The sequence below is a fragment of the Dasypus novemcinctus genome, chromosome 12 (genome assembly GCF_030445035.2).
Source record: "Dasypus novemcinctus isolate mDasNov1 chromosome 12, mDasNov1.1.hap2, whole genome shotgun sequence".
Taxonomy (NCBI): domain Eukaryota; kingdom Metazoa; phylum Chordata; class Mammalia; order Cingulata; family Dasypodidae; genus Dasypus; species Dasypus novemcinctus.
Genome location: NC_080684.1, coordinates 35600489 through 36032555, shown reverse-complemented (window position 1 = coordinate 36032555; position 432067 = coordinate 35600489). Strand labels below are relative to the sequence as shown.

At 40.5% G+C, this 432067-nt stretch overlaps 2 protein-coding genes across 9 annotated transcripts; both read left to right on the top strand.

Moving 5' to 3' along the window:
• Positions 1-54508: 54508 nt before the first annotated feature.
• Positions 54509-291826, top strand: DIP2B (disco interacting protein 2 homolog B). Of its 3 annotated transcripts, none has more exons than XM_004453664.4 (38): positions 54510-54778; positions 160788-160859; positions 181783-181911; positions 193285-193410; positions 205043-205255; positions 208113-208268; positions 208733-208852; positions 211753-211950; positions 218190-218281; positions 220616-220726; positions 222809-222932; positions 223502-223611; positions 228026-228128; positions 229292-229356; positions 233058-233151; positions 233649-233768; positions 234979-235093; positions 236086-236225; positions 236868-237004; positions 241046-241126; positions 243904-244031; positions 245793-245907; positions 249105-249306; positions 254827-254936; positions 255075-255155; positions 264840-264963; positions 267024-267145; positions 270051-270162; positions 272461-272570; positions 273045-273175; positions 274744-274912; positions 275708-275878; positions 276469-276530; positions 277358-277415; positions 282159-282233; positions 283451-283628; positions 286014-286137; positions 287701-291826. In XM_004453664.4, the coding sequence occupies exons 1-38, from the start codon at positions 54679-54681 to the stop codon at positions 287951-287953; spliced, it is 4731 nt and encodes a 1576-aa protein (XP_004453721.1). In that variant the 5' UTR covers positions 54510-54678; the 3' UTR covers positions 287954-291826. The 3 variants fall into 3 exon arrangements, with proteins under 3 accessions (XP_004453722.1, XP_004453721.1, XP_023443212.1); XM_023587444.2 differs by having other exon boundaries at positions 54534-54778; positions 220616-220708; XM_004453665.5 differs by lacking the exon at positions 205043-205255 and having other exon boundaries at positions 54509-54778.
• Positions 291827-303880: 12054 nt separating this feature from the next.
• On the top strand, positions 303881-399582 carry ATF1 (activating transcription factor 1). 6 transcript variants are annotated; one of them, XM_004453667.4, is made up of 8 exons: positions 303918-304201; positions 311525-311623; positions 348177-348296; positions 350761-350861; positions 375813-375943; positions 390011-390196; positions 390289-390448; positions 395176-399582. In XM_004453667.4, exons 2-8 carry the CDS (start codon positions 311531-311533, stop codon positions 395318-395320), a joined length of 936 nt encoding a protein of 311 aa, XP_004453724.1. In that variant the 5' UTR covers positions 303918-304201; positions 311525-311530; the 3' UTR covers positions 395321-399582. The 6 variants fall into 6 exon arrangements, with proteins under 6 accessions (XP_004453725.1, XP_004453724.1, XP_058164217.1 ...); XM_058308233.2 differs by lacking the exon at positions 395176-399582 and adding an exon at positions 392029-392299 and having other exon boundaries at positions 304077-304201; XM_004453668.4 differs by lacking the exon at positions 348177-348296 and having other exon boundaries at positions 303881-304201.
• Positions 399583-432067: the final 32485 nt, after the last annotated feature.

Sequence of the window (432067 nt, the reverse complement as noted above, 5' to 3'; positions counted from 1 at the left end):
CAGTACCCATGAAGTATAATTCCCCATTCTCAACCCTTGTCCCTGGTACCCTAAATTTAATTTCTGCCTCTATGAATTTGCATATTTAAGTTATTTAATATAAATGAAATCATATAATATTTATCCTTTTGTGTCTGACTTCACTCAACATGATGTCTTCAAGGCTTATCCATATTGTCACTTGATCATTCCTTTTTTAAGGCTGTGTAATATTCCATTGTATGCATATACCACATTTTCTCTATTCCTCTGCTGATGGACCCTTGGCTTACTTCCACCTTTTGGCCATTGTGAATAATGCTGATATGAAAATTAGTTGTGATGGTTTGAAGCTATATATACCCCCAGAAAAGTATGTTCTTAAAGTTAATCCATTCCTGTAGGTGTAGACCCATTGTAAGTAGGCTCTTTGGGTGAGTAGGATCTTAACTTAAGATGTGAACCACCTCATTCAGAGTGAGTCTTATCCTCTTACTGGAGTCCTTTTTTAAAGAATGAAATTCAGACACAGAAAGAAAAAGCAATGGAAGCTAAAAGCTAAAAGCAATGAAACCCAGAAGAGAAGAGAGAGACCAGCAGATGCCAACCTGTGCCTTGCCATGTGACAGAGGAGTCCAGGATCAACAGCGCTTGGTCTTTAGGAAGAAGTTACAGTGTAGAAGTGATGCCTTGATTTGGACATGTTCATGGCTTTAGAATTGTAAGCTTGTAGGCTAATAAATTCCCATTGTAAAAGCCACTATTTCTGGTATATTGCTTTTGGCAGCCCATAACAGATGTTGGTAATAGTAGAGTGGGGTGCTGCTATTGCAAATACCAAAAATGTGGGAATGGCTTTATTTATAAATGGGTAAGGGGTAAATTTTGGAAGAATTGTGAGGTGCTTGATAGAAGAGGTCTAGATTGCTTTGAAGATACTGGTGGCAGAAATATGGACCCTTAAGGTGCTTCTGATGAGGTCTTAGAGAAAGGATGAATGTGTCCTTGCAAACTGGAAGAAGGGAGGTCCTTGTTTTAAAGTGGCAGAGAATTTGGCAAAATTGAGTCCTGCTGTTATATGGAAGGAAGAATTTGAAAGTGATGAGATTGGCTATTTAGCTGAGGAGATTTCCAAAATAAAAGTGGGAAGTGCAGCCTGGCTTCTCCTTACAGCTTAAAGAAAAATGCGAGAGGAAAGCAATAAGCTGAAAATGATCTCCAGGGCACAAAGAAATCAGAAATTGATGGTTTGGAAAATTCTGAGCTTCCAGAAAATGAGTCCCCAGAGAATAGTGCTTTATGTGAGGATTTAACTGAACATGGAACTGAGTCAACCATTTCAGTGCAAGTCAGGACTGGAAACGCAGTTTTTCCAGAAAGGATTCGTGGAAAGTCCTACTGTCTGGCTGCTGGAACCCCTGCGTACTACATGCACGACCAACAAGGTTTTTTGCAACATCTGCATGAATGGAAGCGCTGCCAGCCTAGACGAAAAGGAACAGAAAAGGGACCAATAGAAGGAAAAATGACTTCAAAGGCAGAATCATGGAAGGTGAGGTCTGGACTGAAGACATTTCAGGTCAAGAGAGCAGATCATCCCTGCGTGTGGAAAGGGTGAGTATGCCCCAGGAGTTGGAGAGGGTGGGCCTTGCATACCGTTGTTCAGGAAGAGTGTTACCACCCCAGGTTTCTCAGATGCCTGGGGGGACCTGCAGAGAGGCTGGGCCCCACCCCAGTGTCTGATGAGGATGGTGCCTGGGGTCTGTCCGATACAAGATACTTGAGGAGGGTGGATCCTAGAGCCCAGCTGACACCCCGATGCCTGACGAGGGTGGAGCCCAGAGCACGGCCGTCCCTCCAGTGCCTGAAGGTGCTGAAGCCTGCACCCCAGTGTCTGGGGGGAGCAGGGCCACCGTGCAAGCACATGGAATGGGTGGGCTCCTGTTCCACCTGGCCCCAAGGACAAAGCATCATTCTGTGGATGACTCTCAGACCTTCAACTCTAACGGGGGATATCCCGCAGGGTTTCTGTTTTGCTGTTTTGCTGGCAGTTTCACCCTATGGAAATGGGATGTTGATCCTACAACTGCCCCTCCATTGCATGTTTGAAGCAGATGACTCGTTCTCTGTCTCCCGGGCCCCACAGTCTGAGGGGAATTGTGACCCAGGACAGACCAAACCTATAACTGGTTTTTATGACACTTTGTACTAAACACTGTTTCTGAAGTGATTTAAGGCTTTGGGGATATTGTGATGGAATAAATGTATTTTACATATGGAAAGATCATGGCTTTTTGGGGTCCGCAGGGAGGAGTATGACGGTGTGAAGCTGTATATACCCCCCAGAAAAGTACGTTCTTAAAGTTAATCCATTTCCGTGAGTGTGGACCCATTGCAAGTAGGATATTTTGTTGTTATCTTTAAACAAATCTGTTTTATTGATACATACTAAAAAAGCATCCAATTCATCTAAAATGTACAATCAATGGTTTTTTATATAATCACATAGTTGTGATTATATCACTTCAATCATTATTAGAGCATTTTTATTATTTCAGTAATAATAATAAATGCAAAACAGACAAACAAGAAAAGTCTTCATTCATCTCTCTATGCTTCCCCTGCCATACACAGCTGCTATTTCTGGCTATTCTTGCACATTAAAAAAAAATTTAAAGCAGTTTTATTGAGACATATTCGTATACCATATGATTATCCAACGCGAGTAGGATCTTAACTTAAGATGTGGTCCACGTCATTCAGAATGGGCCTTAATCCTCTTACGGGAGTTCTTCTTTAGTAATGAAATTCAGACAGAGAGAAAGCCACTGAAGTGAGAGGCTGGAGGCAACAGAACCCGGAAGAGAAGGGCGAGGCCACTGGAGGCTGCCGTTCATCTTGCCGTGGGACAAAGGGTCCAGCTCTGGCAGCCGGGCTTCAGGAAGGCCTCATCTTGATGAAGCCCTGATTGGGACACTTGCGTGACCTCAGAATTGAAATTGGAAGGGTAACTCCCATTGTAGACGTCAACCCATTTCTGGTATATTGCTTTCGGCAGTCCAGCAAACTAGTATCTTTTGGATATATACCTAAAAGTGGGATCGCCGGGTCATATGGTAATTCTGTGCTGAGCTTTTTGAGGAAGCACCAAACTTTTTTCAAAAGCAACTGCACTATTTTATGTTCCTCACAACGAGGCGAAGCATTCTTACTTCTCTGTATCCTATGGTTATTTTCCATTTTAAATAATACGCTTTCTGGTGGGTGTAAAGTGGTATCTCATGGTTTTTTGTTTGTTTGTTTTAGTTTGAAATAATTTGGAACTTACAGGACAGTTGTGAAAATAATACAAAACCAATACAAAGAACACCAATCTATCCCCCACCCATATATCCAGATCCACCAATTTTCAACATTTACCACATTTTTTAATCATTCCATATAACTTGCATAACTCTCCATAACTCCCCATCTATCTATTCATCCATATATCTATTTATCTATGCATCCATCTGTCTAACTACCTGGTTATCTATTTGTCGTCCATTTACTGAACATTTGATTGTAGGGTATAAACAACAACTCCTTGAACACTTAATCTTTCCACGTACATTTTAGTGTGTTTATTTCTGATATTTTATTTTATATTTTTAAAGCAGTTTTATTCACAAACCAAATTATGTAATCAATGACTCTCAGTATAATCATAGAACTGTGCCATCATCAGCACAATCAATTGTAGAACATTTTGATTGCTCCAAAAATAAAAACCCATATCCTTTAAACTCCCACATTATTGACACTTAGCATTGATGTGGTTGATACCTTTGCTATAATTCATGGAAGAATAGTAAAATATTACTGTTAACTATAGCCCATAGTTTGCATTAGGTGTATTTTTTTTTCATATACCTCCATATGATAAACACCTTGTAATGGCAACATGTATTTGTTCTAATTCATGAAGAACATTCTTACATTTATACTATTAACTCTTCAACCTCAACAGTTTCACTATGTTCTACAGTCCCATGTTCCATCCTTTGGCTTTCCGTCTAGTGACATACATGACCCTAAACTTCCCCCATTCAACCACAACCACATCCATGATTTGGCACTGTTAATTAGACTCAAAACAACGTGCTACAACCACCTCTATCCATTTCCAAACATTTACATTCAACCTTACTGAAAATTCTTCACAAATTAAGCATCAGGTCCCCTTTCCCTACCCTCATTCTACTATCTGGTAACCTATAGTGTAGATATTAACTCCATGGTTTAATATCATATTAATGAGATCATATTAGTGAGATCATACAATATTTTTCCTTTTGTGTCTGGCTTATTTCACTCAACACAATTTCCTCAAGATTCATCCATGTTGCCACATCCATCAGAACTTTGTTCCTTCTTACAACTGAATAATATTCCAAAATATGTATATACCACATTTTGTTAATCCAATCATCAGTTGATGGACACTTAGGTTGTTTCCATCTTTTGGCAATTGTGAATAATGCAGCTATGAACATTGGTGGTAATTGTCTGTCCCTGCTTCAATTCTACTAAGGGTATATCTAAGAGTGGATTGCTGAATCATATGACAATTCTATACCAATTTTATTGGTACATATTAATAAACCGTTCAATTCATCCAAAGTGGACAATCAATGGTATTTTGTGTATTCACATAGTTGTGCATTTATCAATTCATTCATTATTAGGGCATTTTCATTATTTCAACAATAATAATAATAACAACAGACAAACAGACAACCAAGAAAATTCTTCACCCTTCAGTTTCTCAATGCTTCCTCTGCTGTACATAGCTACTATTTCTGACTGTTCTTACACAAATATTTATTTCTTTATTAAGCAATTTTATTGAGCTATATTCACATACTATATGATCTATCAAAAGTGTATAATCAGCAGCTTTTAGTATAATCACAATGTTGTAAATGCATAACCACAAAAAGTTTTAGAACAATTTCATTATTCCAAAAAGAAAAACTGCACATCCCTTAGCAGTCCTTCCCCAGCCCTACATCACTACTAATCTAATTTCATCCTTATAAACTGATTTGTTTTTACATTTTATATATTAATGGAATCATATTATATAAAGTTATATAATATAATCAACTAAATACAAATATAGTAATTTGTGTTTGGTTTCTTTCACTTCGGACAATGTTGGGTTTTTTTGTCTAATATTAACATCTTGTAGTATTAACATATATTTGTTCAGTTTCAAAGAAAAATCGTCTTATATATGCAATTTTATCCATAGTCATATTTCACATACAGTTTTATTATGCTGCACAGTCCCATGCTACATTTTTTAGCTTTCCTTTTAGTAATATACATGACCCTACACTTTCCCTTTAAATCACTTTCAGACCCATGTAATAGTACTGTTGGTTACAGACAGTATCTTTTCTGTTAGTTTCCATAGATTAACACATGTCTTTTTTACCAATTCTGTACAAGTTAACCCTCAGTTTTCCATTCTCTAACCTCATCCTATTTTCTAGTGACCCATATTCAAGTTATCAATTCCACGAGATCGCACGATTTATTTAGTCCATAGTAGCTCAGTCATGCAGTATTTGTCATTTTGTGTCTGGCTGGCTTCACGCAACATAATGCCCTCCAGTTTCATCCATGTTGTCATATGCTTCACGACTTCATTTCTTCATACAGCTGCAGAATATTCCATTGTGTGAATACTCTGCAGTTTGTTTATACATTCATCAGTTGATGGACACCTTGCTTTTTTCCATCTTTTGGCAATTGTGAATAATGCCACAATGAACATTAGTGTGCAGATGTCTGTTCATGTCACTGCTCTCAGTTCTTCTGGGTATACCACCCAGTAGTGGTATTACTGGGTCATGTGGCAAATCTATATTCAACTTCTTTAGGAACTGCCAAACAGTCTTCCACAGTGGCTGTATCATTCTGCATTCCCCACCAACAGTGAATAAGTGTTCCTATCTCTTCACATTCTCTCCCACACTTGTTCACTGTCTTTTTAATAGTGGCCATTCCAATAGGTACGAAATGATATCAAATTGTAGCTTTGACTTGCATTTCACTAATTGCTAATAATGTTGAATATTGTCAAAATTTTACTACTAATGTTATATTTGGTGCATTTTTCCCCAAAGCCACCCTATTGTTATTTTTTAAAAATATTTTTTATGACAGAAGTTGTAAACTTATAAAACAATCATGCACATTTGCAAAATACCCAAACAACACCCTTCTATCTACACACAATAATATAATATCATCTGATTGTTACCATGTCCATAGTGTATATTTGGCACACATTTTCCATACTGCCTCATTATCAACACAGTACATCCTTGGCATAGATGCAAGAATGTTTACTGCATCTATAGGCCTCTCCAGTTTTATCTTTCCCAAGCTTCTCCACATTACCAACACCCTGCAATAGTGATGTATATTTGCTCTAGTCACAATGGACACTCTTGCATCCGTACCATCAACCACAATTCTAATCCACCTCTTGGTTTACTGTGCTATTCTGTTCCTAGAATATTCTCTAGCATTCTGTTAATTGGCATTTATATATCTAGACTACTGTTTTCAGCCACATCCCCATTTATAAACTAGTTGTCACTATGTGTTACCATCTACTCTATACATTTCCACACTTTTACAGTAAAGTTAATTAAAACTGCTACATACAGGGAAACGGACTTTGGCCCAGTGGTTAGGGCATCCGTCTACCACATGGGAGGTCCGCGGTTCAAGCCCCGGGCCTCCTTGACCCGTGTGGAGCTGGCCCATGTGCAGTGCTGATGCGTGCAAGGAGTGCCCTGCCACACAGGGGTGTCCCCCGCGTAGGGGAGCCCCATGCGCAAGGAGTGCACCCATAAGGAGAGCCGCTGCCCAGCGCGAAGGAAGGAACAGCCTGCCGAGGAATGGCGCCGCCCACACTTCCCGTGCCACTGACGACAACAGAAGCGGACAAAGAAACAAGATGCAGCAAAAAGACACAGAAAACAGACAACCGGGGGAGGGGAGGGGAATTAAATAAATAAAAATAAATCTTTAAAAAAAAAAACAAAAACAAAAAACTGCTACATACAGTAAACGTCAGTAGGCCATCTCGGTCCTCCTCTTATCTCCTTTAAGAATCCACCACCTACCTCCAGGGCTTGAAGATATTTTCCTGCAATTTCTTCTAGAAGCTTTATGACTATTGCTCTTATTTTTAGACCCAATAGTATTTGATACATTTTGTGTTAACTTTTGGATAAGGTGTGAGATAGGGGTTCTCTTTCCTTATTTTGGCTATGAATATCCAGTTCTTTCAGCACCATTTGTTGAATGGACTGTTCTGTCCAAGCTGTGTAGATTGGACAGGCTAGTCAAAAATCACTTGACCATACCTGTGAGGGTCTGTTTCAGAACCATCAATTTGGTTCCATTGGCCTATGTGTCTGCCTTTATGCCAGGACCATACTGTTTTTTACCACTATAGCTAGGTAATAACTTTTAAATTCTAGAGAGGAGAGTTCTCTTTTCCTTTTCAAGGTGTTTCTGGCTATTCAGGACCCCTTATCCTTCCAAACAAATTTGATAATTGTGTTTTCAATTTTTAAAAATACTGGTGGAAATTTTATTGGGATTGCATTGAATCTGTATATCAATTTGAGTAGAATTGACATCTTAATAATATTTAGTCTTTCAATCCATGAGCATGGAATGTTTTTCCAGTTATTTAGGCCTTTTAAAATTTCTTTTAACATTGAGTTGCTGTTTTCTGAATACACGTGCTTTACATTGTTGGTTAAATTTATTCCTATTTGAGTCTTATCTGTCATATTTTATTTACACCACTCTTTTGACCCTTTTAGTTACTTTTATTGATATAATCTTCATTTCTAGACTCTCTTCCAGGCCTCTCTCTCCTGTCTTTTCTTTTCAGGCTCTGGCATACCCTTTAGTATTTCCTGAAAATCTGGTCTTTTGCTTAGACAGTCTCTCAGTTTCTGTTTATCTGTGAATATTCTAAACTTGCCCTCATTTTTGAAAGACAATCTTGCTGGATATAAGATTCTTGGCTAGAAGATTTTCTCTTGTAGTATCTTAAATATATCACAACACTGTCTTCTTTCATTCATGGTTTCTGGTGAGAAATCAGCACTTAATCTTATTGGGTATCCCTTATATGTCATGCATTGCTTTTCTCTTGCTGTTCTCAGAATTCTCTCTTTGTCCCTGGCATTTGACATTCTGATTAGTATTTGTCTCAGAGTTGGTCTATTTGGATTTTTTTGGATGGTAGTATGTTGTACTTCTTGGACATGGATATCTACGTCCTTCAAAAGGGTCAGGAAATTTTCTACCATTATTTCTTCAGATATTCCTTCTGCCCCTTTTCCCTTCTCTTCTCCTTCTGAGACACTCATGACACATATGTTTGCACATCTTTTACTGTTATTTAGTCCCCTGAAACCTTGTTCAATTTTTTCCATTCTTTTCTTTATCTGTTCTTTTTTATGTTCACTTTCAGAGGCCATTTCTTCAAGCTCACCTCTTTTCTTCTGCCTCTTCAAATCTGCTATTATATGATTGCAATATTTTTTTAAAATTTCTCTTCCCTCCCCCCCACCAGTTGTCTGCTTTCTGTGTCCATTCACTGTGTGATCTTCTGTGTCCACTTGTGTTTTTGTCAGCGGCACCTGGAATCTCTGTCTCGTTTTTGTTGTATCATCTTGCTGCATCAGCTCTCTGTGTGCAGCGCCATTCCTGGGCAGGCTGCACTTTTTTCGCACTGGGCAGCTCTCCTTGTGGAGTGCACTCCTTATGCATGGGGCTCCCCTACGCAGGGGACACCTCTGCATGGCACAGCACTCCTTGCATGCATCAGCACTGCACATGGGCCAGCTCATCACATGAGTCAGGAGGCCCTGGGTTTGAACCTTGGACCTCCCATATTGTAGGCAGATGCCCTATCCATTGGGCCAAATCCCCTTCCCATCCAATATTTTTAAAATTTCATTTATTGCAACTTTCATTCCCATAAGAGCTACTATTTTTCTATGCACACTTTCAAATTCTTCTTTGTGCTCATCCAATGTCTTCTTAATATCCTTTATCTCTTTAGCCATCTCATTGAATTTATTAAGGAGATTTGTTTGAACATTTATGATTAGTTGTCTCAACTCCTTTATGTCATGTGGAAGCTTATCTTGTCGTTTAACTGGGCCATATCTTCCTGTTTCTTGGTGTGGACTGTAATTTTTTGTTGGTGTCTTGGCATCTGGCTTACTAGAATATTTATTCTGGGTGCAGTTTTTCTCCTTAGTTTAGGGCTTTCTGCCCTTTCTCCCTTGCTGGTTGTGTAGTAAGAGCCAAGGATGTAGTTGGTGCTATAAATTGTGGAGGCTCAAGCTGCCCTCATTGCTCCAGGGACCAATGAAGCTTCTCCCACCTTTCTCCTTTGCTAGGAGTAGGGACAGAGTCACAGCTATGTGGAATAATCCAAGTCATGCCCAGAGAGACTGATGAGGATGGGCACCAGCCTCTGGGGTGTGGAGCACTCTACTTACAAGTCTTCTCTGCAGATGGGCACCTTCCTCCTTGCATTCCTTCAAAGACGTTGCAGGATGCTCTTCTGGTCTCCTGGAGAGCCCCCGAACAGGAGCTTCAGCTAGCTCCAGAGAGCTCTGGGTGTTTGCTAACTGCTCTGTAGCAGGAGCTGACACCAGGAGCTCCTTACTATGCCTCTATCTTGCTAGTTGTCTCTTTCTTGTTTTTGCTCATCGTTTCATTTTTGTTTCTATCTGGTTGCATCATTGTCTTTTTCTTTTGTGCGTCACTTCGCTGTGCAGAGCTTGTACCTCTCCACACTGTGTGGGCACCTGCTCCTCACCGTACAGGTCTGGGATGCTGTATTAGTCAGTCAAAGGGGTTCTGATGCAAACACCAGAGATCTGCTGGGCGTTATAACGGGTATTTATTTGGGGTAGGAGCTTACAGTTACCAGGCCATAAAGCATAAGTTACTTCCCTCACCAAAGTCTATTTCCACTTGTTGGAGAAAGATGGCTGCTGACGTCTGTGAGGGTTCAGGCTTCCTGGGTTCCTCTGGGCTCAGCTTCTCTGTTTTCTCCACAAGGTCAGCTGTAGACTATTTGGCTCTCTAGGCTTTGCCTCTCTCCACAAGGTTAGCTGTAGACCCTCAGGCGAATGGCTCTGTCTCTTTCCCCGGGACTCCAGCTTAAGACTTCAGCATCAAACTCCAACACCAAAACTCCAACATCAGAAACCCTTGCATCAAAAGCTCCAACTCTGTCCTTTGCCATGCCTTTTATCTGTGAGTCCCCACCCACCAGGGTGCAGACTCAATGCCCTAATGACATGGCCCAATTGAAGCCCTAATCATTACTCAATCATGCCCAGTCATAGACCAGATTACAAACATAATCCAATATCTATTTTTGGAATTCATAACTATATCAAACTACTACAGATGCCTTTTTTTTTTTAACCAAGAGATCCTGGAGATCGAACCCAGGACCACTGTATGGTAAATGGGAGCTCAATTGCTTGAGCCACAGCCACTTTCCTGCTCATTGTTTTAGCTCAATGTCTTATCATTTTATTTGTCTTCTTAGGAGGCACTGGGAATCAAATCTGGGACTTCCCATGTGGGAGGCAGGTACTCAGCTGCTTGAGCCACATCTGCTCCCCCATTTTTGCCCATTTTTAAATCAAGTCATTTGTCTTTTCATTGTTAAGTTGTAGCATCTCTTTATATATCATGGATATTAAACCCTTATCAGATACATGATCTCCAAATATTTTCTCCCATTGAGTCAGCTGCCTTTTCAACCTTTTGACAAAGTCCTGCGAGGTATGAAAGTGTTTAATTTTGAAGAGGTCCCATATATTTATTTTTTCTTTTGTTGCTCATGCTTTGGATGTAAAGTCAAGAAACCATCACCTCCCACAAGGTCCTTTGTTGTTGTTATTGTTTTGTTTTTTGTTTTTTAATTAGATTTTATTTAGATAAATGAAATTTATCCCCAAACAGAATGAGGAATCAAATATTGCCTTGGATTAGAGGAAACTGCTAAGCTTGAAGCTTACATTGAAAGCTAAAATGTCCAGTCTTTGACTACCGATCTTTCCAAAAGATCAAAGGAAAATACTGGAACAAAGTGTCTACGTACAGAAAGAAGCAACTCATGTGTACCATTAGCAAAATAACCTGAGGGGGAACATTTTATATTCCTCAATTACAAGAAATGGCGATAGTTTACAAGTCTTGCATTGCTTTCTATTGTACATGTCTCTGCAGCAATGCCAAAAATAGCAAAATGTAGGCACTTGCTCCAACTTCTGCAGTTTTACATTTGATTATTAGGTACTTCACAAAGTTAACAGCAGCTTTAGAATTATAAAACAATCATAACTTCATGCTGTTCGTGGTCCTGTTGTGAATCGAACAATGTTGTAATGGACACAGAGCTTGTACAGAACTACTCAAGGGCACATTCAGATACTGGTACATAGACCACAGCAAATAAGCAACGAGTACTGGAAAACCAATCGTGACGGCCAGAATAACCCGGCCACGGGGACGGAGACCAGACAGCAGTCGAACAAGGCGGACAGTTGTACCTCAAATAGACGCAAGGTCTTTAAGATATTTCCCTACATTTTCTTCTAGTAGTTTTATGCTCTTGGCTTTTATTTTAGTCTTTAAACCATTTTGAGTTGATTCTTGTATAGGGAGTGAGACAGGGATCCCCTTTCATTCTCTTGATTATGGATATCCAGTGTCCCAACACCATTCGTTGAAGAAACTCTTTTGTCCCACTAACGTGGTTTTGGTAGGCTTGTCAAAAACCAGTTGGCCATAGAGGTAAGGGTTTATTACTGGACTCTCAGTTCTATTCCACTGATTGACATGTCGATCTTTATGCTAATACCATGCTGTTTTGATCACTGTAGCTTTGTAATATGTTTCAAGTTCAGGCAGTGAAATGCCTCTCACATTGTTCTTCTTTTTTAAAATGCTTGTGGCTACTTGGGTGAATTTTCCCTTCCAAATGAACTTGTTTTTGTTTTTTTAAATTTTATTTTATTTAATTACCCTCCCCTCCCCCGGTTGTCTGTCTTCTGTGTCTTTTTGCTGCGTCTTGTTTCTTTGTCCGCTTCTGTTGTCGTCAGCGGCACGGGAAGTGTGGGCGGCGCCATTCCTGGGCAGGCTGCACTTTCTTTCGCGCTGGGCGGCTCTCCTTATGGGTGCATTCCTTGCGTGTGGGGCTCCCCTACGCGGGGGACACCCCTGTGTGGCAGGGCACTCCTTGCGCGCATCAGCACTGCGCATGGGCCAGCTCCACACGGGTCAAGGAGGCCCGGGGCTTGAACCGCGGACCTCCCATGTGGTAGACGGACGCCCTAACCACTGGGCCAAGTCCGTTTCCCCCAAATGAATTTGTTAATTGCCTTTTCTATTTCTGTAAAGTAAACTGTTGGAATCTTTATTGGTATTGCATTGAATCTATAAATCAGCTTGGGTAGAGTTTTAGTGAGCCAAAGGGATGCTGAAGTAAAGTACCAGAAATATATTGGCTTTTATAAAGGGCATTTTTTTGAGGGTAAAGGCTTACGGTTACAAGGCCCTAAAGAGTTCAACTCGGTTAGTTCCTCACAAAAGTCTGTCACCACATGTTGAAGTGCGATGGTAGGTGACATCCCCCTAAGGCTCCATGGGCCCAGCTTCTTCCAATTTTACCTGTAGGCTGGAGGGCTCGTTTCTTTCCAGGCCTGCTCGGTTGCTCAGGGCTCTGGTCTCTTCAGCTACAGTTTGTCAGGCCAACGGCTCATCTCTCTCCCTGGGGCTGCAGGATCAAAGTCTTCCATGTCTATGGAGCTCTCTTTTCTCCCGGATCCGCTTCTGTTTTCTCCATTTATATAGCCCACTAAGGGGGCGGGATCAACCCTGCTCGCCCTAATGACGTGGTCATATCAAAGCCCTGATCTTGATTTAGTCAAGTAAACAGAAAGCCTTTGAATTTAAAGCAGTTGAAGGGCGCCGTGCCCAGAGGAACAGACCAGTTTACAAACATAATCCACATCGCTTCTGGAATCAATAAATGATATCAAACTGCCACAGATACGATTGACATCTTCATGATATTACTCTTCCAAACCATGAATATGGAATGTCTTTCCATTTGTTTAGGTCTTCATTGATTGCTTTTAGTGTTGTTTTGTTGTTTTCTGCGTATCGGTCCTGTACTTCTTTCCTTAAATTGATTCCTGTGTATTTGCGTCTTTTTGTTGCTATTGCAAATGGAATTTTCCCCCTAATTTCCTCCTCAGATTGTTCAAGACTAGTGTACAAAAACATTCCTGATTTTCGTGTGTCGATCTTGTATCCTGCCACTTTGCTGAACTCGTTCATTAGCTCAAGTAGCTCCACTGCAGATATTTCAGAGTTTTCTAAATATAGGATCTACAAATAGTGAGAGTTTTATTTCCTCTTTTCCTATTTGGATGCTTTTAAATTTTTTTCTTGTCTATTTGATCTAGCTAGAACTTCTAGTACGATGTTGAATAACAATGGTGACAGTGGGCATTCTTGTCTTGTTCCTGATTTTAGAGGGAAAGCTTTCAACCTTTCACCATTGGGTATGATATTGGCTGTGGGTTATTCATATGTGCTTTTTATCATATTGAGTAATGTTCCTTCTATTCTTATCTTTTGAAGTGTTTTTATCAGGAGAGGATGCTGGATTTTGTTGAATGTCTTTTCTACATCCATTGAGATGATCATGTGGTTTCTTTCCTTCACTTTGTTAATATGGTATATTGCATTAATTGATTTTCTTATCTTGAACCACCCTTGCATACCAGGAGTAAATCCCACTTGGTGGTTATGTATAACTCTTTTGATATGCTCTTGGATTCTATTTGCAAGTACTTTGTTGAGAATTTTTGAATTTGTTTATTAGAGAGATTTGTCTATAATTTTCTTTTCTTATGGTTTCTTTATCTGGCTTTGGTATTAGGGCGATGCTGGCTGCATAAAATGGGTAATTTTCCCTCCTCTTCAGTTTTTTGGAAGAGTATAAATAGATGTTAATTCTTTTCAAAATGCTTGGTAGAATTCACCGGTGAAGCCATCTGGTCCTGGACTCTTCTTTGTTTGTCCATTTCTATGACTGACTCAATCTCTATAAATGAGATTGGTTTGTTCAGTTCTTGTATTTCTCATAGAATCAATTGTAGGTTGTATGTTTCTAGGAATTTGTCCATTTCATCTAGGTTGTCTAGTTTGTTGGAATACAGTTTTCTCATAATATCCTTTTATTTCTTATTTCTGTGGGGTCAGTCATAGCTTTCCCCCTTTCATTTTTTATTTTACTTATTTGCATCATCTCTCTTTTTTTCTTTGTTAGTCTAGCTATGGCTTTGTCAATCTTTTTTGATGTTCTCAAAGAGCCAGGTTTTGGTTTTGTTGATTTTCACTTTTCTTTTTGTTTTCAATTTCATTTATTTCTGTTCTAATCTTATTATTTCTTCTTTTTTTAAGATTTATTTTTATTTATTTCTCTCCACTCCCCCCCCCGCCCCACCCCAGTTGTCTGTGTCCATTTGCTGTGTCTTCTTTGTCCGCTTCTGTTGTTGTCAGCGGCACGGGAATCTGTGTTTCTTTTTGTTGCATCATCTTGTGTCAGCTCTCCGTGTGTGCAACGGCATTCCTGGGCAGGCTGCACTTTCGTGCTGGGCGGCTCTCCTTATGGGGCGCACTCCTTGTGTGTGGGGCTCCCCCACGCGGGGGACACCCCTGTGTGGCAGGGCACTCCTTGCGCATCAGCACTGCGCATGGGCCAGCTCCACATGGGTCAAGGAGGCCCGGGTGTGGGAGGAGGGGCACCCGGCTTGCCTCAGTGGCAAACAGTGCGGCAAGAGGTGACACCGCCTCTGCCCACTGGGCCTAGACAAGGTGACCACGCCTGACTAGGCCTTTGCTGCTAACGGCTAGCCGGCACCGCCCTCCCCCTTCCTATCTCCCGCCTAGCCCAGCTCTCACTTCCCCTCCCCCCTCCCTTAAACCTAATCTCTTAGTATGCTGTTTGCCCAGCAACAGCTTACAGCCACCTATCAGCTTAGCAACAGTGTCAGCCTATCAAGAGTTAGCACATACTCTACTGGCCAATCACTAGCCCAATGCCAGAACATTGCCTTATATGGAAACAGCATTTGCCCTAGCCAATCAGAACCCGCCACACCACTCCCCAATCCTATAAATCTGCTTCCCCTTCCGCAATAGACCAGACTTGTGCCATCAGCCTGTCTCCGCGAGTCCTTCCAGGGTCGTGCGCCCTCCATGCCTTCGGAGCCCCCGAGGGAAGCCTCAGCGGCCGTACGAGGCCTTCTTCCCCACACCAGGGACCCCTCTCGTCCCACAACGGGACCCCACTCGTCCCTTAACAGGGACCCCGCTCGTCCCACAACGAGACCCCACTCATCCCTTAACAGGGACCCCGCTCGTCCCACAACGGGACCCCACTCGTCCCTTAACAGGGACCCCGCTCGTCCCTTAACAGGGACCCCGCTCGTCCCATAACGGGACCCCACTCATCCCGCAACAGGGACCCCTCTCGTCCCATAACAGGGACCCCGTTTCGTCCCTCACCCGGGGTTTGAACCGTGGACCTCCCATGTGGTAGACAGATGCCCTAACCATGGGCCAAGTCCGCTTTCCCTTATTATTTCTTTCCTTCTACTTGCTTTGGGAATGGTTTGCTGTTCTTTTTCTAGTTTCTCCAATTGTTCAGTTAGATCTTTGATTTTAGCCCTTTCTTCTTTTTTAATATAGACATTTAGGGCTATAAATTTTCCTCTCAGGACTGCTTTCACCTAGTCTATAAGTTTTGATAACTCGTGCTCTTGTTTTCATTTGTCTCAATATATTTACTAATTTCACTTACAATTTTCTTTGACTCCCTGATTATTTAGGAGTGTGTTGTTTAGCCTCCACACATTTATGAATTTACCTCTTTCTCATCTATTATTGATTTCAAGTTTCATTCCATTATGATCTGAGAAGGTGCTTTGTATAATTTTATTTTATTTTATTTTATTTATTTATTTATTTTTATTTAATCCCCCCCCCTCCCCTGGTTGTCCGTTCTCTGTGTCTATTTGCTGCGTCTTGTTTCTTTGTCCGCTTCTGTTGTCGTCAGCGGCATGGGAAGTGTGGGCGGCGCCATTCCTGGGCAGGCTGCTCTTTCTTTTCACGCTGGGCGGCTTTCCTCACGGGCGCACTCCTTGCGCGTGGGGCTCCCGCACGCGGGGGACACCCTTGCGTGGCAAGGCACTCCTTTGCACGCATCAGCACTGCGCATGGCCAGCTCCACACGGGTCAAGGAGGCCCGGGGTTTGAACCGCGGACCTCCCATATGGTAGACAGATGCCCTAACCACTGGGCCAAAGTCCGTTTCCCCAGTATAATTTTAATCTTTTTATATTTATCGAGAGCTGCATTGTGCCTTAATATGTGGTCTAGCCTGGAGAAAAATCCGTAAGCACTTGAAAAGAATGTATAACCCGGTGAGTCTGGGTGAACATTCTGTGTATGTCTGTTAAGTCTGGTTCATTCATCATGTTCTAGTTCTCTGTTTCCTTGTTGATCTTCTGTCTAGTTGTTCCATCTAATGATGTGAGTGGTGTGTTGAAGTCTTCAACAATTATTGTAGAGATGTCTATTTCTCCCTTCAGTTTTGTTTTGTTTTATTCTATTTTTAGGAGGTACCAGGGATCAAACCTGGCCTTGTACATGGGAAGCAGGTGCTCAACCACGTACACCTGCTCCTTCTCCCTTCAGTTTTAGCAGTTTGCCTCATGTATTTTGGGGCAACCTGATTAGGTGTATAGATATTTATGATGGCACTTTCTCCCTGATGAATTGTTCTTTTTATTAATATATAATGTCCTGTATCTCTTATAACTTTTTTCCATTAAAATCTGTTTGTCTGATATTAGTATAGCTACCCCTGCTCTTTTCTGTTACTGTTTGCGTGAAGTATCTTTTTCCAACCTTTCCCTTTCAACTGGTTTGTATTCCTGGGTCTAAGGTGAGTCTCTTTTGGGTAGCATATGGATGGCTCATGTTTTGTTTTGTTTTTTTTAATCCATTCTGTCAATTCACATCTTTTTTTTTTTTTTTTTAGTACCAGGGCTGGGGATTGAATCCCTAACCTTGTATGGGGGAAGCCAGTGCCCAACCACACATTGGCTTCCCTGAGTTGGTTTTTTTGTTTGCTTGTTGTTGTTTTAAGGGACTGAACCCAGGACCTTCTGTGTGGGAGGCAGTCACTCAACCACTCGAGCCACATCTACTCCCAGGCTATATGGTTTTTTTTACAATTAACAATTGTAATTATTGAAAATATAAATAATAATTTAAAAAGAAAAAGAAAATACAGTTGAATAAAAACACACATTTTTCAATTAAAAGTACTATACATAAAAATTTTTTTTAATCGCACAATATTACACAATATATTTGGTCATAGTAACTCAGTCATAGAGTATTTGTCCTTTTTGTCTGGCTTGCTTCACTCAACATAATGTCCTCCAGTTTCATCCATCTTGTCATATGCTTTATAACTTCATCTCCTTACAGCTGCATAATAGTGAATCATGTGAATATACCACAGTTGGTTTATTCATTCATCGGTTGGTGGACATCAAGGTTGTTTCCAACTTTTGATAATCATGAATAATGCTGCTATGAACATAGGTGTGCCGATGTATATTTGTGTCACTGCTCTAAGTTCTTCTGGGTATATATGCAGTAGTGGTACTGTAGGGTCCCATGGCAAGTCTATATTCAACTTCTTTAGGAACTGCTGACCAGTCCTCCACAGTGGCTGTACCATTCTGCATTCCCACCGACAGTGAATAAGTATTCCTATCTCTCCACATTATCTCCAACACTTGTAGTTCTCTGTCTTTTTAATAGTGGCCATTCTCATAAGTGTGAAATGACATCTCATTGTAGTTTTGATTTGCATTTCCCTAATCATTACTGATGTTGAGCATTTTTTCATGCATTTTTTTCACCATTTGTATTTTTTCTTTGGACACATCTATTTAAGTCTTTTGCCCATTTTTTAATTGGGTCATTTGCCTTTTTGTTGTCGAGTTGTAACATCTCTTTATATATCCTAGATATTAAAATCTTATTGGACATATGATTTCCAAATATTTTCTCCCATTGAGTGCCAGCCTATATCTTTATTGGGGAGTTTAATCAGTTCATATTCAATGATATTACTGTAAGTGTATTATTTACTTCCGCCATTTTATTCTTTGGTTTTCACATGTCATATCTTATTTTCATGTCTCTTTTTACTCATTTGGTTATCCTTTCTGCTATTCTTTCTTCTATTCTCTCCTCTAAGCCTCTCTCTCCCATCTTATACTTTCAGGTTATAAGGCTTCCATTAATATTTCCTGCAAAGGTGAATTCTTTTTTATGAACTCTCTTAGTTTCTGTTTGTGAACATTTTAAAATCACATTCATATTTGAAGAACAATTTTGCTGAATAAAAATATTCTCAGATGGCTGTTTTTTAATTTCTGTATCCTGATTTTATCATACCACTGTCTTTTTGCCTCCATGGTTTCTGATGAGAAATTCACAATAAGTCTCACTAGGTGTCCCTTGTATTTGATGATTTGCTTCTACCTTGCTGCTTTCAGAATTTTCTCTTTATCTTTGATGTTTGACATTCTAAGTAGGATGTGTGTCGGAGTAGATCTATTCAGATTTATTCTGATTGAGGTAAGATGCACTTCTTGGACATGAAAGTTCAATTCTTTCATGAGAGTTGGGAAATTTTCAGCCATTATTTCTTCAAATACTCTTTTGCTGCTATTCTCTTTTCTTCTCCTTCTGGAACTTCCATGCCACATAGTTGTTGTGTTTCATGTTATTGTTCTACTCCCTGAGTCCTTGCTCAATTTTTTCCTTCTTTTCTCTCTCTCTTCGTTTCTATCTTCAATTTCAGCCATTTTGTCTTCTGCATCACTTATTCTTTCTTCTATAACTTTGAGTTTGCTTTGTATGCCTCTAATGTAATTTTGATCTCACCTATCATGTCTTTCATTCCCATGAGCTCTGTTACTTATCTATTCAGATTTTCAGATTCTTCCTTGTGCTCACTCAGTTTCTTCTTTCTTCTTTAAAAATTTATTTATTTCTCCCCCCACCTCTTGTCTGCTCTCTGTGTCCATTTGCTGTGCATTCTTCTGTGTCTGCTTGTCTTCTCTTTAGGCAGCACTGGGAACTGGTCCTGGAACATTCCAGAGTGCAAGAGAGGTACACAATCTCTTGCGCCACCTCAGCTCCCTGATCTGCTGCATCTCTTATTGTTGCATCTTATTGGTTGCATCATCTTGCTGCACCAGCTCTCTGCTCGAGCCAACTTGCTATGCAGGCCTGCTTGCCTTCACCAGGTGGCCCCAGGAATCAAATCCTGGACCTCCCATATGTTAGACAGGAATCCAATCACTTGAACCACATCTGCTTCCCTGAGTGTCTTCTTTTTTTTTTTTTAAGGTTTATTTTATTTATTTCTCTCCCCTTCCCCCCCATTGTTGGCCCTCTGTGTCCATTCGCTGTGTGTTCTTCTGTGTCCACTTACATCCTTATCATGCAGCACCAAGAAACTGTGTTGCTTTTTTTTATTGTGTCATCTTGCTGTGTCAGCTCTCCGTTTGTGCAGCACCACTCCTCAGCGGACTGTGCTTTTGTTGCATGGAGAGGCTCTCCTTGTGGGCACACTCCTTGCATGTGGGGCTCCCCTATGCGAGGGACACCCCTGCATGGCAGGGCACTCCTTGCATGTGTCAGCACTGCGCATGGGCCGGCTCACCACATGGGTCAGGAGGCCCTGGGTATCGAACCCTGGGCCCTCCATATGGGATGTGAAAGCTCTATCATTTGAGCCACAACCACTTCCCCTCAGTGTCTTCTTGATGTTCTTTATCTCATTAGCCATATTGTCTTTCAACTCATTAATTTGATTTTGGAAATTTGTATTCATCTCATAGACATAAATCCTGTGTCTTTTCTTGGACTTTGATATATTCTTTTTCTTGGGCCATTTCTTCCATATTCTTAGTATGGCTGGTAATGTTTTTGCTCATGTCTAGGCATCTGATTAGGCTGGTGAGTTTATTCAGATGCTGAATTTCTTTCTCTTTTGTAGGGATTTAGTGGTAGGAGCCTGTGTGTTACTGCTGTTCTTTGATTCTTTATTCAACCTGTTCTGGGTCTTTAGAATTGTCCTTGTTAGCTGCTCAAATCTGGGTCCTGGACCCAGTAATGGGTTGCAGACCCGCTTCCTAGGGCCTTGGGGAAAGAAGCTATAAAGGCCAGAAAAAAACCTCTTATTTACTTTTGGCTTCCTCAGGAGCACTTCCTTTGTCCACCAGCAGGTGGTGGCTTTGGCAGCCCTGGCAGTTCAGTGCCTAGCTGGAGTGTGTTTGCTGCAACAGGGACTGGATCAATGTGATGGAGAATCCTAAGAGCCTCGCAATTCAAACTTTCTCAGTGGCAGTTCTCCGCCCTTCACTGGCAGTCCTCTCCCTTTTCCTGGGTAGGAAATAATTCTACTGCCCTCTGTGTCCTCAACAACAAGTCCTGCTCCATGGAGAGGGAGATTAGAGGGTTGTGTCTCTTTCTCCTTTGCCAGCAACCAAGGCAATCAATGGCCCGGCCCCACTTGGCCTGGAAGGATTCATGGGACACAAGACCAAATTAGTGGGTCAAAAGCTGATCAGTCTGGGCCTATGTTCCTCTCGCTCCCCTTTCCTGGGGAGGTGGATCACTGGGGCCCCCTCTGTCTTTAGCCACAAGCCCTGAGGCCTGAGAATTCGCAAGCGCCTGCAGGGCGGGGGAGGTTGACGGCGGTAGCTGCCGCCATTTTTAACACACAGTTTTGCCATCTTAATTCCTTTCCTGTCCCCTCTGTCTTCTGGGCAGTGTTCAGCCTGCCCCTGGTGTCCTAAACCCTAGAAGATATTTTTCCAGGCCATTTCTTCCTGTCATCTAGCTATTTTTCTGGGAGAGAAGAGAGTCCCATCTTTGTAGTCCGCCGTTTTCCTGAAAGACTATACATAGCCTCTGGAGGAACCGCCAAACTGTCTTCCCCAGTGATGGAACCAGTTTACCCTCCCACCAGCAGTGACTAAGCGTTCCTATTTCTCCATATCATCTCCGACACTTGTGGTTTTAGGCTTGTTTAACAGTAGCCATTCTAGTAGGTATGAAATGATCTGCCATTGTGCTTTTTCCTTGGTTTCCTTAGTAACTACTAAAGTTGAGCACCTTCCATGTGCTTTTTAGCGATTTGTATTTCCTCTTTGGAAAATGTCTCTATTCAAGTCTCTTAACAATTTCTTAATTGAGTTGTTGGTCTTTTCATTGTTGAGTTGTAAGATTTCATCATATTATCTGGGTATTAAGACCTTATTGGATACGTGGTTTCAAAATATTTTTTCCCATTGAGTAGTCTGCCTTTTCATCCTCTTGACAAAGTCTTTTGAAGTACAAAAATAATCAGTTTTGAGGAGGTTCCATTTACTATTATTTTCTTTGTTACTTGTACTTTGCCTGTAAGATCTAAGAAACCACTGCCTGGGAAGTAGACATGGCTCAACTGATAGAGCATCCGCCTACCATATGGAGGATCCAGGGTTCAAACCCAGGGCCTCCTGACCCGTGTGGAGCTGGTCCACGCGCAGTGCTGCCACGCACAAGGAGTTCCATGCCACACAGGGGTGTCCCACACACAAGGAGTGTGCCCTGCAAGGAGAGCCACCCTGCATGAAAAAAAAAAAGTGCAGCCTGCCTAAGAGTGGGGCCACACACATGGAGAGCTGATGCAGCAAGATGACACAACAAAAAGAAACACAGGGAAACGGACTTGGCCCAATGGATACCATCCGCCTACCACATGGGAGGTCTGTGGTTCAAACCCCAGGCCTCCTTGACCCGTGTGGAGCTGGCCCATGCGCAGTGCTGATGCACACAGAGTGCCCTGCCACACAGGGGTGTCCCCCATGTAGGGGAGCCCCATGCACAAGGAATGCACCCCATAAGGAGAGCCACTCAGCGCGAAAGAAAGTGCAGCCTGCCCGAGAATGGCACCGCACACACAGAGAGCTGACACAACAAAATGATGCCACTAAAAGAAACACAGATTCCCGATACTGCTGATAAGGATAGAAGCAGTCACAGAAGAACACAGAGCAAATGGACACAGAGAGCAGACACTGTGGGGGGGGGGGGGGGTAGAGAAATAAATAAAATAAATCTTAAAAAAAAAAAAAGAAAGAAACCACTGCCTATCACAAGATCTTGAATATGCTTCCCTAAATTTCCCTTATAAATTGTATGGTCTTGGTGCTTATATTTAAGTTGGATCCATTTTGAGTTAATTTTTGTATAAAATGTGAGATAGGGGTCCTTTTCCATTCTTTTAGAAATGGATATCCAATTTTCCCAGAACTGTTCGTTGAAGAGACTGTTCTGTCCCAGTTGAGGGAACTTGGCAGCCCTGTCAAAACTCAGTTGACCATAGGGAAGTGGGCTTGGCCCAGTGGTTAGGGCATCCGTCTACCACATGGGAGGTCCACGGTTCAAACCCCGGGCCTCCTTGACGCGTGTGGAGCTGGCCCACATGCAGTGCTGATGCGCGCAAGGAGTGCCCTGCCACACAGGGGTGTCCCCCGCATAGGGGAGCCCCGCACGCAGGGAGTGCACCCTGTAATGAGAGCCGCCCAGCACGAAAGAAAGTTCAGCCTGCCCAGGAATGGCGCTGCACACACGGAGAGCTGACAAAACAAGATGATGCAACAAAAAGAAACACAGATCCCCGGGCAGCTGACAACAACAGAAGTGGACAAAGAAGAACACGTAGCAAATAGACACAGAGAACAGACAACTGGGGCGGGGTGGGGGAAATAAATAAATAAATAAATCTTTAAAAAAATAAAAAAAACAAAACTCAACTGACCATAGATGTAAGGGTCTATTTCTAAACTCTTCAGTTTTATCACGTTGGTCAATATGTCCATCTTTTTTGTCAGTATCATGCTGTTTTGACCACTATCGCTTTGTAATATGCATTGAAAGTCCAGGAAGTGTGAGTCCTCCAACTTTGTTCTTCTTTTTCAAAATGATTTTGGATATTTTAGGCCACTTACCCTTCAAAATAAATTTGATATTGGCTTTTCCATTTCTGAAAAGTAGACTATTGGAATTTTGATTGGGCTTGTGTTGAATCTGTAAATTAATTTGGGTGGAATTGGTATCTTAATGATATTTAGTCTTCCAATCCACGAATGTAGAATGTCATATCATTTATTTAGATCTTCTTAAATTATTTTTAGCAATGCTTTGTAGTTTCTGAATAGAAACTTGCTTAAATTTATTCCTTGATATTTGATTCTTTTAGTTGCTATCATAAATGGAATTTTTTCTTGATTTTTTCCACAGATTGCTCATTACTAGCATATAGAAACACTACTGATTTTTGCTTCTTGATCTTGTATCTTGCCACTTTGCTGAATTTTGTTTATTAGCCCTAGTAGCTTTGTCACAGATTTTTCTGGACTTTCTAAATATAGGATCATGTCATTGGCAGATAGTGAGTTTTACTTTTCCCTTTCTGATTTGGGGACCTTTTATTTATTTTTCTTGCCTAATTGATCTAGCTAGAACTTATAACAAAATGTTGAATAACAATGGTGACAGTGGGTATCCTTGTCTTGTTAAAGGGAAAGTTTTCAGTCTTTCACCAGTGAGTATGATGTTAGCTGTGGGGTTTTCATATATGCCCTTTATCATGTTGATGAAGTTTCCTTCTATTCCTATCTAAGTGTTTTTATCAAGAAAGGATGCCAGATTTTGTCAAATGTCTTCTGCATCTCTCCAGATTTTCTGTAGTTTTCCTTCTCTCATTTGTTAATGTGGTTACTACATTAATTGATTCTCTTGTTTTGAACCATGCTTGCATACCTGGAATAAAACCCACTCAATTATTTTAATATGTTGCTGTATTTGGTGTGTATTAGTCAGCAAAAGGGATGCTACTGCAAAATATCAGAAATGGGCTGGTTTTTATAAAAGGTATTTATTTGGGGTAGGAGCTTACAGATACCGGGCCATGAAGCATAAGTTACTTCCCTCACCAAACGCTATTTTCACATGTTAGAGCAAGATGGCTGCCGACAGCTTCAAGGGTTCAGGCTTCCTGGGTTTCTCCCTTCCAGGGTCTTGCTTCTCTCTGGGCTCAAGGTTCCTTTCTTCCCAAGGCTTGCTTCTTCCTGGGCTCAGGGTTCCTCTCTTCCTGGGGCTGGCTTCTCTTTCCTCTGTGAGCTTCCTTCCTGGGGCTCCAGCTTAAGGCTTCAGCATCGAACTCCAACATCAAGACTCCAACATCAAAAACCCTCCACTCTGTCCTTTGCCATGCCTTTATCTGTAAGTCCCCACCCACCAAGGGGTGGGGACTCAAGCCCTAATGACGTGGCCCAATCAAAGCCTTAATCATAATTTAACCACACCCAGGTGCAGATGAGAGTGCAAACATAATCCAATATCTATTTTTGCAATTCATAACCATATCAAACTGCTACAGTTTGCAAGTAGTTTGGTGAGGATTTTTGCATCAATATTCATTAGAGAAATAGATCTGTGGTTTCCTTTTCTCGCAGTATCTTTATCTGGCTTTGGTGATGAGGGTGATGTCAGCCCCACAGAATGAATTAGGAAATGTTTCCTCCTCTTCATTTTTTTTTTTTTTTTTTTAAGTGTTTAGGCAGGATTGGTATTAATTCTCTTGGAATGAGAGTCCACCTTTGAAGCCATCTAGTCCTGGACTTTTCTTTGCCAAGAGGTTTTTTGATGACTGATTCATTCTCTTTACTTGTTCTTGGTTTGTTGTGATCTTCTATTTCTTCTAGGTTCAGTGCAGTTTGTTCATGTGTTTCTAGGAAATTATCCATTTCATCTAAGTTGCCTAATGTTTTGGCATAGAGTTTTCATGGTATCCTCTTCTGATCTTTTTTGTTTCTGAAGGATCAGTGGTCATGTCCCCCTCTCATTTCTGGTTTTATTTATTTGCACTCTCTCTCTCTTGTTCTTTGTCAGTCTAGCTAAGGGCTTGTTAATTTTATTGGTCTCCTCAAAGAACCAACTTTTAGTTTTGTTGATTCTATTTTTTTGTTGTTGTTGTTCTCAATATTATTTATTTCTGCTCCAATCTGTTATTTCTTTCTTCTGCTTGCTTTGGGACTGGTTTGCTATTCTTTTTCTAGTCCCTCCATGTGTATGGTTTGGTCTTTGATTTTAGTTCTTTCTTCCTCTTTAATGTAGGTATTTAGGGTTATAAATTTTCCTCTCAGCACTGCCTTTGCTGCATCCCATAAGTTTTGATAGGTTGTGTTCTCATTTTCATTTGTCTTGGATATTTACTAATTTCTCTTGCAATTTCTTCTTTTACTTACTGATTGTTTAAGAGTATGTTGATAAACTTCCATATATTTATGAATTGTCCTGTTCTCCATTTCCTGTTGATTTCCAGCTTCATTCCATTATGATCAGAGAAAACTCGTGTATAATTTCAGTTTCTCTAAATTTATTGAGACCTGTTTTGTGACCCAACATGTGGCCTATCCTGGAAAATGATCCATGAAGCACTTAAGAAAAATACATACCCTACTGTTTGGGGGTATAGTGTTCTGTATATTTCTGATATTTCTGATAAATTTCATTTATCATATCTTTCAGGTTCTGTGTTTCCTTATTGATCCTTTGTCTAGATGTTCTATCTATTGATTAGAGTGGTGTATTGAAGTCTTCAGCTATTATTGTAGGGATATTTATTACTCCCTTCAGTTTTGCCAGTTTTTACCTTATGTATTTTGGGGAGCCCTCATTAGGTGCATAAATACTTATGATTATTATTTCTTCTTGTTGGATTGCCCATTTTATTAATATATAGTTCTCTCTTTGTCTCTTACAACATTTTCGCTTTTTAAAGTCTTTTTTTTCCAATATTAGTATAGCTACCCCAGCTCTCTTTTGGTTACAAAGATTGTGTATAATATCTTTTTCCAGCCTTTGCTTTCAACTTATTTGCAACCTTGGTTATGGTCAGTCTCTTGTAGATAGCATATTGATGGATCATGTTTTTATCCATTTTGCCAATATGTGTCTTTTTCTGTATAAATTTTTTATTTTCAAATAATTTCAGACTTACAGGAAAAATAATACAGAAACAATACAAAGAGCTCCAATGCAATCTGTGTCTTTTTTTTTTTTTTCCTTTTTTTTTAGGTACCAGGGGCCAGGGATCAAATCCAGGACCTAGAATGTAGGAAGCTGGTGCTCAACCACTGAGCCACATTGGCTCCCCTGAGTTGGTTTTTTCATTAGTTTTTGTTATTTTTTTAGGAGGCACCAGGAACCGAAATCGGGGCCTCTCATGTGGGAAGCAGGTGCTCAACCACTTGAGCCACATCAGTTCCCAATCTGTCTTTTGATTGGGGAGTTTAATCAATTAACATTCAACATTATTACTGTAAAGGCAGTACTTACGTCAACCATTTTATCCTTTGCCTTTTATATGTTGTATCTTATTTTTTAGTTTTTTTTACCCTTTTAGTTATCTTTACTGATAATCTTCATTTCTCTTCTCCAAGCCTCTCTCATGTCCTTTCCTTTCACCCTTTAGTATTTTTTTGTAGGACAGGTCTCCTGTTAACGAACTCTCTCCGCTTCTGTTTATTTGTGAATATTTTAAACTGCCCCTCATTTTTGAAGGACTGTTTTGCCGGATAAAGTATTTTTGGCTGGCATTTTTTTCTCTTTCAGTATCTTAAAAATATTATACCACTGCCTTCTTGCCTCCATGGTTTCTGATGAGAAATTGGCCCTTATTTTATTCTGTTTGCACTTAGACATGTATATTTATGTCTTTTATAAGAGTTGGGAACTTCTTTGGTCTTCATCTCCTCAAATATTCTTTTTGCCCCTTTTCCCTTCTCTTCTCTTTCTGGAACATTCATGATGTGTATGCTTGTGTGCTTCATGCTGCCATTCAATTCCAAGGTCCTGCTCGATTATTTCCATTCTTCTCTCTGTCTCTTTGTTTTAGTTTGCTAAAAGCTTTGGGGAGCAATATGCCGGAAATGGGTTTGCTTTTATAATATGGATTAACTTACAGTTCTGGTGCTGTGAAAATGTCCAGATCCAGGCATCATCAGGGATTCAGCTGCTGGTGACCCAGGGCTCCTGTCACATGGCAAGGCAAAATGGCAGCCAGGCGCCACTTTCTCCTCCAGGCTCACCTTCCTGAGCTCAGCTGTTGGCAACCAGGCACATGGCTTGTCTCTCCTTTCTCCTCCCAGCCTCATCTCTTCCAGTTTTGGGCTAAAGTAGGTTCCTCTCAGCCAGTGTCTGTTGACTGTACGTTTTTGTTGTTGTTCTCAATTTTATTTATTTCTGCTCCAATCTGGCCCTGGATTTGAACCCTGGATGTCCCATATGGTAGGTGGATGTTCTATCAGTTGAGCCAAATCTGCTTCCCTTAAATTCTCTTTTTTTAAAAAGATTTATTTATTTATTTCTCTCCCCCCCTCCCCCCACCCACCCCGCTGTCTGTTCTCTGTGTCTATTTGCTGCATCTTGTTTCTTTGTCCACTTCTGTTGTTGTCAGCGGCACAGGAATCTGTGTCTCTTTTTGTTGCATCATCTTGTTGTGTCAGCTCTCCATGTGGGTGGTGCCATTCTTAGGCAGGCTGCACTTTCTATCGCGCTGGGCGGCTCTCCTTATGGGGCACCTTCCTTGCGCGTGGGGCTCCCCTATGCTGGGGACACCCCTGTGTGGCACAGCACTCCTTGCGCACATCAGCACTGCACATGGGCCAGCTCCACACGGGTCAAGAAGGCCCAGGGCCTGAACCGCGGACCTCCCATATGGCAGACGGACGCCCTAACCACTGGGCCAAGTCTGTTTCCCTCCCTTAAATTCTTTATTCTCACCCAATGCCTTCTTAAATCCTTTATCACTTGATTTTTTTTTAAAGATTTATTATTTTTATTTATTTCTCTCCCTTCCCCCCCCAACCCTGATTGTCTGTTCTCTGTGTCTATTTGCTATGTCTTCTTCTTTGTCCACTTCTGTTGTTGTCAGCGGCACGGGAATCTGTGTCTCTTTTTGTTGTGTCATCTTGTTGTGTCAGCTCTCCACGTGGGCGGTGCCATTCTTGGGCAGGCTGCACTTTCTTTCGCGCTGGGTGGCTCTCCTTACGGGGCGCACTCCTTTCACGTGGGGCTCCCCTACACAGGGGACACCCCTGTGTGGCACGGCACTCCTTGCGTGCATCAGCACTGCGCATGGGCCAGCTGCACATGGGTCAAGGAGGCCCGGGGTTTGAACTGCAGACCTCCCATGTGGTAGATGGATGCCCTAACCACTGGGCTAAGTCTGCTTCCCCCTTTATCACTTTAGTCATATTTTCCTTCATGTCCTGAATTGATTAAGGATATTTGTTTGAACCCTTTGATTATTTGTTCCAAATTCTGTATCTCCTCTGATTTTATAATATGTTCCTTTGACTGGGCCATATCTTCCTGTTTCTGAGTATGACTTGTAATTTTTTGCTGATATTCGGGCATCTGATTATGTTGATGAGGTTATTCTGAAGGCTGGTTTCTCTCATTAGGATTTTGTTATTAATTGAGTTTTATTAAGGGTCTTCTTTGACACTTAGTTCATCAGTATTTTACAGCCAAAACAGGGCCAGGGACCCATGGAGGGTATGCAGACCAGTTCCAGGGCTCCTGGGGAGAGCATCGGGAAAGATGCCAAAAAGCCCTTTCTTCCGCTCCCTAAGCCTGCCCTTTCCTGGCCTGCCCACCAGGTGGTGCTCTTGGGCAACCTATACTCTACAGCCCTAAGAAGGCAGGGTGATTTTGGCCCTTTGTTGTCTCCACCTCTGATGTGTGTCAAAACAATGGCAGGGAAGCTGACGTGGCTCGACCGATAGAGCCTCCATCTACCATGTGGAGGGTCCAGGGTTCCATACCCAGGCCCTCTGGAGTCCCAGAAGAGTTGTTTTGGACAGTTTCTGCCTGTCTACTAGGTGTTTTTGGAAGAGACGTGAGCCCTGCAGCGCGCTACTCCATCATTCCAGAAGCCCTCTCTGCGTACATTTCCTCAGAACAAAGGTATTCACTTATGTAACCACCTTAATTACAGTTAGCAAGAGCAGAAATTTAACTTTGATATAAAGTTTACAGTATATATTCCAGTTTTTCCATATGTCCCATTAAGGTCCTTTTGGGCATTTTCTCCTCCATTATTCATTCCACTTAAGGATCATGGATTGCATTTTAATTGTCATTATGTCTTTAGTTGCTCTTTTAAAAATTTTTAATTGTGGAAACATATGTGCAAAATAAATTTTCCCATATCAACCCCTCCCAAGCGCACCATTCGGTGGGATTAACCACATTCTAACGTTTGCACTCCCCTCACCAGCATTCGTTAAAGACCTCTCCCATCTCCCAAAGAGAAACCTTATACCCATTATGCAAAAACTCCCCATTTCACCTAACCTCATCCCTGCTAACCTGTACTCTATTTTCTGTCTCTATGGACTTGCATATTCTAGCTATTTTACATAAGTGGAATCAGACAATGTTTTTCCCTTTGCGTCTAACTTATTTCACTCAACACGATGTCTTCAAGGTTCTTCCATGTACTAATAGGTATCAGGACATCATTCTTTTTTTTTTTCAGCTCAACAAAACAAAAATCATTTCTCATTTATGGTACATGGCCTTGTAGTTAGGGTGCTCTGCCTTGCACAGCCTCTCAGAAATCAGGGTAACAAGACGTATGGTCTTGTAGATACACCGTCTAATGATTTTAGCCTTCTGGGTCACCATGGGAGGAAAGAGAAAATCCAGAGACTCAGTACCACTTCAGCACGAAATGATACTCATCACTTCCAGTCACATTTCACTGGCTGGAACTAGTTAGTCTCTTCTTTCCATTTCACACAGCAGGCAGTGGACAGGTATATTTATTCCTTGCTTAGCTTTGTCATTGCTAGGCGTAGGTTCCCACTTTTTAAGGAAAAATACTAAAAAAAAAAATAATAATACTATGGAAATCTGTGAGAGCTATTGTACCCAGAGCTCAGCTTAAGATATAAAACATTGTGAATATAGTTGAATCATTGAGTGCAGTCTCCAATGAAATTTTCGTCTACCTCAAAATTCTTTGGCACTTCTCAGATTGGCTGTATTGGATTTCAGATCTTCTTTTTTTTTTTAATATTTATTTTCTTTATTTCTTCCCCCCTCACCCCATTCCCCACATTGTCTGCTCTCTGCGTTCATTCGCAGTGTTTTCTTCTGTGTCTGCTTGTATTCTCATTAGGTGGCTCCAGGAATCGATCCTGGGAACTTCCAGAGTGGAAGAGAAACAATTACTCTCTTGCGCCACCTCATCTCCATGTTCTGCTACATCTTCTTAATTTCTCTCCTCTGTGTCTCTTGTTGCATCAGCCAGCACTCCTGTGCGAGGCAGCGGTCCCATGCTGGATGGCATTCCCACACAGGGCAGCGTTCCAGCATGGGCCAACACTCTGCATGGGCCAGCTTGCCTCAGCAAGAGGCCCTGGGCATCGAACATGGACCTCCTATATGGTAGATGGGAGCCCAATTGGTTGAGCCACATCTGTTTCCCAGACCTTATTTCTTTTTAAAGTCTGAATAATAGTCCATTGTGTGTATGTGTGTATGTGTGTGTACCACTAATATATATGTATATGCCATCTACTGATGGGCATTTGAGTTACTTTCCCATTTTGGCTATTGAGAATAATACTGCTATGAATATTGCTATACAAATCCATCCTAGTCCCTGCTTTCAATTCTTTTGGGAATATAACTAGAATTTGCCGTATGGTAGTTTTTTTGTTTAATTTTTGAGGAACCACCAAATTGTTTTTCACAGAGGCTGCACCACTTTACATTATCCCAATAATGAATGAGAAGAATCCTTTTTTCCACATCCTTGCCAATGCTTGTTATTTTAATTTTTCTACTAATAGCCATTCAAGTGGATGTGAAATGGTATCTTGTGGTTTTGATTTGCCTTTCCCTAATGGCTAATAATGTTGAGCATATTTTCATGTGCTTGTTGGCCATTTCCGTACCTTCTTTGGAGAAATGTCTTCTGAATCATTTGCCCATTTTCCAATTGGTTTGTTTGTCTTTTTGTTGCTGTATTTTTTTTAAAGATTTATTTTTTATTTATTTCTCCCCCCCCCCACTCCCCCAGTTGTCTGCTTTCTGTGTCCATTTGCTGTGTGATCTTCTGTGTCCACTTGTATTCTTGTCAGAGGCACCCAGAATCTGTGTCTCATTTTTGTTGCATCATCTTGCTGTGTCAGCTCTCCGTGTGTGCGGTACCACTCCTGGGCAGGCTGTACTTTTTTCGCGCTGGTTGGCTCTCCTTACAGGGTACACTCCTTGTGCATGGGGCTCCCCTATGCGGGGGACACCCCTGTGTGTCATGGCACTCCTTGCGTGCATCAGCACTGTGTGTTGGCCGGCTCCACACGGGTCAGGAGGAGGCCCAGAGTTTGAACCTTGGACCTCCCATGTGGTAGGCGGATGCCCTATCCATTGGGTCCCTTTTTGTTGCTTTAAACTGTAGGATTTCTTTATATATTCTGGATATTAAATCCTTATCAGATATAGGGTTTCCAAATATTTTCTCTCACCCTGTAGGCTGTCTTTTCACTTTCTTTTTTTTTTTTTTTTTAATATTTTATTTATTTATTTAATTCCCCCCCTCCCCCGGTTGTCTGTTCTGTGTCTATTTGCTGCTGCATCTTGTTTCTTTGTCCGCTTCTGTTGTCGTCAGCGGCACGGGAAGTGTGGGCGGCGCCATTCCTGGGCAGGCTGCACAACCTTTCGCGCTGGGTGGCTCTCCTTATGGGTGCACTCCTTGCGTGTGGGGCTCCCCTACGCGGGGGACACCCCTGTGTGGCAGGGCACTCCTTGCGCGCATCAGCACTGCGCATGGGCCAGCTCCACACAGGTCAAGGAGGCCCGGGGTTTGAACCGCGGACCTCCCATGTGGTAGACGGACACCCTAACCACTGGGCCAAGTCTGTTTCCCTGTCTTTTCACTTTCTTGTTAATAACTGTTGGTATACAAAAGGTTTAAATTTTGATGAGATCCAATTTATCTATATTTTATTTTTATTTCACATGCTTTAGTTGTAAAAGCCAAGAAAACATTGCCTAGTAAAAGGTCCTGAAGATACTTCTTTATGTTTTCTTCTAAGAGTTTTATGGTTTTAGGTTACATATTTAGGTATCTGATATGTTTTGAGTTAATTTTTGTATGAGGTAGGGGTCTACTTTCATTCTTCTGCATATTCATATCCAGTTTTTCAGGCACCATTTGTTGAAGACACAGTTCTTTCTCCATTGAGTGGTCTTGGCACCCTTTTTAAAAATCAATTGGCCTTCAATGTGGGGGTGTAGCAGTTTGATATGGTTGTGAATTCCAAAAATAGATATTGGATTATGTTTATAATCCAGTCTGTACCTGGGCATGATTAAGTTATGATTAGGGCTTTGATTGGGCAACGTCATTAGAGTGTTGAGTCCCCACCCACCAAGAGGTGGGGACTCACAGATAAAAGGCATGGCAAACAACAGAGTTGAGGGTTTCTGATGTTGGAGTTTAATGCTGAGGTCTTAAGCTAGAGCCCCAGGAAAAGTAAGCTCACAGAGGAAAGAGAAGCAAGCCCGGGGAAGAGAGGACCTGAGGCAGGAGAAGAACACAGAGGAATAGAGATGGCTCCTTAGACACAGCAGAAACCCCAGGGAGAAAAACAGAGCCTTTTGCCTGATAGTCTACAGCTGACCTTGTGGAGAAACCAGAGGAGCTGAACCTAGAAGAACCCAGGAAGCCTGAACCCTCACAGACGTCAGCAGCCATCTTGCTCCAACACATGGAAATAGACTTTGGTGAGGGAAGTAACTTGTGCTCTATGGCCTGGTATCTGTAAGCTCCTGCCCCACATAAATACCCTTTATAAAAGCCAACCAATTTCTGGTATTTTGCTTTAGCACCCCTTTGGCTGGCTAATACAGTGGGCATATCTCTGTACTCTCAGTTCTGTTCCATTGGTCTATATGTTTGTCCTTTTGCCACTACCATACTGTTTTGGGTATTGAAGCTTTTTAATAAGTTTTTTAAAAAAAGATTTATTTAATTCATTTATTTCTTCCCCCTCCCCCCCCCCCCCACCCTCTGTTGCCTGCTCTCTGTGTCCATTCACTGTGTGTTCTTCTGTGTCTGCTTGTATTCTCATTAGGCAGCTCCAGAAACTGATGCTGGGACCTTCTGGAGTGAGAGAGAGGCGATCTTTCTCTTGTGCTACCTCAGCTCCCTGCTCTGCTATGTCTTTTCATTGTCTCTCCTGTGTGTCTCTTGTTGCATCATCTTGCTGTGCCAGCTTCTCTGCATGGGCCGGCACTCCACGTGGGCCAGCTAGCCACATGGGCCAGCTCGCCTTCACCCAGAGGCCCTGGACATCGAACCCTGGGGCCTCCATACGGTATCAGGAGCCCAACTGCTTGAGTCACTTCCAGTTCCCTGTAATAAGGTTTAAAATCAGGAAGTGTGTCTTCAAATTTTGTTCTTCTTTTTCAAGATTGTTTTGGCTTTTGGGGACCTCTTCCCTGTCCATATACATTTGATGATATTTAATGATTGGCTTTTCCATTTCTGTGAAGAAGGCTGGTGGGATTTTTATTGGGATTGCATTGAATCTGTAAATCACTTTGGGTAGAATTGACATCTTAACAGTATTTAGTCTTACAATCATGAACACACAGTATCTTTCCATTTATTTAGGTACTCTTTAATTTCTTTCAGCAATATTTTGTAGATTTCTGTATATAATCCCTTTACATACTTGGTTAAATTTATTTCTCAATATTTGTTTCTTTTAGTTGCTATTGTATATGAAATTTTTCCTTTCCTTTTCAGAGTGCTCATTGCTGTTGTATAGATACAACAGCGATTCTTGCACAGTCATCTTATACCCTGCCACATTGCTGAATTTGTTTATTAGGTCTAGTAGTTTTCTTGAAGATTCTTTGGTATATTTCTACATTTAAGATCATGTCATATGCAAATAGAAAAAGTTTTACTTCTCTTGTTCTTGTTCTTGTGTGTATGTGTATTGTATATTTATATATTCTATGTCCAAATCCACAGGTTTATTATTATTATTTATCACTAGTTTTTATACATTTGCATTGTAGATTTGTAAGAAGTAAAAAGTTTAAGTTCATCCATGTTGTTGCATGTATCAGGACTTCATTCCTTTTTGCAGCTGAATAATATTCCATTATCCATTCATTGGTTGATGGACCTTTAGGTTGCTTTCATCTTCTGGCAATTGTGAATAATGCCACTAAGGACATTGGTGAGAAAATATCTGTTTGAATCCCTGCTTTCAATTTTTTGGGTCTAAACCTAGTAGTGGGATTGCCAGGTCATATAGCAGCTCTACACTTAGCTCTTCTGAGGAATCGCTAAACTGCTTCCACAGTGGTGCAACATTTTACATTGCCATCTGCAATAAACGAGTCTTCTCATTTCTCCACATTGTCTCCAACTCTTACAATTTTCCATTTTCTTGTTAGCAGTCATTCTAATGGGCATGACATTATATCTCATTGCAGCTTTTATTTGCATTGCCCTGGTGGCTAGCAATATTGAGCATCTTTTCCTGTGCTTTCTGGCCATTTGTAGATCTTCCTTGGAGAGATGTCTGTTCGACTCTTTTGGCCATTTTTTTGGTCATTTGTTGTTAACTTGAAGGATTTCTTTATATATATTCTGGATATTAAACTTTTATCAGATATGTGGTTTCCAAATATTTTCTCCCATTGTATAGGTTGTCATTTTACTTTCACGTTTTCTGCCAGGCTTGTCATATTCATTACCAAATATATTCCCTTCATTTGGCAAATAATGCTTAATGACAGGTCCTGAGGTCCTTCAGAGACCTGGACCCCCATCAAGCAGCCAACTCCTCCGCAAATCCTGACTTTTGCCCAAATCTACGGCTGGTCTACATATGATCTGTATTACAATAGTTTAGTAAACATTTTGCAGTTGCATTCAGCAAATTTCGCCTTTCGCTTAACTGTCACACCCTATTTTTGGTAACATATTCAGTATCAGATGCAAATAGCAGAATAATCAACTGAAAAAGGCTTAAACCAATTTTCTTATATAATGAGAAGTTCAGTCGTGAAGTGGTTGTGGCTCAACTGATAGAGCATCCCCCTACCATGTGGAGAGTCCAAGGTTCAATCCCCAGGCCTCCTGACCCGTGTGGTGAGCTGGCCCACGCCCAGTGCTGCTGCGCACAAGGAGTGCCGCGCTGCATAGGGGAGCCCCACGTGCAAGGAATGCGCCCCGCGAGGAGGGCCGCCCAGCGCGAAAGAAAGCACAGCTTGCCCAGGAGTGGCGCCGCACACATGGAGAGCTGATGCAGCAAGATGACACCACAACAGCAACAATAAAAAAGCGACACAGTTTCCCGTTGCTGCATGACAGGAATGCACGCGGACACAGAAGAACACACAGTGAATGGACATAGAGAGCAGACAACGAGGGGAAGGGGAGAGAAATACATAAAATAAATCTTTTTAAAAAAGAAAGAGAGGTTCAGTGTAGGTGGTTCCAGGATTTATTTTAAAAGCAGACCAATTCTGTGAAGTCCTTGGTGATATATCTTTGATTCTCTTAGCTTTTCCTTTATGGCTGCAAGACTGCTGGTGCCCCAAACAGGACAACACCCAAAGGCAGGAAGGAAGTGAAAGGGTCGTTTCTTCTTGTGCATCTCTCACCAGGTTGGAAAATCCTCCTCAGAACTTTCCAAGGCTTCCACAATTTTCCTCGGTTTCCATTGGCTTCAGATGGATTCCGTTCTGTCAAGAAAGGTGGGAAGTGAATATTTGGCATGTTCAGCCTTAATAAGGGTTGATGTGGCCTGCTGGCAGGGAACAAGTGGGGCGAAGAGCTGCTGGGAAGGTGAGCGAGGGTGCCTGCTGAGGCCCCTCTGGTAATCTTTTGCTGGGTAACCAACTATCCCAAACTTCGTGGTATGAAGGTTGATGACTTTATTATGTTTATAGCTTCAGTGGTTCAGGGATTTGAACAGGGCACAACAGGGACGGGCAGCCTCTCCTCCATCTTGTCTTTGGCTTTAGCTGGGAAGACTCGAAAGGCTGGACTCATCGGGAGGCATCTTCACCCCTGTATTTGGTGCTTAGCTGGGACTTTGGCCGAGCTCCTCACGTGGCCTTTCCACCTGGTAGGGTCTTTCCCACCAAGGCTGCTGGGGTCTACAACAGAGTCCTGAGAGGGCACCTCTGGAGAATGAGATCTCAAGAGATCAGGCGGGCGCCGCATGGCCTTTTAGGGCCTACCCGCAGAAGTCATAGAGTCGCTTCAGCCATATTCTGTCAGTCAAAGCAGCCACAAGGCCATGGAGCGTGAAGGAGAGAAGACACGGGCCTCACCTCTTCATAGGAGGAGTGTCGAAGAGCTTGATACTTTTTGAAAAGATTGCAAAAGATGAACAACCTCATGTAAACCAGAGCATGTTCAACTCTTACCACAGATTCTCCTTCCATTTGGCTACTGTGGTTAAAAGGAAATTTCAAAGTCCACCTCTCATTAGCCATGATGTCCATTCATCTTCCCCTTCAAACTGAAATTCGTTCTTAACTTTTTTTTTTAAATTTCACTCGGGCCCATGAATTATATGACCCAGTCCCCCTCCGCAAGTCCTTAGCACATAGCTGTGACCTAGGCATAAGGTAAAGGCTAACAACCCTCCCCAGAGGGGAGAGATGCAGAGATGGTATCATGGTATCATAAACTATAATCTCCCCAAAGCGTAAGAGTCCTTGATAAACGTCCTTCCCATGGGCACAGTGACAACCAAGCCGCAAAGGGACCCAGCAGGAACCCTGTTCTCATACCCTCTGGAATGTCTTTGTTATCACCCCCGTGGAATGTGTTTGTTACTCCTTCTGTCAGCCCCCACTTTCCCTCTCTTTGCCGAGCACTATCTTCATTCATTCTTTGACCAGCAGTCAGCAAAGAGTCTCTCCTGTCTGCAAGTCCCAATAAAGCTTACGTCTGACTAAATGCCAGGTGTGTTCTTTGGTCTCACGGCTGGACCAGCTCGAGCCCTTTAGGAGCTGGGTTGTAACAATTGGTGAGCCACAGCCAGGGGACCCAAGGACCACCGGAAGTTGCGGGCATGAGCTCTGGGAACGGAGAATCCGCGGGGGAAATCCCGGGGTGGCTGCTCTCCAGGACAAGTGGGGGCTGCCGGGAGAATATGGGGTCGCCCACTTGCTTGACAGTTTGGAACTTTGTGAGCATGGGGACACTGATGGGAGTAGAGTCGTGCTGCAAGAACAGTTAACCAAAATCGGGAAAACATTCCGCCAGCAACTCTGTGAAGTCCTTGTCCCCCTGTTGGCGGGCTTGTGGGCTAGTGGAGTTAAGAGAATTAGTTTAACTATTGGAGAAGCAGAAAAACTTAGCAACAATAATGTTTTCTGTTCTGTTTCCCTAATTAATTCTAATTAGATCTGGATAGCTACCTTAACAAAATTGGTGATGTTAATATTTAGTAACTTTGAACCATACAACTGTTAAAAAAAATGCAAACAGCAGCTTTTATAAGCCTGCAGTTAAAAATATATGACAAAACTGAAAGCTCATAATACTTGTTTGAACTGTGGAAGAATTTAAATGGGATGTTGTTTTGACAATGTTTTTAGTTTTATTCCCATTTTATTTTGATCAGAATTTGTATCAAGGTGTTAAAAAGAATTTTCAATTTTGAATCAAAAGCTTACTCCTGAACTTTGAGTCTGTCTACGTGTACTCCTGAAGAATAATCCAGAATATATAAATGTTAAATGTGGGAAGTGGATGTGGCTCAGGTGACTGGGCTCCTGCCTATCACATGAGAGGGTGCTAGTTTGGATGCTGCTTCCTCCTAAAGAGACAGCAAGCTGGTGCGATGAGCAGGTGTGGCAAGCTCACACAAGAGACACAAGAAGAAAAAGCATAATGGGAGACAAAACAAAGCAGGGAGCTGACGTGATGGGCAGGCATGGTGAGATGATGCAACAAGATAATACAACAAGATGTTGCGGGGAGGGAAAAACATAATGAGAGCCAGCAAAGCAGGGAGCAGAGGTGGCTCAAGTAATTAGGCACCTCCTTCCCAAATCAGAGGTCCTGAGTTTGGCCTCTGGTGCCTCCTAAAGAAACAAGAAAGACAAACAGACACAGCAAGTGAAAAACAAGGAGATGGAGAGAAATAAACAAATAAAATAAATCTTTTTTAAAAAGTGTTAAATGTATGTCTGCCTAAACTGCTAAATTAGTGCTTAACTGCATTTATACTGCTCAAGTATTCCTAACTGGTTGCTGGTTACTGATAAAAGTGTTTCCAAGAATGAGGTTACATATTGCAGGCAATGTTGATTCTAGAGGAAATCTTAAATGCAGTAAAACTCAGAGATAGGAAATCATAGAGAACTTGATACAGCCATAAGAAAGGAGTGAGAATATGAGTCATATTAGTTTTATGTTTCTGTTGGTGTGTCTTAACTCTTTGTGTGTGTGCTGTTTGTTCAGTGCATATTTTCATAGCTCCAGATGGTAATATTAAATTAACAAATGAAAATTCTTAAAAGAGCTCTATTCAAATGGCCAAAAATTAAATAAGTGCTTATATTGGTAAATGAGTACTCCTGAAAGCTCAAACTGGAAAAGCCAAATAGGATAAAAAGTCACATAAAGGAGCCCCTCCGTGGGTGGACAGGCTGGAGGCACAGGAGCACATCGTGACTGTCAGCAAGCCTTTCTGATCTTGGAGAAGTGATTTGTCCCTGGGGAATTTTTTAAAAAGATTCATTTATTTATTTATCCCCCCATCCCACCCCTGATGGTTCTCTCGCCTGTCTGCTCATGGTTTGCTCACCTTCTCCAGGAGGCACCGGGAACCGAACCTGCGACCTCCCACATGAGAGCGGAGTGCCCACCTGGTTGAGCCATATCTGCTCCCTGCAGTGTCTGTTCCTCTTCTTTAGGAGGCACTGGGACCTGAACCCTGGACCTCCCGTGTGATAGGCAGGCACCCATCTGCTTGAGCCACATCCACTTCCACATCCCTGGGGCATTAAACAGCACACTGTACAGGTGATTTGTTGGCAGTTTAGTGTGGAGACCTCTGATCACCCTGCTCCCATTTCTGCCTGTTCTGTGTTGGCAGGGGAGAGTGCCCAAATGAGCAATATGTCACCGCAAACCAGCACTCTGGGAGTGAAGGGAATAAGTGTTTATCCACACTCACGCACATGCCAGTGGCTTGCAGCAGCTCCTCAGCTGGCGCGCACTGGCCCTGGCAGAGGAGGGGAAGTTGTGCCTCCAAGCAAGCAGAGCAAAAAGAGTTCTCCCATGGATGGAAACAGTGACGAATATCAATGCAGAGAGAGGGACAACGTGGCTGTGAAAAAGAGCCCGTTGAAAAGCTACCAGAAAGCACAGGATGCGCTGCAGAAAGTACATCAGCTAGAGAAGACAATGAACGGTTGGAAGCATAAATTAAAATGCTGACCAAGGAATTAAGTGAACTTGAAGATTTGTTTCCTGAGCATGCACACAACCTTGGAGACAACGTGCAGCCTATTAGCACTGAAAATGCAGCAAATTCTGCTATTGCAGGACAGTAGACCCCACCCTTTCCAAACTTCACAACTTGTGGCTTGAACATTAGATGTGTGTCCTCTTACCCCACTCATCAGGGGCTGAACGTTGTCTTGTTCTATTATTCAAAGATAAATTCAAGATTGTTTTCTAGGATCAGCACCCAAGAGTTGATTAGCTAAAAAGTTAGCCATGTAATTTGAATATTTAGTTTTAAATGATACGCATTTGGGGGGGATCAAAAAACAAAAATTTGTGAGGTATATTGGTAAAAGGTAAAAAAAATATCTTGGACCTTGATGTTCTTGATAAATCTTGACTTCTCAAGTAATGCTTCTTTTTCGGGTGGTCAAAGGGAATGGGGAACTGGCAGGTCGTGCAGAAGATTCCTGGTTTTTTAATGGGAATGGCTAAATGGATTAAGATAAATTAAATGCCATCCACATTAATATAGTTGTGGCGGCGGACTTGGCCCAGTGGTTAGGGTGTCCGCCTACCACATGGGAGGTCCACAGTTCAAACCCCGGGCCTCCTTGACCCGTGTGGAGCTGGCCCATGCGCAGTGCTGATGCGCGCAAGGAGTGCCCTGCCATGCAAGGGTGTCCCCCGCGTAGGGGAGCCCCACGCACAAGGAGTGCGCCCCGTAAAGAGAGCTGCCCAGCACGAAAGAAAGTGCAGCCTGCCCAGGAATGGTGCCGCACACACGGAGAGCTGACACAGCAAGATGACGCAACAAAAAGAGACCCAGATTCCTGTGCCGCTGACAACAACAAAAGCGGACAAAGAAGACGCAGCAAATGGACACAGAGAACAGACAACTGGGTGGGGGGGAGAGGGGAGAGAAATAAATAAATCTTTAAAAAATATCTATATATAGTTGTGATTTTTTTCTAAACTATGAATAAAAATCCATAGAATGAGAGAAAACAGTCACTTTGTAATTTGCAGTGATTTTTCTATGTAACATAACCCCTATTTTAGCATAATGGGTACTACTTTCCCCAACAAGTACAACTTGAATTTTTTTTTTTAAGATTTCTTTCTTCTTTTCTTTCTCTCCCCTTCCCCTTCCCCCCCCTCCCCCCCAAGTTGTCTGCTCTCTGTGTTCATTCCCTGTGTGTTCTTCTGTGGCCACTTCTATCCTTATCAGCGGCACTGGGAATCTGTGTTTCTTTTTTTTTTTTTTCTTTTTCATTATTTATTTCTTTAATGTTACATTAAAAAAATATGAGGTCCCCATATGCCCCCCTCACCCCACTCCTCCCATAACCACAACCTCCTCCATCATCATGGGACATTCATTGCACTTGGTGAATACTTGGTCTGAGCCCTGCTGCACCACATGGTCAATGGTCCACATTTTATTACACTCTCCCCCAGTCCACCCAGTGGGCCATGGGAGGACATACAATATCCAGTAACTGTCCTTGCAGTACCACCCAGGACAACTCCAAGTCCTGAAAATCTCCCCACATCACATCTCTTCTTCCCACTCCCCACCCTCAGCAGCTACCATGGCCACTTTCTCCACACCAATGCTACATATACTCCCATTACTAATCACATTAGGTCCAGAATAGAATATTGGTAAGTCCACTGTAATCCATACTCTATTCCTCCATTCTGTGGACCCTGCAATGGTTATGTCCACTCCACCTCTATATCGAGAGGGTGCTTAGATTCCACTTGGATGATGGATGCAATTCTCCTGTTTGCAGTTGTAGGCACTCTTGGTTGACCTTCTTCACCTCCCTGTAGGCTGGCTGGGGTAAGTCCATGTGTTTCTTTTTGTTGCATCATCTTGTTGTGTCAGCTCTTAGTTTCCTGAAAAAAATCTCTGTAGTTTAGATAAACTTGGGTACCAAAGTTTTAGTTTCTGCAGATGCTGGTAAAGTAAGCATTATTTATTTATTTATTTATTTATTTCTCTCCCCTTCCCTCACCCCACCCTGGTTGTCTATTTGCTGCGTCTTCTTTGTCCGCTTCCGTTGTTGTCAGCAGCATGGGAATCTGTGTTTCTTTTTGTTGCGTCATCTTATTTGCTACGTCTTCTTTGTCTCCTTCTGTTGTCAGCAGCACAGGAATCTGTGTTTCTTTTTGTTGCGTCATCTTGTTGTGTCAGCTTTCTGTGTGTGCAGCACCATTCCTGGGCAGGCTGCACTTTCTTTCCCGCTGGGCAGCTCTCCTTACGGGACACACTCCTTGTGCGTGGGGCTCCCCCACACGGGGGACACCCCTGAATGGCACGGCACACCTTGTGCGCATCAGCATTGTGCATGGGTCAGCTCCACACAGGCCAAAGAGCTGTGGTAGGTGGACGTCCTAACCACTGGGCCAAGTCCGCTTCCCGGTATTTCATCTTAACCAACTGATTATTTGAAAAATACTTCATTAACTCCATGCCATCTCCCCAAATAAGTGTTTAAAAAAACCCTCAAAAATGTAAGGTTTTAAACTTTAATTAATTTCACAAAGAAAAGAAGGAACAACCGTCTTGCCAAAAAAGGGCCGGGGCCACGTGCAGCCTATATGCTGCAGGAAGTGTGCCTGCTGCGTGCCCAAGGATAAGGCTATCAAGAAGCTCGTCATTCCAAATACAGTACAGGCTGGGAAACGGACTTGGCCCAGTGGTTAGGGCATTTGTCTAACCACCGTGGGAGGTCCGCGGTTCAAACCCCGGGCCTCCTTGACCCGTGTGGAGCTGGCCCATGTGCAGTGCTGATGCGCGCAAGGAGTGCCCTGCCACGCAGGGGTGTCCCCCGCGTAGGGGAGCCCCACGCGCAAGGAGTGCGCCCCGTAAGGAGAGCTGCCCAGCGCGAAAGAAAGTGCAGCCTGCCCAGGAATGGCGCCGCCCACACGGAGAGCTGACACAACAAGATGACACAACAAAAAGAAACAGATTCACGTGTCGCTGACAACAACAGAAGCGGACAAAGAAGAAGACACAGCAAATAGACACAGAGAATAGACAACCGGGGTGGTGGGGGGAGGGGAGGAAAATAAATAAATTAATAACTCTTTTTAAAAAAACAACAACAAAAAATACAGTAGAGGCGGCAGCCATCAGGGACAACCCCGAAGCAGGTGTCTTCGACGCCTCGGTGCTGCCTAAGCTGTGTGTGAAACTCCACTGCTGCATGAGTTGTGTGTTCACAGCAAGGTGGTCAGAAACTGACTGGTGAGGCGGGAAGGACTGGCTCCCCCACCCCGATTTAGAACAGCGGGCGCTGCTCTACGACGTCCGCCGAAACCCATGGAAGGAGCTGAGTCCTTAAAGATGGAAGAAATCCTACTTTCTGGGGGAGAAAAAAACACAATAAAATGGAAAGTTAAACTTAAAAAAAAATTTCACTTAAACACATCTTTTTATAATAGTTATTGTGACTTTTCTTTCTCTAGAGGCTGTTCTTTCATACGTTTTGTACCACTGCTTCTGGTTTTGTTCTTTAGCATGCTTTTAAGTCCCATACATTATTTAAGAAAATACTGATAAAACTCAGGATAGGAACATTTTTGCCAAGACTCAAAAATGCCGATCACTAAAGAATCTCTAGAGTCTAGCTTTAAAAAAAGTCACATAAAATCTAAAGAAAGTTTTTAAAGGAAAGAAACTAAAAAATTTATCTTAATCTTCCATAATCTTTCTATAAAAGTATCCATAATCTTTCTATAGCCTCTCCTACCCCCAGGGTCTTCTCCTAACCTTGACTGAATTCCAGTAAAACTGGTTTAGGGAACTAAGGGGATGGGCTGGGTGTGGAAAGATAGGGAAACGAGCGCTTAGGCTAGAATTCTGTCTACTAGGCCTAGAAATTAAAATACTAGGGACAGAGGGGATATTACAGAATACAGTCATACCTTTGTACTTGACTGCTTTGAAGCTTGTAAAATTTGATACTCAACACATTTTGATGTGAAAATTCTCCTTGGTACTTGAGGCACAAGCCAGAGCTTGTTGGTTTTGCTTGCCTCGTGACTCGTAACCTTTTCCAGGTGAAACAAAGGGCCTTGCCCTGTGCACATCCCGTCGCAGTCTTAGCTTCTGTGGTCATTTTGTATATTTTTGCATTTTTTTTCCTCATCATGGGTTCTAAGAAAATGAGCAGTGATAGTGCTGAGTAGAAAAGAAAATTACTTCGCACCACCATCGAACAAATACAAAAGAAATAATAGGAAAATTTGAGAGCTGTATTTGCAAGACTGATCTTGCTAAAGATCTGCCTAGAACAACAGTCTCCATCATCATTAAGAATAAAGAAGAAATAAAAAAGGCTGATGTTGCAAAAGGAGTTGAAGCAGTAACAAAGCAGCGTTCCCAAACACTCGAGGAAGTTGAAAAACTCTTATTAATTTGGATAAACGAGAAGCAGTTAGTGGAGGACAGTGTAACAGAAGCCATGATATGTGAGAAAACAAAAGTGTTGCATGCCGATCTTTTGAAAAACAAACGGAACTGAGTGATGAGAGTGTTGAAGTTTTTAAGCCAGCCACGGCTGGTTTGATAATTTTAAAAAGAGGCCTGGCACCCATGGTGTCGGGAAGCGGGGCAAGGTGGTGAGTGCTAATAAAGAGGCTGCTGAGGAATGTCAGTGGATTTCAAGACTGCGTAGAGGCTGAGGGTTTTATTTCCCACCAAGTTTTTAACTGTGATGAGATAAGAGGTTTTTTTTGGGAAAAAATGCCCAGTACAACCTATATTATAAAAGAGGAGAGGCATTGCCAGGCCAGAATTTGTGGCCAGGAGCTGTGACTCAGACCTGGAAGGGTTTGAGGCTGGCCCCACGCCTGCAGTACAGAGGGCACGGCTGTGCAGGGTGTTGGCTCTTTGGCCAATCCATGGGCTGGGGGCAATGCTGCTGATGTTAGTGCTGAGGAGTTAGTGGAAGAACATGGTGAAGAGGTCGGCACGGAGGAGCTGTGGAAGCTACAGAAGAGCAGCAACAAGAGGCACATGAAGGTGGTGGACTTGGCCCAGTGGTTAGGGCGTCCGTCTACCACATGGGAGGTCCGCGGTTCAAACCCCGGGCCTCCTTGACCCGTGTGGAGCTGGTCCACGCGCACTGCTGATGCGCGCAAAGAGTGCCGTGCCACGCAGGGTGTCCCCACGTAAGGGAGCCCCACGCGCAAGGAGTGCGCCCCGTAAGGAGAGCCGCCCAGAGCAAAAGAAAGTGCAGCCTGCCCAGGAATTGTGCTGCCCACACGGAGAGCTGATGCAACAAGGTGAGGCAACAAAAAGAAACCCAGATTCCCGTGCCGCGGACAAAGAAGACGCAGCAAATAGACACAGAGAACAGACAACCGGGGTTAGGGGGGTGGGTGGGAAGGGGAGAGAAATAAATAAAAAATAAATCCTAAAAAAAAAAAAAAGAGGTGGCTGAAGACTTCAGGTCAGGAGGCTGTCCCCAGTTCCTTGATAAAAGAAATGTGTGCAAATTGGGCAGAAGAACAAAACTTTGTGGAGAAGTCCCACCTGGATGAAGCTCTGACAAGCAGAAATGTGCATTTATTGAACGACCAAACAATGTCACGCTCTGGAGGAATTCTGAAGAGAAGACAGAGGCAGTCCTCGTCGGATAAGTTGTTAGTGAAGGTGACAAAGAGTGTGTCAGAGCCTGTGGTGCAAGTTGAAAAAAGGCAGAAAAGAGAAAGAACCCTGAAGTGCCAGTGCCCGATGTCCTATTGGGGGGCTCTCCTTCCAAGCCACACCCCGTGTGGCCTCTGCTCCTCACCATCTCCTCCCACCACCCATTAGGCCATGGACTCTTCTCAGCACAGGTAGAGTGAGGTTTTTATTTTATTTAATCTAAGTATTTGTTAATTTTTAGGTTTACTTCTCATGTAAAGTAATGATATACAACCCTTTCTTTTTACATAAGTTGCCTTAAAAATATGCATTGTCTTTGGTTTGGGAATGCATTAAATTTATTTTATTATTATTATTTTTTTTAAAGATTTATTTTTATTTATTTAATTCCCCTCCCCTCCCCCGGTTGTCTGTTTTCTGTGTCTTTTTGCTGCGTCTTGTTTCTTTGTCCGCTTCTGTTGTCAGCGGCACGGGAAGTGTGGGCGGCGCCATTCCTCGGCAGGCTGCTCCCTTCTTCGCGCTGGGCGGCTCTCCCTATGGGTGCACTCCTTGCGCGTGGGGCTCCCCCACGCGGGGGACACCCCTGCGTGGCACGGCACTTCTTGCACGCATCAGCACTGCACACGGGCCAGCTCCACACGGGTCAAGGAGGCCCGGGGCTTGAACCGCGGACCTCCCATGTGGTAGACGGACGCCCTAACCACTGAGCCAAAGTCCGTTTCCCTATTTTATTATTTTATAGGAAAAATTTGTTTGGTATTCATTGTTTTTGATGCTCATTGCACCTCCCAGAACCAATTAAAGTTGAAGACCGAGGTACCACTGGTAAACTTTGTTGTGTATAGTCTGTCCTGTAATTCCCCAATTAAATTTTAACAACTTTTGATTATTAATAATAATCTAATTGTTAAATTTCACTAAGTAAAGAAAAAAAGTATGGGAGCAGATGGGGCTCAAGTGGTTGAGTGCCTGCTTCCCACACGGGAAGCCATGGGTTCTGCCTCCTAAAAACAACAACAACAAAAACAAAAAGCCAAACGAATAAAAACAACAACAACAGCCCAGGGGAGCTGATGTGGCTCAGTGTCTAAGCACCTGTTTCCTGCATACAAGGTCCTGGTTTCAAACCCCAGCCGCCGGTACCTAAAAAAAAAAGAAAAAAGTCCTCCTCGAAAGCCATGGAAAGATTTTTCTAAATTATGATGAAACTAATTAAACAATTATAATATATTCCAGAACCTGACATTCAGTATGCTTTGAAGATTATTCACAAGTTTAAAATTTTATTTAAAACAAGAGGTTTTAGCCTCCTGTGGAGGAAGGAAGCATAAAGGAATATCTCTTGCATAAACTATAATTGTTCCAGTTTTATTTAGCTTGAGTTTAATCTCTCTAGGTCTATATGGACAGTAATAAAATAAAGTAGTATTAAGTCTGTTAAATCTTTAAGATGATAAAAGTTTTAAGTTTGTGTTTAATGAAATTGAAGTCTGTCCTAACTTAGCATCAGAAGTATTAAATCTTTAAGATGATGAAAATTGTAAGTTTTTAACTAATGAAATTATTACAAACCTCTTTTTTTAAAAAACTGTTCTTGCCTAAATTGAAATGAATAATTTTTGTTTTCTTCGCGGAACAGAATGAGGGATGTGAGATTTAAATGGATGTAGAAAGAAGTAAAAGTTTTGTGGAGATGAATTCATAATCAATGCTGACTAAAATTTTATAAATTTTTTTAAAGGAAATGTCCTTTGTCCTGGTTTTCATAAAATCAGGGTGGAAATACGTAAGACAAGGCTTGAGTGCATATAGAAAGCTGTAGAGCGTATTGTAGCAGGTAGTAGTAAGTAAGGGAATGTGTTTTGTAAAGATGAAATTTGTCTTGTGATGAAGTAACTATAGAAGATGTGGTTATGGATGGTTACAGGACGTTTGCAAAAGCATTTCTAACCTGAAAGATTGTAATATAAGTGACTGATTCCAGGAAATCAATATTAACTAGAAATCTAGGAGTTAATATTAATAATAAAAAGAAATCTGTCGTTAATTGTAAAAAGTTTGTAAAAGCATTGTCTAAACTGAAGCATTTACATGGCTAATTCCAGGAAGACACTGTGAAATAGAAACTGAATTGATGTTGATGACAAAGAGTAACTTCATGACCGAGAAACCTGTCAGAGGCCCCTCAATCTGCAAATTAAAGTGGTGGTGGCGGAAAGCTCTGGGTTCCACGCTTTTACGTTCTTGGCTTATGTCATATAAAAGATTTTAAGGACATGACATAGGGTAGGCAAGGGAGAAAGGAGTTTATTAAGAAGCCAGAAAATAAGAAACGTGCGCAGTCTGAGTCGTCAACTGCCTGCGGGCTGCACAATGAGACCTGCATGTGGGGCCCCAGGGTAGCCCTTTTAATCCGTTTCCTCCTCCCCCTGCGTAATGTTGGGGAGGGACCCCAGCTGTTTGCCCTTCTGATTGGTTGCCCCACCTGTCAGTCCTCAGGGGCACAGGGGTGAGGCCTTTCGAGGGTATCCTGGTTTATCCCTTGACCCCTATGTGATCTTGTCCCCATCTCTTTCCAAATGGGCTTCTCATGGCTGGGGTCTCGCAGGGTCCTTCTGGCACCTTCTTAGAGGCAGTCTTTCCCTCCGAGGGTTTCCAGGCAGGGTTTCCTAGCCACGTGTCTCGGGGTCATGTTGTCTGCCAGGTCTCAGTTGTGACTCATTTTCCCTCTCCCTAAACCAACCTGCTTCAGTGGTAGGGGTAAGATAATCTTGATTCCATCGGGAATCTTAGATTTTCATAAATAATGGAGAAAGTAGTTTCTCCTGTACTGCTAAAGTAAAATACCTGTTAATTAACCTCATCATGGTGAAGGTGTAAAAGTAAAAAGTAAAGTACTAAGATAGTTAAGTTCATTTTGATATGTCATACATTGCACTGGAAGTGTTTAGAGAACCTATAAAAATTAGGAGATAGATTTCAATATTGTCAAACTCTCTTGTGCATTCAAACCAGGCCTTCAGTACAATGGGTGCCTGCCATTTGAGTGTTGGCTAGGTTGGTCACTGACTCTTAAAATAATAACAGGATCCACCACATCTCTGGACATGGCTCCTGAAGTGGATTGAAATTATGTTGCAGTTTCAGACTCCTGCCAGCAGCTGGTGGTGGCTGGATATGGCCAGTTTTATGTTGCCTCCAGACTGGCTCTGTTTCCTAGTGCTGAAGGGCGCCATGCACCAGGCTGGTGAAACACTCAAGCCTCTCTCTTTTTTTTTTTTTTTTTAAATTATTTATTTATTTATTTATTTTAATTACATTATGAAAAATATGAGGTCCCATTCAACCCCACCGCCCCCGCCCCCCACTCCCCCCACAGCAACACTCTCTCCCATCATCATGACACATCCATTGCACCTGGTAAGTTCATCTCTGAGCATCACTGCACCCCATAGTCAATGGTCCACATCATAGCCCACACTCTCTCACGTTCCATCCAGTGGGCCCTGGGGGGATCTACAATGTCCCGTAATTGTCCGTGAAGCACTATCCAGGACAACTCCACGTCCCGAAAACGCCTCCACATCTCATCTCTTCCTCCCGTTCCCCACATCCAGCAGCCCCCATGGCTACCGTTCCCACACCCATTCCACATTTTCTCTGTGGACATTGGATTGGTTGTGTCCATTGCACACCTATGTCAAGTGAGGGCTTAGATTCCACATGGGTACTGGATGCACTCCTCCCGTCAAGCCTCTCTCTAGTGCCATTGATGCTGCAGCGTGCTGGCTGTGTGAAGGACATACCAAGTGGTGCAATAATTACCAGAGTAATGTGAGTAGACCCTAAACAGACAAAATTGGCATATGGCCTGCTGCCAGGGAGAGGCCACATGTATGGCATTGCAAACCTGGAGCTTAGATGTATTAACTGCAGCTCCCAGAGGACGGTGTGCATTGATTAGTAGTAAGTGCTGCACCTATATACCTGATGGATAGAATAACATGTCTTTGAGATCATATACAGAAGGATATTGAACATGATAAAAGACTTTGTAAACTTAATTCATTTTCTAAGTAATCAATAAATGTGCCTATAAGATAAAAGAATGGCTCTCTTAAGTACTGTCTTTATTTTGCTTGCTGTATGCTTATCTTGTTGTTGCGTATATTGTCTTTGTGAGTTTATGTCTAGGGCAGTGCCTCTTCTCATACCTCTGCTAGCTGTCCTAGGCATAACCACCGCTGCGTGACCTGGGGATGATAGATTCCTAGACAGCATTTGAAACTTATAAGATCAAGTCCATCAGCCTCTGGAGGCACCTTGCCTTCCTCATTCCCAAGGTTCAAATCAAAGCCTTCCAGAACAAGGTACTAGTCTTGCAGGGATTTCATCCAATTCCAACTGTGGTGCCTGTAGCACTTTGATATTATTTATGAATTCCAAAAAAAAAGATATTTGATTATGTTTGTAAACTAGTCTGTTCCTCTGGGCATGATACTCTTTGATTGTATTCGATCCAGCTGAGATGGCTTTGATTAAATTATGTTAAGATTAGGGCTTTGATTTGACCATGTCAAAAGGGTGATTCAGTTTGAGTCCCTGCCCCCTTTGTGGGCTGTATGAATGGACACTCAATGAAGAAACAGAGAAGAAGATACACAGGAGAAGGTACGCAGAGGAAAAGAGAGAGCTCCATAGACACAGAAGAGGAGACAACTTGATGCTGGGGCCCCAAAAAGAGATGAGCCATTCCTCTGATACTTTACAGCTGACCTTGTGAAGAGAACAGAGCAGCTGAGCCTGCAGAGAAATGAGCCCTGGGAAGAGAGTCGAGTCCTATGCCAGCCTACAGCTGAGATTGGAAGAAGCTGGACCCACAGAGCCTTAAGAGGAAAGGAGAAAGCTGACCTCTTGCAGACATTGCCCGCCATCTTGCATCAAGACATAGCAACAGACTTTGGGTGAGAAAATAGCTCTATAGTACCTTAAGTTGGACTCTTTAGGGCCTTGTGACTGTAAGCTTTTACCCCAAATCAATATTCCTTGTAAAAGCCAACAGATTTCTGGTACTTTTCATCAACACCCCTTTGGCTGACTAATATAGTCCCTGACCCGCCTTCCCTCAAACTCAATAAAATAGCCAGGGAAGTGGATGTGACTTAAGCAGTTGGGAGCCTGCCTACCACATGGGATGCCCCGGGTTTGGTTTGCAGGGCCTCCTAAAGAAGGTGAGCAAGACAGCAAGCTTCCTGAGGGCTGTGGAGACACCCAGGTCCTACAGTCATGGCAGATGGCTCTGGAGTGCAGTGCCTTGCCAGTGGGCCCTACTTTGGAATCTGTGCCCCTGAATAAGATGGAGGTGGACTCAGATGTGACCTCGTTACACATGCCTCTTCTGTCACTTTACTGAACCTGTGGTTGGCACTGGGTTTGGTGAATGCCCAGGAGACTTGAATCTCTGGCCTGCCCATGTGCCAGCTGGGCCCTGAGCCTCAGCACAGTTGCAACACCTACTCTCTGGTTTATTGGGCTTACCCAGGTCAGCTAACGGGAGGTGAGGCTGGTCACCCACCACACCAGGGAACTGAGAGAGTCTACAACTGCAAGCAGGAGAATCCCATCCATCAGCCATGTGGGATCTAAGCCCCCTCTCAATTTAGAGGTGGAGTGAACATGGCCATCCCAGGGTCCTCAGGATGGAGGAATAAAATATGCATTAGAGTGGACTTACTAGTATTCTATTATAGAATTACTGAGACTCTAGCAATGGAAGAAATTGTATCATCAATGTGGAGACAGTGGCCATGGGAGTTGCTGAGGGCAGGGGAGAGGGAAGAAGAGGTGTGCTATGGGGGCATTTTCGGGACTTGGAGTTGTCCTGAATGATATTGCAGGGACAGATGCAGGACATTATATATCTTGCCATAACCCGCTGAATAGACTGGGAGACAGTATAAACTACAATATAAACTATAATCCATACTGTGTTGTAGTGCTCCAAAATGTATTCATCAAGTACAATGAATGTGCCACACCGATGAAAGAGGCTGTTGATGTGGGAGGAGTGGGGGTGGGTAAGGAGTGGGGGTATATGAGAACTTCTTATATTTTTTAATGTAACATTTTGTGTGACCTATGTATCTTTTAAATAAAAACTTAAAAAAAAGACAGCAAGCTGATGCAACAGGGTGGTGCAGTGAGCCGACACAACAAGGAAACACAATGAGAGACACAACAAGCAGGGAACAGAGGTGGTTCAAGTGATTAGGTGCCTCCCTCCCTAATCACTATGTCTGCTTGTCCCTAAAAAGAAGATGAGCAGGTGCAGAGAGCACACAATGAGCAGAAAATGAGCACAAATCACAAGCAGGGGGAGGGGGGAGAAATAAATAAATAAAATAAATCTTAAAAAAAAAAAAAAAAAAATATATATATATATATATATATATATAAAATAAAAAAGCCAGGGAGATTCATACCTGGACAGACAGAGAACTTCTGCGCCTAAGCAGAAGCAGCTACAGAAGAATGAGCATCACCCTTCAGCTCCTCCTTAAGAATAAGGGTAAGGGTGTGAACTCCCTGAGGGGGAGCTGAGACAGGTTAGTATAGGAAAGAAGGAAGGTGGCTGGCCTGATACCCTGGTCCCGAAGCCCAGTTTGAAAGTCCTGCGCATTGGACAGCGTGGAACACCTTGCTGGAATAGCAGCATAACAACCCTTTGGCAAGTTTGGAACAAGACCTTCTCATTTAAGACTGAGATTCAGTTGCCATCTCTCTCTTTTTAAAAAGATTTATTTAGTATTTATTTCTCTCCCCTTCCCCGCCCTCTCCCCACCCCCAGTTGTCTGCGCTGTCTGTCCATTCGCTGTTCTTCTGTGTCGGCTTGTATTCTTGTCAGTGGCACCAGGAATCTGTTTCTTTTTGTTGCGTCATCTTGCTGCGTCGACTCTCCATGTGTGCGGCGCCATTGCTGGGCAGGCTGCGCTTTTTTTGCACCAGGTGGCTCTCCTTACGGGGCGCACTCCTTGCACGTGGTGCTCCCCTACATGGGGAACACTGATGCATGGTACGGCACTCCTTGTGCGCATCAGCACTGCGCATGGGCCAGCTCATCACACGGGTCAGCAGGCCCTGGGTTTGAACCCTGGACCTCCCATGTTGTAGGTGGACGCCTTATCCATTGGGCCAAATTCGCTTCCCTGCCATCTCTCAATGACACTCACAATAATTTTTTTCCCTTGTAAGGGAACAGGTGAATAAGCCCAGGTTTTTATTGGGATATACTGTACATAATCCTTTAGGATGGTTAACAGCCTGTCTGCATGGAATGGCAAGAGGGAATTCGTGATGTGGGGTGGTTACCCCGAGTTGTAAAATTTTACCATCAAGGCAAGATAGAGAGAAAAGTGCACCTGCTGGTGGTTCTACCCATTTGGCCATTTCTGTGCCAGGTGGAGCTGCAATTGTCACTGAAAGACACATAACAGCCTTAGTTGTCTTTTATACTGCTGCTGCGAATGCAATGTTTGTCCTATGGTCAACGTAGGCCGCAATATGGGGTGGATTGTGGGGATCCAGGGCCCCCCTAAGTCATCAACATGTAGCCACCTGTGTGACCTAGGCATAAGTTAAAGGCTAACAACCCTCCTAATGATATCATATATTATAATCTTCCCAAAGCAGTAAGCGTCCTTGATAAGTGTCCTTCCTATGGGCATAGTGACAACATCACCAAAACCCACCTGTGTCATCATGGGACCCTAGCAGGAAATCTGTTCTCATACCCTATGGAATATCCTTGTTCTCACTCCTATACAATATCCTTGTTACTCCTATATCACCCCTCACTTTCCTGTCTCTTTGCAGAGTGCTATCTTCATTCATTCTTTGATCGACAACTGTCAACGATTCTCTCCTCTCCTAAGTCCCAATAAAGCTTATGTCTGACTAAATGCCAAGTGTGTTCCAACTCACACCTGCAGGAGTTCGGTTGTAACATGAAATAACTAGAATATTCAGAGTCAGAGCAACAGAAGGTAGATTACAGGTTATCAAGGTCTGACGAGTTAATGCTTAATGGGTACAGAGTTTCTTTCTGGGGTGATGGAAAAATTTTGGAAATGGATGATGGAGATGGTAGCATGGCATTGTGAATGTAATTATTACCACTGAATTGTATACTTGAAAGTGGTTAAAATGGGAAATTTTATATTGATATGTTACTACAATAAAACAACAAAAGGTTTTGAAGCCTTTTCTCCCAAAGGACCAATTTTGGGTCATCATGGAAAGGAAGGGAAAACACAGGCAACTCCCAGATTGTGAAGGGGAGCTGTGGAATTTTTAAAAATTTAAAACTATAAAATAAAGAATATAAATGACAATTTCAAGCATTCTGCCCCAGTAGTTCCTCATAAAAATACACAAACGTTTGGACTCTCCTTAGACTGAATTAAAATACTAGTTTTGAAATACCTATTGGGCCATGCACTGAGGAGGATAAAAAAAGTAAAGAAAAGACTAAATTCCCCAGTAGACTTCTAGGCAAGAGGAAGCAGATTCCCCCCTCCATCGTCTTAAATGCTAGAGCAGAAACAGAAACAAGGCGCTCCTCGCAACTGGAACCTGGAAGCCCCAGTGAAGGAGGTGACCTGTCATCAATCAGGTCCTTAAAAATGGGTAGGTTTCAATTGGGGTGACATGGAGGAGGGACAAGGCAAAGGCATTGCCTTCAACGTGAAGCGAACCACAGCAACAGCTGGTACAAGTAAGGCCTTGGGTTCCTGAAAACTCCTTGCTGGCCGTGAGCTCGTAAAAGTCAATGTTCGGAGCCCACGCTGTGGTGAAGCAGACGAGCCCGTTTCGCGGAGGAGAATTCGTGGAGGACGAGGGGCTTGGCTGTGGTTCCGAGAGCTGCCCAGCAGAGGGCGCCGCCAGCCCGGCAGCCCTCGGGGGCACTGGGCGGCGGAGGCGGTGCTTCCTCCCGGCCCAGGGGCGGGGCCGCCGCGCCCACGTGACTCTCGCTCATGGCGGCCGCGGCAGCGGCAGCGCTGGCGGCGCTCGGCGGCCGGAGTCGGAGCCTGTGATCCCCGTGTGGGCCCGCGTCGGCCGGCGCCTCCTGCGGCCCCCCTCTCTTGTCTTCCGGAGCGTGGCTGGCGGAGCCGGGATGGCGGAGCGAGGCCTGGAGCCCTCGCCGGCCGCCGTGGCGGCGCTGCCGCTCGAAGTGCGGGCGCAGCTGGCGGAGCTGGAGCTGGAGCTCTCGGAGGGTAGGCGCCGGGCGGGGGCAGCGCGCCGCGGGCCCCGCCGCCGAGGGAGGCGGGTCGGGGCTGCGGGTCCCCGCCGCGCGCCCCGGGGGCTGCGCGGGCGAGCGCAGAGGCGAGCGCAGGAAATCTGGCCCTGGCTCTGGAGGGCTGCGTCCCCGCCTCCCCCACCCGGTGAAGTGGCTTTCCCGTGTCTTGCATTGTTTTCTCTGGCAGGGGGTGAAGCAGGGGCTTGGGGGAGACGGTCCTCCCCGGGCACCGGCTGCCTCTGGGCTCGCTGCCCCTCCAGACCCGAGACAAAGCTGCGCCCCTGCCGCTTCGGCCCGGGCGCCTGGGCGGGGTGGGGGTGGGGGTGAGGGTGGCGGGTAGGGCGGCTGACAGCTTCCTCCTCGCCTCCTCTGCCCCTTCTGCGGAGGGCTCTGTGCCCACCTTTCAACATTCTCTACCCCCCCCCAAAAAAAAAAGAAAAAAAGAGAAAGACACAGGGGAAAACCGCAGCATTTCTTCCTCCTCCTCCTCTTAACAATGCGAGATGCCTCCCCAGTGACAGGAGTGCGGGAGAAGCAGGGTGAGCCTTGGAGGGGCACAGGGAGAGCAGAAGCAGTGACCCGGAGAGGGACACTCGGCGCTGCTTTTAGATCACCTTTGTCATAAGGTATTTTCCGCGGCGCCTGTATTTGGGCTGAATTTTCCGCATCCGATCACCTTTTGGTCTTTGAAGAGGGAAGGAGAGGGGGCTGCATATATACACATCCTGGCCGGCACCCTCTTTCTTTTGACAGTGACATTGGTACAAGGAGAGTAGAAGGGTCGGATTTATTTTGAGAATTAAAAGAATGGAATAAATCAAGCCACTATGATTAGAGAAGTCCGCTGGACAACAATGAGAGAAACACAGTGCTCTGTTGTGGGCATGTGATCGGGCTTGTTATGCAGTTGTGATCAGTTCTCTGTAAAGTTCCTGTTTTTCTCACAGGCTGCCTCAGACAAAAGCAGCATTTTCTCCCAGCTTGGTTTCAGTACTTTGGTGGTGTCCTTAAAATTGCATATTCTTATTCAGTTCCTTGCCAAAGGCCCTTTTCACTCCCATTTCCCAGGTGGATTAAAAATTGCTGATTGGATAGGAAGAAGGTGACTGGTTCCCAGGAGAGTTCAGACTTTTGGTTTACTTTTCAGGGCATATGTTTATTTTCCTCTCAGAATCCTTTACATTTAAAAATCAAATGTTGATGTAAATGTTATAAATCCAGTCAGGCATTGACGGAAATAATTATTTTTTAATAACCCTTTTAGATTTTCCCCATAGATAGGGAGATGCTGATTTCAGCTGCATCTGATTACCAGCATATTATTTTTTCCGTGAATCAGTTGGGAAGTTGTTCTCTGGCCATTCCTCAGAATTATTAGTGGTAGATGAGTTTGCTTAATTTGTGACGTTTTGGGGAAGATAGGAATCCTTCTTGTCTGTCTGCCCAGTTATTCCTTTGGTTGCAGACTTGAAGGGCTGAACCTTAGTTTGTTAAGGTGTAGTTTTTGTCTAATTTTTTTTTTCATTTTAAAATTGAAGGGCTTTTGCATTATCATCGGTTCTGTACCTCAAGATACTTTCTCCTAGACTAGAGCATTGTTACTAAATCTGTGATAACTTCCAGTCTAATCTGACTCTTAAAACAGTTGTTTTAAAACTACTGACTTTTAAAACAGTAACAAACCAGCTAACTTTGATTAGCCAGAAAGAGAGGGGTTTGGCTATATGTTTGCGTCAGAGCAAGATTAAAAATAGGAGTTGATTGCTTTTACAAGGAGAGGGAAATCCTGGAAGCTCCTTGTTCTTGGTATAGCTGCTTCCAGCTGATTATTGTTTACATTTCAGGGTGTTTCTTAGACATACATGATTGTGAGGAACTATTTCCAGGACTCACAACTGATTAGCTCACCTTTTTCTCCTTCAGAGGTGTGAAACTATTACAAACTGTGAATGCTAAGGCTTAAACATTTTAAGTGAAAGTGCATGATTTGCTTTCTACTGCAGAATTGTTTTGGTTGACGCATGATTTAGTTTGAATTTGTTTCTTACAAACGTATAGTAAGCATATCATCTCCTTTAAAAGTGGATAACTCTGAATAAAATACATTTGAAATATCTTGGGCCTGCATTGCCAGCATGTTGGCCATCTGTCTTTCTTGCGTATCACAGGCTAGAGAACACAGGCTGGTTGACTGGAGAAGGAGGCAGGCAGGGTCAATTTGTTAGACAACCCAGCAGCCCCCACCTCCACAGCAGGTGTTACTTGTGATGACTGCAGTATATTTTAAACTGATCTTTTCCCCCCTGCCCCACATTTTTCTACCATTACTGCTCTGACAAAATGATTTTTTTCTTCTTAAAAACAAAACAAAACGTGCTTTTAACGGTATATATGCCTTCCTGGCATTGATGCAGTTTCTTATTTCTCTGTTTTTTTCCTTTTTTTAGGTTCAGGCTGAAGTCTGTTCTAATTATAGTAGTAGTCTGAGCTGTAGACTATTGAGATTTTTCTTTGTTGCTTGCCTTATTTTCAGCTGCAGGCTTTGGTCATAGATCAGCCAACTCTGGGCTGAAATGCAGGCTTGTGTCTCTTTTGGGTTTGCCGCAGAGCGCGGTGCAGAGTCCTATGATGTAGCTGGCGCTTTGGGCAGGTTACCGATGACTTACTTGGTGGGTGAAGCATCTCCTGCTCTGTACCAAAAAATACAGTCTGCAACTATCCTGGGAAACACTGAGAACTTGAATTTATACATTATCACAAGCTTTTCTACAAATGACTTGAATAGATAAAAGGATTTTACAAGGATGCCCATGATTGAATTTTTTTTCATGATCCGCATGTATTTTATTATTTGTTTGATGATAAACTGTTTTTTGAACTATATTCAGAAGTAACTATGTGGTCGCTTTTCTCTCTCTTTAAGTTCTGATTGTTTAATCAGTGTATTCACATAAAGTAGCATTAACGATGAGAATTGTTTGTTTAAATCTGTCCAAAATATGTTTTATTGGTGTAATGATCTTTTTTACTTATACAGTATGTCATTTGAGCATCACCACACCTTCCTTATTGGGTAAACAGCTATTATTACTGCCCTTTCCCCCACTTTTTTTTCTTTCGGTTTAACAGAAGAGAAAACTTGGACTCAGAAAGCTTAAGTGTTTTATCAAAAGTTGCATATCTATTAAGTGCCATTATCTTCAGCTGCCATGTAATTATGTCATCTGTTACCCTCAAGTGATTTAAATATCTTTACTATTATTGCACAAGCTATTAAATTAACTGTAATTTTCATCTAAAGAAACACCATTGAACTGTTGTATGTATGATTCCAAATAGTCGATTCTCCTTTGAAAGTCTCTTTTTCAAATCCATCATTCATGTATTGAGTTCAGGAGAAATTAATTTTGTTCCTACTATTTCCTGGTGATCAGAGAGGAGCAGGATCTCTGCTAGCTTTCAGGGAGCTCCTAGTCTAGTAGGGAAGTCACTTAAAAATGCCAACAGATCAGTGCGATGAGACCACAATAGAGTTATGTACAGAGGTTGCATTCCAAGGAAAGAGAAAGCTATCTGCTTTGTCCTTGTGAAAAAGGAACAGCAAAGTACAATAAATACAAGATTGGAGTGTGTGTCTAGTGGAGTGGGCTGTGATTTAGCCTGTGTAGTGCATGAAAGTAAGAAGGATGTTAATTCCCTGTCTCTGTGGCATGTTGGAGGGAGTGCAAGTCCTTTAGTGTCTGAGAACGGTCTAAAGATGATAACTAAAGAGGTATATAAGATTAAAAAACACAGGAAGGGCTCCTCCTCTTGTTTGAACAGTTCTCTGAGCACGAACAGAACTTAAACACAGTTACAGATTCCCTTTTCTCTTGTTCATTTTATCACGTTTGGCAGTTCTTCAAGCACAACACAGGGTCCACATTGAAGGTGGAGGGATAATAGGGGTACTTCCAGTAGTTGAAGTGAATCTTCTTTAGGACTGGTGAAGAGATGGGGGAGTTAAAGAGGAAAAGGGTGGTGCTAATCTGCAAAAATGCTGCACAGAGATAGTGTTTCACAGCCTCAGAAGTGGGCAAATAAAAGCTAAACTGCTGGAAAACTGGTAAATCACTACTCCTTTACTTATAATGGGAAACTGGGCCACATACCCCCAAATTTATTGCATAGTCATAGGATATGCCTTTATTGGAAAGTTGCATGTAAGCAGTTGTAATACCTAATGGTATGGAAAGGAGGTATGTGGATCCCCCGCCTTGACCCCAGAAAGTCCCCTCATCTGCTTGTTGTTTCTGCTCATCGTCTGCTCTTTGTGTTTAGCTCGTTTGTTTGCTTGTTGTGTTTTGCTCATTTGTCTGCTCTTTATGTCTGCTATCTTCTTTAGGAGGCACTGGAAACCGAACCCAGGACCTCCCATGTGGGAAGCAGGCGCCCAACTGCTTGAGCCACATCCCCTCCCCTGGATTTTTAAATATCCCCAAACAGGCATTGTTTAATTGATCCACCTTCTAAAACTTGTGTGTATGTATTTTTGGTAGGCTATACCCTTCTTCTTATTTTTAAAGGTTTATTTTGTTTATTTCTCTCCCCTTACCCTCCCCCTACCGTTGTCTGTTCTCTGTCCATTCGCTGTATGTTCTTCTGCGTCCTCTTGCATTATCAGGTGGCTCTTGGAAACTGTGTCTCTTTTATGTTGCATCATCTTGCTGCATCAGCTCTCCATATATGCAGCACCACTCCTGGGTGGGCTGTGCTTTTTTTACGCGCGGCAGCTCCCCTTGCAGGGCACACACCTTGCCCGTGGGGCACCCCTTCGTGGGGCACCCCTGCGTGGCATGGCACTCCTTGCACGTGGCAGCACTGCGCATGGGCCAGCTTACCACCCGGGTCAGGAGGCCCTGGGGATTGAACCCTGGACCCTGCATATGGTAGTCAGGCACTCTGTCAGTTGAGCCACGTCCACTTCCCACCCTTCCTATTTTTGAATTCATCTTTAGGAATTGCCGTCAGAACCTGTGGCACACGCTTTTGAAAATCCTCATTATGGCAAATTTTAATTCTTTGAGGTGGATTTTCAGTTCATAGGTTGGTTAAAAACTGGTTAATGGGAAGTGGACTTGGCCCAATGGATAGGGCGTCCGTCTACCACATGGGAGGTCCACGGTTCAAACCCTGGGCCTCCTTGACCCGTGTGGAGCTGGCCCACGCGCAGTGCTGATGTGCACAAGGAGTGCCCTGCCACGCAGGGGTGTCCCTGCATAGGGGAGCCCCACGTGCAAGGAGTGCGCCCCGTAAGGAGAGCCGCCCAGTGAGAAAGAAAGTGCAGCCTGCCCAGGTATGGCACCACACACACACGGAGAGCTGACACAACAAGATGACGCAACAAAAAGAAACACAGATTCCCGGTGCCCCTGATAAGGATAGAAGCGGTCACAGAAGAACACACAGCGAATGGACACAGAGAGCAGACAACTGGGAAGGGGGGGAGAGAAATAAATAAACAAATCTTAAAAAAAAAACTGGTTAATGCTCTTTTTTGAGCCCAAACTAGTCGTGACTGAAAAATTTAGAGTGATTATAAACTGGTTTTAGTTGTGACTATCAAAAAAATGAAGTGATTTATTTTTTGACTGCAGCTCCAGGAAAGGAGTGACACACACATTAATTGAAGGGATGATTTACCATACTTTTAAGGATAGCACTTGTTTGGACAACCTAGGTCTGGTGTGTATTATGAAAACTCTGTCTTGTTTGACAGACCCATAGCATTGAGCTGGATTTTCAAAGAAGAAAAAATTGTTAACCCTTCACTCTTAACCCAGTCTTTGGCTGCCACTTAATTTCCTGGCTTGTGTAAGGCTTAGCACCTCAGGATTGGAAGTTTAGATGATTGGCCAGAAGGGGCTTCCCACTGTCTTTGTGTTGTAATTAATACTGTTCTCCATGGTCTCTCTCGTGTGATTAAGTTAGGAATATTCTTCGAAATGCCCTTTCCCTCTGGACTGTCAATTTCTTGCAATTCTTTGATGGTTCAGCTAAAGTACTACCTTTTTATAAACCTGCGCCTGGCCACCATTATTTCTCTTGCTCTAACCTTACAGCACTTATGGTTTACATCACTTTTTGTCAGTCATCTGTTTTCCAGTGGTTTAAATTTGTTCTTCATTTCACCTCAATGTCAGCTCATACAGAGGTCATTCATATGTTTTTGTTTTTAATTTATTTTACTTATCCCTCCTCCCTCTGCCATTGCTTGTGGTCACTGTCTGCTCTCTGTCTTCTCTTTAGGAGGAACCAGGAACCAGACCCAGGCCCTCCCACGTGGGAGAGAGGCGCTCAGTCACCTGAGCCGCCTCAGCTCTCTGGGTTGTGGTGTGTCTCATTGTCTGTCCTCTTTGTGTCTCTTTCGTTGCGTCATCTTGTTGCAGTAGCTTGCCGCGCAGAGGTCATTCATATCTTAAACTTACAAAAAATAAAATCCCCACTCTTTCTTTCTTATATTGCTTTGGGTTTACATAAGGTTTTTGCTCACTTCAATTTGATCTGAATTGAGAAAAGAAGTCACTGCCTTGGTGGTTTGATTTTGGCATGGGATGGGGTTGTGTAATTATCCGAGAGGCACAGGTTTGGCATCTGTTGACTTGAGTCTAGGTCCTGGCCATTCCATTTGTTAGCTCTGTGATCTTGGACAAACCGCCTAGAGTCCCTGGTTTTAGTTTCTTCAGTCCTTAAAAAAAGAATGATGCCCTCATGAGGAGATTTGAAATATGGTAAAAGGAGAAGAGCTGTTTGCAGTTTTTGGTATGCAGTGAGCATTCATTATTTGTCATCTTAATTGTTACTCATAGCAAATAGATGGTAATGACTTGACTTTTTAATCTCATGTGTTACTTAGTAGAATATGGTTGTATGTGAAGTGGTGACTGGAATCCATTTTATGTATGTTTTGTGAAAGCAGGGCTTTCCTCCACCATCAGTTGATCCTTTGGCACCCTTCCACCTTTCCTTTCAACACGTGCTGGGTCACTGCAAGCAGTTGACTAGAGCAGAGTAGCGGATTTGTTTCATACAGTCATCTGGCAAATGTACATTTCTGAGCCTGTAGATTGAAGCAGATGGCTCCGAAATTCAAGCATGGTTTTTGGCTTCTACAAAGTATGTGAAAAGGCACATGTGGATACTCAGAACCTTCGAATAATTTTTGACTCTTCCTCTTCTTAGTCCCCCATTCGTACTTACTGAGCACATCCTTTCAGTTCCTCCTTCAAATGTTTTCTTGCATCCTCTCTTCTTTTGAGTTGCATTTACCCGCAGCCTGTTCAGTCCTCTATCTTTAGACCTAAGTGGTCTGATTTTAGTTTCCCTTCATCTCTAGACAAATCTGGCTTTCTATCTAAAACTGTTGATAAATCCAAGACACTGTCACTCATTCTCTTTTAAATTCTAAATTTCCTGAAGGTAGATGTGATTTCCTATATTCTTTATCTCTAGGGCCTAAGTTAGTGCCTTTGTACACATCATCTAGTCCATCTCTTTTTATCGATGGATTACATCATAGACATTTAAGGGAGTGATTTAAAAATTTTTAAGTCTTTAAATTTTTTTCTTTTATTTTTTATGTGGGAGAGATTTTCATATCTTTGTGTTTATAACAAATAAGTTGCTTTCCAGTGCATATGCTTTAATATGAATGGGAAAGATCATGAATTCCAGAGAATCACAGTGAACAGAGCCTGGATACCTGGGTTGCCTTCTGCTGACCCAGAAACTCTCTGAAGTGGCATGCAGACTTTTGAGAGTGAGTGCTTCTGTGCACTTTTGGGAAACAGTCTACAGCTTTCATCAGTTTCTTAGAGGACTAAACCATCTCTGTGTTACTACCTTTCATTCTCATCTACTGGTAAAGAAAGCCAAACGCCCTCAGCTTCCCTCCTTAGCACTCAGAGACTTATCTGTATCAGTTCTCACCCTTATCCCCTTTCCTGCTTTTCTCAGAGGAAAGAAATAACCTTCCTCTGATCTAAGGCGAAATTCCTCTGACTGTTTTGTCACTCCCATCCCTTCCAGTCTTTTGGGATTTGGGGATCTTGCCTCATTGATTGATCTATTCATTCAGTCTTTCTGTCTTTGTCTCTTTGTCTCATTTTCAGCCTCTCACTTTAACGTTTGGCTCTTCACCACTTCCCTTCAGTCTATAAGTGTGCTCAAGTTTCTCGCATCTTAAAAATAAGTCTTCCCACAATCTTTTTTTTTTTTAGGTGCTTGGGGCTGGGGATTGAACCCGGGGCCTTGTATGTGGGAAGCCGGCACTCAACCCCTGAGCCACATCGGCTTCCCTGAGTTGGTTTTATTGTTTGTTTTGCTTGTTGTTTGTTTTTGTTTCTTCAGCTTCAGGAGGCACCAGGAACTGAACCGGGACCTCCCATGTGGGGGGCAGGTGCTCAACTACTTGAGCCACATCTGCTTCCAACAATCTTGTGTTGGAATCTGCTTTCTCTTAGGCGCTTTTCATAGGTAAGATTTTAGAGGGTGTAGCCTACATTTCCTTTCTCTTATTTCTTATTTTTGCTTACTCCTCAGGCTATTGCTTCTGCCTCATCAAACCCCTCAAACTCCTGTCTCCAGGGTCACCAGTGATTTCTAATTTTACACTGCAGAGTACCTGCCGGCTGTGGCATCTATCTCTGTAGCATTAGATACTGCGGACCATTATCTTTAGGAAACGCTCTCCTTCCTAAACTTTGGTGGCAATGTTCCCTTCTGGCTCCCTAACTGTTCCTTCGTATCCTCTCTGGGGCTGCTCTTTCTCTCCCTCTCGCCTGAAAGTTTGTTCCCCAGATAGCTGCCACTGCCCTTCATCTGACTTCACATGCACTTGCTGAGTAATCTCATCTCTGCCTGGGACTTCTTCAGCTGTCCTGGCTGCACAGATGGTTCCTAGTCTGTATCTCTGGCCCTGACTCTCCTCTGCTCCAGGCATCTCATTGGTAGCCCCCGCCCCCAGGCAACTGTAACTCAATAAGACCAAAATTGTACTCCCCCCACCTCCCCCCTCCCCGCCCGGCAATCTGCTTCTCCGCAGATATTCCCTACTTTAGAATGTACATGTTAAACCTCAGAATGTCCACTTACCCAAGTCAGAAAGTGGGGGGCATCCTTACCTTCTAATGGGTTACTAAGTCCTGTTGATTCTCCTCTCCATTCCCGTGGCTTCGGTCTTCATTCAGGACCTCATCTCTTGCTTGGGTGGTGATTGCAGTAGTCTCCTCACTTTTCCGCCTGCTCCAGTGTCTTTTCCCTCCTCCCTCCAGTTTCTTCTCTCTGATGTAGTAATCATTCTGAAACACACATCGAACTGTGCCCTTTTCCCTGTTTAACATTTCTCATTGGCTTTCCTCCATCCATAGGATAATTCAAGCACTCTTCTCATAATACCTACAACACCAAAACCTGCCTTTTTTTTTTTTTTTTAGCCTCATTTCCTGTTACTTCCATGTCTTTTCTCATCTCTGGTCATGCCGAGTGACATCCATTTCCCTGAATGCTTGTTGCCTTTCTCTGAAATGTCCACTCTGGCATGGTCTTCCCTTTTTTCTGCCTGTTGACTTCTGTTCTACCTAGTTTCCTGTGAGAAAGCAGCCTTTCCTAAGCTCTCTAAGAAGTTAAGATCTCTGTATTAGTAGCCGTCAGTTAGTGGGTGCTTATTATGTAACAGGCCCTGTGCTTAGCCCTTTGTATACCCTGCCTGGCCCATAGCTGTATTGAATAAAAAAATTCTTAAATGTGCTTCTGATCCTAACAACTCCTCGGTATAGGTGTGCTCTTTCCATTTCAAGGTGAGAATATTGAATGTAGAGACTTGTTAAAGTGCATGGAGTCAGAAAGTCCAGTGTATGGGAAGCGGACTTGGCCCAGTGGTTAGGGCGTCTGCCTACCACATGGGAGGTCCGCGGTTCAAACCCTGGGCCTCCTTGACCCGTGTGGAGCTGGCCCATGTGCAGCGCTGATGCACAGGGCAAGGAGTGCCCTGCCACGCAGGAGTGTCCCCTGCGTAGGGGAGCCCCATGCGCAAGGAATATTCCCCATAAGGAGAGCTGCCCAGCGTGAAAGAAAGTGCAGCCTGCCCAAGAATGGCGCCTCACACACGGAGAGCTGACACAACAAGATGACACAACAAAAAGAAAACACAGATTCCCGGTGCCGCTGATAAGGATAGAAACGGTCACAGAAGAACACGCAGCGTATGGACACAGAGAGCAGACAACTGGGGGGAGGGGGAGGGAAGAGGAGAGAAATAAATAAAATAAATCTAAAAATTAAAAAATTAAAAAAAAAGAAAGTACAGTGTACTGGGATTAAAACCCAACTTTGTTTGGTTCCAAATCATGTGGTGTTTCCACACTGCCATTCTGCCTCCATCACCCTGAATCATAAGTTTCAAGGAATTTTTGCAAAATTTGTTTCCATCTTCACTGATGGGCTCCACTTTCCTTAGGATTCAGCTTCTGTCTTTGGAGTGTTTGGCGTTCAGGCTCCCTGGAGAGAGAGGAATGGCAGTGTTCTGTCCTATTCGCGGAGAAATACATAGGAATCAGTTATTTCTGACCTTACTTTGCTAGAACCACAGGGGACAGCACTGTAAATTATATTTGGTGGATTTTTCTCACACCAGCCCACCACTGGCAAGATGGTGACTTCCTTATTTCTTAAGAGAACAAAAAAATACTTGGTAAAATCCTATTAAGACCAGCACTAAAGTGGAAGATAGCTTTATGTACTTTTTGTGTGTGTGAAGTTGATTTTTCTTCCTTGAATTGAGATGGTGACAATAAGCCCATGAAAAGGGGAACAGGAGGAAAATATTTTGAGTGCCACACAGGACAGCCCTAAATGAAAATCCACAGGGCTTGGCATCTTTGGAAGTTCTCTGAGCTCTGATCTCTAAAGTTATCCCTATATTATAGCTATTTTTAGAGTCATTTGCATATATATTCTCATTTCTCTTAGTAGGCTGCTTGAGGACAGCACCTACCTTGGAAGCAAAATGCTTTTTCAATACTCACTTAAACAATGAGCAGATGTGGACTCTGTCCCCAACCTCCCTATCTTTTCTTACTTCCTTACTAGTGGATATCAAGTTCCCTGCTCTCAAGGAGCTTTCACTTTAGTAACTTTTCAATAAATAGATATTAGAATTTTAAAAACATTAATTTAAGTAGTTGTCTTTTGAATACTTAATTTTCCACTCGAGTGATAAGATAGCATTTAAAAATCCCATTTGTAATAATTCTGGAAAGATTGCAGTTTGACCACATCTCTGCTGTCTTCTCTTTTTAATTCAGTTCAAATAAAACAATTTGAAAGATTAGAGAAAAATTACGAAGAGTTAGAACAGGAGCTCATGAAGGTGAAGTTAAAGGCCTTGGAGGATAGATTCAGGAAACCTAAAAGGAACATAGTTGGAATTTTAGATGAAGAAATAAGTAATAGGATTAAAATTCACTCAGTTGCAAAAGGGACTGCACCTTGAAAAATTTGCAGATTGAGTGAGCTCACTGTGTTCAAGGCAAGGTTGATGAGGAAAGGAACAAATCTATGCACATGTTCTGATAAAATTCCTGAAGTCAGTGATAAATAGCCTATAAACTGCTAGATAGAAAAGTAAAGTTAAAACAACAGCAATAACAAAACAGGTCATTCTCATTTGAAATCCTAAAACTTTGATGATGGTAGGAAAAACATCTGTACACTAAAGAAAAGATGTACATTCTAAGAATTCCATATGCAGCCTAGATATCATTTACTTTTCAGGGAAAAGAAAGCTCTATGCAAATGAGCAAAGATTCATAGATTTTTTTATCACCTATAGACTTTAGTCTGAATGATAATGCTGTAACTAAACAGATACACCAGAGACCTCAAAATAGAAGAAGCGTGAAACAATGGGCAGCTATCACACTCAATAAATGTAATTATATATATGAAGAATATAACAAGTGACAAGGAAAGTATAATGCAAATGCTAAGTGAGGACCCTTGAAAAAGAGAAACATAATACTTGGGATACCTAGAGTAGACTTAGTAAATATCCAAAATGATTTCAGGAAAACATAGACAATGCAAGGCAGGATAGGGTAGGGGGGTGTGGGAAGTAAAAGCATTCTTTGATGTTCTTGAGATGTTGGGGGGAAGTATGGGAATGAACTGCCATGAGGAGAAAAATATTTCATTTCTAATAGTGTCAAAAATGTATACAATACTTAGATAAATATAAGAAAGGCACAGGGGCTATATGAAGAAAATTTAAAAATCTTACTAAGATTATAAGGCAAGATCTGGAAAAATGGGAATTACATACCATGTTCCTGGATGGCAAGACTAAATATATATAAATTTAATGGAAATCCGATGAGAATTCCAGTGGAGTTTCTTTCGGGGATGGGAAATTAGATAAAATCATCTCAGTGGTCACATGGAAGAATTAATGTTCTAGAATAGTAAAGAAAACTTAGAAACAGAATAGTGGGGTGGTACTTGCCTCACCGGGCATTAAAACCTGCACGAGGGAGTGGATGTGGCTCATGCGGTTGGGCTTCCCACTTCAAGCACTTCTTACTTGGATGGTCCTGGGTTCGGTCCCTGGTGCTTCTGAAACAACAACAACGAGCAAACAAACTAAGTACGAAGTAACCAGCTCAGGGGAGCCAGCGTGGCTCGGTGGTTGAGTGCCCACTTCAACATGCAAGGTCCTGGGTTCAATACCTGGCCCCAGTACCTCAACAACAACAGCAGCAACAACAACAAAAAACCAAGAAATCCAAAAAAAACTCTGAAATTACTGTAAGCAAAGGAGTACTGTGTTATTATATATGTAGAAAAATCAATTATGAAAACATGAAAGTTTCATTAGTTTAGACCTGTCATTCCAATAGTCTCAAATTAGAAAACATTTTAAAGTAAGTTGTTTATGACGCCATGGGACATAAGGAATATTGAAATTCTTGATATTCTACTTTCACATCCGCTTCCCTCTTTGTTTTTTAACAAGTCAATTTTATTGATACAAAGTAATAAAGCATACATTTCATCTGAAGTGTACAATCAGTGGTTTTTGGTGTAATCACATAGTTGTGCATTCATCACTTCAATCATTATTAGAGCATTTCATTGTTTCAGTAATAATCATAATAAAATACAAGAAAATTCTTCACTTCTCAGCCTGTTTCCCCTGCTGTACATAGCTGCTTTTTCTAACTATTCCTGCACATTTATTTATTTGTTTAGCAGTTTCATTGAGATATAGTTATATACCATATGATCTCCAAAATACATAACCAGTGGCTTTTAGTATAATTACAATGTTGTACATTCATCGTCACAAAAAATTTTAGAACTATTTCATTACTCCAAAAAGAAAAACTCCATGCCTCTTAGCGTGCCTTCCCTAGCCGTACATAACCACTAATCAAATTTCATGTTTATAAATTGACTTATATCACATTTTATATAAATGGAATCATGTAACATGTTACACAATATGTTTAGTTCATAGTAGCGCAGTCATACGGTATTTGTCCTTTGGTGCCTGGCTTGCCTCACTTAACATAATGATCAGATGCCGATAGTATCTTTGTTTTTAAAATAAGAGTCAAACTCATCCTGTGGCCTACAAGGCCTACACAGTATGGTCCCTTCATCTCTTCCCCTCATCTGTGGTGCTTCAGCTACACCAGCTGGTTCCTTCCTTCCTTCCTCCCTCCCTCCCTCCCTTATTTATTCAGCAGGTATTTATCGATTGACTACCATGTGCCACGTGGGTGCAGGTCATACAACAGTGGATAGAAGTAATAAAAACCTCCTGCCCTTATGGAGCTTACATTCTAGTAGCAGTAGACAGAAAATAATAAGTGATCTGTATTGCATGTCAGATGGTAAAAAATTTCAATGGAGAAAAAGTGTGACAAGGGATAGAAAATACAGGAGTGGGGGTGGTAGATACAGTTTTCAGTAGGCTGGTCAGGGAGGGCCTCAGCAGAAGGTGACATTTCGAACAAAAACCTGAAGGCAGTGAGGCACCTTTTCTCTCCCTTGAACTCCGCATGCTACCTCCTGCCTCCTGGCCTTGTTTCTTGCTTTTCCAATGCCTGAAATGTTCTCCTCCTAGATCTGTGTTTAGCTGACAACGTTGCTTGCTTTCTGTTTCAGCTCAGAAGGTACCTTCCCTGACCGCTCAGTTTAACTTGGACAGTCCTCCCATCATTTTCCATTTCTTCACTCTTTTTTTTTTTTTAGGAGCTACTGGGGCCTGAACCTGGGACCTTGTATATAGGAAGCAGGTGCTCAGCCACTGAGCTCTACCTGTTCCCCCCTTTCTTTTTTATTTTTTATTTTCTAATTAATACTTACCACTGTTTGAAATTATCTTGTTCTCTCTCTCTCACACACATTCGCATATTCATTTATCATCTGATCCTCCCCAAGTAGAATGTGAGTTCTGTGAGAGCAGAACCCTTGTTGTCTTTGTTCCGCTGTAATGCTAATGCCTAGAATCAGCGCTTGGTCAGTGAACAAATGAGTTTTGCAGGGAGAAGATTCCAGTGAGATTCCGTAGATGGCGGCAGCTTTAAAGAACAAAGAGGTATAGGCTCTGCCCTCAGCTCCTCTGCCAGGAAGGAAAAAGAACCTCTGTGGAAGCTGGCCAGGGGTGTGAGGCCTATCATGTTTCTTGGCATTTGGTTAGTTTATCATGTTTGTTGTTTCCCCCTTGTTTCCTTACCTATTTATATGTGCCCTCTGATTTTGCATGTGACTTTTACAATTGGGTGATAGGTGACTACTTTCCATTCATCAGCCTACATGGCCACTTTGCTTTTTCAGTTGATCTTTATAATGCAAATACTTGCAGAAGGCACACCAGGCACCTGGTACGGTGCTTGTTGTCAGAGCTGGAGCCACACCACTGCGTGCCTCTGTTCCCTGAATTTGCCTGCGATGTCCTACTCATTGACTTCCTTTTTCCTCTCCCTTAACCAAATGTATTAACACAGGATCTGATCTGAGGTGTAAGTTGATGCTGTGGGTTTTTCTGTAGACCAGACATTGTCACCAACCTTCCTGGTTTAACTGGTCCTAGTTGGGAAAAACTAAATAGTTTATATTCCTGGTTTTCCAAGATTTTTTTCTTGGCTACTGTAGCAGTTTGATATGGTTATGAATTCCAAAAATAGATATTGGATTATGCTTGTAATCTGATCTGTACCTGGGCATGATTTAAATTATGATTAGGGCTTTGATTGGGCCACGGCATTAGGGTGTTGAGTCCCCACCCCGTGGTGGGTGGGGACTCACAGATAAAGGCATGGCAGAGGACAGAGTGGAGGGTTTTTGATGTTGGAGTCTTGATCTTGGAGTTCGATGCTGAAGCCTTAAGCTGGAGCCCCAGGAAGGAAGCTCACAGAGGAAAGAGAAGCAAGCCCCAGGAAAAGAGGAACCTGAGCCCAGGAAGAAGCAAGTGCTAGGACGAGAGGAACCCTGAACCCAGAGAGAAGCAAGACCTTAGAAGGGAGGAGCACAGGAAGCCTGAACCCTCGAAGCTGTCGGCAGCCATCTTGCCTTTGGTGAAAATAGCCTTTGGTGAGGGAAGTAACTTATGCTTTATGGCCTGGTATCTGTAAGCTCCTACCCCAAATAAATACCCTTTATAAAAACCAGCCAGTTTCTGTATTTTGCATCAGCAGCCGTTTGGCTGACGAATACAAGTAGGGTTAGGGAAGAATGAATGAAGAAGCATTTTAGGAGGTGGAACTGATGAGCTTCGTGTGGAAAAGGAGTCGAGAGCCCATGGAATGTGATGGAATAACCTAGATTGACTCCTAGATTTCTGGTTTGGGAAGCTTGAGAGAAAGATGGTGCCATTTCCTAATACAGGCAATAGAAGAGGAGGGACAGTTTTGCATATGAGAGAAGATAAATTCAGTTTTGCTTACTGAATTTGAGCGGTCTTTGGGGACGGGAGTGTGCAAGTGGAGGTCTGTAGCAGGCAGCTGGGTGTGTGTGCTTGGAGCTCTTTAGAAAGGCTCGGTCTGACTGTACACATTCAGTCTTCCTCAGTGTGTATCCCTTGCTAGTGGAAGCCATGGTCATCATCAAGATTGTCAGAGGAAAGTGTCCTGAATGAGCAGAGGCTAGATACAGAGCTCTGGGAAGTGCCACCGTTTAAAGGGAGGAGCTCAAGAACAGGAACCTGAAAAGAGTGGTCAGAAAGGTACGAGTGGCCAGAGAGGGAGAAGAAAAGCAAGGGAATAGGGAGTTTCTAGAAGTCTGTGTTCTTGCAGAGAGTTGAACTAAGAAGTGGACTGAGAAATGCCATTGATATTCAAGTGGAGTAGGTCATGGATGGTAACCTTTGCCTGCGCTGTCTTAGTGGTATTGGGGAGCGGGTAGGGAGAGTGAACCCTCTCATCGTGGGATGAGGAATGAAAGGCAAAAGAGGGAGTGGAAGTAGAGTCAGGCAGTGTATCTGCTCTGTAAGCCTGACTGTGAAGAGAACAGGAGCTAGAGTAGGATGCTTCTATATTTAATTTGTGGTTTTTTTGGGTCTCTCTCCCCACTAGAAAGTAAGTTGCATGAAGGCAGGAACTTTGCTGTATTCCCCACTTTATCTCCAAACTCTAAAATAGCTCCTGACCCATAGTAGGTGCTCAGTAAATACCTGATGGTTGAGTTAATGAATTACATTAAGAAGGGAAAGACTTCAGCGTTTCCTTTGTCAGGCGGAGAGGTAAGAGTAGGAAGGGCATGATGGAACAAGGTCTCCATGAGCCAAGAAAGTTTGGGGTCCCCAGTGCTGCTAGAGTGATCAGGATAGCAGAACTCCTTTGCTTCTGAAACAGAAGGGAAGGAAGCAAGGATGGGGGCAGAGGCAGATATTTATAGGTGGTGGAGGGGGAAGTTGAGCGTTCTCTGCTGATGGCCTTACAAGGGTTTTTTTGGTTAAAAATAAATGAAGTATGAGTATCGTATCTTGATACAAAGCCCTCGGAAAACGCTTTGTGAGGACACACAGAAAACCACCCCGTTTAGGCAGCTGTGCTTACGTGGAAAGCCATAGACACATAATTGTAGGCACACACAGGCTGCGGTCAGTGACATAAAAGTAGGTGAGGTAAGGTTATGCCGGAGAGGATGAGTAAGAGTAGGTGAGACAAGGGGTCCAGAATCAGACGGGGATGTAGGGAGTGGCAGTGAGCGGAGAGACAGGAGCACACACACCTGTGTGGACTGTTTCATTCTGTCCCAGAAATAATCAGGAGAGCCCGAGGCTGTCATTTAACTCTTAGAGAGGTAGGGAGAAGGAAAGTCAGTATATGAGGCTCAAAGGAAAACTACTATAAAATGAAGAGAAACTTGAGCCTTCTGTAAAGTAGAGTAACTCTTTGTTAGTAGCTCAGCTGGTCCTAACCAGCCTGGTTTTTCCAATGAGTTATTTCTGATTCATTTTGACAGGAAACTGCTTTCCCAACTTTTGACAACCTGTTATCTAGATCTAAAATGATTCGTCTGTTCAGAAGCAAAGGTAGTAGTAAAGGGAAAAAGGATGTGACAGTGTCCCAGTGAGTCATAAAGAGTAAGATATGACATTTCTTTACCTTGTTAGGTTTTATCTAGAATTGAAGAATATTCATGTATCCATTTTTTTAAAAAATTAGCAGTTGTTTAGTAATAAGTTCTCTCTTGTTCAGAATTCTCTATTTCAATTTAATCAAGTTCAAGACTTCATATTTCTCAGAAACTTTCTGAAAGTGAAAAGAGTGATAATGCTAAGTCTTACAGTTTTTTAGACTTTAGTTGAATTTTTTTTTTTTTTTTTTGAGGTACTGGGGGCTGAATCTGGCACCTCGTGTGTGGGAAGCCGGCACTCAACCACTGAGCCACATCGGCTTCTCTGAGTTGTTTTTTTTTTTCCGTTTGTTTTGCTTGTTGATTGTTTTTATTTTTTCAGGAGGATTGGGAACAAACCTGAGCTCTCCAGCCACATCTGCTTCCCTAGTTGAAATTAGATAACCCAGCTGCACTGATTTTTCCCCCCCTGCTATTAACTTTACCAGCCACTATTGCAGATCACCTGGAGACAAGCTGTACAAGGCAGGGTAGAGCTGGACTTGAGTTCTGGCTGCTTCTGTTTTTCCATTTCTTGCATGCTAAAACATGTTCCTTAAAAAGTAAGGAGAGGATTCTTCAGAAAGGGAGCAGATTCTAAGAGTAATAAAAGGGTTTTATTTAGAATAAGTGGAGGATTCTAATCACTTATTTAATTGCCCTATCAGGGAAGACAGTTTTATAATATAAAAGGCATCTGTCACTTTTTTGGAGCTGGGGAGAAATTTTTTTTTCTCCTTACAAAAGGTGAAATATGAGAGGTTGACTAAGATATGTTAATTGGAATTTGGTATCATCACAATTCAGTATTTGGAATTAATTTTTTCTAAGCTATACCCCACTTCTGCTTGGGGTTGGGAGGAAAACTCTGTGTCCTAACCTCATTCCCCCAAATTCCAAGTCTTTTTTTTAAGCCATTACTTGAGTAGTTAGAACTCCTGTTAGGCATTTATTTTGGGAAGAAAAAAATGACTTTATCAGCATTTTGGGTGGAACTCGGAGAGCAAGAGAACTTTTTGGTCAGTTTGGCATTGACACACTGAGGATCCATTTCTCATTTTCACAGAGAACTCTAAGATACAGCCAGATTTTTATTTTCCTTGAATTTATGTTTTGAGTCTCTGTGTTTAAAAACCCATTTTCTGGACACTTTTTACAGATTCCCGTTTCTGTTGGCTTTTATGGGAATTGATTGGGAAAACATTCTGAGATTTAGAGGCACCTCAGAGGCAGTGAGGTAACATGCAAAAGATTACTTTTGCTATTGACAGACTTTGTGACCTCTCCTAGCCTTTGGGAGATAAAGTAATTACATGAGAGAATCTAGTTCTTTTCAGCTCTTAAGTCCTGAGATGATCCGTGATTGGTTTTATTTGTGAAAATGAAGTTCTATTTTAAATTCATTGGGACAGTTATTGTTTAAAGAAAATCTATACATAACAAGAATTCTTTTGCTGAGAAAATTGGCATTCCCTAACCTATATTTAGTCAAGACTTATATACTTTGCCTTTTTTAAAAAAAAGGACGTGTGGGAAGAAGATATGACTCACGTGATTGGGCTCCCATCTATCAGTCCAGGGTTCTGTTGCTCGGGCCTCTTGGTGAAGGCAAGCTGGCCCGCACAGCAAGCTGGCCCAAGTGGAGAGCTGGCCCACACAGAAGTGCTGACCCCAGCAGAGAGCTGGCACAGCAAGATGACGCAACAAAAAGAGACACAGAGGAGAGACAATGAGAGACTCAGGGGAAGCAGACTTGGCCCAGTGGATAGGGTGTCTGCCTACCACATGGGAGGTCCGCGGTTCAAACCCTGGGCCTCCTTGACCTGTGTGGAGCTGGCCCACGCGCAGTGCTGATGCGTGCAAGGAGTGCCCTGCCACGCAGGGGTGTCCTCGCGTAGGGGAGTCCCACGTGCAAGGAGTGCACCCCGTAAGGAGAGTGGCCCAGCGCGAAAGAAAGTGCAGCCTGCCCAGGAATGGCGCTGCATGCACGGAGAGCTGACACAACAAGATGACGCAACAAAAAGAAACACAGATTCCCGTGCTGCTGACAGCAACAGAAGCGGACAAAGAAGAACATGCGGCAAATGGACACAGAGAGCAGACAACGGGGGTTGGGTGGCGGAAGGGGAGAGAAATAAATAAAAAATAAATCTTTGAAAAAAAAGCATTTCCATTTAAAAAAAATAGAGAGACTCAGCAGACTAGGGAGCTGAGTTGACGCAAGAGATTGAGCACCTCTCTCCCAGTCCAGAAGGTCCCAGTATTGGCTGCTGGTCCCACCCAAAGAGATGACAGGCAGACACAGAAGAATGCACAGTGAATGGACATAGACGGCAGACAGTGGGGGGGAGGGGAAGAAATAAATAAATCTTCAAAAAAATAATAAGGACATTAATTATTCAGAGTGTATACTGTTACTGTTCTAATGGGCATTAGGGGACAGAGCCTTAGTTCTGACCCTGTTATACTTGAGAGCTTCTGTTGAATTCTCCTCCTTATGCATCTCCTCTCCCCTTTAACCAACCACCCCCACCTCAGCATATTATGTATTTATCTTTTCTAATTGTTATCAGATTGTTTGTAATTGCTTGCTTATATTTCTTTTTGTCCTTCCCGGAGGCTGAAAACCATGTTTTATTCATCTTTGCTTTTCTTTTTGTAAAATACTGAGAAGAAAGATGGAGGGATGAGGAGGGAATAGGTAGAGGCAGAGTCAAAGATGGCCCAGATTTTGAATTAACTGGGGGAATGACAGTGTTGTACCCAGAAACGCCTGAGGTACTGGTTTGGGGAGAAGATGATGAATATAATTTTGGACGAGACGGAATCTATGGAATTGGAAGGACATTCAGGTAGACGAGACTGTTCAATAGGCAGTTAGAAATGGTGAACTATTTCTTGGAGCTGTTGAGGAATTTGGGCATCACCTTCTTGAGATTCATCAAGGTGAATCAGAGCTTGTGAAAGGGAAAGTAAAAAATACAGCTAATGGGGAATGCTTATATTTAGGAGAGCAGAGAGTTCTCCACGGTACCAGGAGTGACCACGGAAGTAGCAGCGGCCTCTTGGGTCGTACCATGCTGCCACACCAGGCAGTGGAAGAGACGCGGAGGTAAATACTCAAGACTCTTAAAGCCGCCGAAGCTGGGATAATTAGCTGAGTGAATACAGATGATCGGCTTAGTCAATTCCAGCCCTGTTGCTGAGTCAGAGTCTCGATTGAAAAAGTGATGAAGGCATAGAGATGATGAGTGTAGGCTTCCCATTTTGAAGTTGGGAAACAAGGAATGAAAGATCAAGGGCAGGTTTAAGGGTACTTATTTAGTTTAATTTCTTATATCTAGGGAATCCTGAGAATTTCATAGACCTGTGGGAAGGATGGTGGGAAAAGAAAAGAGTGGGGGGAAACGGACTTGACCCAGTGGTTAGGGCGTCCGTCTACCACATGGGAGGTCCGCGGTTCAAACCCCGGGCCTCCTTGACTTGTGTGGAGCTGGCCCGTGTGCAGTGCTGATGCGCACAAGGAGTGCCGTGCCACGCAGGGGTGTCCCCCGCGTGGGGGAGCCCCACGCGCAAGGAGTGCGCCCATAAGGAGAGCTGCCCAGCGCGAAAGAGAGTGCAGCCTGCCCAGGAATGGGGCCGCCCACACTTCCCGTGCGGCTGACGACAACAGAAGCGGACAAAGAAACAAGACGCAGCAAATAGACACAGAACAGACAACCGGGGGAGGGGGGGAATTAAATAAATAAATAAATCTTTTAAAAAAAAAGAAAAGAGTGGGTATGCCGGCTTGGGAGACGTGGACAGATCAGACCCTTGAGGGTAGGGGAGGGGGAGTTTGGGTGCAGGATGACAGGGTGGCAGTCCTGTGGGAAAGCAAGGAAGAGCACTTCTCCCTCTGGGACAGGAAGAAGGGTTTGGATGAAAAAATAGGTTTGAGGAGACGTTAGTGTGGGGGTAAAAGGGAAAAGATTCTCCAGAAAGATGGAAGCATGGGGGTTTGAGAAATGTGAAAAGAAGTAGAACAGCAGCTGTGGGCAAGCTCGAAAGGAGTTAAGACAACAGTGAAAACGTTGCAAGTGCCAGTGAGGCCAGTGTGGTCGGCGCGAGTTGGGGGTGGGCACCGTTGTGGCCTTTTGTGTAGAACTCTGAGGTCAGGTGCCGTTCAGCTCACCACTGTGACTGCTGGTGGCCCAAGGGTGATGACAAGGTGGGGAGTCTGCAGGAAAGCTTGGGAGACTGAGTCGTGGGGTTGGTGGGCTTCCAGACTGCAGTGCGTCAGCCTTGCTGTCGCTGCCCAAACCGCCCCATGTTGATCTCCGCGTGCTGTTGTTTTTGTGTGTATATGTAGTACACAGGAAAAAATGTTGTCTTCCGTAAGGGTTATTGAGGTGGAAATGTGTGAAGAACTTGTGAGAATACTATCCATTTTTTCCTATTGATAAAATTTAAATCTCATGTAAGCATGGTTGAAAAAATAACATGTTCTCTCCCATGTCCAGTCCCAGGCCCCAAAATGTAACCACTTTTTATCACTTTGGTAGTTTTTCTGGGAGTTAATAGTATAGCTTTAAATAACTTTAGATATCCTCTTTTGATTTTCTACTATGAACAATGAAAAGTTGACAGATTTCTAATACTTTTTTCCTCCTGATTTTTTGTAGTTATTTTATTCTTATATTATCAAAGTAAATAATGTTTATATTTTGTTTGGCATAACAAGGATTAGGATATTTACATTTCACAAGTACAGCTTTTGCAATATCATGATTAAGTAAATATTTCTTATTTCAGACCTAGAGGTGCTGTTGGACTCAGGGAGAAGGAAATGTAATGTTTTATCTAGAATACTCAAGATCTAGTGCAGGAAGCAGATGTGACTCAGGTGACTGGGTTCCTGCTTACCACATGGGGGGTCACTGGTTCAGATCCTGGTGCCTCCTAAAGAAGAGAGTGAGCTGGCGAGATGGGCAGGTGCAGCAAGCTGACAAAAGAGACACAAGAAGAAAAAACATAATGAGAGACCCAACAAAGCAGGAGCATGGGTTCCCAGTACCTCCTAATAGGAGACAGTGAGCTGACATGACAGTCAGGCGTGGCGAGCTGATGCAAAAAGATGACACAACAAGAGATGTCAGGAGGAAAAACATAATGAGAGACACAGCAAAGCAGGGTGCAGAGGTGGCTCAAACGATTAGGCATTTCCCTCCCACATCAGAGGTCTTACTCCCAGTTCCTCCTAAAGAAACAAGGAAGATGAATAGACACAGCAAGTGCAAATAAGGGGGTGATCCTTAAAAAAAAAAAAGATCTAGTGGATTCTCTTTTAATTTCTTTTCAGGTTTCTATGCTGCTTTTTTAAAAAAAGATTTATTTATTCCTGTGCCGCGCCCCCCATTGTTTGCGCTCGCTGTCTGCTCTCTGTGTCTGTTCATTGTGTGCTGTGTCTGCTGATCTTCTTGTAGGAGGTACCAGGAACTGAACCCAGGACCTCCTGTGTGGGAGGGAGGCGCCTGCTCCCTGCTTGTTGTGTCATCTTGTTGTGTCTCCTTGTTGTGTCAACTTGTTGTATCAGCTTCCCATGCCAGTTCATCACATTAGCTCACTGTCTTACTCATCTTCTTTAGGAGGCTTGGGGAACCGAACTGGGACCTCCTGTGTGGGAGGCGGGTGCCCGAGTGCTTGAGCCATATCCGCTCCCCACTATGCTGCTTTTAAGTTTTACTTACCTGCTATTGTTTCTCATACTTTACTTAACTTGCTATCCTTTCTCATACTTTATGTTCCTTTTTTTCTTGCACTTAATTTTTTATTTTTTGAGTAGTTAGTATTTTTAATATAGGGTACATGAGTGTTAAACTTTAAGTTCTTGCCCTTCAAAAATGTCTTTATCTCTTGTATGGTTGCTGTTTCTTTGAATGTAATCTATTTTTATATTCTGGAAAATTTTAGGATATGCTTTTTGTCCATTGTGCTCTGAAATTTCACCAGGATGCGTCTAGGTGCACTTTTCTCTTTCATCCTGTTTGGTACTTTGTAGACTCTTTCAATTGGTCATTATTTGCTGTCTTTCTACAAGTCAGGGGGACTTTGTTTAACTATTTCTTTCCTTCTATTGTGTCATGTTTTAAAGCTATTTTGTATTATACTCTCTTTTTCAAAAATAACACTTTATTCTTGACTTCGTGGGCATGATATCCTCTTGAATCTCTCTGAGCATGCCAATCAGAATTTTTAAAATGTTTTCTTCTGATTCCTGAAATATCTCATGTTTCCTTTGGGGCAAGTTCTCCCAATGGTCCCTCTTGGTCTGCTTTTTTCATTCTGTTGGGTTTCCTCAGGTGTCATGTCATTCAGGGTCGGTAGTTCATGGTTAATGTAACTAGGCTGATGAGTACAGATGTAATGATTATGCACAGTTTAAGGAAGAATAGTGGGAGGGGAGGGGGAAAAATGGAAGAATAGTAAATTGAACCCTGGTTTGTCTCTGATCCTGTTTAAGAACTAAAACTTTAAACTACTGCAGAAGCCCTGTGGGCATCTATTACTCTCCCCCAACCACTGAATACAACCATTGTCCTGAATTTTGTTACTCATTTCCTAATTTTTATCATTCATCTCTCCCCCCCCCCAAAATATTGTTTACTTTTGAAAGTTTCTGAACTTTATATGAATGGAATCATGCTGTATATATTCTTCTGTGATTTGTTTTTATTTGCTTAGCATTATGAGATTCATTCTTGCTGATAAAAGTTATTGTAGTTTCTTTTTTTTAGGAGGTACCAGGGATTGAACGCAGGACCTTGTACATGAAAAGCAGGTGCTCAACCACGGAGCTACATCCTCTCACCAATGAGAGTTGCCTTTTCATTTGTTTTTTTTTTTTTTTTTTTTTTTTTTAAAGATTTATTTTTTTAATTTATTTAATTCCCCTCCCCTCCCCCGGTTGTCTGTTTTCTGTGTCTTTTTGCTGAGTCTTGTTTCTTTTGTCCGCTTCTGTTGTCGTCAGCGGCACGGGAAGTGTGGGCGGCGCCATTCCTCGGCAGGCTGCTCCCTCCTTCGCGCCGGGCGGCTCTCCTATGGGTGCACTCCTTGCGCGTGGGGCTCCCCTACGCGGGGGACACCCTTGCGTGGCACGGCACTCCTTGCGCGCATCAGCACTGCGCATGGGCCAGCTCCACACGGGTCAAGGAGGCCCGGGGCTTGAACCGCGGACCTCCCATGTGGTAGACGGACGCCCTAACCACTGGGCCAAAGTCCGTTTTCCAACCTTTTCATTTGTTTGTTCCCAGGAGGTACTGAGGCTTGAAACTAGGATCTTGTACATGGGAAGCAGGCAGTCAACCACTTGAGCTACATCTGCTCCCCATTGTATTTTCTTTTTTTCCATGCTAGAATAGCACACAATTGCGTGAATACACCTCAATTTACTAGTTCATTTACCAGTTAATGGATATTTTTGTTGTTTTTGCTATTGCAAAGAACACTGCTGTGAACATTCTTATACATGTCTTCTATATTTGAAAACTGTATTTGTACCTTTATTCATGGATTTTCAAATAGAATAAAATAGAAAAAATATAAACAATACTTTTCGCTGGATTGAAAATTATGAATGATTAAAAATTCTTTTATAGATTTTGTATTTTTCCATAGTTCCTTAAATTGACTTAATTTTATACTCTGGAATTTTAAAACACTATTTTCCTTTGGATAAGACAGAAAAATGTAAGGGTTACTGAGATAAATGTACTTGTATTAGGGTTCTCCAGGAAAACAGATCCCCCCCCCACCCCCCGCCCCCCCACGGCTGCTGAAATCATTCCTTCTCCTTATTTGATTGAATAAGACTTCTCTCATTGTTGAAGACAGTCTCCTCAGTTGATTGTAGATGGAATCAGCCATAATGCAATCAATTTACTGATGATTTAAGAGACCATGAAATATCCTCACAGTAACAATCAGGCCAGTGCTTGCTTGACCAAACAAGCTGAACACCATAACCTGGCCAAGTTGACATACTTAACTGTCAGAGTGCATTAATAAAATTGGAAAGAATCAGTGCAACTTTCATGTGTTAATGACAATTTTTGCAAGGTTAGTGATTGTGTAGAATCACTGGCAAGGCCATATGTCATCATGTAAGTCTGTTTGTAAGTATTTCCAGTCTTGAATCTTAGTGTTGCTGTCAAGTTTGTGATTTTTTTAAACCTCTATTTTCCTTTTTTATCTGCTATCAGTTATTCAAATTTCGTTTGTCAGTATTATGCAGGATAAAGGAGATCCATCCCAAACCATTGCTACTGAAGGACAAAAAGCATTTTTGGAGACTTGAAAAGATTTAAGAGGTTTATTGTAGGTTAATTGGGCTTTTGGGTTGTAAGTTTTTTTTTTTTTTGTTTGTTTTTTTTTAACTGCTGTTTTCAGCTGCTAAGGTTTTTCAGACTAAGGCATGCTGTGCTTTTTTAAAGATTTATTTTATTTATTTATTTCCTCCCACCCCCTCATTGTTTGCACTTGCTCTGTCTGTTGTCTTGTTTCTTTAGGAGGCATCGGGAACCAGCCAGGGACCTTCTGTGCGGTAGGTGGGAGCCCAATCGCTTGAGACACATTCACTTCCCAAGCTGTGCTTTTGATAACAATTTTTGGTATCCTCAGCCTAAATTACACAGGCTTACCTAGGCTGACAATTTTTCTACACCTCACTGACACAGAGCTAAAGTTGATTGAGCATGTATTAGAGGCATTCAAAGCAACTGGTCACAGGGCTGAGGAAAGTTGTACTCTGTTTCGATGGATTAGTAATAGAGCTGATAAACTTGTCCACAGACATGAAGAGTAATCCATTTTACATACCTCTAAACTTTGTGGGACAGTTTTGCTCGGCCTTCATTTAAAGATTCACTCCTGCTGAATCACATCACTCACAGGCCCCTGGGGCTCTCCTAAGGCAGACGTTATTGACCGTTTCCTGAGGTACAAAACATGGTGATTTATGCGTTAAAACGTATTATGGGAGTTGGTTGGAAATTTCTTGATGATCACCATGGTAATTAAATTTGGATAATGAAACTTGCTTGACCTGGAGAAACTGTAAACCGTTTTCATCAGCTGAGTTTACGAAATCACCTAAACCTCGGGTTTTGGAGGACTCCCCGATGACCTCCTCACTTGTACCATCTCTTTGTAGAAACATGTACCATATAAACCTGAGAAGAATTTGGCTGTGATTCCAGTCTTAGTTCAGGAAAGTCAAGTTTCAGAGTAGGGGTGGATGAAGAAAGTTTAGTGATAATAGCTTAGACTTATGTTTGGCTCAGGAGATTAGAAAGTGAAAATCGGGGTTGATGCAACAATCTACTTAGTGTCCATATTAACTCCTAAAATCTGAGTGCCTCATTTCCTATATCATTTTCTTTTCTTATTTCACCAAACAAAAACTCATGGTCTCTCTGGTCCCTAATGTGGGAAAGCCTTTTAGAACTCATATTTGGGTTCTGGCTGATTTAAAAATACATGTAAGTTTATTGTCAAGCAGTGTTAGTTTTCCCTGTAGCAGAATGAAATACTCTTATCCACTGCTTATGCCCATCCTTACCAGAATTTGTGGAGTATGCGAGGGGAGATAGAGAGCTGCAGTACTGTATTCAACATTTTTGTTATTGTTTTTCTTTTTAAGATTAGTTAGTACCTGAAAGGACCCAATGGAACTTGGTTTGAATGAGAATCAAAACCTCTGAAAGTGCTTGGGGTGTTAGTAATAGTTGTAATTCCAGTTTGAAATTTGCATCATTGCAGCATGAGAATTAACGTCCTTACAGTTGGTGGGGAAACTTTTAAGATCAGTGGTCACAACTTCTGTTTGTAGAACAAAGAAAGGCAGAACAAGAGACATACAAATAGAAAATGTTTAATCCTATACTATGACTTACTGTACCATTTCATTTCCCTTAAACTGTAGGCTGGACTTCTCCAGAATTCTGTAAACTCGGGGGTGGGAGGTATGTGTGTTTGCCAACTGTCAGACCTTTCTAGATTTGAAATTTTCTGGTATCAAATTCTTTCTTTCCAGCCTACAGCATATAGTAGAAAGTAGGTGCTTGCATGCACACGTACATACACACACACACTGTTAGGGCAAGTTAGACAATTTCATAAACGCAGTGGTGTAAATGTGTCTTGAAATTTATAAATATGTTCAGAAACTAAGCTTTATTTCCCAATTTTTGTAGAAATACTTTGGTAATAGTTTTTCCTCTCCTCATTTTCTCTTGTAAATGGAGAAGATTTGATATTCCTCAGTTAGCACTCTTAGAATCGACTCGGTTTTACACAAAACTGTGCTATGTATAGAGTGTTATGTTGGTGCCTGCATCTAATCTGGAAGGAGAAATGCAGGCTGGAGAGTGGATGACTGACTGACTCAGGGAGATGTAAGTGACCTTACACTTGAGCTGCAGCCACACCTAGAAACCTCGACAATAACAGCCTGTGTTTGATATACCTCACTTGTTAAATCCTGTCTGGATTTTACTATGTCATATAATGTCTTGTTCATCAGCAAAGTTGAACAGGTGCTAGAACAATTATGAAGGTTTAATCAGACTTATGGTTACACCATTTCTCACTTTGGCCATACAAAGAAAATGAAACACACAAAACGAATTTGTTGTTGTTTCTTTTGTTGTTGGGTCTAGTTCCCTGGTTTCATCAAGATTCTCCACCAAAATAGACTTTCATGGGTAAATTCATTAAGGTTAAGTTAATCTCATGTTTTATGGCCAGCTATTAATGTTTTAAAAATAGCTTTCATTTTCCTGATTAGAAAAATAATACTGTTTACTGTACAAAAAATCAGAAGCTAAAGAAGAAAAGGAAACATTTCTTAATCCCAAAACCCTCATGTAATCACTAATACTAATTAAGTAAATTTATTTTCTAGTCAGTTTTCTACATAGACATCTTTTTTCTTTTTCTTTTTTTAAATTGGGATAATACAGTAAATTTGGTTATATCAACTTTAAAGAAAAAATATTTTGAACATTTCCTATTTCTTTAAAAAATCATGACTAAAATTCCATTGGTTTGACTATACCATAATTTATTTAAGTGTTCATCTACTATTGGAGATTTAGGTAGCTTTCAATTTTTCTACAGTAAACTTTTTTTAAGCTTTTAGAATTGAAGTATAACTTACATACAAAATAAAACCCAAATAATAAGCATATAGCTTAGTGAATTTTTAAAGCAAACATGCCCATGAAGGTAGCACCAGATCAAGAAAGAGAACATTACCAGTGTTCAGAAGTCATCCTCTTGTCCCTTTCCATTTATTATCTCCCTCAAAGCTAATCATGGGAAAAGGATGTGGCTCAACCAATTGGGCTCCCATCTACCATATAGGAGGTACAGGTTTCGATGCCCAGGGCCTCCTGGTGAAGGCAAGCTGGCCCACGCGGAGTGCTGGCCCACACGTGAATGCGGCCCTGCGCAGGAGTCCTGGCCAATGTGGAGAGCTGGCACAGTAAGATGATGCAACAGAGGAGAGAAAATAAGAGACATAGCAGAACAGGGAGCTGGGGTGGCTCAAGGGAGTAATCACCTTTCTCTCACTCCAGCAGGCCCCAGGTTTGCCTAATGAGCTGCCTAATGAGAATGCAAGCAGACGCAGAAGAACACACAGTGAATGGACACAGAGAGCAGACAGTGGGGGGAATGGGGCCGGGGGCGGGGGAATAAAAATAAAATCTTAAAAAAAACCCAAAACCCTACCACTATTCTGATTTCTGTCACCATTGATTGGTTTTACCTGCTTTTGAATTTCTGATAAATGGTCTCTTATCTATGTTCTCTTTTGTGTCTTGTTTCTTTTGCTCAACATTATATCTGAGAGATTCATCCATGTTGTTGTTTGTAGCGATAGCTACTTTTTCATTCTATACAGCATTTAATTGTGACTACACCATAATTTATATATTCTGCTGTGGGTGAACATTTGGTTTGTTCCCAATTTTTGGCTATGAATGGTTTCTTTTTTTAAAGATCTATTTAATTTATTTACTTTTCCCTACCCCTCTTTTTTGTGTTCACTGTCTGCTGTGTCTGTTGTGTGTTCATCTTCTTTTTAGGAGGTACTGGGAACCGAACCCAGGATCTCCCATATGGGAGGGAGGTATCGAATTGCTTGAGCCATCTCCACTCCCTGCTTGTTGTGTCTCTTCTGTCACCTTGTTGTCTCATTGTGCTGTCATTTCATTGTGTCATCTTATTGTGTCAGCCCATTGCATCAGCTTGCTGTCTTGCTCAGGAACCAAACACAGGACTTCTCATGTGGTAGGCGTGCGCCCAGCTGCTTGAGCCACATTTGCTTCCCTATGAATGATTTTGTACATGTCTTTTTGTCCCTCTTTAATGGGTATATACCCAGAGGTGGAACTCCTTTGTCAGAGATCTTGTGTGAGTTCAGCTTTAATTGATATTACCATACAGATTTCCAAAGTGTTTTTATCAATTTACATTCCCATCAACAATGTATGTTAGTTCTTGGTATTGATAGTTTTCTTTTAGGCATCCTGATGGAATATGTAGTGGTATTTCTGATTGGTTTTAATTTGCATTTTCTTGATATCTAGTGACGTTAAACATTTTTTTGTATGTTTATTGGCCTTTTGGATATCCTCCTTTGCGAAGTGTTTGTTTAAATGTTTGGCCATTTAAAAGTAGGATTGTTTGTTCTTTTCTTACCGATTTACAAGTGTTCTCTACATATTCTGGATAGGAATATTTTGGTTGTATGTGTTTCAGGTATCTTTGCTGTGTGGCTTGCCTTTTTCTTTGGTGACATATCAGGACCGGGGATTGAACCTTGGACCTTGTATGTGGGAAGCTGGCACTCAGCCATTGAGCCACATTGGCTCTTTTGAGTTGATTATCCCGTTTGTTTTTTTTGTTGTTGTTTTTTGTTTGTTTTTAGGAGGCAGTGGGAACTGAACCCAGGGCCTCCTATGTGGGAGGCAAGTGCTCAACTGCTTGAGCCGCATCTACTCCCGTGGCTTGCCTTTTTATTGTCTTTATAGTGTCTCTGGATCATAAGTAAACTGTTACACTTACACTTGCTGTTGTCACTCCCTTAACTACCATTCCCTCCTTAACCTACTTGAAATGACTTCTGCCTCCTCAACTTCCCCGAGTATGCTAAATCTGTATCTAAAATATGTTTTGCCGTTTTGTCTTAAACCTTGTTCTTATCCCTATTTGGGTCCTTACCTCATTGTGTTATAATTATCCTTTACTTGCCTTTCTTCCTTACCTGAATATAAATCCCTTGAGGGTAAGTGTGTGGTCTTAAAATTCCAGTACCTACCACAAATTAGATAATGAGCTAGCTCAGTAAATATTAAAGAACTATAGGTGTTTTTGTAAAAAATTAATATTTCTATCACCTATTGTTTTCAGACAAGCAAGATTTCAGATCTTTCATTCCATTTATCTCCTTGTATAAAATAAGTCATGACTAAAAATCTTTTACATTTGGCATTCCCCCTGTCTTGTTAATATAGATTTTTTTTTTCTAATCCTTATAATAACCCTAATAGATAAACAGAATCCCCATTTTATATTTGAGGAAACTGAGGCACAAGAGGTTAAATAGCTTTCCTAAGGCAGTACTTGTCCACATGCCAAGCTGGTCTCTTTCCAGCCCCTAAAGGGTTGCGGTGCCTGCCTGAGGGGGAGACTGATGGGAAACCTGGGGCCCTGCCTTTGCCTCCTGAGGAGAGTAAGCCGAGCTTAGTTGTTCAAGAAGGTTGTGAGAAACACTATCTGTGAGGGGAGGAGGGAGACAGGAAGTAGAACAGGAAATAAATTGGGAGGGAAAAAGCTGGGAAAGCTGCTTAGTTAGATATCAGACTGGAAGAACTGGAGCAGATAGGAGGCTGGCGAGGCAAAGATAGAGAGGAAATAAACTGGCTTAGGTCAAATCTTAAAAACATGACGTTCCTCCAGCAGCAGTTCCCCTTAAGCACAGTTTGTTTCTTGCTGGGTGAGGGGTGGATCCTCAAAGTGAAACACCAGATTAAACAAAGCATGAGATCCAGGAACTAGGAATGTCTGATTGATAATCTTAGCTCCTTACACAGTGCCACTTAGTACATACTCAGTACATGCTTTTTGAGTCAGTGATGAATTTATTTTTTATCTTTTTGAAATTGCTGACATGGAAGATATGCTGAGAATACTATGATTTTGTACGAATATTGACAAGGTTCAACTAATACTGTTCAGAAAGGAAAATGACAGATCAGCTAGAGATTTGGGGCAGAAGTTGGGGAAAAGTACTGAGAGAGATGTTCAGATATGTTCCTTTCACATTTTGAGTTTGAAAAGAAAAAAGGGACAAGATAGCTGAAGAAGCTGAAATTAGTGCCTTGGTATCTTGGTCACTAATATAAGTAAATTCAGCAAATGTCATTTGAACACCTACTAATGGGTCAAACCTTGGTCCTGATATTGCAGTAGGCTAGAAATAAATTAGGTAGCACCCTCTCTCTGGGAGTTCCCAGTCTATACTAGAAGGAGACACAGAAAAACCCAGCAACAATGCCTGTCATAGTTGCTACAGTGAAAATACACTAAGGAAAGTAAGGGAACACAAAAGAATTTCTCTATAGGTTAGAGTTGGGTTCAGCTGAGGTAGAAAACCCAGATAAACGTGGTTTTACTAGAAGTTTATTTCCCTTTTAGGTAACTCTCGGCAGGTGGCCTGGGACTGTTGTGGTATTCCATGATGTTAGAATATCCGTGTTGCTCTGCTGTGTGTGGGCTCGCTTCATGGTCTGAGATGTCAGCTTCCACATTCAGGCAGCAGAATGGGAAACGGGGTGAAGAAGAGGAGGCATAGAGCTATCTTAAAAAGTTCTCCGTAAGATTGTGCTGTCCCTGGCCAGGGCTAAGTCACAGGATCCCACGCCTAGCCATGCACTGAGCTGAAAGCTGAGTGTGGGGGGTCCCTTACTAGCAGAAGGAGAGGATAGATTTGAGGGTGAACTAGCGGTTCTGCCACAAGTACCCAGTTTTACCTTTCAGAGAGGTGATGCTTAAACAAACCTAAAGATGATCGGGGGCTAGCCAGGTGGAAGGAATAGCATGTTTAGAGCATGGAAATGGAAGGGAGCTTGGAAATTCATGGCACTTCAGGTCTTAGGCTTGGCCTCTGCGGGGGGTAGGTTTAGCAGAGTGGCTCTGGATGAGCCCAAAGAATCATTGAGGACCGTCTCTATAATCAGTGAGAGCCACTGACATATTTTAACTAGAGTGACGTCATTAAATTTCTGTATTAGAAGGGTAGTTCTAGTTACTTGGAACACAGATTTTGGGTATGGAGAGCCCGTTCCAACTTAAGACCATTTAGAGGGCTATTTCAAGTGGTCTGTGGAAGAAAGGATGGGTTAAATTTTTAAGTAGTCATAACAAACTGCTTTTAGTTCTCTGAGCAGGCCAAATTGAACTGAATTCACATACTAGAAAATTCACCATTTAAATTTACAGTTCGGTGGTTTTGTGCAGCTACCAGCACTATCTAATTGCAGAACATTTTTATTACCCTGAGAAGAAGCCCTGTACACACTGGTGGTCACTCGCTAACCCACCTCTCCCCAGCCCTTTGGCGACCACTGATCTGCTTTCTGTCTCTCTGGATTTGCCTATTTTGGACATTTCAAATAAATGGAATCATTAAATAAATATGTGGTTTTTTTGTGTTTGACTTCTTTCCCTTAGCTTGTTTTCAAGGTTCATCCCTGTTGTAACATGAATCAGTACTTCATTACTTCATATGGTCGAAGAATATTCCATTGTAGGCTATATCACATTTTGTTTACCCATTCATTAGTTGATGGGCATTTGGATTGTTTTCATGTTTTGGCAATTGTGAGTAATGCTGCTATGAACATTTGTGTATGAGTTTTTGTGTGAACATATTTTTAGTTCTCTTGGGTATATACCAAGGAGTGGATTTATTTCCTGGGTCTTAAGGTAACTCTGTATTTTCCTTTTTCCAGACCCGCCAAACTGTTTTCCAAAGAGGCTGCACCATTTTATATTCCCACCAGCAGTGTATTTAAGGGTTCCAAATTCTCCACATCCTCACCACATTTCCTATTTGTCTTTTTTATTCTAGCTAACCTGGCGGCTGTGAAGTGTTACCTCACTATGGTTTTGATTTGCATTTCCCTAACCATTAATGATGTTGAGCATCTTTTCTTGTGTCTAACGATCAGCGGTACATCTCCTTTGGAGAAATCTCTATTCATGTTGTTGCCCATTTTAAAATTGGATTATTTGTCTTTTTATTGTTGAGTTGAATGAGTTCTTTATGTATTCTAAAAACTAGACCCTACTCAGATGTATGACTTGTAAATATTTTCTCCCATTTTGTGGATTGTCTTTTTACTTTCTTGATAGTGCCTTTGAAACACGGGGTTTAAAATTTGATAATGTCCAATTTATGGTTTTTTTTTTTTTAGATTGCTTGTACTTTAGGTGTCATATCTAAGCAACCATTGCCAAATCCAAGGTCATGAAGATTTTCATCTATGTTTTCTTCTAAGAGTTGTATAGTTTTAGCTTTTTACATTTAGGGCTCTTATCCATTTTGAGTTAATTTTTATAAATGGTGTGAGGTTGGGGTGATATTCATTCTTTGCAGATGAATATCCAGTTATCCCAGCATCAAGTTCTGAAAAGATTATTCTTTCTCTCTTGTTAAAAATCATTTCAGCATAAATGTATGGGCTTGCTTATTTCTGGACACTCAATTTTATTCCATTGAACAATGTATTTGTCCTTATGTCAGTACCACATAGTCTTGATTACTGCAGGTATGAGTTAAAAGTTTTTGTGGGTTTGCAATTTTGATATCTGTATTAATTTTATTTTTTAATTTATGTATATTTTATTAGAAAAATTGCAGATTACGGAAAAATCATTTTAAAAATATACTTACCCCCTCACATGCACAATCTTCCCTATTAATAACACTTAACATTAGTGTGATAGCTTTGTTACAATTGGTGAAACAATATTATAATATTATTAACTATAGTACACAATTCACTTTAGAGGTCACTGTTTCTGTTATACAGTGCTGTGGTATTTTAAAAAAATTATTCTAGTAATATAAATTTAACCTAAAATTTCCCCTTTTAATCATATATGAATATATAATTTAATGTGGTTAATTTCATTGAGATGTTGTGTTACCACCACCACCATCCATTACCAAAACGTTCGGTCTACCAAAGCAGAAATTCTGTTCCAGTCATGCATTAACCCCTGTTTCCTACCTCCACCCTGCCCCTGGTAAACTCTATTTTAGTTTCTGACTCTATGGATTGGCTTATTCTAATTATTTCATGTCGGTGAGATCATAGAATATTTGTCCTTTTGTGTCTTTCTTGCTTCACGCAACATGATGTCTTGAAGTTTCAGCCATGTTGTAGCGACTGATTTATATTCCATTTTATGTTTATGTATACTACATTTCCTTTATCCAGTCATCTGTCGACAGACAGTGAAATCATACAATATTGTGCTGGTACCACGCTGTTTTCCTTACTGAGGCTTTATTTGCTTCTGTCAATATTTGCTTCATTTATTTTGGGGATCTGCAAGTAGGTGCATGTATGTATATTTATTAAGTCTTCTTGTTGAATTGACCTTCTTTGCCTCTTGTAACAGTTTTTGACTTGAAGTCCATTTTACCTCATGTTAGTATAACTACCTCAGCTCTCTAAATGTACTATTTACATGGTATATTTTTCCCCACCCTTTCACGTTCAACCAATTTGTGTCGTTGAATTTAAGGTGAATTTCTTTAAACCAGATATAGTTGGCTTATGGTTTTTCATCCATTCTGCCAGTGTCTGCATTTTGACTGGAGGTTGTAATCATTCACATATAAAGTAACTACTGAGAATGCAGGGCTTTGTTCTGCCATTTTGATCTTTGGTCTTTGTAAATCTTATACCTTTTTTTGGCCCTCAATTCTTCCGTTAATGTCTTCTTTCATATTTACTTTATTTTTATAATTTTACCATTTTTTAGTCCTTTTTCATTTCTTTTTTTTAAGATATATTTCTCATGTATTTTCTTTGTGGTTACCATGGAGTTAAAATTTAACATCCTAAATCTGTAACTATCATGTTTGGCAACTTTACCACAATAGCATATATACAACACTGTTCCTGTACCCCTCCAATTCCCCCACCTTTTTGTTGTACTTGTTACATATTATACACATTTTATGTCCAAAACCATAGATCTATCATGACTTTCTATGTATTTGCATTTAGAACCTGTAAGTAGTAAAAAGTAGAGTTATATACCAAAAATAAAATAAAATTATACTGGCATTTATGATTACCCAAATAGTTACCTTTACAAGAGGTCTTTTTTTCTTTATGTCACCTTGATCCATTGTCAGTATCCTTTCCTTTCAGTCTGAAGAATTTTCTTTAATATTGCTTATAGTGCTGCTCTAGTCTGAATGAACTCCTTTAGCTTTTGTTTATCTGGGGATGTTTTAATCTGTCCCTTATTTTTGGAACACAGTCTAGCTGTCTATAGAATTTTTGTTTGGCAATTGTTTTCTTTCAGTACTTTAAATATTTTGTCACATGGCCTTCTTGGTTCAGTTGGTCTCCCTTATACGTAACGTGTTGCTTTTTTCTCACAGCTTTTGGGGCTCTCCTCTTGTCCTTGATTGAGCATTCAGCAGTTTACTGTGTGTGGGCCTCATTCTCTTCAAGTTTATCCCATTTAGGATATTTTGTGCTTCTTAAACATGCGTATTCCTGTCTTTTGTTAAGGTGGAGAAGTTTTCTGGAATTATTTCTTTGAATATTCCTTCAGTCCTGTACCCTCTTTTCTCCTTCTGGGACTCCCATAATATGTATATTGGTATGGTTGATGGTGTCCCACAGATCTCTTAGGCTGTGTTCACTTTTTAAAATTATTTTTTCTTTCTGCTTATCAGCCTGAATCATTTCTATTGACTTGTCTTTAAGTTCACTGATTATTTTGCCAGCTCTAATCTGCTGTTGAAACCCTATATGCAATTTTTCATTTCAGTTATTATGGTCTTTATATCTTTGAATATTTCTCTTTGGCTCCTTTTAAAAATTAATGTCTTTATTGATATTCTCATATTGTTCATTATTTTCCTCATGTCCTTTAGTTGTTTGTGTTTTCCATTTTCTCCTTAAGCATACTGAGGATCCTTTTTTTAAGTCTTTTCTGGTATGTCCAAAGTCTTGTCTTCTTTATTGAAGATCCTTTGGTCAGACCATCATTTGCTGTTTCCTTCCCATTTGTCATGTTGTCCTCCCACCCCCAAATGGCTTCCTCCTCTGTTTGCTCGTTGTCTGTTGTTGCCTGTTTGTCTTCTTTAGGAGGCATTGGGAACTGAACCTGGGACCTCCCATGTGGGAGGCAGGTGCTCAATTGTGTGAGCCACATCCTCTCCCATCTTATCTTTTGTTGCACACTGTACCTTTTAATAATTTAATGTGTTAATTCTTGGATTTAATCCCTGAGATATCTGTTCCTTATGTTTGTATCCAGCTAGTGACATGACAGATTTTTTTGAGTGCCAGGAGCTAACAAAAACAAACATGTAAAAAATACTTTCACAGTCTTTGCAAATTGAGTCTGCATGGCTGGTGCTCCCCTTCAGAGTTTAGCCAAGGAAAATGTGAAGTACAGTGTCCTCTCCATCCTTTCTGAGCCTGTGTCTTATCTTGGGGTTCTTGCTTTGTCTGTGTCCTTAGAAGTTCCCCCATTTATAAGAATTCAAACACTCCTTCTCTTTCCTCTGAAATAGACTTTTTCCCCTCCCATGTGCTCTATTTTATGACTTAATATAAGAAATATTTTGTCTAGATTGCTTTGGCTTAATTTTTTTTTATTCTGCTTTACTCTGAGCAAGCCATTTCTATATGCCTGGTGCATTCTGTGAGAGCAAACTGGAGATACATTTCCTGTTCAGTCTTTCAGACTGCCGCCCAGGAGAGTAGCACCAACATAAAGGCACCCCAGAATTCCCGTGGGTTTACTCTGCTCCCTCTAGAACGGGACCAGCACCCACTGGTTTGTAGGCTGGCTTCACACTGTACTGGGTGTGGGGTGAGGAGGGATCCATCAAGGAAACCATGAGCTTTGCCTACCATTTTTCAGAGTGCTGTTTCTTGATTCAGCACTTGCCCAGTCACTGCAACCCTATAACTGTTTTCCAGAGTTCTGACAAAGATGGGTCTTCAAGTTTTTGCTAGCTGTTCAGAGATTCTGTGGGGCAGCAGGAGCCTAGGGAGAGCATCCTGTGCTACCATCTTGGTTGACCGAAAGCCTGTTCTCTGTATCAAGTTTTTTTTTAAAGATTTATTTTTTATGTTTGTCTCCCCTCTCCCCACTGCCCCCCAGTTGTCTGTTCTCTGTGTCCATTCGCTGTGTGTTCTTCTTTGACCACTTCTATCCTTATCAGCGGCACCAGGAATCTGTTTCTTTCTGTTGCGTCATCTTGTTGTGTCAGCTCTCCGTGTGTGCAGTGCTATTCTTGGACAGGCTGCACTTTCTTTTGTGCTGGGTGGCTCTCCTTATGGGGCGCACTCCTTGGGTGTGGCACTCCCCAACGTGGGGGACACCCCTGCGTGGCAGGGCACTCCTTGCACGCATCAGTGCTGCGCATGGGCCAGCTCCACACGGGTCAAGGAGGCGCGGGGTTTGAACCGCGGACCTCCCATGTGGTAGGCGGATGCCCTATCCGTTGGGCCAAGTCCGCTTCCCTGTATCAAGTTTTGAAATGGGGAAGTTTGAGTCCTCTAATTTTGTTCTTCTCTTTCAAGATTGTTTTGGGTTCCAAACTGTTTCTTATTATTTCATTTTTTTGTACTCTTTGTCTAGAAGACTTCTCCCACCCTTGTTTTCCTGGGGAATCAATCAGCATTAGCTTCTCTCTGAAATATTTCATGTTTCCCTCTGCAAAACTGATTACTCTGTCCCTCAAGCCACCACTTCATTCAGCCCAGTTTTCCCATATGCATGGGTCAGCAAAACACTGCCAAAGGGCCAATCCAGCCAACAGTTTTTTTCCCCCCACCTAGGAGCTAAGAGTAGTGTTTACATCTATCTGATTTTTTAAGAAAAAGTGATTACCTGCATTTATCATACCAAGTCATGCAGTTTTTTACACATCTCTCTTACTAGACTGAGCTTTTTAATGATCAGGCCCAAATCTATCTTTCTGTCCCCATTGTCTAGGAAAATATCTGGTATATGGTAGGAATTTAGTGAATTTTTTTTTTTAGTGAATATTTTTTGAATAAATGTCAGTGTGACACAAAGTGGTATTTTTATTACATTTTAATTAATTACTTTTACAATGTTTCTTGCATTTGTTTTATATAGCTAGCTATGTTATGCTTGTGATTCTGAATTATGTAGACCTCTGAATCTCTTTATACCTTAAAATAGACTTACAGAATATACTTATGGGACACCTTTTTGACAGAAAATTCACAGTACAGATAAATTAGGATTTATACGAGGATTGTATAGCATGGTTGAAATGAAAGCAGCATTCCTTCTCTTTTTTAGCTCCTTCTGTGGAAAAGATATAAATAAAATTGAATATAATGGGCTGTTAGGCTTGTCAACTTTTTTCCACCTTGCACTGATTTCGTTATTTTACCTTATCCTAGGCCAACCCCATATACTTGCTTTGTCAAATAGATCAACAATTTGTTGTAATAGATCAACAATTTGTTGTATAAGCACACATGAGCAAATATGCCCAAGTATAGCAAAAGTTAATTCTGGTTTTCCGGAAGTATCTTATTCATTATCACTGGAGAGGCAGTATGATGTAACTACAGGAATGGCATATAGTTTTAGATGCTTATTTCTTCCAGTTGGCTGGAGTTGGGAGATGCGTGTTGTGGAGAATTCTGAGGCCGTGCCTGAGGTCGGTGGTGAGTAGTGCTGTGACTGAATAGTAACGTCTACCCTTGTGACGCTCATGCTATGTATTTACCTTCCATGGGTGGAATGAGACAGTATAGAACCTGACGGATAAAGATTTTCCAACATTTATTGTTGGACAAGTTATTTTGCCCTCTGGGAACCTTACTTTTCCTACCTAACACATACTTGTTAGTATTCAACTGGATAATACATGTAGAGTACTTGCCCAGTGCTTTGCATATAATAGGTACCTACCAAATGTTAGTTCTCAGATAGGGATACTTCCAGACATGAGAATGATTACATCACAGCCCTATTCCTCACTTTTTAGGAATAATACAGGAGAGGCAGGAGAAAAGAAAAGTAAATGAGAGATGTTTTTTGCCTCATAACTGGTTTTATGTGTAGATAAATTAGAAATACACTACTTATAAAATAATTAAAATACATTGCTTTTGTCCACTTATGCACAAATATTCAGAGCGGCATTATTCATAATTGCCAAAAAGTGGAAACAAACCCAGATGTTCATCAAGTGGTGAATAGGTAGACAAAACCTGGTATACCCATATATTGTTCATCAGTAAAAAGAAATGAAATACTGATACATGGCACAACATGGATGAACCTTGAAACACTGTGCTAAATGAAAGAAGCCAGTCACAAAAGGTCATGCATTGTATGATTCCATTTATATGAAATGACCAGAATAGAAAAATCCATAGTAACCTGGAAATGGATTAGTTAGTTGCCAGGAGGGGAGTGACTACTTACAGATATAGAATTTCTTTTTGGGGTCATGAAAACGTTCTGAAGTTGATTGTGGTAATGGTTGTATATCTCTGAATATACTAACAAAATCACTGAATTGTATACTTGACAAGGGTGAATTTTATGGTCTGTGAATTGTATTTCAATAAATCTGTTATTTGAAAAAATTTAGCTCTTTCTGCCATCTTGGAGCCCGTAGAGGCTGCTGGGTACAGGACTTCTAAAGCGGCAGATATGTCTGGAAGGCTGTGGCCCAAAGCCGCTCTTGCTGGCTATAAGCGGGGGCTCTGGAACCAGAGGGAGCACACAACCCTTCTTAAAATTGAAGGCGTTTATGCCTGAGATGAAACCGAATTCTGTTTGGACAAGAGATGTGCATATGTGTACAAAGCAAAAAATAACAGTGACTCCTGGGGCAAAGCTAACAGAACGAGAGGATTCTGAGGGAAGGTAACTCGTGCCCATGGAAATAGTGGCATGGTTTGTGCTAAATTTTCTAAGCACCCTTCCTGCTAATTGGACACCAAATCCATGTGATGCCCAGTACCTCTCAAGGATTAAACTTTTGAAAAGTAAATAAATAAAATTGTGGATTTTTCTCTTGTAAAAAAAAATTATATATACACATGTATACACACCACTTTCTATTTGCTTTAGTTTCTACTTTACTGAAACAGCTTAGTCAAAAATCAGCAATTTACTTTGGCTTATTTCCACTCCCCTTCCTCTGTGACCTTTATGGAACTGTTAACCACAAGCTTCGTTGAAACCCTTTCATCTCTTGGCTTTAGTGAAAATACTGTCTAAGCAATAGGAATTGCATTATTTTTTTGTGGCAGAGGAACTCCTTTTTGTAGAGGTCAAAAGCTTGTTTGTTTAACCTTGACCATTGATTATTGATTCTATTGGTAACTAAAAGTTTGAGTCAAAAGAGATTCCTGGGAAATAATAATTTCCTTTTGTACTTTAATGAAGACTGTACAACCTAGACAAGAGTAATTAGAAAATATTGAATGAAAATATCCATTTGGTACCATTTTTTAGAAGCTGGTTTGGCTATAGTATGTAATAGCAGAGTTTTAAAAAATTTTTTATTTTTATTTTTTATTTATTTTTCTCCCCTCCCCCCACCCCCTACCCCCAGTTGTCTGCTCTCTCTGCCCATTCGCTGTGCGTTCTTCTGTGTTCGCTTGCATTCTTGTCAGCGGCATGGGGAAATTGTGTCTCTTTTTGTTGCATCATCTTGCTGTGTCAGCTCTGCGTGTGTGTGGCACCATTCCTGGGCAGCCTGCGCTTTTTTCGCACCGGGTGGCTCTCCTTACAGGGTGCACTCCTTGCGCGTGGGGCTCCCCTACACAGGGGACACCCCTGCGTGGCAGGGCACTTCTTGCGCACATCAGCACTTTGCATGCACCAGCTCCATATGGGTCAGGAGGCCCTGGGTTTGAACCCTAGACCTCCCATGTGTTAGGTGGACGCTCTATCAGTTGAGCCAAATCCGCTTCCCATCAGAGTTTTTATCAATAGTTGCATGTCTTGGTCTCTCCCACAAAAATAATAGCATGAATGGTAAAAATGTATTTAGAGATATTAATCAAAGCATTATATCTAAGAGCAAAAATGGGAAACAAGGGGAGTGGGTGTAGCTCAGTGGTTGAGAACCTGCTTCCAATGTATGATGTCCCAGATTGAATCTTGGTACCTCCTTAAAAAAAGGGGGGGGTGGGGGAAACAACTTTAATACTTGTAGGTAGAGAAATTGTGAAATTATGATTTATCCTTATTACTCATCCATTTAAAAAATGAGCTAGAGCTATAAATATACTGAACTAAAACATGTCTATGATACATTTTTAAGAGAAAATAGTTGAGTTGTGGAACAGTATGTTTAGCATGATTTTATTTTTGTTTAAAAATGTGTGCATATATATTAAATTTTGTATAAGGATAGGACAAAACACTTTAATCTTAATGGTATTTCCTCTGGCGTTGGTTGTAGAGGGTTAAAGTACTTCCATGTTTTATTAGATATGTTTTCAAAATAAGTGTGATGATAATGGATGACATCTCCATTTTGTGTGTGTACTTTCTTGTGATTTTTTCAAATAAAATAATATTAAGGAAAAACTAAAAATTGATGGAGAGTAGTGAGAGGAAGTTATATATCCAACCAGCTATTTGAAGTTAACTTTTAATTTAACAAAAATGTCCCTTAAAGATGTATTTACATGCATAATCACTTATATATGTATGTATATTTTTATATTCAAACACATATGTAGAGGGACAGAAGTTGTACATTCATTTAAGCTTCAGGATGCATACTATTGATGTGTATTTTTTTTTTAGAGATTTATTTTTTTATTTTCCTCCCTCTCTCCCCCCCCCACCCCAGTTGTCTGCTCTCTGTTTCCATTCGCTGTGTGTTCTTCTGTTCCCTCTTGTATTGTCAGTGGCACCTGGAATCTGTTTCTCTTTTTTGTTGTGTCATCTTGCCGTGTCAGCTCTCCATGTGTGCGGCACCACTCCTGGGCAGGCTGCAGTTTTTTCGTGCAAGGCGGCTCTCCTTACAGGGCGCACTTCCTTGCGCATGGGTCTCCTCTACGTGGGGGACACCCCTGTGTGGCACGACACTCTCTGCGTGCATCAGCACAGCACATGGGCCTGCTCATCACATGGGTCAGGAGGCCCTGGGTTTGAACCTTGGACCTCCCATGTGGTAGGCGGATGCCCTATCTGTTGGGCCAAGTCCGCTTCCTGACGTGTATTTTTTTAAAAATTTATTTTTCTTTTAATTTTTTAAAAGATACTTAGATTACATAAATGTTACAGAGAATATACAGGGAATTCCTGGCATGTATTTTTAAAGTGCAAGACATGAAGAAGTGTTTTTCACAAGTCACAATGTACAATAATAGTTCTTTTTTAGGAACTGTTTTTTAGGAAGTGACAGGATCTGTTCTGAAAATGTAGTTTTCTAGAGTTGCAGTAATGGGTGTTCAGGTGTCCTTAATGCATGTTACAGCTTGTTCATGGCTCCCAGTTAAAGTTTAAGTTTTATGGTAATTAACCAACTGCATGACCTTTGAAACTGAGGAAGCAAGTATTCAAGAGTAGTGACACTTAGTACGTCTGCCCCAGGTTTAGACTGTAAAGTGGAATTCCCCAGGGATGAGAGTGGGGGCTGTTCCTCAGGCTGTGCGGCTGGCTGGTCATGATTTCTGAATCTTAGGTTTAACAGGACATTGGTATCCTGTTCAAATTCATTTTATAATGATCTTGTTTACAATGAAAAATGTGTACCTTATGTCTTTGTGCTCTTAAATTTTGTTTCATGCTGAATAATTTTTAAAGAATTTAATTTTATGGCTTGTTTTTTAAATCTAGAGACTTAAGCTCCTTAGGTATCTAAGGAAAAGTCCCATTTCACATTTAACAATCAAACTACTTAGTCATATCAGATTTGGGAATTTTCTTATACCTCCCTGCAGTATCACTGGCAATTTATAATCTTCCAGGATTCTCCAGTTTGCAAGTTATTTAGGCCTTCTGTTCTCCTCCTTCAGCCCTCCGCCTGCAAAATGGCAGCCATTTTGCTCCCGGATTGTTCTTTGACTAGGAAGGAAAATGAGATGCCTAGAAACTGTGGGTTTTGTTTTTTTTAGGTCTAATGAGTTTTGTGTGTAATGGTTAAATTAAAATTTCAAATATTCCATGAGGTCTCTTGGGGTTTTAATTTATGGTTGCTAACACTGTACTTGTGCCAGCTTGATTTTTGAGGCTTGAAGTGTCCTGCAGATTTGTTGGACAGTTTCTTAACTGCGGTTCTTTTTTTCCCCATTAATCCTTTTCATGAGACTGGGACATTCACGAGTGAGTTGAGAAGTTGAACTACTCAGAATCTAATTATGAATGTTTAATGAGAGAAACCTGGTATAAAAGACTGATTAGCCTCTAAGATATTATTCATAACCATTAGTGTATTATTAATAGCTCTATAAAAGTTTCCCATAGTCCAGGTTTCTAAGGGGAGTGGTTTAGATGACCTAGCAGGCTTTTCCATCTCTAATGATTCATCTTAGCTTATTGAAAAGTTGTCTTAGAAGGAAATGAGAGAGGCCTGGTAGAACCAGATTCCCCACAGTGCTGCCTCAGCGGGAGGGGCGTGGCTTGTCCGTCCGCGCTCTCTGCGGCTGTTCCTGCCGAGGCAGCTACTGGCCCTCTCCAGCTGATAGGAAACATTAGGCTATGGGCAGGTGCTGCCGACCTGAGTCTCAAAGCAGGTGACAGGTTGTTGTTGTTCTAGGGATTCCATTTAGCTACAGATTTAAGCCTTATCAGCAGTGGTTTTAAGAACCAGAGTTTGCCATTTATTTGTTTTGAAGTCTGTATTCAAAAACAGTTTACATAATTTTTATATTAATAATAATAGCTTCTACTTACTGTCTTCATTGAGCCAAGCACTGTGCTAACTTCTTTACATTTAATAGTCCTGCAACAGCTCTGCAAGGTGGGAATTTTTATTTTTATTTACACATGGAAATCTGCATATAGGATGTCTGAAGATATTATTGATTTAATAATTGAACTCTGAGTTTCAGCCTCTAGAAAAGTATCAGCCCCGTTTTATCGAATGGAATATTTCATAACACTCAACCTCTCTGTGGCATCATACTACGTATTTGTCTGTCTTTCCCCCTAGGATGTAAGCTCCAAGACATCATAAGGAGTACTGGAACAATCAGATTGTTTTTGAAAACCTTTAGCCTTCAGTCTTTGCTATATAATTTCCAGTTCTGTATTTAAGTCTTCTTTTCTTTTTTTAGGAGATGGGAGATAAGGGAGTTTATTAAATTCTTGGATCCTTTATCAAGGTTCTTTTTGGTCAGCTTTTGTGTTTCCTTTTTTTTTTTTTTTTAAATAACAGGTTTATTGAGATATAATTCATATACCATAAAATTCATGTTTCAAGTAATTGTACAATCCAATGGGTTTTAGTATATTCACAGAGTTTTACAACCATCACCATTATCAGAGTTTAGAATATTTTCATCACTGCTAGAAGAAATCCTGAACCATTAGCAATCACCCCTCATTTCCTCCTACCCTCAGCTCTTTAAACCGCTAAATTACTTTCTGTCTCCATTGGATTTGTCCTGGATTTTTCATATAAATAAATCATACAAGGGAAGTGGATTTGGCTCAACGGATAGACCATCCGCCTACCACATGGGAGGTCCAGGGTTCAAACCCAGGACCTCCTGACCCGTGTGAGGAGCTGGCCCATGCACAGTGCTGATGCGCACAAGAATTGCCATGCCACACAGGGGTGTCCCTGGCGTAGGGGAGCCCCACGCGCAAGGAGTGTGCCCTGTAAAGAGAGCTGTGGAGCGCAAAAAAAGTGCCCAGGAGTGGCGCTGCACCCACGGAGAGCTGACACAGCAAGATGATGCAACAAAAAGAAACACAGATTCCCCATGCCCCTGACAAGAATACAAGTGGACACAGAAGAACACACAGTGAATAGGCACAGAGAGCAGGCAGCTGGGGTGGGGGTGTGGTGAAGGGGAGAGAAAAAAAAAATCGTACAATGTCTGGTCTTTCGTGACTGGCTTCTTTTACTTATCCTTTTTTTCTTAAAGTATTAATTAGATGTTGCATCAGTCAGGTAGTTGATTCAAAATAATAAAGCAGCAATAATTTAATTATTTTGTTATTGTTGACTATATGATATTTTGAATATGTAGATTTCTCAATTGATACTTACCATAAGTGACTTTTAAGAGCTAAAACTGTTTAGTTTGAGTGAGTCATGGTTGGTGGAAGTTTTCCTAAATTGCACTGCATATTTCTTTAACTTCTTAATCAGAGCATCACTTAAGCCTTAATTCACAACCTGGGGTCATTATATTGAGTGTTTCTAGCCCTGAACTGTATTACTATTATATCTGCCCTTGAGCCTTTGAGGAGTGTAAGACTGTTCACCTCTATACCGATTGCTTTGCATAAATAGTTTCTAATACTTCTGTCTGAAATCACTTAATTTAATCTGAATTTATGTTAAAATTTTTTATTTCTTCAGCATATGTTAAGCATTCATGCTCATGTGCAAAACCAAGGTTAAAAATGAGCCATATACCATAGAGATAACCATTGTTAATATTTTTGTATGTATCCCTGAGGTTCTTTTTCTGTGAACAGATATATCTACAGGTGTGTATATACATGGATATAAGGACTTAATATAATTCTATATCTGTTTCTCCCCTTTTTCAGCCAAGTGGAATCATACTCTTGTAATTGCTCTTTACATTTCAATAAATATATTTCCACAGCATCATCTTTTTTTTTTTTTTAAGTAAATGAACATGTCACAGATTTTTTACAACTCATTCAAAAGAGAATCCAAAGAGCTAACACAGTGTAGGCCATCAGGAATTGTGAAATAAATTTGGTAAAATTTATTTTGTAAAGATGTAAAACAAACTGGTCTCTTTTTTTGTTTTTTGAGGGAGGATCTATTGGATCTTCTCTGGGTAGATTTCATTTGCATTATTTTCTTGTTTTCTATGAAAGAATTGTAAAATAGCTCAGTTCATAACAGTGAAAGGCACAGATACCTGTAGAATCACATAATCTTAAAGGCATGCCTAGGATTCTATTGAAACTGCACCAAATAATCTTTTTTACAGTATCATTTTTAATAGTTGCATGCTGTTTCATAGTTTATTTGTTTTTTTTTTTTAAAGATTTATTTATTTAATTAATTTCCCCCCTCCCCTGGTTGTCTGTTCTTGGTGTCTATTTGCTGCGTCTTGTTTCTTTGTCCGCTTCCGTTGTCGTCAGCGGCACCGGAAGTGTGGGCAGCGCCATTCCTGGGCAGGCTGCTCTTTCTTTTCACGCTGGGCGGCTTTCCTCACGGGCGCACTCCTTGCGCGTGGGGCTCCCCCACGCGGGGGACACCCTTGCGTGGCACGGCACTCCTTGCGCGCATCAGCACTGCGCCTGGCCAGCTCCACACGGGTCAAGGAGGCCCGGGGTTTGAACCGCGGACCTCCCATATGGTAGACGGACGCCCTAACCACTGGGCCAAAGTCCGTTTCCCCATAGTTTATTTGTAACGTAACATCATTTAACCTTTTCACTGTTCCTGGACAGTTAGGCTGTTTCTGGTTTTTCAACCTTATAAACAGTATGCATTGCATAGTCTTGTGCTCTGTGCATCTTTTCTTAATTACTGTTTAGAATCAATTCCTGTGCCCTACCTGCTTGCTTCTGTAGCCTTTTTTTTTTTTAAGATTTATTTATTTATTTATTTTTATTTATTTCCCCTTCCCCGCACCCCCCAGTTGTCTGCTTTCTGTGTTCATTCACTGCGTGTTCTTCTGTGTCTGCCTGCATTCTTGTCAGCAGCACGGGAATCTGTGTTTCTTTTTGTTGCGTCATCTTACTGTGTCAGCTCTCCGTGTGTGCGGAGCCACTCCTGGGCAGGCTGCACTTTTTTCGTGTTGGGCGGCTCTCCTTATGGCCGCGCTCCTTGTGCGTGGGGCTCCCCTACGCGGGGGGCACTCCTTGTGCGCATCAGCACTGTGCATGGGCCAGCTCCACACGGGTCAGGAGGCCCTGGGTTTGAACCCTGGACCTCCCATGTGGTAGGTGGAAGCTCTATCCATTGGGCCAAACCTGCCTTTTAGTAGCATTTGTGGGGCTAGGAACATGCCATGTATTTTCATCTCTCTGCTCTTTTGTATAAGTTACTCCATTTCTTAAGTTATGTCTGAGGTAACCCCCACTCCCTTCCCTCATTCCCCAAGCTTGGTTTTAGGTGCCTTTGAAATGTCACTTCTCAGTTCCTTTTCTCAGCTTTTTAAATAGCATATTCCATACTTTTTTTGTCTGTTACTTGTCTGCTGCTTCTGTTACGCTGGAAGCCCTAGACTGTGAGTTTATTGTGGGCAGCGTTGGCATCTTCCCTCCCTCCAGCACTGAAGCATTGCGGGCGCATGATTCATCTCTTCGTGTTTTTATACAGATGCTATGCTCCATCTCACTTTGGGACTCAAACTCTACATCTGTAGTCTAGAGCTTAACATATATTACTCGGTATTATCATTGCCATGTGTGTCTTCTTTATAGGTGTCGGTTCTTTTAGGGCAGGGTGGCAGTCCCATTCATCTGTGTAACCCCCGGAGAACCTCGGGCAGTGCCTTGTGTGCAGTTATTAGTTTGCTTTGAATTGATTCATATGCCCTAGAGGGCCTGTGTTATTCACCAGGCCTCTCTGCCTTCGCATCTGTTGCTTGCATCTTGTTTGCTTGCTTCTCCCTAAGCTGTTTTTTAAACTGTCATTTTATTTGTCTGCTCATTTGATTTAATCCGTCTCCCACTATATTGAAGTATCATAAGGACAACGATTATGTCTGTTTTGCTGACCATTGTCTTCCAGTTTCTCTCTCTGTGCCTGGCATTTATTATAGGCACTGAAAATTCATTTGTTGAATAAATACACTAAGCAAACCTTAAAGCAACAAGAGACCAGCCTGTGTGTTGTAGGTCACAGTTTGAGAAACATTGCCAGGGTGTTGTAAGGTTGGACTGAAGGAGATACCTAGTGGCATCACAATTTTCATCTAAATAGAAATATTATTCTGAGAGCCCATCTCCTAAAAAGGACTTTTGGTTCATTTCTGTTTTCTTTTATTGTTACATTTTTATTGAAGTTGTATTTGTACTAGAATTTTACATGCACATATTTTAGAGAGTCAAATAATTTCGAAGACATTACCATAAAAAGTAGTCTTTTGTCACCCCCTCCACCCAATTTCCTCCTCTCCTGAGATAGTCTCTTTCAGTTTCTTTAATTGATTCTTTCAGATTTTACCTTCATGCCTTTAAATAACATGCATACATTACTTCTTGATTTTTAGGGATTTTTGCATTATTTATTGACTTCCTACCTCTCACACCCACACATACTTTCCATACTACCTTTCTCTCAAAATAATTATGGCGTGATTTTGGTTGAACGCTATATCAGTATTTGTTGTTTATACTATTATGACTATGTAAATGCTGTTGACAGCTGAATCATGTGGTATACTGTATTTTTTCTTTTTCTTTCCTGCTTAAATTTTGTTTTCTCTGGAATTGTTAAAATTTTTTATTTGCTTATTTTCTCTGTGTTTATCATTGATATGTCTCCAAGCTCTCTCGGTTGCATAAACCCCCCCTCTGTATGGTCGTTTATATCAGGTATTCTGTCAGTTCCACCTCCTGCCAAGTCCATCCTGTTCAGGTTTAGATGGATTGGTCCCTAGGTATGCTGCACAACACTGGACGGGATCACCCTTCTCCAGTTTCCTAGGGATTTCCTTTGCCTTGTGTGTTGAAACCTTTATTTTCTGGACCTCAGGTCTTCCCCTTTTGGGGATTATTCCCTTGCTGTGGCAGAATGCATGTCTCAAAGACCTCTCTACATGTCTTTTATTTCTTCAGTTTGGTGTCCTTGGCCTCATCTGTGCAAGGTGGTGCCCCCAATCTACTTTATCCTGCTAGAATATAAATCTGCAGGTCTCTGGTAGGGTGAGGAAAGAGCATTCTTTTGGCTGCATGAAGGAAGGGAGAGGATCAGAGAGCCTAACTTTCTTAAACTTTGAATGAATCTTCCTGTATTTAGCCTTTACCTCATTTTCAGTGGGAACTGGTCCAGTCTATTCTTGAGCCTTTTGGATTTTCCTAGTGTAAATTGCCTTGTCTTCCACTGCCATTTAGGATTCAAGTTTCTAGGGTCTGCAAGTCAGCTGGCATTCATCCATTTGCTTTCCAGTTCCAGACTTTCATTGCTCTTGTCTCTTGTACCGTTCTTTTTTGCCCTTGTAGGTTGAGGTTTAACTTTTGCTTGTTTGTTTTTCTTCACCATCATTTAGTGAGTTATGGGAAGGAACGTTCATTCTGTTAGGTATAGTCGTTCTGTCATCTCTGAAAGTTCCCGAACTGTTCTTTATCCTTAATCTTTGTTAGTTGAGATGCTCTTTGTTTGTAGGATGCAAGTTGAGAAATGCAGTGCCACCCACTGTGTGACCTCAAGCAAACTGCTTCACCTCTCTGGACCTCAATTTACTTATATAAAATTCTATATAGGGAATTTCTAAGGTTCCTTTCAGTTCTAGGAGTATATGGTTCAATCATTATCCTTGACAGGAGCACAGAACTCTTGAATCACCAACTCTTCTTTCAACCAGCACTGCTGTTTTTAGATTTAATATTTTCTATTCTTTGTGTTACCCCTAAGGGGAAAGATAACTGATTAAAACAATGGAATATCGGGAAACGGACTTTGGCCCAGTGGTTAGGGCATCCGTCTACCACATGGGAGGTTCGCGGTTCAAACCCGGGGCCTCCTCGACCCGTGTGGAGCTGGCCCATGCGCAGTGCTGATGCGCGCAAGGAGTGCCCTGCCACGCAGGGGTGTCCCCTGCGTAGGGGAGCCCCACGCGCAAGGAGTGCGCCCATAAGGAGAGCCGCCCAGCGCGAAGGAGGGAGCAGCCTGCCAGGAATGGCGCCGCCCACACTTCCCGTGCCACTGACGACAACAGAAGCGGACAAAGAAACAAGACGCAGCAAAAAGACACAGAGAACAGACAACCGGGGGAGGGGAGGGGAATTAAATAAAATAAATAAATCTTTAAAAAAAGAAAAACACAATGGAATATCTAAAAAGACTTTGAACTCAGTTGAGTTAATTTGTAAAATAAAACTCTATAAATCTTGAAATTTGTGACAATTTTGGATTGTGTAGAAGTTCACTTTTTATTATCTATAACACTATGTACTTAGTTTCACCCATTCTTTAAGAAATGGTTAGCTAAACAAATCAGTAGTGCCAGTTATATGGCAGATAGGAAAGCTCAATCTTAGGAGAAATGATAAGGACTCTAAAATCTGTTTACTAAGAGTTACAATGTTTATAACCTAAATTTCTCCAAGGCTGTCTGTGTATATAGATGTGGTCACAATAATGGTGATACATTTTTTGCTGGCTTTTAATTGCCTGGCAGTTACCATAAGTGGGAAGAAGCAAGGAAAGATTCTTTTCCGAGTCTTTGGAAGGAGCATGACCCTGCTGACATCTTGATTCAAATGTCTAGACTTCAGAACTCTAAGAGAATAAATTTCTTTTCTTCTGAACTACCTAATTTGTGGCAATTTCTTATGGCAGCTCCAGGAAATGATTAAATATTGCAGTTTTTTATTTATGGAAATAATATTCCTGAGAAATTGCCTATAAAGTACTTTTTGTATAGATAAATTTGTTTTATCGTCTAATTGGAGAAATCAATTGGCTCTGACATAATACTGTTCTATCTCTTTTGTAATTATTGGTCTGTTTCTCTCCCAGAGACCCTTAATCTAATGGTAGGGATCATGTTTTTCATCTCTGTATTGCTAGGGCCATAAATGTTTGTTGATTGAATTAAAGAGGACAGTTAATGTGGTATCATAATTCACATGTTTGGAATCACTTTCCAAAGTGACATGTGAATTGTTTTAGTTTATCTCCCTGACTTGACTGTCAGGAACAAGCTTTTGAGCAAAAACAGTTGTCACAAACTGTCCTTTCAGATTTCTGGGAAGTCTTATAATAATTAATGATTGTAGAATAGAACTAGGAACAGGTATAGCTCAGTCATTGAGCACCTGCTTCCCATGTACAACATCCTGGGTTCAATCACACGGTACCTCCAAATAGATAGATAGATAGGTAGATGGGTAGACAATAGTGATTTTGGGGCATGGTGTGCCTAGTAATGAGGAAGTTACCCTTAGGTCTCCTTTTTTACACAGGGTTGGAGCAAATGTTTAAAAGCATAGAGTAGGGCTTTTTAAAAAGTCTTTTAGTAGTGCTATTTATATATTTGAAAGTTATGGAGTTACTTCTCTTTAAAAACATCCTAAATTTTTTTTTGTCAGACTAATTTTTCATCTAAATACAATTGATTAGTATAACTATGGCTGTTTTGTGTATGTGTGTGTGCCCATGTGAGAGAGAGAGAGAGATGGAGAGATACTAAAATATAGTATTAAAACTAAGCCGAGGGGAAGCGGATTTGGCTCAATGGATAGAGCGTCTACCTACCACATGGGAGGTTCAGGGTTCAAACCCAGAGCCTGCTGGCCCATGCGCACTGCTGATATGCGCAAGGAGTGCCATGCCACGCAGGGGTGTCCCCCGCGTAGGGGAGCCCCATGTGCAAGGAGTGCCACCTCATAAGGAGAGCTGCCCAGCGTGAAGAAAGTGCAGCCTGCCCAGGAATGGCGCTGCACACATGGAGAGCTGACACAGAAAGATGATGCAACCAAAAGAGACAGATTCCTGGTGCCACTGACGAAAATATTAAGTGGACACAGAAGAACACACAGCGAATGGTCACAGACAGCAGACAACTGGCGGGGGGGGGGGGGGCGGGGCAGAGGAGGGAGGGGAAGGGGAGAGAAATAAAATAAAAATAAATAAATCTTTAAAGAACAACAACAAAAAACTAAACCAAGTAAACACTGAACCATGTTTACCTGTGCTAAGGGAATAATTATAACTCTAAAGACCACCAAATCCGTTTTAGCTATCTTGTAAAATCAGTGTTCCACTTGGCCTACCTGAACAAAGAAACCTAAAATTTAATAAAATTAGCTATAGAATGATTGTTGAAAGTTTTAAGATCATAAACCACAGCTTGACATCCTTCTGGACTCTCCAGAACACCAGGACATTAGTTATCATTCATTCATAACTTTGGGAGCTCTGATTGTTTAGTCATAATATATGCTTAAGTTTTGTCATGGAGCCGTTTCTTCCACTTTATTTCCTTTTTGTTTTTTGTTTTTTTTTTTTTTTTTTAACATGTTCGGTCTGCCTTAATTGTTTAATTCTTGAAACTTTGATATGACTTCTGGTGAATGTTTACTTCAGTGCTCAAGTGCAAAGATTGAACTAATCCTACATCTCCTACATCATCATACCATCAACATTGATCTGTGCAAGTACGCTGTTTTTTTAAAAAGATTTTATTTCTCCACCCCTCCCTTATTGTTTGCGCTGCTGTCTGCTCTCCATTCGTTCCTCTTCTTTTTTAGGAGGCACTGGGAACCAAACCCCGGACCTCCCATGTGGGAGGGAGACACCTTATCACTGGAGCCACCTCCGCTTCCTGCTTATTGTGTCTCTCGTTGTGTTTCTTGCTGTGTCACTTCATTGCGTCAGCTCGCCTCACCAGCCCATCACGTCAGCTCGCTGTCTTACTGTGTTGCTCGTCTTCTTTAGGAGGCCACAGGAACCGAATCCAGGTCTCCCATGTGGTAGGTGGGTGCCCATCTGCTTGAGCCACATCTGCTTCCCTTAGTTTTTTAAAATTAATTTCCCTTCTCGCCTCACTTCCCATTTCTCTTCTCAGCCCCCCACAATTAACTGCTCCAATGTGTTTGATATGTATTTTGTATTCTTGTCAAATTTGCTGTTGTTGTGTGTGTTGTTAAATTTACCTCGATTGTGCTGTGCTGTAATCTTTGCTCTACTTATTCTTTTTCCCTTTGATGCTGTTGTTGCTGTGTATATATCTAGTTCTTTGTTTCTGACCACCATTTACTCTTCCATAAGTTATTTATTCCGTCTGTGATGACATCTAGCATCTCTCCAACTCCTCACTACTCAGACAATGGGATGAACATCCTGTACTTGTTCCTTATGGCCCTGTGGGAGAGTTTCTCTGGATGTATACACTGGAGCGGATTGCTGTACTTAACTTAAGTACTGCCAGATTTGGACTGTCAGTTTGCACAGGGTTCCTGTTTCTCCATATCCCTGCCAGCTCTTGGCTTTATCCAGCTTTCTAATTTTTGCCTATCTGATACATGCAAAGTGATATCTTAATGTTTTAATCTGTAGTCTACAGTTACTAATGAGTTGCCTCATCTCTTTAGATAACAAGACCACTTAGAATGCTTCTTCAGCGAATTAACTGTTCATATCCTTTGTCCAATAACTTAAGGTTGCTGTCTTTTTTTTCTGGTTGATTTGCAAAAAGTCTCCTCTTTTCCTGGTTGATTTTTAGAAGTCTCAAGGTAAAATCTTAAGTTATTAACTTGAGACCTTTCATTTTTTTCTGTATTATAACTATTTAATGCCAAACATTCTTTTCTGAGCACGTTTTAGTTACATTGCACCAATTTTGATACTCATTTAAAAATGTTTTTTTATTTTTCCTTGAGACTTCCTCTTTGATCTGTGATTTATTTATAAGTATGTGTAATTTCCAGATATTTGGGAATTTTTCAGATATATTTCTGTTGTTGATTTCTGGTTTAATTCTGTAATGGTCAGAATAGATTTAGTATGATTTCAGTTCTTTTCATTTTTTAAAGGGTAGGCAAGAAAATAAAGAGTTTATTAAGGAACAAGAAAATGAGGGAAGTAGCGTGGGCATCCTGCAGGATGAGTCGTGTCGGTGGGGCCCCAGGTCAGGCCTGTTAAACTCTGTTTGCTGTTTTGATTGGTTGCCCCACCTGTCATTTGTCAGGGGGCAAATGGTGAGGCTATCTGGGACTTTCCGCCTTGTTCCAAATGAGATTCTCATGGCCAGGCTCTTGCAGCGTCTTTCTGGCAGCCTTCTCAGGAGGTTTCCCAGCGGGGTCTGTCGGCCATGTGGCCTGTAAATTTGTTTTAAGGCCCAGAGTATGAATATTCCATGTATACTTGAAAAGAGCTTGTATTCTGCTGTTGTTGGCTGGAGTGTTCAATAATTTTGCTATTGAGCCCATCTTGTGAATTTTTTATTTGACACATTTTTGGTTTCATTTGGTTCTTTTTTAAACTTTTTGTTTTGAAATAAATTATAGATTTATAGGAAGTTGGAAAGAAATGCCCCATGCATCCTTCAGCCTCTCCCAGTGTCAACATCCTGCCTAACTATAGTGCGTTATCAATATCAAGAAATTGACTTTAGTGCAGTTTACCCCATATTCAGATTTCTCCAATTATACAAGCACCTGTGCTTATGCATGGTTCTCTGCAGCTCAGACACGCATGTTACTCCATGTAACAATCCACCGCAATCAAGATACCAAACTGTGCCATCATCCATTTAGGTCTTTTTCATAGTGTCTGTTTTCCTGATGAGAATTTCTATCTTTTGGTTGTAAGCTTACCTTTATTTCATGAAACATGGGTATCATAACTGCTTTAAATTTTTTGATAGTTTTCATATCTGTTTAATTTCAGTTTTGACATCTATTGATTGTCTGCTTCCTTGAGAATTGGTCGTATTTTCTGGGTTCTTTGCATGTTGAGTAATTCTGGATTATTACCCTGGTTATATTGACTATTATGTTAACATCTTCTGGAGAATGTTGAGTTATTTTTGTTGGAGCAAACAGACAGCTCACTTAGGTTTAGTTTTTGTTGTTTTTTTTTTAGGTTTAGTTCTTAAGTTTGATCTCACCTTCTGTGGGTAGTGGTTCCAAAGTCAGTTCAGTATTGAGTCCTGGTGGTGCAGTTGGCAACTACTCTGCCTCTGCGCCGATCAGGGGTTAGCCTGGGACTTGGGCAATGTCTTACACTGTCGCTCAGGTCTGAAAATCTTCCCTGTGTTTTTTGGATCTGTTCCTCACCTGCGAGCTTGAGGGTCACCCTGAGACTTGTGTTGGTTAGTTTTTTTTTTCTTTTTTAAAAGTTTTTAAAAATTTCTTTCAATAATGTTTGGTAGTTTCAAGGTATAAATTTTGTACATTTTTTTTCCCTTTACATTTGGTGTTTATTATTATTTTAATTTTTATTTTAAAAAGAAACTTTAGATTGCTTAAATGTTACACAAAAAATATAGGGGATTCCCATGTGCCCTACTCCCTATCCCTCCCACACTTTCCCATATTAATAACATCCTTCATTAGTATGGTACATTTGTTATAGTTGATGAACACATATTGGAACTTTGCTGTTAACTGTCGTTTATAGTTTACACTCTGTCCCAGGTAAATTTGTAAGTAATGAGAAAATATATAATGGCTTGTATTCATCATTGCATTGTCATGCAGGACAATTCCAATGTCCCAGAAATGCACCCATGTTACACACCTGGTTTTCCGTCTCCCTCCCCTCAGAACCTCTGGTGGCTCCTGCCTCCATATCAATGATAAAAGTTCTTTCATTGCTAGAATAACAGTAAGTGTGTAGTAGAATAATAATAATTCTTCTTTAGTCCATTGTTCATTCCCCAATCCTGAGGATTCTGGGATCGTGATGCCCAGTCTGCCTCTAATTGAGAGGGGGCTTAGATCCCATGGGGCAGATGGATGGGACTATCTTGCTTGCATTTGCAGACTGTTTCTGTTGTCCATCATCGTCTCCTTGTTAATTGTCCTGGGTGAGTCCAATGAACTGGAGAGTAGGTGTTGCAACTCTGCTGATGGTTGGTTAGTATTTGGGGATCCCCTTCTTCGTATATCTCACATTCCTTACACATGGGGCTCTCATACGCGGGGGACACCCTGTGTGGCATGGTACTCCTTGTGTGCATCAGCATTGTGTGTGGGCCAGCTCCACACGGGTCAAGGAGGCCCGGGATTTGAACGTTGGACCTCCTATGTGGTAGGCGGATGCTCTATCACTTGAGCCAAATCCGCTTCCCCACAACTGCTTCTTAATATCAGCCCAAGGTGGGCATGTTCAGTTGATTAGAACAAATTGCCAACTAGCGGCACTTAGATGCAAAAAAGGCAGGGAAATGTAGTCTATATTTGTCAGCTGCTTTCTAGTGACAGTTGTGAAGGGGAACATGTGGCCGGCCATCTCTACCACATCATTTCTTTGTCACCTGGAATACCTTTTTTTTTTTTTTTAAAGATTTATTTGTTTTTCTCTCCTTCCCACTCCACCCCCATTGTTTGTGTTTGCTGTCTGCTCTCTGTGTGCTCTCCGTGTCTTCTTGTCTTCTTTTTAGGAGGCACCAAGAACCAAACCTGGGACCTTGCATGTGGGAGGGAGGAACCTTTCACTTGAGCCACCTCCACTCCCTGCTTGTATTGTCTCTCATTGTGTTTCCTCGTGCATCTTCTCATTGTGTCATCTTGTTGTGCCAGCTTACCACACCAGCCTGTCGCGGAAGCTCACTGTCTTTCTCGTCTTCTTTAGGAGGCATCAGGAACTGAACCTGGGACCTCCCATTGGTGGGTGGGAGCGCAATTGCTTGAGCCACATTTGCTTCCCTTGGAACATCTTTTTTTACTGTGTTTCAAATGAATATGTTTTCACTGAAAGTAGTCATACTCCATTAAAAAAAAGGAAGAAAGGAGTGTTGTTAAATCTATGTTATAATTATAATTTTAGTGAATATGTAATAAAGCTTGAATTTTATATGTTAATGAAGACCGCAAGTGTTTCAAAGGCATTTTTCCTTAGTTACTTGGCAAGGAAAAAAAAGTCTGTTATAAAGGTAGTTTGGTTTTTAGTAGATGTGATGAGTGTTTTTCTTTCTTCCAATTTTTATTGTACTTCATCCAAAGGGCATGTTAATTACTGAGACAGTGAAACTTTACTAATTATTAGGCTTAATAATTATGTATACCTATAAGGAAACTTTACAGCATAAGCCGTCCTCTCTTCACCATCCTCTATAATGTAATCTCCATTGTATATTGGATTTTATTTAGGAATTTTTGATTTTTTTTTTTAGTGGGATATGTTAAATGACATTTGGTACTGAAAACCAAGGCCATGTTTTGTGGTTGGCAATATCCTTTTAAGCCTGTGAGACCTTTGAAGGTAGAGGGGAATGTCGGATCCCTTCTCTTGGCTTGCTGTTTTGCAGTTATTTCCAGTGAGTGAGTGATGGGGCTTAAGGGAAGGATGAGGCTCTTAATCTTTTAGGTGGTGCTTAGAAATTGCTTAGCCTCATGGTTGGCTTCTTTTTTTGACTTCTCAGAACCTTGTACCAAATTGTGGCTTGAGATGCAGCTCTGTTTTACAAAACTATACCTGCTCTACCTTTAAATAAACTATAGCTACCATTTTAAGAGTTACACATAAATATCAGGTAAATACCAATGAGAGATTCAGTGGTTTGAGTGAGTTTTTGTTGTGTTATAATCCTTTATAACTTCTGAAAATCAACCTAGATTTCCCAAATTCTGATTAAAAAGGAAAAAGTTATCTAATTTTCCTTTGAATGTTATTTGAAGTCTTGATATCTTAAAAACAGATAAAAATAATAAAAAATAGCAAATTATAGGATTTGTCTTTTATATTTCACGGTATGTGCCTGGCTCAGTGTCTCATGAGCGAGCACACACCAAACTTGAGATAAGGTTGAGGACATCAAAACTTTTCTCTTCCTGTTTTTTTATTTCCCCTCACAGCACAGGCTGTAAATAGGAAAGGACACGCTGTGCTTAAGGGATTGACATATATTTGAACACCCAGCGTGTTGGAGATTCATTAATTGGATCAGTAAATAATGGAGCCCCTACTAGGTGCGTACATTGTCCTGTATGAGAGTTGCTGACATTATAAGGTATAAAGATATAGGCAGACACATGGATATATGATACATAAACAAATCTTTTTTTGCAATACTTTGGGTTACTTGAAGCCTTTCTTCGAACAAGCAGCCTTAAGTTTATGAAACAAGATCCTCAGAAGTTTTGGCTTCATTCTCGCAACAAAACTTTTATTGACTGCCTACTACTTAGTAGATACTGGAAAAGCAAAATGATTACAATCCAATTTCTCGTCCACAAAAAGCTCATAGTCTTGTGAAGAAGTGATTTGTAATTAAGAGAAAATTAAAGTATGAAATACTGTGAGGTAAGTGATAACAGAGGTATGAAAAGAAAATGCCGTGGCAGTACAGGAGAGGGATTGGGGAGGGACGGGGCTGTCAGAACTACCTCACAGAGAATATGTTATTGTTGGAAGCTTCTATTTGAAGCTAATTGAACTATTTGGTTATAGGTCGATGAGCGTCACATTTTTTATGACCCCTGGATCCTAGACCTTTTAATTGTTTGTGTAACTTTAACATACATCCAGGATTAGTTTATTCAAAAGATGCATTTATCTTTCCAGTTTACCCTTCAGATTAACTATTTCAGAATTACAAAAGTTTGCTCTTTAGAGTTCATTACAACACAGTTTGTTATATACTTTGATCAGATTGTTTTTCCCTTTTAACATTTTTTTCATGTGTTCATCCAGTCTATAAAAACAAAGCAAAAACTTAAAAATAACCCATAAACTTGGATCTGTTGTTTCACTTTATCATCTTCATGTGTCTTCCTTTCCTTTCTTTTCAAAACTAAGATGTCCTTCACATGCTGTATATAAAAATATTACCCACAGGCTAAGATTTTAGGAATCTCAAACTTTGCAGAGATTATGGTTCTTTTTTTTTATCTGTCCCCCTTGTGGCTTTTTGCGTGCTGTCTGCTCCCTGTGTCCATTCACTGTGCGTTCTTCTCTGTCTGTATTTATTTTTATTTCCCCTCCCCCCTTACAGCTTGCTTGCTGTCTGCTCTCTGTGTCCACTCGCTGCATGCTCTTCTGTGGTTTTTTGTTTTTTTGTGTGTGTCACCTTGCTGAATTGGCTCTCTGCAGCGCTTGCTGCCCGGGCGGCTCTCTGCAGCATGCGGTGAGCTTGTCCTCACAAGGAGGCCCCAGGCGGTGAACCCAGGGCCTCTCATATGGTAGATGGGAGCACATCTGATTGATCCACAGCTGCTTCTCTTATGAGTCCTTTTTTAAAAATACATTTTTGCAAAAGGAGATTCTTTTTTTTTTTCCATTTAGATGTTAGGGAGTTAAGATATATTTCCTAGGAAGTGTTTTGCAATAAGCGGAACTGAAAGTGTTAGGGAGAGACTTAAGGGCTGCTAAACTTGTGGCACACTTGGATTGGTGGTGTGCTGAGAATGCTTTTGCAGCAATTCAATTCAGCAAACATTTACTGAATGCTCTGGGCACAAACGCCAGTACTGGGCCCATTAAAGGATAAGAAAATGAACAAAATGGGCTCTGTTTTGAAGGGCCCTTCAATTTTACTGCACCTTCTGTGTCTGAATCTCCCATCTTCCATTCTCCAACTTTGCCATTTCCCAGATAATGAAAATTTGAACTCTATTTCATCAATTCTGTAAACTAAAAAGTCTGTGAAAATCAGTATGCTTAGAGTATTGGTTGCTGGTTCTCCTTTGTGTTGACAGTTTATAATAATGGGAGAAAAAAACATTTTGGTGTTTCAGTGCCTCCTTCCATCTTCCGTAAATTAACATTCACCAAAGTGGCAGCTTTTTATAGAGCATTATGATCCAGCCCCTCTTGTGCTGTGACTCTAATGGACAGTATTAAATCTGATCTGAGCAGCGCTAGGAAACAGTTGAGAGTTTGAGAGTATGTGCGGGGTCAGCATCTTGGCTAGAGTGTGCTGTTAAAACAAAGAACACTCCTGGCACACGAAACCTGACTAGGCATGTACCATTCTACATGTGAGCTCTAATAAATAAAGCCCTGCAGGGTTTTCCACACTCTCATTTGGGCAGAACTAGATGATTTAAGTAACCTTTTAGACAATCCACTAATCTTCCAGATTAGCACATAATCCAGAAGAAGTAAATTTCACAAAATCTCCAAATACAGCCACTTATCCATAGTTCTGGCCATCAACCACGACACTCAGTTCCATTAAATAGATAACCACTTGAACACCTACTATGTAAAGCTTTGCGCTGGGTGCTTCAGGGTATAAAGAGACAATTAAGAGTGAATCCTTGACCATTAGTTTCTAGATGTAAGCTTTAGCCATCTCATTATAAATCCCAGTTCCTCCTGGTCTACCCTCAGCTGTAGATACCTACGACTTGGTGTTGAAACAGACTTGTTCAGTGTGTTTATTACAACATATTCTGTATAACTTCTGGTCGTAGATTTTGGACACAGTAGGGGGAATATGCCTTGAACACTATGGGAAGCAGGCATTCAACCACTGAGCTACACCTGCTCCCAATTGCCTGTTTCATTTTATAAACAAGTGTGAAATACAATACTGTCACCATCAAAATACAGAAACTTGGCAGCGGACTTGGCCCAGTGGTGAGGGTGTCCGTCTGCCACATGGGAATTCCGCGGTTCAAACCCTGGGCCTCCTTGACCCGTGTGGAGCTGGCCCATGTGCAGTGCTGATGCGCGCAAGGAGTGCCATGCCACACAGGGGTGTCCCCGCGTAGGGGAGCCCCACGCGCAAGGAGTGCACCCCATAAGGAGAGCCACCCAGCGCGAAATAAGTGCAGCCTGCCCAGGAATGGTGCTGCACACATGGAGAGCTGACACAGCAAGATGACGCAACAAAAAGAAACACAGATTCCCGTGCCACTGACAACAGAAGCGGACAAAGAAAGAAGACTGCAGCAGAGAGACATAGAGAACAGATAACTGGGGGGGGGCATTAAATAAATAAATAAAAAATACAGAAACTTCCATCTGAAAGGAAGACAGGGAGCTAATGGAACATGTTTAAAAATTTTGAATTATTTTATTAAGATTGGGTTAGATTAATCTAAACTTATCTTGTTGCTTAGTTAAACCTGATAGGAAGGAGAGAGCATAAATAACACCTCTCCCTCAACCACGTTCTGGATAAACTTCGGGCAGGGGGAGAGACACAACAAAAGGAGTAGCAAATGAGGGCCGTTACATCACCTTCATTATTGGTAAAGGATGTAGCGTAGTGTTGGGGCCAAATTGGCTTGTTAACTGAAATTCCAAAAATTAGTTCAGCCTTGCCCTCTAAATCGCTGTAGTTTTGGAGTGGAGAAGGCATATGCGGAATACAAACAGCCCGCCACCGCCCTGCCTCTACCCCACCTCCTGTAGGCACCTCACTCTTGTGAAGAAGGGCATGTTTGTTTTTCCCAAATTTACCAGTTAGATCAGTTGCTTCCCTCCCCGGGGTAAAATAATTTCACTGCAAAGAAATACTGGAGATGCTTTAACTAGTGGCCCTCCATTCACATAGAAGGAGGCATCAGAAGTGGGGAATAAATGTTCTCCTCTAGCACTTGGTTCTTTCTCGTGAAGAATAGGTTAGTTAGTGCCTGGGTAGGAAATGATAGCATAACCAGGCCAAGGAATAAACCTTTGTTTGAGGGAAGAGGTTTTCTGACAGCATCTTGGAAAATCGCAGCAAACTTTGATTTAACTGCATGACCCTTAGGCAGTCTGCTCTGCCTCTCTCAAACATTTATGATTAGGGTTCTCTCCTCTGCAGTAAGTGAAGGTCTGCTTTGGTTTTCTGTTATCCTTTAACATTTAAAAATATATTTGCCTCTCTGTGTCTCTTTTTAAAATTTTCTTCACAGGCTTCTTTCATTTTCCTCTTTTCCTTTCCCCCTCCTCCCCAAAGCCTGGTATTTCCCAGGATTATAGCCAAATTTCTTTTCACTTGACCCTCTTTCCTTGGCTAACGTCATCCACTTACATGCTTTTAACAGCTACTTATCTTGATAATTTCCAAACCTGTATCTCCTACCCAGACCTCTCTTCTAAGCTCCATATTTCTATATCCACTGGTCTTTTCAGCAGTTCCTCCTGGGGCATCTAAAAATAGACCCGTGTGGAGCTGGCCCATGCGCAGTGCTGATGCGTGCAGGGAGTGCCCTGCCATGCAGGGGTGTCCCCCACTTAGGGGAGCCCCACGCGCAAGGAGTGCACCCCGTAAGGAGAGCCGCCCAGCGCGAAAGAAAGCACAGCCTGCCCAGGAATGGCGCCGCCCACACGGAGAGCTGACGCAACAAGATGACGCAACAAAAAGAAACACAGATTCTAGGTGCTGCTGACTAGAATACAAGTGAACACAGAAGAACACATAGCGAATGGACACAGAGAGCAGACAACGGTTGGGGAGGGTGGAGAAGGGGAGAGAAATAAAGAAAAAATAAATCTTAAAAAAAAAAAAGTTAAAAAAAATACATAAATAAACCCAAGCCTTCTACCCACTCAACAACAGCAGAAACAACAGCCACAACAACTCAGAAATCCTCTTATTTTGTGTTCACAAACTCTGTGAGTGGCACCATCCCCTATCCATTAGGGTAGGCCAGAAACCTGGGTGTTACTTCAGGTTTTATTGCTTAGATCAGAGGTCAGCAAATTGGCCCCTGGGTCAAATTTCACTTCAGGTCTGATTTTTTTTTTAAATGGCCTGTGAACTAATAATGGTGTTTACATTTTTAAACGATTGTTTTATATACTTATTTTTTTTTCCCTTGTTTTTGTTATATATTTATATGTATGTATGTAATATGACGGACATATTGTATGTATATAATATATAAATGATAGATACCAAATGTAGTATTAAAAAGCCTAAGTATTTTCTGTCTGGTCCTATACAGAAAAAGTTTTCTCACTCCTGTCCTAAGTCAACAAATCCTATCAGTTTTCCCTCCAAAACATTTCTTTTAGCTGTTTCCTTCTCACCATCCCAACTGCCCCTAGTTCTGGCATCCCCTACCTTTCCCTGGCCTACTGCAGTAGCCTCCTAACTTGCCTCTTCCTCCATACTGTTGTCAGATTTCTTTATAAAACTTATTTGTGGCCGCTCTGGGTTAAAATCCTGCAGTGTAATTTGCCTCTTTCTCCTCTGTTTTCTGCTTGCAACAATCTTTTCAACCTTTAGGGTTCTACTCAGTTGTCACCTTTTCCATTAACCCCACCCATTTCCATTAACCCCACCTGCACATCCCCAGGTTACATTCTGAGAACTAATTTGCTATTCAGTTGTCCCTGCTAGACAGTGCACACCTTGAAGTCAGCTGCGGTGTCTTACTCATTTTTATGTCCCTTTTACCTAGCACAGTGTCTGGCATGTTATGGGACTATAATGAATTATATGAGTGCTTGGAGGAACAGTTTTTATTCCTGAGACATGATAAAATACTAATGGTCTAAAAATACCATTTATTGTATCAATTTGGTAGACAGGATATATAGCCTCTAGATTTTTGATGTACAATCATACTTTCCTCTGTTTTAAAAATTAATTTTTAAAATTTTGAGATGATTGTAGATTCCTATTCAGTTGTAAGAAATAATGCAGCGAGATCCCAGTTGCACTTTACCTATTTCCTCCAGTGGTAACTTCTTGCCAAACACTTGTACAATATGACAACCGTGTTATGGACATTGATACAGCCAGGGTACAGAACAATTCTGTCACCACAAGGACCCCTCCTGTTGCCCTTTTATAGCCACACCTATTTCCCACTTCTCCCTACCCATTCCTTAACCGCTGGCAGCCACTCATCTGTTTGCCATTTCTAGAATCTTGTCATTTCAAGAATGTTAGGTAAATGGGAACAAAGAATGTGCAACCTTAGGGATTGCCTTTATTTCACTCAGTATAATTCTCTGGAGACTCATCCCGGTAGTTGTGTGTACCAATAGCTTATTCCATTTTATTGCTGAATTTTTGTAACTCTTAAAGGATGAAGCAGTCCTTTATTTATGTATCACTGCAGTTTCTTTAAAGTCTGTTTTATATTTTTACTTCTTTTTCTGTAGCTACAACAGTAGTTCTTAGATTTCGTACTTTTAAATTATTGAGGCTCAAAGAGCTTTTTTTAAATGTGGGTTGTAGCTATCAATATTTACCATTTAAGATATTAAAACTGAAATTTTAAAACATTTACTCCATTGTAAATAGTGATAATAAATCATAAGTAATATATATATTTTTTTAAGTAATTTTTTTTTTATCTCCCCCCTTGTGGCTTTTTGCGTGCTGTCTGCTCTCTGTGTCCATTCGCTGCGGGCCCTTCTGTTTTCTTGCTTGTCCCCCTTGTTTTTTTTGTTGCGTCACCTTGCTGAGTCGCCTCTCTGCAGCATGCGGGCGAGCCTGCCCTAACATGAACCCGGGGCCTCCCACATGATAGAGGGGGGCCCAACTGATTGAGCCACAGCGGCTTCCCAAATAATATATTTTAATGAGATGTATTTTCCAAAACGAAAAAAGTATTTCATGAGAAGAAAAGCACTCTTGTACATTTTTGTGAATCTCTTTAATGTCTGGATTCTCATTTCTGCTTCTTCATTTAATCTGTTGCTTTAAATTGTTTTGGTTGCAGTATATGAAGAAAATCTGTCCTCACACATTCTATGTAGTTGGAAACGTAGGGAGTATTTTAATAGTTTTATCAGGTAACTGTAGATATTCTTCTTTGATACTATGCCAGAACTCAGCAAGTGGTAGTTTCTTAAATATTAGTTATAATGTGGAATATGAAACAGTGCCATTTAACTTTCCATACTAAGCTATATTAAAATCCATTCTGTTTTGCATTTTGAATGGCTATGTTAGCTGACCATGATTTTTTTTTTAACATGATGCATTGGTCACTTGGAAAATATTTTTGAATCTCTGAGTTATGTACATCTTTCAAATGTTGGCACATTTCCTTAGTATAAAAAATAATATTTGTTAATATCACCTCCAATTGCATAAGAGAAATTATTAAGTATTGGGAAGCTGTCAAGCTCAAGAAGTAGATATAAGTTTTTCAAAATTCTTATTTTTGCTTGAAAGCTTAAATTTTATCATTCTCAACAACTGCTGCCAGTGACAGGCCCACTTAGTTCATTTTTGAGAAAATGTCTGCCTCATACCCAAGCCTGGATAACCATAGTTTGTCTACCATTTGTTCTTTCAAGTAAAAATAGTGTTTTATCAAAATAGCTCACAATTCAAATAGTTGTAAAAGTGCATTTCCTTGAGCCAACCATTGTACACTGGTATGCAAAAGTGCTTTATGTTTACTTCCCATTTTGTCACACACAATATTAAAAAGATGTGGACTCGGGTCTAGATTTAATAAAAACAGTAACTTTTCTACAAGTGTGTGGCCCAAGTTGCCACTGCCTTGATTCTTGCTAAGGTTCTAGCAGTTATACTCACCATTGCTTTTGTACCAAGTGCACATAATTTGAGTCTAAAGTTTGACAACCATTGTTGTAGGTAAAGATGAGATAAAATTTCAAATAGATCTTTCACACAGTGAAAGAGGCTAATAAAACCTTAGTAATATTATTCAAAAATTTTTGGCTTCGTGGGTCCCAGTAAGGTTCTTGGGGGACCCCGGGAGCCCACAGACCGCATTTTAGGAACCACTGATTTATAGTAAAGTCATTTCTGATTTGGCTTATTTCTTTTTCCCTTCTCTGATTTCCTGTCTTTTCCTTTACTTTTGTTGAAATGGATCCTGTAGGTGTCCTGCTCTGTGTTAAATACCATTACTGGTGGCCTCAGCGCTGACAATGGACAAATACTGGGATAACCCCGGGCAGAAGGAGAAGATGGCTTCAGAGTCTCACCTCAGCCTCAAGGGATAAAAGCAGCAGGGAAGGGCCACACAGCTGCTCACCTTGCTGGCTGGCTTGTGTGCATTCAGAAATTGGCCATTTCCCATGGACCTGACCCTGCAGTGAGACCTTAACTGAGTCAAGTGCTTCCCTCCTGCACTCCTGCAGGCTCCAGGTCCTCAGAGATTTTCAGGCTAAAAAGGGCCCTCTGAGGTCTCTCCCAGCTCTACACTCGTCCCAAAACTTCAGAGTCCTATCAGTCCTTTCATTATTAGGAGTTCAAAGTGTTTTCCTTATGAATACTCTAGATACTTAAACAGTAACTTAAACCCATTTCCTTTAGTTTTGCTTTTAATAACAATAAATAGCTAATGAGCGCTCCTATGCCGGATCTTGAAATTTTGAAAGACAATTTTTTATTCTGTATCTTCACGTCTAGTCTAATGTAGTCTTGGGTTTGCCTTTTTTAAAAAAAAATTTTCATCTGGTTGCTTTACTCCAGTGGTTCTTAACTGGGGTGATTTTGCAATGCCTAGATATATGTTTGTTGTCCCCAAGTTGAGATGGAAAGGGCCTGCTATTGGCATCTAGGGAGTAGAGGTCAGTGATGCTGACGAACGTCTTAAAATGCACAGGCAACCCTTAGAGCAAAGCAGTATCCAGCCCCAAGTGTCAGTCATGCACCTCTTGAAACCCTGCTCTAGTCCTTCCTTGTAATTTGTTAACTTTTTTTTTTAATGTTTTTGCTGAATTGAGGTTTCTGTTTTACTTGATCTAGAATTTGTTTTTATTTTGGAGAAAGTATTTCAATTATGTTCAGAATAAATAAATTTTAGAGGTAGATCGTTCTTTTGAATCAAGACCTACATATATACTTTAGATTGTACTAGTCATTGGCTTTGAAACCTGAGTGAACACGACTACCTGATGACTTTAAAAATACAGATTTCTGGGACTGGTTGGGTCTTACTGAATCAGAATCTCCAGGAGTATAGTCCAGGAATTTCTTATTTAAAAAAAAAACTCCTCTAGAAATTCCTGTAATCAATTAAATTTGGGAATCACTGAAACAAATACTGATCAGCTTTTAAGAGGGTTATTGCAAAGAGAAAATGTTCTTTGTGGCTTTCAGAAATAAATACACGCCCTCATGGACAACCAGTTCTGTCAGCAAAACCGGTCAGGTTTGCCTCAGATTGGTAAGGCTGTACTAGAGCAGTGGTACCCAGTAGGATTTCGGTTCTTTGCCGGTATGACGTGCAGTTCATCGTGTTTGTCGCAAGTTAGCCTTTAAAGGGGTAAGGGTGAAAACGTGGGGGGGGATGGAGGAGATTGCTAGTAGAATCAAAGAAATACTATTTACCTTATTCCTTTCGAGGAGGGGAATTACTCAGGGCTGATTTGTCCCCCTTAGCATCAGTTTGCTGTCTTCATTCACCACCAGGTATAGTGTCCTTAAAAGCTATTTCTGGTGTAAATTAGCCTGGCCGTGGCAGCCCAAGCACTGGAAAGCACAGAGAGCCATCCATTCCATTCCTACTGTCAAGGGTGTTCTTGTCCTGTCTGCACTTTACTTCTCGTTGACTCTACCAGCTAAAAGGAATGTTAATAAGGTGAACTATTGGTTGCAGTGGGTTTATGAACGATTTTGGAGAGTAGAAATTCATAGAAGAAGTAAAGAAAAGCTAGGAAGCTTTTATTTTGCCTTTTTATTTTTTGGCAGCCAAATGTCACCTTTAATACTGGTTGAGGCAGAGCTTAGTGTGAGAGCAAAGTAGGCCTGCAGCTGAACTCCTGGGTTAGGCAGCTGTGCCCACTCATCTCAAGTAGCAGAGGACCTGGGGAGGTATCCTACACAGTAAGACACCAGGCACGGTGGGTGGAGCAGGCCCAATCCCGAAGAAAGAGGAGGAACTCTTTGAAATGAAGTGAATTTTGTTTGGAAGGATAATAGCTGCTTCTCCTGTTTAGGAGCAAACTAGAATTTTATGGAACTTTGTAATACTAAGCTATGTTGAAAGCATGAAATAAAAATTGGTTCCCTTTTAGCCTTCCAATTTACTTTTATTGCTGTATATACTTTTAAAAGTATATTAGAGAGACTGGTATAGTGAATCTTGTGTACCAGTTACCCAACTTCAGTAATGACTAGCACATGGCTTATCTAGTTTCACCTATACCCCCTACCTCCTTCTGCACCCCCTCCCCATTATTTTTAAGCATATCTCGAGCAACAGCATATGATTTCATATATATATATATATAAAATTTAATGATATATATATGTATTCATCCGGGAATAAATCAGATATTTAATCAGTGGTCACATTTCCCCTGATTGTATTAAAACATTTTTCCTTAGTTGGTTTGCTATCCGGTTTTTTTGTTTTTTTTTAAGCTGTTGATAATGAGATGGCTATGAATCAAATTCTGGCCTGTATAGAATCTACAATATTAGTTAAAAAATTTTTTTTTAATTTTATTTTTAAAATATTAGGTTTTGGGAAACCATTTACTTATATTAGATCAGTGATGTCCAAAGGTGATATTATATATCTAATAAATACTTGGTATAAATTTGGATAATAAAATTGACTGAAAGAAATATTTACTATATATATAAAGCATTCCTGGAATTCCATGTAGTCATAACCATAAGCTTCAAATGGGCTTCATCATTGCCTGGAAGCCCTGCTGATAAGTTTATGTTTTCACATTCTGAGAGCACTGCTTCATACCTTTTTCTCAAGCCTCATGCACTTCCTCTGTTCTCTCGGCACAAGGCTTTGTTTCATATTTCATTGGAAAAATAGAAATCTGTCTAGAGGGACCCCCTCGTCTTCCCTCCACCACATCTATGATTTTTTGGTAGCTGTGAACTCTTCTCTCTTGTCCCTCCTGTTGGTTGTAGTGACCCAGATTTTGTTTCATCCAGTACTCCTACCCCCTGCTTCCATACTTAGATTTATGCTGAACATCCCACCTCCTACTTTGAGAACTTGCTTTGCTTACTCTGAGATCCTTTTCTTAATACCTCTATTTTCACATTTTCCCTGTCTTGTCTGCTGGTATAGCTCTATTGATAAACACACATGCACACACACATACATGCACACATGCTTTGGTCTTTAGAAAAAAAATTCTCCCTTGTCAGATCAACCTCTATAATTAGTGACCTTGGGAAGCGGACTTGGCCCAGTGGCTAGGGCGTCCATCTACCACATGGGAGGTCCGCGGTTCAAACCCCGGGCCTCCTTGACCCATGTGCAGCTGGCCCATGCGCAGTGCTGATGTGCTCCAGGAGTGCCCTGCCACGCAGGGGTGTCCCTGTGCAGGGGAACCCCATGCACAAGGAGTGCTCCCCGTAAGGAGAGCTGCCCAGCGCGAAAGAAAGTGCAGCCTGCCCAGGAATGGCACTGCCCACATGGAGAGCTGACACAAGATGACGCAACAGAAAGAGACACAGATTCCCATGCCGCTAACAACAAGAGAAGCGGACAAAGAAGAAGACACAGCAAATAGACACAGAGAACAGACAATCAGGGCGGGGGGGGGGGGGAGAGAAATAAAGAAATAAATCTTAAAAAAAAAATTAGTGGGAAACGGACTTTGGCCCAGTGGTTAGGGTGTCCGTCTACCACATGGGAGGTCCGCGGTTCAAGCCCCGGGCCTCCTTGACCCGTGTGGAGCTGGCCCATGCGCAGTGCTGATGCGCGCAAGGAGTGCTGTGCTACACAGGGGTGTCCCCCGCGTAGGGGAGCCCCGCGCGCAAGGAGTGCACCCATAAGGAGAGCCGCCCAGCGCGAAGGAGGGAGCAGCCTGCCGAGGAATGGCGCCGCCCACACTTCCCGGGCCGCTGACGACAACAGAAGCGGACAAAGAAACAAGACGCAGCAAAAAGACATAGAAAACAGACAACCGGGGGAGGGGAGGGGAATTAAATAAATAAAAATAAAATATGAAAATAAAAATAAAAAAAAAAGTTAGTGACCACTTCTTCCCTTCAGAGCAAAACTTTTGAAAAGAGTTGTCTATTCTTTATTTTACCTTCTCTCTTCCATTTAGTCTTTAGATCACTTGAATCTGGGGTCCATCTTCACTACTTCTTGAAAACATTTTTGGTAGGTATGGAAGAGGGTTCCCAATCTCCAAATCCTCACCAACACTTGTTGTTTTCTGTTTCTCTGAATTATACTCATCCTATTGGGTATGAAAATATACCTCACTGTGGCTTTGACTTGCCTTTCCCTAATGACAGATTATATTGAACATCTTTCTATGTGATTATTGGCCATTTGTATATCTTTGTTGGAGAAATGTCTGTTCAAGTCTTTGCCCCATTTTTTAACCTGGAATATTTGTCTCTTTGTTCTTGAGTTGTAGGATTTCTTTATATATTCTGGATGTTAAACCCTTATCAGATATGTGATTTGCAGCTATTTTGTTCCATTCTTTAGGCTGTCTTTTCATTTTGATAATGTCTTTTCATCTTGATAATTTCCTTTGTATATAAGTTTGGTTTTTTTGTAAGATTTTATTTTAATTTATTTCTCCACACACTCCCCAACCCCCCTGTTGTCTGCTCTCTGTGTCCATTTGCTGTGTGTTCTTCTGTGTCCGCTTGCATTCTTGTCAGGCAGCACTGGAATCTGTGTCTCTTATTGTTGCATCATCTTGCTGTGTCAGCTCTGTGTGTGTGTGGCGCCACTCCTGGGCAGGCTGCACTTTTTTCGCGTGGGGCTCACTCCTTGCACATGGGGCTCCCCTACTCGGGGGACACCCCTGTGTGTCACAGCACTCCTTGGCGCGTGCGGCAGCACTGTGCGTGGGGCCAGCTCATCACACAGGCCAGGAGGCCCTGGCTCCTGAACCCTGGAACTCCCATATAGTAGGTGAACGCTCTATCAGTTGAGCCACATCTACTTCCCTGTACATAAGTTTTTAATTTTCATGAAGTCCAATTTTATTTTATTTTATTTTTTTCCTTGTTCATGCTTTTGGTGTCATTTCTAAGAATCCATCATCAAATCCAAGGCCAAATCCATCACCAAAACCTATGGGTTTTCTTCCAAGAATATTGTGGTTTTAGGTCTTAAATTTAGGTCATTGATCCATTCTGAATTAATTTTGGTATATCATGTCAGGTAGAGGTTCAATTTCATTCTTTTGGAATCCAGTTTTTCCAGCACTGTTTCCCCTTTGAATGGACATGGCACCCTTGTCAAAAACCAGTTGGCTGTACATGTATGGGTTTGTTTCTAAATTCCCTATTCTATATGTCTGTCTTTAAATCTCTCAATTCCATTCCATTGGTCTATGCATGTTCTTGTGTTCTTGTGCCAGTACCACGCTGTTTTGATTGTTGTAGCCTTGTAGTACATTTTGAAATCAGAAAGTATGTGCTCTCTAACATTGTTCTTCTTTTTTAAAGATTGTTTTGGCTCTTCAGAGCCCCTTGCATTTCATGTGAATTTGAGAAGTGACTTTTCCATTTCTCCAAAAAAAGTCTCCTAGAATTTTTATGGGAATTTTTGGGTTTCTTTCTCTTTTGTTGCTTCCTCTTGCTCTATCTGATTTCTAAATGCTGGAATGCCTCCAAGCTCAGACTTGAGCCTCTCTTATCTTTATTTGCACTCTTTTGATGATGTCATCCAGTCCCAGGGCTTTAAAGGTCACCTTTATGCTGATGACTCTCAAGTACCTGTCTTCAGCCCAGATTTCTCTCGGAGTTCTCCTAGAGTATCAGTAACCTACGAGCCAATCTTCACAAGGCAGAAGAGAATTCTGGCTTTTCTCATCCAGTCCCTTTTTCGTTTTAGTAAATGGTACACCCAGTTGCTCAAGTCACAAACCTGGGAATTGTCTTAAATGCCATCCCTCTCCAGTTCTACCACAAAACATATCTCAAATACATTCACTTCTCTCCATCTCCACTTCTACCACTAAATCACCATAATTTCTTGCCTGATTTTCTTAATTGGTCCTCTTGCTTCCATTTTTGTATCCTGTACACTATAGGCAGTTTGTTAGATTCTGTCCAAAATTTAAAAACTAACACTGTATCACCATTTTCATTCATAGAACTCTGTAGGAAAAAACTTCAGTCACAGGAGGTGGAGCCATCTATTAAAAGCATTTAACCGTATCATGTAACTCTTCGCTTAGTTCTTAATGACTGCGTTTCACATAGAATAAATTACCTCTCAGCCTCAGCTCTCCCGCTTTCCCCCTCCCGCATTGTGCTGTCTCTGCACTCACTCCCTTTAACGCCATGTGCTGTCTGCAGGGACTCCTCTTTTCCCAGTCTTGCCTTACTCTTCTTCAGGATGCAGCTTAAGTGTTCCCTCCTTTTTCTGATCACCTTTTTCCAAGTAGCCACTTCCTCACCTCAATTTATTTTCAGTCACTTCTTCCTGTTTTTTTTTTCTTTCAGCAAGTATTTATTCAGTGCCTACTTTGTGCCTGGCATTATTATAGGTACTGGAGATATGACAGTGAACCTGGTAGACACAGGAATCTTACTTGTAATGGGGCAACAGGCAAATCACAAATATATCATATTCTGACTGTGATATGTGCTGTGTAGAAAAATGAAGCAGGCAAGGGGATAGAGGGAAGTGAGGGATGGAAGCTATTCTAGGCAGGTCAGGAGGAGACATTTTGGCATTGAAGTGGGAGAACAAACCATGTTGACGATCTGGGGGAACAGTGTTGTATGCAGAGGGAACAGCACATGAACCCAGAGGAGGAACCAGCTGTGAAGATGAGTAAGCAGGTAGAGCACATGAGAGGAAGAGCAGAGGGAGAAGAGCCAGCTGAGAGGTGGGTCACTTAATGCCTCTATGCTATGTAAGGAGTTTGGTTTTTATTCTGGTGTAGAAGATTTTGAGCAGGGTGCAGACATGATCTGATCTACATTTTAAAAGAGTCTCTGTTGTACAGAGAATAGTTCAGAGACGAGAGAAGACACAAGAGAGACAGCTTAGAAGTTGCAATAATCTAGACCAGAGAGGATGATGTCTTTGGAATTGTCCTGGGTATTTACATACTTTTCCCCCTAGAAATTACCTAGAAATATAAGCTCTGTGAAGGCAGGGATTTTTCCTCTCTTCACAGTAGTTACTGATAGATAGCACAGAGCCTGACCTTCAATAACTTAAGTTTGAAAGAATGAGTGATCCTGACCATCAGTAAATAAGTTTGAGTGAATGAATGATCTCTACTTCCCCCAGGTGATCTTGGCATTCTCTGAACCTGTGCATTCTAGATGTGGCTTGGTTACTTTTTCTCTGAGGGCTTTAGTCTTTTCATATGTTTAACCAGATTATCAGCCCCAGGAGATGATCTGTAAAGGCTCTGCCAGCCTCACTGTGAATGAGCATATACTTTGTTTCTGGTTTCACTGAAAAGGTAAACATTATCAAAGAGTTGAGCATCGATATAAAGGTTTGCATTAAAAAAATTATTCCAACTACCTTCCTGGCTAAAAAGGCTTGGAGGAGGTAAGAATGATGGGTGTGGAGGGACTGGGGCAATTCCAGGGAGGAGTTGATGGTGACTGGAACTAAAGTGATGGCCAAGGAGATAAGGGAAAATGCCAAAGAAGTGATGTTATTTTCCCAGACTTGCACAGAACTAAGGCTAGAACCCAGACTCCTGGTTCCTAATACACGTCTTTGCCCCTTCTCTTAATACTTTTAAATGTCTTAAAGAAGTCAGCTTCTTAGAAAAGTTGTAATGTGTGGATATGTGTGATGCCAGTGAATTTAGTTAAAATAAGATCTGCATTTAGAAATAGACGTTACTATTAGCCTCTAGATCAAAATGTGCCCACATGAAAAATGTGTTTTTGCTTGATTGTATATGTACCTTTGGAAGAGTTCTCAGAAAAGCACTTCATTGGAAAATAGGAGTGGAATCATGCTTTTCACTGTATATATATATCTTTTTGTACCTTTTAAAATTTGAATCATAGGTGAATATTACAAAAATAAGTAATATAAATTAATTAAAACTTTAAGCTGGTCTGCTCTTAGGTTCTTCTCACTTCAAGCTGCGACCATTCTTTGTTTATATGTTTACCTTAGGCAGGCCAAATACAGATCTTTCTTTACTCTATTTAGAAATATATATATGAAGCTTCGAAATAAAATTGGAGCTTGCCACAAATGCAGGATCCCCCTGTCTCTTCTCTTACCCAATTCTCTTATTGACTCAATCCAGTCTTTGGATCACTCTCTTGTTTTGTGCTTCCCTTGCTGTATGGATCTCATAAAAGGTTTACTCGATGACTAATTACTGCAAATATTACCTATTTAACATTCCTTCTGGACACCTGTCCTTACCAGACGTTATGGAAATATCTTTGAGGGGAAGGGAAACTTTTTCATGAGGCAGTTTGTTAGATTCTGTCAAAACAAAACAAAAAACTAACCCTGTTATCACTGTTTACATTCACAGAGCTGTGTAGAAAAAATTTACATCAGATAATGATAGCCTAGGAATTTTTCGGCATTGTCATACTAGTTCAATTCTAGTTTCTCCATTTTCAGGGTTCTTTTTCTCTCCTGTGTTTTTGAGACTATGTGGGAGAAACTCTAAACATATTTTTACCTTTTACAATTCATTTTCTTCTTTTTTTTTTTTTAAAAGATTTATTTTTCATTTATTTCTCTCTTCCCTCGCAGTTGCGGCTCTCCCTGTGGGGTGCACTCCTTGCATGTGGGGCTCCGCTACGCAGGGGACACCCCTGAGTGGCAGGGCACTTCTTGTGCGCATCAGCACTGCGCATGGGCCAGCTCCACACGGGTCAAGGAGGCCCGGGGTTTGAACCGCGGACCTCCCATGTGGTAGACGGACGCCCTAACCACTGGGCCAAGTCCGCTTTCCTACAATTCATTTTCAAAGCCTGAAAATCCACATATATGTTGCATGTCTTCCATACTTATCTCTTCTGCTTATACCACTGGTTCTTTTTAAGTTTTACATTTTCCTGTCTGGTATTACAGATGTTTTGCATGCATTTCTCTTTTTGAGTCTGTCTCAGAGAATAAATGGAAAAGCTATGTCATACTTTAAATTCTGGTTTAAAGTTGTCTCTGAAAGCTGGATATAAGAAATAAATTTGAAAGAAAATTATTTCATAAAATGACTCATTTTTATAAAAAGATAATGTGTCATCTTAGGATTTATTTTGGTAGCTATAGAATATTAATGGGTAAAAGCAAAACTAGATTTAAATGTTCAGTTTCTAAAAAAATCTTGAAATATGAATTAGTGAATTATATTTTAGTATTTCTACTGCATTGTATTTCCAACTCAAGGTTCCTCAGTAAATCTTTTAAATAGATGAGCCATAGTTATTTGCTTAATATCTACCTCACTGAACATTGGGAGGACTTTTTTAAGGGAATGCTATCTGGATGAGATATCTTTCTATTCCCCTGAATGGGTCCCTCTGCTGGGTGAAGAACAAGCACCCATAAGAACATGTTAGCTAAAATTCAGTCTTAACCCAGTTGCTGGGTTCTTTTTTTTCTAATTCATAATTGAGATTTTATTGGCTGTTTTGAAGATCAACACAGATATTATGAACAGTTTGTATAAAATTCTTAATGTATGTATTGAAAACCTAAAAAGCCACGTTGTGGTTTTTCTAAAATTATTCCAGTGACTTTTCAGCTTTAAATTTGAAGGCACATTTTCCTTACAAGGATATCAAGTACAAACATCTTTAAATGCCGATAAGCTGATATATGATTAAGTCCCACTAATTCACAATTTAACGTCATACACACTACATCCTCATATTTCCACATAAACTTATTAGAGCAACTGGACGACCATGACCAAGGTTGTTCCAGAATGCACACTGTTCTGACAACAAGTGGTTTTAAGAAACAATTTTACTAAAAAACTTGGGAATGTAAGTAATTTAAAATGTTCAACACATATTAAATAAATTCTGTGACTCCAAATTACCATTTAGTATACGTTGTATTTTAGGGAATAAAAACTGCAATCCCCTGCCCCATTGACTGTTAAGTTGATATCCGAGACAGTCCAAGCCTCCCATAATTCTGTATCCCACTATTTTATGGTTGTACCAAAATTAAACAACTAGCAAATGCCTTCCCCTCTGGGGAAAAAAAAAAGAAGCATTTACACTTAAAAAATGGGATGAGTGGTATTCCAATTTCCTTCTGAAAACTATTTCTTTTGGAGCAACCAAAAAACTTGCATTATAAAATAGCTGATAAAAATATTCCTCCGATTGTACAAGAAGGAAGAAACAGAGACTGATAAGACATGGTATCCGACATTAATCAGACTTGGCGTCTCTCTCTCCTGTTTCATCAGAGCCTGGGCTCTCCTCATTTTGTTATTCTACTTTGTGCAGGTAAATCTTCTTTACTTTCTTGGTTAGCCACTTGAGCTTGTTTTCCCTTTGCTTCCCTTTCTCTTTGGCTGTGCTTTTTTCTCTGAAGGTTTATCCTTCTGCCTTTTTTGGCTTCATTTCCACTTTCGCAGGAGCTGGTTTAGCTGACGGTTAAACTGACCTCCTCTTGGACTCCTCCTTCCCCAAGCCTGGCTGCTGGCTGCTGGCTGCTGCTGCTCCTCCCACTGCCTGAGCTGCTAGGATCCGCCAGGTGCTGGGTTCTTTTTTCATAGTCTCCTACTGTTCAACTGGATTTTGTTTTTTTTAGAGAAGTTACAGGTTTACAGAAAATTCATGCAAAAAAATACAGAGTTTCATGTATCAGCCTGTTATTAACACCTTGCATTAATGTGGTACATTTGCTATAATTCATGTAACAACATTTTTATAATTATATGATTAACTGTAGTCCATCATTACAGTAGGGTTCACTGTGTTATACAGTCCTGTGGTTGGCTTTTTAAAAATTTTATTTCAGTAACATATACAACCTAAAATTTCCCCTTTTAACCACACTCAAATATATAATTCAGTCCTGTTAATTGTGTTGACAGTTTTGTGCTGCCATCACCACTATCCATTACCATATCTTTTCCATCAACCCAAATAGAAACTGGACATTTTAAGCCTTAACTCCCCATTCTCTACACCCACCACATCCCCTGGTAATCTAACTTTTAAATTCTGGCTGTTGTTAAACTGAATCCCCCTAGGTTCTTGGCTTTTGTTACATAAAAGAATTTAAGGCCCTCCATAGGTTAGGCAAGGGAGTAAGGAGTTTATTAAGAAAATGAGAAAAGTACATGGCCAAGTCATGGCCCGCGAGCCCGCTGCAGCGTGAGACGCACGTGGGGCCACAGCTCAGGACCTTTTAAAGTCTTCCTTCTTCCCCCTTCATCATGTTGGGGGAGGGGCCCCAGCTGTTTGCTGTTCTGATTGGTTGCCCCACCTGTCAGTTCTCAGGCTGCCAATGGTGAGGCCTTTTGAGGGTATCCAGGTCTTTCCCTTGCCCCTGAATGGGATTCTCCTTCCAAGTGGGATTCTCATGGCCAGGGTCTCATGAGAGGTGCCCTGGTGAGGTCTCACAGCCCTGCGGTCTGCCGGCCATGTTGCCTGTTGGCCACCTTGTCTGCTGGGAGTCAGCTGTGACCCAAGTCTTCCCTTACCCTACACTAATCTTCCTCACCTTGAGTTTGCGTTTTCTGATTATTTCATAAAAGTGAGTGGTACAATAGTTGTCCTTTTGTATCTAGCTTATTTCACTCAACACGATGTCTTCAAGGTTCATGCATGTTGTCACATGTGCCAGAACACCATTCCTTTTGACAGCTGAACAATTATTTTTACTTTAATCTTTTTTTGTTCCATTGCGTTTTTCTATTTCTTTTTGGGGAGAGATCCAAATTATGCATCATAAAATTCTTAGACTACATTGTACAAATGAATGATTTTGCATTTTGGCTGCTGTTTGACTTATAAGGAGACCATAACTGCTATTTCTCAAATTTCATATTAATATTTATTTTCTTTAATGCTTCATAAGCATTGTTTTACTGCTTTTAAATAAGATAATGTGTCCAAAAACCCTTAGCCTGTCAATAATAAGCGCTCCTTAAATGTTAGGTTCCTTATTTTCTTTGAACTCCAAAGCAGTTGGACATTGTCATATTCTCTAGGCACCTGTGGCAGACCTGTTCACTGGAGAAACTAAACATGACATATCATCACTGTTAGTACTTGCCCTTAAATTTATCCCCCATACTTTCTAAGCCTACACTCTAGCAACTAAATCTTAATCTGACCTTAATTTGAGTTTTACATGTCTCCTACATACTTTCTCATTGTTTTCTACGCTTGCTGAAACTAAAACATGTACAGTAGAACCTTGTCTGGCTCTAGATTTACAGTCCTAGTTTAGGACTAGAACTGACTTTAGCTTCTAATAAATATATAAAACATGCTGACTTTATGGTAAGCACGAAGCAGCCCACTAAGGACAAGTCCCAACTTTCCAAATTGCTCCACCCTTTTTGCAGATGAGAAAGAGCCCATCAGAGACTACTGAATCACCTAAGGCCACAAATAGAGATGCTGGAGGCATTATCAGGAATTTAATAGTTCCTCTTGGAAACACACCCTTTATTTCATCTTAAATACAGGTGTTGGGGCCCAACCAACCCTTCTCTGTGGCCTCAGTAATTAGAGCACAGAACCAAATGTCATCTGAGTTTGAAACTGAACCTCGACATCTTGTGCTATTTTCTCTTTGATCTGCATTCCCACACCTGGTAAGGATAGTACTTACCTCAAGAGACTTTGTGACAGTTAGTTTAGATTTAATTTTATAGAGGAGAGCTGTGCAAGGAAACACTTCCTTTTTATTGTTTGGCTGACATTTTGTCCAAATTTAGAACACAGTAGAATTTTCTTTAACTATATAAAATAAAGAAAGCCAGTACATGTTCATGTGAAGCTTGAAGCATATATTACCTCATCCTGTGATAAAGATTAAGACTTATATACTTAATCAGTGTAATGCTTTGTGAGTGTGAAGCAGCCGAATGATCAAATTATTAATCTGGAATTCACCATTAATTATCAAACAGGAAAAGCTAATAGAAAATATTAAAATAATGTATTAAAGTATTTAGTCCAGCTCAAATGTCATATACATTTAAAAGGTGTTTATCCTTTTGATATATGATAAAATATGCTTTCCTAGACTCTCTTGATCTTGTACCAATTTAGATATTTTGCCTTGACTGATTCTTAGGTAAGATTATCTGGCTTATTTTAACAAGATAAAATAACGTAACAGTGTCAGCCCAGGTGTGTCTTGATCTTGAAGGACAAGTATTAATGGACTTGTCTTTCAGAATCCATGATTCAACTTTTAGCTTTTAGTTTTAATGTAGTTCTTTTGGTTTGCTTTGACAGTTTCCTTTAGAAAGGGAGGCTCTCTCCTTTGAATAACATGATATGCTTAAAAAATGATTTTCAAACTACCATTAAGTTAAATTGGCCATATAAATTACCACGGAGTTCAGGTTCAAGGTCTAAGAAGAATAAAGCTCTGGTAAGCTGTTGAGAGTAAAACTTTGCTGACTCATAAAATGTGTGTCAGCAAGCTAGTGGTACTCACACTTTTAGGGACAGGAGACTGGGGAGCTAAACTGGTCAGGTTTTGGTAACTCGAAGTTTCAAGTACACAAGGATTACACTTAATTTGGTTATTGAGGAGAATATTTCATGCATGTTGTTCAAGTATGGTTTCTCCTACTTTGTTGAGTATATCCAGCAAAAAAGGCTGTGTGTTGATTCACATTTCCTGAAGAAAAACCTCTAGATGGACTAAAGTGGAAATATATGAGAAAAGAATTGTAAGTGGCCTCTGGCACATGGCACTGCCAGGCCTCCAGGGAATGCATTGGGGTGCTCCTACTTTCCCCCCTCTACTCTCAGCCTTCCCTCATCGACCCCAAGGAGTAAGATTTCTTTGTACCTTTGTGATTTCATAAATTCCAGTTCAGCTCCTTGAACTGTTTCTTTCCTACTGTTTTTTAGGTATGTACAATGTTCAATAAAGCTGAATAATTTAATGCATTTTGCCATCAGGTGCCACCATCTTACACATAGTCTTCTAGCCATCTTTCTGAGTTTGCATTTAAGGTAATTTAATGTATCAAAAAGAGCCTTTGAAAATAAAAAAATAATTAAAAAAGGGCCTTAGGTAGGGATAGAGATGTTATAGAAATATGAAAGTCAGACTAGTAAGTAGAAATGGAGAATTGAAAAGTTGGGAGTCTGAAAGACTCTATTTTGCATGTGTGAGTTGGGCTGTGTCTGTTTTGCATGGTGGTACAAGTTAACAAAAGCAGCCTGTATGGCTTTTGGAAGACGGTAATTAATATGCACAGTCGGTCTGGGGCTTGTTGAACTTTAGAGCTCTCTTGCTTATCTCTTCCTAATGGCTGTATAAGCCCGGGGGCCATCCTGGGCTTCCCTTTGACACGTGTCCAGAACTGAGGCACTCTCAGTCTTGACTTGGTTTGGATGATCCTAAAAAGAGGACTAAAGTAGAAGTAAAATTAGACTAAGGGTTTGGTTAACTAAGGAGTTGGACAACCCAAGGTTTTTAGATTACTATTTTTAAATATGCAAATTAGATTTATCATTGTCTTGGTTTATTACCTTGAAACTTGGTTATCTTTACTTTTTAATGACAGAATAGGTAAAATTTGTATTACATCTTGTTAGATCTTTATAAAAGGTCTGTAAAAATTGCCACCAACTACTTGTAAAATTAATTGGTAGGTTTTTTATTGTTGTTGTTGTTGTTATCAACAACAATAAAAACTACCTACCTACTCTAGGTAGTTGAAAACCCATCCATTTTCCCAGTCTTTTGCAAATCCTTTTTGAAATTTCCTTTTAGGCAAAACTAGCATATGCCCACAGAGATACATTCTTTGCATCAATCGGCTCCACAACACAAGCTCTTCCACACTTTGTGTTTCACTTAATGTATCTTAGAGAACGTTCCATATCAATATATGTAATTTACTTCATTCTTTTTAAGGACTGTGCAGTGCATATTGGAATGAGAAAACCATCATTTATTTGACAGCATAATTTCCTAACTAACTTTAAAAATTAATTTAAGCAAAGGCTTTTGAAAAGCTGGCATCATGTTATAGTGAAATGTTTGGACTCTGTCAGCATTGTGGTGCTGTAATAAATGATTTTAAAAATTCATCCATTGTGCTGATAATTGGAGCTTGCAGACACCAGCTAATTCACCATTCAGATTACTCTGGAGAAGGAAAAGGTAAAAAATGGAAGTGTTACCTTAATATAACAGTATTAGGTGGCACTGTGGTCCTACGCATGGAGTGTTACTAAAAAATAAGCATCGCTTCTCTGAATCAAAGGGTGGTGTTGGCATGCGTGTTGTCTGATAGATCCCGGGGAGTTTGAGAGGCGGTTGTCGTGAGAACTCAGAACAGGAGAGTCAGCCAGTGTGTGTCTCAAACCCCTTTCCTGCGTGGTGCTTGACTGAGTCACAGATGACACAGTGCAGTGTGCATTGAATGCTGGCTCCTGTTTAGCTGAAACAATAGAATGCCGTCATGATATTGTAGAAACTCTGTCTTCTAATTATCTTTTCGATCTTCTTTGAGAGTATAAAGTATATGTTATATTAAGCAACTTCTCACATTTAAGGGAAAAGGTTGAAACTCAACAGTATAGTTCTTTTGGTGGTTTTACTCATTAGTTTAGTTGTTTTCAGTCTTTAGACTTCTTTTTTTTTTTAATCTCATTTGGCAATTATACTTTTCTGCCTCCCACTCACTTGAAGTGAATGCTCTTGCCGAATGTGGCCGTGCTTAATTCTGTCAGGTTGAGCCCAAAACTGCCATGTGGCTGACTGAGGTAAGAGTCAGAAATAGCTCGAGTAATTTCTAAATATGAGTTTGATTTTCTTTCTTTCTTTAATGCTCTCAAGTCATCCACACAAACCTATTTCTGCATTAATGAGCAAAGAACTTTTTCTTTCTTTTTAAGGAAGGACTAACAAGGAACCTTGGTGATTTGTAAACTGGGCAGTCCACTTAATTAAGGTGATGATAATGGCACTTTTTTTTTTAAGATTTATTTTTTTTTAATTTATTTCTCTCCCCTCCGCACCCCCCCCCCCCCCCCGGTTGTCTGCTCTCTGTGTCCATTCGCTGTGTGCTCTTCTGTGACCGCTTCTATCCTTGTCAGAGGCATGGGAGTCTGATTTTCCTTTTGCTGCGTCATCTTGCTGTGTCAGCTCTCCGTGTGGCACCATTCCTGGTCAGGCTGAACTTTCTTTCTCGCTGGGCGGCTCTCCTTATGGGTGCACTCCTTGCGCGTGGGGCTCCTCTACGCGGGGGACACCCCTGCATGGCAGGGCACTCCTTGCGCGCATCAGCACTGCGCATGGGCCAGCTCCACACGGGTCAAGGAGGCCCGGGGTTTGAACCACGGACCTCCCATATGGTAGGCGGACGCCCTATCCATTGGGCCAAGTCCGCTTCCCAGTGGCACTGTCTTGGGAACAGTGGATACAGCCTGCATCACAAGATGTACCCTTCTTGAACATAATTTTGTGAAGTAATTTAATCATGGATTTATACCCTTACAAAGAATTTTAAGACATAGTCATTTCTTTAACCTGTCTCAGGTCACTCAGATGCATACACATACCCTTAGGGACTTTGGAACTCATTATTTTACCTGACTTCCAGGTGCTTCCCACATTGCTCTGAAAGGTATCCTTGCAAAACTCCAGATTCTTTATCTCTCTGGTCATCTATAAATGGATAATTTTACAAGGCAGTCTGTTTTTGTTCTTTTTTTTTTTTTTTAATTTGGTGAGAATATAAGAGTATCTGCTTTCCCTTTTTTATCCTTTCTTTCAAATTAGTTTTATTAATGATGATCCTTTACTGACAACTTTCCAAGTTTTTCCAGATTTATTATTTTCCTTTGGTCCTCACAAAAAATTCGGTGGAGTGGATAAATTGGATATTCATATCCCCATTCTACAGATGAAATAAGGAGAGGCTGGAAAATGACTTGTTTTAGGTGGTAATGGAACCAGATTATCAACCAGCTAGGTGGTAATGGAACCAGATTATCAACCAGAAAATTTTATTCCAAAGCCACTGCTTTTTACATTGTACTATATTGTCTATATTGTATGTTTAAAAGGACTTTTCCTAAACAAAGATAGCTCCTTTCTGCTAGAGGAATTCTTAGTGAACATCATTTTCCCCATCTACATAATATTCCAAAAATAATTTTTAAAATTCTTCCCAGTTATTGAACATTCAGATTATTCAGTTTGTCGCTATAAAGAGAACACTGAATGGATAGATTTTTGTCTTTCTTTTGGTTGGATTCTGAGAAAACGTACTGGGTCAAAACATACAAACATTTAAAAAGCTCTTGAACACTGTGAAATTTCAAATAGTTTCCCCTGAGGGAATGCTCTGGTTTAATTATTTCTTGGTTTTGACCAGATAGCCTTATAAATATAACAACGAAACTTGACAGGGTGTAATTATAGCCTTTGCCCAGGGATATTGGAGTCATTGGTTGTTATTTATTAGCATAACAGTTATCACCAACACCATTTCTATAAAAATTACCTGTTTTCTGTGATGGCAGTAGGAGATTTTGAGATTATGATCTTTTGTATTGTTTTGCTCTTTTCCTGTTCATGTAATTTATGACAGCAGTTCTGTAAGGAAATCCGTATTTACATTCACATTCAACTGCTTCCATTTCCTGCAGCTCAGCTGAGCAGGGGAAGAAAATTGGAATATTGAAAACCCTTTTTTAAATTAGTTAGCTACTTCACATGGCTGGGAGATGGTGTCAGTTTTATAGATCGGAAGGAACTATTTTCATGATGGTTAGTAATTAACATTTGCTCATTTAGAGTAGCAGACAAGTAAAGAATGATATATGTTTGAATATTTAAATACTTCTTTGCCCCACAATTTTATAGATATGACCAGGACAGTTAATTCAGATTTTTTGTTGTCAAAGTGATTTCCTAAACCACCCTTTGGCCCCTTCTACTATCTTATGTGTACAAAATATTTCCTTAGAATTCAGTTTTTAATTATAAATAGTATTAATACTAGAATAAGTTGATTGCTCTTCTCCACAGAAATGTCATTATCGCAGTGCTTATAAACATGTTTGTAAATGACACTTTATAAATGAGGGGGGAATCTCCGTGACCAGTCTTAAGCTAGGCATCCCCCTGTGCTGGGCTTTGTGGGGAAGGCGCCTCTTGGGGGAAGCCGCAGGCTTGCACAGGCCTTGTGGAGGGGACGGGCCCTGGGAACCCGCGCTGGGGTTAACTGCCCCCAGGCTCATTCCTTTCCCGCCATTGGATAGTTAAGGAGACGGAACATTCACCTGCTTGTTGAGATAACTGTTTTAATTGATTAGTTTTTAAATTGGCAGCTTGCTTTTTAAAATGTTTCTGTAAAATCTGGGAGTTTCTATTTATCTTTTTTCCTCCTCAGAAAATTATTTTCCAAAGGGGAGTGAATGGGAGAGGCCTAATATTTACTTTGAGCGTTAAAGCTTAGAGCTCGATCTTATTTCTCAATTCGTTGATTTGCATAGCTGTTCCCTCTTCTTGGAAGGCTCTTTGCAGAAGCTCCTTCCTGAGGTATCTGTAGGGCTAACTTCTCCCTCAGGCCTTTGTTCAAATCTCACATTCTCAAATGAGTTCTGCCTTGACCGCCCTGCCTGCCTCCCCCATCTGAATCCCCCAGACCTTGCTTTCCTTTTTCCTAGCTTCTTATTCTATAGCACTTGCTACCTTATAACATTCCTTATAGTTTATTTATATTTTATGCTTCTCGTTTACTATCTGCCCCTTCCCTCCAACGTAAGCCCTGCAGCGGGATCCATGTTTGTTTCTTTGTCCATTGACACATCCCAAAGGCCTCTATTAGTATCTGACTCCTAGCAGGCCGGTGGACACGGGTTGAATGAATGAAATTAGTTACTTCTATGTATCTGCAACACTCATGTGTGTTTGTGTGGGCAGTACAAAATGTGTGGAACAGGCTGACCAGAGAGAGTCCTTTAATTTAAAGGATGTTTGCTTTTTATATTTTACATAAAATATTTTGATTTTATGTGTTTGGTTTTTACATTTTAGCCAGTTCAGTGGACACCTCTCTTGCTTTTGTAGACTGTATTTGTTGGCCATCATTATATTTCTATGCCATCTAGCTTCATTTTTAACCAACTTTTTATTCTAGCATTTAAATCCTACCCTCTCTTTGGTCTCTAAAGAACCCAAGTCTGTTTGCTTGTGATTTTGGTGTTAGCTACTACCTTCACCCCTGTGTTCTCTGCTCTGTCCAATTCTGATTTTCCATAGTTACTGCTCCTGTTATGTCATTTCGCATTCCAATCCTGTGATTAAAGAGCACAGTTCTCTCACTGATGCTAAATAACGCTCAGGGCTAGGTCACAAAGGAGCTCTTGGGGTTCTCTTCCTGGAAATCACTCTTGCTACCCTTGAGCAAGTTCATATATTTTTCAAACTTCAAGCTTGTTTTAATTTACTGAAGTAGTTACAACCTTTTCCCCTTTTACGAATCTAGTAGTAGACAGAAATAGAGCATGACTTTGCACACTTGCAAATAGTATGGTAGCACCAAAGTTTCCTGTATTTAATTTAATACATACGTATCTCTTGGCAATATAGTTAGCGTCTAAATTAAAATTTAGCATTTAATTTAAAATTTGCATATCAGTATTTCTCTCAATTAAATAGGTTGTGTCAATTTACTGAGAAGAATAGGCAGGTCCAGACTTTTCATAAATTCAGAAAGAATATAGTGTTGCCTTTGAGATGTTCAGGTCTGATCAGAGGGCTCCGCAGTGTTGGAGCAACTGGGAAGAGAGACTGTTAACAGGCGTGAGAAACAATCGTTTCTCTTTCCATCTGACTGCCTGGGATAACAAACCCAGTAAAGTAGTTGGAAATTGGATCTTTTAGCCTGGAGAAAAGAGGGAAATGGTATGGCATGGTGCGTCATTTTAGTAATGAGGAAGATTACTATCTGTCTTTCAGGTTTTTAAGTTAGTCGGTCACTTCAGGTGATCGAAGCGTATTCCCATTTTTCTGCTGGTTTAGGAAGAATGGGACCCAGTGGAAGTCTTTTTTTCAGGAACTGCTCAAGGATAAATCCACAATGATGATAAAGCCATGGACTGCTTCCAGCCTTTGCTTGCTGAATTAGAAGAACACTTTGGGGAAATGTTGTCCTTGGCATTGACCAGAGCACCAAATTCCTTTCCCTGCATTGTTTTGCATCTCATGCAATCTTCTGATGGATTGTGCTCTCCCAGATAGTGATAGGGCATTGAATACCGTGCTAAATACAGAATAAGCTTTTGAAATAATTAAGTACAGATGAATAGGCAACAATAATTTGTAGTACAAAAATATTTATCCATGGATCCTTTGAATAGCAAACTCCTTAATATGCCTAAATGTGATTGATAATATGCACTTTTGGAGAAACAGATGTATTAATATAATAAGAAAATTTGTTGGCAGTTTGCAGACATTCATCAACCTTATTTCATTTTCTTGTGAGCTAACATTCTCAAGTGGCAGTATACATACATTATATACACATGATGCATTCACTATAAGCAAATCATACAAAAATAGATTTTTTAATTGATTTATAACTTGATTGCCTCATTGACAGATGAAGTGGTCTGTATCATACCAGTTCTTTGAAATTTTTGTAACTTACTTTATGATCTAGTATGTGGTTAAATTTTATAAATGTTCTATTTGTTTAAAAAGGATATGTATTGAGAAGCGGATGTAGCTCAAGTGATTGGGCTTCCATCTATGCCTCCTGGTGCAGGCAAGCTGGCCCGTGCTGTGGAAAGCCGATGGCCCAAGCTGTGGAGCTGGTACAGCAAGATGACACAACAAAGGGAGACACAGAGGAGAGACAGTGAGAGACACAGCAGACCAGGGTGCTGAGGTGCTTAGAGTGCCTCTCTCCCAAGTCAGAAGGTCCTGGGATCGATTCCCAGTGCCTCCTAAAGAGAAGACGAGACGAGAAGAAGAGCAGACACAGAAGAATGCGCGGTGAATGGACACAGAGCAGACAGCGAGTGCAGGCAGCAAGGGGAGAGCGGTACAAAAAATAATCCCTACAGAAAATTGAGTGACTGTTTTCTCTTTTCTCCCAAGGATGATACAAAGCTGGTATGATTTTAGATATACAGGAGATAATGCATTCATTATATGTAATGAGTAGAAAGAAAAACATGATGAACTACTTAAAGATTCTTATAAAAGACTTAGAATTTTATATGCACATGTCTACCAATGTAACCTATTTTTCAGAGGACAGGTATCTTTTTTTAAGATTTATTTATTTATTTATTTCCCTCTGCCCCCGTTGTCTGCTCTCTGTGTCCATTTGTTGTGTGTCCTTCTGTGACCGCTTCTATCCTTATCAGTGGCACTGGGAATCTGTGTTTCTTTTTGTTGTGTCAGCTCTTCATGTGTGTGGCGCCATTCCTGGGCAGGCTGCACTTTCTTTCGCCCTGGGCGGCTCTCCTTACAGGATGCACTCCTTGCGCTTGGGGCTCCCCTAAGCAGGGGACACCCCTGCGTGGCACGGCACTCCTTGTGCGCATCAGCACTGCGCATGGGCCAGCTCCACACGGGTCAAGGAGGCCCAGGGTTTGAACCGCGGACCTCCTATGTGGTAGGCGGATGCCCTATCCATTGGGCCAAGTCCACTTCCCAACAAGTATCTTTTTAATAGCTGTGGTTTGATTTACTGTATTTTAAATACAGTGAGGTTTTAACAAACATACAGCTTTATTATTGACATATAATTCACCAATCATAATTCACCCATTTAAAATATACAGTTTAGTATTTTTAGTAGGTTCACATTATTGTGCAATCATTACTACAGTCTAATTTTAGGACATTTTTATAACACCCCAAGAAATCCTGTATCCGTTAGCAGTCACTTCCCGTTAACACACCCCCATCCCCCATCTAGGCAACCACTAGTATACTTTCTGTCATAGATTTATCTATTATGGACATTTCATATAAATGGAATCAAACAATATATAGTGTTTTTTGTCTGGCTTCTTACACTTTGCATAATGTCTTCAAGGTTTATCCTTGTTGCAGCGTGAATTAGCACTTCCATCTTTTTTATGACAATGATATTGCATTGTATGGATATACCACATGCTGTTTATCCATTTATCAGTTGATAGACATTTGGGTTCTTTCCACTTTTTAGCTGTGAGTAATGCTGCTGTGAATATTATTGTATAATTTTTTTGTGTAGATTTATTTCCATTCAATGAGGTGTTTTACCGATCTTCAAAAGAAATACCACCGTTGTAAAAAGGCATACAACTCATATCAGTACCCTTTCTTTTGTAATTCGTTGTGAGATTGAGAATTTTTTTAAAAAATTATTTATCCTCCCCCTTGCTGTCTGCTCTCTGTGTCCATTTGTTTTGTTTTGTTTTTTAATTTTTATTTTGTATTTTTTAATCTCCCTTTCCCCCTCCAATCCCTGTTGTCTGCTCTGTGTCCATTCATTGTGTGTTCTTTTGTGTCTGCTCCTATTCTTGTCAGCAGCATGGGAATCTGTGTCTCTTTTTGTTGCATCATCTTGTTGTGTCAATTCTCCATGTGTGCGGCGCCACTCATGGGCAAGCTGGACTTCCTTTTGCGCTGGGCGGCTCTGCACTCCTTGAGCGTGGGGCTCCCCTAGGCGGGGACACCCCTGCGTGGCAGGGCACTCCTTGCGCACATCAGCACTGTGCGTGGGCCAGCTCCACACGGGTCAGGGAGGCCTGGGGTTTGAACTGTGGACCTCCCATGTGGTAGGTGGACGCCCTATCCGTTGGGCTAAGTCCACTTCCCCCCTCAAGATTCTTAAAGACTTAGAAATTTAAGTCTAAAAGACTTAGAATTTTGTATGCATATCTACAAAAGTTACACACCTGCTTTCTGCCAATATCCCATATTGGCCAGAGCTTAGTTACTTGGCCACACCCAGCTATGATGTGACTGGCAAATGTGGTCTTTATTCCGAGTGGTTGTCTGCCCAGGTAGAAAAGTTCTATTGTGAAAGACAAAAGAACACATGATTGGGAGACCCCTTGGCAGACAATCTGCTTATACTTGGTTTTTATAATGATATTTTCTCATCTTTCACCTTCTTTTAAAATATCATAGTTGTGTTCTTAAAAAAAAAACTTCATTCCTACAAAAAGACTTGCTTTAAGTGGGAAAGGGAATTAGGATATAGTATTTGAAGTTCACAACAACAAAGTTATTTTAATGCAAGAATCTTAATACTGAAGTTAAAAAAATTCTAAATAGATAAAAAACCTAAGCACAATTAAATAAATCTAAAATTAATTTATTTTTAGCCTTTATTCCGGGATAATGGCTTTTCTTTTCTTATTACTACTGCACTGTCATTATGAGGGATGTTTATATTGCTTAATAGTCATATTACCATGTAGTAACTGTCCTCAGTTGTTACTTTCCTGTAATATATATTCACTCATGTGGTGGTATTTTGTCGTTTTAGAGGTTGGGAAGGAATGGTATGCTGGGTTTTTGTTGTTTTGTTATTGGAGGTAGTAGTAGCTGTGTTTTTTCCCTTTTGATTCCTAATTTTGATTGTGGTTAGTACATTGAGTGAAGTACAGGAAATATCTGTTAGACTTGAAGTATTATTCCTCACGCTGTTGTCTTTGCTATTTTAGGATAGGAATTTGTTGTTCTTTTTTTTCCCTCAAGTGAAACTCAGGAAAGAAATGGAGTTTTCTGTAATGATATTGGAGATTTAGGTATCTTTAGGAGGGGAAAATAGAGACACAAATTATACGAAAAGAGAAATCATGCTTCACCAGCCAAGCCTAAACATCAGTGTACGGATGTATACAAAATTACAAGTCATGTATAAGAATCCTTAAGCAGGTCATCATATTTCTTTATTTCTTCTCAGCTCTTTGATTTTAAGCACTTTCTTGCCTGCTTAAGGGTATCAGCTCTTGTACTACTGCAATGCCATGGACTGCTTTCTTTTACAAATTATAAAGTTGCAAGATCATTTATTAACAATTAGCATTTATTCTTTTGATGAGGCTGCATTGAGGGTCGTGAGGAATTTTTATTGAATCTTTGAAATAGTGACCACCAGCTAATTATTTTAAATTTTGTCACGGTAAAACAGGAACCACGGTAGCAGCTGGCTGTCTCTTTTGAATGTCTGAGCCAGGGTGGACAGTGATGGGTTTAGGAACTCCCTTTTCCTTCCCACTGCTGCTTCTAGTGGCTTTACTTTCTTCTCCCACTTCCTCCTCCTGCTTTTCCCCCAGTAATCTGTCCCTTGGTCACTCTTGCCAGACCTGATCCCCCTGAATTCCACCTCCTTGCCCTCAGGCTGTTTGCTGGAATAGCCATCACCTCTTCATTTACAGCTTCTCCTTCTCTTCCCCACCAACCCACCCAGCCGAAAAATGTCCAAAAAAATTTTCCCTTTATACTGTTTTATCCAAAACATACTTCATTTATTTAAGATTTATTTTTTATTTATCCCACCCCCACCCCCCCGTTGTCTGCTCTCTGTGTCCATTCACTGTGTGCTCTTCTGTGACCACTTCTGTCCTTATCAGCAGCACCAGGAATCTGTGTTTCTTTTTATTGCATCATCTTGTGTCAGCTCTCCATGTGTGCAGTGCCATTCTTGGGCAGGCTGCACTTTCTTTTGCGCTGGGTGGCTCTCCTTATGGGGCGCCCTCCTTGTGTGTGGGGCTCCCCTACGCGGGGGACACCCCCGCGTGGCAGGGCACTCCTTGAGCGCATCAGCATTGTGCGTGGGCCAGCTCCACACGGGTCAGGGAGGCCCGGGGTTTGAACTGCAGACCTCCCATGTGGTAGGCGGACGCCCTAACCATTGGGCCAAGTCCGCTTCCCTCCAAAACATACTTTAATCTTTAGTCTTTTCTATTTGTCATCTCTATTTCTGGCTTTTGTTTTTGTGTGGTAGGTTCAAAGTGAGAAAAGAAAAGGTGTAAGGAGTGGGGAAAGCGAATCAGCCCAGAAGAGAACGTATATATCCTCTTGATCTCTCTTTTAACCCCCTCTTTTTGGAATCCTGTTGTTTCTTCCTGAGGTTGATGTGTTCTTCCATCCCATGAAGTATTTTGAGGATATTTTCCTTAGAAACTTAAAAAAGCTGTAGAGGTTAAGTGATGGTACTGCAAATCTTTCATTCAACAAGTATTTATTGATACTGTTGGTGATGATCAATAAATACCTGTTAGCCTAGGTCCCATCATCAGTACTTCCTTCCACCCACCTTTCCTATCAAACCCTAACTCTTAAGTCATTCAGGCCATCAGCCTTCTCCCTGGGACTGCTGGAGAAAACCACAAAGCTGTGGAAATTGGTGCCACTAAATGTTCTGTCCTCCTATCTCCTTCCACTCTCAGCACTGCCTGGCACTCTACATTGCTTTAGTTAAGTCATTCTGCCATTTGAATAGTAAATATCATTGAGGAATTACTGTGTTAGGAACTGAGAACTCTGCGTGTTTTGTTCCTTTTAATCCTCACAGCAACATATAGGTGCTGTTACCTTCATTTTACCTTTGAAGTTAGAGAGGTTAAACTGTAAATTTCAGCTTTACAACCAGGTAACAAATGGGCAGAACTGGGACTACAGTCTAGGTACAGTTTAAGAGCACGTGTGCCTCCCGTTCTTCAGACAACTCCAGATATACCTTTGCTAAAGCCCTCCCCGCTTTCCCTCTCAGCGCAGAGCCTTAGAGAGGCAGTCGTGCTTAAGAAAGCTGCTCTGGAGCCCACCGTCCATCTGGTTTGAAGCTGGCGCAAGTCGCTTAATCTCAGCATGTCCCATTTCCTCATCTGAAAATTGGACTAATAGTAATAATACCACCCCGTAGGACTGTTTTGAGTATTGAGTTAATACATGTGAGTGCTTAGATGAATGAAGCCTGGCATGAAATAAACACTGAATGAATATAGAGGGGAAAACACCAAAAATCCTTTTCTTTGTGTTCTATGCCCAAAGAAATTTAGAGGCCATTAAACCAGATTTCCACCTTCTAGCCTCCCTTCTTAACTCCCTCAACATCTACACACCTACCTCCCTTCTTAGAGGAAGAGGTATCCTTAAAGTGCTGCAATGCTTCCACCCTTTTATACGTCCTCACAAACACAGACAATGATAATATTTGTTCAACGTGCTGGGGTCAAGTTTGCCTACTTGAGAGGTGACTGGCCCAGGGTCTCTGGCTGCCCCAAGCTCTACCAGACTTCCCCAAGTGCGGAGGCTGTTTGAATGTTTCCACACTCATACAGTACCCGCAGATCATAGATCAGGGATACATTCCCAACCGGTGAGGTAGCCCATGCCCACGGCTCTGGATCCTGTTCGCTCCCATCTTCTCAGGGACTTCAGGCTTCATCAGTTACTTTGTTTCTTTGCTATATTTGATCCTGTTACACTCCTACTTACAGATCTTCAATGACTTTGTCTTTCATTTATAATAAAATCCTACATTCCTTCAGATGGTCTCCAGGGCCCTGCATGATTCTACGCTTCAGCTACCTCTCCAGCCTCATCTCACACCACTAGCCACGCTGGCTCTGAGCCGTGCCCGTCACCAGACCCGTCCCACTCAAGGACCTGAGCAGAGACGTGTCTTCTGCTTCAGCATGCCCCTGCAGGCTCCCTGTCCCCGTCCCTAGCTGTCTGCTACTCCTTTTTCACTTTCAAAATATTTACACTTACTCATTTTTTCAGTTCTCAGCTTAAACATGACTTCCTCAGAGCATCCTTTCACAGCTGCCCAGCCTAGGTCAGGTTCAAGGCTTGCACCCCCCGCCTGTAGGCTTGCGTTGAGTGGTGGAGAATGATACTCTCTAGCCATCTTGGTGAAGTCTCTGTCATAAGCTTTCTCAGCCCCCTGGAGAATTCTTTGTAGCTCTTCTCAAACTTGTAATTAAATCATTAATTATGTAGTTGATTTTTGCTCTCTATGCTGGCAGATACTCTAAATTACATGACTATGAGTACATGGGGACCATGTCTATTTGTTTTCTCCTTTATTCCTAAAGTAGTGCTTTGCATGTAGTAAATTCTTAGTATTTGCAGTTCAATCAGTATTTCAATCTCTTCCTAATAGCTTTTCCCATATAAATTTGTCCATCTTTTAAAAAAACTCACCTTCCTGACTCTGTAGCCTTCCGTAGTTACAGCCCCATTGTTTGTTCCCTTTAAAAACAAAATATATGGAAAGAAAAAATCTGGTGCTCTGACTTCACCTCTTATTCATTCTCCAGTACTCTGAATAATGTCTTCTTTCTTCCCTGTTCCTTTAAAACTGTTCTTAACGTGGGCCAATTCCTGCAGGTATTTTCGATACTTTTTTTACATTTCTGATAGTGTGCGTTATCACTATACTTCTCCTTCTTGCTTTTCCTCTCCCTCCTTTCTCCCCATTCTCTCTGGTCTCTCGCTATGACTCAGCATCTTCTCTTTTTTCTCTGCCCATTTTTTAAAGGTTAGTTTCCCCCAGGATTCCTTTTCTGGCCCTCTTTTCTCACACTGCATTCCTTCTGGGTGAAATCATTCACACCCCTGGCTTCAGCTACCACCTCCTACACTAGTGATTCCTGAAATCTATATATTCATCCCAGAGCTTATCTTCCTTGTGGGCTTTTTGTTTTGTTTTGTTTTTTTAATTATAGGGACAGTTGTGGCTCAAGCAGATGAGAACCTGCTTCCCACATGGAAGGTTCTGGGCTCCATCTTTGGTGCCTCCTAAAAAATAAATAATTAAAAGCAAACAAATGGGAAAAAAAAAAATAAAGAAACTCAACTCAGGGGCAAACCCAGGGGAGCTGATGTGGCTCAGTGGTTGAATGCTGGCTTCCCACATACGAGGTCCCAGGTTCAATTCCCAGCCCTGGTTCATATATAAATAAATACTGTAGGTTTATAGAAAAATCATGCAGACAGTACAGAGTTCCCTTGTAACCCCCTGCCCTCACAAACAGTTTCCCTATTATTAACATTTTATGTTAGTGCGGTACCTTTGTTACAACTGATGGAATAATATTATACTAACTACTAATTCTAGCCCTTGGTTTACATTAGGCTTTTGTGTGGTGCAGTTCTTCGGGTCTTTTTTTTTTTTCTTTCCTAATTTTTATTCTGATGACTTATATACAATTTAATTTTCTCATGTTATCCACTTCCATTCATACAATTCAGTGGTGTTAACTACATTTACAATGTTGTGCCACTGTCACCACTGTCCATTACCAAAACTTTTTCATGCCCTTAAACAGAAACTGTACCAATTAATCGTTAACTTCCCTTTCCCCATTCCTACCCACCCGGCCCCTGGTAACCCTCAATCTAGTTTCCGACTTAATGAATTTTCATATTCTAGTTGTTTCTTCTCCATGAGAGCATACAATATTTGTCCTTTTGTGTCTGGCTTACTTGTCTCAACATGGTGTCCTCAGGGTTTATCTATGCTGTAGAATAGAACAGAACTGCGTGCCTTTTTTCTTGACTTGCCACATCTAACAGTGCCAGACACGTGGTGAGCATTCCTGAAATACTGACGGGAAAACAGCCCTCGAGCTCATTGGATCTGCATTCTGCAGATGAGGACATCGAGGCCCAGAGGCCTGGTGGCTTGCCCTTGATCAGAGAGCTAGTTTGTAGCAAAACAGGGAGGAAAGCCTAAGTATCCTGACTGTAAATCTGTGCCAAACACATAAAGATGGTCTGTTTTCTGCCTCATTGGAAAGGCCCTTTCCACTCTGACCTAATTGAGCTGCTTATTTTGTAATCCACAAGCCTGGCAGCCACAGTGTTCTCTCCTCACTGCTGGTTTTCCCCATGCAGCTTTCGTTTCCAGAGCAGTATGAATTGGCTGTCAGTAAAATTTTTCATTTCTTGAAATTTTTCAGTTTGTTTTTGAACTTGCAAGAGGACATGCTTGGCTTTTGACAAATCGTTAATTTTATCTAGACCACTGGTAAAAGAATGTCTGCAAATGTACAGATCCAGTGATTGGTGTGGGTGATAATACTTACTGCCTGGTTTTTAAAAATATTCTGAAGGATGCCAGAATAGAGGCAGAATAGCTATACCTAGCTATTATCGCTAGAAAAAATAAATACTTCTAACCTTTCCTGTTTTCTAATTTTCTGAGAATAATTAAAGATGAAAGTCAGGCAAAAGAAGAAGCCATAGAGAAAATTAACTTTTTCACCTGATCTATTTGGGGGTAGTTTTTTCCTAGGTATTTGCAGTTTTGGCCTAAATTAAAATGACAACAGCCTTAGTTTGAGGTGTGCAATCCTGTTATGTGCATACTAGCACTATTTTATTTACATACATTTTAACCAATCTCTGCTCATTTCTGGTTTAGATAGCAGATTTTTTCTGTGATGTCAATTTTCTTTTCTTTTTTCTTTTTTTAAAGATTTATTTTTTTAATTTATTTAATTCCCCTCTCCTCCCCTGGTTGTCTGTTTTCTGTGTCTTTTTGCTGCGTCTTGTTTCTCTGTCCGCTTCTGTTGTCGTCAGCGGCACGGGAAGTGTGGGCGGCGCCATTCCTGGGCAGGCTGCGCTTTCTTTCACGCTGGGCGGCTTTCCTTACGGGGCGCACTCCTTGTGCGTGGGGCTCCCCTATGCAGGGGACACCCCTGTATAGCTCGGCACTCCTTGCGCGCATCAGCACTGCGCATGGGCCAGCTCCACACGGGTCAAGGAGGCCCGAGGCTTGAACCGTGGACCTCCCATGTGGTAGACGGACGCCCTAACCACTGGGCCAAAGTCCGTTTCCCTGTGATGTCAATTTTCACTCCTTTACATGACTTTTTCCTTGTTAGACTGTCGGCACTTAAGCCACTAACATTGTTGGCTCTTACTGTTATGAATCTAGCACCACAATGTGTCTTTATAGGCCTTAATCCACTCTCCTGCACCTGCCTCTTTTCATAAGAAATCCTACCAACCCGGAATTTTCTAAGCAATTTTTTAAAAGACAAAGCTAGTTATTATTATTATTTTTTAAAGAGGTACTAGAATTGAACTCAGGACCTCATACATGGGAAGTAGGTGCTTAAACCACTGAGCTATGCCTGCTCCCCAAAGGTTTTTTTTTTTTTGTATTTGCAAAGGGTGGGAATGGAGCTGAAGTAGGATCAATGAAAATCAACTAAAACTTGTTAAGTATATACTCTGTGTTAGAGACTTTTACATTAAAGCTCATCATAAGTGCTCAAGGTAGGAATTACGCCAGTTTTACCTGTTATGAAAGTGAGCCCCAGAGTTGTTAAGTAACTATTCAAGTAACAACTCAGTAGTGGACTCAGGATCCAAACCCAGGTCTGCCTCATGCTTGCTAGAACACCATGATTTTTCTACTGACTGAATCATACTGCTCCTTTTAAAGAGCCAGATAATCAGAATAGCAATTTCTTCTTTGCTGAAATAGTTTTTCTGAATTGTCAAATGAACATGCTTTTTACATTACATGGATTAGTTTAACCAATTGCTGATGATGTAGGCAGACTTACATTTCAGTTTCTCAGTTTTAAGTGGTTTACTTTGTTGCTTTTTATTTGTTTGAACTTGCTTGGTGCCTTAGGTGAAATACCATCTGTGAGAAGTCATATATATTTGACCTAGAAAACAGAACTGTTCAGCCAAAACTATTCTGTGATTTGAGTTTTAGAAGAAAACACTCATGCTTAAGTTCTTGACATGGAAAATGTCTGATTATTGTCTAGAGGAGGTGAGATGACATCTACTGGGAATGGAAATCTGAATGTTCAAAGGTTGATTTCCTTGAAAATCTTTGGAAGGATTAGCAAGGTTGAGTTAGAAGAAGAGAAGACTGTAGCTTTTATAGGTTGGCAGTTGAAGACTTCTAGAAACACTAGTTTTTCCCCAAAAGAAGAATTAGATAAAATAAAAATTCTCACTAAAGGAAAAAAAAAAATTCATCTTCTTTCAACAGATTGAAAGATTTTAGCAGATTTATTTCTAGCTAAACTGTGAAAGTTATATCTTTTTAACTCTCTTTTCAATTTAAGATTCAGTCCACCTACATGCAGAAAGGGGTTACAGAAAGCCTTAAAAATAATTCAAGATTTTTGATTCTTTGGCGTCATCTTGACCTTTCAGTTCCAAAACGGCAAGAGATACAGGTAGAGAAAGACAAAGCCAAAACACCCTGTGGTTGGTTTAAGGGATAAGTCCGTTGTTTTGTGGAGCCATGAGCCTTTGTTTTGTGTGTTTGTGAGCCTTTATATATCACCCCTGGAATGAGGGTGTTTGGAGGATTAGTGACTGCTGCATGCAATTCATTGAATAGAATTTTCATTATAAGAAGATCATGATAAAATTTAATAATAAAAATATAAAAAATAAAATAAAAAATAAACATAATACATTTCCTTTGTCTTCTAGCCAGTGTCTCCCGGATATGATCCAAACTGACTGCCTTTTTCATTTTGCTTTATGATCGACTTCATTTACATTCTCAGCTATAGTTTTGGCTCTTTCTCTTATGTGAGTTTATTTACATCCCTTATGTATGAAAAACCATTTCCATAGTCCTAATCCTCATCGCTAGTCGTAGCCAAAACGTATCACCTTCCTGGTCTAAAATTTACATGCAGAGGGTAGAATAGCTTGATCAAATACAGGTATAGATTTGAAGGTGATGATTCTTTCAGACTTTCTCTTCTTGAGCTCTCTTTCCTTTGTAATTACTCTTTAACAAAACTGAAAGGTCATGTTCTCCTTTAAATATTTTTAACAGCAGTTGGACACAACTTCTGCAATTGGCTGTGTTCACCCAAGGTTCTTTTCAGGAGATGGGAAGAATTTTTAATGCCTCTGGAAAGTCATCTGTATTTTGGAGCGAGTCATAAAAATTGAACGATAGGTTAGTTTTATCCTTTTATTACATCTCATTTGGGGGTCACCTGCAAATAAGTAACAATGGATAACTAAAGTAAGAAAAGGCTAGAGACCCAGACTCTGGTCTAGTTATATGTTCTTAAGCAAGGCATTTATCTTTTCAAGACTCATTTTCTTTTCTGTCATCAAGATAATGCCTTTTCTTTCTATTGAAGAGGACTTTCAGGCAAGTCAAATGAATCGATGTCAGAATGTTTTGAAAAGTCAGAGTGATGGTTTTGTTTTGTAGAGTCATTTAATGAGGAGGGAACTGAAATGATGACCCGTGAATTAAACTGCAGCCCTAAAGTTCAAGTGATTCCATGTTGAGGCATAAAACATGGTGTCCTCCCTTTGTCCAGTCCTGCAAGAGGAGCAGTAAGTCCAGGTCAGGGTTTGAATTTGCAGCATTTCTATCCTGCTATTGCTCCAAGCATGCCCCTCTCTTCCACATTTGGGGATTTGATAAACTTTCTTCATGCTCAAATTCTGTCTCTCGACTGTCATCTTTCAAGACCTAAAAGAAGAACAACTTCTGTGGAGTCTTCCCAAAGTTTCTGAAGCAGAATTAATTGCTTCTCTCAGAAATCAGTATAGGTTAGGATTTAAGAGCAGAGGCTCTGGATCCACGTCTGCCTGAGCTCCAATGCTGATTACAGCACTTACAGTGTGTGACTGTGGGCACGTTGCTTAAACTTCTGTGCCTCAGTATCCTCCCTTGTAAAATGGGAATGATGATAATATCACCTCATAGGGCTGTTGTGAGGCTCGAGGAACAGAGACTGAAACATAGTAAGGCCTCCATAAGTGTTAGTTTATTTATTCATTCATGTTTAATATTATAATTATTTTATTCCAATTATTTCTTTTATGCTCCCATAGCACTTGTCACTTTTAATGTATATATTTGTTTAGAGTGGGAACTTCTTGAAGGCAGAAACACTGTTTTATTCATCTTTGCTTAATTCTGTATGTCAGCCATTAGGTACTCAAAAAACTATTTCTTTGGTCTTCCCAAGTCTCCCTCGCTATCGCCACCCTTGAATGGATAGGTATGTCTTTGAGGCAGAGCTGTAGGGGCACATACCTTTTTATTTCCATTGGAGCGGAAGGGGTTTAAGCCTGGAGCTGTAGTGCTTGTTTTCTGTCTGTCAAGATTGTTCCCTTTGGTAAATGTTATACATATGCCTTGGTAACCCTCTAGAACTTCCCAAACCCTGTGTTTATTTAGCACCCACTTACTCAGACTGCTGTGCAAAATCATATTTGAAAATTACTTAGTATTGCCTTACTTCCTGGTGAGATAATAATCCTAAAGCAACTACCAAACCTGGCCATGTCCATACAGGGCCAGTTCATAGCAGTGTAAAACCAATAAACCACTAAGTGAGCACCCATCATTAGGAGTTTATGTTTTATGTATATGTGTGTGTGTGTGTGTGTGTGTGTATATGTGAGTATATATATATGTGTGTGTGTGGGGGGGTATATATATAAATTTTTTCATATTTATATCATATTTACCCACTCCATAAAGTGTTCCCTCTCCTCCCTCAGACAGTGATAATGGTGCTTCCCTCTGTGCTTCACGTTGCATTTGGGGCACATCTTTCTCATGACACTTAATTGTGGACTATTGTAATGTTGTTTGCATCTGTCTTCTTCCCAGAATTGTTGCCTGTGCTTACCCTGCCTGGCCCACAGTAGGCTTGTAGTAAATGTTTGTTGATAATGGTACTTGCTATAGCCTAGACCCCATACTAAATATTTTAACCACAGTAAAAACCCTGCAAGCTAAATATTATTCTTCCCCATTTCACAGACATGGAAACTGAGACTTATCAAGAGTTTAAGTAAAACTTGTCTAGAGTTGTATGGCCAGGAAGTGGTAAGGCTGGGCTGCAAATGTGGTTCTGTCTAGCTCAAACAACCACAGCACAGGACTGCCTCATCCGTGTAAATTACTTGAATGGCTGACTATCTCCCCGTCATCTTTTGGCCTTTAAGATAGGTTGGACATTCTTTGTTTCTCTCTCCTGTCTCCTTCTTGTTCTCTGTCAATCTGCTTGAAGATGATTTGTAGGCTCCCTGTGCCAAGCTGCTTTCACTGATCCCAGGTAGAGAGAGAAGTTGGGGACATATCTCTCTTCCTCTCCATCCTGCATGTGCATCTTTCCTTTGCGTGGTATTGACTAGTCAAGATTTTGGTAGTGCTGGTACAACTAGACAGTTCCAGGCCATGTGGGCCCCAGGCTGCTCAGGGCTTGTCTCCTGGTCGTTTGGGCCAGTATCTTACAAGGCTAGGCCAATTACTGCAGACCCCTGGAAACGGCTACTCTTCTGAATGTACACATGGGTGGAGAAATATATTACTTTAGTGGGTGGGGAAGGCTTATCCGCCCTTTATTTGTTTAATTCCCAGAAAACTTGAACAACAGGTTTAACTTAGACCTATGCCATTTTAATGCAAATTTTATACAGGTATGGTTATGGCACTCCTTTTTGTTTCATATGCCAGATGGCAAAAACCAGTTCTGAGTAAGCTGGCCTGTGGTGTGACTTAGCGTCTGTGAGCTCTGGAGGTTCGGTGCTCTCCCTTGAGACCTAAACCGAGACAGCATTCTCCCCCTACTCTCTTGTACCCTCTCACGTTAAGTCAGCAGAACCATCCAGCACATTTCAGACGTGGTTTTTCAGTGCCGCAATTTCCAAACTTGCCTGATATTTAAGACTCATTGGGAGGTGCTTGCTAAAAATACAGATACCCGAGTCTTAATCCAGACCTAGTGAATCAGAATCTCCATGGGAGGGGCCTGAGTGTATTTTTACAAGTTTCTCAGGTGATTCTTAAAAATTGAGCAAGTTTGGGGAACATGGTTTGGGTGCAGCAAAAACTGCTTAACCATAGGTGGTGAGAATGTTTTAAGGGCACAGACCGTGGGTGGACAATTACAGAAATGTGGAGTAACACATTCTCCCTGCCCTCCTGTCCACCTTGGTCTCTGGCTGAGGGATACATATATATCTGGCATGGAGCCCCTTTGGCTTTCTGTGCTCTATGATTTATATACCGTTCCTCTCTTCAAGCAGTGTGCCTTTATCACCACCTTTGAAGTCTAGCTGTCAAGTGTCAGTAAATTCTGGTTCACTAAATTCTCCCTGGCCCTTTCCACTGCTGCTGACAACCTCTTTTTCTACAGTTGCTAGTTTTTCACTCAAATACATGTCTCTTTGATTTATTGTCCTCACAATGCCTCCAGTGCCTTTTGTGCCAGGCTGTGGGTGGGTTACAGAGACAAGACAGTCCCTGCCTGCAAATGCACAGTCTAGTCGGGAGACAGCGGTGTAAACAAATAATTAAATTATCAGTGCTGTGCTAAGTGTAATCAGAAATGTGTGTGGAGTTGTAGGAACACAGAGGAAGTGACTAACAAATGTGGCAAGTCATCACAGAGGAGGTGACTTTTGAACAGGATCTTGTAATCAGAGAAGAGAAGGCCGCGCTTAAGTTATTGAATGGTCCACAAAGTCCTCACCTTCTCATTGCAATTCAGTTTCTCCTATGTCTCTTCAGTTTCTTTGATTATTTATAGATCTGTCTAATTGGCATGACTGAAGTAGGCTTTCTTAAGTAGATGTCTTTCAAAACCTGAGATGGTTTTCGATTAGTGTCCAGAATGTCTAACAGTTTGTCCCGTGATCATTTACTAACAGTGAATGTTGGAGACTCTAAGCCCTTTGAAAGCTGCAAGAAGAAGTGGTCTTTGTGCCTTTCGGGGAGGGAGTGGGGTTGTGTAGGTGTGTGGACGAGATGGGGCACCTGGTGAGTGGGGAATGGAAAAAGAGAATGCTCCATTATTTCTTCGGTAATACAATACTTAACTTCCTGTTTTCAGTTTCCTTGGCTGTTCTACTGTCTTAGTTGTGCGTATTGGTTGAGCTTACCTAGACTCCTGAGTTTCCTAGTTTGAAAAGGTTTGGTTTTTATTTCAAAAAACACACTGTAGGCTTCTCTGTGTCAATAGCGAAATAGAGATGAAGGGCCATTTGTGATTAAATTTGTATAGTCCTATGAGTAGTCATGATCGAAGTTTTAACATAATAGGTTCTTGAAAAATATATACGTTCATTATAGGAAAATTAGAAAATATAGGCAAGCAAAAAGCAGGAAGAGGGGAGCTTAAAACAGTCCATTATCTTGTAAGCCATATATAACTGCTGTTACTAGTTTGGCATAGGAACACCCAGATTTTTTTCTGTGTGTACACGTGTGTGTAAAATATTGTTATTCCAAAAATCAAGTTATACTCTGTAAACTCTTTTGTATCTTGCTTTTTCTTTTACTGTTATATATCGTGACCATCTTATGTTAGCAGTATACATCTACAGAAGAAGAAATACATTCATTCTTAATGAAAAAATCATTTTTGAGATTATGCATAGTTTTTTCTTAAACCAAACTGTTAAAAGTGCATAAATAAAATAAAAATCATCCATAATCCCATCCTCCAAGGAAAAACATTTACTTGCTATATATCCTTCTAGAGTTTATATGTATGTATATAAACACACGTATATTATACATGTATACATATGCACATACATGAACACAAACATTATTTTTTACAAATATATATCACATTATACCGACTGTTTGACAGCTTGCCTTTTACACTTACATATTATAGACATCTCCCTGTGCCAGTGTATTTGGAATAGCTGCGTATTATTCCATTATATTGGTCAGGGTTTCTCAGACTCAGGACTATTGACATTTTGGGCTGGATAATTCTCTGCTGGGGGGCTGTCCTGTGCATTGCAGGGTGTTGAGCAGCGTCCCTGACCTCTGTTCCCTAGATGCTAGCAGCACCTCCTCCTGCAGTGTGACAACCAGAAATGTCTCCAGACATTGCCAAATGTCCCTTGGAGGGCAAAATGGCCCCAGGTTGGATGCCACTAATATAGATGGCTTATAATGGAATCATTTAGATTGCCTCTGATTTTTTCACTACAAAGAATAGGGCAGAGAATATCCTTATACTGATTTTTGTGCACCTGTGCAAATACTGTCATGGAATAAATTCTTGGACGTGCAAATTGCCGAATCAAAATTTGGATAGAAATGGACACATTACTCCAGAAAGATTGTGTCAGTTTATTTTTTTATCCATAATACCAAATCTTTATCTCTTTCCTGAGTTCTGGATCCCTGTCCAACTTTTTTTTTTTTTTTATTTTAAAGATTTATTTATTTATTTAACTACCCCCCTCCCCTGGTTGTCTGTTCTTGGTGTCTATTTGCTGCGTCTTGTTTCTTTGTCCGCTTCTGTTGTCGTCAGCGGCACGGGAAGTGTGTGCGGCGCCATTCCTGGGCAGGCTGCTCTTTCTTTTCACGCTGGGCGACTCTCCTCACGGGCGCACTCCTTGCGCGTGGGGCTCCCCCACGCGGGGGACACCCTTGCGTGGCACGGCACTCCTTGCGCGCATCAGCGCTGCACATGGCCAGCTCCACACGGGTCAAGGAGGCCCGGGGTTTGAACCGCGGACCTCCCATATGGTAGACGGACGCCCTAACCACTGGGCCAAAGTCCGTTTCCCCCTGTCCAACTTTTGATGAGGTACTAATCTCATCTCTTCTTCACTCGCACCAAATATGCACCTCTCGTTAGGTTTTTCTGGCAAAGATTGCCACAACCACCCACCTGGTTGTTCAAATCAGAATCCTTTTTCTCCACGCCACGTCCAACCAGTCAGCAAATCCTACCCAGTCTTCCTCCCTCCCTGGTCTCTATTCATTTAGTTCTTTTTCAACGTGCTCCCCCTCCCCCCCCCAAGTCTTTAATTCAGGCCACTACCAGCTCTTGCCCAAATCCCTGCAGTAGCACTGGGGAAACAGCTAGTTTCTCTGGCTTCTAGTCTTGGTCCTTATAAGCGTTTTACTCAGGAAAAGTGAACTTGCTGCAGTGCAGATCTGCGAGTGTTACTTCTCCGCTGAAGGCCTTTAGTGAGCCTTGCTAACCTTTCCAGCCCAAATACGATCAGTTGGATGTAAGGCTAACAAGCAACTCACAGACCTTCCCCCTTAATTTCAAATTTCTTTGTTCATCAATATATTATTAAGTGCTTCTTTAATAAGTAAATGTTTAAAAATTTGAACTTTGTAAGTTTTTAAATTAAATTTTGACTTTTTTTCCCTTCTGTTTTATGCATTGGATATTATGTAAGGCTTCAATTTAAGTAAAGAGTTTCTCTAATAATTTTTTTTTTTTTTGGTAAACAGTGCTCTACCATGTTACCTCACCACATAACTTATTCCCCCAGCTTTGAAGTCCTCATTCTCCCTTGAACGTGCTCTTGTTCCTCTGCATTTTCTTTTCTTTTTAATCCTGCTTTCTGCTCATCCATTTGCTACCTTTTCATTTAGAACCTAGCCCATTTCTCACCACTTCCCACTCAGTTTCTCTATCTAGTATTTTTGGCGTGTACTTTTGATTAACCTTGTAGAAAAGACAAAATATGTATGGAAATAATACAAACCAGTGAACCTAGTGGAGAGGATATGGGAATTCTGGCTGCAAGTTCCAGCATAAGCGTTAGGTTACAGAAGGGCCTTTGAAATATCCAGTCCTAGTGCCTGAAACTTCTCTTCTTTACTAGATTTTTAATTTTATGTGGTTTTATTTAGCAGTATAATTGACCTCCAAGTCAGTTGTACTCATGGTCAAGCTGAAACTTTGGAGAGAATATCACTGTCTACCAGCCTTTTAGTGTTTCAGTTTGGGACATCTTAAATGCCAAAAAAATGACTAGGAGTGGCTAGGAAGTTGGGAAATTTTTTGTCATGGTATGCAGTATATTGCTATGCTAGATTAGTTAGTACAGAGACAAGCTCTACAATTTTCCACAAGAAGTCAGCTCCAAGCCAATAGGAAATCACATATAGCAAATTCCTTGGCAAAGATTCGTGCATATATTCCCCCCCCCCCCTGCCCACTTTATGTGTGGTCGTTCTGAATGCTTTGTAATTAATTTTATTTTTACAGTAGATGACCCCAGAGTAAGAGTAATGCATAACCAATTTCTGTTTCTTGCCGTTTTAGGGGACATCACACAGAAGGGATATGAAAAGAAAAGGTCCAAACTCCTTTCTCCTTACATCCCGCAGATACAAGGTAGGCAACGAGAAATGGTTTTAGCTTTTTCAGTACTTTTTTACACCAGAGAGATTCTACCTTACAAGAGATCTATCTTTTGTTTGCGCCTGTGTTTTCCTCTTTTCACGTCGGGGGGAGGGGGGGGGGCGGGCGGGGAGAAAAACGGAAGGAAAAAAAAGGAGGGAATGAATGAATCTGAATTGTGCCTCTGCTGTGGGCAAGGCACTTAAAAAATACCCAAATCATTAAATCATGTATGGTAGATTTGGGGTGATGGTATGTGAAAGGCTGTGCATACACCAAGATGATTTAAGGGCAGAAAATGCGAGGCCATGGAAAAACTGCCTCTTTTTTTTTATGCCTGAGCATGGACTGTGATGGAGAGGAGCACGGGAGCAAAGATTAGGAGGAAGGACAGATTCAGAATTGCAAGGCAACTCATAGATTGCGGTACTTGAGGATTTAGGGTGAGAATCCTACTAAATAAACTTCTAAATTTATTTATTCATAGCCTGACTTATTCCTTCTATAAGAGACTGGCATGCTATTTTATATCAGCAAGTCCTGAGTCACTTTATTGCTTGATTCCAAAGAAGTTGCTGCAGCCTTTGCTTCTAGGCCAGGCTATCTCTAAGTCATCATATTTTCAAAGTTACTCAGATTCCAGGATTTCCTTTGATAGTCTGTTTCTTCTTTGATTACCTTTACTAGAAGGAATTTTTCCTAATCTCTGATTTCCCCCCTGCAAACAAAGTCTGTCTCCACAAGCCTATCCTTTGTGGAGCTTATAGGTTTTATTCCTGGATTATAAATACCACAAGGACTTTGTATACCCCACAGTTCTAATATTAAGCTTTACACATGGCATATAGTCTGTAAATATTTGTTGAATGAATGATAGAATACATAAATGATAATGGTGGTATACCAGAATATTTCACTGAGGACCTTGGTTTATTTCCTAAATTATTCTTAGGAATTCTTCCCTACAAAACAAACAAACAACAACAAAAATGTAGGCCAATGCAGTGATAGCCATTTTAAAATATCTTAACTAACAGATGGATGTGGAAAAGAATTGAGAGAGAAAAGGTAGAAATTGGGCCAAAGACAACTAATTTTGAAAAGCCAGCGTTTGCTGAGCAAGTCATGACAGAGCGACTGCTTAATTGTGGCTCTAGCCCATACCTCTGAAGGTCCAAAAATTTACTTTAGTCGTGTTATGCTGAAGCATGAGATCCTGAGAAAATAACACAGTAAGAAATTTAACTGAACAAAGGATCATGATCTGTGTTATATGTTGTCAGGCTCTGCCTTTTATCTGTTATCAGCCTACTTAGGAACCAAAGTATGTTAAAAAAAAAACTGAGTGTGTTAATTTACTATTATGAGAAGTCCCCAAGACAGTCTTAAGTCTGTGTGATCAGCACATTCTTGTCCGTTGGGCAGGCCTACATGGGGAGCCAAATTGTAAGTAGACGGTTGCTTAGTAAGTATGCAGTTGACAAATCAGACATTTAATAGCAGGGGGCCAAAAGAATGCAATATCTCCATCTCACAATAGGGAGGCTATTTCACGGGGCAAGTAGAAGCCATTTAATGGCAGTTCCTTCAAGTTCCTCTGTGCCCGTCCATGTTTGCCTCCTCTCAGGTTAAAGGACATCTCACCTGTCTTAAGGACATCTCACCTCCCCTTCAGAACCTTTATGCTGTCATATATAGTGGCACACAGGCAGGGCAGTGGGAATGGTTTGCTTTTTATTATCATCGCGAGCAGCAATTCCAAACACTGTCAGCAATAAAATACTCTTCCTGCTGAGACATACAGCTCCACTGCCCCCTCGGTATGCCACTACCACCATCAGTTCCTTGTCTTACTGTGTAGTCCCTCTCCTCTGAACCAGATCCTTCCCCTTAGCAGTTGATCCTGCTCCGTGCTGTCCTATTTGAAAAACAAAAGCAAAACAAACAAACCGCTCCATTTACTTGTCAGCCACCTCCATCCCCACCCTTTCTACCTCTCTTTTATAATCACACTGCTCAGAAGATCTGCCTATACTTGCTCTCTCTATTTCCTCAACTCTCGCTCACTTCTCAACCCGTTCTAGTCCCTCCTGTGGCTATTGATGTCTCAGGAGTGTCCAGCACTTTCCTTCCGGAAGCCCTCTCCTCATTTTCTTCCTCCTCTTTTGTTGCCGCTCTTAATCATGCCCACCCTCTTCTGTTAAAAGTTGGAGATATTAAGGCAAGGTCCCATGCCCTCTTGACTTCTCACTCCGTGTCAATATTTGTCGAATTTGAGCCTGTATCAGAATCACTGGAGGGGCATGTTAGTACACGCTGCTGGGCCCAGGGTGGGATCTGGGGACTGTTCAGCTCCCAGGTAAAGCTGAAGTTGCTGGTCCAGGGACCGCACCTTGAGGGCCAGTGTCCTGTCTCCCTAGGTTATTTCAGTCATATCTGTCTTTAATTATCATTTTAAATGCAGATAACTCCCAAATATGTATCCTCAACCCAGATCTCTCCTGAACTGCGGATCCTTAGATCCACCTGCTCATTTAAGAGCTCTGCTTACATACCTTAAAGGCATCTCTAGTTCAGCATGCCTAAAGTTGAAATTATGACTTCTGCACATCACTCCTACTCCTCCCACCATCGCTCCCCTGCCCCTGTGTGCATACACACAATAAAAAATAAAAAACAAACCAACAGAAAACGCAACTACATCCAACATTCTCCTCTGCTTCTCTTCTCGTTTTCCTCTTCTGGGTAAATATAACTCGCATCCATAAGCCCAATGAGTTAGAGACTTAGAAGTTGTCCTCGACATCCCCTTTTCCTTCATTCCCCATATCTTGTCTTTCTCCAGGTCCTTTCACTTCTCTCTCTCTTCTTGAGCCAGTTTTGCTAAGTTTAAATTTTCCAGGAAACTGTCTATTTTGTAGACGTTTTCAAGTTATACACAATGTTCCTGCTTTTTTAAAAAAATTAATGTATATATCCATCCATCCATCCATCCATCCATCCATCCATCCATCCTCTTTTCCCCTCCCCCTCCCCACACTGCTGTTTTTGCTGTCTGTGTCCATTCACTGTGTGGTCTTCTGTATCTATTTCTCTTTTTGTCTTCTCTTCTTATCTTTCTCCTCTAGAATTCACCGGGATTTGATCCTGGGGACCTCTGATGTGGAGAGAAGTTCCCTGTCAGTTGTACCACCTCAGTTCCTGGTCTCTGCTGCGCTTTACCTTGGCTCTCCCCTTGATCTCTCTCTCATTGCGTCATCATATTGCTGCGTGACTCGCTTGCGTGGGCGCTGACTCACCGCGTGAGCACTCACACAGCACTCGGCTTGCCACGTGGGCACTTGCGTGGGCACACAGCTCGCCACGCAGGCCCTCATGTGGGCACTCGGCTCACCACACGGGCACTCAGCTCACCGTGTGGGCACTTGACTTGCCGCACAGGCACCCACACGGGCACTGGCTCACCACACAGGCACGCTTTCTCTTCTTCTTTTTCACCAGGAGGCCCCAGGGATCGAACCAGGTCCTCCCATATGGTGGGCAGAGGCCTTATCACTTGAGCCACATCTGCTTCCTACAATGTTCTCTTTATTTTTAAATATTTGCTTTGTTTATATTGTTTACTAGTATCTCTTCTTTTTTTTTTTTTTAATTGATCAGTCTTCCTCCACGTTTGTCTTTTCAGCGAACAAACATTTGGTTTTGTTGACTATTGTTTTCTGCTCCTATATTATTTCTTTTCTTATACTCTTTTTCATTTACTTTTTTGGGTAATTTTACTCAATTTCCTGAGTTGGGTGCTTAGATTTTCTATATTCTTTGCTAATTAAGTGTTTCTTAATTTCACTATGGTAGACCGCATGCCCATATAAAACAGAGTCTTTGGTATATGGTTAAGACATGCTTTATAGCCTACTGTAACTCTTCTATTTGAGCCTGGAATTGTTGAGTGATGATTCTACCAATTCTAATAGAAGAGTATTGAAAAACCTTGTATTATGACAGTGGATTTGTTGACTTTCCTCAGCATTCTGTCAATTTTTTCCTTATATGTTTTAAGGCTATGTTCCTTGATACGCACAAATTAGATTACTGTATCTTTTTTGTGAATTGTTTCTTTTATTATGAATAATTGTCTTTGTCCTGACAGTGTTTTTTATCCTAAGGCCTTTCAAAAAACTTGGAAATTATTAGGCATCTTACTTTTACTCCCAAATAACCCAAAGACCTTAGAATGCTTTAACATTGATCACCACCACTCCCTATCTTATATTTTAGTACTACCTTGTTTATATAGCCCCAATTATCAATTATTGCTGTTACTATGCATTTAACAGTACTTAATGTCCATTTCTTTGTTCACTCTTCCTTCTTACATTTCATGTCTTCCTGTGAGTTCAATTCCTTTCTTCCTAAAATACATCCACTAGTAGTTACATACTCTAGTAAGGGTCTGATAGTATAAATTCTCTCAGTCAGTGTTTCACTTTCTTTGCCCACCTTTGTTCTTTAATATATGTGTTTTCCAATAAGGAAGTAATAGGATAGAATCTATACTATATAGAGTCTATAGTAAAAGAAGGTATTACCCCCTTGGCATATTTATTCCATATGTCTTTTTAGGTTTTTTAAAGATTTATTTTATTTATTTATTTCTCCTCACCCCCTTGGCATTTGCACCTGCTGTGTCTGTTCATCTTCCTTGTTTTTCTAGGAAGCACTGGGGACTGAACCCAGGACCTCTGATGCGGGAGGGAGGCACCCAATCTTTTGAGCCACTTCCACTCCGTCTGTTGTGTGTCTCATTATGTTTTCCTCCTTGTGTCTCTTGTTGCATCAGCTTGCCATGCCTGCCCATTGCATCAGCTTGCTGTCTTGCTTGTCTACTTTAGGAAGCACCAGGAACCAAACCTGGGACCTCCCATGTGGTAGGCAGGAGCTCAATTGCTTGAGCCATGTCTGCTTCCCTCCCATATACTTTTGTATATTTTGATGAAGACATTTAGTTTGAAATTTTTTAAGACATTTGAGTGCAAATTTAAATTTTAATAAATTATATTTAAGTTTGATCCAGAATTAAATGAAATGAAAATTTAAGATTTCTGGAAAGAGCTCCTATTTCTTACTTCTAGAGGGATTCAGCTTCTTCTAAATTCTTTGTATTGCCTTGCTAGATTTCATTCATTCTAGTTGCTAGATGCTTCATTGTGAAGGTGGCTACTTGAATGTATGGTATAGAAATAATATTATCTACTAATCTCTCTTGAAATGAAAAAATTAATGCTGTAATATTGTGTACCTAGAACAACTATGTGTTTGTGCTCTGAAAATTAAGAAATAGGTTAACAATCATTTCTTTTATCCATCCTATCAGTAAATGGTGTCTAAGGTAAATATTGTGTTCTGGATATGATACCTGCCCACATTTTATCACTTTATCAAAGTTGCTGATTGTCAACATTAGTATGTTTATCTTTATTACAAAAAAAAAATCTTAATCAGAATACTATATTCTTAATGTTTATCTACATATTTAGATTTTATAAAAATTCAGTGAATGATTTTCTGCATGTAATTGATTTGGATTTATCTTTGGGTTGTATATGTATGTTAGGTTTCTTTTCTCAAATGTGACATAAGTTTTCAAAATATGGTTTCAGAAAAAAAATCACAATGTAACAAGGAGAATGGGGAAATATGGAAGATAACCCAAAGTTGAAGAAAATACTTATAAATTAGTAGAAATTGAGTAAGGTCAGTTTTGGTTAATACTAAGCATAGCTTAATTCAGTACTTTCTCAGAGATTAGGTTCTAAAGTCATATTGTTTATGGCAAAAATTCTCTTGAAAATGACTTAAATCTCCCATCTTTGAAACTGGTCATTGTTTCTTTAGTTAAACAAAAAACAAACTTCATCTGGTATTTAAGGGCTGTAATGTATGAAAAAATACTTATCTTTATAAAGATTAAAATCATACTCAGAACCTCAAGATGTTCCCACTGTATTGGGAGGTATGGGAGAAGTAAGAGTACAGCAGATGCAGAGAACTTGTAACATTGCTGTGAAGGCAGTGGCCACCAGAGGTTCTGAGGGGAGGGAGAGGGAAGAAAAGGTATAACATGAGGCATTTTTCGAACATTGGAATTGTTCTGCATGACGTTGCAACGACAGATACAGGCTATTATATACTGTCAAAATCTATAAAATGTGTGCAGTGCAAAGTGTAAACTGTAATGTAAACTACAGACCATGGTGAGTAGCCAAGCTTCAACATGTGTTCATCAATTGTAATAGCTAATGAAAGATGTTGCTAATGGGGAAAAATGGGGGAGGGAGAGAGTGTGGGTTATATGGGAATCCCCTATATTTTCAATGTACTGTTTATGTAATCTAAAGCTTCTTTAAAAATAAAGTATTTGCATTTTTTTTTTTAATGTGCAGCGCCTGCACATCGCTCCTGTCATTCTCACTCTGAGCCAAATGTTCATTGAAAGGATTGACCAACAGACCCTCTTTCAGGAGTTAGAAGTTATTAAGGCCCAGGTATAAAGCTTCCCACATACCTTAATTGGCAGGCTTCTAGGATATAGGGGCCTGGAAATTAATTCTCTCTCTTAGCATGACCCAAAGAACTGAACTTCCACACCACACGTGTTCGAACTCCCCTGTAAATTGATCACTTCCTGGCCGCTCTTGTTGCAGAAAAACGGAAAGCCTCTTTATAGGAAGGCGCCTTTCCTGTGCTGATCCTGTGGTCTAATCTTTAAATTAAGACACTCTGGATGAAAGTAACTAACGATTCCAGCTAGCTTTGATAGAAAAAGGGAGTTTATTCTAAAGGTACGGTGGTTACTGACAGAACAAGGGCAACACCTATTTACTAAATGCCCAGTGCGTTCCGTACTGTTCAGATGCTTAGGGAGCAGCATTGGTCCAGGCCCACAAGGACCTGCCTTCCTGAACCTGCCGCCTCTGCCGGGAGCCCTTCCTGCCCGAGACCCATTTGGCTTGCTCCCTCACTCTACTTGGGTATTTGCTCAAAAGTGACTGCCACAGCGAGGCCTTCCACGACCAACCTTTATCAGAAATCAACCCGCTGCCATTATCTGAGATGCATTTTATAAAGCTCTCTCCGGCTGCCTTATAAATTACGGTTTCTTTTTGTATTTTATTCCCCTTCTAGACAGTGGTCTTTAAAGTCGGGAATGTTTTTTCCTATTGTGTTATTCTTCATGACCCCAGTTTCTTGTACAGTTCTTGGCCTATAGTAAATGTTCTATAAAAGTTGGTGGAACTGAAATGAAACAGCATTTAGGATTTCCAGCATTAATATATTTTCTTTAGTGCACATCTTTAAAGGTGAAACTGTCAAGTAATGAAAGCAGATTACTCAAAAGGTTGGAGAGTGATCTTTTCTCGTAGATCAATCCTGGCTACTTGTTTCCATCCTCAATAAATTTTTTTTTTTTAAATAAAAAAAAACCTTTTATTTGAAATATATTCAGACTTACAGAACAGTTACAAAATAATGCAAATCCTGTACAGAAAATTCCAACATACCCCCACCCCACACCAGATATCCAGATCCACTAACTTTAACTTTTTGTTACATTTATCATATCATTCTATATATCCATCTATTTTTCCATCATTTGAACCATTTTCTGAACACTTGAGTGCAGGTTGTATGTATCATGCTCCTTGAGCACTTAATATTGCCATGTACATTTCCTCAGAACAGAGGTATTCACTTTTTATTACTATTATTATTTCCCCTTCCCTCTTGTGGCTTGCTTGCTGTCTGCTCTCTGTGTCCATTCGCTGCATGCTCTTCTGTGTGTGTGTTGTTGTTGTTTTTCTTGTCTCCCTTTTTTTTTGTCACGTTACCTTGCTGAGTCGGCTCTCTGCAGCGCTTGCAGGCCGGGCAACACTCCGTGGCGTCTGCGGGCTGGCTGGCGCTCCGTGGTATGCGGAAGAACCTGTCCTCACAAGGAGGCCCCAGGCCGCGAACCCAGGGCCTCCCATGTGCTAGACGGAAGCCCAACTGATTGAGCCACAGCCGCTTCCTGGTATTCACTTTTGTAACCACCTTAAATGCAGTTATCAGGTTCAAGCAATTTAACATTGATATAAACCTTAAGGTCTGTATTCCAGTTTTTTTCATTTGTCCCAGTAATGTCCCTGAGAGACATTTCTCCTCCTTGCTAGATCCTATTTGGGATTGTGTATTGTATTTAATGGTCATTGTCTCCTTGGTAGTTCCTTATTTGAAGATTGGGGGTACATACAATATAAACTTTCCTGCCTCAACCTCTCCCTACTTTTCATTCAGTAGGATTAATCACATTCAAATATTGTGGTTCCATCACTAAAACTTTCCTATCTTACCCAAACAGAAACTCTGTACCCATTATACATTAGCTCTGGATTCCCCGTCATCACTTCCTGCCCCTGGCACTTGTACTCTTTATTTCTGTCTCTTTGAGCCTGTATGTTCTCCAGTATTTTATTTGTAGTTACCATGGGGTTTAAATTTAGCACCCTAAATCTCTAACAGTCTCGTTTGCTTCGATACCAAATAACTTCAGTATTCACAAACTATGTTCCTCTACTGTTCTGTCCCTTAACTTTTATGTTCTTCTTGTCACAATATACATTTTGAGTCCGAAATCATTGATGAATCATTACATTTTATGCATTAGCCTTTTAGATCCTATAGGAAGTAAAAAGTGGAATTATAAACCAAAAATTCAATAGTACTGGTGTTTGTTTTTAATAACTTTTTTTTTTGTTTTTTTGTTTCTAAGATTTATTTTTTAAAACTTATTTTGCCGCCCCCCTCCCCCGCCCCATCTGCACTCTGTGTGTTCTTCTATGTCTGCTTGCACCCTCAGCAACACTGGAAAACTGCATCTCTTTTTTGTTGCGTCATCTTGCTGTGTCAGCTCTCCATGTGTGGGGCGCCACTCCTGGGCAGGCTGCGCTTTTTTCATGCAGGGCAGCTCTCCTTGCAGGGCATACATACTCTTTGCTCATGGGGCGCCCCCATGTGGGGCACAGAACTCCTTGCATGTGGCACCTCTGCATGTGGACCAGCTCACCAGAGGTCAGGAGGCCCTGGGCATCCAACCCTGGACCTCCCATATGGCAGGCATACGCCCTATCAGTTGAGACACATCTGCTTCCTGTACTGGTGTTTGTATTCACACATGTTGTTGCCTTCACCAGAGATCTTTATTTTTTCATGTAGCTTTGATCTGTGGTATGGTATCCTTTCCTTTCAATCTGCAGAACTTCCTTTAGCATCTCTTGTAGAGCCAGTCTAGTGGTGATGGACTCCCTCAGCTTTTGTTTGTCTGGGAATGTCTTAATATTTCCCTCATTTTTGAGAGACAACTTTACCTGATATAGAATTCTTGGTTGGCAAATTTTTGCTTCCAGTACTTTATGCCATCCTACTGCCTTCTTGCCTCCATGGTTTCTGATGAGAAATTGCCACCTAATCTTATTGAGGCTCCCTTGTATGTGACATGTTGCTTCTCTGTTGCAGCTTTCAGAATTCCCTATATTAGTCAGCCAAAAGGGATGCTGATGCAAAGTACCAGAAATCTGTTGGCATTTATACAGGGCATTTCTTTGGGGTAAAAGCTTACACGTACAAGGCCCTGAAGAGTCCAACTCAGGGTACCTTAAGACATACTTCCTCACCAAAATTTGTTGCCACGTGTTGAAATAAGATGGCAGGCCTGGTATCTCCGCCCTTCTTTCTCCTAAGGCTCCAATGGGTGAGATCTATGAGGGTTGAGCTTTCCTCTCTCTTTCTTAAGGCTCCATGGGTCCATCCTCTTCCAATCTTGGCTGTAGGCTGGAGGGCCTGTTTCACTTCCCAGGGTTCATTTCTTTCCGGGCTCAGCTGCTCTGGTGTCTTCACAAGGTCAACTGTAAACTTTCAGGCGAATGGCTCATCTCGCTTCCCAGGGCCTCTGCCATGTCTATGGAGCTGTCACTCTTCCTCTGTGTATCTTCTGTGTGTCTCCTTGATTGAGTGCCTGATTGTATAGCCCACAAAGGGGATGGGGACTTAATGGCATGGTCACCTCAAAGCCCTAATCTTAACATAATTTAATCAAAGGCATCTCAGCTGAATCTAATATAGTCACAGGGTCTCATGCCCCAGAGGAACAGTTCACAAACATAATATCTCTTTTTGGAATTTGTAAATAATACCAAACTGCCACACAATCTGATTGCAAAATGCCTTATTAGATGCTGATAATAATAGGCATGGGTCTATTTGGATTTATTCTGTTTGGAGTTCTTTCAGCATCTTGGATATGTATATTCATGTTTTTCATTAAATTTGGAAAGTTTTCTTTGGATATCCTCTCCACCCCTTTCTTTCTTCTTCTGGGATCCCACAGTACATACAGTGGTACGCTTGATGGTGTGTCCCGCAGGTTCTTCAGGCTCTGTTCACCTCTCTTCATTCTCTCTTCCTTCTGCTCCTCAGATTGGATGATTTCAGTTGTCTTATCTTCAAGGTCACTGATTCTTTCATCTGCCAGCTCTAATCTGCTGTTGAGCATCTCTAGGGAATTTTTAATTTCCGTTACATTGCTCTTCAGTTCTGCTTGCTTCCTTTTCATAATTTCCATTTCTCTATTGATATAATCTCTTTGTATTACTAATTGTTTTTCTGATTTCTTTTAGGTCTTTGTCCATGTTTTTCTTTAGCTCTTTGAACATATTTAGAACCTTTTTTTTTAAAAAAAAAAGTCTAGCATGTCCAGGCGTGGTCCTTCTCATTGGTAGTGTCTAATGCTTTAATCTTCTTTGCCTAGGCCACTACTTCCTCTTTCTTTCTCTCTCTCTCTCTCTCTCTCTCTCTCTCTCTCTCTCCCCCTTTTTTTAGGAGATACTGGGGCTTGAACCCAGGACCTCTTCGTACACAGGAAGCAGGCTCTCAACCACTGAGCTACATCCGCTTCCCAACGAGAGTTGGTTATTTTGTTTGTTTTGTTTTTAGGAGGTACTGGGGGATTGGACCCCGGGCCTCATACAAGGGAAGCAGTTGTTCTACCTCTTGAGCTACATCCACTCCTCAGTAACCTTTTCTTGAAACCTGAATATTTTGATACATCAGTGCGATATCTCTGGAATTTAGAACTCTAGAGTTCCTTAAACTTGTAGGCAGCTAATGTTATGACAGAGCTTTCCTTGATGGCCAGGACTAACAAAAAAATTAAAGAAGAAGAAGGGAAAAAAGAGAACACTATTCCTAGTCTTTGCATATTGATCTGTGCCAATACTCTCCTTAAGGGCATACAGGAAGTTTAGAGAATAGCTCCAGGTCGTCTGGGTGTTTTCTAGGGTGTGGCTCCAGGAATTCCTTGCTTAGGTGGATACAAATGTTCTCTCTTCCCTAGGAGACAAGTTTCCTCAAGGTCTGGGCACTGTACCTGTGTGTTCTATAGCTAGCAGTCCCTTCCCCCGGCAGCATAACTTACGCTCTCCCACAGTGTTCTGTAGGAGAGTTGCATGAGGTGCCTTCTACATGTGGGTAAGTTCCAAGATGACTAGTCCCCTCAGGCCAGCACAGGACAGATGGGCCTGACATGCTCCCAGCATGTGCACAAGGGCCATACTGCTCCCTCTGGAACTGGGACCAGGGATTCACCCTGGGAGCATTGGCCAGCTCTGCGCTGAGCCTGTGAGGGGTGAGGGAGGGGCTGGCCGGGGTGCCAGGAGATCCTACTGCCTTTTTCTTGACTTGGCGCTTGCCCTGTTAACACTGTTTTCTGGAGCCCTGAGAAGTGTTCCTGCCAGGTTTTGCTGATTGCTCAAAGCTTCTGTGGGGGAATGGAAGATCACGCTGCCATCTTGACTGGGCCTCAGTAAATCGATCTCATTTTGTTGTAAAGGTTCCTTCCCAAAGAATAGCATAATGGAAAGGACATGGAATTGTTTATTCCTGTCCTCCTGCTCTTTTATTTGCTGGGTTTGGAGTGTAGTATACTCTGCGTGACACTTGCAGTCATATCTGACCCCACCTGCCTCTCAGAAGGAAATCCACTATCTTCTTTTGGGGCTTTTCTTTCTTCCTGATTTGTTCAAGAACCCTCAGGGATATAGGTAATGTGAAAGGAGAGGTGGCAGCCGGCTTCCACACCCAAAAGGTAAGAGTCCCAAGTCTGCTACTGCTCCTCAGTGTCTTAGGGGGTTGCGTTTGAAAACCAGTCCCCTTCCTGGAGCCGGTGATGCTGGCCCACACCTAAGCTTTCTGAAGGAGGTGCTCGCTGTGCTTGGCTCAACCAAGGTACCCTACTTAGATTCGTAGGGCAGGACTTTCAGTGCTGAGCTCTTTTAGTTCCACACAGCCATTTCCACGATGCTCTGGGTTAGGACCTGTTCACAGATGCCTGCCATTTCACAAGCCCAGAACCCCCAACCGCCCTCCTTCCCAGAGCCCCCGCCTAAGAATCAGGCATTCATGCTGGACTGCAGACACTCAGTTCTTCCCAGGCTGTGAGGTTAATTGCCCATCTTTCTCCTCAGTGACTCGAGTGCTCCCAGGGAAGATTCCCTAAGTGGTTCAAGGTGCTCCTGGCTCCCTTCCTTCTTGAGTGGGATGGGGGGTCGTGCTCTACTCGTGATGATTCAAAGTGATTCCTGGCACACTTCCGCTATGGAAAAGCAGCTCTGTTAAGGGCATCCTGCTTCATTAATAGGAGCTATCAGGCAGTGTTACTGTGAAGATCAAATGTGTTGGTGTGTATGAAAGCTTCAAGAGCCATAGAACTGTTAGTATCATTGTTCTGTTATCTCCTGTTTAAATCCTTCAAAGGCTGTCCACGTGACCTTGGACAATTGACCTTACCTGGCTTTTCTTCTCTAGCCTTTTTTTTTTTTTTTTTTTAGCACTCTGTCTTATTTTATTGTGCTTTAGTCCCACTAGTCTTTCTTAGAAACAGTTAAGTCTTTCTCCCTCACAGGACTTCTGCAAACATCATGATTTTTATATAAAGTGTCTCTCCCTCTCTCTTCCTAAGTTCCTACATCATTGTCTCCTTTTAAGAGAGACTTTCTGTGAAACTAATGTAATTAAAATTCCCCATTATATGGGTTCAGAGAGTCCTGTCGTAGTTGTTTTTTTTTTTTTCCCTTCTCAGCACATATCACGATTTAAAGATATGTGTGAATTGGTGGTCTCTTTTTAAATATATTCCTTCTCTGGACATTAGCACCAAGGCCAGTGAGCATGCTGCTTCTGTTCACCCTGAAAAAGGTTGAGTTCTGTGTTGCTTTGTTCTCAGAATACATCCTACTTGATCTCTTGATCTTAGAGGTGAGAATATCTGCTAAATCATAGGCAGAATTAAAAATTAGAAGCCACGTTTGGCTTTGTTCTATCTTCCTGAATGGAAATTTTGTGTACTTTCATACCAGTAAATATCGACTAATTTTCTAGGTTATCATTATGATAATATTCAAACAATAGACTCATATAAAACTCTGATGTCTCCTTCTGTCAAAGAGCAATAAATTTTGTACATGTTGATCATTACAAAGGAATACTTTGTGGTGAAGAAGATATAAAAATTTATGGTTTTTCTTATTGATAAACATTATAATGTCATCACTATTAAACATAACGGTGACCCCTAGTGGACGCTAAGCATAACAGACTGAGAAAGATCAGGAGTCCCAGAACTGAAGCAATTGGTGTAGAATATTAAGCAAGTTGTTTTTTTCCTTTGGATCTCACACTAGCATTTAGTTGTTAAAAGAAGACTAATTGGTGAACTTGCAGCTTCCATTCCAGCACTTACCTGTATTTAGTATCTTTTAAAGTTATTTTTGTTTTATACATAACTTTTTTTTTATAAACCAAGGAGTGAAATGGTAAAGAAAACTAGAGTACCTCATCATTACCGCATACCAACTACTTATGGGATTTTATGCCCTGTCTGATCTTTAAATTTGTATATAAATTATTTTTATGTACACAGGAGTAGTAATCATATTGTGTGTATAATATTTTATGTTCTTTTATCACGTGACCATTATTTCACTTAGACCTTTTCAGGTGTCTGCAGAGTCTACATATTTTTCATTTTCAATGACATATAATAAATATCTCATTATGTTGACCCATGTGGTTAATTTCATCATTGCTTTTAATTTTCTTTACTCAAGCAGTGAAACTGTGCACATCTTATTTGAAATACAGTAGTTTTATTCCAAAAGGCAGGATTATTAAGGCAAAAAATACCAGTTTCATGATCATTGTATACATTCAAGCATTTTATACTTATTCTTCACTCCTGGTACATCTTGTCTTTAACCACGCTATTGTCCCTTAATTTGAAAAATTTTGTCTACTTCTTTGTCTAATTTCATTCTTTATTACTGTAGTTCTGCATTATTTCTAAATCTCAGGTATTTGTTCTATACACATTTTTTCCACATTCTTATTACTCTTATTTGCCTTCTGCATTCTGGCCATTGTCTTCTCCACTCAAGTACACTTTTTCTTTGTGAGGTAATACTAATGCCCATCTCTTGGTACAAAAATCAATAACCTAAAAATTGTTCTAGTTATTCTTGATTTTTCATTGCATTGTTGCTAATTTTATCTTTTAGGAAGCCTGTTTTGGAAGTAACGTTATATTTGATGTCAGTAAAAATCTGGCTTGGGTTCAAGGCCTGAATCTGCCGCTAGTTAGCATTAGCAGTATGCTCTCAGGAAGCTCTTTATTGCCAGTTCGCAGATGGAGTAGTCTTTTTTTTTTTTTAAAGAAGACACACTGATGCCTACATTTGTCTTTTTTTTTTTTTAAGATCTATTTATTTATTTATTTCTCTCCCTTTCCTCCCCCTTCCAGTTGTCTATTCTCTGTGTCCATTTGCTGCGTCTTCTTTGTCCGCTTCTTTTGTCGTCAGCGGCACGGGAATCTGTGTTTCTTTTTGTTGCATCATCTTGTGTCAGCTCTCCGTGTGTGCGGCACCATTCCTGGGCAGGCTGCACTTTCTTTTGCGCTGGGCGGCTCTCCTTACGGGGTGCACTCCTTGCGCGCATCAGCACTGCGCATGGACCAGCTCCACACGGGTCAAGGAGGCCTGGGGTTTGAACCACGGACCTCCCATGTGGTAGATGGACGCCCTAACCACTGGGCCAAATCTACCGCCTGGATTAGTCTTTTGATATATGCTACAGCATAAGCATTTGCATACTTTTGTATTCTGTGGGAAAATATCGTTAATTGAACTAAAACAGTAAATCTTAACTAGGGGCCCCTTCATCATAGCCACTGTCAAAATCTTTGGGGGAGTGGCTGTAGCTCAGTGGTTTGAGTGCCTGCTTCCCAGGTACGAGGTCCCAGGTTCAACCCCTGATATCTCCTTTAAAAAAAAACAAACTTTGACTAGGAGATCTAACGTGGTCTGAAAAAGCCCATGAATGATGAGATTGGCAGGAGGAAATGGGAAGCACCCACACTAATTCATATATTCCCACACATCATCTCGTTGATACACATTGCCTTAAGCCAGTTTCTTAGTTAGGGATAATACTTTGTTTCAGGTGTTCTGGGATGAAAAATTTGTTGAGAATCACTTTGCCAGAAGATCAGGCTGAGTCTCTAAGAACAATCCTTCCTCACATGAGAACACCCCAGGAGTAAATGGGAATAAAGTGGCTCCCATCCGTCTTGAGCTGGGTTGGAAAGATGGAGTCTGTGTGTGTCTATCCATCCATCTCCATCTCTCTCTCCTCTTCTCCCTCCCTCTCTTTCTCTCAAAGGTTTGGGTGAGCTATAACTTCTCAGTGATATTGCTCAGCATACACTGCCAGAAAAACAACCGTAGGTACACACACACACAGGCTTTGGCCAAACTGCCGCAAGGGTCTAGAACTGACTCCTGAAATAATGCAAAAGGACGGGTCCTAAAACCTGTTTTCAGTAGAGAGGCCTGTTACTTTTCCATTTAAGAAAATATGTCCTCAGAAACCCGTTCTGGAAGGGAGGGTGGCCGGAACTGGTACAGTTCAGCTTCCAATATTTTGGAACAGATTGAAAAGGGAATCTTTTAAATAAAAAACTTGTAAAAACAACATCCTCCTCAGAGTGTCCTAATTTTTCTAACAAGCTGAAAACAGAATATTATTTAAACTTATTTTCATAATCTTTTCCACGTGGCATGACCTTTAAATTAAGGAACTGCAATTTAATATTTTCTTCTTTATACTTAATTATATATTCTTTATCTTCTATGATGAACATATATTATTTTTATATTCAGAAAGAGAGGACTTTTTCAAATTGTAGAAAACATGAAACTCATTAAAACTTATGGAAAAAGTACAAATCATCCAAACTTTCATCCCCTACAGATAATTGCTGTTAACATTTTACTCTATTTGATTTCCTTCTAGTTTTTTAATGCATATATAAAATATATTTATAAATCTTCTACTTTAAAAATAACTCCAGTATAAATAAAATTTTATTAGTGTTTATTTACATTTCAAAAAGATTAAATATAGTTTTATTACCCGCCCCCCCCCCCAAGATGGCCCCCTTGTCTCTGCTCATTGTCTCTCATTGTCTACTCACTGTGTCTGCTCATTGTGTCTGCTTGTCTTCTTTAGGTGGCACTGGTAACTGAACCTGGGACCTCCCATGTGGGAGATGGGTGTCTAAATTCATGAGACATATCCACTCCCTGGGGTTTTATTATTAAGTTCCCCCCCTATTGTACTTAAAGTGATTCAATTCTTAGGAGTTTGTCCCCCCCACCCCCTTTTTTTTTAGATGGCCTCTTGTGAACTTGAAGCAGGTAAATTACACCTTTGAACCAAGGTTGTTCTGTTAGAAATTCATGTTTTTGTGGTATCGTGCTGTGGGTACCCAAGAAATCTCACTGAATGAACATCAGCCACTTATTGAAACTGCAGATCGACTTTTTGGCTTCATTTTTGGCAAGCTGTATCTAAATGTTTGTCATGGTTTTAGACCAAAAGAGCCTGGTCTGCTTGGATGGCTCAATTCCCAAGAACCACATTAGTGTTGCTTGGTGAGTAGCATGCTGTAAGACTTTTTTTAAAGTACCAGTTTAGTAGATCTCTTAGCTAAGTGTCACCTGACTCCAGATTCCCATCAGATGGCTTTATTTGTGTTGTATTTCCTTATAGTTTGATCTAGATAACCCTGAGTGGAAATGTTCATTCTCTCCAATTCTGTAGTTCCTTCCCCCCCAAAAAATGTGTCAAATCTTAGTTCCCTGTCATCTCCCTCTCATTTCTTTGTAAGAATTTTTATTTTTTACCCACATTGTTTTCTCTCTCCTATTCTGGTTAATTGTATTTAAAAACACAAAGTAAAAGGGAGTCAATGTGGCTCAGTGGTTGAGTGCTGGCTTCCCTCATACGAGGTCCCGGGTTCCGACCCTGGACCTGGTATCTCAAACAAACAAACAAACAAACAAACAAAAACACGAAGTAAAATCACAGGTGAGAAAGGGATGGTGAAAAATATATAAATCTTTTTTTGTCCATCCTTTGTAAAGTGATAATCCGTATTAATTTTTTTCACCTTTAGGATTATTAGCTGTGTAATCTGGAAACATAAGGTTTAATCAATGGTAGGTAATTAAGCTAAATATTTATTATCATGATATGACCAAAAATTAAATACAAAGGTAGCATTTCAAAACTTGGTACTCTAAGTAAACTATTTTCTCATACATAGTAACAAGCACAGTAATTCATGTGTGCTTCTCCAATTTCCTCCCTGTATTTTTCATCTGACCATACAAATAAAAATAGCACCTTTCTAATTTTTGTTCTCTCCTTAAACTTAATAGATTATTTAAAAATAATTTCTTTAATAGATAGCCAAAAGCTTTATTTGGAGGAGCTTTCTTCAGAATCTTCACATGATAGCAGGCGATTTTTTTGAACTATTATCTGACTGTTGAATGTAAATCCTGAGCCTTTAGATCTTCTAAACTACCTTTATAATTCTGATTGCTTTCTCCTTTCTTTGTCTTAAAATTATTTTTTTATGTTAACATAGCAACGTAAAATTTTAACCACTTTCAAATAGACAGTTCAATGCACTAATTGTGTTGACAAGCTTATGCCACCATCTCCCTGATTGCTTTCCTTTTCATAATTTTCATAACATTTTCTGGTGGAGAATCAATGGGATTAGACAGACTGGGTTTCAGTCCTGTCTCTGTCATCCCTGGCCCTGCGACTTGGAGTAGACTAATCCATGCTTCTGTCCTTTCCCCTGTAAACAGGGGTAATGACGGTGTCGACTTCATACGGTTGTTGTGAGGAATAAATAAAATAATGTGTGGAAATTTCTGTATGCATAGGGCCTGCCACAGAGCAAACACTTTTAAATGTTCACTTTTATTATTAAAAGAGGTTTGTAAACTTTCTGTAAAGGACCAGATAGTAACTATTTCAGGCTTCTAGGACCATACAGTCTATGTAGCAACTATTTAACTCTGATTTTATAATATGAAAGCGGCCCTAGACAATATGTAAACTGATAAGCCTGAATATGTTCTCATAAAACTATTTATAAAAACTGACAGTAATCCATATTTGGTCCACGGGCTATAGTTTGCTGACCCCTGATATGGACAAAGAAAACTAGCAAATGAAACAGGGTGTAGAAAATATTAAAAATTCAGTATAGCTCTTCTGTAAAGTGAACTGTCAGGAGGATTTAGCTGGGTTAAAAACTTGAATTTACAACCCCGGTACAATCTATCTCAGGGTCTAAAACACTTTCTGCTCAGTCAATATATTTTATAATAAAAACCTTAGCTAGTTGGAGCCATCAAAAATAAGCATTTCTGGATCATCCATAGCAACAGTTCAGTGCAGAGCATCCTAAAATGTAAGTTTTCTTATGAACACAGTTGTTTTAGTTTCTGGGCTGTGACATTGAATACCATGCAGCGGGTTGGCTTAATAGCAGGGATTTATTGGCTCATGGTTTCAAAGACCATAAAGGCTTGCTTCCTCCTTGGTCAGTGTCTTCTGGCTCACCTGCAGTCTTTGGGGTTCCTTGGCTTACCTGTCACATGCCCGTGTGTGTCTCTTCTGAGTTCTGTTGACTTCTGGCAGCTGGCTGCTCCAGTGTCTTCTCTCTCTCAGGCCTTCTCTATAAGGTCTCCAGTAATAGGTTGAGACCCATCCCGATTCATTGGGGCCACACCTTAACTAAAGTAATTTCATCAAGAGGTCCTATATACAATGGGTTCACCCACAAGAATGGATTACGATTAAGTACATGTTTTTCTGGGATACATAACTCCAAGCCACCGGAATAGTATATAAAAATAGTCTTGGAAGTGGATATGGCTCAAGCAATTGAGCTCCCGTCTGCCATATAGGAGGTCCGGGGTTTGATACTCAGGGCGTCCTGGTGAAGGCAAGCTGGCCCGCACAGTGCGCTGGCCGACACGGAGTGCCGCCCTGTGCAGGAGTGCCAACGCAGAGAGCTGACACAGCACGATGACGCAACAAAAAGAGACACAGCGGAGAGACAATAAGATACTTAGCAGACCAGGGAGCTGAGGTGGCGCAAGAGAATGATCACCTCTCTCCCACTCCGGAAGTTCCCAGGATTGGTTCCTGGGGCTGCCTAATGAGAATATAAGCAGACAGAGAAGAGCGCAGAGCAAATGGACACAGAGAACAGACAATGGGGGGGAGGGGGAGAGAGATAAATAAATCTTAAAAAAATAATCTAACCTTTTTTTTTAACAAAAAACTTTTCAATTATATTTTATGATTTTGTGGTCCAGAATTTGGGCAAGTCTCAGCAGGGAGAGTCTTTTGTTCCACGTGGTGCCATTGGGATAATAAATGGTTTTCAGCTAGTAGATGGGCTGCTCTGGAAGGTGCAGGGTAGCTTCATTCATATATCTGGGGCCTTGGCAGGGACAGGTGAAAAGCTTGGCTCAACTAGGACTGTCGCCCAGAGTCCCTACACGTGACCTCTTCAGTCTGCTCTTTATTTTTTTAATGATATGACATCCTTATGAATCTTGGTTCCTGTAGCGCCTTGATGCCCTTAGTCTTTGATGAGGCACATGGGTCTGTTGTTGGTACTCCCCAGACCACTGTGCTTTGAGTCTGCTTTTTTATTACTTGCCTTTATAAGCTGATTCTCAACTGTGGTCTGGAGCAGTGCACTTGCTGGATAAGTAACGTCTTCTTACGCACTTAATTTGCCCTGTGTAAGCTGCTTTGCTGGGCACAACTAAGTGCTGCTTAAGAAACTTAAATATGACTTAGGAGCTAATGCCATTTGAAAAAAAAGGCAGTAAAATATCAGAACTTAAAGTGGTTTTCTTCCACTTAATTTACTTAGTTATTTCCTCCTTCCCAAGTTTCTCTAAGGCAGTGAAATGTTGAGAGGACAGGTGATGGCAAGAGGCCAGGGACTGGAAAAGGCCATGTTCAGTGGTGACTTCAGATTTTTCACATAGAAAGAGCTTAGGATGGAAATATAGTTGGAAGAGGGGCTGGTGGACTTGTCTTGAACCTATGTTTGTATAACAAGTATCCTGTTTTTGCTTAAATGATATGTCTATTGACAGTAGCTTATGGGGAGGCTAAAGTTCCCCCAGCTATTCTTTGTACACTGCAGGATTCGGGGGCCATATGCCTCCCCCTACACACATTCTTCTTGGGTTCTCTGTAGTGGCCTTTATCTTTGCATAATGCCTTTGCATCATTTTAATGTATGTATATTAAACTCTTTAATCCTTTCCTATAAAATGGGTAAGAGTACCTACTACAAAATGTTACGAGAATGCTCTAAAGTGCTCAGGAAATGTTAACTCTCATTGTTAATGGATAACCGTCTTCCATATATCCTTTTTAGAAACAGATTCAGCAGTACAGAAAGAACATAGAAACCAGACACCTGCCCCATCTGCATCTCAAACTTCTGCTCCTTCAAAGTACCATCGAACTCGATCTGGGGGAGCCAGGGATGAACGATATAGATCAGGTGAGAAGGAACTTGCAAAATTATCAGCTGAATAGTTGTTGTTTTTTTTTTTAACTGACTATAGTATGAATTGTGTATCTTTTATTTTTTAATTAAAAATTTTTTTGTTTTTTGTTTTGAATTGTGTATCTTGAGAGCTTCTACTGTTTGTTTTATTGCCTTGAAGCACCAAAGAGTCTATGTGAATTTATTCAGCAGTAATTTAATAAGTACCTACTATGTGCCAGGCATAGTAGATACTCAATATTTGCTGAGAATACAGGAGCAAATAAGACAGTTTCTTCTGGTGGTGGACTTGGCCCAGTGGTTAGGGCGTACGTCTACCATACGGGAGGTCCGCGGTTCAAACCCCGGGCCTACTTGACCCGTGTGGAACAGGCCCATGCGCAGTGCTGATGAGTGCAAGGAGTGCCTTGCCACGCAGGGGTGTCCCCCATGTAGGGGAGCCCCACGCGCAAGGAGAGCCGCCCAGCACAAAAGAAAGTGCAGCCTGCACAGGAATGGTGCCACATACACGGAGAACTGACACAACAAGATGATGCAACAAAAAGAAACACAGATTCCCATACCGCTGTCAACAACAGAAGCGGACAAAGAAGATGCAGCAAATAGACACAGAGAACAGACAACTGGGGTGGGGTGGAGGGGAAGGGGAGAGAAATAAATAAAATTTTTTTTTAAAGAGTTTCTTCTTTCAAGGAGCTTAACAGTCTAAGCAGGGGAGCCAGACAAGTAAAAAGGCAATGTGAATCAATAAACAAGAGTCTAGAAGGTTAGGGGCAGTAGGAAGGTACTGGGCAGAGCTCAGTGGACTCCATTAGAAGAGACAGGTCCCTTTGTGTTTGCCAGAGCTGTTGAACAACTAGGCTTTTAATGACAAAAGCTCACCATGAATTTCCAGTTAGTAAACTCCAGTCATTAGAAGGGTTATATATGCTGAAGAATGAAGTAAAAATGTTTAGTAAAAATTGAAAGCATTAGGGATAAAGTAGTGGGTACACAGGAAGAACTTAATGTTGATTGCATTGAGTATAACTGGAAGATCCTAAATGGTGGAGTCTTATGTACCTCTGTTTCAACCTATCATCATCAAATCTGAATAGACTTAATGTTTCATGTTTCAGACACAGTGTAGAGCTTATATTTATTCATAGCTTAGATCATCTGACCTGACTTTTCTTTGGGATTACCCAAAAGGGGTCTGAAATTTCAAATATGTTATTTATTTAGTACCTCTTTTTCCTCACATCAAGGCACACAGTGCACTTTTCTTTGTACATATATTATGGTCACAAGTATACCAGAAACAAAATTGATACTTGAGATGGAAACTGGTCTGATGTTAAATCTGACAACTCCTTTGGTGTTAAATCTCTTGAGAAGTTAGTCACCTCAGACAAAGTAACAAAAATGAAACAAAAAAAGAACTTTAAGGGAGTATTTGTATCACTTTAGTGAGCTCCAACATTGGTGCTAGAAAGTGATACTCTGCTTCCGCCTGCTTCTGGCAGAGATATCCAAAGGCAGCAGTATCTAGGGACTGGACTTCAGAATTGATTTCTTTATCAAAGATCAAGAAGAATTGTATGCTGTTGAATGAGTCACATTCATTTAAGAGAGCTGCCTGTTCTTTCCAAATAAAAGGCCTTGCTAATAGAGTAACCTGGAACATCTCCTTTTAGCGTGGGTGTATGGGCGCAAATATCCCGTTAGAAAGTAGTTGGGTGGTTTGACTTGTTCTGTGGTCTGTTGCTGTGAATACTTGTAGCTTTGTAATTATCAATTATCCAAATATTATGGACCATTGTAAAGCTTTGTTAATGTGAATAATTCCCTTTCTTTGGCAAGTTTGCTATCACATGTTTCATATCATACAAAAATATTTTTGGGGGAAGCGGACTTGGCCCAATGAATAGGGCGTCCGTCTACCACATGGGAGGTCCAAGGTTCAAACCCCGGGCCTCCTTGACCTGTGTGGAGCTGGCCCATGCGCAGTGCTGATGCATGCAAGGAGTGCCCTGCCACGCAGGGGTGTCCCCCGCGTAGGGGAGCCCCACGTGCAAGGAGTGCGCCCCGTAAGGAGAGCCGCCCTGCGTGAAAGAACGTGCAGCCTGCCCAGGAATGGTGCTGCACACACAGAGAACTGACACAACAAGATGACACAACAAGAAAAGAAATACAGATTCCTGGTGCCGCTGATAAGGATAGAAGCGGTCGCAGAAGAATACACAGCGAATGGACACAGAGAACAGACAAGTGGAGGGGGAAGTGGGGGCAGGGAAGGGGAGAGAATAAATTAAAAAAATAAATCTTTAAAAATATATATTTTTAGAAATGTGCTACTATTTTTAATTAATAAGTACAAGCATTTGCTTGGCTAGCTGAGTTGTCCTTTTATTCTGAAAGTGCTATCTCCATGATAAATGGTTAATCATTTATTTTCCAAGGCAACTAATAACCATATTTCACCTAATACAAGGACTTTTCACATTCAAACATACCAGGATATGTTTTATATAAGATGGAACCATAGATTCATAAAATCTAGCAGTCAATTTGACCAAATAAATCTCAGGGACACTAAAATAGTGTAATAAAAGTGCATTAAAAACTATTTCATTCAGAGCCAAAAGTAAATTGATACAGTGGTCTTAAAAGTTACAGCTCAATAGTTTGGCAATATTTTTAAACTTCAAATATGCATACTTTTTAACTTAGCAATTCCATTTCTTGGAATTTATTTTCTACAAACACCTCCATAGGTGCACAAAGATGTATATACAAGGATGTTTGTTGTAGCATTGTTTATAATAATACAATGGTTAAATTACAGTATGTCCATACAATAGAATTCTGTGAAAGTGACTTTTAAAAAATGAGCTAGGGAAACGGACTTTGGCCCAGTGGTTAGGGCGTCCGTCTACCACATGGGAGGTCCGTGGTTCAAGCCCCGGGCCTCCTTGACCCGTGTGGAGCTGGCCCATGCGCAGTGCTGATGCGCGCAAGGAGTGCCGTGCCACACAGGGGTGTCCCCCGCGTAGGGGAGCCCCACGCGCAAGGAGTGCACCCATAAGGAGAGCCTCCCAGCGCGAAGGAGGGAGCAGCCTGCGGAGGAATGGCGCCGCCCACACTTCCCGTGCCGCTGACGACAACAGAAGCGGACAAAAGAAAACAAGACGCAGCAAAAAGACACAGAAAACAGACAACCAGGGGAGGGGAGGGGAATTAAATAAATAAAAATAAATCTTTAAAAAAAAAAAAAAATGAGCTAGATCCATTTGTACAAATATACAAAATAAATTTTTTAAGTTAAAAAGGCAAGCAGTATGTAGAATATGATCTTAGTTTTGTGAATGTTAGTGACACTAATAATTACATATGTTAGTTTGGAATAGACACAGAAACCTGGAGAAATATATACCTGGTAGGATTATTTCTGGGAGATGGCAGATTGAGGGAAAATTTTTGCTTTAGATTATATATGTTTCTATCCTTTTGCTATATATATATATATATATATATATATTAATTTTAAACAAAAATAATTTCATTTTTTAAAGTGATAGCCCTTGATAAGGGAATTGTCTTAACATTTTAATCGATTATTGTTCTTAATGATTTTTACTCTTAATATGGATTATTTTGCCTTAATACTGTGAGCTAAATGCACTAGTTACTCTATCACCCTAACTGTGAACTTCCTGTCTCAGTCCAAATCTGCTCTCTGATCTGGTGGCATTTGTTAAGGTGGCTAGCAGTGACGCGCCAGGATCGTTTTGTTTCTGTATTAATACACTCCTTGTGCCAAGCAAGGTAAATTGAATTCAGTTCAGCAGGCATTTATTGTAGACCTCCTATGAGTCAAACACCATGCAGATGCTATTAATACACAGATGAAAACACAAGAATACTGTTTTCAAGGAATGTTAGTTATCTTTAAGTTCAGAGACAGCATTGAAGAAAAAATGAGGACCTGTGCTTTGGAATAAGCAGTGACACTCTGCTTGGAAGAAGCATCTTCAAGGAGAGGCTTCATGGAGGGGGTGATATCAAAACCATTTTAAAGGATGAAAAGTAGTTTACTATGTACATGTTTCAGGGAAAAGAAACGTAATCGCTAAGGGCAGGGGAATGTGAAATGCAGAATTAAAATTCCACTTGATCTCCTCCCCCAAAACACAGGATAATGCCAAAATTAATGTTGCAATAGCCTAATGTCCCAGAACTTAATTGTTGCTGCCTCTGTCACAGTTAAAATGTTAAAGCGATAGATACCTTAGAAATTGGTAAAAGTGGCATAGTTGCTTGTTAGATTGCAAGGTAATTCCCTTGAACTGTATTTTTAACCCACCTTTGCATCTGCCATTTGTTCTGGCCATCTTTTTTTTTTTTTTTTTTAATTTTTTTATTTTTTATTGACTTTGTAATAATATTACATTAAAAATATATATGTGAGGTCCCATTCAACCCCCCCCTCCACCCCCCCTCTCCCCCCCCCCAACAACACTCGTTCCCATCATCATGACACATCCATTGGATTTGGTAAGTACATCTTTGGGCACCTCTGCACCTCATATACATTGGTTCACATCATGGCCCATACTCTCCTCTATTCCATCAAGTGGGCCCTGTGAGGATTTACAATGTCCGGTGATTACCTCTGAAGCACCATCCAGGGCAGCTCCATGTCCCGAAGACGCCTCCACCTCTCATCTCTTCCTGCCTTTCCCCATACCCTTTGTCCATTATGTCCACTTTTCCCAATCCAATGCCACCTCTTCTATGTGGACATTGGATTGGTTGTGTCCATTGCACCTCTGTGTCAAGAGGAGGGTCAGATTCCACCTGGATGCTGGATGCAATCCTCCCATTTTCAGTTGTAATCACTCTAGGCTCCATGGTGTGGTGGTTGTCCTTCTTCAACTCCATCTTAGCTGAGTGTGGTAAGTCCAATAGATCAGATTGTAGGTGCTGGAGTCTGTTGAGGCTCAGGACCTGGCTATCACATTGTCAGTCCAGAGATTCAAATCCCCTAAATATATCTTAAACCCCAACATTAACTGCACCTCCAGCACATTAGCATGAAAGTCTTATGAAGGGAGATCCCATCTGAGTCCAGATTCATCACACATAAACACCATTTCCAAAGAGGGGCCATCTGCCCTGGTAGTTAACCCCATCGGCCATGACCATAACTCCCATGGGTCTCTTTAGCCCTCAAAGGAACCAATATCTGGGGGTTGTATCTGCTTTATCTGTCTCTCTGACTCTGCTCAGTTGTGCATGAGGACAAACCTTCTGCCAGCCTCCAGACTCTTTTTTAGAAACTCGTAGCCATATAAACTCATTTCTCCTTTCCATTTCCCCCTTACTTTAGGTCAAACAGCATTTTAAAGTCATGGTATTTTATGTAGACATGGATATTCTGCTGATCCGCATTGAACCTTCCGTATAAGGTCATTTTCCAGTTGCATCATCAGTTGGTAGTTGATAGTGGTCCCTCGTTGCCAGGGAGGCTCATCCCCGGGTGTCATGTCCCGCGCTGGGGGGAAGGCATTGCATTTACATGCTGAGTTTGGCTTCGAGACTGGCCACATTTGAGTAACATGAAGGCTGACAGAAGGAAATTCCCAGGCACAAAGTTGCTCTAGGCCTTGTTCTTATTTTGGGTTTATCAGCTCACAAGCATAGTCATTAGCATCTGGGGCTCACTGTTGAACCCTCACTCCCTCCCGGTCCCCACCACTGTACCTGGGAGACTGTCGCTGCTCCCCTAGGGACCACGACAGAGCACCACTTGTTCTGGCCATCTTTATCTAAAGTAATGTTCCAACAGACATATGAAAACCAAAGGTTAAAATGTTGGAAGTAAATAATGCATTTACAGTAATATCATTGAAAGTGAATGCATTAAATTCCCTTATCAAAAGATACAGGCTGACAGAACAGATGCAAAAATATGAGCCATCCATATGCTGCCTGCAAGAGACCCGGGGTACAAACTGATTGAAAGTGAAAGGTTGGAAAAAGATACTCTATGTAAACAGTAACCAAAAAAGAACAGGCGTAACTCTTCTAGTATTGGACAAAACAGACTTGAAATGCAAAAAAGTTACAAGAGATACAGAACACCACTATACATTAGTAAAAGGGACAATCTACCAGGAAGAAATAACAGTCATAAATATCTGTGTACCTACCCAGGGTGCCCTAAAATCATGAGGCAAACTCTGGCAAAACTGAAGGGAGAAATGGACATCTCTACAATAATCATTGGAGATTCAACACACTGCTTAGATCATTGGGTAGAACAACCAGACAGAAGATCATCAAGGAAACAGAGAACTTGAACAATATGATAAATGAGCTAGACCTAACAGACATATACAGAACGTTGCATTCCAAATCAGTGGGTTATGAAATTGTTCTAAAATTTTTGTGTGGTGATGAATGCACAACATTGTGATTACACTAAAAGCCATTGATTATACACTTTGGATAGATCATATGGTATTTTTATATATTTCAATAAAAGTGCTTTAAAAAATAAACAAATATGCAAGAATAGCAACTGTACAGCAGGAGAAGCACAGAGAGATTGAGAGGTGAAGAATTTTCTTGTTTGTTTTATTATTAATACTGAAATATTGAAAATGCTATAATAATGATTAAAGTACTGACTGTACAACTATATGTTTATATCAGATACCATTGATTGTACACTTGGATGAATTGGACGCTTTATTAATATGTATCAATAAAAGTGCTTTGCTAAAACAAAAGCCATTGATTATACACTGTGGATAGATTATATGGTGTGTGAGTATATCTCAATAAAACTGCTTGAAAAAAAAAAAAGCTAGAGAATAATCAAGGGACGGAATAACGTAGTGAACCTGAAGGTAGATGAGGATTGTGGTTAATAGTACAAATACAAGAATGTTTTTCTGTGAACTAGAACAAATGTACATCACTATTATAAGGTGGTAAGAATATGGTAATGCTTGGGAAAAATAAAATTAATGTAACTTATGGGCTGTAGTTAATAACAATACTGTAATGTTCTTGCATCAATGTCAAAGAAGGTACTGTGTTAATAATGGGGGCTGATATGGAAAAGATACACCAAATATGCACTATAGACCATAGTTAGTGGTAATAGTCCGATGAAGTTCTTTCATGGTCTGTAACAAATGTTCCACAACAATGTAAGTGTTGATGGAAGGGTGTTGAATCAGAATTCTGCACATTATGCATGATTGTTTTTTAAGTTCACAACTTCCCTAATAAAAAATACATGTATTAAAGAAAAAATAAACAAAACAAAAAATGAATTTGCTTTTTGATCTAGGAGTCTCACTTATAAGAATTTACCCTGAAGGTATGTACCATCAATATAAAATGCATTTGTCCATGGTTGTCATTGCAGCAATTATTTGTAATGGAAAAATAAACATACATCCATATTTCCTTATTTTGCAAAAAGAATATAGGAAGGATAAACTGATAACTAATGAGAAAGGGGGTAAAATTGGAGTAGAAGTGACTATTGTAGGCAGTGCCACTGCTTTAAGTTTACCTATTTTGTCTAATTTTGACTTTGGGAACCAAGTTAAAGTTTAATCAGCAAAGTTAGGAGGTACTTGTGGAATACAAATAGAAACAAATGAACTTAACTGTATTTTCCAGGGGTTGTGTAGAGAGTACTAGCTCATGTAACTTTTTTTTTAATTAAAGGAACTGGGGATTGAACCCAGGACCTCCTACATGGGAGGCAAGTGTTTAACCACTGAACTACATCTGCTTCTCCCGTGTAACTTTTGAACAAAGTACTTTAACTATATAATACCCTTAGTCTAAGATAAAAAGAACTATAAACAAATACTGAATTCTAGTTAGATATTTATCTTTTTTTGTCTTTACCAGGGGCTGGGGATTGAAGCCAGGACCTTGTATGTAGGAAGCTGGCACTCAACCACTGACCCACATTGGCTTCCCTGAGTTGGTTTTTTTTGTTTGTTTTGCTTGTTGTTGTTTTTTTTTGTTTTTGTTCTTGTTTTTTCTGGAAGCACCAGGAACTGAACCTGGACCTCCACTGATTGAGCTACATCTGCTCCCTAAAATATATTTCTCATAGTGGTATGGGAGGGGATTTGTTTTTCTTCCCCCCTATGATGGCTCCCTTGTCTGTTTGCTCATTTTTACTCATTATTTTTGCTTGTTATCTGCTCATTGTCTGCTTGTCTTCTTTTTAGGAGGGACCTCCCATGTGGGAGGTGGGCACTTAACTGCTTGAGCCACATCCACTCCCCTTAGGAGAAGAATCTTTAAATTATTTTCTGCAGGGAAGCGGATGTGGCTCAACCAGTTGGGCTCCTGTGTACCCTATAGGAAGCGAACCCAGGGCCTCCTTGTTGAAGGCAAGCTGGCTCATGCCCATGGAGAGGTGACAGCCGGCGCCTGCAGAGAGCTGACACAGCAACATGACGCAACAAAGGAAGACAAGCAGACACAGAAGAACACAGAGTGAATGGGCACAGAGAGCAGACAGCAAGCAAGTGGCAAGGGGGGGGCAATAAATTTTTAAAAACTTATTTTCTGCATATGGTATGATTTAATGAATGAGTAAAATAAATTGAGGATATTGCAAACATTGTTTCTTACTCTTAGAGATGGGACTTAGAAATGGATAGAGGGAAGACTGGAATGAATTCTATGGTGTTGAATTGGAATTGGAGATGTCAGTAAGAACTTAGATCTTATAATCTATCAATAGAAAAGATGCAGCAGGTGCGTGAGTGTGAATATTTGTTTATGTTTATATTTCTTTATCCGTTGAAAGGGATTAGAAGAAAGATACCCCATTAGCAACAAACATCACTACTTCTAAGATCTTGCTTTCTAAATACTGTTCCACTAATACGAACCAAGGATCCTTGGAGAAATGTATGGCTCCAGGGCTGGAGCAGGGAAGGTACCATATGACCCTTGAACATCTTGTACCAGGAAATAAAGAGCTGTTCACAATGATGGGAATATGTCAAAAAGACATAAGAACCAGCTTGAAAGACTTCTTTTGACCAAATCTTGGATAATAGGAGCATCAAAATAAGTTAACGATAATTGTGTAATGGGTATAGTTTCAGTTTGGGGTGATGAAAAAGTTTTGGTAGTAGATGGTGATGATGGTAGTGTAATATTGTAAATGTAATTAAAGCCTCATTTTGTATACTTAAAAATGGTTAAAACGCAAATTGTGTGTTTTTAAATATATATCTTACTACAATAAAATTGAAAATATATAAAAATAGAAATAATGATAGTAACAAAATAGTTATGGAATAAAATAAGAACTGATGGATAAATACTAATATAAGGAAATAAACGAAGAATTAAGGAAAACTTTTACTTAAAATAGAATACCAACTAATAAATACAGAGGGAATGATGACATATAAAAACATCATTTTGTTACCATTACAGTAATAGTTGATTCAGCTAAAAATTATCACTTGATGCTAAGCCTAATGGGTGAAAGTTTGATGAGGCATATATTGTTTAAAAATTATCACCCCAATAAATTATGAATTACAAATGGAAAAATCGTAATTTAGAGTAGCTTAATTTAGTGGACACTATCTTAACTAAGTAACCAAAGTCACCAGTAATGGGACAGATGCATCCTGACACTTTCTGAGGACATGTCATTTCTATAGTATACCTGCAAAAATGCGTCACCTGATTCTAATCATGAGGAAATATCAAACAAACCAAAATTAAGGGACATTTTAAAAAATAACTAATCTGTACTCTTCAAAAATATTGAGGTAATGAAAGATAAAGGCTGAGAAACTAACAAGTTTAGGAAGATAAAGAGACATGACAATTCAATATAAGGTGTGATCTGTTATTGTATCCTGGATCTAGAAAATATGAAAAAACGATAAAGCACCTTATTGGGGCAGTTAGCTAAATTGGATATGGATTGTGGGTTACATAATAGTTTGTATCAATCTTGAATTTCTGCAGTTTGATAAAATGTGTTTTGGTTATGTAAAAGAAAAATCCTTGTTCTCGGGGAATAAACGTTGAAGTTTTTATGGGAAAAAAAGTGCATACAAATAGACCTCAGCAATTATTGGAATTAATCCTAAGAAAATAATTAGTTTTGTACTCTAAGGTGGAAGTACTGAATTCTTCTTACTTCGAATAGTTGCTATGAAAAAGCAAAAACCTGGAAACCTAATATTTAATAGTATGGGATTGAATAAATAAATTAAGACATTAATACAGTGAAATACTATGCAACCCTTTAAAATTATGTTGTAGATCTATATTTATAAAGAACAGTATTTCAGGTATTATTAATAAAGGCTTTTTGGGTTATAAGAAATAAAGGCCAACTTGGGCTGCCTTAGCTGGTGTAGTCACAGAAGCAAAAGAACAGCTGAGAATGCCCTAGAAAGAGAGAAAGAGCTCTGGGGACCTCAAACTTGAAGTTCAGGGTCCTTCCTTCTCTCTAGGGTGTCATTCAGGTTACCTGCGATTTCTTGGTTCAGAGTTTAAATTCCCACAAAAGAGGGTCTGATTGGCCTAGCTTTTGTGAGGCTTTACCTAGCACAACAGGCCTTAGGGATGGGTTGCGTGTGTATTGGGCCCATTCCTAGAAGAGTGGGAATTGTTTTTATGAACTAGGAAGCCACCTCAGCCCTTGTCTACCTCACTAGGGTTTGTTTTTTTTAATGTCAAAAGAGCAGAGTACAAAATACTGTGTACAGTGTGATCCCATTTTTTAGAAATATGGAATCAGTTTAGGGGTAGAAGAGTTTCCTGTCAGACATCGAAGTGAAGATATAAATTGTTTTGTGGCCAAATTGACAAGTAACACCTGCCCTTACATTTGTCTAGATCAAAATCAACCCTTCTGCTCCTGTGGCACAGAACTGGGGGGTCTCACCCAAGTTTTCTTTCAGGAAGTTAAGCAAATCCTGAGCTTCTTTTCCTGAAAAGTAGTGACTGTCGTCTAGGTATCCTCACAGCACCCATTCCCTTTGAACATGGAATTCCCTGCCTGGGCGCATGTTAGAATATCGACTCCCTCCCCATTCCCACCCAGACCTCCCTCCGCTCCTTGTCTGGTATGTTCAAGTGTCACGGAATCATTTTCGACTTCATTTTCTTCTGTAAAATTCTCCTTGAGTTCTTTTGTCTCTCGTTTTGATTTAGATTTTTAATTGGCCTAAAACAAATAATAAACAGAAAATCACATGAACACCTCCTTTACCTTTTTCAACAATTGAGGCAGTGATAGTTCAGCTCACAGTGGCATACACTTTCAGAGCCAGAAGCTAATTGCAAATGTTTAATTTTCAGATATCCACACAGAAGCAGTTCAAGCTGCACTGGCAAAGCATAAAGAACAGAAAATGGCTTTGCCCATGCCCACCAAAAGACGGTCCACATTTGTCCAGTCTCCTGCGGATGCCTGCACACCTCCTGGTAGGTTTATCAGAACCTTTCTCTCTGACAGTTATTACCTTGATGTTCCTCTTTTCTGAGGTAGGAGTTGGAACTCTCCATATCATCAGAGGTATATAAGCACTCTGAAAGTAGTAGGTTTTGACTGTCATATCATTAACAACACACAAAAAGGAGACCTTAAGAGTGAAACTACTTAAAAAAAAAAAATTTCCTTCTGAATTCCAACATTTCTTTGGTGTAGTCCCCAAATTCATGTCATCATAAACACAAGCCAAAGTATAGGGTCTAAAAAAATTCTGCTGTGGTCAAATTATGACCCATAGTCTTATATTTCTTTAAATCATTTATAGTCCTAAATCACATTATTTGTCTCTGCAGTAGTCATAGAATGATGGACTTGGGACAAAACTTTGTGAGTCATTAAATATTATTGCTAACAATTTGGGAAAGAAGTCTTGCAAAATTGCAATAGATAATGAAAAACATACATAAGTGTGTGTGTGTGTCTGTGTATGTTAACATGTTTTATATGCATTTATGTATTTTTTATATTTTTGTAAGGCCACTTTTTAAAATGGGGTATGTGATCAGTGGAAACTAGTTATCTTCATCTCTTCCCATTCACCAGACTTGGAATTTGAGGACCAAATGGAACAACCTTAAGTTGTCTTATCTACTCGGAATCTTTCCCAAAGTTTAAAAAAAAAATTTTTTTTTGAGATTAAATCCTCAGACAACATCTTGATATATATAGGTCTTTTAAACCAAACATAAAAAATCCCTTTCAGAGCCTCAATATATTGTCTCCCTCCCTACTGCCATGTCACTGGTAATCTTTGAAAAAAATTTTTTTCCTTATACTGTTCATACTGTATTGGTCTAAACTATTTATCACGTGTTTTGGAGTGATTCCTAGGAAGGTTACATTGTTGTGGGTGGGTTTTTATTCACAGCTCCCAAATTATTGAACTGTTCACACTGATCCAGGTTCATATTCATAGCTTTCTCCTAGGTTTTAGCTGACTTGTCAGAGCATTTGGGTGTGCTGTGGGCTCATCAACTGTGTGTGCTTTTTCTCCTCACATCTGTGGTGTCAATATGTTTGAAAGAGAAATAGCTCTGTGGCTTCAAGTGTTTCTTAAATTGTAACATGGCTACCTCTAGCAGACCATCACAATAAGACATTTTGCATCTTAAATGGTGCATACTTCAGACCCACTCATTCAGAATCTTGGATGGCTTCCTTTCTGCATTACTACAGCGCCGTTTGAGTCCTCACGGACAAAGGGGGCTCTCAGCTTAGTAGCTATTCCTTGTTGGCAAAGATTCCGCTGCAGTGTGGCTAAGGACTCAATTGTAGTAAATGGCAAAGGGTAGGGAACTCCGTGATTGGTAGTTCTTAGAAACAATCTTCTCCATAGCTGAATTAAAGAAACGAAGTTTCAGAGTAAATAGTCTGCTCTCATGGGCTCGGGTTAAATGTGAGAGAGCAGCAAAGGATCTTGAGAATGCTCAGAAGGAATGGGAACCTTTTTTACCCCCTTTTACAAAAGTCTCTGCCTGAGGGGAATTTACCGACTCTAGAAACAAATCCTGGTTGTTCATTGCTGAATGAGACCGTAGTCCTTTGGAATTCACTACAGGACTCTATTTCTAAACACCAGTGCTCATCTCTGTCTACAGCCTTGAGGATGTGGTATAATGTTTTTGATCACCTTACAGGCTTTAATAATGTAATAATTAAAAGATGTGTTCCTCTCTCGTAAGACCTATATTCAGTGAAACAGAATATATTTCCTATTCTGGGGATCTCTGAATAGCATTTGAGAAACCCTCATGTGCGGATCAGGACATCTGTGCTGTTAAATGGAAGGTGGATTCTCTCCCGATCTGTAGAAGCATTGAGAGCACCCCACGTAGTGATTTCTTATACAGCCCCCGCATGGAACTAGATATCGATGCTTTCATTCAACAAATGCACATATGCCTAGGACAAATAATGTATTCTAGTGAGAGACTGTGGGAAGAACTGTATTATAAGAATTCTATTAGCACCTTTCATTTTAGGGGGGTGAAATTTACTATTTGCAAATTAGGATTCAAATTCCCTTCTCCAAGGTTCTAAGAGCCACTAGCTATAGACTTGGCTGTCTCTTGTTGCTAATGCAGTTTAATCCTGTGTCAGCTTCTTCTAGAACCTGTTACAATATGGTAAATAGGTTTCATCTTCCATGTATAGTCTGATCAGTTGGTAGCAGCCCCAGAAACACTGAAGTTTAGAAAAATGCTGGGATTGCATTCAAGGAATTGGGGTGGGAATGGGGGTGGGGAGGGGAAAAAATTGACAATTATTATTAGTTGTTACAAGCTGTTTTTAAAGGCTCAAGTTCTGGGCAGCTGTAAAAATGACCGAATTATGACTTTCTCTCTGGAAAATTTGTGTCACTCTTTTAGAGCAAAATTAACCTAAAATTTCAAAGTATTTTAGTCTCGCCTTCCTTTATGCACTCATTTAAGATGTCATCCCAGGTATTGCAAAGCATGTTTTGGGTCAGGTCGCTCTGCATGTGCTGTCTTGTTTGAACCTGGTTTCTGGGTTAACTGCTAAACCACACGAGTCAGTCCGCTTCTTTGGGAAGCACTCAGTACATACTTGTTTGAAGTACTGAATTGATGAAAATTGAGAGCTACTTTTGAAGGGATTTAATAAAAAGGATTTAAGGAATGAAATATGTCATAAATCTTGGCTTCATTTATATCATATAGTCTGGAAAATATAAATAGTTGGCATGAGAAATAGTATATTTGTTCATAAATCATCCTCGAATAATAAATTTTCGTTGACCCTAGAACTTTACTTATTGACGTGTGCACTAATTTCTGCCTCATAGTTAGAAAGTTTTAAATTCTCCAAGTTTGTGGTAATCTATGTGATGTTTTTTAGTACCAGTGGCCTTTATTTAGAGTCTTTTAAACTCCTTGAATTACTGCCATCTAGTTCCCTTTATATGCTGGAATCATTTACTAATGTCATGAGGCAATTACCTCAGCTCTTTCTTTGTAGGGATTCTTTGTGTAACTCTATTACTCATTTGTACAGATAAACACAATAACAAAAACCACAGCTTTGTATTTTTTTCCCTCTATGCTTTTTCTTCACCCACGTGGACTTCTTACCCTGTGTGGCATTCTGAGGGACCACCAATGACCAAATAGACCACATAATGAGCCTCAAGCACAGGAGGCTGTTTTAGACTGGCATGGGTAGAAAGAAGCTTAAATTCAGATATCCGTCTCACATAGGGTCCTCAGGAATGGCTGTACTAGTTCATAGCACCAGACAAGAAGAAGTTTACGGGAAACGGACTTTGGCCCAGTGGTTGGGGCGTCCGTCTACCACATGGGAGGTCCGCGGTTCAAACCCCGGGCCTCCTTGACCCGTGTGGAGCTGGCCCATGCGCAGCGCTGATATGCGCAAGGAGTGCTGTGCCACGCAAGGGTGTCCCCCGCGTGGGGGAGCCCCACGCGCAAGGAGTGCGCCCGTGAGGAAAGCCGCCCAGCGTGAAAAGAAAGAGCAGCCTGCCCAGGAATGGCGCCGCCCACACTTCCCGTGCCGCTGACGACAACAGAAGCGGACAAAGAAACAAGACGCAGCAAATAGACACCAAGAACAGATAACCAGGGGAGGGGGGGAAATTAAATAAATAAATAAATCTTTAAAAAAAAAAAAAAAAAAAAAAAAAAGAAGTTTACTTCTCTTTATTTCTATTTATGAAAATGATGCCCATGAATAGACTGGGATACTGTTATTCTCTTTATATACTGTAATAATACTTTATGGAATTACAGTGTATTACAGTATGCAAAGGACTTTCACAGACATTGATTCATTTGTTCCTCATAAGCCCTGGGTAAAGTAAGCAGGACAGATTTCTTTAGAGGTGAGGAAGCAAATCGGTTTCCTAGTCATTAAGTGATTTGCCCATGTCAGACAACAGTTAAATGTCAGAACTCATGTCTGATTGGGATTTTTATTATACTAAAGTATTATATTTAGGAAATCCTTCTTTTTATATTAAGAGAAATTTCTTATATGCAAGTTGATTAGTGATTGCCTTCTAAGAATTTATAGCTCAAAACATTTCAGTCAGTAATTTGGACTTAAAAGTGAATCCTGTTACCAATTTGGGGAGTTTACCAATTTGGGGTACCAAAATTACCAATTTGGGGAGTTTTTCCCAAATACTCTGTTTTAATTTCATTCAAAATAAACAGTGGCAAATTGTGCTTCTATAAACCTGCTCTAACTAATTAATAGATTTGGATCATTTTAATACACTTCCGTAATAGGTATGAATTATAAGTAATAGACCACAGTTACATGGAGACTAGCAAATATTCAATATTTTTAAGCCAAAACTAAATAAAAACCTACTCTATCAGGTTGAATTAATTTTTTTCAATAGCTGACTGTAAAATTTAAACTTTCATCAGTAAAAGTAACTTCATAGTTAGCATTTATCCAGTACTCTCTATGTATGAGCCCAAGGGCTAAGTGTTTATTAACATGTATTTTTCATTTTTAGTTCTCTCAACAACCCTGTACTTCATTTTATAGATGAGAGAATAGGTTAGAAGAGGCTCAATAACTTGCCTGGACTTCTCTTTCTAGCTGTCTAGTCAATTAAATAACCTGAAAATTCTCTTACAAACATAAGGGGAAGAAAACTTCCCTTTAGAAATGCCAGCTAAAATATAGTCAGATTCCTTTATTTTTTTATTTTATTTTTTATTTCATTTTTAAAGAAGTTTTAGATTACATAAATGTTACATTAAAAATATAGGGAATTCCCATCTGCCTCACTGCTGTCCCTCCCACACTTTCCCACATTAACAACATCCTTCATTCATGAGGTACATTTGTTAGGACTGATGAACACATACTGAAACATTGCTACTAACCGTGGACTAGAGCTTACATTATAGTTTATACTCTGTCCTGCACAGTTTTGTAGGTTATGATAAAATATGTAATGGCCTATATCTGTCACAGGAGCAAGAGAGAGAATGAACACTGAAATCAGAGTAGTGAGATGGTGCTGACTTGGCGCAGAATGTACAGAAGGAAACCTTAATTTTAATTACCATAAGTATATATAAAAGATAAGACCTTGGGGCTATATTGGATTGGAAACTGGAATTGAGGTCCCTCAAGGGACTTACATCTTCAGTGACAGAATCAACTAAGCAAAATTAACCTGCTAGCAACGGGGAAGAAAAATTTTTTTCCTTTTTTTGTCATTGTTTTCTTTCTTCTTTTTTCTGTCTCTCTTTGTGTGTGTGTGAAGTAATGAAAATGCTCTAATACTAATTGAAGTGATGAATGCACAACTCTGTGGTTATACCAAATGCCATTGATTATACACTTTAGATGGATTGTACGGTTTACAAATATGTTTCATTAAAATTGATGATAAAAAATTTGCCCTAGGCTGGTGATAACCCTAGGCACAAACCATCTCTGGGAGGATACAGCTTTAATTCAGTGACATAGGAGTCCCACAAATCCATTGAACTTGAGCTTACAATAAAAAAAAAAAAACAGAAACCACTAGTAGAAACAATCTATCATGAATGAGAGTTTATAGGGGGGAAAACCCCAACTAAACAATTAAAACCCCTAAGAACTGACTTGCCCAACAGCTATCAGTGGCAGAACTAAATAAACCCCTTGGCTGTATTGCCTTTTATTCTACCATCTACGATGTAAATATTTTCTTATTTACTTTGGAACTCCAACAATGCTGCAATTTTGACCTAACTTTTCAAATAAAAAATAAGTGGAAAAAAAAAATCCTCTGCTCACTCCAATGTTATTTACAATATTCCTTTGTATAGTAAGTCCGACTGTGGGAAAATACGTAGAAAAAAAGTGTTGGGGCACTCCTTATACATAGAATGAACCTGGCCTAATTATTAATAGGGTGTGCCCCTTCTCTCAAAAGTATCCTGGTTTGAATATTAATGTTCAGATATGGTCGTGGACCTCCTGCCACGTAGGTTCTCAGATGGTTTTTCAGTACCAGGCCAGCTCCCTGTGCAAGCAGTTGAAAATTGTCTGATGGGTCAGTGCCCATCCTGGTTGAGTCAAATGCCAGATTAAGCTGCTCAGAGTGTATAGCCCAAGGTAGGTTCAGATTGGTCCTGCTTCAGGAGTTCATCTTTCAATCCCCTCTTTTAATATATGCTTTTACCTCTCACCTGCCTCCTCTTTGGTCTCTAAAGACTTTTACCTCTTAAGTTTCAAGCACTTCCCTTGCCTACAAATTTCCTCTGCCCCTCTTGAAGGCATTTCTAGAAGACTTAAACTTCCCTGCCCCACCATTGCAAGAGAAAACGACACTTTCCTCCTGACCCCACTCCATCCCACTACTCCCACCCACAAAACAATTTCTTTCCATGGGTTCCAGAATATATTACACTAACAGTCCTAGTGGTTGTTTCCTTTCTATGTTCTTTTAAGCTCCAACTTGCAGGCACCTCTCATTTCTTGGCCTGGTTTAGGTGGCATGTTTTACAGTGGTTGTGAGGAGGAGATCTTTCTTTCATTATATCTTGACTTCTTTACCTGCTGTTCTAATCTAATGCCTGGGCTTAATTTCTATATCAATTGTGTGGCCCCAAGGGCAGGCCTTATCTTTCCAGGAAATTGTCCACTTGCACAGTACCCCTCAGATTGTGTAGACCAACTCTCAGACGTTACCTTCCTCTCACCAAGGCATTTTCACCTCCACAAATCTTTTTATATTAGTTTTTTTTAGCAGCTTTATTGAGGTATAACTGACATACATTAAACAAATTTAAAGTGTATACTTTGCTACGTTTAACATATTATACACCTGTGCCACTATCACCACAATCAAAATAATGATCACATCCATTGCCTCAACATGTTTCCTTTTAATTCCTCCTTCCCACCTCTCCTCATCCCTAACCCCAGGCAGTCACTGATCTGTTTTCTGTTTGTTACTATACATTAGTTTGTATTTTCTAAAATATTGTAAAAGTAGAATCATACAGTTGTATTGTGGGTTGGGGTCCTTCTGCTTTCCCTCAATATAATTATTTTGAGATTCATCCATGTTGTGTATTTCACTAGTTTGTTCCTTTTTATTACTGAGTAGTAGTCCATCATATGGATATACTCCTATTTGTTTCTCCGTTGGTTTGTTAATGGACATTTGTGTTGTTCCCTGTTATAATAGTTGACTATTTTTTAAAAAAGATTTATTTATTTGTTTGTTTGTTTATTTCTCTCCCCTTCCCCCTCCCCGCCTCAGTTGTCTGTTCTCTGTGTCTGTTTGCTGCGTCGTCTTCTTTGTCCGCTTCCAGCGGCACAGGAATTGTGTCTCTTTTTGTTGCGTCATCTTGTTGTGTCAGCTCTCTGTGTGTGCAGTGCCATTCTTAGGCAGGCTGCACTTTCTTTCGTGCTGGGCGGCTCTCCTTACGGGGCGCACTCCTTGCGCGTGGGGCTCCCCTACGCGGGGGACACCCCTGCATGGCAGGGCACTCCTTGCGCGCGTCAGCACTGTCCGTGGGCCAGCTCCACATGGGTCAAGGAGGCCCGGGGTTTGAACCACGGACCTCCCATGTGGTAGACGGACGCCCTAGCCACTGGGCCGAGTCCGCTTCCCAATAGTTGGCTATTATAACTAAAGCTCCTATGAACATTCATGTATAAGTCTTTTATGGACATATGCTTTCACCTTCTTGAAGAGACATGGCAATGGAATGTTTAGATCATATGGTAGTCATTTTAATTTTAAAAATACACATTCTTAGATAAATATTTTCCACCAAGAAGAGGAGAGTCATTTCCACACATGGCTAAAACCTAAAAGTTCTATAGCAGTTAAGAAAAGTTAGTAAATTCAGGGTTTTTCTTCTCTTAAAATCAACAAGCAAAGTGTCTATACATGGACTTTAGGCTTCTGGTGATCAGTATTCAATGATTCTGTGTTAAAATCACACTATATTATAAACCGAAGGACAAATCATGCTGCCAAAAATTTTCTCTTGTTAGACATATTAAAGTCATCATATACAAGGGACTTCAGTTATAATGGATAACAGTTGTGAGTTCACGTTCAACCAGAGCAGAGCCGGTGGGAAAATAACTTTATTACCTTACCCAAGTTTCCAAAATCCATAGCAATTTCTTAGAGTATAGTCCCAGAGCAGTGGTTAATTTGTGTGGTTTTAATATACGATCAGCATAAGCCTCACCCAGCTCAAGTTTTGGGTATGTGAGATAGCATAGGTGGATTATTCATAGCAGTGTCTCTGTTTCTTGGATAGCATGATTGGTGTATAGTATTTTTCTTCTACTAACTTTTGGTCAATTTCTATCATAATTATCTCATTTCATGGTCTCCCATTGTGCTTAGAATAAAGATGAATTTCCTTATCCTGTCTCAACAACCCAGCTCTGTGTACTTGTCCAGTCTCATCTTTCATCACTACCATTTGGGCATCCTCCGCTTCAGCTAGTCCGTTTCTTTCAGATTTTCAAATGGGCCTTGTTTTTTTGTCACCTCCAGCCCGTCTCACATGCTGTTCCCTCTCTCTGATTCTTCTCCTCCCCGCTGCCTCCATGCTCCTATACCCCCTATAGCTAATCCTCCAGGTGTTGGTTTTGATCTCATTTTCTTGGGCACCTGCCCTGAGCTCCTGTAAGACTGTAAGTCCTTTTAAGGTAGAGACTGTGTTTTCTTGCTCACCATTTTATTCTTACCAGCTACTGTAGTGCTTAATAGTATTTGTTGAACGAATGAGCAATGAAACAAACTTCTCAGATAGGTAATTTTATCCCCAAGATGCACAGCTAGTAACGAGGGATCGAATGGAAGGCCAGTGTCAAAGCCTTGTTCTTTCCACTACACTGAGCAGCTCCATGGGTGAAGTCGTTAAACACTGAGAATTGGCAAGAGCTTAGGTAATTGAATTGGAAAAATGCACTAATTATATAATTGAAGCATGATGAAGCCTTTTTTTCTATAATCTAGTAATGAAAATACTGATTTTACTTTCTTTTGAAAATTGGGTTATTCTGACTTGAGATTTGCTCTAAATAAATGATGCACTAAAGACAGCTTGCAAATTCAATGGAGTCCATAAGATCCTGAGATATGTTACCCTGAAAATACTTAATTCTTAGGGTCATATTCACCTGTCGCATGGGTGACACACTCCTCTTTTTTAAAGTGTGTTTTCACACAGATTCCCGTGCGGCTGATAAGGATAGAAGCGGTCACAGAAGAACACACAGCAAATGGACACAGAGAGCAGACAACTGGGGCGGGGGGAGAGAAAGAAATAAAAAAGAAATAAATCTTTTTTTTTTAAAGTGTGTTTTCAAAGACAGAAATTTTTCCTTCATGGTACACGTATAATGTTAGAATATTTTTAATGTATTTTTTATTTATTTTTAAAAGATACTTAGATTACATAAAATGTTACATAAAAAAATAGAAGGAATTCCCATTTGCCCCACTCCCCACACCTCCCACTTTCCCACATTAACAACTTCTTTCATTAGTGTGGTACATTCATTGCCAATTGAACACATTTTGGAGCGTTGCCACTAAGCATGGATTAAAGTTTACATTGTAGTTTGCACTCTCTCCCACTCCATTCTTTAGGTTTTGCAGCATATATAATGTCCTGTATCTGTCTTTGCAGTGTCATTCAGGACAATTCCAAGTCTTCAAAATGCCCCCATTTTACACCTCTTTTTCCCACTCCCTGCCTTCAGCAAACTCCAGTGGACATTGTCTCCAACATCAATGATATAATTTCTTCTATTGCTAGAATCACATTAAATCTATAGTAGAATACCAGTAAGTCCACTGTAGTCCATATCTTATTTCCCAATCCTGAGAATATTTTCTTGAAATTATGCAAAATGTTTTCCTTAATCAGAGGGTTATAAATGCTGTTACTTTTCTTTCTCTTTGCCTTCCTTTAACCCCACCCCCTTTTGCCTTATAGACCTGTCTCCTTTAAAGAGCCACATCCCTTTGTTCCTTTAGGATCTGGCCTCTGTTTACCTCTCGAGCCTCTTCTCTTGCCACTTCCCTCGTTAAAGTCTCTACCCCATTTACTTGGAAGTACCTTGAGTTCCCATGAATCCACTATATTCAACTCCTCCAGGAAAACCCTGATTGAAATTAGTGTCCCTCCCATGAAACCCTTTGCTTAGCCCATTTCTTGTATTCATTGCATTCTTTTCAAATAGTCTCTGTGCTTGTATCTCCTCTACTATCAGTCCTTGTCGGACACTTGCTGTCTGAGAAAATCTCCTACATCTCAGTTCCTCAATACCCAACAAAATTCCCAGAGCATTTTCTTGTTATGTATTGCACTTAAAAAAAAAAAAAGCATCAGTTGTCTTGGGCCTCAGATATCTTTCAATATGAGATAATAAATTGGAGATAGTACAGAGCAGGAAGCAAGGATATAGTCATTATTTTAACTTTCTCACTAGCTCTGGGCCTGTAAACTGTAGCTTCTGGATTAGATTAGCCTTGTGTTTCAAATTCGCATTGGCTGGTGCTAGCAGTTTTCCAGCCCTGTAGTTATTTCTTTGGCTCTTTGAATCTCATACTTTTCACGTGAATTAGAGGAAAGTGTTAGGACTAACCACAGAATATTTAATTTTTAATTGAATGAAATCCAATCCATAGGTCATAAGTCATAATTCCCAAAAATCGTTCAGAGGGATTTGTCTCACATTAGAACCAAAGGCCCCCTTTAACGTCTATGCCTTATAAGTTTAGCACCCTAGAATAAATTCCTGACTTCCCTTTCCCTCAGCTATCCTATATTTGGTTAAACTTTTCTTGTTTTATTATTCTTTTTTTTTTCATTGTGCTTTTTTAGGCCTTATTTTCCTGATGTCAGAGGCAGGCTAAATTCAGACATCAGTGAATTTCTCACAGTTCTCTTCAGACCGGGAATTAAATAAAGGAATACAGGTGCTACATCATCTCCTGTCAAGTTTGGAAGGACTTCTGTGCTTCAGGACCAGCTGGCTTTGCGCCAGGCTAGGGACTGCATCTGACTGGGCTTCAGTTCCCCAGCTCTGAGCCCACCGTTGGGCTCATGGTCTTTTGTTAACCAAAATAAGTTTTTATATCTTCCTTTTAAGATCATTTCCTTTTAAGAGCTAAGTAATAAGTACTTGTCAGAATCTGTTTAAAACACACCATAAGTTTCTTTAATAGGGTGATTGAGGAAGATATATAAGCACTTCAGTATTATTTGAAACTAGGTAGATAATCCAGAAGAATTTCGATACTGATTAATAAATTCGAACGGAAAAACAGTGAATAAAGTTTAAATGTGCTTAAAGGATTTTTTTTTTTTACGTAACTTAAAATGATCTATAAAATCTAGGGTGTTTTATTTTTCCAGGGTTTGGTTCATAGACCTTTCCTTAAGATTCTTTAAGAAACTTTATATATGAATCTACCTTAAATATGCGAATGTTTTGCTGGTGTCAAAATTGAATGTGTGACCAATGAGCAACAACTGAAAGGTCTCTGTTCTAGGCAGGAACGAGAACTTCTTTTTTTCTAATTCCTCACAGACACATCTTCGGCCTCTGAGGATGAGGGCTCTCTGAGACGCCAAGCTGCGCTCTCTGCTGCCTTGCAACAGAGCTTACAGAATGCCGAGTCCTGGATCAACCGTTCAATTCAGGGATCGTCCACTTCTTCATCTGCATCTTCTACGCTGTCCCATGGAGAGGTCAAAGGAACCAGTGGGTCTCTAGCTGATGTATTTGCCAATACTCGAATAGGTAGGAACTGGAGCTAATCAAGAAGCCCAAGTTATGTTCCATTTGGTTCCCAGTATCCATAAAATAGTTTGATTTGTATTAGTTTTTTCAGGGTGGCCTAAAAAATATAATCAGAGAGAACATGACAGTTAATGAGGCAAAGAAGGAAACACCAGCAACACATTTGTTTCAGGAACGATAGGTATCGTCTGCAGGATTGGTGTGTCTTATTGCCCACCTGAAGCCATAGCTATTTCCATGAGCAATATTCAAGCTGCAAGATACAACCCCAGTCTTAGCATGGGTTTATCCCAGTTGAAGAATATTTCATATATTAAAAGGTGTTAAAATATGTAACACCTTGGGTTTTCCCAGGTTTGTAGACTGTGTTCTTTCAAACAAAAAACATTAAGCCTTAACAAATGGTACAGTGAGTTCCTTTCATCTTTAGCACAAAGACTGGATTTATTGTCCTTGCAGCTCTGATATTGCTACAACTGGAGTGTGTAGACTGAACATGTTGGTACTCTGTGAGCTGCTACCTGCTTTTGCTTGGCTCTGTTTTATGTTTTTGTGTGTTGAGTTTGTGACATCTGCAGATAAAGATAAAGCTCAAATCTCTGCTTTTGCTTAATTTGTTGGTACAAATTACACTAAGAAACGTATATTAACATAGTATGTCTGTGATACCTTCCCCGTTTTCTTGACAATCATTTGTATTTTGGTATCTTAATTTTCATATCAGGGACCTTTATATTGCTTTATTCTCCTAATGGATTTCTGGAAAGAAAAACTTGGAAAAAATTTCAATTCCAGGCTATCATTTTTAAAAAGAAAATAGCTACCCTGAAGGTATGATTGCCCAAATTAAAAAACCAAGTGCCAGCAGATAGATGAATTGCCTGCACACTTAGCTCTGCCCTGTAATTCACAGAACCTGCATAAAGCAGCTACAAATGTACATATACGCCATCTCTTCTATTTTGGAGGGTAAACAGCAGAAGGCATGGTTGGTTCAGGTTTTATTTCCACATTTGTCTAAAAGAGAGCCATTTCAGTTGTTAAAAACATAGTCCTAATACATAGTTGACGTTATCTGAATTTTTGTTAACAGAATGATTTCATCTGACATATTTTTCTATTGCTTCTCCTCTGTAGATAGTAATTGGTCCAGTTGCTCACAAAAGCCATTTTATCCAACTTTATTTTTTGGTTATTTGTTCCTATAGAAAAATTTGAAAATGCAAGTAAAAGAAAAATAAAATAACCATAATTCCATTTCCCAGGGATAGCAAAAGTGTTATCCCTTTAGTGTATATCCTTCAAGACTTATTTATATGTAAATATATAGTACTTTGTTTTTACAAAAATGAAATTGTACTAACCATATGCTTTTCTTAGTGTATCACAAACATCTTTATGTCATTAACATAGAACAATACTGTTATTTTCATGGTTTCAGAGTATGACATTGTATGGTTGTGCCCTGATTTATATATAGCTAGTCACCATTTTGAAAACTTAAGTTGTTTACAGTTTTTTTGGTCTTATAAAAACTTCCAGAATTAATACACTTGAACACACAGCTTTGTGCATTTGTCTGATTATTTCGTTAGGATTTAATCCTAAAATTGGAATTGCTAGGTCAAATTAAAGTGTCCATTTTTAAGCTTGTGTTACCAAATTACCCTACAGAAATGTATACTGCAATATACAATATATATATGTATGTGCCAGTTAGGAAAAGCTTAAAAATCAAACTATTAGTAATTACAGATTTTTAGACAACCTTCAATTTGGTTTTATCCTCAAACTGATTGTAAAAATTGTTTATATTGTACTTTTTTTCTTTTTCATGACTTTGAGAGGCTTTTCATTATTCTTGTATAACGTACATTTTACTTCCTCCACTTTTCTTTTTCTTCTCTGGATGTTGTCTTCTACATTTCTTATCACGTATCTTTGTTCAATGTATGTCTTCCAACTTATGTCATTTCGTTTCTCTAGATTAAGAATCTTCACATAAAGCAGGGCACAATAACACTATTTAATCACTGCTTAAGCAAGGGAAGAACCTTACCTTTCAAGTATACCCGAGTTAGTTATTGATTCTCTTATAAAATTGAAGTTGACTTTATCTGGTTTTCTTTCATCTGGAAATTTGAGTGATCTGATTTACTCCCAAAACACTATTTTGGGCCTGAATTGAAACAGTAAGTCAACATAATGACAAAGACATACTGAAGAGACTAGAATATTAGTAGCATATTATGATCATAATTTTATTTTGAGGTCATTTGCAACTTTCAATTTATGTTTTTCTAACTTTGGGTTTCTACCAGCCTTTCGGTATAGAAAAATGTTTTTGAAAATCATTTGACAGGTCACTTGATCTTACTAAGGTTCTCCAAGTTCTTGAAAATAATAATTTTGGAAAGCTGATATGCCCTGGCTCAACCTCTTGTTTTCCCATTATATCTTGCTAGTAGAATTTGATTAAAATCTTGTTTTATAAGAGTTAAGTTCCTATGTATGTAGTTTTTGTCCTTGTTACCAAAAAAGATTTAAAGGTTCTGATTTTTACTGCTAATGTAGTAGAATTCTTTTTTTTTAATAATAAGCTTTAATTTTAGCATGCTTTTAAGTCACAGAATTTCACAGAAAGTACAGAGTTCCCATATACTGCCCCCTACATAAAGTTTTCCCTATTATCATCTTGCATTAATGTGGTATATTTGTTAAAATGGATGAGCCGATATTGATAGGATTAGTAACTAATGTCCATAGTATACATCAGGGTTCACTCTTTGTATATATAATTCTGTGTTTCCCAAAATGTGTGCAATATAATTCTAAATTTTGTTTTCTCCCCTCTTAGAAAATTTTTCTGCTCCCCCTGACGTCACCACAACTACCTCTTCCTCCTCCTCATCTTCCTCAATACGCCCAGCAAATATTGATCTGCCCCCCTCGGGGATAGTTAAAGGCATGCACAAAGGATCCAACAGGTCCAGCCTTATGGATACAGCTGATGGTAGGGCTTTCTTTTGGTAGCTAAATAGGGAAAATAAGTTGGACTGAAAAAATTCAAATTATAAACAGTAGCACCTGGCTCACAGTCTGGCAATTGCAGAACTACATTGCAGTTTGGCCCACTAGCAACAAGTCATCTTGAGTGCTTCTTTCTGCCACAGCCAGCACGGTGGCGTCATTGACACTTGTTCAACTTTGAACAATAAAAGGAGTGTGGAAAAAGAAAAAATAACTAGAATAGTAAAAGGGGATTAGGTAAAATCATTAAGCAATTTATTAATAATAGCATCGTATTTGTTCTCTGTTGTCATAAAAATGTGTTCTATATATGTTCAGTTTGGGCCAATAATAGAATGAGGCTGTGGGCAAAGGGCAAACATCCTTAGAAATAAGAGCTCTTAAGGGAATTGAATTAAAATATCCCTAAGATAATGAATTTTAACTTACCCTTTTTTCCCCTTATAGGTGTTCCTGTCAATAGCAGAGTATCCACAAAAATTCAGCAGCTTCTGAATACTCTGAAGCGACCCAAAAGGCCCCCCTTAAAGGAATTTTTTGTGGATGACTCTGAAGAAATTGTGGAAGGTACTGGTAATTAAACCAAAACCATATATTCATTAAACAAATATTTCTTAAACAATTACTCTGTGCCAAGTACTGTGGGGTTACCAGGATGAATAAGATGTACTTTTTGGCTTTAAGGAGTCCATAGTTTTCAGCTCTTTTTTACCCTAATGATCATTTCTACTTTAGATCTCAGATGAAAGATAGGAATGGAGAAGAAAGGCAAAGAGATAACTACAGAGTACAGAACGATCCTTAGAAATATGCTCTTTGAAATTAGGAACTATCCAAAATACGTAATTTTTAAAGTTATTATATTTGGCATATCCTAGGATATGGATGTCAAGTTTGTCAAACCTTCTTTTTTTTTTTTTTTCCAAAATCTTCTTTACATAATACTGTCCTTTTGTTAAATCAGGTAATCAACACATTAGTTTGTTTTCTACAAGGCAATGTAGTAGATGATGGAAAAGATTTAAAAATGTATGAAAATATAACCTCCTCCTACATGTTGTTTCAGTTAATATTGGTGCTAAAATATGGATGTGTTTATTTTAGGCAATCATCATGTATATAGGCAATTAAGAGAGGGGAGAAATCACTTCCAGCTGTTTGGTTAGGGAAGGTCTCATAGAGGAAATGGTAATAATCCATGATTTAGTCACTCAGTAATTTTTGTTGATATTTGTGTATGAAAGCATATAATAACCCAGAATTTAACATTCACAGACGAGATTCTGTCTTAGCCCACTTTATGCAGAAGGCAGCAGAAAGCAGCCTGGTGATTAAGGTGAACTTCTTTTTCTTTAGGAGCCACTAGTTCCTTGAACTGCAGACATCTTTCTTGATTCCCTGGTCTTCGTTCTTCAGAGTGCTCATGCCAGTAACAGCCTCTCCGTTCTCTCTAGCGCCGTGTATTGACCAGCCAAAAGAAGGCCACGTTCACTAGGAACCATACGTGAACAATGTTCATTCACAGTATCGTACTAGCAGCTTTCCACTAACTATAAATATAAATTATTCAGATAACTGTTTGAATAATTATTACCTTTGGAAAAGAAAAATACCTGGGTGTCTTTTGGAAATCTGAAAGAGTATGTCCCAGGGTCTACATTGAGTCGTTAGTGGTTGTCAGTAGTGTACAGACTTTTATAAGCAGGAGACTTATGCCTCCTATCACGTATAATCCATCCATAAAAATAAAATAACTTATTCTGAATCACCTACATTAATTTTTTTTTAAAGTTAATCTAGTGATACAGGATCTGGGAGTATATGAGATAGAAAGGCAGCTGAGACATCTAGTGCAGTTACTAGGGAATGAAATGATTTCATGATTTTTATGTCAGTAGAAAATGAATCAAAGCATTTTAAGTACGTTTCCCAAATGTGTCATTAAACTGAGCTATAAAATACAATTTTATATATTTTATAATACAATGCAATTAATATTTCATTTGCTCATTTAGTATTTGCTCATTTTATCCCTTCTCCCGTCTGTGCCCGTTCTTTCATCTCCCATTCTCCTGGCTAATCCCTGCCCATCCTTTAAGACTCGCCTCTGACATACTCCTCCAGGTAGGAGACTCATGCCCTAGGCTGGGTGCTGTGTCCCTCTTCTGCTCTCTGTACATTATCTCTGCCGCATACTGCTCCTGTTGTACTGTATTTAGCTTTGTGTGTGTGCATACGCTTGTCCTCCACTCGAGACACTCCTCGAGGACAGGGGCTCTGTTTATCATCTCTGTATTTCTTGCACTTAGTGCTTATTAGAAACTTAATAAATGTTCAAAGAATGACACTTGCAGCATTTATTTTCTCGAAGTTTATCACATCTTGTGCACGTACTTGGCACTCAGTAAATACTTGACTTTTTGTTCCATGTGTCAGTTACCTCTCCTGCTATGAAAATGTAGATTTTCTTTCTTTTTATTTTTGAATAATACTTGTTTATTATAGAAAAATTAAGAGGACTTCAGTTTTATTTGTATGAAAAAATATGAACTATTATTCACCTGCAGATCCTGGAATGACCATATTAATATCTAGCTTTGGCCACATAGAACTTTTTCAAATTCATTTCAATTCCATAAGCAGTAATTGAGCAACCATTATATATTAGGCTCTTTAGGCACTAAAAGGAATAAGAATCTGCTGGTCTTTGAAGGAGAAAAACTTGTGCAGTAACAGAAGCCAGTGAGACTCCCCGGTGCCTTAGTAAGGGTAGAATAGCATATGTCTAGCGGGAGCATTAGGGAATAGGTGGGGGTGGCTTCCCAGGAATGTGCTTTTGGAACTGAGTCCTGAGAAGGATGAGTAAGAATTCATCAGGAGGCAAAGAGATAGGCCACAGGAGAGGGACGGAGATAGGGAACTTTGTGACTTGTGCACGTCGTCTGTTTTATAAAGACCCCGTGGCACAGCTGTTACTGTCCCCATTTGACAAATGAGGAAAACAAGGCTCAGGTAAATATTTGCCCAAGGTCACACTAGTAAAAGTGAATGTAAATTTGGGCCTTCTGACTCACAGTTTAATGCTTTTTCATTAAACTTAATCTGGTGTGAAGTGGCAGTTGGCTCTCAAACACTGAACACAAACTATATTTAAAAAACAAGTTTACCAAAAATTGCTAAATTACTAAAAAGAAATTTATACTCAGCTTCTCTGCATGCACAGTAAATTGTTTTTGTTTTTGTTTTTCCCTGTAAGCCCATGTTTATTGCATAAAACGTATACTGCATAGAATTTAAGGCCCAGCTTGTGGATTACTATTTCTAACCACTTCTTTCTTTTCTTTACGTGACTTTAAACCAGATAAATATAAGATAAAAGGGAATAGAGACCTAAGTTTTATTGATTGCTATTTGTGCTTATTTCAGATCTTATTTTCATGACCTGTTGGGTTTTTTTCTTGGTACAGTACCTCAGCCAGACCCCAACCAGCCCAAGCCTGAGGGACGGCAGATGACCCCTGTGAAGGGAGAGCCACTAGGAGTCATCTGTAACTGGCCTCCTGCTCTTGAATCTGCCCTGCAACGCTGGGGTACCACCCAGGCAAAGTGCCCCTGCCTGACTGCACTGGATGTAACAGGGAAACCAGTTTATACTCTTACATATGGTGAGCTTACAAGATTCCAGCATCTCTCCTTTTCTCCCTAATAATTCTTCAGAATATCATGCATAGTTCTTCTGGTGGTGGTGGTATTTTAATTTTATTGTGGCAACATATATATACAACGTAAAGTTTGGCATTTTAACCATTCTAAAGTGTACAATTCAGTGAAATTAATTACTTTCACAATACTGTGTTACCATCGCCACCATCCATTACCCAACCTTTTCCATCACCCCAAAGCAGAAACTGTACCAAATAAGCAATAATTACCCATTTCCTCTCCCCACAAGCCCCTAGTAACCTCTTATTCACTTTCTGTCTCGTTGAAACTGCCCATTCTAGATATTTCATGTAAGTGGAAGCATGCACTGTTTGACCTTTTGTGTCTGGTGTATTTCACTCAGCATAATGTTACCAAGGTCCATCCCTGCTGTGGCATGTCTCAGAACTTCGTTCCTTTTTATGGCTGAATAATGAGTAATATTTCATTGTATATCTAGACCACGTTTTGTTTATCCCTTCCTCTCTTGATGGTCACTTGGGTTGTTTCTACCTTTTTGCTTTTGTGAGTAATGCTATTATGGACATGGGTATACAAGTATCTGGTTGGAGTTCCTGCTTTCCATTCCTTTGGGTATATATGTAGGAGTGAAATTGCCGGGTCATATAGTTCTGTGTTTTAACTGTTTTTTGTGGTTTTTTAAAATTAATTTATTGAAGTATATCAGTCATAACAAAACATACATAAACAATAAGTGTATAGAAATAGTTGTGAACTTACAAAACATATATATATAACATCATACAGGACTCTCATAACTCATCCTACCACCAATACTTTATGTTGTTGATAAACCTTTTTAACTAATGATTAAAGAGCATTGTCAAAATATTACTACTAACCAAAGCATTTTCCCCTAACCCTCCCTATTATTATTATCTTTATATCATTTATATATGAATATACCTAAACAAATGTGTAGTAAAAGTTGTGAACTTACAAAGCAAACATGGATAATATCATTCAGGGATCCCATTCATCAACCCTCTACCAACACCTTGCATTGTCATGAGACATTTGTTACAAATTATGAAAGAGTATTGTCAAAATCTTACTACTTATTATAGTCCTTATCTTACATTTGGTGTGTTTTTCCCCCAACCCACTCTATTTTTTAAATATATTTTTTTATGACAGAAGTTGTAAACTTATAAAACAATCATGCACATATGCAGAATTCCCAAACAACACCCCTCTATCAACACACCACACTGTGGTTGAACATTTGTTACACATAAGATAATATCTGGTTGTTACCATGTCCGTAGTGTACATTTGGCTCACATTTTCTATACTGCCTCATTATCAACACAGTATGTCTTTGGCTTAGATGCAAGAATATTATATTATTACTGCTAACCACAGTCCATAGGTCACTCCAGTTGTATTTTTCCCCAGCTTTTCCACATTCTCAACACCCTGCAGTAGTGATGTACATTTGCTCTAGCTCAGAAAGGACACTCTTGGATCTGGACCATCAGCCACAGTTCTCATCCACCTCTTGGTTTACTGTGCTATTCAATTCCTAGATTATTCTCTAGCATTCTGTCAGTTTGCATTTACATACCTAGACTACCATTTTCAGCCTCATCCCATTTATAAACTAGCTGTTAACTATTTGTTATCATCCACTCTATACATTTCCACACTTTTACAGTAAAGCTAATTCAAACTTCTGCATACATTAAACATTACTAGTCCATCTCAGTCCTCCTCTTATCTCCTTTAAGAATCCACCATCTACCACCAAGTCTTGAAGATATTTTCCTACAATTTCTTCCAGAAGTTTTATGGTTCTTCTTTTATTTTTAGTTTTTTTTTTATCCATTTTGAGTTAATTTTTGAATAAGGTGTGAGATGGGGTCTGCTTTCCTTATTTTGGCTATAGATATCTAGTTCTTTCAGCAGCATTGTTGAATGAATTATTCTGTCTGAGCTGTGTGGGTTTGACAGGCTGTCAAAAATCACTTGACCATACATGTGAGGGTCTATTTCTGAACCATGAATTTGGTTCCATTGGCCTATGTTTCTGTCTTTATGCCAGTACCATGCTGTTTTTACCACTATAACTAGGTAATATGATTTAAAGTCTGGAGATGAGGGTTCGCTTTTCCTTTTTATGATGTTTCTGGCTATTTAGGACCCCTTACCCTTCCAAATAAATTTGATAATTGTGTTTTCAATTTTTTTTTGAAATGCTGGTGGAATTTTTATCGGGATTGCATTGAATCTGTATATCAATTTGAGTAGAATTGACATCTTAATGATATTTTGTCTTCCAATTCATGAGCATGGAATGTTCTTTCAGTTCTTTAGGCCTTTTTAAAATTTCTTTTAGCATCGAGCTGCAGTTTTCTGAAAACAAGTGTTGTACATCTTTGGTTAAGTTTATTCCTGACTATTTGAGTTTATTTTATTTTCACCACTCTTTTGACATTTTAGTTACTTTTATTGATATAATCTTCATTTCTAGACTCTCTTGCAGGCCTGTCTCCTGTCTTTTCTTTTCAGGCTCTAGCACACCCTTTAGTATTTCCTGAAAATCTGGTATCTTGCTTAGAAATTCTCTCAGTTTCTGTTTATCTGTGAATATACTAATCTCGCCCTCATTTTTGAAAGACAGTCTTGCTGGATAAAAGAATCTTGGCTGGAAGTTTTTCTCTTATATCTTAAATATATCAGACCACTGTCTTCTTGCCTCCCTGATTTCTGGTGAGAAATCAGCACTTAATCTTATTGGGTATCCCTTATATGTCATGCATTGCTTTTCTCTTGCTCTTCTCAGAATTCTCTCTTTGTCTTTGGCATTTGACATTCTGATTAGTATGTGTCTCGGAGTTAGTCTATTCAGATTTTTTTGGATGGGAGTACGATGTGCTTCTTGGACATGGATATCTATGTCCTTCAATAGCGTTGAGAAATTTTCTACCATTATTTCTTCAAATATTCTTTCTGCCTCTTTTCCCTTCTCCTCTCCTTCTGGGACACCCATGACATGTATGCTTGCACACCTTTTGCTGTCATTTAGTTCCCTGAGACCTTGTTCAATCTCTGTTCTTTTCTTCATCTGTTCCTTTGTATGTTCACTTTCAGAGGCGTTTTATTCAAGCTCACCAATCCTTTCTTCTGCCTCCTCAAATCTGCTATTATATGATTCCACTGTTTTTAAAATTTCATTTATTGCACCTTTCATTCCCATAAGATCTGCTATTTTTCTATGTATGCTTTCAGATTCTTCTTTGTGCTCATCCAGTGTCCTCTTAATATCCTTAATCTCTTTAGCCTTCTCACTGAATTTATTAAGGAGATTTGTTCGAACATCTGTGATTAGTTGTCTCAACTCCTCTATGTCATTTGGAGGCTCATCTTATTCCTTTAACTGGGCCATAGCTTCCTGTTTCTTGGTGGGATTGTAATTTTTTGTTGGTGTCTTGGCATCTGGTTTACTAGAGTCTTTATTCTGGGTGCAGTTTTCCTCTTTAGTTTAGGGCTTCCTGCCCTTTCTTCCTTGCTGGTTGTACAGTAGGAACCAAGATTGTAATTGGTGCTATAAGCTGTGGAGGCTCAAGCTGCCCTCATTGCGCCAGGGGCCAGTGAAGCTTCTCCCAACTTTCTCCTTTGCCAGGGATAGGACAGAGTCATAGCTGTGTGGAATAATCCAAGTTGTGCAGGCCTGGACTATAGTTGCCCAAAGAGACGGAAGCCTCACTCCCTTATCTCCCCTGGCTGGGGCAGGGTTAGAGCTGCAGGTGTGGGCAGCAGTCTATGCAGTGTGGGCCCAGATGACCACAGTTGCCCCAGTAGACTTCCAGTTATTCAGCCTGTGCCAGCCAAAGCTACCTGCAGTTACCTGGATAGGCTGGTGCCGGACCTGCCAGCCTCCTCCCTGCCAGAGGTGGGTTGAAGCCTAGTCTAGGGCTGCAGGCCGATCTGGGTGAAAGAAACCGGTTCCTACAGTCACTGTGATTTTCAGTCCTGGCTTCCCTTCAGGCTGGGGGTGGCATCAAAATGCCATCCACCGGCCTGTTTCCGACTGAACAGATTCACACCCCAGATGTTCCCAGGGTTATACCTCAGCCAACCGAGTGTACTAATCAGTTGCTGAAACTGGCAGCCAACTGTCTCCTCCTTCCCTGTTTTTGGGAAATGGAGCTTCAATTCCAGCCACAGAATAGCTCCTGGGTGGCTTGCACTGCCAGAGTAAGATAATCACCGGCCTCCAGGCTTGGCCAGTAATTTCCCAGAGAGGCTGGTGCAGGTCCCTGCAGCTTCCTCCCTGCCGGAGGTGGCACTGGGGCCTAGACTAGAGCTTCAATCTGATCTGGATGTTAAGAAGCTTCAATCTGATCTGGGATTTTCAGTATGCCCCACTTCTTCTCGTGCCAGGCATGAATTTAAGATGGCAGCTCCCAGCCTCTTTCTGACTTGGGCGGGCTCAAAATTTAGCTGTTCTTAGGATTATACTTTAGCCTGCTGAATTTACACATCAGTAGCTGAAGTGCCCAACTGTGTCTTCCTCCCCCATTTTTGAGAAGTGGAGCTTTCAATTCCAGCTGAGGAACAGCTCCCGAGTCGGCTTGTGCCTCCAGGGGAGGATGGACACTGGCCTCCGTGGCATGGAGTGCTGTCCTTACGAGTCGTCTCTGCAGATGGGCATCTCCTCCTTCCATTCCTTCAAGGATGTTGCAGGATGCTCTTCTGGCTTTCTGAAGCCCCCAAACAGGTGCTTCGGATAACTCCAGATAGCTCTGCATGTTTACTAACTGCCCTGTAGCAGGAGCTGACTCTAGGAGCGCCTAACTCAGCCGCCATCTTGCTGGTTTGTCCTCTGTGTTTACCTTTTTGAATAATCACCAAACTGTTTTCCACAGCCATGCATCGTGTGTTTATCATGCTATTTAGCAGTTAGTGGTCATTATATTTCAATAGATCTTTTAAATTATTTGATACGATCTAAATTCTAGATATGGCTATTGCCAAATATCTTTATTTACTAAAGTGACATTTGCAGGCCAACTAATATTTAAAAGACAGCAAAAAGAAGAAAGAGACTTTATAAATCCACTGATGTTTTTACATTAGAAGAGATTTGGGGCAGTATTGATGTATGGTGAAAATCAGATAGTTTTATCTAAAAATTAAAACTACTTGTTAGATCTTTGGGGTCTCCTCCATCCTGACTTTTGCTTATAATGGTCACAATACTTTGTAATGAACAAAGTCAGTACTTTCCATTTAGTTTTGTATCCTGGCTGAAGTTTTTTCTTTCTAAAAATACCCTTAAGAATGGATTCATCCCTGGGCTGTTTGTACTAATTTATTCAGATGTCTTTTTCCCTTCACATATGTAGCCCAATTGTCCATAGATCCAGTAGCAAAGTAATTTTAAAGGAAAAATAAGTTTTTATTTATAAAAGAATTGTGCAGGTTGACATGACTTTAAACCTTGGATGCCCTCTGAATAAGTAGTATGTAAAGCTGACATACCTATTTTAAATAACATAATTTCTCTTTCACTCTCCTCATAACCTTAAATTTCTGAGTAGGGGGAAAGGGAGGGAATAAAAAGAAGGAAAAAATAAATAGGTTCCCCCCACCAAAACAGTTTTAGTGTTCACTTCAGAACCTGTATATTAAATTCATCCATATAACCCGTAAGGAAAGCAGTCAGGAGGCCAAGTCTCTACATGTTTATTTACATCTATGGATATATTCACGTTTCTCAGTTAATTTCCATTTTATTGTCTGTTTTTACTGAGTTACAGTGGAATTGAATGTTTAATCATTTGAGTCATACTTTTGTTTCACAGTTACTTTAGGTATCTAATACCACATATGTAAGTGGTTTTTCAGAAAGAAACAAAATGGAAAGTCTTATAATTTTCAGTCTTGTGATTAAAAAAAGTGATGATCTCACATTAAATTATTTCTGAGAATATTCAAATTACTTCAGAAAAAATATGCAATATTATTTAAATCAGGATGAGCATATGGTGATGTTTTATTTTTCTTTGGAGGCAGGACTGGCTTTTGTCAATTAGAGTGAATGTAAAACTTTTTTTTTTGGAGGCAGGGGAGGTGATACTTGTCCAGTGCATCATTTGGAAGTAGCCATTGTCTTATGAAATGTCCTAGTGGCCTGAATGCCTTCTTGCTAAGGTATTTTCCTTTCTTTTCCCAGGAAAGTTATGGAGCAGAAGTTTAAAGTTGGCCTACACACTGCTTAATAAGCTGGGGACCAAAAATGAACCTGTGTTAAAACCAGGAGACAGGGTAATTGGTTTGTTTGCTTGTTTTAAATGAAGATGGTGTTCTGTTGTTTTCTAATATGCACATTCTGAATTCTTAATATATAACAGGAAGATTTATGTAACTCTTATTCTCAGAAAATAAAAATTTTGGTTCCAACTCAGATTGGCACAATACTGAATGATAATTCTTATATTCATATGTTAAAGGGAATATACATGTCCCTTTCTGTAGTTGCAAATCTTGAGGTACTAATAAAAAGAAAGATAAGCCTAATTCTTTCCAGAAATAATTAGTTTAATACTTCAGAGAACAACAATAGCAAGAGAATTTACTCTGATTTTTTTCATTATGACATGCCCCATAAAACTTTTAGAACAATTTTTTGTTGTTTTATTTAGAAAGGGAGGGAGATTGATTTTACTTTTAAGAGAAATCAAATTAACTTCGTTTTTCTTTTTAATGGAGGTGCTGTTTTTGTTTTTATTATATTTTAAAATTTTAAGGTGTTTTCCTATTACTGAATTTTTTTTTTTAAAGATTTATTTATTTATTTAATTTCCCCCCCTCCCCTGGTTGTCTTTGTCTGTTCTTGGTGTCTATTTGCTGCGTCTTGTTTCTTTGTCCGCTTCTGTTGTCGTCAGCGGCACGGGAAGTGTGGGCGGCGCCATTCCTGGGCAGGCTGCACTTTCTTTCACGCTGGGCGGCTTTCCTCACAGGCGCACTCCTTGCGCGTGGGGCTCCCCCATGCGGGGGACACCCTTGCGTGGCACGGCACTCCTTGCGCGCATCAGCACTGCGCATGGCCAGCTCCATACGGGTCAAGGAGGCCCGGGATATGAACCGCGGACCTCCCATATGGTAGACGGACGCCCTAACCACTGGGCCAAAGTCCGTTTCCCCTATTACTGAATTTTTGAATATGATTGCTTCTTGCCATCAAACATTACTTTTTTTTTTTTAAAGGAAGTACTGGGGATTGAACCCCAGACCTTATATGTGCAAAGCAAGTGCTCAGCCACTGAGCTATACCCACTCCCTGGTATATTTTATAACTCTAGAGAAAGTTTAGCACTGAGAACAGGTTCAGTGTTGAACCAGTCTTGGGAATGAGTTAAGAGGCTTTGAAAGCAAAAGAAGGGAAAACAGGGAAACGGACTTTGGCCCAGTGGTTAGGGCGTCCGTCTACCATATGGGAGGTCCGCGGTTCAAACCCCAGGCCTCCTTGACCCGTGTGGAGCTGGCCATGCGCAGTGCTGATGCACGCAAGGAGTGCCGTGCCACGCAAGGGTGTCCCCCGCGTGGGGGAGCCCCACGCGCAAGGAGTGCGCCCGTGAGGAAAGCCGCCCAGCGTGAAAAGGAAGAGCAGCCTGCCCAGGAATGGCGCCGCCCACACTTCCTGCGCCGCTGACGACAACAGAAGCGGACAAAGAAACAAGACGCAGCGAATAGACACCAAGAACAGACAACCAGGGGAGGGGGGGAAATTAAATAAATAAATAAATCTTTAAAAAAAAAAAAAAAAAAAAAGAAGGGAAAACAAGAGTCCATTGACATAATTAAGTTTCAAATGTTAATCTGTAAATATGCAAACCAAATAATAGACTCTGCAAAAGATAGTGACTTCTTTGGTTTTACATTTTTTAGTACATTAGGAAGAGTCACTTTCCCTGTGGTATATTACAGGTGAGACCACAGGTTTGAACATTTTATAGAGGTTTCATTGTTTATCTTTTGTTAGTGAATTAAGTTTGTATCTGTAATGGTTTCTGCTAGTATTGCTTATACTTAATACCAAATGCTTTCATGCTAGAACACTTACATTTTTAAGTAAGGATTAATGCAACTATTTAGTTAAAGAGTAAGAAAGCTTTTAGTTTACCCTAAAGTAGTAATCCAGTCATTCAACACAGGCAAGTAAGTTCTGAGAAATGTAGGGTTTACTCTTTAATATGCTGGTCTATCTATTAATAGAAAGATCCTTTACATTTTCTATTATTGCTTTAGCCTTTCACTGAAAATAATTGCTTTAGGTTTTCTAAGTAATGAGCTTACCACTTAAGGTGAGTTGTTTACTGCTAAATCACCAATAGAATTAAGTGAAAAAATCTTATTATAAGGATGAATTAATTGCATTATAGTTCCCAAAATGCTTGTAGCATAATCATGGAAATGATGGAGCTCTTTTTAGATTTGTGCAACTTTTCTCAATAACTTCCTTTCCTCTAAGGCAAATGCCTATTAAATAGCTTGATTTATTGTGTTCATGATAAATGTTAGATGTAAATGTATATCTTAAAAACTGACTTTGGTAACTGTTTTATTCCTCTGTTATTGAATGTCCTTAATGAATTTTAGGTAGCCCTCGTTTACCCCAACAATGATCCAGTCATGTTTATGGTGGCTTTTTATGGTTGTCTCCTGGCAGAAGTGATTCCAGTGCCTATTGAGGTACCTCTTACCAGAAAGGTAACATTGCTAAATCTAAAAAGAACGTAGCCTGCTTGAGATGGTGGGCATCCGTGTCTTGTTGGAGTCATTGGCTCAGTCGCAGCATTAGCAGAAATCTGATTTTTTTTCTTAAGTACTCATCTTCACTTTCTGAAAACATAAAAGCAGTAGAAAAATTATTCTTCTCAATGTTTTTATTTACAAGTTTCATACAAATAGGAAGTTTTCTAAGACAGAATTTTTATAGTATTATGTATTATAAAAGAAATCATGGAGGCATACTTTTCAACAATTACCATTTATATAGAGTTCCACTTTTCTTCAGAGTCTAGATAATCCACATTTGCATTTATTGAGACTTTTATGTAAAGGAATTTTCCTTTAACTCTATCGTAAAACCGATTTAGGATTTCCGCTAAGTCAAAGGACCGTGCGTTGACGGCATGTTAATAATATGGATTCTAGGCTTTTACTCTGACAACACATCAGCCCTACTAATATGTAGCAAATTTCCATGTTAGACCAGAATGTTTTCTTATGTCATGCCATTTATTATCATCACAAGTAGTAAGAGGTGATGTCAAAAGCAAATATGGTGGAGAATATGAGAATCTATAAGAAAAATAATAGTTTATAAGAAAATAATTTCTGAAACAAATAAAAACTGATAACATAGTTGAAACTCTGGTTGATGGAATAAAATAACTTTAGATTGGTCAAGGCTGTTCCTAAATTATTAAATTGGCAAAACTAGTGTGATTTCATTATGATACTTTAAGATGACATTTTAATAGAAATATTTTAGACTTTTTTTTTTGCCGCTGTTGCAGTAAGACCTATATATACTCCCTTCTTTTAATTTTTATTTTTAAATAAACATTAGATTACATACATTTACATAAAAAATACAGGAGATTCCCACATGCCCCACTCCCTTCCCCATGATACCATCCCACATTGACAACATCCTTCATTAGTGTGGTACATTTGCTGCAATTGATGAACACACATTGAAGCATTGCTACCGACAGCGGATTATGGTCCACACTGTACTCCATACTGTACCCTGCACGATGTTGTAGGATATGACCGGTCTTTGTTCATTCTCCATTCTTGAGGATTTGGGGATGGTGATGCCCACTTTGTTTCTCATTGAGAGGGGGCTTTGGTCCCATGGGGCAGATGAATGGAACTATCTTACCTGGAGTTGCAAACACTCTCTGTTCCTGGGAATGGGAGTTGTCCATCATCATCTCCTTGTTAGTTGTCCTGGGGTGAGTCCAATGATGTGGAGAGTAGGTGTTGCAACTCTTCTGAGATTCAGGGCTCAACTGGCACATGAACAGACCAAAGATTTAAGTCTCTGGGACTTATATTTAACAAGTATAGTGATAATTATAAGTGCAAATAAAAGGGGTAGAAGAGCCATGTATAGGGAAACTATAAATGAGTCTAACTCTGTTACACTGGGGAGCATAAATTCCAGAGTAAGGCCCACTGACAGGGTGCTGAATTCCCAAGCTTGTCTGCCCTGCTCACAGGGTGTGGAAGTCTTTACAGCCCTCAGGAGCCCCACTGTGGCAGTCAATGAGATCCTACTGTATACTCCCTTTAAAATAGAATAATAAAGAGTATATGGATTTGGGTAAACCATCCATTCAGTTTCATTGTAATTTGAACAGTCAAGTGTTCATTTACATTATTCATTTTGTTCTGATCTGAATTGCTTTGCTTTTGGATTTGGATTTGGGGATAGAGTTAGGGAGAGACAATTTAACCATGTTAGCATTAATTTCATTTGCCTCAAATTAATCTAAAGTAGTCATCACTGACTCTTGAATAAGATGGTCACAGTTGACTATAGTTAGAATTTATCATTAGCAATGACACGTTACTAAAATATTTAATTCCTACTCAGAAGATCGTATTGTAGAAATTATTTGGAAGAACATTGTTGTTATTAGAATTTCATGACTGTAGATTTCAGTGGCTTCCATGAGTGTTACCACACAAGTGCCAGAATATTACTAAGTGTTAGATTTCGGGCATGGGTGTGCTCACTTCCACTCTCCGACCGTGCTCATCCTATTTTCTCCGCAGGATGCTGGAGGTCAGCAGATTGGCTTCTTGCTGGGAAGCTGTGGTATTGCCTTAGCTCTTACCAGTGAAGTTTGTCTGAAGGGACTGCCAAAAACCCAGAATGGGGAAATTGTACAGTTTAAAGGTTAGTAATATTTTTATCTAAATTATCAGTTAAAATTAAACTTAGTCTTATAATTTAATACCTATGTTTTCTTTTTTAAATCTCACAATTTTATGTAAGAGGTACCATTATTATCCCCATTTGATAGGTGAGGAAAACAGAGACACAGAGAGGTTAAATAACTTGCCCAAAGAGACAGCTAATAAATGGCAGAGCAGCGATTTGAATGCAAATCTGTCTGATTCCGCAGCCCATACCCTTAACCATTATGCTGATGATTGGGAAAAGCTACCACCCTGTACACTAAAGCTAAATGTAGAGACAGGATAGACCACCAACCCCATTGCCAAATGGACCTCCCAGTTGATGAGGCAGTTTCAAGGCCTAGAATTAGCATGTGGAATGACTGTATGTTTGAAAGAAGGTGTAATTGGTGCTTTATTATTAAAAACCAATAAAAGTATTTCACTAATTATAAAATGACCTCAGGTTTTATAATTTGGCGTTTTGATATTTAAAATGGCCAGTTCAATGTGATCTCCATCTCTGATAGCTTAGGCAATTCAGTTTTCACTTTGGGTTTGATTTAGGTTGGCCCCGGCTCAAATGGGTTGTAACAGATTCCAAGTACCTTTCAAAGCCACCGAAAGACTGGCAGCCTCACATCTCACCTGCTGGCACAGAACCAGCATACATCGAGGTAAGTCCTGAGACTACAACCTTCAGGCTGGCTTTTCCTTTGGATTTGGTTGCCATCTTACAAAACAGAAGACCAACTTTTTGCAGTTTTAATGTTAGAAGATCCCCCTGCTGTGTTTCTTTTCCATCAGTTGACTTGTAAAATGCCCGGTAGTGGACCTTCTCTTGTAATTATTTTTATTTTATCATAAATGTACACCCACGGAGAGGACAGAAAAGAAGTTGATCCTTGCTTTTTAAGAAGGCTTTTAAAGAAAATCAAAAGATTTAAGAAATTACTTCTTCCTGGCAGAGAACTATGTATTTCTCTGCTGCTTGTTTTTGTTTTTGTTTTGGGAGGAAGGGCAAGAGAATAGGGAAATGAGAAAATAGTCTTACTTGAAAAGAAAAAAATCAACAGATAAAAGGTGAAGCAAAAAGAAATAAACAGCTAGAGGGCTATGTAAAAACTTGGGTGGTTGGTAGGTGTAACATGATCCAGTTGAGGGGTTAAATCTTAGTGCATACCTGGCACCAGGCTAAATGATTTAAAAGCATTATCTCATTCAGTCTTTACAAGGACCCTGTGAGGTTCTTGTTTTATAGATGAGGGAACTAAGTCTTCAAAGAACTGTTCAAATGACTCAAAAGTGGCAGAGCTGCGACTCAAACTGTGTTCTGACTCTTAAAAGCTCTATTCTTCACACTCTGCATCCAGCTTGAGACATATTATTAAATGCTCACCAGATACTTGCTAAATCAGTGAAATAAACAAATCAGTAAATTTTAAAAGGAAACTTTTTGGGGGAAGAAAATCCACCGAACTTTGAGCCCTGGGTAGATAACAAACATAGACAACTCTTCCAGTAACTGGCTATAAAAGGGAAAAGAGAGGGCCGTAGCTTTGAGAGGTGACGGGGATAATGTTGCGTGCAAGAAAGATTGTTTTTAAAGATGGAAGAGATCTGAGTATGTTTAAATAACAGACAAGTAAGTAGGCAATTAAAATTCCAAATTTCGTGATCACCTGTCAGCCATATCACCTCTCAGTGACGACATGGTTCATCACTCCATCCTTATTAAAACTCTGCTCACCAGGTTCCTGGACATTTCTCTCTCCTCTCTCCTTCCTCTTCTGCTCCCCGCCCCCCACACACACCTTTTCTGTCCCACAGGCACTCTCTCTCCCTCAGTGAGCACTTCTTTTCAGTCTTTATTGGGCTCTACGTAAGAGTTGAGGGGCTCCATTGCTCAGTCCACATACCCTTTCTCCATTTATATGCATATCCTAAGTGATCACATCCAGTACTGTGTCTGAATTCTGTGTTTATGTTTCAACTCCCAAATGTCTATCTCTGGGAGTGGGCCTCTTCCCCAAAATGCAGATTCAGGTTTCCAGCTGCTTGCCCTCCCAGCTTCAGATGCATATCTAATAGACACTTCAGAGTTTAAAAAGTCAAAACCAAGCTCTTGATTTTCCCTCCTAAACTGCTCTTGCTTCAGTCTTCCTGAGCTCAGTAAGTGGTATCTCCCTTCTTCCAGTTGTTTAGTCCAAAAACCTTGCAGTCATCTTTTTCTTGCCTCCCATATCCAGTCCATAAACAATGAATTGTCAGGTCCTCCTTGTGGACTAACCCAGAGTCCAGCCACTGTTCTCTGCCTCCACCTACCACCCTGGTCCTAGTCACCTGAGTCCTCTGTCTTGTTGACCCTAACAGCTTCCCACTACCACTTCTTGCTTTTTCCCTTGTTCCCCTATAGACTTCTCTTCAAACAGCAGCCAGAGTGATTTTGTTGAAATTTAAGTCAGATCGTGCCTCTTCTCCTTTCAGAGCCCTCCAGAGGTTTTCTATCTCACTTGGAATAAGAGTCCTTTCAAAGGCCCTGAGGCCCCACATGACCCAATCTTGTTTCGGTCACTCTTACCTTCCCTTACAGCCCTGGAGTGCCCTCGCCTCCTTGCTGTTCCTTGAGCACAGCAAGCACACTCCTGCTTCAGACCTTCGTTCCTGCTGGTCCCTTTGCCTGAAATATACTTTGCTCATATGTCCATATGACTCACTTTCTCACTTGCTTCCATTCTCTGCTCAGGTGTTACCAGTTCCTTCTGTGATCTTTTGTAACAGCATCCTTACCCACCACTCTCTGGTCCTCTTATCCTGGTTTTTATTTTTCTTCTTAGAATTTATCAAGTGATAAAATGTTTGTTTATCTCTGGCCTTCTTTATTAGAATATAAGTTCCAGGGTAGGAACTTTGTCTCTTTTGTTTACCGCAGTATCCTGAGCTCCTAACATAGTGCTTGGCACTTAATAGGTACTTAATACATGTATGGAATGAATGAATATTAATTGAGATATATAGTCTGTCTGATTAACCTAATGGTGAAAGCTTCTTTGAAGAAAAGAAGTGTTAAGTTGGGTCCTGTGTTAAATAGGCGTTTGTGAGATAAAAAAGGGCAGGGAAGGTAGTGTAGGTGAGAGAATGTGTTAGTGGCCTGGAACTGAGAAGGAGGGTTCCAAGTAAGAAATGCAAGCTAACTCATAGCAGGAGCCGAGAATATAAAGAGGTTAGTAGTTCTACATTAGGCCAGAGATCAAAACAGAGGCTACATAATGAAGGTCTGCACATGGTTTGTTAGTGAGTTCTAAGTATCCCATGAGTTATAGTGAGCTATTAAAGGGTTTTAAGCAGGAGAGTGATAAAAACAAATTTGTTATAAAATATTTCTCTGAATCAGTTGGGTTAAGAAAGGAAAGAAGGAGACCAGCTTTTTCAGTTATCCTAGTGAGACAAGGTTCATGGTGATGGAAATAGAAGTGGATGGAGTTGAGAGATAGTGAGGAAGTAGAATGGGGAGGACCTAGAGACCCAACTTCAGTGAGGGAGGAGGCAAGAATGACTCTCAAGTTTCTGACTAGGGCAGTTGAGTAGATAGCAGTATCCATCACAGAAATAGAAAATACAGAACCGGGAGAAAAGAAAAAGTATATGTAGGGTAGCAGCTGTGGCTCAATCAGTTGGGCTCCCATCTACCATATGGGAGGCCCTGGGACGCGAACCCAAGCTGGCCCATGCGCCATGGAGAGCTGATGGCCCGTGCGCTGCAGAGAGCTACACAACAAAGGGAGACAAGCAGATACAGAAAAAGCATGCAGCAAATGGACAGAGAAGAAACAGCAAAAAAGAAGGGAACAAGCTGCAAAGGGGGGAATAAATAAATAAATCTTAAAAAAAAAAAAAAAGTATGTATAGCATGGTAAGAGAATTGAAGAGTACAGTGTGTAATTGGTTGGGTTCTCTGGAATTTGAGACATTCAAGGGAGCAATTGACCTATGAGTCTAGATCTCTGAGGAGAGGTCTGGGTTGGAAATTTGAGAGTCATCAAAAACATGATACACTCTGATGAGAGTAAAATGAAAAGAGAACAGGAGGAATTCAAACTTACAAGGAATGCCATCCTTTAAGGGACAGGCAGAGAAAGTGTAGCTGCAGTGAGAAAGAAAATTGAAGAGCAAAGGAAGGACAAAATGTCAAGAAAGGGAGTGGTGGAGGGTGTCAGAGGTTGCAGAAAAGTCTGATAAGATAGAGTATGCAAAATTTCCTTTTGAATTTAACTTTTGAAAACTTCATGATCTTGGTAGAAGCAACTTGAGTGGAGAATTGAATTACTCTTTGAGCAAAATTGTAGTTGGGTAATTGGAAGAACGAATAGGCTTTTTATAGATCTTCCCTGTTAAGACACAGTCTGTTTTAGCTTTTTTAGCAGCCACTTCACACTGATACTAAACTTTTAAGTCTTTTTTGTTTTTAAAGATTTATTTTATTTATTTCTCTCCCCTTTCCCCCGGTTGTCTGCTCTCTGTCAATTCACTCTGTGTTCTTCTGCGTCCACTTCCGTTATCCAGCAGAACTGGGAAACCCCGTCTCTTTTGTTGCATCATCTTGCTGTGTCAGTTCTCTGTGTGTGCAGCGCCACTCCTAGGCAGGCTGTGCTTTTTTCACACGGGGCAGCTCTCCTTGCAGGGTGCACTCCTTGCATGTGGGGCACCCCTACGCAGGGGCGCCCCTGCGTGGCACAGCACTCCTTGCGCATGGCAGCACTGTGTATGGGCCAGCTCACCACACGGGTCAGGAGGCCCTGGGGATCGAACCCTGGACCCTCCATATGGTATAGGCAGATGCTCTCTCAGTTGAGCCATGTCCACTTCCCAAGTCTTTTTCACACATACTTTTACTGAGCTTTGTCATTTCCCAATCCTACTCTGATTAGAGTTTGGGTTTAGGACACAGATACAACACTTTAAATATGTTAAATTCTGCCCATTATCCCAGCTTATCTGGATTTCTAGTTTTGTTATCTCTGAATTGCATTTGAAACAACCTATTTTATTGTGTTTCTTTTTTATGTTTGTTTGTTTGTTTTTTTTCCCTAGTATAAAACCAGCAAAGAAGGGAGTGTAATGGGAGTTACAGTGTCCCGGCTTGCAATGTTGTCTCACTGCCAAGCTCTGTCCCAGGCCTGCAATTATTCTGAAGGTCAGACTTTGTCCCATGACTGCCCTCCTTGTTTAGCTTCAGACATATGCAGCTATGAGCAGAGTGCTCAGTAATTGGATTCCAGTTAATGACCAAATTCAGAATAAAATGTTCTAAGACATATTCTTGGCTTACTTTTGTTTTCTTCTTTTTCACTAATGCGCTGTAATTTAAAGAAACTGAAATTCTGGGCAAACCAAATATGTAAAGCATGATTTCTAGAATGGAGAAATAGAACCCCTTATTAAAACCATGTGTTTATTAGCTGCTAGTAATGCCAAGTATCTCCATCTTCCCATGTATATAGAGCTACACAGATGTACATTTGGAGTTTGAGTCAGAAATTCAGTTACCAAAAAGCACAAATTAAAACAAAAAAGTGTCCTTTATAGTTGATATTCATTGCATAATGACTAATTACTTTAGAATGCTCTTTGTGATAATATTTTTTTTGTGTTTTATTTTCCTTTTGTGAAATGAAACATGTTAATATATGTTCATTTTAGAGCAGCATTCTTGGCTGGTGAAAAATATGTAAGGGGAGCCATCAAAATGCCTAACAATAGGGGCTGATTAAATTATATCCGTTTAATGGATTATACCCTGAGGCATTAAGTCATGTTCTTGAATATTAAAGATGTGAGGAAATTGTTTCCTTATATCACTAAGTGGAAAAGTTAAGTAAAGAACAGTGTGTAGCAGTTTTACTTTAGGTATCTATCTATATGTGAATATACCTAGAAATACATTGTATATGTAGGTAAATACAATATACATATATATATATATATATATACACACACACACACACCCCAACAGTTTTTATTTTCTCCAAGAATTTTTACTTATTTTTCTGAAACTTCCAAAGTTTCTAAAATAAACACGTGTTCCTTTCATAATTAGGAAAAAGTATCACCTCTTGGAAGACAATACCTAAGTCGTAACGAATTTCTAAATCACTTCCTAGGCTGTGACCACACCACCCTTTCATGAGTTCCCCAATCAGTTGACTCTCAAACAGTCGATGGACCCTAAGAAGTTTTAGCCATTTCTTTAAAAGCACCAAATAAGTTGTTAGAGTGGAGACAAGTGAGATCATTTTGCTTCTTAACACTAAAGATGATTTCTTTGTTTTGTTTTTTCCCTATTTTTTTCTCTTTTAGGGGAAACAGTAGTAAATGTTTTAGACTTTAAGAAGGATGCAGGGCTGTGGCATGGCATGTTTGCGGTAAGTTACTCAGAATTAATGCATTTAGTATAAATTGTACTTAAGATGAAGGTCAATGTTTTATACTGTTCAATTAGAGCATCTCTCATTGCTTGTTAGAAATTTAAGCCTCCAAAGATCAGTAATATTGTCCAGAGGGATTTGGTTTCACAATGTAAATGTTGATTTTTTAAAAAAAGAGAATGTTATTCTTTGTCATGTGTTTGGGCATATCCCTCACACAATTTTACATGGAAGAACTTAGGATCAAAAATTTTAAAAACAGGGAGTAGATGTGGCTCAGGCAGTTGAGCACCCACCTCCCATATGGGAGGTCCTGGGTTCAGTTCCCGGTGTCTCCTAAAAAAGAAAAGAGCAGACAGTGAGCGAAAACAATGACAAAGACAACGAGCAAAAACAATGAGCAAACAGTCGAGGGAGCAGGGAGCATGGGGAATTTTAAAAACATCTGCTATGAGGCTCAAAGCTTAAAAGTTTCTAGGAATGACTGTGTATTTACTTAGGGAAAAAAACAAAATATATTTCTGACTTTATTCTTTTTTGATGAAAGAATTACATAAATATATTTAGGGGAAGTGGACTTAGGCCAGTGGATAGGGCGTCCGCCTACCACATGGGAGGTCCGCGGTTCAAACCCTGGGCCTCCTTGACCCGTGTGGAGCTGGCCCATGCGCAGTGCTGATTCGCACAAGGAGTGCCCTGCCACGCAGGGGTGTCCCCACATAGGGGAACCCCATGTGCAAGGAATACGCCCCATAAGGAGAGCCACCCAGCGCAAAAGAAAGTGCAGCCTGCCCAGGAATGGCTCCGCACACACAGAGAGCTGACACAGCAAGATGACGCAACAAAAAGAAACAGATTCCAATGCCGCTGACAACAACAGAAGTGGACAAAAAGAACACACAGCAAATAGACACAGAGAACAGACAACTGGGGCGGGGAGGGGGGAAGGGGAGAGAAATAAATAAAAATAAATCTTCAAAAAATATATATATATATATATTTAGAACTTGGCAAAAGTGGTTAGTAACATCTAACTCTACCACTGGACAAAAATTGATTGAATGCCTGCCATGCGGAAGCTGCCCACAACGAGTAGGGTAACAAGGCCGTCTCCATGGTAGGGGAACAGATCGCAAGCTGTGGAAGTCAGAGAAAGGGAGTTCCTTCAGGCTCAGGGCTTCAAGGCAGTTTTTATTGGAAGATCTGACAGTTGAGTTGGACTTTGAAAAATGAGTACGAATTAGCCATACAAAGATATTTTGTGGGGATAGATGTAGAGAGAAGGGACATTTCAAATGGGAAAAGCTACCATGTGTAGTGTGGTGATGGGGAGGAGAGGGAGAAGGCATGCAGGATCCTGGAGCTGGAAAGGACCTTGCAGAGCATCTAGTCCAGCTTCCTTACATATTGCAGAAGTCTAAGAACGAATGGGATACAAAGCAAAAGAGGAGGGTCCCGTGTTACCCAGGATCCCTGTTTTTTAAAAGCCTCTTCCTTGAGTGTACCTACTCTCTAGCACTTTTCTGAAACCTATTTTCTTTTCTTTTTTCAGGGCTTTAAAAATAAAACTTTGCAAAGAGTTAGGGGGAAATCTCCTCACCATATTACAAAGGGTACAAGAATTAGTTATAAGACTAGCCTTTCCCTGAAATCAAAAGTTTGTTACCATAGCTAGAAAATTGGAGGGAGGAGAAGGTCCATAATGGTATGTCGGTTTCTCTGGGCCATTTTAGCAGTGAGTGAAATGGCTAGTCTGGATACCAAGGCTTAGTTACTGTCCTGGGCCAGGTCTCTTTGGGACAAGGGTCCCTTGGTATATTTGGTTTAGGTGGCAGGAGAGACACTAATTTGCATGATCCCTCAGTTCAAGCAGCATAACCTAATCAAACACCTGTTTTGTGTTGGGACAGGACCTCCTGTAGGGGACAGAGAAATTTTGATTTCTTGCTTTGTAATACCCAGTCCTGTTTAGTATGTGACAAGCATGGACGTGATGAAAGTACTCACTGGGTAGAAGGGAAATTTGGCAGTGTCCATTAAAATTTAAAACTCAAGGGAACAGATGTACCCCCAGTGACTGAGTACTTGCTTCCCATGCATGAGTTCCTGGGTTCAATCCCCAGTACTTCCTCTAAAAAAAAAAAAACTTTTTTTTAAACATATGTAACCTGTGATCCAGCAATATCACTTTTCTGCATATCCACCCTAGAGAAACACTTGCACTGGCATCCAGGGAAAGGAGTTCAATGATGTTCATTGCCTCATTGTTTTTAATAGCAAGAAATTGTCAACCACAGAGGAATGCCTAATTAATTGTGGCATAGACATTTAGTATTTGTTTCCTAGCTGCTAAAACAAATATCATTACAGTGGCTTAAGAACAGGAATTTATTGGCTCATGGTTTCAAAGTCTACAAGGCTTGCTTCCTCTTGGGGCCAATATCTTTCTGGCAGGCTGGCAATCTTCGGTGTTCCTTGGCTTTTTTCTGTCACGTGGTGGCATCTTCTCTTTCCTCCTCAGGTTCCATTGACTTCCAGCTTCTAGCTGGTTCTCTGTGGTTTTTCTTTCTGGGTCCAATTTCCTTTGCTATAAGAACTTGTGTCACATTGGATTGAGGCCACCCTCATTCAGTTTGGGCACACCTTAACATCTTCAAAGGTCCTGTTTACGAATGGGTTCATACCCACGGGACCAGAGTGTGGGACCTGAACGTGCCTTTTGTGTGGAACACATGATTCAGCCCCCATGAGTCAATGTTATGGAATACTGCCTAGCAATTCACAAAGAATTATATAGATTTCTATGTACTGGTATGCACAGATTTAGCTCTAAAACAATTTGTGAAGTTAAAAAAAGCAAAGCAAGTTGAAGAGATTTGTGTATGCTGTCTTTTATATTAAAAGTATTTTCTATCTCTGTGGGGACAAATATATATGTAACTGCAAAGAAAAAGAACTGGAAGGATATATACCAAATTTAAAACAGTGATTACCTCTGGAGAGGAAAGGAGGAACCAGGTTTGGGGATATCACAGGGACTTCAGCCTTATAACTCATGTTTCACATTTCTTTCTAAGAGTATGTATTTGATTTTTTTTTTTTTTATTGACTTTGTAATAATATTACATTAAAAATATATATATATGTGAGGTCCCATTCAACCCCACCCCCCCACCCCCCCTCTCCCCCCCCAACAACACTCGTTCCCATCATCATGACACATCCATTGGATTTGGTAAGTACATCTTTGGGCACCTCTGCACCTCATAGACAGTGGTCCACATCATGGCCCATACTCTCCTCCATTCCATCCAGTGGGCCCTGTGAGGATTTACAATGTCCGGTGATTACCTCTGAGGCACCATCCAGGGCAGCTCCATGTCCCAAAGACGCCTCCACCTCTCATCTCTTCCTGCCTTTCCCCATACCCATCGTCCACCATGTCCACTTTTCCCAATCCAATGCCACCTCTTCTATGTGGACATTGGATTGGTTGTGTCCATTGCACCTCTATGTCAAGAGGAGGCTCAGATTCCACATGGATGCTGGATGCAATCCTCCCATTTTCAGTTGTAATCACCTAAGAGTATGTATTTGAGTATGAATTGTATAATTATTAACAAAAATTCCAATTTAATTTTAAAAGGCTAAATATGTATTAGCTATTGATTACATTTTTGTCTTGCCTTGTTTTTCAGAATGTAATGAATAAGATGCATACAGTTAGTGTACCGTACTCTGTTATGAAGACTTGTCCTCTCTCTTGGGTCCAACGAGTTCATGCCCACAAAGGTAGTCATATGTAGCATTTCAGCTTGAATTATGTGACTTTGAATTAAGATTTCAGGGATTTTCAAATTGCCCTTCTAGAGACACATGTCTATGCCTTGATTGCATAACAAATTTTAAAGTGCAATTACTGTAGAATTAGTTATGTTTTATCTTTCATCTCACTTGATACCCTTTCTTAAGAATTGAAATTAATTCTCGTGAATGTGAGCCCCGAAGTAGATTTATTGCCTGCTCTGGTGTCCAGATTCCTTGGCTGGGACGCTGTGGCCTGCCTGGAGGCCTCAGGAACAAACAGTGGTGTGTCTCCTCGGGTGCCAGAACATGGTGACTTCCTACCTCTGAGCACCTGGCACAAAATCTTTGAAACCTTTTTTATTTTCTCTAAGTGAAAACCATGATCCCTAAATTAAGTAAAAATAGTTTTATTAGAACATATGAAATATGAACCAACTCTGGCATGTATGTGTGTGTTGACTTTATCCCTTCTGAATTTACAGCCAAAGTTGCTTTAGTAAAATGCAGAGACTTGCACTGGGCTATGATGGCACATCGGGACCAGAGAGATGTGAGCTTGAGCTCTCTCCGAATGTTAATTGTGACTGATGGAGCCAATCCTTGTGAGTATTTCTGGTTTGAGGGTCCTGGAATTATTCTTTCCTTTGTTCACGCTCCCCACCCTCCCCCACCCCCGCCTTTCTAAAAATCTTCTTTTAAGAGATATGGTTCATATACCATAAAATTCACCCATTTAAAGTACACAATTCAGTCATTTCTGTATGTTCACAGAGTTGTGCAGCCATCACCACAGTCTAAGTTTAGAGCACTTCATCAGCCCAAAAAGGAACCCCATGCCAATTAGAGGCCACGCCCCTTTTCTCTACTGTGCCTTAGCCCTGGGCAACCATTAATCCATTTTCTGTCTCTCTAGATTTGTCTATTCTGGACATTTCATAGAAATGGTATCAGTCTATTTTCCTTAGGCAAAGGCTTCTTTGCCTTAGCATGTTTCCGGGATTCATCCATGGTTTAGCATGTATCAGTAATTCATTCCTTTTTGTGGCCAAATAATATTCCACTGTATGGCTATACTTCAGTTTAATTGTCCATCCATCATTTGATAGGCCCGTAAGCTTTCAAAACCACCCTTCCTTGCCTCCTCATCTATACCCTTTTTCTATCATGTAACTGTGCATGTCCTTAGATTAAAGACTTGATGTAACCAAGTGTCTGGACTTTATGTAAGTTCTTCCTGGCAGCAAATAACAGGAGTTTGCAAAAGCTTTTAGAGATCAACTGTGGTACCTCCTTTTCCCCACAAGCACTAAAATCCTGAGCCTCCACACAGTAGACTCTGGTAAAGCATCAGATACTATGCTGGTTTGTCATAAGTAGATTTTTATCAGCAGGCATGGTTTAAAATACAGATATGCAGTTGACCTTAATAAAAAAAAAGTCAGAGAATATCACATAGAGTGTGGAGCTAAGCCAGTGTTGTATTGCACTGGCTGTAACAGTTCAGGAAGAGTTGCTCAATTATCATTATAAACCTGCTGCATGATATTGATTTGTTGGTTTGGTAGGAGCAGCCTTTTATTCCAAGTTGTACCTTAAGTCATTAACTTTTCATGGGCTAGGTAAGCATTAATTTGTCCTTAAAAATATATTCAGCCATCTCACAGGCACAGTAAAATATTTGTTTGGAATTAAAAATGCGCAATGAAAGTGCTCACGAGAAACAAATGTTTTTGGCTTTCTCCTCTGCCGGTTTCCTGAAATAATGAAAAATCACAATTTCAGCTTTAAAGTTAATAATTTCCAACTCCTTAGGGTCTGTGTCATCCTGTGATGCATTCCTGAGTCTGTTCCAAAGCCATGGACTGAAACCTGAGGCCATCTGTCCCTGCGCTACGTCTGCTGAAGCCATGACTGTAGCAATCCGCAGGTATTGTTCAGGATGTCAGATGCCCTTGATGCATGTTACAACTTTGATGAAATGTGCGATATTTGCCAGGCCGTGACTCAGGGGTGCAAACTAATTTTCTGCCTCAGAAACTTAAAAGTGAAAATTACTTTTAAAGTAGTTTGAAACATCTCATTTATTTTTCTCACTGTTTCCTAAATAGTAACTGGTAAACTAAACATTTTCTCTAATTATTCTTATCGGATTTTTAAAATTAGCTCTTTTTCTGTATTTTGCTCTTCAAAAATCCTTAGCATCTTAGACTAGATATAGGCTATTTTTAATTACAGCTTCAGTAAGGAAATCACATTTACAGTATACCCAAGACCAAGATATTCTTAACAAATGATTGAATTTTACTTTTCTCACCTGATTGAAAGTTGACCACACTTTGCACTTGTGAATTCAATTAACTTAGCATATTTTGGGAAGCGGATTTGGCTCAACTGATAGAGCATCTGCCTACCACATGGGAGGTCCAGGGTTCAAACCCAGGGCCTCCTGACCCGTGTGGTGAGCTGGCCCATGCACAGTGCTGATGTGCACAAGAAGTGCCGTGCCACGCAGGGTGTCCCCCGCATAGGGGAGCCCCACGCACAAGGAGTGTACTCCGTAAGGAGAGCCACCCTGTGCGAAAAAAGCGCAGCCTGCTCAGGAGTGGTGCCACACACACGGAGAGCTGACACAGCAAGATGATGCAACAAAAAGAGACACAGATTCCAGGTGTTGCTGACAAGACAAGTGGACACAGAAGAACATGCAGTGAAGGGACACAGAGAACAAACAACTGGGGTGGGGGGGGAAGGGGAGAGAAATAAATAAAAAATAAATCTTAAAAAAACATTTTTAGCAGAGGAAATAGTTCTTTGTGTGTGTGTGTGTCATGAACAGAGGAATTTGTTTTCCTATACATTCATATTCTTCTCCTGATATCATTTAATTTGCCAAACTTGATGCTTCTAATTTGTTTTCAGACCTGGAGTTCCAGGGGCCCCTTTGCCAGGAAGAGCTATTCTCTCAATGAATGGATTGAGCTATGGGGTAATACGGGTCAATACTGAAGATAAAAATTCAGCACTGACAGTCCAAGATGTGGGACATGTGATGCCTGGTGGTAAGTTCTGAGAACACCATTCAGTTTTTTCATAAAGATTCATCATCAGATAGTGGAGCCTGGTATAATAGAAGATCCAGAACCAGGAATCCTAAATATGCTTCATTTCTCAAAGCCTCTCTAACAGTTAACTGGTTATAATTTTGCTTATTTCTACCGGTATTGTATGATGTTACATGTGAACACTTCAGGGTCTTCATGGAAAGCTAGGTACTGAATGATACTGAAGTTATTTCATTTTTACTGTAATTGCCAAGCCATTGGGACTGGCAGAAAGCACACAGTTTCCATGAAGGTTTAAATTTGATTTACCTGGAGGCAAAACTGAATTAATCTAGCCTGTTTCTTTAAACCTTGCAGTTGTTTTTAATATGTCACTCTTTAAAGCTGTAGTCTGTCTTTGTTGTATGTTATACTAGCTGAATTACAAAAATTATTTATCTTTAGGGCTAAAAGATTCAGATTTCAAATATACCTATGTATAGTTTCAGGCCTATTTTTAATATTCCTGTTCAATATTCTTACTGAATACTACATGATAAATGTGAATACATGAAAATTCTCTGGGTTCAGAAGATGGAGCTGTTATTTGCAAAGATTTTTCAGAATCTCTGTCCCTTACCTGTATTTTCTGTGCACTAGGAATGATGTGCATTGTGAAACCAGATGGACCTCCCCAGCTCTGCAAAACAGATGAAATTGGAGAAATCTGTGTTAGCTCCAGAACAGGAGGCATGATGTACTTTGGGCTTACTGGTGTGACAAAAAATACTTTTGAGGTACGTGATATTGATACTTCACAGGGAGAATGCTTATAAGATCAGTGTGTCACCAAGGCTAATTGATGGGAAATAGCATAATGTAGTGATTGAAAGTGTGTTTTCTAGAGTTAGACTGCCACTCACTAGCTCATCTTAGGTGAGTTACTTGACCTCTTTGTGCCCCAATTTCCTCATCTGTAAAGTGGGGCTAATATGAGTTAATGTTTGTAATATGCTTAGAAATAGTGTCTGGGACACAGGAAGTGCTATTGTATAAGTGTCTGTTAAATATATTAAAGGTAAGAGATCTCACAAGTGAAATTCACTCAAGTGAATTTGCCAGGGTTTGAGCTTCTTAAGATTAAAAACTTAATTTTGAGAGTAGAACAAGAATTTTCAAAAGTAGACTCAAGTTAACTGAGGTCATAAAGACTGATACATAATAACCAGAATGCCAGGTTACTAATAAAAAATGTAAGCCTCATATCACGGTGGTCAGATTCATTCAGACACGTTATTTATTGAGCACCTTCTGTGCCTGGCACTATTGTAGATGATGGAATACGTCAGGAAACAAATCAAACCCCTCAAGAGCTTATATGCAAGTGGAACTGGCGCTTGGTAGCTGGGCTAACACGTTCTTTTCCTGCAGGCATTTCTGCATGGGAAGCCCAATTGAAATGAGAAGTTTGCTAATGCGCCTGGAAATCAGATAACTAATTTCTGCACTTCATAATGGAGATTAACCTGCCTCAGGGTATCTTTTAGGGACTAAAGAATTTTTTTATAGGCCATGTCTCCTTCACATTAGATAGTGGTTGTTTTAGTTTCCTGTCTGCCAAAACAAATACCATGCAATGGTTGGCTTAAGCAGTGAGAATCTACTGGCTCATGGTTTTGCGGTTAGAAGTCCAAAATCAAGGCATCCTCACGGTGCTGCTTTCTCCCTGAAGACTGGGGCTGCTGGGGCTGGCTGCAGCCGAGCCTTGGTCCTCGACTTTTCCATCCTCTGGTAGTGCACAGACAGGCCTCTCCTGGCTTTTCCTTTCTCTTCCGGGTTCTGCTGGCCTCCAGCTCCAGGCTGCTCTCTCTGACTTGCTATGACTTACTCTATGGCTTTCACTATAGAGCGTTCAGTAATAGGACTAAGACCCGTCCGGTTTCAGCCGGGCCACACCTTACCTAGAGCGCCCTCATCAAAAGGCCCTACTGACAAGAGTTCACACCCGCGGGAATGGATCGAGTTTAAGAACGTGTTTTTCTGGGATCCACAGCTCCAGACTGTCGCTGGGTTTTTAGGAGCACGGCCAGTTTTCAGTCTGAGCTTCCTTTTTCTACAGTGTAAACTAATGATTCTCAAGGGAACATCCATGCACCATCCCATTTAAAATCAATGCAGCCAATTATTTAATAATCGTTGTAACTCATGGGAAAGTGAATGGTGTGGGGGCTGGAAAAGGTTAAGAACTCCTAGACTGGGAAACGGACTTTGGCCCAGTGGTTAGGGCGTCCGTCTACCATATGGGAGGTCAGCGGTTCAAACCCCGGGCCTCCTTGACCCGTGTGGAGCTGGCCATGCGCAGTGCTGATGCGCGCAAGGAGTGCCGTGCCACGCAGGTGTGTCCCCCGCGTGGGGGAGCCCCACGCGCAAGGAGTGCGCCCGTGAGGAAAGCCGCCCAGCGTGAAAAGAAAGAGCAGCCTGCCCAGGAATGGCGCCGCCCACACTTCCCGTGCCGCTGACGACAACAGAAGTGGACAAAGAAACAAAAGCAGACAAAGAACCAAGACGCAACAAATAGACACCAAGAACAGACAACCAGGGGAGGGGGGGAAATTAAATAAATAAATAAATCTTAAAAAAAAAAAAAAAACGAACTCCTAGACTGACCGTCATCTTTGCGTTTATATAGTTTAGAATGGTAAAATATACTTTATTAAATGTCTCTCTATTATTATCACTATTACTACTGCATTCTTAGTCTGTCTTCACAAGATTGTGTCCAGATCACCTTGATGGAAGTGGATGTCCATAAACTTTCAAGCATATGTTTACTGCCAGTCTCTTGATTTACTTTCACAGGTGAAAATATCACCTGTTGTTTATATAGATTTCACTAATTTAAATCTCAGGGTTACCTATTTCCCTTATTTTTAAGTGCTTTCTAGTACTTGTAATGTGTTTCCAGTACCTGTAATTTTTCTTCATTGCATTGGCGTTCATAATACTCTTAAGACATTATTATATTGCCTTTGCTGTTAGGACAATTGTCTAACTGGAATTCTTGGCTTCACACCAAACTTCTAGGTCCAGACTGATAAAAAATTTTAACTCTCAAGTGCAATAGGAGAAAAACCCTAATCAAAAAAGCAGAAATTGCCTCCTTGGTTCTTCCTTCCTTTCCTTCCTTTCCTTCCCTCCCTTTTAATTTTTATTTATTTATTTTATTTTATTTTTTTGAGGTACCAGGGCCAAGGATTGAACCTGGGACCTTGTATGTGGGAAGCTGGCGCTCTTCCACTGAGCCACATCGGCTTCCAAGTGGCTTTTTCATTTGTTTGCTTGGTTTTTTTTGCTCTTAAGGAGGCACTGGAAGCAGGTGCTCAACCACTTGAGCCACATCTGCTTCCCTACCACCTAGGTTTTATAGGTTAAAGTTTCCAATGTTTTTCTTAGTATATGCTCATACTTAAACCCTGAGAGATTTTCCAACATGGTCGATATTTCACTCATCGACAAAACATCTCATAATGTATTTGTTCGGAAATTAAAAGTGTATTTTAAAAATAAGCTACTGGGAAAATTGTCAGAAATTTTTAAAAAAATAAGCTACTGGGGAAAAAACTTTCGTAACACTTATCAGAGCAAAGAGCTAATTTGCCATCACCATCACCCGTTAGCTATTCGATTTGAAGCAGATCAACCTCTCTTTGCCTCGTTGCTTTCTCATCTTTAAAATGGAAATTATAATATATGTTTTAGGGTTATCACAAGGATTAACTGTAAAGCACTTAGACCAATGCCTGGCATGTGATAAGCATTTAATACATGATAGCCCTTGTTATAATTTTTCCCCTGTGTAAAAAAGAAATATTAATGATTAAAGGGAAAAACCCAACCAAATAGAAAAACCAGAACACATCAATAGGCTACTCGCAAAAGAAATATAAATAACCAATAAACAAAGGAAAATAAATTCAGCTATAATTAATAAAGAAATGCAATTAAAATAATAGTGAGGTATCTTTTTCTTTTTGGTAAAGTTTGGAAAAATTGAAAACATATAGTATTAGCAACAGAAAAACAGGCATTCTAATATGGTATTGATGGAATGTAAATTGAGAGAACAAGTTTGTAGCATAGCCCATTAAAATTGAAATGGCTCATGGCTTTTGTACATAGGTACAAACATATGTACAGCAGTATTCATTAGAGTATAATAGTGAAAAACTAGAATGATTTCCAGTTATAAAAAGACTGGTTGCATTCTAATAGTTAACTAGTTCCTGAGTACTGGCTCTGGGCCAGGTACTGTGCTGATGTCTGTAAATCTGTTTACTTTCCCCTAATCTTTACCACAAGCCTCTGAGAGGCATTGTGAGCTGCATTTTTGTATCTGAAGAACCCGAGGCTCAGGGAGGTCCAGAAACTTGCTCAAAGTCCAGAAATTGAGTTTATGTCTGAGACTCCATGTCCTGTGCTATCCTGTCCCCCATGCAGTGGGTTAATTTCAGAGCTGTTGTACAAAATGAGCTACACTGGTTGCTACTTACTTGGAAAGGATATCCAAGATACTTTGTGTGAAAAAGCAAGTTGCAAAATAGTAGTATGATCCCTTTGATAAAAGAATTCTTAATATATTACTGTGTTTATCTAAAAGCCAAGAAAAATAAACAAAAAAAAACTATAAATGTTTATTATCTCTTAAGGGAGTGGGATTACTGAATTTTGTGTTTATGTAAGTTAAATGTTTTAACAAGCTCATATTATAAAAAATGATTTTAAAAATGAAATACATTTTTTAAGAAAAAATTAAGAAGTTTTTCTTCCTTTTGTCTTAGGTGATTCCAGTGAATTCTGTAGGCTCTCCTGTTGGGGACATGCCTTTCATCCGGTCAGGATTACTGGGGTTCGTAGGGCCAGTAAGTAATGCTTTCACATTTATTTTGGTATATCTGATACAAATATTTGGACTTTACTTCATAGAACACGAAAAATTCTGATTAAAAAGTTACAGGGTCACTTAATTTATATTTAGATCAGTTCCTATAAAAATGTGGTGAAATGAGTTGATGTTTGTTGCCACCATTAACCATGTTCATTTTCCATTTCAAACTACGACATTATTATTATTTTTAAAACTTTATTTGGGGAAACGACTGTGGCTTAAGCAATTGAGCTCCTGTTTACCGTATGGAGGACCCGGGTTTGATTCCTGGAACCTCCTGGAGAAAAAAAAAAAAAAAAAAGTTGTCCCAGACCTGCACAGTGAAATGACGCACCAGAAGGACGATGACACAACCAGATAGAAAAAAACAACCAATCTCTATTATCTTTTCATTTATTCTGGCTACCTTTTGTTGTTTTAAATTTGTAATTTAACATATTTTTATAATGAGAAGAATGCTGGAAAAATTACTTTCAATAGAAAGAAAAACCATAATGAGTTGTATACGAAGCATTTTCATATAATTATCAACAAAATAACATTGCTGATAGTAAATACTTGTAATGAAAACAGTTTATTATTCAGTGCATGGTTATTTATAAACACCGGGTTCACAAAGACGATTAGGACACACTAAGCCTGTTCATAAAGAGCTCTCAGCTTGATGAGCCGGCAAGGTAGGTGGACAGCCAGGTCATAGGGCTTGTACGACATATTGGGAAGGTGGGATTTTATTTTGTAAGTCTTAAGCAATCATTGATATAGGTAAGCCCATATCCCTCTCTCCATCTCTAATTAACTCCTGCCCTCTCTTTCTCCTCTTAACAGCTTAAATAATATAAGAAAAGGTCTAATTGTATTTTATTTCTTCCTGACCATTGACAGTACAGGAGCAAGAGCATACCCCTAGGAGAATCACTCTTCTAAAAATAGTAATCCACATAAACTCTCTTAACTTCTTCACTCAGCACCAAGAAAATTCTCGAAGACCCAGTTATTTTTAGCTCATCATGCTACTACCGTTTTGGTCCAGAGTAGAGCTCCGCCATCCCATCTGCATTCCAAGAAACAAGACAGAGGAAAGGGCACAGTCCCGCTACCCCTGAAACTGCCACGCAACACTTCCTCTTCTAGCTCATTGGTCAGAACTAGTCATATGGCCACACCTAGCTGCAAGGGAGGCTGAATGTGGTCTTTACTTTGAGCAGACTTGTGCCCAGCTGAAAATTCTATTAAAGAAAAGGAGAGTAGATATTGGGGAACCATCAGTGACTGACTCATTCTCTTTACTGACTTCTGCCATAAATAGTATTTTTCAGACTATGTTGGAAATGACTGTTTTCTGGGATGGATCAGTAGCTTCTGGAGAATAGAGTTTATTTTTACTTAACCTAGTGTATTAGGCAGCCAGAAGAGCTGATGATGCAAAGTACCAGAACTCTATTGGCTCTTATAAAGGGTATTTATTTGGGGTAGAAGCTTATAGTCACAAGACCCTTAGGAATCTAATTCAAGGTATTGTAAGAGGTATTTTCTCACCCAAAGTCATTTGCCACATGTTAAGCAAGATGGTGGGCCATGTATGCAGGGATCAGCCTTCCCTCTGTTCTCTTAAGGCTCCGTGGCCCCAGCTTCTTCCTATCTCAGCTGTAGGCTGGCATAAGACTCTCTCTCTCCCAGGGGCTCATTTCTTTCCTGACTCAGCTGTTCTGGTCTCTTCACAAGGTCAGCTGTAGACTCTCAGGCTTATCTCTCATCCTGGGGCTCTGCTGTGTCTGATGAACCGTCTCTCTTCCCCTGTGTATCTACTTCGTTTTACAGTCTGTTTTATCAGCCCATCAAGGAGACTGGTACTCAACACTGAGTCGCATTCTTAAGTAGTTGAATCAAAGCCCTAATCTTAACATAATTTAATCAGATGTCTGAACTGGATCTAATACAATCAAAAGGTTATCACAGCCAAAGGAACAAACCAGTTTACAAACATAATCTCTGTTTTTGGCATTCATAAATAATATAAACTGCCACACCTAGTCAGTATATGACACTACATTGTGCTAATAAATCAGTGAATGACATTCATATAGAGGTAACTACTAGATAATTGAAAACATGTAAAAGGTCCAAGAAACTTAGGAATTCTGAATGAATGGAAGAAGTTAATTTAATGCAAATGGGTTTGGAGAGATTTCTGACAAGCATTTATACAGTGATGTTTTTAGGGCTTTGACAGCGTGGTTTCTTGATGCTTTGTTATCTTACTTGAAAAGAGGCTCCTGCAGTGTTCCTTAGACTTTTCCTTAATATTTACCTTATTTCTAATCCAGCCAGATGGAAACAGCATTACTCTTTTTTTACATCTGAAACAGTCTTTCTTATATTAAAACTTTGAATTTTTTCCTAATTCCCATACTGAATGATTAACATTTTTCTCTTCTGCCTCCCTCCCCTGAATAGGTACAGAAATTGAACTTGATCTTGGTTGGGAGAATAAACTGTGCTTGTGTGAGATCCTTAGTTGCTTTCTTATAAAGTTCCTCCCTAAGAGTAAATTATAAATGAATTCCCTTATATACTTTCAGATCTCATGTTTATATGCTGCATCCTCATTTCAGAGTTGTTGAAATGAAACACTAGCTATCTTTGAATCCAAAAAATTTGATATTGTTTTCTTATATTTTTGATGAAATTTATTTCAAGGCAGGAAGTAAACTCTCCTACGTTGCTCAGTAAATCATTGTTACCTTTCAGGGTAGTTTGGTGTTCGTGGTTGGAAAGATGGACGGATTACTAATGGTTAGTGGTCGAAGACATAACGCTGATGACATCGTTGCCACTGGATTGGCTGTTGAATCAATAAAGACAGTTTATAGAGGAAGGTGAGTTGTACAGAGTTCAAATGCCAGTACTTGTAACGAGTTCTAAACATGTCTTTACAGGATGGTTTGAGTTGTGTTCTGAACACTCTTTCCAAGTCACTTTGAATATATATCTTTAAAAACCTGGTTCTTCCGCTGTAACTGAGAGGATTAAACCCCTAATTTGTAACTTATCCTATATTTCAGCTTTTAATTATTACGGTTGGTTGACTCCTACGGACTGAGAAAAATTCTAAAACATTTAACTATGTACATGCCTTCGCTGCAAAACCAGTACCATTCAGACTAATTGAAATAGATGCTATTCTGTAGGATTTTACAACTAAGAAATATTTCTCATTTCTAACTAAATTATACCATTCCAACACAAAATATTGACTTAGCACGTAAGTGCTAATTCCAAAGTCAATTAGATATCCATTTTTTCCTTGTATGTTAATTCCAGAAGAGATATCTGCTGTGTGTTTGAGTCATTAATGTCCTATTCAGGCATACAGTCATGGAGAAATATCCTCAGCAGCCATGGTGTCCCCTTAGTTTTTTAAAAGAAGAAAAACTAGTGAAGCCAAAAAAGAAACCAGTTCTTGAACTGTGGAGGTTTTTGTTGCTGCTGTTGTTTTTGTAAATTGTGTGGCTCTCTATGAGATGCAAACTCCATGGGAATTTAGATCATGTCTGTTTTTTATTCCAATTGTGTCCTCAGTCCTCAGCACTCTGCCTGGCATATGATGGGTATTCAGTGAAAACGTGTGGGAGGGAGGGAAACAGGCAAGTTGGCATGTTCAACACTCCTGTGGTTTCTTTCATAGTTTCCATTCAACAGATACCTACTAGGTGTCCCTATGCACCACTATTCTAGATGCTTAGGATGTGGCTGTGAACAGAACAGGCCAAGTCTTTTCTCTTGTGAAACTCACATTCTCAATGGGGAGAAACAGGCGGTGACCAGATAAATAGGGACGTAGATAACTGGTGAGATGGCGATGAGTGCTACATGGAAGAAAGCACGTCTAGGATGGGAGCGTGGCTTGCTACTTTATACAGGGTGGTCCAGGAATGCCTCCCTAGTAAGGGGATGTTCGAGCGGAGACCTCAGAACAAAATCCATCCTCCTTCCCTTGGCCAGCCAGGTTCTCCGAGATCCGTCCTTGCCTGCGTCTGACCTCTCCTTACGCTCTCTGCTCCACCACTTTGCTCCAGGCACACTGGCCTTCTTGCTGTTCCTCAAACCTGCCAAGCTCGTTCCTACCTCAGAACCTTTTCGCTTTCCGTTCCTTCTGCCCGGAAACCTCTTCCTCCAGATCTTCGCATGGCTCGCTTCCTCACTTCATTCAGGTCTCTGCTCCAGTGTCCGCTCCTCAGGGAGGCGCTCCCTAACCACCCTGCCTGAAAGAGTCTGCCACCTTGCACACCGCTCCACCCCCCTGGCCCTGCCTTAGTTTTACTCCCAGTGCATATTCCACCATGACATTATCGTATACTTACTTGTTTGTTCTGTCTCTCTAACTTGTAAATGCTCGACAAACACAGAGACTTTGACCTCTTTACTGCCTTGTCCCCAATATTCACGACTGGTGCTTAATGCATGATGTTTCAGTGAACGAGTCCTCATTTGGATGGTAATGATCATGGTATTTTCTAAACTACTAATTTCTGGGTAGTATGGTGGGGACACCCCCTCCCTTTAATTCCAGTTAAGCAGAGAAGTAGGACAAGTTGTGACTAGGAATAGTCCTGATGTGTTTGATCTGTCTCTCTTAGAATTGCTGTATTTTCTGTGTCTGTATTTTATGACGAGCGCATTGTGGTGGTTGCGGAACAAAGACCTGATGCTTCTGAGGAAGATAGTTTTCAGTGGATGAGCCGTGTACTGCAGGTGAGCATGCCTTGGGTTGTGTGAATGGGTGGGTTGACTTTGTTGCCAGAGGTAGCAGCAACTACTGCTCATCCTCTCCAATAATCTTAGCATTTTTATTTGATGGGCCAGTTATGCTATCTTATTTTTTTCTTGCCAGTCTTTGCTCAAATATTCTGGGCACTGTTGACAAATCAGATAATTAAATCTATTTCTACTTGCAGACCACATAGTGTTTTTCTGCTCTTGTTGCAAAGAATAATTAAATTGACTTACCTGAAGAAATTCTTCCACCTTTTTTATGCCTGAGTGTCTACTATCCATAAAAGTCTTAACTGTCCATCTGTGGGACGTCTTTAATAGTAATCAGTTCATTCATCAGCAGTTAACAGTCTTACTACATGCCAGCAAGTGGTGACTAGAGTGTAAAAGTGTAAGATGTTTTTTTTCTGAAGGTCCTTTACTGTGTAGTTGGAGGAGACTCTATAAAGGAGGAGGAGATCTGGGCACAGTATAGAGAATATGCTTCTATTGGTGAAACAGACTAAAACGATGAAAGAGCCTACTCTTCATTTAGAATCATGGTGATCTGACTTTGAATTCCAGCCCTTACCAGATATGTACCCTTAGACAAGTTACTTAGCCTCACTGAGTTTATTTCCTAACCTTTTCAGTGGGAATAAAATTTTCTATCTTACAGAGCTATTGGAAGGATTAAATGAGATAATTATTTGAAGTGTATAGTGCCTGCACTCAGTAAATGCTGATGGTAATTGTTATTAGCATCAAAAAGAACAGTCATAACCATAACCTCCAGTAAGGAGATGAGCGGCCCACTCTGCCTTAAATAGCATCCTCGTTCACTCTTTGTCCCCTCACTCTTATTTTTCTATTCAGTATTTATCACCATATAAGTATGTTTATATTTATTAATGGTTTTTTACATTCATTATAATATAAGCCTCACAGAGGCAAAGACTTTGTCACTTTTCTTTACTGATATCCCCAGAGCCTGATAACTATGCTAGTCCACAGTCATAGAAGGCTAAGTAAATACTTGTTAGCTAGATGGATGGTCCAAAGAAAGAAAGGCCATTGTCCCTGCCCTAACAACTTACCTGTCCTTGAAGGTGTTACAATGTCAGTAACTTCTCATCTTGGGACCTTGGGGTTTATAAACTGCCAGTAGTAGCAATGTTGTAGAAATAATACAGGCATGAGATGAGTGACAGGGCAAGATGACTGTTAAGGTTTCTTCCTATCCTGATGGTGTGTGGTTGTGTGGTATAAGCTATTTTTAATAGAAATTAGAGAAAAGAGAATCTATTAAGATACAGTAACCTTTGAATGATGGATAAGATTCTGACCTACAAAGAGAATATTTCTCTTACTGTTCATATTTTCAAACAGACAAAAAAAAAACAAACCCTGTTTATTTCATTCAGAATGGACTACTTTGGGTCATTGTGGTAGAATCTTGTGGTCAATCACATGACTTCCTATTACAAGAAACTGAGTATAGCTGAAATTCCCCAACGTATTTGTTTGCAACTGGTACTAATAGTTGACCAGCTAATTTTAAAAGGTGGTAGGGGAGTGCATGTAGCCCAGTGGTTGAACGCTTTCAGTATTAAATTTTGACACATGGAGCTGGAGTAGCTCAGATGGTCGAGCGCCTTCTTCCCAGGTACGAGGTCCTGGGTTCAATCCCCAGCATCTCCTAAAAACAAACAAACAAATTACATTTGGGGAGCAGATGGAGCTCATGGTTTGAGCGCCTGCTTCCCATGTACAAGGGCCTCGGTTAAAATCCCCAGTACCTCCTTAAAAAACAAACAACAACAGAAAACATAATCCTTGGGGAACAGATGTAGCTTAGTGATTGAGTACTTGCCTCCCACATACAAGGTCCTGGGTTCAATCCCCAGTACCTCCTAAAAGAAAAATGAACACAACACTTACAAATGTACATTTATTTTGTGGTCTTTTGATATAGAGTAGGCCCTTTTCTGTGAATATGAGTATACCAATTTGAGTTCCCAGTCCAGTTCTGTAGATTACATTCATATGCATTGTTTTATTTCTGGCTTCACTTCCTTTAAATTGGGACCATGATGGTAGGTATTTAAAAAGTGACTTAAAGGCATAATCCTTCCCTTCTTGAATCAATTTGTTCATACCTATCAAGAGTAGTTTTTAGGAACTCATCTTTAATGAGTCTTCCCAAATCATCACTCTCATTTTTTGCACTCCTATTTTATCAGTCGAGGTAATATTTAATAAAATTATGTAAACCCAATAACAAGAACAATTGGCATAAACAGGTGTAGAAACAAGTACGACTAACTCTTCTTCAGCATACCTGAGCACATCTTGTGGCCTTTGGCATCCAGTGTGCTCTGGTACTCACCCTGGTGGATGCTTTGTAGAGGGGAAGCGTGGTAACATGGTGAATCACTTAAGTGGTGGGACCATTTAGAGAGCTTCTTTTATATTCGTAACAAAAATACATTGCAGGGAAGCAGTTGTGGCTCTCCTGATAGAGCGTCCACCTACCGTCTAGGATGTCCAGGGTGGTACCCAAGGCCCCCTGACCCATGTGATGAGCTGTGCCATGCGCAGTGCTGATGCATGCAAGGAGTGCCCTGCCATGCAGGGGTATCCCCCGCGTAGGAGTGCCCCACGCAAAAAAAGCGCAGCCTGCCCAGGAGTGGCACCGCACACACAGAGAGCTGACGCAGCAGGATGACCCAACAAAAAAAAAGAGACACAGATTCCCAGTGCCACTGACAAGAATGCAAGCGGACACACAAGAACACACAGCGAATGGACACAGAGAGCAGACAGTGGGGGGGAAGAGGAGAGAAATAAAATCTAAAAATAAAAAAATTTTTCTTAAAATGCATTGTATTTGTTTAATTGGACTGTGTTGGACAGCTAAAAGATTAAAAGAACCAAAACAAATTTCTAAATGTTTGACATTATCACTTAAGATAGAAAATGTTGAAGTTTGCAGATTATATTTTACCACTCTTCTCTTAATCTCTCTGATATCTGAAAGGAAAGATTAGGTACATTTGCGTGTATGAGACCTACCAGATTCTTGACGTAGAATGGATAGAAAAAGGAAAATCCTAGAGTAAAATAATGGGTCATGTCAGGAGGATGTCAAGTCTAGTAAAATTAATCTCATAATATTTTTCTTTTTCTTTTTCTAGGCAATCGATAGCATTCACCAAGTGGGGGTTTATTGTCTTGCTCTGGTGCCTGCCAATACATTACCAAAAACTCCACTAGGCGGGATCCATATATCTCAGACAAAACAGCTCTTTCTGGAGGGATCTCTGCATCCTTGCAATATCCTTATGTGCCCTCATACATGTGTGACCAATTTACCAAAACCACGGCAAAAGCAACCAGGTAATATGCTGGCTTCCAAGGTAAAACATTAAAATCGTAGCTCTAAGAAGCTGAGTTCTGTTGATTCTTGATTCTTTCTCAAGAATTAGACTTTACAAAGGCTGAGAGCACAAGAAATAGCATCAGCTAACTGAAAGCAGGGAGGCTTGAGACCCTGCAGAATGGGCTTCTTTGAGTTTACGGCTACTTTCCTCTTGTGAGTAGTCTCAGTAGCATGCCTCCTTTTCCCCTGGCTGTGAGGTATGGGGTCAAATGAGCAGGATCCCACTTGAGGAACCAGAATAAAGCAAGTCCTGTGAGGGAAGGTTCTGGGAATAGTAAGAATAGTATTTAAGGAATGCTTACTAAATGCCAGGCACCAATGAAACACTTTACATATATGATCCTAAACCTTTACCCCTAACTGTGGAAAGTGAAGTTCTGAAAAGTTAAGTATCATGCCCAAAGACATTTAAGCTAGTTAGTAGTAGAGCGAAATCACACTAATTATGTCTCTAAAATCTACACTCTGAATCACTATGCTATACTGCCTTTTCTTTTGGTAATCTCTCATTCCCTTTTGCTTTTGGGGTCTAATTTGGACCTATCATGCCTCTAGTGAGCAAGATATTTAAACACAAAATTAACAGCATAAAATAAACAACATGCTTTCCATTTGCCATATTCCCATGAATTCAGGGGCCAAGTAAGTGTATGTGAATTGCTATATGGAAAAGAAAAAAGGGAATAATGTATAATTTTTGTGCAATTTCTGATTACAGGGCTAAGTGAGTAAGACATAGGATTAATTGATCAGTCAGATTAAAATATCTGTCAGATACAACATGGAACCACTAAGTTTTATTGTTGCTTTTTCATTTTAATTGAGAAGAATCATGAGAGACTCCTGGCTTCCTATATGCCTGCAAACACGTGAAAGCCACAATCTGTCCTTTACAGATCACTACCACCCACCACACACACACACACACACACACACACACACGCACACACACACCTCCAAATGTGTTAGAAAGAGGAGAGGAGATGAAAGTGAGAATACCAAAAGGGGAGTATGGCATTTAATTATATTTCTGTAAGAGCTTTTCCTTATTATGTAAATATAATAAAATATGGAGGCGGGCCCCTGACTTTTAGGGTTTTTAAAATCAGGATATTAAAATGCTAATACACTCTGCTGTAATTAGTAGTAGTAGTCTGGTGGCTTAAAATCATAACACAGTTGTTTATCTAGATGTAATTGTTGACTAACTCATTAATTTTATCTGAATATCACTGTGTATAGAGCTAAAATATATATAAGTTTTTACTAGTGGAAAAAATAATTTAGGGATTCTGATATTTGAAGGGACAGTCAAAATCAGTCAGTCTGTGTTACTAATCAAGAAATAAAAAGACATTTTACCTGCCTAAGCATATGACAGATATATAAAATCCTCTTACACCAAAGTCCTAAATTTCATTTGTCCTGTGAATAAAATCCTGGTTTAGGTAGCATTTAGTCTAGGATTCTTTTAACAAAACTTGCATATCATAGTAGATGCTTAAAAGAAACAGTGTTTTGTTAGCCAGGTTTCAACCAATTTTATTAAATGATAATATCCATATAAAAGATTTATTCCTAAGTCCCCATAAGCATAGCATCCACCTGCCTGACGAAAACATTATGTTTGGGTCAGTACTTTTGTTTTCTGTTGTGATTGCCTACTGTATTAGTCAACCAAAGGGGTGCTGATGCAAAATATCAGAAATCAGTTGGTTTTTATAAAGGGTATTTATGTGGGGTAGGAGCTTACAGTCATGAGACCATAAAGCGTAAGTTACTTCCCTCACCAAAGTCTATGGCCACGTTTTGCGGCAGGATGGCTGCCGACATCTGCCAAGAGTTCAGGCTTCTTGGTTCCTCTCTTCCCAGGGCTCTGTTTCTCTGTGGGCTCAGCTGCTGTGCTCGCTCCACAAGGCCAGCTGTGGACTATCAAGTGAATGGCTCTGTCTTTCTCCCTGGGGTTTCTGTCATGTCTAAGAAGCAGTCTCTATTCCTTTGTGTTCACTTCCCAGGCTCCAGCTCAAAACTCCAACCTCCCTTCTCTGCAGTGCAGTTTCTCTGTGAGTCTGCACCCACCAAGCAGGCAGGGACTCAACATCTTAATGACATGGCCCAATCAAAGCCTTAATCATTAATCAAGTAAAAGTAAAACCTCTGAATCGATACACTCTAATATGCCCAGAGGAAAAGACCAGTTGACAAACATAATTCAGTATTTCTTTTTGGAATTCATCCATAATATCAAACTGCTCCACCTACTAAGATCTTAGTGGAGTATGCAGAGGTAAGACCCATGTAGTTTGAACATCATAACACAGACAAAAGTGGAGATGACATGGGTTAGCATGAGTGGCTGGAATTAAGAATACAGGAAGGTGGAGAAGAGTAAGGAATTGAGGTAGTTATATAACAGAGGAAAATGAATATATGTAAGATATTAAGGCAGCCCAGTGGCAAAAAGCTCATTGAGATGCCTATTGGTGCTATTGTGTAAATGATGAATTAGGACTAGATTCGGATGCAAGTATCAGAAAAACATAGCAGCATGAGCAAGAGTTGAGTTTATTTCTTTTTCAGGTAAAAGAAATTTCAAAGATAGGTAGCCCAGGGCTAAGATAGTAGCTCATTGATCATTGTGATTCCAACAGTCAGCTGCTGTTACAGAAGTGCTACATAACAAATAGTCCTAAAACTCAGTGGCTTAAAATAACAAACACTTATTTTTCACTCACAGGACTGTGGATCTGTTACGAGTCTGCTAGGCTTGGCTGGGATAACCTGGGTTGGCTTGGGTCCATGCTGTAAATTGGGTTCAGAACTATTCCATGTGGCTCCTCATCATGGCACCAGCAGCTACATGGGCCATGTTTTTCTCAAGGCAGATGGCAGAGCAAGCAGGAAAGCCAAATCACACAAAATATTTAAAACTTCTGATTAGGTCACGTATCTTAACATTTCATTGTCCAAATAAATGAGAGCATGCCCAAAGTCAGTGGGACTTGTGTAACCACAACAAGGACAGAGAGGCAATGGAAGCAAGCGTTGTGAGAAAATAAAACAGTTTACAGCAGTCAACCTTAGCATTCTGCCTCAGGATCCTGTTAGGCTTGCCAGCCTCCAGCCATCATTTCTACTTTCCATTTAGCATGTGGAAGAAAAGGGCAAAGAAGAAAACACCCTTCCCCTTTAAAGGTATTTTCTAGAAATTGCACATATTGCTTTTTCTTACATATCACTGTTCCACACTAAAGAATGTAGTCCTTATTTTAGTCACGTGCCTGGCTAAAAATTGAGGGTTCTGTCATTAAGGGACAAGATATGAGAATAGATACTGGGGTCTATGACTAGCAGTCTTTGCCATAGGAAATTCACAGAATTTTGTGGGAAAAATAAGAAGGCATATTTACAGGAACATCAAAGTGTCAGCAGTTAGCCTCCTGGATGTTATGGCTTCCAGTTACTTTTTGTTCTATGTGATCCACAAATTTTACATATTGAGAAAAGCACACAGAACAGCCTCAAGAAGTTGCTGCTGTTTTCTGTTAGAATACACAGAAGGTTTTGTTTTGTTTTGTTTTTTTAGAGAATGTGTAGGTTTACAGAAAAATCATGCAGAAAGTACAGTTCCCATATCGCCTCCTCCCCCCAAAGTTTTTTTTTTACCAGGTTTATTTTATTTATCCCCAGCCCCCTACCCCCATGGCTTGCTTGCTATCTGCTCTCTGTGTCCATTCGCTGCACATTCTTCTGTGTCCGCTTGTCTCCCTTTGTTGCATCATCTTTGCTGCGCCAGCTCTCCGCAGGCGGTCAGCTCTCCACAGGCGCAGGCCAGCTTGCCTTCACAAGGAGGCCCAACTCCAAATACCTGTCTCCAGGTTATCTCCAATGTAATGTATCTAATTTCTTAAGCAGTTCTTAGGAAGGAACTTTTGTGTATTCTCTGCTTAAAATTGCAGCATTCTGCAGACCAAAACTATTCAGCTGTCAGAGTGTTGGAGTACTTCACCCTTTTTTAATTTTTTAATCTGATTTTTAAAATTTTTTGACTTTTCATTTTGAAATACTTTTACACTTAGAAAAAAGCTGCAAAATAGTACAGAAAATTCCCATATACTCTTACACAGATTTCCCAAATAGTTACCCCTCTCTTAAGTGATTATATATGACTTAAATATTTTGTTCTGTTTCATTATATTCAGGATCAACAAATTTTGGCAGTAAATGATTTATTTAATATTAATCCAAGTGTAGGATTAGCATTATTCAAAACCCAGCTAGCAATTTGCTTATTATCTTTTAGCCATCTTTTTAGCTCGATACAGTGAGGTCTTAATCTTTAAGTGAACATCAGGAAAGGCATATAAAGCCATAACATTATTTTCTTTGGGAAGAGGGGTTTCATCCCCTTTTTATTTTGAAGTATCAAATCTATGGAAAAGTTGAAAAAATAGTGCACCCATATTCTTTGACTTAGATTTACCAATTAACATTTTTTCCACTCTACCCTTTGAAAGGAAGTTGCACATGTCTGAAAGCAGACATCATGACACTTCACTCCAAGGTATTTCAGCATGTCTCTCCAAAGAACAAAAACATTCTCTTAAATTTTTTCTAATTGATCACAATGCAGTCATCAAATCTAAGAAATTTTAAATTTTAACATTAGTATAATACTTTAATAATATATGGTCCATATTCAGATTTCTTTACTATAAATTTCTATAGCTGATTTTTTAAAATACAGTATTGAATCAAGATCATCCTATATTGCATTTGGCTGTCATGTCATTAATTTAGAAGTTTCCAATCTTATTTTGTCTTTCTCTCTTGGACATTTTTGAAGAGTTTTCTTGTAGAATGTCCCACAATCTGATTTTGTTATTCACTTTTTTTTTTTTTCAGTTAGGCCAATAAAAAGAATTCACAGGGGAATGGGGGGAAGGAACAGAGCTTGCTGAGAAATGGGAGAGAAGGACGGAAATATGCACTGAGATTTGGTACGGGCTTCTCTAGGCAGAGAGAGCCTCCATTATTCACTTTTAATCAAACACTTCTGTTATTCCGATGAACTCGCTTTCAGTCCTGATAGCCAGCTGCCTTTTAGGGTGGTCGCATGATTAGAGCAGATGAAAGTATTTGTCAGTAGGGAACAAGGAGGTCCTCAGAGTGAAGCCTTCCCTGGCTACCCAGGCTGAATAGCCAGCCCGTCCTCACCAGCCCCTCACCCCGTCCCTCCTCTCTTCCTTTCTTGATTTTTGCTTGCACTGCCCACCATCTGACATTATTTATGTGTATATATACTTACTGATTGGCTTCCTTTGTGTTGCTTACTGTTGTATTCTCAGTGCCTAGAAGAGTGTTCAGTCAGTATTGTTGAGGGAATGTCTGAACCAGTCTGGGTCGGTCTGGAAATGCTTTGGGGAGGTAAAGCCTGTATTGCCATCTCCAGAGTTGACTTTTGCCTTTGTTTACAGGTGTCGGGCCTGCTTCTGTGATGGTTGGGAATCTGGTTGCTGGAAAACGCATAGCACAAGCCGCAGGAAGGGATCTTGGGCAAATTGAAGAGAATGATTTAGTGAGGAAGGTAATTGTTCCAGAAGTGCTGGCTTTGTACAAACAAGTCAAGGACAGAACTTACACTTCAGGTAGCAGATGGAAATACATTATAGAGCTTTTTTAAAAGTTGCTGACTGCAATTATTTTTTCTCCTTTATGACTTCAGCACCAGTTTCTGGCAGAGATTTTACAGTGGCGAGCCCAGGCAACTCCTGACCATATACTCTTCATGCTGTTAAATGCCAAGGTATTAAAAATTCAGTCATATATCTGATCAGCTAAGTACTGTGCAAGTATCTTAGGCACTCTTTTTTTTCTTTTTTTCTTCAGCTATTCTTAGGATAGTATTTTAGCTAGCCAATTTTTTTTAGCAAATCAATTCTATTGATACATTTTAATAAAGCATACAATTCATCTGAAGTATACAATCAATGGTATTTGGTATAGTCACATAGTTGTGCATCATTAGAGCAATTTTCATTATTTCCATAATAATAAACTAAAAACAGACAAACAAGAAAATTCTTCACCTCAGCCTGTTTCCTCTGCTGTACATAGCTGCTATTTCTGGCTATTCTTGCACAATTATTTATTTATTAAGCTTTTTATTGAGGTATATTTACATACCCTATGATCTATCTAAAGTGAATGATCAGTGGCTGTTAGTATAATCACAATGTTGTACATTCATCATCACAAAAAATTTTAGATTTATTTCAACACTCCAAGAAGAAAAACTCTACACTCCTTAGCCTGCCTTCCCTAGCTCTATATAACCACTACTCATATTTCATTTTTATAAATTGACATATTTATATTTTATATAAATGGAATCAGACAATATGTTACACAGTATATGCAGTTCATAGTTACACAGTCATACAGTATCTGTCCTATGTCTGGCTTGCTTCACACAACATACTTTCCTCCAGGTTAATTCATGTCATATGCTTTACAACTTCATTTCTTCTTACCGCTGCATAATATTCCATCCTGTGAATACACCCCACTTTGTTTATCCATTCATCCATTGATGGACACCTGGGTTGTTTCCAACTTTTGACAATCATGAATAATGCTGCTATCAACATAGGTGTGCAGATGTCTTTTCGTGACACTGCTCTCAGTTCTTTTGGGTATATACCCAGTAGTGGTATTGCGGGGTCCCAAGGTAAATCTATATTCAGCTTCTTTAGGAACTGCCAAACAGTCCTGCACAGTGGCTGTACCATTCAACAAACCAACAGTGAATAGCATTCTTCTCTCTCCAACAAAGTTCTGTGTTTTTAATAGTCGCCATTCTGACAGGTGTGAAATGCTATCTCATTGTAGTTTTGATTTGCATTTCCTTAATCATGAGTAATGTCCAGCATTTTTTCATGTATTTTTTTTTGCCATTTGTGTTTCTTCTTTGGACAAATGTCTATTCACGTCTTTTGCCCATTTTTCAATTGCATTGTTTGTGTTTTTTTTGTTGAGTTGCAACATCTTTTTATATATCATGGATATCGAACCGTTATTGGACATGATTTCCAAATATTTTCTCCCATTGAGTCAGCTGACTTTTTACCCTTTTGACAAAGTCCTGAGAGGTGTAAAAGTGTATAATTTTGAGGAAATCCCTTTTATCTATATTTATTTTGTTGGGTGTGCGTTGGGTATAAGGTCCAGGAAACTGCTATTTACCACAAGGTCTTAAAGATGTTTCCCCACATTTTCTTCTTGTAGTTTTATGGTCCTGGCTCTTATATTTAGATCTTTGAACGAGTTCTCCTAGCACTATTTGTTGAAGAGACTGTTTTGTCCTGTTAACATGGACTGGGTAGGTTTGTCAAAAATTGGTTGACTGTAAAGGTGAAGGTATATTTTTGGACTCTCAATTCTATTCCACTGATCGATGTGTCTGTCTTTATGCCATACCATGCTGTTTTGACCATTGTAGCTTTGTAATGTGTTTCAAGGCCAGGCAGTGAAATTCCCCCCATATCTCTCTTCTTTTTTAGAAAAGATTTCTTAAAGTAGGCTGTTGGGATTTTGATTGGTATTGCATTGAATCTATAAATCAGTTTGGGTAGGATTGATATCTTCAGGATAGTCTTCCAATCAATGAACATGGAATGTCTTTCTATTTGTATAGGTCTTCATTGGTTGCTTTTAACACTGTTTTGTAGTTTTCTGCATATAGGTCCTGTACTGCTTTGGTTAAATTGATTCCTAGGTATTTGAGTCTTTTTGTTGCTATTGTAAATGGATTTTTTTTCCTGATTTTCTCTTCAGATTGTTCAATGCTAGTGTACAAAAGCATTACTGATTTTTGCATGTTGATCTTGTATCCTGCCACTTTGCTGAACTCATTTATTAGCTCAATTAGGTTAGTTGTGGACATTTCAGAATTTTCTAAATATGGGATCATGTCATCTGCAAATAGAGTTTTACTTCCTCTTTTCCTATTTGGATACTGTATTAGTCAGCTAAAGGGGTACTGGTGCAAAATACAGAAATGTTGGCTTTTATAAAAGGGTATTTATTTGGGGTAGAAGCTTACAGTTTCCAGGCCAGAAAGTATAAGTTACTTCCCTTACCAAAGTCTGCTGCCACATGTTGGCGCAAGATGGCTGTTGGTCTCTGCAAGGATTCAGGCTTCCTCTTTCCCTTAAGGCTCTGTGGTCCCAGCTTCTTTCAATATCAGCAGTAGTTTGGGAAAGGTCTCATCTCTCTTGGGGCTCATATCTCTCAGGCTCAGCTGCTTTGCTCTCTCAACAAGGCCAGCTGCAGATTATCAGGTGAATGGCTCATCTCTCTTCCCAGTGCCTCTGCTGTGTCTAATGGAGTCTTCTGTCCTTCCTCATGTATCTTCTTCTCTGTGTGCTTACTTCCCAGGCTCCAGGATCAAAACTCTAACTTACTCCTCTGCCATGTCGTTTTTTCTGTATGTTCCTGTCCACCAAGGGGGTGGGGACTCAACATCCTGCTGACATGGCCCAATCAAAGCCTTAATCTTAATTTAGTCAAGTAAGAGTGAATCCTCTGAATTCACTACAATCTTATGTACCCAGAAGAACAGAGCAATTTATAAACATAATCTAATATCTTTTTTTTGGAATTCATAAATAATACCAAACTGCTACAGATGCCTTTAATTTTTTTTTTCTTGTCTAATTGCTCTAGCAAGAACTTTTAGTACAGTGTTGAATAACAGTGGTGACAGAAGGCATCCTTGTCTTCTTCCCAATCTTAGAGGGAAAGTTTTCAACCTTTTCTCCGTTGAGTATGTTGTTGTTTGTGGGTTATTTATATATGCCTTTTACCATTTTGAGGAATTTTTTTTCTAGTACTATCTTCTGAAGAGTTTTTATTAAGAAAATATCCCAGATTTTGTTGAAAGCCTTTTCTGCGTCGATTGAGATGATCATGTGGTCATTTTCCTTCAATCTGTTAATATGGTGATTACATAGATTGGTTTTCTTATGTTGAACCAGCCTTGTATACAAGAATAAATCCCATTTGGTTGTGATGTATATGTCTTTTGATATGCTATTGGATTCAATTTGCAAGTATTTTGTTGAGAATTTTTGCGTCTATGTTCATTAGAGAGATTGGTATGTAATTTTCTTTTCTTTAATTTTTCTTTATGTGGCTTTGGTATTAGGGTGATGTTGGCTTCATAAAATGTGTTAGGTAATTTTCCCTCCTCTTCAGTTTTTTGGAAGAGTTTAAACAGGATTGGTGTTCATTGTTTTCAAAATACTTGGTAGAATTCACCTGTGAAGCCATCTGGTCCTGGACTTTTCTTCACTGGGAGATTTTTGATGATGGATTCAATCACTTTAAATGTGACTGGTTTGTTAAGTTCTTGTATTTCTTGTAGTCATCAGTGTAGGTTGTTTGTGCATTTCTAGGAATTTGTCCATTTCATCTAGATTGTCTACCTTCTTGGTATAGGGTTTCTTATAATATCCTCTTAAGATCCTTTTTATTTCTGTGGGATCAGTCATAACTTCCTCCCTTCCATTTCTGATTGTATTTATTTGCATATTTTCTATTTTTTCTTTGTTAGTCTAACTAAGGGTTTGTCAATTTTATTGATTATCTCAAAGAATCAGCTTTTGGTCTCATTGATTTTCTCTGTTGTTTTATTGTTCTCAATTTAATTTATTTCTACTCTAATCTTTATTATTTCTTACCTTCTGCTTGCTTTGGGATTGGTTTGCTGTTCTTTTTCTAGTTTCTCTAGTTGTTCAGTTAAATCTGAGTTTAGCTCTTCTTTTTTAATATAGGCATTTAGGGCTATAAATTTCCCTCTCAAGATCGCCTTCGCTGTATCCAATAGGTTTTGATAAGTTGTGTTCTTGTTTTTATTTGTCCCAATATATTTATTGATTTCACCTGTATTTCTTCTTTGACCCTCTGATTATTTAGGAGTGTGTTGTTTAGCTTCCACACATTTGCATTTTTACCTTTTTTCTATTATTGATTTGATTTCCAGTTTCATTCCATTTTGATCTGAGAAGGTGCTTTGTATAATTTCACTCTTTTTATATTTATTGAGAGCTGCATTGTACCCCAATGTGTCGTCTATCCTGGAGAAAGATCCATGGGCACTTGTTAAGAATGTATAGCCCACTGAGTCTGTATATGTCTGTTAGGTCTAACTCATTTATCATATTGTTTAAGTTCTCTTTTTCCTTGTTGATCTTCTGTCTAGTTCTATCTAATGATGTGAGTGGGTGTTGAAACCTCCAGTGATTATTGTAGAGATATCTACTTCTCCCTTCAGTTTTGCCAGAGTTTGTCTCGTGTATTTTGGGGCACCCAGTTAGTTGCATAGATATTTATGACTGTTGTATCTTCCTGGTGGATTGTCCCTTTTATTAATATATATAGTCTTCTTTATTTCTTATAACATTTTTTCATTTGATGTCTGTTTTGTCCAATATTAGTATAGCTACCCCTACTCTTCTTTGGTTATTGTTAGAGAAAAACAGTGTTCACTGGGACATGGAGACTGACGTTTGCAGGCAGGAAGTTTTTTGGGAAGCTCTCCCAGTGGAGGGGGTCTGAAAAGAGACTCAGTGTTGCCGCCCCCCCCTCCATGGCATGGGTGCGGGTCTGAGGAGATCCTTTAGCCCGCCCCTGCAGGGTGGTGGGTGTGACTTTATGGAGTACATCAATAGGGGGGAAAGGAATACCGCCTGCGTCCAAATGGCCAGGGGAAAGTGGGTAGGAGGTCTTAGGATGCAGGCAGGGTTGGCGGTGCCTGGGCTGGGGCGGGGGGCGTCTCTTGTCTGCTCCACTTTGTTTATTCTTGGGAAGAGATGGGCTCCTCCTAGCCTGTAGGCGATGGCTTGGCAGGCTATGGCTAGGGGCTGCCTTTCTCCAATTTATGTCACAGGGGTATTGATTCATGGTTTTAGGACCGGTTAATCCTTGCAAACTTTGTAAGGGTTACTCTAACAGTTACTATTTACATGGAGTATCACTTTCCAACCCTTCACTTTCAGCCAGTTTGTATCCTTGGGTCTAAGTTGAGTCTCTTGTAAGCAGCAGCATATGGGTGGCTCATGCTTTTTAAATCCATTCTTTCAGCCTATATCTTTTGATTGGGGAGTATAATCCATTCATCTTTGATGATATTACTGTAAATATTACTGTAAAATGCATTATTGTAAAAGTAAATGCATATTACTTCCACCATTTTCTTCTTTTGTTTACATATGTCATACCTTATTTTCATGTCTTTTTACTTTTTTGGTCATTTTTCTGTTATTCTTGTCTTCTATATTCTTCTCCAAGCCTCTCTCCTGTCTTTTTCTTTAAGGCCCTAAGGCTTCCTTTAGTATTTCCTGCAATTTCGATTCTTTTTTTATGAACTCTGTTAGTTTCTGTTTGTTTGTGAATATTTTATACTCACCTTTATATTTGAAGGACAGTTTTGCTGGATAAAGAATTCTTGGCTGGCAGTTTTTCTCTTTCGGTATCCTAATTCTTTTGTACCACTGTCTTCTTGCCTCCATGGTTTCGGATGAGAAATTCATGCAGAGTCTTACTGGGTGTCCCTTGGATGTGATGGTTTGCTTCTCCCTTGCTGCCCTCAGAATTTTCTCTTTATCTTTGATGTTTGACATTCTGAGTAGTATGTGTCATAGAGTAGGTCTGTTTAGATTTATTCTGATTGACGTATGGTGCACTTCTTGGACATGTTAGTTCATTTCTTTCAAGAGAGCTAGGAAATTTTCAGCTATTATTTCCTCAGATGCTCTTTCTTCCCCTTTTCCCTTCTCCTCTGCTTCTGGAGCTCCCATGACATGTGTGTTGTGTTTCATGTTGTCATTCAACTCCCTAAGCCCCTGCTCAGTTTTTTCTGTTCTTTTCACTCTTCAATTTCAGCTGTTCTGTCTGTAGTATCACTTATTCTCTCTTCTGTCATTTTGAGTCTGCTGTTGTGTACCTCTAATATTTTTTTATTTCGAGGTGTCAGGACTGGGGATTGAACTTAGGAACTCATATGCAGGAGGCCAGTGCTCAATCAGAGTCCTATCAGCCCCCCTGAGTGGGCTCCCTCATCTAATTGCTCCTTGTTTTTTGCTCTTTGTTTTGCTTGTTGTTTGTTCATTCTCTTTAGGAGGAACCAAACCCAGGACTTCCCCTGTGGATGGCAGGCGCTCAACTGCTTACACATCCGCTCCTAATGTGTTTTTGGTCTCTCCTATTGTGTCTTTCATGCCCATGAAATCTGTTACTTTTCTATTCAGAATTTTAAATTCTTTTTTTTTTTTTTTTTTTAAGATTTATTTATTTTTTTAATTCCCCCCTTCCCCTGGTTGTCTGTTCTTGGTATCTATTTGGTGCATCTTGTTTCTTTTGTCCACTTCTGTTGTCGTCAGCGGCACGGGAAGTGTGAGCGGCGCCATTCCTGGGCAGGCTGCTCTTTCTTTTCACACTGGGCGGCTTTCCTCACGGGCGCACTCCTTGCGCGTGGGGCTCCCCCACGCGGGGGACGCGTGGCACGGCACTTGAGTGCATCAGCGCTGCACATGGCCAGCTCCACACGGGTCAAGGAGGCCTGGGGCTTGAACCGCGGACCTCCCATATGGTAGACGGACGCCCTAACCACTGGGCCAAAGTCCGTTTCCCTTAAATTCTTCTTTGTACTCACTCATTGTCTTCATTGTTTTTTGTTGTTGTTTTATATATATATTTTTTAAAGATTCATAAATAACACAAAATGTTACAATAAAAAATATAAGAGGTTCATTGTCTTCTTGATGCTTTTTATCTCTTTAGCCACATTGTCTTTCAACTCATTAATTTGATTTTGGAAATTTGTGTGTATCCCATTAATTAGTTCTGTCAAATCCTGCATCTCTTCTGGGGTTTTGATGTATTCCTTTTCTTAGTCCATGTCTTCCATTTTCTTAGTATGACTTGTAATTTTTTGCTGATGTCTAGGGATCTGATTACAATCGTAGTTTACTCAGATGCTCCATTTCTTACTCTTTCGTAGGGATTCAGTGGCAGAAGGCTGATTTTTACTCCTGCTCTTTGATTCTTGATTTGATGGTTTTGCTGTCATCGCAGTACCCCTCCTTTATCCCTCTCTTCTCTGGAAGGTGTCCGACCTTTTCCTGGTGTCCTAAACCTCAGAAGATACTTTTCCAGGCCTCGTCAGCCTGTCCTCTAGCCTCTTAGGCACTCTCGATCTTTTCCTTTTGTCAGAAAATATTTTCTGCTATCACCCTGGGTTATATTATATTGCCTTCCTTTTTTTTTTAACATATGAAGATAAATTGTGCAGTCACTTTACAGTTAAAATGAGACCTAAAGTGTTGTTTAATGCCTTATCTTCTTTGTTACAGTCAAGGCTTTTTTTCAGTTTTGATGGAACTATGGGGCCAACACTACACTTAAACACAGATATGCAGGTATATAGAATGCGTTATGTTGTACAGTTTTGGTTTTTTTATCCTATTCACCTTAAATTCTTTGATTTCTGCTGGGGAAAAAAATGACTTTAGAGCAACAGTGAAAAAACCAAAGTAATTTTTAGAATATATGCTTTATTGTTAAAAGCCAAAAAGCAAATTGAAAAATATTGAAGGTATGTTTAACTGCAGTTATAGTGATTAAGACAGTGTGGTATTAGCACGATAAGTTGTCATATGTTCATACAATTAAATGTATACATCGATAAAAATGAATGAACTGCGAGGCATTGGGAGATTGAGAGGTAATGAGTTTTGTTTGTTTTTTGTTCATTATTATTAATGGAATGATGAAAGTGCTCTAGGAATGTTTGGGGTAATGAATGCACAAATATGTGATTACACCAAATACCATTGATTGTACTCTTTGGATGGGTTTACGCTTTGTTAAAATATAACAATAAAAATTGATTTGTTAAAAGAAATGAATGAATGACACCCATGCACAGCAGCGTAGAGGAGGACTCTTAAAATAATGTTAATGAAAGAAACAAGGAACAAAAGAATATATACAGTATGTTTCCATTTATATAAAAGTCAAAAATAGGAAAACTGAACTTTTAGGGATGCAAGCATAGGTGATAAAAAAGGGGGAACTGATGTGGTTCAGTGGTTGAGTGCCAGCTTCCCACATATGAGGTCACAGGTTCAATCCCCAGTCCCGGTACCTTAAAAAAAAAAAAGTGTGTGGGTGTGTGTGTGTATAGAAAAGGAAATTAGTGATTAACATGGCAAAGTGCAGGTAGTGAGTCCTTGTGGAGGGAAAGAGAAGGCTATGAGCAGGAGGGATATAAAAAGTTGCTTTTGAGCTGCTGGCAATGGTTTTTTTCATGCCATGCCGATTCTTACACAGATGCTTGCTTTTGTATTTTATATACTTATCCCTTATACATGCTATATTTTATAAGAGGGAAAAAAAGTTCAAAAAGTGCAGCTCAGTGGAACTTGAATTTACAAAAAGGATATTTTTGAAGACACAAGGGAGAAATTATTCTAGTATCAAAAATAGATGGATATCTTCTAATCTCCCAATCTTTATTGTTAATTAACTGGTTCATTATTACTGGTTTACTGTAACTTTTTGTTCCCATCTTTGCTGTTAGAAAGCTCAGAGCCAAATTTGAGTTTTATGTCCAGCAAATGTGCATGATCATGTACCTAGTATTTATTGTACTTGCTTCTCCCCTGGTTTCACCCTACTTTTTTTAAAAATTTATTTCTCTCCCCTTCCCTGCCTCCCCCCTCCCCCCCAGGTTGTCTGCTCTCTGTTTGTTCACTGTGTGTTCTTTTGTGCCCACTTATATTCTTGTCAGCGGCACCTGGAATCTGTGTCTCATTTTGTTGCATCATCTTGCTGCGTCAGCTCTCCGTGTGTGTGGCGCCATTCCTGGGCAGGCTGCACTTTCTTTCGCGCTGGGCGCCTCTCCTTACGGGGCGCACTCCTTGTACATGGGGCTCCTCTACACGGGGGACACCCCTGCATGACAGGGCACTCCTTGTGCGCATCAGCGCTGCGCATGGGCCAGCTCCACACGGGTCAAGGAGGCCCGGGGTTTGAACCTTGGACCTCCCATGTGGTAGACGGACGCCCTATCTCTTGGGCCAAATCCACTTCTCCACCCTACTTTTATTTCCTTTATTTTTCCTCCTGTTTCCTTCCTGAAAAAATAAAATTTGATATGTATTTTTTAGCTAACTTAAAAAGAAAGATTATAAACAAATATGTTTGATTAAAGTTAATGTTGATATTCCCCAACTACCTAATCATGTGGAAAAGAAGAGGAATCCTGCACTTATCTTGATGCTAGGGGAAATTGCCACCGGAGTTAATAACTTGCTAAAGATAAACTTGCACAGGCCTGTCAGATATGATGTTGAATTGGCTGTACTTGTTGCTGTTTTATTTCCTTACTGACCTTTAGTGCAATTGTACTTTCTTCTGTTTAAAGGGAACTACTGTGTGCACAGCCAGCTGCCTTCAACTTCATAAGCGAGCAGAGAGGATTGCGTCAGTCCTTGGAGATAAAGGGCATCTAAATGCAGGAGACAACGTGGTGCTGCTCTATCCACCTGGTAAGCGATGGATTGGGAGACTAGACTTTAAGTTCTATTACTAGACTACGGAGTGTTAGGGGACAGGAACTCAGGGCAGCTGCACGCGGTGACGTAGGCTGTGCCTCCCCACCCTTGGGAGCACCACCTACATGGACTAAGACAGGAACCAAGCACCACCCCCGGCCTGGCACAGTGCTCTGGCTCTGTTTTATTTATGCTTTTGTCCCCACCATGCAGCCTAGTGCCTGGCTCATAAAAGGCACTCAGTAAAGATTGAATGAATGAATGAATGAATGAATGAATGAATGAATGAATGAATGAAGATTTAAACTGCCTGACCTTTGGAAAACTTCAGCACGAATGCTTTGTTTGTAAGAGTGTTTAGGAATGGGACCATTTCACCCAGTTTCCAAAAGAACGTTGTGCTTGAGCTCTGTGGACTTAACTATTCTTCAAATCGTGATTGATGTTTAGTATTCATATGTCGTGCTCTAATTTAATTCATCAACTTTCTCTACATAGTAAGAGGGGCCCAAAATTATTTGGTGTAAATGCTTTTAGAATTTTTAGGTGAAATATCACGTTGTCCTTTCCTTTAATTTCTTCTGCCACCTAACCCACTCATACATCCACCCTTCTTTTGGTCTTTTGTCCCCCTTCATTTTTCTCTGTGATTCTTATTACGTTATTTTATTTACAGTGATTTCATAGAAAGGGATCTGGTTCAGGAATCCCCCCATGGTGTTCTTAGGAGATTGTCTTCCATCTGTCAGTTAATTACAGTTCAGACCTGGAAATAGAGCAGAGCACTTCTAAGGAGGCTACTCCCTCAGTCCTGATAGCAGACAGTCTTCCTCAGAATCAGGTTATGCTTTGCCTCCCTAAAATTTGCAGCCATTGGTGGAATGAATCTAAGTCTAATTGATCTTTTTTTTTTTTTTAAAGATTTATTTATTTCTTTCTCTCCCTACCCCCCTCACCCCCCCCACCCCAATTGTCTGTTCTCTGTGTCTGTTTGCTACATCTTCTTTGTCCGCTTCTGTTGTCAGCGGCATGGGAATCTGTGTTTCTTTTTGTTATGTCATCTTGTGTCAGCTCTCCGTGTGTGCGGCACCATTCCTGGGCAGGCTGCACTTTCTTTCACACTGGACAGCTCTCCTTAAGGGGCGCCTCTTACGCATGGGGCTCCCCTCCCCGGGGAACACCCCTGCATGGCACAGCACTCCTTGCGCGCATCAACACTGTGCATGGGCCAGCTCCACACGGGTCAAGGAGGCCCAGGGTTTGAACCACGGACCTCCCATGTGGTAGACGAACGCCCTAACCACTGGGCCAAGTCCACCACCCTAATTGATCTTAACACAGTAGCATTCCAAATATTTGAAGAAGGCACAGGCATTCCTCATTTCTCCTTTCCCCATTCTTTTTTTTAAGCATCCCTAATTTCTGCAGTTTTTTTGCCTAAGTTACAATAAGAAAACCTTCCCCTGCAGGGCAAATATAGCTAAGTGGTTGAGTGTCAGGTTCAACCCCCAGTACCTCCTAAAAAGGTAAATAAATAAATAAAACCTTTCCCCAAACTCCTAGTCCCCTAGCAACTTTCTTCTAGATGTTGTTCATGTTGTGGCCTGAACAATTAAGAAGTCATTGGGGCTATCTTTTCTCTTATCTAGCCCTGCCTCCCCCACCCCCCCAGCTTCACTATATTAAACAAGTTCTGCTATTGTTGTTTTTCCCTAAATATAATGTCACAGTTTCATCTTTTTCATTTTTACTTTATCATTTCAACCCTCATTCTCTCTTTCAAGTTTCTTTTCAGAATCTTCTTTACTTTCAGCCTCCTTCATCATTATTTATCCTTAATTTCTCTATTTTAAGTAGTTTTATATGCTTCCATCTTCACCCTCAGTGACCTTTAATTAAAAATTTTTTCTGCTAGTGTCTCTATTGCATTGAGGTTTAAGTAACCCAGTTGGTATGAGATATAATAAACTGGTTTTGGAAAATCTGCCTTGTAGTCTCTCAGCAACACCGGTCAGTCGCGTGGCCCCGCTGACGTGGTCCTCTGTGCTCCGCAGGCATCGACTTAATTGCGGCGTTCTATGGCTGCCTGTACGCAGGGTGCATACCCGTGACGGTCCGGCCTCCTCACGCGCAGAACCTTACTGCCACGTTGCCCACGGTCCGAATGATCGTTGACGTAAGTTCCACCCATATCCTGTCCTGTCCTCATCTCAGGTCCAGATTCGAGCAGCTAATGAGCCTTACTAATTTCCCAGTTATGTGGAGTTGGCGAGTGAAACCTCTTCCCTGCACACTGCCTGCTTTTCCTTATGTAAGCTACCATTGTTACTCAACGAAGAAATTGTATAAAGCGGTCATTGGTGAGATACAAAATTGTATGCATTTATCATGAAAGTTAAGGAGGTAAAGCTGTCAGTAATTCTCCATAAAACTTGTTTTTTTGCCCCCCTTAACAAATGTTATCTGTTTGATATTTTTATGCATAATAACGAAGGTAACTTTATATGCCAAGGTCTGAATTCTCTCGTCTCAGGTCACTTCTATTTCTGTTAGTGTCGTAAATGCACCCGTATAGCATTAAAAGGTGTCCAAAGAATTGTTTCCCCTTGCTCCGGAGTGCCAGAAACTTCTCCAGGTTATGAGAATTGAGGAAAATTAGATTAATCTGTATTGCATCGTATCCTAATGTACTTTAAAGCAAAGGGCAGTCTTGGCCTGTGTATTGTTAGGTTATAGAATTTCAAATTATTTGAAATTTGTTTCTCTAAGAACTGCTGTCAGAAGCTTGAGCCTGTAGCATAAAAGTCATGTTTTCACCATAGATGACTTTATTACAGTAAAGTTTAATTCAGAAAAATGGCGTTACTTCCTAAAAAGTAGACGAGAAAAGCAGAGAGGGGTGTTTCGTTCAATGACGCTGTTTCTTTGGAAAGTAGATTATTTTGTATTTCATGTGTAGGTGTGCAAGAGATTTTCATTCTGTGCATCCATATATCTACACCAGTGATACTCAAGTTCAGACTATGCTCTAGATCTAGTAAGTTTCACAAGAAAGTTGTGAACACAAACTCCAAAAATGATTGCTTGACTCTCCTTATTTCATGAGCAGTACAAAATCCTTGTCTGTTTCAGTGTCCTAGGCTGCTCAAGCAAATACATGAAATCGGTAGGGTTTAAATAATGGGGATTTATTCACTTATGGTATGAAGCTGGGTGTATTAGTTAGCGAAAGGGGTGCTATAGCAGTGTGATATAGTTATGAATTCCAAAAGTAGATACTGGATTATGTTTGTAAATTGGTCTGTACCTGGATATGATTAAATTAGTTTAGGACTTAGATTGGGCTATGTCAGTAGTATGTTGAGTCCACACCTAACAGGGGGTGGGGACTCAGAAAAAAGACGTGGCAAAGGACACAGTTGGAGATTTTAATGTTGGAGTTTTGATTTGGAGTTTGATGCTGGAGTCTTGAGCTGGAGCCCTGGGAAATAAGCACACAGAGGAAAGAGAAGCAAGCCCAGGAAGAGAGGACCTGAGCCAGGAGAAGAACACAGAGGAATAGAGCCAGCTACTTACACGTGGCAGAAATCCCAGGAAGAGAGACAGAGCCGTTCGCCTGATAGTCTACAGCTGACCTTTTGGAGAGAGGCAAAGCGTAGAGAGCCTCATAGTCTACAGCTGACCTTGTGGAGGAAACAGAGGAGCTGAGCCCAGAGGAACCCAGGAAGCCTGAACCCTCGCAGATGTCAGCAGCCATCTTGCTCCAACACGTGGAAATGGACTTTGGTGAGGGAAGTAACTTATGCTTTATGGCCTGGTATCTGTAAACTCCTACCCCAAATAAATACCTGTTATAAAAACCAAGCAGGGAAGTGACTGTGGCTCAATCAGTTGGGCTTTCGTCTACGTATGGGAGGCGCTGGGTTCGTATTCCAGGGCCTCCCTGTGAAGACAGGCTCGCCTGCACGCCGTGGAGAGCCTCCCAGCCTGCAGGCACCGCAAAGAGCCAATTCAGCAAGGTGACACAACAAAAAAAGGGAGACAAGTAAAAACAGAAGAGTGCGCAGCAAATGGGCACAGAGAGCAAACAACAAGCAAGCCCCAAGGCGGGGAGGGGGATGGTAAATTTAAAAAAAAACAAACAAGAAATTTCTGGTATTTTGCATCTGCATCCCTTTGGCTGACTAATACAGGTGCTAATGCAAAATATCAGGAATCTGTTAGCCACCAAGGGGCAGGGACTAAACACCCTACTGACGTGGCCCAATCAAAGCCCTAATCATAATTTAATCACGCCCAGGTACAGACCAGTTTACAAACATAATCCAGTATCTATTTTTGGAATTTATAACCATATCAAACTGCTTCACTGGGAAAAAGTCCAAATCAAGGCAACATCAAGGCAGTGCTTTCTTCCCAAAAACTTTGGCTTATTGGGGCCGGCTGCTGGTGATTTTTGGTTCCTAGCTTGTCAAATGGCAAGACACATGGTGGTTTCTCCAGGCGTCTCCTTCTCTTCGGGGTCCCATTGAATTTCAGCTCTGGCTGCTCCCTGTGGCTTTCTCTCTGTCTGTCTGAATTTCACTCCACTTACAAAGAACACGAATAATAAAATTAAGACCCGTCCTGATTGAGGTGGGTCATACCTTAGCTGAAGTAGCCTCATAAAAGGTCCTGCTTACTGTGGCTTCACACCCATGTGATGCACTGATTTAAGAACATGTTTTTCTGGGGTACATACAGCTTCAAACCACCACAATGTCTTTGTTTTTTTATGTTCTTCATGAAATCAAGAAATCGCGGGGTCTGTTCTGAGATTTTAACCATGAAATATTCGAGAATCTTCATCTTGAACAAAACTGTAGAAATAAGTTCAAGTCCAGCATCGAGACAATTAAGTTTTACACATTTCCAGAAGGAAGCGCATAAGGGAAATCCTGCCCTCCTTTGTCCTCTATGTGTTCTTTAAGTTGATAGTTCCCTATACAGTGTGGTTGTGCAAGTTGGGGCAGCAGCCAAAGCCTGGGGCCTCACGTTGGGTCGCAGCCTCCTGGTGCTACTCCTGTCCATTTGTTTTCTAGGTCAGCAAAGCAGCCTGTATCCTCACCACGCAGACCCTAATGAGGCTGCTCAAGTCCCGAGAGGCAGCAGCCGCCGTGGATGTGAAAACCTGGCCAACCATCATTGACACAGGTGATGAGAGACTTCTGCAGCCATTGAGGGGGAATGCCGAGATTCTCACGCCCGAGGTGTTTACGTAGCTCTTATAACACATGCCATCTGCTAAGACGGAGGCAAAACGTTATGTCCAGTCAGCTTCTGTTGCCAGAGGACCAGGCACTGCTATAACCCAGTTCCAAAAAATCAGATCACAACATGCTAAGCACACTTTAAACAAAAAGTGTCTTGCTCTTTCTCTAGGTATCATCAAGAGGCGGTTTTTAATGCTGGATGTAACCTTGTATATGTAGGGCCACGTAAAATATCAGGAAGATCTGATCCTTGACTTCTAGATGTAATATTATTGAAAAAAACACTGGACTAGGTGTGGGGAGACCTGGGTTCATCACTTACTGCCTGTATAACCTTGACCAGGTGCTGGCCATGTAACCTCTTTCTTTTAAAGCAGCTTTATTGTGATACATTCATATACCAAACAGTCAATCTAAAGTATACAATCAGTGGCTTTTAGTATGATCACAGAATTGTGCATTCATCACCACAGTCAATTTTCATTACTCCAAAGAGAAAACTCCCTACCCCTTAGCAGTCACCTACTCTTACCTGTTGAAAAGATCAATTATATTATTATGTGAAAATACTTTGAAAACCGCAAAGTACATGGATTTTAGATGGCACTGTTACTAAAGAAGAGGATAAGACACAAGGACATCTGGAAAAATTAGAGGTATATGAAATAGGGTGGGTTTTGGAGTCAGACAGATGTGGATTTAAATCCTGGTACCTTGTTACTCTCTGAGAGTCCTTAACTGGGGCTAAAGTGACTGTTAAATGGGAATTTTAATAACTACCTCATGGGGTTATAAAGATTAAACGATATAATGTAGAGCACTTGGTAGCATGTAGTTATCTTTTATTGAGACCTGATTATGTGCCAACATTTAACATGTATTACCTTAGTTTTATCCTTACAACACTATTACATAGGTGCTATTTTTTTAATTTTACAGATAAGAGAACTGAATCACAGGGTGGTTAAGTGAATATCAGAATTCCAATTCAAACCCAGCTAGTCTGACTCTATTCCCAGCCTCTTAACCATTAATTTCCTCTCTTCCCTTTTGTCAGTAAGTTCCATATAGTATCCACCTCAGCAAGATTTATATAGATTTAAATGCAGGGATGACATGTATTTATGGTTACTGTGTGCCAGTTGCTGAACTAGAGTTTTTACATTTGTTACTTAAAGATATAAGCACAATCATATCCATCCTGTATTACAAACGGTCTGTTAGTGTTGATGCAAATAGATTTACTGTGGTTAGTGACTCAATCAGATTTCACAAAGATCTGCAATGAGGGCTGTGGTACAGACAACAGGAAGTTTTCTTAGGGCACATGGGTGATTTTACAGAGGTAGGTCAAGGTAATAGGATTGAAAGAGCCGTAAGTAGAGAAAGTCTTTGGTTTGACCAGAGATAGGGTCAGTGGCAATGGGTTGAGCCCAATCATACAGAGATTTACAGCTCAGATTCAGAATTGTTTCTTGATGCAGAAAGCTGGAGGAGCCCTTATCTGGTTTTGAAGAGTCATGGTTGGGGCCAGAGACATCCTTGACATCCTTGATTTTGACATACTCAAAAAGAACATTTGGGGAGGAAGGGGAAGTATCATGAGCAGAAGAAAATAATTCCCAATTCTAGATTATCATTCTTAAAAACCTGCCATGGTAACTTGGGAAAAAAATGGTTCAACTTTTAAAGTAGTCCCTGATTAATATAACATATATGGTATTACTGTAAATATTGAACAACTTGAAACGAGCGTGATAATAACTAATGCTTTTTTTGAGCCTTTACTTAGCTATTTTTAAAGTGCTTTGTGTGAATTAACTTCCTAACAATTCTATGAGGCATCATTTTCATTTTAAAGAGAAGGAAACTGATACACAAAGAGGTTAAAGAACTGTAAGGCCACACAGCTGGTAAACGGTAGAACCGGGATTTGAACATGGGCAGTCTGTCTCCTTGTACGTGTTTTTAACTACTATATTGTATTGCCCCTTATTAAATTTCTATTAAACAAATGTATCTGATGTAGATTTGTTTGCTTATGTTTTTTAGTGGTATCATCGGCCCCAAACCACCCCTTTGAGTGACATACACGAGCTGCCTGGTTAAATAAGAGCAGCTTAAGCTTTAGCAAATCCTAGAAGCTAAATTTGGCCTTAGCAAAGCCACGGAAAACCAGGTGAAGAGCAATGCTTTTCATGTTTCAGCACGTCTGACATTTTTTTTCTTTTCATTGCAGATGATTTACCCAGGAAAAGGTTACCTCAGCTGTATAAACCACCCACTCCTGAGATGTTGGCATATCTTGATTTCAGTGTCTCCACCACTGGCATGCTTACTGGAGTGAAGGTAAAGCAGTCGGGTATAGTCACTCGTTTGCTGGTAAAATGCCAGGTCTGCAAAAAATAGAGATGAGGACTGCTCCAGGACTTCAGCACGGAGGCCAAGGAGCAGTACCAGGGACCCATCGGCGAAGGGTCAAGGGTCCCTGCTATCTTTAAATAACAACTTTGGCTCTCCAGAATAAGTTACCGTAAGGAATATGTATGAAGTTTGCAGAGGCTAACAGATAATAGAATTCTCATTAAAGCCAGAATGAAATCATAGGTTCACGTTTCATAAAATTCACTAATGACAGAAATTAACTAAATTAACAGAAATATATTACCTTCATTCAGACTTAGATTGGGCTTGAAGCCATGAAAAGTATACATGATTTGGAGGAGTGTGGGGGAATCAAAACTTCTCAAAAGTACTGCTGGCATCTTTTTTCTGCCTCCTGGGATGACAAGTCCATTCTCTTCTGTGTTCCTTGCTTTCCAGATGTCCCACTCCGCAGTTAATGCTCTTTGTAGAGCCATTAAGCTCCAGTGTGAGTTGTACTCTTCTCGACAGATTGCCATCTGCCTTGATCCTTACTGTGGACTTGGATTTGCACTCTGGTGTCTCTGCAGGTAGGAATTGAAAAGCCACAAAAACAGAATGTGTGGCAATATACTCTGGTGTTCCAACCATCCTATGTGTTCCTTGCTCCCTTAATTTGGCAAAATTTCAATAAAATGCTGATATTTCCAGAAGTATGCCCCTAATGTATCTCTGATACTTGTTTAGTTTTGTTAGTATTCCCTTTTTTCTTTTCTGTTGGTTTTATTACTCTTGCAAAAGGGCAGTGATCTTATCTGCTCTCTGCTCCATCCTATAACCCCCATTTTAGAAGCAAAGCCAAGTAGAAGGGTGATACTTGGATGAAATATGTCATGCCTTGACAGCCAGAACATACCCCGTAGGCTTGGCAGGAAGGATGGAATAATAGCATGTGGATGGAAAATTGCGTGTTGGTCCTTACCAGCTCCTTCCCCTGTCCACCCAGGGAACTCCAAACCCGCACTTTCACCTCCTTGGTGGGTTTCTCGGTGAATGCTTCACAGACACCTGCAAGTTCAACTCTGCGTCCTCCTTCCGTGCCCGCCTCTTTGTTAGGGGACAATGATAACTACAGTCCCAAGCTAGAAACCTGGGCATGAGCTTCAGCTTTTCTGTCTTTATGTCTCACATCCAGTTAAATGCCTCAGCTCTTTCTAACCTACCTGTATGTAAGGCTCACCAAGGAGTCTTTAGAAAAGCAAAGCAAAACAAATTACTGGGCCTTCCCCAGGCTTAAATTAGGATCTCCGGAGGTAGAACCCACAATTCCTGTATTTTTTAATATAGGATTCCTGGGCTCCTAGTGATTCTGATCTATGCAGGTTTTTTTCCTTTTTTTTTTTTTGAGGTACCCGGGGCTGGGGATTGAATCCCGACCTTGTATGTAGGAAGCCAGTGCTCAACCACTGAGCCCCATCAGCTCCCCCCAGGTTTTCAAAGTTTAAGATTGAGAACTGTAGATTATGCCTGTATGCCCTTCCTTCCTTTTTCTCCTGGCTGCGCTGCCGGGCTCGAGCCCTCGCCACCGCTCACCCGCCCGCTGCATCCTCCCCTGGGTGCCTCAGCCTTCAGTGTCTCACATCCCTCCTTCCTGTCACAGTTTAGCCCCAGCTTCAGGCTGCGAAGACTGCTGTGGGTAACGGGGAAACTCCTTCACACAATAGTTAAACATTTTCGCAGTTTGGCTCCCGCCCTTCTCGCCTCCCTTCTCACCAGGCCCCCATGCATCCTGGGCTTGAGGATGTCACCCTGGAAGGTGATTGCTGACAGCCTTAAACTCCCCGGCGCTTTTCTCCCTGGGCGCCTCTGAGTGCCGTTCCTCGGCCTGGAGGGCCTTCAGCAGCCTCCCCACAGCTGCCTTTATTCTGTGGGTCTCTGTCCTTTATTCACACCTGAGTTACCGCACTTGCTACAAGCTGCTTTATTTTATAGTCACTGCGTCTTGTGAGTTGCTTAGGAACAAGGCTGATTTTAGGCCTTTATATTTGATACAATCTAACCCTGTCCTTCATGCTCAGTAAATGTTTGCTGATGTTTGAAAACGTCAAGGTTTCTAGGATGAGTTAATAACGTCAGCTCTCGCCTTTCTTCTCTGCAGTGTCTATTCAGGTCACCAGTCCATCTTAATTCCTCCTATGGAGTTAGAAAACAACCTTTTCCTCTGGCTCTCCACTGTCAACCAGTATAAAATTAGGGATACTTTCTGCTCCTATTCAGTAATGGAGCTCTGCACTAAAGGACTTGGAAACCAGGTGGAGGTGCTGAAGGTAAGAAGTGACTGTAACAAGTGGCTGGTTTTAAAGAAATGGGAGCGAGGCATGGCAATACATACCATAAGACATATTCACCTCCTTATTCTAACCAATTAAGTGGGTTTTTTTGTGAACCTCAGGAAGTTTTTTCTCTTCCACCTTCCCAACTAATATACTCTGTCAGAGTTTCAGCTGATTCTTAACTTTGGGGAGAAGGTCAAATTGGTTGGAAGGTTCAATGGAAAAGACTCTTTATAGAAAGATAAAATGGAACTGTGATCGCCAATAAGATTTTTTTTTCCCAATAGGAATTTGAGAGCTCTGAATTTGAGAGATTCAGAACTACCCCAAAGATAAGGGGAGCTCTTTCATATGTGTAATCAGTGATCCTTTATCTGACCAATACGTGTGGAGTTGTCTTCAGTAGAACAATATGACCTTAAGAATGAAAAAAGTAAACGAGATTGGATCCCCAGGGTTCTAGATTTATTTTTCTCTCAGTCTCATCCCTCTATTTGTAAATAGCAAGAAATCTAAGCTACAGTAAAGGAGAGGGATAAAAATATATTGCTGAAGAATCTAAGATTTTTAGAGGAAAGAGCTAGAGAATGAACAAATCCACCATGGGCAGTGATTTTAGTGTAATGCCTAGGCATCGTCTTCTTTTCCTGAAGCTTTTGTCTTTATGTATCTGAGGTGGGAAAACAGTTCCTTGGCTTTTCCCAGCCAAAGAGGCAGGGCAGTGGCCCCACATGTTCATTTATTTTGTGATCCTCCTAACTTGAGCTCATGTCCATGGTGCCTTCACAGACAAGAGGAATCAATCTGTCCTGCATCCGGACCTGTGTGGTGGTGGCAGAGGAGCGGCCCCGCATTGCGCTCCAGCTGTCCTTCTCCAAACTCTTTAAAGACATTGGTCTGTCCCCTCGGGCGGTCAGCACCACTTTCGGGTCACGAGTCAATGTAGCAATATGCTTACAGGTGAGCATTATGAAGTCTCATTTGCTAACAAACAGCAGAGGACTGTGATAGTGTTCAGAGCGCACACCTGAGTCTCGACTTGCCGGGTTGAGTCCCAGTTCCACTCACTTGCTGTGGGACTTCAGGCTCATGTTTGTACTTCTCTGTGCCACATTTTGGTCTCCTGTAAAATGGAGATAGTAGCATCCTACCACCCGGGGTTGCTCAGCAGAATCACTGGGTTTCCGTGCAAGACCCCTCCTTGACCTCTTGCTGTCATCTTAGGCCAGTGTTGGTCTGAAAATCCTGGAGTTAAAACCTCCTGCACTTGGTAACGTTGAGTGCGGCGAGAGCCCCTGTGAAAGAGGGAGGGCAGAGGGTCTGCTCTTGCAGAAGAGGGAGAGAAACGCTAGGAGAAAGCCAGTGCAGGGGCCTCCTCTGGTCTTTGGCTGCAGCACTTCCTCGCCTGGCTGAAGAGAGTGAGCTTCCGAAGCAGAGTTTGAATTCTTCATATTACAAGGCTACATTATCTAATTTTTTTACTTGGAAATATGACAGAAATAGTTAACTTAAATTTTAATTAAACAATGCATTGATTTGTTTTTCTTTAGGGTACCTCAGGTCCTGATCCAACTACTGTGTACGTAGATCTGAAGTCATTAAGACATGACAGGTACAGTAGATTTATTTTGCCCATTCCCTGTTAGATTTCCTAAACTTAAAAACTTCTGAACCATGAAAAGGCCAGTCTTTTCCCTCATTCCTTTTCTATTTTGTTTCTTCCAGGAGGGGGACTGGAAGAGAGAAGGAATTATTTCCTTGTTAGTAATACCTGATAAGATTTACATTTATCAAAAAAAAAAAAAAGCTGTAATTCTCACAGTGTTGTTCTGTTCTCTAACATTAAAATGTAATACTTAGTTCCTGCCTACATAAAAATATTTTGTGACATTTAATATAAATTAAACTAAACTGAGTAGACACTTTCCCTGTGAGTTTAAAAATAAAAGATGGCAGAGACAATGGGGTCTTTGAAACACTTTATCTGAATCCCCTTGGTCAGTTTAGAAGGAGATGAACTGTGTCGCTAGGTGAGCTCTTGGCTTGAGGGTTGGGAGACCAAGCCCGCAGTCTTTACTTGTTTACTCAGCCTGCACAGTAGCGCTTCTCCAGTCCAGGGGTTCTCCGATGGGTCGATTTCGTACCTCCCCCACCTCCAGGGAACATATGACAGTGTCTGGGGCATTTTTGCTTGTTCCGAGGTGGGTGGTTCTGCGGCAGGTAGTGGTTAGAGAACGGGGCCGCTGCCAGACCCCGTGAAGGCCCAGGATGGCCCCAGCAGCAAAGAACAGCCTGGTGCAGTGTCGCTGTGCTGAGGTCGGGAAGCCTCGTCTGATGTGACAGATTGAAGGTCTTGGAAAAGTAGGACATAGATGTAGTATACCTGGCAGATTCGTTTTTTAAAAGACTTGCACATGTTAAATATTTGTTCTTCCGCAGGGTTCGTCTTGTGGAACGGGGTGCTCCCCAGAGCTTGCTCCTCTCCGAATCAGGAAAGGTAATTTGTTCTTTGAACCATTGGGAAGGTGGGTCCTGTAGAGCAGTGATATGATTTAAGGAAACTTGAAGCCGTGTAATATATAGGTGCTCTCTCTCTGCTTTTAGTACTTAGGGGCAAGAAAAATGGAAATTTGGACATGATTCAACAATTATAGCTTAGCTAATACTTTCAAATTCCTTTGGGGTACATGGAGAAGAAATATATTAGATTTAAACTTTCTTGACCTCAGTACCATTTTTTTTTTTTCAATCTAACCTATGTGTTCTTATTGACAAACCAGAAAAAAATGTGATGTTGATTATATTCAAGGTGGATATAATCAGCACTAAAAAAGAGACAATTCTGTTTTTATAGTGGTTAAATAGAGGTGGCAGATTTAAGCTGGATTAGGAAGGTGTTTAAGATCAGGGAAGACAACCATGTATTGAAAATTGAAGGAGAAATCAAAAGGAAGCAATTAACTAGAGAGGGAGTGTCTATGGGGATAAGATTTCTTAGATAAGAATGGGGCTTTAAAATGTTAAAAGGTCCACAAAAAAAAAAGTTAAAAGGGGAGTTGGGAGCTGCACTGTCTGTGTTGGCTGCTGCTTGCACCGCTGCAGAAATGAGGCAGAGGCGAAGTGGTTAAAGGACAATCCTTCCAGAGAAAGAACAGGTGGTACATCATTCAATGAAAGAGAAAAATAACTTCTCTCTAATGCAAAAAAAATTAAAGGATAAAATTCTACTTAAAAAAAAAAATGTTAAAAGGGAACTTGAGTTCTGAACAGTTTACTAAACAGGCCAGCACACCAGCACATGCTCTCAGGCCAGACAGCTCCTTTTGTCAGTGAAGTGGCCTGTCAGCGTCACGGAGAGCTCAGTGCACACGGAGAGCTCAGTGCACACGGAGAGCTCAGTGCACACGGAGAGCTCAGGGCGGTTTCCCTCTTCCATCTGAACTCTTTCAAGTGGAGCTGGACTGAGCTGATGTTGTCTTGTCCAGTCTTCTTTCGCTTCAGTTGACGGTTAGGCCCGCTCCAGACTAGTGGAGAGATGCTCTCCTCTCTTCCTTCTTTGAGATGTTAGATGTTTGAACCCAGATAATCAGCATAGTAGCCTCATCGTTTAGAAACCCAGGATAAAAAGGGAGGTTTCAGGTGGCAGGGCATGGCTACCCAGGGAGACCTTTCTTTTGTTAGGCCTGTGACCATTCTCTCAGCCAGTGCCTGTTTCTTCCTTTTTTCTCCTGAGGAAGATTCTGGGCCGTGGATGTCTTCAGGAACCCAGGAACATGGATGTCTTTCCATTCTCCTGCAAAACCGCCACCATCCTCTCCTACACTTAAAGTTCCTCTAACTTCTAGCCCTGGCTGTAAACAGGAGCGGAGTCTCTCCAGCTCCTTCCCGCCAGCTCGGCTGCCTTTTCTGCTTTCAGGGGTTTTGTTGTTCTCATTCCAGTAAACAAGGTAGATCATGAAAAAGGGAAGTTATATGGTTAAGTAATTCTACAAAAGTCTTGCTGTGATGATGATGTTCTGCATTTCCTATCCCTTAGAAGAGATGATAACTGTTTTTCTGGTTTTTTTTTGTTTTTTGTTTTAAGGAGCTACTGGGGATTGAGCCTGGGACCTCACACATGTGAAGCAGGTGCTTAACTCTTGAGCTACACCTGCTCCATTTTACTTTTAATTTATTTTGTAATATCATCAAACTTTCAGGACAGTTAAAAAAAATTGGAAACCCCATAGAAGGAACTCCAGCATACCTCTACCCACCCAGATACGCAGATCCACCCATTTTAACATTTTGCCACATTTGCCATGTCTGTCTGTCCATAATCTATCTATCTCTGTCTATTGATAAAACCCATTTTCTGTATACTTCATGTTCTTTGAACACTTAATACTGCCCATGTACATTTCCTAAGAACAAGAATATTCACTTATGTAGCCACCTTAACTACAGTTAGCAAGTTGAAGAAATTTAACATTGATATAAAGCTTACGGTCTATTTTCTAATTGTTTCATTTGTCCCAATAAAGTTTCTTTGAGCCTTTTCTTCTTCTTTGCTAGATCTCTCCCAGGATCATGTTGTTATATATAATTGTCATTGTCTCTTTAGTTGCTCTTCTTTTTTTAAATTTTCAGAACCTATATACAATATAAACTTTCCTATTTTAACCACTCCCAAGCATCCATTCACAGGTATTGATAACATTCACAATATTGCAGTACCCTCATCAACTTCCATTACTAAAATTTTCCTGTCTCCCCAAACAGAAACCCTAGACCCTTTTAACTCCCCATTCCCCTGCCCTGGCAACCTGCGATCTTAATTTCTGTCTCTGTGAATGTACATAGTCTATGATGTTTTCCTTGTAGTTACCATAGGACTTAAGTCTAACATCTGAAATCTGTAACAATCTTGTTTGCTTTGATACCAACTTCGCTTCAATAGTATATATAAACTATGCTCCCAAACCTCTGTTTCCCCACCTCTATGCAGTAGTCACAAACTGCATGTTTCTACATTATGAGTCCAAAGCTACTGATTTATCATTACATTTTATACATTTGCCTTTTAGATCCTGTAGGGGGTAAATAGTGGTGTTACAAACCAAAAGTACAATAATTATTTGTCATTACCCTCACCAGAGTTCTTTGTTTCCCATGCAGCTTTCTTTCTTTCTTTGTTTTATTTTTTAATTATTTTACTTCTTCCCATGCAGCTTTGATCTGTTCTTTTTTTTTTTTAAGGAGGTACCAGGGAGGGAACACAGGACCTTGTACCTGGGAAACAGGCGCTCAACCACTGAGCTACATTTGCTCCCCAGTGAGAGTTGGTTTCTGCTTTTGTTTTGTTTTTTAGGAGGTGCCAGGGATCAAACCTTGGACCTTGTACATGGGAAGTAAGCACTCAACCACTTGAGCTACAGCCCGCTCCCCAATCTGTTGTCTTTTGCTCTTTATTTCAACCTGTCCAACTCTGTTTAGCATCTCTTCTAGGACTGGTCTAGTTATGATGACCTTCCTCAGCCTTTGTTCATCTGAGAATATCTTCATTTCTCCCTCATTGTTGAAAGACAGTTTTTGCCAAATATAAAATGCTTATTTAACCATTTTTTGCTTTCTGCATTTTAAATATGTCATGGCTTTGCCTTCTTGCCTCCACGGCTTCCAATAAGAAACTGGCACTTAATCTTATTGAGGCTCCCTTATACCTGGCATGTTACATGCTTCTTGCAGCTTTCAGAATTTTCTCTTTCTCTTTGGTATTCAACACTTTAATTGTAATATGCCACGGCTTGAGTTTATTTGGATTTATCTGAGTTCGTTGAGTTTCTTGGATGTGTATATTCATGTCTTTTGTTAAATTTGCAAAGTTGTTATTCATTACTTCTTTGAATATTCTCTCTACCCCTTTCTCTCTCTCTCCTCTTTTTGGGCCTCCCACCATGCGTATACTGGTACACTTCCCAGTGTCCCACAGGTTCCTCAGGCTGTGTTCTTTTTTCCTCATTCTCACTTCCTTCTGCTCTTCAGACAGGATAATGTCAGTTGTGTTAGCTTCAGGTTCTTTGATTCTTCTGCCAGCCCCAAACTGCTATTTAGCCCCTCTGGGGAATTTTTAATTTCCATTATATGGTCTTCAGCATGACCTGACTACTGTCCCACAGCACTCTGTAGGAGAGTTCCATGAGCTGTCTGCTCTCTACATGCAGGACAAGTTCTGGGTCACCTGGTATCTCGGACTACCACCAGACAGATTGGGCCAGACATACATTTTCCCACTATGTGCATGTTTTAGTTGCTTGGCTGCTTAAGCAAATATCATGCTTAAACAATATGAATTTATTAGCTCACAGTTCTGAGGCTAGGAAAATTCCAAGTCAGGGCATCATTGGGGCACACCTTTCCAAAGGCTGGTGTTCCAGAGCTGGCTGCTGGTGCTGCTTGGCCCTGGACTCCTCTGTCACATGGCAGTGCACATGGCAGCCTCACCCTCCTCTTCCAGGTTCTGTTGACCTTCCGCTTCTTGCTTCCTGTGGCTTTCTCTCTCTCTGCTTATAAAGGACTGTAGTTATAGGATTAAGATCCATCCTGATTGAGTCGGGCCTATACCGCATAAAAAGGTCTTATAACAATGGGGTCACGCTCACTGAAATCGATTACGTTTAAGAACATATTTTTCTGGGATACAGAGCTGCATAAAAGTTGCTGTCCTTATCGGGAACTGGGACCAGGGATCCACACTGGGGGAGCGGGTTGGCTCCCTGCTGAGCTGGTGAGAGAGGGGGATGGGCCAGCCCAGGCCCCAGGCCGTTCTCTTGCTTTAAGTAGCCTTTTCTTGATTTGGCCCTCGCCCCGTTACCGCAGTCAATTTTTCTGGAGTTTTGAGAATGATGTTTCTGTCATTTCTTCCTGGTTATTCAAAGCTGTGAACAACAGAGTCCTGAAGCACCTAACTTTGCCGTCTTGAACAGGGTCTGGCCCTGGTTTATTTTTAAGGATGAATCTCATTGCATCTCTGGTCTCCTCTGAACTAAACAAACTGATCAGTGAGAGCAAAACAGGAAGTGTCTGCTAGTGTCCCTCAGGGTGGCCACTACAATGGCCATTTCTGCTAATTCCTGCCCTTTGGGCTACTCCCTCACCTCCAGAAGGGACTGGAGAGAGGAGAAGGCAGGTTGCTGCGCATTTCTTAGAGGTTATTAGATTTAATTGAGCCCAGTCTTTGTGTTTGCCCTTTGATTCTTAGATCTTACCTGGAGTAAAAGTGGTTATCGTTAATCCTGAGACCAAAGGGCCTGTTGGAGACTCTCACCTTGGAGAGGTATGTATAATACTGGTTTTCACTCTGAAAAGTCAGAGATGAATGATTTTAGGGTTCATAGTTCTAGAAGTGAGTGATACTATGAATTGAGCATTTCTTATTGTAGAGAAATGTAGAGTTTTAATCATTCTTTGTAAGGCACAAGACTGAAGTGGGCAGAAGTGAGAGACTGAGATAGGGGTCTCAAGATTTAGACACCCAGTTTAGAAATAATCCCAGATTTATCCATTCATACTCCTTTAGCTGCAGAGAAAAAATGACACATCCTGCTCATTTCCCAGCCTGTGGTATTAAGGGTAGAACTTAAAGAAGCCACAAGGGTAAATTTTTAAAATTCAATGTAAACTTACATTCTATTCCAAAATACACCCATGTTTGTATTAGTATAAAATTATTTAAAAATACATCACTTTACTCCTCCCAAATCTTTGAGGAACTCTTCTGCTCCATCCCGTATGGTAATGACAGGCATGTTACAGGTGCAGGAGCAGATGGCCTCTGCCCTGCCACTTACCAGCTTCTCAGTACTGGGCAAGTTCCCTACCCTCTCTGTGCTGCAGTTTCCTCATCCCTAAAAGAGGACTACTAATAGCACCTGCCCTGTAGACTCACGGCAATCAAGTGCATTACTTCCTGTAGCTTTATACACATGGACCAGTGCCTATCCCCTCGTCACTCCTCAATACATACTAACTGCCACTATTAAGTTATTGTGATTATTGCCTGCTGCTGCGTTTACCCTGTAAATTCTGAGACCCTCTGGTGTTCCCTTGAAGCCTTTATACCATAGTTTCAGAAGCCCAGAAAGAACCCCTGAGGCATTTTGGGACTGGAAGAGGATGAGAAAATGAACGAGGGAGACAGGGTAGTATCATGGTAACGAGCACAGCCTTCGGAGTCACAGGCTTCAGTGGGAATCTCCTGCTTTCTGCACCTTACGCTAGTTACTTAAATCCCTGCTTTGTCATCTGTGAAATGGGAATAACAGGCACATTCCATTGTCATGAGGATCGGTAGAGATGAAGCACTTGAGCACCTCATTGCCAAGCACACTTGATAAATGTGAGCTGCCCTGGCTACTGCACTCACCGTGGGGTTCTGTGGTGGTGATATGAATGAAAAGGAGATTGAAAAATCAAAATAATCTCTCCTAAAAGAATTGCATTTACACAGTCGTATGTTCCTGGTGAAATGTGACCAGTACCCTTCTTTTGTAGATTTGGGTGAATAGTCCCCATACAGCCAGTGGCTACTATACCATCTATGACAGTGAGACTTTACAAGCCGATCACTTCAACACTCGCCTCAGCTTTGGGGATGCTGCACAGACACTCTGGGCTCGGACAGGATACCTCGGATTTGTCCGCCGGACTGAGCTCACAGCAGCCACAGGAGGTAGCCTCCATGCCTGCCCCTTCCCCTTCCTTCTGCCTTGTGTTTCAGCCAGCACCACTCGCTGGCCTCCTTCAGCCTGTGGACGGTGGAGTGTGTGTATTTCATTATTTCCTCCTGTAACTCTTGAACCTATTCATGACATTTACATTCCTTTGAAGTACACTTTTCCCCAAGAAGAGTATCTGGGAAGTAAGCACTCAGAGCCACCACATCATCCTCCTCAAACTGCAGGTTAGACACCAAGCAGTCACAGGTGTGCCTCGTGCTAAGCAAATCCTCCTGGCAGAACGCAGACCTCAGCCCCCGTGGGACTGGTTCCAGACGCTGAACAAGCTCCTGGAACAGGCATTACACCTTCTAGCATTTCTGTCCCTGGAACCCATTTTTGTAGCAGAGGGAGTAGCCCTGAGCCCTGAGAGGCAGAGTCAGTCCCTAGGAGCCAGCCTGCTGAAGTGCTGCATCCCCTCGGGGTCTCATGTCGGATGCAGGACTGACTTCTGGCAAGACTCTGGCCTAAGCACTCCCTCCAACATCTTTTACCCAGTTGGTTGTCATGGCCTCGGTACTGTCCACCTTCAGCCTTTCTTCCTCACCAGCATTTAATAATAATTTTAAAACACTGACCATATCAGGAAGCGGATGTGGCTCAAGTGATTGGGTTCCCATATACCATATAGGAGGCCTGGGGTTTGATTCCCAGGGCCTCCTGGTGAAGGCAAGCTGGCCTGAGCGGAGAGCTTACCCACATGGAGTGCTGGCCATGTGGAGAGCTGGCACAGCAAGATGACAAAGCAAAAAAAAGAGACACAGAGGAGAGACTGTAAGAGACTCAGTAGACCAGGGAGCTGAGGAGGCACAAGAGATTGCACCTCTCTCCCACTCCAGAAGGTCCCAGGATCTCATCCTGGTGCTGCCTAGAGAGAAGACAAGCAGACACAGAAGAACAGACAGCAAATGGACACAGAGAGCAGACAGCGAGTACAAAAACAACAAGGGGGTGGAGGGAGAAATAATAAATCTTAAAAAAAAAAAAAATACTGACCGTATCATGCACTTCAAGTACTGATACAAATAAAGAATTGGATTTGAAAGGCCTAAATCTGGCTACGTCATTCCTCCTGGGCTCCTTGCCGCTATTCTTTTCTGATCAGAGTCGTTAGTTTCTCTCCATTTTGTGGCGAGGCGGGCCAACACGAGGGAGAAGAGGACAGCCTCCCTGCCAGCCGCCCTGGTTTTGAAGCCGGCTCCTTTCTCTACCCTTACCCTGGGTTTACTGTTGGCTGCAACCTTGAGCAATCGCTTGACTTTCGGGAGTGATCATGGTTCCTGTCTTGGGAAATGAGTGAGATTAAATCATAGAATGCCCTAGAACAGCATATGACGTGTAATAAGCACTCATTAGACATTAACTGCTATGTTTTCTGTTGTTTTCATGTTCAGTCTTTATGACGGTGCCCATCCGCCTCCACTTCTGGTCCTCCTTACCTCATTATCACTTTGTTCTGCTAAAATGTTCAGAAATCATTTCCAGAAAATACTGCATTCAGTAGATCTAGCAAAGTCCTCTCTCTTCGAAAAGTAGTACTATCTAGATTTAGAATATATACCCTTGTAAATACAGTGTATACATTAAATCTTAAACACATACAGACACACAAAATGAGAGTTCTGCTGTGTCCTAATTAGATTATAAGCCTATTAATAACCAGGACTAAACTCCCCATATTGTATAATTCTACTCCTTAACTTGATTCCTTGAAGACACACACGCACCCCTCTCTCCCTCTTTCAAATCCTCTCCCTCCTTGCTCCCTCTACCATTTCCTCCCCACCATCTGGCTAATTCCTGCTTAGCCTTGAAAGCTCAGCCCTGGCTTCAGCTTTTCCAGGAGACTTGCCTGAACCCTTGAGCCGGCCGCAGGGGATGTCCTCTGCTCCCTTAGCAGCTCATGCCTGTTCCTGTCCCTGGACTAACTACATCGCGGTGGAATGTCTTTTTGTGTATCTCTTTTCCCCACTATAATGTCAGTGATCTTCAGAGCAGGAATTTTGTTTTGTCATCTTTGTCTCCCTAGCACTTCGCACAATTCCTGGCTAACAATAATAATAATAATATAGCTAATGCTTTTTGTGCACTTACAATGTGCCAGAGGCCATATTGACTACCTTACATGGATTATCCTCAGAGCAGCCATTTAGTATCCCTTTCTTACAGAGGGGGAAGCAGGACTCAGAGACTTAAGTAATTTGTCCGAAGTTAACAGCTGTAAGAGGTGGAGCCAGGTGATGGGCCAGCAGTGTGAACCCTGTGCACTTCCCTCCAGGGTTATATTATACTCAATACATGTCTGATGAACAGAATTTCTCTCTCTTTCTTTCTCCCAGAGCGTCATGATGCATTATATGTAGTGGGAGCTCTGGATGAAACGTTGGAGCTGAGAGGATTACGGTATCACCCAATCGATATTGAAACGTCGGTGTCTCGGATCCACAGGAGCATTGCTGAGTGGTAAATTCCCCAACACAGGCTGTGTTTCCTGCCTCAGCTTTACATTGACAATATTAATCTCATTAGTCAGCTGTCTGTACCAAGTTCCCACCTACAGCACAGAACTCCATAGGAGCAAGAAAATAAATTTTTGGTTCTTGTCTTGGGTATTCAGTCTGCTGTAGCGCAGGAGGCAGATGAGGCCAGGGAGATACTTGGGCAGACCCACAGGACCTCTGTGGAGCAGAGTCCTTGCTAAACGATAGAGTCTTGTAATTGAAGAGACCTAATGGATTGTTTGCCACCAGAAAGTGAGTATAGTATGGTGGAAAGAAACATGGATCAAAGACCCAGCTCTCCCACATAGACTGCTTTTCTCATCTGCAAAATGTTCTCTCTTCCACTTCATCAGTATCTGGAGACTTGAATGAGAAAGTGCTTTGTAAACTGTGAAAAGTTAAACAGATAAAAAGAATCACCATTATTTTATCATCCAGTTTCTCACAGTGTAAGAATTTCCCCAGAGAAGTGAGTGTAGCTCAGTGGTTGGGCACTTGCTTCACAGGTACAAGGTCCCAGGTTCAATCCCCAGTACCTCCTAAAAAAAGAAAAGAAGAGAAAGAGAAAAAAATTCCCCTACTCTCCCAATAACATCATCTGACTTCATATTGACCTAAAATTCTCCAGTCGTAGTTTTGGCCTCTTGTTTTCATTCTGGGTTCCTTGTCTAAGTACACCTGAACAGCCACCCGTAAGGAATAAGAACAATTCAAAGAAGCCAGTTGCCATGGATACCCTCTGATTTCAGGCATTTGATATTCAATGCAACTTAATATTACGTTTATTTTCCTTAATAACTGGAATCTGTTTTTGTGGGGTTTTTTACTGCATATCAGAAGTTAAGTCATACCTTCTAACTAGCAATCTACTCAATATAAGGCAATTTTCCACCTTCTGGCATTTTTACACAGTGAGTTGTGTGAAAAAAAGTCCCTTCTTGGTGATGGAAAGCTCACATGACCTGCTTCTGTTGGGTTTAAAGCTATTATCATAGGCAAAGCTGATAAGTTACAAATAATGGAAACACTCTTTTAAAGGTTAAGCAAAAGAAATGGAAGATATCTGGTATCTCAGAAGACATAGAAAGACTGGATCTCAGGGAATGTAGGAACTAGGGATGGGAAGACATCAGGAACCCCACTATCCTCTCATTTTCTAGAGTCATTTGATTCTCATCTCTGCTTTTCTCTGGGCATCCACTTCATTCTTTCTCTCCTCCCTAAAGAGCCATTCTCTGTGCTTCTCTGCAAACCTGTCTTCAATTCAAGTGACCAGCTAACGACTTTCAATTCCTTTCCAAACCACCAGGAAAATTTGAATGGCCCAAGTCGGGTCATTTTTCTACTCAGCTGTGACCACAGCGGGTAGGATCATATATTACAGGCATGGCTGCTAGCCTTCTGGTTGGGATCCAGGGAAGAAAGCCATTCTCAGGGAAATGGGGAATAGTCTTGGGCAGGGCAGATACTGGGATGACTAGCAAACGTAGCAACATGCTAACTGAAAGTGTCATTGAAATTTCAGTGCCGTGTTCACGTGGACCAACTTGCTTGTGGTGGTTGTGGAATTGTGTGGCTCTGAACAGGAAGCCCTGGATCTGGTTCCTTTGGTGACAAACGTGGTCCTGGAAGAGCATTACCTCATTGTCGGTGTTGTGGTTGTGGTGGACCCAGGTGTTATCCCGATCAACTCCAGGGGGGAGAAGCAAAGGATGCACCTCCGTGACAGCTTCCTAGCTGACCAGTTAGACCCGATCTACGTGGCTTATAACATGTAGCCGTCCCTGCGAGGGGGGCAGCGGCCAGATGTGAAGAACCACAAGGACCGAAGACCTACGACTAGGAACAAGTTTTTAAATGATGTGAATTAAGCTGAGATGGCTACATTATATCCTTCATCTCATCCTGTGGAATTCTGCAATCACATAACACACAGGAAAGGGAAATTCTGTGGTGGCAAATGAAAAAAATGCTAACAATTTATTAGACATGAGCTTTAACATGGTGTGAGCAGCACATTACTAAAGCAATTACATGCATGTTGCATTTTTTTCATTGTACATACTTGTATTTTTATCTAATGCTGTTTTAGAATTTTGTAAGGGAGTTTATTGAATTCACATGAAGGGGGTAGTCTGAGTTACACACTTTCCCCGCTCTGTACTGTATTTTGCCATTTTACTGTAGCTAAACATTCTGCAGGTCTTGTTAACATGGAACTCAGCTTACTTTCAGTCGACCCATGAGCAAATTTGATAACCCACTGAAAATGATTACTTCTTTATATATAATTCTTGACATGAAGTGTTTTGACCAGTGTTTTAAACATGTAAATAAGAATACACTTAATTTAGCTAAAGAACTAAAGAATCGGCTAGTATAATTACAAAAACAAAAGTAGAAACATTTCTACTTTGGGAGAATTTCAAGATTCTCTTAATGTATAATTGATTAAGAAACTAAAAGTGCAAATTATTTGCAGGTTTTTACTGCACATTGTACTGTCTTTGTTGGTGTATTTTATAAGCTAAAGCTGCCTGTATTTGTTTTTAAAGCTTGCATCCCCAGAATCAGCTCAAGCTTGTAGAATTCAACCTGTTTCTACAAGCTGAAAATCTCAGTTTAAAAATCAAAATTTTACGAAAAATCTAAGATTCATTAGATCTCACCCTATTCTGAGAAACCACAACTCACTGTGGCCATAGTTTTGAAACTACCTTTCAGACTTTAGAATGACTCCATAAGAATTTAGAATTTCCCCTTTTTCCAGGCCCATTGTAAACTCTGCCTACAGTTTCTACATATAGCTTTGCATTTCTGGAAACTCAAGGGTGCCCTCTGCACTTCCAGTCCATGAGGGCAGGGATTTAAAAAATAGTAAAAGAATGTTAGGTTAGGAAAGCAGTGGTATCAACAGTCACATAAAACTGTAAGGCCACAGAACTACAAAACTCAAAACTGACCAGTTTGGTTGCCCAGAATAGCCAGGCTGATGCTGAAATAGGGGAAGTCTGATGTATGCAGGAAACTCTTTTGAAATGACTCTGGTGCCCCGGCCAAGCGGACTGAGCATGGGACTAAGTTTGGCCTCCAGCTCGGTTTCCTTTCTTTGGTCTGATACTTCATATATTTGAATATAGTTGAATTTTATTATTTTTTTCTTACAGAAATATTTTTAAAAATAAAAAAACTTCAAAGTAAGCAGAGTTAACTTGTTAAATCAGAATGGTTGTCTTTGACCCACTCTGGTCTATTGTGTAAATATTTATTTAGGCTATTTTAATAATACATATTATTTACCCCACTGTAACATCATGTAAACTAAATGTGTTTTTAAACAATTTTTTAAGACTTGTAATTACCCTCAAGATAAGGTTTATAATGCAAAGATCAGACCCTTCGCAATGGCAGCCCTCTCAGGAGCTGCGCTAATAGTTTCATGACTCAAAGCCACTTTATTACTCCCTTTTTTATAATTCTCTTTTTCTCTCAACTCATTCTCTGCAGAGGACAGGCCTCAAGACATTTTCCAGTTCCAGATCTCTTTTTCAGCATTTCGGATGGAATTAATTTAATGTGACAGGAAAGGTTCTAGGATGTACAGGAAAAAAAGCATTTACATTGAGGCAAGCAAGAAGTCCCGGGACGAGCAATGGTTTGGTTTGCAGAGAAGACAGCCTGCTTATTTGGACAATGCTTTTCTTAAAGCCATTTTTAATGATTTACTAGACAGAGCACAGGATCCTGGGAATTAGTGAAATAGTTCTATTTCTATAATCTCTAAATTCTAAGAAAAAAATACATAGGCAGAGTCTATCCTAAACTAATTTTATGGGTTTGCTTGATAATTCTTGCAAACACAAACATCTAGAGCTTCATTGTCCACTAAAAATATAATGAACGCCACATTTAATTTTAAATGTTCACATAACCACATTTTAAAAAGTATAAAGAAATAGGTGACATTGATTTTAATATATTTTATTAAACCCAATTTATCAAAAAACTATCAGTTCAATATGAAATCAGTATGAAAATATTAGTGTAAATTAATATTAGAATTTTTTTCATAAGTTTTCAAAATCCAGTATGTAGTTCACATTTAAGGCAAATGTCAGTTTGGATTAGCCACATTTCAAGCCTTCAGTAGCCACGTGTGCCTAGTGGTTACCATATTGGACAGCGCTCAGATTTAGACTCATTCTAAGAAGTTCCGCCATTAATCACAAAGTGTGGCCAACTCCCAGGTATTTAGGGCCGATGACCTAGTTTCGTAGTTCCTCAGGCCTCACATTTATCTCTTCAAACTCCAGCATTTTTTGCTTTTTGCCTTATGACTGCTTTACTGGTCAGAGGATGCTGGGAAAGGAAGCCGAGACCTGTCCTTGGGGGCTTTCTCGTTGACTCTAGTGGGGTAACCTCTGACGGGGAGGCGAGCCCAGGTGTCAGGTAGGTTGGCTGTTGTGGTCATCTGCAGACTTAATGCCTCGTGTATCATGGATAATAGAGAGCAGACTTGGGTAAGAAAACTTTCCCTTGATGACGCAATGCTCTTGCTCGCTCCACATTAAGTAGAACTCTTATGATAAAACTGTCTCTCAAGTCAGGCCCAAAAGGCCATTATTGATGAAACGCACCCTTGCTAATCCTCTGGAACACATTCAGACTGGGTTCTTACACCTGTGAAAAGGAAAACTAAATTATTAGTGGGGTTTCATCTCAGTGAAGAGAAATATATTCATCTGGAAGTTTCTCTACATTTTTCTGGTTCTCAGCAGAAGTAACTGAGGTAGATCAGGAAGGGGCTACCTCAGGAGAATTCCTAGGCCCTGGGAATTCTTAGAGCTGCACATGTTCCATCTTCTGCATCAATGGGACCCGGGAATTAACAGCAGGCTGATTGGCATTAGCCAGTCCACAACCAGCTTTTATTTACTTGCTCCTTTTAAAGGGCCTAGGTTCTCCCCAGTGTCAAGTCTTGTCCTTATGAAGTTGCGTTGCCTCAGACTATTTAGGGACCATTGCCTGTCTAGTGTGTCTCCTTCCTGCAGTCCCTGGGGAATGCTTGCTTAATGCTTTTGTTGAATTAACAAAGGGCCTGAGGCCTTAGGTTTTTCTGTTAAGGTCTCTGTCCCAGGCATGGTGCTCAAAATCTTGGCCAAATAAATTATCTTCCTTGAATATCCAGGAATCTTTTAGACTAAAGCAATGAGGAGTTACCACCTCACCCTCACAAACTCCAGCATAATCTATGCCTTAGTGTTGTTTTTGCTGTCTGCTTTCATGTAAAAGCAAGAGTATTTGGACCAAGAAGCTGCATACTCCAAATATACCGTAGGCCTTTTCTTTATCATCCATACAACATTTCTGGTTTAGGTAGATGGGCCATGTTTTTTGTCCAGAGGAAGAGATTGTAAAGATATAAGAATAATTTGTTTAGTCCTAATTCTGTTTTGTTTACTTTCTGTCAAGATATTTACCAGTGTCAAATCCAAACTACAGTACTGTGTAATTATGTATAAAGTTTTTTTTTTATTTATTTGAAATTAGACTAGATATACATTTTTAAATTTAACATCTGGCTGGACAGTGTTCTATTAACTCATTGAATGTGTTTTCTTTGTCTTGTGTTAATAAATATTAATGCCTGATTGTGTTTAATCCTTCATACATTGGGAGGGAGGGTAGGGACTTGATAGATTTCACATTAACTTCAGGTAAGACCAGTAGTTCTGGAGTGGTCTAAGGAAAGTGAGCAGAGACCCAAAGTCAATTCTACAAAAGGAGGCCAGATCAAGGAACAGTACAAAGTCATTTTTGAAAACTAAGAAGCCTTTTGTCAGGACCTCTAAAGGTAACACTTACAGTTTAGTTTTCCTCATACCCATGTGGTGTTTTGACCATAAACTTTACAAACTACTGACAGTAAACTTTTCTTTCCTGTAACCAGACTGGATTTCAACTTTTCTTAAAGTGATTTCTTCATCTGCTTTTCTACTTCCTGGTTTCCAGAAACTTGATAATAGCCCATCAAAATATGCATATTCTCAGACACTGAAACTGGTCCTTGAATTATGGTACACACTATTTTGGCAGCTGAGAACATTTTTCATTTAACATAAATTTACTGAGTGCCTGTCCACTGAATGCAAGACTCTGCGAGAGGGGCTGAAGCTAGAGAGAGAAAATACTAAATTACTGCCCTCAAGGAAGTACCGGAAAACAACCACAATGTAATGAATGTATTAAAAGAGTTAAGAGGGAGTGGGTGTCTCAAGCAGTTGAGCACCTCCCTCCCACATGGAAGGTCCCAGCTTCAGTTCCTGGTGCAACCTAAAGAAAATAAACAGCAAACAGATGAAGGAGCCAACTCAGGGAAGCTGATATGGCTTAGTAGTTGAGCACCGGCCTCCCTCATAACAAGGTCCCAGGTTCAACCCCCGGTCCCAGTAACTCTAAAATAAAGAGTTAAGAGTAGTGGTGGACGTGTGGAGCTGGCCCATGTGCAGTGCTGATGCACACAAGGAGTGCCGTGCCACGCAGGGGTGTCCCCCACTTAGGAGAGCCCCACGCGCAAGGAGTGCACCCCATAAGGAGAGCCACCCAGCGCGAAAGAAAGTGCAGCCTGCCCAGGAATGGCGCCGCACACACGGAGAGCTGACACAACAAAAATACAGATTCCAGTGGCCGCTGACAACAGAAGCGGACAAAGACGACGCAGCAAATAGAACAGACAACCGGGGTGGGGGGGGGCGGGAAGGGGAGATAAATAGATCTTAAAAAAAAAAAAAAGTAGTGGGGAAGTGGATGTGACTCAAGCAGTTAGGTGCCTGCCTACCACAGGGGAGTCCTGGGTTCAGTTCCTGGTGCCTCCTACGGAAGATGAGCCAGACAGCGAGCTGACGTGATAGGTTGGCGCAGCGAGCTGAGGCAATAAAGAGACACAACAAACAGCAGAGGTGGCTCAAGCAATTGGCCGCCTCCCTCCCACATGGGAGGGCCCGGGTTCGATTTCTGGTGCCTCCCAAAAGAAGGCGAGCAGACAGAGCACGTAACAAATAGACACAGAGCAGGCAGGCAGCAAGCGCAAACTATGGTGGGGGGGTGAATCTTTAAAAAAAGTAGTGGTAGAGTGTGGAAACAGAACGGGCAACCAATCCAGTTCTGAGGGAGAATAGTCAGGAATATCTCAATTGAATTTTGAAGGACCAGGTGGCCACATAAGATAGAGAGCAAGCCTGAAGGCGGAACTGCATGAATGTATTCTGGGAACTGCAGTTCATTACTTAGATGTAGAGCGTGAGGGGAGAAAGATTAAAGGTACTTTAGAAGCTTGAACCAGGGACAAATCACTAAGGGCCTTGTGTATCATGCTGAAGATGATGAATATTTATCCAGGAGGCAATGTGGAGCCAATGAAAGATTTAAAGCAGGGGAATAACTTGCTGAGATGTACAACACAGAAGATACGGCAATCATATAGAAAATGATGGGAGTGGGGAGAGGAAGAGAGGGAGACCAGCTGGGAAGCTCACTGCAACTGCAGTCAGAGTAAGAGCACTTCAAGATAGTGACAGTAAGAATGCTTGAAAACTCTGGAGACCATACTGAGTTCAACCACTGGGTATTTGGAGTAAGGAACTAAAAAGAAAGGTAACTACTAGGTTTTTGACTTGGAGAGCTAGGCAGATGTGGGGCCATTCACCAAGTTAGAGGACAAAAGAAGAGGGATGGGGTTGGGAAAGAAGATGTGTTGTTCCGCTTGGTTGCATTCATTTGAAGTGCTGTAGATCATTCAAGTGAAGAGGTCTAACAGGCAATAGAATAATTCTCACTCAGGAGAGCACAGGCCTAGAACTATGTATTTGAGATCTATCCTTTTGAAAGTTGTTGAAGCTGTGGCAATGGATAAAATTGCCAAGGAAGACCATGTAGAATGAGAAGAGGCTCAAGAACGGAGCCACCGGGAATGACAGCATTTAAAAGGTGAGTGGAGGGGGAAGCGGATGTGACTCAAGCAATTGGGCTCCATCTACCATATGTGAGGTCCAGGGTTCGGTTCCCAGGGCCTCCTGGTGAGGGCGAGCTGGCCTGAGGGGAGAGCTGGTTGACATGGAGTGCTGGCCTGCGCAGCAAGCTGGCCCAAGCAGAGAGCAGGTGCAGCAAGATGACACAACGAAAAGACAGAAAAGCGACAATAAGAACACAGCAGACCAGGGAGCACAAGAGACTGAGCACTTCCCTCCACTCCGGAAGTTCCCAAGATCAGTTCCTGGTGCCACCTAAAGAGAAGACAAGCAGACACAGAAGAACGTGCAGTGAATGGACACAGCAGACAACAGGGGCAGGGGATAAATAAATAAATCTTAAAAAAAAAAAAAAAAGAAAAGATGGGTGGAGGAAAGAGAAACAAAAAAGGGAAAAAGGTACAGCTGGAGAAATTGGGGCAAAACCAAGAAAGCATTGGCACAGAAATTGTAGGGAGAGTTTCAAAGAAGATGGAAGGAGTGGTCCATAATGTCAAAGGCCACCGTGAAGCTGAGTAAATAGGTCCTGGATGGCTTCCCCTGCATCTGGCAACAAAGCAGTGGCTTGTGACCTTGACTCTAGGGGCTGAAGCCAGAAACCTGGTTGAGGAGAGGAACAAAGGCGAGGTGAGACTGTGTAGAGGCTTCCCTTCCCAGAGATTGTGTCTGCAAATAGAAAAGAGAAATGTGACGATAGTTAGAAGGGTGTTGTAGAATTGAGGGAGGAAATAAAATATTCTGTGGCAAAGGGAACGAGCCAGTAGTAAGGGAAAGTTTCGAAATATTAACGGTAAGAGGTCACTGATAAAACAAGACCTTAAGGAATCAGGAGGAGAAGAGATTCCCAGAAGAAATGGAAGGATTAGCCTTCGAAGGGAGGAAGCACATCATATTTCTTCAAATAAAATTGGGAAGTCTGGACAGAGTTAAGATCTACCTGATGACTTCTTTCACTTCTCTGAACCTCCACTAGCAGTCTACAAAGATGAACACTCATTTATGAGGTAATTTCTATAAATAAATATAGATCTGAAAAAATATAACATGAAGTTGGCAAACAATTTCCTAAAGGAGCAGCTATTAGAGGAAAATTTACGTGAAATGTATTTTTTTAAAAAACAATTAGTTGTGTACAACTTCATAAGCTAGAAAAAGAATAAAAGGACCTTCTAACAAAGTAGAAGGTAGGAAATAATGAAGATAAAAGCAGAAATTAATAAATAATGATTCAACAAAATCAGAAGTTGATTCCATCAATATGACCTAATGAAATCTCTAGCAAAACCCATAAAAAAAAAAGTATGCACACACTCAAAAAAAAAAAAAAACAGAACAAACAACTATTAGGAAACACAAAGGAGAATATAACTACAGATAGAGTGGTGTCTTGTTTTTTTTAATCTTAAGGGATTATTATAATTAGGTAATAAATTTGAATTTTAAATGCAATAGGTAATTTTCCAGGTAATTTTGAAAATTGACTCAAGAAATTTTATTTTTTATTTTTATTAAACATTTTTTATTTCTCTTCCCTCCCCCCCGCCAGTTGTCTGCCCTCTGTTGTCCATTCGCTGTGTGTTCTTCTGTGTCTGCTTGTATTCTTGTCATTGGCACGGGAATCTGTGTCTTTTTGTTGCGTCATCTTGCTGTGTCAGCTCTCCGTGTGTGCGGAGCCACTCCTGGGCAGGCTGCACTTTCTTTCACGCCGGGCAGCTGTCCTTACGGGGCGCACTCCTTGTGCATGGCGCTCCCCTACGCAGGGGACACCCCTGCATCAGCACTGCGCGTGGGCCAGCTCCACACAGTGGACCTCCCATTTGGTAGGCAGATGCCCTGTTCATTGGACCAAATCCACTTCCCTCAAGAAATTTTTAAAAGTGTGAATTTCCAAACCCACAAGAAATGGTAGCTGGGTCCCAATGGCAAACATTCTGTGAAAAAAACAGGTGGGAAGTGAATCCTTTTTATAACCTAACCTCAGAAGTCATAGCATCACTTCTGCTATGCTCCATTGATCATGGTACTCCCAAGGCACTCAATTCAAGGGCAGGAAGCATAAGTTCCGCTTCTTGTTCAATGTCATTAACATTCTAAGAAGAGTATGTGAGGTGGAATAAACATGGAAATGGCCATCTTTACAAAATATGGGTTGCTACATACCCCACAGGAAACATGCTTAAGAAGATCCACAGCAGCAATTATTATCATAGCAAAAAATTGGAGTGGATAAATTGTGTACACTCATACAATGGAATACCATTCTATAGTAAAAATGAATAAAGCTACATTTATTAATTGGATAAATCTCAAAAACATGTTGAGTATAAAAATGTGCCCGATGACACAAAGAACATACCATTTCTGAAGTTTTAGAACTTGCAAAAAAACCACTACATACAGTTTATGGATTTGTACATTTGTAGTAAAAGTTTAAAACTTGCATAGAAATGATAATCATGAATGATAGTAGTTACCTCTGGGGACAGATACACAAGGACCTCAAATGATTTTTTCTAAAAAAAAAAAAAAAAAAGTAAATCCTGCATGACAGTAAGTTTTTATAAAATTGATTTTATATACATTTATCATTATTCTCTATACCACTTTGCATGTTGGGAATATTTCATAATACAAAACAATAATTTTAAAAAAGGACAAAACCAGCCTTTCTTCAGGAGTCCCCATACTCACAAACGGTATATTGATTCATCTTTTTTTTTTAATTTATTTTTTATTCATTTCTCTCCCCTTCCCCCAACACCCCGGTTGTCTGTTTTCTGTGTCTATTTGCTGCGTCTTCTTTATCTGCTTCTGTTGTTGTCAGTGGCACGGGAATCTGTGTTTCTCTTTGTTGCATCATCTTGCTGTGTCAGCTCTCTGTGTGTGCAGTGTCATTCCTGGGCAGGCTGCACTTTCTTTCGCGCTGGGCGGCTCTCCTTACAGGGCGCACTCCTTGCGCATGGGGCTCCCCTATGGGGGGACACCCCTGCGTGGCAGGGCACTCCTTGAGCACATCAGCACTGCGCATGGGCCAGCTCCACACGGGTCAAGGAGGCCCGGGGTTTGAACCATGGGCCTCCCATGTGACAGGCAGACACCCTAACCACTGGGCCAAGTCCGCTTCCCTTGATTCATGAAGGGCTTCTAAACAGTAGTAAATGATTATTGGCAACCCTTTAGTTTATTTCTCCCCAAAGAGGGGCAGCTATCTCTCTGGGTTACTAAATACCTGTATGAAAACTGAAAAGAATGCTTAGCTTTGGGTAAATGATGAATTAATCTGTAAAGTGCTTAAGAAAGTAAGTGGTGTGTAAAAAGTGCTAAAAAATTTTGTATGTGTGCATACAGATATATGAGAGACAAAAAGGAATGGAGACTAGGATCACTTTTGCATCTAAAGCCAGCGGCTTCATAATGGGACTTTGGCCATTGCTCTCTGTTGCCTCTGTGGTGGATCCCTGTGTCTTTTAATTGATGCGTTTTTAGAGTAGGTGGTGAGTGTTGCCCTCATGTGAGGGTATCTACCGTTCTGGGCTCTGCCTCTATTGCATTGCTCAGTGACATGGAGCAAACTCTTGGTGGCTTCCTTCCTTTCAGTGCTGTTGTTTTTGGGTTTTTTAATTAATTTATTTTTCTGGATAAGGGATTTTTTTAAAAATACATAGATCACACAAAATGTTACATTAAAAAATATGAGGTTCCCACATGCCCCACACCCACCCTCCCACTCCTCTCACATCAACAGCCTCCTTCATCAGTGTGGCACATTCATTACATTTGATGAATACATTTTGGAGCACTGCTGCACCACATGGATTATAGTTTACATTGTAGTTTACACTCCCCCCCCCCCCCCAGTCCATTCAGTGGGGTATGGCAGGATATATAATGCCCTGCATCTGTCCCTGCAATATCATTTAGGACAATTCCAAGTCCTGAAAATGCCCCCATATCACATCTCTTCCTCCCTCTCCCTGCCCTTAGCAACTCCTGTGGCCATTGTCTCCATATCAGTGATTTTCTTCCATTGCTAGAGTCACAATAATTCTTGAGTAGAATACCACTAAGTCCACTCTAATCCTTATTTTATTCCTCCATCCTGAGGACCCTGGGATGGCGATGTCCACTTCACCTCTAAATCCAAGGGGGATTAGATCCCACATGGCTGATGGATGGGATTCTCCTGCTTGCAGTTGTAGACTCTCTCAGTTCCCTGGTGTGGTGGTTGACCAGCCTCACCTCCCGTTAGCTGACCTGGGTAAGTCCAATGAACTGGAGAGTAGGTGTTGCAACTCCACTGAGGCTCAGGGCACGTGGACAGTGCAGAGCTCCTAAGCATACACCAACCCCAGTGCCAACCACAGGTTCAGTAAAAGTGACAGAAGAGGCATGTGGAGAGAGGTCACATCTGAGTCCAGCTCCATCACACACAGGAGCAGAAATTCCAAAGTAGGACGCACTGGCAGGCACTGAACTCCAGAGCCATCTATCATGACTGTACGACATGGGTGTTTCTGTAGCCCTGAGGAGCACCACTACCTGGGGTTGTATCTAATTAATTGTCTCTAGTATCCTGCTGAGACGTGTGTAAGCACAATCCCTCTGATGACCTCCTGACTCATTTTGAAGTCTCTTAGCCATATAAATTTATTTATCCTTACCATTTCCCCCCTTTTATTCAAGGTTTTTGTTTTTTAAGTACCGGGGGCCAGAAACTGAGCCCTGGACCTCGTATGTGGGAAGGAGGCACTCAACCATTGAGCCACAAGGGCTCAATGTTGTTTTTTCGGTTGTTCACTTGTTGCCTTTTTGTTTTTAGGAGGCCCTGGGGACTCAACCCAGGACTTCCCATGTGGGAAGCAGGTGCTCAACAGCTTGAGCCACATCTGCTCCCAGTGTTTCTTATTGGTAATATTATTTTCCTCTTTCAAATCCTCTGGTTGTATTTGCTATTCCTGGGGTTTCTGTGTGGCCAAAAGCTATTGCTATCCTGGGGTTTCTCCTATATACCCAAAAGAATTGAAAACCAATACTCCAATATATGTACATGCATGTTCACAGCAACACTATTCACCATAAACAAAAGGTGAAAATAGCCCTAATTTCCATCAACAGATGAACAAAATTAATTTACAATGGAATATTATTCAACCATAAACAGGAATGAAGCACTGATACATGCTACAACTTGGATGAACCTCAAAAACATTATGCTAAGCGGAAGTTGCGCACAAAAAGTCACATATTGATGATTCCATTTACATGAAATATCTAGAATAGGTAGATCCATAGAGAGAAAGTAGATTGGTGGTTGGGGTGGGTGGAGGAATAGGGAGCAACTGCTTTGAGTATGGTGTTTCCCTTTAGGGGAGATAAATGTTTTAGAACTAGATAGAGGTGGTGATTGCAAAATATTGTGCAGGTACCAGATGCCACTGAATTGTTTACTTTGAAATTAATTTCATGTTATGTGAATTTCACCTCAAAAAAAAAAAGTGTCCAACCCTAAAGTTGACCTGTCTATCCTCTTGAATGCCCCAAAATCTTCATACTTGCAGCATGCTCTGGCCAACAGCAGTCTCTGAAGGCTTCTCTTAATAGCTGAAAATTTGTTCCAAGCCATCTTGCTACAACTCCAACCATAATATTGAAGGTAAGTAATGTGTTTGCTTGTGCAATCCAATGGACACAATAACCGGTACCATTATATAGTTTTACTAGTGGAACTAGGTAGGAGCCTACTGCAATATACATTGCAAGAAGTAATGTTGGCTTGGACTGAGGTAGTGGTGATGGAAAAACAGAGGAGGGGAGGATATCACAGTAAATTATTTCTCCTACATCCAGTCTTATTAGTTAGGGCTCTCGAAATAACAGCAAAGTAATCTCGTTTAAATAAAAACAGTACTATTCAGTTCAAAGACAAATGGTGGCTCACTGAAGCAGGCAGCTGGACCTCAGGCAGTTTCTATAACTGGGTTCTAGAAAGCCATTGGGTTGCTGTTTCAGTCAGTCTGCATCACTTGTACATGAAAAATGCCCACGACAGAGCTCCCAAACTTTAAAAATCAGTTCATGTAGATTTTTTGTCCCAAGCCACATGTCCTGGGGGGAAATGAGACTGATCGCTGAGCTTGGATGAGGTGCCCCGCTCCCCCCCCCTTTTAAAACAATTTGTAACACTGATATAAAGACAGTGGTCACCAGAGGTTATGAGGGAGAGGGAAGCATAGGTGTAACATGGGGCATTTTTTGGATATTGGAACTGTTATGCATGATATTGCAGTGATGGATATAGGCCATTATACATTTTGTCAAAACTGTAGAAATGTGCAGTGCAAAGTGTAAATCATAGCGTAAACTATAGACCAAGGTCAGTAGCAATGCTTTAATATGTGTTCATCAATTTTAACAAATGTACCACACTAATGATGTTGTTAATGGGGGAAGTGTGGTAGGGGGAAGGGGTAGGGTACATGGGAATCCCCTATATACTTTTTTAAACAATTTTATTGACACATATTAGTAAAGCATACAATCCATCCAAAGTGTACAATCAATGGTATTTGACATAATCACATAGTTGTGCATTCATCACTTCAATCATTATTGGAACATTATTATTATTTCAACAATAATGAACAAAAACAAAAAATTCATCACCCATTGTTACTGGACATGGATGACGGTAAGGATCAGTTCTCATAAAAGGAGGTGGACTAGATGGACAGCCCTGCATTTTTGTTGATGACTCCAATGGCCTCACAGACTAGTTTTCTGGGATCAATTCAAGCTTAGGTAACATTAGGCAGTGAATAGTGTCAGAGCTAAGTTATCTGGGAAAACCCTACAGGAGTGTTACTGAAATAGTACTGACTGTAGTTTATACAATCCCTGCAGGGTCTTGGTTAGGTTTTCCTGGGTGTTTAGACTTGAGTATAAAGAAAGACAAAGAAACAAAAACAATTAAGCCTATTTTATAGGCCAGAAAGTCTATATTAACTTTAATTTCTGCCTTTGAAAGGTAGGCTGTTCCAGACACTGTTAAACTCATCTCCAACTCAGTCCCTTTGTTAACCCATTAGTCTTCTCTTAATGAGTGGCCACTTAGTGTTTTCCAGCTGTTTCTAGTTGATTACACTGCAAGTCTTCCATATTAATAGTCAACATTTATTTAGCACTCACTCTGTGCAAGGCACAGTTCAACTTTACATGTATTAAACTCATTCAATGTACAAAATCCTATGGAATAAACAGTAGTATTAAACATTAAACAGGCAGTGGACTTGGCCCAGTGGTTAGGGCATCCGTCTACCCCACGGCAGTTCCGCGGTTCAAACCCCGGGCCTCCTTGACCCGTGTGGCGCTGGCCCATGCACAGTGCTGATGTGCGAGGGGCCTGCCACGCAGGGGTGTCCCCGCATAGGGGAGCCCCACGCGCAAGGAGTGCGCCCCCTAAAGAGAGCTGCCCAGCGCAAAATAAAGTGCAGCTTGCCTAAGAATGGCGCTGCCCACAGAGAGTTGACACAAGATGACACAACAAAAAGAAACACGGATTCCAGTGCCGCGGACAAAGAAGATGCAACAAATAGACACAGAGAACAGACAACTGGGGTGGGGGTAGGGAAGGGGAGAGAAATAAAATAAATAAACCTTTAAAAAAAAAACATTGAACACACTTCATTATAAGGTCTCTTTTTCCTAATTAAAAAAAAAGTGCCAGAAGAGGCAAAGAAAGGTCACTCATTACAGGCTTGACTTTTTTTTTCTTTTTTAAAGTACGGGGGCCTGGGACTTAACCCGGGACCTCCTGTGGGAAGCTCGTGCTCAATTCCTGAGCCACACTGGCTCCCTGTTTGCTTGTTGTTTTGTTTTTAGGAGGCACAGGATCAAACCAGTTCCTCCCACGTGGGAGGCAGAAGCCCAACCGCCTGAGCCGTATCCACTCCCCTTGACCACTTTGTTTTAAAACAATTTCTTTTGGTTCTTGAAAGTGTTTTTTTTTTTCCCCCACTTTATTTCCTCACTTCTAAAGTCAAAGACCTGTCCATCTGGTTTATATATCTCTCAATATTCTTACAGAACTGTGTGTCTAAGTACCCAAATCTTTTCTTCTTCCTCTAGTCAGTTATTCCTCATGGTTTAAACAAAGGCAGGCACAGCTTGTCACAATTTCATGAGAAAAAATGGAGAAAAGTGAACATATCTGTAAGTCATAACGGTGTACAAGAGTAACATCTGATTTAGACTTAAGGAATTTTTCAGGTGGGGGAGGAGCTAAAAAGCAAGTAGCCCATGCACATTTTTCAGGTTTCTTGTGTCAGTAAAATTTCAAGTTTCTCTTGATTTTTCACCTCAACCCCACCTCCCTTTTTTTTTACTGATCAACATTTTTTGAGCATAGAAGCACCTAGGGAAACACACACACACACAAAACGACAATCTCTTACAACCAACTTTTCAGATCATTTTTCTGGATTCCAGAATAGTAGAAGTTGGACTTGGTTATCATCAGGAAAGACTGAGATCTCTCCCTGACCCTTTACCTCTATAAGGCATTTTGCTTTCATATATGACATTTTGATTCTTTCTATAATGTCTGGACTTAGATTCTGAATGTCATACTCTTTTTTTTTTTTTTTTTCATACTCTTTTCAATTTTGATGAGACTTCCTTAGAGAGGTTTGGGTAATTTGCCTAATCAAAAACCTAGTTCTACTAAAATGAACAAAGTAAGGGCAGTCACCTGTTCTAATTTGTAATAGATGGCGAACAATGCTTGCTGAATGAATAACAATAGCTAAACGTTATGAGCTCATATTGCTAAGTATACTCTTTAGCTTTAAACTACATTATCCGACCCAAACATTCAAAAATAGTAAGGGCTCTTCTACAAAATGTTTCCTCACCTCGGTCAAGCTAGTTAAATTCGAGAAAAGTTTTTGGAACTTTTTGTTTTGTCGTTTACTATCACCGAAAAATCGGAAAAAAAAAAAACTTTCTCAAGAAAATAAAATTCAGAATGAAGCAATCCTTCCCCCCATAAAGGTAGACAAGATACCCACTAAAAAACATTTTGTAATGTATAAAGCGGATGGCATAACATTCCATTTTACGATACCGCATTGTATATAATTTTTTAGTTTAACAGTTTGGGGAATCTATGCTCTAGCGTGCCCATGAAGTGGAGCTCAAACACCCCGACACCTTGGTTTCTTTCAAATTCAATCTTTGTAGAAAATTCTGCCTCCTAAGAATGAAAGGACGCAACTCAATGCTGTTTTATGGGATTCAGAATAGTCTGGGTAAACTAAGAGAAACTAAGGAAGACAAACCTCCACGCTTCAAGGGGCTTCTTACAAGAAACGGACCGGTTAGATGCCGGGCTCAAGACCTGATCACCCAACCGAGAACACATAAGCCCAAGCGATTAACCGATGAAAAATGCCCCACACCAAATGGCTCTTAATAGCACCAAGCGGGTGAGAGCCTCTGGCAAGAGACGTGGAAGAGAAAGAAGGGTAGGGAGGGACGGAGAGATCCTGAACCAAAAAAGGATCCCTAAACCGCTTTCACATACATCTCCCACCAGGATAACACCTTCAAGCGGTCCTGCTCGCGGTTCAAGGAAGGCGTACAAAATGGCGGCGCACCACGTGAGCAACGCGGTGACGTAGTACGGTGGCCCTCAAGGAAGGACCGCCTTAACTTCACTCCCCACGCTCACTTACACTCAGTTTTGCCCCCCCCCAACCCTCCCCCGCCCCCGGCCTGGTGCAGATCATGCCGCCAGTGGCGGCCCTGACTACCGAGGAAACGGTAGCCTAGGACAGTAGGCCGTTAAGTGACACTGACTCTCCCCCACCCATCTGATCCTTGAGAAAGAGACACGTCCCCCGCAGCGTGAGGGGGTGGGGAAGGGGTAGTGAACTCGGATCCACCCTGGGAGGGGGGGAGTGGAAGTTCCCGCCCCGGACAGCGGCGAGGCGGCAGCCACAGGTAAGTGGGGGCGGGGGTGAGACGTGCTCCCGTGTCCCCAGGCGGGGAGAGCGTCGGGATCCGGCGCCGGCGGGGACGCCAAGCCGGGGTGCGCGCTGGGGCGGGGGTCGCGCGCCGGCGGCAGCAGTGGAGGAAGGGCGCGAAGGGAGCGCGGCGGAAGGGGGAGGGGCCGCTGCCGGGCTGCCCGCGGTCCCCCGCGGGGCGCGCTTCCGGCTCGCGCGCCTTTGCTCTCAGTTGGCTCTTTCAGTCGTTGCGTCGTTTACTGCCTCCTAATCCCCAAATAAAAACAATAAAGCCGGGAACTTCCTGCCGCTGGGTCGCTTTTAGCCTCTCGAGCCGCCCCTTGCGTGGTCCAAGGCGAGGACTCTCCCTTGGAGTTGTCGGAGCTCGGGCCGGGAGGCGGAGGGAGGGCAGCTTGGCCTTGGGCTTGGCGCGTTCGTCCCCGGAGCGGCGCCGCGGACTAGTGAACTCCGCGAGGGAGTCCGCCGAGCGCGCTGGACGCCCTTTGATTTTCAGGCTCTGGGCTGGGCTCGCCTTGGAAAGCGGAAACCGCCTTTACCCTCCTGGGGTTTACAGCCTGGCGGGGAGAAAACAGTGAAATAATCTGCACGCCAAACGATAATGGAAAGGTGCAACTGACGAGGGAGGAAGGAGAGAGTGCCTTCACTCGGCTAGGAATGACAGAAGGGCGTTTTTTCCCCTCTGGACAGATGATCAAGCCGTGGAAACTTTCCCTTTGATTTTTTCCCTTGTCATAAAACTAAGCATGGTATTTTACAGTTTCGGCCACGCTGTGGTTTAAAATTATTGTTTATGTTCAGTAATGTTTAGTTTGTTAGCTTTTGCGGAGCGTTGGACTAATAATAGTCTTTGAGAGCTCTTCACCCTTCTGAGGCTATTTCAGCATAGATTTGGCAAGCGTCTTTGTCAAACTGGCCTCGCCTATGATAAGAGATTCTAGGGTGTTTATGTTTACAAAATTCATTTTATCCCAAGAATTTGATTGCCACAAGAAACATGGAGTTCTATATTAAGATGTCATTTTTTTCTGTAGGCTATATAACTGAACCATTACTTCAGTGTCTCAATTTCAATCTATACTGCTAACTAAAACCGAATGAATGTGTTAACTCTTCAATATTTGAAATTTTCCTTGAGGGCTGTGTTTGGTCTGTGATTTATCTGTGCAGTACTACTATATCACCAGGAGGTGGTAGTGCCTTCTGAAAATCCTTTTTTTCACAGTTCTTCCCAACTTACAATGAGTTTCCAACTTCGGACGGTAGAGTGTTATATCCCTTGGGCCTGAATCACCCCATTTCTAAAGCTGGGATGAAGCCATTGCCCAAAGATATATACAGTTTATCTTTTAATAGATCACTCCACCTAAACACATGGATTCTTTTAGCAGTAATAAATGTGCAGGGTATTGGGACTATGCTGGGAACAGGATGTGGTCCTTGTCGCCCTAGAAATTACATTCTGGTAGGGAAACAGAAGAAAAGGTCAGTACAGTTCTGTGATAAGTACCATGATAAGAAGGGGGCACATGTGCCGTGGGAGTACAGGGCTTCTAGACCCATTGAGGGTAGCTGCTTTTGATCAGCTGGTTCAAAAGATTACCTGGAAGAAGAACTTAACAGGAATAAGCCAGATAGAGAGGAAAGGAAAAAGTGTTCCTGGTTGAGGGTATAGCATATCTCAAAGCCTGAAATGAAGGTGAGAGAAAGCAAGGCAGGTACTTTTGAGAATCTGAAAGCAATTTTTAAGTATGACTGCATGGAGCAATTTTGACAGAAGGTAGTGAGTTCAGTCGTGGAAATACTGAGTTTCAGGTCATAACTCAGCAAGATCCTCTCTGCTCCCAAGTACCATAGTTCCACAGATGAGAATACTGCACTGTCCTGTACTTGTTGATATTAACTGTTTACTCTGAGAGAGTCTCAGTGGAGCACTGAGCATATATTTATTTGGTACAGCCCCTGTCTTTACGGGCTTAAGATGAGGGGCAACAAATATGCCAGTAAACAGTTCAGAGTGTTAAGTAACCTCATTAGGAATGTGTACAAGGCACAGTGGAAGCTTTTGGGAGGGAGGCATTTGGAGCAGTCATTAAATGGTAGGGGTTTGCCAGAAGGACATATTGGGAATGTAAGGACATTCCTGGAAGAGGGATGATACATAATTTTAAAAAGCATGAACTTCGAATTAAAGCAGTCCTGACTTCATATCTTGAATTCATAACTCACTATAAGATCCACAGTAAATGACCAGTTTTTTGAGTCTCCATTTACAATGCTCTAAAATAGGAAATCCAGGAGATGATATATCAAGAAGCCACTAGTTTAGTGCCTAGTGACTTCCCTTATATTCTCTTTATGTCAGCTATTTCTTACCTCCCCAAATTCATTCCCATTGAGGGTGTTTTTGAAGCTGTCCTTCAACAGTACCCTTGTCCTTTTGCTGCCCCGCATAGTTGCCTCATGCTATGAATTTTATTTTTGGAGAAAATGCCTTTGTACATCTACATTTTTAATTTAGAAGTTTTTCCCTTAGAGCAGTAAGTTTATAGAAAAATGCAGAGAGTTCCCATATGCCACTATCCCCACAGATTTCCTTAATACTAACATTGCATTATTGTACTACCTTTATTACAACTACACATAAAATTTATCCTAGTTAAGCAAGTTTTTAATCTTAACTTCAATTTTAGAAACAATAGCTAGAAAATGTAAGTAAATAAAGGTTGTACTCTGAGAAATCAGTAAAAAAATAAGAGTATTGTTTATAATTAGATTAAAAAAACTCTAAAGCTGTTTTTGTTTAGGAAAAAAGCTGATTAATTGATTTTCATTTAAAAAATAACAGAAAATAGGTTATTTTGTTTTCTGTAAGAAATATGGTTGTAATTGTCTAAACCGTTACTTGCTGGCTGTAGTGGCTTTTACTATTGATATATTATGTGCATGTTGACTATTTTGGTTTCCATTAGACGTAAAATTTCCTAATGATCTGATTATGGGGGGAAAATCAGTGGGTCAGTGAAAAAGAAAATTATCATTTCCAGTCATTTAACAAGGTTTAAAAAAATCGTTTGTAGTTTCTTTCAATGCTTTAGTACTACCGCCTTTTATTTATTTTGCTTTGCTCTATATTCTAATACATGTCTTCTGAAATGCAGTGTTTAAAAGGGGTTTTCAATAGTTAAAGCATGCACAGTATGTAATTCTGTCTTTGCTGTCTTTGTTTTTATTCTGTGGGGTTACTTCTTTAGTATAAATCAAAGTCACTACTGTTTCTGAAGGAGAAGGAACTGTCTAAGCTTAATAAGCAGTTGAAGAAATAATGAAGGAAACATTATATAAATTCATCAAAATTAAAAGTTTTAAATTAATTACAGGAGCAGGTATAGGTCAGTGGTTCAGCACCTGCTTTGCATGTATGAAGTCCTGGGTTCATTCCCAGGTACTTCCTTAAGAATAAAAAAATTTAAAAAATGAATTACAGTTAAGGCATATTTGGAATACTGGTAGCAAATATAGAAATAAAATTTAAAAAAAATCAATTTTATTAATACATATTAATAAAAGATACAGTCCATCCAAAGTGTACAATCAGTGGTATTTGGTATGATCACATAGTTGTGCATTCATCATTTCCATCATAATTAGAGCATTTTCATTATTCCAATTATAATAATAAACAAAAAACTCTACCTCTTAATAATCACCTCTCAATCAATCTCTTTATGCTTCCCCTGCCATACATAGCTGCTAATCTGTTTCTGTCTCTCTAATTTAGAGATACAATTTATATGAAGAAATAAAATAGCCTAATAAAAACTCTTTAAGACCCTGCTAGATGGACGATGGATGGACAAATAACATGATCAAATTTTGGAAAGTTGATGAAATAGGAAGCTGTAGGAATCAATTTCTCCACCAAAACAAATATTGAACTGGCAGGAATTGTCTGACTCAACCATTTTGGAACTCTGGGGTATAGTGGAACAATGTTGAAGCATCCAGGGAAGAGCTGGAGGAAGAGGCTGATAAATTAAGTAAATATCAGTAAATTTCATTCTGCGTACAGCAGCTACCAAACCCCAACCTCCAACTGCATGGCAGATACAGTGCAGCTTACTGAGGCCAGGGTGGGTTATAAGGACTAATGGTTCAAAATCCAGCCCCACCTGGATGGCTGCTTTTGATGTGCTGGTTCACTTGGCTGGGGGAGTAGCTCTGAGGGTGACCATTGTCCAACCCCCTCTGGTAAAATCAACAGAGGAGGTAGTAGGTTTTTGTTTTTCTCTTTTCTCTTTCCATTGTCCATTTAGGAACAAAAATAGTTTTGAAAAGTTACATATTGGTGTCAATTGCCCTCAACAGTAACAACAACAAATTAGTAATCCCAGAGGAGTGGGATCACTGAATTTCCAGAGTTATAAAAACATAATCCTCAGAATGTCCAGTCTCAACAAAAAAATTACAAAACACTTGAAAAAACAAAAAAGTATGACCCATTCACAAGAAAAAAAGAATTTGCCGGAAACTGTCCCTGAGAATGCTGTTAGTCAAAGGCTAAATCAACTGTCTTAAGTATGTTCAGTAATCTAAAGGAATCCATATACAAAAAACTAAAGGAAATTAGGAAAATGTTGTCTGAACAAAATGCAGTGGTGAAAATTATAAGAAGGAACCAAGCAGAAAATTGGAGCTGCGAAGTACATTAATTGAAGTGAAAAACTCATTAGATTCAACGGCAAATTTGAACAGGTAGAAGAAAGGATCAGCAAATTTGTAGACAAGACAGTTAAAATTACCCAATGTAAGAGTAGAACAAACCATTCATTAAGAATTTTTCATCACCCCAAACAATCCCTGCATTGTGTATTAACTCCCCATTTCCCTTGAAATAATGTTTGTTTGTTTTTGAAGTACCAGAACTGGGGGTTGAACCTGGGACCTCATATTCAGGAAGCCGGCACTCAACCACTGAACCACATTGGCTCCCTTGAGTTGGATTTTTCTTTTTTTTTGCTTGTTTTTTTGTTTTTTGGAGGCACTGGGGACTGAATCTGGGACCTCCTATGTGGGAAGCAAGCACTCAACTGCTTGAGTCACATTCACTTCCTGAAATAATCTTTATTACAAAAAAAGCTTTATGCATCAAAGTTGTTGATCACAGTACTATTTTGTTTGGTGAAAAATATGAATTATGTACATTCACTGAGTGGGATATTATGTAACCTTTAAATATATTTCTATTTAAAACCTAGGAAACATTTGTGATAAATGGAAGCAGGGTACAATATGAGGATAACTTTTAAAAAGCCCTGTGGAAAAAGAAGAAAAAAGAAATTGGACAGGGAAGCGGACTTGGCTCAAAGGAGAGACCGTCCGCCTACCACATGGGAGGTCTGCGGTTCAAACCATGGGCTTCCTTGACCCGTGTGGAGCTGGCCCATGTGCAGTGCTGATGCGCGCAAGGAGTGCCCTGCCACGAAGGGGTGTCCCCCACGTAGGGGAGCCCCATGCGCAAGAAGTGCGCCCTGTAAGGAGAGCTGCCCAGCACAAAAGAAAATCCAGCCTGCTCAGGAGTGGCACCACACACACAGAGAGGTGACGCAGCAAGATGACGCAACAAAAAGAGACGTGGATTTTTGGGCCGCTGACAAGGATAGAAGCGGACACAGAAGAACACATAGCAAATGGACACAGAGAGCAGACAACGGGGTGGGGTGGGGCGGAGTGCAGAAAGGGAGAGAAATAAATAAATAAATCTTTAAAAAAAAGCTGGACAGCATTTCTGTTGTATGTTTTCCATATTAGAAAAGAAAGGCTAGTGATATATTTAAGAGGGAAACAAAATCACTTTATGTTTATGATTATATAATTTCTTAATGACAAACTACAATAGCTTCAATGCAGACATTAAAAATGAATCTCCGTTTTATTTCAAAAATGAACAGAAAAGGGAAGAATATGTAGACTTAAACTTTACAAGTTAATAATTATATCACAAGAACTTAAATTCTACCCAAATCTCTTACCAGTCTCTTTGTTAGTATTTCTCCCTCAAGTTGACATATTTGATCCTCATAACTCATTTATTCTCATTCTTACCCAGCTTCCATATCCTACAGTTGATTATCTAAATCTTTACAACCTCTTTAGATATAGTTTTATTTTGCTTTGCTCAACTCTTTACTCAATACAGCTATATAGAACTATATGTGCAATTAGAAACCCCCTTGGACTGGAGAAAGGAGCGCTTGTGTCAATGGACAGGAAAACCAGTATCATGCTTCTTGAATGTGACAGCGTTTGAAAATTTAGTCACAATCATTTATGTACATTTTTGCTATTTTTTACCTTTAAACATGTTCACGTGGTTCAAAATTTTTTAAATTTAGAAGAATATACAAGGAAAAGTCTCTATTTTATCTCTATCCTCTACCTACCAGTTCTCTTCCGTGGAGGCAACAAAGTTATATTATACATATTCTTTAGTACTTCTGTTTGCCAATATTTGAGATCTTATAATTATCTTTTTATTTTTTATTTTTATTCATTTATTTATTTCTCGCCCCTTCCCCCCCACCCTGGTTGTCTGTTCTCTGTGTCTGTTTGCTGCGTCTTTTTTTTTTTTTTAATTATTTATTATTTTTTTTTAATTACATTATGAAAAATATGAGGTCCCATTCAACCCCACCGCCCCCGCCCCCCACTCCCCCCACAGCAACACTCTCTCCCATCATCATGACACATCCATTGCACCTGGTTGTTTGCTGCGTCTTTGTCCGCTTCTGTTGTTGTCAGTGGCACGGGAATCTGTGTTTCTTTTTGTTGCGTCTTCTTGTTGTGTCAGCTTTCTGTGTGGGCGGCGCCATTCCTGGGCAGGCTGCACTTTCTTTCGCGCTGGGCAGCTCTCCTTAAGGAGCGCACTCCTTGCGCGTGGGGCTCCCCTACGCGGGGATACCCCTGCGTGGCAGGGCACTCCTTGCACGCATCAGCACTGTGCATGGGCCAGCTCCACACAGGTCAAGGAGGCCCGGAGTTTGAACCGTGGACCTCCCATGTGGTAGACGGATGCTCTAACTGCTGGGCCAAGTCCACTTCCCATAAGTATCTTTTTATACACCCAGAGCTGACAGTTGTGGGAACATACATAGGCTGGATAAATTGAGCACAGCACATAGGATGGAAGAACTTTGTCTTATTACTCTGAACAGGTATGCAGGCTAAGAAAAGGAATGTCTGAAGATTTCTTAAAAATGAAGTTAGAAAACAGCTTTTAACTGAATTTTTTTTTTTCTTACAGTTGATTATGGAAGATTCCCACAAGAGTAACCCTTCAGAGATAGCACCTCAAACAAGTTCAGCCGTTCAGGGAGCTCATATCTCTCATATTGCTCAACAGGTAAAGCAGAGACCAACAAACTATTGCACCAGTTAAGAATATTTTGTATGCATATTAATCTGTTGTTCAGATCTCTAATTACTAATGTTTGAAAGGAGAAGCAAGCAAAAAAGACTGAAAAAAATTTAAATAGAAGGAAAAGTAGATTTTGTTAAATATCTTGTCAAGATCTCTTTTCTTACATAGAAAATATATTTAGGATTATTTTAGTATGTACATACTCCTCAAAACTTGAAGTAGATTTTGTTTTATATAGTAAATGATTTGTTTTTGTTTTGTTTTTTTCTAGATGACTTTTGTTACTATGTAAGAAGTGTAAAAAATCATTTGGCTAATTTGAAAGAGACCAATAGTTTCAGGAGTTGAACTTTTCAGTTTAGCAGATTTATCATGGATAGACAGGCATACCTTGTTTTACTGCGCTTGGCTTTATTGAGCTTCGCAGATATTGCAATTTTTACCAATTGAAGGTTTGTGGCAACCATGTTTTGAGCAAGTTTATCAGCGCCATTTTTCTAACAGCATGTGCTCACTTCATGTCTCTGTCACATTTTAATTAAGGTATATACATTGTCTTTTAGACTTAATGTTGTTGTACTCTTAATGGATTACAGTATAGAGTGAACATAACTTTTATATGCATTGGGAAACCAAAAAATTTGTGTGACTCGCTTTATTGCGATATTTGCTTTATTGTGATAAATCTCTGCAATACCTCCAGGGTATGCCTGTATAGAAAATATTTTTGCTGAACTGGAAAATAGGCATATTTATTAGAAAATGTAACTAAATTGAGAGGCATACATATTGCAGAACTGATTTTTTTTAACAGCATATATGGTTAAATATTTTGATGGAGTATGCATAGTTAATGTTATAAAGGATTTACTATTCTCTTTGAGTTCCTTCTTATCACTTTCAACTTGTATTTGCCTCATCACTCACAAAACTCCTTTACGTTTGTGGCTTCCTGTCATCAGAACAACTCATTTCAGCAGTTTTTTGTACTTCATCATATCTTAGGACTGGGGGCACTGATTTTCTACTTTTGCCCATCAAACAGATTTGCCATTGCATTGGTTGCTGGCTTTTAATTTCCTGGATGTGAGATAACCAAGATTTTAATTGCAATTATAAATATGACTTAAGATTTTAAAACTTTAGAAAACGTAAGTCAGGACAGTTTCAGAAAAGTAAATTATAGTGTTATGTGGCTACCTCTGTCCTGCCATTCCTTCCTTTTACTCATTCCTTTTAGTCATTTAGGTAGTTAAGAATATAGAAATATAAGAAGGAAGCGGATTTGGCCCAATGGATACAGCATCCGCCTACCACATGGGAGGTCCAAGGTTAACTCAGGGCCTCCTGACCCATGTGATAAGCTGACCCACGCACAGTGCTGATGCACCAAGGAGTGCCATGCCATGCAGGGGTGTCCCTTATGTAGGGAAGCCCCACGTGCAAGGAACGCGCCCGGTAAGGAGAGGTGCCCAACGCGAAAGAAAGTGCAGCCTGTCCAAGAATGGCACTGCATACACGGAGAGCTGATGCAGCAAGATGACACAATAACAATAACAACAAAAAAATGAGACACGGGTTCCGGGTGCTGCTGACAAGAATACAAGCGGGCACAGAAGAACACACAACGAATGGACAAAGAGAGCAGACAAGTTGGGGGGGGGTGTGAAAGGGGAGAGAAAAATCTTTAAAAAAAAAAAAAGAATATAGGCATCTTTGAGAAACTCATTGGTGTGGTCCTCTGTAAGCTAGGGTTGAGCAGTGGAAGATGCTATCATGGAACTGGGTTCCCTTGTGTTAGTGGAAATTATAGGATTCAAAAAAATAGAGTCCAGATGGTAGCTCTTAATGCTCAGAGGCAAGGTGGATGTTATTACCTTAATGGACAGCAAGGCTGGAGCAACAACCAGAGTGTCCTGACCTGTAAGGATCTGTAAGGATTGACAGTGGTGTTTCTAGGAGGAAGTTGATGGTCAGCTGCCCAAGGCTAGCAAATGCAAGGCTCATGTTAGCTACCAAAATGAAAAATCACAGTCGTTCACCTGATTTCCAGATCTGAGGCATTTCTTGGGGCTCATCAATTGAAGGGCAGGCCAGGTCCCCTTTAGGAATGGCCCTGTAATGTTACCACAAGTCTGTATAAAAAATATTCCCCCAGTCTTTCCCCAGAGGGACCTGTGGTCATTTACCATAATAGCTGTGCACTGGGGAAAGGGGAATACCAACCTTATGAGAGCTATTGAACACAGGGACTGAGCTGATCATGCTGTCAGATTAAGCAAAATATTATCATGGCTGCCTGGTTAGGGTATGGGCTTATTGGGACTTGATAAAAAATGGAGACTGGCCCAAGATTTTTTCAGTCAGTCCAATGAAGCTGTGCTCCTATCTAATGGTTGTTTTCTAGTCCCTAAGTATATTTGGCATAGATATACTTAGCTGTTGACAGAACCCTCACACTGGGTCTCTACATGTGGAATAAGAGCCATTAAGGTGAAAGGACCAAGTGAAAGTCTCAGTATTGTCTCCTGGACCCTCTGCATTTTGCTACCAACCCCTACCCTGACTAAGATAATTAATTGGAAGAAATACTATATCATGGATAGAACTGCAGAAATTAATACCGGTCTTAAAGATATAAAGCAGACTTGGCCCAATGGGTAAGGTATCCACCTATCACATGGGAGGTCCACAAGTCAAATCCCGGGCCTCCTTGACCGGTGTGGAGCTGGCCCATGCGTAGTGCTGATGCACACAAAGAGTGCCCTGCCACGCAGGGGTGTCCTCCGTGTAGGGGAGCCCCACACACAAGGAGTGTGCCCGTAAGGAGAGCCGCCCAGCGCGAAAGAAAGTCCAGCCTGCCAAGAATGGAGCTGCACACTTGGAGAGCTGACACAACAAGATGACGCAACAAAAAGAAGCACAGATTCCCAGTGCCTCTGATAAGGATAGAAGGGGTCACAGAAGAACACATAGTGAATGGACACAGAGAGCAGACAACTGGGGCAGGGAGGGGAGAGGAAATAAATAAATCTTAAAAAAAAAAAGATGCGAGGGTGGGAGTTCATCCTCATATTCCCATTTATTTTACCTGCATGGCTCTTGATAGATTGGAGGATTGTAGATTATATAAAAGTAAGCAAATGGTAACTCTATTCACAGCTCTTGTACAGGATGCATATCCTTATTGGAACAGATAAAAAGCCTCTGGCACTTGGTATATGGCTGCTGGTTTAGTAAAAGTGTTCTTTTTCAATCACCATCAGTAAAGAGGACCACAGTCGGTTTGCATTTATGTTGAAAGGATAGTAGTGTATATTTACTGTTTCATCCAGAGGTTATGTTATTTCTCCTGCCCTTTATCACAGTATAGTCCAAAGGGACCTTGTTTACAGAATGTCTCACAAGTCAACCATGCTAAAATGTGCTGAATAGGAAGTGGTGACTACTTCTACCAGAGGGAAGTGATAAACCTCGTAAAGATTCAGGAATCCAACACATGGATAAAGTTTTTTTAGAGTCACAATCATTTGGCCTTGTTAGAAGCCCTCCTCCAAGGTAAAGGACAAGTTTGTGTCTTATACTATCTACCACTAAGGAAGAGGCACATATGAAAAGAGTCTGCTCATATCCATTATTTTGGGTCATTTGGAGGGCTGCCAGTTTATTTGGGATCCAGAGCAAGAAAGAGCGCTGTAGCAGTTCTAGGCTGTGGTGTGAGCTGCCCTGCTTTGGCAGTATAACATAGCAGATCTACTGGTGCTAGAGCTGTCTGTGGTAGAAATGTGATGTATAGTCTCTGGCAAGCCTCAAAAGGAGAGCTGCAGCACTATTTCCTGAGGTTCTAGAGCAAATACAGGTTTGTGGTTTATTTCTGTGATTTAGAAGAGATTGAGTACCTGACTATGGCAAATTAAGAGATTATATGAATAGAGCTGCTCATTATAGGCTGAATATTGTCAGATCTCTAAATCATATGGTTCTTTTATAAGAAGGTAATGATATCTGGGAATAAGGTGGACTAAATCCAGCAGATAAAAATGAGTTATATGAAGAGGTGACTCAAACTCCCATGTCCCTTACTTCTGTTGCCTTGATGCTTCTCCCTCAATTCACACCTATGGCCTCATGGGAGTGTTCATACAGTTAACTAATAAAGGAGGAAGAACCTTGGGTGCATGGATCAGATAGTTTGATATCTTGTTTTGCAAGTTGAAAATCACTGCTACTATGCTACAACCTCAATCAGAAGTGACCGTAAAGGACAGTGGAGAGGATAAATCCTCCCAAAGAGCAGAGCTTCAAGCAGTACAGTTGAGTACAGTTGATTGTCTACTTTATTTCGAGGAAGAAGTGGCCTAAGGTTATATACATGGACTTCTGAGCAGTAGTGAATAACTTGGCAAGTTGGACAGGGATCTGGATGAGGAAGTGTGAAGGATCAGAGACAAAGATATCTTGGGAACATTGGATGGACCTACGAAACTGGGCACAAAGTATGTTGATTTTTGTGTCTTATGTTAATGCCCACTAAAGACTACTTATATCATAGAGAATACTCATCACCCACCAGGTAGACAAGACAACTCATCAAGTGGATATCAGCCAGCCTCTCCTTGGCCACCAGCGGGTTCAAGAATGGAATAGTTTTTGTAGCAGGCTCTGCATAACTCCCTCTACCAAAGACTGATGTAACTATGCTTTTGCTGAATGATCAACCTTTCAGCCACAAAAACTGTCACTGAGTCCTCACTAGGGGAAAGGAGACCAACCAGTCAGTTGGTAGGAAGTTGATTAAATTGGATTCCTCCTCTCAGAAGGAATCATGATTCCTTCTAAACCAGAATTTTCACATACTCTAGATGTGTGTTTGTCTTCCCTCTGCATTACTTCTGTCACATCACTATCTAAGGGCTTATAGAATAACTCATTTACTGACTTGGAATCTTACCTAACATCATCTCAGACTGAAGGACCCAGTATGCATTAGAGGAGTATAACAAATGCATGATAACAGAATGTACTAGGCCTCCCATATATCAGGTCACCCAGAAGCAGCTGGCCTAATTGAAGGATGGAATGGCCTAATAAAGGCTCAGTTAAGGCACCAGTTTGGGCACACCACCCTGCAGGGTTGGGACATTATTCTTCAGGATGCAGTATATGCTGCTTTCCTCCCCTCCCTCAATAGCTAGAATACACAGGTCCAAGAACGTAGGGGTGGAAGAGGAGTGACACCTCTCACCATGATTTCTAGTGACCCATTTGTAGAATTTATGCTTCTCATTCCTATAACCTTAGGCTCTGCTAGATTAGAGGTTCTAGAGAGTGGGCAAATTCTTTCACCAGAGGACACAATAATTGTTCATTAAACCCAAAGCTGTGACTGCCATCTGGTAATTTTGGGTTCTTATAGACCAACAGGGGAAAAAAAAAGACTTAGAAAATTGTCAGAAGTAATTGACCTGATTATAATCATGAGTTAGAGTTGCTGCTACATAATATGGACAGAAAAGTGTCTGTAACTTGGGGGAGTTCACTGTGCTCTCTCTTAGTTCTTTGGTGTCCTTGATTTCATTGAAAAACCAGTTGTAGCAACCATGGCCCAATGGCAAGGCAACAACCAAAGGCTTAAGTGAGAGTGAGAAAAATCTAGAATTGATGGAAGAAGAGGGAGATAGGAAATCCAATTTCAGCCTTGGACTAGCTACAGCAGTAGAGACTAGCTTGTTCTACTAACCAGGCTTATTAAATTTTTTGGTAAAGATTGTGGCTCATCACCACCTTGAAGATTAGATTTCAGAGAGAACCTAAGAAGCGCAAGTGAATCTGAGTCGTACGATGGGTGAATTGTAGCAAACTCCTTGGACTCATTTTATAGTGCTAGTGCCCTGCTTGAGCTAGGTGTCTGCAACTTTCTGCATTCTGCTTCAGGGATTTTTCTTTTTCTTTCTTTCTTTTTTTAAAAATTTTTACTGTGGTAACATAGTCAACATAAAATTTCCCAACTACCCACCCCCTATACCCAGGTAACCTGTAACCTACTTCCTTTCTCTATGAATTTGCATATTCTAGTTATTTCATAAGAATAAAATAATACAGTATTTGTCCTTTTGTGTCTGACATTTCACTTAATGTGTTGTCTTCCAGATTCATCCATGTTTTTGCATGTATCAGAACTCTGTTCCTTCTTATAGGTGAATAATATTCTTTTGTATGTTTATACCACATTTTAAAAATCCATTCCTCCATTGATGAACACTTGGGTTGCTTCTACCTTTTTTGACTTTTGTGAATAAAGCTACTATGAACATCAGTGTGCAAGCAACTGTTCCAGTTGCTGCTTTCATTTCTTTCGGGTATATACCTAAAAGTGGGATTGCAGGTCATATGGTAATTTTTTTTAAATTATTATTTTATTTATAATTACTCCATATCCATTAAACATATAATCCCCCTTCGCTGGTAATTCAATACTTAATTTTTCAAGGAGCTTTGGGGCCTTTTCTAATATCATGACAGCTTTATAGGTCTACTTGGTCCTACTGCAGCCCAGAAATGTGGGGAACCTAGCACTCCTGGAGCCAACCTCAGCCAGTAGAAAGGGGGTTTGTTGAAGAAGCTGCTGGCTAAATGATTCAGCTTCTCTTTCTTTCACGTGGATAATTCTGGAGACATTTTATATACTTCACAGGCCCGGGCAAAATCAGGCCCCTGTTGCCTACAGTAGTAGCCTTTTTTTTTTTTTTTTAAGATTTATTTTTTATGTATTTTTCCCTCCCTGCCCCCCCCCCAGTTGTCTGCTCTCTGGGTCCATTCACTGTGTGTTCTTCTGTGACCGCTTCTATCCTTATCAGTGGCACCAGGAATCTGTTTCTTTTTGTTGCGTCATCTTGCTGTATCAGCTCTCCCTGTGTGTGGCGCCATTCTTGGGCGGGCTGCACTTTCTTTCACGCTGGGTGGTTCTCCTTATGGGGTGCACTCCTTTGTGCATGGGGCTCCCCTACACGGGGACACCCCTGCATGGCACGGCACTTCTTGCGCGCATCAGCGCTGCGCATGGGCCAGCTCCACACAGGTCAAGGAGGCCCGGGGTTTGAACCGCGGACCTCCCATGCGATAGACGGATACCCTGTCCATTGGGCCAACTCCGCTTCCCAACAGTAGTAGCCTTGATTACACACTGTGTTACGTTGGCTTTTCCTCTTTTCCTATCTTACTCTTCTAGAACCCTCATCGCTTGCATTCATATATATATATATTTTTTTTTAGATTTATTTTTTATTTCTCTCCCCTTCCCCACCCCTCCCGCCACTTGTCTGTACTCTGTGTCCATTCCCTGCATGTTCTTCTGTGTGTCTGCTTGTATTCTTGTCAACAGCACCTGGACTCTGTGTATCTTTTTGTTATGTCATCTTGCTGTGTCAGCTCTCCGTGTGTGTGGCGCCATTCCTGGGCAGGCTGCACTTTTATCACGCTGGGCGGCTCTTCTCAAGGGGCGCACTCCTTGCACGTGGGGCTCCTCTACGTGGGGGACACCCCTGCGTGGCACGGCACTCCTTGCACACATCAGCACTATGCGTGGACCAGGTCACCACATGGGTCAGGAGGTCCTGGGTTTGAACCTTGGACCTCCCACGTGGTAGGCGGATGCCTTATTCATTGGGCCAAATCTGCTTCCCATGCATTCATATTTTTTGCTTGCAATGAGAACATCCCCAAGGTTCATCCAGTGATAGACTGAAAATATTTGTATGTATATGTCTTTGCTTTTCGTCACCCTTTTCTACTTGGAGATTCTTCATCTAATTTTAGTTTCTGGATGTTCTGGATTTTACTTTTTAGTAAAGGAACATTCTATATAGTGACTTATTAATCTAGGTGAATCCATTTGGATGTTTCCAGAATAGATACTACAGGAGTGTTGAAGAGTAAGTTTCACAGAGCTAAAGTTTTACATTTTAATGAAGTCCATTTTATCCATTTTTCCTTTTATGGGAAGTGTTTTCGGTGTCAGGTCTAAGAACTTTTCATCTCATCCTAATTTCCGAAGATTTTCCCCTTTTTTTTCTATAAGTTTTATAGATTTGCATTCTACATTTAAATCCATGATCCATTTTGAGTTAAATTTTTGTATAGGGCTGAGGTTCTTCCCCTAACTCCCAGATGTTTAATTGCTCCAGCACCATTTGTTGAATTCAAAGCCTCTCTCTCTTCCATTGAATTGTTTTGTATCGCCAAAAGTCATTTGGGCATAATTTGTATGTCTGTTTCTGGATTCTGGATTCTATTCCATTAATCTTTGTGTCTATCCCTCTGTTATACCACACTGTTTCAATTATTGTAGCTTATATAGCTACAATATAGTAAACTTTAACATCAGGAAGTGAGTCCTCCCATTTTATTCTTTTTTTTCCCCAAAATTGTTTTGGCTGTTTTTGGCCTTTTCCCTTTCCATGTAACTTTTAGAAGAAGCATGTCTATCTAAGGAAAACTTAGCTGGAGCTTTGATAAAAATTGCATTAAGCCTGTGGTTCAATATGGGGAGAATTTACATCTTTCCTATTATGTTGAATCTTCTAATCCTTGACTATGGTCTCTCCATTTATTAAGTCTTCTTTGATTTCTTTTCATGACATTTTTTAGTTTTCAATAGTAGATCCTGTTTTTGTTTTGTTAGATTTATGTCTAAATATTCATTTTCTTTGGCATAATTGGAAATGGTATTGCATATTTTTTTGGAGTTATTGTAAAATCATATTGTAAATGAGGCTGTGTTGATTTTTACTTTGTTCATGGTTAGTATGTAGAAATGCAATTGATTTTTTCTTTTATGATTTATTTTTTATTTTATTTATTTATTTATTCCCCACCCTTACGGCTTGCCTGCTGTCTGCTTGCTGTGTCCATTCACCCCATATTCTTCTGTGTCTGCTTGTCTCCCTTTGTTGCGTCATCTTGCTGCACCAGCTCTCTGTGGGTGTGGGCCATCAGCTCTCCACAGGTGCGGGCCGTCAGCTTTCCACAGGTGTGGGCCAGCTTACCTTCACAAGGAGGCCCCGGGATGTGAACCCAGGGCCTCCCATATGGTAGAGAGAGCCCAGTCAATTGAGCCACAGCCGCTTCCCTGCAATTGATTTTTGATATTAATCTTCTATCTTGTGAACTTGTTGAAGTCACTTACTAGCAGGGTTTTTATTGGTTTTATTTGTCATAGATTTCTTGGGATTTTTGAAACAGGCAGTCATGACAACTTCTTTCATTAGTATGGTACATTCATTGCAGTTGATGAACAAATTTGGAACATCACCACTAAGTATGGATTATAGTTTACATTGTAGTTTACATTCTGTCCCACTCAATTCTGGAGGTTATGGCCATATATGTAATTACCTGTATCCGTCATTGCAGTGTCACTCAGGACAATTGCAATTCCTGAAAATGCCCCATATTACACCTTTTTCCCTCTCCCTGCCTTCAGCACCTCCAGTGGCTACTGTCTCCACATCAATGTTATAATTTCTTCCATTGCTAGAGTCACCATAAGTCTATAGTAGAATACCAGTAAGTCCACTCTGGTCCATGTTTTATTTCCCAATCCTGAGGATTCTGGGATGGCGATGTCTACTCCACCACTAATTGAGAAGGGGATTCAGTCCCATATGGCTAATGGATGGGACTCTCTCACTTGCATTTGTAGACTTTCTAGGTTCCTTGGTGTGGTAGTTCTCCAACCTCACCTCCTTGTTAGTTTTCCTTGGTAAGTCCAATGAACTGGAGAGTAGGTGTTGTAACTCTGCTGAGGCTCCAGGCCCAGCTGGCACGTGGACGGCCCAAAAATTCAAGTCTCTTGGATGTACACCTACCAACTCCAGCACTAGCTATAGGTTCAGATAAAGGGGACAGAAGCAACATGTGTAGAGAAGTCATATCTGAGTCCAACTCTGACACACCAGGGAACACACTCCAAAGCAGGGCCCAGTGGTGAGGCTCCAACCTCCGGAGCTTTCTGCCTAGGCCGTAGGAACTGGTTGTCTCCAGAGCCCTCAGGAGCCCCGATATTTGGGGTAGTATCCACTTTGGCAGTCTATGAGATCCTGCTGAGATGTGCATAAGTTACCTCTGGGAAGTCCTCCTGACTCATTCTGAAGTCTCTTGGCCATATAATTTCTTTGTCTTTACCTTTTCCCCCTTTTATTCAAGGTCTTTTTCCAGTTGCGTTGCTCGTTGGTGTTTGGTAGCAATCCCTTGGTGCCAGGGAGGCTCATCCCTGGAGTCATGTCACATGCCTGGGGGAAGGTAATGCATTTATATGCTGAGTTTGGCTCAGAGAGGCCACATTTGAGCAACAGGGAGGCTCTCAGGAGGTAACTCTTAGGCACCTTATAACACTAGGCTGTGTTGCAACTTCAAGAACAAAGGCTCAGAAGAATAATCATAAATATCAAGGGCCCATCAGTGGACACTAGTCATTGCCCCTGTACTTGGGTGATTGTTGCTGTTCCATTGGAGAATGGCAGAGCTCCCCAGGATGGGAAGTCAATATTCTTTTAGTTGTTGTGTGAATCTCTACCTACTGTGGCAATGCCCCATAAACACTTGAACACATTTATATACCTTATATGTATGCCCAGGTGAGCTTCCTCCCACATAGAAGCAGTTTCAACACCCGCCCTTGTGAAGCCGTGATGTACCAAAAGTACTATGCCCAAACATTTATGACTTGTATACAAATTCCACACCCCATGTTGGCGACCTCATGAGGAAAACCAGTCACTCCCTGTAATAGTCAGCCAAAGGGGTGCTGATGCAAAATACCAGAAATTGGTTGGTTTTTGTAAAGGGTATTTATTTAGAGTAGGAGCTTACAGATACCAGGCCATAAAGCATAAGTTACTTCCCTCACCAAAGTCTATTTTCATGTGTTGGAGCATGATGGCTGCTGACATCTGCAAGGGTTCAGGCTTCCTGGGTTTCTCCTTTCCAAGGTCTTGCTTCTCTTTCCTCTATGAGCTTACTTCCCCAGGCTCCAACTTAAGGCTTCAGCATCAAATTCCAACATCAGGACTCCAACACCAAAAACCCTCCTACTCTGTCTTTTGCCATGCCTTTTATCTGTGAGTCCCCACCCACCAAGGGGCGGAGACTCTAAGTCCTACTGACACAAGAGGTTTCCTTGATTACTTAATCAAGATTCCTTGATTCCTTAATCAAGGAAACCTCTGAATCCAGTACAATCTCATATGCCCAGAGGAAAAGACCAGTTTATAAACATAAGCCAGTAATTCTTTTTGGAATTCAATAATATGAAACTGCTACATTCCTTAACTGTTAATGGCTCTACTCCCCTAATATTAAATGTAAAACCATGTGGGAAATACAGAAATTTAAACAGAAGTAACATAAACCTGTCCTAAATCATAAACAATATACTATTTTTGGGTCAGCATGGATGACAAATGGTCTACTATGTAAATTTCAGAATAAGGTGAATAAAAATTGGAATGCTGTTTAACTTTCCCCTCCTCCTTCTTCAGCTTCGTCAACTTAGGTATCTGATGTCTATATGGTCAAGTTGTCTCTCAGTAATTGCACAATTAGTGTGTTGTCTTTTTATGACTCTTCACTTAATGTATCAAGTTCAGCAAATGGCTTCATCAAAAACTGTCTTTGCCATTATATTGGGCTTCAAATTTCGGGGAGTTCTGGATCACAGAGTGTTTCAACAATGGCAATGGAGGGATACTGGTATGGGATACCAATGACAGATGATATATGACTGACAGGGAGCTGTACAGAACATATGTCCAGGGTGCATGGTAATGTTTGGATATACTCATAGTGGCAACAATTAAAAACCACAGTAGGGGGGGTACTGGGTTCCTGGCCAGTGGTGCTCTGTCGTAGTCCCTAGGGGAGCAGCGACAGTCTCCCAGGTACAGTGGTGGGGACCGGGAGGGAGTGAGGGTTCAACAGTGAGCCCCTGATACTAATGACTATGCTTGTGAGCTGATAAACCCAAAATAATAACAAGGCCTAGAGCAACTTTGTGCCTGGGAATTTCCTTCTGTCAGCCTTCATGTTACTCAAATGTGGCCAGTCTCGAAGCCAAACTCAGCATGTAAATGCAATGCCTTCCCCCCAGCGTGGGACATGACACCCGGGGATGAGCCTCCCTGGCAACGAGGGACCACTATCAACTACCAACTGATGATGCAACTGGAAAATGACCTTATACGGAAGGTTCAATGCGGATCAGCAGAATATCCATGTCTACATAAAATACCATGACTTTAAAATGCTGTTTGACCTAAAGTAAGGGGGAAATGGAAAGGAGAAATGAGTTTATATGGCTACGAGTTTCTAAAAAAGAGTCTGGAGGCTGGCAGAAGGTTTGCCCTCATGCACAACTGAGCAGAGTCAGAGAGACAGATAAAGCAGATACAACCCCCAGATATTGGTTCCTTTGAGGGCTAAAGAGACCCATGGGAGTTATGGTCATGGCCGATGGGGTTAACTACCAGGGCAGATGGCCCCTCTTTGGAAATGGTGTTTATGTGTGATGAATCTGGACTCAGATGGGATCTCCCTTCATAAGACTTTCATGCTAATGTGCTGGAGGTGCAGTTAACGTTGGGGTTTAAGATATATTTAGGGGATTTGAATCTCTGGACTGACAATGTGATAGCCAGATCCTGAGCCTCAACAGACTCCAGCACCTACAATCTGATTTATTGGACTTACCACACTCAGCTAAGATGGAGGTGAAGAAGGACAACCACCACACCATGGAGCCTAGAGTGATTACAACTGAAAATGGGAGGATTGCATCCAGCATCCAGGTGGAATCTGAGCCTCCTCTTGACATAAAGGTGCAATGGACACAACCAATCCAGTGTCCACATAGAAGAGGTGGCATTGGATTGGGAAAAGTGGACATAATGGACAAAGAGTATGGGGAAAGGCAGGAAGAGATGAGAGGTGGAGGTGTCTTCGGGACATGGAGCTGCCCTGGATGGTGCTTCAGAGGTAATCACCGGACATTGTAAATCCTCACAGGGCCTACATGATGGAATAGAGGAGAGTATAGGCCATGATGTGAACCAATGTATATGAGGTGCAGAGGTGCCCAAAGATGTACTTACCAAATCCAATGGATGTGTCATGATGATGGGAACGAGTGTTGTTGGGGGGGGGGGAGAGGGGGGGTGGGGGGGTGGGGTTGAATGGGACCTCACATATATATTTTTAATGTAATATTATTACAAAGTCAATAAAAAATAAAAAAATTAAAAAAAAAAAAAAAAAAACTGTCTTTGCAAGAGAGCAGCTTTTCTCCAGAAGTTCATAATTTTATAATAGAACACAGAAAAGTTAAGGGACAGACCGAATCTCATAGGATGCATTGGTTGCATTTCCTTTTTGCTGATTTAAAATTCTTCTTGGTATGCTTGTTATGACTGAGCCACAGTTCCTTTCTTATCACCAACAGCAACTTCAGTCGAGTAACCATAGTAGTCTCCTTTCATCTTCAAATAGAAGACTTTCTTCTCTGTTTCTGAGGTATTAGGATCAAGAACTTTTCCAAAAGAGACAGTACAGCATTGCAGGTGACACTTAGCTTGTCTCAATTTTCTCTCTGTATTCTCCAGCCATTTAATGTGTTTTCTCAGCACTTCTGTCTTTTGCTCAATACTTGAGATGACCCTCCAAGATGACGTAAAAGCTTGTACAGCATTTTTATGAGCAGCTGAGAGAAGATTCCTCGACATTGGATAATTCAGCACCTTGCTCACTTACAGACTTCACGCAGGCTGCTGTGTCATCTTATCGCTCAGTCTGCTCGGCCAGTTTGGCCTTCTGCACCAGCTCATTTTTATCCATGACTGGATGATCTGTGTCCTGAGTAGATGTTGGCAGATAGATGGACCTCAGTGGTCTCTGGGTGGCAGCAGAAGCGAGGCTGACAATCTCAGCTGTAGGGTTCTTATAGATATTCCTTAAGAGTTTGGGGTAGTTTCCCATTGTTCCTAGTTTCGTAACAATTTTTATCACAAAAGGATCAAATTTGTAAAATGCTTTTTCCATATCAATTGATATAATTATATGATTTTTACTTTTTTAGCCTGTTGCTATGGTAAATTAATCATTAGCATTTTTTTCTTAGAACAGTTGTAGATTTATAGTAAAATCATGTAGAAAGTACACAGATCCCATATACCCCCTCACACAGTTTTCCCTACTATTAATTTTTTGCATTGGTCTTATACTTTTTGTTACAATGGGTGAAATGATATTATAATTAGCTCATTATTCAGTCTTGTGCTGTACAGTTCTATGAGTTTTGTGTGTGTGTGGTAACATATACATCCTAAATTTTCTCTTTTTATCCCTTCTCAAAATATACAGTCTTTAATGTTAATTACATTTACAAACTTGTGCCTCCATCACTGAAATCCATTGCCAAAACTTGCCCGTCATCCCAAATGGAAACTCCATGCCAATTAAACGTGAACTTCCCGTTCCCCTCTTCTATCCAACCCCTGGTAGCCTGTATTCTAGTTTCTGACTTCATGAATTTACATATTCTGTTTATGTCGTATAAGAGAGATTATACAATATTTGTCCTTTTGAGTCTGGCTTATTTCACTCATCATAATGTCATCAAAGTTCATCCACGCTGTAGCATGCATTGGATCTTCATTCCATTTTATGGCTGAATAATATTCCATTGTATGTATATATCACATTTTGTTTATCTGTTCATCTGTTGTTGCCACTTGGATAGCTTCCATCTTTTGGCAATTGTGACTAATGCCTCTGTGAATATCAGTATGAAAAGATCTGAGTCCTGCTTTCACTTCTTCTGGGTATGTACCTGAAAGTGGGATTGCTGGATCATATGGTAATTCTGTACTTAATTTCTAGGGAACTGCCAAACATTTTTTCACAGTGGCTGCACCATTTTACATTTCCATCAACAATGTATAAGGGTTCCATTTTCTCTACATCCTCTCCAACATTTATTATTTTTCTTTTTTTAAAAATAGCAATTCTAGTGGGTGTGAGATGGTATCTTTTTGTGATTTTGATTTGCATTTTCCTAATGGCTAATGACATTGAGCATCTTTTCATGTATTTATTGGCCATTCATATATCTTTGCAGAAATGGCTATTCAGGTATTTTGCTCATTTTTTTAACTAGGTTGTTCGTCTTTTTCTTATTGAGTTGTAGGAGTTCTTAATATGTTTTGGATATTAAACCATATTGGATTATATGATTTCCTGATACTTTGTCCTATTCTATTAGTTGTCTTTTAATTTTCTTGATAAATTCCTTTGATATATTAAATATTTTTATTTTAATGAAATCCTGTTATCTATTTTTTCTTTTGTTGCTTGTGCTTTTGGTATAAAGTCTAAGAAAACATTACCTAACTCAAGGTCCTGAAGATGTTTCCCTGTGTTTTCTTCTAGTAGTTTTATAGTTTTAGTTTTTATACTTAGGTCTTTGATCTATTTCAGCCACTGAGTGACATTAGCTTCCCTTAGTTGGTTTTTTCATTTGTTTTGCTGTTGTTTGTTTTGGAACCAAACCCAGTTCCTCCCATGTGGGAGGCAGGCTCTCAACTGCTTGAGCCACATCTGTTCCCCCTTCCATATGAATTTTTTTAAGATTTATTTTATCCCTCCCCCCCATTGTTTATACTTGCTATGTCTGTTTATCTTCCTTGTTTCTTTAGGAGGCATCGGGAACCAAACCCAGGACCTCTGATGTGGGTGGGAGGCTCCTGATTGCTTGAGCCACCTCCATTCCCTGCTTTGTTGTGTCTCTCATTGTGTTTTCTTTTCTTGTATCTCTTCTTGGATCAGCTTGCCATGCCTGCCCATTGTGCCAACTCACTGTCTACTTTAGGAGGCACCAGGGACCAAACCAGGGACCTCTCCCATGTGGTAGGCAGGAAATCACTCACTTGAGCCACATCCACTTTCTGTTCCATATGAATTTGAATGTGTTTAAATTGTTGTTTACCATTGACATCTCAGTAATATTTAGTCTTCTGGTACATGAACACAGAATATCCTTCCATTTACTTAAATCTTCTTTCATTTCTTTCAACAGTGTTTTGTAGTTTTCTGTGTGTGTAGAAGTCCTTTACATCCTTGGTTACATTTATTCCTAGAGATTTGATTTTTTTGGTTGCTGTTGTAAATGGATTATTTTTTTTCTGATTTCCTGCTTGGATTGTAGTAGAAGCAACTAATGATTTTGGGATGTTAGTTTTTTACCTCACCACTGCCAAATTCATTTTTTAGCTCTAGGATTTTTCAGGATTTCCTATGTATAGGATCATGTCATCTGCAAATAGGAAATGTTTTATTTCTTCCTTGCCAATTTGGATGCTTTTTATTTCTTTTTCTTGCCTAATTGCTCTGGTTTGAACTCCTAGTACAGTGTTGAATAACTTGGTGACAGTGGGCATCCTTGTCTTGTTCTGTATCTCGGGGGGAAAGCTTTCAGTCTTTTACCATTGAGATTCATGTTAGCTGTGGGTTTTTCACATATGCCCTTTATCATATTGAGGCAATTCCCTGCTATTCCTAGTTTTCTCAGTGTTTTTTAACAGAAATGGATGCTGAATTTTGTCAAATGCCTTTTCTTCATCAGTGAAGATGATTATGTTTTTTCCTCTTTGTTCTGTTAATATAGTGTATTACATTAATTGATTTTCTTATGTTGAACCATCCTTGTATACCTGGGATAAATCCCACTTGATCATGGTGCATAATTTTTAAAAATATGGTGTTGGAATCTGTTTGCTAGTATTTTTTTGAGGATTTTTGCATCTATATTAATAACAGATATTAGTCTGTACTTTTCTTTCTTGTGGTATCTTTATCTGGCTTTGTTATCAAGGTGATGCTGACTTCATAGAATGAGTTAGGGGGTATTTCCTTCTTTTCAAATTTTTGGAAGAATTTGAACAAGATTTGTGTTAATTCATCTTGGAATTTTTGGTAATATTCATTCCCCTGTGAAGCCATCTGATCCTGGGCTTTTCTTTGTTGGTAGGTTTTTAATTACTGATTTATTTTCTTTACTAGATATGGACCTCTTAATATTTATTTCTTCTCAAGTCAGTGTAGGTAGCTTGTGTGCTTTTGTGAATTTGTCCATTTTATCTTGGTTATCTGTTTGGATATGATTGTTCATAGTATCCTCTTATATTCCTTTAAATTTCTGTGGGGTTGTTAATAGTGTCCCCATATCATTTCCAATTATAGTTATTTGCATATTCTCTTTCTTTTTCTTAGTCTGTTTAGCTAAAGTTTTGTCGATTCTATTGACATTTTAAAAAATCCAACCTTCGGTTTTGCTGATTCTCTCTGTTGTTTTTTTATTGTTTCATTTATCTGTTCTAATTTATGTTATTTCCCTCCTTCTCACTTTGGGTTTAGTTTCCCCTGTTCTTTCTAGTTCCTCCAGGGTTGAGGTTAGGTCTGTGATTTGAGCTTGCTCTTCTTTTTTTTAATGTAAACATTTAGATCTGTAAATTTGCTTCTTAGCACTGTCTTTTCTGTGTCCCGTTAGTTTTGATATATTGTGTTTTCATTTTCATTCTTCTTAAGGTGTTTCCTGATTTCTCTTGTGATTTCACAAAGTTATACTACCATCACCACCATCCATTACCTAAAAATTTCCCTTATTTCAAACTGGGAGCCCTGTACATTTTACTTTATTTTATTTTAGATTTATTTATTTTTATTTCTCTAGCCTTCTCCTCCAGCCTCCATTGTCTGCCCTCTTGTGTCCATTCGCTGTGTGTTCTTCTGTGTCCGCTTGCATTCTCAGCGGCATCAGGAATCTGTCTCTCTTTTTGTTGTGTCATCTTGCTGCATCAGCTCTCCATGTATGTGGTGCCACTCCTGGGCGGGCTGTGCTTTATTTGCATGGGGTGGCTCTCTTTGCGGGGCACACTCCTTGCACGTGGAACACCCCAATGTGGGGACACCCCTTCGTGGCATGGCACTCCTTGCCCACAGCAGCACTGCGCATGGGCCAGCTCACCACACAGACCAGGAGACCCTGGGTTTGAACCCTGGCCCTCACATGTGGTAAGGATGCTCTATCAGTTGAGCCACATCCATTTCCCCCTGTACATTTTAAACCTTAACTTCCCATTCCTTATCCCTATTGTATCCCTTAGTAAACTACATTCTAGATTCTGATTCTGTGAGTTTGCTCATTCTGATTGTTTCAAATCAGTGAGATCATATAATATTTGTCCTTCTTTATCTGGATTATTTCACTCAACATGATGTTTTCAAGGTTCATCAGGACTTTATTCCTTTTTATGGCTGAATAGTATTCCATGGTATGTACATATTACGTTTTGTTTATCCATTCGTCTGTTGATGGACACTTGGGTTACTTCCATCTTTTGGCTGTTGTGAATAATGCTGCTAGGAATATCAGTGTGCAAACATCTGTTTAACCCCTACTTTCAATTTTTTTGAAAAAAAAATATATACCTAATATATACCTAATAGTGGGATTGAACTACAGTGGCTACACCATTTATATTGGACCAGCAAATTAAGTGAGTTTTCCTATTTCTCTGCATCCTCTTCACACTTGTTATTTTCTGTTGTTGTTTTTTTTTTCAATAGCAACCATTCTAATGGGTGTGAAATGGTATCTTCTTGTGGTTTTGATTTGCCTTTCCCTAATGGCTAATAATGCTGAATTTTTTCTTATATGCTTTGTGGCCATTTGTATATCTTCTTGGGAGAGATGTCTGTTCAAGTGTTTTGTGCATTTTTAAATTGGGTTGTAATTTCGCCTTTTTTTGTTAAGTTGAAGGATTTCTTTAAATATTCTGCATATTAAACCTTTATCAGATATGTGGTTTCAAAATTTTTTCCAATTGTATAGGTTGTCATTTTACTTTCTTTAGATAAAGTCCTTTGAGGTACAAAAGTTTTTTAATTTTATTTTTATTTTTTAAGAGGTACCAGAGATTGAACCTGGGACTTTTTACATGGAAGCAGGCACTCAACCACTGAACTACACCCACTCCCCCAAAAGCTTTTAATTTTGATGAGGTCTCATCCCTTCAGTTTTTTCAGAGTGTGCCTCATGTATTTTGAGACACTGTGTAGTGCATAAATAAATGTTTATGATTGTTATTTCTTCTTGGTGAATTGATACTTTTGTTAATGTATAGTATCCTTCTTTATTTCTTGTAGCAGTTTTATACTTGAAGTCTTTTTTGTCCACTGTATAGTATAGCTCCCCCACCTCTTTTGGTTACGATTTGCATGGAACATGTTTTTCATCCTTTCACTTTCAACTACAGGTATTCCTCTTTTTATCGCCCTTCCCTTTTTGTGCTTTGCAGATAACTGAGTTTTTTATGTATCAGGTTTATGGCACCCTGTGTTGACTAAGTCTATTGGTGCCATTTTTCCAACAACGTGCTCACTTTATGTTTCTCTGTCACATCTTAATTAAGGTATCGTTGTATTATTTTTATTCTAGTTTTTTGTATGAGGCTTTTACACACTTAATATACTATAGTACTATATAGTATATACTATAGTAAAGCACACTGGGAAACCAGAAAATTCATGTGACTCGCTTTATTGCAAAGTTTGCTTTTATTCCAGTGGTTTGTAACTGAACCCACTCTATTTACTATTTTAGGTTTAGGATGAGTTTCTTGTAAAGAATATCAGTCATTACTTCTTTATATTTTGTGTGTCTGTAACATGGGAATATTTTTTCATATTCAATTGTATTTTAATTCTTACAGAAAATAAAAAATGAGTTTCATAATGAGGACACCATATTATTGGGTTTTATATTCACCCATGAAATAACCTTTATTGAGATCTTCACTAATTCATACTGCTCCCAGCTACTCTATCCTCTGCTTTCCTTTCAACATGAAAAACTCCCTTTGGCATTTCTTGTAGGGTAGGTCTCTTGGTTTTGTTGATTTTCTCTGTTACTGTTTTACCTATAAATGTCATTTTTGAAGAATTATTTCGCTGGACAAAGAATTTTTGTCTGGCAGTTTTTCTCTTTCAGTACTTTAACTATGTCACACTACTAACTTCTTGCTACCATGGTTTCTGATAAGAAATTGGCACTTAGTCTTATTGAGTATGCCTTGGATGTGGTGTTTGGCTTTTCTCTAGCTGCTTTCAGAATTCTCTGTCTTTGGTACCTGCCATTGTGATTAATATGTATCTTGGAGTAGGTCTTTAAGTTTTATGCTGTTTGTGTTCATTGCGTTTCTTGGACATTTATATTTATGTCTTTTGTAAGATTGGGAGATTTTCCTTATTTCCTCAAATATTCTTCCTGTCCCCTTTTACTACTTCTCTTCTTTTGGTTCTCCCTTAATATGTATTTTCATATGCTTCATGTTGTCTCAGAGGTTTCTGAGGCCCTGGTCACTTTTCTTCATTCTTTTCTCTGTCTGCCCTTCTGATTCTCTGATTTCGATTGTCCTATTATGCAGTTTGCCCATTCTTTCTTCTTCCTGTTCAGATCTGTTTCTGAATACCTATAGTGTATTTTTAATCTCCATAAATTTTTTTCCATCCCCATAAGTTCTGTTGTGTTCCTTTTTTTAAAATTTTAATTAAAGATTTATGTTTTTATTTCTCTCCACTTCCTCCCCCCCCCCCCAGTTGTCTGCTCTCTGTGTCCATTCACTGTGTGTTCTTCTGTGACCACTTCTATCCTTATCAGCGGCACTGGGAATCTGTGTTTCTTTTCGTTGCGTCATCTTGTTGTGTCAGCTCTCCGTGTGTGCGGCGCCATTTCTGGGCAGGCTGCACTTTCTTTTGCGCTAGGTGGCTCTCCTTACAGGGCACACTCCTTGCGTGTGGGGCTCCCCTATGCGGGGGACACCCTTGTGTGGCAGGGCACTCCTTGCGCACATCAGCACTGTGCATGGGCCAGCTCCACGTGGATCAAGGAGGCCTGGGGTTTGAACCTTGGACCTCCTATGTGGTAGGCGGACGCCCTATTCATTGGGCCAAGTCCGCTTCCCTGTTGTGTTCCTTTTTAATTTTTCTAACTCTTTTTATTCACATATTGTCTTTCTTATATCCTTTAGTTCTATATCCAAATTCAGTTTATTTCTTTTTTCTTTTTCTTTCTTTTTTTTTCAAATGTAGTTTATTCCTATCTCTATTTTCATGAACTCCTTGATTTGATTTAGGAGATTTGACTTAACATCCTTGATTAGTTGTTCTACTGTCTGTGTTTCCTCTGAAGTTTTAACTGGTTCTCATGGCTGAACCATTTCATCCTGTTCCCTTGTATGGCTTGTATTTTTTTTGTTGATGTTTGCGCATTTGATTGTTTATTTTTAAATTTTTTTAATTTTTAAATTTTATTTATTCTCCCACCCCCACTTGCTGTCTGCTCTCTGTGCCCATCTGCTGCACATTCTTTTGTGTCTGCTTATCTTTATTTCTCATCTTCTCTTTAGGTGGCACTGGGAACAGATCCTGGGACCTCTGATATGGGAGAGAGGCACGCTAGCTCTTGAGCTACCTCAGCTCCCTGGTGCGTTGTGTGTCTCTGTCTTTCCTCTCTCTCTCTTTTTTTTCATCATATTGTGTCAGCTTGCAGTACAGGCTAGCTCTCCACGGGGTGGATCAGCTTGCCTTCACCATGAGGTTCCAGGAACCCAACCCGGGACCACCCCACATAGGGTAGACAGGAGCCCCATCCACTTCCCAATTTGTGAGTATAGATTTTCTGTGTGTTAAACTCATCTTCACTTAGTCCAGCTTACTGAACCTTTAGAGCAACCCATGTTCATCAGTTTGTATTTTCATAGGTCTTTTTGCACCTGACCAGTGTCCTGGATGTGAACAGTAACTTAAAATTGCCTTATTATGTGCTACTGTTTCCTTTTTGGGAAAGGACTTCCTTTCCTCTATTCCTCCTCTGGGAATCTTGGGCTGTTCTTTGTTTCTATACAAATTTTCCTCCCCAGCAGCTATGATTTGCTTAACTCCTCTCCTGTGCTGTGGGCCAACTTTCACCTAGTTTTCAGCCCTGGGTTCACTTTGTGTAAGACTGGTTCATTTTCCCTTTCGTTCGTGGCTTTTCTGTCTGTAATCACTTCCACCTTAGGTGATCCTAACCCGTGGTGCCAAACGGGGTTAGTGTTTAAAAATACTCAATTTTTTGGTTTATATGCATCAGAAATTTAGGGACTGAGCTGGGAATGTGCACAACTCTGATTTCTAGAGATTGTACATGCTAACCACCTTGGTTCTATGAGGCAGTGGGTCCCTGTGCCTGAATATGCATGAGACTCTTAAGCTACTGCTATGAGTGGTCAGTAACCATCCAGGAGGTTCCCAGGCCAGAGCCCAGCCATTGTATGTCTCCTACACCACTGAGTGTAGGGGAGAGGTCAGGGCTGATAGTCTGGGCCATTTTCCTACCTCTTGTGTGTGCGTGTATATGTGTGTGATTTTTTCAGTCTGTTGTTCTCCAGAGTTCCAAACAAGCTGAATCTGCCCTTTTATTTGTCTGTCTCTTATTTAGTTTCCTAGGCTGCTGAAAGCAGATATCATAATGGGTCAGATTAAACAATGGAAATTTATTCACTCATGGATTTGAGGTCAGGAAAATGTCTAAATCAAAGCATCATCAGGATGATTCTTTCCTGGAGACCTTGGCTCCTCTGTTCATGTGATAAAACACGTGGCAGTGTCTGCTTATCTCTCCCTGGTTTCATTGATTTCAGCTTCTTGCTGCCTTGGTTTTCTCTCACTGAATTTCATTTTCTCATGAAGGACTCCAGCAGTAGGATTAAGACTGTCCCAATTGAGGTGAGACACACCTTAACTGAAGTAACCTCATTAAAAGTTTCTACTTAAATGGGTTTACATCCATAGGAACGGGTTAGATTCAAAAACATCTTTTTCTGGTGTATACTACCACAGTCTCTAAGGGGAAACATTCCTGGGGATTTCACCTGCCACCATCTTTATGACATCTTCTACATTAAGTTTTTGTAATAATTTTTAAAAAACAAATGTCATTTATTTATTTATTTTGTTTATTTATTTATTTATGCTCCCCCCCCCCCTTTGTGGTTTGCTTACTCTCTGCTCTCTGTGTCCATTTGCTGCGTGTTCTTTTGTGTCTGCTTGACTCCCTTTGTTGTGTCACCTTGCTGTGCCAGCTCTCTGTGGCATGTGGGCCATCAAGCTCTCTGCAGTGCGTGGACCAGCCTGCCTTCACAAGGAGGCCCTGGGACACAAACCCAGGGCCTCCCATATAGTAAATGGGAGCCCAGTCGATTGAGCCACAGCCACTTCCCTACAGTGACTTTTTTTTTTTTTTTTGGAGGTACAGGGGATCAAACCCAGGACCTCATACATGGGAAGCAGGTACTCAACTGCCTGCTACATCTATTCCTTTGACTTTTTTTTTAACATTTATTTTTCAATGTTGAGCTAGCCTTGCATACCTGGAATAAATCCCCCTTGGTCATGGTGTTATTTTCATGCATTATTGGATTCAATTTGCTGATATTTCATTGATAACATTTGCATCTAAATTCAAAAGAGATATTGTATAGTGAGTTTCTTTTTTGTAATGTCTTTGGTTTCATAAAATGAGTTGGGGAGTATTCCCTTTTCTGTTTTCTGGAAGTGACTATCTTTTCTAAATGTTGAAAAATTCTCCAGTGAAAACATCTGGGCTTCTCAATTACAAATTCTTTTTTTTTTATTAAATAGTTACAAGACTGTTAAGACTATCTATTTCATCTTGGCTGAGTTTTGGTGATTTGTTGTTTTTGAGAAATTGGTTTGTTTCTTCTGAGTTGTTGAATTTATGAGTGTAGAGTTGTGTTAGCCATAGGGGTGCTGATGCAAAATACCAGATATTGATTGGTTTTTAAAAAGAGTATTTATTTTGGGTAGGAGCTTGCAGGTACCAGGCCATAAAGCATAAGTTACTTCTCTCACCAAAGTCCATTTCCATCTGTTGGAGCAAGATGGCTGCTGATGTCTGTGAGGGTTTAGGCTTCCTGGGTTCCTTTGGGTTTGTGCCTCTCTTTTCTCCACCATGTCAGCTGTAGACTATGAGGCTTTCTAGACTTTGCCTCTCTTCACAAGGTCAGCTGTAGACTATCAGGTGAACAGCTCTGTCTCCCTACTTGGGGTTTCTGCCATGTCTAAGGAGCTGTCTCTGTTCCTCCGTGTTCTTCTCCTGCCTCAGGTCCTCTCTTCCAGGGGCTCCAGCTTAAGACATCAGCATCAAACTCCAACATCGAAACTCCAACATTAAGAACCCTCAATTCTATCCTTTACATGGCCCAGTTAAAGCCCTAATCATAACTTAATCATGCTCAGTTACAGACCAGATTACAAACATAATCCAATATCTATTTTTGGAATTCATAACCATATCAAACTGCTACAGGCGTTATATCTCCTCTTTCATTATCGGTATTTGGTGATCTGTGCCTTCTTTCTTTTTCTCTTTATAGTCTTGCTGGTGGTTTATAGATTTTATTGATTTTTTTTTTTCCAGAACAGTTTTTGTCTTACTGATTTTCTCTTATTCTCCTGTTTTCAGTTTCAGTAATTTCTGCTCATAACTCTATTATTCCCTTCCTTCTACCTGCTTTAGGCTTATTTTACTCTTCATTTTCTAGCTTCTTGAGGTAGAACTTAGGTTATTGATTTTATTTTATTTTTTAAGATTTATTTATTTATTTCCACCACCACCACCCCTACCCCGGTTGTCTGTTCTCTGTGTTTTTTTGCTGCGCCATCTTTGTCTGCTTCTGTTGTCAGCGGCATGGGAATCTCTGTTTCTTTTTTTTTTTTTTTTTAAAGATTTATTTTTCATTTTATTTAATTCCCCTCCCCTCCCCCGGTTGTCTGTTTTCTGTATCTTTTTGCTGCGTCTTGTTTCTTTGTCCGCTTCTGTTGTCGTCAGCGGCACGGGAAGTGTGGGCAGCGCCATTCCTGGGCAGGCTGCTTCTTTCTTTTCACGCTGGGCGGCTTTTCCTCACGGGCGCACTCCTTGCGCGTGGGGGCTCCCCTACGCGGGGGACACCCCTGTGTGGCACGGCACTCCTTGCGCGCATCAGCACTGCGCATGGGCCAGCTCCACACAGGTCAAGGAGGCCCGGGGCTTGAACCTCGGGCCTCCCATGTGGTAGACGGACGCCCTAACCACTGGGCCAAAGTCCGTTTCCCTCTGTTTCTTTTTGTTGCATCATCTTGTTGTGTCAGTTCTCCGTGAGGGTGGCACCATTCCTGGGCAGGCTGCACTTTCTTTCACGTTGGACGGCTCTCCTTATGGGGCGCACTCCTTGCGTGTGGGGCTCCCCTACGTGGGGGACACCCCTGTGTGGCAGGGCACTCCTTGTGCGCATCAGCACTGTGCATGGGCCAGCTCCACACAGGTTAAGGAGGCCCGGGGTTTGAACCGCGGACCTCCCATGTGGTAGATGGACGCCCTAATCACTGGGCCAAGTCCGTCGCTGGGTTATTGATTTTAGATCTTTCCTCTTTGCTAATGAAAACATTTCCTGCTATAAATTCCGCTCTTAGTATTGTTTTAGCTGCTTACCACAAATTTTAATGTGTTTAAAGATTCTTCTGGGTGTTTTTCTATTATTAATTTCTAGTTTAGCTTTGTTATGATCAGAAAATATACTCTGTTTGATTACAGTTCTTTTAAAAATTTGAAGGTTTATTATTCCAGGATGTAGTCTGTTTCGATGAACGTTCCGTGGGTACTTGGAAAGATAATTTTTCATTTGAAAGCATATTAAAAGCTATTAACAGCCTAGACTTATCTTGCAGACAGAATGAAATGTCATCTTTGTCTAATGGAATGCATTGTTCTTTGCTTAGGAAAGTATGGGAAATATATTTATAAGGAATATGTTATTTAGTCAGTGGGATACGAGTAGATTTGATTTATCAAATTTTACTTGTGATAGATATTTTAGGATAATTTAGGTACATCATATTTTTATAGTAACTCTGACTACAGAGTTATAATACTCTGGACTTGGCTAATAAAACTGTTAGATTATACCTAAAATGATATAAAGTAGTATAAGTGAACTAATATTTAGACCTAAAAGGTTCATAATATTTAAGTTAACCAATGTGTGTAGAGGAACATAACATGAGAGGACTTACCTTGACAATCTATGATCATAGACAAATGTCCCCCAAAATATAGAATTTTCTGATCTATAACTGAAGAGTAGTAATAGCAAGATAATATTGTAATACATTATTAAGATGGAGTTGGTGAGGTCACTAATAATGTCTGGATGTTAGAAACCCAGAAAGGGCTTGAGTATATTTAAATCCCGTAAAATATCATAATTATTTTATACAATCAGTGTTGCATTCCACCCCCCATCCCCCAAACACACAGATTTACCACTTTCTTTGTTTTTTATTCCTTCTTATGTGGCTATTCTTCCATTTGGGGTCACTTCCCTTTTAACTTAAGTATATGATTTAGAAAACCTCAGCTCTATTGGCATTGTTTAAAAATTCTTTTTTCTTTTTTTTTTTTTGAAGTACCAGGGCCAGGAATTGAACCTGGGACCTCACATATGGGAAGCTGGTGCTCAACCACTAAGCCACATCAGCCCCCCACTACTGGCATTTTGAGCTGCGTAGTTCTTTGTTGTGGAGGCTGTGTATTGTGGGATAATTGGTAACATCCCTGTCTTCTGCCCTCTAGCTATCAGAAACAGCTCCAGGGAGTACATGTGGCTCAAGCAGTTGAGCTCCTACTTCTCACATGGAAGGTCCTGGTGCCTCCAAAAACAAAACAAACAAATGAAATAAAACAACTCAGGGATGCCGATGTGACTCAGTGGTTGATCTCCAGCTTCCCACATACAAGGTCCCAGGTTCATTCCCTGACCCTGGTACCATTAAAAAAAAAAAAAAAGGCAGCAGCTCCAGTAGTGACAACCAAAAAAAAAAAACATGCCCATATGTTACCAAATATCCCTGGAAGGCAAACTAGCTTCCGATTGAGAACCACTGTTTTAGACTTTCCTTTCATGTGGGTCTGATAATCATGATGACATCTTTGTTTTTGTTTATTTGAAAATATCTTTTTGACCCTCATTCTTGAAAGCTATTTTCACTGGGTATAGAATTCTGTTTTTGTTTTTTAAAATTTTTAGCACACTGAAAATATCATTCTGCCAGCTCCTGTCATTTTTGCTAATATTTTTGCTCATTTTTGCTCTTGAGAAGTCAGTGTATTATTGCTATTTTAAATATAATTTATCTTTTTCTCTTTGGCTGTTTTTTTGTTTTTGTTTTTGCAGTTGCTGACTGAACTTTTTAAAAATTATTGTTTAAAAAGATACTTAGATTACATGAATGTTACATTAAAAATTTCAGGGAATTCCCATATACCCTACTCCCTATCCCTCCCACACTTTCCCACATTAACAGCATCCTTCATTAGTGTGATACATTCATTACAGTTGATGAATGCATATTGTAGCATCACCACTAAATGTGGATTATAGTTTACATTAGAATTTAAACTCTCCCCTGCACAATTTTGTAAGTTATGACAAGATATATAATGGCCTGTATCTATCCTTGCAGCATCATTCAGGACAATTCCAATGTCCTCAAAATGCCCCCACATTACACCTATTTTTCACCCTCCTTTCAGAATTCTGGTGGCCACTGCTTTCACACCAATGATGAAAGTTCTTCCATGCTAGAATAACAGTAAGTCTATAGTAGAATAACAGAGGTCTACTCTAGTCTGTCATTCATTCACCAGTCCTGAGGATTCAGGGATGATGATGCCCACTCCGCTGTAACTGAGAGAGGGCTTAGATCTCATGGGGCAGAGGGATGAGACTGTCTTGCTTGTAGTTGTAGACTCTCTCTGTTCCTTGAGATGGTGGTTGTCCATCCACATTTCCTTGTTAGTTGTCTTGGTCAAAACCAGCTTTGGGTGTTTTTGTAGTCTTCTCTTTGTCTTTGGTTGTTTTGCAACTTCCATTTTACTGCCTTTAGGTGTGGAACTCTTTTACTTATCTCATTTAGGAGTCATTAGACTTCTTTTTTTTTATTCTTAGGCTTCTTGAATCTATGGATTGATGTCTCTCATTTGTTCTGTGACATTTTCAGCCATTATCTCTTCACATTTTGCCTCTTTTCTATTCTCTCTTTGTCCTTCTTTTATTCTCCATGCCTCTTCACCACTTGTAGCAGTTTGCATTGTTGATGAATTCCAAACATAGCTATTGGATTATATTTGTAAACTGTTCTGTCAGAGGTATCACTTTTAATCGATTAAATTATGATTAGTACTTTGATTGGGCTAGGTAAGTAGGGCATTGAGTCCCTGCCCCTTGGTGGAGTGGGGACTGATAGAGAAAAGACATGGCAAAGGACAGAGTTGGGTGTTTTGAGCTGCAGCTCAGGAAGTAAGCACGCAGAGGAGCAGAGCAACTGCTGAACTCCTCAAATAGCCAGTGTCTGAACTCCTGGCAGGCATTGGCAGCCATCTTGCTCCAACAGACTTTGGTGAGGGAAGTGACCTATGCTTATGGCCTATTAACTGTAAGCTTCTACCCCAAATAAATATCCTTTATAATAGCCAACTGATTTCTGGTATTTTGCATCAGTACCCCTTTGGCTAACTAATACACCACTCATATATTTTCTATCTGTTTGCCTCTTTTTGCTTCAGCTTATGTAATTTCTTCTGACTTAAGCTTCCTTTAGCTTTTTTCTTTTTAAAGATTTATTTACTTTATTTATTTATTTTTAATTTATCTCCCCTCCCCCAGATGGTTCTCTTTGTCTGTCTGCTCATTGTTTGCCTTCTCCAGGAGGCACCAGGAACCGAACCTGGGATCTCCTGCATGGGAGGCAAATGCTCAGTGGCCTGAGCCACACCTGGTTCCTGTGGGCTCTGGCATCTGTTGGCCTGTGGCATCTGCTCATTTTAGGCGTCTGCTTGTTGCGGCAGGGTGTGGGCATCAGGGTATGGGCATTTAGCTTTCATTGCAGTGGGGCGTGAGTGTCTAGCTCTCATTGTAGCAGGGTCCAGGTGTCTAGCTCTAGTTGTGGTGGGGTGCAGACATATAGCTCTTGTTGCAGTAGGGTGTAGGTGTCTACTTATCTTATTTAGGAGGCACTGGGGTCTGAACCTGGGACCTCCCATGTAATAGGGAGATACCCAACTGGTTGAGCCATATCTGCTTCCCTTCCTTTAGCTTTTTTTTTTTAAGATTTATTTATTTTTCCCCTTCCCTCCCCCACGCCTCACTGTTTTTGCTGTCTGTGTTGTCTTCTCTTCTCTTTTTCTGTCCTCTAGGATTCACTGGAATTCAATCCTGGAGACCTCTGATGTGGAGAGAGGTTCCGTGTCCATTGCACCACCTCAGTACCTGGTTTCTGCTGCGCTTCACCTTGACTTTCCCCTTGTCTCTCTTTTGATGTGTCATAATCTTACTGCGTGGATTCACTTGCGCGGGGCATTGACTCACCATGTGGGCACTCGCATGGGTGTTTATGCAGGCACTGGCTTACCATGCAGGCACTAGTGTGGGCACTGGCTTGCCGCGCAGGCACACTTTTCTCTTCTTTTTCACCAGGAGGCCCCAAAGATCGAACCCAGGTCCTCCCACATGGTAGGTGGAATCTCTTATCACTTGAGCCACATCTGCTTTCCCCTTCCTTTAGCTTTGACTAATCTACTGGTGTAGCTGAACAATGATTTTTATTTATTTATTTTTAAATTTAATTTTGATTTTATTTAATTTTTTAGGAGAAAGCAGGGCTTGAATCTGGGACCTCATACATATGAAGCAGGTGCTTAACTAGTGAGCTGTACTCACTCTGTGAACAATGATGTTTTAAATTTCTTCTTTCTTTCTTCTTTTTAATATATTTTTTTTAAAAATGAAACTTAGATTATATACATTTTACATAAAAATATAGAAGTTTCCCATATGCCTTGCTCCCTAGCCCTCCCACATTTTCCGACATCAACAATATCCTTCATTAGTGTGACACATTTGCCACAATTGATGAACACATCGTGGAATGTTGCCACTAAGTGTGGATTATAGTTTACATTGTGGTTTACACACTTTTGCACACATTTTTGTAAGTTATTACAAGATATACAATGGCCTGTATCTGTCATTGCAGTGTCATTCAGGACAATTCCCAAGTCCTGAAAATGCCCCCAAATTACACCTATTTTTCCCTCTTCCACCCCTCAGAACCTGCAGTAGCCACTGCTTCCATATCAGTGATAAAAGTTCTTCCATTGCGAGGATCACAGTAAGTCTATAGTAGAATAACACAGTAAGTCTACTCTAGTCTATCATTCATTCCCTAATCCTGAGGATTCTGGGATGGTGATGCTGACTCTGCCTCTAATTGAGAGGGAGCTTAGATCCCATGGGGTAGATGGATGGGACCATCTTGCTTGCAGTTGCAGACTTTTTGTGTTTCTTGAGATGGTTGTTGTCAATCATCATCTCCTTGTTTGTTGTCGTGGGTGAGTCCAATGAACTGGAGAAGTAGGTTTTGCAAATCTGATGAGATTCAGGGCCCAACTGATAAATGAACAGCCCAAAGATTTAAGTCTCTTGAACATACCCCTGTCAACTCTAGTACTAACAATAGGTTAAAATAGAAGGGGCAGAAAAGCTATGTGTAGATAAACCATGACTGAGTCTAACTCTGTCACATTGGGGAGCATAAACTCCAAAGTAGGACCCACTGGCAGGGCACCAAACTCCTGAGCTGTCTGCCTTGCCTACAGTGTCTGGATGTCTCCAAAGCCCTCAAGAGCCCTGCTATTTGAGGAAATATATATATATATTTTTTAAAGATTTATTTATTTATTTAATTCCCCCCCCTCCCCGGTTGTCTGTTCTCGGTGTCTATTTGCTGCGTCTTGTTTCTTTGTAAGCTTCTGTTGTCGTCAGCGGCACGGGAAGTGTGGGCGGCGCCATTCCTGGGCAGGCTGGTCTTTCTTCACGCTGGGCGGCTTTCCTCACGGGCGCACTCCTTGCAAGTGGGGCTCCCCCACGCGGGGACACCCTTGCGTGGCAGGGCACTCCTTGCGCGCATCAGCACTGCACATGGGCCAGCTCCACACGGGTCAAGGAGGCCCAGGTTTGAACCGTGGACCTCCCATATGGTAGACGGACGCCCTAACCACTGGGCCAAGTCCGTTTCCCTTGAGGAAATATTTACTTTGGCAGTCAGTGGTTCCTGCTGAGATGTGCATAAGTGTAACCTCTGGAATGACCTCCCGACTCATTTTGAAATCTCTTAGTGATATAAATTCACCCATTCCCCTTTTGGTCAAGGTCTTTTTCCAGTTGCATTGCTAGTTGGTGCTTGGTAGTAATCTCTCAGTGACAGGGAGGTTCATCCCCAGGGATTCTGTCCCATGCTGGGGGGAGTTTGGCTTAGAGAGAGGCCACTTTTGAGCAACAAGAAGGCTCTCAGGAGGTAACTCTTAGGACCCTAAAATACTAGGCTAATTTTCAATTTCAAAAGTAAAGGTATATAAGTACAATCATCATAATCAAGAACCCATCAATGGTCCATCCTCCTTCACTAGTCACTGCCCCTGTACTCAGGGGATTCTTGTTTTCCCATTAGAGAGCATGGCAGAGCTTCCCAGGATGGGAATTTGATATTCCTTTGGTTATTGTGTGAATCTCCACCCACTGTGACAATGCCCCATGAACACTTGAGCACATTCATATGCCTTATAGTTTTGCCCCAGGTGAACTTCCTCCTATGCATCTCCTCTCTTTGACACCCTACACCAATGATCCTCCCGTCACAGTTATAACCCTTCTGTGATCCAAAACTTGTTCAAAATTGAAGCCAACAAAATAACTGAATACAATTAGTAGGAAAATGGTATAATAATGATGATTTTTAAAATAAAAAACAAAAAATTTTTTTAAAAGTTTGAAATAATTAAAAAATATAAAATTAAATTTTTTGACATTATGTCTTTCATCACCATAAGGTGTACTGTCTTGTCTGTACAGTGATATTTTCTTCTGTTTATTCCCCCAGTGTCTTATTTTTTTCATTTTGTCTTCAAAGAAACTTTAGGTTACAGAAAAGTCATATACAGAATATAGTTGATTTCCATATCCAACATCCCCCCTTTTTCTCCTTTTCCCTATTAATACATTTTACATGTGGATGGTACATTTGTTCCAACTGGTGTACAAGTATTGAAACATTGAAACATTGCTACTAACCATGGTTAATGATTTACATTATGGTTTTACATTTCGAACCATACTTTTTTTATAGATTTTAATGAAGTTTAACATGGTCTTTATCCATCATTGCAAGATCATGTAGAACAATTCCATCACCCCAAAAATGTCTCATGTTCCATCTATTCTTCCCTCCCGTTCCCCTTGAAACCCACAGTAACCACCAAGATGAACTCACTGAAGGACAAGATTCACATTACTTGCAACAACATTGAGGACTTCACATATTGGCCCGGCATCCCCTACTAGGCACTGCCTGTGCTCTCAAGAGACTCCTGTCTCTCTCTTTGAGATCATAATAGGACTCCGGTTATTATGTGAGTCTCTACCCATTGATACAACATACTATGCTACATACTCCCTAGAAGCCTGCCTCAGGTGTCCCACATGCTTCCCACATCCAACAGCCTAAACCAGTGCTGTGGTTATTATTTAATTAACTATAATTAAAATAATTATTTTTAAATTTAGGAAATCTATTTGGTTCTTTGTGAAGTCTATACATTTCTGTTTCCTGCTTATCTTGAGACATAGTATATGTAACATAGTAGCATACAGTATGTTTACTCTTTTTTAAGAAGAGTGAGCATGATTGTTTTATAACCCGTTGCTGGTGGAGGGCTCTGGGTTCTCGACTTCTAAGTTTTGGCTTATGTTGCATAAAAGAATTTAGGAACATGCCATAGGGTAGGCAAGGGAGTAAATAATTTATTAAGAAACAAAACAAGAAGAACATGGTCTGAGGCATGGCCCACAGGCCTGCTGCAGAGTGAGATGCATGTGGGGCCCCAGTCAGGCCTGTTAAAGTCTTTCTTCCTCCCCCTTCATCATGTTGGGGGAGAGCCCCAGCTGTTTGCTATTCTTATTGGTTGCCTCACCTGTCAGCTCTCAGGGGGCCAATGGTGAGTCCTTTCGTTTGAAGGTATCTGGGGCTTCCCCTTGACCTCGAATGGGATTCTCATTCCAAATAGGATTCTTGTTCCAAATGGGATTCTCCTGGCCAGGGTCTTGCATGGTCTTTCTGGTAGCCTTCCCCTCAGGAGGTTTCTGGGTGGGGTCTCATGGCCATGTGGTCTGTAGGCCATGCTGTCTGTCGGGCATCAGGCACCTTCCCCCTTTCACTATATTAACCTGTTTCTCTGTGTCTGATAATTCCAGTATCTAAAATCATTTGATTCTGATATCTATTGTTTTTGTTTCATGCTTATGGTACCTTTTGTGGCCAGTTATTTTTAATTCTTTTACTGCCAATTGTTCTTGAAAAATTATTTGAGGGAATTCTTTGTGACCGAGGATGAGAGTGCCTTCCTCCAGAAAGAATTTGCTATTGTCAAGCACCTGGGGAACCACCTTCAGGGTTTGAGGTGCCTTTTGAACCATGTTGGTGATGTTAATTCGACCTGCAAGTCTGCTGGAGAGCTTATTACAACTTCGCAGGGAAATGGCCCCCCACTCCCACCCCCCACATGCCAGCACAACTTTCCTTCTGTTACCTTACCCTGAAGGTGCGTCCTTTTGGAAGTTCTCTCCTTACCTAGAGAAAACCCTGGCCTTTTGTGTCCCTCTCTCTCCTTTAAGGATAATTCAAGGTTGCCCTGATACATAAATGTTTTCTCTGTATTTTTATTTGTTCTTACTTTACCTTGTATTTTGGCCTCCTGGTTTATTACTACCAAAATCTAGAGTCTTCAGAATATAAGTGAGCAGAGGACAGAGAAGTGCCAAGACTTAATGAAAAGTTTAAGATTTTACCCTGCTTGTAGGTTAACAAGCTTGCTTGTCTCATTTTCATGGATGCTGGCAGAAGACACAAGACTCCTGTGTCAGAGACAAAAGGACTTTATTATCGTGGCACAGCAAGCATGAGCTTCATGTTGCACCAGGTCCTCTTACCCTCCAGGTTCAATGGGGGCAGTGGTTCAGATGACACATGCAGTGATTTTGTATCATTGCCTAGGAATGTTTTAAAGGGATCTGCTAGTAGACCTGTCCAAACTTTGCCTGGAGGGAGACATTATCTTTATTATTATGGACAGCAAACAAATTTGTCCTGTGCTCTGAAGGGAGATAGTGTGTTTTCCAAAGCTGTTTGCTATACAAACACCCTAGAAAAGAGTCAGGAATAAAAGTTGTCAATGTATCTGCCTAGAAAATAAGCCGAAAGATAAGAGATCCTTGGAGATTTATTTACCAGCCAGGAAATAACAGTTTATCTCTCCTTTGTCCCACCTATCTCCACAACATTTTTTCTAGATGATTTTGTTCCTTTCCTTTTGCCATACATGTCACCTCTCTGTCCATACACCCCCATACTCATACATTTTTTGGTGTAGAAATTTTGATTTTCAGCTAGACTTCTAAGAAAAAATCAGTGCCATATATTGAGGCATATGTGTCTTATAACTTTTTATTCTGTCTTTATGATTGGCTCTGAAGGGAGTAACTAGCTGTCAACCTTTCTCTTTTTTTTATCTTGAGGTTCCATCATAGCACCTGGCACATAGGTGCCAATTACTGAGTCTTATTATCTGTTAAATCCAAACTCTTGGTCCTGATATTTAAAATATAATATTGCCTAGATTTGCATATCTGACTTCCCTCATCCCCATTCTCTAGAGTAATGTTTCTGAAAATATAATATATGATTCAAGATCATTTTAAGTAGTGCATGGCTGAAAATTTTTGTTTTAATGTATTGAATTTACAAACATCACATCTCTTTTTTGAAAGTTAGGGCATTGGCTAGAACAAGTTAGGTACCAACAATTGTAGTGGCCCTACCAAACTAGGAATAGAAAACATTTCTCCAGTGGCCTGAGGAAGTTGGGAAAGTTAGCATCATCTCCTCTGTCCTTGTTGTTGCTTGACTGGAATTAAAAGGCTGGTGTTAAATGTCCTAAAGTGAGAAAATGTAGAATTTAAGTTTGAAAGATATACCCAGAATAAATTGTAGGAATTCACTGAGTTAAAATGTCCCAAATCTGGAGAGTATCTCCTTAATTCAGTAAACAGTGATTTATTTAGCATCCAGTGCATCAGTTGTGTTAAGACCCTAGCTGGGAATACAATGTGGAGCAGATAGAAGCAAGTTCTTCTTCATAGCACTTGTTAGCTCATGGAGAGGAAAAGACACAGTCCATATATTTACTCAGTTGTAAAACTGGGAGTCTGAGAAGTGCTACAAAATATGAGATACTTTGTACAAAAGATTATTCATAGTATGAGATGGTACAAGAGCCTGTAACAGGTTTGACCTACTTAGGGACAGAGGAAGTAACCCTTCAGTTATCTGAAGAATGAGTAGGTGTTCACTTTCCAGGAAAGAAGGGAAGAACTTAACAGGCCTGTGAGGGACTATCACATGCCAAGGCCTGTGGTGGGAGGGAGCTTGAGAAGTAAAAGGGACTGTCAGACTACACTTTGGCAGAACTAGAGGAACATGATTTGAGATGAAGCAGAAGAGATAGGAAGGAGCCGTTCTATGCGGTGCTTTGCAGACCATGGTAAGGAGGTTTTTTTGTTTTCTTGAATTATTATTCTCTGTTTAGTTTTTAAATCCTTAGGTAGCTAAAGATTATTTTGGTTTTTGCTCCACTCACTTGAGCTGACCCCTGAAGGACGAAGGTTGGACTTTCCTTGATTTAGCATTTTATCATGGTATTTCCATGAATTTTATCTGATTTCCACATAAATAAATTCTCACTTAATAATTCACTTATTTGCTTGAAACATTGAATTTTTCCTTAAAGACATTGCCCAAAGTTGTTTTCTTTCACTTCTTTACTCTCGATTTCTTGATGGATTTTTCTATCAGTTCTTTTTAGAATAACATGTTTTTGCATAATCAGTTCCTCAGCCTGAAATATCTTCCAAATCCCACCACCACCACCAAATCTACACCGAGGGAATTATTTATCCTTCTGAAGACTCAGCCCTTCATTCTCTCACAGTGTAGTACTTTCTACTTTTCTTCTATTCCATGTCTTAACTCTGTTCAGTATAATTAGTTTGTATTCTCAACCCCTAGTTGAGTTTCCAGCTCATAGAACATACTTAATGTTTGGTGACTAGATATGATTAGATAAAATCAGCTCTGAAATGTGTTTTCCAGTGTTAAAAACTCAGCTATATTATGTGCATAGGAAAATATGTATTTTGTTAATTGAATTTTTATTTGTTCTTAGATGTCACTAAGAGGATCTGCGCCAGTGACAATTGTACCTCTTCCTGGAGAGCAAGTACAGGTTCAGGGGGTCATCCAGACAGCTCAGTCTTCTGTAATTCACCCACCACACGTGCAAACGGTACAGAAATTTGAACACTTAGTGGTCAAGAGTGGGGACTTTTATACCCTGAGTCTTTGGACACAGTGAAGTTGTTGTAGTTAAAATATTGTAACTTAATATGACAAAGTTATCTTAGAAACTAGATTACAGAACAATTGAGGCAAATAGAGAAGTTTTAAATTTCTGGTCTTATGTATATATTGCCCAATGAAAATAGAGTACAATTTTGGGGAAAGTTATTGTTTAGAATTTAAGGGAATGAAAGACTTTTTAAAGGGAAAGTCCCAGTAGCATTCTTGAAAAGGAGAATTCTGAAGTAAAAGTGATGGAGTAATCTTTGGGAAGAAAATACCTACCTTATGCTTCGTGGAGATCAAATAAAGGAGCGTTTTTTCATGGTAGAGCAAAGAATTTGTTCACCTTTATAATAATTCCTGACAACTACAGGAAGGAAAGAGCCATCTAGGGCCCTTTTCCTTCTAGTCTTTCTCTCCCGTTTTATCTTCTGGCTCCTATGAATCCCAGAATGCCTTTGGTCATCTCTGATATTTAGAAGCAGCTGTCTCAGAAGAAAAGCTGTACCTTCCTGACAACATCATGGAATGTTGTCAATTCAAGAGCTGCATCTTTATGTGGTTTTCCTATATGAAAGGTAGATGCTGCATGGATTTTTGAGTTTTTATATGAAGATTTTACTCTATTTGCTGGTACTATCATTAGAAAGAAATTTTTAGAAATTATTTTCTTACATGAGTTTAACAAGAGGCCTTGGAATAGATTTAGGGACAGTGAAATAGTTAAAAGTTTAGATTAGAAATGGATATCCATTACACTTAAGGAAAAGAAGGAAAAGATAAAAGTGACTTTTTTTTTTTTTTTTGGAGGTACTTGGTGCTGGGGATTGAATTGAAACTTGGACCTCATAGGTGGGAAGCCTGTGCTCAACCACTGAGCCACATTGGCTCCCCGGAGTTGTCTTTTTTTTTTTTTTTTTTTCCATTTATTTTGCTTGTTTTTTTTGTATGTGTGTTTGTTTTTTTATGAAATACCAGGAACCAAACCTGGGACCTCCCATGTAGGAAGTAGGCACTCAACCACTTGAATGAACCACATCCACTCCCCAGACATTTTTCTTAATTATTATTTTAAATTATTATTATTGATTATAATTATTTCTTAATTATTGTTTGTGATCAGTTCTTTTTAATAAAAAATACAAATTTAATATGTTATAAATGAGTATTTGTATACTAGAACTCATTTTTGAAGGAAATTATAGAATATAAAATAAGCTTCCCTGGTAATTTAAGGTCTAAGTCTAAATTGTTTATGAAAAAGTTAGGAAAAAGCTTTCTGTAGATAGTGCTAAATGTAGAGAATTTTAAAATAAAGATGAAGCCAGGTATCACAATCTAGCTTTGGACAAATGTTGGTAGATTTAATACATTTGAAGAATTGAAAATAACTTGTTTTCCCAGTTATAAAATATTGCTATAACTTAAAACTTGTATATAGTGTTTGTGTTGACATAGTTTTAAAGATTTGTTATTAATAATAGTTAACATTTATTGTGTGCTTACTTTACTATGTGCCAGGTGCATAGTAAACTTGCCTAATTGCGAAATGAGAAAAGCTAATTACTACAGGTTTTTAAATTGCATATGTTTATACTTGCCCTTATCAGTGACCTCTATCTTGCTAAATCTGACAATCTAATCTGAGCCCCTGTTTTACCTTACCTATTAGCAGCATTTGACTTGGTTGATCCCTCCTTTCTCCTCAGTATACTGTCTTCACTGGTTTTCCAGGACCCCTCATTCATTTGGTTTTCTTTCTCCCTTGGTGGTGGCTCCTTCTCAGTCTTACTTACTGGTTCTCCCTCTTCTCCTCAACTTCTTAACGTTAGAGTGCTCCTTATTCAGTTCTTGATCCTATTCTCTATTTATATTTGTAGTGGCCTCATCCAGTCTCATGGCTTTCAGGAATATCTAAAGAGGTACAACTCGCAAATTTATACATCTGTCCCAGACTTATTCCTGAACATCAGGCTTGTATATCCAGATATCTCCTCAATATCACAAATTGTGTATCTAACAGACATTTCAAACTTAGGAAGTCCAAAATACAAATCAGGTAGCATTAATGCTAAAGGACTTTGAGCAGTGTGCATCAGTATAGAAACAGAGATCAGAGATTGGTCTTTATAACTCTAGTGGAATAATATTGCTCTGTTTTGAGGACAGACTTTCTTCCTAGTTTTGGGCCTGCAGTATTATATGTTCCTTTAATTAGTTTGGGCTCCTGGAGCAAACTTTCTCCACTTTTGTTCCTTTTTTTAGGTCATAGTATTAATGCTCTTAGATTTAATTTGCAAATTATTTGGGTGAAAAGAGACAGATCACTTTTTCTGAAAGTAAAAATTCTACTTAATTCTTTTCCCACCTGCACTGTTTATCATAATAAAACCAGTTATGTTTTTCAGGCATCATCCTTATCAGAAAGTGAGGAGTCTCAGGACTCATCTGACAGCATTGGCTCCTCACAGAAAAACCACGGGATTCTAGCACGGCGCCCATCTTACAGGTAAGTACTCTTTTGTATCAAACCAGGTTTGTGTTATATTACCAAATGGGTTCAGTTGATGCTGTGCAAGGCAATCTATATAAAGAGGAAGCATGTGTGTTTGTGTAGAAAGGAAAGTGTTAAGAGGTAGAGGGTCAGAGTTGCGTACTAAAAAGGAATTTAGATTTATCCTCTGACAGAGTATTAGATTTCCATATTTATTCCATTGAACTCTAGGACCAATATGAAAACAGAACTGTAGAATTTAGGAACTGAACTACTTTGTATTCACTTTTTTAGTTTCCTAATTCTGGGCCTTTGTTTAGTAGTCTGTGTATTCCTTTGCCTGAAATACTTTCTTCTAGTTTCTGTATAACTCCTGCACATACTTTAAGCCTCGTTTCCTCTCTGAACCCTTTTCTTTTTTTTTTTTAAGATTGATTGATTTATTTAATTCTCCCCCCCCCCCCACCAGTTGTCTGTTCTCTGTGTCTATTTGCTATGTCTTGTTTCTTTTGTCCGCTTCTGTTGTCGTCTGCGGCACGGGAAGTGTGGGCGGCGCCATTCCTGGACAGGCTGCACTTTCTTCCGCGCTGGGCGGCTCTCCTTACGGGGCGCACTCCTTGCGCGTGGGGCTTCCCTACGCGGGGAACACCCCTGCGTGCCAGGGCACTCCTTGCGTGCATCAGCACTGCGCATGGGCCAGCTCCACACGGGTCAAGGAAGCCTGGGGTTTGAACCGCGGACCTCCCATGTGGTAGACGGATGCCCTAACCACTGGGCCAAGTCCGTTTCCCTGAACCCTTTTCTTATTACCTTCTCCCTTGTCACCTGAAAACCAGGTTAAGTTTTCTATAGCCCAGTTTTACTAATCCTTGTTCACAGCTTTTATCTCATCCTGTTGGAATTCCTGTTTATTTAAAGGTATGTCTTATTATATTGTAATCCCAGGACCTATCACAGAGTAGATGTTCAGTAATTACTTGTTGAATGAATGGAGAGCTAAAAGTAATGTAATCAGTTGATAAAAAAACTGTTGAAATAACCAGGTGATCTGATATGGTTGATGAGATGGTTTAGAGTGGGTAGATTTGAGATACTTAGTGTAGAATTGAAATAAACCTACTACTAACTGGTAGGAGATAAGGGAGACAGAAAAGGATGAAACATTATCTCTGAAGTGCCCTCTCTGAAATATATAAACAAATATAATAGGGTTTTATTTTTATTTTATTTATTTATTTATTTTTTTAAAGATTTATTAATTTTTTAATTTAATTCTCCCCCTCCCCCGGTTGTCTGTTCTCTGTGTCCATTCGCTGTGTCTTCTTTGTTTGTCCGCTTCTGTTGTCAGTCAGCGGCACGGGAAGTGTGGGCGGCGCCATTCCTGGGCAGGCTGCACTCTATTTCGCGCTGGGTGGCTCCCCTACGCGGGGGACACCCCTGTGTGCAGGGCACTCCTTGCGCGCATCAGCACTGCGCATGGACCGGCTCCACACGGGTCAAGGAGGCCTGGGGTTTGAACCGCGGACCTCCCATGTGGTAGACGGATGCCCTAACCACTGGGCCAAGTCCGTTTCCCTATAATAGGGTTTTAGATGTTATAATGGGACTATACATAGAGTTAAGAGTGGTCAGTCCTACCTGGTGGAGTAGGTAGGAAAGACCTCATAGAAGATGGGATTTGGGTACCACTGATCTGAAAATTTTTGTAGACTTTGGTAGGGAGAAGTTTTGCAAGGCAGGAGAAGAGCTTGTTAGGCTTAGGGAACACTGTAAGCAAAGGTAAATTGTGTAGTGTATTAGTCAGCCAAAGGGGTGCTGATGCAAAATACCAGAAGCCTGTTGGCTTTTATAAAGGGTATTTATTTGGGGTAGGAGCTTACAGATACCAGGCCATAAAGCATAAGTTACTTCCCTCACCAAAGTCTCTTTCCACGTGTTGGAGCAAGATGGCTGCTGATGTCTGTGAGAGTTCAGGCTTCCTGGGTCCCTCTTTTCCCAGGTCTTGCTTCTCTCCAGGCTCAGCATTCATTTCTTCCCAGGACTTGCTTCTTTCTGGGCTCAGGGTTCCTTTCTTCCTGGGGCTTGTTTCTCTTTTCTCTGTGTCCTTACTTCCTGGGGCTCCAGCTTAAGACTTCAGCATCAAACTCCAACATTAAAAACCTTCCAAGTCTGTTCTTTGCCATGCCTTTTATCTGTGAGACCCACCCACCCAGGGGCAGGGATTCAACACCCTACTGATATAGCCCAATCAAAGACCTAATCATAATTTAATTACACCCAGGTACAGACCAGTATACAACATAATCCAGTATCTATTTTTGGAATTCATAACTATATCAAACTGCTGCATATAAAATATGAAAGAAGTTGGCCTGTTCTAGGACTTGGGAGTTTAATATACTGGAAAGAAGAAGCGGTTTAGGAAGAGTTGGAATAAAGGATTGTGAGAAGATGGTGGAATAGGAAGCTCCAGGAATCAGTCCTTCCATTAAAACAGCTATTGAACTGGCAGAAACTGGCAGAATTAACTATTTTGAAACCCTGGAGTCTGGTGGAACACTGTGCAGTTTCCGGGGACGAGAGGGAGGAAGAGGATGGTAAAGATCATCCTCCATGAAGTAAGTGACTACCATCTCCTGTCCCCAGCCACATGGCAGACAGCAGTGGGACTGCAGCCTGTGTTCCTGGTAAACTTGGTGGTACCACAGTGGACTATAACGACCTAGTCTTCCAAAATCTGGGGGTGTGTGGCCTGGTTGCTGATCACTGCTTTTGATCAGCTACTTCAGATCACTGAGAGGCTGACTCTGAGGGCAGCTCTTGTTCCAAACACCTCTCCCCCTCCTCACCAGGCAGAAGCAACAGAGGAGTCTTACAGAGGCAGTACCCTTTTTTCTCTCTCTCTTCTCTTTCCATTCCTGTTTGGAAACAAAAATAGTTTGGAAAAGTTATAAAATGATGGCAACAGCCCTCAACAACAAACCTAGCAATATCGTAGGAGCTGGAGAACTAGATTTCCAGGATTATAACAACATAATACTCAGAATATCCAGTTCTTAACAAAAATTTTACAAAACACAAACAGGAAAGTATGACCCATTCACAGGGAAAAAAAATTTATCAGAAACCATCCCTGAGGAAGCTCATACATTGAAACTACTACTTAAAGACTTTAAATCAACCATTTTAAATATGTTCAGTGATCTAAAGGAATCCATATGCAAAGAACTAAAGGGAATTAGGAAAATGTTGTCTGAACAAAATAGATAAATAGAAATTGTAAAAAGAAACCAAACAGATATTTTGGAGCTGTAAGCTACAATGATTGAAATGAAAACTCATTAAATAGATTCAACACAAGATTTGAGCAGACATGAAAGGATCAGTGAACTTGAAAACAAGACAACTGAAATTACCCAATATATGGAGCAGAAAGAAAAATTAGCAGAGCCTGAGGGACCTGTGGGGATACCATCAAGTCTACTAGTATACCCATTGCTGTCCTCAAAAGGACAAAAGAAGAGAAAGGGGCAGAAAATGTATTTGAAGAAAGAATGGGCAAAACTTCCCAAGTCTGATGAAAGACTTGAATATACACATCCAGCTAGCTCAATGATTTCCAAATTTAAAGATTTCTAGAATTCTGGAGATCTCCACCAAGACACATTAGAGTGAAATTGTCAAACTCCAAAGTCAGAGGATTTTCAAAGCAGCAAGAGAGAAGCAACTTACCACATACAATGGATCCCCAATAATATTAACAGCCAATTTCTCATCAGAAACTGGAGGACATGTTAAAGTCCTTAAAGAAAAAATTGTCAACTAAGAATTCTGTATGTGGCAAAATTATCATTCAAAAATGTAGGAGAAATTAAGATATTTACAGATAAACAAAAGCTGAGTAAGTTCATTACCAGAAGACCTGCCCCACAGGAAATGTTAAAGATAGGCCTTCAGGCTGGAAAGAGGGACACTACAGAGTACTTTAAAGCCATATGAAGAATTAAAGAACATTGGTAAAGTTTACTGCTAGGTAAATGTAAAATCCTGTATTACTGTATGTTGGGTTTGTAACTGCTTTTTTTAATTCCTTATATGACTTAAACGTTTTTTTAAATTAATTGAAGTATATCACTCATACATAAACATACTTAAACAATAAGTATATAGTAGTAGTTGTGAACTTACAAAACAAACATATATAGCATCATATAGGGCTCTCGTACCTCACCCTAACACCAATACCTTGCATTGTTGTTAAACATTGTTAACTAATGATTAAAGAGGAATGTCAAAATATTACTACTAACCAAAGTATATTTCCCCCAACCCACCCTATTATTATTATCTTTATATCATTTAAATATGAACATACATAAATAATAAGTGTATAGTAAAAGTTGTGAACTTACAAAGCAAACATGCATAACGTGGTACAGGGGTCCCATACATCAACCCTTCACCAACAGCTTGCATTGTCGTGAGACATTTTTTACAAATTCTGAAAGAATATTGTGAAAATCTTACTGCATATTATAGTCCCTATCTTAAATTTAGTGTATTTTCCCCCCAACCCATCCAATTTTAATTTTAAAATATATTTTTATGACAGAAGTTGTGAACTTATAAAACAATCATGCACATGTTTAGAATTCCCAAACAACATCTCTCTATCAACACACCACACTGTGGTGGAACATTTTTACAGATTAGATAATATCACCTGATTGTTACCACATCCATAGTGTACATTTGGCACACATTTTCCATACTTCCCCATTATCAACACAGCACATCTTTGGCATAGATGCAAGAATATTGTATTATTACTGCTAACCATACTCCATAGTCCACGCCAGTTGTATTTTTCCATGGTTCTCCACATTGCCATCACCCTGCAATAGTGATGTACATTTACTCTAGCTAACAGAGGACACTCTTGCATCTGTACCATCAACCACAATTCTCATCCACCTCTTGGTTTACAATGCTGTTCAGTTCTTAGATTATTCTCTAGCATTCTGTCGGTTGGTATTTACATCCTTAGACTACCATTTTCAACCACATCCCATTTATGAACTAGTTGTTGCTATGTGTTACTATCTACTCTATATATTTGCACACTTTTACAGTAAAGCTAATTAAAACTTCTATATACATTAAACATCAGTAGTACAGCTCATTTCTCCTCTTATCTCCTTTGAGAATCCACCATCTACCACCAGGTCTTGAAACTATTTTTCTATAATTTCTTCTAGAGGCTTTATGGTTCTTTTATTTTTAGGTTTTTGATCTATTTTGAGTTAATTTTTGGATAAGATGTGAGATAGGGGGTGGCGGACTTGGCCCAGTGGTTAGGGCGTCTGTCTACCACATGGGAGGTCCGCGGTTCAAACCCCAGGCCTCCTTGACCCGTGTGGAGCTGACCCACGCGCAGTGCTGATGCGCGCAAGGAGTGCCCTGCCATGCAGGGGTGTCCCCCGCGTAGGGGAGCCCCATGTGCAGGAGTGCACCCCATAAGGAGAGCCACCCAGCAAGAAAGAAAATGCAGCCTGCCCAGGAATGGTGCCGCACACATGGAGAGCTGACACAACAAGATGACGCAACAAAAAGAAACACAGATTCCCATGCCGCTGACAACAACAGAAGCGGACAAAGAAGAAGACACAGCAAATAGACACAGAGAACAGAAAACTGGGGTGGGTGGGTGGGGGAAGGGAAGAGAAATAAATAAATAAGTAAATCTTTAAAAAAAAAAAAGATGTGAGATAGGGGTCCTCTTTCCTTCTTTTGGGTATGAATATTCAGTTCTTTCAGCACCATTTGTTGAATGGACTGTTCTGCCCACGCTGTGTGGTTTTGACAGGCTAGTCATGACTCACTGACTCACTTGGTCTGTTTCTGAACCATCAGTTTGGTTCATTGGTCTATGTTCCTGTCTTTATGCCACTAACATGCTGTTTTTACCACTATAGCTAGGTACTGTGATTTAAAGTCTGGAGATGAGAGTTTACTTTCCTTTTGAAATGTTTCTGGCTATTCAGGACCACTTACCCTTCCAAATAAATTTTTATTTATTTATTTGTTTGTTTATTTATTTATTATTTATTTCTCTCCTCTCCTCCCCCCCCCCCAGTTGTCTGCTCTCTGTCCATTCACTGTGTGTTCTTCTGTGTCCACTTGTATTCTTGTCAGCAGCTGCTGTGTGTTTTCCTGTGTCCCCTTGTATTCTTGTCAGTAACACTAGGAATCTGTGTCTCCTTTTGTTGCATCTTCTTTCTGTGTCAGCTCTCCCTCCATGTGTGCGGCGCCACTCCTGGGTAGCCTGCACTTTTTTTCCCGCTGGGCGGCTCTCTCCTTATGGGGTGCACTCTTTGCATATAGGGCTTCCCTTCATGGGGGACACCCCTGCGTGGCACGGCATTCCTTGTGCACACCAGCACTGCACATGGGCCAGTTCGTCACACAGGTCAGGAGGCCCTGGATTTGAACCCTGAACCTCCCCTGTGGTAGGCAGATGCTCTATCCATTGAGCCATATCCACTTCCCCCAAATAAATTTGATAATTGTGTTTTCAATTAAAAAAAAAAAAAAGCTCATGGAATTTTTATCAGGATTGCATTGAATCTGTATATAAATTGAAGTAGAATTGACATCTTAATGATATTTAGTCTTCTAATCCATGAGCATGGAATGTTCTTCCAGTTATTTAGGCCTTTTGATTTTTTTTAAACATCGTGTTGCTGTTTTCTGAATACAAGTGCTTTATACCATTGGTTAAGTTTATTCCTGACTATTTGAGTTTTATCTGTCATATTTTATTTTCATCACCCTTTTGACAGTTTGTTACTTCTATTGATATAATGTTCATTTCTAGACTCTCTTCCAGGCCTCTCTCTCTGTCTTTTCTTTTCAGGCGCTAGCATATCCTTTAGTATTTCCTGAAAATCCGGTTTCTTGGTTAGAAATTCTCTCAGTTTCTGTTAATCTGTGAATATTCTAATCTCGTCCTCATTTTTGAAAGACAATCTTGCTGGATATAAGATTCTTGCTTGGCAGCGGACTTGGTCCAGTGGTTAGGGCATCTGTTTACCACATGGGAGGTCCCCAGTTCAAACCCTAGGCCTCTTTGACTCATGTGGAGCTGGCCCACGTGCAGTGCTGATGCGCGCAAGGAGTGCCCTGCCACGCAGGGGTGTCCCCCGCATTGGGGAGCCCCATGCGCAAGGAGTGCGCCCCGTAAGGAGAGCCGCCCAGCGAGAAAGAAAGTGCAGCCTGCCCAGGAATGGTGCCACACACACGGAGAGCTGACACAACAAGATGACGCAACAAAAAGAAACACAGATTCCCGTGCCACTGACAACAACAGAAGCAGACAAAGAAGACCCAGCAAATAGACACAGAGAACAGACAACCGGGGTGGGGGCAGAGGGGAGAGAGAAATAAATACATAAATAAATCTTTAAAAAAAAAGATTCTTGCTGAAGGGTTTTCTCTTGTAATATCTTACATATGTCATACCACCATCTTCTTGTCTCTATGGTTTCTGGTGAGAAATCAGCACTTGATCTTATTGGGTATCCCTTATATGTCATACATTGCTTTTCTCTTGCTGTTCTCAGAATTCTCTCTTTGTCTCTGGCATTTGACATTCTGATTAGTATGTGTCTCAAAGCTGGTCTGTTTGGATTTTTTTGGATGGGAGTACGTTGTACTTCTTGGACATGGATATCTATGTCCTTCAATAGGGTTGGGAAATTTTCTGCCATTATTTCTTCAACTATTCCTTCTGCCCCTCTGCCCTTTTCTTCTCCTTCTGGGACACACATGACGTGTGTTTGCACATCTTTTGCTGTCATTTAGTTCCCTGAAACCTTGTTCAATTTTTTCCATTATTTTCTTCATCTGTTCCTTTGTATGTTTACTTTCAGAAGCCATTTCTTCAGGCTCACCAATCCTTTCTTCTGCCTCCTAAAAATCTGCTATTATATGATTCCAATGTTTTTCTAATTTCATTTATTGCACCTTTTATTTCCATAAAATCTGCTATTTTTCTATGTATGCTTTTACATTCTTCTTTGTGCTCATCCAGTGTCCTCTTAATATCCTTAATCTCTTTAGCCTTCTCACTGAGTTTATTAAGGAGATTTTGTTTGAACAGCTGGGATTAGTTGTCTCAACTCCTTTATGTATTTGGAGGCTTATCTTATTTCTTTAACTGGGCCATAGCTTCCTGTTTCTTGGTGGGATTGTAATTTTTTGTTGGTGTCTTGGCATCTGGCTAAGTAGAGTATTTATTCTGGGTGCAGTTTTTCTCAGTTTAGGGTTTCCTGCCCTTTTTCCCTTGCTGGTTGTACAGTAGGAGCCAAGGATATAGTTGGTGTTTTAAGCTGTGGAGGCTCAAGCTGCCCTCATTGCCCCAGGGACCAATGAAGCTTCTCCCAAATTTCTCCTTTGCCAGGGGTAGGGACAGATTCATAGCTATGTAGAATAATCCATGTTGTGTAGGCCTAGACTGTAGTTGCCCAGAGAGACTGATGAAGCTTCACACCCCTTTCTCCCCTGGCTGGGGCAGGGATGGAGCTGCAGGTGTGGGCAGCAATCTAGGTAGTGTGGGTCCAAGATGACTGCAGTTGCCTCTGTAGACTTCCAGTTATTCAGTCTGTGCCAGCCAAAGCTACCTGCAGTTACCTGGATAGGCTGGTGCAGTACCCATCAGCCTCCTCCCTGCCAGAGGTACGGCTAAAGCCTAGGCTAGGGCTGCAGGCTGATCTGGGTGAAAGAAACCGGTTTCTACCATCGCTGTGATTTTCGGTCAGCTGGACTTCCCCTCATGCTGGGGGCGGAGTCAGAAGGGTGGCTACTGGCCTCTTTCCAACTTGGACAGGTTCAAAGTTTAGCTGTTCTTAGAGTTATACTTTAGCCAGCCGAATTTACTAATCAGTAACTGAAATCGGTGGCCAACCATCTCTTCCTCTCCTTGTTTTTGGGAAATGGAGCTTCAAACTCCAGGCACAGAATAGCTCCTGGAGTAGCTTGCATTATCAAAGTAGGATAATCACTGGCCTCTGCAGCTTGGCCAGCAGTTTCCTAGAGAGACTGGCACAGATCCCCCAGCTTCCTCCCTGCCAGAGGTGGGGTTTGGGCTTAAGCTAGAGCTGTAATCTGACCTGGTAGAAAGAAACCCATCCCTACCAGCACTGGGATTTTCAGTCCTACCCACTTCCGCTCTTGCCAGGTGCAGTTAAGATGACTGCTACCAGCCTCCTTCTGACTTGGACAAGTTCAAACTTTAGCTGTTCTTAGGATTTTACTTTAACCTGCCAAATTTACTCATCAGTAGCTGAAGTTGGTGCCCAACCATCTCTTCCTCCCCCATTTTTGGGAAGTGAAGCTTCCAAATCCAGCTGCAGAACAGCTCCTGATGTGGCTTGTGCCTCCAGTGGAGGATGGGCACCAGCCTCTGTGATGTGGAGCGCTCTACTTACAAATCTTCTCTGCAGAAGGGCAGTCTCCTCCTTCCATTCTTTCAAGGATGTCACAGGATGCTATTCTGGTCTCCTGGAGCCTCCAAACAGGTGCTTCAGCTAGCCCCAGATAGCTCCGGGTGTTTACTAACTGCCCTGTAGCAGGAGCTGACTCTAGGAGCTCCTTACTATGCTGCTACCTTGTTGGTTGTCCCCTTATTAAACATTTTTAATCTAAGTTAATGGGCATACCACATATAAAGATATAATCTGAGACAATAACAACATAAAGGGGGAATGGTGAAGATAAATAGTAGGGAGTTTTTATCCTACTGAAACTAGTTTGGTACTAGTCAGATTAGGGTGTTGTTAGTTTAAGATGTTAATTCTAATTACAAAGGTAACCAGTAAGGAAATAACTAAAATACTAATATAGAGAGAAAAGGAAAGAAGAAGGGAATCAAAATGGTACCCTTCAAATACAGCAACTAAATGCAAAAAACAGTAATTTAATAAACGAGTAACAAAAAACATACAAGATATACAGAAAATAAATGAGTAAATGGCAGAAGTAAATTTTTCTTTCTCAGTTATTACCTTAAATGTCAATGGACTAAACTCCCGTATTAAAAGTCAGAGATTGAACTACCAGAAAGATGGAGATTAGAGAGGCACAGGACTCACTTCTCTTCCAGAAAAATACCTAGAGGACAGGCAGAAACTGTCCAGAAAACTGTTTTAAGGCTTAGGACACCAGGGGAAGGCTGGACACCTTCTCAGAAGAGAGAGGGGTTAAGTAAAGGAGACTTGGCAGGGAAGACCCCCCCACCCCCTCCCTCAGAGGAGATGTAAGAGGGTCATCCAGCCCCTGGCTGGTGGCTACAGGTTGAGAGGTTCGCAGGGGTCCACTTCCCCAGGAAAGGGGAGAGGGAGGGAGTCAGTCTGTGGTCAGTCTTTTGGCCAGCCAACTTGGTCTGCAGCTTCCCAAGGGTCGTGCCCTTCCAGGCTGGGCGTGGCCACACCGTAGTTCTCCCTGGGAACCTATAGAGAACAAAAGAGAACTTGCCTTCTCAAACACCCTCCCTGCTACCTGGACTGATTGCTGAGTGAAAATTTAATTCCTCCCTGGGAAAAGGGAGGGTGCGGTTAGCCAAAGCCTTCGGAGCAAGCTTGGCCTTGATTGAATAGTGTGCCCAAAAAGGAACTCTCCAGAACATTGATTCTACATCACCTGCCCAGTGGGGTTGCAGGGAACACATTCCCCTCTGGGTCTGAGCCCAGAGGCCTGCTGAAGAGTGCCATCTGCTGACAGACCAGGAAAAGGTAAAGTAAATACATAAAAAGAGGCTTTTCGGTACTTTTACTGCCCCCTTCCCTAAGGCTCTTGAAAAATGGTCTGCACCCTATAACTGGGGCCATGGTTCTGGTTTGAGTAGTTAACTAGGGGCAGTCCTAAAGATCTAGAACAAGTTACACCAAGAATCAAAGAACAGTGGCAATACACAACATTAAACCCTAGGCATCAGGGTAAGCTCACCATCATAATCAGATGCCTACATATCGGCAAAAAATTACAAGCCATACTAAAAAAAAGATATTCCTCAGGCTAAGGAACAAAACAAAACTCCAAATAAGACACAGAATTTGAAATTAACCAATGATATTCATACAAATCTAAATCAAATCAAGGAGTTGACAGACAACATGGCTAAAGCAAGAAAAGACATTAAGAGACATTGGGCAAACAGAAAAATTTGAAAACCTGAACAGAAAAATAAGAGCTTATGGGAAAGACACAATAGGTAAGATTAAAAATATGCTAGAGGCATAAAACAGATTTGAAATCATAGAAGAAAGAATCAGAAATAGAAGACAGAACACCTGAAATTGAAGAGAGAAAAATAAAAAAAAAAGAATGGGAAAAATGGAGTTGAATGATAGCATGAAATGCAACAACATACATGTCATGGGAGTTCCAGAAGGAGAAAAGGGAAAAGAAGCAGAAAGAGCATTTGAGGAAATAATGGCCAAAAATATCCCAGCTCTCATGAAAGACATGAATATACAGGTCCAAGAAGCACAGTGGACTCCAATCAAAATAAACCCAAATAGATCTACTCCAAGACAGATACTATTTAGGAAGTCAAATGCCAAAGATAAAGAGAAAATTGTGAAAGCAGCAAGGGAGAAGCAAAGTATCACATACAAGGGACGCCCAGTAAGACTTAGTGCAGATTTCTCATAACAAACCATGGAGGCGAGAACACTGTGGTATGGTATAATAAAGATGTTGAAAGAGGAAAAGCTGCCAGCCAAGATTCCCTGAGCCACATCTGCTTCCCTTCTCTCTCCAGCAAAATTGTCCTTCAAGGAAGCAGATGTGGCTCAAGTGATAGGGCTTCTGCCTACCATATGGGAGGACCCGGGTTCAATCCCTGGGGCCTCCTGGTAAAAAAAGGAAAAGAGAAAGCATGCCAGCATGGTGAACCAGTGCCCGCATGGCAAGCTGAGTGCCTGCATGGCGAGCCAGTGCCTGCATGGTGAGCTGAGTGCCCACGCAAGTCACCCAGCAAGATGATAATGCAGCAAAAGAGAGACAAAGGGGAGAGTCAAGGTGAAGCGCAGCAGAAACCAGGAACTGAGGTGGTGCAGGTGACAGAGAACCTCTCTCCACATCAGAGTTCCCCAGGATCGAATCACAGTGAATTCTAGAGGAGAAAAAATGAGAAGAGAAGACAAAAGAGAAATAATATAGAAGATCACACAGTGAATGAACACACACAGCAAAAACAGCAGGGCAGGGAGAGGGGAAAAGGGGGGGAAAAAAGAAGAAGTTTCTTTCTAAAAAAAAATTATCCTTCATATATGAAGATGAATTTAAAATACAGATAAACAGAAATTAAGAGAGTTCATAAACAAGAATTGGTTCTGCAGAAAAAACTAAAGGAATTCTGCAGGCTGAAAGGAAAAGACAGGAGAGAGAGGCTTGGAGGAGAGTGTAGATGTGAAGACTATGAGAAAGATATGATATTGAAAGCCAAAGGATAAAATTGTTGTAGTAAGTAATAACTTCACAATAATAACATTGAATGTTAATGGACTAAACTCCCCAGTCAAAAGATACAGGTGGGGAGCAGATGTGTCTCAAGTGGTTGACCACCAGCTTTCCACATGGGAGGAGGTCCCAGGTTCGGTTCCTGGTGCCTCCTAGGAGATAAAGAGAACAGACAACAAGCAATCTAATGAAAAACTCAACTCAGGGGAGCTGATGTGGCTCAGTGGTTGAGCACTAATTTCCCACATATTGGGTCCCAGTTCAATCCCCAACCCCAGGACCTTAAAAAAAAAAAAAAAGATACAGGCTGACAGAATGGATTGAAAAAACAAAACAAAACCTGAGCCATCTGTATTCCATCTGCAAGAGACTCACCATTGACCCAAGGATACAAATCAGCTGAAAATGAAAGGTTGGAAAAATATTTCACACGAACAGTAACCAAAAAGAGCAGAGGTAGGTATATTAATATCAAACAAAACAGACTTTAAATGCAGAAAAAGAAGAGCTGAAGAAGGTCATTGTAGACTAAAAAAAGGAGCAATCCCCCAGGAAGGAATAACAATCATAAATGTGTATGCATTTATCCACAGTGCCCCAAAATACATGAGGTGTAAACTCTTGTCAAAACTGAAAGGAGAAATAGAAATCTCTTTACAAGGTCACCTGTAGACTATCAGGCTCATCTTTCTTCCTGGGGCTACAGGATCCTGTCTAATAAGCTGGCTCTCTTCCCCTGTGTCTACTTTCATGTGAGAGTGTGTTTTATCAGCCCACCAAGAGGGCAGGGACTCAGTGCTGAGTCCCACTGTAATGACATGGTTGAATCAAAGCCCCAATCTTAACAAAATTTAATCAGACATCTCAGCTTAATCTAGTACAATCAAAGGGTTATCACAGCCAGAGGAACCAGACAGTTTAAATATAAGCAACCTTTCTTTTTGGAATTCCAGCTACCACAACACCTGATTCTTAATACCCTGTATTAGTAGTATAAATGTTATAGTTCATGAGAGAACATTCTCATGTTGTTCTATTAATCATAGTCCATCTTCCACCACAGGATTCCCTGTGTTACATAATCCCGTGCTTTGTACAATCCATTCAAAGTGTATACTTAGTCTCTCATTTTCAACATGAGGTTATGCTATTACCACCTCAGTTTTAGAACAGCTTCCATTACTCCAAAAGGAAAAATCTCATACTCCCTTATACCCTCTTATCATTGTCCCTTAGAATTGATTTTTACCATTGCTGCAAAAATATTACAATATTACTGTTAACTGTTATCCGTAAGTGAATTTTCCTGTGTATCACCATATTCTTAATACTTTGTAAAAGAACATTCTTATATTTTACTATTAACCAGTCTTCATCCACCACTGAAATCACTGTTATACATTCTCTAGATTATTCTCCAATTTTTCTTTCAATTAAGATTTACGTCCACAGTCTACTCCTTTCAGCCACAATCACATTTATAAATCTGCAGTGTTATACTCACTATAATATATTATCATCAACTCTATACATCTCCACACTTTTACATAAACCTTATTTAAAATTCCACATACATTAAGCATTAGCTCCCATTGTCAACCCATATTCCATCTACTAATAACTAGACTCAAGAGTTCACCTCTGTGAGTTTACTCATATTTAGGATAAGTGAGACCTTACAGTATTTGTTCTTTTGTGTCTAGCTTATTTCGCTCAACATAATGTCCTCAAAGTTCAACCATGTTGTCGTATGCATCGTGATTTAATTTCTTCTTACAGTTGAATAATATTCAGTTCTATGTATATACCACATGTTGTTTGTCCATTCATTGGTTGATGGATACTTGGGCTGGTTCCATATTTTAGCAGTTGTGAATAATGCTGTTATGAACATCAGTGTGCAAATGTCAGTTCACATCTTTTCTTAAAGTGCTTCTGAATATAATCCTAGTAACAGGATTGCTGGATCATACAGAGGTTCTATATTCAGCCTCTTGAGGTACTGCCAAACTTTCTTCCACAGAAGATGCACCATTTGATCCAGAGCTTTTCCTCTTTGGGAGGTTTTTGATGACTGTTTCAATCTCTTTACTTGTGATTAGTTTGTTGAGGTCTTCTATTTCTTCTAGGGTCAGCCTGAGTTTTTGTTTATTTCCAGGAATTTATCCATATCACCTACATTGTCCAGTTTATTAGCATACAGTTGTTCACAGTATTTTTTTTTTTAAGATTTATTTCTCTCCCCTCCTCCCCACCCCACCAGTTGTCTGTTCTCTGTGTCCATTTGCTGTGTTTTCTTCTGTGTCCGCTTCTATTCTTGTCAACGGCACCGGGAATCTGTGCCTCTTTTTGTTGTGTCATCTTGCTGCATCAGCTCTTCATGTGTGTGGCCACCACTCCTGGGCAGGCTTCACTTTCTTTGGCTCTGGGTGGCTCTCATCAAAGGACGCACTCCTTGGGTGCGGAGCTCCCCTATGCGGGTGGCACCCCACACGGCACTGCTTGCGCACATCAACACTGCCCATGGGCCAGCTCACCACATGGCTCAGGAGGCCCTGGGTTTGAACCCTGGACCTCCCATGTGGTAGGCGGACACTCTGTCCATTGAGCCAAGTCCACTTCCCATGTTCACAGTATCTTATGAGCTCTCTTATCTGTGGGGTCAGGGGTAATGTCCACACTCTTTTCTGATTTTATTTATTTGCATTGTCTCTATTTTTTTTCTTTGTCAGCCTAGTCAAGGGTTTGTCAATTTTGTTGTTCTTCCCAAATAACCAACTTTTGATATTGTTGATTCTATTTTTTTTGTTGTTCTCAATTTCATTTATTTCTGTTCTGATCTTTATTATTAGGTTGGTGCAAAAGTAATCGCAGTTTTGCATGGTTGAAATTGCTGTTTGATATTGGCATACATTCTTAAATAAATGCGGTTATTTTACACATCATTTTAATGTGCATGTCTCACTTTATGTTTTTTTGCTAGTGACTTTTATTACTTGCTGTTTATTTTATATTTATTTTAGACTCTGGAAATGATGTTAGACAAAAAGCAAATTCGAGCAATTTTCTTATTTGAGTTCAAAATGGGTTGTAAAGCAGCAGAGACAACTCAACATCAGCAATGTATTTCGCCCAGGAACTGCTAACGGACCTACAGTGCAGTGGTGGTTCAAGAAGTTTCCCAAAAGAGACAAGAGCCTTGATGAAGAGCATAGTAGCCAGCCGTTGGAAGTTGACAACAACCAATTGAGAGCAATTGTCAAAGCTAATCCTCTTAAACTAAATAAGAAGTTGCCAAAGAACTCAACGTTGACCATTCTACAGTCATTCAGCTTTTTTTTTTTTTTTTTAAGATTTATTTTTATTTATTTAATTCCCCTCCCCTCCCCTGGTTGTCTGTTTTCTGTGTCTTTTTGCTGCATCTTGTTTCTCTGTCCGCTTCTGTTGTCGTCAGCGGCACGGGAAGTATGGGTGGCACCATTCCTCGGCAGGCTGCTCCCTCCTTCGCGCTGGGTGGCTCTCCTTATGGGTGCACTCCTTGCACGTGGGGCTCCCCTACGCGGGGGACACCCCTGTGTAGCACGGCACTCCTTGCGTGCATCAGCACTGCGCATGGGCCAGCTCCACACGGGTCAAGGAGGCCCGGGGTTTGAACCGCGGACCTCCCATGTGGTAGACAGACGCCCTAACCACTGGGCCAAAGTCCGTTTCGCCATTCAGCTTTTGAAGCGAATCGGAAAGGTGAAAAAGCTTGGTAAGTGGGTACCTTATGAGCTGACTGAAAAAAAAAATCGTCATTTTGAAGTGTTGTCTTCTTTTATTCTATGCAACAGTAACGAACCAATACTTAATCGGATTGTGATGTGCAATGAAAAGTGGATTTTATACAATAACAAGCGACGACCAGCTTAGTGGTTTGACTGAGAAGAAGATCCAAAGCACTTCTCAAAGCCAAACTTGCACCCAAAAAAAGTCATGGTCACTGTTTGGTGGTCTGCCTCCAGTCTGATCCACGACAGTTTTCTGAATCCCAGTGAAACCATTACATCTGAGGAGTATGCTCAGCAAATTGATGAGATTCACCCGCGAAAATTGCAACGCTGCAGCTGGCATTCGTCAACAGAAAGGGCCCAATTCTTCTCCATGACAATATCCAATCGCATGTCACACAACCAATGCTTCAAAGGTTGAACGAATTGGGCTATGAAGTTTTGCCTCATCTGCCGTATTCACCTGACCGCTCGCTAATGGACTATACTTCTTCAAGCATCATGACAACTTTTGCAGGGAATATGCTTCCACAACCAGCAGTATGCATAAAATGTTTTCCAAGAGTTCATTGAATCCCAAAGCACGGATTTTTATGCTACAAGAAGAAACAAACTTATATTTCATTGGCAAAAATGTTGATTGTAATGGTTCCTATTTTGATTAATAAAGTTCTATTTTGAGCCTAGTTATAATGATTTAAAATTCATGGTCTGAAACCACAATTCTTTTTGCACCAACCTAGTATTTCTTTCTTTCAGCTTGGTTTGGGATTAGTTTGCACCAGTTAGCAAGCCAGTCACTACAGGGAATGGTGCCTTAGTGGATAGAAGTCCATGTTGTTCAGTCCATGAATATCCTCCAGTCCTTTCACTGTGACTACTTGGTTCATGAGCCCTCTGGGCAATGACAGTAGTGGTTGGGGAAAGAGGCCAACTAGTATCCACAGAATGAGCCATTCTGTTCACTTGATTATCAAAGTTCTCCTCTGCTGAAGTAACCCTCTGGTGAACATTCATATGGATACAATGATCTTCATGGTTTTTACCCATTCAGAAAGGTCTGTCCCCCTACCTCATCGCCAGACCTCTTTGTCACCAATTTTCCAATCATGTTCCTTCGAAGTCTGGCCAAACCATTGGCCACAGCCCTTTTATTTTTAAAGATTTTATTATTTATTTATTTCTCTCCTCTTCCCGCCCCCCCCCCCTCCCAGTTGTCTGCTCTCTGTGTCCATTTGCTGTGTGTTTGATTGTGTCTGCTTGTATTCCTGTCAGCAGCACCGGGAATCTCTCTCTTTTTGTTGCATCATCTTGCTGTGTCAGCTCTCTGTGTGTGGCACCGCTCCTGGGCAGGCTGTGCTTTTGTCACATGGGGTGGCTCTCCTTACAGGGCACACTCTTTGCACATGGGACTCCCCTACGTGGCGGACACCCCTGCATGGCATGGTACTCCTTGGCACATCAGCACTGTGTGCGGGCCAGCTCACCACACAGGTCAGGAGGCCCTGGGTTTGAACTCTGGACCTCCCATGTGGTAGGCGGACGCTCTATCAGTTGAGCCAAATCCGCTTCCCTCTACTCGGGTCAAGGAGGCCTGGGGTTTGAACCGCAGACCTCCCATGTGGTAGACGGACGCCCTAACCACTGGGCCAAGTCCGCTTCCTAGTTGCTAAGTACACTGGACTACCATCATGCATGGGGCAGCATTTATTCTTACACATACCCTGAATACAGATTTGCCTTCCCTGCAAGCAATGCTTCTGTTAAAACTACCATCATGAACTTAATGCCTTATTCACATGGTATTCATGGTTTTCCACACAGTATTTCTTCTGACCAAGGAAGTGCTTCACAGCAAATAAAGTGTGGGAGTAGACACATGCTCATGGAATTCACTGGTCTTACCATGTTCCCCATCATCCTGAAATAGGTGGGTTGATGGAATGGTAAAATGGCCTTTTGAAGACTCAGTTATAAGCCAACCCGATGGCAGTACCTTTCAGAGCTGGGGCAGTGTTTTCCAGGAAACTACAGATGCTTTAAAACAGTGCCCACTCTATGGTGCAGTTTTTCCGTAGCAGGATTCATGTGTCTGGGAGTCATTAGGTGGAAATGGGAGTGCCACTGCTCACAATTACCTTTTTTTTTTTTTAAAGATTGATTTATTTATCCCCCTACTCTTGTTGTCTACTTTCTGTACCCATTTGCTATACATTCTTCTGTGTCTGCTTGTTTTCCCTTTGTTTTTTATTTAGTGGGTATCAGGGATTGAACCCAGGACCTTGCACATGGGAAACAGTGCTCAGCCACTGAGCTATACCTGCTCCTCTGCTTGTCTTCTCTATAGGCGTCATCAGAAACTGATCCTGGGACTTTCCGGAGTGGGAGAGAGGTACTCAATCTCTTGCACCTCCTCAACTCCCTGGTCGGCTGCGTCTCTTACTGTCTCTCCTCTGTGTTTCTTTTGTTGCATCATCTTGCTGCTCCAGCTCTCTGGGTGGGCCTCTCCAACTAGCTTGCTGTGTAGGTCAGCACTCCATGTGGGCCACGCCTCCGCTCAGGCTAGCTTGCCGCATGGGCCAGCTTGCCTTCACCAGGAGGCCCAGGAATCGAATCCTGGACCTCCCATATGGTAGACAGGTGCCCAGTCACTTCCCTCACTATGACTTTAGTGATTCACTAGAAAAATTTTTGCTTCTTGTCCCTGCTACCTTAAACTCTATTGGCTTACGACCTTAGTTCTAAAAAGAAGAGTGCTTTTACCAGGAGACAGGACGATGAATCCACTGAACTGGTATTTAAGATTGCCTTCAATCACTTTGGGCTCTTCATGCCTCTGAATCAACAGGCCAAGAAGGGAATTAGTTGTATTGGTTGGAATGATTGATCCAGTACACTCCTACTGCTAATATACAATGGAGATAAAGAAGAGTAAGCCTGGGATCTAGGAGGTCCCCATCTCTTAGCACTTCCTTGCCTTGTGATTAAAGCCACTGGAAAACTGCATCAACTCATTCCAGGCAGGACCACTAATGGTCCCTTCTGGAATGAAGGTCTGGGTCACCTCACCAGGCAAAGAACTAAGACAAGATAAGGTGTTTGCTGAGGAGAAAAGGAATAACTATGGGATGGGTAGTGGAAGAAGGTAGTTATAAATATGAGCTACATGCTATTGCAGAAACAAGGACTGTAATAGTTATGAGTATTTCTTCCTTGTTTTGTTTTGAATATGTTTCAATTTATACACAAAGCAAATATCTTTGGTTTCATTCCCCATCTTATCTCCTTATCATATAACATAAGTTGTATTAACTTTATTTCATAACATTTAAGTATTTAACTTGCATCCTCTTCTAGGGAAAGGATTAGTGTTTCCTGTTGTACACAGGGCTGTTGAATTATGTTAGGTGAAAGTATGACTGGTGTTGTTTTTATTTGGAAATTAAGTATGGTTTAAGGTGATATGTATGGTTAAGTTCATGTGTCTACTTGGCTATATTATGGTGTCAGTTGTCTGGTCAAGTAAGCACTGGCCTAATTGTTACTGCAAGGGTATTTTGTGAATTTAAATCATTACTCAGTTGGTTACAACTATGGTTAATTACATCTACAATCATTGAAGGACATTGCCTTCCCAAGTGAGAGAAGTCTCATCCAGTCAGCTGAAGATCTTAAAGGAGAACTGATGACTTCAGCAGTCAAAAAGAATTTCTGTCTCTACTTCAGCCAGCCATCCTCTCCTGGTAAACTTTATTGAAACCTTTAATGGAATTCCCAACTTGCAGGCTTCCCTATGGAATTAGACATGCCAGTCCCCATGATCATGAGCCAATTCCTATAATAAGTCTCAGTACTTACATATATAAATATATAAATTACATACATATATATATTCTGTTGGTTGTGTTTCACTGGAGAACTTTGACTAATACAACTCCTCTTTATCTTTCTGTGCCACATTCTGGACTTATATTTTCCAGTTTTCTAATTTCCTCTTCAGTTGTATCTAATTTGCTATAAATCTTATTTAAAATTCCTTAGTCTACTTTCGCAGCTATATTCTTCATTTCCAGAAATTAAACTTAGTTGGTTTTTTTTTTAAGATTTATTTTTTATTTATTTTTCTCCTCCCCCCCTCCCCCAGTTATCTGCTTTGTGTCCATTCTCTGTGTGTTCTTCTATGACCACTTCTATCCTTATCAGCGGCAATGGGAATCTGTGTTTCTTTTTGTTGCATCATCTTGTTGTGTCAGCTCTCCATGTGTGCGGTGCCATTCCTGGGCAGACTGCACTTTCTTTTGCCTTCAGCGGCTCTCCTTACGGGGCACACTCCTTGCACATGGGGCTTCCCTACATGGGAGACACCCCTGCGTGGCAGGGCACTCTTTGTGTGCATCAGCACTGCGCATGGGCCAGCTCCACACGGGTCAAGGAGGCCCTGGGTTTGAACCTTGGACCTCGCATGTGGTAGGTGAACACCCTATCCATTGGGCTGAGTCCGCCTCTCTTAGTTCTTTTTAAAAATCCCTTTTTGTATCTTGTTCTAGGGGTTTGATTTCCTTTGTCTTTCATAATTTTAGTTATACTTAAAGTTTTCTTAATTGAAGTTCACTAGGGGTCTAATTTTTTTTATTGTATCTGCCGATTTTTGCTATAATGGGTTATATAATAAACTATTTTTAAAGAGGTTTTAGATTTTAGAAAACTACATTGAAAGAATAAGAGAGTCCCATGTACCCTCTCTCCCTCTCCCATATCTTCCCATATTAATAACATCTTACAATTGTTTGGTACATTTGTTACACTTCATGAATAAATATTGAAGTATTGCTACTAACCAAGGTCTGTAGTTTACATTGTAGTCTACACTTAATTCTAGTGCCCTAAAATGCCCTGTGTTCCACCTATTATTCCCTCCCCTGTGCCCTCAGAACCTCTGGTAACCACTGTCTTTATTACAATATTATATGTTCTTCCATTACTACAACATTAATAAGTTTACTTTGTCCATAATTGCATCCTCCCTTATGTTTGTTCATTCTTCAGCCATATGGATTTGGGGATGGTGATGCCCACTCTGCCAAAGATTGAAAGAGAGCTTAGATCTTATGAGGCATATGGAAGAAATTGTTTTGCTTGAAGTTGTTTTTTGGGATGGGGATTGTCTCTCATCATCATTTGTTAGTTGTCATGGACAAGTCTCATGATCTGAAGAGTAGGTGTTGGCCACAATTCTTGTGAGATTCAGGGGTTAACCAGCATATAAACAGACCAAAGATTTACGTCTCTGGGACATATATTTGACATGTATAGTGCTAATTATAGGCTTAGATCAAAGGGGTAGAAGATCACGTGTAAGGAAATTATAAATGAGTCTAACTGTTACATTGGAGAAATAGATTGTTATATATTACAAGGTAAGGCCCACTGATAGAATGCTGATTTTCAAGGGATTGTGTGCCTTGCCTGGAGTGTCTGATTAGCTCTAAAGCCCTCGGCCACACCTCTGTTTAAGGCTTTGTTCACAATGGCGGTTAGTGAGATCTGCCTGAAACATGTGTAAGGGTAACCTCTGGAATGACCTCTCAACTCTTTTTGAAATCTCTTAGCCGTAAAAACTCTTTTGTATTTGATGTTTTCCCCTTTAGGTCAAGGTCTTTTTCCAAATACAACACTGGTTGGTGCTCAGTATTATCACTCAGTGCCAGGGAGGCTCATCCCCAGAAGTCATGTTCTACCCCAGGGGAAGATAATATGTTTATTAGCTGATTTTGGCTTAGAGAGAGGCCACACTTGAGTAACAAGGAGGCTTTCAGGAGTTAACTCTTAGACAATAGTTACTATTAGGCTAATTTTAGATTTTACAAGAATGAGATTCATAGTCACGTGCATTAATATTGAGGGCTTGACATATTGATCTGTTTTATTAGGCACTGCTTATGTATTCGAGAAATTCTTGCCACCCCCCCCCCATTTAAGAATGTAGCAGGATTCCCCAGGATGGAAGTTTAATATTTTGTTAATATTTTATTAGTGTGTGGGTCTCCACCCATTGAGATAACACCCTATGACAAGTTAAAAACATTCATATTCCACAGAAGCTTGTCCCAGGTGCACCCTTTCCTACACTTTCCCACACCACCGACACCCTGCACCAGTGACCCTCCTCTGCCATATTTGCGAAAAAAACATTCTCACAATTGTATTTTTCAATTATAGATCTCCACCTCCCCAGAGCTCACCTGTTCCTTCCTCCACCCCTGCCCCCAGTTCCACAGATAGTCCAACCCACCCCCCCAACCCTGCCCACCCTCACTCCAGCACCATTGACCCCACTCATATCCCTGCACCACCATCATCTCCATCCACTGCCAAATCCCACCCCCTTTCACCTTTTCATGGGGTCTGACAAGATTGAGCATCAGCTCACCACTCTCTATTTCGTTTCTGTCTCCTGGTAACCTATCTTCCAAAGAGTCTGTTTAATAGGCTTTAGGACACATCAATGAGGTCATGCAATATTTGTCCTTTAGTGATTGGCTTACTTCACTCAACAGAAGGTCTTCATCTGGGAAGCGGATGTGGCTCAACTGATAGTGTGTCCGCCTACCATATAGGAGGTCAAGGGTTCGAATCCAGGGCCTTCTGGCCCATGTGGTGAGCTGGCCCACGTGCAGTGCTGCCATGTGCGAGAGTGCCATGCCACGCAGGGGTGTCCCCCACATAGGGGAGCCCCACGCACAAGGAGAGCGCTCTGCAGGAGAGCCACCCCGTGCGAAAAAAAGTGCAGCCCACCCAGGAGTGGTGTTGCACACATGGAGAGCTGACACAGCAATATGACACAACAAAAAAGACACAGGTTACCAGTGCCACTGAGAATGCAAGCGGACACAGAACACACAGCGAATGGACACAAGACAACAGACAACAGTGGGCGTGGGGGGAAGGGGGAGAGAAATAAATCTTTTTTTTTTTTAAGTCTTCATCTATGTTGTCATGTGTGTCAAAATTTTATTCCTTCTTACAGCTAATATTCCATGGTATGAATATACCACATTTTGCTTATCCGTTCTTTTGTTGATGGACATGGGTTGCTTCCAACTTTTGGCAATAGTGAATAATGCCACTGTGGACATTGGTGTGCATATATCTGTTCACATCTGTGCTTTCAATTCTTCTGGGTATATACTTAGTAGTGAAATTGCCGGGTCATATAGCAATTCTATATTTAGCTTCCTGAGGAACTGCCATACTGTCCTCCACAGTGGCTGCACCATTCTACATTCCCACCAGCAATGAATGAGTGTTCCAGTTTCTCCACATCCATTCCAACACCTGCAGTTTTATGGTTGTTGTTTTTTCTAATGTTAATATTTTAATAATGGACTGTTTATCAATACTGGAATGGAATGGTTTGCTTTTTGGAAGTGGTGGATGCCTTATTTCTGGAAGTAGAAGCTCTTAGTAATGTGACAGGAGGGAATTCCTGCATGGGCTGGGAGATTGGCTTAGATAACACTATGGGCCCCTATTATTGCTAAGGTGTGTTTTTTTACCCTTTGTGACTGTAGGTTTTTGTTTTTTGTTTTTGTTTTTATTTTGATAACATATACAACATAAAATTTTCCATTTTAACCACTTTCAAATACTCTATTTAGTTGTCCTACTGGGTGATTATATTTTGTTGTTTTTATATAAATAGTTTGGTTTTCTCATTTTTCTATAATGAACATGGAATTTTTGAGTATTTTTTTTTTTTTTGGTTAGAAGGAAAGAATGCTTGTTACTTACTTTCCCCACTGTCCCCGATCATGTTTTGGAAGACCTTTCTTTATAGCAAGGAATACTTTTCCATCCCCTTATTCTTTTGTGTGTGTGTGTGGTACTGGGACCGGGGATTTAACGTGGGACCTCATATGTGGGAAGCCAGTGTTCAACCACTGAGCCATATTTGCTCCTTTGAGTTGTTTTTTTCATTTGCTTGCTTGCTGTTTTTTTGTTTTAATGGGGGAATGGCGACTGAACCCAGGACCTCCCATTGGGAAGCAAGCATTCAACCACTTGAGCCACATCTGCTCCCCCCTTATTCTCATCATGATTCCCATTTCACTATGGCTGAGGGATACCTGGGAGATTTTTTTTTTTACCTCTTTTTGTTAAAATAACATTTTATTTATCACTGATACTCTGTATTATCATGTAAAAGATACCTTGCTTCTTTTTGAGAACTGTGGGCTTCTCTTCCATTGTAGAGATCAAACATATTTGATCTTTTTAAATGAAGATCAGTGACCCTATTTAGAAAATGAATGTTAACTTGTTAATTAACAAAAAACCTCACAATGGAACCATTTCTTCCAACTTTTGACAATAGGAGAAAGCCATTTTATTCCTCTATATGTGTCTTGTACATAGAAGTGCACTCTGAGTATTTGTTAAATGTATTACTGTCTCTTTTGTGTAGGTATAGAATGGAATATAACTAGCCTATAACACATCATTATAATTAGAGATGCTATTAAAAAGATTCCTTGACACAATAATTTAGGTCTCTAGTAGAGTGTTCTTCATTTAACCTGAGATTAGAAGAAATCTATGAATTTTTTTGGTAAAGGGGTCCTCATAAGCCAATTTTTAGTCTTTACCACTATTAACTGAGCTCCATTTTTCACAGAAAAATTTTGAAAGACCTATCCTCTGAAGATACACGGGGCAGAAAAGGAGACGGAGAAAACCCTGGAGTCTCTACTGTCACTTCTATGTCTGTTCCAACTCCCATCTATCAGACTAGCACCGGACAGTACAGTACGTATAGGAATCAATTTCTACATGATAGACACATGAGAACTACATTGTAGAAAGAATGAGTGTTTAGAAAGAATATCAGACTTTAGTAATGATGATTATTACATGGTAACGCTTTGAGCTTTTGTTGTGTGCCATGCATGATGCAAAGTACTTATTTGAAAGGTCAAATTTATTCTTTTTTTATTGTCTTTTTTTTTTAAAGATACATAGGTCACAAAAAATGTTACATTAAAATGTATAAGAGTATATATCTTCAAAAATTACAGTTTACAAAAATGATGGTGTGGGGAGTGGGGTATATGGGAACCTCTTATGTTTTTTATGTTTTTTTAATGTTTTTTAATGTAGCATTCTTTATGATCTATTAACTTTAATTTAAAAAATGTAAAAAAAAAAGTATAAGAGGTTCTCATATACACCCCACCCCACCCCACCTTCCCACTTCTCCTACATCAACATCTTTCATCATTGTGGCACATTCATTGCATTTGGTGAATACGTTTTGGAGCACTGCTGCACTGCATGGATTATAGTTTACATTGTAATATACTCTCTTTCCTTAGTCCATTCTGTCGGTTATGGCAGTATATATAATGTCCAGCATCTGTCCCTGCAGTATCATTTAGGACAACTCCAAGTCCCAAAAATGCCCCCGCATCACATCTCTTCTTCCCTCTCCCTGCCCTCAGCAACTAGGTAGGTACTGTTATTTTATGAGAGAACTGAGGCTTAGAGAATTAGATGATGTCCCTATTGTCATACAGCTTGTAAGTGATAGAGCCAGGGATCAAAACTAGGTCTGTCCAAGCCTAGAGATAAAATATTACCCCAGACTATACTAGGGTATATATATTATATACTATAAACTTCTTTTTTGGACAGTAGCCAGTTATGTCCATGACCTTAATTCCTGCTAGAATTACTATTTGATTTAGTTACGTGGTGAAAGAGTAAACATGAGCATTGAATTTTCATTGTGAGGTTAAGGAGGTTTGAATCAGAAAAAGGATTCAGACTGCTTTGCAATGAGATTTTAGGCATGCCTATCATAAATATTCAGGGATTGCTCAACTTTAATAAATCACTGAATCTTTATATCTGAAAATGTTAAAAAGGTAAGTCTAATTGGGAAAAAATGAGCATCTACTGGTGTACAGAATCCCATCTAAAAAGAAGAAATTAAAAAAAAAAAAAAAAAGAATCCCACTAGGTGCCAGGTAAACTTACGAAGGAAGCAGATGTGGTCCTTAACCTTAACCTTAAGGCTAATTCTCAGAGGAGGCAGACTGATAAAAATAAAGTGTATCTACTACACATAGAAATGTGTATACCCTCTTCTAATGTTCTTCAGCAGTCCATAGATTAGTAACTTGTGCTAGTGTTGACACTCAGGGTTTTTGCCTAATAATTTAATAAATGAGGTCTACTAGTTTATTAAAATGGTTTTGGTGAAACTAGCAAGGTAATGATTTAGCATCTATATATTTTCAAATTTTAGTTTTTAGTTTTGCTTCCAACATTTTATTATAAAAAATGTCAAACATACAGAAAACTTGAAAGAGCTGTACAACAATATACCACCATCTATGTACCATCACCTAAAAGTCTACATAACATTTTACTATATTTGCTTTATCACATATCAACCTATCTTTTAATTAATAAATTGATAATACCTTCGAACTTCTAATGAAGGTGTGCTGAGATGAACCAAGCTGTGACTCTGTAGGACAAACTACTGTTAATGGCCAGTAATACCAATTGGTGGATGTTAACCAGTAGACTGTAATTGCAGCATACATATTTTCTGAATATGTTTGTGAGAAAAATGAATGCTGACCCAATTATAGTTGTATTGCATACCTGAGAATGCTGAGGTGATAGAAGTGACAAGAACTAAGAGTTCCTGTTTCTCTAGAAAGATATGCAAGAATTATAAACTTTGAAATAACCTCTTAAATTTCTCACACTAGAGCTCTTTACTATTTCTTTTTATGTATTTAAGTTCTTTTAAAATGAATTGAGGAAAGTGGATTTGGCCCAATGGATAGGGCATCCATCTACCATATGGGAGGTCCAAGGTTCCAACCCAGGGCCTCCTGACCCATGTGACAAGCTGGCCCACGCGCAGTGCTGATACGGGCAAGGAGTGCCGTCCCACACAGGGGTGTCTCCTGCATAGGGGAGCCCCACACTCAAGGAGTGCTCCCTTTAAGGAGAGCCACCCAGCACGAAAAAGTGCAGCCTGCGCAGGAGTGGCGCCACATGGAGAGCTGACACAGCAAGATAACGTGACAAAAAGAGACACAGATTCCCACAGAAGAACACACAGCGAATGGACACAGAGAACTGACAACTGGGGGAGGTGGGGGTGGGAGGGAGAAATAAATAAAAAATAAATCTTTAAAAAAATTAAAATAAAATGAATTGCAATAACTAAAAAGGTAACTAAAATGTAAAAGAGATATCAAAGAAAATAAAAATTATGGAAATGAAGAAGCAAATAAATAAACCATGAGGAGTCTATATAAAAATAAACATTTTGTAAATGGTAGTAGCTCTTCTGTATTGGAGATGCTGCCAAAAATTTCACAGAAACTTCACTGGGTGTCCTCAGTTCTATCTAATTTCAAAAACCATGCCTTTTGGACAAATTTAACAAATTCATAGGGAAAGGTCATTAATAGATAAGTGATGTTTAATAACAAATCATCCCAGATTAAAAAATTTCATATGTCCTTTCAGGAGAAGGTACTTAATAATACTTTTATGTTTAGAGTTTTTAAAAGGTATTTTACCATAAAATCTACCCATTTAAAGTGAACATTTCGTGGTTTTTAGTATGTTCATAGAGTTGTGTAACAATAATTTTAGAACATTTCAACACCCCAAAAAGAAACTCCGTACACATTAGCAGTCATTCCCCATTCTCACTCTTCCTGCTGCCCACCTCACTTGCACCCCCTGGCAACCACTAATCTGTCTCTCTATTTGCATATTCTGGACATTTCACATAAATGGAATCATACAGTATGTGGTCTTTTGTAACTGATTTCTTTTACTTGGCATATTGTTTTCAAGGTTCATCCATGCTTTAGCATATATCAGTATTTTATTTCTTTTTTATTGCATGATGACACTCCATTTTATGGATACACCATATTTTATTTATCTTTTCATCAGTTGATTGACACTTAACTTGTTCCTACCTATTACAAACATTCAGGTACAAGTTTTTGCTTGGTATATGTTTTCATTTCTCTTGGGTGTATACCTAGGAATGGTATTGCTGGTTTATATGATAACTATATTTAGCATTTTGAGGAACCGCCAGCCTGATTTCCAGTGACTATACCATTTATATTTCCACTAGCAGTGTGTGAGGGTCCCAGTGTCTCCTCTCATCCTTGTCAACACCAGTTATTGTCTCTTATTTAACCAGTCTGGTGGATATGGAGTGGTATCTCATTGTGGTTTTGATTTTCATTTTCCTGATGGCTAATAATGTTGAGCATCTTTTCATATGCTTTTTGGCCATTTATTTATCTTCTATGAATAAATGTTCAGATCCTTTGGCCATTTTTTAATTGTTTTTTTTTGTCTTTTATTGTTGAAGAGTAAGAGTTCTTTATATATTCTGGACATTTCTCCCATTCTGCTGGTTGGTTTTTCACTTTTTTGATGGTGTCCTTTGCACAAGTTTTAAATTTTGATGAAGTCTATTTTCTTTATTTCTTTTATAGCTTGTACTTTTGGTGTTCACATACCCTTTTTTAAAAAAATCCACATCATTTTATCCTTGAAAATTAGCAAAAATATATTGTGTATGTATGTGTTGTGAAACTAGGACAATCCCATCATGCTGGCATTGCTAAAATTTAGAATTTAGATTTAGGTTTTTTTTTTAAAATAAGCACAGTTCAAAAGATTTGAAAATAACAGCGACAGTCTCCCTGTCACCCTTGTTCCCCAAGGCCAACATTGTCATCGGTTTGTGTATCATTCAAGAGATACCTGCGTATAGGCAAGCACATATATACAGAGGTATATATTTGCAGTGAATAGCCAACATCATACCCTATTAACGTAACTTTCTTTGTTCCCCTCCTTTCTTATCTTTTTTTTTACTTAAAAAAAAAATGCTTTCACATTACTACAAAAATAATACAAACCCCATGCAGAGAACTCTAACATACCCTAACCCCCCAGATACCCAGATCCACCAAATTTAACATTTTGTCACATTTGTCATATCATTTTCTTTGTCCATCTGTCGATCCATCCATCCATCTCTGTGTGTGTGTCTTACCTATTTATCAACCCATTTTCTGAACAGTGGAGTTAGGTTACATATCGTGCTCCTTGAACACTTAGTACTGCCATGTACATTTCCTGAAGATGAGGACATTCACTTATGTAATGATCTTAGGTGCTGTTATCAAGTTGAAGAAAGTTGACATTGGTATAAAGCTTGTAGTCTACATTCCAATTTTTACATATGGCCCAATAATGTCTGTTTAAGGATCATGTATTGCATTTATTTGTCATTATCTGTTTAGTTGTCTTTTTTCTTAAATTGTGGGAGTGTTCATACAACATAAACATTCCTATCTCAATCACTTCTAAGCATACCTTTCAATCTTATTGCAGTACCTTCACCACCTTCCATTCTTTTTTTTAAAAAAAGATTATTTATTTATAATAGTGTAAGAGTTGGCTGGAAATTTATTAACACCTACCTAAAAAGTAGAAGTAACACAGTGCCAAAGATTATATTTATAAACATTTTGGAGAAGTTCTGTTTACCTTGAGTTGAAGAACACTGGGACCATGTAAGATTAGAAAGCCTTATATTCCCAACCAAAATGAGAGAGGCCGATTTCCTGTCATTCAAGCAACTGAAGGATAAAAACCTTAGGGTGGGCAAGTTGTTTTTTTTTTTTCTTTTCCCTGTATAAAAAACAAATGGGCAGTGCAATAACGTAGTCATCCATTAAAATTATTTTATACGTCTCTGCTCCAAACTGCCACAAATGTGGTACATTTTTGGCGTCTGCCTACCCAAGCCCAGAATGGAGTTTTCCAAGACTGGAGTAATTGTGGCTTCATCATATGGGCCCAGGACAGCAGTTCATCCTGTAACTGAGTCCTCAAGATTTATTTTTAATCTTTCCCCTTCCCCTCCCACCCGCGTTGTCTGCTCTCTGTGTTCATTTGCTGTGTATGTTCTTCTGTGTCCGCTTGTATTCTTGTCAGTGGCACTGGGAATCTGTGTCTCTTTTTGTTGTGTCATCTTGCTGTGTCAGATCTCTGTGTGTGCGGTGCCACTCCTGGGGAGAATGCGCTTTTTTCACATGGGACAGCTCTCCTTTATGGGGTGCACTCCTTGTGCATGGGGCTTCCCAACATGGGGGACACCCCTGCGTGGCACAGCACTCCTTGCATGCATCAGCACTTCATGTGGGCCAGCTCACCACATGGGTCAGGAGGCCCTGGGTTTGAACCCTGGACCTCCCATATGGTAGGCAGACACTCTTATCAGTTGAGCCAAATCCACTTCCCAGTACCTTCCATTCTTAAACTGTTAAATTTGGGAAGTTGTCAGCTATTCTTTCTTCTTCTTTTTTTTTTTTAAGATTAATTTATTTATTTCTCCTCCCCCCCCCCATGTTGTTTGCATTTGCTGTCTGCTGTCTGTGTCCTTGTCTTCTTTTGGAGGCACCAGGAACCGAATCTGGGACCTCCCATGGGATGGAGGTGCCCAATGGCTTGAGCCACCTCTGCTCCTTGGTGGTTTTGTCTCTCACCGTCTTTCCTTACTATGTCTCTTCGTTGTGTCATCTTGTTGCATCATCACACTACACCAGCCTGTTGCATCAGCTTGCTGTCTTGTTTGTGTTTCTTAGGAGGCACTGGGACCCATACCCAGGACCTCCCATGTGGTAGGCAGGCATCCAACTGCTGGAGCCATATCCGCTTCCCAGCTTCCTAGCCATTACTTCTTTAAATGTTTTCTCTGACCCTTTCTCTCTTTCTTCTGAGACTCCCACTATGTGCACATGGGTACACTTGATGGTATCTATAGCAGTTTGATATGGTTCATGAGTTCCAAAAATAGATATGGGATTATGTTTGTAAACTGGTCTGTACTTGGGCATGATTAAATTATGATTAGGGCTTTGAGGTGTTGAGTCCCTGCCTCTTGGTGGGTGGGAACTCACAGATAAAAGACATGGCAAAGGATAGAGTTAGAGTTTTTTGATGTTGGAGGTTTTTGAAGTTGGAGTTTTGAAGCTGGAGTCTTCAGCTGGAGCCCAGGAAGTAAGCACACAGAGGAGCTTGGTTTTGAAGCAAGAGAAGCAAGAGAAGCAAGCCCCTGGAAGAGAGGAAACCTGAGCCCAGAGAGAAGCAAGCCCCGGGACGAGAGGAACCCAGGAAGCTTGAACCCCGGCAGACATCAGCAGCCACCTTGCTCCAACACATCGCAAAAGACTTTGGTGAGGGAAGTAATTTATGCTTTATGGCCTGGTAACTCTAAGCGCCTACCCCAAAATAAATACTTTATAAAAGCCAATAGATTTCTGGTATTTTGCATCAGGACCCCTTTGGCTGATTAATACAATATCCCACAAGTTCCTCAGGCTCTCTTTACTTTTCTTCATTATTTCTTCCTCCTTCTCTCATCAGACTTTATGGTTTCCATTGTCTTACCTTCAAGTTCACTAGTTCTTTTTTCTTCCCACTCCAATCTGCTGTTGAACCAGTCTAGGGAATTTTAAATTTCTGTTACTGGGTTACTCAACTCTGTTTGGTTCCTTTTCATTATTTCCATCTCTCTATTGTTATCTGCTGTGTTCATCTGTTCTTTGCCTGATTTCCTTTAGTTATTTGTCCATGTTTTCCTTTAGCTCTCTGAGCATATTTAGAGTTTTTAAAAAAGATTTATTTATTTATTTCTCCCCCCTCCCTCCATTGTCTGCTCTCTGTATCCATTCACTGTGTGTTCTTCTGTGTCTGCTTGTATTCTCATTAGGCGTCTCTGGGAGCCGATCCTGGGACCTTCCAGAGTGGGAGAGAGGCAATCATTCTCTTGCACCACCTCAGCTCCCTGGTTTGCTGCATCTCTTATTGTCTCTCCTCTGTGTCTCTTTTTGTTGCATCATCTTGCTGCGTCAGCTCTCTGCATGGGCCAGCACTCCTGCATGGGGCGGCACTCCTGCATAGGGCAACACTCCGCGTGGGCCAGCATTCTCTGTGGGCCAGCTCACACACAGTCCAGCTTGCCTTCACCAGGAGGCCCTGGGTATCAAACCCTGGACCTCCTATATGGTAGACAGGAGCCCAATTGCTTGAGCCACATCTGCTTCCCTAGAATTTTTTAAAACATCTTTGGTATGTCTCTGGTCTGGTCCTCTTCATTGATGCCTCAGTCTTCTCCTTTGCCCAAGCCATTGCTTCCTGTTTCTTTATGTATTTTGTAATTTTTGTTGAAACCTGGGTGTTTTGATATTTTAATGTGTTGTCCTTGGAATTTAGATTCTGAGGCTTCGGTTCCTTAAGCTTGTACCCAGCTAATACTATGGCAGAGCTTTCCTTGAATGCCAGGACCTAACAAAATAAAGAAAAGAAAACACCTTTCCTAGCATTCAGATTGGCTCTGAAGGAGAGCCTTCAGGGCTTATCTATATAGTCAGTTTAGATAGCTCTAAACCAAAGCTTTAGGGCCTTTCTGGTCTCTTCTGTAAATGCATCTTGTCTTGGGCATGTAAGTATGGCTTTAGGAATTCTTCCCTTTAGAGGGCTATAAATGTCCCCTCTTTCCAGGAGACAGTTTCCTCCTGGTGCTGGTCCTGAGTGAGCTCTGTGCTGTGTGCCTGACAGCCAGCAATCCCTTGCCTCAGGCAGCACAGCATGGCTGCTCTCCCACAGCGTTCTGTAGGAGAGCTCTGTGAACTTTTCTACACCCAGGTTCTAGTTCTGGGATGGTGAGTCTAACAGGCTACTGTAACCAGACCGACTGGGTCAGACACATATGCTTCCAGTGTGTACATGTGGGTACTCAGCTCCCTCCAGACCCAGGGTCATGGACCCAAGTGGAGAGTGTGTGCTGGCTCCACACTAAGCTGGTGAGTGAGTGGGGAGGGATCAGTCAGAGTGCCATGAGATCCTCCTGCTTTTAGGTAGCCTTTCTCTTAGTTCAGCACTTGCTCTTTTACTACTATGCCTTAACTGTTTTCTGGAGCTATGAGAAAAATGTTTCTGCCAGTTCTTGCTGGTTGTTCGAAGTTACTGTGGGGGAATGGAGCCCTAAAGCATCCCACTTTGCCATTTTGATCAGGGTGGAGCTCTTGCTTTCTTTTTTCAACTCAATATATTTTGAAGATTATTTCATATCAGTTCATATAGGGCTGCCTCATTTTTTTTTATTCACTTTTTTTTTTCCTTTATCCCTCCCCTCCCCCAGATTGTTCTCTTCTCTCTCTGCTCATTGTTCACCTTCTCCAGGAGGCATGGGGAACCAAACCCGGACCTCCCACATGAGAGGCAAGTGCCCAGTGGCCTCAGCCTGAGCAGGCTGAGGCATCTGCTGGCTTATGGCATCTGCTCGTTGTGGCGGGGGCATCACCTAGTTTGTTGAAGCTGGCACAGCATCTGCTCATCTTCTTTTAGGAGGCACCAGGACCCAAACCCAGGACCTCCCATGTGGTAAGGTGCCAACTGGCTGAGCCCCATCTGCTTCCCAGGGCTGCCTCATTTTTAATAGCTGCACTCTACTAACAAAAATGTAATCCCCTCATCCTCATTCTTCTTCTACTTAAGTGTCACCTCCTCAAACAGACCAATCTTTTAAAATATGCTGTTCCTTACTTTAGTTTTCTTTACCCTCCTGTATTTTTCTTCATCTGTAACTGGAGATTAGCCTTGTATTAGTCAGCCAAAGGGGTGCTGATGCAAAATACCAGAATTCAGTTGGTTTTTATAAAGGGTATTTATTTGGGGTAGAAACTTACAGTCATGAGGCCCTGAAGAGTCCAAGTCAGGGAAGCAGATTTGGCTCAACTGATAGAGCACCTGCCTAAGGGCCTCCTGACCCATGTGGTGAGCTGGCCCACGTGCAGTGCTGATGCGTCCAAGGAGTGCCGAGCTATGCAGGGGTGTCCCCCACATAGGGGAGCCCCATGCATAAGGATTGTGCCCCCACAATGAGAGCCGCCCCGTGTGAAAAAAGTGCAGCATACCCGGGAGTGGCACCGCACACATGGACAGCTGACACAGTAAGATGATGCAATAAAAGGAGACATAGATTCCTGGTGCCACTGACAAGAATACAGGTGGACACAGAAGAACACACACAGTGAATGGACACAGAGAGCAGACAGCTGGGGCGGGGCGGGGGGGGGGGGAGAGAAAAAAAAAAAAAAGAGTCCAAGTCAAGATACCATAAGGGGTACTTTCTCATCCAGAGTGTGTTGCCATGTGTTGGAGCAAATGGTGGGTGATGTCTGTAAGGGTTCAGTCTTCTCCTCCTCCCAAGGCTCCATTGTCCCAGCGTCTTCCAATCTCAGCTGCAGGCTGGGACAAGTCTCGTCTCTCTCATGGGGCTCATTTCTCTCCAGGCTCAGCTGCTTTGCTCTGTCCACAAAGCCAGCTCTAAACTGTCAGGCAAACTGTTTGTCTCTCTTCCCAGGGCCTCTGCTGTGTCTAATGGAGCCCTCTCTAGTCCTCTGTGTTCTTCTCCTATGTGTTTTACTTCCCAGGGCTCCAGCTCCAAAACTCCAACCTCCCTTCGTTGCAGTGTGGTTTCTCTGTGAGTCCCCACCCACCAAGGGGGCAGGACTCAACGTTCTAGTGCCATAGTCATTATTTAATCAAGTAAAAGTGAAACCTCTGAATCCAATCAAGGGTATCACTAGCCTAGAGGAACAGACCAGTTTACAAATACAATCAGTATTTCTTTTTGGAATTCATCAATAATGTCAAACTGCCAGAAGCCCCTTTATTATAGATTCCCCTCAATAGAATGCAAGTTTCCTTGAAGGAAAGAACCATGTTTGTCTTGTTTATGGCTATATCCTTGACATTACAGAACCTGGCACATAGTAGGCCCTCAGTAAAAATCTGTTATGAATACATGAAGTAAAGTAAACAATACACGGGAAACGGACTTTGGCCCAGTGGTTAGGGCGTCCGTCTACCACATGGGAGGTCCGCAGTTCAAACCCCGGGCCTCCTTGACCCGTGTGGAGCTGGCCATGCGCAGTGCTGATGCGCGCAAGGAGTGCCGTGCCACGCAAGGGTGTCCCCCGCGTGGGGGAGCCCCACGCGCAAGGAGTGCGCCCATGAGGAAAGCCGCCCAGCGTGAAAAGAAAGAGCAGCCTGCCCAGGAATGGCGCCACCCACACTTCCCGTGCCGCTGACGACAACAGAAGCGGACAAAGAAACAAGACGCAGCAAATAGACACCAAGAACAGACAACCAGGGGAGGGGGGGAGGATTAAATAAATAAATAAATCTTTAAAAAAAAAAAAAAAAAAAAGTAAACAATACATACGGGGAAACAAATGTGGCTCAGCCACTTGGGCTCCCGTCTACCATATAGGAGGTCCAGGGTTCGATGCCCAGGGCCTCCTGGTGAGAGCAGGCTGGCCCACACAGAGTGCCGACCCATGCAGGAATGCAGCCCTGTGCAGGAGAGTCACCCTGAGTGGGAACACCACCCATCGTGGGAAAGCTGCCCGCACAGGAGTGCCAGCTGATGTGGAGAGCTGGTGCAGCAAGATGACACAACAAGAGACACAGAGGAGAGAAAATAAGAAGACATAGCAGAACAGGGGAGCTGAGGTGGCACAAGAGAGTAATCGCCATCTCCCACTCTGGAAGGTCCCAGGATTGGTTCCTGGAGCCACCTAATGAGAATACAAACAGACACAGAAGAACACACGGCAAATAGACACAAAGAGCAGACAATGGGGGAAATGGGGTGAGAAAGAAAAAATCTTTTAAAAAATCAAAACATATACCATACTTTTGTAAGAACACATAAGAACTGAACAGTAGTTGTGAGGAAAGAAACTTGGGAGTAGCGATCAGAGACAGGAGGGTGGTTCACTTTTCATTCTCAACATGGATTTTTAAAATTACATATATATATATTACTGTTTTCAAAAAGATTTTTTTAAAGGCAGGATATTAGGAAGTAAAAAATTATTGTATATTAATATGGTTTAAGACCATTAAAATTGGAATTATGAGAACTACATAGAAACCTAGGCTAGCATTTTATATATTATGGAAATAAGTATAGTACAATCTAGTATTTATGACCGTGTAATATAATGAAAAACTTGGTTTTTCATTATTCTTCAGGCAGCATTGTCCAGTAGAATTGCCTCTCCTGATGGGAAATACATCTGCATTGTCCAATTATAGTAGCCATTAGTCTCACATGACTATTAAGTACATGAGTTGTGCCTAGTAAGAAATTGAATTTTTTATTTTGCTCAGTATTAATGAATTCAAGGTTAAATATTGGGAAGCAGATGCGGCTTAAGTAATTGAGATCCTGCCTACCACATGGGAGGTCCCTGGTTTGGATCCTGGTGTCTTCTAAAGAAGACAGCGAACTGGCACGATGGGCAGGTGTGGCAAGGTGATGTAACAAGAAACATAAGAAGAAAAACATAATGAGAGACAAAGCAGGGAGTGGAGGTTCCTGGTGCCTCCTAAAGAGGAGGAGCAAGACAGTGAGCTGACGCAACAGGCAGGTCTGGCAAGCTGATGCAACAAGAGACATGAAGAAAAACACAACGAGGGAAGCGCTGTGGCTCAATCAGTTGGGTTCCCGTGTACCATATGGGAGGCCCTGGGTTTGCATCCTGGGGCCTCCTTGTGAAGGCAGGCTGCCCACATGCTGCGGAGAGCTACCCAGCCCGTAGGTGCTGCAGAGTGCCGCCCATCCCACAGGCGCCATGGAGAGCCGACTCTCCAAGGTGATGCAACAAAAAAAGGGAGACAAGCAAAAAAAAAACAACATAGAAGAGCACGCAGCAAATGGACACACAATGGACAGCAAGCAAGCAGTAAGGGGGGAGGGGAAATAAAATAAAATGCATACACATACAGACGAATGCACAGGAAAAATGGACAGAGAGCAGATAGCATGCAAAAAAAAAAAGCCACAAGGGGAGGGGATAAAAAATTTTAAAAAAACCACAATTAGAGGCACAACAAAGCAGGGAACAGAGGTGGCTCAAGTGATTAGGTGCCTCCCTCCCATATCGGAGGTCCTAGGTTCGGTTCCCAGTTCCTTCTAAAGAAACAAGGAAGATGAACAGAGACAGCAAGTGCAAACAATGAGAAGGTAGGGAGGAATAAAATAAATCTTGAAAAAAAGAGAAAAGAAAAGGTTAAATATCCACATGTAGGGCTAATGGCTACTATATTGGACAGCACAGACTTAGAGTAAATGCAACCATGTAAATATGGGTATTAAACGAAGAGGAAATTATGTTGCAAAAATGAAAATAGATTTAACACCACGTTTTTGTAAAAACCATGTGTATCCCTAGGTACATATATTTTGATATATGTTAATATATCAGTCTAATGATTATAGGAAAAGATTGGGAAGATTGTGTACCAAAAATAATGGTTACTTCAGGATGGGGGAGGGAGTGGCCAGTGGAGTAAGAGATAGATAAGACTTTTACTTTGTATTTTATTTATATATTTATATAAATATATATAAATGTAAACATCAATGAATGCGTGTTGCAGGAAGGAGATTGAAACTAATTGCTAATATAACTTTAAAATCTGTACATCTGAAAAATTTTAATGAGTCTTTATTTTTAGAGTCCTAGAAATTAAATCATCTTAGAGTATTTGTGTGTGGCAGTAGGGAATGGATAATTAGAAACTCCTAAAAAAAAGTTATTTTCAATTAAAACATACACACAATGACGTGATAAAAAGGGTATTTTGATTTCTCAGTAATCAAAGCACAGTAGAAAAAAATACTGTATATTACAATCTGAAAAGAAGATACAGACAACTGGGGGGGAGAGAAATTTTAAAAAAGAAAGAAAAAAAAGTTATTAAAGGTGAAGGGAGCCTCACATGCAAGGAGTGCGCCCCATAAGGAGAGCCGCCCAGCGCGAAAGAAAGTGCAGCCTGCCCAGGAGTGGCGCCACACACACAGAGAGCTGATGCAGCAAGATGACGCAACAAAAAAGAGACACAGAATCCCGTACCGCTGACAAGAATAGAAGCAAAGAAGAACACACAGCGAATGAACACAGAGGGCAGACAACTGGGGGGAGAGGGGGAAGAGAAATTTTAAAAAAAGAAAGAAAAAAAAAGTTACTAAAGGTGAGGGGAAAGCATTAACACAAATGTAATTCTGTGAAATATGTTTGTGGGGAGTTATGTAATGTATGCTATACAGTGGCTTTCTGGTGATCCAACTTTTTGGTGATTTTCACTAGAGAAGTGAATTGGGTACATTAAATTTCTTAAGTATCACTTAAGTAAATAATTTAATAACATTCAGTAAATATAACGGTAGTTACCAGTAGAAAATGAAGTTATGGAACAAGGTATGAAGAACACAACTTTTTCATTATATAGCCTTTTATTCTCATTGAAGTTTTTTTTAATATAGGCACTCATTACCTATTTAAAAAACAATATTAAATTATTATCTTTTTAGTGCTTTTTTTGAATAACAATTGTAAACTATGTTGATGTTTTCTTCTTCTTTTTCCTTTAAAAATTAACTACAAGTGACCTCTCAGTGTTTCAGAATTTTTGTAGCAACAATTAGCAGTTAGCATGGAGTGAATGCTTTATGAAGCCCAAAACTGTGCTATTTTTGACCAATCAGTTAAATTGTACAATTTAAGACTAAATTTAAGTGCATCTAATCTATAAAACGTTATCAGGAAGTGCTATTTTATTTCTTATAGTTCACCCAAAGTAGTCAATAGTTATCAAACTGAAATGCATTCATACAACAGTGTATTGTATACCTTTACGATAGCTATTTTCTCTCTTTGGTTAAAGTTGCCATTGCCCCAAATGGAGCCTTACAGCTGGCCAGTCCGGGCACAGATGGAGTACAGGGGCTTCAGACATTAACCATGACAAATTCAGGCAGTAGTCAGCAAAGTACAACAACAATTCTCCAATATGCTCAGACCTCTGATGGACAGCAAATACTTGTGCCCAGCAACCAGGTAGTTGTACAGAGTAAGTATGTTTTAAGTGTCTGTATAAACTCTCCCAAAATTTCAAGCTTTTAGAGACATCTGTTGATTAATTCACTTCTTTTGACCATGTAGCAGCATCAGGGGACATGCAGACATATCAGATCCGTACCACACCTACAGCTGCTTCACTCCCACAAACTGTGGTGATGACATCGCCTGTGAATCTTACATCTCAGACAACCAAGACTGATGACCCCCAATTAAAAAGAGAAATAAGGTTAATGAAAAACAGGTAAGTAGTAAATTTATGCTTCCAGAATGTATAGTGTTTTTGCAATTCTCAAAATATAACTGGATGTTAATTCAAGTAGATATTAGTATATTATTATCCTTTATCTCTTTAGTTGTATTTTCTTTCAATTCTTTCAATTGATTTAGGAGCATTGTGTGATTATCATTAAATAATTGTCTTAAATCCTGTATCTCTTCAGGGTATTTGATTTGGTCCTTTGGCTGAGCCATCTCTTACTGTTTCCTAGTAAGGCTTGTAATTTTTTGCTGATGTCTAAGTATCTGAATGTGTGGGGAATTTCTTCTGATGGCCAATTTCTCTTTTTTGCCTAATATTATTTTTTCATAGCTCTTTGATTTTTGGTTCAACTTATCCTAAGTCTTTAAAATTGTCCAGCTTAAGTTATCAAAATTGTGCCAGGGACTCGCTAAAGGGGCATAGATTTTCTCCAAGAAGTTAGAGAACAGAGACTTAAGTGCAGTTTTTGTCCATGTAATTTCCAGACCCGCCAGCAGATGGCACTCATTGGCGCACCTTTCCACCGAGGTGAATATCTCTTGGTTTTTCTTTGTTTTGGTCTCTCCAGAGCTGAGATTCAAAGCAGGCTCTGCTGGCCCAATTTACTGAAGAAAAGCACCCGAACTGCCCCTCCCTTTTCCCTTGTAACAGTTGACAGGAACATTGCTCTCCTCTCAGCCAGCTGCAGTGAGCTAGGGGTTTTACCCAGCTTAATATCTTGGAGATGGGGGAAGAAAGCCCTTCCCAGCAGCCAGGAGTTTCATTAACTCAGAGTTTATTGTTTTGTGTTCTTTCTGTCACGTCCCTCACCCTCCTGGGAGTCGTGAAGCACTGTCCTGGTGTGCTGACCCCCAAAGCAGGTTCCTCAGGCAGCTTTTGGCTCTTTCTCCTTTGTTTTTGGGAGATCTGAGCCTTGTCTATCTAATCCAGTGCCATCTTCCCACAATCGAATATTAGTATATTAATTGGCAAAACTTAAATAGTGATGATACTGACTATTGGGCATGTAAGAAAAGGGGTACTTCACCTATATATTACTGATGGAAATATGAAGATTTGGGGAGGCGGGGTACTAGGGCCAGGGATTGAACCTGGGACCTCTTATGTGGAAAGCTGGAACTCAACCACTTGAGCCACATCTGCTCCCCAGAAATATGAAATTTTACAGTACACATCCTTTGGCACAACAGTTCTATTCCTATATGACAAAAGATACCATAAACAAACTTAAAATAAGCCATGTAACTGGGAAAAATATTTGCAACTTCTATAAAGAAAAAGAATTATAGGATATATATAAGAGAAGAAAAAATACAGATAGCCTATAAACATGAAATTATACCAAACTTTGTGCATAATCAGGGAAATGTAAATTAGAGTAAGAAGATATGATGTTAAGTATTAGAGAAGGTGAAGGGAAGCAGGTTACTTTCAAGTACTGTGTGTGTGTGTGTTTTCAAGATTTACTTTATTTACCCACCCGCTGCAGCGTTGTTTTGCATTTGCTGTCTGCTTTCTGTGCCCATTTGCTGTGTGTTCTTCTGTGTCTGTCTTCTCTTTAGGAGTCACCAGGAACCAATCCTGGGACCTTCCAGAGTGGGAAAGGCGCTCAATCTCTTGTACCACCTCAGCTCCCTGGTCTGCTGCGTCTCTTATTGTCTCTTTTTGTTGTGTCATCTTGCTGCTCCAGCTCTCTGCACAGCCAGCACTCCTGCACGGGCCAGCTCGCTGCACAGGCCAGCTCGCCTTCACCAGGAGTCCCTGGGAGACAAACCCTGGACCTCCTGTATGGTAGACAGGAGCCCAGTTGCTTGAGCCACATCTACTTCCCTCATGTAATGTCGATCAGAACATAAATTGATACAGATTTTTGGAGGGTAGTTTGGTAATATACCCTGTGTGACCCAGCAATTTTATTTCTTGGTGCTTCCTTTGGGAAGAAATACTCACATGTAATGAGGGGCATATAAAGGATGTTCATCAGAGCATTATGTAATAGTGAAAAGTTGGAAGGTACGTAAAGTCTTTCAGTGCGGAAAGAGTTAAATAAACTGTGGTATATTTATATTATAGGTACTGTGCAATGGTTTTAAAAAATAAAGAGTAAGGTAGATCCGTGTACTGGCAGAAACACCATTAAAACAGTATGTATATAATTAATTGTTCTATTATCAACAGTACAAAAGTGCCATATCATCAATAGTAACACCTTCCACACTAATGCAAGGTTTTGGTGGGATGTTGCATGCAGATCCTGTATTTTATGCATAACTGTTTCGTAAGCTCACAACCAAAACTAAGCCCGAAAACATCCCCTAGAATCTCAAACACATCTGGATATTGAGCTGGGCTTGTGACCAAACAAGGCCCAGAACCGGTGCTGCCTTTTTCTCCACGACCACCATAGCCTTAACTGGTATGACCTTGTGTAAACAACTATTTGAATTGCAGAATTCTTAGTAATCTGATGGATAGTAAATTTATTCTTTAAAGTAAAACTTGGTTTTGCAACATACTGAGCAGATCGATATATATGTGTATATATATATAAAAAACAGTATGTATAAAAAGTAAGTTGCAGATATTATCTACAGTACATAGTATAAGTAAAGAATACTCAAAAACTCAAAATAGTACTTTCTACTCCTGAATGTATATATAACTTGTATGCAATGTTATAGAAATGTTCTAAGAGGACACACATAGAACTGATTAGTTGTTCAAGCACTGTTTGTAATTAAAACATAAAAATTAATTTAAAGAAGCTGTGTGTCACTCCATCAGTGTCATGCCCATCCACTGCCCAACCACACCCTTCCACTTTATCATAGATTTTGCCCTTATGATGATGGACAGCACCCATCCAAAGGAACAAAGAGAGTCTGCAACTGCAAGCAGGATCACTCCATCCTTTTGCCCATGGATCTAAGTCCCCTCTCTGTTAGAAGCAAAGTGGGCATCACCATCCCCAAATCCTCAAGATTGGGGAATGAACAATGGACTGAAGCAGACTTACTGTTCTACTATAGACTTACTATTCTAGCAATGGAAGAACTCTTATCATTGATGCAAAGGCAGTGGCCACCAGAGGTTTTGTGGGATGGAAGAGGGAAGAATAGGTGTAATACGGGCATTTTTGGGACATTGGATTTGTCCTTCATGACATTGCAGTGATGGATACAGACCAGTATATATTTTGTCACTTACAAAATTGGGTAGGACAGAGTGTAAACTATAATGTAAACTGTAGTCCACAGTTAGTAGCAATGCTTCAATATGAGTTCATCAATTCTAACAAGTGTACCATACTAATGAAGGGTGTTGTTGATGTGAGAAAGTGTGAGAGGGGGAGGGAGTGGGGCATATAGGAATCCATTATATTTTTTATGTAACATTTATGTAATCTAAAGCTTTTATATATATATATATATATGTATGTATATGTATATATATATTTTTCTTAAGCAGCTATGTGTCAAAACTTAGCCAGGGGACCCATAAATTTTACTCCATGGTATTTATCCCAAAGAATTGAAATGTATGTCTACAAAGAGACTAGGACAAGAATATGCATATCAGCTAAAACTGAAAATAGACAAGAGAATGGATAAACAAGTTGTAGTTAAATTTATAAAATGGGATATGCTCAACAATATAAAGGTATATACTGATCACATAGCAACATGAATGAGCCTCAAAAATATGCTGAGGGAAGTGGATGTGACTCAAGTGATAAGGCCTCAGGTCTTCATATGGGAAGACCTGGGTTCGATCCCTGGGGCGTCCTGGTAAAAAAAGAAGTGAAAGCGTGCCTGTGCAGCGAGTCAGTGCCTGTGTGGCGAGCCGAGTGCCTGTGCGGTGAGCTGGGTGCCTGCGTGGTGAGCCGAGTGCCCATGTGGTGAGCCGTGTGCCCTCGTGGATGCTGACTTGGAAGCCAAGTGCCCATGCGGTGAGCCGAGTGCCTGCATGGTGAGCTGAGTACCCATGTGAGTGCCCGCTTGGTGAGCCAGGTGCCCACACATCAAGCAGAATGCCTACACGGTGAGCCATTACCCACGCTAGTGAGTCACACAGCAAGATGACGCAATGAAAGAGAGATGAAGGGGAGAGTCAAGGTGAAGGACAGCAGAAACCAGGAACTGAGGTGGCGCAATTAACAGGGAGCCTCTCTCCACATCAGACGTCCTCAGGATCAAATCCCAGTGAATCCTAGAGGAGAAAGATGAGAAGAGAAGACAAACAGAGAAATAGATACAGAAGGTCACATAGCAAATGGACACAGACAGCAGAAACAGCAGGGAGGGGGAGGAGGAGGGGGAAGGAAAGAGGGAAAAAAATGCTGAGTGAAAAGAGCCCAACCCCAAGAGTGTCCAATGGCTCTGCTGTATGAAATTTTATAATAGGACTAATCTACGGTGATAGAATAATAGTTGCTTGGGGAAGGTCTTTCAGGGGCAGTGGAAATGTTCTGTGTCTTGATAGGGGTGTGTTATACAGGTATATGTATTTGCCAAAGCTGGTTGAGCTCTACACTTAAGATCTGTCTATTTCACTGGCTGTGGATTATTTCTGAATAGTTTAAAAATCAGGGAAAAAAGATGACCAGGGAAAATTACTTAAGCATGTTTACCATTTAAAGAATGTGAAGTGATTTTGTTTGTTTACACTTTAGTGGTTATTTGTTTGTTTTTTTTTAAATTTATATTTAGAGAGGCTGCTCGAGAATGTCGCAGAAAGAAGAAAGAATATGTGAAATGCCTGGAAAATCGAGTAGCAGTCCTGGAAAACCAGAACAAAACTCTAATAGAAGAGTTAAAAACTCTGAAGGATCTTTATTCCCATAAAAGTGTTTGATTTTTAGGAAAGAAATATTTTTGTGAACTTGCCTAAAAGTTAAATGGATTTCTTTTCTCTTTAAAGGAGTTTGTTTTTTAATTAAAAGGTAAAAAAAAGAATGAAGTTTTTTATTTAGGCTTTCGCAACTCAAAGATAAATATCTTATGCAAGAGATCTGGTGACAGAGGATAAAGCGGAAAATCACCTCAAGGAAGCTACTGGCACAACTGGAAGCTTTAAAAATTAAACATCGAAAAACAGGAAGTGACCTTTCAACAATTTGAATATTCTAATTAACAGTAGCTGTCAATAATCCAAAAATAGAAGATAAAATGAAAATTTGGTAAAACAAATATTTTTGATATTAATATATCTGTTTACCCTATAAGTTTGCATTTCTTACTGTTTCCTGAAATTTATCTTTTTCAATTATGTGTGTATGCGCATGTGTGTATGGATTCTTATTCTGTCAATAGACTCTAAATTACAAATGTAAAAGGAAAACTAATACATAACTAAATTATGTATCCTGATTATATATAGTTGTTCTAGTAACACTTCTTTTAAATGGGATTTTAAAAGTTTGTTTATTGGATTTAAAAGAATTTTTGAGAATGAGTTAATTTTTGAGGTCTTGTCCTAAAAGGCATCTAAAGTACATGAATGGAGTTGTGGTGACTTTGTACCATTTTATTAGCATGGTAGAGAACTATTTAAAAGTTTGACCCTTTTAACTATTTAAAAGTTTGACACTTTTAAATAGCTTCTCTTTTTTTTCTTTTTTTCTTTTTTGGTACTCTGGGAATGGTGATTTTCTACAAATATATAATAAATTGTGTTTTGATCATATGTTCTATATGCAGTTGAATGTACATTACTTATTCTGTTTTGCTTCAATAGAATGGAATGTTTACAGGTCCTTGAAATGATATTAGAGGATTTTTTAAAACCCTCTGAAGATGCTTACCAAAGTTTTTCCAAGAGGATTTTATAATTGATTTAATGTAGGGTTTATCAGATTCTAAAATAGTATAGTTATTAGGGCAATTTTATGTTAGAGACTATTTTATATGTAGTGAATGGTACCTTTATAAGAAAAGTGACTGCCAATATATTTTTATAGCTAATCTTTATAAATTCTAATGCTGAGTTTTTAATGATTTTAAATGTTTATATAGTTTTAGTAAAAATAAATAAATATTTTGCATCTCAAAGTATCATTTTTATATTATGGGAAGTAAAGTTTTCAGATTGGCTAATATTTGAATTGTGAGTTTTGTGTTCACTTTAAAGTTCAACACCAGTATTTAACTTCTGTATTCCAATCTGTATACATTTTGAAACTGTACTGCAAAACAGTTGTGTCCTCTTTATGCAATATGTATCATATTGTCTTCTATAAATTAAAGGATGTTTGATAAAATTAAGTTTGCTGAATGTAAAATACAGTGATTGATAGATGAATGCTGATAGCCATTCTGTTAATTATACTGACTGTGGTGCATTTCTAGTTTTAAAATGAAGACAAATTTATAGTTCTGGTCTACAAAACCTATTTTTAAAATGGAAATGTTATATTTTTTGATTGGGTCAGAACCAATCATAATAAACTAGGCAATAGCCACATTTTTTTGTTCTGCAAGTGTTTAGGACATACTAAGGATCCTGTTATGTAGAAATCTTAACTGATAAAGTTTTCCTGAATAATTTCTTTAAAGAAACTTTTCATGATGAAAGTTTAATGATAAAGGAATGTTTTAAAATGGAACTCTGTTGACTTGGCAGCAGTTTATAAAAAGGAAAAAAAGCTTGATCACCAGTGGGATTATTTATATCAGTTATTATCTTGTGTAAAGGCAGAGCAGAGTCTGAAACTTGCTGCTTATTAGACCTGAAGAATGTCAGGAGGCAGTGGGGTATGTCACAAGAGTGTTTTATTGGGCAGATGTTATGCAAGACTACAACAAGGTTGTCTAGTTCTTAGTGTCTTAATAGCCAGATGCCCATAAATATTTGTAAACTCCACACTGACTTCTGGCATAGGGCCTTCCTAGTTAGGACAAGCTACTTGTCTGGCAGTGTGTAAAAGGCATCGGCAAGCCATTGATGGTTCCATAAATACACACCAAATATTTTTCCTCTGTTTTTTTCACTGGATTCCAATATATGCCTTATTAAGTTTTAAAGGTGATTATAGTTCATACATGAAATTAGACTTAAAAAAAATGCAGTCAATCAATGAAACTATTTTCTTCATTTAAGATATATTGATGAAAATTTTATTATACATTATTGCCCACAAACATAGCTAAAGCATATAAAATAAGATAGTGCTTTAATTTTACTGCGTAGAGCATAAAGAATGGGCATTTTTGTTAGAACTTTGAAGTCTTACTGTATTTGTCTATTCATTCAGCAAATTTATTGAAAAATGCAGGTTTAACCTGCATTTTTCTCCAATTAAAATATGTGGATTGGGGAGGTATATAAAATATTCATTATGTATGTAAATATGTATTAAGCAACTGCTATAAGATACAATGCCATAAATTGATATAAAGTGAGTAAAATTTTACTTAGGGCTTGATAGCTAATAGAGGAATAATCACAGATTAGTTTCAAATATGAAATAATGTTATAGTTTTACAAAGTCTAATATATCAGAATCTACTTTCAAATGATCATATAACATTTGCTCTGTTAAAACATATAAGCAGGCTATATATATGTATCTATATATATAATTGTTATTATTATTATTTTTTAAGGTACTGAGGGCTGGGGATTGAACCCGGGACCTCATATGTAGGAAGCCGGCACCCAACCAGCGAGTCACATTGGCTTTCCCAGTTGTTTTTTTCTCCTTGTTATTTGTCTTTTCTGTTTTTTCAGGAGGCACCAGAAACCAAACCCGGGACCTCCCATGTGGGAGGTGGGAGCTCAACTGCCCGAGCCTCATCTGCTCCCAATATATATTTTTTCTTAGAGAATTTGTGAGCTTACAAAACAGTCATGCATAATGCACAAAATTCCCATACATCATCCCTCTACCAACACCATACGTTGTGGAACATTAGTTACAGATTATGAAAGAACATCATCAGGCTATTACCACTAACTACAAGTAGGTTTTTGTTTTTAATACTGCTTGCTTTTACTATAAAATAAAGTGAAAGAATACTTACATTACATTATTGTAGGATCCAGAAGGCTGCCCTAAGGAGCTGGCAAGAATTTTTAAGGGACAGTTTTTAGAGAAGTTTAGGTTGTTAAATTGCCCTTTGAGACATAGATTCCAGTAACTGCCTCCTTTTATCATTGTAAGTTTCTTTTTGCAAACATAGACATTAGAGATCAAGTCTTCCTGCTGTTTCAAAGTTGAGATCCTTTCTTCAAAATTGACAGGATTATATATACTAATTTGCTGCCTTCAATAAGTGTATATATCATTTAACTGGTAAAATATATAAACATGTATCAATCTAAATCAAGTTGACATAAATCCAGGGCTACAGATATATATAATATATGTAGTCCTCCATTTCCTTATTGTCTACCATTTATTACCTGTTTATTATGCATCCAAAACTGGGTTAAAGTAATGCTAAGCTCATATTCATTCATTCAGCAAATATTTGAGTCTTTCATATGCTAAGCATTACTAGGAAAAGAATGATGAACAAGGCAGTATTACATCTCTTGTGGCTCTTAGATCGCAGTGCCATCCTGTGAGGGAGGGACTTGCCTGAAGTTATATGAGCTAATTACTAGGGGTTTGGGGATTTAGACCTAATCTCTCACCATCCAGCCTCCTCCCAACACACACCTTTATTAAGCTCTTCGTACCCCCAGGTTAGGGCAATGCTTGTCTGGTTTACAGGAGTGCCCCATAATATTTGTTGAGTGAATGAAGGTCTGTGTTCAGTCTCTGATACTGAGAGGTCTGAGAGTTTGCCCAAGGTTGTACAGTAAATAACAAAGCCAGGCTTCGTGCATAGGTCTAATCACCTCCAAAGCTTGTTGTCTTGTCCACCACAAGTGTAACTTTTTTCTTACCTGTGTTGAAGAGTGAAAAGCTCTTCCATTGCATTTTATGCATCTGATGTAAGAGATGATAGAGGTTCTATTTACATGTGTCCACTAGGTGGCAACCTCCATTTTAAAATCAGAAGTTTTACAAACTTAAATATATATATATAAAGAGAAAAACTACAAAATGTAATATTTCAAGTCCTGGTACACCCACCCTCCAGAATTAATAAATGTTAACATTTTTGTTATCTTTGTTTCAGATCATTTTGTGAAGGGAAAAAACCCCCATAGAAAGATGAAATCCCTCACATTCATTCCCCTAGTCTCATTTCCCTCCCTGAAGGAAACCACCGTTGTGAATTTAGTATGGACCCAGTCCATTGTTTTTATGCCTTTTCTACATGTTTATGCATCCATAAATAACACATGGGTATGTAAGTTTTTTAAAAGTTCATAAATGGTTCCTTAATATTGTTCTATTCTAGAAAATGGAAGGTCAAGCAAAAGAAAACTTAGGATTTTCAAAGCATTTTTTTCTCTAACTGAAAACACTTAGAATTTTATCCCATCAGGAAAAAAATGCCAAAAAAATAAATTCAGAAAATACTGTGCTAAACTTAAGCTAAATTTACAAAACACTAGACAAAAACTGACAGACTTTCTAGGAAGAAATTTTTGAAAAGAAAAGGTCACATAGCTTCTTTGCTCACTGCTTGTGGAAGGCATAAATAAGTAATCAAATACAACTTCCATGAATTAACTACATGCAAAGCATTGTGCTAGGTGAAGGTATCCAAATAAATATGTGCTATGGTCTTTCAGAAGCTCAGACTACTTGGAAAGATGACAAAAAAGAGACCAGGATGCTGATGTGGCTCAAGCAGTTGAGCACCCACCTCTCACATGGGAGATCCTGGGTTTGGTTCCTGGTGCCTCCTAAAGAAGACAAGCAGACAATGGGCAAAAAAAAGAAGAAAAAAAAATCAATGAGGAAGACAATGAGCAGACAACAAGCAAAAGCAAATGAGCAGGGAAGCAGATATGGCTCAACAGATAGAGCGTCTGCCTACCTCATGGGAGGTCTGCAGTTCAAACCCAGGACCTTCTTGACCCGTGTGGAGCTAGTCCATGTGCAGTGCTGATGCGCGCAAGGAGTGCCCTGTCATGCAGGGTGTCCCCCGCGTAGGGGAGCCCCACGTGCAAAGAGTGCGCCCTGTAAGAATAGCTGCCCAGCACAAAAAAAAGTCCAGCCTGCCCAGGAGTGGCGCTGCACATGTGGAGAGCTGATGCAGCAAGATGATGCAACAAAAAGAGACAGATTCCTGGGCCACTGACAAGAATAGAAGCAGACACAGAAGAATACACAGCAAATGAACACAGCAGTCAAGTATGGGGGGAAGGGGAGAGAAATAAAAATTTAAAAATCTTAAAAAAAAGCAGGAAGTGGGCTCAAGCGCTTGAGAGCTTGACATGGGAGGTCCCTGATTCAGTTCCTGGTGCCTCCTAAATTAAAAAACAGACAATGAGCAAACAGAGCGAAAAATGAGCAGACAGCAAAAACGAACAAACAGAGGAGGGAGCCATCTGGTGGGGGGGGAGGGACAGGGATACCAAAAGGATCCTATACTGTTCACTATGTCATTGTAGTAGTAAAACTCTTAGATTTCTCTACCTAGGAAAAAAACACCAACCCAAAAGAAGACAAGGAAGGAAAGAAAAAGAAACATAAACAAGTGGAAAAATACAGCCCAAGATAAAATAATAGAAATAAATATGTATGTATCAAATAGTCACAATAAATGTAAGTTCCTGAGAGCTCTAGTTAAATGACAAAGATTGTCAGGCTGAATTAGAGAACAAAATCCAGCTTATGTTTTAAGAGAGAAATCTAAAATATAGGGATATAGCAGGGTTGGAAGTAAAAGCATGAAAAAAGTTATACCGTCAAATACTGGCCAAAAGAAAGCCGATATATTGATGTTGACTAGTATATAGATTTGAAGGCAAATATTGTTACTTAGGTCAATTCAATTTGGGCAATTCAATTCACCTGGAAGATAAAAAGGGGAAGCAGATGTGGCTCAAGCGACTGGGCTCCCATCTACCATATGGCAGGTCAAGGGTTTGATTGCCGGGACTCCCTGGTGAAGGCAAGCTGGCCCGAGGGAAAAGCTGGACCACATGGAGTGCTGGCCCACGTGGTGAGCTGGTCTGCACAGGAGCTGGCGCAGCATGATGATGCAACAAAAAGAGACAGAAGAAACAATAAGAGACAGCAGACCAGGGAGCTAAGGTGGTGCAAGCAACTGAGTGCCTCTCTTCCATTCTGGCAGGTCCCAGGATCGGTTCCTGGTGCCACCTAAAAGGGAAGACAAGCAGACACAGAAGAACACATAGTGAATGGACACAGCAGACAGCAAGTACAAACAACCGGGGTGGGGGAGGGGGTGTGCGCAGGGAGAAATAAAAGAACTGATTTTTAAAAAAAAAAACATCTAAACTTGAATGCATCTAATTATACAGGATCAGGATATAAAACATGAACACAAAAATATAATGAGAAGGAAAAATTCATAATTTAGCAGACTTTTAACATCACTCTCATAATTGCTATAAAAAACAAAATAATCAAGATATTTATATATATGTATATTTGAACAATAGAGTAAACAAACAACCTAATGAATTGAATATCATCAACTCTATGCCACCATTGATTGATTGTAAGGCAACTATTATCTTAAGTATCACTAAGAAAGAAAAACTACTGCCTATTAAACCTTGACATCCCACTGATGGTAAGATGCATACAGATTTTGGAGATGTTAAAATGTGTGTGTATGGGGGGGAGTATATTTTATCATCAATAAATTATGTACAAAACACTGTATACAGCTGCAGATTGCTCTTTTCATAAGAATGCTTATGAAAATTGACCATATAGTTGACAATAAAGTAAGTCTCAGCATATTTTCAAAGAAGGGATTCATACAGACCATGTTCCATTGATCTTTGTGTCTATCCTTTCACCAAAACCACACTGTCTTGATTATTGTAGCTTTTTAGTAAGTCTTGAAATCAGATATCAATAAGTTCTTTATTTTATTTTTTGTTTTTTTCAAAATTGTTTTGGCTCTTCTAGTTCCTCTGCTTTCTGTATGAATGTTAAAATCAGTTTGTATCTACAACAACAACAACAAACCCTGCTATGATTTTCAGTGAGATTGCATCAAATCTATACATTAATTTGGGGGGAATTATCTTAACAATATTGAATCTAACAATTCATGGAAATGAATTTTTTTAGGTCTTCTTTGAATTTTTTCATCAGTGTTTACAGTTTTTAGCATACAGATCCTGCACATAATTTGTTAGATTTGTACCTAACTACTACTTTTAAAAAAATCTATTATAAGTGGAAATGTTTGTTGAAATTTCAGTTTCCTGTTGTTCCTTGCTACTATATAGAAATAAGGTCTTGTGTCCTATGACTCTACTAAATTCACTTATTCTACAAGCTTTTTAATAGTTTCCTTGGGTTTTTCTAAGTAGGTAATCTTGTTATCAATGCTTTTTCCATATCATTATTATCATGTGGCTTTTCTTCTTTAGTCAGATAATATGGTGGATTTCATCACTGATTTTCTAATATTGAACCAATCTTGAATTCTCATGATGTATTAGCCTTTTTTCTTAAACTTTAAACAAATTTTTATTACACAGTGGTTTGTCACACAACTGGACTTTGTTTTGCTTGCTTGTTTGTTTTGGCACCGTAGATATCTCTCACAAATATAAGAAATGAGAGCAGTCCTGTGCTAAGTAAGTAATAAGACCCTCAGCTGAATATAAGAAAGCGCACTGACGCTACTCCAAATATGCAGTGCACCAACGGGTGGAATATAAAGGGATTTAAGCAAGATTTCCAGCAGAAGCCAGAATGTATGAGGAAACAAAACATTAAAAAAATACATGACGTCCCTATAGCTGTTCTAAAAGATTGTCTCCAAGTACTTCTACAGTGAATCTTCTGCTAGGTATTCTAGAAACATCAAAAAGAAATTGCTAAGTTGAACAATTCCAAAACCACAAGCATATATAACTCTTAGCAATGTAAATTGTGCTACTTCAGTGCCATGCCATTTGCTGACAAATTAATAAGGGAAATATTCTTATTTTCTTTCATGTTAGTAATCTCATGCAGATATTTAGGGTTCTACTCATTAAAATTGTGAGACTTGATTTCCTTCAAGCAAATCTGAGAAATTCTGTGATTCAACAAGCGCTATTCTTTCAGTTTATTGTCTTCAGAGGTATTACTCATATATGGAACAATTACCCGAGAATGCAATGGATAATTCAAATCTGAATCATACAAAGTTTCTAATCTCCTTTTCTAGTCTTCAAAAAATTTCCCCCCATAGTCATCACATAATGTTCCTAAGGGATAAATAGAAAATAAAAGATCTACTTACATCCTCATTCCTATCCTTTCAAGTAAATTTACATACTGATAGAATGCAAAGTATTATTCTCTGGTACAAGAAATTTCCAGCTCATATTTTGTCACACCAGCTTTCTTTTCTGATAGGTGCTTTTCTTACTAATTTGTCAAAAGTCACCCAACGTATTATCCTCTGTTGAATTGAGATCTGATTTTTTAAAACTTTTATGTATTTTAAACTTATATATGGAAATTTTCAGTATTATCTGAATTCTGCAAAAATAGTTTCTTTCAGATCTGTCTGGAAACACTTGTTTTTCTCTCCTTTAAGGAGCAAAACCCTTTTAATTCCAGAAATTTGGAAATATGAAAAATGGGATCGACTTGCCTATACATACTTTTTTTATATAGACTGGTTGTGGGAAAATAAAACTTCCCAGAATTTCTCAGTGCTCCTGTAAAAAGTCCCAGTCTCCTAAAACTCTTCATATATCATGATAATTAGATCTGCAGCCCTCTGACAAGTTAATTGCTCTCATCTGAAGGGATAATAAAGTCTGATCTCAGGAAGGAGGCCAAGTGGCTATGCCCCACCTAGGTCTCTAGGTTAAGCCCCAAGGTGCCCCAACACTCCAGCTCTATCTCCCCGGGGATTTACAGGTCAAAAGATCCCAGAACTGGGAGACTTCTCTTGGGGTTCTCTAGCTCCAGGCCAAAGGGTTGGTGTTAGCATTCAAGCCCATTACATTTCCATGGAGACCCATTCCAGACAGGAGGGGGGCAGCTGCTTTCTTCCCTTTCCAGTCAGGGAAGAACGATTTTCCCGTGCCCCTCACCTAGGCAGTGTCCAGCGACTGGAGGGGGACGTTTGCTCTGGCATTCAGCCCCTCCTCCCAGGGCTAAGGCCTGGAACAAATGTTGGGGGAGGACTAAATAGCGGATGTGCTAATTATTTATTGTAAGGTTATTAATAAGAACTATGTCTCTGACTCACAACACCTCTTGTGTGCATTCAGAATCAAAGAAATAAAAATGAATATTAAAAGCCCAACACTGCCAATCCACCTAGATGCAGAAACACACATCTCCGCATTTGTAACTCGGCTAAAAGGCTCGGCAGAAAGGGCAAGGGGGACCTGCACGCCAGCGGCTTAGTCCCAGCGAGGCGGCCGACGGGACCCCGGCGCTCTTCCGCCAGGGGTTTATGCAGTTTGGCGGCGCCTTCGAGAAGCCTCCGACCGTGGCGCTCAGGAGAGCGGCCCCCAGCGCACAGCCTGGGCATTTCCGCCTCAAGATTCCCGCTGCTCCTTACTCCTTGTACTGTGAATTAAGAGGGACTAACTTCCAATCGCCCCCTACTTTTCCACACTTTGTGGCGCACCATCATAAAAACAGCAACGTCTCCCTTCACTTTTCTTTAAAATATTCAAATATGTGCAGAATTCCCACACTTCTCCGAAGGCATCGCTTCAGCCCATCAAGGTGCCTCCTTATTTTTCTATTTCTCTCCTTTGTATACAATTATTCTTACTCTCCACAGAAAGGCTGCTTCTTAACTTACCTGGTGATGGCAAGCACTAAAATCCTGATTTTAACAGAATCAGTAAAAATGCCTTAGTGATTTAATTTGAAAGCAGTACACTGGTACATGACTCTTGTACCCAGTATCAGGAATGTATAGATGTCTTTTTACTCAAAAATACAAAATAAATTTCAGTAGGCATGGACAGTGACAGCAGTAAACCATTGTATATTTTCAGCTGAAACCAGTAATTGATGGTTATAGTGATTTTCTGACATTAACCAGCCTTTTCTTCTGAAATTTTCTTCAAATGACTTCAAGTTATTGATGAGAAACACTGCCTTGAGCCTGTCATCACAGTTCATTAATAATGGTAAAGCACTATTCTGGGAATTAGAACATGCCACCTCCCATACCACCACCCATTCCACCAACTCCACCCATTCCAGCATCCTTCTCTTTGGGAGTTTCTGTGACTACAACTTCTGCTGTGGTTAACAGAGAGGGCACTCCAGTAGCATCCAGTATAGCAGTTTTTACAACCTTAGTTGGATCAATGATTCCTTTTCCCACCATATTCACAAAATTTCCAAGCATAGCATCATAGCCAATTTATGAGGATCTTTGCATAATTTTCTCAACTATCAATGATCCTTCAACACCTGCATTCTTAGCAATGGTCATTGCAGGAATTTTGAGTGTGCTTTTAATCATTTCTATACCAATTTTATCTTCATTAGTTGGAGTTAGTGAGTCCAAGGCTGGAAGGCATCCAAGCAGGGCACGACCACCTCCTAGGACAATGCCTTCTTCAACAGCAGTTCATGTAGCATTGAGTGCATCTGTAACGCTTTTCATTCATGTCCACATCACTTGTTATAACAAACTTCAGCACAGGTACCCCATCTGAAAGTTTTGCTAACATTTACTCAGTTTTTCCTTTTCATATTCACTAGTTGTGATCTCTAACTGCTCAATGATTTCTTTAATACATTTTTCAATTTGAACCCTAACATCTTTTCCTTTCAAGAGCATGGCATCCAAAATCTTTGGTCACAATGACCTCTCCAACTTTTCAAAATCATGAGGCTAAACATCTTCAAGGTTTAGATTCAACCCCTTCAAACACTGCACCACCAGTAGCGATAGTGATGTGGGCTCTGGGTGGGAGGCTCTTTGTCTCTTCAGAGATAACCTTAACCTAAACTGTCTGTCCTGACTTGTGGGTGTGGGGCAGTGAGAGGCTGCAGCCCTGCCCTTGGTGAGCATGGCAACGACTCCAGTCCTGGGAGGCCATTTAGCAATGCAAACTCCATATACATACCAGTCAGTCCAGGGAGACTCTGATGGTGGTGATGCCGAAGCTTAAGGGAACTAGGACTTGGCCTTGAATGGGGACTATAATATAGCCTGTGCATAAATTCAAAATCATCTAGTTCTGTATCCAAGTGTGCCTAGTCTCTAGAAATCCAGTTAAGTGATATGGGCTTTGAATGTTCAGAAAGGATGTAAGACTGAATGTGTATTCAAAGTTGCATCCAGACAGAATGTGGCAAGATGCTAATTCAAGCTCACCTGAAATGTGGGTGATATGTTAATCCAAAACCTACCTGGTACTCAGGCAAAGACTCAACTAACAAAGAAAGTAGTTTTCTTTGATAAAAGCACCACTTGACTCCCCACCCTGTATAAAAAGAACTTGAAAATCTTGTTCTGGGCTCGGGTTTGAAACAGAAAGCTCCCAAGTCCCGCCAGCCGTCAATAAACCATTTTTCCTTCTCAGAATCAGTCCTGACTCCTGGCTTTTCTATACGCAAATAATTGAACCTCTCTCAAATTCTACAACAGGATCAGAGAATTAATTTGTAAGATTTCAATTCTTTTAAATCTGTTAAGACTTAGTCTATCGTGTGAATGATCCATGTGCATCTGAAAAGAATGTGTATTCTGCTGTTGTTGGATGGAGTGTTCTAAATGTTAATGAGGTCAACTTGGTTGATAGTGTTGCTCAGTTCTTCTATATCCTTGTTGATTTTCTGTCTACTCATTCTACCACTTACTGAGAGAAAAGTATTAAGTGTTCAATTATAATGGCACATTTGTCTATTTCTCTGTTCCTTTTTTTCTCAGTTTTAATTTTGAAGGGCTGTTGTTAGGTGCATATATATTTCAGATGATTTCTTCTTGGTGTAATGACCCTTATTTTCATTATGCCCATCTTAATCCATGATAAAATTTAATTTGTCTAGATTAAAATAGCCACTCTGGCTTTTTTTTTTTTTTTTTTTGTGAGGCACTGGCGATCAAACCTGGGACCTCATACATGGGAAGAAGGCACTACCTCCACTCCCTCTGGCTTTCTTTACATTCATGTTTTCATGTCATATATTAACCTGTTTTTCTTTTGAGTTTATCCTGTTTGGGTCTGCTGAGATTCTTGAATCTGTAAATTTGTTTTTCATCAAATTTGGGAAGCTTTCAATATTTTCTTCAAATAATTTTTTCTCCATCAATCTCTCCTCTTTTTCTGGGACTCCAATGATATGAATGTTTGATGTTTTGATACTGTCTAACAGGTCTCTGAGGCATTTTTCCTTTTTCTCATTTTTTTTCTCCCTCTTATTCAGATTGGGTAATTGATATTGATTTATCTACAAGTTTACTGACTCTTCCTCTGTCTTCATTGTGCTGTTGAACCTATTCTGTAAATTTGGTTAAACTGGTGTATTTCTAAAATTCCCATTTAGTTATGCTTTATAGTTTCTCTTTCTTTGCTGAAAACGTCTATCATTCCATTCATTTCAGGATTGTTTGCCCTTATGTCATGAAGCTTGGTTATAATGGCTGCTTTGAAGTCTTTTGTGATTATTCTAACATCCATGTCATTTTAGTGTATGTTGATTGTTTTTTTTCCTTGAGAAATGTTGAAATTTTCCTGATTCTTTACCTATCAATTTATTTTGGATTCCTGGTTATTTTGCAAATTATCTTATGAGACTATGGGTCTTGTTGAAATCCTCTAGAAAATGTTGATTTGTTTTGTTTTAATAGGAAATCGACTCAGTTTGGTTCAGATTTAAATCTCTCATAGTCCTCTGTGGGCTATCGTTACAATATTAGTTTAGTTTTCAAAACCTCTGTGGTAGGAGAACAAGCTTCACTCTCAATTAGAGCCAGAATGGAAAAAAAACACAAAACCTTACTCTGTGCTTCCAATCACTCCCATAGCTGGATGCAGTTATCCCAAGTGAAGCCAGCTGCCCAGAGAATACAAACACCAGAAGAAGCACCTGATGGGAGGTACAAGTGCTGGTTATTGGACAGCCTAAAATACCTCTTCAAGAGACAAAGCTAAGTAGTGTCAAAGCCAGCTGTTGACTCTAACTCTAGGCCGAACACCTATTGCAAGGGGGATGGCAAACCAAACACCCCTTAAGAAATCTTGTCTGTTTTCATTTCCTGTAGTTTCTCCCTATGCAATAACTAAAAGGGAAATGCTTCATCTTAACCCCTTTTAGCTGTCTTAAACCACCACTATGGAAAGCTGGGATTGGCAGGTTGTACCAAACCCCATTATCTATTACAATCTTTCCCTCGAGCTAACTAACATCATAGAAGAAACTTAGCCATGCCGTAGAAGTCCTAAGACAGCAAACAGACTCTCTTGCTGCTGTGGTACTGCAAAACTGCAGAGCCCTTAGCATGCTAACAGCAGCACAGGGTAGGGGGCGGGAAGGGAGGATGCCTACTTTTCAAGAAAAAATGCTGTTTCTATATAAAGCGCTCCAGAATAGTCCTGGGCCGCATTCGAAACCGTAAGATGAAGCCACCAGCTTCAGGGGGAGGTGGCCCCTGAGGGCACCTGGGCTTTCCCACTCTCATGGTCCCGTATGTCATAGCGAGCCCCTTTTTGGGCCCACTTACCACCATCTCCTTTATCCTTTTAGTGGGGCCATGTATCTTCAAAATTCTAACCAAGTTTATTTCTTCCAGAATCAATGCCTTCCAAAATGATATTAGCCACACGGGGATTTCACCCAGTTCCAACTTCAGTGACAGGCCTGTCTTTCCTCAGCCTCAATAGAATAGCCAGAGAGGGTTATGCCTTATCAGGCAGGGACTGCTGCCCTAACCAGCAGGAAGTAACTACGGAAGAATCACCATCGCCCCTCCGCACCCCTGTCGCGGTTTGATATAATCGATGAATTCCAAAAAGAAATACTGGATTATGTTTGTAATCTGATCTGTACCTGGGCATGACTGAGTTATCATTAGGGATGGAGTCCCCACTGGTCCCCACCCCGTGGTGGGTGGAGACTCACAGATAAAAGGCATGGCGAAGGACAGAGTTGGAGCTTTTGATGCGAGGGGGTTTCTGATGTTGGAGTTTTGATGTTGGAGTTTGATGCTGAAGCCTTAAGCTGGAGCCCCAGGAAGTAAGCCCACAGAGGAAAGAGAAGCTAGGCCCAGGAAGAGAGGAACGCTGAGCCCAGGAAGAAGCAAGCCCTGGGAAGAAAGGAACCTTGAACCCAGAGAAAAGCAAGCCCCAGGAACGTAGGAACCCGGGAAGCCTGAACCCTTGCAGATGTTGGCAGCCATCTGGCTCCAAATAGTCTTTGGTGAGGGAAGTAACTTAAACTTTATGGCCTGGTATCTGTAAGCTCCTACCCCCCCAAAAATGCCCTTTATAAAAACCAACTAGTTTCTGGTATTTTGCATCAGCACCCGTTTGGCTGACTAATACAACCCCCTTAAGAATAAGGGTGTGAACTCTCTGAGGGAGGAGTTGAGGCAGGTTAGCCAGGGAAATGAGAAGACGGGCCACAGCATGGCCGACAGACAACATGGCTGCAAGACCTCACTGAGGCCTTGAGTTTAACCTTGAGGTCCCAGTTTCTCTTTCTGGGACCTCCCCTTGGCCCTGGATATTTCAAACAGGCCTCACCATTGGCCCCCACCATTGATGGGGTAACCAATAACAGCTGGGGCCCCTCCCGTTAGCATTAGCAATGGGGAGAAATAATTCACAGGTAGAGGTAGCCACACAAGGCAGAGCTCGCGCTCTCGGCCTAGAGGAGCCAGTACCAAATCTCGGTGTGTATTTCCATCTTTCTCTCTCATTTCTCAGTAAGCTCTGTTCTTTCCCCGATCTCCCAAATAAATTCTTTCTACTGGTCTAAAAACAAACAAACAACAAAACAACAACAACAAACCTCTGCAGTGTTGTGTGGGTCTGTTCCGTATGTGCATACCACAGGAGCCGTTCTGCCACATGGGCTATGGGCTAGCTCAGTTCTCAAAGCTTCTGCATGCACAGCTCATGGGGCTCCATGCACAGATTGAGGGGCTCTCTGTCTCAGCTTCTACTCTCCGTGCTTTCCCCCACTCTCTCCAGTTCCCAGAGGCCCCTTTTCCTGGTTCTTTGTCTAAAAGTTGGAGTTCTAACCTCTCTGTGCCCTGACACAATTCCTGTAACTGAATCCACTTTGGACATGATGCAGAAAAAAGGAAGAGAGAAATAAGATGAATTCCCCCCTTTACTCTTCAAATCACAGGGCCCCTTTTCCTAGTTTTTATGAACAGAGAGAAAGATTTTCTTTCAGAATTTTGAGCTGTATGGCTTCCACTGTTCTGCTGCCATAGGAGTTTAACCTCATGAGGGGGGCTTGCTTGGGACCAGAAGAGGAGGGTGAAAAAATGTGGGGGACTCCCCTCTACACTCACAGTCTCCATCCTAAGAAGATCTCCTCTCCTGGTCCTCAGGACAGAAACAGAGGAGAGATGGTTTCTCTCAGAGATTTGTCTGTCCTTGTTGTGCAGTTCTGTGATTTGGGCTGCCCTAGAGTATGTTGGGAGACGTGGGAGGAAAAATAAAACAACAAATGGGAAATTCACTGCCACACTGGTCATTCTTCTGTTTTGGTTTCCCTTCCCAAACAATTATTTACTTCTCAGAGTCCTCAGATAGTTGCTTTAGGTATTCTGTCTAGGATTTTAATTATAATCAGTAGGAGAGAGATGGTAAAATGTGATAACTCCATCTCAAATGAAACCAGAAACCTTCCTTCATGTTTTAAGAGTTCCTTATATTCACATTATATAGGAACTCACAAGTTTTCTTATAGTCTTTGTATGTTTTCATTTTTTTACATTTATAGAGTTCATTCTTATGTGCTGATTTTATCAACACATAAAAAAGATTTTTTAAAAGATCAATACATAAATCTTTTTTCCAAATGGTTAATTTGGTGTTTTAGCACTATTTTTTTATTAAAAGCCCATCTTTGCTCCACTGTTCTCAGATGGAACCTACACGATATACTAAAGTTTCATATGTACTTCGGTTTATTTCTGAATTTTCTATTCTGTTCTACTGCTCTGCTTAATCAAATGCCAGTAGCTCACTGTTTTAATTATAGATGTTTTATGATATTTTAAAATGACTAGTGGGGCTAATTTCTCTGTGGCTTTTCTTTTATAGTGTTTTCCTGGATTTTCTTGAATGTTTTCTTTTCCACATGAACTTTATATTAACTTGTCTAACTCTGTAAAATAAAATCTTGCTTTTTAAAATTAACTAAGGACATCTGGCATTATTATGATTTGTAGTTGTTTTATCCAAGAAAAAGTGATATTTTTCTATTTGCATAATATTTTTGTCTTTTAGGAGTATTTTAAAGTTTTCTTCAAACAGGTTTTGCTAATTTTTGATAAGTTTATTCTTAAATATTTAATTTTATTTCCTTTGTTGCTAATGTAAGTGGAACTTTCTCTTCCATTATATTCTCTATCTTATTATTGATGGTATATATAAAGACTTTGACTTCTGTATCAATTTTATACCCTACTACCTTACTAAATTCTTTTTTTTTTTTCTAAATTCTTATATCATTGAGTTAGATTTATCATTGATTCTCTAGGACTTTTCAGAGATACTAACATATCATCTGCAAAGAGAGGCAGCTTTACATCTCTTTTCCAATTCTTATGTCTCTAAAAGATTTCTTTCGCTAAATTGCATGGGGTAATACCTTCAGTACAATGTTGAGTAGTAGTAGGAATACTCGCCTTGTTCTCAATTTTAGCTGAAATAACTCTAGTGCTTCCCCACTAAGTATGAAGCTGCCTTTAGTACTAAGGAATATATATATATGTGTGTGTGTGTGTGTGTGTGTATGTGTGTGTGTGTGTATACCACATTAGTAGGGTGTGACTGAGGGTTGAGTCCCTGCCCCCTTGATGGGCTGATAAATATGGCACTCACTCAAGAAGACAGAGAAGAAGATACACAAGAGGAAGAGAGAGAGCTCCATAGACATGGCAGAGGAGAGAATTTTGATCCTGTGGTGCCAGGAACAGAGATGAGCCATTCGCCTGATAGTTTGCAGCACTGAGAAAGCCCAGAAAGAAATATGCCCTATGTCTGCCTGGAGCTGAGGGAGAGGAAGATCAGCAACCATCTTGCTTCAACATATGGCAACTGACTCGGGTGAAAAAGTACCTCTTATGGTGCCTTGAGTTAGACTCTTTGGAGCCTTGTAACTGTAAGTTTTTACCCCAAATAAATAAATGTTATAAAAGCCAATGGATTTCTGGTACTTTGCCTCAGCAGCCCTTTGGCTGACTAATACACTAACAGACCCTTTTCCAAAGCAGTTGTATAGTTTTAGATTCCCACCAAGAAGTATCAAAATTCCAGATGCCTCAAGTCCTCATCAATATTTGGTATTGTAAATGTTTTTACTTTATCATGGTGAATGTGTAGTGTTATCACACCCTCATTTTAATCTGCCTTTCCCTGATTAATGATGTTGAACATTATAGCATGTATATATTGACAATTCATATGTTTTCCTTTGTGAACTGTCTGCTTGAATCATTTGACCATTTTTATTGACTTTTTAAAAAATTAATGAGTTGAGGGACGCAGCCATGGCTCAATCAGTTGGGCTCCCGCCTACCATATGGGAGGCCCTGGATTCGCGTCCCAGGGCGTCCTTGTCAAAGGCAGGCTTGCCTGCTTGCTGCAGAGAGCCGCCTGGCCTGCAAGTGCCACAGAGCGCCACCCGGCTTGCAAGCGCCATGGAAAACTGACTCAGCAAGGTGACACACACACACACACACACACACACACACACACACAGAAAAAGGGACACAAGCAAAAACAGAGAAGAGCACACAGCAAATGGACACAGAGAGGAGACAGCATGCAAAAAAGCCACAAGGGGGTGGGGGATTAAAAAAATTAATGAGTTGTAATGCTTCTTTATATATCCAGGATACCAGTCCTCTGTCAGATACATGTTTTGGAAACAGTTCTCCCAGTCCGTGTCTTGTTCATTCATGACCTTAACAATGTCTTTTTTTTTTTTTTTTTTGTCCATTCACTGTGTGTTCTTCTGTGTCCACTTGCATTCTTGTCAGTGGCATGGGGAATCTGTGTCTCTTTTTATTGCATCATCTTGCTGTGTCAGCTCTCCATGTGTGCGGTGCCACTCCTGGGCAGCCTGCATTTTTTTCATTCAGGGTGGCTCCCCTTGCAGGGTGCACTCCTTGTACATGGGCTCCCCTACGCAGGGACATCCCTGCGTGGCATGGTGCTCCTTGCGTGCATCAGCACAGCGCGTGGGCCAGCTCATCACATGGGTCAGGAGGCCCTGGGTTTGAACCTTGGACCTCCCATGTGGTAGGCGGAAGCTCTATCAGTTGAGCCAAATCCGCTTCCCAACAATGTCTTTTGATGAGCAAAAGGTTTTACATTTGACAAAGTCCAATTTATCAATATTTTCTTTTACGATTATTGCTTATACGTACCTATCTAAGAAACCTTTGTTTAGCCTCCAGTTGCAAAGATATTCTCCTACATTCTCCTATATTCTTCTTAGCTTTATTCTTTTAACTTTTATGTTTAGATGTATGATCTATCTCAAATTAATTTTGTGTATGGTGTGAGGTAGGTGTTGAGGTCCTTTTTTTTTCATGTAAATCCAGTTGTACTTTAAAAAAATCTGTTTATTTACACTTTTTCAATTTTTTCCTTGATTGAGCTAGCTAGTGGTTTGTTTTGACTTTTTTTAAAAAGTGGATTTTGATTGGTTATAGATAAAAATTTCTATTCTCTAAATGATTTTTGCTTGTATCCTTATTTCCTTCTTTGTGTATTGGTTCCTTTGTTGCTCTTCTCCTAGCTTCTTTCCCCCTTCCCTGAGATGGCTCCCTAGTCTCTGCTTATTGTCTCTACTCATTGTCTCTGCTCATTGTCTTTACTTGTCTTATTTAGGAGGCACTGGAAACCAAATCGGGACCTTGCATGTGGAAGGTAGGTGCCCAACCACTTCAGCCACATCTACTCCCTGCTCGTTGTGTCTCCTCCTTGTTGACTGCTCATTCGTCAGCTCATTGCATCAGCTAATCTTCTTTAGGAGGTACTGGGAACTGAACCCGGGACCTCCCATGTGGAAGGCAGGCACCCAACTGCTTGAGCCACATCCTCTCCTTTCTAGCTTCTTGAGTTAGGAATCTAATTCATTTGGTTTTCTTTCATTTTCATTGGTATGAGTGTTTAAAAATATGAATTTTCCTCCATTCTGTAATGTTGATTAATTTTTCTTCTTTACCCAAAAGTTATTTAATGGCTCACATCACTCAATATGATGCCTTCAAAGTTCATCCATGTTGTAGCATATATCAGAACTTCATTCCTTTTTACAGTTGAATAATATTCCATTGGGTATATATAACATATTTTGTTTAACCATTCATCTAGTGGACACTTAGATTGCTTCTACCTTTTGACTATTATGAATAATACCGTTTGAACATCGATGTACAAATATCTGTCTGAGTCCCTACTTTCAATTTTTTTCCCCTCCATTCTGTAATGTTGGTTTAATTTTCTTCTTTACCCAAAAGTTATTTAATGGTTTGTTTTTGTTTTTTTAATAAATTTTCTGGTGGAGGGCCTTTTGTTTTTGTCCCTTCCAAACACATACCTGTTTGTGCCTCTTTCTTTCCTCCCTCCTTCCCTCTTCTATTAACTATAGTCCATTGTCTACAAGAGTTCACTGTGTTGTACAGTCCAGTTTTATCTTTTAACTTTCACTGTAGTAATATATACAACCTAAAGTTTCCTCTTTTAACCATATTCACCTATGTAGTTCAGTGCTGTTGATTACATTCACAATAATATGCTACCATCAACACCATCCATTTCCAACCCTTTACCATCAGCTAAATGAAAATTCTGAATAAGTTAAGCATCAGTTCTCCATTCCCTAACCCCAACCTATCTTCCGGTAACTAATATTCTCTATTCTAACTCTATGAAATTGCTTATTCTAATTAGTTAATAAAAGTGAGATCATATAATATTTATCCTTTTGTGTCTGGCTCACATCACTCAACACAATGCCTTTTAAGGTTCATCCATGTTGTGGCATATATCAGAACTTCATTCCTTTTTACAGTTGAATAATATTCCATTGGGTATATATACCATATTTTGTTTATCCATTCATCTAGTGGACACTTAGATTGCTTCCACCATTTGACTATTATGAAAATACCGTTTGAACATCAATGTACAAATATCTGTTTGAGTTCCTGCTTTCTTTTTTTTTTATTATTCATTTTTAAAAAATATTACATTAAAAAAATATGAGGTCCCATTCCACCCCATCGCCCCCACCCCACCACTACCCCCACAGCAACACTCTCTCCCATCATCATGACACATCCATTGCATTTGGTAAGTACATCTCTGGGCATCGCTGCACCTCTTGGTCAATGGTCCACATCATAGCCCATACTCTCCCACGTTCCATCCAGTGGGCCCTGGGAGGATCTACAATGTCCAGTAATTGTCCCTGAAGCACCACCCAGGACAACTCCAAGTCCCGAAAATGCCTCCACATCTCATCTCTTCCTCCCATTCCCCGCACCCAGCAGCCACCATGGCCACTTTTCCCACACCAATGCCACATTTTCTCTGTGGACCTTGGATTGGTTGTGTCCATTGCACATCTATGTCAAGAGGGCGCTTAGATTCCACATGGATAATGGATGCAATCCTCCTGCTTTCAGTTGTAGGCACTCTAGGCTCCACGGTGTGGTGGTTGACATTCTTCAACTCCATGTTAGCTGAGTGGGGTAAGTCCAATAAATCAGAGAGTAGGAGCTGAAGTCTGTTGAGGCTCAGGGCCTGGCTATCATATTGTCAGTCCAGAGATTCAAATCCCCTAGATATATCTTAAACCCCAGCACCAACTACAATTCCAGTAAAGTAGCATGAAAGTCTTGTGAAAAGAGATCCCATCTGAGTCCAGTTCCATCACGCAGAAACACCAGCTCCAAAGAAGGGCCAACAGACATGGCAGTGAACCCCATCTGCCATGACCATAGAACCCGTGGGTCTCTTTAGCCCTCAAAAGAACCAATACCTGAGGTTGTATCTACTTTATCTGTCTCTTAGACTCTGCTCAGGTGTGCATAGGGGCAATCCTTCTGACAACCTCCAGACTCTTTTTTAGAGACTCATAGCCATATAAACTCATTTCTCCTTTCCATTTCCCCCTTACATTAGGTCAAACAGCATTTTAAACTCCTGTTATTATATGTAGACAGGGATATTCTGCTGGTCCGCATTGAACCTTTAATTCAAGGTCATTTTCTAGTTGCATCATCAGCTGGTACTTGGTTGTGATACTTCGGTGCCAGGGAGGCTCATCCCCGGGTGTCATGTCCCACGCTGGGGGGAATGCATTGCATTTACATGCTGAGTTTGGCTTCGAGACTGGCCACATTTGAGTAACATGAAGGCTGTCAGGAGGAAACTCTTAGGCACAGTGCTGCTCTAGGCCTTGTTCTTATTTCAGGCGTATAGGCTCACAAGCATAGTCGTTAGTATCAGGGGCTCATTGTTGGACCCTCATTCCTTCCTGTTCCTTACCATTGCATCTGAGGGACTGCCGCTGCTCCCCTATGGACCACGACAGAGCACCCCTGGCCAGGAACCCAGTACCCCCCCAGCTGTTGTTTTTAATTGTTTCCACTATGAGTATATCCAAACATTACCATGCACCCTGGACATATGCCCTGTATAACTCCCTGTCAACCATATATCGCCTGTCAATAACATCCCATACCAGTATTCCTCCGCTGCCATTGTTGAACCACTCTGTGATCCAAAACTTCCTGAAAAGTGAAGCCCAATATAATGTCAGGTTCCCTTACTAGTAAAATGGAATATAGCGATGAGTTTAAAGGTTAGATCTAGAATACGTATTGATTTGGAAAAATTCTACATCCTATCTTTTTCTTTTCTTTTTTCCTAATTATTGAGCTTCTCTTCACAAGAGCCCTAGATCACAGTAATTCATATATACAATATACAGTACTTCCACACATCCACCATAAAACCTTTTCCCTTCCACAGCGATAATCTTATAACTTCTTCATGTCATATTTACTTAAACTGATGTACAGACTCTGAGACAATAGCTTTCAAACAAGGTGACATCTATGCTTACATTGTGGTCCATACTTTAGGATATACAGTTTTCTAAATTCTTAGTTATCCTATGTTTTACATTATGGTTTACATTATTAGTCTGTCGTCCCCTATATGTTTTTGGTGTAATATTACATGTTTTATATCCATCCTTGTGTACTCTCGCGAAACTCCTCTCTGACCCCCACATTTACCTTGGTTCCATCCATTCAACATCCATTTTCCCCTCCCCTTGGGGCCCACAGTGACAGCCAATCTCCATTTCCTGAGGAGCCACGTCCAGAGATACTTGCAACAGTGTTCAGGGCCTGACTTGCTCAACTGCCCTAATGCCCTGGGAGCCACCCTTTCTCTCGAGAGATACAGTTCCCTCTATTTGATGGTATTAGTCCTCCCCAGGATATGGGTCCACCCCCACTCTCACTACTTGGGTCTCTACCCAATGGTACAACCCACCCTGGCAAAATGAGCATTCAGACATTCCCCAGGAGTCCGTCCCGTGTCAGACCATCCCCTCTGAGCATCCTAAACAGGTAACCCTCCTAATTATATTTTGATACGATTATCTCAGCATTTTACTCTCAACCAACACCTGACACTCTCCTATGTTCGTATGTTGCCCCTCCCTCCCCCCAATTTTTTTGGCAATATTACCCTTCCGCCCATCCCCAGCCCCCCTCAAACCCGCAAAGCCCCACCCAAAGGCAACCCCTTGCTCCCATGTTATCTCTTCTTTGTGCTCATACTTACCGCCAGCTCATCAGAGATTCCACCCCTGCAGATGTCGGCTCACATCCTTCCTCCACCCCCCGATTTCCTGTAAGCCTCTCTTCCAGTCTCTAGCTCTATGAGGCAGCTTACTTATTTCATATCATTGAGGTCATGTAGTATTTGTCCTTCAGTGCCTGGGTTGCTTCACTCAACATAAGGTTCTCAAGATTGATCCATGTTATCACGTGTGTTTGTAGTGTATTTGTTCTTACAGCTGAGTAGTATTCCATTGTATGTATATACCACATTTTATTGATCCACTCATCTGTTGATGGCCATTTGGGTTGATTCCAACTTTTGGCGATAGTGAACAATGCTGCTATGAACATTGGTGTACATATATCGGTTTTAGTCCTTGTTTTCAGTTCTGCTGGGTATATACCCAGCAGTGGTATTGCTGGGTCATATGGCAAATCTATGGTTAGTTTTTTGAGAAACCGCCAAACTGTCCTCCAGAATGGTTGGATCCTTCTGCATTCCCACCAGCAGTGGATGAGTGTTCCCATTTCTTCACATCCTCTCCAGCATTTGTATTCTTCTGTTTTTTTCACAGCTGCCAATCTTTTTTTTTTTTTTTTTTTTTTTTTTACAGCTGCCAATCTTATGGGAGTAAGATGGTATCTCATTGTAGTTTTGATTTGCATTTCCCTGATAGCTAGAGATTTGGAGCATTTTTTCATGTGCTTTTTAGCCATTTGTATTTCTTCTTTGGAGAAGTGTCTGTTTAAATCTTTTTCCCATTTTTTAAATGGGTTATCTTTTTATTTTCAAGATATATGAGTTCTTTATATTTGCAAGTTTTAAGTCTCTTATCAGATATATGGTTGCCAAATATTTTCTCCCATTCTGTGGGTTCCCTTTTTACTTTCTTGACAAACTCCTTTGAGGTGTAGAAGGCTTTAATTTTGAGGAAGTCCCATTTATTTATTTGTTCTTTTGCTGCTCGTGCTTTTGGTGTGATATTCATGAAGCCATTTCCTATTACAAGGTCCTGTAGATGTTTCCCTACACTGCTTTCCAAGGTCTTTATGGTCTTGGCTCTTATATTTAGGTCTTTGATCCATCTTGAGTTGATCTTTGTATAAGGTGTGAGATGGTAATCCTCTTTCATTCTTCTACATATGGATATCCAGTTCTCCAGGCACCATTTGTTGAATAGGCCATTCTCTCCCAGTTGAGAGGGTTTGGTGGCTTTATCGAATATTATATGGCTATATATATGCAGTTCTATATCAGAACTTTCAATTTGATTCCTTTGGTCTGTGTGTCTCTCCTTATGCCAATACCATGCTGTTTTCACTACTGTAGCTTTGTAGTGTGTTTTGAAGTCAGGTAGTGTGATTCCTCCAATTTTGTTTTTCTTTTTCAATATGTCTTTGGCTATTCGGGGCCTCTTTCCTTTCCAAATAAATTTCATAGTTTTTCTAGTTCCTTAAAGAAGGCTGTGTTGATTTTTATTGGGATTGCATTGAATATGTAGATCAGTTTTGGTAGGATAGACATCTTAATAATATTTAGTGTTCCTATCCATGAACAGGGAATATTCTTCCATTTATTTAGGTCTTCTTTGATTTCCTTGAACAGTCTTGTGTAGTTCTCAGTGTATAAGTTTTTTACATCTTTAGTTAAATTTATTCCTAAATATTTGATTTTTTTATTTACTATTGTAAATGGTATTTGTTTCTTGATTTCCTCCTGATCTTGCTCATTATTGGTGTACAGAAATGCTACTGATTTTTGCGCATTGATCTTATAACCTGCGACTTTACTAAACTCATTTATGAGTTCTAGAAGCTTTGTTGTAGACCTCTCAGGGTTTTCTATGTATAGGATCATGTCATCTGCAAATAATGAACTTTTGACTTCTTCCTTTCCAATTTGAATGCCTTTCATATCTGGTTCTTGCCTCAGGGCTCAAGCAAGTACTTCTAAGACAATGTTAAATAGAAGGGGAGACAATGGGCATCCTTGTCTTGTTCCTGACTTTAGAGGGAAGGATTTTAGGATTTCTCCATTGTAAACAATGTTGGCTGTAGGTTTTTCATATATACTCTTTATCATGTTCAAAAAATTTCCTTGTATTCCAATCTTTTGCAGTGTTTTTTCAAGAAAGGGTGCTGTAGTTTGCCAAATGCTTTTTCTGCATCTATAGATATAATCATGTGATTTTTTCCCTTCAATCTGTTTATTTGGAGTATTACATTGATTGATTTTCTTATGTTGAACCATCCTTGCATACCTGGAATGAATCCCACTTGGTCATGGTGTATAATTCGTTTAATGTGTTGTTGAATATGATTAGCAAGTATTTTGTTAAGTATTTTTGCGTGTAGGTTCACTAGAGAAATTGGTCTGTAATTTTCCTTTCTTGTGGTGTCTTTGTTTGGCTCTGGTACTAGGGTAATGTTGGCATCATAGAAGGAGTTAGGCAATGTTCCTTCTGTTTCAATTTTTTGGAATAGTTTCAGCAGGATTGGTGTTAGTTCTTTCCGGAATGTTTTGTAGAATTCACCTGTGAAGCCATCTGGCCCTGGGCTCTTCTTAGTTGGGAGGTTTTTAATGACTGATTCTATCTCTTTACTTGTGATTGGTTTGTTAAGATCATCAATTTCTTCTTTCGTCAATACGGGCTGCTTATGTGTTTCTAGGAATTTGTCCATTTCCTCTGAATTGTCATTTTTGTTGGAATATAGTTTTTCAAAGTATCCTCTTATGATAGTCTTTATTTCTGTGGGGTCAGTGGTGATATCTCCTTTCTCATTTCTTATTTTGTGTATTTGCATCTTCTCTCTTTTTTTCTTTGTTAGTCTCGCTAAAGGTTTGTCAATTTTGTTGATCTTCTCAGAAAACCAGCTCTTGGTCTTGTTTATCTTTTCAAGTGCTTTCTTATTTTCTATTTCATTTAGTTCTGCTTTATCTTTGTTATTTCTTTCCTTCGTCTTCCTGTTGGATTACTTTGTTGTTGTTTTTTTCTAATTCCTCCAAATGTGCAGTTTAGTTCTTCAATTTTTGCTCTTTCTTCTTTTTTGATATATGAATTTATGGCTATAAATTTCCCTCTCAGTACTGCTTTTGCTGCATCCCATAAATTTTGGTATGTTGTGTTATCATTATCATTTATTTCAAGGTAGTCATTGATTTCTTTTGAGATTTCCTCTTTGACCCACTGTTTTTCTAAGAGTGTGCTGTTTAATTTCCAAATCATGGTGTGAAATCTGGGCCTCTGACCCTTTCAAATTTCCAGCTTCACTCTACTGTGGTCAGAGATATTATTTTGTATGATTTTTATCTTTCTGAATTCATTAAGCCTTTCTTTGTGGCCTAGCATATGGTCTATCTTGGAGAATGATCCATGTGCGCTTGAGAAAAATGTATATCCTGCTGTGTTTGGGTGTAATGATCTATATATGTCTATTAGATCCAGCTCCTCTAATATACTGTTCAAATGTTTTGTTTCTTTAGTGATTCTCTTTTGAGATGTTCTGTCCAGAGTTGATAGTGGTGTATTAAAATCCCCCACTATAATTGTAGATGCATCTATTCTTTCACTTAGTTTTTCCAGCGTTTGCCTCACGTATTTAGAGGCGCCCTTGTTAGGAGCATAAATATTTATGATTGTTCGATCTTCTTGACAGATTGTCCCTTTCACTAAAATGTAGTATCCTTCTTTGTTTCTCACAATTGTTTCACATTTAAAGTCTATTTTGTCTGATATTAATATAGCTACTCCTGCCTTTTTTTGGTTATTGTTTGCTTGTATGATTGTTTTCCAACCATTCACTTTCAATCTCCATGAGTCTCTGGGTCTAAGATGTGTCTCTTGTAGATAGCATATAGATGGGTCATATTTCCTTATCCAATGTCCCAGTCTGAATCTTTTGATAGGTGAGTTTAATCCATTGACATTCAGTGTTATTACTTTCAAGGAATTATTTGTGTTAGCCATATTTAGATTGGACTTGTGTTTGTCATATTTTGTTTGCTTTTTTTTCCCCTTCTCTTTTTGTCTTTTTTGTTGCTCTTACACTCTCCTCCAACTCTGTCTGTCCTGTTTTTTCCTTTCTTCCTGCAGAACTCCCTTTAGAATTTCTTGAAGGGGAGGTTTCTTGTTGGCATACTCTTTCAGTTTCTGTTTATCTGTGAATATTTTGAACTCTCCATCATTTTTGAATGCTAGTTTAGCTGGATAGAGTATTCTTGGTTGGAAATTTTTTTCCTTTAGTACCTTGACTATATCATACCACTGCCTTCTTGCCTCCATGGTTTCAGATGAGAAATCAGCATTTAATCTTATGGTGCTTCCCTTGTATGTGATGGTTTTCTTTTCTCTTGCTGCTTTTAGAATTTTCTCTTTGTCTTTAGCATTGGATAATATGACAAGTATATGTCTTGGGGTGGGCCTGTTGGGGTTTATGACGATTGGGGTGCGCTGTGCTTCTTGGATATGTACATCTGTCTCTTTCAGTAGATTTGGGAAGTTTTCAGCCATTATTTCCTGCAACACTCCTTCTGACCCCTTTCCCTTCTCTTCTCCTTCTGGCATGCCTATAATACGTATGTTTGAGCGTTTTGCATTATGATTCAGGTCCCTAAGTCCTAGCTGGATTTTCTCTATCTTTTTATCGACCAATTCTACTATCTATTTGATTTCCGATGTACTGTCTTCCACATCACTCGTTCTCTGCTCTGCCTCTTCTAGTCTGCTGATATTTGCTGCAAGTGTATTTTTGATTTCTTGAACTGTGGTGTTCATTCCCATTATATCTGTTATCTTTTTGCATATGTTTGCAATTTCCCCTCCAAGTGTTGTCTTCATGTTGTTAACCTCTTCCTTTACTTCATTAAATTTGTTGGTGATAAATGTTTCATTACTTGTGCGAATTCTGCTCCCCTTCCTGATTTTTAGTTTGTTCATTGGATTTAGCCATGTTTTCCTGATTACTGGTTTGGTTTGTAGATTTTTGTTGCTGTCTGGTCATCATTTTATCTTGACGGGTTTAATCAGTTCCTTAGCTTCTTTGTCTAGTCTTGGGGATTAATTAGCTGTTGTTTTTACGTAAGTGTTATATCTTCTCTTTGTCACTTTGTTCTTCTTATTCTAATTTCTTATTGCTGGTTGAGTTCATTTTAAAGGAAGGTATTTAGGGCCAGGGAAAGGCAATTGTGTAAGCAAGGAAAAAGTGTAAAGTAGTATTGGTGATAAATGTTAACAGAGCAACAATATGAGATCTGGGAGGATGGATATTAGATTCATGTAAGTTGTGTAGAGTTATAGCAGTAGGTAGCATACCTATAATGAGGTAGTCGACTGAATATGGGAGGAATATGGTATGAATTAAAAAGCTGGTATTTTTGTGAGAGAGGGAAAGAGAAAAGAAAGGCAATAGTTTCAAGAGTGGATAAAAGACAGAAAAAAAAACAACAAAGGTATTAGAAATTAAGAGTTAGACACTTTGTGGATCAAAGAAAGGGAGGTGGAATATAGGAGAGACAGTAGATGATGGAGGATATCAAGATGTAGGGGAAAGGGGATAGTGTAGGTAGCCAAAATCAATTCACACAGAAATGAGGCAGTGGAGGATGAGGAAACCCAGCAAATGTGAGGTGTTCCCTGCAGCACCTATTGTATAATTAAGATAAAGTAAAATAAGAAGAAAATGAGGGACAAGAGAGAAAAAGAAAAAAAGAGAAGAAAGGAAGAAAGAAAAAGGGGGTGGGTAAAGGGCGGGGAACAGGTAGGGAAAAGAAAAAAAAGATATACAACAACCACAACAGCAACAACAACAACAACAAAACCCTAAATAACTGAAAAAAAAAGACTTTGGGGGATACGCTGGGAGAAAAGACTAGCGGATAATGCAATGTTAGCAATCAGGACATTAAAAAAATAAAATAAAATAAAATAGAAATAAAAACAAAACAAAACAAAACAAAAAAGAAAAAATGCAAACGTTGAGGGCTAGGACATTCAAGCACCTCAGATGGACCTCAGGGTGTGATGGATTCAGGGATGGAAAGTCTGAGATATTAAAGACTCAAGAGGTGTGAGTCTCTGGGGTGTGGGCCACCAGGGTTTAGGGGACTCAGACCTGGCAACCTCAAGTCTGGTTAACAGGGAGCCTGGGAGCACCGCAGTGCATCACAGCCTTCAGGGATCCCTGCAGCTGGGTGCCAGCCCTATGGGTGAGGTCACATCCGCAAGCTCTATCCTGTGTGTCTGAACCCCACAATTCACTCACTCACTGGGGTCTATTCTGTGGATGTATCACCAATTTGACTTCAGGACCCCTCCCACCCTGTAAGCCCCTGGAACGGCCACCTGGGGGCGCCTCTACACTGCAGCCAATTTAATGACGCAGATCAATAGCCAGGCCCGGGGGTGGGGCACCAGCCGGAAACGACGATAACAGAGTCCAAAACCGAAATTCCCACACTTTGCAAAACATTCCCCTAATTGGCTTCCAGACATCTCCCACCCTGCCAGACCCTGGTGGCGTCTCTTTATTGCTATCAATTTAAGTCCACTGCAGATTGGCAGCCGGGCTTGGGGGGGGCGGGGCTCTAGGCGGAAGCGCTATTATTTGTGTCCGCATCAAAAATTCCCCCGCTTCGCAATAAAACTCCTGTTTGTCTCCCCAAACCGGTGTGCAAAGGCCTCCTGTCCTATTAACCCCCCAATAGGCCACTCAGGGCTTATGAATTCCCCAGTACTGCAGAGCCTCCAAAAAACGCCGCCGCAGAGCCACCAAAAAACGCCGCCGCAGCACCCAGTGCCGCGGCTCTGCCCACCCCAGGAGGGAGTGTCCCGCGGGCAGCCCCGACCTCCGTGTAATAGAGTCTCAATTATATTTTATAGATGAATTTTCTTTGTTACCTTCTCACCAAATCGATGTCCAGATACCTCCTGCCCTGCAAAAATCCTGAAACAGCCTGGTCCCGAAGAACCTCCAACGCTGCCCAGCCACTTTGCAGGAGAGATTATCAGGTGTGCTCACTCAGCCACCATCTTGCCCCGCCTCCCCCTATGGAGTCTTAAAGAGTTCCCTGCTTTCAATATATATATTTTTTGAGGTTCCTGGGGCCAGGGATTGAACCCAGGATTGAACCCAGTGACCTTGTAAGTGGGAAGCTGGTACTTAACCACTGAGCCACATTGGCTCTCCTGTGGTGATTTTTTATTTGTTTGTTTGTTTGTTTGTTTGTTTGTTTTAGGAGGCACCAGGGACCAAACCCAGGACTTCCCATGTGTGAAGCAGGTGCTCAACTGTTTGAGCCACATCTGCTCCCTCTTTTCTTTTGAGTATATACCTAGAAGTGGGATTATCAGATCATATAGTAATTCTAAACCTTCTGAGAAACAGCCAAACTGTTTTCCACAGTGGCTGCACCATTTTACATTCCCACCAGCAATGAAGGAGTGTTCCTATTTCTCCACATCCTCTCCCACACTTGTAATTTTCTGGGTTTTAAAAAATAATAGCCATTCTAGTGGGTGTGAAATTATATCTCGTGATTTTGATTTGTACTTCCCTAGTAATGATGTTGAACATCTTTTCATGTGCTTTATAACCATTTACATATCCTCTTTGGAGAAATCTCTATTCAAGTCTTTTACCCATTGTTAAGTTAGGTTGTCTTTTTATTGTTGAATTGCAGGATTTCTTTATATATTCTGAGTGTTAAAACCTTATCAGATATGTGATTTCCAAATATTTTCTCCCATTGAGTAGGTTGTTTGTCACTTTCTTTATAAAGTCCTTTCATGCACACAAGTTTTTATTTTTTAGGAGAGCCCCTTTATCTTTTCTTTTGTTGCTTGTGCTTTGTGTAAAAAGTCTAAGAAAACATTGACTAACATAAGTTCCTATAAATGCGTCCCTGTATTTTCTTCTAGGAGTTTTACAGTCGTGTTTCCTATATTTAAGTTTTCATCCATTTTGAGTTAATTTTTATATATGGTATAAGAGAGGGTCCTCCTTCATTATTTTGCATATGGATATGCATTTCTCTAGCACCATTTGTTGAAGAGGTCGTTCTTTCCCAATTGAATGAACTTGGAAATCTTGTCAAAAATCAATTGGCCATAGATGTGAGGGTCTATTTCTAAACTCTCAGTTCAATTCCATTGGTCTATATGTCTATCCTTGTGCCAGTACCAGGCTGTTTTGACCATGGCAGCTTTGTAATAAGTTTTAAGTCAGGAAGTGTGAGGCCTCTAACTTCATTCTTTTTCAAGGTAGTTTTGGCTATTCAGGGATGCTTACCCTTCCAAATAAATTTGATGATTGGCTTTTATATTTCTGCAAAGTAGACCGTTAGAATTTTGATTGGGACTGCATTGAATCCATAAATTATTTTGGGGAGAATTGAAATTTTAACAATATTTACTCTTCTGATACATGAGCATAGAATATTCTTCCATTTGTTTAGACTGTCTTTGACTTCTTCGAGCAAAGTTTTATAGTTTTCCCTATATAAGCAATTAGGTATTTGATTCTTTTCACTGCTATTATATATGGATTTTTTTTATTTCCTCCTCAGATTGCTCATTACTAGTATGTAGAAACATTACTCATTTTTGTGTGTTGATTTTGTATCCCCCTCTCCCAAATTGCTTAATTCATTTATTAGCTCAAGTAACTTTGTTGTATATTTTTTAGGACTTTCTACACATAGGACCAAGTCATCTGCAAATAGGAAAAGTTTTACTTCTTCCTTTCCAATTTGGATGCCATTTATCTCTTTGTCTTGCTTAACTCCTCTGACTAGAACTTCTAGTACAGTGTTCCATAACAGTGGTGACAATGGGCATCCTTGTCTTGGTTCAGATCTTAGAGAGAAAGCATTCAGTCTTTCATCATTGAGTATAAAGTTAACAGTGGATTTTTCATATATGCCCTTTATTATGTTGAGGAAGTTTCCTTCTATTCCTAGCATTCTAAGTACTTTTTTTAATCAAGAAAAGATGCTGGATTTTGTCAAATGTATTTTCTGCATCAATTGATACGATTATGTGGTTTTCCCATTAAATTTGTTAATATGGTGTATTACACTGATTTTCTTATGTTGAACCATGCTTGCTTACCTGGAATAAATCCCACTTGATTATGATGTGCCATTCTTCTAATATGCTCTTGGATTTGATTTTCTAGTAGTTTGTTGATGATTTTTGCATCTATATTCACAAGAGAAATTGTCTTTATTTTCTTGTAGTATGTTTATTCTGCTTTGGTATTAGGGCTATGTTGGCCTTATAGAATTGGCCTCTTCAATTTTTTTTGAAAGAGTTTGAGCAGGATTGGTATCAATTCTCTTGCAATGTTTTTAGAATTCACCTGGAAGCCATCTGGTCCTGGGCTTTTCTTTTCTGGCAAGTTTTTGATGACTGATTCAATCTCTTTAAATGTGATTGGTTTGTCGTGTTCCTGTATTTCTTGTAAAGTCAATGTAGGTTTGTTTGTTTCTAGGAATTTGTTCATTTCATCCAGATTGTGTAATTTGCTGGCATACAGTTTCTCATAATATCCTCTTATGATCTATGGCAGTTTGATATTATTTATGAATTCCAACAAGACATATTGATTTTGTTTGTAAACTGGTCTGTTTCTCTAGGCATGATACCCTTGGACTGATTTAAATTCAAAGGCTTTACATTTACTTGATTAAATCAAGATCAGGGCTTTGATTCCACCACATCATTAGGGCATGGAGGGTTGAGTTCCCACCCCTTTGGTGGTCCAATAAAACAGACTCTTATATAGAAGTAGACAGAGAAGAAGAAATACACAGAGAAATAGAGAGAACTCCATAGGCACGGAAGAGGAATGAACTTTGATCCTGTGGCCATGGGAAGAGAGATGAACCGTTTGCTGATAGTCTACAGCTGACCTTGTGAAGAGACCAGAGCAGCTGAACTGGAAAGAAACAAGCTCTCCAGCCTACAGCTGAGATCAGAAGAAGCTGGGCCCATGGAACCTTAAGAGGAAGGGGAAGGCTGAACCCTAAGAGGAAGAGGAAGGCTGAACCTTCGCAGACATCGCTCACCATCTGCCTTCAACATGTAGCAACAGACATTTGGTGAGAAAGTACCTGTTATGATACCTTGAGTTGGACTTTTTAGGGCCTTGGAACTAAGTTTTTACCCCAAATATATACATCCTGTATAAAAGCCAACAGGTTTCTGGTACTTTGCATCAGTCACCCCATTGACTGACTAATACATGATCCTTTTTATTTCTATGGGGTCAGTCGTAATGCCTCCACTTTCATTTCTGATTTTATTTATTTGCATTTTCTCTTTTTTTCTTTGTCTAGCTAAGGGTTTGTCAGTTTTGTTGATTTTCTCAAAGAACTAGCTGTTGGTTTTATTGCTTTTCTCTATTATATTTTTGTTCTCAATTTCATTTATTTCTTCTTGAATCTTTCTTTCCTTCTGCTTGCTTTGGTATTAGTTTGCTGTTCTTTTTCTGGTTCTTCAGGTGTTCAGTTAGGTCTTTGACTTTGGCTCTTTCTTCTTTTTCAATATAGGCATTTAGATCTATAAATTTCCCTCTCAGAACTGCTTTCAGTGTGTCCCATTAAAACATAAGTTTTAATAAGTTGTGTTCTCATTTTCATTGTCAAGATACTTACATATTTCTCTTATAATTTCTTCCTTGACCCACTGATTGTTTAGGCATGTGTTGTTTAGCCTCTGCACATTTTTACAATTTCCCCTTTCCTGCCTATTGCTGATTTCCAGCTTCATGCCACTATGATCAGAGAAAGTGCTTTGTATAATTTTAATTTTTTTATATTTATTGAGACCTGCTTTATGACCCAACATGTGATCTACCCAGAGAAAGATCCATGAGCACTTGGAGAAGAATTTATCACCCACTGATTTGGAATGCAAAGTTTGGTATATGTTTGGTCTAGTTCGTTTATCATATTGTTCAAATTTTGTTTCCTTATCGATCTTCTGTCTAGTTTTTCTATCTGTTGATGTGAGTGGTATATTGAAGTCTCCAACTATTATTGTAGAGACAATATTATAGTGCCTCATGTTTTGGGAGCACCTTCGTTAGGTGCATAAATATTTATTATTGTTATTTCTTCTTGGTGAATATATAATGTCCTTCTTTGTCTCTTAAAGCAGTATTGCTTTTAAAATCTGTTTTGTCTGATATTTATGTAACTACTCTAGATCTTTTTTTAAATTACTATTTGCATGGAATATCTTTTTCCACCCTTTCACTTTCAGCCTATTTGTGTCTTTGTGTCTAATTGAGTCTCTCATAGATAACATATAGATGGCTGATTTTTTTTAGGAGGTAGTGGGGATTGAATCTGGGACTTTGTACATGCAAAGTAGGTGCTCAACCACTGAGCAGCTCCGCAAGCTGATTTTTTTTTTTTTTACCCATTCTGACAGTCTGTGTCTTTTGATTGGGAGTCCAATCCACTAAATTTCAATGTTATTACTGTAAAGGCATTACTCACTTCATCCATTATATACTTTGGATTTCTATTGTCGAATCTTAAACTATTATCTGTTTTTTTAAAGATTTATTTGTTTACCCCCCCCCCCCCATTGTTTTGTGCTCACTGTCTGCTCTCAGTATCTGCTTGTCTTCTCTTTAGGAGGCACCAGGAACTGAACCTGGGACCTCCCATGTAGAAGAGAGGTGCTCAATGCTTAAGCCATCTCAGCTCCCTGCTTATTGTGTCTCTTATTGTCTTTCTTCTTTGTGCATCATCTTGTTGCATCAGCTTGCCACACCTGCCTGTTGCACCAGCTCTCTGTCTTGCTTGTCTTCTCCAGGAGGCACCGGGAACCAAACCCAGGACCTCCCATGTGGTGGGTAGGAACTCAATCACTTGAGCCACATTTGCTTCCCTGTCTTTTTACCCTTTTAATTGCCATTTCTAATAATCTTCATTGCTACACTCTTCTCCACGCCTCTCTGTCTTTTCCTTTCAGGCTGCAGCACTCCCTTTAGTATCTCTTGCAAATCTGGTCTCTTGGTGACATACTCTTAGTTTTTATTTATCGGTGAAGACTTTAAACTCACCTTTAATTTTGAAGGACAGATTTTCCAGATAAAGAATTCTTGGCTGGCAGTATTTCTCTTTCAGTATCTTTATTATTTTTTTTTTTACATATTCATACTATATTTATTGAAGCTGATGTACAGATATTGAGACAATACCTTTCAAACAAGGTAACATTTGTGTTTACATTGTGGTTTATATTTTAGACTATACAATTTTCTAAATTTTTAGTTATCTTATGCTTTACATTATGATTTACATTTTAGCCTATCAGCCCCTATATATTTTTGGTGTAATTTTACATGTCTAATATCCATCCTTGCCTACTCTTGTGGCACACTTCTATTGCCCCTACAGTTACATTGGTTCCATCTATTCAATACCTCTTTCCCCATCCCCTTAGGGCCCACAGTGACAGTCAATCTTCATTGCTTGAAGGGCCATGTTCAGAGATAGTTGCAACAGTGTTGAGGGCTTGACATGCTCAACTGCCCTAATGCACTGGGAGCCACCATTTCTCTTGAGAGATACAATTCTCTCATTTGAGAGCATCAGTGCTCCCCAGGATGTGGGTATACCTTCACTCTCAATATATGGGTCTCTATCCAATGATATAACCCACTATGGCAAAATGAGCATTCACATATTACCTAGGAGCCTGTCCTGTGTCAGATTATCCCCTTTAAGCATCTTAAACAGGTAACCTTCCTTATTATATTTTTGAAAAAGTTTTCTCAGCATTATACTCTCAACCAAATACCTGACAAACTTTCAGTACCTTTAATATATCATCACTGCCTTCTTTTTTTTTTTTTTAAGATTTATTTATTTATTTCTCTCCCCTTCCCCTGCCCCAGTTGTCTGTTCTCTGTGTCTATTTGCTGTGTCTTCTTCTTTGTCCGCTTCTGCTGTTGTCAGCAGCAGCAGCACGGGAATCTGTGTTTCTTTTTGTTGCATCATCTTGCTGTATCAGCTCTCCGTGTGTGCGGTGCCATTCTTGGGCAGGCTGCACTTTCTTTTGCGCTGGGAGACTCTCCTTATGGGGCCCACTCTTTGCGTGTGGGGCTCCCCTACGTGGAGGACACCTCTGAGTGGCATGGCACTCCTTGTGCGCATCAGCGCTGCACATGGGCCAGCTCCACACGGGTCAAGGAGGCCCGGGGTTTGAACTGCGGACCTCCCATGTGGTAGACGGATGCCCTAACCACTAGGCCAAGTCTGCTTCCCCATCACTGCCTTCTTGCATCCATGGTTTCTGATGAGAAATTGGCACTTCATCTTGTTGAGTGTCCCTTGCATGTGATGAGTTGCTTTTCTCTTGCTGCTTTCAGAAATCTCTCTTTATATCTGGCATTTGACATTCTGGACAGAAGTTGTCTCAGATATGTTTGTTCAGATTTATTCTATTTGGGGTGCATTGTACTTCTTGGATACAGGTTGGGAAATTTTCAGCCA

Excerpts from the sequence above, each read along its gene's own strand:
- DIP2B (XM_004453664.4), top strand. The coding sequence starts at position 54,679 with ATGGCGGAGCGAGGCCTGGAGCCCTCGCCGGCCGCCGTGGCGGCGCTG. Across the intron at positions 54,779-160,787 it reads GGAGCTGGAGCTCTCGGAGG|GGGACATCACACAGAAGGGA; the intron begins GTAGGCGCCGGG and ends TTGCCGTTTTAG. Across the intron at positions 220,727-222,808 it reads AGGTACCTCTTACCAGAAAG|GATGCTGGAGGTCAGCAGAT; the intron begins GTAACATTGCTA and ends TTTTCTCCGCAG.
- ATF1 (XM_058308233.2), top strand. The coding sequence starts at position 311,531 with ATGGAAGATTCCCACAAGAGTAACCCTTCAGAGATAGCACCTCAAACA. Across the intron at positions 348,297-350,760 it reads ACCCACCACACGTGCAAACG|GCATCATCCTTATCAGAAAG; the intron begins GTACAGAAATTT and ends TATGTTTTTCAG. Across the intron at positions 390,197-390,288 it reads CAACCAGGTAGTTGTACAGA|CAGCATCAGGGGACATGCAG; the intron begins GTAAGTATGTTT and ends TTGACCATGTAG.